Here is a 418,240-nt window from a genome sequence, read left to right on the forward strand (position 1 = left end):
CACTAATACAGCCATTGACATATACACTCATATACCCATACAGGCACTCACACACTGAGTGAGTCACCTATAGAACTACTCACATACCTACACACTCACCCATACAGTCATTTATACAGGGACGTACTAACCCAAACAGTTGCATACACATATTCTTAATTAATCATACAATTAGTAACACATACTCGTTCACCTAAACAGTCACTGACAGACGCATGTACTCATCCGTATAGCCACTCTCACATTCACTCACTCATGCATACAGTCACTCCTATACCCATTCACTCATCTATACTGCCTTTCACATACCCAGTTACTCACCCATACTGACAAAAGCACTCAATCACCGACACAGCATTACAGCCACTCACTCTCCCATACAGCTTCCCACACGCGCTTTAACTACATACTTATCCATCCAATCAATCACGTATATAGCCATTCACATACACACTAATACAATCATACACTCACTTAGACATCAACTGACAGACAGATACATTCACACAACCAGTCACTCATCCATACATTAACTGAGACACCTAATCACTCACTTTTACAGTCAGTCATGCACCCACTCAGTCATCCAAACTGTCACTCACACACCCACTAATTCACCAATACACCTAGGTAAATATATTTAACGCTCATAAACATTTCTAAAAAACTCACAGTCACTGGATGAAGTCATCACTGATATTATCAGCCATGTCATTTGCGATGTCATCAGTGATTTTATCAGTGATGTCACTGACCATGTCATGAGTGATGTAATATGTGAGGTCATAAGCAGTACATTGAGGGGGCGCAAGTTACACTTAACTCAGGCAACTAGTGAATTTCTAAGGTTTTTTAAATTCTATTTGCTAACTATAAAGTCCTTGTAACCATTTGTTTTTTAGTGAACATTTATATATAGAAGGGAAATACCTCTATCTGGTAGCAGGGAAAGAATATAAAAAGGCTATTTTAACGGCAAAAGCCACGCACTTCTCCTTCAGAATCTTAAACTCTAATAACAGATCGAAGGAAATCTTCTCAATCGTCAATTAATTATCTAACTCAGAAAGAGTCCTAATCAAACCCACGCCTACGCAAGCAATTTGTGACTCATTGAACAACTACATTATTGAGAAGATTACACATTACACATTACACATAGGAACCTGTCCGTTCTTGAAAGTTTCCCGGCCATAAGTACCCTGGCCTTTCAGGACCTGCTGTCCAAAGTAAAATCACGATCTCCCACGGACTGCTTCCCACCATATGTCCTAAAAGATGCCCTCTCCGCTTTACCGCACTCAGCCCTTGCTCTGCTGAATGAGTCCCTTTCCCAGGGCCGCGTTCCTTAAGCCTTCAAAGAAGCAATTGTGATCCCCTTCTGAAAAAAACAGAACAGACCCCCATAGTTTGGCAAGCTATTGCCCGATTTCTTTCCTCCCGTACCTGGCTAAGGTACTGGAGGCTCATGTGGCGAAGTGCTTGTCCAAATTTATGGAACGATCCAACTATCTGGACCCACACCAAGCGGGTTTTCGTCCCGCCCACTCTACGGCGACGGTGATACTGGCGGTCTTGGACACACTACGAGACAAAGCTGACAGAGGGACCCCACAGGTCCTGGCACTATTAGATCTCTCTGCCACCTTTGACACGGTCAACCATGGTATACTGGCAGACCGTGTCAGGGAGGCCGGCATCCAGGGTTCAGCCTCTAGCTGGATCAGCTCCTTTCTTGAAGATTGCTCCTAGTCGGTCCGCATTGCCTAATTTACAGCAGCTAAGATTACAACAACATGTGGGGACCCGCAGGGATCTTAGCTAACACCCACTTGTTTAATCTTTACATCCTCCTCCTGATCCAGTCCCTGAAGGAAAGGTAAGTGACCACCTTCAACTATGTCTATGATTTACAATTAGTGTTTATCATTGACAACTCACTTAAATCCATCACTGGATGGACCACAACCACTTAAAGCTCAATCCAGGCAAGACTGAATTAGTTCTGACGGGGGCAGCCACAATTTCTGGGGCCCACCCTACTGGCCTACGGAACTCGGAGCCCCACCCCCTCTTCCTCTGCCAAGAGCCTTGTTGTCACTATAAATAATGACCTGTCATTAAGATCGCAAGTCGGATCAGTGATTTCATCCTGCTTCTTCCAGCTGCGAAAGATCAGCTGATTACTCACATGAGCGCCACTGATACAGGTCATGATAGCCACGGTGCTCTCACATATAGAGTAGACTACACCAACTCAGTCTATCTGGGTATGCCACTTTTTCTAACCAAGCAGCTACAGATGATTCAGAACCAAGCAGCCAGACTGATTCACCAGCAGCCCAGGGTGCAATCTGCCACCCCACTTTTAAGAAACCTACACTGGCTTCCCATTCACCAAAGCTGCGCCTTTAAAACAGGATGTCTAGTTTTTAAATCCCTACATGGTCGTAGCCCCAAATTCATAGATAGTCTCATATCAAGGTACACTCCTTCACATAACCAGCGCTCAGCCCATCTCCAGCTACTGACAACCCCCGCTTGAAGCTAAAGCCACAAGGGGGATGCAGGTTTGCCTGCTTAGCTCCTAGATTGTGGAACTCTTTCCCTCTAGAGATCAGGTCATGCACTGACCTTATGTGTTTGAGGAAAAGTCTTAAGACATGGCTGTTTGTGCAGGCCTATGAATAATCTTTCCATCGGGTTCGGCTAATTCTAGACTCAGCGCCATGAAACCGACCGGTGTACGTGCGCTCTTTAAAATTCCTATAACATACCATATATATATTATATTTATACATACATTTCAAAAACATATGTTCGATAGATGGATAGATGTATAGGTAGATGCATAGATAGACAGACAGACAGATAGATAGATAGATAGATAGATAGATAGATAGATAGATAGATAGATAGATAGATAGATAGATAGATAGATAGATAGATAGATAGATAGATAGATAGATAGATAGATAGATAGATAGATAGATAGATAGATAGATAGATAGATAGATAGATAGATAGATAGATAGATAGATAGATAGATAGATAGATAGATAGATAGATAGATAGATAGATAGTTAGTTATTAGGGCCTGAATTGGGACTAAGGCCAAAATCCATGCCTCTTCTCCTCTAGCCCACCCACAGCCATTCACCACTACTTGAGATATCTGCCACGGGGCTCTAGTGAAGTAGCACACCTTGGAACAAACAAACATATATAAGAAAAAGGTGAGTTCTAGCTTTTAGATAAGTAATGGTAAAGGTACCTCCGTATCAGCTCACAAATACCACCATTGCCATTTATAGGTTTGAGTCCATTTTCAAAAATAGTGACAGGAATTTTTTTCTTAATTTTAAGGGAGATAGCAAATCCATCTTGTCTATTGTCCCAATCCTTGCAATACTGAAAGGTCTCATCTCTGAGAATCAAAATGAATTTTCGGATTAAAAATAATATCTTTTGGTATTTTGGGTATCAGAATTGTACCATAAGTGATACAATACTGACAAAATATACATACTGATAAAAATAGTGTTGCAGAGCCGCCATACCTTTATGGGTTTGGGTAAATTAATATCATGACACATACTTGGCCTTAAGTACAGGGTAAAAAAAAGTGTTGCATTTTCTGCGTCAAATTTGTACACTTTGACTTTATGCTAGATATTCTTCATGTTGATGATCAAGCAAATATGCTTCTGAAGGGGTGGTTAACTGAATACATACACACCCCTTTCTGCCCAACAGTTTGGGTCTGCAAAATGTCAGGTTCACTAGGGGTTCAGACCCTTACATTTAAAATGGGGAATAGACTATAAACATAGGCTTATTATGACTATGTCAACAAAGAAATTTAGATTCTAGATATTATTCTCATCCCTAGCTTGTAACACAAGACATAATATTAATGCTGTATCAAAAAGATCAAAAAGAGGTTTGTGATGCCACATAGTCACAACAGAAGTATATTTTACCTTAGTAGTCAACAGCTATTTAGATAGGATAACTGCTATTCAAATAAGAGGTTGTGGTGGAAATACATCTTTTGCTGAAATTATGTATGACTTACATTTTTAGATACTAGTTAATCCAACTGAGAAGGAATATGTCTGTTCATCTACACACAACAGTTACACAGGTTCAGCTGTTCAAGGTGTTTTTTTCGCCATCATCTCCAACGTAACGTACTCATCAGTGGCATCTGTCCTGGCTGTCCCGCCTTCAATAGTACTGCATGGGACCTTGCATATCACTAACTTAGACAGTTCTATGTAGTCAACTTCTTCAACATTCCTTTAAGGCACAGTGATACTATTTGGTCCATTCTTCTTTCCTTTGTGTGCTGGATTTATATTCCTTATTCACCTTGCTGCCTACTGAATTCAGAATTTGCACCATTGCCTTTTTCCACACTATGAAAAGGTGGGTTGGTATATGCTGTCCACTAAGTAAAGTGGGCACCTTGTACCAGGCCAAATGACCCTTATGATGTAGGAGGTCAAAGATCACCTTTGTGGAATTGGATGAGCATCAGTCCTAGTTAATGCATTGAGTCGCCTGTAGCCAACACAGAACCTTATCTCTCTCTTACCACCCTGGGTATGAGGTTTTAGTTATAAGACTACTGGGCTAGCCCAAGGGCTATCTGAGGGCTCAATCATGCCCAGTTCGAACATCTTCTATACTTCAGTCCCGATACAGTCCCTGGCATGATCAGGTTTTCTGTAAATCTTATTTTTAACAGGCAGATTGCCACCTGTGTTCGCATCATGTGTACACCAGGTAGTCTGACTTGGATTCAGTGAAAGCATGTGTCTGTACTGATTGAGGACCCTCCTGTAATCAGGCTGTTGCTGTTCAGTGAGGCTGCTTGCCAAGGCAACACCATCAACTGAATAATCATCAGGGTTCTGTGAGAGGAGATCAGGGAGTGGGTCACTCACTTCCTTCTGTCCCTCGTCAGTAGCCATGAGCAGCCCATGTCTGCCCTGTCCACACATGGCTTGAGCCTGTTCACATGGAGCCCCCTTTGGGGGCTCCAGGGAGTTTCAAGGTCCACCAGGTAGGTAACCTCTCCCTTCTGCTCAAGAATGGTATGGTTTAGAAAAGGGGGTGGTGATGAACAGAGTGTCTGAGTTAAACAGACCACTCTTACCCAGTCCAAAGATCAGGGCTTGATCCATCACCGTTATTTATCTCACTGCCCCATCCCAGCTCAGAACCTGGCTATATGCAAATCAGTCTGTCCCTGGCCCAGTGCATCATGGCAGGGGTGTGGAATTTTTTAAAAACTGTACTTGTCCAAGGGACAAAGAGGTACAATAAACTTCTAGCCCTTTTAAAAAAATCCACTTGTCCCACGTACTCTATAAAAGTAAAAGCTATACGTACTAGCAAGGACTGATTACTAGTCAACTATAAAACCTAAAGTAAACTTGCCGAGCTCTGGCTCGTTGCTCTTGCAAACTCTCTTATTATAAAGTATTACCTTCCACACTGTTTTCTTCCTGTCAGCAGTAAAACATTTGCCTTTCAACTAACTTGCCATAGGGCCCATACCAATTCCACATCTTCATCATTGGGTTCATCACCCCTCTGTACTTTGCTCACAACAAGGGCTTCACACACTTACTGTTAAAGTACACCACTCCCTTACTACACATATACCTTCAAACTAAATACATTGGAGTGAATATTCATCTCACTACTCATCCCATGACCTCGTCACCCCCTCATCACAGGCTCTGTACCCCTTGAACATTTTACTACAGGTTCTCCTCCCTTCTCAGAGGAGGTTTTATTCACCTTTCCAGTTTCACCATAGGTTTCATCCCTTCCAACACCTCTTTTATCAACTACTGCTACCTTGCCTTCGCTCATCACAGGGTGTTCAGTCTTCTTTACCCTCCCTCTGCGATCTGTACCCATCTAAGGGCTCTGAGCAACCACTTTACCGTATCAAGTCCACTTCACTTCCTGCCTTCCAGCAGCCTTGTCAACTGCCAACACTGTAACCCTAGTAGTAAAGACATGTAAAAAGCAGCACAGGTTGAGGCATTTACATGTAGACATGTTTTGTGACCAGTGCATTGATGGTAACACAGTTATGGTTAAGCAAATGTATCCGTTTTCGAATTGTGCAGTAAGGACAATAGATGGGAGTGGCGAGGAGCTCAATGACTGGCCATGGGGGGGAAGGAGTCAAAATTGGGAAGCCTGGAACGTACAGCTCTGAGTGGACATTTCAATAGCATAATACCCGAATCAATGAAGGGAATGTCATGAGACTTACAGATGGCACTGAGGCAGACCTCATGGGGCCAGGCTGGATTGAGGTGGATAGAACAGACACCAGAGCTGTGAATTATTGAAAGAATCACCAGACAGTATTTAAGAGATGGGGCTGGCCAGGTATTAGGATAGGGTTACCTGGAGAGGTCTGCAGCAAGATCCAAGGATTAAATTGAAGAATTGAGACAGAAGGGAACTATTACTAGGAAATGGCACACAGGTTCTGGAGAAAACATTAGTGAATTCAAGGGCTGAAGCAGCATAGGATGTTGTAGGGGAAGAAGGTTGAAAAGAGAAATATAAAGGCAGCCAAACCATTTCGTCTAGTAAATAGAAGGTCAGATAATCTCAGGACAGAGGGCTAGCAGGTGACTTGATGACAGCACAAAGAAAGAAACCAGAGTTGTTCAAACAGAATCAGCAAATTAGCTAGATGGCTCAGTGGGGTAAGATTTACTCCAGACAACTGCTGTGGTATGCTCAGTACTAGTTCAGATTCTGGCAATACAACCTTTGCTTTCCTTCCATTTAAGGCTATCAAATTGAGTACTATTACGTAAACAATATTTATAGTTCCATCATTTATAGTGCTAAAAACAGAAGAGATTATTAAGCCCTATAAATATAACAAAAATATAGGGACGGATGGCCTGCAGAAGCAGAGGAATGGGTATAGGAAAAGTCAACAGTGGTACAAAATAAAGTGGAAACTTTGTTGAAAGAAGAAGAGCTGTGTCAAGATCAAAGGGAGAAGTACCAGAGGACATAGGTCATATAAGCACCCGGAAATCACCTCTGGTGATTAGCAGAGCTGTGAAAACAAACCCTAAATAAAATTATTTTGGCCAGACGAAGAGCAGACATGTAGCCTGGAGGACAAAGGGAGCGACAAGAGTTTTTGCTTGTGATCCAGTAGGGAAAGGTAGTTAATAAAAGAACCAAAGTCAGAAAAGCAAGATGTCTTTGTGAGCCAAAACTTCATGCTCTTAACTTGTATGGTCATGAGCAGTTCTGGGATTGTAAAACTTTACTTTGGGAACCCCTAAATTGGGGGATCAAAGTGGGCAACAAAACGAGGATGAAGTCACACGGGGCTGAGTGCTGAAAAGGGGTCAACTTGTATGTACTTTGAGTGGTGGGAGGAAGAGAGAGGCTGGGCAAAACCAACTGAATGATTTTAAGCAGATATGGGAGCATTAGAGAACAGCCTGAGGCGGGCATTTATGATTATGGTATGGCATTAAGTAGAGGATCTATTTAGAGAAAAGGTTAAACGCAAATTGTAGCAGCTGATCAGCTGGGTTACTTGAACGGGAACAGAATGCAGTGAAGTTAGGAAACTGGGGAAGACAGGGAGGAGGAGGAATGGGCAGCTTGGGGGGCGCAGTGGGTGCACCTAACACCAGCGTGCTCCCAGTGAAGAAAGGAAGGAATTATGCAGTTTAAGTACCACCTTCATTCGGAAACAAATACCTTTGAGATAATGTAGTAAAAGAAGCCTTGAGCATTTTGAAACCCTCCCCGTTTCCCACACCTCTGCTTGCTGCCTGCCTCTTGGTTGGGACTTGGTTCCCACTAGTTGCGTTTTTTCACTTTCAGTAAGTGCCTCCTGGCCTAGGAGCTCCTGCTGTGCAATGGGCATGTAATGTTTATCAATCTTGACACTGTTAATCTCTAGCTGCCTGAGTTGGAGGCCCCCACCCTCCCACACATTTCTTTGCCCCTGCTGCTCCGTATGAGCCAAGCTGGAGGCAACTGGAAACTGTTGGAGCCATAGATGCCAACAGACCCGATTCACAGGAGATTCCTGGTTTTAAACCGTTTTATTTTAGCAGTCTGCCACCTGAAAATGCCTCTGCTTCAATGAAGGTCTATGGATAAAATACAGTCCCACGATCTTGTTTTAAATCACCCTCTCTATAATTTCAGAATGTGAGCATGTATGGTCGGATCCACGTTGAGGATTTCACATATATTTGCGTTGCTTACTATCGGCTCGCCGTTGTGCCAGCAGGGTAGGTGAAGTGATGAGGGGCCTCTTGTGCTCCTTATTCTAATCTCCTGTTTTTTTCTGGCCTAGACTGCGTGAGCCAGGAGTTCTTCTAGTGTTCTCCAACTATCCCACGTAAATAAGTGTCAGTCTTATCTGCAGGTCTGTGACCTGACTGGAGCCCCATCTCTCTTATCTCCGCCATATATTTCAAACAAGCCTGTTATTTGCAGTTTTCAGAGCCTACTACCCAAATTAATAGATCTTTTCCCCTGGACAGAAAAGGCTTTTCTTTTGAAAATGACCTTACAAATGGCAGCATGTCATCTTTCTGAGAAGTAAATAGAGGTAGGTTGCAGCGGTTCCTTGAATCAGGAGCTTTGGAACGCTGTACAAGTGTATCAAATACTTCCTCCATTGCTGGTTTTCACTTTTCTGGCTCTCTGGTGTTATTTCACTCGAAACTGACTTTCAGGAACTTTTAAGCATCGAGGCATCTGTGTGTGTTTTTATCAAAAAAGTACATCTTATATCCGTGACCTTTTTTGGAATTGAGGGCGTCCAGGGTCCCCACATCCTTTTTGTTCAGCTTCCCTTCAACTTCAGATCGGAGGGCTCCTCTGACGTCATACTCTTTCCGAGAATCTGCATGCAGACTTAAGGACTCGTAACACACAACATCCACCTTCCCTGACCCCGTACATCGCTCTGCACCACTAGTGAGGTATCTTTATTATTTCACCTCGAGGACACGGGCAGCAACTTTTAGCACTCGGAAACATTGCAGTGTGAAGTCTCTGCTTCTCCGATTGACGGTGAGCACAAGCTGTAGACAAGCTTAGCTTGGTTACCGTAATTACCTATAAAAAGGCGCATTTACTAAGATTTCAGATAACTATCGGAAATAACTGTGTTGTGATTATATTAGATGCACAAGGGTTAATGAGAATGTCTACTTGTCCGGAGGACTAAGTAGACAATAAAACTTCTTGTCCGCAACAAGAATCCTGATGTCCAGGGCGTCGGGCGATACAAATTCCCCACCCCTGCATGGGAACAGGGCAGACTAAACTACCAAGCCAATTCTTCACCAGAAAGGAGACAAGCTACCGGGGACCGGTTTCTGGCATTTCAGCCTTCTTCGGCCCGGCTTGCTTGAATCCTGATGGAGCAGTGAGAAAGGGACTCATGTCTGAGTATACCCTGCCACACCTATAGTGGCCAAAAACGATTTAGAAAAGGGGGTGGTGATGAACAGAGTGTCTGAGTTAAACAGACCACTCTTACCCAGTCCAAAGATCAGGGCTTGATCCATCACCGTTATTTATCTCACTGCCCCATCCCAGCTCAGAACCTGGCTATATGCAAATCAGTCTGTCCCTGGCCCAGTGCATCATGGGAACAGGGCAGACTAAACTTCCAAGCCAATTCTTCACCAGAAAGGAGACAAGCTACCGGGGACCGGTTTCTGGCATTTCAGCCTTCTTCGGCCCGGCTTGCTTGAATCCTGATGGAGCAGTGAGAAAGGGACTCATGTCTGAGTATACCCTGCCACACCTATAGTGGCCAAAAACGATTTAGAAAAGGGGGTGGTGATGAACAGAGTGTCTGAGTTAAACAGACCACTCTTACCCAGTCCAAAGATCAGGGCTTGATCCATCACCGTTATTTATCTCACTGCCCCATCCCAGCTCAGAACCTGGCTATATGCAAATCAGTCTGTCCCTGGCCCAGTGCATCATGGGAACAGGGCAGACTAAACTACCAAGCCAATTCTTCACCAGAAAGGAGACAAGCTACCGGGGACCGGTTTCTGGCATTTCAGCCTTCTTCGGCCCGGCTTGCTTGAATCCTGATGGAGCAGTGAGAAAGGGACTCATGTCTGAGTATACCCTGCCACACCTATAGTGGCCAAAAACGATTTAGAAAAGGGGGTGGTGATGAACAGAGTGTCTGAGTTAAACAGACCACTCTTACCCAGTCCAAAGATCAGGGCTTGATCCATCACCGTTATTTATCTCACTGCCCCATCCCAGCTCAGAACCTGGCTATATGCAAATCAGTCTGTCCCTGGCCCAGTGCATCATGGGAACAGGGCAGACTAAACTACCAAGCCAATTCTTCACCAGAAAGGAGACAAGTTACCGGGGACCGGTTTCTGGCATTTCAGCCTTCTTCGGCCCGGCTTGCTTGAATCCTGATGGAGCAGTGAGAAAGGGACTCATGTCTGAGTATACCCTGCCACACCTATAGTGGCCAAAAACGATTTAGAAAAGGGGGTGGTGATGAACAGAGTGTCTGAGTTAAACAGACCACTCTTACCCAGTCCAAAGATCAGGGCTTGATCCATCACCGTTATTTATCTCACTGCCCCATCCCAGCTCAGAACCTGGTTATATGCAAATCAGTCTGTCCCTGGCCCAGTGCATCATGGGAACAGGGCAGACTAAACTACCAAGCCAATTCTTCACCAGAAAGGAGACAAGCTACCGGGGACCGGTTTCTGGCATTTCAGCCTTCTTCGGCCCGGCTTGCTTGAATCCTGATGGAGCAGTGAGAAAGGGACTCATGTCTGAGTATACCCTGCCACACCTATAGTGGCCAAAAACGATTTAGAAAAGGGGGTGGTGATGAACAGAGTGTCTGAGTTAAACAGACCACTCTTACCCAGTCCAAAGATCAGGGCTTGATCCATCACCGTTATTTATCTCACTGCCCCATCCCAGCTCAGAACCTGGCTATATGCAAATCAGTCTGTCCCTGGCCCAGTGCATCATGGGAACAGGGCAGACTAAACTACCAAGCCAATTCTTCACCAGAAAGGAAACAAGCTACCGGGGACCGGTTTCTGGCATTTCAGCCTTCTTCGGCCCGGCTTGCTTGAATCCTGATGGAGCAGTGAGAAAGGGACTCATGTCTGAGTATACCCTGCCACACCTATAGTGGCCAAAAACGATTTAGAAAAGGGGGTGGTGATGAACAGAGTGTCTGAGTTAAACAGACCACTCTTACCCAGTCCAAAGATCAGGGCTTGATCCATCACCGTTATTTATCTCACTGCCCCATCCCAGCTCAGAACCTGGCTATATGCAAATCAGTCTGTCCCTGGCCCAGTGCATCATGGGAACAGGGCAGACTAAACTTCCAAGCCAATTCTTCACCAGAAAGGAGACAAGCTACCGGGGACCGGTTTCTGGCATTTCAGCCTTCTTCGGCCCGGCTTGCTTGAATCCTGATGGAGCAGTGAGAAAGGGACTCATGTCTGAGTATACCCTGCCACACCTATAGTGGCCAAAAACGATTTAGAAAAGGGGGTGGTGATGAACAGAGTGTCTGAGTTAAACAGACCACTCTTACCCAGTCCAAAGATCAGGGCTTGATCCATCACCGTTATTTATCTCACTGCCCCATCCCAGCTCAGAACCTGGCTATATGCAAATCAGTCTGTCCCTGGCCCAGTGCATCATGGGAACAGGGCAGACTAAACTACCAAGCCAATTCTTCACCAGAAAGGAGACAAGCTACCGGGGAGCGGTTTCTGGCATTTCAGCCTTCTTCGGCCCGGCTTGCTTGAATCCTGATGGAGCAGTGAGAAAGGGACTCATGTCTGAGTATACCCTGCCACACCTATAGTGGCCAAAAACGATTTAGAAAAGGGGGTGGTGATGAACAGAGTGTCTGAGTTAAACAGACCACTCTTACCCAGTCCAAAGATCAGGGCTTGATCCATCACCGTTATTTATCTCACTGCCCCATCCCAGCTCAGAACCTGGCTATATGCAAATCAGTCTGTCCCTGGCCCAGTGCATCATGGGAACAGGGCAGACTAAACTACCAAGCCAATTCTTCACCAGAAAGGAGACAAGCTACCGGGGACCGGTTTCTGGCATTTCAGCCTTCTTCGGCCCGGCTTGCTTGAATCCTGATGGAGCAGTGAGAAAGGGACTCATGTCTGAGTATACCCTGCCACACCTTTAGTGGCCAAAAACGATTTAGAAAAGGGGGTGGTGATGAACAGAGTGTCTGAGTTAAACAGACCACTCTTACCCAGTCCAAAGATCAGGGCTTGATCCATCACCGTTATTTATCTCACTGCCCCATCCCAGCTCAGAACCTGGCTATATGCAAATCAGTCTGTCCCTGGCCCAGTGCATCATGGGAACAGGGCAGACTAAACTACCAAGCCAATTCTTCACCAGAAAGGAGACAAGCTACCGGGGACCGGTTTCTGGCATTTCAGCCTTCTTCGGCCCGGCTTGCTTGAATCCTGATGGAGCAGTGAGAAAGGGACTCATGTCTGAGTATACCCTGCCACACCTATAGTGGCCAAAAACGATTTAGAAAAGGGGGTGGTGATGAACAGAGTGTCTGAGTTAAACACACCACTCTTACCCAGTCCAAAGATCAGGGCTTGATCCATCACCGTTATTTATCTCACTGCCCCATCCCAGCTCAGAACCTGGCTATATGCAAATCAGTCTGTCCCTGGCCCAGTGCATCATGGGAACAGGGCAGACTAAACTACCAAGCCAATTCTTCACCAGAAAGGAGACAAGCTACCGGGGACCGGTTTCTGGCATTTCAGCCTTCTTCGGCCCGGCTTGCTTGAATCCTGATGGAGCAGTGAGAAAGGGACTCATGTCTGAGTATACCCTGCCACACCTATAGTGGCCAAAAACGATTTAGAAAAGGGGGTGGTGATGAACAGAGTGTCTGAGTTAAACACACCACTCTTACCCAGTCCAAAGATCAGGGCTTGATCCATCACCGTTATTTATCTCACTGCCCCATCCCAGCTCAGAACCTGGCTATATGCAAATCAGTCTGTCCCTGGCCCAGTGCATCATGGGAACAGGGCAGACTAAACTACCAAGCCAATTCTTCACCAGAAAGGAGACAAGCTACCGGGGACCGGTTTCTGGCATTTCAGCCTTCTTCGGCCCGGCTTGCTTGAATCCTGATGGAGCAGTGAGAAAGGGACTCATGTCTGAGTATACCCTGCCACACCTATAGTGGCCAAAAACGATTTAGAAAAGGGGGTGGTGATGAACAGAGTGTCTGAGTTAAACAGACCACTCTTACCCAGTCCAAAGATCAGGGCTTGATCCATCACCGTTATTTATCTCACTGCCCCATCCCAGCTCAGAACCTGGCTATATGCAAATCAGTCTGTCCCTGGCCCAGTGCATCATGGGAACAGGGCAGACTAAACTACCAAGCCAATTCTTCACCAGAAAGGAGACAAGCTACCGGGGACCGGTTTCTGGCATTTCAGCCTTCTTCGGCCCGGCTTGCTTGAATCCTGATGGAGCAGTGAGAAAGGGACTCATGTCTGAGTATACCCTGCCACACCTATAGTGGCCAAAAACGATTTAGAAAAGGGGGTGGTGATGAACAGAGTGTCTGAGTTAAACAGACCACTCTTACCCAGTCCAAAGATCAGGGCTTGATCCATCACCGTTATTTATCTCACTGCCCCATCCCAGCTCAGAACCTGGCTATATGCAAATCAGTCTGTCCCTGGCCCAGTGCATCATGGGAACAGGGCAGACTAAACTACCAAGCCAATTCTTCACCAGAAAGGAGACAAGCTACCGGGGACCGGTTTCTGGCATTTCAGCCTTCTTCGGCCCGGCTTGCTTGAATCCTGATGGAGCAGTGAGAAAGGGACTCATGTCTGAGTATACCCTGCCACACCTATAGTGGCCAAAAACGATTTAGAACAGGGGGTGGTGATGAACAGAGTGTCTGAGTTAAACAGACCACTCTTACCCAGTCCAAAGATCAGGGCTTGGTCCATCACCGTTATTTATCTCACTGCCCCATCCCAGCTCAGAACCTGGCTATATGCAAATCAGTCTGTCCCTGGCCCAGTGCATCATGGGAACAGGGCAGACTAAACTACCAAGCCAATTCTTCACCAGAAAGGAGACAAGCTACCGGGGACCGGTTTCTGGCATTTCAGCCTTCTTCGGCCCGGCTTGCTTGAATCCTGATGGAGCAGTGAGAAAGGGACTCATGTCTGAGTATACCCTGCCACACCTATAGTGGCCAAAAACGATTTAGAACAGGGGGTGGTGATGAACAGAGTGTCTGAGTTAAACAGACCACTCTTACCCAGTCCAAAGATCAGGGCTTGATCCATCACCGTTATTTATCTCACTGCCCCATCCCAGCTCAGAACCTGGCTATATGCAAATCAGTCTGTCCCTGGCCCAGTGCATCATGGGAACAGGGCAGACTAAACTACCAAGCCAATTCTTCACCAGAAAGGAGACAAGCTACCGGGGACCGGTTTCTGGCATTTCAGCCTTCTTCGGCCCGGCTTGCTTGAATCCTGATGGAGCAGTGAGAAAGGGACTCATGTCTGAGTATACCCTGCCACACCTATAGTGGCCAAAAATGATTTAGAAAAGGGGGTGGTGATGAACAGAGTGTCTGAGTTAAACAGACCACTCTTACCCAGTCCAAAGATCAGGGCTTGATCCATCACCGTTATTTATCTCACTGCCCCATCCCAGCTCAGAACCTGGCTATATGCAAATCAGTCTGTCCCTGGCCCAGTGCATCATGGGAACAGGGCAGACTAAACTACCAAGCCAATTCTTCACCAGAAAGGAGACAAGCTACCGGGGACCGGTTTCTGGCATTTCAGCCTTCTTCGGCCCGGCTTGCTTGAATCCTGATGGAGCAGTGAGAAAGGGACTCATGTCTGAGTATACCCTGCCACACCTATAGTGGCCAAAAACAATTTAGAAAAGGGGGTGGTGATGAACAGAGTGTCTGAGTTAAACAGACCACTCTTACCCAGTCCAAAGATCAGGGCTTGATCCATCACCGTTATTTATCTCACTGCCCCATCCCAGCTCAGAACCTGGCTATATGCAAATCAGTCTGTCCCTGGCCCAGTGCATCATGGGAACAGGGCAGACTAAACTACCAAGCCAATTCTTCACCAGAAAGGAGACACGCTAACGGGGACCGGTTTCTGGCATTTCAGCCTTCTTCGGCCCGGCTTGCTTGAATCCTGATGGAGCAGTGAGAAAGGGACTCATGTCTGAGTATACCCTGCCACACCTATAGTGGCCAAAAACGATTTAGAAAAGGGGGTGGTGATGAACAGAGTGTCTGAGTTAAACAGACCACTCTTACCCAGTCCAAAGATCAGGGCTTGATCCATCACCGTTATTTATCTCACTGCCCCATCCCAGCTCAGAACCTGGCTATATGCAAATCAGTCTGTCCCTGGCCCAGTGCATCATGGGAACAGGGCAGACTAAACTACCAAGCCAATTCTTCACCAGAAAGGAGACAAGCTACCGGGGACCGGTTTCTGGCATTTCAGCCTTCTTCGGCCCGGCTTGCTTGAATCCTGGTGGAGCAGTGAGAAAGGGACTCATGTCTGAGTATACCCTGCCACACCTATAGTGGCAAAAAACGATTTAGAAAAGGGGGTGGTGATGAACAGAGTGTCTGAGTTAAACAGACCACTCTTACCCAGTCCAAAGATCAGGGCTTGATCCATCACCGATATTTATCTCACTGCCCCATCCCAGCTCAGAACCTGGCTATATGCAAATCAGTCTGTCCCTGGCCCAGTGCATCATGGGAACAGGGCAGACTAAACTACCAAGCCAATTCTTCACCAGAAAGGAGACAAGCTACCGGGGACCGGTTTCTGGCATTTCAGCCTTCTTCGGCCCGGCTTGCTTGAATCCTGGTGGAGCAGTGAGAAAGGGACTCATGTCTGAGTATACCCTGCCACACCTATAGTGGCCAAAAACGATTTAGAAAAGGGGGTGGTGATGAACAGAGTGTCTGAGTTAAACAGACCACTCTTACCCAGTCCAAAGATCAGGGCTTGATCCATCACCGTTATTTATCTCACTGCCCCATCCCAGCTCAGAACCTGGCTATATGCAAATCAGTCTGTCCCTGGCCCAGTGCATCATGGGAACAGGGCAGACTAAACTACCAAGCCAATTCTTCACCAGAAAGGAGACAAGCTACCGGGGACGGTTTCTGGCATTTCAGCCTTCTTCGGCCCGGCTTGCTTGAATCCTGATGGAGCAGTGAGAAAGGGACTCATGTCTGAGTATACCCTGCCACACCTATAGTGGCCAAAAACGATTTAGAAAAGGGGGTGGTGATGAACAGAGTGTCTGAGTTAAACAGACCACTCTTACCCAGTCCAAAGATCAGGGCTTGATCCATCACTGTTATTTATCTCACTGCCCCATCCCAGCTCAGAACCTGGCTATATGCAAATCAGTCTGTCCCTGGCCCAGTGCATCATGGGAACAGGGCAGACTAAACTACCAAGCCAATTCTTCACCAGAAAGGAGACAAGCTACCGGGGACCGGTTTCTGGCATTTCAGCCTTCTTCGGCCCGGCTTGCTTGAATCCTGATGGAGCAGTGAGAAAGGGACTCATGTCTGAGTATACCCTGCCACACCTATAGTGGCCAAAAACGATTTAGAAAAGGGGGTGGTGATGAACAGAGTATCTGAGTTAAACAGACCACTCTTACCCAGTCCAAAGATCAGGGCTTGATCCATCACCGTTATTTATCTCACTGCCCCATCCCAGCTCAGAACCTGGCTATATGCAAATCAGTCTGTCCCTGGCCCAGTGCATCATGGGAACAGGGCAGACTAAACTACCAAGCCAATTCTTCACCAGAAAGGAGACAAGCTACCGGGGACCGGTTTCTGGCATTTCAGCCTTCTTCGGCCCGGCTTGCTTGAATCCTGATGGAGCAGTGAGAAAGGGACTCATGTCTGAGTATACCCTGCCACACCTATAGTGGCCAAAAACGATTTAGAAAAGGGGGTGGTGATGAACAGAGTGTCCGGTCCCCGGGAGCTTGTTTCCTTCCCAGTGTAAGAATTGGCTTTTGTAGTTTGGTTTGCCCTGTTCCCATCATGCACTGGGACAGGAACAGACTAATTTGCATACAGCCAGGTTCTGAAACTGGGATGGTGCAGTGAGCTAAAAAACGGTGTTGGATCTAGCCCTGATCTCTTGACTGGGTGAGAGCTTTCTGCTTAATTCAGAGACTCTGTCCCTCACCACCCCTTGTTGTAAATATTTTTGTCCACCCTAAGCGTGGAAGGGTATTCTCAGATGTGAGACCCTTGCTCATTGCACCATCAGGATTCAAGCAAACCGGGCCGAAGACGGCTGTAATGCCAGAAACCGGTCCCCGGGAGCTTGTTTCCTTCCCAGTGTAAGAATTGGCTTTTGTAGTTTGGTTTGCCCTGTTCCCATCATGCACTGGGACAGGAACAGACTAATTTGCATACAGCCAGGTTCTGAAACTGGGATGGTGCAGTGAGCTAAAAAATGGTGTTGGATCTAGCCCTGATCTCTTGACTGGGTGAGAGCTTTCTGCTTAATTCAGAGACTCTGTCCCTCACCACCCCTTGTTGTAAATATTTTTGTCCACCCTAAGCGTGGAAGGGTATTCTCAGATGTGAGACCCTTGCTCATTGCACCATCAGGATTCAAGCAAACCGGGCCGAAGACGGCTGTAATGCCAGAAACCAGTCCCCGGGAGCTTGTTTCCTTCCCAGTGTAAGAATTGGCTTTTGTAGTTTGGTTTGCCCTGTTCCCATCATGCACTGGGACAGGAACAGACTAATTTGCACACAGCCAGGTTCTGAAACTGGGATGGTGCAGTGAGCTAAAAAACGGTGTTGGATCTAGCCCTGATCTCTTGACTGGGTGAGAGCTTTCTGCTTAATTCAGAGACTCTGTCCCTCACCACCCCTTGTTGTAAATATTTTTGTCCACCCTAAGCGTGGAAGGGTATTCTCAGATGTGAGACCCTTGCTCATTGCACCATCAGGATTCAAGCAAACCGGGCCGAAGACGGCTGTAATGCCAGAAACCGGTCCCCGGGAGCTTGTTTCCTTCCCAGTGTAAGAATTGGCTTTTGTAGTTTGGTTTGCCCTGTTCCCATCATGCACTGGGACAGGAACAGACTAATTTGCATACAGCCAGGTTCTGAAACTGGGATGGTGCAGTGAGCTAAAAAACGGTGTTGGATCTAGCCCTGATCTCTTGACTGGGTGAGAGCTTTCTGCTTAATTCAGAGACTCTGTCCCTCACCACCCCTTGTTGTAAATATCCCTATGGTGCCTGGCACTCAGTGCATGGATGTTTGGGGAACACCACATGGGTCCCCTGGCCACATAGCGGAGACCTTTGGGGGACTGAGGCCCTGTTAGGGGCCCCCAAAGTCCCTTTCCGACAGCCTTTCCATAGCGGTGGGACTGCCATGAAAAGGCTGTTGGGAATGGATATCGTAATATCTACGGCAGTGCCTGCGCAGGCACCGCCTTCATTGTAGGGATTATGGTCTGACAGCCGCCCCAACAGGCTCCTTGTGCTTGTTGGAGGCAGCGGTCTTTCCTCCACCTGCTGTGCTCCGACTGCCAGTATCTTAATCTGGCGGTCGGACTGTTTCTGGTTGTGGGGTGGACCTCCATCGACGGCCTGTCGGTAGTGGTCCACCCGACATCCTAATGAGGCCCTAACTGTCTAAAAGGTTCTCTGGGGAAGATCCCAAATATCCTTGCAAAATAGTGTTGAAATCCAAATATGTTTGTACAAATGTACATGCCCTAATATGCTTCTGCTTGCTCCATTTATCATTAATTTCCCAACAGCTATCCAGAAAAGCCTTCAACTTCTTTGTAGAACAGTCTTTAAATCCTTCCTGTTTTGACCAGCTTTTTCTGGCCCCTTGTCTTCACACTTCAAAGTAGCTGTTCGCCCGGAACTTTTAACCCCTTCCCTGCTGGGTACATTCCCCTCGCTATGCTGGGGGGAGGGGGGGGCGAGCAGCGCCCCCATGCTCATGACGAGCTCAGCTGTCATGAGCTACAGTGCTCCTGTGCTCATGACGAGCTGAGCTCGTCACGGCCACACCCGTTTCTTCAGAACGTTCAGCACAGCAGGGGAATTAGCCCAGTGTGCGAGTGTTCTAAAGGCCATGACGAGCTCAGCTCGTCATGAGCACCGGAGCACTGTAGCTCATGACGAGCTGAGCTCGTCATGAGCATGCAAGGGGTTAAAGGACGTTTCTGGATCACAGCCTGCATCTGGTGGAAATTGGGTTTTAATTTGTATCACATTTTGGCCACTGCTACTGGCCTATATTGTTCCTTGAAATTCAAAAAGCTTCAGCAAATGCCCCAAACAATATGTATTGTTAAATAATGCTTCATTAAATGTATGATGCATCATTGTTGCCTTTCTGTGTTCATTACTACTATTCACGTTTCCAACGCGGTTCAAATGTAATTCACCATTTTTATCAACCCACAACAGCTGCTTGATGAAGTCCATCAGCTCAGGGTCCCCATCGGACCCCTTCCCCCACCTCGTCTACTACAGAGGACTGCAACCCATCAGTGCCATGATCACACCCATTGAGAATTTCTCCACCTCATCTGTGACCTTCCCAGATGTTTGGAACACACAACTGTCCACCCATTGCTGAAGAAATCCTCTGACGACTCTTCAACTCTCACCATCTACAGACTGATCTCCCGGTCAAGGTCTTAGAGAAAATCATCAACAGACACCTCACAAAATGCCTCAGTGACCACCAACTTCTCAACATCACTCAGTCTGGCTTCAGACCCAACCACAGCACGGACACCGTCCTCATCAATGCCACTGATGACATCCGCATGACTTCGGACCGAGGGGATAAGGCAGCGCTCATCCTCTTGGGCCTCTCTGCCGCATTTGATACAGTCTCCCACCCCATCCTCATCCGACACTTGCACAGCATCAGAACCCAAGGGCATGCACTTTTATGCATCTGCTCCTTCCTGACAGAAAGGACCCAGTCAGCCAGTCTAGGGCCATAACCTCATTTGACCTCATCTGCAGCATTCCGTATAGGTCCTCCCGAGCCCGACACTCTTCAATGTATACATGATTCCACTAGCCAGCTTCATCTTCTCTTACAAATCAATATCCTCTCCTACGTCGATGAACCACTACTCATTCTCTCTCTCATGGACGAGACACCCTGTACCCGGATCAAGTTCAATGCCTGCATGACTGACTGACCGATAAAGATCAACTGTCTGGAAACTGAACACCAACAAGACCAAAATTGTGATCTTCGGGGAGAGCACATCACAATGGGACTCCACCTGCTGGCCAACAGAGCGAGGACCAACACCCACCACCCATGCCAAGAACTTGGGGATCATCATCGACAACAAACCCAACATGACCGACCAAGTCAATTACATCACTGTCTCTTCCTTCCCTACCCTGACGACGCTGAGGAAGATTTCCAAATGTCTCCCAATCAACACCCAGAATACCATCATGCACGCCCTGGTCACAAGCAGGCTGGACTACGGAAACACCCCCTATGCCGGGGACAACAAATAACCCAGAAGAGGGCTGCTCAACATTCTGAACTCAGCAGCCAGGATATCTCTCAACCTCCCACACCACACTCACTTCACACCACACCTGGAGGAGTTTCACTGGCTCCCCATTCACAAACTAGCACAATTCAAACCCCTCACTCACACTTTCAAGGCACTACATAACGCTGGCCCAGAATACCTCAACAATTGCTTCTGATTTCTCAAATCTTCCCGATTCCTCCACTCGTCCAGACTCCTACTTGCACAAATCCCACCAATATGGAAGCCCAGATATGGCAGTCGAGCATTCTCGTACATCACTCCTAAAGCAAGGGAACGACCATCCGCTACACATAAGAGCCTCTTCTTCACTTCTTGAATTCTGCAAGAACTTGAAGACCTGGCTGTTCGAGTAGTTCCATAGGCCCTAAGTGTGCCTAGACTCACGCCTACTCAGCGCCAGGATAAACCCCCGGAGTAAAGTGTGCTCTACAAATAGCATAACATAACATGCTCACAAGAGGTTGGGGCTCTTTGGACTTTACCTAACCTCAGGTTAACCTTGCTTGCATATCTTTCTTTCTTGCATCAAATATCCACCCATTGACCTCACACCTAAAACTCATCCCTTCTATGTGTCTCACCTATAAAACCCTCTCTTCCCATTTGTAATCCTTCCCTTATCTCTCCTGTGCTCTGCTCACCAGCCAGGAATTCTTGTCCTACTTTGCACACCTTCTCTCTGCCAACCAACCTAAAACCTGTTGCTTATCCACTATAAATCTAATCTGACTCCACTCTACAGGCTCCTGTGTCTCCGCCTCTCTCTAATCGTGTACATTCTTCACTCACCATGCTCAGGTCAGAAAGTGACCCTACCTGTCCTTACTTGCCTCCATCTGATTCGCTGACTCCGCCGCTAAATGCCACTTTGAACTCCAAAATCTAAACATTTCCTCTCATGTATATTCATGACATGAATGAACAAGAGCCGCAAAAACATGTAAGATCTGACATCGTAATCCAGCTCTGCATGTTATGTTATGTTATGTTAAAATGGATTTGTAGAGCGCGCAGCTACTCGACAGAGTGTCCCGGCGCTGGGACAGAAAGATACAGGGCCAGAAAGGGGAAACACCGCTATCGGGGTGAGCGGCCATTTATACTGTTTGTTGGAACAGCCAGGTTTTCAGTTGTTTCCTGTTATGGTATGTTATGCTATTTTATGTTATGTTAATCAATTTGTCGAGTGCACTGTTACCTTTACAGGTGATTTGGGGTTGGGAAACTGCCATAGAGACTGTCACAAAACTGCAAGCAGACTGATTATACAGTGTACAGCCAGGTTTTGAAAGCCTTTCTAAATATCAACAAATCATGACTCACAAACAAGGAGGAAGGAATGTTATTCCAAAGAAAAGCCATCTTTACAGAGAAGGCTCCCCCGCCCCAGTCCTTCCCAGCTGTACTTTGGGATAACGACAGTGGTCCAGAACGGCAGGCGCAAACTAGTAAAGAGGCCTTGGTAATACCAATATTGCTGCATTTTGGATTTGCTGTAGACGATTTAAAATATGTGCTGGGGTTCCAAGAATAAGGCATTGCCATAATCCTGCTGACTTAAAAAGGTTGACTTGAATGACTGCTTGCCACGCCAAGTCTGCAAAACACACAACAAGGCAAGATATGTAGTAGACTGCTAGTTACCCTGCCTAAATAACGATAATGTCTCATCCAGATGGAAACCTAAATTCCGAACTGACTCCGCCAAGTTAGCGGCAACAAAACATATTAAAGGCCAGGGCCCTTATTTATGAGGCCTTGCGTCAGTTTTGCGCCGCCGGTGCGTCACTTTTTGTGACGCACCAGCGGAGTACAAAATGCGCCTTGTTGCGCCATATTTAAAAAGTGATGCATCTAGGTAGATGCGTCACTTTTTAAACCCCTGCGCCACATTATACCTGCGTCAGGTATAATGTATGCAGAGGGGGCGTTCCCCCGCAAAAAGCCTCGTAATAGTGACGCAGTGAAATCTATGAGATTTCACTGCGTCACTTTTAGGATGCTGTTGCGTCAAAATCTTGGGCCTGCCTCACAGCAGGCGTAAGACTGACGCAAGCCCATTCACATGGGGCTTTCCCCATGTGAAAGGACGCATTGCTGGAGTTGCGTCACTTTTGTGACACACTCCAGCAATGCGTCACTTTTGCGCTTACAGATGCGTCAGAAATACTGACGTATCTGTAAGTCCTTGCGACATGATGCCTCATACATTAAATATGACGCATCATTGGTGTCGCAAGGAGTGCGCAGTGAAAAGTGACGCATCGCTGTTTTCACGCAGCGATGCGTCACTTTTTATAAATGAGGCCCCAGAAGTCTGAGGGTGGAGCCCGGGTTGCACTCCTGTTCACACAGCGCATTAATTCCATCTTCGACATCAAATTATAGTAAATTATGCGTCAGCCAAACGTTATTTTCTCTAATATATTGATGGAAATGGATACACCAAAAATCAACTGAGATAATCAACTCAGAATTGTCTGCATAGTTCACACACCATGTAATCTGATTAGGCCAGGACGTCCTTGGGCGGAACTCTGTGAAGTGACCCAAAAACTCTGCCGTGCTACACAGAGTTTTGCAAGCGGTGGAGTGCGTTAGGTTGCGCCGTTTGCGCAGATTTTCAGCACCTGGTGTTTGTCCTGCACTGGAAGATCAGTGAGAATGGCACCAAACACAGCGCAAGAGGGCACTGCTTTCTGCCGCTCAAATGGATGTTCTACCCGAGCAGCATCTTCCTCATCGCGAATGGAAGGTTTCTCAATGTGAGAGGTATGGCCATCCACGACCTCTCGCATTGAGAAATCTCGCCGGGAGGTGGTCTGGAGTAAGATTTTCCATGCTTGCCAACTTAACATTAGCTAATGCGAGCGAGGAAAAACTCTGCTCCCCGTCAGCGGGCTACGTCAAAGCGCGTAGTGGGAAAAAAAACCACAAAGTAAGCGAGCGGAGTGGAATTTCACCCCCAGGCCTCGCTCTGATAAGCTTAGGAAAGGGATGGATGTACATGAAAGAGTAAGACTTAAGGGGGATCCTTGTGGTATGACCTGCTTTAATGTTGTGACTTAAACTGAGACTTAAAATGAGGAAGATGTATTGACTCCTGTCTGCCCTCCAAAAAGGATCTACACAATTGCAAGACAGATCCTTCAGTGCCCACCTCAGCCATCCTAGAAGGCAGTGTGGTATGGGATACCATGCTGAGTGCAACAGAACGGTAAGTAACACAAGTGCAACAAAATGAGTCCAATCCGCCAGCATTCTTAGATTGTCCAATGCAGAGACTATTTTAGTTTCTGTTCCCTGCGCCGGGTGAAAACCAGATTGGACTGAGTCCAAAAGTTGTTCATTGAAGGCAGATATCTGCCTATTGACATGTTTTTAGAAGATTTTAATGGGCAAATTAGGTAAAGATATTTGATTGCTCCAGGCTTTTTTAATAATAGCGCTATTAATGATGTATTCCAGTCCTCGGCCAATCATGCTCCGGTTATCTAATAAATATATAAATCAAAGAGGCAGCCACAGAGGATGATGTATCTTTACAAAACTTCTGAGAGATTGAATCCAGCGATGACCCTGAGAAGATCCAATACTGCTTCTGGGTTTAGCTGCTCCCTGGTAAACAGAAATGGACATTGCTTAATTTGCAAAAAAATAAGTGGTAGGGCTCTTGTCAGAAGGCTACTGCAGCTTGCACCACACATTGCTCCTGCCAGTGCTGCCAATGATAGTAACAACACAACTACTAACCATTCCACTCCTACAAGTGTGGAAATTCAGACTATTCCAGGCACCCAAAGCTATAAGAAAGGCTTGGGCAGCAAGTAATAGTCATTTTTAATGTACATTGAATTAATAATCAACTGTTGTTGTGGTCATCTCTACATTAGCCAGACAGCGCCACCTTGGGGCAGGCTGTCAGAAGCGCCGGGGCTGACCATGAAATGCTGATGCCGAGCCCTAGACACTGCCGGCTCAAATTAAGCACTGGAAATAGACAGTCCTTACAGTCGTCAACTTATATTTCTCTGCTGCTGCCACGGTAGACAGGTTGGATATACCTGTGTGAAACTACAACACATTTTTTATCTTCTTTCCTATCCTGCGTGAAGCCATAGCCACAGGTCTTAAATAGCTCACCAGACTCACCCAATGAAAAAGGCTGCAGAAGACATGCATACATATATCCCAACCAAAGCCAATTCAGACCCCATGCAAATGAAGGAACGCCCTCTCATGATAGCACAGGCACTTATGTGCACCAGCACTATAGGTATTACAGAAAGGGATGCACAAGCGACTGCGGCCCCTTCTGTAATACCAAAGTACCCCGGGAGCATGCAAAGCAGGCGCAAATGCCCGTTGCGCCCCAGAGCACTTCTGTATTATGGCCCCTGGAGTTGGGTGGGTGTTTAGATTCTGAGCCAGGCGCAGTGCTGTCAGTGTCCCTGGGTAGACCTAGTTTTATGGTGAGGGTTAGGCTGTTAGTGAACATATGGAGTTCGGTGGGTGCTTAGCTTCCGGTTCAGATGCAGATCTCACAGTGTGCCTGGGGTAGGGTTAGTTTTATCGTTCCCTGGGGTAGGATTAGGTTTATGCTTAAGGCTTGCTCACTGGGGCAGTTGCTGCCTCGGCATTGACACCTGGAGCTGGGTGGGTGTTTAGTTTGAGGTGTAGATCTTGTAGTGTACCTAGAGTATAGTTAGTCTTATGGTTTGTTTATGGTTAAGGCTTGCTCACTCGTGCAGTTGCTGCCTCAGTATTGACACTTGGAGCTAGGTGGGTGTGTAGTTTCCGTTCAGGTGTAGCACTTGTAGAGTACTCGGAGTAGGGGTAGGTTTATGGTTAAGGTTAGTTTTATGGTTATGGTTCGCTCACTGCTGCAGTTGCTGCCTCGGTATTGAGACCTGGAGCTCGGTAGGTGTTTAGTTTGAGGTCTGTTGTAGATCTTGTAGTGTTCCTGGAGTATCCTTATGGTTAGGTGCATGGTTAGTGATCGCTTACTGGTGCAGTTGCTGCTTCGGCATTGACACCTGGAAATGGTGGGTGTGTAGTTTCCGTTCAGGTGTAGAGCTTGCCGTGTACTTGGAGTAGGGGTAGTTTGCTGGTTAGGTTCATGGTTAGGGTTCTCTCACTCCTGCCTCGGCATTGACACCTGGAGCTGGGTGGATGTGTAGTTTCGGTCAGGTGTAGAGCTTGCAGTATTCTTGGAGTAGGGTTAGTTTGATGGTTAGGGTTAGGTTTATGGTTAAGGTTCTTCACTGGTGCGGTTGCTGCCTCGGCATTGACACCTGGAGCCGGGTGGGTGTGTAGTTTGAGGTGTAGATATTGTAATTTTCTTGGAGTAGGGGTAGTTTGATGGTTAGGTTCATGGTTAGGGTTCTCTCACTCCTGCCTCTGCATTGACACCTGGAGCCGGGTGGGTGGGTGTGTAGTTTCCGGTCAGGTGCAGCACTTGCAGTGTACTTGGAGTAGGGGTAGTTTGCTGGTTAGGTTCGTGGTTAGGGTTCTCTCACTCCTGCCTCTGCATTGACACCTGGAGCCGGGTGGGTGGGTGTGTAGTTTCCGGTCAGGTGCAGCACTTGCAGTGTACTTGGAGTAGGGGTATTTTGCTGGTTTGGGTTCTCTCACTCCTACCTCGGCATTGACACCTGGAGCCGGGTGGGTGGGTGTGTAGTTTCCACTCCAGGTACATCCTGTCCCCGCTCTGGATTTGCTGCGGGGATTAGCAGGCCCCTGCCAGCCCAGCTCCTCTGACTCCCAATGAAGCGCCTCGCGCACCGTTGCCCGGGAGATGCTGGAGGTGCGCGCGCTGCCCACGTGCCGCCGCCTCCCGCCCTGGATTACGGGATGTCTCTACCTGTGTGATCCTCGGCGCCTGCGGCGGGGGCGGGGCCTCCCTTCCATGCTGGGTGCTCGCAGCTTCCGGGGCACGGCTCAGCAGCAGCTGGCCAGATGCAGGTCAGAGTCAGTCATGACCTGCCAGCCAGTGCCAGCCAACCTCAACCTTGCATCGTCACCTCCTGTCAATCAGTTCTGTGCATTGTGCTGCTGTAATGCCAATGCGTGTGTATGTGTGTGTGTATATATATATATATATATATATATATATATATATATATATATATATATATATATATATATATATATATATATATATATATATATATATGCATTCTAATGTTTTTTTTACTTAATTATTATTTTTTATGTCGATGGTCGCTTGTCACATCCCCCCAGTGGAAATGCTTAGTTTCCTGATTTTATCCTCTCCTCATTTTACCATGTTGAAAGGACGCCCCTTCTTCGCCAACACTTGTAGCACTGTGCATCCTTAAGATGAACGACACAGAATTTGTTTGAACTATAAGTTGCATTTACAAATCCATTGATCAGCATATTTAATGTTTTGAGTAAGTAGTTAGTAATGTACAAACCGAATCTTAGCAGTGTTGAGAAAGTGTCTCACGAGTTTTTCTGCACCTAAACTGGTACCAATGTGCTTCTTACCAAAAATTACTCTGTGTGTATATATAAATTATATTTAGACTTGGTTTGGGGAGTCTGGCGAATCCCTGATTTTAGATGTGGTTTAGTATTCGGCACAGGTTCATTTTAAGATTAATATTGACGTTCCCCAAGTATTGACGCGTCCCCAAGTACTCACAATTTTTGGCAAAGGGGGACATAAAGTCACAGGTAGATGGAATGAACTAGCCAAGATCACACAGTTTGTACAAGTGGGGAAGGCTGTATTAAAGGTCATTATTTGGACATTTGACCACATATCCTTGATATAACACTTTGAAAGCGGTGTCAAAGATTCGCAGATGGAAAACGCAGAATATGGAGCATATATCATGGATATAGCATGAATATCTTAGAAAAAATTGATAGCTCAGAAGATCCTCTACCGCTCTGGAATATGGTTCCAAAGCAGTATTCCGTGTCCTGTGTTATTGGAATGTTTTCTTGTCTTGCACTCTTGTTACTCCTCAATTCTGTCTATTGAGATCGGGATAAACAGGTTGACGCAATGTCCTGTGGCTCCCCCAGTCAGGTAACCACTGACACCTCTGAGAACCTACACGGAAGGGGCATTAACAATAATATTTACACCTCCTGTCGAGGATAAGAGTTCAAAAACGCTAATTGTGGGGGTCCATGCATAGTCCCTTGAACAGAGTAATGTACCTGAGTCTTTTCTTCTCTCTCATATTCCTCAAACAGGTAGGGTCCCAGAGGTAGAAGTGAGGCCCTTTCACAGTCCCTCCATTCCATGGTGGACCTTGGGACCAGTCTTTAGCTGGCACGTGGGGGCTCCGTACAATAAACCATCAGCTCTCTGTGGAAGGGCATAATGAGTAAGTTGGAGATCTCTGAGGATTACCAGAAAGCAATGCAGGCTACAAAGCAAGATAGTAAGCTAGACGGCCGGGAAGCAATGGCTACGTCATTAGAACCTCTTGTAGAGACACCCAAGAAAACATTGAAAAGAGCGCAAATTCTGTTCTGAGATTGCAGGTTAGCGTTAAGGGTGTATCTGAAAGAATAGAAGATATTGAAAATCGAACCAGGAGGAATAACGTTCAGATCATCAGTATTTAAGAGTTCATTGAAGGGGACTCAGGGAATACAAACAAGAAAATTGAAAGAGTACTACAGGCATCAGTTTGGGTGGATCCATCAAAGAGGCCCTGAAAGATCTTGGTTAACTTCAAGAACTTTACTGGTAAACAGAGAATGTTAGCATAGTCACTGAAGCTGAGAGAGATGCAAGCTCACAGACTCTACTTTTCGATGTGCTCTAACCTCTGCTGAAGGTAAAAGACACACAGATGATGGACTGAATGCAGAGGAAATCAAACATTCACCCCCAGTCAAGAGATCTTTGTTTAATGCATTGTTCTTTTGCTCACCATGCCACCACAGTTTAGACCTGGCCATATGCAAATCAGTCTTCACCCTGTTCCTCATGGGAGCAGTCCTGACCGATCTGCCGAGCCAGCACCTCCCTGGACCGGAAAAAAGCATCCTGGGACCGGTTTCGGGGTAACACCCCTCATCAGCCAGGCTAGCTTGAATCCAGTGGCACAGCTGATCTTTGCTGAGGCACTAAAGACAGACAGTGGATATTGGAGGATGAACTGAGTAACCTATATGGCGAAGGGGCCCTCAGCACTTTAGAAATTCCAGAATATCTTTCCACAGGGAAGTTGGGAGTGACACATGCTAGAAATAATACCAGTGAGGGTGGTTGGGGACTCAAATCGGCACAAGGGTGGGTCAAAGGCAGGAAGGTGTGGGTTCCTCAGATAGTGGTAGGTTCAACAAAGAGCAGAGGGACAGTGAAATGGAAGACATTCTGCAACGAGATTTCACTATGTAGCTTTAGTGCCCCAAAATATCTCAGGTACATCACATCTCAACAAATTCTGGTCAGTGCCCCTCCTGTGCATTCGTGGGGTGAGGAAAGAGACAGAGAGGTTCTCTTAGCCTACAAACTCCAATAAAGCGTTAAGGGCAGATTTTGACAATCGGCCCTTTGCTCGTATGGGCTTCTCCCTGAGGTAAGGGTGGTCCCATTTCATAGCCACTTTACAGACTGGTGGTAGTTGCAGTAGTCAACAAGTGCCCCCAAAAAGGAATCACTAATCGGAGGAAAAATGCCAATGGCAAAAAAACTCCAACGATCACGCAGAAAGGGGGCAGAGAGGTCCAAAATCACCAGGCAAGTTCAAAAGGAAGGATCTTGCAAGACTTTGACTAGCAGGACAATACCAGTAAATAGTTCCTTTGGGTTAGGTTCCTGATTTATCTGAAGATGACCTGGAAGAAGAAACAAAAAACACAGGATGTAAAAAACACCATAGTGTATTGGGTAAAAGTCCTGGATGTAAAATGAAAATGTCTCCATTTTGCATTGGGCTAAAATACGACCCTGCCCCCTAACATGGTACCCATCAGAGAAAGTGGTTGAGGATGGACGTGAGATGCGACCTAGCTAGATGTCTTCATACCATCTGAAATGCGGGCAGCACAGAGTTGAAACAATCCTCTGGCACATACCGGTAAGTGCTTGAGAGTAGAGGAAGCCGACATGCAGCCCTACTATAAGCCTCCTACTGCCTCAGGCTAAAATGGGTCATGGGAATCCTAACAGTAAGACCCCTCTTGAGGCCCCAGGTTTAGTTTGATGATCTAGGAAAATTTACAAATCAATTTCAAGGGCCTAAACTGCAGGGCCAGGTGCTTACAAATGGTTACTTACCTGATATAATTTCTTCATAATTAGGAATTGTAATTTCCCATTAAAAAGGCGACAGTCGACACTGTGTAAAATCTGATAATCAGGTTGACCCTTAACTTTGATGGCAGGGGGTGGAGGAGTTTGAGAATTTGTTTTGGAAATAAGCAATTTCAACAGGGAAATATTCAAAACTGGGAAAACCTTTGAAATGAACGGTTATCTCAGGCGGACGATCACAGGGTTGATCTGGTGCGTAACAATGAATGGACCTATCATCAGAGACCTAACTTAGCGTTCTCGTTTATACGGGCTTGGACTGTCTGCAAATTCTTTGTGAATGAATATTGGTTTCGGACCAACTGCTGAAAGAAGTCAGAGGGATCAGGTGCCATCAGTACAAGAGGAAATGCAACATTTAGGGGTTTTGGTGGTTTTTAGGACAATTTTAGGAGGGTGAAAGGGCTCCAAGTCAGAGCTCCGTGTAGATACGTCTTGGCCGGTCTCCTCCAGGGCCATGTCCCCCCTCCAGTGGTCCTTAAGTGGGGGCATTCAGCTTACTCGGTTGAAGCCAACCCAAATGAACCTACCAGCAAGAGACCAAAAAAGTGATGTCCTATTGCGAGCCTTTGGACAGGTCACCTTATCTTCCTGGTAGCTAAACATTTCCAATACACCCTTGGACATTTGCCTCCAATCTTACTCAAAACAACTGGTGTCAGATCTGAACTTTTTCATCCATTACCTAGGCTCCCTCATCTTCTGTTCATCTTCAAAGGGCTATAGTTGACCAAAGTGCTCAAATAAGGCATTAAAAAAAAAATTGGTAAACCAATGGCTTTGCCACAAACCCTTAATACTTTACAGCACAGACCACACCATTGCCAATCAAGTTGTCAAGACTGGCGCATCACATTCTTGAACGTATACAATAACAGTCAAACTAACAAAACACACAGCAAACGCATTCGGTCATGAATAGACTTTAATGCAAACAAGCTACACATCCCAGACCCCAGCAAGGGAAAGGGACACATCAACAGCGTCTACAGACACAGGTCTAAATCCACACCTTGCAGAAAAGATACCACTTAAGTTATTACAGATTTGAAAAGGAAACAGGCATGTGCCCTGGTCAAAAATGGATCTGATTGACCAGATGATTGCTTTGTAATGAGTAATCCTATTGGATGCCCTCGTGTTGTTTACAGACATTCGGCTCACACACAGGAGTAACAGACACCAAAGTTTAATTAGGGGTGGGAGAAACATGTGCAATTGGCTGTAGCGCAAATATGTTGTGAAATTACCACAAACTTCCGTGAAAATATGTGTCATTTACGCAAAATGCATTTCACACTCAAAAAATTAACCAAACTGGCTATTTTGGGTAAAAATGTAACTCGAAAATAAAATTTCGAGTTGATTTCTGGTCACTGGTGTTCAAAACACTCCTGCTCAGATTTGTAGATTTTAGCTCAAAAATGACCCTAAAATCTATCTGAAATATTTGTTGACCACCCAGATTAAAGGACCTGCTGCTTGAATAAACTCTCGAGTTTGATTTGTAGTTGTGTGTTCTAAAAGTATGTGACTAGTGTGATTAGGTAAAAAATCTACCTGGAATACCGCTCATGTTCAAAAATTGCACGAACTGTACTTCTCGAGTTAAAAGTTATGTGATGCGGTGTAATAGCATGATCTCTGTAATTATAAATACCTTTTGTTACTCAAAATTTACCAAAGAGATACCAATTATGCGGTAGTCATTAACATTTTTCCAAGTCCTAAATCCAATGGAAAGGGTGGGGTTGGCATCTTCAAGTCTGAGATCTAAGGCCAGATGCATCAAGCATCCATTTTGCGATTCCTTATTATCGAAAAATAAGGAATCGCTAATAAGGAATTGCAAAATGGAATGCATCAAGCAATCACAACAAAAATAGCGATTCCTTAGAATTCCTTAATTGCGACTCGCAAAATGCGAGTCGCAATTAATGAATACCTCCCCATTCATTCCTATGGGCCTAGAGGCCCATAGGAATGAATGGGAAGACAATCTCAATTTGCGAATCGCAATTAGCGATTCGCAAAATGAGAAACTTTGAAAAATGCACAAAAGTGTATTTTTCAATGTTTTTGAAAATTACCATGAAGTTGTACTTCGTGGTAATTTGCGTGCCCTATTAGCGAATTCGCTATTTTTGGAACTTTCATGCATTGCATTTAAGGAATCTCAATTTGAGATTCCTTAAATGCAAACAATCGCAATTTAGCGAATTCTCTATTTGCGATTTTTGCATTTGGGATGATGCATCCCAAATGCAAAAATACCGTTCGCAAAGGGGCAGATTCTGAGAATCTGCCCCTTTGCGACCTGTTTTTAGCTTGATGCATCTAGCCCCTAGTCAGTGAGACACACACCACACGTCAGGTCCCTTTGTCGACACTTGTGTACATTGTCGTCACTCTACGATCGAGAGGCAGTCTATCACAAGCAGAAGCATCAGTATCCCAGCAGAGGGCGGGCAACTTGCACTGTTGAACTCCACATCCCAAAGTATCCACCAAAGACCTGCTAGTGCTGCAGCAGATGACAGGATGACATGACCTAGGAGAGCAAAGAAGAGAAGATCATGACTGTAAGGCTAGTATGGCCATCAAATATCTTCCCTCTACCAACATTTTACAAAGGCTTCCTCAACGGGTGAACTGGGAAACTTGACATTGTGCTTGATCGTGAGGACATTTGATTGTTAGCAATATAAGTGTCACATCAGGGGGCGGCTCCTACAAAATGGCGGAGGAGCGCTGCCCCACTGTCTTTCAGCACTTCAACAAAGGAAAAATAAAATGATAATAATGCAAGATTATTATTAATTTATTTGTGCTAAGGTAGGTTTGCGGGGCGGGGCTAGGCTGGGCAGCACTGGGGGGAGGATTGGTGGCACCTCTAAGTGCCTACGACGGTTTGGCTGGCTGTCTTGAGCCGGCCAGTCATGTGCACTTTGCATGTTCTTCACCCAGGCTGCATTACAGGCTCCACGGTGCAGGGTTGTGATTGGCTTAGGGAGCCAGACTGCTTCCTGCTTCCTGTTTGCAGTCTAGAAGCCAGGAAGAGGACAGAGAGGATGGAGGCGGCTGGCCAGGGGGCTTGCCAGTAGGTAAGTGAATTTTCTTTTGTAAAGACCCCCCGCCTTCCCCCTCCCCGCCCCCTGCCACTTCCCTAGACCAGCAGTCACATGTTACATGTATCATCCCCAATTTACCTCAAGAGTAGTTTTGTGACACACAACATACCACATGGTTCAAAACAACATTTCATATTTGGCTTTCCATTAGCAAAGATGACATGTTGCAGCCACTTCTAATCAGGTAAAGATGCTTTCAGTCAGTTCCCGCTTGAGGTCATTGCCTTCCTCCTTATCACTTTCATCTCGCTGAAGCATCCCCGAGCCACACTCCCAAGTTGTCGCGAGTACTCATTATCTGGAATGAACGGAATGTTCCTCCGCAGGGCAATGTTGTGACTCATATGACACAGCATCACCACCTTTCAGATCTCTCCAGGTGAGTGCAGGAGAACCCCTCAGGCTTGGCTGAAGTGACTGTTGGGCATCTCTGCAAAAGATAAGCGAGATATTGCTACACACGTGTAAGAGGCACATTGCAACCATCTGTTCAGCTTGACTCATGGCTGACACTGTGGCATGTGACATTCCTGCGAAGTGTGCACTGGTTGTGATAGGACTCCAGGTCACAACAATTTTTACTAACTGCAGATGACAGGCACTCTGTAATCAGTTTGACTTCCGGTTTCCCTACAATCATCTAGATCTTTATCAACACAAATCCATTTCCTCTAAATGTGCAAAACAAATCATGAAGTCAGATTTCTTAAAGCCATACATTTCTAAACATGCATTTATTTAATGTTAATCTCTGCACCGCTCTCTGATACCTCAGGGGCTTGTTCGCGCCTTATAAAACTCTCTAAATAAATAAATAATACATTTTTAAAAATTATCATTTTTTACCAATGAAAATGTCTGCTTCTTCAATGTAAGTACTTTTTGACAAAATCCTTCAAAAGTTGAAGTAAACAATATTGTGGATGGTTTATGTGTGATTTTTAGACAGAAATTCCTATGATGGACCAGGATTCCCAACTGAATGTGGGCCTTTTCTAATGTTCGTGTCCACAGTCCGCTGTGGACCCATCTGTCATCTCTGAGGCAACCGTCCGTTGTCCGCCATTTTGCGTCGTCATTGCAAACAGTCATTCCTAATGGTACCAGTCAATCCTGTAATGGGTGACTGGGTCGTGGGCGTTGACAGAAGTAACGTCACAGATGACGATGCTTCCGTCAATGACAGACCTCCTGTCCTCCATTTTGTAAGGCATTCCCTATGGAAACCATTACTGTTTTGATAGGTGGCACAACATGGCGAATGACTTACCCTCACGGGTAAGTAGTGCGCTCTACAAATTCTTGATTGATTGATTGACTTACCTCTCAATCACAGTGGATGGATTCATCCTTCAATCATCCACTTTTTCTGGCGGACAGCCTGTCATCCACCATGTAAGTATCTGTTGGCGGAAATTTCACATTGGCATACATGACTTTCCGGCGGCTCAGAATAAAAATGTAATAATTCTCGCCAAATCTGACAGTGGATTGCCACATGTTGATCCAGTTTCCTGGTTTTGTGATTTCCTGCGTGTTGCATTATGGGATGTGTAGTTTATTCCCCTCCACGTGTGCGAGCAGAGCACTGGGAGGGATGCTGGGAGGGCATTGTGTGTGTGGCATGCAGAGTGGGGTTCCTATAGCTTCATTTAATAAGGTTACCTGGGTCTCAATTTGGGACCTTTAGGTGCTGGGCTTCATGTACACTATGTGCAGTGCTTAATTTGTAGACAAATAAGTGCTGGGGACCTCAAGTGCTAACTGCAGCTTGCACTACTCATTTCCCCTATACGTGATGCTAGTGACAGAATTAACACAACTACTAATCAATGCACCCTACAAGTATGGCATTTCAGACTATTCCAGACCCCAAAGGTTAAATAATGGCTTGGGCAGAAGATATTAGTAATTTTTAATGTTCATTGAAAGAATAAACAACTGTTGTTTTAATCTCCAATTTAGATAAACAGAACAGACTGTCACAAGTGCCGGTGTTGACAATTAAGTTGCGGTACCGGGCACCGGCTCATTTTAAGCGATGACGACATGCATTATAGTCAATATGGATAGACCTAGGTTATCTTTATTTTTGGAGTCTATGGTATGCGTCATCCTGTCCTGCCCTTGGGCTTATGTGTAATATTTTATCAAGGACCTTTGTAGTTGGGGGGGATGGGTGGTTGGGAATGGGTATTTAGGGTAAGGTGGTGTTTACTATGGCATTGTAGTGCCTAGATAGTAACCAGTATTAGACTCATGTTACGTGTGCTTTGCACGCCATTCACACATATTTACAGACATGACAAGCGTGCACATAGTTTGTCACACATTCTTAACATGTTAACTATAGTGGGCTTGCATTATACTTTTTGCTACCATGTATATTCCTAAAACCTTTGTAGCATGTTACAGATTGGGTGGGGGTGTAAGATGTAAGTACATGACTTCTTTATATGGCTGGGTATTGTGAGTCATGGGCCCAGACAGGGAGACAGGGGAGATTGCTGTCAGTTATACTTTTGTATGTACACAGTTTTGTTTAGTGACATTGGCAGTTTGAATAGGGCTTTTTAAAGCATTTTTAGTTGTCCTTACCTTCCCAACAGGCTCACCCAACACTGCCAGCCGAAAATGAATTTTTTGTACCTTGTAGGAAATGGTCTAAAGAAGAACTTGTACCTAGCACTGCAGGGCAGTTGTGGTCAGCTGGTACTAGTTTAGGTCTTGCCCTATGGGTAGTTCAAAGTGCTCAATGGAGATGATTCATGTGAATAAAGTCTGTGTAGTAACATTTGTCTTTGAATGTTGCAGGGAGAGTCCTGAGAGGGCCTGTACCCCAGCGGTGAATTGAGCCCCCCTACTTCAGAAGCTTCCTCGGGGGTGGCTGCAATTTGGAACTCAGATTCAAATAAAATATCTAAATGTTTGTTTTTAGCTCTTTGGACTTTGATGGTCCTCAGTCAGAAGCTAATAAACACAACTGCAAGAGGTTAATATAATGCACTTGACAAATGGAACAATAGAACATGGAAGGAAGGTGGTGGATGGCTAGACGGACAGAAGGATGGGTGGGTGGGTGTATGGATGGATGGATGGATGATAAAAGCAAGGGAGGATAATGGGTGGATAACATGATGGATCGAAAGATGGATGGATGGGTAGAGGAAGTAAATAAGGTTGTATGGATGGATGAGAGAAAGATGGATGGATAGATGCAAAGATGGATGGATAAAAAGACAGAAAGAAAGATCAATAGAAAAGTAGGAAAGATAAAAAGATGAAAAAAGAATTCTTGATGGAGAGAAAGAAGGACAGAAAGAAGGAAAAAGGCTGAAAGAAAGATGGAGGAAAGGAAGGAAATTGCAGAATTTCCTTAAGGAGTGAATGCCCCGAATGACTACAGAGCTAGCTCACCTCCAATGCTTGCTTATTGCTATTTGAGACATGGTCCATAGTGGGGTATTTTATTTTCTGGCAACTCCTTTGCTGTACCCCACCACCCCAGCAGTGACACTGGAGTGGGGAGCTTGGAGCAGTCTGTAGCTGACACATCAGCTGCAGTGTGTCTTACACATGATAACATATAAAGTTAGGTATGTAAAGACGCACCCTCTGTTGTGCAAGTGATTGGGCAACTTATGAAAGTTCCGTGAGGCTAATAACACCCTTTTGCAACACACATAGCAAGGCCACTGAGGTATGCAGGACATGCCGAGTGTGTAGAAGTAGAAAATCAGGAAAACAACACCACCTGCTGTGTGATATGACATTTTAATATGTTAACTTAGTGAGTGTGTCCACAAAAGTCCTGGAACAAACTACTGCATTCGTCTTCACAAAATGAAGTGTACTCTGTTCTTTTTTGAACATGGTTGGTTTTGAACAATATATTGAAAACTATTGCAAATTACTGTAAAGTACATTGTTAAAAGAATATTTAAAACACTAAAACTCTCCCACAGCAAGGTATCCCTTCCACTCGGAGCCTGCTCCTGGTTTCAATGCTTTGTTTGTTGCTTACTTTCTCTGGTTGTTCCCCATGTCATAAACCAGCTGAGTTTCTCCTCCTTGGCAGTCTCTCCTTCTGCAGGGTCAGGCACACTCTCTCCCTGTCTCTGGAGATAGGTGGGCTTCTATGCACTACACAGACTCTCAGCTCCTCCAGAAGAAACTGCAGTCTTCCAGTGATGTTCCCTAATCTCTGGGAGACCATGGAGGCACCAATCCTTTTGGTGTTCTGTGGAGCACTCCCTTCCTTGGTCATGAAGACACTGGAACTGGAAAACAGTGGGGTTTTTTGGGTCCCCGTTTACATATATTGCAGACAAGGAACGGATCCACTGTCTAAGGTTGGGCATCTGAACCAGTCTGGGGTGGTTCCCTTTCAAGTGTCATTTTCTTGCTGCTTATCAGACACAGTCTTTGTGCTAGGTGATGGCTTTCGCAGCAGGTAGCAATGATGCTGGCTCCAAGCAGAAGTATCAATCAACAATGACCAGGTTCCTCAGACTACAAAAACTGTCTTCTATTATCTTTTGATTTGTAGTTTACGTGGAAGTTTGTAGGCTTCTACATAACCCTCACTCAACATAAGTTTGTGACAAATTTCATTTATATTACATAAAAACCCTTTTAAACTTTGTTGACAGTTTTAAAGATACAAGGGACTCACATAACATGTGCTCGTCAGAAACCTCTTTCTTACAGTCCCATACACACGACTGTTGTGAAAAAAATGTGAAAAGTCAAAATGACCCCTCACGGGCGCACCACCAACAGGGTAACTGGCAGGTACTCACCAGATAAGCCCATTTTTCTCATCATTGGCGGTCATTTTGCCCAAAGAAAAAGTGTCCAAACAGAAAATAAAAGTGTACAGAAGTGCATACAGTGAAGGGACAACAAATCACACTCCACGTTGTGGCAATAAGTGATTAAATTGACAAGATTCACTCAAACTCGCAACAATTTTATTCTTTACTAAGTGAACCAAGTCAAGAGTAAAAGCCAAGTAGAATGCTATTTGTGCATACCATTACTGAATGCCAACATGTTTCACTGCCTTTCGTTATTTGGGGCAGATTCTTCAGGGCTAGACTTTTCGCCACAGCACCTAGGTTGGACACACCATTCTAAAAAACCTCAATAAGCCACTGTGTCTCCTACCAGCTTAGAGGTACATGAAGTATTGAAAACAGGCTCCCCATGTCAGTCCTCCTTTTCGATTCTGTCCTTTAGTCGTTACATGAATCAACCGAGCCCTCACGGAGCGTGATGTCTCCTCCTCCCAACAGAAGTAGCCAAAACAAAGGCGCAATGAAGTGTGAAGTCTCGGCACATGGCTGTTATAAGCCTTTCTAAAGACTAATCAGGGACAGGGTAAATAACAGGCCCTGCGTTTTGACTTCCTCTCATTGAACAGCAGAAACTGCATTTCCACCGCCCACCCCTTCCATCCTCCAAATGGCAACGCTCAGGAAGAGCTGTCCAGCAGCCCTTACCCAATACGGGGCTCGTTGAGTCTCTAAGGGTAGCCCTGTCTCCATCCTCTTCTACTTTAGTGTCCACACCCTCCAGCGACAGCAATGCAATCAATACACTCCCTCTGGCTGGGGAAGCTGTATCCATCTCCATTTTATGCCCAGCTACATCAGGGGGCATTCCAAATGAATCCCACTGACCCCAGGTCTCAGACTCCCACACCACAGAGTCCTTCTGCTACACATGGTCTTCACACTCACCACACATACAGAATGTTCTAAAAGAGTGGTGCGTTTCTCGTAACAGTGGAAATTTACACAGGAGGGGTCAGTAGATCACCCCCTCCTTGACACAGGGATAAACGTCCGGTCATAATGTTGATCCATAAAAACTCAGCATGTTGTCACCACTGATGTATTAGACAACCCAGAGCATGGACAGTGGTCGTATACCTGCCATGAGGCTACGCTTTGTGAGCCCGTCACGGTCACAGAACAGGTTCTAGACATCGAAACACCGAGGACACTGCTAAGCCTCTGGGCGCACACTCAGGGCCGGACTGGGAACAGAAACCGGCCCTGGCAAACTGCTCAGCTGGCCTGCCCTGGGGTGAGGGGGAGTGCGGCCGAGCAGTTTACGATGGCTGGTTTCGGGCGATTTTTTTACCGGGCTCATATTGCCGACCCCCGGTAACAAAAGTGGCCCCCCAGGGACCCAAAACCGGCCCCCTCCCTAGCGGCCTACCGGGGAAACGCCTGGTGCCAGCTATGGCCAGTCCGGCCCTGCACACACTTGATTTGCGTGACCCAACCAATAGTCAGAATACCAGTTTCACAAGCACGTACGCCCTCTGTGCAGGGGTACATATACCCATTAGCCTTCCATGGGACATTCCAGCCTCAACAGTCACCCAGACATGGTCTCAATATCAGTGGCGGCTGGCATCTACGGGGAGGAGGGGGTAGGCGTGCGCACGTTTAAAATAATATAAAAAACATACCAAACCCACCGATTACTTCACCCGGACCTCTTCTTTCGCCAACACAGGGTGCGGATGCTGGAACTCCCTTGGCCAATCCTGGCGCTGCTCTCACCTGCGTGAGATCAGCGCTAGGATTGGTGGGAGCAGCCACACTCTGCACTCTACAGCACTCTGGAGAATTCTGCTTGCTCTAACCCAGCTGATAGATATGTTCAAAGTGCCCATGTGTCACAAGATGGCCGGCCAAAATGACATGCGCACTTTAAACAGTGCAATACCAGCCCACCCTCCTCCCTGCTGCCATGTTATTTTTAATCTCTGGAGCTTTGGGGGGATATTCAAGTGGGGCGACACTACGCTCAAACGGAGGAGCTGCCCCTGCTCAATACAAATCAAAATACTTTGTATTTCTGCGTTAGGCTCATCTGAGCAGCTTTGTAAAACAGCTACTCTAGAGAGTGTCTATGAGACAGCAGACTGCATACGATTCTATCACATACCTTGCAACCAACTGCTTATTTTGTGGTCAAGATTCACATTTTTGACACCCTGAGACGAGCCCTTACCTGGATTGCCCCAGACCACATGCAGACTAACATTTTGCAACCCTGCAATAACCTGGAATACAGCAGGTGGGAGAAAAGATGCCCGTCTCTCTCTCTCTCGCCCTCTCCGCTCTCTCACGCGCTGTCAGGTTTTACCTCCAGGTGTTGTTGGTTGTCGAAAGTTCATCAAAGATTACATTTATTTTTTTCAGGTGCCCAGGTTTCTGGGTACTCTTCTTTCCAAAGCTTAGCTAAGACCTACTTAGTTTCAGTGGGTCTCTAGTAGTGGCTGTGGTCGAGAAACCAGGCTTACCTAGAGGAGTGAAGTCTAACCTGGATTCAGATACTAGTGAATAATTTGTAAAAAAAAAAAAAGTGCTAGGGTTCTCGTCAGGAGGCAGCTTGCACTGGCCCATTTCTCCTGTTAGCACCGCCTAAACAGAACCAAGTAATAACCATGAAAATGGGGGGGGGGGGGGCATAATGGCCAGAGCAGCCACCTTCGGAGCTGGGTAACTCAGTTAGAGCCTCAGCGTTGGTTCAACATTCTGTGATTCTAGGCAAATCACTGTGCCTACCATAAATGAATGTGTCTTTAACTGGGGATCATGAAAGGCACCTATGTTGATGATTAAGTGCCAGCACCGGAAACCACCGGCTCAAATTAAGCAGTACGATACTATATAACACGGAAGGCATTACACTTAATAAAGATCAACATCCAGTTAGATTTATTTATTTTAAAAAGAATAGATAGATACATAGAGGTAGAAAAAAATTAGAAAAAATAGATGTGCCAGAGAATATGGTTAAAGAAACATGACTCAGAATAGGTATTAAATAGGCAATAATAACATAAATTTAAATGGCATCTAATACCTTTCATTGTACAATATTAACACAAGGAGAAACTCTCGGGTCACAATCTCTGCCAAGCCCTCCTGCTTCAGCTGCTTGGAAGGCTAACGCTCCTTTTAATAGACATAGAAAGAGGCAATGCACTATGGGATGTACAGTATGTCGCGAGTTACCAGACACGCCTGCAACAACAGGCTCCTCTAGCCAGAGGCGGTTGGTGACATTTAAAAATGGTGAGTCACACAGACAAGCTCACAAACACACAAACACACACATAGTCACGATCATAAATACGCACACAATCAAGTTTTTAAAGTCAAGTTTATTTAATTTATGATCTCAGAACTCCATAGAGAGCCACATAAACTGAAAGACGAACAACATATAAGAATTTTTATCCAACATAATTTCTAAAATCCTAAGTGAAATTTGGAGATTATTACTGTCAAAAAACGACAGTAAAAATCTCCAAATATAAAACATTATAAGATGTTATACAATAAAAAATTATTAAAATGATTAAAATGATTAAAATATCTTTTATGCCCTTAGTGCTGTATAACGATGGGTTAAAAACCAAAGTCAACAATTGCTCCCTTCATCTAATGAGCCTCAATCAAATTTAAAAAACACTTCAAAAAATAAAAACCCTATGACAGAACATTTTATTTGGTGGCTCATAAATAGAATCAATTAGTGCAGAGGCCGAGAGAATGGATGAATGTAAACAAATTGGTCTCATCCAATTACGCCGTCACAATAATAAAGCGGGGCAAATAAATAACACATGATTAACATCCTGAATGTTAATGGTAACACACACAATCAATCACACAGCGAGTCGGACGGTCTCCACTCCGTGGCTCTGCCTCCTCCTAAGACGAGGCGACATAGGAAGACGAACTGCATCTTACGCAATGTAGACGCGGCTCAGAGCAGCCTCTGGATTGGTTGGAAAAGGATACCTCAGCACTCCAAAGGCACTGGAGCCCTGTGTCTGCTCTCCAACCCAGCTGCCTCAGACAGCTAGGTTGGAGAGTTTGAATCGCGCATGTCGGTTGTCCGTAGCATGGTATTCGGCCAAACCTACAAGCGCAATTCACACAGAAGGGTCACTCCTCAGTGCTGCCAATCACACTCCGTTTGGCAGCAAGCTGGAAAAGTTAAATGGTAATAAAATCATTTTTATTACCATCTTCTTTTTCCAGCTTTCTACCAGCAGTGTGGTGGGACGAGGCTCCTCTGTTCATATGGAGGCACCGCCACTGCCCCTAGTGTGGAAGGGGTTTCCAAGGCAGCACAGTAGGTTTTGCTGCTGCTGCTGCTGTGAAGTTTTGGCCCATCGAAGGAGCTTCAGATGTGTATGTCTTGTAGTCTAGTGGCAGAGGTTGGAGAATTCTTTCCCCTGTGGGTCCCTCAGGGCCTTGGGCTCCTCGTGGTTAGAGTCGCGTGGGAGGGTGACCAGTTAACGAAGGGCTTGGGCTGAACCCATGAAGTGGGCTCATGATTGCTGGACCTTCTGCGTGATGTTCACAGGAGGCTTCATGTGTCAGTCACTTTAACCGCAAGCCTGAGGGGGCTGTCAGTTACCTCCATGTGAGATAAAGAAGTGGGGCCCTTCGGGAACTCCCAATCCAAGCTAGAGCCTATCACTTGGCTGGCAAAAAGGTGGCCCCTAAGTCCAGGAACTACTACTTAAAAACAAACAGGGATGTGGCTTTCAGAGGCAATGTGAAAAAACACAAAGATTGAACGACACCAGACTTCACCTCCTTCTCCCCACATCTCACACGCCCGCTCACCCTCTTTGTGCCCTTCATTTCCTGATCTCCCCTTTCTTATATTCTTTTCTCCTCCTCACATGTGTACCTCCCTTCACACAGTCCCTCACCCCGTTTTCTTTCCCTTCAATTTCATATTTTCCCTTTGCAAGGGTTCATCTCTACGATTCACTCTTCCCTCACTATGAGTCTCCTCTCTCTTCTTGACATTTTTCCCTCCCCTGATCTTTTCCTTTCAAACTCACGTTTTAGGCCGAAGCCTACCAGACAGCGCAGCGGTCTGCTTTGATCACAACTTCTTGTGGGCATTCATAAAGCTTCCCTGAAAATACATTTTGACCATTGTTTACTATTGGCTTTCTGGTTTGTAATTCACAGTTGCTTGCTTCCTATTTGCTGGATTTATTGTCCTTAGAATGTCCAGCTTGAGTTTGTCCCTCCCAAGAGCATGTCCTGTTTACTGTATCCTTCCAAGTATTAGTTTTCTGTAAATAAGCCTTTAAATGTAGTTCTTATCTTGTCAGGTTATAAGTGCATTAAAAGACAGAGGTCAAATGTCAGGCTCTGGTACCTGAGAGAGCCTGGGGTTTACTTTTCTTTCTCTGACTTCAAAGTGAGAGAATTTCTGTGATAATCTGTTCTGCTGAGTAGCCATGTGAGAAGAGTGTAGGATGTTATTTTTTCTATCACACAACAAAAATGAACTGTGCTAATGTTTCAGAATATATCATAATTACAAAAGTACAAATGAAGCACTTTTTTTGCAATTCTGAAGTATGGTGAAAACAAACATTTGAATACAATCTAAACACATCAATACAATGGGTGATGAAATGTCCACACATTATCATTTGTGCACAGCAAAACTGTATGTCTCTGAAAATGTAATGGTAATTTCAAGTGAAAATGTATTGGCTGTAATGGCAGTACACTCCCTCACCATTCATACTGCACACTGCTCCCCTCCACTTTACAGCACCCCACTCTACTACAAGCCACTCCACTCTACGACCCTCCACTCTAAGACACTCTACGACACACCACTCAACTCCACACCATTCGACTCAATGCCGCACATGCCACGACACAACATGCCACTCTAGTCTACGCCACTCCACTCTAAGACACTCTACGGCTCACCATTCGACTCCACACCATTCGACTCTATGCCACACACTCCACGACACAACATTCCACTCTACTCTACACCACTCTACTCTAAGACACTCTACGGCACACCATTCGACTCCACACCATTCAACTCTATGCCACACACTCCTCGACGCAACATGTCACTCTACTCTACACCACTCCACTCTAAGACACTCTACGGCACACCATTAGACTCCACACCATTCGACTCTATGCCACACACTCCTCGACGCAACATGTCACTCTACTCTACTCCACTCCACTCTAAGACGCTCTACGGCACACCATTCGACTCCACACCATTCGACTCTATGCCACACACTCCTCGAAACAACATGTCACTCTACTCTACACCACTCCACTCTAAGACACTCTACGGCACACCATTCGACTCCACACCATTCGACTCTATGCCACACACTCCTCGACGCAACATGTCACTCTACTCTACACCACTCCACTCTAAGACACTCTACGGCACACCATTCGACTCAACACCATTCGACTCTATGCCACACACTCATTGAAAGAACATGTCACTCTACTCTACACCACTCCACTCTAAGACACTCTACGGCACACCATTCGACTCCACACCATTCGACTCTATGCCACACATTCCTCGACACAACATGTCACTCTACTCTACACCACTCCACTCTAAGACACTCTACGGCACACCATTCGACTCCACACCATTTGACTCTATGCCATACACTCCTCGACGCAACATGTCAATCTACTCTACACCACTCCACTCTACGCGCCTCCACACCACTTACCCCACTCTATTCCAATCAACCCTAGTCTACTCCACTCTACCCCAATATATCCCACTCCAGTTTACAGCAATCCACACAACTTCAATCTACTCCAGTCTACCCCACTCCACTCCAATCTAGAACACTCAACTCCAATCTACACCACTCAACTCCACCTACCCCAATCTACCCTACACTACTTCAATCTACCCCACTCCACTCAACCTACCCCAATCTACCCTACACTACTTCAATCTACCCCACTCCACTTCAATCCAATCTAAACCAATCCGCCCCAATCTACCCAAATCCACCAAACTCCAATCTACCCCAACCCAGTATACCCTACCCCACTCCAATCTACCCACCCCACTTCAATCGACCCCACTCCACTTAAATCTACCCCAATCTATCATGCTCCTCTCGACTTTACCCCATTCTATCCCCCTCCATTGTAACACCAATCTAGCCCACTCCAATCTACCCCTATCCCCTCCACTAGAATCCAATATACCCCACTCCCCTCCAATTTACCCCATCTATCTCACTACAATCTACCCCACTTTAAACTACCAGAATCTATCCCACTCCACCTCAATATACCCCACTCCTCTTCAATATACACCAATCGAATCCACTGAAATCTATCCCACTCTATTCAGTCAAGCCCAATCAACCCCACTCTACCGCACTCCACTCAAATCTACCCCACTCCACTTGGATCTACCAGCATCCACCCCAATCAACCCCAATACACCCCAGTCTACGCCAACCTACCTCACTCCAATCTACCCCACTCCACTGGAGCCGACTCCGCTCCAATCTACTTGACTCTACTCCAGATTACTCCTCTCCACCCCAAACAAATTTTCCCCACTCCACTCAAATCTACACCAGTCAATCTACCCCATTCTATTCCAATTTATCTCACTCTTCTCCAATCTCCGCTCCACTGCAATCTATCTCACTCCACTTCAATCTGCAGCAGCCTTCCCCACTCCAAACTTCCACAATCTACCCCACTCCACTCTACACTTTACCTCAATCTACCCCACTTCACTCCTCTCCAATCTACCCCACTCAATCTAACCTAATCAAACTGACCCCACTCCACCTGAATCTGCCCCACTCCATTCAAATCTACCACACTCTGCTCCAATCTACCCCACTCCACTTCAATCAACAGCAGCCTACCCCACTCCAACTTCCACAATCTACCCCACTCCACTCTACACTTTACCCCAATCTACCCTTCACTCCTCTCCAATCTACCCCACTCAATCTAACCTAATCAAACCGACCCCACTCCACCTGAATCTACCCCACTCCATTCAAATCTACCACACTCTGCTCCAATCTACCCCACTCCACTTGAATCTACCACACTCCCCTCAAATCTACCGCACTCTGCTCCAATCTACCCCACTCCACTTGAATCTACCACACTCCCCTCAAATCTACCACACTCTGCTCCAATCTACCCCACTCCACTCTACACTTTACCCCAATCTACCCTTCACTCCTCTCCAATCTACCCCACTCAATCTAACCTAATCAAACCGACCCCACTCCACCTGAATCTACCCAACTCCATTCAAATCTACCACACTCTGCTCCAATCTACCCCACTCCACCTGAATCTACCCCACTCCATTCAAATCTACCGCACTCTGCTCCAATCTACCCCACTCCACCTGAATCTACCCCACTCCATTCAAATCTACCGCACTCTGCTCCAATCTACCCCACTCCACTTGAATCTACCACACTCCCCTCAAATCTACCACACTCTCCTCCAATCTACCCCACTCCACTCCAATCCACTCCAACCTACCCTCATCCCAATATACCACACTCCACTTTACCCCACTCCATTCCATTGTGCCCTACTCTAATCCACCCTATCTACCCCACTCCAATCTACTCCACTCCACCCTAATGTTCTCCACTCCACCCCAATCTACCCCACTTTACGCCAATCTTTAATCTACTCCATTCAATCCTACTTCACCCTACCCCACTCCACTCTATCCCAATGTATCCCACTCCACTTCACCACAATCGATGCCACTCCACTCCACTTCAATCTACCCCACTCATTCCATCCCAATCTACCCCAGTCTACCCCACTCCACTCCAATCTACCCCACATCACTCCAATCTACCCCACATCACTCCAATCTACCCTAAATCCATCCATCCCACTCCAATCTACCCCACTCCACCACTCAAATGTACCCCACTCACCCCACTCTACTCCAATGCACCCCAATCCACGTCACTCAACTCCAATCTGCCTCACTTTACTCCACTACAATCTACTGCAATCTCTCCCACTCGTCTACCTCACGACTCTACCCCAATCTATCCCACCCCACCCTACTTCATAATACTAATTTGTAGCAATGCTGACCATCAGCCACGCTGGTGATCAACATGGCTAAAGCACATTGCCAACGCCAAGAGTTCTCGCATAGGGGAGACCTATTGGCTTTGCCAATGCTTGTTTGTTTTATCTCCCTGTCACTCTACCCTCTCCCTCACTCTTGTACTTAGTATCCTCTTTGAATTAGTCTTACTCTTGACGTCTCTAAATTCCCCTCCGTTTAGCCCCGCCCCTTACCAGAGGGTAGCAGGGGCGCTGCGATTATTGAAGCAAGTAAAGAAACTAGCCCCCCATTCTCTGGTTTGTTAGTAAAAAAAACAGTTCATTGATGGCTGAAGTGAACTGTCCCAAACCCATGTGCCCGGTGCCACTGCACCCGCCGCACTGTCTGTCTCTGTGTCCTTCGCCCTTCCTCCTTTTTCTTCTCACCAAGTTCAGTCAGTTTGAAGATGCATGTAGCGCCCTGTGGGAGCTGAACGGCCTCTAGGCGCTGCTCGCCCGCTCTCTTCCACTCGAGTCCCGTCCACCTTTCCCTCCCTCCCACCCCCCACCCTTCGCCCAGACACAGGCGGTGAGCCGGCCCGGCTGCCGCCCTGTAATCTCCCGGGCTGGCGGCTGCTCATCCCTCCTCACCCCCGTGCTGTGGTCGTCTGCGCACCCCGGGCTCCTGGCACCTCTCCCCGCCCGGGCGAGCTCGCACAGGCCGGGCAGCAGCAGGCTGGGTGCCGCCCCGGCCCTGGCACCAGCCGCACCGCGGCTCCGTCCCGTGAGCATCCGATCCAGGCTGCGGCGCGGCCTCTGCTGCAGTCCCGGCAGAGAGGACCAGCCCGGGGGAGGGAGGAAGCCACGGGCACCCTGAGACTGGCACTGGGGCACCAGAGCCCTGGGCATCCCGAGGGGCAGCAGGAAACCACGACCACTCCCCTCCCCGTCCCCATCGAAGGGGCAACAGGACCCGCGAATCCAACTTGTTCGTCCCGAGAAGGTAGGTGGGCAGAGCTCTCCACCCTCCGGTGCCCATCCCCAGGGTTGGACAGAGCCCACCTCTTTATTGTGCCCATTCCCCGGGGGTAGAAAGACCCCCACCACTCCCCTGTGCCCATCCCTAGTGGGTGCTGGACTCAACCACTCCCCTGTGCCCATCCCTCGTGGCAGCAGACTCAGCCACTCCCCTGTGCCCATCCCTAGTGGCAGCAGACTCAGCCACTCCCCTGAGCCCATCCCTAGTGGCAGCCAGACTCAACCACTCCCCTGTGCCCATCCCTAGTGGCAGCAGACTCAACCACTCCCCGGTGCCCATCCCTAGTGGCAGCCAGACTCAACCACTCCCCGGTGCCCATCCCTAGTGGCAGCCAGACTCAACCACTCCCCTGTGCCCATCCCTAGTGGCAGCCAGACTCAACCACTCAACCACTCCCCGGTGCCCATCCCTAGTGGCAGCCAGACTCAACCACTCCCCGGTGCCCATCCCTAGTGGCAGCCAGACTCAACCACTCCCCTGTGCCCATCCCTAGTGGCAGCCAGACTCAACCACTCCCCTGTGCCCATCTCTAGTGGCAGCAGACTCAACCACTCCCCTGTGCCCATCTCTGAGCACAGCTCCCCGGTGCCAAGAACTCCCTCGTGCCCATCCACTGTGGCAGGCAGACACCACTACCACTCCCCTCCCCTGTGCCTATGCCAAGAAGCAGCCAGGGTCAAGCCCTCCTAGTGCCCGCCCCGGGGGGCAGCAAGAGCCCACCAGCCCCCATCACCCTCCTAAGAGTTTCCCAAATACCAAGACTCACTCGTGCCCAGCCGGAGGGGCACCCCTGGGCTATTATGGGAGAGGGGTGAGCAGTCAGGGCCAGGAGACCCCCCTCGCTGAGCCCAGGGCGGACTCAGACCCTCTTTACCTCTCTCTGCCCACCCCCGGAAGCAGGCTGGGTCTGCCCCGTGCTCAGACCAGGGAGCAGAGGCCAGAAGCCCTCGCCTCACCCCTCCCACCGCGGCGCTATCTGTACCCGCCCCGGGTGCCATCGGGAACCGCGAGGACCAGTCACCGACCAGCCAGGGCTCCTCCTGCCCTGTGGATACTGGGCGAGCTTCTCTCAGCTTCACTCCCAGTTTACACACCACCCGGGGGAGGGTGGAGGGTGTTACAGCTGTGCTCCCGACGTACAGACCTCTGTAACAATTAGGAGAAACTTCCGGCGTCTACAGACCACCCAGGACCTGAGGGAGTCTAACGTCTGCGGCACCACCGACACACACAGACCATCCGTGGACCCCAGGGAGGGAACCCACTGCCTGCTGAGCTACCGACACACACAGACCATCCGTGGATCCCAGGGAGGGAACCCACTGCCTGCTGAGCTACCGACACACAGACCACCAGAGGACCCCAGGGAACCCACTGCACCACTGACACACACAGACCACCCGAGGACCCAAGGGAACCCACTGTCTGCTGAGCTACAGACACAAACAGACCACCGACGAGTCCAGGGAACCCACTGCACTACCGACACACACAGACCACCCGAGGACTCCAGGGAGGGAACCCACTGCCTGCTGAGCTACAGACACAAACAGACCACCGAGGATTCCAGGGAAGCCACTGCACTACCGACACACACAGACCACCCGAGGACTTCAGAGAAGCCACTGACCGTTGAACTACCGACACACACAGACCACCCGAGGACCCCAGGGAACCCACTGCCCCCGTCAGCACACACAGACCACTTCTGGACTTCGGGGAGCTCCTGCCTGCTGCACGACCAGCACACATACCACCCCAGAGGAAGCTGTCACCTGCTGCCCTCCCAGAATATATACACAGACCGGGACACCTAGAAATGCCACTGCCTGCTGCCGTCAAAGCATAAACACAGCTCTACCTGCCAGGCACTGCCCGCAGACACCTGCCTGTTACTACCAGCAGACGCTCCTGCCTACTGCCCCTCCCATTGCACACACACCGCCCCAGGGCATCTAGAGAGACTGCTGCCTGCTGCACTCCCAGCATAAACACAGCTCTGCCTGCCAGGAGGAGAGGATGCCTGCTGCCCTCCCAGCATAAAGACAGCTCTGCCTGCCAGGAGGAGAGGCTGCCTGCTGCCCTCTCAGCATAAACACAGCTCTGCCTGCCAGGAGGAGAGGCTGGCTGCCTGCTGACCTCCCAGCATAAACACAGCTCTGCCTGCCAGGAGCAGAGGCTGCCTGCTGCCCTCCCAGCATAGACACAGCTCTGCCTGCCAGGAGGAGAGGCTGCCTGCTGCCCTCTCAGCATAAACACAGCTCTGGCTGCCAGGAGGGGAGGCTGCCTGCTGCCCTCCCAGCATAAAGACAGCTCTGCCTGCCAGGAGGAGAGGCTGCCTGCTGACCTCCCAGCACACACACCGCCGCAGGGGGGCGCTTCCTCCTGCACTGCCTGCATAGATACACCTTTCGGTACCAGAAAAGCCTGCCTGCTGCCCTCCCAGCGTGTGCACATCTGTAACCACCAGAAGAAACATCTGCCTGCGGCGTTCCCAGCAGACACAGCTGTAACTACCATGGGACACTAGTGCCTGCTGCCTCTCCCACTGCATATACACCGCCCCAGGCAGCCGGAGATACTCTGCCTGCTACTCTCCCAGAGTATACAGACCCCCCTGTACATCTGGGGAGACTCCTGCCTGCTGCCCCCCTCCCAGCACACTCCACCCCAGGAGCTCAGGATAAGGGCACCCCAGGGGCTCAGAAGTGGGCCCTGCGCCTCCCGCTTGTGCACGTGTAGCTGTCAGTGGAAGCTGCTGCCTGTTGCCCCCTCCCCGACCCATGCAGCCCCCCAGGAGAGCAGGTGATGCTGTTGCCCTCACAGAGCACGCACCTCTGTGACTATCCTGCAAAACTACCACAGCAACTCTCCCGAAAAGTACAGCACCCCAGGGGGCCAGGAGGCGGCCCTCCTGCACCCCACAGCCTGAGCACCCCGCGCCCAAGAGGGAACAGGAGTCAGACGGTGGAGGACCCTCGCGGGGTCGGGGGTGAGCCGGTCAGCACTGGACAGCAGCCCTGCAGCCTCCGCGGGCACCCACGGTAAGGATGCGCATGCGCGGGGTGTCATGGCTCAGAGTGTGGGTCGAGGGAGGACGCTGGGGGGTCTGTAAAACAACAGGCAGGTCAAGGTGGGGGGGGGGGGGACTCAGAGGGAGAGGGGGCTGAGGTTGGCTAGTAACGTGGGAACTGGGCCATAGCTCGAGGTGAGGAGAAACCAGACCGTACAGCGAGATACATTTACATATCACTTTAATCCGCCTCTATACAATGAAAAATTGCAGAAAAAACAACTTTATGTACCTGTATCGGCCTTGTGATGGGAGATTCTTTCCTCTCTACGCTTGTAATGTTACGCACCATACAAATGGTTCAAACTAGGGGTGGGCGGAATTTGCGTAGTTGCGCTTCGCAAAGCTCTGTGAAATGGTAAAAAATCTCTGCGAACACGCAGAGTTCAGCGAACATGCGGAATTGCTTGTCCCGCCCGTTCGTGATGCGTTTTTCCTGTTCGCGAACGCTGTTTGCGTGCTTGGGGAGAAATATTCACGAACACGCATTTTGAATGCGCGAACAAGTAAAAAATGCTGTGAAATCGCGGATCGTGGAATTTTTGGCAATCCCGCGTTCACTGCAGAACGCAAAATTACCCAAATTTCACAAATTCGGCAAGCAGAATGGAATATACCACCCAGGCCTAGTTTAAACGCAGGGTTCTGCAAGTGATCATCTATCAACAGCCATTTCATGTCACCATACTCAATGGCATTAATCATATCGACCTAGGCATTATCAAAGGCGCGGGCGGCCCTTCCGGCATATGTACCTTTGACCAAACGCGGATGAAAGATCGCTGTTGTATGTGCATAATCCACTGAACTATCTCACCGGAAGGGCTGCCATGATTACTCCCAAGAGAGGCCACCTCAGAGGATGTTCACACTCTCTTTGAAAGTTTCAGTTATTTGGTTTTAAGTTTTAATATCCATGTTGGAAAATGGTCTTAACAGTGCTTCGTAAAGAAAGAAAAAAAACTTGTTTTTTTATTGAGAAGACTTTAATTGGAGATGTTACAATTGCTCCCTGCCAAATATATTTAATCACTCTCGCCCTCCACACTCACGGCTGATAAGGTACAACCTCAGAACGTTTTCACGTACTACGCCATTACGTAGCCAAGATGGCGGCTATAGCTCCAAGTAGTTTATATGGGGAAAATGCTCTCCGATAGACTCAATTTCCGGTGCATTTGGAGTGCCCATGTTTATGGCACTTCCTACCATGTTTCCATAACATAAAAAGTGTATTTGTAAAGCACCCATTCACCCGTAGGCATCTTGGCGCTGAATAACAGATGTTTATTGCTACCCAACTCAATGGTACTCATTTTATCAACATCAGATGGATGAAAGGCTGCTGGGGTTTGAACCTGTGACCATTAGGTCGAACACAGGCTGCTGCAGTGGACACATTAGTCCACTGAGCCACCAGACAGTGCCTTTCGCACTGTATTTACAGCACAGGATAAACACCTAGCGATAAAAATCCACGCAAACGGCACCACATAACACACTCCGTCACTTGCAGGACTCTGTGTGACGCAGAACTCCGAGAACTCCGCCCAGGCCTAACCTGAACTTCATCCTTCAAGGGCTTGTTTCTCCTTGGCCGCTGTATCCACTCCACCCGAGCTGTATGACCTTCACTCCGGGGCTGTCCCATCATGTCTGGGGTAGAGTCAGCAAGCAGCCCTGCACTAGTCACAGTGCGCTCATATCTAGGTCCCCATATATGTTGACATCAGACAGACAGGAAGCCCCGCCCCCTCCTAATTATGTTAGAAATGCCTCTCCTTTCGAACAAATGAGACACTTAGGAGCCAGGAAACTTCTTGATCAAGTCACTTCCCTGAGCCTTTCAGTCATGGTCCCACCTGGGTGGACTAGTTGTTTGCAGAGTTAACAATCATTGGCAAAGACAGCAGATTGTGCAGGTATTTTTGATACATTTTTTAAAAGAAGCCTGCTGCAGTGAAAAAAACTAGGCAGCCATTGTTTGCTTTTGAGATGTAAAATAGTCCCCCATCTATTGCAATGCTACCACTCCATAGGAGGTGGAAGGATACAACAAATAACCAATAGTGTTAGGTGAGCGAGTGAAAACCGCTCTGGGTCATGCCAAACTCAACTCTCTGTATATTTTAAAGAATTGGTAACAATTGGTCTTGCAGAGAGCTGCACTGTCAAGATAGACTTACACATGTCTGGCAAAGGCCAGCAGAAAGCCCTGGAGGTTGCTGTTTAGTGTGGTGCTTTAACCCCTTGGCTGCAGCGGTAATTCCGCCGCAGCGCCAGGGGGGAGGGGGCCCGTGCGGCGCCGCCATGCTCGTGACGGAACCACTCCGTCACGAGCTACGGGCGCGCTGTGATTGTGACGGAGTGGCTGTGTCACGGCCCCGCCCGCTCAATAGAACGCTTAGCGCAGGCACGAAATCGCTGCCGCGCAGGCGTGGCGGCCGGGCCGTGACGGAACCACTCCGTCATTAGCACAGCGCATCCGTGGCTGGTGACGGAGTGGTTCCGCCACCAGCACACAAGGGGTTAATGACAGGACTAAATATCCCTGAACTTATAGAGCTCTCAGGGGAGCACGACTCCCATCAAACACGGTGTGTTTTTTGAACCCAGGACGGCCAGCCTGTCAGGGATAAGCCTGCTTCACAGGCTGCTGCTTGGACCAGGCGCAGGGGTGACAGGTGTGGGTTAGACCTGGATGTGTATTCCAGGTCTCAAGCCAGACCTGTGGAAAACACCGTTAAGGACTTGCTGTAGTTGGATTGACGCTAGGGAAAAGACACCAAGGCAAGGTGGCCTTTCATAGGATTCTCTGAGGGGGTCAGGCACAGCAGTTACTATCCAATGTGACAATGTTCACAATGCATTCATTTGTGCAAGAGGGGGGTGTGTTGTTTCAGTCGGTGAATGGGAGCACAAGTTTACACACAACACTGATGTGAACACAATTTCCTCTCTCTCTCTTCTTTCTCTCTTTTCTTTCTTCCTTCCTTTCTTTCTTTCTTTCTCTCTTTTCTTTCTTCCTTCCTTTCTTTCTTTCTTTCTCTCTTTTCTTTCTTTCTTTCTTTCTTTCTTTCTCTCTCTCTTTCTTTCTCTCTCTCTCTCTATCTCTCTCTATCTCTCTATCTCTCTCTCTCTCTTTCTTTCTTTCTTTCTTTCTTTCTCTCTCTCTTTCTTTCTCTCTCTCTCTCTATCTCTCTCTATCTCTCTATCTCTCTCTCTCTCTTTCTTTCTTTCTTTCTTTCTTTCTCTCTCTCTTTCTTTCTCTCTCTCTCTCTATCTCTCTCTATCTCTCTATCTCTCTCTCTCTCTTTCTTTCTTTCTTTCTTTCTTTCTTTCTCTCTCTCTTTCTTTCTCTCTCTCTCTCTATCTCTCTCTATCTCTCTATCTCTCTCTCTCTCTTTCTTTCTTTCTTTCTTTCTTTCTCTCTCTCTTTCTTTCTCTCTCTCTCTCTATCTCTCTCTATCTCTCTCTCTCTCTTTCTTTCTTTCTTTCTTTCTTTCTTTCTTTCTTTCTTTCTTTCTTTCTTTCTTTCTTTCTTTCTTCTCTCTCTCTCTCTCTCTTCTTTCTTTCTTTCTTTCTTTCTTTCTTTCTCTCTCTCTCTCTATCTCTCTCTATCTCTCTCTCTCTCTTTCTCTTCTTTCTTTCTTTCTTTCTTTCTTTCTTTCTTTCTTTCTTTCTTTCTTTCTTTCTTTCTTTCTTTCTTTCTTTCTTTCTTTCTTCTCTCTCTCTCTCTATCTCTCTCTATCTCTCTCTCTCTCTTTCTCTTCTTTCTTTCTTTCTTTCTTTCTTTCTTTCTTTCTTTCTTTCTTTCTTTCTTTCTTTCCTCCTTTCTTTCCTTATTTCTTTTTCTTTCTTTCTTTCTTTCCTTCGTTCTTTCTTAACTTCCTTCTTTCTTTCTTTCTTTCTTTCTTTCTCTTCTTTCTTTCTTTCTTTCTTTCTTTCTTTCTTTCTTTCTTTCTTTCTTTCTCTCTTTCTTTCTTTCTTTCTCTCTTTCTTTCTTTCTTTCTTTCTTTCTTTCTTTCTTTCTTTCTTTCTTTCTTTCTCTTCTTTCTTTCTTTCTTTCTTTCTTTCTTTCTTTCTTTCTTTCTTTCTCTCTTTCTTTCTTTCTTTCTCTCTTTCTTTCTTTCTTTCTTTCTTTCTTTCTTTCTTTCTTTCTTTCTTTCTTTCTCTCTCTTTCTTTCTTTCTTTCTCTCTCTCGCTGACTTTCTTTTATATAAAGTGGGCGGAGGCCCTCTTGGGTACATGAAAAAGCTCTACCACTATTATCCCCAAGATTGCCACAATCACACTGTCTCATGGAGGATTCAATCCAGAGGCTAAAAGGAGGAATAACCTTGTGCCTTTTGTCTAAGGATCAAATCCCACTGAGTTTAATTATCTTGGATGAAGGGGACCAGACCTGTACTGGTTGGTGGCGGTGATTTAGGTCCTTGAAGGCCAACCATGGCAGAATAGAATGGATGCTTTCTATAGCTCCTTTATAAGATTCCATAAGACCATATATATTGTAGCTAGGGGTGGGCGGACAACTCCGGTCGGCCCACGAAATGTGCTGAAATTTGCCTGTTCCGTTTTTCGCGAAGTAGGCGGAGCAGGCAAATCTCCGCACACTCGCGGCGGAGTGGAGTTGGCCTCCCACCCGCCTCCCACCCACGCTATTAAAACATTTTTAAAACATCTATTTAAAAGACCCATAAAACACATTACCTTATCAGTGGCGTCCCCGGGCTGCCCTTGTCTGCTATCGTGACTTCTTCTTGAAAACTGCACATGCGCGGGCGCCTGCGCATTTCTCCCGATGAATGCGTATGCGCGGGTGCCTGCGCATGTGCGGTTTTCATGAAGAAGGCGCGATGGAGGAAGAGGGCAGCCTGGGGACGCCGCCGATAAGGTAAGAAGTTTTCTGGGTCTTTTAATAGATGTTTTTAAATGTTTTAAAAACGTGGGTGGAAGACGGGTGGGAGGCAGGTGGCGCATAGCGGAGCTACGCGGATTGTGCGGAGATTAGGTCCATCTCCATGGCACTCCGCCCATCCTTAATTGTAGCCTTGTTGTCCCTTTCATTGAGAACGAGGAGGGAATGTGCTTTTGTATGAATGCTCCCTCCTGAAATAGTGCTGTATTTTTAGGTTGAGCATTCAAGACCTCTTGTGTATACTTTAGTATATACTTATATGTGTATGTACTTTGTGGGCCCTGGAGATCAGCCCCAGGACTTGTCTGCTTCCGCTCAGGGACTTTTTTGTCTGCTGAACTGCCTCTATTCAACTGTCTTGATATAAAACGTCCAATAGAGGTCAGTAAAATACCAGAATTGCTTCCTGCTGAGGGACTTTCTTTTTTAAATGTTCTGGCAACTGCCTCTATTTAACCGTCTTGATAGAAAACGACCAGCAGAGGTCAGTAAAATACCAGAATCACTTTAGCATTCTCTAGATTCCAGTCCATAGAAATTGTCTTCCACGAGCACTCGTAGACATTAATATTTTTTCAAATCTTGTATTTTCAGTGATATGACCACCGAAAGCCCCACTTTTATAATGAAAACAGAGCTTTGGACGATACCATTTCCCACTGAAAGGCAATATTTCTCTCCATGTGTTTCCATACCTGGCGTGTCACACAGTTTGGTGCTTACTATCCCTCCATGTTAAAGATCAGTAGATGTTTCAGCACACATGCTAATGTGCTGCATAGCTAAATACATATAAGGTCCCAAAGGCGCGAGCGATTGCATTGCAAATGCTTGTTTTCACTGTCATTGATAGCTGCCAACAAGGTAAAATGACCTTTCTTTTTTCTCTACTAATGCAACTCTTGTTTTCTTCCTATTTTCTGTCTGGTGAAATTCACAAATCCTCTCACCCAGACAACTGCCCTGAAAAGTGCCGGTGGGACTCTGTGAAAGGTTTTTGCTTCATGCATTGATTGCCTCCATATAAGGAGTTGTTTTAATTCTGTGTGGCCTTAGCTTGGTATACAAACATGATTCAATCCAAAGCAATCTCTGAAACCCCAGAGGGGGCAGTCGGTATACTTTTATCATGTCAAAGGGGTAATTGTATTCATGTTTTGCCACTTAATCGGTACGTCTACTCCGTCTGGTGTGGCTGAAAAGCATATTGGCCACGACTGTCTCAAAGAGGCGATCTCGGACCCTCATGAGACATCCCATTTCCAAGCCATATTTACCTAAAGAAGCTAACATCGAGACCAGCCATTGTTACAATCCAGACCTCTGTTGAAAGTAACTCTTGAGCAGCCTCCTTGCAGGGTTCCACCCAAGCAGAGGGATGGAGTTAATGCTGGTGGGTCTGGTGGATATTCTGTTCCCAGTGGGTGTCATTGCTTTCATTCTGTTGGATTTTCGTGCACCAGTTGGCACAGTCCGCCATGCCACGGTGCGGACCAAGGAAGGCCTTGATGAGGTCACCGGGCCTAATATAGATCCATTTGATGTGTAGGGTGGAGGTGGCCACCCCTCTGGGGCCACTAATAATCTAATCTGTGAGTCAGCCAGCCTAAGTGGCATTTTATGAGTAAAACATCAAATTTCAAAGGGTGGAGTAACACATCAACCTTCAATAGGTTAAGTAACACACCAACTTGCAATAGGTGGAGTAACATACCGACTTCAATAGGTGGAGTAACACACCAATGTTCAATAGGTGGAGTAACACCAACTTTCAATAGGTGGAGTAACACCAACTTTCAATAGGTTGAGTAACACACCGACTTTCAATAGGTTGAGTAACACACCGACTTTCAATGGGTGGAGTAACGCACCAACTTTCAATAGGTTGAGTAACACACCGACTTTCAATAGGTTGAGTAACACACCAACTTTCAATAGGTGGAGTAACGCACCAACTTTCAATAGGTTGAGTAACACACCGACTTTCAATGGGTGGAGTAACACACCAACTTTCAATAGGTGGAGTAACACACCGACTTTCAATAGGTTGAGTAACACACCAACCTGCAATAGGTGGAGTAACAACCCAACGTTCAGTAGGTGGATTACACCAACTTTCAATAGGTGGAGTGACACACCAACTTTCAATAGGTTGAGTAACACACCAACTTTCAATAGGTGGAGTAAAACACCGACTTTCAATAGGTGGAGTAAGACACCAACTTTCAATCAGCGGGGTAACACGCCAACTTTCTATCAGTGGAGTAACACACCAACTTCCAATAGGTGGAGTAACACACCAACTTTCAATAAGTAGAGTAACACACCAACGTTCAATAGGTGGAGGAACACACCAACGCTCAATAGGTGGAGTAACGCACCAACTTTCAATAGGTTGAGTAACACACTGACTTTCAATAGGTGGAGTAACACACCAACTTTCAATAAGTAGAGTAACACACCAATGTTCAATAGGTGGAGTAACACCAACTTTCAATAGGTGGAGTAACGCACCAACGTTCAATAGGTGGAGTAACACACTGACTTTCAATAGGTGGAGGAACACACCAACGTTCAATAGGTGGAGTAACACACCGACTTTCAATAGGAGTAGTAACACATTAACATTCATTAGGTGGATTACACCAATTTTCAATAGGTTGAGTAACACACCAACTTTCAATCAGTGTAGTAACGCACTAACTATCAATAAGTGGAGTGACACCCCAACTTTTAATCGGTGGAGTATCGCACCACCTTTGAGTAGGTGGAGTAACACACCAACTTTCAATAGTTGGAGTAACACACCAACTTTCAATAGGTGGAGTAACGCACCAACTTTCAATAGGTTGAGTAACACACTGACTTTCAATAGGTGGAGTAACACACCAACTTTCAATAAGTAGAGTAACACACCAACGTTCAATAGGTGGAGGAACACACCAACGTTCAATAGGTGGAGTAACACACCAACTTTCAATAGGTGGAGTAACACACTAACATTCAGTAGGTGGATGACACCAATTTTCAATAGGTTGAGTAACACACCAACTTTCAATAGGTTGAGTAACACACCAACTTTCAATCAGTGTAGTAACGCACTAACTATCAATAAGTGGAGTGACACCCCAACTTTTAATCGGTGGAGTATCGCACCACCTTTGAGTAGGTGGAGTAACACACCAACTTTCAATAGGTGGAGTAACACACCAACTTTCAATAAGTGGGCCCCTTAATTCTGCAATTTTCCACCTGCATGGTGCGTAAGGACTACCTTATTTTCAAGAAACCCACAATTAAAGCTGACCACCGTATTGCCTCGAAATTGGGTTAAGTAAATGTCTAGTGGGTGTAAAAATAAAAGGTGAGAGTTAAGTCAAATGAGAAATGCGGTGGACACCAAAGCAGAGGTGAATTACACTTTGAAACAAGCATTGACAAAGCCAACAGGTGTAGATTTGTTTGCTAATGCACATTAATTAAGGCATGCAAAAGTGTGCATTTGTGCATGTGTTAGGAAGAAGGAGCAGGCAGAGGGAGAGAAAGATAGTCCCTCATGCATTGCAATGCATGTGTTCCACTAAAAACGAAAGAATACACCTTTACAGCCAATAGCATTAGGTGAGAGAGAAATGTTGCTCTGGGCTGAGCCAAGAAGATGAAGTGATTGACAAAGTATCAAGCCAATGGCTGAAAGAGGCTGGCCGAAAACACCCAGTCGTTGAAATGTGCCGTGTATATATTTCATCAGGTGGGAAGTCATTCGAGGGGCGGAGCGGACCTTTGAGTATCAAAAAGGAGGCAGGACTTACCATCAGCTTGCTTAGAACCTCCTGTCATTTGGGCGCTGAGGAAGGCTGTATGAGCAGCCAAAATGCATTCGCCGTTTGAAATGAATAAATGCTGCTTCCAAAAGTTTCCCCTGCTGTGGCCTCTGCTCTCTGTCGAGGAGGGGTTCTGCTGCATATATGTATATATATATATATATATGATTCGTACAAAAAAAGCCTGTGAAGCCCTCTAAAACAAGGAAGGCCTTCACCAGGTTGAATTCAACAACATGGAAAATATCACCCACTTGATAAAAGTAGTGGAAACCATTGCTATTGGAAGATTTCCCAGAACTGGTTCCAACAAGTCCCATTGTTGTCTAGATTGAACATATGCTGGTGCTTCATCAAATTTCCTCCACTCCCAGAGATCACGTGACATTGGTCTGGCCCGGGAAACAACACTTACAACGCAACTTTTACAACGCACTATCTTTACAACAAAACTTTTACAACGCAACATCCATTACAACCCATGCCATTACAACGCAACCATTACAACGCATGTCACTACAATGCATACCACTACAACGCATGTCATTACATCGCAATCATTACAACGCATACCATTACAACGCATACCTACACAGTTAGAATAGTAATTTTTACCCCTACACTATCCAACACTTACCCTACTGTTGCACCCCCTGGAGTTAGAATAGTAATTTTTACCCCTACACTATCCAACACTTACCCTACTGTTGCACCCCCTGGAGTTAGAATAGCAATTTTTACCCCTACACTATCCAACACTTACTCTACTGTTGCACCCCCTGGAGTTAGAATAGTAATTTTTACCGCTACACTATCCAACACTTACCCTACTGTTGCACCCCCCCAGGAGTTAGAATATTAATTGTTACCCCTACACTATCCAATACTTACCATACATGCAATGAAATGGTATGCCTTGCAATGGTATGCGTTGTAAATGTAGTATGCGTTGTAGTGGAATGCGTTGTAAAGGTAGTTTCAAAGAATTTGTTGTAATGGCTTGCGTTGTAATGGAATGTGTTGTAATGGATTTTGCGGTGTAAAAAATGCGTTGTAAAGGTATGCGTTGTAAAAGTATGTGTTGTAACGACATACATCTGTCTGGCCCCTTCTCGTTTCTCTGATTGGTAATCTGCAGGGTCCCCCAGGGCCCATCCTTAAGTCTCTGAAGTACTTAAACAACCTCTTAAAGGCCACTTTTGGGTTCAGTTGTTTAATTGTGGCCATTATAAAAAAATCTTTCTAAATTAAGATGAAAAGAGATCTTTAGAGCGCCGGCTCCCCTTGATGCTGGGGAAAGGCTAACATCTTGAAGCTGATAAGTCACAAAAAGGAGATTGTGTTTTTTGATGGAGACAAAAACACTGCACAACCTGTAGAGGAATAGGCAAGTTCTTTCTTAAATCTGGCGGGTCCTTCCTTCAGTCTTTCTACCACCGCACCTAGGGCCAAATTTATCAATGTTTTTTATCGCCCCTGCACCACGCAAGGCGGCGCAGGAGGATGCAAAACCTAGATTCAAATTTACCAAGCCACGCAAGGCCACCCTGCATGGCTTGGTTAATCTGGTGTAACACCAGGCCATCAAGTTTCTGCCTTGCATTGCATTGCATGGTGCGGTCGTTACATGGATGGAGTTTGGGTGTTCCAACGCACCCACTCATGTATCTTATACATTCCCCAGTTTACCAACACTAGTAGACTTGGGAATGCATCAGAATTATACGCCTTCCCACCAGAGGTGAGACGAGGAGAGATACCTTTGTTTATCGTTGATTCCCTTTTGTATGCTGTATTCTGCAGCCCACATAGAAAGAGGAACATGCCTCCCGAGGAATGTTCTTGAGCAGGATGGAACCCCTTCTGCACAAAAATAATCTCGCCGACAATGCAGGCGCTCTTGCAGCTGAAACATTCTACCCTGCCGCAAAAAATTCCAAATCACTGGAAAAAAACGTTTTCTGGTTGTTTTTTGTGTTGCATTGTCTAACCAACCTGATTAACTAATTAACTAGTGCTGAGGCAACCAGGAAAAGATTGCAATCCTGTAGATTGTGGCGTGAATGGGGTTATGCCAGGTCGTATCTACACATGTCACTTCCTGTGACTTTTTCTCCACTATTTCTTCTCTAGACCGTGGGTTTTCACTTTCTGTTGCTGGCCCCCGCATCTTTACTCACTGTCCCTTCACTTAGAGGCCAGGACTACCTGAAGTTCAGTGGTAACAGTAAATTCTACAATTTTTTGGAGAAAGTGCCAAATCCTGAGGAGAATCCACAGGTGGAATGGTGGGGGACATTCGCTGGTGTCTATATCTCCAGATTTTATTCTTCAGCCATAAATTGCCGTATGTTCTGTTACCACCTAATTCCAAATCAGACTCTTAGGAGCTGTAATGTAATGTATTCCCCAGGATGAATCCGCGACCGGATGTTGCTTTTCCACAACTGGCGGCTCGTGAAGAACCTACTTCTCTCCTTGACTCCTATTGGCCAGAACTGTCCTCTTCATTAGATTTCTTGTAATAGGGTTTGCTTGGGGCTTTCTCAATATCCCCTTGTCTGCTACCAGGAGGTCAGCGGCCCGGGTCATGGTCTCAGTATCCACACACAAGCACAACCCCCCCATTCTCAGGCGACAGATGGTATCTTCCAACTAGTGAAGGGACCTCTTTTACAAATCCAAGGCCTAGATTTATTAAGGCGTATGTTACCGCTCGTGTAGCACTAACAGCATGGAGCGGATCTTGTGAGCCTTTTTAAAGGGTCATCCAGAGAATTATGTCACAACCCAACCAGAATTCATCAGTGGAACATTCCGCAACCCTTATTGTTCTTGTTGATGATGTAAAATTGGATAAGGGGACAAGCTTTTTACTGGATGCCTCCTTTAATGGGGAGTAAGTCGACACAATTCTTTGCATCGCTTTAAGGCAGTGAATACCCCCCTAAACTTATTATTTTGGGGGGATTTCTCCTCCTAGGTCTAAGCTGATGACTTCTATGTCCTTAATAGCTCCCCCAGAACTAGTGGGAGTTTCTTGTCAGCATCTGGAAGTCACCTAAGGGCAGACAGGCAGAACAGCATGCTCATTCAAGAGTTTGGCGGCTCGATCATCCCCCACTCCAAACCCCATCCCCACCCCCGCAACCACGATCAATGACTTGGCTTTTTCTTGGATTAATTCTGTCACATTAGCTCGTGCTTTACGGGTCAGCCAATCCGTCATTTATGGAAGATCCAAGGAAGTACAGGTCATATTTCCTAGAAATTGACAGAGCGATAAGCTGCAGCAAATTTTGCAGCACATAGAAAAAGCAAAAACGAGGAGAAATAAATAATAAATAATAAATGTATTTCCGCTTGTTGCGCCATTCTAACGCCTGCTTTGCACGGCGTTCGTTTGTGACGCTGCCACAGATTTACACCTCCTTGTAAATCTGTGGTAACGTCAAAAAGCAGTGGGTATTGCGGTGGAACGCCCACAGCAACATCCATTGCACGCCACTCTAACACGGATACCTGCGTGAAAGGGTGCCGTATTTACAACGCGGCGTTAAGCCACAAAAACTGGCTTAATGCCACTGTGTAAGTATAGTGCGGAACGTCAAAAAGATGATTTTCCGGTTGCACAATCCCTTTGTAAATATGCTTCTATGTGTGTGCTCGTGCACCCTATAGATAATCTGACGTTAATAAGGTTTGCACCGTTGTGGGAAGTGTGACACCATTTTCTATCGGGGAGAAGCAACTTTCTTGGAAAGAGGGTTAGCATGAGAAAATACGCAAGGCTCAAGGGGCCGCAAATCCCATGAGCTTACTCGCATCCTCTACAGCTGCTCATTGCACTGTAATTGCATCTATATCGCATTTAATTGACCTGGCGAGGCATTGAAGTGCTTTATGCCGGGCAGCACTCTGCACCGGAACCCAAGATTAGTGGTTAATCCGGTGGTTATAGTTGGTTATGCAGTTTTCATTGGAATAGCAATTAATGTGTTTCACCCACTTGTTTTGGGAATCTTAATTGAGCTCTGGTCACTGGAGAGGGGCTAGAAGCGAAGGAGTCCGGAGGAAGCGCTAGAGGACTCGTTTCTTGTACATTGGCGTTGCACATGTGCTTCCTCTGAAGGACGCTGCCCCTGGTGCACTACAGCAACTCATACATTTATAAAGCGGGGGAAAGGGCAGGGGGGCCACTAGGTGCTAAGAGCACTGCGCCGACCCACCCTTAAAAGTCAGAGTAGGTGACAAGCGGATTAAAAAAAATAAAGAGTATTAAAACTCCAGCATTACCAGAATAATTACTCTGTGCCACTTGTCATGTATTTGAAGCATACAGGCTGAGAGTCTTCGAGTAGTTGAAGGAACCGCCACTCCAGTGCCACAGCGGACATTGCGTCAGATCTACGTCATGCAGGTTATAGCGGGGGCACATGCTGCCAAACACTGGAGCCCTGGTCACTTGCCGCCACTCCTGTCAAACTCACGCTGCACATACGTGTCAGTCACCACTGCTCCTGGCCATGTATGTGGTCTGGGTGGACAGACCTCTGCCTTCAGCCTCCTTCCAAAGTTGGTAGGACCTTGCATCATTTGAGGCCACGACTGCACAGACAACATCTGTATTTCTAGGCCCAAAGGTTCGCTGCAGTTCCATGGGGTCACCGCAGCAAGCGGCTCCGCCCTGCTCCACCGCCACATGCACTGGTGCACTGTGGTGCGGACCACCAACCCTAGATCTCTCCTGAGAAAACATGTTAAGAGCAGGAGCCAATCTGGGAACAGCCACAGGCTTTTCCTGGAGATCAATCTTGGATCTTCTCAGCTAATCCTGGACAAAGCAGAGGTCACTTCTTCAGAAGAGCTGTTCTTATACTTTTCTGTGATTTGTGTGAAGGTGAAGGGAGCCCCTTGGGAATCCATTCAGGCAGGACCCAGTAGTAAAGAACAGACAACATTGCAGGGATCCATTGTAGGAAAATTGCCATGGAAATTGGGGCTAATGTAACAGCAGCAACTCGATTGACTGAGCGGACCGCTCTCCTATTTGAGTCAGGGCGGGACAGAGATGGGGAGCGTATTTTTGGGGAATGATGGGGTTCACTATTGAGGGCCTACCCTGAGTTTAGACAATCACAGACATAAACTGAAGAACATCTTTAGGTCCTGGTGAGGGCACCTCAGAAGGTGTACGTGACGGGTGCCCATGTTTCCTGGGTCATCCCGGGTACTTGAACGCTGGATTTGGTATGGCTCTCCAGGAGCCAATCAGGACAGTTTTTGGCACGATCACTCTTGAGGCAGAAGGCTACAGCACTGTGAGCTGTCCATTCGAAAGGTCAGGATCTGTAAAACCATCATGGTGTCTATCAGCGACTATGTGTCCCCCAACTGTTGTCCATGACTACATTCAAAGAGGCGCTTCGTGAGGTGTTGGTGTACCGCACTGGTTGTATCCATCTGTATTGTACATGAGTGTGCACCTGGGCTCTAGAGTGGGTATATGCTGTTCTCAATCATGTGATGTCTGTAGAAGGTGTAAACAGATCTCAATTTCTCAATGTTTTCCTCTTTTATTAATTCCATTTCCATGATGCCAAGAGCTGCATTTACACACAGTGACTCTTTAGCCTACCTCTTGTTGTCTCAACAGGTTTGAGTAGCTCTGCTTCACTCACAGTCCCCACTTCCCAGCATTCCTTGAGGTCACACAATGCTATTTTTGTTGCTACCACATAGTGTGTTAGACAGCTTTTTGTCAATGCTGGTTCGTGTGTCACTCTTTAGTATTTTAGGTCAGTCTGTAAAACATGCAGAGTTAGAAATGCCAGCTTTTTGTATTTGGAAACATGTTTTCTACTTTTTTATTTTTATTTTATTTTTATTTATAAAGTTTTATATGGCGCGAACATGATCCCGAATGATATCAGAGCTCTTTACAATAGTTGCAGTAGACATCAAAGGAATTTTTTCTTCTTACAATTCTTGCTTCGCAAAATAGTTCCATAGGGCCCTTCTAACAGTATTTGTCAAAGTTGTTCTTTCACCACGGGTGTTGTTCTTCTTTGAGTCGCAGGTAGCGAGTAATGACGTGTTGTGTTGAGATTTGTGCTTATGACGTGAGTTAATATCTCAGTGGCACTGTGTCTTTCTCCATCCTGGTTCAGAGGATGTGGTCCTTGTTTAGAGTGTGATGGGCACATACTCCATCACAAACTTGAGGGGTTTGCTGTCTGCCTTATTACAAATGCTATAGGGTATAATACACTTGTAATACAGTGGACTGGATTCCCGGCCCATTTTGCGACAGTGTAATCCATCCACTAAACCTGAACTCATGCCTTTTGTGTTTTTATGAAATAAAAGCCTGGGGCTGGGTGTTTTATAGCATTGTCACGTGCATGTGTTTAACTCAGGTGTTGCTTGCTTTACTTTTTTGTATGTACTATATTTTGTGTTTGTTACCACTGTTTAATCCTCACTTTGTACTGAGTTCTCCCTGGCTCACATTTAGACCTTCCCTCCCATTCACAGTCTGTGACTTGTGTAGACGTTCAGCTCCTCTCTTGCTTGTGCTGACTCTCCCTCTTTTACCCTCATTCTTTCTTGAGTTCTTCCATAGCACTGACCCTCACTGCTTCATTTTGCTGGTAGTGTCAGTGTGACGTATCCCAGGGTAACACCCTGCTTACCTGAAAAAACCCTACACTTAGTGCAGAATCATGTTATTATATTACTGATAATAAAAGTTAATGAATGACTATAAAAATACAAAATACAATTAATAAAAAAGACCTCAAAGAAGCTGGTTACTTACAAATGTAAATACTTCACCATCTATTCATGTAAAGGATATGATATATAAGTGTTAAATAACTCACACTTAGAAGTTACAATAAACCTTGAATGTGAATCTTTTCAGATGTAATTGTTTACTGTTTGGATTGGAGTGTATATTGTTAAGTGCGTCAAGCTATGTAAAGTAAAACAACGGATTAAATAGCACACAAAGTAATATGTCAAATGTATAAATAGGAACTGAGTGATTGGGAAAAGCAATAAGAAAGACCTCATCCAAAATATCAGTGAAACAGCATTTGAAAATTCTTGTGCTGTGCTCGTGGGTTTCATTATTTATTTTTTATCCCAAACTCTTTTTTTTCTTTTCTTTGACGCTTTTTGAGATTAGCATATTTGAGCCTTTTGCTTCCTTTTTCACGATGGGCTGGGATGCGGCCTGAATAAGTACCAGTGGCTGACATTATTTCAAGCATTACTCCCATCACTTTTTTGTATACTTTAGTGTGTCACCCTAAGTGGGCGAGGTATGCCCAGATGTGATTCCCGTACAGCGTACACACCGTGCCACTGGAACCAAACAATACCTGGCTGATCAGCCCTACCTAGGCCCTAACCAGTCCAGGGTTGCTTGTGTTCCGGATCAGGTAGGACTTGGCCGGCAGTTTGGTCTGGACTGTTCCCATGAGGAGCAGGGTCAAGACTGAATTGCATATGGCTGGGTCCAAACTGAGGAGGCATATTAAGCAAAATAATGATGAACTGAGATGCGGCACAAGTGATTACCAGTGGCTGACATTAATTCAAGCATTCCACCCATCACTTTTTGCATACTTTAATGTGTTACCCTGAGTGGGCTCTGTATGCCCATACGTGATTCCCCTGCCCCCTGTGCCACTGGTTCCAAACAAATACCAGGCTGATGAGTCCTAACTAGGGCAAAACCAGTCCTAAGTTGCTTGATTTCTGGTTGAGGGGGGACCTGGCAGTTCTGGCTGGACTGCTCCCATTGGAGCAGGGTCGAGACTGATTTGCATATGGCTGGGGCCAAATTGAGGTAGCATGGTGTGCAAAATAACTATGGAACTGAGAGGCAGCCTTGAGTAATTACCAGTGGCTGAGATTCATTCAAGCAGTCTGTCCATCACTTTTTATATACTTTAGTAGTAGTAAAAAAGCCTTAAAAATGGTTAAATAAAAAAAATACACCTTTGATTATATTCTAAAGCCCCAATCGTTACGAGTTGTACTAGCTTGAAACATATCTCAATATATTACACCCATTGAGACAAAACACCAATATTTGCATGAAGACATTGGGGCCAATTCACAGAACTAATTTAAGACAAAATCCTAAACTTACTACTTTTGGTATCGACAGAAGTTAGGATTTTGTCTTAAGTTTGTCTTAAGACAGACTTAAGAGAGACTTAAGTTAGGATTTTGTCTTAAGTCTGTCTTAAGACAAACTTAAGACAAAATCCTAACTTCTGTGAATACCAAAAGTAGTAAGTTTAGGATTTTGTCTTAAGTTAGTTCTGTGAATCAGGCCCAGAAGAAATATCAAAAGTACAGATCCAGATATTTTCCCCTGATTTTTAAGGAGTCTATTTCTTTTATGACACTCTTACCAGTATAATTTAGCTCCCCTTCCTTTATTCTCTTTCAGTTTTACGTTCATGGATTACAGTCCTCTCCGCGACTAATAGATCTCTAATGATCCAATTAAAATCCGGTTTGCTGACCTATTCTGGACTTTCCTGATCAGTGGGAATGACCATTGGAAGAGTGAGTGAAACAGGAAGAACTTTGCCCATGGGAGTTCTCCCAGCTGCCGTCTTCCGCCACTCATTGGCAGAGGGGCACTCTTGAACAGAGGCCAGTCTGCCCATTTGGGTGACTGCCCCTTCACCTGGATGGCATTTATTTACTCTTCAGCTGGTGCATTTTTAGTGGTTGCCATTTTTACGTCTAGTTGCTGTGACGCGGGAGCTCACTGGTTTGCATGGCTGTCCTTGAATGAATGGGATTGGTCCCTATAAATTGTATATAACAAAAATAACCTGCGTACACCCCACAAACTACAATGTATCCAGTCTCTAGGAGCTGCATATTACAGAGGTGGAATTTACTCAATGTAATGGTATTCAGTCCCCAGGACTGAGGAAGGATAGAAGGCTGCATTGGTCCTCCCAGTAGCTTGTACATATGATCTCTCACAAAAGCTAATCTTTACCTCACTGAGCTATCTTACATGGTATATTCTTGTAACACATGCCGGCCTGCTCATAAAGTGTGTGCTGCCCCTGTCACCCATGCACAAGAACCTCAACATGGCCGGAAAACAATTCATTTTCATGGGTTTTCTGGGGTGCCAGGTTGTAATCATTTTAAAATGAATAACCAATCATATTGTAATATAATTCATGGAATTCTGCACCCCCTGTTTAAAAACATGTCTCCAGGGGGGAGGAGCCAAGATGGCGGCGAAGACGGACGGGTAGTCTCCCGGCTCCGCGAGCCTTTGTCTCCCGCGACGATATCCTGCTCTCCATCCTGTCACCGCGCTTCAGTGGGAGGACGGTGAAAGAGCGCTGCATCGACCGACGTTTCTCCGGTGTCCCTACCTGCCTGCCAGCCGGAGATCCTGTTGAGCCGTTCGGACGGCTCTTCCTCGCCCAGATACCGGGACCCATGCAGCGGCGTATAGACGGCGGCAGCCACAGCTACGAGGGGTGAATCCGTTGCGGCGGTTCTGTCGCTATACTCCACGCGACTCGCTGCTGGGAATATCATCAGCCCTTCCATCGGCTCTTACAGATCGGCCGCCTGGGAATTCCCTCCGTTGCCTCATTTGTGCAACTTTGTTGATGAGACGTGCTGTGCCCTCCATGTTGGCGTGCATCCACTGCTTCACCCCAAGCTTGCCCCTCCTCTGAATCGACCGGCGTGGAACTTTTCCGTGAATCGCCCGTTCTTAGTTGCTCTGGGCTGCGCCAGTGGCTTGGGTCCCTGCTGTTTTGTGTGGCCTGCACCCGTATACCCCTGTGTCTTTCCCGGCGAGACGGCAATGGTGGCTGGCTCAGTGGGGGAGATGGCGGACGATGCCTTGTATAAGGGCTGGACCGCGCTATGTGACCGTGGGCAGTGTGATGGTCCTGGCGCCGTGCCTCCGACGGCAGCGATGGTGGAATTCCCGACCGCCTTAACCTGTGGCTCTGTTCTCGCTGCCCTAGCCGACTTGAGAGCCGAACTGTGTGAGGGCGCTAGAGTGCTGGGATGTAAGCTTGATGCTGCCGCACTTAAGATGGAGTGTACCTCGCCGGCTTGTTTATCTCAGCGCACCGAATTGACTCTCCCTAATCCGGATGGGGATACAGTGTTGCCGCGCAAACTTTCGGAGGATCTCTTGTCTGGCAGTGTTGGTGTGGATGGATCGTTATCTGCCTGCCTCCCTGATGCTTCATTGTTGCCCTCCCTGCTGGAACCTATTATTTCGGCGCAATGTCTGGTCAACCTGGCTGTTTCAGCTCAATATGCTCCGCTACCATTTCAGGCTGGTTTGAAACATCGGGCGCACCTGGCGATTCCACTGTTTTGTGCTCACGGACTTGTTCGAGGCTGCGGATGTCCATTTTGTTTTGTGGCACCTCCTCCCTGTCGAGAGCGGCCATCTTGCTCCTTTGTTTCATCTGTGGTGATCGCCCTGCGGGAGCCATACCCGGGGGGACGGGTGCGGACTGGCCAGGGCTAATGGAACTTTTCCTACAGCTGGTGCTGGATTGGCCGGTGGGGACTCGGACTGCGACACATCCTTAAACGTGTATTGCTGCGAGATGCGGTGACTCTCCCCATTTTATTCTGTGTTCCTGCTCATTGTTTTTGTTGATAAGTGGGGTGAAGTGCATACTTATGGCTGGGTAGCCCGGGAGACTCTTGAGATGGCCCTCCTCTGATATAACAATAATTCCTTTTTCTTTTTCTTTTTCTTTCTTTCTTTTCTTGTTCTATATTTCGGGTTTAACGGGTGACAGACACACTGCTGGGGGGGGGGGGGGGGGGGGTAGGCCGTAGCCTCTGCATGCATGTAGGGTGGGGGGTTGGGGGTTGGGTTTTAGTTTTCTGGTTTCAGTTTCTATGGGCCTTGTTTTTTCTTTCGTTCTCGCTCTCTTCTTCTTTATTCTATCTTGGGTCCGTGACTGGGATTGCTAGGGGGTGGGTGGCGGCGGACACTGGGTAGGACGTTAGGCTTGACACTCCTGCTGTACAAACTTTTGAGCCGCCATGCCGCCTGGGTGGACTTGACTTTCGTGATTGTTGGTTTACGTGATAAATTTGTCGCTAATGTCGTGATGCGCCTGCACGGACTCTGCTTTCTTAATCTATTGTTTATAAAAAATGACAAACTTTAATAGCTGCAACAAAAATTTTTTAAATTAACCTTCATTGCTCCTGAGACATGGTATCACGACGATTTCCAGTGTAACTTTCAAATGCTTGCTATTTGTGAAAATGTGTTACTGTGTCACCGTATTGCATGCGCTTGTGCTTCAAGAGTAATCGTGGCTGGCCGGATGGTTGTGGGCCCGTATTTGTTCTTTTACTATTGCACAATAAAGGTTTACAAAAATAAAAAAATAAAAAAAACATGTCTCCAATTTTTTTATAATCAGCGACTTGTGACACACCCTGTCACCTATTATAACGAAGTGACAAAAGAACAAAGCTGTAATAATGTATTGCAGTTGAGCCTTGGCGCCACAGTGCCAGTAGCGCGTTTCTTTTCTTTCTGTTGCTCTGGTTTCCTAGCTTTACAATGACAAGTAGAAAGGAGATGTTTATGGCAACACATTTATTTTCTACCCTCCATAGGTAGTTATGGAAAAGTTATAATCTTTCTGTATTTTCTACACATTTCAAGCTACTGTTTGTTTTCAAAATGAAACAAAAAATTGACTTGTATTAAACTGATTCTAACATCTTTTTAAAACAAACCAGTTTTTTTGAAAAGTTTAATTTTGCCCTAGAGAATCTGTTTTTCTTCTTCATGTTTGCAAACATGCTCTCCCTTTCATATGAAACAGCTTTGTAACAAGGATTCAAGTGGTTTGTGGGAAAGGTGATTGTGGGACCATGCATTATGAGAAATAAGCTACCCCCTGCTGTATAAGATAGGGATATTGAAAGTTATCTTGCAGGTCCATAACCCTATAAAGAAACTCGGCCTTTGTCCATGTTCCTCTATATGCTCATGGAACTCCTTGATGAGATTAAATATCCTTATAATGTATGACAGGGGGTACTTTATCCTACTTATAATGTCCAGGTTATTTAAGAACACAGCAGCAGCCCTTTCATATGTATCACATGCACCAATATCCCTATTTTCAAATAATAAACAGTGTTTTTGATGCTCCCAGGTAAAGGAAATGACGCTGTTTTTCAAACTTGTCACAATATCCATGTCTTCGTGTCCATCTCCCCAGGGGTCTTTCACACCAACATGGCACAACCAAGACTAGAAAAACCATCAGGACAGGGGACTTTACCTGGGGGTTTGAGATATGGTGTCGGAGCATGGTCGGAGCATGGTTCTGAGTGTGAATATGCTGCTTAGTGTCAATATGCTGCTGAGCGTGATTATGCAGATGAGTGTGAATAATGAAATGAAATGAAAATGTATTTTATATAGCAAGCTATTGCCCAAAGGTGTCTTGGTGCTGCCAGCAAGGAAAGAAGAAAAAAAGAGAGAAACAGAGGATTTGTTCAAGACCTATCAGAAGGAGAAATAAAAACTATTGATTAAAAAGCCATGTCTTCAGAGCTTTCCAAAATCAAAGAAGGCCTGTGCATTTCTTCAATTAAAGTGGGAGGGAATTCTATCGCTTGGCCGTACAGTGTACGAAGCTTCTGCCGCCTCTTTTGAATTTAAGAATATTCACATTATATCATACAGAGGAGGAAGGACCGCAGAGTTCTAGACGGACGGTACCGAGTGAACTTCTCTTTTAGATAGCCCGGACCTCAGCCATTCAAAGCTTTGAAAGCAATGCATAGTGCTTTGAAGTCAATGCGCTTTCGGACTGGTAGCCAATGAAGCTGGACTACAGCTTGTGATGCTGATTGATACTTGGGATCCCAAGTAACATGCATTTAGCAACATCCTGGAGGACTTGTCGTTTATTTAAGAGTCTCTGCTGCATGTTGATGTATAAGGCATTGCAATAGTCAAGTTTTGAGTACATGAGGGCGGTGACAACCAACTTCTACAAATCTTGCGGAATAAATCTTCCTCAAAATCTTTAAAACAAAGAAGAAGGAGGTCACAGCATTGAGTAACTTTTTAAAGACAGTTTTTTATTTAAAATGCTCTTTTTAAGGCACATTCTGACGTCTTGTCCACAGGATTCGAAATTCCAACGTTGTCTGTCATGAATGGATTTTACCCAATTAAGTTGATCGGAAGGTGACCAATAAACAAGGATTGAGAAAGCCCTAACTCATCTTTTCCCAAAGGATAGGGCTTTCCCATAGTGCGAGTAATGGGAGATCTATCAGGAGCCCTCCATTCTCTTTAGAGAAGTCCTTGGACTGCTGACACTGTGGTGCCTTAGATGCTGAAAGTCTATGGAGTTGGCAATACCAATCTCGGCTACGACTCGGCTGTTCTTCCTCTGGAGGTAACGGTAGTTAAGAAGACAAATAAGATATCGCTCTTTGTGAATAAAGTTCCATCCTGTAGCACAGAAAACACCAGGAACCCAAAAATACTAATCATGATCTGTGGATGGCCAGCAGGAAGAAACAGAATAGGGAGAAAAAAGTGAAAAAAGGAGAGCTGAGAGTGAGTAGGTGAGTCTCTGAGAAGGAAAAACTATTATGGGCGGGCGGTAAACTCCGCTCCTCCGGCGAATTTTGCAGAATTTTGCCCATACCGCTCTCTGCGTTGAGTGCGGATTTTCAGCAAAAACTCCACCAAACACCGTGTGGCAGAGTTGGTTGGTGAGCGCGGGAGAGAAAATATTTGTGCTAGACCACCTCCCAGCGAGATTTCTCAACACAGGCAGTCACCGAAGGTCGCTACCACTTGCATTGAGAAAGTTGCTGCTCTCATTGCAAAAGCGGCAGCTCAAGTAGAGAATATTTACTCAAGCAGCAGAAAGAAGCAGCGCCCTCTGGGTACTTTGTGGGGCCGTTCGCGCTGATTTTACAACGCGGGACAAGCTCCCAGCACTAAGAATCAGTGGATCGGATTTCCGCTGCTCACAGAGCTTCGCTGAATCTTGCTGAGTTTTTAGGTTACTCTGATTAAATTCATCGAGGAAAACTCCACGAGTTCCGCTCACCCCTAGAAACTATCCACTGGGCTTGTTATTTGCATCAGAGATTTCACCGGGGCCTGAACGGAACTCCCTGACACCCGGGGGCAGACCTGTGGGGGCTTCTCCTGACCCCGAGCTCACCTGTTGGGAATGAGTAAGAGCGCTTGTAAGCGCTTAAAAAAGAAATGGCGAAAATACGTCAATCCTGATGATAAACATGAGTACAAACTGGCCTTAAAGTCCCATTATACTAAAGTTCACAAGGCTAAAAAAAGCTAATTGAAAGACAAAATTGAGTCATATAGCAATAAAGGCAAGGAGATTTTAAAGTTGTAAAAGCCTTCTCGGCCCCGTCATCTGTGGCCAGGATTCCCCCTCTCTCTCCTGAATGGACGCACCAACTCCCCCCGAACCTAAAGAAGAAGTAAAGAGTTTGGGAGTGTGGCTTGACACCGACCTCTCGTTTACCGTGCAGGCAAAGAAAGTGGCCGGGACCTGTTTCGGACTCCTGAAATCGTTGAGGAAAGTCCTGCCCCTCCTGCCCACCAACTCCCAAAAGTTGCTAATTCAAGGCCTAATAATCTCGAGGCTTGACTACAGCAATGTGATCTACCTGGGCGCCCCCGAAGCGACTCTGAATAAACTTCAGAGAATTCAGAACACCGCGGCCCGGATCCTCACAAATACCCCTGCCAGAGCTTCGGCCAAACCGGCCCTAAAACTCCTCCACTGGCTCCCCATAAGAGAGCGGGTCAAATTTAAGGCCCTGTGTCTAGCTCACAAACTACGACAAAATCAAGGCCCCCCCTGTCCTTAACCCCTTCCATGCTCATGACGAGCTCAGCTCGTCATGAGGCACAGTGGAGCTGTGCTGATGACGAGCTGAGCTCGTCATGAAAGGTCCAAAATCACACTTTCCAGCACAGGAGGGGAAAATGCACAGCAGCGATCTGGTTAAGAAACTTATCACACCCTACAAATCCTTATGACCTCTCCGCTCGGACACGGAAAACCTCATTGCTATCCCCAGATTCAAGAAAGCCCGGTCAGGAGGAAGACGTTTCTCAGTCCATACTGCACGACTGTGGAACTCACTCCCCCGAGTCCTGCGACTCGAACCACAATATCTCCGCTTCAGGAAACAGCTCAAAACTCACCTCTTTCCTCAGGCCTTACCCTGTTCTTCCGTGCCCCTCTCCCCGTCCTCTTCCTTCTCCTTCTCTTCCTCCCTTGTCCCACTGTACTTAGCAGATAGGATCTTTTAGCGCTGGGATACCCCCGGGTGACTACGCGCTCTACAAAATAAATAATAATAATAATAATAATAATAATAATAACTAGCGGCTTTCTTTTACGAAAATTTCGTGACCGTTGAGGATCTTTCACAAGGAGGTCTCCAGATGACCTTGCAGACCGATTAACTCCTACTGTAGAGCTTCCATCTGGAGAAATCCCTGTCCTCCTGCAGTTTCCTTGGCTGCAACCTAAAGCATCCCTTGAAATTATTAAGGGTCTTAAGTCTGGTTCCCCTTCCAACCCCTGTCCTGTAAAATTGCTGGCTGCGGTGGCCACGATTTTAAACCCTGTGGTAAACAAGATACTTAATTCTTCGTTAGCCGCTGGCCATATGCCTTCCTTGTGGAAACATGCTAAAATCCTCCAGCTGCTTAAGAAGCCCTCAGCTGACCCCAAAGTGTCAACAAACTACAGGCCCATTTCTCTGCTGCAGGCTTTCTCCAAGGTTTTGGAGGACTATGTGAATTTTGGACTATGCTAAAAAGAATAACCTTTTGCACTTTAGCCAGTTGGGCTTCAGAGCCAACTATAGTACATAATCAGCCCTGCTGGAGGGTTTAGAACATATCAAGGAGAAGCTGTAAAGCCATCCTGATTTTATTAGACCTGTCAGTGGCCTTTGATACTGTCCCCCTTTATAGGCTCCTGGACAGGTTGCGGGAACTTGGAATTGGCGGCTCTGCTTTAGAATGGCTCTCTTCCTTCCTGGAGGATAGAAGTCAGGAGGTGTGGACTCCCGCCTTTGTGGCCTCTATCCCCAATCTGAAAGTCGGAGTTCCGCAGGGCTCTATACTGAGCCCCACTCTCTTCAACTTATATATGTCCCCTCTGGCACCACTAGCGCAAGCATATGGTGCTAAAATAATGTTATATGCCGACGACACTCAGCTTCGTTTTACCTCTGATAGGGGAGCGGACTTTGAGGGTGAGAAGATTAGAATCTGACGAAGGTGTTTAAGTGGCTGAGGTCTAATCAACTGAAACGTAATCCGGAAAAGTCTGAAATGATCTTCTTTGGCACCCCACCTCCGGAAGATTGGAGACGCTGGTGGCCTGAAGATATGTCATCTCCTCTCTCTGCGCAAAAGACGGTAAAAAATCTGGGCATCATGATGGATGATACTCTCTCGTTGAGAGCCCAAGTCCAGTCGGTAGCAGGCACTTGCTTTGGCCTCCTGCGTATGCTGAGGAAATTTCTTCCCCTTCTGCCACTTGATTTTAGCAAGACCATAGTCCAGGCACCGGTCACTTCTAGGCTGGATTATGTGAATGTCTTGTACCTGGGCCTTCCCGGATGTCTGCTCAGTCGCTTGCAGGTGCCCCAAAACGCAGCCGCCAGGCAGTTCTTATGCTTAAGCCCAGGAACCACATATCCCCGCACCTCAAGGCCTTACACTGGCTACCAGTAAAAAAGAAAGGATTCGGTTTAAAGCTCTGGTGGTATTTTTCAAGGCCCTGCATGGGAGGGGCGCGGTCTACCTCCGAAGGAGAGTAACCCAATACACACCCCAAGAACCTTGAGCGGATCCGCTCTGAGCCTGGCTTCCGTTCCCAGAATACACCGCGCCCGGTCGGGCGGCAGCTCCTTCAGGTTCCTGGTCGCCCAGGCCTGGAACCGGCTTCTATTGTCTCCCAGAACTGGGGCCGAGGTTGCCTTTTTTAACCTCATGCGCGCTAGCGGAACTCCGCTCGCACGCTGAGATTTTTTAAAACGCACTATACGTGACGAGCTGGGCTCGTCATCAGCGTGCGAGGAGGCTACGCCATGACGAACCCAGCTCGTCATCAGCGTGGAAGGGGTTAAGAAACTGCTTAAAACCTGGCTCTTCCGCCATTGACCTACCCATCTTGCAATCCAGAAGCAGCTTAAAACCTGGTTTGCCGCTGCGAGGGGCGTCCGTTGGGTTGATGGGGAGTCTTTTTAGCGCCAGGACACTCTTGTTGAGTAGCTGTGCGCTCTATAAATGTCTTCATTCATTCATTTTACCCTCATGGAAGAGTGAAGCCAAGACTGATGCTGCTTCTGTGAATGCTTTCCCCAGATCTCCCCTGAGGACCCGCAAAAACGAGGAAAGATCAGAAGGCAGATGAAATAAATGAGTCAGCACGGTTCCAGAGAGGGAGGGCCCCAAAAAAAGCCCGCCCCCCCCTCAAAAGCTGGAATATTGAACAACACTTTCACAAAAACTACCATGATTAGGAAATTAGGGACTTTTTTTCTGATATAATCTCTCCCTTTAATTTCGCTGCTCCTTCTATTTTCGTAAATAAGCAAAAATTATACCCAAAAGACCCCTCTCTTTCCCAAGGCTCTGGGGGGGAGCCCATGAGGAGAAGCAGTCACCAAAGAAAAAGTAATTATGCCCTCCCTAACAGAAACCCTTAAGGCGGCACGAACTGGAAAGGGTAAAGGGATTGTTGGTTGAGAGAACGGAAAACGAGGGAGCTGAGAGGTGATGCGAGGGGGGTGGGACGTCATTACAGGTGTACGGGGTGTAGGGGTGCTGGGAAGAGGGGTGCAGCCGCTGGTTCAGGGAGGTGTGAGAGCAGCTGAGGCTCAAAGTGCAGGAGTTTGAGATCCGAGCCACCTTCCCCCCTCAGACCCGCGCGCTCCATTAATCATGAGGCCAGATGGCCGTGTTTACTCTGGAAATATGCATTTAAAGGCCTGGTGAGAGTGATTGTGTGAGGGGAGGGGGCGGGGCGGGGCAGCCTCCACCGGAGACACCTTGATGAACAGCAGACGCCGAGCCCGGCCGATGACAGCTCTCTGGCGAGCACCTGCGCTGCGCGCTCCCGCCGCGCGGCTTCTAGGCACACGTGTATGTAGAATGGGTCCTTTCCCACGTGGGCAGAGATAAATCTATACGGCTCTGTATGTATTGTATTGTAATTGCATTTATATAGCGCTTACTACCCCTGACCAGGCGTCAAAGACCTTTTTCGGCGAGTAGAACGCTATTCCTTAATCCATAAAAGATCAGTGTTGAATTAGTATAGTGAAATATGAAAGTAATTTGAGTGGTGGATATGTTAGTCAGTTATTTGGATTAAGAAGGATAGCGGAAGGATGGAAGAGGGAAAAAGGTTTGCATTTATATAGCGCTTGCTAGCCTTGATGGGGTGTTGAAGCGCTTTTTCGGCTAGTAGCACGCTTCTTCATGTCCAATAAGGTCTCTGTTGGTGACACGTCTTAAAGGTGTACACATTCATCTAAGCCTCATTATATAGCCAGTTGGTTAACACCCCCACCCAGCTAAAGACAACTTCACACAATCTGAAGGGTTAAGGGGTTCAGTCACAGGGGCAGACTAGTGGGGCGGGCCCTCACAGACCAGGGGCATGTGACAGAAGCTTTGCACTAATCCAAACACCATTTTGGACTATACGACTGCTTGTGGGATACAAAATAGAAGAAAAAATAGAAAAAGCACATTTTCCCCATTCGATATAACAGAAAAGCGAGTGCACTAGAGCGACAGCGGAATAAATGCATTCTCTCCACTTCTTATAATATAACACCTCAAAATCGAGGTATAACTAGCTCGGGCCAGGTGTTCCCTGATGTAAATACTGTTTTCTCCATTCAATATTTTTATTTGAAGTTAAATGGTGTAAGGGGAATCGCCATGTTTCTTTTATAACAAGCTGAAGGTTTCTGAAATGTATCCCAACCCCCCTGAAATGAGATTAAAGTGCCTGAGTTTATGCCCTGCCTTGCTTGCCAAGTCATATGGCACCTGGCCAGGGGGATGCTTACGGGATGTAGTCACACTGCTGTGCACTGAACTTCATCCCCTGAAATGTGGTGGTAAGCTAGGGTGACCACATCTTGAGAACCGAAAACCGGGACATTTTGCAAAAATAAAAGAAGGACTACAATTTTAAGTCAACGGTGCTGCGCAGAACGACAACTCTTATCAGCATAGGAACATAATAGAAGCACTAATAAAATAAATAAAATTTAATTTCTAAAACCACCCTCATACCTGTTAATTAAATTTCCTACTTATAACAGCTACTAACTAGCACAACTTTAGAACACCCAATAAGTGCCTCTCACTGGTTTCAGTCGAACCCCTCTGAAAACCGGGACATGAGCCAACATTGCCGAAATCTGCCGGGACAACTGGTGAAAACCCAGGACTGTCCAGGCAAATACAGGACACCTGGTCACCCTATGGTAAACTGATTAGTGTGTAAGGGACAGGCACTTGGAACAACGCCATTCAGTCTTATGCGCCTGGGGATGTGCAGACACATAACACCAGCCTTCAGCGTACGCCAGGCGAAACATTCAAGGTTCTCTGTATCGTGCTCAAGGCCTACTGAGCTGGTGGTCCGAGATACCTGTGGAGACCCATCTATAATTTTATGTTATTTGCGGCCCACAAAATCATCTGATTCTGCTTTTAACTGCTAATATAGTGCAGAAGGGTAATGCCCCGGTTACTTACCGGTAATCTTGATTACTCTGAGTCCTGGACTTATGAGTTTCTGCGGGAGGCTAAACCTCATTGTGTAATTACTGTGGCGAGGAAGACGGACTAGGAGGTAATGGGGAGCCAGGCATAACACAGCCTTTCTGAATAACGGCCTCTCTGCATAACATTGATTCTCTGTACAAGACAGCCTCTCTGCATAACACTGCCTATCTGCATAACACGGCCTCACTGCATAACATTCCCTCTCTGCACAAGACAGCCTCTCTGCATAACATGGCCTCTCTGCATAACACAGCCTCTCTGCATAACACGGCCTCGCTGCATAACATTGCCTCTCTGCACAAGACAGCCTCTCTGTATAACATGGCCTCTCTGCATAACGCAGCCTCTCTGCATAACACGGCCTCTTTGCATAACATCGCCTCTCTGCACAAGACAGCCTCTCTGCATAACACGGCCTCTCTGCATAACACAGCCTCTCTGCATAACACAGCCTCTCTGCATAACACAGCCTCTCTGCATAACACGGCCTCTCTGCATAACATCGCCCCTCTGCATAACACGGCCTCTCTGCATAACACGGTCTCTCTGCATAACACGGCCTCGCTGCATAACACGGCCTCTCTGCATAACACAGCCTCTCTATATAACACAGCATCTCTGCATAACACGGCCTCTCTGCATAACATCGCCCCTCTGCATAACACGGCCTCTCTGCATAACACGGTCTCTCTGCATAACATTCCCTCTCTGCACAAGACAGCCTCTCTGCATAACATGGCCTCTCTGCATAACACAGCCTCTCTGCATAACACGGCCTCGCTGCATAACATTGCCTCTCTGCACAAGACAGCCTCTCTGTATAACATGGCCTCTCTGCATAACGCAGCCTCTCTGCATAACACGGCCTCTTTGCATAACATCGCCTCTCTGCACAAGACAGCCTCTCTGCATAACACGGCCTCTCTGCATAACACAGCCTCTCTGCATAACACAGCCTCTCTGCATAACACAGCCTCTCTGCATAACACGGCCTCTCTGCATAACATCGCCCCTCTGCATAACACGGCCTCTCTGCATAACACGGTCTCTCTGCATAACACGGCCTCGCTGCATAACACGGCCTCTCTGCATAACACAGCCTCTCTATATAACACGGCCTCTCTGCATAACACGGCCTCTCTGCATAACATCGCCCCTCTGCATAACACGGCCTCTCTGCATAACACGGTCTCTCTGCATAACACGGCCTCGCTGCATAACACGGCCTCTCTGCTAACACAGCCCCTCTGTATAACACGGCCTCTCTGCATAACACAGCCTATCTGCATAACACAGCCTCTCCTCGCTGTCTCAAATTAAAAAAAAAGTCTGGCCTCCTGCCACTCATACCATCATTCTCTGTTCATTCCCTTCTTCCCCTCCCAAAGTTGTGCCCTCCAGAAGTCTTTCCAGCACAGCTCTGACAGGCTCTCACAGAGCACAGCCAGGGCAGCGCGGCATTCCTTTGTGACTAGTAATAGTGAGTAACAACTGTTGCTACATCATAGCAGTGAGTTACTGGATCTGAATCCAGTTACTCCCACTAGGAGCGCTCTATCAGACCCATATATAACAAGTAAATAGAATCACATCAGCCTTGCCATGCATTTAACAAACACTAACAAAAAATACTTTCATTCAGAAGCAACGGTACATACAATCAAAAGAAAAATACATAGACCCTGATTGTGACTTAGGCGGTGTAGGAGCGGGGCTGCCAAGCCGCCGCCTCGCTCCAACACTGCCAAAGCGGTGTGAGCACAGCCCGCCAGAATACGAGTTTTCTTGTGTCTGGCGGGCGTTACTTTGGCGGTCCCATGGCGGTTTCTCTGAAAATGGCCACCGCACTGGGAGAGCCAAAGCACAGCATGGATTCTGCAGTCCTTGCCATGCAGGAACTGGGGTGCATGCACACAGGTGGGGCATCACATGTGCCTCCCTGCATGCAACCCATGGCTCTCAGGCAACAGGGAGGTCTTTGTTTCCTCTCTGCCGCCGTTTTCATGGCAGACTCACCGCAGAGAGGAAACTCGTAATTTGCTTGGCAGTGCCGCAGGGGCACTGCCAAGCATAATGCGGCCTCAAGAACCACAACACCACCAGGGATCTCTGACCCCTGGTGGTTGTGGCGGTCCAATGGCGGCCCAGTAGCTCAACTTGTAATAGGCCGTCGGACTGCCGGTGCGACAGTGCCCACACCGCCACCGTGGCTATGGCCGCAGTCATAACTAGGCCCATAGTGTTCCAGGGTAGCTTATCAGTGAGAACCCAGTGTATTTTGGTGCTCACAGTCTTTGATGTAACATTAATTTTAGTATTCATGGGATGGACCCAATGAAAACCAAGTGCATTCTGGTATTTGTAGTCATTCACAAAACTAACATTGAACCTCCCTAGGGTACCTAGGTGGCAACATAATGAAAATATATTTACTCATGTACAGGTAGGCTTGTATTGTTAACACACTCCGTCACAAATCCCTAACTTGCCTGGAAGTTATCAAGATAAGGCTGTATGCAATGCACATGATCTCCAAATTCAAAACATAACTGTGTTTTGAGGGCTTGCTACCAGAAGTACAGTATATGTTATAGGCCATGTGTGTCAAACTTTTTGGGAAATCAGCATAGAGTTAAGTTATCTCAGGATACCAAATGGTAGCATAGCTCTGCAACCTCACTAGAATGGGGCACACGTGTGCCTGTTCAGTTCTGTGCTATCAATTGACTTCATGTTATGAATGTCACTTTTAGGATGTTGTCGTGGGGCAGGCATCTCCAACGAGTAGCTTGTGAGCTACTGGTAGCTCTCCAGCTACATGTGAGTAGCTCTCCTGTGTCAGGTGCAGCAGTTTCAGCTGGCACAGGCAAGAGTGGGTGGAGTGGGGGGGCGCGGGGGCAGGGGGGGATGCGAGGAAGTCGACATACAACAGGATAAGTTAAAATAAATAAAAAAATAAATAAAACCACTTACCTTGCACTCACCGCATTGCCGTGAGCACAAGGTAAGTGTTTTTATTTTTTTTACATTTCATTTAACTTATCCCGTCGTATGTCGATTTCTCCGACAGTGCCACACCGCTCTTACCTGCGCTTGCCGCCACTGCAGTACAGTCTACTATATTAATAGTATTTGTTTGGTTGAATTGATATATGTAAACTAAAATTGAAATCTGTTTATTTGATATAAAAATGTGTATTTCAGAACCCGTGATTTCCAGAATATATTTAAAGCTGATATTTGAATGATAAATCATGCAGCATTGGCCATTGGGAGACTTATTTCTAATTACTTATTACTAATATTAATATTAACTTGGTGCCTGGGGCCATCGCCGCTGTGACTGTTATGCATTAATTTGGTAGAAACGTTCCAAATTGACAAAGCCTTTTTCACATTACTTCTTGAAATCCTGCACCGAGGTGATTACGGCTGGTAATCTTGCATGGCGCCGACACTAATGTAATCTTGTCTGATGTGTGCAACGCCAACACTATTAGAAGCTCAGAATGATTTTCATTGAACATAATTAGCTCTTGTTAGTGAAATGGTTGGTGACCCTTGCCCTGGGGCAAATGAAAGCAGAGAGTGTTTGTGAATTTACTTTGTTTAGAACCTTAATATCGAGTAGGGAATACTGTAACACTTTAATTATTTGCCAAAATATGGAAGACACAAATTTCGACAAATATATATATAATATATATTTTTTTGTCTATACCTAACACCACATAGATGTACCTTGACAAATGTGTATGTATATATATATATATATATATATATATATATATATATATATATATATATATATATATCTCGCTCAAGGTTTCCACCTCCACTTCGATAGAAACCACGCACTCCGGGGGTAATTCTCCAAATTAGATTTTATTCAGTTCGCAACAGACGCGTTTCGGCGCTCCGCCTTCCTCAATGTTCACTAGCAGGAGGAGAGAGCGCGAATATATATATATACATATATATATATATATATATATATATATATATATATATATATATATATATATATATATATATATATATATATATGGTCTGCAGCCCTAAAAGTCATACATTGCAACATACACATGCTGGTTACCTTATCTAACGTAGTATGGATTTAGTTTGGAATTTCGAGTAGAGAATATCTTTCAACATTGATATCGTAGCTAAAATATTAAGGATAAAAAAAGCAAAAGGTCTGTATAATATTTATTATAGATTTACCATCCTTAAATCCCCCTATACATATCTTAAAGATATATATATATAGTAAGGATGGTAAATCTATACATTTTTTAATACAGACCTTTTGCTTTTTCGAACTGGACCTCCGTGCTATTGACCATTACAATAGGTTACAAGCGCTATTGAGTATCCTTGTAGCCTCCAATGGCATTCCGCTATCGGAGTACTTCCAGGGCAAGGGTTAAAAATGCATAAGGTTTGCTTCATGCCCACAAATGAGGGAGGATTTAGAAACAGTTAAATGTCCATAAAAAGAACAGTAAAAAAACAATACCATTAACACTTCTAAGATGAATCAAATAAATGTATTAACTCTCCTGGCCAAAATATTTTCCAAAAATAGGGCTTAGTCGTCTACATGAATGAGCTACTTTGAACTCCACAGCAGCATTTGTGTGTTGCTGGCAAGTGGTTGTGGCGGTGTGTGGATGTGTTAGATCTAAAAAATATATATATGTTTAAGTGCTTGCACTTTGTTGGGCCGGTTCTGAAATTTTTGACCTGGGCCCCACAAAAACGTCTGACATACCCGGACAAGTAAGTCATTTTTATTGGTGCAAATTTTTCATTGTAGTACAGTTACCTAGTTCTGAGACCAACAACCGCAAACTGGTGGGTTTCAGACAACAGCACTTCAAACCGATTTGAAGGCCAGTACACAAGGCAACACAATGGACTCATCAATAGGGTGGCTTAGAGTGATGCATGACACCGGGACACTTTTCCAATCCTGGACTTTGCTTTTATATATCATATAAATCACCTAGCTATTTGACCGATGCCCGGTGGAGCTACCTGATAGCTATAGAGGAGATGGGCTGTGGACTTCCCCCTCTGCCGTCACCTACCCAGCCGGACTCTGGGCAGACTCTCCTTCGTCTCCCCATCCTATTGCCCTCCTACCCCTTTACCTTACACCCTTTCCCTTCTAAGCTCCACTTATCTCATCTTCTAGGTTCGTCAAATGTTTTTCTAGTAACTGATGTAACTTGTAACTTAAGTAATTTTAACTTTGTGGAACCTTATGTAAAGCGCTCTGATTCCTCCGGGTCTAGCCAGTGCTATATAAAACTCAAATAAATAAATAAAGAAAAATAAAAAATTGTTATCAGATATGTTGCTCCAATTGGCTCAATTAAAATGAACTAAGACTACAACTCCCAGAATGCACTTATTTGTAAAATAAAAGGACAGGAATGGTAAAATGATGTGACTGTAACACAGAATCCTCTAGTTTCCCTACCCATCAATCAAACAAGTGATTGACAGAGCCGGTTTTTCACTTCATACAGCCACCTCTCATTGCACACGTGACCTACTCGCAGCTGCTTTTAGCCCCCCCCCCTTCTGTGATTTGTGTCTCTTCACCACAGGTAACACGAGGCTACCTGTGCCCTTCTCTCTCACAGTCATGTATGTAGAGAGAGGGGAGGGGGCAGTCTTCCTCAAACACATGGAAAAACACAGATTAAAAGGTAACCAGGCAATCACCACGTGCAGGTGCCCAGACAGGTGCGGCTGGGCCGCCATCACCCCCTGGCACAGCACTCCGCAGTTGCCAAGCACTGGTAAATGCTCTTTGCAGCCCCGGAGGCAAACAACATAACAACATCTGCCACTTACAGGCAGCAGTGACGTCGAAGAAGGCGTGGCGAGCAGCAGGCCCCAAATACACCTTTCAACAATAGAGGAAAGGCGAAAACGTCAAAAGGCTGAGACGCGCGCACAAGGCGTCATCACAGACAGGGACCTGTCGGTCTGTCTGTCTGTCTACTGTCATTCTCTGTCTGGCAGTATTGTTAATACATCAGCGCGTGCTGGCAAGCCCACAGTGGGTTACACTGACACACAGCAGCACCCTGGCAGTGACAGGCAGTGGTGAAGCAAGGATGTCAGGGGCCCTGGTGCAAGCAAGGAAAATGGCCCCCAGTGACTGCTATTGGATTGTAAAATGCAGCAATTTACAGGGTTCAGAGGGCCCCGGTGCCACTGCACCCACTGCACCAAGGGTAGCCTTGCCCAGGGTCCTGCTGGTTTCATCGCCTCCCACCTGCCATTACAGGCCAGACGCTTCGAAAGCACCACCACTGCCTGATTCAGTGCCTGATCCATCACCTTTTGTATACTTTAGTTTGTCACCCTAGGTGGGACGGGTGTGCCCAGATGTTGGCCCCCGTGCACACTGTGTCACTGGACCCAGGCTGTACCCGGCTGATGAGCCCATAACTAGGGCAAAACTGGTCCTGGGTTGCTAGCGTTCCTGTTCAGGGAGGAGCTGGCTAGGCAGTTTGGGCTTGATTATTCCGATTGGAGCAGGGTCGAAACTGATTTGCATATAGCTGGTTCCGAACTGAGGTGCCATGGTGTGCAAAATAACAACAGCCCGAGCAAATACCGGTGGTTGAGATTCATTCAAGCATTCCATCGCTTTTTTGCCACTATTCTGTATACTTTAGTGATTCAGTAGACTGTCAGGTCTCATGGCCAAGAGAATGTTACCAGATGTTAGCAGATGATCATGCGTCATCAAGAACACCATGTTCCTGTCCTGGGCATTCAGTTAACACCCCAGTGCATGCTGGGAGTTGTAGTCCAGTGGGCCTGCCCATTGACCGTTTGAATTCAAGTTTTAGGTCGCTATTATTTGTACAAACAAAAACCGACTGAGTGTCCCTGATGACCTGCAGTAATCTGGTAAACCTCGACTAAAATGTATTTCAGTGTTTGGTTGCCGTTCATGCTTTCACTATATGTAGGGTGACCAGATGGCTCCCTTTCACCGACACACCCCTTTTCTATTCCTGGACTTTGCTTTTAAATATCAGTGCATTCTGGGAGTTGTAGACTTGGTTCATTACAATTTACACAGAAAGTATCCAGGAGTCAAAAACATACTTTCTGTGTGAATTAGGTTATTGTGAGGGGCGTGTATCCAGTATGGAGTCGTTAAACTAGCCCTTGGACCCTCTTCTAAGTAGTGTGTTTTAAAGTCATTTCAATTTAGCCAATTGGACCAACACAGCGCATAAAAAAGACATGTAAAATCACAGTCCAGGAATGTCCAATGACAGGTAGTCATCTAGTTGCCGTGAATATATGGACGCTAGCACCTTTCCTGTTTTCTCAAATTTCACATTCCCATTCCCATTCCCATTGGCTGCAACAATAAAAGGAAAAACCAGTGAAACTCTTTTCTGGGTATTCAATGGCTAATCTCTACTGGTCATAGAATAGACACTCACCTTGATCGAAAATTGAATCAATATCAATCTAATGAAAGAATTCGATTGATTTTGGGCCCTGGCTCCCATGATTTTTCAATTTTCTATCAGTGTGAGTGTTTTCTCTTTTCCATGGCCAGTAGAGATTAGTCATGGTTTTTATTTAACGCAGTCCCATTTCCTTTCCAGACCACTATTTCTGTGATGGTGGCGAACTGTATGGGGTGTGAGCGGAGGCCATTCTACCTGCACAAACCGACTGACCGAGGGCAGTATCTGCAACGTGTCTACAGGCACCGGACCTTTCAGTTTCTTCTACGGGGGGGCTGGTATACACACGAACAGCAGCTACCTGGTACAATAAATGGAGTATTAATGTGCAGAGAACACGCAGACACAAACCCTGACGAAGTTGCCGGTAAATTGAATATGGTGGAGAAGTGTGGCTCAATGGTTAGAGCGGCAGACCCTGATGCAGAGCTCTGGCCCGGGACCAGGGTTCAATTCCTGCCTCGGCGGGTCTTGGGCTCAATTTCCACGGACCTGATAATTCTCGCCTCGGTGCCTATTCTAATCATGGGTCCCACTCTGGGCAATAACTTGCTTAATCTCCACAACAGCCCCAACAGTGCTGGGATGCCTGGCTTCACCTTGGGGGTGCCCAGGAGTGGACATTTCACAGGGAAAAGCCAGGAAGGGTTCCAACACGATATGCGTACAGCTCCAAGATGCCTCAGGGTATAAGTGCGCTATACAAGCACGAATTCATTTCAATATGGCAATGAAACATGTTGGTTTTAATAGAGCGGGCACACAGCATGGAATCAAAGTAGTTTAGCCAGTGTAGCTGAGCTCTTTTTAACTGGTGGGTGCACCATACTTCTAAGATAGAGTTTGGTAAACCTCATTGGGTCACTAACACAGAGCACTTGTATGGTTATTATTTTTTCTGCACTGTTTTCTATCCCCTTTTTGCTTCCAGTTGGCAGATGCTGATGATGAGAACGTGAGGACACAGGCGAGTACCAGTCTGTGAGTTCCTCCCCAGGTGTTGCTCCCGTGAGGCACTGCCGACTCCCCTCCCCCCTTTTTTTGAAAGTTTTTTTTAGAAAGGGATTTAGATTTATTTCACCTGTAAAGAGGGTATGTTGGTTGCGACGATACCACACATATTTTATACTTGAATCTGTGACTTGTTGAGCACGCTGAAGCGGGAGGGCAAACCTATCCACCGTAGGCGATATCCTATCACAGGTATCAGTTAAACTATATGGAAGACGTTTGTTTTCACATTAACTAGGGGCAGGTCTTTTGTTGTTGAAAAAGTGTAGGGGGACATAAATTGCGAACTGCTAAATAAAAGTTAATTAGACAGGTGGTTAATTTTGCAACCCCCTGCAACTCTGCATTTTGACGTCAGCACTGATGTCCCCATACTGAAAACAAATGATGTGGTTCACTGTTGTGATATCACTTGCATAAATTGGCAGAGCTTTGATTGCCCTGTTCACCAGTCGTGGCCGGCATGACTAGCGGTTGGGCGGTCGGGTGGGAGGATCGAGCAAGGGTTCACGTGGGGGAATACAATATTTTTTTTAAAAAAACCTTATCGGGTCCCGTGCCGCCTCCGCTCCTGCCTGGATCCCGGGCTTTCGTGCTGCTTTCCTGCTTGGCAGGAACAGGAAGAAGGCGGCCTCCCTCCCCTAAGCCAATCACAACGCTACAATGGCAGCGTTGTGATTGGTGAAGACGGAGACAAGCCGGGCGCCTATGGGGAGGCCATTTTCTCTATGTGGGATGCAGCCTACATAGAGAAAATTCAGAGTGCGCACGACTGGTTTGTTGGCCCCAGAGGGCCGACCAAACAGTCAGAGCCAACAGCATTGGGCAAGCCACTTCTCCCCAAACCCCCAACCAGGCATACCCTTCTGATTTCTCGCAGTGTGAGAATCAGAAACATATAATAGTATTTAAAATACCATTTTATGTTTCTGCTTCTTGCTCTGCGAGAAAGCAGTGGGGCGATGCTCCTCCGCCCTAATTGAGGAGCCGCCAATGCTGTTCACACTGGGGTAACTATGCCCCAATTAAGTGGAGTCATCTGGTCGCAGTATGCAGATTGCACACCAGACTCAGCAACAAGTGCTTGGCTCGCTGCGCTTTCTTAGAGGCAGCTGCCACTACCCAGCCATGGACGTCATTTAGGGGTAGCCATGGGTCGCAGCTGCGACCCCTGGCTTGCCCCTAAAATGCTGCACCTGGCACTGCTTGCGTAACCCCTATCCTCAGAGGTGGCAAAATCAGTGCCTGGAACACAAGAGCGGCTTGTCCCAATGGAAGTTATTTGGAGCTCCTTTTTCCTGGTTTTCTGTCAGATTTGTTATTTCACAAATAGTGAATAATATTATTTACTATTAGTATAATAAAAATGGAGTATAGTTAGCTGGAATATGACCCTATATGACATCTAAGGTATATAAAAATGCTTTTAAGTTTATGTTATATGCATGCTTGCAGGTGAGTGTGTTTATCTGAGAGGGAGTGTGTGAATGTGTGTGTATGTTTCACATGTGTGTGTGTGTGGGTCAAAATAAAGGCCAAATGGTGTGATGTCCCTCCCGCTACCCCTGGCCTTTTGGTAAATTGACGCCCATGCAGCCAGCTGGTGTCTGCAGGTAAAGAAGGTGATTTGCAAGGGAGAGATTGGGACATTTTTCAGTGTACAGACCCCACTTATGGCTTCAATAGCAGAACTGGAGCATGTGCTCCTCGAGGAGGGGTGGCAGAGGAAGCAAGCGTGGGGGTAATTGCAGTTTCACACAGGCTGAGGGTGTCTGTACCAGACAGTGCTTAATTTGAGGCGGATTCTGGTGCTCTGTACGGACACTTAATCATCAACACCAGTGCTTTTCATGAGCACCAGTTAAGGACACATTCATTTACAGGGAAATTAAGGGATTTGCCCAAAATCACAGGATGTTGGGCCAACGCCGAGACTCCAACCTGGTTCCCCAGCTCTGAAGCCGGCACCTCTGGCCATTATGCCACATCATCATCCACTTTCATGGTCGGTAGTTGGTTTTGTTTTAGGCGGCGCTAACAGGAGAAATGGGCTGCTGCAAGCTGCCTCCTGACGAGAGCCCCAGCACTTATTTCTTTTTTTTTCACAAATTACCCACTGGTGCCAGGGCCTGTTCGGCTGGGAATCCCGGCCACAGGAGCTGGGAGGCAGGGCGAGGCAATGCAGCTCTCTCCTCCTGCTGTCAGTGAAACATGATCCCTCCTCAATTAACCAGGCTGCTGCAGTGTGCATTAGCTGCAGCTGAAAGCCGCTTCTGAGGGAAACTACAGGAAATTACAGCCATTCTTTGTTTGCAAAGTGAAACACTAAGACCATCATTAGGAGTTGCTCAGATTCATGTGCAATATTCATCACATAAACAAAAACCAGCACCAAAATTACTGAATTTGTCATGTGCAATAATAAATTATGCAGATATTGGTACTTGGTGGATAAAAAAATCTGCATGCCCCGGTATTTACCCGGTATTATTTTACCCTGATTAATATCATCAGGTTTGACCTGCTGAAATGTACCCAGAGAACAGTTTTTAGGTCGAGCCTGGGCAGCGCATGTGCTGCTCTGCGAGCCACGCTGTATTGGAGTATGTGCTTGAAGCCCCGCCCACTCTCTGCCCATATTTGTCATTGGCTTGTGTCATTGTCCTTCATAAATGCTGGCTTCTGATTCGTAATAGGCTTGTTAGTCCCTCCTTAGTACCGCCTAGTCTTCATTTGTAACCTCCCATGAGGACTGGCCCTTTTATTTCGGTTGTTACACGGTACGTCTTCTTTAGTCTGTAAGCACTATTTTCTTTAATGAGTTTCTCCTACTGCAGGTACAACATGCTTTCCTGCAACATTCAGCGCGCCATGCACGCTTTCACTTTCCACGCAGCCCGGGACAATGGTGGCCGCTACTTTGAAATTAAATAGGTCTCGCATTTACAAGAGTTTGAGCTATTGGCATTGTAAATGGCAATGCCTTTTATTTATGTGTTAGTTATCAAAACAGATCAATAAAAGGCTTTGTCATTTACAATGCCAGTAGCTTAAGCTCTCGCTAATGTGACACCTATTGCATTGCAAATGCTTGTTTTTATTCCCCCCAATATGAACGAGTGCAATAAAAACATATAATTGATAACCAAAGGTTTAAATGCTGAATAAATGTGCAGGATTTGCATCTGTATTTGGAATAGAAGGGAATCACACAATGAAAACAAGGGCATTTATGAAAGGCGTTAGAAGAGGGATAAACAAGAGGTTGAAGCATGATGTCCTATATGGTGGGCGTTCGCTTCCCTGCACTGCCCTCTGACAGTGACCCTATTGTCCTGCCACCACTCGCCCTTTCATTGTGCATCACAGCTCCATCATTAAACGGTCATAAAGGAGGCAGGTTCCAATCCAAATCGGTGGTAAGGCGGAGCGGAGTTCTGCGGAATTCCACAGCGTTTTTTGCAACTCCGTGGAATTCTAAGTAGAGCAACTCATTTCACCCCTAATAAACATAATATACTATAATATAATATAATATAATATAATATAATATAATTTTTGTGATATCAAAATGTATTAGCTAAATACATACCTAACAAGCACTGGCGAAGCCAATAGATCTGACTCTAGCTAGCCCTTTGGTTTTATCAAAGTCTGTTTTGTTTTGTCATGGTTTTTCCATAGTTTATTGTTTGGTAGCTGCCAGGCCCTCATCAATTAAAAAAAAAGATTTATTTGGTTCAATATACACACATTGCCATAACAGTCCAGAGGATTCAGAATTTAAATCCTGTACCATTAGATGGGGTAACAGTACCACTTCTTCCTTGCAGAGCTGCAAGACGGAAAACACTATCACAGTAAGTGCTTTATAGGAGCAACTTATTTTTTTCATGGTTCAGTGTTTTAAAAGCTATAATCACCACATGACCTCTGACCCCTTATTCTGTTCATGAGGCAAACCAGCTAGCAGTCACAAGCCATTTAATTAATCCTTTAAATTGCACCAAATGTAATTAAGCAGGAACTGATATATCACTGACTATTCCTGTAGAATATTCTTAAAGTGATCATGTTGGTAGTCACACGTAATCATCATGTTGTGATAAGGCGGGCGTTGGCACTTTAACACACTCACGTTGCATTTTGCCCATGATGTGATCAGACTGGTAGTGGCACTTTAACACACTCATGCCTTAGAGTGCCAGCATAATTTGGCTGGCAGTTGTATATACGCCTTTCATATGATTTGGCCTCCAGGTTTTTACGGTATTTCTTTTACTAACATTTCCGTCTGTATTCATCCATATTTATTTTTAGCCATCTTATAGGTATCTATCCATATTTATTTTGTGTTGTGAGAACAGAAGAGTTGCTGACGTGTATACTTCCACATTTATTTTACAGACACACGTGTAGTCAAATTTTGATGCCTGTCAGGTTTTAGCACATTACAAGCCAAAATATGATAAAATAATAAACCCACATGAAACAAATTAGCATAATAGCACACATGCATGTTGAGAAGTGCAGTAATTTAAGCAAATCTCATTCAGCTTTCTAACTCCCCATGCTGCCAAAATGTACAGCTCTTTGCCTGAAGGTCATTCATCTTAGCATGGGGAAAGGAGTTGGCCTAATGGCTAGGGTGGTCGACCTCATATCCTGGGAACCAGGTTCGAGTCTCAGCAAGGACGCGCAGCATCCTGTGATTCTGGGCAATTCACTAAGGGGCACATGCATCATTGGTTTTTGCATTCTCAAACGGTGCGAATCGCAAAAACCGGCCGTTTGCGAATGCAAATCCAATTTTTGAGATGCATCAAGTTTTTTTTATTTTTTGCAATTTAAGAAATCGCATTTTTTTTGCGATTTCTGAAATTGCGATTGCATTTAAGAAATCGCAATTTTGCGATTTCTTGAATGCAAGGCATCATTTAAAAAAAATTGCGAATTCGCAAATTAGAAGTGTAAAATTAGCATGAAGTCAACCTTCATGCTAATTTTAGAAAAGTTTCAAAAATGCACAAAAGTGCATTTTTGACACTTTCATTTTACACTCACACATGCCCTTGGGCATGTATGTGTGAGAAATGGACTGTATGTTACATTTCAGGGGTGCAGGGGGGGTCCTTTGGACCCCCCCTGCACCCTTGAAATTGCATTCTCATTTTGCGATTCCTTTATTGCGAATCGCAAAATGAGAATGCCTTCCCATTGATTCCTATGGGCCTCTTGGGTCATAGGAATCAATGTAAAGGGATTCCTTATTTGCGATTCGCAAAATTGAGAATCGCAAATAAGGAAAAATCAGAAATCGCAAAAATATATGCGAATTTTTAATGCATAGGTATTTGCGATTTCTAAATTGCGATTCCTTAATTTTCGCAATTTAGGAATCGCAAATACCAACAATGATGCATGTGGACCTAAATTTCCCCGTGCCTAAAAGAAACAGGAATGTGTCCTCATGTAACGCAACTGGTGCTCGTGTAAAGTGTTCAGATACTTTCGAGTCACGTTCGTGCTATATAAAAGTCTGTAACAAAAAACAAATGGAGAGTCACTCGAAAGAAGCCAAGTTATCTGTATTTTTCCACTTTTAAAAATAAATACAGACTGGAAACACAATGTTTTTTATCCATGTTTATCAATAAAAATGGAAAAAAAGGGAGACCGATCTATGATATAGTCAGGTTGGCATGGGCAACAATTCACCAAAAAAAGGCAGGAGTAGCACTCAAGAGTAAGTAAGATCATTAACCCTTCAACCCCCATGACATCACAAGATTGACCTCTTGCCCCAGCATTCAGCCCTGCACATTCGTCTGTTTCAGAGGTCTTTGAACTCTGGGGGTCCCCAATAATCTGTATTGATCTCAATTAGAGCACAGGAGCATTTCTTGTGTCCCCTGGGATCAAATACAAACACCTTATTGGAAACAGGGATGTGTTCTCAGGAAAGAAAAACTGAGTGGCCGTGAGCCTCTCTGTGATGGGCCACCAGCAGTGCTTAATTTGTGCCGGTGGTTTCCGGTGCTCAGCACCAGCACTTAATTGTCAGCACCTGCTCTATTGACAGTCAACAACATGGCAGTGTTGTCTTTTTAATTTTGAGATGAGCACAACAAACATGCTTATTAAATCAATACGTACTGAAAATGATTAAGACTAAACTCTGATGACATTCTTATAGCTTTGTGTGGCCTGAAATAGTCTGAAGTGTCACACTTGTAGAAGTGCGATGGTAAGGTGTTATGTTGGTACTGCCATTGGAAGCGCTATCAGGGTATGGGTGGTACTGGCTGCAGTGGCCTTCCGAGAAGGGTCCTGGCACTACATTTTTTACGTATTAAGCACTGGCCACCAGTAACATATTTTATCATTCATCCCCTGGCTGGCAGTAGGTGTCAAAGTAGGTGGTTCTGCAGGATCACAATTTTTTGCTTTCCAGAAGACTAGGTCGGGGGAACATCCTTTACCACAAAACCTTTACAACGCAGTACCATTACCACACAGGTTTTACAATGAAAGTCGTTACAACGACTTTCGCTGGAGGGCGCTCTAGGATACGGAATAGTTTAATTTACTATCCAACACCTTCCTTACTATCCACGGGGACTGGAGTTGGAATAGTAAATTAAACTATTCACTATCCAGCGCCCCCCAACGCAAGTCGTTGTAACGACTTGCGTTGTAAAACCTGCGTTGTAACGGTACGCGTTGTAAAAGCACGCGTTGTACCGTCATACATCCCTAGGTCGGCAATGCCATGTTGGCAATTGTGCCTTTTATTGAATTTTTTACAAGGGATTAACTGAGCATAACTGCAGTGTTTGACTATTAAGTATGTTCAGACCTGCCAGTTTTATAGAGTAATTGTGAAAATAGGTTTGTCATTCTGGAGTCTCGATTCATTTTGTTACACGAGTGGGGTGAGGGGTGGCGCGAAGACCACTCTATTTGCTACTATCGGTACTAGGGGAAGATGAATGAGCAGAATCTACAGGAAGAACGCAGGGCTCTCCGAGCCTCTTTTAGGGCCAGATGTATCAAGCGTTTTTTCCGTTTGCGTACGGGAAAAAGCTTTTTGGGATGTATCATCTCAAAAGGCATTCACAAAATAGGGAATCGTAAAAATTGTGATTCACAATTTTGCAAATGCAGTTAAGGAATCACAATTTGCAATTCCTTAAATGAAATGCAGGAAGCAAAACAAATTTGCGACCTGGCTTTAAGGAATGGCAAATTACCACAAATTTCAAGTTGGTGGTAATATGTGAATTCCAAGAAAAATCCACTTTTTTGCATTTTTCTAGGTGCCATGTGGTGTACTGTATGTGCGCCACGTGTGCACACATGCATATTGCAGGGGTGCAACAGGGAGCCTATTTGGCACCCTTGCACCCTTGAAATTGCAACTTGCGGGTACCTATTCTCGCAAATTGCTCATGCAATTCCCATTCATTCCTTTGGGCCTCTGGGCCTATAGGAATGAATGGGAACGAATTTGTGACTCGCAATTTGCGAGTCTCAAATAAGGAATGGGTAGGAATCGCAATTTATTTTGTGAAACTTACATACGTTGCATTTTGCGAGTCCATAATAGCGAATCGGTAAAATTCGCTATTATGGACTTGCAAAATGCAATGTTAATACATCTGGCGCTCTTCTGACAGTCAGTCAACACACACATGTATAATTACATATGTGTGAACTGTGCGTTTTCTTCCTTTCTTCCCATCGGCCAGACATATTTTCTTGTGAGCTGTATGATACACAGGGAGTAGTACACATCGGGTTGGGCATCTCCCGTTGGATCATTTGCGTGAATGTGAGTCACACATTAACCCTCATCATAACATGACATGTGTATTTAAAGCGCTCATTCACCCAGACATGTAACCTGTCGCTGAATAACAGATGTTTATTGATACCCAAATCAATGATGCTCATTTTATCGACCTCAGAAGGATGAAAGGCAGAGTAGACCTGCCAGGCTTTGAACCTGTGACCATGAGGTCAAACACAGGCCCCTACATTGGACGCATTAGTCGACTGAGCCACCAAATATTACAGAGCCTACCTCATGTTATCTGTACGACAGAGAGGCACATGCTGAAGTGTTACTGGGTGACGTCACGTCCTTGGGGCACTTTGTTTCTACCCTAGAGCTCCCCTTCCCATTCTCTGCACAAAACATTGGACTATAGGTTAGGTTAATGGGATTAAGGCTACAAGTTTCAGAATGCATTTGATTGGTAATAAGGCCCAGGACTGGACCTGTGCTTCTACTGGCACCTAGCAGCGGCGGCTAATATCAATGGGGAGGGAGGGGCACGTGCGTGCTCAAACTAAATGAAAAAACATAAAAATAAACTGCCACGCGTGCGCACATAAACTTAAAACAAACAACTTACCTTACTCCTGCTCCGGACCTCTAGCAACTGCAGCTCAGCCACCAGGAAACTCCCTACACCAATCGTGGCGCTGCTGTCAAGCTGCGAGAGCAGCGCCCTGATTGTAGGGAGCAGGGCCGGACTGGCCATATCGGGCAATGGGCAATCCCCCGGTGCGCCGCAAGGGTGGGGCCGGTTTTGGGCCCTGGGGGCCGTTTTTGTTACAGGGCCGTTTTTGCAGCATAGCTGCAAAATCGGCCCTGAACCAAAATCGGCCGAAAACCGGCCCGGCAAAGAGCTCGGCGGCACCTCCAACCCCCCCCCCCCCCCCCCCCCCCCCCCCCCCGAGTGGGGAGGGGGGCCGGCCGAGCACTCTGCCAGGGCCGGTTGTGGTTCCCAGTCCAGCCCTGGTAGGGAGCAGCCTAACTCAGCGCTCCGCAGCGCTCTGGAGTCCTGCACTTCATCTAACCCAGCAGTTTTAAGACAGCTGGGTTAGATGTTTCCAAGTGCACATGTCTGGCTGGCTGTCTCAAGACGGATTGACACATAGCCCACCCTCCTCCCTGCTGCTATCATTCAGCGGCGGCTCCGCCCCCATCCTGATGCTCGGTTCAGGACAGGTGGATGAAAAAAAAATGGTAATGAAGTACCATTTTATTTTTCATCTCGGGCTTTTGGGGGGTTTTAAGTAGGGCGACACTCCTCCACTCAAACGGAGGCGCCGCCCCTGGCACGTAGCCCTCTGGTAACTAGAACGCACTCAGAGATATCAGCACTTACTTCACTTCAGGCTCGAGGCTAAACTCTTCAAAAGAGCGATCTGCTCCAGTGATTTCCAGTGAAAAGCAAAAGCTGTTCTGCATTCTAATGTAAAATTACCATCAGTGAAGCCCTCAAAACCGTCCGCCACTCAACAAAGACACGTTCACTGGGAGACGAGGCGCTCCCGAGGCCCTGAACACGTCTGTAATTTACATACACAAACCCTGTATATGTTCTAAGATTGGCATGTGGTTTTATATAAAGCAGGTCATGCTATAAAGCTTATATGTGGCGGCAGTATGAAGGAGGTTCAGGGCAGTGCTTAATTTGTAGAAGAATGAGTGCCGGTGCCCAAAGCCCTGCTCAGATGTTTTGAATCCACCTCATGCCTCTTTCATCCACCACCAGACACTCCCTTCCCCTTTATCTCACTCCTGCAGGTTCCTGCATTCCCCTTTTGGGATGGTTTATCTTTTACTTCCTCCCTCATTCCCTTTCGCGTGTTTTTTCCTCTCTTGCTCGCGGTCATAGTCTGATGAGCCGGGGTGGTGCCTCCGTAAGCGCGGAGGAGCGTCACCTCACTGGTCAGTCAGTCAGCCAGCGGTCAAGTAAAAAATGAAATGGCCATTGACTGACTGAGCTGATGCCAGCAGTGTAGGGAGGGGCGGACCGGGCATTGCAGGGAGGAGTGGTGGTTTAAAAAAAATATATTGTTTTCCCCAATCCCCCATCCCATCCCTCTACTTTTGCCTAGCAGCAGCCGCCACTGCTGATAACGCAAAACAAGTGCTAGTCCCCCAAAAAGAAAGTGCTGGTGGCCTATACCGACAACCACCGCCTCAAATTAAGCACTGGATCAGGGCGCCAGGACTGTCTACTTTCTGCATGTGTTGTAGTAATGGAAAACTTTGTAGCGTTGCACTTAACTTCGACCTTTCACCTCTGACATCTGTTACAAATAATTGCCCCATGAAATTAGCCAAATGGCCCTTGATTATTGAATTCATTTTTTTTATTATTTTCTGTTCATGCCCTTCTGACTGCTGAATGTAAAATATGGAGGTCAGTAATATCGACTGTCACATACGTCGAATATCGACTAAAGATATGTTGTCCAATAGAGGGACTTTTATACTTGCGATTCTTAGCTCCATATCTGCTTACCTTTATGATAGGTTCGTAGTCGATAGTGTGCTGTCGATATAAGTGCAGGTCGATATAAAACATTCAATATTTTGCTAAATGGTCCTCTGCAGGTCACTTTATTTGTCAAGCTTTTTTATATAGGTTGATAGCAGTCATACTGTGTTAATATGTGCAATGCTTAAGTTAGAAAATGTGCCCACACACTGCCTTGTTAATGGGTTGACCTATGTTTTTCTGTATCCATTTTATTGCACGATGCACATATAAACAGTATCTGAAACTCTAATCACATTTGCTGCTTATTTTTTTATGTTTATCAGATTTCTATCCCCTCTTCTAGTTTCACTTTCACTAATACTTCACAACTTTAGTTTTGTCATCCATGTGTTGATAACTGCTTTCATCACAGATGCAGTATGAATAATCTAAATTACTTGCCTGTGCAAGTGCTGCTGCCATATTTTAATAAAGTTTTAAGAATCATAAGAAACTACATTATAGTTCGGCTACCCACAATGCATGTGGATGGATGGAGGGCAGCCATCTTTAGATGTAGTTTCCTATGTTTATTGGAAACTCAATTACAAGATGGCGACTATGGACGCACATATTGGTTTAGTGACTCTGGGCCCGATTAACAGAACTAACTTAAGACAAAATCTTAAACTTACTACTTTTGGTATTCACAGAAGTTAGGATTTTGTCTTAAGTTTGTCTTAAGACAGACTTAAGACAGACATAAGACAGACTTAAGACAAAATCCTAACTTAAGTCTGTCTTAAGACAAATTAAAGACAAAATCCTAACTTCTGTGAATACCAAAAGTAGTAAGTTTAGGATTTTGTCTTAAGTTAGTTCTGTGAATCGGCCCCTCTGTAATGATGGAGGTTTAAAAAACAAAAAACGTGCAAGCAAAATAAACACATGTAGGCGCATGCAAGGCCATTTTGGAACGCTGTGTCTTTGCCTCAGCTTGTGGAGCACTTCAATAAGCACTAGCAAAGCCATATATAAGTGAGCTGGCGCCATATAACTAACAGCGGCGGCGGGGGAGTTGGTGGGTGTTATGGAGGTGTCAGAGGGTACCATACCCTGCACTCGGGATGGGTGAAAGGAGAGATTGGTGAGGGTGAGGTGGGCTAGCATGTTCCTTTATATCTCTCATCCCAGTAGCTTGGAATATTGGGAGAGAATGACATTTAATACTGATTTATGTTTTGAATGTGGCACAGAGGCAGGATTTAGCATCCTTGGCAACAACAGTTGGCAGAATCAAAGCCTGAATCAGCCACCTCCTTCTGAGTGCTGCACAGGCTTGGCAGTGCCCCCTCAGTCATGTTCTTCCTCAGTGACCCAGTGAAGGATTGTACATCAATTATGTATAATGTCCAAATAGCTTCCATTTCTAAAAGATACCCATAGATGTCAATTCGTTCGATTTCCTTTCCAACCTCGGCTATGGTTCCCACTCTTATCCATGAAATAAAGTGAACAGATGCACCTCTAAACCATAAGATAGTATCTTCTGATAAAACGAATCCCTCGAACCAATCAATGATAGAATGCCCCTCACTCCTATCTAACACCCTACAAACAGATACCATAGGAAATTAATTTGCATCATTTTATCAGTAACACAAACAATTATTTTTTCACTTCTGCATTTGCAGTAAAATGTCAACGGGGAGTAGGGATTGTCGGGCTGCAGAAAACGCATTAATAACAAGCATCTTAAAATGTCTGAAAAAGAAAGAAATAATGCCATTTCTCCTATTAATTTAAATGTAACTAAATCTACTGGCAGGTCTTGGTTTCAAGCAACAGTTTGTCAACAGCCTTCCCAAGGTTGTTTCACCCACAGGTCAAACTGGTAAAAATCTAGGCCCATATATATCAAGAAGTCACTCAATGCAATGTAGGGCAGCATGTGCAGTGCCATATTTACTAAGATGTGGCGCTGTTCTGCCCTCTCCCTGCCCTGAAGCACTTTAGGCTGACATGCACCAATGCAGACACCCTTGCACCATAATGTTGTGGAAAGAATAGGTTTTGTAATGAAAGGGGTTCGTTCCAGTACAACATTTATGCTCAACGGCTTTTCCCATTTTGTGTTTGTACTGTACAATGCAGACACATGCAAAGTGGGCGAAATTAGGCGAAATAAAAACATATCTCATTGTGCTCCTGCCTCGAAGAGGAGTTGGATTTTGGTGCAAATCCCGTCTACAGTTCGTTTGTCAAAACCCATGGGTGGTTGCATGGGAACGCCCATGCACCCCACACGGAAGACCCTCTTGACGCATAGTAGTGCAAACAGTGTATTGTGCAACTTTACGTTGCTTTGGGTTACAATCTAAAGCAAATAACCATTCGCGTTGCATAGAAAATCCCATCATTACACTTTTTATCAGGTTTGTGTTAGAAACGTAATGCGCACCTGTCTCAAAGTGTTTTGTAAATCTGGGCCCTAGTTCCCGGTTAGAAAAATACAGGTAAACCAGGTTGCTATGGAAGACATCACTTCCCAGCATCTTGTTTTCTCATGGCCCTGCAGGTTGTATCATGACATAACTTCCTCCAGGCTGCTAGTCTCAAGATTAAACATAGAGACATTGGAAAGCTTTGGCCTACTTCAAAAAGGGCAGTTATAGGCCCAGTATCAGTGGACTGCTTCTCAGTGTGGGATGCCAAGTCCTCAAGGGCCATTATCCACCCACAGACCTCACACACAAACACCTGGTAAAGAAATGGTTTAATCTCCCTCTGCACCCCAGGTGACCCCAAACAAGCTCTCCCCAAAAGCAACTCAACGAGTGAGAGTACGGTGGGAGCTTTAGCGACACTTGCTAGCATTGCGCTGACGTTACTTATCCCTACGTACAGGGGCTGCGCTGATGGACGGTTGCATCTAGAATACATTGCTGTTCCATATCACCTCATCCGTAGGCTACCGCTTGACATTCCCTCTCATCTACCATTCTGATTTGGTGTTTGTGTTCCCGTTAAACATTAAATCGCTGGTAAACACTCGCGGAGCGCACTTCTTCTCTGGTCCCTGGTTACTATGTGTTTTTTCCTTTCCCGGCTGATAATCTTCTCGGTAACCAGAATGGATGCACATGGAGAGAAGGTCATATCCTCATCGGGGGAGGATAGATAGAGAGTGTGCACAGACCGAGGTTCCTGGTGGAGGGGGTGTGCCAGAACAAACTCCTGGATGCAGCAAGAAAGAGAAATAGATGTTGGATGCTACAACTCATCCATCCTTGAAAATATTTCATCTTCTGAAATGGTCCTCATGGCTGTAGCAACATGGGACTTGTGTGACTTTGACAAAGTCCCCTAAATTTGGAGTATGTCGGAGATCAAGCTTCGTACGATGTGTACACATTGAGAGTGGACCAGGCGACAGGGAATGAACGGGTACCTGAAGGGAGCGAATCAACGTTGAAGAGTCATCCGGGATACTAACATGTTTCACTGAACATACACAACTGAGAAGTGTATGACTTTTACACTTCCCCCAGGAAGAAACTTCACAAGCGAATCGCGATCAACAGCATCTGTCGTTTTATTATGTACAGATATCATAGATAGTGCATATTTACTTTGATTACCAGTCGCTACCAAGCCGACTACTCATCCTTCCATCTCCCCGCAATATTACAAACCTCAATTTAAATGTAGTTTACAGTCAGATACTGGGATCTATGAACATGGCTGAAGCTACAGCTCAAACTAAAGTCTTGCACCTATTGCGCTCACTCATGGGTCCTCTTGCTCACTTCTTTGACTTTAATTTCCTATTTAGGTTATTTCATTAGTTTTGCTGTGTCAGCTTTGTTTGCATTTCTATGTCTTCCTTTGTGTCTTATGTTGGTTTTACATCAAAATACCTTTTTTGGATTTTTTTGTGTGGATTCTTTTGGGCTATGCTCAGAGGGAGTCTTCTTTCCTTGGACCTTTTGCATCCCTCAGTTTGATTTATTTTGTATGTTACATAATACCCTTTGCATGAATTTCCTCTCATTAGTCCCCAGCGATTGCACTTTTATATTTCTTTACATCACCTATCATGTTCCACTAATTTACTATACATTTTCCTGCTTTCTACTTCCCATGATTTTCCGTATTTCGTTTTTTCCCTTCCTCCTCATTATCTTCCTATTACTACGCCTGTATTGTAGAAATGAAAGACAGACTAAGGGTGAGAGAGGATAGGTTACACCTGCGGGGGAAGGCAAATTTTGAACTTTTAAGGTACGTTTAGGTACTTTGCTTTGTTATGCGAACTTATGACCCTATTTACAGAGATACTCAAGTGTAAATTTAATCTTGCGGCTAAGTGTAAATCTACAGTTTTATTTGGTAATTACAATTGCTTAGTGTAGATATGCATTTAAAGTGTACACATACATATCTCAAGCCCCTGAAATCAGAAGGTGGAAACGTCTTAGACAGAACTTACGAGAGCAAAGTTACTACTTATAACTTCTCACTCATAAGTGTAGATCTCCACCACTATGACAGTGATCTCGCTATGGTAAGCTTTTGGGAAACAAATTAGGTTTATTCTTTCTGAAAACAAAACATTATAATGTAAAATAAAGATAATTATTAATAACCCAAAAGTAATAAAAATATTATAGTACATTAACTTCAATAAATGTATGTTTAGAATATATCAATTTATTGTATGCATATTATTTCGAAACAAAATGAAAATAATCCCACCCTCATTAGAATTCTAATATTTATTTCGTAGTAATTATATTTTTTCAAAAGTTATTTTGTAATTTAAAATAATTTTACATTTGTATTAAAGGTTTAAACGTTCAAATATTTAAATATAATATAATTTTTTAACAGTAAAACAATTCTATTTATCTATCTATATATATATATTCAAGTTAATTTCAATATTTTAATATTATTTTATATGGGTAATAATTTAAGTCCATGTCTCTATTATTTTGTATGACATTTCAGTAGCTGTGAATGGCCCTGTGTGGTGCAAGTCTTTCTTTAAGGCTGGTATTGAATATATTTACGACTGTATTGTGAACATTTGAGCTGTAGTAACTTTAAAGGTGTAGTTTGTCAATAGCAATGGTCTTACTCCTTTGTGGGTGGTGTTTGTATTAGCATGCCCCTCCCTTACCCCCTCCTTTCCCCTCCCTAAATCCCTTTTATTTTGTAGTAAGTAGTCTCCATTTTCCCGCCACTCCCCCAGGACCTGCGACATTTACTACTACTCCCCAGAAGATAGTAGAGGCAGGGGTGGAGATTTATACCCATGGGTTTGTGAATTTTGTTTTGTAATAAGTAATAAGAACAACAGTGGTGCTACTTTATGTACTACAAAATGAAGTTTGCAGTGCCATTACAATGTTTTTGCAAAGTAATAATGCCTAGAAAATTAGCACATCATCCCAGTTCATGCTACGCATTAATCTGACCATGGCTTTCACTGCAAGGAGACCGACATATCAATGTGACCATCTTTCTGGACTGTGTGCACACTTGTTTGTTATTTCTGATTACTTTTCTACTGATACAAGCTTTTATAGAGACTTGGAAAAGCTCATTGGTAAAGGGACCTGAGCGAAACACGTGTCAGCTGAAGCACTTTAGTATTGAAACCGATAAAAGGAAATAATAATAATTAGAACATTGGTATGTTGGGAGCTCCATTGAAAACAATGGAGTGCTCTGGGCTTATAATGGCTGGTATAAGGCTGGAGCTCCAACATTCCAATGTTTCTTTGTTCACAGCTCTGGCTGTGAACAAAGGCTTCAGGGAACCGGAGGGGATTCCAATTCCTTCACGCTCCCATAAGGCTTTGTTTTTTTTGTTAGAACATTCTGTTCTCTAGTGACAGAATGTTCTAATAGCCTTATAGCCCTTCGTAGATGGGCTATACCGCTATTAAAGTCCCTCTCCCTTGTTAAAGGCCCTCGCCTTCGGCTCGGGCCTTTAACGCTGGAGAGGGCCTTTAATAGCTGGTATAGCCCTCTACGGCGGGCTATAAGGCTATATTCACGAATTTACTTGGACTGGTGTATCATTTCAAGAACCCCTTACAATATCACTGCAATGGGGAAAATGTCATACTACTGCAGCAGTGCACCCAAGATACAACATATTCTAAATAACAGTAACTTATGGGCAGTGGCAAGCATGTCTTTGAGAAGGCAAGAACACTCATGACTTCTTCTTTATCCTGAGTCGAACCTTAACTATAACCCCATGCATTCCAAATGTTAAAGTATGAACACCAACTTCTCCAACTCAGATGTAGCCAGTCTCAATCGTACAGCCTAGATACCCCCACCCCAAATGAAAATCCCTTTTCACCACCTAACACACCAAGCCAGCCACCTCCGCTCAAGACACCATGCACCAATCCGACACCACCGCTCCCCCACCATGAGCTACTTCTAACACTTCCGTTCTCACCGGAAATGCAAATGGGCTCACCGAAGATATGTAGCAGTATGTTGTGCATACAAACAAGTAGGAGATGCTTAGACGAATAGTATTTTGTTTGCAGAAGCAAGTTTATTTTTCTTTAAACCCAGTTTGTTATGCATGGGAACTATATAATTATGCATGTCTATCAGTACATTATGCATGGAAGTCAGTATAGTAGCAGGTAATGCATGGAAAACCAGCATATCCTGCATGCAACCTGGAATTGCATATATGCAAACCAGCTTGTCATGATTGGGAACAAATCCATCATGCAACAAGATCTGCATATAACACTTTCAAAAATATGGGAGGGCACATGTAGGCCAATGTAAAGCTTTATATAGTATTGCAAATCAGTGCATCATGAGGGTGAACCAATGTGTCATGCAAATGAATCTGCATGTTAAACATGTGCACCAGAATGAAAGTCATGCAAGGCAGACTAACATACATGCATATTAGTTTGCTGTGAATGCAACTAGTACATGATTAGAGCAAACCAATGTATATTGGATATAAGCATGTGTTCTAGTGCACTACATATGCACAGCAGTAGGACATGCCTAAAAACAGTGGCAGCTGATACGGGGCAGTTGTAGTGGAGCAGGTGGGGGGGTTTAAAAAAGAAGAAATTCCAAACCTGGCCACCAACTCTTCCCCTTTCTACTTCTGCCGACGACACAGGAACAGGAAGCACCCAGGCTTCCAAGCTCCCCTTGCCAATCACAACGCTGGTTCGGCACTCAGACAGGAAGTGGGAGCCTGAGCATGTTCTCCACCCAGGCAGTGTATTACAGCCGGTGGAGAATATGCTAAGTGCGCATGATTGTTTGGCCGGCCCAAGACATATACAACTCCTCCTCTTTCTGGCTGACAACCCAGCCCACCCCGCCCCGCAGGTCAAACAAAATACAACTGGGCCAGTACGGGAAAAATAAAATGATCAATACATAGCTCTCCCTCTTGGGAGAGAGCACCTCTAAGCACAACTGAGTGGTGACCGGTGGTCTTCTTCCATACGTCTCAAATATGTCAAAAGTTCAATCCTGACACAAAGGAGTGGTTTTTCCACTTTCTTGATTTATTAAACACATTGTAATTTCATGGTTCAATAGTGGATACTTGAACAGTTCATATTCATTGGTTGACAATCGATGATATATATATAATCAAAGCAAATCCCGATGCATTTCGGGCCCCGCCCTTCGTCAGGGGGTTACTCTACAAACAAAATAAAAGAATCAACGTATCAGAACGATATCCACATCTCAATCAGTATTGAAACATAGCAATAAAAACAAGATCCATAACCAACCGATTGGTGAACAAAAGCGGGGGGAATTAATGTGATGAACACAAAAGAATGGTAAACCAAAACATGAACTAACGGTAAAAAGGTGTGGCATCCCAAATTCAAAAAGTGGCTAAAAAGGGTAAGAGAGCTGGTGGTGTTAGTGAAAAGTATCAAAGCTTGTGTTCGCAAAAGAAAATGTGACCGTGAAATAGTCAGCATGCAAGTGCTAAGAATCGCCAGTAATGCGTTTAGAAAGCGTAGGTCCCTGTAGGGTACTCACAGTCAGCGGACTACGCGTGCACTACGCGGAGTTCCCGGTTAGCGTCTGTGTATCAAGCGGAACCGTGGTGAACTTAACATTGATGTGGAAAGTGAACAACATAAAGAAAGGACTATTGGAAAGCGTTATCAAAAGTGAGCGCCATATTGGAAAGTGTATTAGTCAGAGAGAAAAGAAGGTGCACTTGGTGTGACTGGAAAGTAGGAGTGAAATAAGATTGTCGTGGCATCATTAATACAGTTAAGAAATTAAAGAAATGTTAAAGATAACATTGGAATTCCATGCGGTCATTCAGCCCATTGGGTACCATGGTGGACAAGTACCGGATCCAAAAGTTCTCTCGTTTCAAAAGAGTGTTCTTATTGTTCATGGTGGGTTTCACCTGTTCCAAAATGAGGAATTTGAGTTGAGCCACGTTGTGGCGATTTTCATGGAAATGTGTGGCCACTGTCGTTTTAGCATTCACAGATCGGATATTGCTCTTATGTTCCAGGATCCTGACGCGGATCTTCCTTTCAGTGTGGCCAATATAACATTTCCCACACAGGCATTTGAGTAAGTAGATAACATTGCTACTGTTGCAGGTGGCATTGACTTTGAGCTTTATGGGATAGCCTTTCAATGGATGGTTGGTGGTATTGCCTTGGATACAATTATTGCCATTGCTGCAGTTGTAACATGGTTGTAAACCTTTGTATGTGGTTAGAGTGGTCGGTTCGTGGGGTTTTGTCAAAATTTCCTTCAGGTTGCGACCCCTGGTGAAAGCAAACATGGGGGGTTGGTTGAAAAGGCCCTGGAAATCAGGTTCCAAGGTCAAGATCGACCAGTGTTTACGGATGATACGTTTGAACGTATTGGAAAGAGCAGAGTATTTGGACACAACGACCATGCGATCTGAATGTTTCTTAGGTTTAGGTAGAAGTAACGTTCTTCTTGTGGTTTTCTCACTTCTGTTAATGGCCATGTCCAGAATGGGGGTAGGATAACCTCGTGCTCTCATTTTCAATAACATGTTCCTCATCTCCTGTTTACTTTCCCCTTCATCGGAAACTATGCGTTTCACACGAAGAAGTTGGGCATAGGGTAAATTGTTCTTTAAATTCCAAGGGTGAAAACTCTTGTAATGAAGGTTTGCGAAAAATGGTGGTGGACCATTGACCTGTGTCTCTACGGACTTCGACATCAAGATAATGAATACAACTTTTGTTGTAATCCCACGTGAACTGTATCCTGTCGTTGATGTTATTCCATGAGGTTAAGAAACCAACCAAAGTGTCAGCGGTACCGTCCCAAAGTAGAAAAATGTCATCTATGTAGCGTAGATATAATTTCCCATGTTCCAGAGTGTTCCTTTCCCTTTTGGATAAGTTACCATGTTTCATTGGTTGTTGAAATGGTAAGTTTGAAATCTCTTGTTTGATCAGACTTTCGAATGCATCAATGATCTTGTGACTCTGAGGTGCCATAAAGGTGCTGTGTGGGCGAAGTCGTCTGAGCATGTCATCAGTTAATGGTGGCATCGGGGAGATGTTCTGAAAGTAGTGTCTGAGTCTGATGTTACGTATCAGTTTGAAGGCCCTCACCTCCAATTCTAGAGTGTTAGATCCAGTCGTAGGGACAAATGATTGACCCTTCTGTAAGGTCCTGATTTCCTCAAAGGAAAGTTGCATCGAAGAAATATTGATAACTAAATTATCAGCGGGGTTCACTTGCGTCTGTAGGGTTTCTTGCTCTTGTTGACTGGCGGCGTTTGTTCTTTTTCTGTTTCCGCGGCGGGTTTTGCCCCGCCGGGGTCGGATTGTTGATCCTGGCCCGGTTCTAAAAAATGAACCGCAGGTGTTGTGGATGTACTCGCAGTTTGGGGCTCAGTGTCAGATGGCCTCTCTGTGGATTTCTGGTGATTTTCATCCTCTGAGAATGAAGTTTCATTCCCAGAGAAAGGGTTATACGGTTTGTTTGGTCGTCGGCTGGCGTACACCTCTGCCCATGTGTACACCTCGACGAGCTTATAGTCAATGGTATCTCTTTTAAATTTACGGAATTTTCTTTCCTGTGTTTCACGTGTGTGTTTCTCCAACTGTATGTTAACATCATCCAACATCTTTGTGAGTTCTTCGGCGGACACGGTATTGTCCAGCTCCTCCCTTACGTTCTTTATCTCTTGAGACAACTCGTCCAACGTTTTGGACAACTCTTCCACGATCAGGAGGATCAGGTCGAGGGAACACTTGTTGAGGATGGAATACCACCGCTCAACGAACTTGGTGTTGTTTTTGCATAGTAAAGGTTTTAAAGGGACCCTCAGGCCCCGTGGGATCCTTTGTGCATGATGGTATCGCACCAATGTGCTGGCATGCAGCTTCTGATTTGATTCTTTTTTGAGTAGGTAGAGCAATTGTTTGATGTTGCTCTCAACACTGCGGGTGCTTGCAGTGGAAGTGATGTCTTCACGGATCATCCCATATATTTTGTCGGCATACTCGGTAGTGAAGGCGAACGTACTCGCCTTTAGGTCGGTCATGCCGGTAACAGAATCGTAGTTCATGTTGAAGACGTAGCGTGCTGGGTTCCTGGGTCAGAAGAATAGTATGAACTAAAAAATGGGTGGAACGCGCACAGCAAATTGTTTTTCCACAAGGTAAACTGAGGTAAAGTCTGTAGTGTGCTCTGAGGGAATCCCTGTCCGACCAGACAGAGAGTAGTATCCACAAGAACCAATACATAGCTCTCCCTCTTGGGAGAGAGCACCTCTAAGCACAACTGAGTGGTGACCCGTGGTCTTCTTCCATACGTCTCAAATATGTCAAAAGTTCAATCCTGACACAAAGGAGTGGTTTTTCCACTTTCTTGATTTATTAAACACATTGTAATTTCATGGTTCAATAGTGGATACTTGAACAGTTCATATTCATTGGTTGACAATCGATGATATATATATAATCAAAGCAAATCCCGATGCATTTCGGGCCCCGCCCTTCGTCAGGGGATTACTCTACAAACAAAATAAAAGAATCAACGTATCAGAACGATATCCACATCTCAATCAGTATTAAAACATAGCAATAAAAACAAGATCCATAACCAACCGATCGGTGAACAAAAGTGGGGGGAATTAATGTGATGAACACAAAAGAATGGTAAACCAAAACATGAACTAACGGTAAAAAGGTGTGGCATCCCAAATTCAAAAAGTGGCTAAAAAGGGTAAGAGAGCTGGTGGTGTTAGTGAAAAGTATCAAAGCTTGTGTTCGCAAAAGAAAATGTGACCGTGAAATAGTCAGCATGTAAGTGCTAAGAATCGCCAGTAATGCGTTTAGAAAGCGTAGGTCCCCGTAGGGTACTCACAGTCAGCGGACTACGCGTGCACTACGCGGAGTTCCCGGTTAGCGTCTGTGTATCAAGCGGAACCGTGGTGAACTTAACATTGATGTGGAAAGTGAACAACATAAAGAAAGGACTATTGGAAAGCGTTATTAAAAGTGAGCGCCATATTGGAAAGTGTATTAGTCAGAGAGAAAAGAAGGTGCACTTGGTGTGACTGGAAAGTAGGAGTGAAATAAGATTGTTGTGGCATCATTAATACAGTTAAGAAATTAAAGAAATGTTAAAGATAACATTGGAATTCCATGCGGTCATTCAGCCCATTGGGTACCATGGTGGACAAGTACCGGATCCAAACGTTCTCTCGTTTCAAAAGAGTGTTCTTATTGTTCATGGTGGGTTTCACCTGTTCCAAAATGAGGAATTTGAGTTTAGCCACGTTGTGGCGATTTTCATGGAAATGTGTGGCCACTGTCGTTTTAGCATTCACAGATCGGATATTGCTCTTATGTTCCAGGATCCTGACGCGGATCTTCCTTTCAGTGTGGCCAATGTAACATTTCCCACACGGGCATTTGAGTAAGTAGATAACATTGCTACTGTTGCAGGTGGCATTGACTTTGAGCTTTATGGGATAGCCTTTCAATGGATGGTTGGTGGTATTGCCTTGGATACAATTATTGCAATTGCTGCAGTTGTAACATAGTTGTAAACCTTTGTATGTGGATAGAGTGGTCGGTTTGTGGGGTTTTGTCAAAATTTCCTTCAGGTTGCGACCCCTGGTGAAAGCAAACATGGGTGGTTGGTTGAAAAGGCCCTGGAAATCAGGTTCCATTTCGCCCAATTGTTTCTACAAAAGGAACTATTCATGAGAACACTGGCAAATTTCTTGATCGATACTTTCAACCATTTGTCTTGAAAACAACATCACACGTACGAGACACCACTGACTTTCTTTTGAAACTTGAATCCACCATGGAAGGATTGAGAGACAGTGATTTGATCATGTGCACCGTAGATGTCACATCACTCTACACATCCATCCCCCTCGAAGCTATCGAACATGTATTAGCCTCATCTGATTTGGATCATGATTTGAAAGTATTTTTGATGGAATTATCAATGTTTATCCTCTACCACAGTTATTTCACCACATTGGGCAAATGGATACACCAACTCAATGGTACGGCCATGGGAAATTGCGCAGCTCCTTGCTACGCGAATATCTTCATGAGGCAATTCGAAGAGACACACATCTTGAGCCAAACCAGTTGGTTGGAACATGGGAAATTATATCTACGCTACATAGATGACATTTTTCTACTTTGGGACGGTACCGCTGACACTTTGGTTGGTTTCTTAACCTCATGGAATAACATCAACGACAGGATACAGTTCACGTGGGTTTACAACAAAAGTTGTATTCATTATCTTTATGTCGAAGTCCGTAGAGACACAGGTCAATGGTCCACCACCATTTTTCGCAAACCGACGGACAGGAACTCAACCCTTCATTACAAGAGTTTTCACCCTTGGAATTTAAAGAACAATTTACCCTATGCCCAACTTCTTCGTGTGAAACGCATTGTTTCCGATGAAGGGGAAAGTAAACAGGAGATGAGGAACATGTTATTGAAAATGAGAGCACGAGGTTATCCTACCCCCATTCTGGACATGGCCATTAACAGAAGTGAGAAAACCACTAGAAGAACGTTACATCTACCTAAACCTAAGAAACATTCAGATCGAATGGTCGTTGTGTCCAAATACTCTGCTCTTTCCAATACGTTCAAACGTATCATCCGTAAACACTGGTCGATCTTGAACTTGGAACCTGATTTCCAGGGCCTTTTCAACCAACCACCCATGTTTGCTTTCACCAGGGGTCGCAACCTGAAGGAAATTTTGACAAAACCCCACGAACCGACCACTCTAACCACATACAAAGGTTTACAACCATGTTACAACTGCAGCAATGGCAATAATTGTATCCAAGGCAATACCACCAACCATCCATTGAAAGGCTATCCCATAAAGCTCAAAGTCAATGCCACCTGCAACAGTAGCAATGTTATCTACTTACTCAAATGCCCGTGTGGGAAATGTTACATTGGCCACACTGAAAGGAAGATCCGCGTCAGGATCCTGGAACATAAGAGTAATATCCGATCTGTGAATGCTAAAACGACAGTGGCCACACATTTCCATGAAAATCGCCACAACGTGGCTCAACTCAAATTCCTCATTTTGGAACAGGTGAAACCCACCATGAACAATAAGAACACTCTTTTGAAATGAGAGAACTTTTGGATCCGGTACTTGTCCACCATGGTACCCAATGGGCTGAATGACCGCATGGAATTCCAATGTTATCTTTAACATTTCTTTAATTTCTTAACTGTATTAATGATGCCACAACAATCTTATTTCACTCCTACTTTCTAGTCACACCAAGTGCACCTTCTTTTCTCTCTGACTAATACACTTTCCAATATGGCGCTCACTTTTGATAACGCTTTCCAATAGTCCTTTCTTTATGTTGTTCACTTTCCACATCAATGTTAAGTTCACCACGGTTCCGCTTGATACACAGACGCTAACCGGGAACTCCGCGTAGTGCACGCGTAGTCCGCTGACTGTGAGTACCCTACGGGGACCTACGCTTTCTAAACGCATTACTGGCGATTCTTAGCACTTGCATGCTGACTATTTCACGGTCACATTTTCTTTTGCGAACACAAGCTTTGATACTTTTCACTAACACCACCAGCTCTCTTACCCTTTTTAGCCACTTTTTGAATTTGGGATGCCACACCTTTTTACAGTTAGTTCATGTTTTGGTTTACCATTCTTTTGTGTTCATCACATTAATTCCCCCCACTTTTGTTCACCGATCGGTTGGTTATGGATCTTGTTTTTATTGCTATGTTTTAATACTGATTGAGATGTGGATATCGTTCTGATACGTTGATTCTTTTATTTTGTTTGTAGAGTAATCCCCTGACGAAGGGCGGGCCCGAAATGCATCGGGATTTGCTTTGATTATATATATATCATCGATTGTCAACCAATGAATATGAACTGTTCAAGTATCCACTATTGAACCATGAAATTACAATGTGTTTAATAAATCAAGAAAGTGGAAAAACCACTCCTTTGTGTCAGGATTGAACTTTTGACATATTTGAGACGTATGGAAGAAGACCACCGGTCACCACTCAGTTGTGCTTAGAGGTGCTCTCTCCCAAGAGGGAGAGCTATGTATTGGTTCTTGTGGATACTACTCTCTGTCTGGTCGGACAGGGATTCCCTCAGAGCACACTACAGACTTTACCTCAGTTTACCTTGTGGAAAAACAATTTGCTGTGCGCGTACCACCCATTTTTTTGTTCAAAAATAAAATGATAAAATGTTGTTATTATTTTATTTTTCCTGTGGGGCGACACTCCTCTACCTTCAGCTACCTAAAAGCCAATATATTCTGCATGATCACCATTTCAGTAATTGATACACACCAGTATTTATGTACATCAATGCACCAAATGGGCGCAATCTTTAAGTGAATGTAAAAAGTGATGGATGGAATGCCTCAATAAATCTCTGCTGCTGGTAATTAATCTGGGCCACATTCCAGACCATTGTTTGTTTGCTCATTGTGCCACTCAAGACAGACAACAACCATATGCAAATTACCATTGATCGTGCTCCAGGAGGAACTATTAAGCCCTTACGGCCAGGCCATGTCCCTCCTGACCCAGAACACAAGCAGCCCCCGATCTTTCAGCGGGACCAAGTCAGGTTAGCATAGGCCTCGTTCCTAGCTGGAGTGGCATGGTTGGAAAAGAATGATGGACTGGACAGGCCAAGTAACTACCTGTCTTTAGATGTAAGCATTCTACCCATCACTTGTTGTTCTTCTAAGTGAGACCGGAAGTGCAATGGTGATGCCCAAACCTGGTCTTCATGCTCCCTTGGGACTCACCCCTCACCTCACTGATGAAACCCAACAAGGATGAAAGGGACCAGGGGTTGCTTGTACTCCAATCAGAGAGCATCTGACCTGGCAGCTCAGGCTGGATTGTTCCTATTGGAGCAGGAGCAGGTCTAATTAGCATATGGCTTGTCTTGTGGCAAAGTGGGCAAACATTCCACCCATGGTTTTTCAAGTTGATATAAACACACATATTGGGGACATGAACCAATTTGCCCTGCTTTAAAACCAGACACCTTAAACCACATGTTTTCTCAAACAAAAGACTTGAATGTGCATTATCCAACATATTGACGTAAAAGATCACTATTATTGTATAGAAATTAATGTATTGCATGCAGATCAACATAACTTGTGTGAATCAGTGAGATTTGGGCCACTCAAAAGGCCACACTTGGGCCCTGCTTTAGAGAAGGGAAACAACCTTTACAACGCAACTTTTACAACGCACTACCATTACAACGAAACTTTTACAACGCAACATCCATTACATTGCATGCCATTACAACGCAACCATTACAACGCATGACACTACAACGCATACCACTACAATGCATGTCATTACAACGCATACCATTACAACGCATAACATTACAACGCATAGTACCCTTACACTTTCCAACACTTACCCTACTGTTGCACCCCCTGGAGTTAGAATAGTAATTTTACCCCTACACTATCCAACACTTACCCTACTATTGCACCCCCCTGGAGTTAGAATAGTATTTTTTACCCCTACCCTATCCAATACTTACCATACATGCAATGTAATGTTGTGCGTTGTAATGGTATGTGTTGTAAAGGTAGTATGCGTTGTAATGGAATGCGTTGTAAAGGTAGTTTTTAAAAATTCGTTGTAATGGCATGCGTTGTAATGAAATGCGTTGTAATGGATGTTGCCTTGTAAAAAATGCATTGTAACGGTATGCGTTGTAACGTCATACATCCTTTAGAGAAGGCCAGTGATGGCTGACATCACAGCAGAAACTGCCTGAGCTGGAGACCAACAGGATCATTAAGACCCAGGCAGGTGCCTTGTTGTGTCTACTCTAACTTTGAGTCCTCCATTGTCACCGCCATAAACCCCAACACAGACTCCTCCAACACTGACACCTTCAACACAGACAACTCATCAACAAGGACACCTACTGCACCTTCTAAGGCACCTTGAGTGTCACCACCATGAACCCCAACTGCTCCAAACAAGACACATCCACGGTCACCTCTATGAACTACACGCACATCCATTGTCACCACCAAGCACAACCACAAGTCCAAATGAGTTTACCCGGCTGCCAAAACCATGAGCAGCAACTACAACAGGGTCACCTTCACTGTCATCAGCATGACAAACATTATTACTCCAAGTCTGGCATTTCTAGCATTCCCGCAGCCAATAACAACTCATCCAAGTCTGACACCTCCCACTTTACCCACTATGAGCAGCTGCTCTTAACTCTGACACTATTAAAAAAGTGTGTTCCCACCCTGAAGCATAGCTGAGAGAGTAGAATGAAGCGCCTCTTTTTAGAGCCGATATTTAACTTGTGTGAAAAGTACAGATTATCTGAGGGATGACAGTGGTCTGGCTACCTACTTGCGACTTAAACCACCAAGAAAGCCAATTGTTGCAACTGAGACAAATCCACTCACCACCATAAATAACTACAGAACAAGAACTCCAATGAATATCCATCAACTTCCTCCCCATCAATACCAGAGACTATTGTTGATCTTCAAACTCACCAGCATAAAACCAACAACCACCCCTCAGATTTCCAATGCCACAACCACCAACCCTGCCACCCGAACTCTCAATATAGAGTCACCACAAACTTTGTTCGCTCCACACGTGGGCAGGTTCTCTGCCAAGCCACTTACTTCTCCTTTTACTGACACCATGGTTAGTGGTGTTGTCTATGCTAAGCTTTCTTCTGCTCCTCTAAGCTTATGTTTATTTCTTCCTAGGTGCTGCTGGCGATTATGCCAGGCTTGTACAACCACTCAACCTGGTCTCCGCTGCCTCTGAAAACATCCAGCGTCAAGGCTAGCGCCAACGGCTTCACGATGGGACTCACAGCGCATCTCACATACATGAATATAGATTTTGAGCCCGCTGAAGGTAAACTGATGGTAGAGTACACTGCTTACGTCAACAATGCAATCATAGCCTTCTACTATTTAAAGTGATAAAAAACGTAAACTTTGTTATTATTGTAAGCGGGGATAGAATCTCTTCGCACAATCGCTGCAGGTGAGCCTCCAATCAGACCTCGCGATGTTTGATTGTGGGCTCCAATCACATCTCCCAATCAATACAAGTGGCACTCCAGTGAACACTGTCCACCCTTGGGGTTGAATCAGAATTTTCCATTATTACAACTGGGGTTCCAATCCAAGCACTACGCAACTTCACATGCGTGTCCAGATAACGCGCTCCATAATTGTAGGGTAAAGTCCAAGCAGGTCTTTACATCATTAAATGTCGGACTGTAATCACCGCTGCCGGCAAGGCTTAATCAAAGCTCTCTCAATTTTCAGGGGAGGTTCCAATCAGACCTCTCCATCAGCAGTGGTCAGACTTCAATCAGAGGGTTTCAGCAGTGTGCGCGTCCTGTCCGTCACACGCCGGCATCAACACATTAGCAAGCCACCTAGCCACCTCATAAGCCGCAGATAAAAGTCACACATATACTATCCTTCAGTATGTTATAAAATGGCCTATTTAAAGGAAAAAAAATTAAATATCAGGGTGAGGCAATCAAACATGAGATGCAAATGCACATTGCACAGATGAGCCAGGGGTCTCCAACCTTTTCTGTATTGAGAGCTACTTATGTTCAATAAAACACATTAACAGCTACTAATATTAATAGTGCAGTATAATTTCAATTTCTTTATATGGATATTAATTCAACCAAGCAAAATCTTTCTAATTTAATAAGCTGGGCTGCACACAGGTGAGCTACTCAGAGTTAGCTCAAGAGCTACAGTAGCTCACGAGCTACTGGCTGGAGATCCCTGCGGGCTTAATGGAACTCTTTACCCCATGGGCAGAATGCAGATGTGTACAAGGCTTTTTACCCCAGACATGGACTAAATTGTACTATCTGACTCTGCCTTTCATTTACAGGACACCGTTAAAATCTGGAACACAGGATAGTGACTTAGTGAGGGCTCCTCCAAACAAGGTTTCTCTATTTAGGGGAGACTTATGGAGGACAAGAATGAGGTTCAAATGCAATGACATCCTGTTGAAAGTTACCACAAGCCTTGGCAATGGGGAAGAGCGGTCTTGTGGTTGGTAGGTGTCCTTCAAGTTCACACAGCTTTATTCGATCTTTGTAACAGCAGACCATCAAAGCGCAAGATCATCATTGGTAGGTGTGCTATATACTACGTTGGACTTCAAATAAATGGTATTCCACTCATGAAGTGTGGGGTGTTGAAGTAAATCAGACAAAACTGGGAGAGTTGGTAGTGGAGCTTTTACGTGCTGTAGTAGATCGGGCTTGTCAGATGTGTTTGCGTAGCCTGAGTCGCCAACTACAAACAGGCGCCCTCATAAAACAAGGATTTTAATCCTAACTTTAAAAAACATATGAACTACAGTGTAAGAGAGAACACGCCTGATCCAACATCAGGTACCATCTACGGGTATTAGCGTGCTAGAGGTCTCCTCATCAATAAACAGCACAAACTTGTGTTAAAATCTTTAAATACATGAGTTCAGGGCCCTGAAAAACCACTGGTCCTTCCTTAGACAATATACCCTTCTCCTTCAGCCAATGTCTTTAGTCTTTGCGTCAGAACCAACGCAAGTTGTCCGGAGATTTCATCACAAGTGTATCTCTGATCCTCAGTACCCAGTCCCCCCCCCCTCCACCTTTTCTTTTTTCATCCTCTCCCTCTCTCACTCGCCTAACCTCTATTGATTGATTTGTTGCAACCCTTCGGCAACTTGTTATGTAGATTATGTAATATTTAAGTTGCTTTCTACCGTTCTGTACTATGGACCCTTATATCATCTTCATTAAAATGGTTGGCCCACCTTTATCTAACATGGTCAAACAGTAAAGGGAATACCCACCTTACCTACAGAGTATTATCAAATACCTAGGACCTACTCCCTAGTCTACTACCTTGAGTAATACGCTAGATTACTACACACATTGCTGGGAGCCTAGGAATTCCTATTTCTTTAAGCTGTGCATATCCCATATGGTGGTATCTTGTACTGTAATTCTGCATCGCCTGCAGTGTCTCTTCCCATCTCTGGTCACCCACCACAAACTGTTCTTTGTAGAGTATTTATTTGATGTACGAGAGGAGAGTTGGTAGGGGTCACTGCAAACTCCACTCACACACTTAACAAAGTACACAAACAAACAGTACAAAAAGTACCTCAAGGCCTGCCAGAGTAAAGTTCAAATGGGCTGGTTTGAAACACATTGCCTTATATTTTCACTTCTTTGTCAACTACTCCTGGAAGACCACAAACAACGCAGGAAAAGATTAAGAACTTGGCCCTTCAAAATTCTTATGATTAGTTTTGATAATATGTCTTCCTGAAGTATGTAAATTCATAGAAAAACAAAATAATACCAATCCATTTATAAGAACCCGAAGATTATTAAAACACAACTGGCCCGATTCACAGAACTAACTTAAGACAAAATCCTAAACTTACTTCTTTTGGTATTCACAGAAGTTAGGATTTTGTCTTAAGTTTGTTTTAAGACAAAATCCTAAACTAACTTATTTTGGTATTCACAGAAGTTAGGATTTTGTCTTAAGTTTGTTTTAAGACAAAATCCTAAACTTACTACTTTTGGTATTCACAGAAGTTAGGATTTTGTCTTAAGACAAATTTAAGACAGACTTAAGACAGACTTAAGACAAAATCCTAACTTAAGTCTGTCTTAAGTTTGTCTTAAGACAAACTTAAGACAAAATCCTAACTTCTGTGAATACCAAAGGAAGTAAGTTTAGGATTTTGTCTTAAATTAGTTCTGTGAATCGGGCCCAACATGGCCCTGATTACAAGCTTGGAAGTATTCTGTACACAGATTCCGGGGCCCGCTATTGTGCCGATACATACAGAATATTCTATATATTTATATATTTTATTAATTTATTAGGCGCACAAATCATCCCGGAGGGGATCTATTGGCGCCGAAGCCATCAGATACAGGTCACAATTCAATACGGTGATTAAAGACCGAATAGCCATGTTTTCAGGAGTTTCTTGAAGAAGATTAGGTCCGAGCAGGAGCAAAGGGGAAAGAAAGGGCAGCTGATTCCAGTATTTGGGATCCAAAAAGGAACAGCCTTCAATTATGAGTTAGATCCCTTGGAATGGGGAATAACTGAGAGGCAGCAGAATTACCAGGCGGAATTTCTCACGGTGGTGCAGATTCCAATGGGATTCATGAAAACATTTAGGGCCATATGTATCAAGCTAATTAGCATTCGCAAAGGCCGAAATTCTGCGAATTTCAGCCTTTGCGAATGCTAATTAGACAAATGGTATGTATCAAACATGTTTGATGCAAAATAAGGAATAGCAAAATTTGCAATTCCTTATTTTGCGATTGCACTTAAGGAATCGCACATTTTGCGATTCCTTAAATGCAATGTATCAAACAAAAAAAATCCCAAAAATGCCATTAAGGATTCGCAAATTACCACCAACTTCTAGTTGGTGGTAATTTGCGAATTCTTTTCAAAAAGCTTTTTTCCAAAAAACAAAAGGTGCCATATGACGCCCATACATGCCCTTAGGGCGCCCTATGGCTCCAAATGTCTTTTTGAGACACCCTTGCACCCTTGAAGAAATTCCTAAATTGCGATTAGCTAATTGCTAATCGCAAATTGCACCTTCATTCCTATGGGCCTCCTGACCCATGGAAATGAATGGGTAATTTGCAATTAGCAATTTGCTAATCGTAAATTAGGAATGGTAAAGAATCGCTATTTAATAGCGATTTTGTACATACATACCGTTTTGCGAATTCCAAATAGTGATTCCTTAAAATTGGCTATTTGGAATTCGCTAAACGGTAGTATGATACATATGGCCCTTACTCCTGCTCTGAGCAGGGGGCCACTGTCTGCAGCACCTCTGTGTGGCGTTGCAGAGATAGGCTGGAAGGGTGTGAGAGGGCAGGAGACAAGGAGTAGTATCACCTGCTCTCTCGTGGCTTGGCGGAGGATCCGGTGGGTCAGCACCATCTTAACAGCATTATAGGCCCACGGGCAAAGCAGCACACTGGGCTCTGCCTACACAACCACTCACAGGAATAAAAATGTTTAACAGAAAATTTGTGTTAAATTTTGGTCTTCATGGGGCCCCTGTGCTCGTGGGGCCCCGGGGCAACTGCAAAGCGTGCCCATGCATTAGGAGGGCACTGGGTGGGGTTCAGGAAATGAAATGCACGTGGGAATTCTGCTCTGCACCACTTGTAGTCGAAGTCTTCGAGGAGAAAAGAACAATAGAAATACTGTGTGGTCGAAAATATTACCCCCCCAAGAACTATTAAAAATAATTGTTTTTTAAGAGAAAATAAAACTGAATTCCCACCTAGGGAATACAGTTTTAATAACACTGCAGATAAAGACTTAAGATGGAAAAGGTAGATACAGGCTAGGTAGAGGGACATTTAATATTTGCAGTTTTTTATAGTTTAAACTCTACTGATAGGTATTGGAGCGCTTTACATGAGCTACAGTTACATTACACAAGGACACATTCATTTTTAGTAGGCACAGGGAGATGAACTGATTTGCCCAGAATCACAGGATGTTGAGCCGACGCCGAGATTCGGACCTGGTTCCCCAGCTCCATAGGCGGCAGCTCTGGCTCTTACACCACAGAGGAGCAATGAGGCGTGGAAGGGGAACACCACAAAAAAGAAAAGTTGATGAAAGGAGGAGCACTGGGAGGGAGAAAATAAACTTAATTTTTGAAATCGGTGAAGTAAATGGGCAAGTTTAACCTTAAGGAAGCAGGGAAGGAAGAAAGGAAGGAACAGAAGGGAGAGAGAAGTAACTTGGAAAGGAAAAATCATTGAAAGGAAGCGTTGATTTAAGAAGTAACCCCAAGAATAGCAATAAAATAGGGCCATAAAGTGAAACGCCACACAGTTAAATGTCACAGCCAAGAAAACCCATTTTAAAAGTGAATGGCATTTGCATCTTTAAAAATGCAATTATAAATAGTCATTGATTGATTTGAATTGATTTCTAACAAATGGTAGATGCCATTCATTTTGAACATTTTCTGTTACACAGGGTAGGTGCAATGGTACTCTATGTGTTTGTTTTTCTACGAAATCACATCCAACCACTTCTACCATTGCGCGTTAAAACCATTAGTACTTGGCATTGATCCCATAGCAAGACAAGGGGCATATTATCAAGGGGCTGCGATAAAATGATCGCCGCTTTAGCGTCCGTTTTCAGCCGAAAAGCAGCGATAATTTTATTGCAATATTAACAAGGACACGCTAGCGCGTGTTTCCGTGATTTAGCACCCGGTTTGCATCGCATCATTAATGAGATGCAAAGTAGGCGTACCTCAATTGACTACATAGGGAAATATCGCAAAAGCAGCTTTGCGATATTTACAAAAATGCCCTGCCCGGCGTAGCGATAAACAAAATCGCGGAAACCGCCCATTAACGCTGGATTCTAACGTCTGCTAAAATCCAGTCTGAGGCATACTTTGCATGGGAGGTGGAATGTGGGGTTACGACCACAGAGTCGTATCAGCAAGGTCTTCGCTGTTTAGCAGGGAACATCGCTGGTTTTCCTGCGATGTTGGGACATTTCCCTGCTGTTGCTGGAATTGTCATCGCCAATGCGCTAAGCGTTGTTAATACAGCGCTAGCTTGGCGATGAATTCCAGAGATAGCTGGCGATAGGGAAACTCGCGCTAGGCGCGGCCAGCGAAAATTATCGCTTCCGCTTGTTAATATGCCTGAAGGGATTCTAAGAAGAAGAGAACCTGATACTGGAAAAATTAACTGCCACACACTGAACCACCATGCGAAACATGACCTAAGATCCAGGTAGGTGGCACTGCTGGGACTGAACCAGACATGCTCCGCCCAGCGATGTAGCATGGGTTGCTGGCACCCCGGGCAAGGCAAGTATTTCGCCCTCTAGCCCCTGGACTGTTAGCACTTCCTGGCACACCATTTTAAAAGAAAAATAATTAGTAGTACACATTTTTTTTCTTTTAACATTTTGCACCTCCTAAGAATTTTGAGCCCCCCTGTGGCCCCCCCCACGCTATGCCACTGCCTCTGCCACCAGAGAAAACATGTTATTTGACCAGGGAATACAGCTTTGGGATGCCTCTCGACACATTGCACTGCTATAAGAAACATGAGCTAAGTTGTAAATAGAGAACGCGTCTAGGATGGACCCCGTCACCGTGCGCCATCACCGGAAGCATAATTTAAGGTCCGCAGAGTAGACACTTCTACATCTAGAAGCACCGTAGGAAAGATGAGCTAAAATGAACATAAGGGACTCCAGTCCTCATGAACTTACCTACAGACACTACACCATCAAAGGAAGCGCGACCTAAAATGTATGTAGATACCATGTCTCACCTCAATATAATAATAATATAACCTTGAATTTGTAAAGCGCACAGCTACCTCCAAAGTGGTTTCCCAGTGCTAGGGACCCTCAGGAAGATTAAGCGAGCTATTGCCCAGAGTCACATGGTGCTGGGCTGACCTGCCGCCGGCGATCAAACCGTGAACCCCGTGGTCCGGAGTCAGGCACCCTGGCCGCTGCGCCACACCTCTTCAATGCACTCAAAACCATAGGAAACATGGCCTAAATTCAAGATTGAATACAGGACATAATATGTACATGGAAAACACCTCTAAAACACACCACCATGGATAAAATAATTGTCAGATCAGCAGTGCACACACCCTTCTACATCCACCCACACATCACAATATATCACACAGAAAAGGCCTGTGGCACTCACGCCAACACAGTGTTCCACCAAAGCACTTGCACTCTCATACCTACCTAGAGAACAAATGCAGGACTTATTTCAACTCTCTGTGCCACCAGAAGAAAGCTAATCTAACATCCATACAAACAACGTCTGTGAGACTCACCTAATACTGTGGGAAGCATGAGCTAAGTTCAGCAAAGTAGGCCCATGGGAGTCACCATACCAACTACTGCTGCAATGTAGATAGCTGGACCCAGTATCTCCATGTAGAGTGTTCATGTCACCTGTCTACACCATCAAGGGAGTTCACCTCTCAGACTCACTCCTGTAGCACCTAATAGGAAATTTACCTAAGAGTCCACTTCTGAGACTGGACCCAGTCCGACTCCCTAATCGTGAAACGAGCCAGGATTACCCCTCACCTCGGTTTACGCCCCATGGGATGTGTCTCACCTGCACTTCCGTCACCGTTGATTACATGAGGTCACAAACACCTGTAGAATGCCATGGTTCTCTCTCCTGCAGGGCTGGCTTATCTTTTCTAGTTCTGACCTGCCAATCTGACTTTTTACTTTCTGTGACAGGTGTGTTCATCTTCCCATTGGAGGAGACGGAAGTCATCGGAAGCTTCGAGGCAGTGACGTCTGGGAGGACGGTGACAGCTCACATCCAGCACCGGGGCAAGACTGAAGACTGCTGCATCGACTGCAGCACTGGTACCAGCCTGGCACTGAGGTGCACCAATGGTGAGTGGGACCTTCTGGCCATTACTGCATAGCCTGGCACTGCGGCGTATTAACGGAGAGTATAAACTTCACTGTAGTAACCGCACCTGCCTGGCAATACAGGTAACCATCAACGGTGTGCGCCTCACCGTCACTGCAGTAGCATGGCACTTCAGGGTACCAGTATTATTGCGCATGCCAGGGTGCCATTATTCGGGTGAGCCCCAGTGTACCAGTATTATTGGGTGTCCCAGGGTACCAGTATTATTGTGCACCCCAGGGTACCAGTATTATTGTGCACCCCATGGTACCAGTATTATTGTGCACCCCAGGGTACCAGTATTATTGGGTGTCCCAGGGTACCAGTATTATTGTGCACCCCAGCCTACCAGTATTATTGTGCACCACAGGGTTCCAGTATTATTGTGCACCCCAGGGTACCAGTATTATTGTACAGCCCAGGCTACCAGTATTATTGCGCATCCCAGGGTGCCAATATTAGTGTGAGCCCCAGGGTACCAGTATTATTGTGCACACCAGGGTACCAGTATTATTGTGCGTCCCAGGGTACCAGTATAATTGTGCATCTCAGGGTACCAGTATTATTGCTCATCCCAGGGTGCCATTATTAGTGTGAGCCCCAGGGTACCAATATTATTGTGTGTCCCAGGGTACCAGTATTATTGTGCACCCCAGGGTACCAGTATTAGTGTGCACCCCAGGGTACCAGTATTATTGTGCACCCCAGGGTACCAGTATTATTGTGCACCCCAGGCTACCAGTATTATTTATTTATTTTGTGTACTTATAAAGCGCAACCTATCACCCAGAGGGCATCCTGGCGCTTTGAACTTCGGCAGACACACAACTCACTGCTCAAACAATTTTCGGGAACAAATGCGTTTTCAGCGCTTTCCTAAATGGTAGGTAGTCCTTGTGGCTTCTCAGAGAGAGAGGCAGGGAGTTCCATAGTCTGGCCGCCGCAACACTAAATGAGCGGCCACCCATCCTGACTCTCTGGAACCTCGGGACCACCAACAAGCTGGCTGAGGATGAGCGGAGGGGCCGCGAAGCAGCATACCAAGCAAACATGTCGCGAAGTGGTATTGGGCCCTGTTGGTGTAGGGCCTTGAACACCAAACACGCGGCCTTATACATCACTCGCAAATGCACCGGGAGCCAGTGCAGGTCTCTTAAAGCCAGAGTGGAAGAGCTAGATCTAGCCCGCGAGAGAGCCAGCTTGGCCGCCATGTTCTGCACCCGTTGTAACTTCCCCACCAGGTTTTTTGGGGCCTCCAGAAGCAGCGCATTGCAGTAGTCTAAACGACTTAAAATAGTACTGCGAACTACCTCTGGCCTGGCCTGGGCGGGGAGAAGAGGCAGAACTTTGCGCAACATGCGTAACAGCATCATGCACGTAGAGATAGTTTTGTTTACGTGCAGGTCGAGCTGTAGGTTCGGGCCAAAAATAACCCCCAAGTTGCGGGCTGATTCCGCCGCCGCTACTGGTTCCGGGAAAGCAATGGGCCAGAAGTTCTCTGGAAGAGCCCGTGGAATTCGATCACTGGAGCAGTGGAGCACCTCCGTCTTAGAGCTGTTAAATTGGAGGGAATTGGCTCGAAGCCAATCCGCTGTAGCTGCCATACAGCGATGGAAAGTTTCCAGTGAGACCGCGTTGTTACCCTCCAGAGAAAAGACCAGCTGGGTGTCGTCGGCGTAATTAAAAGCCGAGACACCAAAAGATTTAATAAGCTGGACTAGGGGGCGAAGATACAGATTGAAAAGTATCGGGCTGATGGCCGAGCCCTGTGGAACCCCCTGTCCCACTTTCCGTGGCTCAGAGCGGAAAGGAGGAAGCGAGACCAGCTGTTGCCGGCTACCCAGATAAGAAGCCAACCAATCTCTTGCGCTCCCTGTGACCCCGCACTCCTCCAGTCTTCTGATGAGGGATATTATTGCGCATCCCAGGGTGCCAATATTAGTGTGAGCCCCAGGGTAACAGTATTATTGTGCGTCCCAGGGTACCAGTATTATTGTGCGCCCCAGGGTACCAGTATTATTGTGCGTCCCAGGGTAGCAGTATTATTGTGCGCCCCAGGGTACCAGTATTATTGCGCATCCCAGGGTGCCATTATAAGTGTGAGTCCCAGGGTACCAGTATTATTGTGCGTCCCAGGGTACCAGTATTATTGCGCGTCCCAGGGTACCATTATTAGTGTGAGCCCCAGGCTACCAGTATTATTGTACACCCCAGGCTACCAGTATTATTGCGCATCCCAGGGTGCCATTATTATTGTGCGCCCCAGGGTACCAGTATTATTGTGCATCCCAGGGTACCAGTATTATTGTGCGCCCCAGGGACCCAGAATTATTGTGCACCCCAGGGTACCAGTATTATTGTGCACCTCAGGGTACTAGTATTATTTTGCATACCAGGGTACCAGTATTATTGTGCATCCCAGGGTACCAGTATTATTGTGTGCCTCAGGATACCAGTAATATTGTGCACCTCAGGGTACCAGTATTATTGTGCATCCCAGGGTACCAGTATTATTTTCCAGTCGCAGGGTACCAGTATTATTGTGCACCTCAGGGTACCAGTTTTATTGTGCACACCAAGGTACCAGTATTATTGTCAGGTTACCTGTATTATTGCGCATCTCAGGGTACCAGTATTATTGCGCATCCAAGGGTGCCATTATTAGTGTGAGCCCCAGGGTACCAGTATTATTGTGCACACCAGGGTACCAGTATTATTGTGTGTCCCAGGGTACCAGTAATATTGCGCATCCCAGGGTGCCAATATTAGTGTGAGCCCCAGGGTACCAGTATTATTGTGCACACCAGGGTACCAGTATAATTGTGCATCTCAGGGTACCAGTATTATTGCGCATCCCAGGGTGCCATTATTAGTGTGAGCCCCAGGGTACCAATATTATTGTGTGTCCCAGGGAACCAATATTATTGTGCACCCCAGGGTACCAGTATTATTGTGCACCCCAGGGTACCAGTATTATTGTGCACCCCAGGATACCAGTATTGTTGTGCACCCCAGGGTACCAGTATTATTGCACATCCCAGGGTGCCATTATTAGTGTGAGCCCCAGGGTACCAGTATTATTGTGCATCCCAGGGTACCAGTATTATTGTGCACCCCAGGGTACCAGTATTATTGTGCACACCAGGGTACAAGTATTATTGTGCGTCCCAGGGTACCAGTATTATTGTGTACCGCAGGGTACCAGTATTATTGTTCACACCAGGGTACCAGTATTATTGTGCACCCCAGGGTACCTGTATTATTGTACACCCCAGGGTACCAGTATTATTGCGCATCCCAGGGTGCCATTATTAGTGTGAGCCCCAGGGTACCAGTATTATTGTGCACACCAGGGTACCAGTATTATTGTGCGTCCCAGGGTACCAGTAATATTGTGCATCTCAGGGTACCAGTATTATTGCACATCCCAGGGTACCATTATTAGTGTGAGCCCCAGGGTACCAGTATTATTGTGCGCCCCAGGGTACCAGTATTATTGTGCACCCCAGGGTACCATTGTTGTTGTGCACCCCAGGATACCAGTATTATTGTGCACCCCAGGGTACCAATATTATTGCGCACCCCAGGGTACCAGTATTATTGCTCATCACCAGGGTGCCATTATTAGTGTGAGCCCCAGGGTACTAGTATTATTGTGCGTCCCAAGGTATCAGTATTATTGTACACCGCAGGGTATCAGTATTATTGTGCACACCAGGGTACCAGTATTATTGTGAGCCCCAGGGTACCTGTATTATTGTGCACCCCAGGGTACCAGTATTATTGTGCGCCCCAGGGTGCCCTTATTATTGTGTGTCCCAGGGTACCAGTATTATTGTGCACACCAGGGTACCAGTATTATTGTGCGCCCCAGGGTACCAGTATTATTGTGTGCCTCAGGATACCAGTAATATTGTGCACCTCTGGGTACCAGTATTATTGTGCATCCCAGGGTACCAGTATTATTTTCCAGTCGCAGGGTACCAGTATTATTGTGCACCTCAGGGTACCAGTTTTATTGTGCACACCAAGGTACCAGTATTATTGTCAGGTTACCTGTATTATTGCGCATCTCAGGGTACCAGTATTATTGCGCATCCAAGGGTGCCATTATTAGTGTGAGCCCCAGGGTACCAGTATTATTGTGCACACCAGGGTACCAGTATTATTGTGTGTCCCAGAGTACCAGTAATATTGCGCATCCCAGGGTGCCAATATTAGTGTGAGCCCCAGGGTACCAGTATTATTGTGCACACCAGGGTACCAGTATTATTGTGCGTCCCAGGGTACCAGTATAATTGTGCATCTCAGGGTACCAGTATTATTGCGCATCCCAGGGTGCCATTATTAGTGTGAGCCCCAGGGTACCAATATTATTGTGTGTCCCAGGGAACCAATATTATTGTGCACCCCAGGGTACCAGTATTATTGTGCACCCCAGGATACCAGTATTGTTGTGCACCCCAGGGTACCAGTATTATTGCACATCGCAGGGTGCCATTATTAGTGTGAGCCCCAGGGTACCAGTATTATTGTGCATCCCAGGGTACCAGTATTAATGTGCACCCCAGGGTACCTGTATTATTGTACACCCCAGGGTACCAGTATTATTGCACATCCCAGGGTGCCATTATTAGTGTGAGCCCCAGGGTACCAGTATTATTGTGCACCCCAGGGTACCAATATTATTGCGCACCCCAGGGTACCAGTATTATTGCGCATCACCAGGGTGCCATTATTAGTGTGAGCCCCAGGGTACTAGTATTATTGTGCGTCCCAAGGTATCAGTATTATTGTACACCGCAGGGTACCAGTATTATTGTGCACACCAGGGTACCAGTATTATTGTGAGCCCCAGGGTACCTGTATTATTGTGCACCTCAGGGTACCAGTATTATTGTGCACCCCAGGGTGCCCTTATTATTGTGTGTCCCAGGGTACCAGTATTATTGTGCGCCCAATGGTACCAGTATTATTGTGCATCCCAGAGTACCAGTATTATTGTGCACACCAGGGTACCAGTATTATTGTGCGCCCCAGGGTACTAATATTATTTTGCATCCCACGGTGCAATTATTATTGTGTGCCCCAGTGTACCAGTATGCGAAAGTTTAGAAATTCATGATTTTCGCACAGGCATTTCAGAAATTTGCAGAAATCGTTGACTACCAAGGTGAAGTTTGTGAATACAGGCAAACATTTGGAAGCAGAGATACCCTTCTATGGAGATGCAGCAGTGAGAAGAGAAGGCTCTGAAGGGAATGCCCAGGGATGGACTAGGAACCAAAACCGGCCTTGGCAAAGTGCTCAGCCGCCCCCCCCCGGGGGTTGGGGTTGCGGCCGAGCTATTTGCCAGGGCCGGTTTCAGCCAATTTTGTTACAGGGGCCGATATTGAAGCTATGCTGCAAAAGTGGCCCTGTAACAAAAACGGCCCCCAGGGGCCCAAAACCTGTCCCCACCCTGGCGGCCCACCGGGGAAATGCCTAATGCCTGGTGCCCTCTATGGCCAGTCTGGCCCTGGGAATGCCCCAAACACGTGTGTGTTGCATTTAGGGTGTGTGAGTGGCCAGTTTGATAGTGAAAGCCCTTCTTAGAGTGAGATGTTGCAGGCAGTGTAATATCTCAGTTGGTTGTGCACAGTGGCAGCTGCCACATAATAGTATGGGAGGGGCGGTCAGAAAAAAAAAGACAATTTCACTTACCTGGCTGCTGGCTGCTGCTTCTGCTCCATACCCTTCAGTTCCTATGTGACACACGGAGAAACACAGGCTCCAAAACTCACCTAAGCCAATCACGACGCTGCTGTCACCAGCATGACAGCAGCGTCGTGATTGGTCTGGGTGCCCTCGTTCGCTCAGACAGGGAGTGGGAGCCTGTGCATGTTCTCCACCCAGGCTGCTGAATGCAATGCAATTAGTAACTCTGAGTTGGACAGCACTTGTTGCATAGGCCTGATTCAGTAGTTTAGTTCATGGTGTGGACTAAATCAATGCGTATAATTATTTTCTTGAAATAGTTCATTCATAGCAGAACACCGAGGGGTGTTCCCTCCCGAGGGAGGCGAGGGAGCGGGGGGGAGGGGGGTGGGTTTCTCAGGGGGGTGGGTGGGTGGGGGGTTTCTCTTTTGAAAAAAGCAACTCGGGAAGGAGATCTGGTGGTTGGGAGAGGGTTACTCGTTCTATTTTTGCAGAATTCTAAGAGTTATTTGAATTTCTTTAAATGTTACGGCTAAGATGTCTGGCTTGGAACGTTGCAGGTCTTAACAACAAGAATAAAAGACGTCTGGTCCGAGAAGAATTAGTACTGTATGACCCACATTTTGTTTTTTTTTATCCGAGACCCATATTGCTTATAAGCATAGAAAGCTATTGGGACAACTAGGCTATGAGGTTATTATTTGTTCAACTTTTAACGCCTCTATTAGGGGGGTTGCCATTCTTAAAGATAGACGTCACAGAGTAGAAATTTGCAAAACTGTTTGCGATAAAAGTGGACGATGGGCAATTTTGCAGTTAATAATTGATAAATGTAAATTTGTCTTTTGTGTTGTTTATGGCCCAAATTCAGACGATTCTTTTGTTTTTGATCAATTGAATATGGAACTTTTGGAGTGGGAGGGAGAACTTGTCATTATGGGCGATTTTAATTGTATAATGGATTACCAACAAGACACCACCAGGCGCGGTGCCTTTTAACGGATGCGCAGATCCCGCGCTGCTATTCTAGAATTAGGACGCATTCATAATATCAGAGATGTCTGGCGCAGTATCCACCAAAATCTGGCGGGTTATACTTATTACTCTGCGCCTCATAAACTATGTTCTCGCATCGACACGGCCTGGGCTTCTGTTAATGTTGTGAACACTGGCTCCATCGAGCTATGCCCAAGAATTACCTCAGATCACAGTCCCATTCTGCTCCTGTTTAATATAGTACAAGCCCATACAGGCCCTAGGATATTTTCTTTTCCCAGGCACTTATTTACTAATACAGCGTTTATTTCCCAGCTCAAATTACATCTTATAGATTTCATTAAAATTAACCTCAATTCCACTTCATGTATTATTGTCTGGGATGCATGCAAAGCTAGTATCCGGGGGTTCACTCAGCAATATCTTTTTAGACAGAACTCTGAGCGTCGTAAGATGAATAAAACTCTCACTAATAATATTCTTTCGCTTGAGCTTCTGTTGGCCGAAGCTTTACGGTTAGGCTCTCCTAATATGGTGGAACTGGGATTAAAGCTAGGACACCTAAAAGCCACCCTAAAAACAACATTTAGGGAAAAAAGTAGTGTAAAATTACACAACTTTTAATATCTCCCAATATGAGAGTGGAGACATAATTGGGAAAATCTTGGCTTTTAAAGTTGCCGACGAGAGAGCTAACACTTAGATTAAAACTTTAAAGGGCCCTAATAATATCATATATGACCAACCGCTACAGATATTAGAACAATTCAGTGTTATAGGAAACTATACACTCCGGAACACCATCCCACCTCGGCTAATATTCAGGATTATGTGGATAGTAATATCTTAGAAAAGGTAGATCTTCCCCGGGCTTGACCTGCTGTCCGAACATATTAGTCTGGTAGAGATCCGGAAAGCAATTTTCTCCCTACCATCCGGAAAAGCAGCCGGGGAAGATACTTTACCTGTAGAGGTTTATAAAATCTGTATTGATGAGTTATTGCCTCTCTTCCATAAAGTTATCTGTTCTATTGGCGACAATGGGAAAGCCCCGAGTTCTTGGAATACTGTTAAATTGTTTTTTAAAAAGGGCAAGCCGGCTGACGAATGCGGGTCATATCGTCCCATTTCGCTTTTAAACACAGACGCCAAGGTATTTGCTAAAGTCCTGGCCACACGATTGGCCCCATTTATACCTAAAATAGTCAATCCACAGCAGCACAGGTGTGTAATAGGTAGGGATACTACAGCTCACATTAACATGGCCATAACTGCCTTCGACATAGCAGAGACAGATTCCTCCCCACTCGGTATGATTTTACTGGACTCTGAATAGGCTTTTGACTGAGTGGGGTGGGATTACCTCTGGTCGATAATGACTACCTTTGGGTTTAAGGGTCAATTTTTAAGATGGACCCGATCCCTACACGATAACCATACTGCGAGAATAAGTTACGCAGGTTTGATGTCTGCCTCTTTTTCTATATCTCGGGGCACCCGCCAGGGGTGTCCCTTGTCACCCCTGTTGTTTGCCCTTTCGATGGAACCATCCCTTCATGCTTTGCAATCACGATCTTGTAATATTCCTTTTAGTTTGGGCCCTCATTTATTGAAATTAACGCCATATGCCGATGATATTGCCATCTACACCACTGATGTCGCAAAGGCTTTACATGGAATATCTACTGAGGCTTGCAGATTTGGAGATGTTTCCGGATACAAATTAAATTTAAATAAAACTCAAATAATTGTTAATTATAAACCTTCGGTTGCAATATTGGGGCTGTGTGAGACTGCCACCTATTTGGGGGTTAGAATTTCATCTAAAACTAGGGATATAAATAATCACAATTAATTATGACATTTTAGTTAAAGACACCATTTTGTCACTTAAAACATGGCATAAACTTCCTTTAAACATCATTGGCAGGATTAATTTGATAAAATTAAAATACTCCCTAAATTTCTTTATTTATTCCGGTCCATCCCCTTATCACTAAGTAATCTTTTTTTTTTAAAATTGGACGGAATATTTAGCAGTTTTATTTGGGGATATCGTAAAGCGCGTCGGTCCATGGTGCTACTTAAAGGCTCATTAGATAACAGTGGGCTTAACTTTCCTGATTTTAAATGATACTTTTGGTCAACCTTTCTAGGTCGCTTACGGTCCTTACTTAATACAGACAATAAACTTTATTTTCGGGGGGGGCGGAGTTAGCCGGCATCCGAGATGGCTGCCTGAGTCTGGAGCTCCTCCGCCCAGACAAACGATCCTGCATTTATCCTGGTTAGTTGCAGCTCTATTTTGGCAAACTGCAGTACCGGAGTGTGTGCTCTCGCCGAGGGCTTGTATCCTGCGACTCCGCTCGAGTTTGGTGCCCGCGGAGTGAAGATCCAGCAATCTGGACTGAGACGCGTGGCGGGCCTCCTTCCCCCCCACTCCTCCCCCTCCCGCCCCAAAGATCAGACTGCAAACGCGAGGCCTGTCGCACCGCTGCTGGGATCACTGCGAGGGGGCCACAACACGTCGGAGGACATGCTACTCCCGCTGAGGGCCCTCTCTGGCCCCCAGTAGCCAGCACAAGTGCGCTGCCTGCTGTGGTGCATGCTGGGGATAGCGCAATTCGACCCGAGGCCGCTCTCACCCCTGACTGCCCGGGCTGTGGACTCCTGCTGTGTGGGGAATAGCATATGACACTGTTCCCCCCCATACCGACGCAATTTGGAGCGATTGTGGAGCCTTTACAAGGAACGGGCGCTGACTGGCCTTGCTGAGTGTGCCTGACCACGCACGTGCCAGTAACTTCCTGCCCCAAGCACTGCGGCTGCCACCCTGACATCTGGACCTACACCACATGTATTGGAGCTGATTTAGAGGCAATAGACTCTGCCTTTGTCTGCCTGCTGCTGAAGCCTCAGTTCAGGACATTGCCCATATCGTCTCAGCATACGCTCTACCATATCCCCAGGTCCTTGCTGGACGCCTCACAGTTGTGTAACCACCTGCTTCCCCCAGCTATACTTCTGCTGTGGAAGCTCCCTCATTCTTCCTCCCCACACTGTCGCTATCACTCCCCTCAGGCACCGACGTTGCGCCTGGAATTGTATCCTGCTGAGGGTGAATTTGGAGTGGGACCCAGAAATCGTGACCTGCTTTGGGGCGATCCCCAACTGAGGCCTTGCTCCTGCGGGGAGGGGATGCACTCCCGATTGATATGGGACACTCCGACAGGATGCAAACCAAACTTGCCTTCGGCCCCAAAGGTCCTAAGACAATGGAGGACGCGGTAGAGGTGGAGCGAAGGGGGGCATTGAATTTGGCCCTGTTTTTGAGTGATTTTCGCACTGTTTTTGTCGACTACATCTGCCCTGTGTGATTACCACTGGTTTCAAATGCATATTCAGGGGGGAGGGGGTGAAGGTCTGAATGCGATGGGGCGTGTGTTTGTGAGTGTTTTGATGTTGGGGTGTGAGAGGGGGGTTCAGTTCTGGCCCGATTAGCTAAAGGCGGTAGGGATAGCTCCTCTATACCGATGTTGCGATCGGAGGACTTGGATGTTCCGCTTTCAAATGAATCAATCGCGGAAAGATTTTGTGATTATTACGCGAATTTGTACGCGTCGAGAGGCCCCGCCCCAGAGGAGCGCATAGTGGATTATCTGTCACATATCGAGCTCCCGTGGCTCTCCGTCCTGCATCGAGAATTCCTCGCCCGACCATTTGATAGAGAGGAGGTGGTTCTGGCTTTATTGTCCATGAAAAGTGGGAGTGCGCCGGGTAGCGACGGCCTCACAGTTGCCTTTTATAAGGCTTATCCGATCTCTTGATACCACACTTACTTACTTTGTTTGATGACATGGCCAATTCGGGTACCATGCCGCCCTCCATGAGAGAGGCTATCACTGTGGCAATCCTTAAATCGGGCAAGAACCCGAGCGATTGTGCCTCGTACCGCCCGATTTCTCTCATGAATGTCGACACACACTTTTTCGCTAAACTCCTCTTTAACCACCTTCAACCTTTGGTCACGTCCTTGGTGGCCCCAGAGCAGTCTGGCTTCGTCCCAACACGCAATCTTACATACAACATTAGAACTGTCTTCGCTGCGTTTCAGCACACGCGCCCGGAGGTGTCGGCTGTCGCTATCTTCTTAGACATGGAGAAGGCATTTGATTCGGTGGAGTGGGCGTTCCTGCATCAGGTTCTGAACAGGATGGGAGTGGGACAGCTGTTCTTACACCTCTTGACGGTACTTTATTCTTTTGCGACGGCGCGCATACGCATAGGACCGCTGGTCTCGGAGCCCATCGTTGTAGGTAGCGGTACGAGGCAAGGATGCCCCCTCTTCCCGATACTCTATGCTTTAGCAGCTGAGCCTCTTGCGTGTGCTCTACGGGAGTATCATAGTCACCGAGGAATCCGCTTCCCTACATATAATTTAATTGTATCCACTTATGCGGACGATACGCTACTCTATGTTAGGGACCCCACTACACATCTCTCTCCGGTTCTGCAGGAGGTGGTTCTCTTTGGATCCCTCTCAGGCATACAGGTTAACTGGGCTAAATCTATTATGTTTCCTTTGACGCCCTCCACAGAGAAGTTTGAGCCGGAGTATCCACTACAGTGGACTACTGAGGCGGTTAGATACCTTGGAATACACCTCCATACGGACTCAGAGATCGTTCTTAGGGAAAACTATGGCTGCGCTATATCTAAACTAGAAGACGACATAGAGAAATGGATTGCTCTTCCGCTATCACTATTGGGGCGTATTTCCCTAATGAAAATGGTGATACTATTGCGGTTTCTCTTCTTATTCTGTAATATCCCTATGGTCTTGTCTTCCCACTTTTTTCGTAGGTTACAATCCCTATTGGTTCATCTTGCCTGGGTGGGTAAACAGCCTAGGGTTGTTTGGAATGTCTTAATACAACCATATGCAGCGGGAGGCTAGAACGCTCCAGACATGGAACTCTATTACTGCGCGCCGCAAAGTGCCCACGCTTATCTCTGGATACACGGCCTGCAGGACGCTCCCTACGTCTGTATTGAAAGGATAGTTGCAGACCCGACTCCTTTACCAGCCTTATCACTGCAGTTTCGAGATCGCCGTATGGGCTTATTCGACTCTTTGAATTTAGTTATCCATGCCTGGCACTACCTGATGGAGATTCAGGCGTGCACATTATTGTACTCCCCGAGGGCGGGGATTGAATGGTGTCATTGGTTAGCTCCATACAGGGAGAAGGGGGTAATACTGGCACTTCATCAACTCGGAATACGCACTATGGGCAACTTATTTGTGGGATGCACGGTGCGAAAGTGGGACGACATTATCACTGATGAGATGAACCCCCCATTGATAGCACGTTTTCAGTTCCATAGGGTGTGACATGCTTTGCTGGAGCTCCTGGGCGACGACATGGAGGAACCGGTGACGATTGCTTCATTTGACTATGTGGTAGCCGCCGAGTCACCTTTGAAACTAATGACTAACCTCTATAGGATAGCCCAATCTGAAAAATACACTGAGCCGAGATTAGCTTGGCAACATGACTTGTGCACTGAACTGAGTGAGGAACTGTGGCAGTACAGCTGTACTAGCACTAGGAAGATCTCCCGAAATGGGCGCCACAGACTCATACATTTTAAGTTCCTGAACAGGACTTACTATACACCGGAGAAGCTCCACAGGTACCGCCTGCACGAATCATCTGAATGCGAGCAATGCAGAGCCCCTCTGGCGGATTTCCTGCACGTAGCTTGGACATGCCCCGCAGTTTTCCCCTTTTGGCAGGCAATATATGGGGAAATTAACAGAGTAATGCTTTTAACCTTAGTCGCCAACCCAATTCTGGCCCCTCTGGGATAATCGAAACCCTTACGACCTGCCCAGAGGAGACTTGTTGACATGGCGTTTCTAATTGCTAAGTGGTGTATTGCAAGAGCCTGGATGAGAGGCCCACCCCCCACTCTTAATTTATGGAAGAGGGCATTGATATACTGCTGCACACAAACCGAACTATACAGCGACCTGATGCCCCCGAAGAACAGGCCTAAGAATGTTTGGTCCCTAATACTTGACGGTTCGTTAATGTCAGATGCTCAGAACAGGGATTGTGAAGATGGTGGAGTCACTGAAGACAGAGAGGAAACGATAACAGGGGACGCACATTGCGGCAGCACTGACACGACTGCTGTGACGGGTTGTGTGGGTCGCTGAGTCACAACCTGCGCTTAGGCGGTTTGCTCTGAGAGGCTATGATAGATGGAGCCGGGAACGGCAGATAGATTTGTCTTGTTTTGATGTCTGTCCCTATTGTGATGATTACAGCTGACGTCATTGTAATGCTGCCATTTTGATACACTGCCTAATGTAATCATTCTCATGATTGAGCTATTTGATGCTTGTGATTTGCCTTTTTCTTTCTTTGTTTCTGGTTCCTTTTGTCTTTGAAATTGCAATAAACAAATTAATTTAAAAAAAACTTTATTTTCGTATTTTTATGTTAAGTTCTGATTCTAACATGTTCTTGTTAAGAGTTAATGACCCCAATTATTTCAAAAGGGTTAAATTTAAGACCTCGAGGGATACCGTTAAGATCTGGTTCAATATTCTCGCTTATTGCAAAACCTCTTTTTTTCATCCAAAACTTTTGTTATGGGGAAACCCTGGACTTCCAGGGATCTTTAGTGATGGTACAACAAATATTTGGCTTGTACATGGTATAAAGACATTGGGGGATTTATATGGCATTCATGTTTTTTTGAGTTTTGAGGTGCTTAAAATCTTATATAAAGTCACTGATTCAATGAGGTTCAAATATATTCAAATTCATGACTTTCTTATTCGCAAAATGCAAATACGTGAAATATCGGACTCTGATTTTTATTCACTCAAGAATGAATCATTAATTAGTAAAGGTTATGGGTGTCTCAATTCTTACAAAATTAGTGACTGTTCCAAATTAGCAGAAAAATGGAGTAATAAGTTGGGGCTTACTATAACTCCTACTTTGATCACTTTATCCCTTCGTAATATTAGCAACCTATACTATTGGGTGGTAAATAACGAATTCCTGTGTACATGCACATCTGTGCATGTACACCTGTGCCATGTGGCACACATACCTGCCCTAAGGGCATGTATGTGTGTCACATGGCACACAAGCCAGAAACAGGGGTGCAACAGGGTGTCAAAGTGACACCCTGTCCCCCTTGGCAATTCGGTATTTTTATCGAATCGGCAATTACCGAATCGGTATTTGCCATTGATTCCTATGGGCTTCAAGGCCCATAGGAATCAATGGCAAATACCAATTCGGTAATTACCGATTCGGTAAATACCGAATCCTACCGAATCGGTATTTGTTACCGAATAATTACCTACATCAGATTTACCGATTCATGAATACCGAATCGGTAAAATTCAGTATTTATGAATCGGTAAATCTGATTTACCTACATCTAGCCCTAAATGTCCTAAATGTAGTCTTATTGCGGCGGACCTGGTACATATGTTGTTTTCCTGCCCCATGCTATCCGAGTTCTGGTCAGCCCTAGATAAGATAATGAAGTTAAAACTGTCCGGCTCTCCTCCTCTTATGGCATCTTCGGTGCTACTTGATATACACTCCATCACTATCCCCCAGCAGGCAGTTGTCACGATTGTACTATCATGTGCTAAATTAGTTCTTGCACGCGCCTGGATCTCCCCTAATCCTCCACATATAATGGAATGGTGGTCATTGGTTAATGAGATTTGTTTCATGGAATATGCCTTGGCTAAGCTAAAAGGTACTCGCTCATTAATGAAATGTGATAAAAACAGGGGTTCTGTTATTATTTGAATGTTCTTTCTTTTTTTGGGTATATATGTCGGGGCAAGTACCTGCAACGTTATATTCTGCTTTATCTCGTTTATCGTATTAAGATATACTGTAACTGCTTTAACTGTCATTCGGCTATTCTGTCTTTTCTCTCCCCTGTCTGTTTTTGTTTTGCGAATTTGTATTTTTCTCTCTCGGGTTGTGAATAAAAAATGTATTAAAAAACGAAATAGTTCATTCCTAACACTGTTTTGAACCCTCTTCTGTCCAGGTCACCTTATCTTAGACGAGGAGTTGGAGAGGTCAACGTTTGTGATCAGCATTGGGCCAGTGGCCCCCTCTGAGACAGTGTACATCCACCTGAGCAGCAGCCAGGAGCTCAACACCTTGTCCAGTGGTGCCGTCCACATCACACTGCCATCGGTGTTCACCCCGCTAGTGGCCGGCGTGGAGCCCCCGAGTGAGCCGGCAGGAGGCCTATGTGACGACAGGTTGTGCTTATGGTGATTTTCAATGTCTTTCCTAGCATAAGATGCATCCAGGTGAGGTGCAGAGTACAGGTGGAGAGGCGGGCCCCAGAACAAATAGCACGTACGGCAGGAGACAAAGATGCTCCTCGGAGTAATAGCCACACTATATAAATATACCATTACATTACATTACATTACAAAGCGACTCAAGAAAAAGACATATAGGGCTTCAGGAAGTCAACTCACCAAAATACCACGGGGAAGCAGAAGTGACATCATCCTCCCCTTGACCCCACCCACCCCTCCAATGACATAACATGGTTAAATGTTTGTCCCATTCCTCTCCTTCAAAAACCTCCTATTTTCTGCAGAGGTGCTGTAGAATAGTATGGCCTTCAAATGACAGAAGGCAAACATGCAGTGGTTTATTTGAGCCGGTGGTTTCAATTGCTCAGCACCAGCACTTAATTGTCAACAACCGGCACTTATGACAGCCAACCACATGGTGGCATTGTTTGTCTAAATTAGAGCTGAACACAACAGTTGTTTATTTAAATGACTAATACCTGCTGCGCAATCCATTCTTATAGCTTTGGGGGCCCGAATAGTCATGCCTGGAGGGTGTGATGGTTAGTAGTTTTGTTGGTTCTGTCATTGAAGCCACTGGCTGGGGCAATTGGTGATGCAAGCTGCAGTGACCTCCTGATAAGGGCCCTGACACTTTTTTTCTACAAATTAAGCACTGCAAACATGTCTCTTGTAGCACTGTGCACTTTCTGTTCCTGCCACTGCCGTTATGACCACTACGACCATGGGTTTCCAGATCAGCGTCATGGGTACTAAATGGCAAGCCAGGTGTGGCAGCCCCTTCGCCTGGTGACACTTAAGAGACTTGAATGCTTGGGTGAGGCATGGAAAAGAACAATTGTGTAATTCAAACTTTCAACTCAGGGATCAGAGTAAATCATGAAGGGAGAGCGGTATGTGAGACCGGCAATGACAATCTCTTGAAATGGGAAGGGTTAGGGGAGGATTAGGGAGGCTACACTGAAGTGCATAGTGTGAGGATGCAGAGAAGTGCCTGGTTCCATTGGTACTGAGTAAGATGCTACCAAGGCATATAGGCCCAGTAGTATGAGAAGCAGCAAGACCCCATACAGTGAAAGCAGGCACCAAGATAGCAGTGAAACTGTACATACAGAAAGGCTCAGCACATACCCAAATAGTAAAAGTTAATATCAGTTAAAGTACAACAGTATCAATGGATCGCAGTATCAATATTGGTGGTCATCAGACATAAAATATTCTCCCAAAGAAATTATTACAAACTCCAAATTCTTATGGGAAAAGTATTCTTCTTTTTTCTTTTTTTGATGATACTTCATTCGATTTCGTTAAAAACACAATACAAAATCATAGCCGGCGCGTTTTGTCTCCACGAGACTTCTTCAAGGCTTTTTTGTGTTTTTTCCATGATCGAATTGGTCAAAATTCAAGTTCTGATTTATCCAATAATAAATAAATGTTCTTGCTTAAGTTCAATTTGTGTAATAAAGAGTACCACTTTATTTTCGTTGTAGATGTTTTAAAAATATGTCTGCTCTTCCAAAAGAGTATAGTTGCCCCAAGTTTTGGTAAACGAAAAGAGACGTTCAGTCTGGTAGCTGAAGCTGTAGAAATACGGTCAGAGCTTGAATTTTGACCAATTCGATCATGGAATAAATTAAAAACACAAAAAGCCCTGAAGAAGTCTTGTGGAGACGAAACGCGCTGCGTCAGCTATGATTTTGTGTTGTGTTTTTAACGAAATCGAATGAAGAATCATCAAAAAAAGAATAAAAAAAGAATACTTTTCACATACGAATGTGGAGTTTGTAATAATTCCTTTGGGAGATTATTTTATGTCTGATTACCACCAATATTGATACTGCGATCCATTGATACTGTTGTACTTTAACTGATATTAACTTTTACTATTTGGGTATGTGCTGAGCCTTTCTGTATCTTGTGTTTTTGGTCATCCAAAATTGTGGGAACTAGGGGGGTCAGGTTCCTAGCTCTAGCACTACCATATTCGCCCATACTTCAAAAAACATATACTTACTGGTGCAGGCCTTGAGTGCCCTGACCTTCCATTTTGTGCTTTATTTAGCAGTGAAACTGTGTGGAATAGAATGGTGGTGATCATAAGTGAAAGAGTTAAGAGTGAATTGGCTAACATGGTGCCACTGGCAAGGGTAGTGAGAGAGGCTCCACTCAAGCAATTGGTGGGATTCACAACAGAGCCCTTTAAAGTCCCCCGACCTGCATGGTGCCATGATCTAGAGAGGCCTGAGAGTCTACTTAAATACAATTGGTCACAGATAAGGGAATGAGAGAGTAACCTCTTGAAATGAGAGAGTTATGGGAAAATGGGTGAGACTCCACTGAAGTGCATGATGGTGTTCATATGGAAATCCATCTTTTTATGTCTTCCTGAACATTCCTTGCTGTTTGGTCTTTGTGCAGATGGTGGCTTGATTTGAGCCCTGGTCACGCAAGCCCTAAGTGTATGTATTTTCCCAAAGCCATAGATTTTTTTTCTTCTAATTAGCATATTTGTGAACCAGCTGTGATACAGTGCTGGTCCAGGAAAGTCGATCTGTCCTACGATTCCATCTATCACCAAAGCGGTATGCGTGTTTTAACGCAGTTTGGTATGGTGGGGCCACCGCAAGTACATCGGGTGTAAGAATGCCCCCCCCCTTTAAATGTTCACCTGAGATGCAAGTAGCTTTGTTGGTATGAGAAAAAATAAATATTTACTGGAGCATGCGCGGACTTTGATAGGCTGATGAGCGATTCTTCATTGAAGCTGATATGACAAAAGATTCAGGACTGATTTATAATCCATTCAATTAAATTAACAAGCCTTTGTTGCTCCAGCCAGTGTTTTCTTTGGTCACCTTAACTGAATATTCCCTAGGAACATTTGAATAGGGATCTTCTTTTTGCAATGGCTTCTCCCGCTCCTTTCCCAGCGTTGCAAATTCTTTCAGAGTCTGACTTTGGCACATAATTATGCACTCCCTCTGCCAGGTCGGCTGAGTATGTGTGGACACCGCCCATGATACACTGGGCTGAGACATAACTTGCACGTGGTGGCTCAGAGGAAGGCTGTCCTACTTTGATAAGAACAGTGACCTCTTGTCACCTGTCCTATGCCAACACAACCAATCAGTGGCAGTGGTACCATCCTTCAATCAATCATTTGTAAAGCGCACTACTCACCTGTGAGGGTCTCAAGGCACTGGGGGGGGTGCAGCTACTGCTCGAACAGCCAGGTCTTGAGGCGTCTCCTGAAGGTCAACAGGTATTGGGTCTGCCGTAGGTGGGCGGGGAGGGTGTTCCATGTCTTGGCGGCGAGGTAGGAGAATTATCTGCCCCCGGTGGTCGTTCGGCGGATGCGTGGGACGGTGGCGAGGGCGAGGTCGGAGGAGTGTAGCTGGCAGGGCGGTTCGGGGTGTAGAAGGACAGTCGTTCTTTGAGGTATGCTGGTCCGGCGTTGTGGAGTGCTTTGTGTACGTGGGTGAGGAGTTTGAAGGTGATCATCTTGTTGACCGGGATCAAGTGCAGGTCTCTCAGGTGGGTGGTGATGTGGCTGTGGCGGGGTAGTCCGAGGATGAGGCGTGCAAAGGCATTTTGTATGCGTTGGAGTCTCTTCTGCAGTGTGGCCGTGGTTCCTGCATAGAGGGGGTTGCCAAAATCCAGCCTGCGGCTGAAGAATGCTTGGGTGACAGTCCTTCCATTTTCAGTAGGGATCCATCTGTAGACCTTTCAGAGCATGTGGAGGGTGTTGAAGCAGGGGAAGGAGACGGCGTTAACTTTCCGGGTCATAGAGAGCGTGGAGTCCAGGATGAAGCCCAGGTTGCGTGCGTAGTTAGTGGGTGTCGGGGCAGCTCCCAGCGTGGCCGGCCACCAGGAGTCGTCCTATGTGGAGAGGGTGGATCCGAGGATGAAGACCTCTGTCTTGTCTGAGTTCAGATTCAGCCGGCTAGTCTTTATCCATTCGGCAACGGCTTTCATACCCTCTTGGAGGTTGGATTTGGCGGTGGCCGGGTCCGTGGTGAGGGAGAGGATCAGCTGGGTATCATCGGCATAGGAGACGATGCTGAGGTGGTGTGCTCGGATGGTGTTGGCGAGCGGTGCCATGTAGATGTTGAAAAGGGTCGGGCTGAGGGATGATCCTTGGGGTACGCCGCAGGTGATCATGGTGGCTTTGGATCGGAAGAGGGAGGCGGACTCTCTGGGTTCTTCCGGTGAGGGAAGAGGTGGTCCAGTCCAGGCCCGGTTTTGTCTCGGATCCCTGCATCGCGTGAGCGCAGGGTGTGGTGGCAGACGGTGTCGAAGGCGGCCGCGAGGGCCAGGAGGATGAGGGCCGCGGTTTCGCCGTTGTCCATTATGGTTCTGATGTCATCAGTGGCGGCGATGAGGGCGGTTTCGGTGCTGTGGTTGCTGTGGAATCCGGATTGGGAATGGTCCAGGACGTTGTTCTCCTCCAGGAAGTGGGTCAGTTCTCTGTTGACCGTCTTTCGATGACTTTTGCTGGGAGCGGGAGCAGGGAGATGGGTTAGAAGTTCATGAGGTTCTTAGGGTCTGCTTTGGGTTTCTTGAGTAGGGTGCTGACCTCTGCATGTTTCCAGCTTTCCGGGAAGGTGGCGGTCTCCAAGGAGCTATTGATGATTCTTCGGAGTTGGGGTGCGATGATGGAGCTTGCCTTGTTGAAGATGTGGTGGGGGCAGGGGTCAGAGGGTGGCCAGAATGGATGGTGTTCATGATTCCGATGGTGTCTTCATCATTGACGTTGTTCCATGATAGCAGGAGATTGGTGTGTTTGGTGTGTGTTGAATCAGGGGTGTTGGCGTCTGTTGTTGGTGTCTGGATGTCGAAGCTGCTGTGGATGTCTGAGATCTTGCGGTGGAAGAAGGTGGCCAGGGAGTTGCAAAGTTCCTGCAATGGTGGGATGTCGTTGGAGCTGGGGGAGGCGAGTTCTTTCACGGTGTTGAAGAGCTCTTTGCTGTTGTGGCTGTTGTTGTCGATGCGTTCCTTGAAGGAGGTTCTTTTGGTGGATCGGATGAGTTGGTGGTGTTTGCGTCTGGCATTCATGAGGACGGTATGGTTGCTGGTCGTTGCGCCACTGCTTCTGGAGTTTTCGACAGGTGTGCTTGGAGTTCTGGAGGTCAGTGTTGAACCAGATGGCTCTTGTGTTGGTGCGCTTATTGGAGGGTTTCCTGATCGGGCGAGGGTGTTGGCGCAATCATTGATATTTCACTTCCACAGTGCCTAACTCACATTTCCCTGAACCTATCTCCATCTTAGAATCCCAGCAGCCATTCACTCCATCCTCTCTTGTGGGATCTACAACTTTATTCAATTATCGGATCAGCACTGAGTTACAGACATAGAGGGGCATATCTACAAAAGGTTAACTCCACCTGAACATCACTTTTCCCGACGCTTTGGTGGTGTTAACTCCTTAGCCTTATTTACCAGGCAGAGTTAAGCTACTTAACGTGGCTTAACAATGCCTTATAAATAATTCCCCTAGTCATGCAGCACTTGGTGTGAAAGGGGTGTGTAATGGGTGTTGCAGTGGGGGTTCTGTTGCAAAACCCATTGTTTTTTTACGCTGCCCCATATTTACAAGGTATGGGGCAGTGCCAAAAAATTTGCCAGGGACAACCTGGTCTTAAGCAGGCTATACAAGGAAAAATTATTTATTCATCCTCATATTTTGTTCTTTCTTGTGTGCTGCAGTCTGTAACACACATAGGTAGAGTAAATCACCTTTAAAGATTGTGTATGTGCAGGAAGGTGTCCCTTTCTGAACATAAACAATCACCCCTGCAGCGCAGGCACTGTAGCAAAATGGTCCAAGGGTGCCTGTGCTGGCACTAGGCAGCTTTTTTAGTACCAGCCCTAGGGGTAACTCAGGGGTGCACCACATTCCTGTGAATACGGCACATCCCTCCGTTTTGAAACTGTTGGAGCACTAAATGTAAATGTAAATTGATACATGTATAGCACACTACTCACCCGCAAGGGTCTCAAGGCGCTTGTACGAATACTGCTATGTAACCCATCCTGACTTTCCCTGTGAGGCATCCACTCCTGGGCACCCCCAAGGTGGAGGCCAGGCATCCTTAGCGTTGTGGGGGCCGTTGTGGAGATTAAGCAAGCTATTGCCCAGTGTTGCAGAGTGGGACCCATGATTGGAATAGGCACGAGGCGAGAATTATCAGGTCCGTGGAATTTTGAGCCCAAGACCCGCCGAGGCGGGGAATTGAACCCTGGTCCCGGGCTAGACCTCTGCAGCAGGGTCTGCCGCTCTAATCATTGAGCCACACTTCTCCACACACTGTGTTACCAATTTTGATGTAACACCACGCTCTGCCAGTTTTTTGTAAATATGCCCCAGAGTCTTTAAAGTGGACCATTGTTTACCGTGAACACCACTCAGTTCAAGGCTAAGAATTTTTTTTAAAGTCCCCCACACCCTTTATAGATCTTGGATTGGACAGCAGTACTTCACTTTTTACGTTCAATGACAAATGCTATAATGATGATAATGTTGGTAAAGTGCAAAGTCCAGTGTGGGTCTCCCAAGGATGCAGATGCGAAGCTGTCACACTTGCCTTGGGGCACAGCTGTGGTCAGTGGTGAAGTTCAGAATCATCCAAAGAGCTTTCTCCGTCGACAAGAGGATATCCTTCAAGCTCCTCACCCACGCACACAAGGCACTCCACAAGACTGGCCGAGCCTACCTCAACAGACGGCTCTCCTTCTATATCCCCAACAGCCAGCTCCGCTCCACCGACCTCTCACTCACCACCGTCCCACGCATCCGAAGAACAACCACCGGTGGGAGATCTTTCTCCCACCTCGCCACCAAGACATGGAACACCCTCCCACTGAGCCTACGACAGACCCAAGACCTGCTGACCTTCAGGAGGATACTCAAGACCTGGCTGTTTGATCAGTAGCGCCCCCCCACCAGCGCATTAATACCCTTGCGGGTATGTAGTGCACTTTACAAATGACTGATTGATCTATCTTTGGAAGCACCATAACCTCTCCTCAAGTGAGTGAGCCTTAGGATCCGATACATCTTGCACCCTGGCCTATGTGCAATACTTTGGCTGCATGAATGGCTCACTAGCTGAAGGATGACGGCCATCTCCCAGTCTCTGCCTCTAGTAAGGACACCGTGTGTGTTATCCTACCGCCTTGCCCTCATCACCATCTGAGTTTAATATTCACTCTTGTGTGTGCTATAGATATGTCTTTTATATATTATCCTTTTTTGATATAATATGAAATGTTATGAATGTATAACTCCTATATTATGACATGTTATAAATGCAAAAAATCTATATAGAATAAGAAAAAGAGGAAAAATTCCCCCCCCCCAAAAAAAATGATTCTTTGTATATACAAACAAAATACCAAAAAATTATCTATTTTCAGAAATAATAAAAATTTAAATATTAAATCTACTTTAGGTGTTGAGTCGACATGTAATGGGTTTTTAAATAAAGTATCCTTGAATATAATGCACCACTAGCTATAGACCTTTTTCAAAGAATCTAGTAAGGACCCTCACCGTAGGCAATGATGGCTCCTAGTCAAGGGTTCAAGTGTGGAACATCTATTCAGGAACAGTGGAGGACATGAAAATGTCCTGTAGATACAATCGGGCTACTTACGTATTCAGACTCCGCAAAAAAAAACATCTTATTTTGTTCGGTGTGCGCTTGATTGAATAGACTTTTGGCCACTTAGACTATATATAATTCTTCTCAGTTAATCCCAAGGTGAACAATGTACTTCATTAATGCTACACCTCTTTCCATTCCTGAGCTCAGCATAGAGTATGGATCTGCTCTTGAGCACCAAAGGCGTGTGTTGGAATATTGCACCTCTGACCTTGGCCAGATGAATAATATGGTCATTACTGAGTGTCCCATTAACCCTTCTCACCCTGTTCCGAGGTCCCCATTCGTTCCCCGCAGGGGTGGTGCTACAAAGTCAGGCCATGCCCTCTAAAATACCATGAAGGGTCATTTTGTGATCCATTTTTGTTTACCTCTGAATGTTTTTGACTAGGTTGCATGATGATCTTATCGATTTATCGATTTTTGATCACTTGAAGCGCAAATAATTTTTAAAAAAATTTGAATGTGGGTGTTTTATTAACACTTGCTATGACCTGCAGGCCTTTTACTGCTATTTTGATGTCATAATGCACGAAAGTCCAACTTGGTTCCTACCAAGAGAGGTTTGGCTGTTTGTGTGATCTCATAAAGTTTACAAGGCTTCCTGGGTTCCTTCCAAGAGAAATCGTGTTGTTTGTGTGATGTCATAAATTGCGCAAGGCTCAAAGGGCTCCTTCCAAGAGAATTCATGCTGTGTGTGTGATGTCATAAATTACACAAGTCACCATTGGCTCTGTCCAAGAGAGGTTGGGTTGTTTGTGTGATGTCATAAAGTACACAAGGCTCAATGGGCTCCTTCCAAGAGAATTCATGTTGTGTGTGATGCCATAAATTACACAAGTCTCCATTGGCTCTGTCCAAGAGAGGTTAGAATGTTTGTGTGATGTCATAAAGTACACAAGGCTCAATGGGCTCCTACCAAGAGAGGTTGGGTTGTTTGTGTGATGTCATAAAGTACACAAGGCTCAATGGCCTCCTTCCAAGAGAGTTCATGTTGTGTGTGTGATGTCATAAATTACACAAGTCTCCATTGGCACTGTCCAAGAGAGGTTAGAATGTTTGTGTGTTGTCATAAAGTACATAAGGCTCAATGGGCTCCTACCAAGAGAAGTTGTGTTGTTTGTGTAGTGTCATAAAGTACTGAGGTCTCATTGGCTCCTTTCAAGAGAGGTTAGAATGTTTGGTTGATGCTATAAAGTACACAAGGCTCAATGGGCTCCTACCAAGAGAGGTTGGGTTGTTTGTGTGATGTCATAAAGTACTCAGGTCTCATTGGCTCCTTCCAAGAGAGGTTAGAATGTTTGTGTGATGTCATAAAGGTCACAAGGCTCAACGGGCTCCTACCAAGAGAGGTTTAGTTGTTTGTGCGATGTCATAAAGTACACATGGCTCAATGGGCTCCTTCCAAGAGAAATCATGTTGTGTGTGTGATGTCATAAATTACACAAGTCTTCATTGGCTCCTTCCAAGAGAGGTTAGAATGTTTGTGTGATGTCATAAAGTACTCAGGTCTCATTGGTTCCTTCCAAGAGAGGTTAGAATGTTTGTGTAATGACATAAAGTACACAAGGCTCAATGGGCTCCTTCCAAGAGAACTCATGTTGTGTGTGTGATGTCATAAATTACACAAGTCTCCATTGGTACTGTCCAAGAGAGGTTAGAATGTTTGTGTGATGTCATAAAGTACACAAGGCTCAATGGGCTCCTTCCAAGAGAACTCATGTTGTGTGTGTGATGTCATAAATTACACAAGTCTCCATTGGCACTGTCCAAGAGAGGTTAGAATGTTTGTGTGATGTCATAAAGTACACAAGGCTCAATGGGCTCCTACCAAGAGAGGTTGGGTTGTTTGTATGATGTCATAAAGTACACAAGGCTCAATGGCCTCCTTCCAAGAGAGTTCATGTTGTGTGTGTGATGTCATAAATTACACAAGTCTCCATTGGCACTCTCCAAGAGAGGTTAGAATGTTTGTGTGATGTCATAAAGTACACAAGGCTCAATGGGCTCCTACCAAGAGAAGTTGGGTTGTTTGTGTGATGTCATAAAGTACTGAGGTCTCATTGGCTCCTTCGAAGAGAGGTTAGAATGTTTGTGTGATGTCATAAAGTACACAAGGCTCAATGGGCTTCTTCCAAGAGAATTCATGTTGTGTGTGTGATGTCATAAATTACACAATTCTTCATTGGCTCCTTCCAAGAGAGGTTAGAATGTTTGTGTGATGTCATATAGTACTCAGGTCTCATTGGCTCCTTCCAAGAGAGGTTAGAATGTTTGTGCGATGACATAAAGTACACACGGCTCAATGGGCTCCTTCCAAGAGAATTCATGTTGTGTGTGTGATGTCATAAATTACACAAGTCTCCATTGGCTCCGTCCAAGAGAGGTTAGACTGTTTGTGTGATGTCATAAAGTACATAAGGCTTAATGGGCTCCTTCAAAGAGAATTCACGTTGTGTGTGTTGTCACAAGTTACACAGCTCTCCCTGGGCTCCTACCAAGAGATGTTTGGTTGTTTGTGTGATGTCATAAAATACACAAGGCTCCCTGGGCTCCTACCAAGAGATATTTGGTTGATTGTGTGATGTCATAAAGTACTCAGGTCTCATTGGCCCCTACCCAGTGAGGTTGGGTTGTTTGTGTGATGTCAAAATGAACATTAGGTGCCGTAGGCTTCTTTATTGAGAAGTTACATTGTTTGTGTGACATCATGATGGACACAAGGCTGTTTTGGCTCCTTCCCAGCATGGTTAGATGGTTTCATTGTGTGACACCATAGTACATGGGAGGCTCCTCCCCTGTGAGGTTCGATTGCTTGTCTGATATATTATTTCCTTTATGACTCTTCCGTCACTTCCACTTTGAGGATAGAATGCATAATTGCTTGATGTCATTATGTGTCAGGCCACACTTCCTCTCCACTGTGTCACTAGAATGATTTATTTCTGGGATTTTGACGAGCACTGATTGCTGAGTTCCTGCAGCCTCAATGCGCTTTACAAGAGGGATGTACAAGGAGCAATGCACAGTTTTTGGTTGTGGGGGAATTTCCTGAGGTGCTGGTGGAGTTAGTGTGTGACAGTGAAATCTGTGACTATCTTGTTTAATTCAAGGTTTTTGATGAAAAAGCCTTGAACCTGGTATTCCAGCATGGCGTACGCCAGCCTTCAGCATTTGACTGCCAGACGGGCAATGAAGATCGACTCTATTCGATGCCACAGTCGTGGCTTCATTGCATATAAGTATGCAGTCACTCCATTGACTGTGTGGGACACCAGACGATAGTTCCCTCTATGTGCAGCGAGCTGCAGCTGAATATTAGAAGCCTAGACAAGCCAATGGCAACCTCAAGAAGGTTGACATCAGATGCCTTTATGATTGGCTGGGAGACCTTCGTATCATAGCCTACGTTGGAGATTCGCTAGGACTTATGGGAGATTCATGGAATATTGACCTGTGATCACTCTTTCACTGGGAACCAGTTGAGCAACCGTAGAGCACGAGTCGTGTGACCATGGCAATTTAGGCTGATTGTGAGTTAATCACAGTGATTTTGCTCCTTTTGTCTCTCTCTGAGAACTTTCTTGGGTTGTCCAGTATGGAAGGTTTTGCAGTAGGCGCTATGTCCTTGGGGGGGAAGTGGGAGTGGTAAGCCTCCTTTTAGCAGTCGCGGTTGACACAACTCATCCTTGGTTCCTCCTTTTCATTGAGGGATGAAGGTCCTGTCATTGTCATACAGAGCACCATTGCTGTATCATATCAGAACTGGCTTTGGTGGTGATTCCATTAATTCAGGCCAGGAAATAGAAATGTGAGACATTCAGCTGACCCCCAAGACAGACCCAAGACCTGCTGACCTTCAGGAGGATACTCAAGACCTGGCTGTTTGATCAGTAGCGCCCCCCCAACAGCGCATTAATACCCTTGCGGGTATGTAGTGCACTTTACAAATGACTGATTGATCTATCTTTGGAAGCACCATAACCTCTCCTCAAGTGAGTGAGCCTTAGGATCCGATACATCTTGCACCCTGGCCTATGTGCAATACTTTGGCTGCATGAATGGCTCACTAGCTGAAGGATGACGGCCATCTCCCAGTCTCTGCCTCTAGTAAGGACACCGTGTGTGTTATCCTACCGCCTTGCCCTCATCACCATCTGAGTTTAATATTCACTCTTGTGTGTGCTATAGATATGTCTTTTATATATTATCCTTTTTTGATATAATATGAAATGTTATGAATGTATAACTCCTATATTATGACATGTTATAAATGCAAAAAATCTATATAGAATAAGAAAAAGAGGAAAAATTCCCCCCCCCCCCCAAAAAAAATGATTCTTTGTATATACAAACAAAATACCAAAAAATTATCTATTTTCAGAAATAATAAAAATTTAAATATTAAATCTACTTTAGGTGTTGAGTCGACATGTAATGGGTTTTTAAATAAAGTATCCTTGAATATAATGCACCACTAGCTATAGACCTTTTTCAAAGAATCTAGTAAGGACCCTCACCGTAGGCAATGATGGCTCCTAGTCAAGGGTTCAAGTGTGGAACATCTATTCAGGAACAGTGGAGGACATGAAAATGTCCTGTAGATACAATCGGGCTACTTACGTATTCAGACTCCGCAAAAAAAAACATCTTATTTTGTTCGGTGTGCGCTTGATTGAATAGACTTTTGGCCACTTAGACTATATATAATTCTTCTCAGTTAATCCCAAGGTGAACAATGTACTTCATTAATGCTACACCTCTTTCCATTCCTGAGCTCAGCATAGAGTATGGATCTGCTCTTGAGCACCAAAGGCGTGTGTTGGAATATTGCACCTCTGACCTTGGCCAGATGAATAATATGGTCATTACTGAGTGTCCCATTAACCCTTCTCACCCTGTTCCGAGGTCCCCATTCGTTCCCCGCAGGGGTGGTGCTACAAAGTCAGGCCATGCCCTCTAAAATACCATGAAGGGTCATTTTGTGATCCATTTTTGTTTACCTCTGAATGTTTTTGACTAGGTTGCATGATGATCTTATCGATTTATCGATTTTTGATCACTTGAAGCGCAAATAATTTTTAAAAAAATTTGAATGTGGGTGTTTTATTAACACTTGCTATGACCTGCAGGCCTTTTACTGCTATTTTGATGTCATAATGCACGAAAGTCCAACTTGGTTCCTACCAAGAGAGGTTTGGCTGTTTGTGTGATCTCATAAAGTTTACAAGGCTTCCTGGGTTCCTTCCAAGAGAAATCGTGTTGTTTGTGTGATGTCATAAATTGCGCAAGGCTCAAAGGGCTCCTTCCAAGAGAATTCATGCTGTGTGTGTGATGTCATAAATTACACAAGTCACCATTGGCTCTGTCCAAGAGAGGTTGGGTTGTTTGTGTGATGTCATAAAGTACACAAGGCTCAATGGGCTCCTTCCAAGAGAATTCATGTTGTGTGTGATGCCATAAATTACACAAGTCTCCATTGGCTCTGTCCAAGAGAGGTTAGAATGTTTGTGTGATGTCATAAAGTACACAAGGCTCAATGGGCTCCTACCAAGAGAGGTTGGGTTGTTTGTGTGATGTCATAAAGTACACAAGGCTCAATGGCCTCCTTCCAAGAGAGTTCATGTTGTGTGTGTGATGTCCTAAATTACACAAGTCTCCATTGGCACTGTCCAAGAGAGGTTAGAATGTTTGTGTGTTGTCATAAAGTACATAAGGCTCAATGGGCTCCTACCAAGAGAAGTTGTGTTGTTTGTGTAGTGTCATAAAGTACTGAGGTCTCATTGGGTCCTTTCAAGAGAGGTTAGAATGTTTGGTTGATGCTATAAAGTACACAAGGCTCAATGGGCTCCTACCAAGAGAGGTTGGGTTGTTTGTGTGATGTCATAAAGTACTCAGGTCTCATTGGCTCCTTCCAAGAGAGGTTAGAATGTTTGTGTGATGTCATAAAGTACACAAGGCTCAACGGGCTCCTACCAAGAGAGGTTTAGTTGTTTGTGCGATGTCATAAAGTACACATGGCTCAATTGGCTCCTTCCAAGAGAAATCATGTTGTGTGTGTGATGTCATAAATTACACAAGTCTTCATTGGCTCCTTCCAAGAGAGGTTAGAATGTTTGTGTGATGTCATAAAGTACTCAGGTCTCATTGGTTCCTTCCAAGAGAGGTTAGAATGTTTGTGTGATGACATAAAGTACACAAGGCTCAATGGGCTCCTTCCAAGAGAACTCATGTTGTGTGTGTGATGTCATAAATTACACAAGTCTCCATTGGTACTGTCCAAGAGAGGTTAGAATGTTTGTGTGATGTCATAAAGTACACAAGGCTCAATGGGCTCCTTCCAAGAGAACTCATGTTGTGTGTGTGATGTCATAAATTACACAAGTCTCCATTGGCACTGTCCAAGAGAGGTTAGAATGTTTGTGTGATGTCATAAAGTACACAAGGCTCAATGGGCTCCTACCAAGAGAGGTTGGGTTGTTTGTATGATGTCATAAAGTACACAAGGCTCAATGGCCTCCTTCCAAGAGAGTTCATGTTGTGTGTGTGATGTCATAAATTACACAAGTCTCCATTGGCACTCTCCAAGAGAGGTTAGAATGTTTGTGTGATGTCATAAAGTACACAAGGCTCAATGGGCTCCTACCAAGAGAAGTTGGGTTGTTTGTGTGATGTCATAAAGTACTGAGGTCTCATTGGCTCCTTCGAAGAGAGGTTAGAATGTTTGTGTGATGTCATAAAGTACACAAGGCTCAATGGGCTTCTTCCAAGAGAATTCATGTTGTGTGTGTGATGTCATAAATTACACAATTCTTCATTGGCTCCTTCCAAGAGAGGTTAGAATGTTTGTGTGATGTCATATAGTACTCAGGTCTCGTATTCGTATTCAAAAACTTTATTCGATACATAAAATGAATCATAAAAGTATTGAACATACAATCGCATCACACCACAGATAAAAATGCATTTGTGCTAGTCATTTAAACTAATTTATGAACACAGTTTGTTTTAAAAGAGACATACTAATAACAGTGACAGAAATTCAAAAATTACAGTTTAAAATTTTACAAATATTCTTAACCTGTGAAGCTACCCATAATTCTTTCTGATCTTTAGGGAGATTCTGATAAAATTTAACATTGCGCAACAGATTTCCACAGAAGATAGGGATAACAAATGTTCATAACCTTCCTTGTAAGTACAAGGTTGCCTATCCTTCAAAATAGATTTAATCAGGTCTCATTGGCTCCTTCCAAGAGAGGTTAGAATGTTTGTGCGATGACATAAAGTACACACGGCTCAATGGGCTCCTTCCAAGAGAATTCATGTTGTGTGTGTGATGTCATAAATTACACAAGTCTCCATTGGCTCCGTCCAAGAGAGGTTAGACTGTTTGTGTGATGTCATAAAGTACATAAGGCTTAATGGGCTCCTTCAAAGAGAATTCACGTTGTGTGTGTTGTCACAAGTTACACAGCTCTCCCTGGGCTCCTATCAAGAGATGTTTGGTTGTTTGTGTGATGTCATAAAATACACAAGGCTCCCTGGGCTCCTACCAAGAGATATTTGGTTGATTGTGTGATGTCATAAAGTACTCAGGTCTCATTGGCCCCTACCCAGTGAGGTTGGGTTGTTTGTGTGATGTCAAAATGAACATTAGGTGCCGTAGGCTTCTTTATTGAGAAGTTACATTGTTTGTGTGACATCATGATGGACACAAGGCTGTTTTGGCTCCTTCCCAGCATGGTTAGATGGTTTCATTGTGTGACACCATAGTACATGGGAGGCTCCTCCCCTGTGAGGTTCGATTGCTTGTCTGATATATTATTTCCTTTATGACTCTTCCGTCACTTCCACTTTGAGGATAGAATGCATAATTGCTTGATGTCATTATGTGTCAGGCCACACTTCCTCTCCACTGTGTCACTAGAATGATTTATTTCTGGGATTTTGACGAGCACTGATTGCTGAGTTCCTGCAGCCTCAATGCGCTTTACAAGAGGGATGTACAAGGAGCAATGCACAGTTTTTGGTTGTGGGGGAATTTCCTGAGGTGCTGGTGGAGTTAGTGTGTGACAGTGAAATCTGTGACTATCTTGTTTAATTCAAGGTTTTTGATGAAAAAGCCTTGAACCTGGTATTCCAGCATGGCGTACGCCAGCCTTCAGCATTTGACTGCCAGACGGGCAATGAAGATCGACTCTATTCGATGCCACAGTCGTGGCTTCATTGCATATAAGTATGCAGTCACTCCATTGACTGTGTGGGACACCAGACGATAGTTCCCTCTATGTGCAGCGAGCTGCAGCTGAATATTAGAAGCCTAGACAAGCCAATGGCAACCTCAAGAAGGTTGACATCAGATGCCTTTATGATTGGCTGGGAGACCTTCGTATCATAGCCTACGTTGGAGATTCGCTAGGACTTATGGAAGATTCATGGAATCTTGACCTGTAATCACTCTTTCACTGGGAACCAGCTGAGCAACCGTAGAGCACGAGTCGTGTGACCATGGCAATTTAGGCTCATTGTGAGTTAATCACAGGGATTTTGCTCCTTTTGTCTCTCTCTGAGAACTTTCTTGGGTTGTCCAGTATGGAAGGTTTTGCAGTAGGCGCTATGTCCTTGGGGGGAAGTGGGAGGGGTAAGCCTCCTTTTAGCAGTCGCGGTTGACACAACTCATCCTTGGTTCCTCTCTTTCATTGAGGAACGAAGGTCCGGTCATTGTCAGACAGAGCACCGTTGTTGTATCCTATCAGAACTGGCCTTTGGTGGTGATTCCATTAATTCAGGCCAGGAAATAGAAATGTGAGACATTCAGCTGACCCCCAAGGTTAGCCTTCATCTAATTCCATTACAGCCACTGTTGAGTTTGCTTCAGACTGTTTCAGATATCTACTCCAGTTTGAGGAACATTTCAGAGCCCGCCTCATACTTGTCATAGTCAGTGTGGTAACTGTCGGAGTGGATAGGAGATTTTCCAAGCACCTTTCCTGTGTAGATGTATGTTGGTGATAATACCACATATATCTCTAACTTGACCACTGCCATGGACATGGCCTGTGTATTTATCAGTGGCTCAGGCCTCACTGAAGAGTCTGCGACTGCTCTGACTTTGTTAGTTCCCGCAAATTTGGATGCAGAGTATTTAAACATGGAACGAAAGCAGGGGGAGGCGGGTCTAATATTATCAACCAACTTCTGAAAGTGAAAAGGATTGCATGCTAATTGTAGGTGAAGTTGGGATTTACTTTATTTTAGAAATATGCACGTTTGCGACAATTATGCAAAATGATGGTCATTTCACAAAATGTACATGTCCGGAAAGTTGCTTGGAAATTGCATCACATGGAGAAAACATGTTTCTCTGCCATGGTTTTGCTGTTCCTACTGTGGCATTTTCTGCATGAACTAATGCCGGGTGGGTGAAAATTCAATTGCATTTCGAGCCTGCAAAATGGCAAGAAATGTAAAAAAAATTGTGCAAGCAAAATTTTGTATAGTTTCACCCGCTTAATGATCATTTTGCCCAGGCATTATGTATGTCTCAAGAGAGTGGGAGAGGTGAATGACTCCACTCACTGGTCTCTGTAGCAAGACCATGGTCAACATAACCACATCGTATTTTTCCCTACAGGCTCCCCCAGAGTCCTGGATTTTTTCCCTGGTTTGCTGTCTTTGTTGGGTTCTCCCTGCCATCGATACTCTCTTGATCGTGAATATTCACATAGAGGTAGATCGTCCTAGTAATCCCCATTCCAAAGAGTTGCTTGATCGTCGAAGGTTCTTGAAATTCGCTCTATGTCCAACCACCTCAAACATCATGTTACATACTCTTGGTCAACTTCTAGCTAGAACTTCTCTGAATTTCTGGTACGATCTTTGCGTCTACCTCCGAACTGCCTCCTCTCTCACAGAATTCAGAAAGGACTCAAGACCTGGCTTTTTGACTGACTGCAGCAGGATCCTAGCATTTGGATACCCTCATGGGTGATTAGCCGCGCTCTACAAATCTCGATCGATTGATTGATTGAATCAATCCCTTCCCATTCCCTTGGTCTACCAATTCCTCCTCGAAGCACCATTGACCAGCCTGAAGCCCCTGGTGTAAACTCCTAGTCAACACTCAGGTTAACTTTACTAAAACTTCAGGGACGGTTTAACTGTCTAATAATAGCGACTGAGAACATCGATCCACCGCTCGACCTGGAGGGTCGTGTCCTGGACTATTCCACCATCTTATATCCTCGTACATTGAGGTTTTCATTCCTATGGCCCCAGGATATACGTACAAAAGCACAGAGTGCTCTGTGGTTGTTTTCACAGTTGTGCTTCCTGAAGAAATGTGGGCATTTAGAGAACATCCTGGGTGTCCAGGAACTACTAAAAACCTTGCTACTTGGCAGAAAGCAACAAGAATAAAAAAAAATTATAAAGCAGACTTCGTCAAGTTTTCAAGTTATCCAGACACTCACAGTACATGAAAGAACAACCAACAATATTTCTAAATTCATGGCAAAAAATATAAAGAAATTAGCATTAATTTCAACCCGGTCAAAAAAATATTTATTTTATTTTGCATTCATAAAATATAGTCTCAGTGAACCTTTAAAACAAATCAAGTTTCGTTATTGGACAACTCCTGGCGCTATCTAAAGTACATGAAAAGTATGAGAGCTGAATTTCTATGGTATTGTAACAATGTAAACATAAAGCTGAAATGTGTAGGTGCACTGCATACGTTTCGGACATGGGACTGAAACAAACATCATACTAATGAGAATCCTTCCCAGAACCCTTTTTATTACGCTATGGCAGTCGAAATAAATGTGTCCCGATAACATAAGTTATTTAGAGCAATTATACGAATAAAGGCGAAATCACCCACAAATTTGTACAGAACAAAGGCCAAATACCTGTGTATTACCAGAGTAGAGTGAAGTGAATTTACATGAGAAAAACACTAGTTGCGGTTCGCAGAGGTAACATTGTGGGGCGGTGAGGCGGGCGGGCTAGGTGGGTGGGTAGTGGAGTCCGACATACAACGTCAGATATTTATTTATTTATTTGCTTTCACCTTTGCTGTCATATGTCGGACTCCACTACCCCTCCACCCTGCCCGCCCCCACCGGCCACACCGCCCCACAGCGTTACCTCTGAATGACATTATCTCATTTCTATGTAAATACAGATTATACCGGAGTTTTAAAACAAATGTGAATGCTTTCTGCGAACCCCCACTATCCTATATGGTATATTTAATTGTCATGGATGAGTCCCTGCTATACATTCAGCAGGCCTGGGTGAAATCTTGAGCCATTTTCCTGCCACGAATTTCACAATTCACAGAAGGTACTGGTCCCATCCCCCACAGTTAGGGGCTCATTAGGATGGCGGACGGACCTGCGTTCGTCCGCCACCCCCGAGTAGGAGGGACCGTCCGCAGGGGCAGCGGCGGTCTCTCCGTGCAGATTAGGATGTGACCACCACCCTGGCGGTCACATCCTGTATATTTAACATTGCGGCGGGTGCTGCTTGAAGCAGCACATGCCGCAATGTTAAATAAACCATGTTTTCCTTTGCGTGCACGAAGCTGCAGGCACCGCGTGGTGCCTGCCGCTTCGTGCACGCAAAGGCAGGGGGGTACCATAGGTACTCCCAATGTGCACCCGCCACCACCCCTTCACCCCTGGGGGCCCACAACGGGCCCCTAAAGAAAAGTCCATATGCCTTTCCATGGCGGAAATGCCGCCGTGGAAAGGCACAGGACACCGCCAGCCATGTTGGAGCTTTGCCACCGCGGTCGGAAGGCGACTTCGGCGGAAAAGCGGCAGACTGAAAAAAGATCCCCCAGCCATCCTAATCTGGCGGGGGTCTTTTTTCTGTCCGCAGTGGTTAATCCGCATCCTCCGGGCCGGCGGTGGTTTCCGCCGGCCCGGAGGATGCAGATTAACCGCAATCCTAATGAGCCCCTTAGCACAGAAGACATTGGCTTCATCACTCCCCGGTAACGTGGAGGGTTTTACACCTTAGACCAAGGTCTGAGTAGGAGGCATTCATCCCATTACCTTGGCTGAGCAGGAGAGTTGGGTGGAATCACTCCATGTTGGAGCAGGAGACCTTTGCATCATGGCTCCATGTTAGAACAGAAGACATGGTTCCTTGCCCTTTGTTAGAACAGAGAAAGTTGACGGCATCACCCTAACCTAGAACACAGGACACGTGTTTCCTTAGCCTAGATTTAAAAAATACCCTAGTCACATCAACACAGATTAAAACAAAGTCCTTGGCCCCATATTCCAAGACTGCAACAGGAAGTTATTGCACTAAAGCTCCAGGGCAGAGCAGGAGACATTTGGCCCATAGCCCAGGTTAGAGAGGGAGGTCTTGGTTCACAGCGTAAGGAAAAACTGCTGCCTTTAGCTCCATCACACAAGGCTGGGGGGTGCCGCACTGCTTCTCGTTATCTGTAGTTAGAGCATGAAACCTTGGCCAGATTGGCCAAGGATGAGACATTCATTCTAGAGCACAATCTTAGTACAAGAAACCTGAGTCAACTTCTTCCAGGTTGGAACAGAAGTCCTTGGCTTCATTGCTTCACGCTTCCTATCTTCCTGTCCAGCGTTATCATTTCACACCCGCCTGGTATCACATCTTCCTTTGCCCTGGAAATTCATTGTATTCTCTACTATAGACTTATAAGTTACCCAAGGCCTTCTCAGACTCCTTGGAGTCCTCTTATACTCGCGGATGCCTTCTCGCACCCTCTGAGGTCTTCTTACCCGATGCCACATTATTCTCCTGACTTCTTGTACCGAAGTCTGATATCTCCACTCATCGTACATTTTGCTTTCAAAGGCATCCTTATTCTCTGGTTGAGCCTGGTATCTCAGATGTACTCATGTGCCCTCTTTAGCCCTTATATTTCCCGGTGTTCGCGCTGAATGTCGTAGATATGGAGTTAGGAATAGTAAATCTATACTTCCCTATATGCACTTAACTTTTTATATTTTGTCCCCCGATATGCTCTCCTTGATAATCTTCTATCTTGTTATGGTTGGTGTTGATATACAGTAGTACAACATATTTCCTGTTGTTCCCTGCCTGTCCTCCGCCTCTCAGGCTTTTTCATGTTATCTCTGCTCATATCGGGCACTTGAGACCTCCTGTTCCTTGGTGTGCCTTGTTGTGCTGTTCTATACCCTCGTTTGTCATGTTGAGTCATGTTGTGCCCTCTAGTGCTTTCTTTAATTATTAGAAGCCCTAAATGACTATTTAGAGTCATCTTAAGTCCTTTGTGCCCTCTTCTGCTCTCAGATGCTCTACTGTACCTTCTGTTGCTTAGATGTCCTACCTTGCCTTACTTCACCCTCATGTGCCCTCCTGCTTCCACATCCTATCCCTGTCTCACGTGCCCTATAAAGCCCTCCCGAGCTTCTGCGACCCTTCAGTTTTGTAGTCACCACCCTCACAGTTCTGTATTTATGTTCTTTTCCTTGTCTTTGCAGTCCTACCAGCTGCTTCGGAGGTGGAGGAGGAGGAGGAGGGATGAAGGCTGATGCTTCTCTTAGGCCCCTGGCTCCCAGCAGCATCACCGGAGCCTTCACCGAGCAGGCCTCCAACCCCTGCTGCTACGAGTTCAGCTTCGAGATGCTGGTGAAAGGGCCATGCCTGCTGGCAGGTACTGTCCCTCCTCTGTTTAATATTCCATCTATGCCCTCTGTACCTCACTAACCAAATCCTCTGAATGCTTTCACAATATTAGGAGGGAAACCGAATTTCCTTGTTCACATTGAACTTTCCAAGTCGAATTGCTTGTATCTGTAATCACTATTTTGTATTCAATTACTTTCCATATCTCATTTTTCAAGTAATTTTCAGACTTTGTTGACTTTTTCCATAAAGTTCTTTTTTATTAAGTATCCGATTCCATCACACTTAAAACAGACCAAGCCAACACGTTTCATCACTTATATGGACTTCATCAGGGCATAAACAAATTTTAAAAAAATGTAATCAATACTTTCCACTTATTAAAATCAACTACTCTGGTTCTTATTTTTACATTACATTTTCAAATATGACAATATTTTTGTGTGAATTTTTAATCTAACATAAAACCACTTCTATTTTAGGGAGGAATCTGGAATTTCGAGGCCATTTCCTCAGCTCCGTCAAATAACAATGCAGAAAATCTTCCATGAAAGATATTCAACACAATCACAAACGGAGAACCTAAACAAAAGTATTATAAACTCTCAAGGAATCATTATCATGTCCCCAAACCTCATGCGGCCCGATTCATAAAGAATGTACGCAGTTGTGGGGGAGTCTCCACACTTGGGCGGAATTAGTGGTGTAAGGAGACTTGAGGTGGACCCCTGCAAGGTACATGCAGGGCCCCCCGCTCTGGATTTAATCAGGTGCTCTCAGGCCAGAGTACTGTGCTGAGGGGGCGCCCTGCGGCTTGCGGCCCAGACACTGAGGTGAGAAGGATGGTGACTGGGCTACCTTCAGAAATTAAATTAAGTCTTTGTTAGCTGGGGCTGGTGATTAAACTTCCTGAACTTCTGTCCTTTGGTAGTAGGGGTAAAGGTGGGACAGGAGAGACTGTCTGTCAAGGGAACACTTTAGGTGAGGCCTAAACGTTTAACCTTTTGTTGATCACAGGCACATGTAGAAGCCTCACACCTCTTTGTGCGTGCTCTCTGCAGGAGACAACTCTCCTGTGAGGGACATAACTAAACAAAGGCTGTGTCTGGAGAACATGATATTTACGTTCAGGTACAGTCAATGGGTGCAGGTGGCTGTCACTTTGTCAGCTATACAGCCCAGAGACAAAGCAAGAAAAGTTTGTTTTTAAATCACAAGTTACCTTGGTGGTACAATGGTGTACGGTCATGCGTACGCCCATCACATGCACAGTAGCACTCACAAAAACATTTATAAATAAATGAAATAAAAATAATATAATCTTTCTTAACTCTGAACAATTAACACATCTTCAGTGATGAGATTCTGTGTACCACAAAGATGGTTTTTGAACTGTACAAAGGGCAAATTGTGATTCAGTAAGTTTTTACCGAATTGCAATTTAGGTTTGCAATTTGGTATTTAGGTTTAGGGCGTGTTTAGGGACTCCTTTACAAATACAAATTCGCAGTGGTATGTATTAATGTTTTGAAACCGAATTCTGCTCACAAAACTTTAATATTTTGCCACCAATTCAAAGTTGGTGGTAACCCATTCTGATGACGGAGCGGTTCTGTCATGGCCCGCCCGACGCTCCTGCGCGGTGCGGCGCGAATTCCGCGCCTGCGCTGAGCGTTCTATTGAGCGGGCGGGGCCATGACGGAACAACTCCGTCATAAGCACAGCGCAACCGACGCTGGTGACGGAGCGCTTCCGTCACCAGCATGCGCCCGCCGCATTTCCGCCTTGCCCCCCTAGCACTGCGGCGGAATAGCCGCCGCAGTGAAGGGGTTAATTCAGTGTAGTCCAATAAGCCTCTAAAGGTGTGTGGTCCAAGGTCACAGATGTCATCTGCTCCAGAGCGTCAAAGATCTGACTCCAATAGGCAAATATACTGGGTCATCCCCAAGCTAAGTGGAGAAAGTCAGCACCCTCTGCGCCACATCTATCACATCTGTCGGAGTCTTTCAGCTTGTATTTGTACATTTTGGCCGGGGTATAGTATAAGCGATGTAAAAACTTGAAGAGCGTAATGCGGAGTCTGCTACTCGCTGAAATGTGTTCTGTCGTAAACAGTCATATGTCCACTGTTTGTCTGAGAGCTCATGGCCTAGTTATAGCTCCCAATGTGTGCGGGCGGGGCAGGGGGGGCTGCTTCCTGTTGAGTGTGTAGTGTGTGATAGAGTAGAGAGACAGCATGCCCAGGAGAGGTAGCTTGCAATATAAAATGCAGGGGGGCTAATATAGGTGGCTCCAGTGGGAATGCTGGGGTATTGTGTCATAGTCCAGCGGAGCAGCGTGTGGGGCTAGACCGAGGAGACCTCCCCCCGTGTTCACTGCATATTAGCAATCACCCCCCAGACGTTCTGAATGCTCATGAAGCAAGCAAGCTCTACTATATAAGTCATGCAATTTGCATTTACTTGAGCCAAAAAAACGCTGTAGGTACATAATAGCCTGTATATACAGACACATATTTAGTTTTTCCTCACTTTTGTTAAATTGACTTAAACATATCTTTAACTATTAGTGAAACGTGAGTAAGGTGGGGAAGTTGTGCCCCCGTCCTGAAGAAGGAGCTCTGCCTCCGAAACATGTCGACGCACACATGAGGTTTTGTCCATAATCACGACAAAACACGCCTCGCACTTCACTTCTTTTACTAGTACCAGCCCGGGGTCATGAATACATTTTTTTCCTGCTATACCCACGAGCCAGGTGCTTTTTAATTTTCCTACTAAATCCCACCACTCACATAAACACATACCCACTCACACTCACCACACATAGCCAAAACGTAAAAGTGCTCCCGCGTAGTCGTAGGTCACAGCACGCAGCAACCCGCTAGAGAGTTGCGAAGACCCCTATGATGAAGCATGACACCAAGGGGCCTTTTTGTGTGTGAGGGGTATTTTACAAAACACTAAGTGCTCCCATACCACTGAGGAGAACACTTCCCTGTCATTCTAAGGAGGATTCCTTTTGTTTATGCATAGTCCCTGTCGGAGCCGAACAAAGAGGAGTACGTTTAGTGGAGATGACGGAATATTTGCTCTAGAGAACGGATCGTCCCACTATGGTATAAGTCTCCCCAGGTTGTGATTTTCGTCCATTCCATGAGCTTACGAAACCCAATCATGTTTTCTTTGAAGGAAAACGGGCTGTATTTCAAAGAAAAAAAGATCGGTTTATTAAAAAGCAATGACACGCATGGTGGTTTGCTGACCCCAGCAGGCCACCATCTCTGCGATGGCTGTGATTCCCTATGGGTTGCAAACCTCATTAATATCTACCAGGTAAGTCGATTTGCGTCTCGCTAGGCTTCGCTAACTGAAAGTCAACACGTTTCATAAGTTAGCAGTAGTGATTTTGTAAATACGATTCGCAGAATTTAGGAAATCGCGATTCCTAATCTTAGTACATCTGGCCCAAAGTCAGTAGTGATACAGTAACAACCAGTGCAAATTCTGAAAGCAGAACAATTCAGCTCTTTGGGAAGCCAAACTCCAAATAACTAAAAAAATTGCTGAAATATACATATATATGACTCATTCTTCCATCCCCAGCTGTGAGCGCCACACCCAGCTGTTTTTCCATTTGCATTCTGACACTCGTGAGCCTGCATTTATTATAGAAAGTTATTAAAATAAACACAACCCCAAGAACGCAATGTGAAAAGCAGGTCTGGGCCATCTAGTCACGCCCGGCATAGGAGGCCAAGTGATCTTTGCTACAGTAGCGCCTGGACGTGCTTTTCCACTTACTTCGTGCCGCCGCTGAAGCTCCTTGTAGGCGTGGGTGCAGGGTAGGCTAACTCTACGACTGATTTTTTTTTATAGAATCGCCTCTGTACGTCTTGGTGAAAGTGCCCCAGGAGTAAATGGCTGCTAACTCAGGGGGTAACCATGGCAACTCCTCATAAGTACATCTAGTGTAGGACGTGTTATTGTTTTGAGACTTGGACTGCAGTGGAATTGTAAAGACTTATAGGATGGTTTTGTGTGAGATACACTTGAATATAAAAGTCAGTGATGTACAGCCGTCCCTGTAGTGCAGCCAGGAGGGCTTGGGGTACTGCTTCAAGGCGCTGTGCCAGCAGAGGGAACAATACTACACTCAATCGTTTAGTCTCCCACCCTTGTGACAAATAGACAACCATGGGCCCTTATGGGAAGCATAAACGTTTATGGAGGCAGGTACAGGCCCCTATACTCAAGGTGAACACCCCCACGGCATCACAGTTGTTAGTTTCTACGGTACCATGACATACGTAAGTACTCCCCCCCCCCCCCCCTTCCGCAAAGTTGTATAGCGCGAAATGAAATCCCGACGGTATTGGAGCGCTTTACACCAGCGCCAGTTACATTACACAAGGGGAGAGGATGTGGTCGGTCGGCTAGATTACAGACCCTGGTGCTTGAAACCAGGGTTCGAGCCTCGGGGGCGCGTCCACATCTGGGCCAAACACTTAATTTCCTGAATGTGTAATGTAAATATGGTGCAAGTAGCAGGTCATGTAAAGCGCTTCAATGCCTTCCGGTCGAGTTCGAGCAGTATAAATATGCAACAAAAAACACAAGGACACATTCATATTTGGTAGGCGCAGGGAGTTTAAGTTATTCGCCCAGAATCACAGGATGCTGAGCCGACGCCGAGACTCGAATCTGGTTCCCCAGCTCCAAAGTCAGCAGCTCTGGCCATTATGCCATATCCCCTGCCTCACTTGGCACGCGGAGGAGACCCATCCATCTCCGTTTTCCTTCTGCACTGCTGTTGCAAAACGTGCCCTCAATAATCATGGCAGGCGGCACACGTCACTGCCGTGACCAAGGTCCCCGCCCTCATAAAGAAAGACGGGTCACTGACTCGGGTGTTGCAAGGAGGGAAGAGAATGTGGAACATCCCATTACGGCGACTCCCAGAGAGAGAGAGGGGGGATGGAATGTGCGCTCATAAAGTGCCTAGGAGGAGGCTGCGGTGAGCTACGTGCCTCGCAGCCTCCCCTCGTTTGTCACCATGAAGCTTTAGTCTAAATGTAGTGACATATTGAGCTTCTGGATGGCATGTATTCAGGATCAGTCTTCTAAGCACTTCCTGATTGATGAGGGAAGGGCAGAGGTCACGAGGATGACCCCGTGCACACAAATGCTGCAGTAAATATTACATTTTCCAGAAGAGGGGTCCTAAATCAAAGAGCATCGACCGGTCGCTGGTCTGTTTGCTATGCTTCTTGGCAGGTGCTTTACTGTAGGAAGCAGGTGTCCGGGAGGCGTCACGCGTCAGGGGATTGATACTGTGTGTGGTGTGTCTGCAGGAGGCCCGCTAGAATCATGAGACATGACCCGGCTCACGAGAGGTGCTGGCCGGGCTCACAAAGAAAAACCAAAGGAAATGATGGACGGAGCGTTGACAATACAAGCCCTCACCCCCAGTCAACTGATCTGGGTTTAATCCATCACCGTTCTTTAGCCCACTCTGCGACCCCAGTTCAGACATGGCCATATGCAAATCAGTCTGACCCTGTGCCTCATGGGAACAGTCCAGCCCGAACTGCCAAGCCATGCCTTCCCTGGACCGGAAACAAGCTTCCGAGGACCGGTTTCTGGCATTTCAGCCGTCTTCAGCCCGGCTTGCTTGAATCGGTCTGGCTCACAAGTCACAATGCTCCTCAAAACTTAGCATGAGTGACACATGACGTACCATGAGATTTATTGATTTATTTATTTTGCAATTTTATATAGCGCCCACATGACCCGCAGCCAGTGCTTTAAATTGGCTGGTACTGCCCCGCGATGCAGCGAGTACATCGAAATTCGTTTTATTTATTTAAATGTTTACTTACCTCCGTTCATCCATAGTCTGGTGTTTACTACCCCCCCCCCCCCACCCTGCATTTTGCGATGCAGCGCACACAACTAAATTTCTTTTATTTATTTGAATGTTTACTTACCTCTGTTCATCCTATTCCGGTGTATTCTACCCTCTCACCCTGCCCCTCTCCTGCCCGCCTCATCGCCCCACGGAACTCCCTCCACGGGCCGCTACGGCCGGCACTTTTTTATTTTGAGAGGGAGAGTACCGGCACTTCTCAAGAGAGACGTAATACTTTTATTTGGAGCGTACCGGCACTTCTCAGAAGCAAGCAGGTACTCTGGTATAGAGTACCTGCACTTCTATTTAGCCATTTCAAGCACTGCCCGCAGCCATCAGCGCGCTTTACAACACACAGGAAACAGGGTTACTGCGGACTACAGCAATAGTAGTTAAACTCAGACGTCTACATCGGTGGACGTGTACAGGGATTACCACAAGAGACAGGTACAACTAGTGGGCAGAGGACATACACAGTTAAAGCTTCGATTTGGTTGAATCATATAACAAAAGGCAGATCAGGGAACAGTGGAGAGAGCACTTAGGTATGGGTGAGGGTGAGTTAACCAAGATGTCTGTTAAAATAGGAGGAAATTGAGGTCCTTTTTGAAGTGGACGAGGCAGGTGGTTAGACGGAGTGAGACAGGCAGAAAGTTCCAGATTCTAGAGGCACTGCCAAAGAAACACCGGTTCATATAGTGTTCTCGCAGTGGGGTAGCAAGGGGGGGAGGTGGAGCAGTCGGTCTACCCTGGGCGGCACAAGTTTTGGGGGCGGCAGCCTCCTCCCTTCATACCTGCCCTCTAGGGGGTGGCAATCTCCCTCCCCCGCTTTAAATTGCGGCTGTTGCGGGACGGCAATCGGCCCCGAATCTCACCAGCTCCCCCCTCTTCTTAATGAGGCCGCCGCGGGGTGGCAAACGCATGGGTGGCCACAGGCGGCCATAGGTCTAGCTACGCCACTACGTTCTCGACTGAATTTGGGAGGGTTTCAAGAGCACTGATTGGGCATTTCTGAAATCCCTATTTGTTCCCGAGATTTCCAGTTTCTCGTTTAGGTAGGACGGCGAAGAGGAGTGCAGCGCTCTGTGGGTAATGCAAGCGATTTTGAATTTAATGGGAAGCCAGTAGAGGGCTCGCAGGGCAAGGGAAATGTGGTCACATTTCTTGAGATCTAAGACGAAGGGTGCTGCGGCGTGTAGCCTTGCTCTCAGTGAGCCTAGGTGAACTTTGGGAATGCCTGAGAGATGACATAAGTACACGCATATCACCAGAATCAGTGCGACACATAGCGCTTCATTTCATAGAAACACTCTGGAAGGGCAACCTACAATGACGTCATTGCAGTATCAGATCAGATGGCCATTTGCAGTCTTTGAAAAGAGCTGCCAAACTCGTCACACAAATAAACTCTTTTGCATTTCATTGTGTGCTTTTGAAAGCTGGGTCCCGCACGATTGAGCAAGTTGCCTTCGCATCATTAGAATGTCCAGGTCCTGCACAACTTTCGTATAGTTGTTACCCAGAAATCCTGGCATGGGGAGGGCTGTGTGCCCAAAGCCAGGGCCGCTGTAAGCTGGTCCGGCACAGCCTAGATCAGGGGAGTGACAGGGTCCATAGCATTGTTACCCCTAGCCCTTTGAGGATGTGAGGACCCTTGAAATTACAACAATACAACACATGACTAATATTCACCACTGAAATTACTTCATATTTCACCATATTAATTCACCACTAATCCTTTATGGGCTTCCTGAATAGCGTGCGTCAGCACCCCATCAGGGGTAAGAAGCGCTATATAAATACACACCTTTGTCTTTCTCTACCCTTCTGCTATCAATCCAAATCAAAATAACTGACTAACCTATCCAGCACTTAAAATGTACTTGCATGTTTCACTATACTAATTCAACACTAATCCTCTATGGGTCTCGGAGTAGCGTGCTACTCGCCGAAAAAGCGCTTTGACGCTTCATCAGGGAAAAAAGTGCTATATAAATGCAATTACAATACAATACAATACATGCACTATGATAAATGCCAGTGACACTCTTTGTGGATAAAATATGTCGCAAGTTTATTGATTACACAGGTTGGGTTTGCTTTCGGCGATCCAGGTGCCGACGGTGAGTTCCTTGAACAGCCGACACCCATCCTGAGAAAGCTAGAGGTGTCCTGCTTGGGTTTTCAGCATCAATGAACTTAGATTCTTTACAGCTCGTTCATTGACAGTGGTTTGCCACCATACTCTTTACTATTGTGTCATGCTCCTGACAAGTCCTGACTCCTGACGCCCAGGGCAATAAAACAGAAAACAACTGAAAACCTGGATCTTCAGTCTATCAGATCCCTTTGTAATGGCTGCCGTATAATTCCACCAATGTACATTAATGTTCTGTAGCGCCAGGATGCTCCTTTCGGAGCGATAGTTGCGCTTTATAAATGTCACATACAAAATACAAATACAAATACAGAGGGGTGACCAACCCTCTCCACCTACGGTGGCTTGTGGGCTCGGCTGCAGTCTAAGCACTGTGGGTGTGGTAGCCCCTAAAATTGTACACCCCAAAAAGTCAACTCAATAATACGCCCATGGGTGGGTGGGTCGGGTAGGGTGTTAAAACTCAGTTTCATGAAGTAACGTGTCCCGTGACAAGGCAGCACACAGCATATCAAAAATACAGTCAATTCAATAAGACAGACTCCAAAAGTGAGTTCTAGGACAGAATTAGAGCATTTAGAAATATTATTAGAAACATTCAAAGGGTACAATACAGAAATTGTAAACACTGATGCATAAAGTCATTTCCATGAAGGCTCTCAGCAGAAGGGCAAAACAGAACAAAGAGCAAAGGCAGGAAAAAATGCAAGTCCTAAATTAGCAGCCGAATTAGTAAGAAGTCGGACAGCATCCCGAATGGCAATGGAAAGTTATCAGGAACGTTTGGTCTCACCCCCAAAATTGAGGGTTTCATATAGGAAATCTCATCAAATATATTTAAAAATGCAAGGACATCATGGTGTGAGCAAAAGAATTACAAATTTGACAGATCAGAGCACAGTTTTATTAAATGTCATATTGCCTTGCCACCTATGCACTATGCCACTACGTGAATATTTATTCAACCCTTCTATGCTAGTGTCATCCGAGGATGGCAGGACAAACTATGTACAAATCAGGAGTGAACTATTGTGAGTGAATACAGTACAGCGAGCGAGCAGAAGAGACGTTGAGTGGTTGCAACATTGCTGAGCCCATGCTAGAAAAACGTCTTCGAGAACGTTGAGAATGCGAAAAAAACAGACACGACTGTGCTTGACCGTGTGCAGCAGAAATAATAAACAGAGAATGTGCAAGGTGAGACATCCATTTTAAACAAGATGGCGTCAAGTCCTAACTGAGGCCTGATCTGTGTAGGCCAGAAAAAGGCACTTCAACAAGTCTCAGCATCATCATTTTAAAAACAATAACATCAGATAAGTGTACACATGTAAATTTGAGCGTAGGTTGTTAACAATGCACAATTTCATAAATGCACAAAAAATATCACAGCGCCCATTGGAGGGCTCCTGCATGACCTCAGACTCCTCTGTTTTCCCAGAAGTCCAAGCAGACAGGAAGTCACTTCCCCCATCCTCTTCCTCCACCTTCCCCTTCTCCTCCAGCAGTGGGCAACAGAGAGAGACAGCAATTGAGGTCTGACTGTGGATGCTGTGGAGGGAGTGGGGCGGTCTCCCGTATCCTGGGGCTCTCTTTGGACTGTCCTACTGGGGGTAGAAGAGTGCTCTATGGACATACCCCTGTTAGACCCACCCGCTCACCTCTCACCCCACCCAGACCTTAACCTCCACCCATCTCCTGCTTCCAACCGCCATCTTTGACTGTATCTCTGCCTCCCTCCCCCCCCCCAACCCCCCCCAGGCTTCCCAGAGTGCACTATGGCTCTGTCTGGTGGGAGTCTCCAGTCCTGGGGGAGAGCATTCCATACTCAAGACTCTTCCTCATTCCTTCTAGCATGTCCCCCTCCACCCGCTCTCCCCCCATTTTTCAATGTCCGCTCCATTCTGTCTCCTTAGCCCCTCGCTTCTTTTCCCTGTTTTCAGTGTTTCCTTTATATCCTATCACCTGCCACTCTCTCTCCAAGTCCCTCTTTTCAGTCTCTCCTCCCCTGTCACCTCTTTGCCCTGTAAGGCAACCCAAGGACAGATAACAGACACAACATCCCATAACACAGCCCAGCGCGGGCCACGTGACATTGCATATGATGGCTTGACTTGGCATGCTACACCATAGGACAGGTCACGTGATTTATCATGACGTCACACAGTAGCAGCTGCTGCCGACATGGGGTGGTGGGGTGGGGGGAATGGGGAAGGGGAATAATACACAAAAATTGCACTTACCTCTTTACCGCTGACCGCCAGCTGCCGCCTCTTCTTTTTCCATCCTCCTCTCGACAGGAAACACACAGCCTCCCAGAATCCACTGACCAATCACAATGCTGCCTTAGCAGCGCTGTGATTGGTCTGAGCGCCGATGTTCGGCGCTCAAACAGGGGCTGGCAGGCTGTGCATGTTCTCAGCCTGGGTGGAGAACATGCAGAGTGCGCATGCCGCTTTGGCCGGCCCGAGACGGCCGGTCAAAGTGTCATGCGCAGTTTAGGTGCTGCCACCACTCCTCCCCCTGTGAGGTGGAGAGCCCAGCCCGCCCACCTGGCTACAGCTACAAGCTGAATACAGACAACAAAACGATAATATGAAATGTTATTAGCCTTTTATTTTTTCTATTAAGCTTGCAGCTAAAGCAGTGGGGCAACGTTCCTCCGCCTTTGTGGAGGAGCCGCCACTGACGTCACATAACTTGAAAATGGAGTTGAACTTTACTTGACTGTGCCGGGGCCAGGCAGGGAGCTGTCCTCTCTGAGCTGTGCTTGCCTGGCAGCCAGGCTGGGAGATTAGTCCCTCAGCCTGTGTTCATATTAGGATAAGCTTCCGGGCAGTGAGCTGGGGTCAGGCCCGGTGCAGGGCTCCCTGAGTGTGCACTCACGTGAGGTGGCCCCTACAGTGAGTGTTAGTGGTTCACCTGGTAGAGCGGGTTCCGTGATACAGGCTCAGCGGCGCCCCACTCCCATGCATGAGGGTCTGGGGCGAGGGGCGGCTCTAGGCTCATGGCGGCCCTGGGCAGGGAGCGTAGGTAGCGGCCCCGGAAGAGGGCCCCGGAAGAGGGCCCCGGAAGAGGAGGCCCCGGAAGAGGCGCGGAGGCCAGTGAAGAGGGGGGTGGTCAGGGTGTTTTGGAAGTGGAACAGAGCCGGAGGCCGCCAAATCCCTGCCACTGGAGCCGCCCCGCAAATATGTATCCATCCTCAGAGGATTACTATATTAAGGATATATATTGGCGTGGTGGCCCCTGGGGTTTGGTGGCCCTGTGCAGGTGCACAGCTTGCACATGCCTAAGGCCGCCCCTGCTGGGGCTTAAAATGAGGGGGGCCCAGTGTTGAGGGCTGGCTGGACGCAGGCGAGAGAAAGCCCAGGCTCAGAAGGGCTGAGCACAAATGCGATTAATTTTAAACACTGAGCTGCGAGTCGGACACCGGCAGCGACACATCCTATTACTGCTGGAAGGATTCCCGGAGCTCAGCGCCAGAGGCACTCAGCATCTCAGCTTCTCTGCGCCGAGCAAGGGTGGCCCAGGACACCACGGCAGGGAGGGCAGAGACTCGGGAGTGCACTGGAGAGTGGGGGAGGATAAAATGCGGACTCCAGGGTGCCAGGCATGGCTCTGAGCCCTTTTGCACACTTTGTTAGATATAGTCACTTTTGCACACTTTGTTAGATATAGTCACTTTTGCACACTTTGTTAGATATAGTCACTTTTGCACACTTTGTTACTGTGAGACATAGTCGCTTTCGCACGATTTGTAAGGCATGGTTGCTTTTGCACAATTTGTTAGAGGTAGTTGTGTTTGCACACTTTGTTAGAAATAGTCGCTTTCACAACCTGTGTTAGACATAATTAGGAGTGGCACAATATGTCCTACAGTCCACTAGTGACATTTAACTTACAGACCCTGCGTACACTTTGTACCACACTCTAGGGACTAATAGGTAAATTAAATATGTTAAATAGGAGTATAGCCAATTTTGACATGTTAAGGGCATGCACTGTGGCCTGGTTAGCAAAGCCCCAGTGCACAGAGTAAAATAAACAGCAGCTGCCGTCTGAATAAAATGGGATGATCATGAAAAAAAGACAGTTTCTTACAATTGCTATGCACAAATTGTAGCACGTGATAAAGATACAGGTACACAAAGTCTAATTACACAACATGTATACACAATTTTTAACATACCTTAATGAAGGATAGCCACACAAAAAATAGCATGTCTTAGTGCTGAATAGTCACAAAGTTGGTTCTAGGACATAATAATGCTAATAAAAATATAGTCTGTAATAAATATTGTGCCATAAATTTCATTTACAAATAGATTGCCCATTTGGGTGTAGATTCTGTATTATTAAGTGGAATGAGGTGCCATTTTTTAAATCATGATGTACTACACAATATTCTGGTATCATACGTTATCAATCATTTAAAAATTGGCATCCCGGAAACATACCATTACTACTATTATGCAAAATTAATCATATCTGGGCACCTTACAGTGTATTTCAAATTCTTTAGTCTTAGTAGTCAATGAAATTTTTTTTAAGTCCATGACACATTAGTAAATAAAGGCTTTTAATGATCAATTAGTGCAAATTCATCAAAATACTTTCTAAAATGTATGTATTGCTTTCCCAATCACGTTTACAGTGCAGATCACAGCTCTCATTGGGCTGATAACATTGGCCCACATGTGGTGGAAACACGTTTGACAGCACGTGTTTCGTGACTCTTGCCTCTTTCTCAAGGCTGAGTGGGCATTTTGTATGGATTCTATCTATCATTAGCACCGGCTGAACACAACAGACACATGTTGTGCATAGTAACACGGTGTACAATATACACAAACCACAGGAGTGTAGGGAAGTGTAGCAAGTTAGCGCCAAGAAACCTAATGGTGTTAGTTGCGCTCAATAAGTTTATTTAACATATTTAACATAACATAACAAGTTAGGGAATAGGATGACTAGTTATGGACCGCCCACACTGATAGGACATCTCGTTCTCTGGCTATCGGCTTACTGCTATTACTGGATGAGCTCTTCCCTATGGCAACTCTGTATCTCACCTGAGCATCGGGCGATAAGGACACGCGCCGAGCGGTGACTCAGCATTTTTGCATTTCAAAAATGGGATCCACGGCTTCGAAGCTGGATGGTTATTATCTGTAATTATCTCTACTTGTTTACCTCATAATTAAAACCATTAAGTAACATATCTAATTACTTTTGACCTCCATTTACTTGATTACTTTGCAATAATATGCCTTCAGGAAACCTGAATAACTCACCACTTTCTTGTTAATGATTTTATAGTGTTTTCAACTCCAGCCGTGCCTGTATGGGGCATGCAAAGAGAGGGCGGGGCAGCTTGCTACACTTTAAAAATTAGATATTATTTAATTTGCAACCAAACTGAAAATTAATTGTGATAATGTGCTCCTTGTAAGGTGGTTGTTATCAAATTCCAGTAAACCTGATCGTTAAATTTTAGAGGCTGACTCACAAAGGCGTTTACGAGTAGCGGGAGAAGTAGTATGGAAGTAATGTAATCTGACAGGCTGTTGCTCTTGGAAGTGCATGCTTTACTCATAAGATGCATTCTACGATAGTGTGAACTATGAACACTTATATAAAATGTGCTCCAGTTTTAGCTTCTGGAGCACCTTCCATAACCTCTATAAGATCATCACAAGAAGAAGCAGTTTTCTCTCAAACATGGTTCATCAAATCCCAGCAGCGGATCAGCATTTTACGCAGGGTAAAATCACCTTAGAACACACCACAATTCCTAAAATAATTACGCTTCCACCAACATAAATATTTATATTGTGATTAAAATCAGTTATTACCTTTTATATATGCCCCTTTTTATGCCCCTCAAAAACAGGCTTTCAGTAGTTGAACTTCAGTCGGAACCATGGGGCCGATTCACAGAACTAACTTAAGACAAAATCCTAAACTTACTACTTTTGGTATTCACAGAAGTTAGGATTTTGTCTTAAGTTTGTCTTAAGACAGACTTAAGACAGACTTAAGACAAAATCCTGTCTTAAGTCTGTCTTAAGTCTGTCTTAAGACAAAATCCTAACTTCTGTGAATACCAAAAGTAGTAAGTTTAGGATTTTGTCTTAGGTTAGTTCTGTGAATCGGGCCCCATGTCCCTGAGTCTTGTAATGGCTGCCATGACGTGTTGTCTAACTGTGCTCACCCCTGTCCCTTTATATATTTTATAATTGATTTTAAGGATGCAGGGAACATGTCCCTGAGTCCAGTGATGGCTGCCATGGCATATTGTTCATGTTGTAAACAGACAATTAGTATTGACTAGTCCTCTTTAAAATGGCCAACCAGAGACTACTATAGTCCAGTTGGACCTATTTTGTGACCCTTTCAAGCCCACCCCAAGCTCCTCTTTAAATACAAATATCTAGAAAACAGCTGAACAGGTTTATAGCAAATATTGAAAAGCAAAAAGCTCACCCTCTGGGTAAAGTTCTAACTTTATGCCAAAAGTGTGATAATTCCATTCATCTGCTTTTTCTGTAGCTTTGACAGAAGTTTCGAATAGGAATTAACAAGGAAAATCAACATTTTGGGACCTGCCCTTTTTCATCATCATCGAATAACATGAGACTTTCCCGGAAGGCGATGAGGTGGATGGCTTTTTAAAAAAAAGGTTTGCGAAGATCCGTCAAATGGCGCCAAAGTTAATAGCGAAAAAAATCACTCTTCCTATGGAATCTCTGACGTAACTATAGATGCACAACAGCAATTGTCACTGTGCAATTTACAATATACTCTTGCCAAGGTACATGTAAAGTGAAGAATAGTAGATCTATACGTAACCTTCTTGATATGGTGGTAATCGAAATCCTGCCCTGGTTGTTGTTACAGGACGATATTGAATACTCAGTATTGTGGTAGGAAACCATTACCTCTTATAGAGTAATGCAATCTCCATGCCAAACTTTGCACTGATTAACATACGTAGAATTATCCACATTTGTTATGCAGTGATGTCGGCTACAAGTGCATATGGGGCACAAAATATACGCATATGCTTTTTCTGCTTTCGCATATGACTAGGCCTGGGTGGAGTTTGCAGAGTTCCACGAAGTAACCCAAAAACTCTGCTGTGCTACACAGAGTTCTGCAAGTGCGAAGTGCGGATAGTCGTAACGTTTACGCTGATTTTTAGCGCCGGGTTTTAGTCCCACGCTGGAAAATCAGTGCGAATGGCACCATGTGCAGCGCGAGAGGGCGCTGCTTCTTTCTGCGGCTCAAGTAAATGTTCTACTCGAGCGTCAGCTTCCTCAATGTGAACCGAAGGCTTTTCAATGGGAGCGATAGCGTCCTCCTGCGTTGAGAAATCTCGCCAGAAGGTGGTCGTGAGCAAGATTTTCAACGCTCACCAACTTAACATCTGTGTAGCAGAGTTTTTTGGAACTCCACGCACTACACGTAGAGCGGAGTGGGAAAAACTCTGCAAACTTCGCAAGCGGAGCGGAATTTAACGCCCAGGCCTATATATGACACTTAAAGGAGTAGTAGTGAATGCTAACTCGCTAGCCCAGATAGGTTTTCAGGAACCACAAACGCCAAGAAGGGGAACTGGAACACAGTCATAACTTTGTGGGTGTTTGCAAACATTTGTAAAACCTTTCCCACACGTATACACTTCTAAACTTACACCGGAAAGTCACAGGTACTCATTCGTCGGGAAGTTTGAGAAAACTCAAAAAAATCCCATATGTTACTATGTGCATATGGATTCTCTACAATGCATTGGCTCCTTGTATGAAGATGTAAGTGAATTTCATATATTTCTGTGCATACCATACTGACTTAATGTGCAACTAAGGCGCGTTGCGTACGTCTATGAAACACGAAGGAGTATGCCCTCCTCCTTAGACTCTGAGCTGCCTTGGTGGTACAGGTTCAGATGCATCTTCCCATTGAATCTTACTCTCTCCCCGACTAACCTCTGTTTTCTGATTTTTCTTTTGCTGTTCACACTCTTGACATTTCTCAAATTGTATCTAAGTTATTCTGGTCTTTAAACATTTTTATGGAGTACAGATTTGTACATCTTCTCCAAAAGGTAGTAGATTAATTTTGTTCCATACTCAAACCCCCTCTTTCCATTTATTTGATGAGGTTATTGGCAGGTCTGCAGTTTAGGTTCTGAAGTATGTGTAAGTCTCGCCGTTTGTTTCCACCTTAATCAATACTTCATTTGCAGGCTGCAAGGCTTGTTGCTGCATGCTGATCATTTTGTAGTTTGGAGAATATCCAATGGATGAGTTCTTAGTACAGTTATAGGCAGGCACCAAGACCGAACGCTGCCCACTGCATTTTTGCTTTTGCTCAGATCGTATAATTTCTTGCCCTTGTGAAGTTGCAAGGTTTTTCTCGAAAAACGTGTTGATGCATCAGTTATTTTTTCTTTTATAGGACTTCTTTATCTCTTGTTGGTAGAGTTGTTTTCTTCTTTTATTATTCTTGTTGTTATATCAGAATATATATATATATATATATATATATATATATATATATATATATATATATATATATATATATATATATATATATATATATATATATATATATATATATATATATATATATATATATATTGAAATATCTGTAATTTTTATATGTGTTATACCTTGTATGGTTTGTTAAAAGCAGAAATAAAGGATGATGATCCTGACGATGTTTTGAAACGTTTTTCAACATTTGTTAAGGTTTGTGATTTAAAATAAAAATAAAAAATACAAGAAGAAAAAAACCATTACAACATTTGGGTTGCAGGAATTTTCAGCCCCTCCGAAGTGTTTTAAAGCTGGCAGACTCTGCAATTCTTTGAAGCTGTGCAGCGTGTGTTGCATCCCACTGGTGATGGTGTGGTACTGTGCAGCGTGTGTTGCATCCCACTAGTGATGGTGTGGTACTGTGCAGCGTGTGTTGCATCCCACTGGTGATGGTGTGGTACTGTGGAGCGTGTGTTGCATCCCACTGGTGATGGTGTGGTACTGTGCAGCGTGTGTTGCATCCCACTGGTGATGGTGTGGTACTGTGCAGCGTGTGTTGCATCCCACTAGTGATGGTGTGGTACTGTGCAGCGTGTGTTGCATCCCACTGGTGATGGTGTGGTACTGTGCAGCGTGTGTTGCATCCCACTGGTGATGGTGTGGTACTGTGCAGCGTGTGTTGCATCCCACTGGTGATGGTGTGGTACTGTGCAGCGTGTGTTGCATCCCACTGGTGATGGTGTGGTACTGTGCAGCGTGTGTTGCATCCCACTAGTGATGGTGTGGTACTGTGCAGCGTGTGTTGCATCCCACTGGTGATGGTGTGGTACTGTGCAGCGTGTGTTTGACTCACTTCAATTTCATGTCCTTCAGTTCTAAACCCTTGCACTAATCAACTGTGCACTGCATGGACGTCCTTTAAGGGTCGCCAGGGGTCTCAGCTGCGACCTTTGGCTTGCCCTGTGCTACCCCTAGCATAGACAATGCGACCACTGGCCTTAGAGGTGGCAAATTCAGTGCCAGGAACACAGGGGCCGATGGGGCTCTACACTCCTTATTTTCTGTCATTTTATATCACACTAATAGTGAATAAATATAATATATTATTCACTAATAGTGTACTAAAAATGGAGTACAATAAGCAGGAATATGCCCTTCCACGGCAGCTGAAGTAAGTACAAAATGTTTTTAAATGTATATTGTGTGCGTTTTTGCGGGTGAGAGTGTGTTTATGTGTGAGAGAGAGTATATGTGTGAATTTGTGTGTATGTGTGTGCAGGGGCGGCTCCTCCATTAGGGCGGAGGAGCGTTTTCCCCACTGCTTTCTTGTAGTGCGAGAAGCAGAAACATAAAATGGTATTTTAAATACCAGTTTATATTTTTGCTTTTCACACTGAGATAAAGCAGAAGGGTATGCCTGGTTGGGGGCGGGCGGGTACGGGAGGAGTGGCTTGCCCAATGTTATGGGCCTTGACTGTTTGGTCGGCCCTATGGGGCCGACCAAACCAGTCATGCACGCTCTGCATTTTTTCTATGTAGGCTGCATGCAGCCTACATAGGTAAAACGGCCTCCCTTCGGGCGCCCGGCTGGGCACTGTCCGCACCAATCACAATGCTGCCATTGCAGGGTTGTGATTGGCTTAGGGGAGGGAGGATGCCTGCTTCCTGTTCTCCTGATATTTATCTAAACAACAAGTGGTCCTGAGCATACAAGAATAAGGAGACAAATGATATATATAGATCACAATGGAATTCTATATAGTTTAAGATTCCTTGACCAGCCGGCCTAGGAATATTTATTGGTTCAATAAGTTTATGATCTCAAAAATACAACAATTAACCCATGGGGTAAGGGTTAAATTGGGGCACAGTCCTGTACCATACAGAGAAAAGGAAGGCAAGAGGGTAAAGGTAAGTGAGGAAAGTTATCAGGCAAACAAAGTGAGCTAGCAGGTCACTGGTATTAAATATGCATTAGCAGTGTATCCTGGAGTCATTCATACACACAATAGTATCATATAAGTACATGTATGAATTACTCTAAGGTCGACGTTTCGATCCCCAGCTCAAGTATCACGGGATCATCATCAGGACAAGAAAATAATATTGCCTGAACATAATTATTTATAACACCAGGATGGTGGCTCGAGGTAGTATTGGCTTCAATTGGGAAGGTCCTTTTTTGGGGGGCGCCCACGTGATTCCTTCTTAGTGGGTGCACCGTTCTTCAAGATGCGGTTTGGTTTAGGATTCTGTAGAAGCGCCGGTTTAGGTTTAATGGCAAAAGCCCAATCTTCTAGGTTTGTTAGGTCGAGTGATAACGAAGTCACAGGTCTTGGAATTATTCAGTTAGGGACGTCTGCACCTCTGCATTTATTTGCATAGTATGGTGAGGAATAACATGGTTTGGCATAGGTCCGATTCAATTACTGAAGATGCAGTCTGCTATATCTAGTTGGAGCCCGATGCGCTGGCCAACCGGATGCCTTCAGGGCGGGTGCGCTGTCCTCACGCGTCTTGGAATGGCGCCGGGTGAGGGAGTGCGGCCAGGCGAATAACTGGTCCGCGGTGGGAGACAGCGATTCTCCGAGGATGCCCGTCACTGGGGCTGCTCTCAGTGGAACCAAGCGTTCCACATCGCAGCAGTAGTAAAATGGAGAAAAGAGAAGCCAAAAGAAAGGAACATGTAACAAGCATGTTTGAAAAGGGAAATATGGAGAAAGTTCAAACCAAACAAAGTGAAACACCGAAAGATGACATAAAAAGCAAAATAAGACATTGGGAAAAACTGAACAGAAAAGAAATCAATAAATCTTGGGAATTGATAGCATTACAAAAATACCTGGAAGCGGAAAGAGTTCCAAGGGGACTCAGAATCATGCTGATGCCAAGTCAACAGGATGTTACCAACGAACTATTACAAGAATGGGGGGCATTCATTTTGAATTCTTCACTGGGCTTGATAAAGATATTAGTCAAGCATATTGAAATTGCCCTGGACAAAATAAAGGAACAACTTAAGGAAGTGGAAAAAGAACTAGAAGCCTTAAAATTAAATCAAGAAATGACAAAATTTAAAGTGGACTTGGAAAAACAAATAGATCAACATGAGGAAACTGTGAGATTGAGGAAACATAACAAATTTGTAAGAGATGCAAACGATTATTCGGAAGGAAGAATTTTCACATTCGCCCGAAAATATGATCCTTTCAAAAAACAATCGGATACAAGAACTATCTCATCCTCCAGTCTGTCTTCAATCGCATCCAATGAACCAACGGAAGATGATTCAACCTTGGATGATGTACAGAGGCGTTTTTTAGGGGATATGCGCCTCGTGCTCCAACAACGACAGTGGGAGCAGGAGCAGGGGGCGCCAAGACAAATGCGAGGAAGAGGAAGAGGTCGAGCAAGATCATGGCAACCCAGACAAAGAAACCAACAACAAAAAAAACCAGAAGAGGCTGGAGGAGAAAGCGCACAAAATCAACAGAGTGGGAGAGAAACGAGGGGCATGAAACAGAAGAGGGGCAAATGAATGAAGAACTACAAGTGGTCAATTTGTCCAAGAGGGAGATATCACCAGCGGAAACAGCCTTACTTAAGAGAGGCATCAATTTTTGTCCAGCAAGAAAGATGGACTTGGCACAAACAAGGATAGATCTTTATTTGTACATTCGGAAAATTAAGCTGGCAAAATACTTCCTAGAGAGAAAAAACAAGCCTCAAATTGACAGAACCCCCCAAAACCCGTCCTCAAATCTGAGTGTAAAAGACGCTGAGGGCTACTTAGCTCTCCTGAACCTAGATGTGGAGGAAGAAAATGAAATAACTTTGGAAGCAGCAATACCACAACTGGGGGCAGGAATCAGTAAAATGAAGGCGAAGTCAAAATTTTACCCACAACTCATTCCTGGAAACAAAATTGACATCTTCCAAGAGGCAGTAATACAGGAACTATATAACATCCCCAAAACTCAATTCAAAGATAACCTAACCCAACAAGAACGAAAAGCATTGGCAACCCTTATCAATGACAAAAACTTGGAAATAAAAATGACAGATAAAGGGGGCAACGTGGTTATTTGGGATAAGGATTCATATACGGACGAAGCGATGAGTCAATTAACCAACCCCGTGTATTATGAACAATTACCAAAAAATCCAATGGATCAAATAAAGAGAGAGATAGATCAAAAACTTACGACCTGGGAAAACAGAAATCTCATTGATTATGAGGAAAAGAAATATCTCACGGTTGATTTCCCACGTACAGCCACAATGTACTTCTTGCCAAAGATTCATAAAGATCCTACTAGACCACCAGGAAGACTGATTGTATCGGCAAATGGCTCGTTGATGGAACCAATGGGGAATTTCATAGATTTTTTTCTGAGACCCTATGTAGAGGATTTGAAATCATACCTCAAGGATACAACAGACTTTTTATGTACATTATCCAATCTAAAATGGCAAGAAAATTATCTTCTGATATCGATGGATGTCATCGCGTTGTACACGAACATTGACAATGACTTGGGCTTAGAGGCGTGTAAATATTTTCTAAAACAACGCAACATACACTACAAGGAACATAATGAAATGCTGTATGAAATGATCACCCTGATGCTAACAAACAACATCTTCCTCTTCGGCGAACAACTCTATCGTCAGCGCAACGCGCGGCGATGGGCTTCTCATTCAGCCCAAGCTATGCTGGCATAGCTATGGGATGGTGGGAGGAGGAGATAGCCTGGAACTCCCAAAACTCGAGATTCACCCAACACATTATACAATGGAAAAGATTCATTGATGACTTGTTTATAGTGTGGGACGGAAGCGAGAAGGAGTTTGATGAATATTTTGAGCTTTTGAATAACAGTATACCGGGATTGAAATTCACCTATACAAAAAGCAGGGAACGCCTATCTTTCCTAGACACAGAGGTATACATAAGAAATAACAAAGTGGAGACAACATTGCATAGAAAGGTAACAGCTACAAACTCCACCCTTGAAGCTACGAGTTTCCATCAACCTGCCTTGATCTCAAGTATACCCTACGGAGAATTTCTTCGAATTAAACGCATCTGTAGTGAGAGCACAGAATGGGAAAAACACAGCGCAATAACAATGAATAGTTTCCAGAAAAGAAAGTATGGGAAAAACTTGACTAAAAAATGTTGGGAGAGAGCAAATGAGAAACCAAGGGCAGACTGTCTGAAGCCACAAATAAAAGAGAGTACAATGGAAGAACCAATTAGACTCATAATGGATTACAGCAAGGAGTCCAAGCAAGTAATCCAAATTCTCAAAAAGAATTGGAAAATACTTATACTCGACCCGACTATAAGCCAAAAAATGGGAGATCATCCTGTGGTAACATATAGAAGAGTAAAAAACTTGAAAGACCAATTGATTCATAGCCACTTTGTCAACAAGAAAAAAACATCATGGCTCAAAACCATTGGATTTACCAAATGCTATAATTGCAAAGTCTGCGAGATATCCAAACCCACCAAACAAGTCACAATGGCAAACCAAAAGATCTGGAAGATAAAGGAATTAATCACCTGCAAAAGCCAGTATACCGTCTATATGATTGAATGCCCCTGTCAATTACGGTATATAAGAAAGTACAATCTGTGAGCTGAAAAAGGGAATCTTGGAACATGTAAGGGCCACCATAAACAAGGACAGAGGAAATGCAGTGGCCAAACACATGGAGACACATCATGACGGAAATTGGCGATTGCTAAAATTCCTGGGATTGGAAACGATGTCACTGTCAGACAGAGGTGGACATCGTGAAAAACTTTTACGCCAAAAGGAGTCACGTCACATTTTGAACTTTCGAACAATGACCCCTTTTGGACTGAATCAGTCAGAAGAACTTTATGTACATATCTGAAAAAAACTAAGACTACTTCTCGAAATAATCTCCATAATTTTTCCATCCCAAAAGTCCACGGTATAGGTCAAGAACAATGGAGTATCTGGGACATTTGAAATAAAACATAGAGACCCACAAACACTCTGAAAAACTTTACAATCCCTCAGTAATGTCAGCCACTAGAGGGCTCTAAATATGTCTAAGGAATAAGACTTGGGAGCATGACCCTGCATTCGAAAGACTTTTTTCGCTGTTTTTGTTTAAAAATTGTTTATGGAGGAAATACCTCATTCACATAGAAATAAACATTTAAGGGTGTTAAAACTCAGTATAGCAGGGAATGAGAGAACCATAACGTAAGGAATGGGTTTAAAGCTTGTGATAAATTGTGTGATGTTTACATGTATTTGAAATGTAAACTACAGATCCCAGAATACCACTGTGATAGTAAACAGATTGGTGTAATCATGTGACCCAGGTGGGCGGGAACTCCCATTTTAAAACACAACCAGCAAACACTGTTTGAAACAACCGTGATCAAGTTAGTGGGGAGCTAACGAAACGCGTTGGTTTTTTGTGCTGTGAATAATGCTGCAGAGGATTTAAGAATAAATTAGTTGTCTCACACAAACCGAGTGACTGGAGTGGCGGCTTCATTTGTTTTCCGGGGGATCTTGTATTCTTTGGGAGACTCAGTTTGGATAATTAAGCGGTTTGGTTCCACCGCATGAAGCCACGCACCTGCAAGAAGCGCCAAACACGGAAGGAGACTTAAACCAACCTGGGTTGAACATTTTGAATTCCTTTCGTGGTGCTCATCGCAACCTAAACAGAAACCGAGGGAAGCAGATTCGAGAAGTGCGTGCGGAGGACGGGAAACCCACGCTGCCCGGAGACTACATCCGAGGTAAGAAGGGATCCCCCTCTCTCCTTCTTGTTACTGACACGAAAGGGCGTCAGATGTGCACATTGCCCCACGGAGTTCAAACAAAAGCATAAGGAAAGCCTAGCGATTAAGCAGCGGCACTACAAACAATGGGAGCAGTTTAACGTGTACAATTGGAACTAGCGCGGTACACACAGTGGAAACCTCGCATTTTCCTTTGAAATTCGTAATCACGACGTGGGCAAACATCACCCCATTAAGTGTAAAGCCGGCAGCCACTATAGAGACACAAAGACATTAAAAAAGATAATTGATCCTAAACAGCACATCGCAGCAGTAGTAAAATGGAGAAAAGAGAAGCCAAAAGAAAGGAACATGTAACAAGCATGTTTGAAAAGGGAAATATGGAGAAAGTTCAAACCAAACAAAGTGAAACCCCGAAAGATGACATAAAAAGCAAAATAAGACATTGGGAAAAACTGAACAGAAAAGAAATCAATAAATCTTGGGAATTGATAGCATTACAAAAATACCTGGAAGCGGAAAGAGTTCCAAGGGGACTCAGAATCATGCTGATGCCAAGTCAACAGGATGTTACCAACGAACTATTACAAGAATGGGGGGCATTCATTTTGAATTCTTCACTGGGCTTGATAAAGATATTAGTCAAGCATATTGAAATTGCCCTGGACAAAATAAAGGAACAACTTAAGGAAGTGGAAAAAGAACTAGAAGCCTTAAAATTAAATCAAGAAATGACAAAATTTAAAGAGGACTTGGAAAAACAAATAGATCAACATGAGGAAACTGTGAGATTGAGGAAACATAACAAATTTGTAAGAGATGCAAACGATTATTCGGAAGGAAGAATTTTCACATTCGCCCGAAAATATGATCCCTTCAAAAAACAATCGGATACAAGAACTATCTCATCCTCCAGTCTGTCTTCAATCGCATCCAATGAACCAACGGAAGATGATTCAACCGTGGATGATGTACAGAGGCGTTTTTTAGGGGATATGCGCCTCGTGCTCCAACAACGACAGTGGGAGCAGGAGCAGGGGGCGCCAAGACAAATGCGAGGAAGAGGAAGAGGTCGAGCAAGATCATGGCAACCCAGACAAAGAAATCAACAACAACAAAAAAACAGAAGAGGCTGGAGGAGAAAGCGCACAAAATCAACAGAGTGGGATAGAAAGGAGGGGCATGAAACAGAAGAGGGGCAAATGAATGAAGAACTACAAGTGGTCAATTTGTCCAAGAGGGAGATATCACCAGTGGAAACAGCCTTACTTAAGAGAGGCATCAATTTTTGTCCAACAAGAAAGATGGACTTGGCACAAACAAGGATAGATCTTTATTTGTACATTCGGAAAATTAAGCTGGCAAAACACTTCCTAGAGAGAAAAAACAAGCCTCAAATTGACAGAACCCTCCAAAACCCGTCCTCAAATCTGAGTGTAAAAGACGCTGAGGGCTACTTAGCTCTCCTGAACCTAGATGTGGAGGAAGAAAATGAAATAACTTTGGAAGCAGCAATACCACAACTGGGGGCAGGAATCAGTAAAATGAAGGCAAAGTCAAAGTTTTACCCACAACTCATTCCTGGAAACAAAATTGACATCTTCCAAGAGGCAGTAATACAGGAACTATATAACATCCCCAAAACTCAATTCAAAGATAACCTAACCCAACAAGAACGAAAAGCATTGGCAACCCTTATCAATGACAAAAACTTGGAAATATAAATGGCAGATAAAGGGGGCAACGTGGTTATTTGGGATAAGGATTCATATACGGACGAAGCGATGAGTCAATTAACCAACCCAGTGTATTATGAACAATTACCAAAAAATCCAATGGATCAAATAAAGAGAGAGATAGATCAAAAACTTACGACCTGGGAAAACAGAAATCTCATTGATTATGAGGAAAAGAAATATCTCACGGTTGATTTCCCACGTACAGCCACAATGTACTTCTTGCCAAAGATTCATAAAGATCCTACTAGACCACCAGGAAGACCGATTGTATCGACAAATGGCTCGTTGATGGAACCAATGGGGAATTTCATTGATTTTTTTCTGAGACCCTATGTAGAGGATTTGAAATCATACCTCAAGGATACAACAGACTTTTTATGTACATTATCCAATCTAAAATGGCAAGAAAATTATCTTCTGATATCGATGGATGTCATCGCGTTGTACACGAACATTGACAATGACTTGGGCTTAGAGGCGTGTAAATATTTTCTAAAACAACGCAACATACACTACAAGGAACATAATGAAATGCTGTATGAAATGATCACCCTGATGCTAACAAACAACATCTTCCTCTTCGGCGAACAACTCTATCGTCAGCGCAACAAGGCGATGGGCTTCTCATTCAGCCCAAGCTATGCTTGCATAGCTATGGGATGGTGGGAGGAGGAGATAGCCTGGAACTCCCAAAACTCGAGATTCACCCGACACATTATACAATGGAAAAGATTCATTGATGACATGTTTATAGTGTGGGACGGAAGCGAGAAGGAGTTTGATGAATATTTTGAGCTTTTGAATAACAGTATACCGGGATTGAAATTCACCTATACAAAAAGCAGGGAACGCCTATCTTTCCTAGACACAGAGGTATACATAAGAAATAACAAAGTGGAGACAACATTGCATAGAAAGGTAACAGCTACAAACTCCACCCTTGAAGCTACGAGTTTCCATCAACCTGCCTTGATCTCAAGTATACCCTACGGAGAATTTCTTCGAATTAAACGCATCTGTAGTGAGAGCACAGAATGGGAAAAACACAGCGCAATAACAATGAATAGATTCCGGAAAAGAAAGTATGGGAAAAACTTGACTAAAAAATGTTGGGAGAGAGCAAATGAGAAACCAAGGGCAGACTGTCTGAAGCCACAAATAAAAGAGAGTACAATGGAAGAACCAATTAGACTCATAATGGATTACAGCAAGGAGTCCAAACAAGTAATCCAAATTCTCAAAAAGAATTGGAAAATACTTAAACTCGACCCGACTATAAGCCAAAAAATGGGAGATCATCCTGTGGTAACATATAGAAGAGTGAAAAACTTGAAAGACCAATTGATTCATAGCCACTTTGTCAACAAGAAAAAAACATCATGGCTCAAAACCATTGGATTTACCAAATGCTATAATTGCAAAGTCTGCGAGATAGCCAAACCCACCAAACAAGTCACGATGGCAAACCAAAAGATCTGGAAGATAAAGGAATTAATCACCTGCAAAAGCCAGTATACCGTCTATATGATTGAATGCCCTTGTCAATTACGGTATATAGGAAGTACAATCTGTGAGCTGAAAAAGCGAATCTTGGAACATGTAAGGGCCACCATAAACAAGGACAGAGGAAATGCAGTGGCCAAACACATGGAGACACATCATGACGGAAATTGGCGATTGCTAAAATTCCTGGGATTGGAAACGATGTCACTGTCAGACAGAGGTGGACATCGTGAAAAACGTTTACGCCAAAAGGAGTCACGTCACATTTTGAACTTTCGAACAATGACCCCTTTCGGACTGAATCAGTCGGAAGAACTTTATGTACATATCTGAAAAAAACTAAGACTACTTCTCGAAATAATCTCCATAATTTTTCCATCCCAAAAGTCCACGGTATAGGTCAAGAACAATGGAGTATCTGGGACATTTGAAATAAAACATAGAGACCCACAAACACTCTGAAAAACTTTACAATCCCTCAGTAATGTCAGCCCACTAGAGGGCTCTAAATATGTCTAAGGAATAAGACTTGGGAGCATGACCCTGCATTCGAAAGACTTTTTTCGCTGTTTTTGTTTAAAAATTGTTTATGGAGGAAATACCTCATTCACATAGAAATAAACATTTAAGGGTGTTAAAACTCAGTATAGCAGGGAATGAGAGAACCATAACGTAAGGAATGGGTTTAAAGCTTGTGATAAATTGTGTGATGTTTACATGTATTTGAAATGTAAACTACAGATCCCAGAATACAACTGTGATAGTAAACAGATTGGTGTAATCATGTGACCCAGGTGGGCGGGAACTCCCATTTTAAAACACAACCAGCAAACAGTGTTTGAAACAACTGTGATCAAGTTAGTGGGGAGCTAACGAAACGCGTTGGTTTTTTGTGCTGTGAATAATGCTGCAGAGGATTTAAGAATAAATTAGTTGTCTCACACAAACCGAGTGACTGGAGTGGCGGCTTCATTTGTTTTCCGGGGGATCTTGTATTCTTTGGGAGACTCAGTTTGGATATATATATATATATATATATATATATATATATATATATATATATATATATATATATATATATATATATATACACACATTTGGTGATGCACAAACTCAGAGTCACTCAGTGCCTCTAGATGTTCTTGTCTTTCCACTTGAGTTGTGCATTGATGACCTGTTATGTTATGTTATGTTATGTTACAAAAATTTTAATACCGCGCTCGTACACCAATTGGTTTCTTGGCGCTCAAAACAACAGGAGTAAGGCACGGGGGGTGTGAGCAGCTAACCGTGAGCAAGGCGGAACAGATAAGTTTTTAGAGATTTGCGAAAGGTGGGGTAGTCAGGAGAGAGCCGAATAGGGAGGGGGAGGGAATTCCAAGTGAAAGGGGCAAGGAAGGAAAAACGAGCACCACCGTGCTTCTTACGACGAAACCTTGGAATAACCAGCAGATTGTGGGCAGAGGATCTGAGGTGTCGGGAGGGAGTGTAAGAGTGGAGACAGGAAGAAATAAAAACAGGAGCAGAAAGGAAAAGAGATTTGAAGACGGTGCAACCAAGCTTGAAAATGCATCGTTGCGCCACCGGAAGCCAGTGCAAGGTTTTTAACAGTGGGGTGACATGATGATGTTTTGGTTGCTGGAAGATTAATCTAGCAGCCTGATTTTGCACCAGTTGAAGGCGTTGAAGGTGGTAAGCTGGAATCCCCACGTAAAGACAATTGGCGTAGTCTAAACGTGAGGTAACCAGGGCCAAGATGACAAGTGTAAGAGCCTCTGGAGACAGGTACCTTCGGATCTTCCCGATCCTGCGGAGATGAAAGAAGCAGGCCGAGGTGACAGCATTAATGTGCGGTCGCATCGAGAGATCACTGGAGATGACCACACCTAAACTCTTCACGGAATCGACTGGGCAGGGGGGAGGGCCGAGGGCAGGCGGCCAGAAGTTGGGAGTCCAGGGATGAGGAGGCCCACCGATCAGGACCAGCTCTGTCTTACTAGGATTGAGCTTCAGCTGACTGAAGTTCATCCACTCGTAGATGGAAAGCATGGTGGATTGGAAATTAGAGCAGGAGAGAGGGGAAGAGTCGATAGGAAAGATAAGTTGCAGATCATCTGCATAATTAAAAGTGGTAACAGAAGAGTGACGGAGGGAAACCAAGAGAGGCTGCATGTAGAGATTGAAAAGAAGAGGGGATAACGCAGAACCCTGGGGGACACCACAGGAGAGTGAGGTGGAAGGAGCAGAAAAGGAGGATAGGTGAACAGATTGAGACCGGAGTTGGAGAAAGGACACAATCCAAGACAGGGCCAGGCCCGAGATCCCAGCATTTCTGACACGGTCGACCAAAATGTCGTGGTCGACCGTGTCGAAAGCGGCCGAGAGATCAAGTAAAACCAGGGCCTGGGCCAAGTTCTTATCAGCCCCCTGTCTCAGCGTGTCCATGACCGCTGTCACCACTGCCTCCGTAGAGTGGGAAGGTCTGAAACCTGCCTGCTGGTCATCGAGGAAATGAGTCTCCTCGATGAAAGAGCTAAGGCAGCGGGTGACATAGGTTTCCAAGACCTTCCCGAGATATGGGAGAAGGGAAATAGGTCGGTAATTGCCCAGTACCGAGGGATCGGAACCGGGTTTTTTTAAGATGGGTACCACCACAGCGCTTTTGAAAGCATTAGGGACAGAGCCTATGGAAAGAGAGCGGTTTAGGAGGTCCAGGGGGGGGGTCAGGGCATGCCATAAAGGCATCTCTGAGGATCTGGGGGGGACAACAATCCTTGGGAGAGCCTGAGCCCACAGCCGAGAGAAGAGAACGGAAGGTGTCTAGAGAGATCGGGGGGAAAACATTCAGGGAGTGACAAAAATGTTTTCATCCTAACATTGGTAATTCTGTGTGTTCTTATTTGAAGGCCCTCATTACAAGTGGTCCGGATACTAGTTACATGTGTGGTAACTCTTGCTATCAGACATATCACAATTAAGAGTTTTGTGTTCAATATCGACAGATCATACCTGCCAATAGTTATCAGGGGACAAATGACCAGTATTGATCAGAACATTTGAGTTTTGGCGTGGTAAGGAAGAGCTGCATGTCTATATGGGCCACTATGCAGAGTATGCAATGGCACAACCCGTGTGGTTATCAGCCCTCGAGAATACAACAGTCCCTGCTTCCATCTTCCTCCGTGTAGGGGCAGTGGCTCTTTTCTGCGTGGGAAGCCATGGTCAACGCGTAACCTGGGTCTTGGGACCTATGGCGGTGTTTTCAATTTCACCTTTTGCGATAGCCGCACAGCTCAACTCCATCGAGTGCGAGTAGTTAGGCTGATGATGGTACATGTGCCCCTAATTCTCATCCCTTACGAAAGAAAACTCGGATATAAAGAGAACAAATGCTGTCCCTCATGGTGACTGACACTTTAATTACCCAATTGTGGTCCTGTAGGCTGATCCAAAATGTAAATGACACATCTCACAAATTAATAGTTGAAGAAGGCTTCACCATTGTCCCGCTCCATGTGTTCTGTCTTCTGGACAGATCTAAAATGTGAATGACAAGTCCAGAAAACAATTCCTACAGGGGCTTGACCCAAAGTCCCTCTTTCTTCCCTACATGGGCACAGGCAGGCTGCTGAATCCTGCAAGGCCACCTGGCTCTTTATGAACCTGTAATACTCCTATAGCATACCGTATATCACACCCCCAGCCCTGCGTTAGTCTTTAAGGGTTCTACACTTTATTTGACACCCAGAATATCTTGAGAGTTTCTGCTGCTTTTGGGTCTTCCTTTCTTGGCCCTTACTTTTCTTGGGCGCCATCTTACTTTCTGTCAGAGTGCCTCACTTCCTGTTCCTGTGTCACTCTCTAACACTGTGCCTCAGTCTCTGTTGATGTGTTTATTACATCGATTTCTGTGCCCCACTTGTCGTTTGTGGTCCTTCACTCTATTTTGCTGTATCACTTTCAGTCGCTGCGTCTCACTTTTTTCCTCATTGAACAATCGTGTCATTCACTCTTGTAATGCTCACTCTTTGTCTCGCTTTCTGTTACAGAGGGCCTGATTTATGTTATGTTATGTTATGTTATGTTAGTGCTATTTGTATTGCGCACGGCTGCTCCAGCGAAGGAGCGTCCCGGCGCACCGACAAGGTGGCGAACACAACACAACAGGGGAACAGAAAATATTACTAAAAAAATGGGGGAGAGATGGATTTAACAGAGCTCAGAAAATAAATGGGTTTTAGCGGCCTTGCGGAAGGAAAGCAGGTCACCAAGGGTCCCAAGTTTCAAGAGGAGAGCGTTCCAGAGTGCGGCTGCCCGCACCTTAAAAGAGCGACCCCCCACCCGGCTGAGTTTGAACCGAGGGGCTACCGCTAATTCTTGGTCCAGCGAGCGCAAAGTGCGGCCAGGGATATAAGGGCACAAAAGTTGGCGCAGTAAGGTTAGGTTTTGAAGCTTTACATGTACTTGTAATAAGGCTGATGGGATATCCGTCGCGGGTTGCTAGGTCACACTCACTGTGCCTCACTTTGTCACTGCTTTTCACTCACTGTGTCTCGCAGAGTTGCTATGAAACACCTTTGCTAAGTTTCACTTGAGTTGACTCTGCAGGGGTGGATGAATTGCAAACTGTGTTAAACCTCAATATAATGAGGCAATGACTGAGTCTCCAAGATAAAGCACCATTCAGCATATCAAACATACAGTCAGTTATATAAGGACAGACTCAATGATTGAGTTACCAGTGCAGGAATAGAAATGTAAAAGATTTTCTATAATAATGTAAAAGGTCTGGTACAGAAATCATAAACGCAAATGCAAGAATTCATTGCTATAAAAGCTCTCGGTCAATAGGGCAATCCAGATTAATGTGCAAAATCAGAAGATTTCTAAATCACAAATGAGCCAAAAAATCATTAACCTCTTCCCAGCGGGAGTAATTCCCCCAAGGTGCGGGGGGGACGGGGGGGTGAGCGCGGCGCCGCGGTGCTCGTGACGAGACCAGCTCGTCATGAGTCACGGTGGAGCTGTGGTCATGAGCTGGTCTCGTCATGGCCCCGCTCACTGATTCATTCGCCCACAGAGGCGGGGAATTAATCACGCGTGGGCGGAGCGCAGCCGTTATGACGAGTCCAGCTCGTCATGAGCACGGCTCCACCGTGACTCCTGACGAGCTGGTCTCGTCACGAGTACCGAAGAGGTTAAGAAAACGGACAGCCTTCCTAGTAGCATCGGAAAATCTTCTGGTACACCCTCCAACTCGAGGGTTTATATACCGGTTTCTCGGATAAGAAATCACCAATTTTTGCAAACTCTTGATGTGAACAAAAGAGTTACAATCCCAGGAAATCAGAGCACAGCTTTATAATTCAAATGTCATATTGCCTTAGCATCTAAGCGCAGTCCCACTACATGAATATTTATTCTGCACACTCTATGCTAATGCCATCAGAGATGGCAGAAGAAATCAGCTATAAGAACAACATTTTGCTGTTGTGAATGAACACAGTACAGTGAGCTATTGAAAGGGCCTTGAGATCACAACATTACTGTGTCCCTGTTGGAAAGTTTCCTTCAAGAACAGCAAGAACAACGTCAATGGAAATAAACAAGCATGACTCTGCTTGACTGGGTGCTACAGAAATAATGAGCAGTGAACATGCAGGGAAAGGGAGCCATTTTGAACAAGATGGCGTTGAGGCATAATTGAGGCAGAGTTAACATAAACCAGAATAATGCACTTTAATTTATCAGAGCAAAATAGTTTTAAGTGTAATAGCACTGTGCCAGTGTATATATGCAAATCCATTGTCTCCATGTTGTTAATAATGCATTAAATATAAAATGCACAAACCCTCAACACTTTCTGCCACTTTGTGTTACTCTCTGTTGTTGGGTTTCTCTCTTCAAGTGTCAATGAATCCCTCTCTTTGTCCCTCACTCTGTCTCTCTCACTGTCTCCCCCTGCAGGTTTGGAAAGCCCGTCTCACTCCCTCCGTGCTGACGCGCACCCCTACGCCAGCTCTGCCTCCACAATCTGTATCACCCTGGCGGAAAAGCACAAGTGTGACCGCAACCTGGAGATCATACTGCACCCTAGTGGTAAATCAGCAGAATGCAGATCCCAAAAACTGAGCCTGTCTCACCATGGGGCGCTGCTGGCACCAAGAGCAGCCCGGCGACTTGGCACAGGACAGTTGTATGGAGTGGTGCCTGCGAGAGTGATGGCTATAAGAGGGCGCTATATAATGGCGCCAAAGCGCTAGCTCTGTGGTAGCTATATGCCATAGTGAAATAACACCACCTGTGAGAGAGCTGTAGTGAAAGTCATAGACTGGTATATATAGGGAGCGCTCTGGAGTAGTGTAGGAGCCATATGCATGCTGTAGGGGACAGTGAAGGAACAGGGACTGTGAGTGAGCTGTGGTGAAGGCCACTAGGGGAGCACTAGGTAGTAATGTAGGAGCTATATGCAAGCTGTATGGTACGGTGTAGGCCCGCTAGGCATGTTATAGGCCAGCGGCATAGAATGGTGAGTGTCTGCTGGTTGTCCACAAGCTGCTGTTTGGAATGGTGTAGAAGCACTACCTATGTGGGAGCTATATGGAATGCCTTGGAAGCACTAGCTGTAGGTGACCTGAGGGATGGTGCAGGCCTTCTGGGAGCTGCTGCGTGTAGTGTTGCAGAAGAGCTGGACCTGCCCAGGTGCAGTAGGATGACCCCCTGAGGGTGGGGAGTGCTGAAAGAAGAGTTTGTGAAGCTAGGGTTGGTGCTTGAAGCCTTTACGATGAATTATCAGCTTGTGAGGGTGTAGGGGCGTGGCGCGATCACTGCCTGGACAGGCTAGCTTGGGTTTGGGGGTTTTGGTCAGGCCTGTAGGCTTTGGAGGTCAAGTAGCCGGAGTGACTGCAAGCATAAACATAACGAGAGGTCAATGATAAAACAGGTAGGTCCAAAAAGCGTGAAATAATATATAACTAGGTACAGGGAAGGGTGTATGAGCTTTAACTCAAAGACAGGTGTCAGAATAAGGGGGAGCTATGTGAGTGGGATGGTGGTTTCCTTTGGGTCCCAGGCCAGGACAGAGCTCTTAAGTCCTAGTGGATGTTTTTTTAGGAGAAGAGTAGGATTTGATTTATAAAAGTGTTTTGATTCGGTTTAGTCTGTAAGGTGTTGGTGCTGGGTCTGCAAGGTAGATGTAATGCACTCACCTGACTCAGTAAAGCAGCACTTTCCACAATATTTGTGTAAGTTGTTGATGATGCTGTTATGCACACTTTTGTAGGAGTGCAGAGCTGTCCTTGGGTGCGTTGTAGGAACAGTTTTTGGGAGCCGACAGCCAGTTTTAGTCAATGGCTAAAATGGTGTTATAGAAGTGTAAATACCCTTAGTCCAGAGTACCTGTGTGCTACTTAGAAGATCGGGTACTTTCTTATTAAACGTGCTGAAGTACTGCTGAGAAGTGCTGGTACTCTCCCATTAAAAGTACCGAACCCAGCTGGGAACTGCTAGTACTCTCCGATTCAAAGTATGGAACCCCCTTTGAGGAGTGCAGGTACTCTAACATTAAATATATTGAACCACCTCTGAGAAGGGCAGGTACCCTCACATTAAACGTATTGAACCTCCTCTGAGAAGTGCAGGTACTCTCACACTAAAAGTATTGAACCTCCTCTGAGAAGTGCAGATACTCTCACACTAAAAGTATTGAACCTCCTCTGAGAAGTGCGGGTACTCTCACATTAAAAGTATTGCATCTCTGCTGAGAAGTGCAGGTACTCTCCCCTAAAACATATTGAATCTCTGCTGAGAATTGCAGGTACTCACCCTTAAAAAGTATTGAACTTCTTTTGAGAAGTGCAGGTACTCTCACACTAAAAGTATTGAACCTCCTCTGAGAAGTGCAGGTACTCTCACACTAAAAGTATTGAACCTCCTCTGAGAAGTGCGGGTACTCTCACATTAAAAGTATTGCATCTTTACTGAGAAGTGCAGGTACTCTCCCTTAAAACGTATGGAACCTCCCCTGAGAAGTGCAGGTACTCTCCCATTCAAAGTATGGAACCTCCCCTGAGAAGTGCAGTTACTCTCCCATTAAACGTATTGAATCACAGCTGAGAAGTGCAGGTACTCTCCCATTAAAAGTATTGAACCTTCGCTGAGAAGTGCAGGTACTCTCCCATTAAAAATATTGAACCTCTTCTGAGAAGGGCAGGTACTCTGCCACTAAAAGTATTGAACCTCTGCTGATAAGTGCAGGTACTCTTCCATTAAAAGTATTGAACCCCTGCTGAGGAGGCTATACTCTCTCATTAAAAGTATTGAACCTCGGCTAGGAAATGGAGATGCTCCACCATTAAAAGTATTAAACATCCTGTGAGAAGTGCAGGTACTCTCCCAATAAAAGTATAGAACCTCCTCTCGGAAGAGCTGGTACTCTCCCATTAAAAGTATTGAATCTCTGCTGAGAAGTGCAGGTAATATCCTTTTTAAAATATTGAGCCTCCGCTGAGAAGTGCAAGTACTCTCCTGTTAAAAGTATTGACTCTCTGCTGAGAAGTGTAAGTACTCTCCCATTCGAAGTATGGAACCTCCACTGAGAAGTGCAGGTACTCTCCCATTCGAAGTATGGAACCTCCGCTGAAAAGTGCATGTACTCTCACATTAAAAGTGTTGAACCACCACTGAGAAGTGCAGGTACTCTCCCATTAAAAGTATTGACCCCCTGCTGAGGAGTACTGTACACTCCTATTAAAAGTATTGAACCTCATTTGAGAAGTGCAGGTACTTTCTCATTAAAAGTATTGAATCTCCTCTGAGAAGTTCAGGTACTCTCCCATTAAAAGTATTGAATCTCTGCTGAGAAGTGCAGGTAATCTCCTTTTCAAAATATTGAGCCTCTGCTGAGAAGTGCAAGTACTCTCCTGTTAAAAGTATTGACTCTCCGCTGAGAAGTTCAGATACTCTCCCATTAAAAGTACTGAATCTCCACTGAGAAGTGCAGGCACTCACCCATTAAAAGTACTGAACGTCCGCTGAGACGTACAGGTACTCTCCCAATAAAAGTACTGAACCTACCCAGAGAAGTGCAGTTACTCTCCCAATAAAAGTATTGAACCTCCTCTGAGAAGTGCAGGTACTCTCCCATTCGAAGTATGGAACCTCCGCTGAGAAGTGCAGGTACTCTCACATTATAAGTGTTGAACCTCTGCTGAGAGGAGCAGGTACTCTCCCATTAAAAGTATTGACCCCCTGCTGAGGAGTACTGTACACTCCTATTAAAAGTACTGAACCTCCTTTGAGAAGTGCAGGTACTTTCTGATTAAAAGTATTGAATCTCCTCTGAGAAGTGCAGGTACTCTCCCATTAAAAGTATTGACCCTCCGCTGAGAAGTGCTGGTACACGCCCATTAAAATGATCAAACCTCCCCTGGGAAGTGCAGGTACTCTCCAATTCAAAGTGTTGAACCTCCACTGAGAAGTGCATGTGCTCTCCCATTAAAAATATTGAACCCCTGCTGAGGAGTGCTGTATTCTTCCATTAAAAGTATTGATCCTCCTTTGAGAAGTACAGGTACTTTCTTATTCAAAGTATTGAATCTTCTCTGAGAAGTGCAGCTACTCTCCCATTAAAAGTATTGAACCTCCTCTGGGAAGTGCTGGTACTGTCCCATTAAAAGTATTGAACCCCTGCCGAGGAGTGCTGTACTCTCCCATTAAAAGTATTGAACCCCTGCTGAGAAGTGATGGTACTTTACCTTTCAAATGAAAGAAGTGTGGTACTCACTACCCATGAGTACCTTCTCATTTACAGCACTGGTTCATGTGATTGATGTATGTATTTAATAATGATGATTTCTTTATCATGCTTGCTATATTTCGACCACTGAACAATGGCTCTTGTGTCTGCTCTCAGAGCCCCACAGGCCTCACCTGCTGTTCGAAGAGGGATCCATGTCCTTCCCAGAGTATGAGGCGCACACCAAGAACCGCAGAGACTACATCCGAATGGCCAGGAAGGAGTGTGAGACGGACAGGATGGTGAGCAGATGCATTGTGGCGCTTTAGCGTGGCTTCCCTGCTAGCAGATCCCCACTGATGAGACCCAACAAGGCTAAAACATGTCTGTGATTGCTTGTGTTCTATTATACAGCGAGGCATGCCTCCGCAGGTCTAAATGAAGAGTTCTTTTTGGTACCGCTCGGCAGTTCACAGAGGAGCAGTGCTTAATTTGAGCCGGTGGATTCAGGTGCTCGGCACTGGCACTTAATTGTCAACACTGGTGCTTGTGACAGTCTGCCACAAGGTGGCGCTGTCTGGCTAATTTAGAGATGACCACAACAGCACTTAATTATGAATTCAATATACATTAAAATTACTATTACCTGCTTCCCAAGCCTGGTTGTGGTAAACAACCTGATCTCTGGGGACCCAGCCACTGGCCGGACTCCCTTGGGCTGTTACTTGCCCTGGCTACTAAGGTCAAGAATCTCAGCTCTATTATAGACGATAAGCTTTCCTCGAAGCCACGGGTGTCTAAGGTTACTGCTACCTGTTTTTCTGTCCTCAAGTGACTGAAAAAGATCCTTTGGCTAATTCCCTTAGCGGAGAGAATGGTTATTCAGGCTTTGGTCATATCTAGATTGGATTATGGCAATGTGCTGTACCTGGGCGCGGATAAGACCTCGATTCGACGTCTACAGATCATTCCGAATGCAGCAGCCCGGTTATTCTTTTGGCTACCGACGTAAACCTCAGTCTCTCCTCTGCTTCAGAATCTGCACTGGCTTAAAATTGCAAAGTGCATTGAATTCAAGGCACTGTGCTATATGTTCAAGGCCAGGCACGACCTAGCTCCCTTATACATCCAAGGAGTGGTGACTCCCTATGTGCCCACACGTCTGCTGAGATCACCCGCCCTCTCGCTGCTCGCTATGCCTAGGTTTCAACTTACTCGCATGAAGGGACGTTCCTTTGCTTAACTTGGTCCTAAGCTGTGGAATTCTCTCCCAGCCTTTCTTAGGAACTGCAACTCCTTACTTGCCTTTCGTAAAAATCTGATGACTTGGCTTTTCTAGCTGTCTGCTGGGGTCAGCATTAGCTGCCTCTATCCTGCGCTGGTTAGCCCCTCGTGGTAGCTGCACATATTATGTCGCTTAAATAATTTAAATGATTTGCATATAGCTGGGTCCAAACTGTGGTGGCATGGTGTGCAAAAGAACAGTGGGTTGGAGTGTTACCCCGAGCTATTGCCAGTGGTTAGACTTTTTTGCAAGCAGACTCCCGTCACCTTTTGTGTGTTTCATATACAATCCCAGGTGGCATGGGTATGCCCAGATATGGCTCACATGCTCACTGTGTCACTGGAACCAAGCTGTGCCTGGCTGATGAGCTCATAACTAAGGCAAAATTGGTCCGGGGTCGCTTGGGTTCTGGTTCAGGAAGAGCTTGACCTGGCAGTTCGGGCTGGACTGTTCCAATTGGACCAGGATCAAGACTGATTTGCATATGGCTGGGTCCAAACTGTGCTAACTCAAGTGGTTAGACAGTGGTTAGACGTATTGCAATCAGCCTCCCATTATCTTTTGTGTCTACCATGGGACAAACTGCCCTGACATGGAGGACACGTACAAGTAGGACAAGACAAAGACATGTTTTGAAGATGAATTGAACAGGTGAACCTTACCCTAACCTAAACTAGTAAATGTAAATGTAAATTTGAATTTTATGCATTTTTGGAGATCAAGCCAGTGCAGTGTTTTGAGGCATGGCAGAGAAGGCGATCGGGAAGGAAGGTTGAGCACCAATCTGGCCGCAGTGTTTTGTAACTTCAACCAGTTACCAGTGGGAGTCAGTGGGTGCCACGGGTTCAGAGGTGCCACAGCCACTGCATAATTGTGACTGTGACCAACCCTTAGCAAAATATGGGCCTTTACATTTTATACCACCAGGTGACTGCTGACATGTTAAATATTTTTCAAAACTTTTACCCCCTTATCCATTTAATTTAGAGCATTTGGGCTTAGGCGTGGTCTCCTTGAAAACTGTCTGGTTCCACCTTTAAATGACCACCGGATCTCCAGTGACCTCATTAAACAAATGCCTAACAACGTGAAGCTCTGTCCAATTTTTGTTTTTCCAAACCTGAAGGAACTCTAAATTTGTGGGTTGGGATCTAGTTCGACCACTACCACTGTACTTTGGAAGTGCCATCTCTGAGGCATGCTAGATGCCTGCTTAGCAACCTCGGTTGAGACCACGACTGCAAGAGTAACTGAGGCACAGCCCCAAAAGTATCACAGCCAAAGAGGCATGTTATAGAAACTCATTCACTAGGCTGTAGGGGATTTGTCTGGCATGGACCAGTATATTGTAATCAAGGAGGCTTCCACTGACTGTGCTCAGTGGACATTGTAGTGTCACTTTTGGAACATGTTTTAGTGTTCGCAGTTAGTTTTCCCAAGCACTAAGAATATATCCGGGATCATATCTAACCTAGAAAGATCTAGGAAGCTCTCATTTATTTTCTTTGATGTGTCTCATTTTAATGGGAAACATCCTTTACCACGCAACTTTTACCACGCAGTGCTTTTACAACGCAGGTTTTACAACGAAAACCATTACAACGCATTGCACTGGGGAGCGCTCTAGGATAAGTAATAGTTTAATTTACTATCCAACACCTTCCCTACTATCCACGGGGACTGGAGTAGTTGGAATAGTAAATTAAACTATTCACTATCCAGCACCCCCCAAAGCAATGCGTTGTAATGGCTTGCGTTGTAACAGCATGTGTGGTAAAATCATGCGTTGTAACAACATACATCCCATTTTAATTATCCTGGTTTACCAACATGTAAATAAGGACTTCCTCTGGTTAAAAGTAAAGGGGTCCGATTCACAAAAGTAATCTGAGACAAAATCCTAACTTTACGACTTTCGGTATTCACAAAAGGCATTTCGGACTAGTAAAGTTAGGAATCCTAACTTCACTACTCATAAATGCACTTTGTGAATACCGAAAATGTATTTAGGAGTAGTAAAGTTAGAAATATTAACTTTACTACTCCTAAATGCACTTAGTGAATACCGAAAGTCGTAAAGTTGGGATTTTGTCTCAGATTACTTTTGTAAATCGGGCACATAGTTCTTATTGACACTGAATTTATTCAAATGATTGTTGTCACAAAGAGTTTCAAAATTAATACTGCTCTCTGCATTGACTGCCCAACCTAGATAGCCTGGTCAGTAGCACCAACGGAGTTCTTGACCACTCAGTTGGCATGCGGTCATAAATAACGCCCTTGGCAACAGTAGTAAACAACAGTACTTACTCTGGGTATTGCCCATTAACCACTAACTGTTACCCTGGACACATAGAAAAGGCATTAGATCTCCTTCTGAGCCCATTACCCAGCACTTCTTTCTTCTGTACAGGTGTCGTTTGTGCAGAAGCGGTTTCACAAGGACATATATCATAACCCTGCCCTGATGCTGAACTTCTGCCCCGACTTCTGCCAGGCGACCATGGACCTGCGCACGGTCACGCGAGAGGTGATATTCATCATCGACAGGAGCGGAAGTATGAGCGGCGCCAACATTGAGAAGATCAAGGTGAGATCTCTGAGTTCATTGGACAAAAGTAGTCTACTTTACCTACACTGATCTATCTGCAGCAGGAAGATGTGTGACACATCTGTGTAGGACACAACCACCAGATGTGAGAAACGTAGCAAGTGATGGGTCCTCAAGAACACACATCACCTGTAGTTTGTAGAGATCTGAATATCTCTGCAGCTGCAGGTGCACATTTCTGATCATTGGTGGTTTCTCAGGTTGAGGTTAGGACCTGATCTTTGCTGTAGAGCACTGATGAATGATTCACTCTAGTATTATAGCTCACTGCTGAAGACTGCATCAGTCATGAAAGGCACCCTGTCCCGGTTATAGGCCGACCCGCAGGCCTTTAATGACCAGTGTAGTCTGAGGCAGAAGGACTATAGTACTATTAGCACATTCTTCCCACTGGGGGTAAAATATTCTAAATTAAACATGAAGAAACAGTAAGACAGCCCTTGGGAATTTGGACCAGAAGGATAGTCTTTACCAGCCATTATTGGCCCTCTGGAACTCATGTTTTCAGTGGAGCTCCCTACATTCCAATGTCCTTGTTCACCTTACATACTGAACACATCCCAGTCACGTGCTAGCTGCGGCAATCCTAAATACGCAAGCTCTATCACACTCTCTATTGGCAGGAGTAGCAGCCGTGTACCTTTGCCACAGAGTTGTGTGTTTGTGACAGTAGCTTTTCATCTAAACAATTAGAGAGCTATCTTAAAACACATCTATGTCAATTCCTCATCCAGTGTGAGCCCCTGCGCCTCTCTTTCATACCTTCAATAACCTTAAAGCTATATGCCATGTTTTTAACCTGAGAACCAGTTCTCTATGCAAACTATGCAATACATGTTTCATGCATATCTGGAAAGCAAAGTAGAAGGGCGGATGTCCATGGAGCTGATATAAGTTTACGCAACTTGGTGAATTATCGCCTTATCAGATCGCCTGACCATCTGTCTTAAACGGCTGTTTATTTGCTTATGCTGTCTATTAGATTCTCTTGAATAGTGTCGCTAGTTGTTGGTTACTCTACTATCACCTGTAATGTGTACCATTAGCCATTGACCAGTGGGTGTACCATTGTTTTACTGTATTCTATCACGATCATGTGAAGCGCTCTGACACCTTCCGATCTAGCAAGCGCTATATAAATCTTATATAAAAATATAAATGAGAGATGCTTAGGGAAAATACTCATTGAGGTGATTTAAGCTGGTAAGAGATATTTAATGGAGGGGACTGAATTGAGAACTTATTAGTGATGGGATTCCCATGGTGATTATCTAAATGAGAGGAGACTATAAGAAAGATGCTCATGAAGGTGATCTAGGGGTTAGCTACCTTGGAGAGATGTTCATGAAGTTGATTGCTGAAAGAGCAGCCTCTTCTACTTGCATCATTGGAACTGGTGCAAGGGGTTGGTGGCTTGTGTAGAATAGCCAGAGGAAAGGATCCAATATATAGTTTCCTAAATAAGAAAGGTAAAATGAAGGTTATTCAGAGGAGACACCCTAAGGAAGAGATGAGCAGGAAGTAATCACCTAGTGAGGTTTCCAGGATAGGAGTGTTTGCAGGCAAGAAATAGGAATCGCATTGGGTTGTAGGACCTTAAGGCATGCAGGGAACAAAAGCATATATTGCAGTTCTAGCGCACAGAGTTTCTGTTTAATTTCTATGTAAGATTTTTCTTTGATCTTGCACGTTTGGAGTGTAATCAGGGTAGTCTGTACTGGTGTGATTCTCAAATCGTTTCTGCATGATGAGTCATGCCGCCCTAAGGATAGCATCTCTGTCCCTGTAGTTTAGGATACGGGCTATCAAGGCTTTTGGCGGAGCTCCATGAGGGGACCACACTGACAACGCCCTATGCACCCTCTTCACCACAAACATGGGCAACATGCCCACTGGGTTGAGCTCCTGTCTTATCCAGTCCTCTAGGAATGTCTCAACGTTCATTCCTTCTGCCTGCTCTGGGAACCACAGGAAGCGAAGATTGTTCCACCTGGAGCGGTTCTCCAAGTCCTCCGTGGGATCCTCGAGGATGGCTGTGGCTCTGGTAAGACCTGCCACTTGTCCCCTCGGAATTTTCATCTTCTCCTGCAGCTCCTTTTTCGAGCCTTCTACTGTTTGCACTCTCTCTCTTCACCACCTTCTGCAGTTCCACCCGCAGCAGATTAACATCAAGGGAGAACTTTTCTATCTTCTACTCCAGGGCTGCCCAACTGCCCGGGATGACCTGAAGCAGCTCCATTCTGAAGGGCTCCTCCTGTAGTACATCTCACTCCAGCTCCTTCTGCAACTCTGTGTGATGTGTTCTGCTGCAGGAGGGCCTGGGGTGTGGCGGACTGCACAATTGTATTCCCCCGAGGCCCTCTAGGAACTTTGTCTCTCCCCATTCCGGTGAACAGAGCTTGTGTCTGTCCTGATGCTGTGGTGCACCGCATGACTCAACACTTCAATTTATAGTCCAAATGCAGTCCAGCATCTCAGGCCGTGCTCCCAAATCGGAGCCTGGAGTATCAAAGATACCCCAGACAGCCAGAGATCTCTAGCGCCCCAAGAAGTCTCAGTGGGCACTCAGGGATAGAGCCCTCAGTCACAGCACCACGACATAAACTTATCCCCTTCCAGGGTCACAGCGCCACTATATACAGTCTTATTACTTGTGTCAATCAGGCCTTCATGGCTCCTAATGCCTTCTACTCGAACGTACCCTCGAGTAGGAGTGGGCGGAACTTGTGGAGTTTTACTCCATGGAATTACACAGAGTTATCTAAAAATTCTGCGAGATTCGTAGAGTTCTGTGAGCAGCTGATTCCGATTCATCTCACTGTTTGCACTGATTTTTAGCTCCGGGAGCTGGTCAGGTGCTTTTAAATCAGGGTGAATGGCACCACGTGGTGTGCCAGAGGGTGCTGCTTCTTTCTGCCACTCAAATAGATGGACTACTTGAGTGGTAGTTTAACGTTGACGAGCCGCCTTGTGAGAAAAACTCCACCAGTTGAGCTGAGTTTACCGCCCTCCTCTATTCCTGAGGCCCACACTCGCCTCTGTACTCTTTTCCCTGGGCCAGAAGTCAAGCCTCTCCAGTGCTTCTCACCGGAGGATGCTACTCTCGCCCCTCCTGGACACCCCGGGGGAGGTCACCAAGGTAGAGACCCTTGTCTGTTTGCCACAGTAGTCTCTCCTCCACTCTGTGCTGCCGGGGGCTTCATGATCTTCAGATGCCGAGGTCCACCAAAACCTCTACATTCACAGTGCTCCCCACCTCAGCCAAAACTGTCCAGGCCCTGGGAGGGGAGGGACCCCACACCAGTCTTCGCGCTGTAGAGGCCACAAGAGTACTTGTCGCCACCTCTCCTGCTCCGGAGCAACCAATGACACCCAATTGCTCCCTACTTAGTCCATCAGCTGCTTGATCATCCACGGCTCTGCCACAGCAGCTTTCAAACTCCGGAATCAGCCCGGGTTCAAGTAGGCTGCAGATCGATCCTGCAAGGAGCCAGTCTCATAATGACTGCCGGCGGCCTCAGCCTCCAGGCAGCAAGTGCGACCCTAATCAGAGGCCACACACTTAGTTTGCAAGTGCAAAACTCACAAACCCTTTGCCCCATCGAAGGGCGGATTTAGTGAGCTAAAAAACGGTGATGGATCAAGCCCTGATCTTTGGACTGGGTAAGAGTGGTCTGCTTAATTCAGACACTCTGTTCATCACCACCCCCTTTTCTGAACCATCGAAGGGCAGCCCAGACAACAAGATGGGCCTCCTTCACCTGAAGGATTCTGTAGGATTAAGCCGGGGGCCAGGGGGCTCTATTCCGGTCAACCATCTTGCTTGGTCATGCCCCCTTCCCCCGTTAATCTTGATCAGGGGCAAACAGGAGCTTGCAGCAATATTGGAAGTCTAAGTGATGTAGTAATAGCTAACTCAGGGTTTGGCTTCACAATTTTCACCAGTAAAACCTAGCAAAAACTTAGAAGCAAATCACACATATTCCGAGATTACATAAGTTGGAAAAGGGTAAAACGTGAACTCTTAGCGTGTTGTTCCCATTCCGAGGTATAAAAGTTGGAATGGGGCAGTAGAAGTACACTTAGTAAATATTGACATTTGCGGTATGAACGTTTACTGGTTTTGCAATTACCGCGTGAGATTGCGCAGCTCATAGATTGTTCCCCGCAGTGCTTTGTGGTAACATGCATTACACCTGGCTTATGTCTGTTCTAAATTAGCCATGTTGTTTGATGACATTTGCCATTCTTGCTATCTTCTACGCCTACTTGACTTGTTGCATTGTTTATATTGTGTGTGCTGACTACTCCAATTCCCCCCACACAGGACGCCATGCAAGTCGCTGTAAAGAGTTTACCTCCCGGCACCATGCTAAACATAGTTGGGTTCGGCTCTAACATCCGCACGCTCTTCACGATGAGCAAGCATTGCAATGCGGTAAGTACCAAACAGCAAGTTGTGATCATTTCACATTCATACTCAAAATCCTAGAAAAAGAGGTCACAAAACTCTTGCATAGCTATGTGGAACAAAACCATATCCCATGCAATCAAGAGTCAGAGTTTATTTTCCCAAGACGTGTAGAAACCACGTTGCCCAATAATCAAGACTAAAAAGTGTGATTGTTGACAATCCCTGGATCACAATTGCCATAAAAATACGATTGAAGAGGCTACAAGGATCACCAGGAGAGGTAGTGATACCAGGAGGGTACTAGACCAGGATTCTCTCCTTCCTCAATGATCACAGCCAACAGGTAAAAATTGAGTCTACAACATTACCTGCTCGGGAAGAGTCCTAGCGAGTGCATCACAACTCAGTTCTTTGACTGTTACTTCCATCTGATACATGTGGACAACATGGGGTACCCTTTCAGATGTATGTTGATGACACCAAAATCAACATTTGATTGAATGAAACATAGACTTAGATCATCGAGGACACAAAACAAATCACAAAGGGATCACTGACAGAATATGGGAAACAAAAATATAGTGTGAACAGAATATCGGGTCAAAAATATCGAGACGGTAAGTGGAAATCGGTAAGTGTAGATTTAGTATTCTTAAGTCCACATCTACATACCTTGAAGTTATATATATATATATATATATATTGTCAAGGTGCATTTATGTTGAGTTATATATAGTAAAACCTTGCTTACTTATAGAAATTTACCTTAACGATATTTTTATCCTCGATATTCTTGACATGATATTTTGTCCCACAGTATTTCTTTTTCCGACATTCTGTCTTAACACCTCCACAAAGGTATCCTGGATTTTGAATGGCCACAAAACCTGAAACATCACAACCCTGAAGGGAAAAAGCCTAGGAATTGAAACTAATACTTAAATGCCTTTTTTAATCCAACTCAACACCACACTTAAGGTCTTAAATTTGCAGTAATCCCAGGGAACCTAAAAAACCTCACCCCAATTACATCACAATCAGTAATTGGTGGTCTGCTACAGCACATCAGACTATTCAACAAAACGTCAAGAGAATAAAACACACTGTCAGATCCCTAAAAGTTCACAGTCTTAAACTGTGGAACAGTATGAACTGACTTTGAAGGCTGAAACCACGTATCTGTCCTTCAGAAAACTCCTAAGAATGGAGTTATGCAGACAAGTTTTTGACCAGGCTCCAGAGCGGATGGTAGCAAGTGAAGAATACTGGATAAGGGTCAAGCCCTGGAGATGACTGGAATCTGCTATTCCAGAATCTTGGCCTTTCATACAGTACAACGTTCTGAAGTGTCCGTGTTGCATTGCAAAGCACTAAATCAAACATCCGATAACTTATTAATTTAGCTGCAACTGTTGGTCTGATTCACAAAGGTAAACTTTCCTTTTGTGTAAGTTTATGATTTGTTTGCCATTCACAAAGGAATTTTGGGAGTATTATCTTTACAATTGCTGAGTATAGGCAGTCATAAAGATACTACTTGTAAAATCGCTTTGTAAATCGTAAACGTACCCAAACGGGTAAGCTTACCTTAGTGAGTTAGGCCTACTTTGTTCTTCTCCCTGTTGCATGTCTAATGGCCTTGGAAGGAGGTATTGGAATTTGTAGTTCTGGTCTGCTAGCTGCAAATGTTGGGTTGATGGTTGTCTCCTGTATTCGGTGTCGTTGCATTGGCTGGTTCTTTTGGACTCATGTCTTGGTCATTATGGGAGCTCCCTATCGGGCACATGCATCATTGTCAATTGCATTCGCAAACGGTGCGAATCACAATTTTCGGCCGTTTGCGAATGCAATTGACAAAATTGGGATGCATCATGTTTTTCGCAATTTTAGAAATCGCAATCAGGTTGCGATTTCTAAAATTGCAATTGCATTTAAGAAATCGCAATTTGAGATTTCTTAAATGCAATGCATGAACATTTTACATTTGCAAATTCGCAAATAGGGAGAGGTAAATTACCATGAAGTTGACCTTCATGGTAATTTGCGAAAACCTTCAAAAATGCACAAAAGTGCATTTTTGAAAGTTTCATTTTACACACACACATGCCCTTGGGGCATGTGTGTGTGAAAAATGCACTTAAAGTTATATTTCAGGGGTGCGGGGGGTCCTTTAGACCCCCCTGCACCCTTGAAATTGCATTTTCAATTTGCGATTCGCAAATTGCTAATTGCAAATTGAAAATGACTTCCCATTCATTCCTATGAGCCTCTAGGCCCATAGGAATCAATGGGAAGGGTTTCCTTAATTGCGATTTGCAAATTGTGAATCGCAATTAAGGAAATGTAAGAAATCGCAAAAAAAAAGTGATTTCTTGGTGCATAGCCGTTTGCGATTTCTTAATTGCGATTCCTTAATTTTCGCAATTAAGAAATCGCAAACGGCAACAATTATGCATGTGGCCGTTTATGCAGAACTGGTACTTGGGCTGGGCTGGGGAGGAATCCTGAACGTGTTTAGAATTCGGTGGCTTAAATGTAAAATGTACTTCTTACTTCAAGTATATTGTTCGCACCCTCCTCTTCTACGCGTACACTGAGCATTAGCAAGATTCTTCTGATCTTCAGAGTTGCTGTTGTAAAAGCCTGTTTGAAGAGGTACCTTTTCAACATTTTCCCACCTACCAACCTGTGCCCAGCAATAGAACCCTGAGTGGGTGGTTGAATGACCTTTATCCACTCTGTCCATGAGGGGCAACACATTTCAAGCTATGTGCTGCCAATTGGCATTCCTCGTGCCTTGTGAGTCGCTAGCAGCATGGTCGTAGCTCTTAAATGCTGGTGAGAGGGATCAGCTACTTAGCCCAAGGAGCATGTTTTCATATGCAATGTCCTGCAGACAATGTGCATGAACTTGGTCTTTGATTTGGAACAGGTCCACTTGAGTCACTGTCTGGAAGATGTAATCGCAGCATCTCAGACAGTTTTAAAGGCTTACAGTCGTGAGATTAGTGGAGGCCTATTCACACACTGCATTTTGGAATATGTTTTATAGTACTACTAAACGTGCTTCAAGCTGCTATTCACAAACCTACATGCTGAGTTTACGCCAGTGGCGTAACTATAGCACCCGTGGTGCAAAGGGGGGGAATCCAGGCTCCAGGGGTCCCCCTCTTGCACTGGGCAAGGGCAGCGGGTCCTTTGCATGAGAGCCTGTGACTGGAGCATGGGGGGCTCCCTCCATGTACTTTGCAGGGGGGGGTCCTCAATTTCTGTTACGCCAATGGTGCACACCTCCGCCTCTCCTGTCTTTTTTTGTATGGAGATCTCTGCGCCGAGTGCAGAGTCGCTGTGCAGGTAAGTGTATGTTTTAGTAGACAATGTGGGAGGGACAAAAGGGAAAACGTAGAATACTTACTAATAAAGGGGAGGGGAATAAAGGGTAGTAGAGAGGGACGTCTACCCACCCACGATTGAGTGAGCCCTCTCCTATGGACAAACTGCACCTCTAAAGTTACTTCAACCAGAAAGGGACCCAAATTGGTAGTAAATGACTCCAGCTCAGACCTGAAGTACATCCAGCACCACACCTGGCCAACTACTGGTACTGCATCACCCTTCCATAGAATTCAATGGAGATAGGGACTTAAAATAAAATCCATAGGACATATGTTAAATGCCATTAAATTAATTTAAATAGTAAAAAATATAAATAACTGTAATGTATATATATGTATATATATATATATAGATATATAGATATAATACATATTTTAAATTTAACTATAAAATATTCTACTACCTTTTTTGCATTTAAAAATTAACGTAACAATTTGTTTTCTTAAATATCAATAAAGTTATAATAAAATGACCTTAAGTTATTTGTATACATCACCTTCAATAATTATTAATGCAGTTGAATAAACGTTTTTACTTTCCTCTAGACATTACCATAGAGTGACTTCACAATCGTTATGGAGCTCTCCATATGGTAAAGTATAGGAAAAGGTTGCCTGTACTTTACCATAGTGAGACCTCCACCCTGGTGGCGGAGATGCCTGCATGGCAAAGTATGAATAAAAAGTAGAAACGTTTTTTTCAACTTAGAAAAATAGCGCACAAATATTTTTATGTTACATTTTAATGTAAATTATCTTTATATATTTATTTTAAATGTATAACTAAAGAAACAAGTGCTATAGCATTATTAACTACATTTTGAATTAAAAACTGAATATAAATATATACTAACATTACCTTTACTGATATTTTTAACTATTTAAATTATTTTTGATGTAAATTCACATTATTTCCTATAGGGTTTCAGTTTAAATCTCTAGCTTCATTATTATGTATGGAAGGGCAAAACAGTGCTAGGGAGAATGTGGCCTAACGGCTAGAGTGGTTGAGCCCCAACGTCGGCTCATTATCCTGTGACTCTGGGCAAGTCGCTTAATCTCCATGTGCCCTAAAAAAAAAATCAGCGAGGTGGAGTTCATATTCTAATGGCTTGCTTCTCAGCATTCTGAAGGAATCTGAAGAGTGGACCCCAACGATATTTTGTACTTTACACGATCAAGTTATTGCAATCTACCCATGAGTATCATAGCCGTATTGAGTGGAAACGCTGCAGGATTTGTACCTTAACCCCTTCCATGCTCATGACGAACCTCAGCCGTCATGCACTATGGTGCTCGTGTGCTGATGACGGCTGGGGTTCGTCACGGCCCGCCCTGTTCGTGCTGTTTACAGCACACCAGGGGAATCGCGGCAGCATCGAAGGGGTTAATATAGTCATGGTACTCAAAGTTGTCATGCAATATATGGTGTATTTGACTTTGTTTATTTTAGGGGTACTAACCCTTTAATGATTGCCAGCATCTGGTTTGCTGATATCAATGAAGTTGTCCAAATGTACCCAGTTGCAGTTGTGATGGGGGTGGGTCTGTGATGTATGCCAATGCCAATACTATGTCTGGTTGCATTTCAGGAGACTTTGGCCCTGGCCTTCGAATACATTCAGAAGATGAGAGCCGACATGGGGGGCACGAACATCCTGGCAGCTCTGACGTGGGTCTTTGGGCAGCCATTGCATCGCGGGTACCCGAGACAGCTCTTCATCCTCACGGATGCCACAGTGAATAACTCCGGGAAGGTTATCGAGCTGGTGAGGCGGTTTGCCAGCACGGCCAGGTAAGAGAGACCGAGGCATCAGATCGAAAACAATGCAGAATGTTTCCATTGGTTTCTCCATTTTGACAAGCTCTCCCTGACTTTTCTGGTACTATGACACAAAACTATGTAACCATTAATGGTCCAATCAGAATGTCAGAGCTCCAATTAGACCATCAGTGTCCCTCTCTCAGATCCAGACTATCAACTTATCTTCGATTATCAATACCCATCCAGAATATCAATGTAAGTGACACTCTGAATGCTCCCATACCATAGCATTACCTTAGGCCACCTCTGCCTTCCAAGGCAATTATTATCAGGGGTGAGTGAGGTTTCAAAGTTTCCTCTTGAAGTTTGGCAAAAGTTTCAAAGTTTGACAAATTGCGAACTTTACAAAGTTTTCCTATGCCTAGAAAAGAAATTTCTCACACAATAAGCCTTTGGGAGCACGTTTTCTCAGAAAATCTTTCGGGAAAAAAGTTTTTCAATAATTAGTCATTTTTAATGCTGAGATAATTTTACCGCTTGCCAACCGTTAGCAGACATTGTCCACCATGTTTTGCTAAGTTTGTCAAGAATAAAAAAACATTGATACGGGGAAAAAAGTTGCAGCGGTGATATCAGGAGAATGTTTTATTACAACAATTTTTTGCATGAAAAATTTCTTACTTGCTGACTTAATTACTACTTGCTAAACTTAATTATTACTTAAATAATAATTGTTGAGTATTATGAGTGAATTATTATTTATTAACTATTTATTAATGTATACAATTAAGAACTGTTAATTATTACTTAATAATTACTTGCTTATTTTCTTACATACTTAGGGGGCGATTACGATGGCGGGCTGCGAAAGGGACCGCCCGCCATAGGTGCGGCGGTCCCGAAAAATGAATTAGGATGCGCCCGCCACACTGGGGGGCGCATCCTGTATGTTTACATTGTGGCGGGTGGCAGCACCCGCCACAATGTAAAAATACATGTTTTACATTTGCATGTACAACGTGGCAGGCATCGTACGATGCCGGCATCGTACGATGCCTGCCAACTTGTACATGCAAATGTAGGGGGGTACCATAGGTACCCCCTACGTGCAGCACCCCAGCCCCTGGGGGCCCGCAACGGGCCCCCGAAGGCATTTTCCGCCTGTCTTTTTGCGGCGGAAACTCCACCACAAACGACAGGCATCCTAATACCCACGACGATGCCTGCACGGCACCGCCTCCATTGCCCCATTGTACCTGGTCCTGCAAGGTGGGCGGAAAAGGCCCGCCTTGCCGGACCACGGCAGACGGTCTTTCCGTCCGCCCAGGTACCTTTCCCCTTCTCACCGCCATCCTAATTTGTCAGTGGGAATTTTAAGGGCGATGGCGGGAGATCTGCGGCCGCCGGGCCGGCGGTCCTCACCGCCGGCCCGGTGGTCGCGGATTTCCCGCCATCGTAATCAGCCCCTAAGTTACCACATGCCAAACATTACAGAAAGCATTCGAGGTTGAGGACGGCTCATTACCACAGGTGCTAACAAGGGCCGAAACTCATTGGCATTTTGGGATATGAATCTTGAGGAAACATATTTCGTGTTTTATTAAGGTTTTTTCTTATTGTGTCTGTGGTGATGATCATTAAAGGCACGGTATTCGAGTCTCGACTGTTTAGTAAATGGTTTTGTCCCAGAAAAGTTTGATTTATATTGGTGCCTTCCTTCTCCTTGGCACCTGACTACATGGCCAACACCAAATATGCCCTTTAATTTAAAGGCAGATTGAATCATTCTACCCTTTTGTGAACAGATTGCCTGACACATCATCCTAAGGAATGGAGTTTGTTCTGTGATAACTTAATCCTAACTTTACAGAGGGATCCTAACAAACGAACCACATCCTGCAACTTGCGAAGTGAGGAAAATAAAATTAGTTGGAAAATTAGCAACACATCTAGAGCATTTTTTAGAAAATGCATGATTCGTCAATTTAGTATTCAACATGTGCACAAATAATTTGTTTAAACCGTTGTATCACGTCACTGCAGCATGGTCAACCTGTGAAATCGAGTGCTACTGTAGCTGTACCAGAGTGGCAGCTCTTTGGGTCTGGGGCCATCTCAATATTCTGGGGTTCAGCTAGTCTAACTGCAGTGGGTTACCATGGCACCAATCTCCTCATCAGAGATGAAGGTGAACTGCATCTGAAATGTTGGGCCTTGCCCCAGCCCATGCACTGAAGCTGAAGCCTTTACTGCTCACTCACAGGATTTATTGACACATTAAAGCCCATTAAAAATGCTCAGATTGCATCAGAGAGTGTATGCAGCCTGGGATGCTTTTAAGAGTTTCTGGTTGCCTGGATCTCGGTGAATGCACAGAGGGCTCTACACGTGCTAGCTAGGCCGCTTCTTCTTCATTAGGACATGTGGTGACAGCCTGCGATGGACTGATTGATGCATTGTCTGCCAGGGGCCAAAACTCTCTTTCCTCCATGGAGTGAAGACCTGAATGGATGAGACTGAGCAGCCCTAGAGTGCCTCCACATCACAACTCTCATAGAGTGCAGTTTCTAACTCCAGTGCAGTACATAATGTTTTAACATCCGACCGACGTGCTCGACCCATCCGGCCCTTCTTCCCTGCTTCGGGTGGGCTGCAATGGCCCTTGTCTGAGGAGCCGGCTTATAGACCTATCAAAAGCCAGGAAAGGTCTTGAGAGTGAGCATCATTCACCCTGATCTATCCTGGCTTGTGATAGGGCTAGGGCGACTTTGCCAAAACAGAGTCATCACCATGGAAGGCTTTGAGACCAGATATCCCGTACTACTTTGAGCAGCATATCTATGGATTGTGAATGTGTGAGGAATCAAAAAAGAAATGTGAAGTCTATGACCCCTCCTGACCTGGAACCCCCTTCACCCCTGACATACTGCCAGTGTTCCTGTTTCCACCTTTGTCACTCGAAGGAAACTATAGACAGCAGCTTCTTCCTCTGAGGGTACAGCTGGTGGTGGTGCGGCTGCACCCAACGTACTCTATGCGCCAGCCGCCACTTCTCCTTTCCACTCTCTTGTTACATCTAACACATTCAGATGACCTTACAGCAACATAGAGCACTACACATGCAACTAAAATATCATCACATAACCCCTTTCTTGGACTGTCCTTATGGGTGAATGCATGCCGGGTGGATCTGTGTATAGGTGTGTGAAGGTTGCCGGGTGTATCTGTGTATAGGTGTGTGAAGGTTGGTGCCCATTGGTGCTGGTCTTTCTGGATGGGTGACTTCATGATTGCAGTTCTGTGTCTCCATGGATTTTGTAGGTAATCTGCTCTTTTTGTGTATTTGCTTGTATGTGGATGTTGTGTGTCGTAGTATGGTCCCCACACTCCATGTCATGATGGACAGTGTTTCCTGGTTTGAGGCATAACTATCTGGTGTATGACACTGATTTGTTGATTGGATGCCACCCACGCCGACACTAAACAGAAGACAGTAGATTGTGATACAAAAGCGTAGAATTGTAAGCAGTGTGTGCACCTGGTGCCTTGCCACCTACCCCACCACCCATGCCAGCACCCTCCCTTTCCCCAAATACATCAAATATACCTGACGTCCACCACCCTGCTACACCACCCTGGAAAATGTGCTCTCCCACCCCATCCTAAAATCACTCTCAGCTCTCATCGAAGCAGAGAGCTGGTGCTGCACTGACATTGGCTGTCTGGGATCTGCTCATCAACGTAGCCTTCAATCCTCAAGGCGCAGGGCTACGAAGACCTACGCTTACAGGGCAAGGCAGTGATTGGCATGGACTTATTTTTGTTGGGTCTGTGGAGGCACGCGAGAAGATGGAGAAGATGGACTGTGAACAATCACTAAGCCGGCTCACTCGGCCTCAAGAGACCGAGACCAGAGGACTAGAACGAATAAGTGTGTGTCTGAGCACCAGTTTCATTCAGGACTTACATTTTCACTGCTTTTATATCGGAACAGTGAAAAAACAAAACTCATCTTTCATTGATGTGACGTTAAGGCAGAGAATGACCAGGTTTGGAACATGGCCTATATCACAAGGGCCTTCAGCGCGCACCTCTTTGAGCTTGACCCATTTTAATACTTATGTTGCCCCCCCTGTCAAGGGTTGTAAGATCCTTTGGATTGGAGGTACTGTCCTACGCCATCGATACGCAAATTATGGTGTCTATCACTCACAGCGTTAGGAAATCTGCTACAAACTTTAAAAATTATATGCAAGCAGTCTCCTCCTGGATGGTTGAGAACTATCTTAAACTTAACGGGGGAAAAACAGAGGTCCGGATTTTAGGAAACCAACAGGATATCTGGTCAATTGATTGGTGGGCGGACACGCTTGGCTGCTGTCCTTGTCCTGTATCCCAGGGTAAAAAATTAGGGATTATTGTGGACAACTCTCTCTCCTTGAGTCTGCAGATTAATAGAACAGTATCCTCCTGCTTTGGGATGATCAGGATCCTCAGAGAAATGTCCCATTTTCTTTCCTTTGCCTCCCGTAAACAGGCAGTGATTGCCTTACTGATGTCCAGGTTGGACTATTGTAATGCCCTTTACCTAGGCATTAAGAAGGGCCTTGTCCGTCGTCTGCAGCTGGTGCAGAATGCAGCAGCCAGGCTGGTGATGGATCTTCTGAAATACCACTCAGTCTCGGCTTCCCTCGGCACACTGCATTGGCTTCCTTTAAATCGAAGCATTGTGTTTAAAGCCCTATGCCTCACCCATAAGGCCTTTTATGATCTAGGCCCGGATGCTATCAAAGGGCTGTTTCAGCGCTTTGTTCCCACCAAGCAGCTTAGCTCAGCTAGCAAAAATCTGCTGACAGTGCCAAGGTTCAAGAACTCTAGATGGGGAGGCCGGGCGTTCTCCATTGTTGCTGCCAGTCTATGGAACTCCCTTCCTGGCGATCTCTCGGGACAGATGTCTCATTCTCTCTTCCGCAAGGCTCTGAAGACTTGGCTCTTTACAGAGATTTCTGTCCAAGCCTTACTTTATCTCTGTACGACAGCCCCGCCTGTAGCGCCTTGACGCCCCTGGGCTGTTTGCGCTTTAGAAGTTTCATATTCATTCATTCACCATGCATATCAAGGAGGGTTTGCACTATTCAAATGAATAGGACACTTTACCCCGCATTTTTTACCCTGCAAGGCCTTTCCCTGCATTTTTTACTCTGCAAAATCATTTACAGTGCAGGGCTTTACAACGCAATTCGTTACAATGCATTCCCCATTCCAACGCAATTACTATTATAACTCCAGGGGGATGTTATTTTGGGGAATGCTTTTTAACAGTTTTCCAGTGTAAATCCCTGCAGGGCAATCCCTAAGTTTGCCGCCTAGTGACGGCCGATACAGGTAAGAGTGTGTGTGTAGGGGGCGACAGATGACGAAAAGGTCGAATAAAATAAGCAAAAAAGCAAACTTACCTTGGGCTCGTCGTCGCTCCCAAAAAGGTGCAGCCCGGGGCGAACGCCGGCCACACCTTAGCTACGCCACTGCTGTCTAAATGCCAAATTGCTCATGTCGGTGTCCCCAGCTTCCTGTAGTGAGCAAGCAGGGGTCCACAGAAGTCAAAAGGTTATGAACCACTGCTTTAAACCATTCACTCCTAGCCATTTTACGCAGACATGAAGGTGTACGATAGTGCCCGTCTCTATGCAGATCTTAGAGACGTATGATACCAATTACTTGGAAGTCCAGAGTTCTGTGGGTTTGAGTGATTTCTAGTCACAAGTGTCCTAGTTGGAGCTCAGGGCTTCCCGATGAGGCCCTTATTGTCTAAATGCCACTCGGCCTCCGAAGTAGCTGTAGCGCAGTTTCTGCCAATGTTTGGAGCCAGGAACCAGCAGCTTCATTAGGATGGACATGTTACACCCTCGGGCCAACATAGTATGACTATTGTACAGACGTTGGAATAATGGTTGTTGTTAATGCTCTGTTTTTCATACTGAGAATATTATTATCATGGACTTTTGTTGTATTCCTGGATTACTAGTTATAAATGAAACACAAATATGCATTCACCGGACCAGACAATTAAATGTATGGGAGAAGTAAATGACAATGCTTCACCTTTCCTGGTCCATGCTGTGGCCATACTCTCTTGCCCGAGTACTGATTTGCAATACCCTAGTGTTTGCTGATTGTTACTGTTTCATGTCCTATCTTTCTCTCCAGATGTTTCAGCTTCGGCCTTGGTCCCAATTCCTGCCACCGGCTCCTGAGGGGCGTGGCGAAGGTCAGCGGGGGCCGGGCGGAGTTCCTGAGTGAGGGCGAGCGGCTGCAGCCCAAGGTGAGCCCTTTGCTGTGTCTCTTAGCTTAAGACTGCTTGAAAAGTGGAGAGGAGAAAGCTACACCAGATAGAGTGAGTACATTTTGGGTCTTCATTCCGGGCAGGCTGGATTTAAGGTGTGAGATTCTGGGATGGGCCAGCATCTCCCCAATAAATCAATCAGTAGATTTGTAGAGCACTTCTTGTCACCTTTGAGGGTATCCAGGCACTATCGTCAAAATTACTGAGTTCTTTTTTGCAGATTCTCCCTGGTTCTAGGGACCTTTCCACTCACCACCGGCTCTAAGCGGGGGGTAAATGTCAGTGTAGGGGCCACAGCGGTAGATGTGTTGGAGCAGTGGAGTGGGAGATGGGGTCAGGGTCAGTGCAGTGTCCAAGCCACTTGAGGAGTACTTCATGCTTCCCCCAGTGCTGGGGAGAGGATCAGGTGGGATCTCTTCTCCCTGCCTCTGATCAAGAGTCCTGGTGGTGCAACCAAGAAGGTATGTATTCTCTCGCCGCCACTGATGACATCCACATGGTACTCTACCAGGGACACACTGCGGCCCTCCTCCTTCTAGACCTCTCCGCAGCCTTCGACACCATCTCACACCGAACACTCGCAGCCAGACTTCACAACCCGGGGATACAAGGAGCCACCCTCAACTGGATCCAATCTTTTCTCTCCAGCAGAACCCAGAGGATCAGACTCCCTCTGTTCCTCTCCAAACCCACCGATATCTACTGCGGAGTACCCCAAGGATCTTCGCTCAGCCCCACGCTCTTCAACATCTACATGGCCCCCCTCACCGCCATCATCAGACAGCAACGGGGTCAGCATAGTATCCGACAACACCCAACTCATCCCATCACTCACCAAGAATCCCAAGGAAACCAAACTCTGCTTCTATGAAGGAATGAAAGACGTCGCAGCTTGGATGAAAGATAGCTGCCTGAAGCTCATCTCAGACAAAACTGAGGTCCTCATCCTCGGCCCCTCCACCTCCGCCTGGGACAACACCTGGTGGCCCTCTGCCTGCGGAGACCCACCCACCCCTACAGACCACACACAAAACCTTTGCGTCATCCTTGGCTCCTCACTCACTATGAACTGCCAGATCAACACCGTTGCCTCCACCGGTTTCAACTGCCTGCGCATCCTCAGCAAAACCTTCAAATGGATCCCCCCTGATTGCAGAAGGACCGTCACCCACGTACTCATAACCAGCAGTCTGGACTACGGCAACGCCCTATACCCCGGAATCAAAAGAACTCTCCTACACAAACTTCAAACCATCCAGAACGTCGCAGACAGACTCGTCCTCGGGACACCGCATCACAAACACATGACCCAACACTTACGAGACCTTCACTGGCTCCCCATCATGAAGAGAATCACTTTCAAACTCCTCACCCACACCTATAAATCCCTCTACAACATCACACCCAAATACCTCAACGATAGAGTATCCTTCCTTGTACCCAAGAGGAACCTCCGCTCAGCCGACCTCACTCTAGCAGAACCCCCGCGTCCGCAGGAACAGAGCAGGTGGGAGAGTCCTCTCCTACATCGTAGCCAAGACCTGGAACGAGCTCCCGGTGAACATCAGATGCTCCCCGACCCTGCACATGTTCAGGCAGGACCTCAAGACCTGGCTCTTCGACTGATCCGTAGCTGCTCCCTGCCCCTCCCCCCGCCAGCATCTTGAGACCCTCACGGGTGAGTAGAGCGCTCTATAAGTCTCCTGATTGATTGATTGAAACATTAAGGGGCCACTTAGGAGGGCGGTCAGAAATGCAACTGACAACACGTCGGCTATGGTCCAACCTCTATCTGCTGCTGCAGTCCGACCGACGCATTGCAATGTGTGTGGTCAGAGGTAGCAGGTGGAGGGACAGTCCAACACTTCCTGGCAGGTTCAAGGATCCCGTTGGTGCATCAGAATACATCATAATCCCCTTATGACGGTGGATCCAGGCTCTGCTCTGCCGTCGGGAATATGACAGCAGTTTCTGACAGCCATTCCATGTTGGCCTTTCTGACAATGAAAGGCTGTTGGAAAGTTTCTTTGGGGGCCCTCGGCAAAGGAGCCTGGTATCAACATCCCTGCACTGTGAGGCGGACACCGCATGAGGCCTGGCACACGGTGCTGGGATGTTTGAAAACATCAATTTTTCAATGGAAGCTTGTGTTGCGGGTCTTTTGTGCACACCGCACAAGCTTCCATTGAAAAATTGATGTTTCCGACCGCCCTATGCTGGTCGCATCCAAATACTGCGGTGGGAACCGCCGACCTAAAGTCGGGCAGTTTCCAATCCGCAACGGTTACACCCGCATGACATCATAAAATAGGCCCTTAAAGTTTTGCACCTACCATGTAGTCTGCCTTTTATGAGGAGATTGTTCTAAGAACATTGGAACAAGATCCTTCTGGGGACCTTTCTGTTTTCGTTTTTTAATTGGTTTTATAACTCCCACTGAACAATTTTTCATTGAGCCAGTGAGATTCCTTGGTGCAGTGGAGATCTGTGTGTAATTTATAAAAAAAAAAGAGTTCAAACTATGAGAAGGACAAACTCCACATCTTATCCTTCTGAAGGATGATAAAAGAACACAACTGAATTAGGAATGAGTTGCACCCACTATTCACAGTGCTGCAAACAGGTACACTGAGGTAGCAACCTCACTGTTAGTAACTGGGAACCCTACGAGCTAGATGGATAGAGAGGCGACATGTTTACTGTAAAATAAAACCTACATATACAAATAAGTAAATATAATTATATTAATATTAGAAATGAGCTGTACCATGTGTTGTGCACTGTTATCCAATGGTTTAATATATAAATGTGACCCTAATGTGCAAAGGGAGGAAATGGGGCCTCTCAAATATTATTTTTATTCAAAAACATTAGTACAACACTGGTTGAACAGTTCAAACTTGCAAACGCCTTTTCAGTGGCAGAGGAAGGGCCTTATTTACAACTTGGTGGGCGGGATAACCCGGCAAAACTGGATGGATATTCCATCAGGCCAATGACAAGTGCCATAGGCTGTAATGCACTTATAAGATGGCGGATTGGGACAGAGTATGCTATCGGCCAAACTCTAAAAAAGGAAAGTCCAAACTATAGTCGGTTTTCTAACAGTTATAGATTTGCCACATTTGCCACATAATCCACCATATGCCACATAATCTGCAGTTTTTAACCAAAAATGTTTTCTCACAAAAGTGCTGCATTATTTGCCTTTCCTTGCTGCATAATTTAGTCAACACTGCCGCATAATTTTGTCCTCCTCTGACGCATAATTCCAATAGCCCTGACTATAGTTAACAAGCACAGAATTTCAGTAGGCCACATGACCATAATTTTGGGGCGCCCTCATGGTCCTCCTTTCAACCTCCATAACTGCCTTTACGAGCTTCTGTACTATTTTTAAGTTATTTAATAATGTTACGCTAGGTGTACGGCTCTAATTCACATTCATTGAGGGTCGCAGGTAGGGTGGTGTCACTTTTTGTGATGTAAATGGGGTTAAAGTTCCTGTGATGTCATTATGGGATAAAAGATGTATTGTTCACTGTGGCTTCCACTATGTATACGATTGTGGTGAAAAGTCGCTAATGGCAAGCCAGGAGCTATTCTCACAAGAGAGTGAGCAAAGGAGCATTTATACAGCTCACACTAAAGATTTGAACTGTCTTTCACCTGTTGAAACATTACATACATTTTAAGTGCTGAGGGCAAGGTCGGCTGTGCTTTGTGTTGTCCGTGGTGAGGTTTCATGTGACATGGCCATGTTTACAATAAGGCGAGTGCTGATTGGCTGAGCTCACCACCCTCTCTTTGTTCATTGGTCCCTCTAGTTGATAAAGTCCCTGAAGAAGGCACTGGAACCGGCGGTGAGTGACATCACCATTGACTGGTACGTTCCTGACACCATGGAGGCTTTGCTGTCACCCAATGAAATATCGCCGTTGTATCCGGGAGACCGCCTGATCAGTTACTGCACGCTGTACCACATCGCCAGCTTCCGGGGCAAGAATGCAGCGGTGAGGGATGCAATATTGTCATATTATTGTCAGTGGGTTGTAAGTTTAATCAGAAACAGATCTGTCTATTATTACAAATATTCTTGCACAGGCAGAGAGTGCCTCTACCCAAACACCCCAGCTCCTAGCATAAGCAGATAATACTGCATTTTGCCTGCACCTGCTCCCCACCCAGGCAGGGTGTATCTCTCACTAACAAATTATGGGGTCAATTCCCATCTCGTCGCAAGGGCTCCAAATCGGATTTGGCTTTACCTAAACTGATCCAGAGCCCTTGTTTCCGACAGACTCCAATTCCGAACGACCAAGTACGATGCCTGGAAACCCTTTGCGCTGGCTGAATCAGTTCCAAAAGGCTTTCGGAGAGATAGAGCCTTTCCGGAGCTGATTTGTACAGCTCTATGGACTCGGTTTCCGAGCAAGCAAGTACGATGAACGATTTGGACGGCCTTTCCGATTCAGTTTGCCCAGATCGAAAAGGCTGCCAGAATCTATTTTTAGAGGCCCGTAGCAGGCCCCCGTCACCCGGGGCCATCCGAATTGGGCCAGTGGGGGTACCCATGGGTCCCCTCTTCCAAACCATGCACAGTGTGGCAGGCACCATGGGGGGCCCGCCACATGGTGCACGATTATCCCCAACCACCCTTTTGTCAATGTGAGCCTGTGTTCGCATTCGGAACACAGGCTCCCATTAAAGTCAATGGGATTCTGACCGAATCGTATCGGGATGCATTCAAATACATCATACTTGTTCGTCAGATGCGCCCGATCCGAGTCGTCCGGAAATCATTCCGGACCGGAGTTGTTCGGTATGCTTTCCGAACGAGATCGGAATCGGGCCCATAGTATGTTATGCAACTGTTTCGTTTCTCTGGTCTTCCTTGAATAGTAGGAGAGCCAATATAGAATTGGAGACCTGAGGATAGTAGTGGTGTGTTTTATTAATTAATCTTGTTGATACTGTGCGCTTTACAAATCTTATGATGATGTCCTTTCTTATGGCTTTTTATTTTTTTATCTAGGAGTTTAAACATGGATTTTTATTTGTGTTTTTTATTAAGTATTACATATCATATGTATATTTTAATGTTGGTATTATCTTGTGCACTTTATATGCTTTGGAAACATTGCGAAAAAAAGAATTTTGTCTGATTGACTGAAACTAACAAACTATCCCCAGAGCCCTTTGTTTGTGCATCTCAAAAGTAGGGACATTTTCTCAAAAGCGAGCTTTCCATAGCCATTACCTGATGCAATGTCTTGGGTCACCATAGAGGCAGGTAGTGTCTGTCACTAACACATCATCACAATGACAGAGTCTGCACTGAAAGGTCTGGTCTGTACACCACAGAGGCAGGGAGGCTTTCTACAGACCTAGGGCCAGATGTAGGAGCCCTAATACCGGTCGGAAACGGCCGATTTTGGCCGTTTCCGACCGGTATTAGGGTTTTCAGATGTAGGGCATGCATTTACAGATTCTGTATTTACCGATTCTGTAAATGCAGATGTAGCTGGCACATGTCAGAGTGCCACAGGGCTTTAAGAATCGGTATTTTACCACCCAATCCAATTCGGTGGTAAAATACCGATTCCAGGTGTGCATGCACATCTGTGCATGCACACCTGTGCCATGTGACACACAGACATGCCCATAGGGCATGTATGTGTGCCACATGGCACACAAGCCTGTAATTGGGGTGCCAGAGGGTGTCAAAGTGACACCCCCTGCACCCTTGCAAGAATAGGTAATTACCGAATCGGTAAATACCGATTCGGTAATCCACATTGATTCCTATGGGCTTCAAGGCCCATAGGATTCAATGGGGGATAGCGATTCGGTATTTACAACATCGGTAAATACCGAATTTTACAGATTCGGTATTTACCGAATTAGAATTACCTAGATTCCCCCCCTCTAATTTACCACTTCTTAAATACCGAATCGGTATGATTCGCTATTTTAGAAGTGGTAAATTAGATTTACCTACATCGGGCCCTCAGTCATCCCACAGCCAAAGTCTTTCCCGGTGATTTGTGCCATCTGTCAGGCAGGAAGTCTCTCTCGCTCACAAGTGATCCAACATCAGGGCCGATGCATTAAGTGGTGCCGGCATACAGCCACAGCTCCCAGGCAAGGATTCTCTTCCATCCATGAATCACGAAAACCTCAGCCTCAGCGTGGACCTTCTTTCATGGACCGTCCAGCGGCACAGGTTACTATAATGCCATGTCAAACTCTTCTAGCAGGGAGCATCCCTCACTCACAGCCCAGCCAGCACCAGAGCTTAATGAACTATGCTCTGTTACACACCACAAATATGGAGCTTTCCTCACTCACAGACCACCCAACACCAGACCTTAAAGCACTGTCATGCTACACCCCACAGACAAAGGCCTTCACTAACTCACAGAGCATCCAACACCAGATCTTAAAGCACTGTCTTGTTACACCCCACAGCAAAGGCCTTCACTCACTCACAGACCATCCAACACCAGATCTTAAAGCACTATCTTGTTACACCCCGCAGATAAAGGCCTTCACTCACTCACAGACCTTCCAACACCAGATCTTAACGCACTGTCTTGGTACACCCCACATACAAAAGCCTTCACTCACTCACAGACCATCCAACACCAGATCTTAAAGCACTATCTTGTTACACCCCGCAGATAAAGGCCTTCACTCACTCACAGACCTTCCAACACCAGATCTTAACGCACTGTCTTGGTACACCCCACATACAAAAGCCTTCACTCACTCACAGACCATCCAACACCAGATCTTAAAGCACTGTCTTGCTACACCCCACAGACAAAGGCCTTCACTCACTCACAGACCATCCAACACCAGATCCTAAAGCACTGTCTTGTTACACCCCACATACAAAGGCCTTCACTCACTCACAGACCATCCAACACCAGATCTTAAAGCAGTGTCTTGTTACACCCCACAGACAAAGGCCTTCATTCACTCGCAGACCATCCAACACCAGATATTAATACGCTATCCCGTTGTACCCCTCATAGAGGGACCTTCACTTGGTCACAGACAATCCAGCACCAAAGTTTAATGTGTTATCTTGTTGCACCCCGCAGACAAGGACCTTCCCTCACTCACAGACCATCCAACACCATCTCTTAATGTTCTCTCTCGCTACACTTCCTCAGAAAGGGAGGATCTCTTGCTCATAGACCATCCAACTCCAGATCTTAAAGCACAGTAAGGTAGCACCCCTCAGACAAGGACCTGACCATCCGACACCAGAATTTAATGCGCTATCTTTTTACACACCTCAGAATGGGAGCATCCATTGCTTACAGACCATCGTCCATCAGAGCATCATGAACTGTTTTGTTGCATCACTTAGGGCTAGAAGCTTCTCTTAGATACAAGCTATCCTTGCGGTAACTAGACAAAAGTGTAAACTTACATATCTCCACCCCCTGGAAAAGGGGGTGGAGTAAACTTTAAGAGTGTAAGTTACTACTGCCAAAAAAGAGTAACAAGTCCAGCACCAAACATAGCGAACCAATGGTACTGGAAGACCCTGCCATAGAAAATAGTGGAGGTAGGTATTTAAAATTAAATCCTACAGGAGATATTGTTAAATTAAAATAAATTGCTTAAAATTGTTAAAAAAAGAAATAATTATAATTTCATTTATAAAATATATATTTATTATTCAGTTATAAAATATTGTAATACCCATATTTGAATTTGTAAATTCATGTAACATTAAGTTTTAATCAAATATAATTAAAATATTAGTTAATTATTTTAAATAAATCGGCACATTATTTTTAATGCTTATTAATGCAAAATACTTTTTTTTAAACTTTAGGTGGGAGTTTATTTTTTCATTTAAAGTAATTTACATAAATAATGAATATTTATACAATTAAATATAATAATTAGATTTTAAAACATTTTAATTAAATATAGGTTTAGCGCCCAATTAAGATGATGGCAACAGGGAACTCCGTCGCAAAATTGACGGAGTTCCTTCCCACTAAAAGAATGGTCCATCTGCCCAATTTAAAGGCTGGTAGACTATAGGTTTGGCTACATCAATGACTACTCTGTCACACCAGACCCAAACTTCTCCAAAGAACTGATGGAGTAAGGGTTGTCGGAGCGTTGGTTATATGTCCGCCCGCCCAATTAGGTAGGTGGATATATTTCCTTCTTTTTTACTGTTCGTCATTCCCAGGCAAATCTTGGAAGTAAGGGACAGTAATATCACAGAATTTTCCAATATCACGCTAGTCTAAATCAGGTCCTTAGTCTCCGATAATATTTGACCACATATCTATTTTGAAGACGAGTCAAAGATGATTCCATCAGACTCTCCTGAGAACATTAATCAATCATCTGTCACTGGCTTGGAGTTGCGTAGGCAATTTTGATGGTGGATTTAGCAAAGCGTGGCCACGAATAGTGGCCACTGATCTAATAATCATTGAGAGGTGTGTAAGCATTCCAAAACTTGATACCAAGTGCCACCATTGACTTTGGAGATTGATAACAAATTATGATGCTTAAGTGCTATAAATTACATATGTGAAGTTTGCAAGCAACTTTGATATATTAACTTAATTTTGGTGTGTTTTTTATTGTATTGGTAGCTGCACTGGTTTAGTCTTCTGCAAACACTCACCTTCATCAGTAAACAGAACAATTCCCTAGTCAAAGAACCCATAACATTCAACTTCTGCTTGTAGCCTCAATCCCAGGGAAGAGCGCAGAATTCTCAGAAGATAGTTCTCTGAACCACCGCACCAGAGCCTCCAAATCATTACAAAAGTCCAGTTTTCTGAAACCCTCACTACTACCGCAGTTGGTTCGACATGGAATCTTACATGGAGGAGCGTTGGTGAAAAAATATGGCCGCTCTTTTTTCCTTTTGTCCATTACATATTGTTGTCTCCCTCTCAAACTCACAACAATAACTGTTTTTCAGGGGCGGACCAAAGGCTGTAAGACCGTCTCCCGTGGCTCCATCAGCTCAGTGTTCCAGTCTCAGGAAGATACTTTCACCTCTGGAGCTCCTGAAGTTTCCTCGATGGATCCAACCGGAGACAGCCAAGACATCGAGAAGGCTCTCCAGGACATTTCTAGAGAGATTTCCTTGGAGTTCTCCGCTGCGGGCAGTGAAGACTTGGACAAGGGTGAGTGTACTGGGATGGAGAGGACCAGGGGAGAGAGAAGAGCAGGTGGGTAGAGCAATGAAAGGTACGCGGAGCCACCGGGATTGGAAACACTGAGGAGTGGGGATGAAGACAAATCTATGGAACAAAGGGGTGAGGGAAGAAAGAGCGACCAAAGGGATGGAAAGAAGATGACATTTGGACATAGGTACAATGCAAGGAGGCGTCGAGTGCAGAGAGCAGCCAATAGGTGTTGATGTAGTAGACATGCAGGGGTAGGGCCAGTCACGGATAGAAAGGAAAAGTATGGTGCGATGAAGGCCATGCAAGGTTAGAGAGGACAGAAACTTCAAAACACATACATTCACAGGGAATATCTTATTCAATGTCACAATTAATGTACTTCAGATCTGTAAGATTATAAATGCAATTGCTGTGTACATTCCAAAGCGTAGAAAGGGGCTACAGATAACGGAAAAGTGTGAGTGAAAATAAGTGATCAATGTGAGAGCACATTACAAAGAATGACTTAACCATCAGGACATAAATTACAAAGGAGAACCCACATAAAATGAATTAATTAGGTTTCTTAATGCCTGCCATTAAATGCAAATATGGTTCAAACTGAAAAGTCGACGTTTTGACCCCTGGGAGTCATCCAACGGGGTCTGCCTCAGGATATAATTGTAGCAACCTGACCCAGAAAGGAACATGAGTCAATGCAACATATGCGGAACAGCCTTTACAACGTGGGTGTTACCACGCGCTACCATTACAACGCAGCTATTACAACGCAAGTAGTTACAACGACTTGCGCTGGAGGGCGCTGTTGGATAGGGAATAGTTTAATTTTCTATTCCAACACCTTCCCTACTGTAACGTGGGCTGGAGTTGGAATAGAAAATGAAACTATTCCACTATCCAGCGCTTACAGCGCAAGTCGTTGTAACGACTTGCGTTATAAAAACAGCGTTGTAATGGCACACATGGTAAAAGCCCGCATTGTAATGCCATACAACCCAACGTATAGGAAAAACCCTATTTACCACTTCAGGCACTGTTGTACACCAAATTACAAATTTTGCTCTCCTAAAATAGGCAGTTGATCAGTCGAGGTGGAAGAGAGTTTAGAACTTGTGATGCTGTATGGCATGGATTAAACTCAGTAAACACAATGTCCAGTCGGAGGTATATTTATAAAAGCTTCAGCCTGTATTTAAATATAGGACAAGATAAAGTAGTGAAGATAGCAGTGCACACCTAAAATAAAAGGTCGTACGAGCTTCAATGGACATTATTCAACCCCTAGCGCTATTGTAGCATTTAGACGGTGGGCATAATAGTTCCAGACACTTTGGAGCCATACGTACACTCTAACCAGTGGGAAACACTTTGAGTGACTTCTTCAGACTTCACAAGATGTTAGGTCTACTACAATATTGTCTTCCTATGGTACATCAGATCCACATACTGTCTGGTGTTCCTCATGCTTAGGCCATTAGGGAAATATGGTAACCGTCTTGTTAGTGTTGCATTCTAGCTACTCTGCAATTCAGTGGCATTGACCAGAAGGAGAGGTAACATCATTTGACCTGCTTTTCTGCATCCCTAAATTCTGACTGAAACAGACTCTGGACATAGATGTACAGTCCAGGACTCCATGAAGGTCATTTATCAAGAAGGCAATCACATTTGCAGAGAGGCCATTCTAACTGCTGAGTCGATCATCCACTCGTTCCGTCTGTCAATGAATCAATTCATTGATCAGTCCACCCAGTTAATCAATACATTACACTGACCTCAGCTTTCAAAGCCAGAAGCTTTCAGTGAAAGAATAATTGCTGTTGGTGGGAAGCAAGGCCATGGGTACAGCAAAGATGAAGAAGTAAGGCGTTTAGCCAAAGAAAGGCCGATGGATGAATGTCAGGGACTGGTTAGATCAGGCTAGGAGCTTCACAGACCGCCCACCTCCAGATCTTAAAGTACTGTCTTGTTACACCCCTCAGACAAGAACCTTCCATCACTCACAGACCATCCGACACCACATCCTAATGCACTATCTCATTACACCCTCTGTAAAGTCCATGCCGTGCAGGAACTGGTGTGCAAGCACGTACTAAGCAGTCAAAAAAGGACAGAGACAAAAACACAGAAATTGTAAATTGTGCCCCATATATTCATGGTATAGAGATGAAAGGTTCAGGTGAAACAGCAATACACACTGAAAGAACAAGGCATGGACCTCACAGCAGAACAGCGAGGCAGAAGAGACACATGAAAGTACTCGAGAAATCAGTGAGGATTGGATACAAAACAAGGGACTGAAGACATATACAGCCAAGCACCAAAGACACAGCATGACACTGGAGGCACAGGAAGGAAACAGAGGTACAGCAGTGCACTAGAGACACAGCCAGACGCAGGAGGCAATAGAAGTAACTACAACCTATGTGGCACAGAAGACAAGCAAGGCACGGGAAATACAGCAAGATGCAAGGGAACAAAGAAAGTGCAGAAGGCAAAGTAAGGCAAATGAGACACAGCAAAGCAGAGGAGACAGAGCAAGGCAAAGGAGACAGAGCAAGGTAAAACAGACACAGAAAGCACTGTACCGTGAGGGAGATATAGAAAGGCACACAAGATGTGGCACAGAAAGCTGATGGAGATATGTCCAGGAACCACAGCCACAACACAGGTAAGGAGACACAGGGTGAAACTGGAAACACAGCTAGAATGGGAAATGTAGATGTCACAATGCAAGCTTAAAAAATAGCCACTCACATTCACTTCGGTGTGTTACTTAAATTCCATCTGCACTGGAAGTTGTAAATTGAGGTAAGACAGGATCACCAGGGAAAGTGGTTATGGAAGAACTCAGCCCGGAATAAGGCCCTCTGTCAGGCATTCTGCTTACTTGCAGGCAAGAGATAGAGCAAGAGAGTTTTAGCCCAACTTCTGAACCTAATAATGCCTTATAGACTGCTGCAGAGGACTATACAGGTTGTTAAAGGCCCTGAGCCCGAGGTGTAGCGAGGGATAGGGCCTTTAACAACTGGTATTGCCCACTAAGGATAGAATGTTCTAAATTAAAAAGGGAGAAACATGAAGGCAAACATCGAAAGGTTGAAGCTCCGAGCTTATACCAGCCATTATAACCCTGGAGCTACTCCGTTGTCTTCAATGAGCTCCCAACATTCCACTGTTCTAATATGGCCTTATAGCCTGGCGTAGCAGGCTATACAGGCCATTAAAGGCCTGCTCCAGCGTCGGCGAGGGCCTTTAACAAGTGAGCGGGCCTTTAATGGCTGTTAGAGCCTGCTATGGAGGGCTATAAGGCTATAAGAACATTCCGCTACTAAAGAGCAGAATGTTCTAACAAATAAAACAAATCCCCTCGGGCTCCCTGAGGCCTTTGTTCACATCAACAGCTATGGAGCTCCCAACATTCCAGTGGTCTAATATAGCCTTGGAGGCCTCCGATGTGGGATCTACCAACCATTAAAGGCCTGCTCCAGTGTTAGAGGCCCGAGCCACAGGTGAAGGCTTTTAACAAGGGAGCGGGCCTTTAATGGCCGGTAGAGCCTGCTACGAAGGTTCAAAGGCTTTGAGAAAATTCCACCCCTAGAGGGCAGAATGTTCTAATTTGTAAAGCAAAGGCCTCAGGGAGCCCGAGGTGGTTGAAATCCCCTCAGACTCCGTGAGGCCTTTGTTCACAGCAACAACTGTAAACATACATTGGAGTGTTGCTGCTCCGGGCTTCTATCGACCATATGTAATCTTATTTAAATATTAAAATAAACACATGACATATCATTGTATTTAATACTTTACAAGAAATATACAAATCATATAGACAGATATATATATATATATTTTAAAACGTAATAGTTTACCAATTCCAAAAATGTACAAAAATAATATTAAGAGAAATAAAAACAATTTAAAATTATATATGAAAATATTTATAATGTAAGAAAAATAAAACTAATGTTAAAACAGTTTCTAAAAAGTATATAAACATTTCAAATAACAAAATATTAAAACATAAAAAAATAATTACACAATAATGTAAAAAATAATATACATCAGCTCTAACCAGCATTAGGGAAACTGTTGGACTTCAGAGTGGTTAGATTTAATATTCCCTATCCAATGAATGCAATAGTAGGGAAAGTGTTGGACTTCGGAAGGGTTAGATTTACTATTCTCACTCCATTCTAAGCAACCGTTGGGAATGTGTTGTACTTTGGAGCAGTTAGATTTACTATTCTAATGTGTTGAACTTTGGAACATTTACATATGCCATTCCTAACTCAAAATTATTTTCTAGAAAACATTAAAATACCTAACAACAATACATTTTAAATCATATTTTACATAAAATTGCATACATTATTAACTTACAAATATACAACAAATAATAATTACATTCACTTCTCACCCTACACCTAAAAAACCATGAAAACCCTGAAAATATTATATAAAAGTACCTAAATAAACAATATTTAAAAAATATATATTTTCTTTAAATTAAGAAATATATTTTACAAATATCTTTGTTAAAAACATGTAGAAACAAATTAACAAATAACCTAAATAAAACAAATAAGTTACATGTAAAATAAATAATGAAAAATATACATAATTGTCAATTTAAATTGTTAGATTTAATTTAAAAAATATATAATACTAATAACTTCCCATCTTATACCATTATCAACTCAGCAACCTGCTACTAAGGTATAAATTGCTAAAAAAAAGTAGAAAAATATTATAATTTACAAATGAAACCTAAATAAATAGAATACCATTACATAATTAAATACTTTAAAATAGTAATAATCAATTACATATTTTAATTACATTATAAAATGTAATTGACATATACATGAAAATATTTATAATTTGTTTAACTTCCCACCCTGTTCTTCTACAATCCAAACAAGCAGACACTTTAATTTAAACTACTAACATAATTTAAAAAACGAAAATATAAATTAAAATTAACAAATGAATCTTAAATAAAATAACAATTAAACAACTTACATACTTAGTAACCAATTAAATATTTAATTAACAATGTAAAATTACCATTAAAATTACATTAAATAGAATTAGAATTTAAATAAATTGCCACCACATTCTCCTACAAACCCAACATTCATTATTACATTATAAATTACTAATTACATTTAAAAAAGTAAAGATTTAAAATTACAAAGTATATTTTAATAAACAACATTTATTCTAACAATACTAACACCTGAAAGCAGTATAGTAATATATATTAAATGAACAAAAAACAATATTTATTAAAACTCTATTAAATTATTATAATAAATACAACAACATTGTTAAAATGATATCATGCACCAAAAAAAAACAATATTCTTACCTTACATATTTTGTTCCATGATATTTTGGTAGTCCCAATATTTTTTACATAGTATGGCTGACAGGACATGTGCCTTTTTTGGCAGATGTGTCTTTACTAGTTTCCTCTAAATTTGGGCATTATTCTTCTTCCCATTAAGGGCCAACATGCAATGCCCCGTCCACCCATGTAAGTACACTTGACACTGAGGCACCGATCTCTACTCCCTCTTTGTAGTTACAACTCTGAGTATTATTTGCACACATTAGGAATCCAGATGACCTCTTCAGATTGTATCAATTAACAGATGTGCATCAATGTAAAAAAGAGTGAGGGGTTAGGAAGACCGCAGGGAATTCATCAGTCCAAACATTGGCACACTACTAATTTCAGAAGCTTGCCTACTATCTTTAGAGTGAATATAGATTTTCACAGTTCTCTGTGAGTGAAGTTATTCTTTTCAACAGTGGTGCATTTACAAACTGTCCCTATATATGTCATGTTCAACAATTCATTTGAAACTATATCTGCCCTAAGAAAGCTAACTGGTGGTCAGGGTTTTCATAAGTCTGGCAAGGGTGGACTTAAGGAAAGATCAAGACTGGTTTATTTCCCTATTGGGTCTTCCACCTCCCCCATCAACTCTGAGCCACATATCTCTTGTGTTAGAGAGGAGGATGACATGATCTGCATTAACGGGTGACACCAGAAGTCTGCCTGTTTAATTGCCTTTTGTACTGATGAGATCTTTGAACAATTTGAATAGGGTCCTTGTTTCATTGTCCACCTCTTGAATTTGCCTAATTTAAAAATCATTTTGGGTCCTGGAAAATAGTTTACTTTATCCTCCTTGTTATTTCGTACAGGCTTCTGTGCCCTCTTTATATCCATACATTCTCCATTCCCACTTTTGTCTAACACATCTCATGTCATTTGTTTCCAGAATAAGTTTTCATCAGTCCTAGACCAAGATGTATGGGGAAGAACCCAATACATAGTCAAAAGCTTGCAGTGTATCCTCCAATGTCCCTATCTGGAAGACAACAACACCCACTATTTTAATGTTTACAGGATAAACTCTCCCCGGTTTTTGATAGCCTTCAGGATTTCCACTATGTATTAAGAATTTAAGGCAAGGGTTGGTTGAATTGCCCTACAATTGCTCTCACCAGTGTGGCTGTGTCCTCCTCTTCTGAAAATTGTTTAATCTTGCAGAGGAATTTAAGATAGTAATAACAGTTTTTGCATTTACATTTGCTTGCAATCCCTTTGATATGACAAGATCAAGTTTTACCCCATGTGTTTTAACTGTAGTCAGGACAGCAATACAGTAGTCATCTAAAATGAATGTTTATGCTCCCTTTAGAGTCAAGAGAGTACTTTCTTGAGGTCCACCAACATGAACTCTGTTGTGTTGCTATTGAGGGCCAACCAACTTTGTTCACCCCTTCCTTCATGGTGTAAACAATCTTTACCCTACTTCCCTGTTGCACTGAAAATAATTGTCAATCTTCTGCAGGATTGTGGAAAACCACCACCTTTCTGATTGATAATATCCTGTCTTGTTTTCACGCAGATGTTCAGCCAATAGGGTGAGTGTGGATAACCATGCAGGACTCCACAATCATAAGCACAAATGTTAGACTCACCGGATTTTAAAAAGTCTCCGCTGTCCTCATGAAAAGTTATAAACTGATATGAAGATCATCTATTTATTACCAAATACTTGTGCAATCCTGCAGTTAGAAAAAAAGTGATCTACAGTATCGCAGGCATCTGATAGGTCTGACATTTCTAAAAGAGATGCTTCCCCCATTCCCCCTCTATTAACGGCTGTTCTCTAAGGTCGGCAAGAGATACCTTGTGCCTCTACCTGGACACACCCCAGATTCCACATCCCCTAGAACAGGTAAGTCTCTTAGAGCAAAGCCCAGCGCTTTGGAGATAGGCCTGAAATGTAAAAAGATCTTTTGAATTGGACATTGTGGGCCTCATTTACAAGAAAGTAAACACAAACCCCTTTCGCCGCCAGTGCGTTACTTTTTGTGTCACTTTTTCCTGTCGTTGTAAATACGACCCCTTTACACGCAGTACTTTGTGTTCCAAAGCAACACCCATAGAACCTGACACATTTCCAGATTTACGAGAAATCGGAAACCTGGAAATGCGTCTGAATACTACACCTCCCCAGTGGAGGCGTAGGGAGGAGTGGAGAGGCGCAACAAGGAGATATGTATTCATTTCTCCTCGTTTTTTCCACTTTCTATGCGTGCTGCATTTTGCAGCACACACATAACAAGGAAATCACAGCTTAGGATTGTTTATGGGCAGGAATGTGTCCCTTCCCGCACATAAAGTCATTTAAATAAATTACGTTGTACAAGTTCTGTGTGTGCTAATTCTGCACACATAGAAGTTGAAAAACACTATTTCGGATTGCTTATGTGCAGGAAGGGACATCTTTCTTCACATAAACAATCCTCCCAGTGACGCAGGCACCCTTGCACCATGGTGTAAGAGTGCTTGCGTCAGTGCATGGCAGCTAATTGTGCACCAGTGCAGGGGAGAGGAAAGGGATCCGTCTTTTGCTTGTAGATATGACGTCTCCCGGTGCTTTGAGAGTGCCCTAGCGTGGCGCAACCAAACGGCTTGCGGTGCCGTGCTGCAGCGTCACTTTCTTGTAAATGAGACCCTAAGTTTATTTGAACTTTTTTCGTTACTTATGCCTGATCAAATGATGTATTTATCATATCGAACAAGGATAATACTCAAATATCTGAATTTTCTGAACTATTTAGGCTGACTCCGACTAACTCACCTTCCTCACTCTGTAGACAATCTGAGTACTATTTATCCCTATGAATGGAGTGCAAGTTTACGTTAGGCGCTGTATGAAACTTCATAGAAATATTGATGAATAAATAAACAAATATATTGCCATTCAGTCACCACCACACTCCCACTGCACCACCAGCATACTACCGGAGAATTATAAATACAACACCAGTGGATGGCCACCAGTTAACTGACCATGAACCTTTCTTGTTGAGTGATTATTGACCTCTACAGGTATTGTGCATAACTTATGATACACCTTTCTCTCTCTCTGTCCAACAGGGGGCTCTGCCCTGCCCAGCAGTGACATCAGGAGGCGAATATACCAGGCTTCATACATTCAAGAGCAGTACATGCTCACCCACTGCTCGGTGAGTACCGAGCGCAGCCATGGCCTTGCCCATGACTTTATGAGCAGCGAGCGAAGCCACAGCCTGATCCACGGATCCACCAGCAGCGAGTCGGCCAGTTCTCGAGAGGTGGCCTCGGAGAACAACCCTCTCACACAGTTACCGGAAGTCGCGTCGCAACAGGGACAGAAGAGTGTTTCTCTATGGGAGTCTCTGTCGAAGTCCTCGCCTCTATCACGGAACGAAGCTACAAGTAACAAGGTAAGGCGCTATGCTGGTGATTCAATGTGTGGCAAATGTAGGCGGGCTGGAGTTACTACCAGTAGTGCTCACTTTCTTTGTCTATACAACAGTTTCAATTCTGTTCTTTGACCTGGCTTACACGCTGTCTGGTGGTTCTACCACCAGGCTCTGTGATATTATGTCTCAGTTGTGATAAGTTACTACAGATTTGCATGGCTCTGATCCTCTCTGAAATATTGTAGCAACCACATTGACCAGATGGACCCATGGCGGACAGTAGACAGACTGACGGCTCTAGGGTTTCCACCTGTAGACAAGGCTGAGGTTTATCTGGAGGAAAATAATCAATCAATCACCTCTAAATGGGGCTCAGGAACCACAAGGTGGAGGACATCCATGTGAGCTTTAGGCCCTGTGATCGCTAGTTAATGGCACTGAAATGCATCAACATATGTTCTCTGGTTAGATGCAAAGAATCAGGGAGGAGATGTGGCCTAGTGGTCAGGGCTGCCGACTTTGGAATGATGGAGCCAAGTTCGAGTTGCGGCATTGGCTCAACATTCTGTAAAAATCACGTAGGGACCGATTACAATGTTCTCAGTCAGAAAGGAAACCATTTGGTCATTCCGATTCGGTTCCGACCGCCATTCGGAGAATCCGATTCAGACGGAGATGAATCGTACAGCTCGACGGACAGTGTTTCAAACCGACAGATTACGATGTCGAATTCTGGCAGCCTTTCCAACTTGGTTTGTCTGACATGGAAAGGCTGTCTGAAACTGACTTTGGGAGCCCCTAGCAGGCCCCCCTTCATCCATGTGTCTCCGGTTGGGGGCCGTGGGGGTACCAAGGAATCCCCCAGTAAAACCATGCACAGTGTGTCAAGCACCATGGGGTGCCTGCAACAGGGAGCAAGGTTTTCTGCAACCACCCCTTTTACCTATGGGGGCCTGTGTTGTCGGTCAAAACACAGGCTCCCATAGAAGTGAATGGGAGACCTGAATGGTGTTCCGAAGCATCGTAATCGGTCAGTGCGGAACCGCCGACTGTGATTCGGCCGGAACGGAATCCGATAAGGAGTCAGGCAGAAAGCTTCTGTATGACATCGTAATCAGTCCCTTTGTCTCTCTGTGCCTAATAACGGACACAGAAAAGTGAATCTATCTGACATTGAATGTCGTCTGGTACTCATACAAAGGGCTGTAATGGCAATGGGACAAGTTATGCCATATAAATAATTGCAAAAAAATTGTTTAGAAGTGGTGTGCATGCAATGTGCCTAAAACCCTCAGATGTGCTTACTGTAGGAGAGTAGGGTCTACTTCCGATGGTCACCCCCACTTTTTGCTGTGATTCTCTGGTTTTTCGACTTTAGTGTGGCTGTGGGCCTGCTAATCAGACCCACAGCCCAGCTGATCTCTCTCTAAATTTATACCATGTGCTTTAGGTACATACCTAATTGGGAATTGGGTCACCTTTGTGAGCCCTTGTATAGTGTACCATAGGTACCCAGGGCATAGGTGCATCCAAGCCCTACCAGGGGCTGCAGCATGTATTATGCCACCCCTGCCTGGCCTTCCAAACTGACACCACAGGCTGATCACTCAGCTTGGGCAAGGTGGTGAAATCACCCCTTGCTTAGATATAGTATACCTATATCTAACCTTATATATAGACACATATATACCTATAAGTCACTCCTATGGCAGGCCTTGGCAATCCTGAAGGCAGAGTGCTTGGTTTTATGTGAGAGGGTGCTCTAGAATGTGCTGAGCCCTTCTGCAGCTTTCAGAGCCATGTCCTTATAGCTGTTCTATGATATAGCCATACCATATACTCTTAAGTGCATTATAATCCTGGTGGTGAATGCTAACTTTGGTTTGGCTTTATCAAAACATGTCGTTTAAGGTGGCAAACACTTTGGAATACTTACCCCCCACCAGTCCTGGCGGCGGGGGTAGCATTCCACCCTTCAAGAGGGAGAAGACATGTAGTTACTGCTTTACCCGGTTAAAGTTAAACAGAGCCTCAGCATCACAAAATGGATGCTGCTGCCACAGACACGAGTCTGACCTCCTGCAGCTGGACGAAACTCCAGGAAGGGAGGCCTGGACAATAGGTTTCCCGTAGAGGGAGGTACTAGCACCTCCCCAGACGGCCTGTAGTGTATTGGTGCAGGGTGGGTTCAATGGAAAGATGCTTTTCCAGACACTGCCTAGGGTACACAAGGTGCCCCATGCATAGCCCGGTTCAAACCAGTTGCTGGGGCACTCCAACCCCGCACTGGCATGAAACTGGACAAAGGGAAAGGGGTGTAACCACCCCCTTCTCAGGGTCCACCCATAGGAGAGACCTAGCAGGTAATCCAGCCCCTAAAATTGGTATAAAGATAGGAGCTGAGTCTAGAGACTTTAGATTATCCTGGACTGAAACTCTGAAACGAAACTCTTGGACCTTCGACGTTCTATACCAACTAGAAGACTGAAGAAATCTCCCTTGTGGTCAAGGAGTGACCACCCTGTGCAAATAGGCCCCACCAGTAACTTGCCGGTTTGCTTTGTCGACGCTCCCGCCGGAACCCGAAGACTCAGCGACTCAGGAACTGGACTTCCAGACTTCTCCGACTCCGATCCACATCCACAGCAAAGCTGAGACCCGTGGCGGACACGAGAGACGTGGGACCGGACACCCTGGACTACCTGCACTTTGCTAACAGTGCAACGACTGAGGTACCCTCGAAGTTGTGCATTGGGGTTTGAGAAGCCCCAGACCCGAGCGCCATTTGAGTGCCGCGTGGGGCCTGCTCTTGCATTTCAGCTCAACGCGTCTTCCCGGTTGCTAGCCCGTTGGCTAGTTAGCCCCCTGAAGACTTTTCTTTTACACCGCTGGCCTGGTTGCTCCAGGCTTGCCCCAGCTTCCCTGCAAAGGAGAAGCTCCCCAATCTTTGCTGGTCTGAACTAAAGCCAATCTTCCCTTCCTGCGTGGATTCCGTTTGCCAAGGCTTGTTGGGTCCAATCCGGATACCCACACCGCAGTCAACTAGATCCTTCATGGGACAGCTCGAATCCAGCTCCTGGTCATCTTCGATGCCTCCTGGTCTTCGTGGCTGCAGAGACAAGCTTCACCTTCTTCACCTGAAACACTCGACATCGCCTGGTTCCTTCCTGGTCACTGGCTAGTGACCCAGACTCTGTTCCCTCTGCTTTCAAGTTCTTCACATCTTCGATCCACCCTTGGATACACCCGGACACTTTTCTCTTGGTCGCCTGCAGCACTTCTTTGAAGCTCTCCATAGGAAACAGCGACGAAACCCGACACGAAAAGACACCTATCCACCCGGCTTCCCTGGGTGAGGTAACTCAAGTACTCCGGTGCTCCCGTGGGTGTTGACTCTCAAAGTGTCCTAGTTTAACAGGGTTTTACCGTAGTCCATCCGGAAGTGTCCTTAATAACTACTTTGTAACTTTTACGTTCCCATTATAACTCTATGGTAACTTGCGATTGTGTTTAGACACTGCACGCGTCACCCGTGGGCCTCCTTCTTCCAATCCCTTGGTTGTCCAGTGTAGCCCCAGCGATTCCCTAGGCTCTAGGCCTATTCACTATTCCTGAAGTAGTTCTTATACCACTTACTTAGTATATGGTTCGTGAGGCCCCTAGGGCAGAATTGTATTTGTGCAACTTATAGTATGCTTAATGAGTAATTTGTAATGTATCTCGATCTCTGACCTCATAAAGAGTGCAGAGGGGTTGTGTTAGTTATAAATACATATATATTGGATATATACCTTGTGTGGTGTCCTTTCATTTGGTATTCAAGGGATCATAATTGGTAAAACAGCTTGCTTCACATGCTCTCTGAAGTTTTAGCCTAAGACTGCTTTGTCCATGCTACCACTAGGATAGCTGATCTATAAGGTTGGCTTTACAACCACCATCATAAGGGTCGTTTGGACTGGTGCAAGGTGCCCACTAGAATAGTGGACAGCATATGCCAGGCTAACTTCTCACACTTACATTGCCTGGCAGCACCTGATTTTTTTTATATTAATTTTTATCAAAACCAAATTTAATGCTTTGTGGCTGGTTCCGTCCACTTTCAACAAAAGAAGACTTTCAAGGACATCTGTATTGATGAACCTCAGGGATCCTGATATTGGGGGCCAGTAGTAGACACCTTTGGGACCTTCAGTAATCGCCCAAGGTACTGTACTGCTTGCCAAGGTGACCTTGCGTGACTTGGTAAATCTCATCTAGGTTTTGCGTCACCCTTCCGTTACTTTGCGTTGTGAAAGGGCGAATCAAAACTTTGATAAATATGGCCCACTATTTGTAGGGGGAAGGCACAGGGATTAACGTTGGGGATAAGTGACGAGGCAATTGTCATGAAAATGAAATGGTGGTGACCTGATGGTAAAATTAATCTTAAATATTGGTTAAGAAGCAATGGAAGATAAAGTAACATTTTGTGGTATTGTTAGTAAAAGTCATGGGAGGTGATATAAAGGTATGTATCGGCCCCCACCCCACCAATACCTAAATAGGAAAATAGGAAACGAGCTGCATGGAAAATATTAAACAATATTGTCATAAAATAAAAATGAGAATCAAGAATATTTGCTTTACATTCAAAATATGGCATGGTGGCCTATGGCTCCATGCCACATGGACAGAACATTTCCTGTCCTGAACTTTCCTGTTCATAAACCATTGTTTTCAAAAATCCCAGGATGCACCCATTTGGTAAATAAGGGTGCGGGACTGGAGAGAAGAAGTACCTGCGATATGTAATCCTATGGTCACTCAAGGGGACACATCCATTCCAACGCAGTCATTACATCGCACTACCTTTACAACACAACTGTTACAACGCAACTGCCATTACATCACATGCCATTACAACTCATGCTTTACATAGCATTCTATTACAATTCATGCCATTACAATGCATACCATTACAACGCATGCCATTACAACGCATTATAAGGTAAGTAATGGAGATGTTTTAGTTTTTAGGGTGGCTATGGGTCCTGGGGTAGATGGGGTGGATGGGAAGAGTAATCTTTACCCCTACACTATCCAACACTTACCCTACTGTTGCACTCTCTGGAGTGGGAACAGTAATTTACACCTCTACACTATCCAACACTTATCCTACTGTTGCCCTAAACGTTTTATGCGTAGTAATGGCATGCGTTGTAATATTATGCGTTGTAATGGTAGTTTTAAAAAATGCGTTATAATGGCATGCGTCGTAAAATCATGCGATGTAATGGTACTTGCGATGTAAAAACCAGGTTGTAAAAGCATGCGTTGTAAATGTTTGCATTGTAAGGTCATATATTCCAGGCAAGACTACATATTCCACTCATTGGGTTGCTAGATCTGTTCAATAACATAACATGTGTATTTGTAAAGTGCATGTTCAACCAGAAGGGTTTCTTGGCCCTGAATAGCAAATGTAGGGGGGCTTCACTTTTCCGTCTGTAAAGGCCGGGACACTATTAGAGGCACGGATAGCAGAAAGAAGATGGAGGCTTCCAAGACAGCCTCGATGCTTCTAGCTCCCAAAAGGAGGCCTAGCTGTAATTCCTGCAGGAGGTGCAGTGGCACCTGGGCCCAGGGCCCTGATGGATCCACTGCCCGCTGGTTATGGGACTGATTCCGTACACTGCCATGAGGTAGAGGGCCCATTTTCCTTATTTAAAAGAGGTTCCTTGGCACCTGTGCTACCCCATGGCCATAAACCATGTTCCGTTGTATTTGCCAGAGTTCTCGCACCTCTCTAATATTCTCTCTATAAGGACCTGAAGGTCATTAGAGAGAGTATATTGGGTAATGACTGGAGCACGACTACTCAAGTTGGTGTTCAAGCGAACCTCCTTCCTGATGAAACAACCTCCTTTCTGATGAAACAACCTCCTTTCTGGTAAAACAAGCTCATTTTGATGAAACAACCACTTTTCTGCTTAAACAACCTCCTTTATATTGAAACAACCTTATTCCCGATGAAACAACCTCATTTTGATAAAACAACCTCCTTTTAGACGAAACAACCTCCTTTCTGATGAAACAAACTAATTTTGATGAAGCAACCAACTTTCTGATGACACTTCATCCTTTCTGATGAAACTTCATCCTTTCTGATGAAACAACCTCATTTTGATGAAACAATCTCCTTCCTGATGAAACAACCTCCTTTCTGATGAAACAACCTCCTTTCCGATAAAACAAACTCTTTTCTGACAAAACAACTTTCTTCCTGATGAAACCACCTCCCTTCTGATGAAACAAACTCATTTTGACGAAACAACCTCCTTTCTGATGACACAACCTTGTTGAACAACCTCCTTGATGATATTGGGGCGTCGATATTTTGGGTGTTGTTTCAGGTGGACATTTCATCTGCAATATTGTGAGCTCTCCCTTCTGGAACAGTCTGTCCTTTTCCCTGAACTCGAATCCCCTTCAAAAAGCCCAATAAAATCTTTCTGTTCTCACCCCTAAATGACCTCTAACATCCCCAGGTGAACAAGATGAGGAGAGACTAAACCAATGAGTGCCTTTGCCTCGGGTCACTTCACCTTGTAGTATTGCACGTGCTAGTGCTACGTCACTAAAATAAAATACAGATAAAATGACTATACAAGTTTAAAGAGCATTTCTTGTGAATAGAATCGTATCTAAAGTATGTCCGGCCTCATTACCCTGGAATTCCTGATGAGGCTTTAACAAAGTTTCCGAATCCGTCCGGAATGACAAGGTCAGTGGGGTCACCACAGACCCCGGCCTGATGACGCATGTCCGGGTGGATGTGGATGGCCCGACTGGCTGTGTCTACATCCGTTTGTTCAGGGACCATAATTATGATCGGTGCTGCTTGTATCACACTCGGTAATTACCAGGTGCGATAAAGTCCGCACCCCCGTTAATTGCCGGGTGCGATAAACGCCTTATCTCCCATTACATTTCAGCAGCTCGCACGTGCCAGGATTGAAAGGGTGACAGCATGCCTTGTAAATAGCAGGGTATGCAGATGCTGACGCTGTAAATACCAGACTCTGCACGCAATGCCCTATTTTATGCAGGGTAAGCTCGAAATAGCCGACCATGGCAATCAGCCTGTACAACGCAGGCATTACCACGCAATCCCTTTACAACGCAGGCATTACCACACAATGCCTTTACAACGCAGGCATTACCACACAATGCCTTTACATTGCAGGCATTACCACTCAATGCCTTTGCAACGCAGGCATTACCACGCAATGCCTTTACAACGCAGGCATTACCGTACAATGCCTTTACAACGCAGGCATTACCACACAATGCCTTTACAACGTGGGCATTATGGCGCAATGCCTTTACAACGCGAGGCATTACCACGCAATGCCTTTACAACAGAGGCATTACCACGCAATGCCTTTACATCGCAGGCATTACCACTCAATGCCTTTGCAATGCAGGCATTACCACACAATGCCTTTACATCGCAGGCATTACCACACAATGCCTTTACAACGCAGGCATTACCACACAATGCCTTTACAACGTGGGCATTATGGCGCAATGCCTTTACAACGCGAGGCATTACCACGCAATGCCTTTACAACAGAGGCATTACCACGCAATGCCTTTACATCGCAGGCATTACCACTCAATGCCTTTGCAATGCAGGCATTACCACACAATGCCTTTACATCGCAGGCATTACCACTCAATGCCTTTGCAACGCAGGCATTACCACACAATGTCTTTACATCGCAGGCATTACCACTCAATGCCTTTGCAACGCAGGCATTACCACACAATGCCTTTACATCGCAGGCATTACCACTCAATCCTTTGCAACGCAGGCATTACCACGCAATGCCTTTACAACGCAGGCATTACCGTACAATGCCTTTACAACGCAGACATTACCACACAATGCCTTTATAACGCGGGCATTATGGCGCAATGCCTTTACAACGGAGGCATTACCACGCAATGCCTTTACAACAGAGGCATTACCACGCAATGCCTTTACAACGCAGGCATTACCACTTAATGCCTTTACAACACAGGCATTACCATGCAATGCCTTTGCAACACAGGCATTACCACGCAATGCCTTTGCAACACAGGCATTACCACGCAATGCCTTTACAACGGAGGCATTACTGCGCAATGTCTTTGCAACGCAGGCATTACCACGCAATGCCTTTACAATGCAGGCATTACCACGTAATGCCTTTACAACGGAGGCATTACCGCGCAATGCCTTTACAACAGGAGGCATTACCACGCAATACCTTTACAACTCAGGAATTACCACGCAATGCCTTTACAACGTAGGCATTAAAACGCAATGCCTTTACAACACAAGGCATTACCACGTAATGCCTTTACCATGCATTCTTTACCACGCACTGCCTTTACCACGCATCCTTTACCACGCAAGGCCTTTACCACGCATTCTTTACCACGCACTGCCTTTACCACGCAATGCCTTTACCACGCAATGCCTTTACCACCATCCTTTACCATGCAATGACTTTACCACGCACTGCTTTTACCATGCAATGCCTTTAACATGCATTCTTTACCACATACTGCCTTTACCACGCAATGCCTTTACCGTGCATCCGTTACCACGCACTGCCTTTACCATGCAATGCCTTTACCATGCATCCTTTACCACGTACTGCCTTTACCGCACAATGCCTTTACCACACATCCTTTACCACGTACTGCCTTTACCACTCAATGCCTTTACCATGCATCCTTTACCATGTATTGCCTTTACCATGAAATGCCTTTACAATGCATCCTTTACCACGTACTGCCTTTACCATGCACTGCCTTTACTATGCATCCATTACCACGCACTGCCTTTACCACGCAATGCCTTTACCACGCATCTGTTATCACGCACTGCCTTTACCATGCAATGTCTTTTCCATGCATCCTTTACCGCGCACTGCTTTTACCGCGCAATGCCTTTACCACGCATCCGTTACCACACAGTGCCTTTACCACATACTGCCTTTACCACGCAATGCCTTTACCATGCATCCGTTACCACGCAATGCCTTTACCACGCAATGCCTTTACCATGCATCCTTTACCACGTACTGCCTTTACCATGCAATGCCTTCACCACACATATTTTTAGCACACATATGCCTGTACCACTCAAGCCTTTACCAAAGAAGGCAAGTATATTTAAGGTAAGTGTATATCTATCTATCTATCTATCTATCTATCTATCTATCTATCTATCTATCTATCTATCTATCTATCTATCTCTCTCTCTCTCTCTCTCTCTCTCTCTCTCTCTCTCTCTCTCTCTCTCTCTCTCTCTCTCTCTCTATATATATATATATATATATATATATATATATATATATATATATATATATATATATATATATATATATATATATATATATATATATATATATATATACATGCTTTAAGCCCTGGTCATGTGATCAAGGCTTTTCAGCCGAAACGTTATGGCGGCAGCTGAATAAACACAACTAACCAGCATCCTGAGTGTGGTCCGTGTCTGTATCCAGCGCAATCAGGGCAGAGGAGATTGTGGCGGGAGAACGGAGGTTTTCCATATATATATATATATATACATGCTTTAAGCCCTGGAATTGTGGTTTAACGTTTAGACTACAGGGTGTGCCTGCCCACTCCCAGGCCCAGGGGACACCATCCCTCTGGCCCAGCAAGTTTTTAGGGTGAGGGGGCACACAGCCTCCCCTCCCAGGCCATTTTGGTACTCAAACGTCCCACCATCTTGTTTAGGGGCATGGGTTTACACAACCCCCTCCCCGGATTGATTCCGGCCTCAGGGACCCCATCCCCCACGGCCTGCTAACTTTTTGTGGGGCGGGGATCATGCGGCCCCCTCCCCGAGCCAATTTTAGCCTCAGGGTCCCATCCCCCAGGTCACAGGGATTTTTTTTGTGGGGCATGCAGCCTACCTCCCAGGCTGCGAGGACCCCAACCTTATGGACCCACCATATTTTTTAATTCAGATCCTCTAAAGACCCAAGTGACCCCTTCATCTGGGGCCGTAAAATGAAGTAAAAGAGAGGGGGGCCACTGGATAGTTATAGTTAGGATTGTGTTTTCATAGTAAAAAATGCCTTTTTTGTGTTGCTAACAACTTTGGCACTGTTTAACAAATCTTTTCAAACTTTTCCAAAAACATAGTGCTTTTTCTCTAGTTTGCGCATAAAAAGTTTCAGGGTGATACATCAGGCAGGGGCCAAGAAAAAGAGAGTCCCCAAAATACATTTTCCACATTCATTTTTCCGTAGGAACTTTAGACAAAGCTACAGATTTACATCAAATTTGACATAAAACTATACATTTATCCAGAAAGAGTGATTCCTGTGATTTGGGGTGAACCTGTTCAATATTTTTTGAGGAATTAATGCTCAAAAACGTTGTAGATATCACGCCGCTGAGGGCCTGCAGGGCCAAAAGATCTCCCGCTGTGGTCTGTTTGGCAGCACAAAGGTGTGGTGGCAGCCATCTTAGGACTCTGGACTCAGTGCTGGGAAATAGAAAAAAGTTTTTTTTTAAAACATCAGAGGTCGGCCTGAGATACCCTGACCCCCTAGGCCTGGTGGTAGAGTCTCAAAGTTTTTTGTTAAAATGTTGCTGCAAATATGCAGAGTATCTCCAAATTGGTGGCAATTCTTTTTTTAAATTGGCACTCTTAAAACCCGTTCCCAAGATGGGCCAGTGCCCCGGGGGGTGGCGGAAAATATTCTATTTGGTTGACTGAGGGGCGTGCCCTCTCTCCTTGAGCCTCTGCGAGGCACCAAGGACCCCACTTCCAGGGCTGATGTGCAAAATAAGGGGAGGAGGCATGTGGCCCCCCTCCTCGAGGCCCTGGAAATCCCATCCTCTGGGGCTAAATGCAATCAAAAACGTGAGACCCCACTCTATGACACTCCACGCCACTATATGCCATCCCACTCTACACCACTCTACTCTATGCCACTTTGCAAAAATCCACTGTATAGCACCCCACCCTATGCCACTCCACTTTATGGCACTCTATGCCACCCCACTCTACTACACCCCACGCCACTTAACTCAACTCTACAAAACTCCATCCTATGCCACTCCACAACATTTTACTTCACTTTACTCCACTCCACTCCACTCCCCTCCACAGCACTCATTGGCACTCGAACTATGCCACTCCACTTTACTGCACTCTACAACACTTAACTCCACTCTCCGACAGTTTACTCCACTCTGCGCTCGCCACTCTATGCCCTTCCACTCTACACCCCTCCACTTTATGCCACTTCACTCAATGACACTCTACTCCTCTCCACTCTCTGACACTCTACTCCACGACACTCTACTCCACTCTATGTCGCTCCACTGAACAAGTCTACTCTACGCCACTCAACTCTCCAACACTCCACTCTATGACACTCCACTCCACAACACTTCACTCTATGAAACTCTACACCACTCAACTCTATGCCACTCCACTCTACGAGAAATGACTATACTCAACACTACTCCACTCTACAGTACGCGACTTTACTTCACTCTATGCCCCTTCACTCTAAGCACCTCCACTCCACACCCTTCACTCCATGCCTTTCCACTCTGCAACACTCCACTCTATGCTCCTCCGTGCCATTCTACAGCACTATACGACACTCTACTGAGCTCTACTCTGCACCTCCACTTTATGCCCCTGCACTCAATGCCCCTCCACTTTAAGACACTCTACAACACTCCACTTTGAAACTCTTTATTCCACTCTACGACACTCTACACCCTCCACTCCACAGCACTTTACTTCACTCCACTCTATGCAACCCACTCTATGCCCTCCACTATATACCCCTCCACTCTGCAAACTACCAATCTACACCACTCTATGACACTCGACAACACTCCATGACACTGTCCAACACTCACTCAACTCTATGCCACTGTACTCCACTCTACACCACTCTACTTTACTCCTTTCTAGGACAATCGCGACACTCTATGTCACTCCACTCTATGACACTCAGTAACACTCTAGGACTCTACATTCCATGCCACTTTACTCCACTCTGTAACACTCTACTCTGTGACACTATCGCCGGACTGGGAGCGCAAACCGGCCCTGGCAATTGAGTTGGGCCAGCTGGGGTGGAGTTTGGGGGGGGGGGGTGTTACAGGGGGGGGCGATATTGCAGCTACGCTGCAAAACTGACCCTCGATAACAAAAACGGCCCCAGGGCTCCAAATCCGGCCCCACCCTGGTAGCCCACCAGGGAAAAGCCCGGTGCCTGGTCATGTCTGAGTAGACTGTAGTGGTTCACTGTTGTGTTGTGAGTATAGTTGTCATGTGAGGAAGGGTCAGCTCTTGACTAGTCTTCTGAAGTGGAGATGGTTGCCATTGGCGCTTATGTGTGATGGAAGAGACTTCCATAGTTTGGCTGCTTGAACAGAGACAGATGTTCCACCCATGGTTTCTTTCTTGCATGTTGGAATGTTGCCATTCTCATGTGAATGTTCTTTTGTTGCACGTTTTTGTTGATTTTCTTTCTGATGAAGAGTGGTACTTTGCCATGTATTGCTTTGTGTGTGATACAAAGCAGCTTGAAGGTGGATCTTCTGGTAATTGGTAGCCAGTGTACGGTCTACACGGCCAAAGCGATCTGTGCTTGTGGCTTTACAGGTAGGAGTCGTCTTGCAGCAGCGTTCTGAATTCTCTGCAATCTTCCCATAATTAACAGGAGACATTACATCATGGGCCCTCCTGGAGAATAATAACCCTAAAACATTCCTGCCCAGTGGCCACCTCTGTCTGGTTTGGTCTTATGTTTAATCTAGGTGTCACTTGACTATGCCCTATCCATCACTCTCCAATGCCAATATAACCTCTTTCACTGATTACTGATCTGCAGGGAAACCTCCCCTGTGAATAGATGCAGACTTTTCTGCTAAACGTGACCCTGTTCTAGCGAAGAATCAATGATGCAGGTTGGGAGTGATGTCTCCACACTCATTCTTTTATGCAATGGAGCTGAAAGCCTACATGACATGACTTTCATAAATATTGCAAGTACTAACCCTGTTGGGTGTCGTGGACGGACTGTGAGCAGACCGGCATCACAGGACAAAAAAGTATGTGATGGGATGGACAGAGAGCACCCTCTGCATCTTTACACCACCTGTGCACAGACCAGCATCAGGAGCGGAATGGAATGTGTGATGGGGTTGCGGGGGCGAGGTTTTTGATCACTATCTTATCACCCTTGATCTAAACCCCGTTCTGGTCGACTGAATCTTTATTGCCTGTCATTGAGGGAAGAAAGTGCATCTCTTACCAGGTTAGTTCAATTAATAATGGACTCCGCTCGGAAGGATCACAAACAACTTCTAGCTTTCAAAGATTTATTATAAAGTTAGGATCAGCTGTAAGTACAGACATCTCAAAATGAGATTCACCAGATATACGGGCCCAACTACATACATGTGCTCTCTGAAAACCCTCAGACGAGCAAAGAAGACTACAAGTACAAGTTCTAAAAATAACAGGGCTGCCAGCATAGACACGTATTGGGATCTCTCCGTCATTTAGGGCTGGAGGTAAAATACAGGTTAGGCTGTCCCTACCCTGCTCTGGATGGTATCCCTACTTAACAAATCTCAGCCTATCAAAAAGGTGTCAGCTGTGAATGACTTCCTAGGAAGATCACCCACTCTTAGTCTCTTGGTGAAAACCTACAATCCTTCAGTCATGACCCCTCTCTGCCTACCCATCCGCTCTCTAAAGGGTCCTCAGGCATCTGCTCTAACTCCACCCAGGGGTGCTGTCCCTAATACAAAACCTACAACAACATTTGAGTCGCCCCTCGTGAGACGCCCCTCACGTGGTGTAGCTTCTGGCTTTTTCCATGCTGCTTTGTGTTGGGCCTCGTGCGTTAGAGTTGACCTTGCTTCTCAGACTCTTCTCCGGCCCGCTGATACCCCTTAAAACATTCCTAAGCACTCCTCCGTGTCTGTGCCGGCTCCTGAACAAACCTCTATTCATTTCATTTATAATTGGATCCCCCCTTTCCCTTGCAGACAGACATCTGCAGCCAGGATCCCAACTCTCATAAACTTCTAACGAAAGTTTGCAACATTATTCTCAGCACAGACTAATACGTATAAATCAGTGTCTATAAACATTTCAGGCCTACAACATTTCTCATAATGATTATATTCTTCAAATCCTTCATTAATTAATAGCCTGTTAATACTCTATTCTATGATTAGGTAAACACATCTATAAAATATGACCCATTAAACATGACTACTAAATGACATTAGTGCAATCCATGTTATGCAAACGAATACCTTTCCCAACCCCTTCAGCTTTGGCCCTGAGGCCTACTCCATCTTGTGCTTGTAGCATGACATCCTTTCATTTTAGCAGCTACACGACATGGATCAGAATCAATCTCGTCCGATAAGGCTATATAGTTTTAACACATTTCTACATTAGTTCCACTCCTATATAAAATCTCTAGGTTAACTACACATTTCAGAGTATAGGTGCATATAATATCAGCACTCATGGCATTTCTCTTCATGACTTGTGCTTACTACGTGTAACTATGAGATGCTTATACATTTGGGTCAGTTTGCGCTCTCTCAGTTCCCCCCTTTGATGACCTCTCGGGGTCATCACTAACGTTCAAACTGACGTGATTGCAAGTGTACCTCGTTTCTGCGTCTCTAGAGCCCTCAGGCTCCTGTACTGGTTGTCTTGTATGGCAGCTAATCTCTGCAGCTGTTCCTCCCGGGCTCTTTCAATTCTCCTTGCCCTGTACCATTTGAATGCCCTCACCAATCCCCACAACATGATCCCACAGATCAATATTATGATGATAGGTTTCAACACATACCACACAAGGCTCTTTCCTAAGTTGGCGAACCAACCTCCAGCTTCACTCATTCCATGGCCCACCTTTTCCCAGACATTTTCTCTACTCAGGTCTTCGATCTCTTTGTGAATATCAGTTATGTTCATAATAACTTTCTCAAGGGGCTTTGAATTGTCTGGAATGTAAGTACAACATTCCTGGACCTTCAAAGCCTTACAGACTCCGCCCTCTTTTGCTAGCAGGACGTCTAATGCAAGACGGTTTTGAAGAACCATGGCCCTTATCGATTACATCTCTCCCTCCACCAGCATTAAGGACTGAGCAGTACTGGCAGACAACCTGTCTACGACTGTTGCCAGTCGCCTGATTTTAACATCATTAAGGATTAGCCCTAAAAGAGGGAACACAGCTCCAAATACATCTCCAATCATTTCTGCATCTCCTATATCTCTTCTTCCTCTTGCTGAAGCCTTGCCCTCGATGATCTCTAAGTCTTGGGCATGATATATTTTGGGGAAGACAATTGCCAGGTAACATGATCCATACCAGTTATCAGGTAGTCTCACGTAGGCATTTCTTCCACATACAAAATATACATTTGGAATCACTTGCATTCCCTTCAGGAAATCTTTGGTATAATACTCTAGATTGAAAGCATGTTCACAGCTGACTTCTCCCACGTATACATTTTCATAATACGTTTTGGCTCGGTGAAGACATAACTTTCCTCTCTGCGTTCTATCCAAAGCTATTGGACCACTACTACCCTTTCTTTTGTGTGCCTTCTCTTCCTCGGTCCAATCTGTTTTCCATTGTCCTGATTTTTTCAAAATCTTTTGTCTCCTGTATCGATCATCCACCTGCCCTATAAACTTCTTCTCGACTTCTGACACCTTGCATGTCAGGTTATTTCTGCGGGCATGTGAAGTATCTAAGGTAATCCAAGGAATGAAGAACTTGACCAATCTGTCTTCACTCTTCCAGTAGTCCCATTTGTTCATCTGTTTATAATTTGGGACTTCTGGCAACACTGAATCGTAATTGGAGAAATAGTATTCAAAACTATCTCTCCCATAAAATATACTAAGCAATAAGCTACATGTAATGCCGTATGTCAGCGGGAGGTGATGATATCTAATGCCTTCATCTACAGACGCCGGCAACTGCATGCAGAAGTAACAGTCCTTAACCTCCATGGCATCCACGTATTCGTACAAAAGTTTAGCGTAAGCATTTGACCTAAAGTCGCCTTGGGACTCATCCACGTGTAACCTACGGGCTTCTGCTGCTAATAATGCTTTCTCCTGAATGTTTTCCCCTTTCTTACCAGTGACAGTGGGTTTAGGTGTCACTACAGATTTCTCATCAGTTACCTTTGCCTCATCCTCATGTCCCTTTACATAGGAAACTGTGACTACTAAAACTATTAAAAATATCACTCCTACTATTAGTGTGCCTATTATACATTTGGCTCTACGATTCGGGGTGCCGGCCTCCATTTCGTCAGACAGTATGACTCTCTCTTTTTCTCAGTACAAAGTTCTTTTCTTCTCGTTCCTTTACAGTCCTTTTTACTTCATTTGTACTTAGAACCACACAACTGGAAGCTGACAACCTCCTTTGCAAAAGTCTTTTTAGAGCTTTAAACACAGACAACCCTAGCCCTTCTCCGTCAACTCAAAGGAAGGTCCCTAAGATTCTCTGCTTCCTAGGCGCTAGGTAATCTTCCTTTTCTGGCTTATTTACAAAGTCTCTAAGCATCCACGACCAGGCTTTAGCCTGCAGCTTGGACAGCATAGTTCAATATTTCCAAACGAAGAACGTGCTCTTCATGGCTTGTTATTTTTGTACCAAAATTGGGGAATTGTAATTCGGTGAAAAACATGTGCTTTAACTTGCTGAGGCGAGGAGGGTTGGGGAGAGTGAACGTTAGTGACCCTTCTGCTTCCACTCCGGGCACTAACAGCTGTACTTCTACTGTGATGATGGGCTCAGAGCTGGACACCAGCACCGCTCTGATCCTCCCTGTCGCTCGTTCCCAAGACATTTGTCGCCAGATATGTCCACTCAGGGGTGGCGTATCTTCTGTTAGGCACACGCACTCTTCTTGACCTTCTTAGGTCCGGTGCTTCAGCGCCCTGAGCACCGTCTTCCAGGTCTGAGTCTTCGGATATTGGAGGAAGGGTTCTCTCTGGAGTCGACCTCAGGCTTGAACTCCTTCTTTGAGGCCAGCTGGCTTCTCCACGCCTTACCCTTCTGCTCCTTGTCCTTCTGGCTTGCTCTCGCTCTCTTTCAGCCTGGTCAGTGTCTGATTCGTACTCCCAGCTACTTTCTCCTTCAGTAGCGTCATCCGTTTCGCTGTTGTACTGACCGTCCTCAGGCTGGTCAGACTCGTTCCCTGCTTCTTCTGGCACCTCTACAGCTTGGCTGGCCCCCTCTATGGCTTCCCGGTCCGCCGCTGGACTTCTATCCGAGAGAGGAGCTGTTTCTTCCAGAGGTGCTGGAACCCTCCGCGTATGCGACGCGTGGATCCAATTGGGCATGCCTCCCACCTTGACTCCAGTGTTCGTGATCAGGATGATCTGGAAGGGCCCACGCCAACGAACATCCAGGCAGCTTCTTCTCACGTGCTTTCGTACAAGCACCCAGTCTCCAGGGCACAGGTCATGGCACAGGTCCTGGCACGACGGAACTTCGGCAGCCTGCACCTGAAGGGACACAGAATGAATGGCGTCAGACAGCCCCTTACAATAGTCCAGGATCATATCATCTGTGATGTTTAACAGTGCAGCAGTTGGTACAGATGGCAACCTCATTGCTCTCCCCATTAACACCTCGTGAGGTGACAGTCCCGTTCTTCTGTCTGGGGTACTACGGAGGCTCATAAGGACCAATGGTAGAGCGTCAGGCCAACTCAAGGACGTTGATGAACACACTTTTGCAATTCTGGCCTTAATGGTGCTATTTATCTGCTCCACAATTCCTGAGGCTTCTGGTCGGTAACTGCAATGCAATTTCTGATCTATGTTCAGAGCCGCACAAATCATCTTCACAAGCTCGCTGTTGAAATGCGTTCCCCTATCTGATTCCAAAGAGGCCGGTACCCCGAAGCGCGGAATGAGCTCCCTAAGCAGTAACTTGGCTACTGTGAGGGTGTCACACCTACGTGTAGGGTATGCCTCAACCCATCTGGAGAATACGCAAACAACCACCAGGACATAACGGAGGCGGTTGCACCTTGGCAGTTCAATAAAATCCAACTGCATACGGTTGAACGGACCCCCAGACCTCCCTATGTGACTCAGTGCAACTGGTGTTTTTTTCCCCACATTCAACTGCTGACAGGTCACACAACGCTGGCACACTGCTTCGGCTGCTACTCTGAATTTAGGGTTATACCAGGTTTGCCTAAATACTCTCAGCATAGCGTCTCTCCCTAGGTGTACTGGACCATGGATTTGTCTCGCCATTGGGCTCACCATCTCATTGGGTAACACTGCTCTTCCGTCTGCTGAAACCCAGAAATGAGCCTCACCCACCACACATCCTGCTTTTTCCCATGTTTGCTTTTCAAAATCAGGAGCGTTTTCTTGCATGCACTTCAGTTCGTCCCAAGTATCGACAGTTTCTAATATCATAGCTAATTCAGTTCTTACATTTATTCCGCCCACTTCCACCTCTGTGAAAGAGTACCCTTGTTCCGCGCAATACCTCGCGACTTCGTCGGCATATCTATTGCCTTGTGACACGAAGTCCATATTCCTGGTATGGGCGGTGCATTTCACAACTGCGATACCTGCTGGACATTGCAACGCCTCTAACAACAAGCGCACAAACTCTCCATTGCGAATAGGAGAGCCTGAAGAGGTCATGAAACCTCTTTGAGACCACAACTGCCCGTAATCGTGAACTACCCCGTAACCATATTGGCTGTCGGTGTATATGGTGACTCGAATTTGGTTGCTTGCCAGGCAAGCACGCGTCAGGGCAATAATCTCGGCTACCTGAGCGGAGTGTACTCCTTCCAGGCATCCAGCTTCCACAATTCCAGTAATTGTACAAACAGCGTAAGCTGCTCTCAACTGCCCAACTTCGTCTCTTACACATGAGCCATCGACAAAGAAAACTTCATCGGGGTCAGTCAGTGGCTCATCCACGATGTCGGGTCTAGGTTTGGTGCATAGTTCAGTCACATCAAGGCAGTCATGGTCTGTACAGTCGTCATCATCGATATCATTTGGGAGTGGCATCAAAGTAGCAGGGTTCAAAACAGAGCATCTCCTGAGGGTCACGTTTTCTGCAGCAAGAATGACTTGCTCATAGCGCGTGAGCCTGCTATTGGTCAGATGCTGTGTTTTGGTCCTGGTCATTAACAGTTCGACAGAATGGGGCACGTACACCTCTAACGGATGCCCCATCACAATGTTCTCACACCTTTCGATACTGACACCTGTTGCAGCAAGGGATTTGAGACATCCGGGCAACGCTGCGGCTACTGGGTCTAAGGTAGCCGAGAAGTAAGCAACTGGTCTACGGGCATTCCCATGAATTTGGGCCAACACAGACAGCGCACAACCCTCTCTCTCACAACAGTAAAGCAAGAATGGTTTATCGTAATCAGGCATTCCCAGAGCAGGAGCACGACACAGGTCCTCTCTCAGCTGTAGGGACGCCATCAAACAGTCTTTGTCCCATGGTACCGGATCGCTCACCTCCTTGTGCGTCAGTTTTTGCAAGGGTTTTGCTTTCAGTGAAAAGTTTGCGATCCACTGTCGGCAATAACCCACCATCCCTAGGAACATCCTAACTTCTCTCTGTGTTTTGGGCGCATTCATTTTCATGATCGCCTCTATCCTGTCTGGTGACACTTTTCGTTTGCCTTTTTCAATTCTGTGTCCCAAGTACTGCACTTCTGTCAGGCAGTACTGTAATTTCCCCGGGGACACCTTGTGCCCATTTGCAGCTAGGTGATTTAACAAAGCAATGGAGTCCTCTCTGCAAGCTTCCTCTGTTTCTGACGCCACAAGGAGGTCGTCTATGTACTGGACCAGAACTGACTTCTGGGGCAGCACTAGACTTTCAAGATTTTTCTTCAGAAGCTGATTGAAGATCGATGGGCTCTCTGTATACCCCTGAGGAATACGACACCATGTTAGGACGCGACCTTCCAGCTTAAATGCAAAAAGAAAATGGCTCTCCTCGTCCAGAGGGATCGAGAAAAAAGCCTGACAAAGATCTATTACAGTGAACCATTCGGCTTGAAACGGTATCTGAAACAGTATCACTGATGGATTCGGTACCACTGGACAACATGAGACAACTATGTTATTAATCTTTCGGAGGTCCTGCACTATCCGGAATTTCCCATTGGGTTTTTGCAACCCCATAATCGGGGAGTTACATGGACTACCCACGATTTCTTTCAGTATTCCCTGCTTAATCATGGACTCGATCACGGGCCTTATACCTGCAATCGTTTCTGGAGTCAATTTATATTGGGGTGTTCTCGGGAACTCAGCATGCGGTTTCACTGCAATTTTCACTGGGTCCACCCCTTTGACCAATCCAATCTCTTCCCCAGTGAAATCCCACACTTCTGGTGCCACTGTCTCTCTCAGATCCCAGGGGAGCTCTTCTACTGTCAAAGTGGGATACAGCTCCACACATATTCTTGAATTTGCGACTTTGAAGTCAGCGTCATCGTCATTAGTCAATACCTCCACTCCTTGTGGTGTGCAGTATATTGTACAATTTAGCTTGCACAAAAGGTCTCTTCCTAGCAGACATACAGGACTAGAGTCGCAAACCACAAACTGGTGTTCATCGCTGTATTTCCCTATTTTCACCTGCACTGGTTCGGTCAATGGGCTGGTTATTTTCCTGTTTGCGACCCCCACCACTTGTATGGTCTCTCCAGACATGGGCAGGCCTGGAACTGCGGCTGATCTGATCGTGGATCGAGTGGCTCCTGTGTCCACTAGGAATGTTGTGGGGCACCCTGCCACTTCGGCCTCAACATAGGGTCCCCTCTGATCCACCTCCAAGGCTGCCCCGAGGGTGCAGTCCTCCCTTTCCACTCTCTGTCCAGTTAGTGGGTCTACGTAATAGCATTCCTCTCCACCTACAAACAGAGGCATCTGTCTATATGTCTTACCCATAGTCCCTACTCTGGGTGGCTGAGGGAACTGGGCTCGTGGAGGAGGGGTCCCCCCTTTGAGCACCTTCCCCTGGTATTGCGTTACCCCTCTCGCAGGCGCACTCTGGACCTCTTCCTCCTCCACCTCCTGTTCCCCTATTTCAACATTGTAGGGACACTCGCGTTTCCAATGCCCCACCACGTTACACTGGTGGCACCGAGTCGTTTTCTTCAAGGCAGCTATGTCTATTCTGGGCTTAAAGGTGGAGTTCTCCTCATTGCCCTTGTTCTGGCTATACTGTTTCTTACCCCCAGTTCCTGTTCCTTGTTGGTGTTGCTGCTGCCCCCCCTTACCGGCTGCCTGCATCTGTACCACCATCAGTTTCTCTTTTAGCTTCTTTGCCTTGGAGTCTATCTCATCACAGCAGTACCTGGCATATCTCAGGATTTCATCTAGTGGTTTATTTTGCCAACAAATCAAGTGTTGCTGAATCATTAAGCTGATATCCGGTCTCAGACCCAGAACGAACTTAGACACAAATTGCCCTATGTCCTTCGGATCCATTACATCCAGACCGCTATACTGTTTAAACGCCTTCAGCAATCTCTCATAGTATTCGTGAACTGTCTCTTTGGGTTCCTGTCTAGTTCGATCTATTTTGACCCAATCTATGTCCTGCATTGGCACTTTTTCTTTCAGCCAAGTCATCACTCTCTCGTATTTTTCCATTACAGTCTCGGACGGCCCATTAGTCTTAGCATCTCTCTCTGGCTCTGTTGTGGGCCACTCAGCGCTAACCTTGCATGCTGTCCACAAATCTCCTGGTACTACGATGTCAAACAGCGTGTTCAGATCTATCCATAGGACCTTTGAGATTTTTACGAATCTCTCAACTTGCTTGTACCACTCAACTGGGTTCTCCCGCAATTTGGGGAAGGACGTGGTAAAAGCGGCTAAATCTCCCCTACTCCATGGCACATGCACATAGTTCCCATTTGCGACTTCACGCAAAGGATATGCCTCTATTCTCTGCAGTCCTCCAGGTGTCAGGCCAAGCATGCTTCTCCTGACGGTCCCTTTCTTGGACCACCTTTCTTCCCATTTATCTAGTGCCCTCCACGTCCTTATCCCAGTGATCAATTCCCTTATGTGAGTTTTCAGTCCGATTGTTCTCCTCTCATCTAGGTCTCGATCTGAATAATGTAGCCTGTGGTTACCCTATAATGCTTTGGTCCTTGACAGGTCCACCATATATTTGCCTGCTAGTTCGACTAACTTCTCATGGATTGTTCTCGCCTGTCGAGTGATGTCCTTTGCCATGAACAGTATTTCATCCTGCTCATACATTTCCATTCTTTCTAGAGGCAAGGTACCATCTACCATGTCATCCAGATCTGACTTTAAGCTGGCGACATCGAGTCTCTTGGCTTTTATCTCCGCTCGCAATATGTCTTTCAAAGGGGGTTCACTGGTCTCTCTCCCATCCCAACTCCGAGCCCTACGTTTGGGCTCGGGAGAGTTAAGAAGTGTTCTCCCTTGCTCCCATCTCTCCAGGTCCCATGCTCGGCCATCCGATCTTGGAAGGTGATGGAACACGGGCCTGTTACCCCCAATCTTATTTTGTCCATTCTCTCTTTCTTCTCTCTTTTCACGGTAGGACTCTCTGCTATTCTCCCTCCGGTCGCCATTCTCTCTCTGTCTAGTATCACTCAGTATCTGGTATGATCCTTCTCGGTTCCCCATATCCCCTGGACTGCGCTCTTGTCCATCCTCACAGGGACTGTGGCGCGGCCTCTCGCACCTCCCATTCTGTTCCCTGTTGCCGGGCTCACAGTGGGTACACTTAAAGCGGTCTCTGTACTCCTGCGTTCTCCTGTCTCCTTCACTGTGTATTGGGCGAGACACCCCTTCATTCTCGGGGCCCCCGTTTTCCAGGTCTAATCTACCTCCACTCCGGGCCCAGTGGGTGACTCCCCTACTGTCCTTCTCCCTCCCGTCCCACTCCGGACTACTTTCATCTGCCCCGCAGTGAGTCTGGGTCCTGCTATCCTGACTTTCCCTTCCAGCTTCCGCAGCTATGATGCTCTTGTGAGCCTCTACTGCCTCATCCCACTTCTTCATGTACTCGTTTAACTCCTGAAAGGATTTCCGTCCTGATCCCCTCATATCCACTGGCCATCTATGGCCCCCCGGATCCCCTACTGGATCCTCTGCTGTGTGTACCGGGGTGCTCCACTCTCTTGGTATCGGCAACTGACTTGGGGAATTGATCGTATCGTTCCTCCTTGCCATCTCTGCTCTCTCTCTGTCCCTCCGTACCTGTTCCTCCCCTCTAGCTCTTTCTGGGTCATAAATCGATACTATAGGACCTATAGTAACAGGTACTTGCAGGGCATCTGGCAGTGCATAGGATGTGGCACACTCCGTTTCCGGCACTCTTTGTACCACAAACCTCCCGACTACCTGCTGCACCGAACTAGGCTGGGACGGTTCTTTCTCTGCAGCGGGATCCCAATCGGAAATGGGAAGCGGTCCATTCTCTCCTACGTTGCCCCCCCCCCCCTTTCACTATGCTCGACATCTCCCGTCTCTCTGTTATACGGGGGTGGCCTATCTGTCAGTAACCTGTTTATCAGGCTGTCCTCCGTTTCGCTCTCATCATCTTCTTCTAGGGGGCTTTTGTTTCCGGGCGCTTCTAACACTGGGTACAATTTATTTACTTCCATGTTATGCACTCTCCATCTTTTAGCATCCGCATCCCATTTGGCATCCTGCACTGCTCTTACCGATCGTTTCACCCTTTCTTGTCGTCTATTCAGGTTCTTCTCGTGCGCTGCCCTAATCCAGGCATTGAGAGCTTCAAACTGGGTCGGTCTAGGCATAGGTCTCATTGAGGTCATAACTGCTTTTAATCGGTGTAGCACCTCTAATCTGAACGTCCCGTACTTCGGAAACGTCAGTTCCTCATTTCCCTCTGTAATCTTACTCCACTCTGAAATCCACAAAATTGTATGCAGCCCAACATTTGCCGCCATATAACGAGCCGGTGTACCCTCCGGCGGGGCTTCTTCCCCTTCATAAGATCCCCGCCTCTCCTTCTTAAAAGCCGCTCTTAACCATTTAAAACACGTCATGATTATACACACAATTTCCAGCCTCAATACTCTGTTTACTTCCTGATGACAATCCACCAATCCTAGCGCGGCTTTGCTAGCTGGCCTATCGCAGCCCGGTCTTGCTCCGGCCGGCCAATCCCAGCGCGGCACTTTCTGACGTCACTTGTCTCCGCTTCGCAGCAGCACCCCTCCTTTCTCAGCTCTTCTCCCGGTCATGCATGCGTCCCATTCATACCCTGAAAAATGACTACTTCCGACCAAGCGGTCACTTCTCTCGACTGTACGTCCACAGTCTATCTGTAATTGTCAACACAACTGACGAAATGTCTATCGTCTCTCTGATAGGTTGCTTACACACACAGTAACTTCCGACCAGCGTCCGTTACTCACGCACTCATTCTTCCGTTCCCCCTATCTCGGTCCTGCGGGCGATCAATGGTACCTCATGACCCCCTTCACACTGGTTGGCAATTACTCTGGATGTCCGATACACCCGAACCACTTAAGCTCTCCTTGAACTTAAGATTTTCACCGGTTGCGCGCGCTCACAACCTGTCCCAGTCACTCTACAGGCATTCAACTCCGCCAGACATTACAACATAGATACAATACAAAAACACCGCAATCTAACACGCATGACCCTTTATACTCACTCTCGACCGATACTGCTGCTTTTCTGTCTCACGTCATCCGGACCTTCTTCGGCGGGCGGTTCTTCCGATCATCGATCTCTAGGGGCCTTGGGGTAATCTAACCTGGCCTAGGTCACCTTCCTCAAGAAGACAACCATCCTCTATAGCTACCAACTGCGGGGGCGAGGTTTTTGATCACTATCTTATCACCCTTGATCTAAACCCCGTTCTGGTCGACTGAATCTTTATTGCCTGTCATTGAGGGAAGAAAGTGCATCTCTTACCAGGTTAGTTCAATTAATAATGGACTCCGCTCGGAAGGATCACAAACAACTTCTAGCTTTCAAAGATTTATTATAAAGTTAGGATCAGCTGTAAGTACAGACATCTCAAAATGAGATTCACCAGATATACGGGCCCAACTACATACATGTGCTCTCTGAAAACCCTCAGACGAGCAAAGAAGACTACAAGTACAAGTTCTAAAAATAACAGGGCTGCCAGCATAGACACGTATTGGGATCTCTCCGTCATTTAGGGCTGGAGGTAAAATACAGGTTAGGCTGTCCCTACCCTGCTCTGGATGGTATCCCTACTTAACAAATCTCAGCCTATCAAAAAGGTGTCAGCTGTGAATGACTTCCTAGGAAGATCACCCACTCTTAGTCTCTTGGTGAAAACCTACAATCCTTCAGTCATGACCCCTCTCTGCCTACCCATCCGCTCTCTAAAGGGTCCTCAGGCATCTGCTCTAACTCCACCCAGGGGTGCTGTCCCTAATACAAAACCTACAACAACATTTGAGACGCCCCTCGTGAGACGCCCCTCACGTGGTGTAGCTTCTGGCTTTTTCCATGCTGCTTTGTGTTGGGCCTCGTGCGTTAGAGTTGACCTTGCTTCTCAGACTCTTCTCCGGCCCGCTGATACCCCTTAAAACATTCCTAAGCACTCCTCCGTGTCTGTGCCGGCTCCTAAACAAACCTCTATTCATTTCATTTATAATTGGATCCCCCCTTTCCCTTGCAGACAGACATCTGCAGCCAGGATCCCAACTCTCATAAACTTCTAACGAAAGTTTGCAACATTATTCTCAGCACAGACTAATACGTATAAATCAGTGTCTATAAACATTTCAGGCCTACAACATTTCTCATAATGATTATATTCTTCAAATCCTTCATTAATTAATAGCCTGTTAATACTCTATTCTATGATTAGGTAAACACATCTATAAAATATGACCCATTAAACATGACTACTAAATGACATTAGTGCAATCCATGTTATGCAAACGAATACCTTTCCCAACCCCTTCAGCTTTGGCCCTGAGGCCTACTCCATCTTGTGCTTGTAGCATGACATCCTTTCATTTTAGCAGCTACACGACATGGATCAGAATCAATCTCGTCCGATAAGGCTATATAGTTTTAACACATTTCTACATTAGTTCCACTCCTATATAAAATCTCTAGGTTAACTACACATTTCAGAGTATAGGTGCATATAATATCAGCACTCATGGCATTTCTCTTCATGACTTGTGCTTACTACGTGTAACTATGAGATGCTTATACATTTGGGTCAGTTTGCGCTCTCTCAGGGTGGAGAAAGAGCAGTCTTTACATCTTTACCCCACCAGTGCATAGATCAACATCAGGACCACAGTGTGTGATGGGGTCGAGAGAGAGCGGCCTTTGCATCTTTACACCACCTGTGCACAGACCAGCATCAGGACCACAGTGTGTGATGGGGTGGAGAGAGAGCGCCCTTTGCATCTTTACACCACCTGTGCACAGACCAGCATCAGGACCACAGTGTGTGATGGGGTGGAGAGAGAGCGCCCTTTGCATCTTTACACCACCTGTGCACAGACCAGCATCAGGACCACAGTGTGTGATGGGGTGGAGAGAGAGCGCCCTTTGCATCTTTACACCACCTGTGCACAGACCAGCATAAGGACCACAATGTGCGATGGGGTGGAGAGAGAACGTCCTTACAAAATTTACTCTGGCTACTCCTGCGCAATTGAAATTACGCCCAGACCTACTTAAAGGTACAGCACTATACATGTTTCGAACAGGCTCCTATGATAAGTCTGATGTCAGCAGTGCTTAATTTGTAAATAATATAGTGCCAGGGTTCTCATGAGGAGGCCACTGCAGCCTGCACCATGCATTGCTCCTGCCAGCGCTGCCAATGATAGTAACAACACAACTACTAACCATCTCACTCCTGTAAGTGCGACAATTCAGACTATTCCAGGCCCTGGGGGGCAGGTAATAGTCATTTTTAATGTATATTGAATGAAAAATTGACTGTTGTTGTGGTAATCCTAGACAGCACCTCCTGTGACAGTCTGTCACAAGCACCGGTGTTGACAATTAAATGCCGGGGCTGAGCACCGGAAACCACTGTCTCAAATTAAGCACTGGATGTCTGTTATATCATGGTACTGCAGCCATTTTGTGTGACATTCATATTTATGGTAATGCTTTGCTACTGATTTGCCGGCATATTCATCTGACCTAAACCACTATATATTGCAGTCAGGTGCCCATTATAAGTCTTTCTCCATCTTGGTGTGCACACAGTAACAGAAAGCAATTCGAGCATTCTTCAAGCGCCGCTACCTCTGCTGTAAATAGACCGGCACAGGGTATTACCCTCTTTATTGGCCAACGTCTGAGCCATGAGCCTATAAGTACATTTAAGGCAACATTGGTGACTATTTGGATTGCTACTGGGTAAATAGGGTTTTTTCTCTGCTATTTACCTAGTTTCCAGGTAAATTGCTGAGATTGTATGCAATTTGACCGGGAAACCATTTTAATAATACATTAAATTGAACTTTTACCAGGCTGCTGGCTACATAGCACAGATTGGTGGTTAAGCAAATAGCAAAGATGCCACATGTTTTTCTAACTGCTGGTCAAATGGCAGTGACTATTTACTTTTATGCAACTGTTGTGTGAACAGCAAACAAGCTTCACCATTTACTCCACAGCAGGCTCAATATCAGAGATTAGGTATGTCTTGGCCAGATGTTGCAAACAGAAAACAAACTTCGCTATGTACCCATCCATTGGCTGAACAGCACAGAACATGTAACATCTGGCCAGTGGCTGAATAAATAGCCACTTCTAAAGCAACATTATATACATACCTGTATCATGTTTAAATATCCTGTGGTTCTATAAATAAAGACATGCCTTCCATGATTTGTAGAATTCCACCCATAAAGATTTTGAAAAATAATAGTTTTCGTAGCTTTTGTCCCCACTGATTTTGAAGATCTATGCCATTTCTAGTTTAAAAGACTGAATCACTCCTGAATTCAGGTAACAGTGTCTCTTGAAACCCTGTACAGAGCTCTGCAGTTCTCAGCTCAGAGGAGCTTGTTAGAAAAAGGAAAGCGCTGGTCCAGGCTACGATGTCTGGCCGCAGCTTCTCGACTCCACAAGGGGACCTTGACATGCATCGCTTAAGCCGTGCCCTGGAGAAGGTGTCACAGAACCAGAAACAGAGCCGAAACCTCTCCATGGAAGGTCGGTTGGAGGAGATTGGGCCAGACTCGCAACGGGTTCAGAGAAACAGCCTCACACGAAGAAGCCTGGCTGATTCTGGTGAGTTCAGTTCTGAGATGACTCAATGTATATAAGATAGGGTCTAATGCGTGTACTTTGCATCCACCATTGTGAGATTGTACATATGGAGCTAATACGAACAAGTGTGAGTTACATCCATCTTTATTATTTGTGTGCATGAAACAGAGCTGGCTTCTTTCTGATGCAAAACCATCTCTGACAACAGGGAAGAAATATTATGGAACCTATATGATTACTGGCAAAATATTATCCTGTTATGCTATGTCATGTCATGCCATGTCATGTTATGGCTACATGTAGAGCACATGCCTCACCTGGGAGGGTATCCAGGATGTCATGTCCTTGGTTTCTTGAGGAACTCATCTGGAAAGCTGTTGAAGACGTGTCATCATTGTCAATATTTTGATCGCCTGCATGTCATCACTTTACTACGATTATTTCTTCCTTCGTTCAGCCACCCTCTGACTCCGCCTCCACCATGGAGAGGACCATAAGGCCCTGTTCTCCTTGACTACTTCACCTCACCCTTACCCTAGCTTAATCAGACCAAAGCCAGAAGCCACAATCAGCAAGGCGTGCTGCAAAGACTGGGATGAAGAAGACCAAGTGGAAGTAATGGGATTACCAGTAAGCAATCCAAACATTACCTCCTCATGGTTCACCCCCAGCCTACTCAAGCCCCTCCCCACTCTTCAAAACAATTCAAAGACAAAGTCTTCATAGCCAAAAAAACAGCAGCTCAACACCAGCAGCAACTTCACAAGTGAAATTGATTATCTGAGAATAGTGTCTAAAATCATCACTATGGTGCTCTTACACCCTCTACGTCCAACCAACCTGCTGAAAAAAGTGAAGGTGAAGGAGACAGTCCAGCCGCATCTTTGTACAAATGGACAAACCCAGGTCAAAGTCATTTCACAAAAAGTTCAGATCTAAGCCAAGACCACTCATGTCAAGGACATCACTTTGACTCTTCCAAGGCTGAAGGGCTCTGGCTGATGGCCGTCAACCTTGAGTGTGGCAGGACTTCTTGAGGCCACCAGCTCCAGATGAGCTCTGGTTGAGCGGCCTGACCTTCCAGATGTTTGTAGCCTCTGGTACACCTCAGAAGACAGAGGGGAGTTCTGATAGGTCTTAAGGCAACAGGGAGGATCTGCTTATACCTCCCCAGCTTCCCATGCAGTTGACCTCCTTGAATCTCAGCCATGTCGGTGCCGGTGTGGACTGTTTCACTTGCAGATTCTACAAGTGTCTATCCGGGCATAGTTCAACCCAAGGAAGCATGCACTGGTGTCATTGAGATCCAGATGATATACCAGTCAAGACTTCTGCTCATTAACTCTGAAGCCTCCACCACCAGCATTCTCTAGACCTCTCTTATTATTAATATTAATTAAATAAGCAAAATTACCCTAAAACTGTATCTCATTCTAGTAACAAATAAAAAATAAAAATAGCCCGTAGGCCCTGAGAGAACTATGAAAAACAGATTATAACCCTGTCGTCAACATTTGTAAAATTGTCTTTCTTTATCACCTGGCCAACAATAGATTCCCATCTCAGCAGCTGTCTACTCTCAACTTCAAAAGGTAATGTTGACCCACTGTAGTCTATCAGAAATGTTTTGGCAAAATGAACCAGGGAACACGCTGTTTGGGCGACAGTTGCTCTGATTTCATCAGCTGGTCCTATTTGAAGCTCTTCACAGTGATGCCCAGAATTGTCACCAAACGTACTTTCAACGATACAGTGGGAGCACTTCTGGCAAGCACCGTGACTAATGGCCTGCTTGGGATTTTTTGTTTTAAAAACAAATTCTTGCATAGCAGGTTTAGTTTCTGGGGGAAAAGAATTGTTCCTGATGCACTGGGTGTGTTCTCCATGTGAGGGTTGGGAGCATCAGAAGTCTTGCTCTACATTGGACTGGCCTGGCCTTTTGGGGTTATTATGGCTGCACAGTTATGGTGTATGACCGGTGATTGGCCCTCGATGTTTTCACAGTTACTCCTTATTCCGACTAAGCTTATTCTAAGTAGTTCTTTTTCTCTTCGTATTATTGACCCTGACCAGACATCGAGCTGTAGTGTCTTGGATAATCATTGGTGTGACATCGCATCCGACTTGACTTAACACCACCTCCCACGAATGAGCCTTCAGTGCTTGCTAAGCCACACTGGAAAATTGGACGACTCTCTGCGTCCATCTTCCCTTTCAAGCAAAGTATCTGGCATCCTGGTCAGTGGGAAGCAAATGTAAACTTATCGTTGATACTTCTCGATGGTCCCTACATCCAGATCCTTGGTACGTCAATATGGCGACCTGTTTCTTTTCAAGAGGGAAGGCTATTTATTTAAATGCTGCAATTTGTATTACTTTTTATTTCCATGCACTAAATCCTTGTGGTCAATATATTCCAATAGGGAGCTCAAAAGAATTTGGATTTCCCATCTCTTAGTGCGAAACCAGCCATAGTTTTGAGTATATCTACTTTGGAAAGTTCAAGTGATTATATTGAATTAATGGTGCTACTATAACCAAAGTTCAGTTGCTAGAATAATATATTGTTTGTTTTCTGCAGGTAACCTGCTCTCCCCTTGTCAGATGGACTGGGATATGTTTGTGGATCCCCAGTATCTCTTTACTCCAGTGACAGAGGACATAACGGAGTCGGAGGAAGGTTCAAGTTCGATGATGCAGTGCCGCGTGGTGATCCATGGACTGAGCTCCGGGAAGCCCATTTCTTGGGAGGTGGTGGCCAACCTGGAGTCTCTATTCAGTGCCAACGAGGAGTCAAGTCAGGTGGAAGAAGAGGTCAGGGACAATGTCCTGCACCGTATGACTGCTCGATCCGTTATCCGGGACATCGAGGATGTTGCGGAGAAGGAATCAGAGATAGAGCACAGTAAGGGAGAGAACATAGGGGCATTGATAGGGAACCTGCTTTCTCAGACCTTAAACTTTGAGCATCCTTTCTTTCTAAAAAAAATGAAAGCCATATAAGGTTGTCTCTTGCTACCTTATTTAAGGTTTCATCCCTAACTTCAAAGCTGCAACACTTTGGAATCCTTGTCCTAAAATGCATCATCTCTTTTAGGAAACCAAGTTTAGGGGTCTATGCAAAAGTCTAAAATCCAGACATAACAGGACATAGATCTCGGAATAATGATGCTGGCATTGAGTGAGTAAGAATTATCCCAATAAGTGAAATTGCTTACCATGGCCTATGAAGTTCAGGGGCTGAGCAAGAAGGTGACCACAGTAGAAAATATAATGCAATAGCCAATGAGGACTAACACACACATCATGTTTAACAAATCCCCTGCATGCTCTTGATACCCAGACACAGTTGGATGACCTATTGTACCTTTGCTTCTCCGTACTATTGCTCGCCTCCGCCTTCCTCCTAATGTCTTAATTAAAGTGCAGTGGTTTTAAACTCTCTTGCATGTCTACTAAGAGATGCCTCCAAGCCTTTAGTTCTCTTCTGAAAAATACTCCTCTCTTGGCACTGTGCTGATTTTCTCTTGTAATCTGAAAGGCTTTTGTCCCCTTATCCTCTTTTCCTGCAGTGCATACATATATAACTTCTTCACCCCCTTCTTCATTACAACTGTGGTTTAAACCATCCACCCCAATGGCCAGGTGACTCTAGACAATATCTAAACATTATGAAATGTTCCAATTCGCTACACGTCTCACTTTGTGCTATAGAACTGAAAGTCCATACCAAGGTAACCTAGGAGCCGATAGCTTCAGATTCCCCGTTCACCGGACTCTCTTCTTTCATTGCCAACAGGATCCTCCAGGAAGTTCCGTCTGAAGGCCATCCAGTCGAGCAAGGCCTGCACAGTGCTCTCCATGTACACTTGCATGGTGCCCATCGACACGAGGACCAAGGAGCTGCTGCCGGGTGCCATAGATGTTCGCAATGCAGGTAGGGGCTGCTCTTCTGAGGGATCACTGGCAGAATATCAGAAACAGAAATATCCTGTTGACAAAATATCGTGTCAAAACTATTGCGGACCAAAATATCGAGAAGGTAAGTGCAAATAGGTACAGATAGACAGATTTACTATTCTTAATTCCACATCTACATACATTGAAGATATAGTTACTGTCAAGGGACATATATGTGGAATTACATTTCATAAAATGCTGCTTAACTATAGAAACGTACCTTCATGATATTTATGTCTTCGATATTCTTGACGGGAACCAGCCCTTACAATGCAGGCTGAGCACGCGCGTCATTTTTCCCTCAAGCGGAACCATGCTTGCCTTAACCAGGCACATGTGGTTAAAGCAGTGCGTGTTCTAGATGTTCAGATGGGCAGGCACAGGAAGGGGAAAGATCGGGAGAGGACGCGATCTGGTAAGTGGGGCTGGGTTTTGGGGGTGGGAGTAGTTTTTAGGCCTCGGGTGGGAGTTGTTTATAGGGCAGAGGGCGGAATGTAGGGCTAAGGGCAGGGGGGGTTTGGGTAGTTTTCAAGGGTGGGGTCAGTTTTTCAGGCTCAAGGCGGGGGCTGGGTTTGGGTAGCTTTTAGCGCTCAGGGGGAGGCAGGGGAAGGGACAATTTTCAGGGAGGGGCAATTTTAGGGCTCAGAGAAAGAGGGCTGGGTCGGGGAAGAATGTCGGTCAAATTGTAGGCCGCTACAATGTTAGAACTCTGTTTAAACACTTGATATGCAATTTTAAAGGGAAATAGGAATATATCACTATCTAGCTGGAACCTCACATGCAAGGTAAATAAATAGCATTTTTGTACAATAATGCACAAATATAAAATTAAAAAAGCACATATTGGAAGAGCTCTACAACTTAAGAGAAGGGAACTATTTATAAGCAGATGTAAACAATGTGCATCGGCTTTGTGCATTCATTCAAAGTGAAGGTGGTCAGTAGGCAAAGTGAGATGATTCATTTCTCTATGCTGTATGCTGTGGTGGGTGGAAGCAAATTATGAATGACAGTTCAACAGACCAATGGATGAAGCCTGCTAACCAAAAGCCTATCTATATATGAATGTTTTGGCGAACAATGGCCTGGTGAGACAACTGAAGCTGTCTCAAAGGCCAGACATAGAATGCGGGGTGCGTGTTAACTCAAAACTTATTCATAATGACACCTCAATTTAAATACTGTGTCCTTCTCTGGTGGCAGCATTTCCAGAATGATGTAGACAGAGTGAAGTCAGCCCTCCGGCTACCAGATGATTGACCACTAGTCAAAAATGTGTAAACACTGAAGGTAACTCTGGTTAAGAGAAAAAGGCAGAGGCATTCAGAGGCACAGACCTTCGGGTGCCAAGAGAGAACTAACATAGCAAAAAAACAAACCTTTTCATGGTAACAGAATCCCTTGAAATTAAGGTCATGGCATAAGACCAGGGCCTAGATGTATCATCGTTCCTATTTGCGATTTCTTAATAGCGATTTTTACCGAATCGCTATTAAGAAATCGCAAAATGGGATGCATGTTTTAAATCACTATTTTTTTGCGATTCCTTATTATTCCGAATTTGCGAATTCGCAAGTTGCGAATTCGCAAATAAGGAATAATTTCCCATTCATTCCTATGGGCCAAGAGGCCCATAGGAATGATTGCGAAATAATTCTCAAATTGCGAATTCACAATTTGCTAATCGCAATTTGAGAATTTTTGCAAGGGTGCAGGGGTGTCTCATGGACACCCTGCTGCACCCCTGAAACTTACATGTGTGTGCATATGGCGCACATACATGCCCTAAGGGCATGTATGTGAGCCACATGCCACCCTCAAAATTGCCAAATTTTGGTTTTTGAAAGGATTTAGCAAATTAACACGAACCTCAAGTTGGTGTTAATTTGCGATTCCTTAACCTGAATTCGCAAATTAAGAAAGCTTCATACATGGCATTTAAGGAATCGCAAAATTGCGATTCCTTAAATGCTTAAGCAAAATAAGGAATCGCAATTTTTTGCGATTCCTTATTTTGCTAATTTCACATACATCCCAAAAGATGCAAAATGTCCGTTTGCGATTCGTTAAGGCCGAAATTCTGCGAAATTCGGCCTTAACGAATCGCAAAATGCTTGATACATCTAGGCCTAAATGGGGTGTAAAGATGGGCCATGGGGTAACACAAGAAGAGTTTACTCACAGAAAGCTAGGAAAGTAATGGAAAAACGTTCCAGCAGAAGAAAAGGTGTGGAAGCAGAGCAGCGCCCAAAAATGAAGTGCGCTGGAGATTAAGAAATAAGTGTGGAGCAATGAAATAGCAAGGAAACTGGCAGTCTAGATATAATTTGCAATCCATATTTACTATAAAATTTGGTGTCTATATATTTATGGGATGAAAGGTAGGTCTGTAATACTTAAGATCCTACTTATGATGCTACCCTACATATATTGTAAATTCGATACGCTGACCGCCTGGTAGATTAAAATTTCTCTTCTCAAGTTTTTTGCTGCTACTTTGTCACTTTGAGTGTGGGTTCACTGTCGCTGAGTGTTGGATCTAGAAAGAAGAGATTTGTTTTGCTTATGGGGAGCCGTGAGCCAAGACATAATAGTTTCATGAGTTATTTCTTTGCAAATTTAGGGTGTGAATGAATGGCAGATTTGAACTGTTTATAGTGCTTTTTAAATAACATAAAATATATATTTACCTAATATTTAGTACATATTAAACTATTTAAATATATTTGATATCTATTTATTAATGAACAATGAATTTAATTCATTCATTTAATGTAATGAATGCATATTAATTTAACATGTAATATTTAATATTAGTATTTAATATTTGGTATTTGTATTTTTTATACTTACCAATTTAAATACATTTGCTATTTAATATTAATATTTAATCCTTACTCGTTAGCATAATTAATTTACATTTGTTTATTTCATTGCATTTCTTTGATATGTTATATAAAATATTTATATTTAAAATTTAGTTTTTCAATATATTGCACTGCCATTAATTCCCAGGTTTAATGGCTTAAAGACCAGCATTTTACATGATGTACAATATGTTTGTGGGATGAATCAGTTTCTGCATTTTGACAGTCAATGTCTCTATAGAGGGATAATTATTTTAATTATTACAGTGGTATCAAGATTCTAATGCCACACTCTTGTACTCTAATGACGTCCCCCTCTAAAATGCTGATTTGTTTTGTAAAGCAAATGTCTTTCTTGCCCTTTCTGGCCACATTGCCCGACTCCTAATAACTTTTTGCATGCTTACACATTGTACTGAAGCTTTCCTGATAAACCAGCATCTTCAGCTAAATTTCTTTACTATACCAACACGCTAATTGTCAATGGCTGCACCTAATCACATCAAAGCAAATAGTATCCTTTGTGTGGAACCTACATTTTAAATTCCATCTGATGGGCACGTCGAATGTGCTTCAAGAATATGGATTTGACCCCTATGGCCCACTTTTAGCCGCTTTGTCAAAAGGTTGGTCTCAATTGACTCAAGCAGTCAACATTGGTAGCCTTTTCTGGAAGTATGGTCTAAGCATGGGCGGAAAATCCGTTTCGCTCGCGGATTTTGCGGATTTTTGGTAAATTCGCAATCCACGAGATTCGCGAATCTCCCGCAAAATCCGCAAATCCGCGAGCAGCGGATTTTATGGCTTGCTCGCACTGTTCGCGTGAGTTCGCGGCTTCCCAGTACAACTTCGCGCCCCGCGAATAAGCGCTAAATTGCAGAAATACGATCTTAGCAAAACTGAAACTACTTACCAGGTTCAAAAGTTCAGGCTCATCATTAGTAGCCATTTCCTGTAGTGCTTCCTGAGGGGCCCCTTCAGAGTTCAGTTGCCTACTTGCAACTATTATGTGACCCTGCTCTGAACCTCAGAATAGTTACACATATGCCACAAAGGTCCTGAATTACAGCTAAGGGAGACAAGCAGGAGCCAGGCTGGAAGTTCAAATCCATTAATCAGCCCCTAATTCATTATTGTCAGTTGGGGCAGGGCAGGTGTTGTAACTAATTTTGCAACAATGAAAGCACTTAGCAAGTGCAAAAGATCACTAATCAGGAAGCACTAAGGAAGCAGGTGCCAGCTAATAAAATATTCTGTGACACATTAATCAGCCCCAAATTAATTCAGGTCACTTGAGGCAGGGAAGGTGTGCTTTGCTTTGCCACAATAATGTACACTGACTGGACAACCAGAGGGTGCTGTGATGAAACAGAGGGTGGCATGGGTGGGCCAGAGGGTGGCATGAGTAGTCAGAGAGTGGCAGTGGTGACAGAGAGTGGCAAACACCAAAAAAAAAAATCCGCAAATTCGCGAGAATTCGCGGATTTTGCGGATTGCGAGTTCGCAAATCCGCAAAATTCGCGAACGCGAGATTCGCAAAATTCGCCCATGCTTAGTATGGTCCAAGAACTTAGTATCGCTTCTGCTCTGTAACATGCTCATCTTCTACGTCTCTGAACAATAAACATTGTAAATGAAATAAATAACATGCTCTACAAATTATATTTAGTTGTTACAGGAGGGAGCTGTTAATCCAGTCATAGGGCTTTTGAAGCCAGAAGGTATGATAAATTAAACTACAAAGAGAGCGGGGTTGGCGAAAAGTGTACTTGAAAGTAGTACACACTTCGAAAAGGTTTCACAGGTTTCACTCTAGCTTATCAACAAAGATCGACAAAGATATTCTTTTTGATTGCTTAGAGTCAACAGGACCACAACTCTCTGGAATGGCTGTGACCAGGTTTACAAACCTAAAGCCATCTTTTATAATAAAGACTTTGCTGAGTTTAAAAAGCCCCAAATCAGAGAGGAACTGATTTAAGGGCTACAAAAGAGGAAAGAAAGTCATATTTGCTATTCAGATAAAGTCTCTAATTAAGTGTGAAAATAAGCACTTAACTTTGAGAACCTTCAGTATGGGAGAATGCTAAAAGTAGTTATCAAAGTTGTACGACTTCTAACAGTTCACCAGTGTAAGAAACAAGACCCGTAGATCATGGAACTGTGTGAAAAGTGTGGGTAGATATCTGGAAACTAAATCGTGCGCCACCAGAGAGTAATGATTTCACCGTTAAATTTAGGTCGCTCCTTATTTACGTTCTATGAATTGTCATTGTCTCCGATCTGTGTGCTGCTGTGATCTTTACTATAGAAAATAGGATTCTCTCCTCTAGGAGGACCTTGTCTGTGAATTGAATGTGGCAATATTGATTCATAATGTTCGAGAATGGTCTCTGCTTCGTTAGTTGCATTTCTCTATGCTAAGTCATTTCTCTAATCTTGCTATAGTCATCAATGTCACATTCTGAACTGCTAAGTCTATGCTTTAAGGTAGTTGTTGTGCACTAATGACCACCATGAACTCTGTTTTCATCTTTCTCTGTTCCCTTACTTTTGTGTTGTTATTTTTCAGGTCATCAATTCAGCCATCACCGGGGGTCTCGCTCTGGAAGCAGACGTCACCGGAGTTACTCTGCAGGACTGGGACGGAGGCAAGATTGTGAGGATCAAGACGAAGCCTTAGTAACTACAGGTATAAACCAAAGTCTGAATGGGAACCACAAATATCCACTGCAAAGAATAGAAGTGATCCATTCAGCCACTCAGGGGCTTCATTGCATGTGGCATTGCAGCTAAGGCTTAGAATCTTTCACTTTCAGTTCTACATGGAAAGTGATTGTCATACAGAGTCTACTGTCTGTAGGACTGGGCTACTCAGGGTGTTTACGCATAATGGTACTGAGCCTTTTGTTTACAGGATGTGGTGTATTCAGAAGCCTGCCCTGGGGATACTGATCTCTCTATCGCTTCTACCCTATTATTAGCATTATTATTATTTATTGCAGGTGCCGTAGAAGCTGCAGCTTTAGTTCTAGGATATTTGCATCATTGTGCATTTAGACTACATGCCAGAAAGAGCGGAGCCTTTTGTTCTCTGATTTCAGCCATAATATAAACTATGTTCATTGTCTCGTCCACTTATCGGCGACTAATGTACCCCTCTTACATGTGGTGGAGGCACTGTCCGAGAAGAGTGTTCTTTGTTCAATCTTCTCAAATTATGGAACTTTGTCACTTTGTACATTAAGCAATTTGATGAACAACCCAGGTCCGGTTGTGCGATTGGAGCTTAAGAACCGGTTAGCCTCCCATACCTTTCTCCCCTAACCCAGCAAATCTCAAGTTCTAATGCAAAACTGCAACATGTTGGCATAGGTTTCACCTTATAAAATATTGTAAAGTGACATTAACACGTAAAAGTAGGTGACTTATTGGATGGGCACAGGGATGCGAAGTATCTCCACATTGGATCTGGCCAGGCCTGCGTGATTGGCACAGAAACGCAGAGTCTTTCGTCTGTGTGATAGGGTGGTTCTGGCATTGCTGGAAGAATCTGAGATAAAAGGAGACAAGTGCGTCGTCTAGTGCAGTGCGTTTCTCGCTGGCATCAGGGGTCGAAATAGCAGTTTGTTGGTTTATCTGTGTTTGGCACAGAGCTAAGGGGAGTTTTTTCATTCAACTCATGCATATTCTTAGTATTCTGTGCCTGATCACAAACTACATTTTGCAATATGTTTTGTAGTACTAAATTAGCACCACAAAACTTACTACAAGTGCTATTCACAAATTGCACTTTTGTAGTACCTTACACTTTTGAGTACGTTTATTACTTTTCAGTTTACATAAACTGGACTTTTGCAGCAACTTAAACATTTGAGTAAGTGTACTACTTTTTGGTATAGACAAACTGCACTTTTGAAGTAATTTACACATTTGAGTAACTTTACTACTTTTTGGTATAGACCAAATGCACTTTTGAAGTAATTTACACATTTGAGTAACTTTACTACTTTTTGGTATAGACAAACTGCACTTTTGAAGTAATTTACACATTTGAGTAACTTTACTACTTTTTGGTATAGACCAAATGCACTTTTGTAGTAAGTTACACATCTGAGCAAGTTTAGTACTTCTCGGTATGCACAAACTGCACTTTTGTAGTATCTTACACTTTTCTAATAAGTTCCTACCTCCATTATTTTCTATCGGAGAGTGTTGAAGTGCTAGTGTTTCCCAAGGGGTAGTGCTGGACTTACTACATACGTGTAAACTACTACAAAATTGCAAGTAACTTCAAATGTAGTGACACTGCACTTCCATGGAATCAGCTTGGAGAGTGTATGAATGGCATGCGCATCCTAAACTGTAAATGGGTAGATGCCAATTATGAGATGTTCGCTTGAAGTTTCCAGGGATATCAGAGAACACTCTGGCTTTGCTCTCAATTACGATGCTAATTGGAACCCTCATTGGAAACCAGACCCATTTTCACACCTGACCATCGACAAATTTGTATGTTTTCAGTTTTATGGAACATTTTTTTAAATCAAAAATGGAAATAACGTAAACATGTTTGTGAATTCAGTAGCACTGGTAGGTATAGAAAGCCTATACTTATCTTCCTTTCCATATTTTGGATTTGATCTTTTGTCCTTGATATTTCTACGTGTTGATTTTGTAGCTTCGACGTTCCATGGGCCTACCATGGACAAGAGAGCTTGAGACACCTGGGCCCATGGTTGCACCATGGCGCACCTTTAAACAGGTGTCCTGGGCGAAAACATGAACAGTGCGCCCAATTCTAATGAATGCGCTGCCCTCTGGGCAGCCAAGAACTTGGGGCTACCCTGGCGGCAGAGCATTCAGTGAAATATGGAATGGTTGCTTTAATCATTCGCTCCGTGTTTTACTGTGCCGGCGGCACCCACCTGTACTTTAGAGTGGGGACAGGGATCCCCTTACAGCGGGTGCAGTGAGTGACTGCACCCGATTTGCTGGAGGATTTCTCGGGGGAGCCATGCAACCCCGCTTTATCCCCTCAAGAGGGCTGTCCTCAAGGACAGCACTGACAGTGTGCCAACATTTTGTGGCACACTGTCAGTACGCCTCCTGGTGGCTTCTTTGTCTTTACGCCCACGTCCATAATACGGAGCAGGTGCAAAGGCAAAGAAATTCCCTCAATTGCATGTGGCCAATCCCCCATGCAAATGAGGGAATGCCCCCTCAAGATAAGGCTGGCGCGACATGTCCGCCAGCACTACCAGTATTACAATAGGGGACTCACAAGCTTCTGCGGCCCCTTCTGTAATACCAAAGTGCCCTGGTGGCGCACATGCCCCACACGCCCCTTGCACCGCCAGGGCACATGTCTAATACGGCCCCTGAGATGAAAAGCCTATCAATAGATAATTGCACAACTTGGAGGTGCAATCTGGCGCCAGGGAACATTGGCAGCATTTTCCTAAAGATCCAAATCATTCTGTATATCTATGGCCTGGACCCATGCAGCAATAAGATTTGGACACTTGTAAATCAATAAATGGATGGATGAGACATAGGGACTTTTGGAGGCAGAGGGCTGAGGCACCCTCTCTTCATAGAGTAATCACAAGTTGCTCATGCATCTTAACCAGTCCCGACTGTCACAAGGGTCAGAGGACAGCAGAAGAGCCCGGCACTGCGAAAGGACCTAGCGTAGCCAAGAATCTCCACATTGCATTTGCCTGTGCTGATTGGGAGATGGCACTGATCATCTTGGGGCATCAGCCTCACAGCTTCCACATGTAAAGAATTCTGCCTTCCACAGATGCTGCGGTGGACCACTTGGGAGGAGAGGCTGGTAAGCACCCAGCTGCGTCACGGTACAGATGTGAAGAGATTACGGCATCTGTGAGGTTGTCTGTGGGTGTCTGCCCCATAGAACAGATGTCGTTGCAGCGAGGAGTGTATCATCACATACTACTATCTTGATGATAATGTTAACAATATCATCAAGATAGTAGTATTTGTTCAAACACTATCTACACTCTGTTTTTAACCTTGTCATCATGGTGACCGCCATAATAAAGTTCGTTCCTAGGCACCATGCTAGTCAAATTTAATATACTATTCACTTTATTAGCACATATATTTTTTGAGCACTGCAACTTTTTCTTCCCACAGCTCTTACTACAACTGCTCTCTGGCTTCTCATCACTGGTGGATCCGTTTCTAAGGTTTACTCACGATACTGAGAGTGAGTGCCTTAGTGGATACCAGTTTGCACTTACAAACCCCAGATGATGAAGTTCCGCCAATGGGTGGGCTGATGGGTTTTCTTACTTTTCATTTCTCAGTTCTTACACACACTCCCCACAAGAAAGCAGACACTTTCTAGACTATCTAGACCAGTAGCACCCCCTTGTGTGTTTGTCGTGGTCTTGATAAATACACATTAAGACTGAAGAGACTTTTCACCTGAAGAACAAAGAGAGCACTTGACTGGTTGTCTTTCTTTTTGGCTCTCTTTCCACCCAGTCTTGGTCTCTAGAAACACCATGTTATGTTATGTTAAATTATTTGTAAAGCGCATGGCTTACCCCAACAACGGGGCGTCCCAGCGCTACAGTTGAACATGGAGTGAGGAGTCACTGGATAGTTAATAGCTGGAGATTGCAACATTTGCAGCACTTCTTGCAGCCGTATCCCAGTCATCATAGACGTACCCTCGATTCATGGCTGGTGTCCATCTGACCATGCGTCAGACTCCCTGCCGAGACATACTGGTATACAGCTTACTCATAAAGATCCTTGGAGTACTTGGGAGTGCATCAACTGTGCCAGGTATTTCTTCATCTGTCGAAACAAAAAACAGCCCAACAATTGTTTTCTCAGAAGCAGTGGCCAATGTACCCCAACAGCCACTGCGGTTGCAGTAGGTGGCACATTAGCTGGGCGTGGCCACTGAATCTTTAATGAAGGAACTGACAGAGATGAAGCTATCCATTGGCTCAGTGGATTCACGTATAAAACAAATCTCATCCGAGATTCAACCAATCAGAACAGATTTTGCACCTTTCAATAATGAACTGAGTACCACTGATGAAAGATTGACAGCTGCAGAAGACAGAGTATCCGTGCACTCGCCAGGAGTAGTGATGTTATTAAAGATGTTATTTTTGATGTCATCAGTAATGTTATCAATGATATCATATAACATATAATAAGTGATATAGTATGTAAAGTCAAAAGCAGTGCATGACGAGTGCGCAAGTTATGATTACTTCAGCTAACTAACTTGTATATTTCAGATTTTAGCTTAGTTTAAAATGCTACGTTTTAACTGACATTTTCATCTATCCATGACCTCACTTTACCCTTAGGTTTTTCAGTGAATTCCTGAGATTTCTTTTATATAATGTAACAATAGAAAGAGTGGTAATTTTAAGTAAGGCAGACCTACTGGCTTTGTGAAAGGGTCAGACCACCAAAATATAAAAGACGGGCCCATTGGCTTTAGGAGTGGGGCAGCACCACATCAACCTAAATAAAGCAGAACTATTGTTTAGTCAAGAAGTCACCACATTAGTTTATGAATAACCATATTCCAATTATTCCTTATCTTTATACACATGGCATTCATAATAATAAGTGGCACAAAAATGTTAAAAATAGATAATTTTTATGCTAAACAATCAAAAATGTGTTTTTGAGTCTTTCTTTAACACGCCTGAGGCCAAAAAAAGCAGGCACAGAACCAATCACAAGGGGTGTCTTTATGTCAGCTGTAAAGCATACAGCTCCAGCTCGGAATACGTGAAAAATGAAGGTAAGCGCTCAGGTTTTTTTTCTAATTTCCTAGGGGGCTGCTGTGCTCCCTGCAGCCCCCACACAGCACTTTCACACATTGTTACGGGTGCCCCTACCTCTCCTTGGGACGTCAACACAATGACGATATTTGAAAATAAAGTCCATGGAAGGCAATATGAGGCTCTACATGGAGATAACACTAAATAATTAATAAGGGCCTCACGGGGCCGCAACAATTTTTTTAATATTCAAGATGTCCTGGTTGCATTTGGGGCACTCACAGCCTATCTGTTGATTATTAAAATAGCAGCAGGGGAAGAAGCCCTGTCCAGTGTTACAGTTAAATAGTTTTTTCTGGGTGTCACAGTCCCACAGTGGTCACCCACAGCTTTTTTTTTAAATGACAATGCTGAGAGCCCACTCCTGTACTGCTGTCCTATTTCGTTTTTGGTTTGGTTTTTGGTGAGTGTTCTTATCCACGCAATCCTCGTGGGAGGTAAAGGTCGTACACTCAAGTATGATGCCAGAACGTAAACCTTATTGCAGCAACCCCCGACGCGTTTCGGCTCCAAAGATTCTTTCTTCCAAGTCATAGGAGTAGTCAAGTTACATACATACTAGTGATGGTGCCAAAAACATAAACAAAGGACTATCACTGAGAAAATAGATAAACAAACAATGGCGGCCATCTTAAACTGGTTCAATACACTTATAAAATGATTGAAATTTCCACATATCAACCTTGCAAGTGCACATGATAAAATGTGATAATGTGGAAGTAAATTAATTACAATGTGATTCATCATTCTATATGAAAATATACATTATATTCAATTAATTAAATATTTGACAAAATGGCATTATAGGGTGTACAGCTTACTAAGGATTTAAATTCCTATCTTAGAATGACGAACATTAAATAGTGAACAATTCTTAATCTTGATTTACTACATTTACCTTATGTTACAAACCCACTTTAATTGGTAAACTTCAAGGAGGCGTGCCAATATTCACACTTCTTAACCTTGCATGCATTGGCCTGCAATAGAATAAAGAAACTGTACAACTTTTCCAGTGCTCCCCTTGGTCATGATTGAAGGATTAAGCTGATGTGGGCTGATTTCACCTCTTACTTATTACTTATAGTTATAATGTCACTCTGCCTCAATGTATTATCAAGCCAAGTGGCTATATTCATTCATCCAGCAGTTTAAATGCTTTCTTGAGCTGGTCATGTGGCCAGTGCAAGGGCTGTGGACACTTAAGCGAACAGGCCATATGTAATTCTTGTAAGGTACATTTGGTGATGTCATACTTGTGACTTCCCAGACAGCTGCCTATTGTTGCTTATGTATATAACCAGCCTGCCAATTACATTAAGGTAGCTCAGTGGGTTCAGTGCCCACTTTATAAAACAGCATTAGCTGCAGATCACGTTTAAAACTCAATAGGACAGCTCGGTGAGTTGAGCAAGTGCTGTAGTGATCTCTGTGGATGTGTAGCCCAAAGCTGGTCATAGGTTTCAATTCCAACAAGGAAGTTCAGTGCGATTAATCTGAACTGCTAGTATTTTGAGATTGCTAGTAAAGACACTACCACTGTTGTGGCCAGGCGGCTGTTATCTATCAGGAACACTTCTGTGTAGAATAGTCTGCAAGGGAATTCATAAGAAATGTGGCTCTGTGAATTTGTGTGTATGCCAGTGTGTAGGCGTGGGTGTGTGAGAACGCTTGCATTTGTATGTGTGTGCGTTTCTGGAGTGCGCTTTTCTGTCGTGTGTATAGTGGAAGTGCCCCTATTCTCCGCTGTATCCTACAGTGGTCCTCTGAAGTGTCTCAATTTGTAAGGTGCTTTGTCGTCTGTGTATTGCCTCCCTGTGTCTCACTCCTCTAGTCTTCCTTTGTATCAAACCTAAGTTCTCTTGGTGTTCCCCCACCCTTGGCTGCAGTTCACCTAAGTGTGATTTCTTGTGTTTCAGAGAAAGAAACAGGCCCTGTCTCCCCCATCAGTGTGGCTTCAGTGTGTGGCTGGGAGAAGCACAGTCAGCTGGAAGGTAACCTGTCCTGGGGGAAGGTGCAGTCTGTCTCATCCTTATAGCAAAGCCACATTGGCCTTCTCCATGGGCAAGTAGTTTGAAGTGATACAAAGGGGTTCAAGCCATCCCTACTATAATATAGCAGCCACAGGCACACAGCAAGAGGCTAATCACACCAGCAGTGTGCTTCTCAAGCTCCTGTGATATAGGCATACCAACATCACTTAGGACATTGTTTAACCTTTGATAGGTGGGCTACTGGGTGGCTAGTGTGGCAGAGGAATCATCTCCACACTGGCAGAGCAGGGTCCTCCAGATGTAAACTCCCTCTTTCGGTGCAGCAAGCCCCCCCAGTATGGCTCCCGCTGACATAGAAGGAGACTGCCTAAAAGTTTATCATTCCTGAACAGAATGGTGAATTTATTGTCCATAATGTGGGTGGTGTTAGTGTAATCCCTGACACATCCCCAATGTCCACATAAAAAATATCTCTGCTGTGCTGGAAATTTATTACCAGCAATTCATTTACAAACAGTGCTCAATTTGAGCCGGTGGTTTTGATGCTCGGCACCGGCGCTTAATTGTCAGCACCGGCTTTGGTGGCAGTCCACCACATGGTGGCGCTGTCTATCTAATTTGATTGAGATGAGCTCAACAACTGTGTTTAACATGCCAATGCATAACTGTAGAACTTGGGGTGACAAATGCAAAAAGAACAATTGATGGACAGAATGTTGAACAGACGTGGGTCCCTTGCTCACTTTGCCACTGGATTCAAGCTAGCCTGACTGGTGAGGGGTGAATCCTCGAAACTGGTCCAAGGATGCTTGTTTCTGGTCCAGGGAGGACCTTCGCCTGGCAGTTTGGGCTTGACTGCTCCCGTGAGGCACAGGGTCAAGACTGATTTGCAAATGGCTGGGTCCAAACTGGGGTGGCTTAGTGAGCAGAAGAACGATGATGGATTCAACCCAGATCTGTGACTGGGGGGGGGGAGGAGTGTCTGAAAAGTTTCAGCACTCCCTCCATCATCTTATTGTGTTTGCAACTCCTAAGCTCCACCCATTAAACGTCTCCCTGGGGCAGAGTAACGCCACGCAGTGATTTGTGCTGCATTGCGTGACTCTTGATATATCTAGCCATGTGTGGTTTTTATCGCTTGATAAATCAAACTTTAAAGTCGCGTCACTTTTTTGCCCAATTGCATAGCGCAAGGGCTACACAACTCCTACATAAACCCTGGTTTGCATTTTCCTTTCAATGAACCATGTCTCCAGGGTAACTCAGGGTTCGTGTGTATAACAACTCAGTTCTCTCTGGGAGCATAAATTGCAGGAATTAAGGGCGGCGTAGATAGCTCCTCTTCACAGCAGGAAATATGCATTCCCAGGTGGTATGTTGGCTGGCCATATGCTGACCTGCTGCCACTGCTGTATCCAGCACCAGTGAACAAACAAGCATTGACAAACCCAATAGGTCTTGCCTAGAAGACCTAATGGCTTAGCCAATACCTTTTAGCCATGATGTACTACATCAGAGCTGTTGGACAGCATGCTTATTAAAAATTTAAATATGCGATGTTGCAGCAATCACGTCATTTTGTAGGCACGTGCATACATTAAACACACAGGCGGCGCACCTACAAATGGACCAAATGCTTTTTTCTATTTACAATCTGATGTCAACAATTCAGAAAAAAACTTTCTCGAATGTGAAATCTATGTTGGGGCTCGTCTGAAACCAAGTGTCCATGATCATGCCTAACATTTACTTGCCTGTCACACCGGTGTGGCGAATGAGGTCAGGGAGCCACGGACTGAGCGACACTGTAATGTGTACCATTCAGCAGGAGGGACAGGAAATAACTTGAAAACTTAATTCCATTCACGGGCAATTCTGGATAACAAAATTTTAGTCAACACCAGTGATCATTGGGACATTTACACATGTGCACGGTGCCTCAATCACATTGAAATAAAAGTGTATTTATGCTGAGCAGCCCTATAGGCCTGCTGCAAAGAAACGCCTGGAATGATGAGTGGCCTCTAGCACCTTCCATGCTCATGACGAGCTGAGCTCGTCATGAGCCGTGGAACGCTTACATGCGGAGATAATTCCCCTGCTGTGCAGAGCGTTCCACAGGAACTGGTGCAGCTGTGACGAGCTCAGCTCATCATGAGCACTGGAGCGCTGTACACGCCCCCCCCGCCCCCCAGCACAGTGGGGGAATTACCCCCCCCGCAGCGAAGGGGTTAAAACTAGTGGCGACTCCTTCGCTAAGGTGGAGGAGCGTCGGCCCACTGCTTTCGGCAGAGGAAATAAAGGCATGCTGCGGCTTGGTAGATGGGGCGGGTCTGCTCTGCTCTTGGAGCGGGTGAGGAGTAGTAGCACCCCTCTAAGTGCGCAATGACTATTTTGCCGGCCGGCCAGCCAAACAGTCATGCAAACTTTGCATGTTCTCCATATAGGATGCATTACAGACTGCATTGAGAGCATGCCCAGTCCCCCATTTCCTGGCTGAGCGCCGGACCACAACTCTCAGACCAATCACAATGCTGCATTGAAGCGATGTGATTTGCCAGTGGAGCCTGAGTGCTTGCCAATCACAACACTGCATTGCATCATTGTGATTGGTCAGGGGAGTTTGGGTGTGCTTCCTGGTTCCTGCGGAGCAGAGGGATGATGGGGAGGGAGCAGGAGGAACGGCGAGAAGGTGACTTTTATTTTATTTTCTTTGCCCCCTCCCCTTTCTCGCCCCCCCCCCCCCCCTTCGCCCTGCCACCCCTGAGCCGTGCCAGCCGCCACTGTTTAAAACTACGTCTCTATATGATGCTGAAAGTACAGATTGAATTCTGAAGCAGGCACAGTAAAGGGCAGCCTCTGCCTTGTGGGCGTGACAGGGTCAGATCTTACATTCCAGGCACTGATGAGAAGGAAACTAACAGGGAAGAGAGGGGGGAGGGGTTAGCCTGCACAGCCATCAAGCCATGAATCTAGCCTGGGAAAGGATTTAGACAAGATATCAGAAGGCCCCAAAAGTATGTGACCTGCTCTGGACTGAAGTGTACTATGGAATGCTTCAGTTTCTCAAAATACACGTGCATCAAATGCTGCAACTTTCTTTGCCGATTACAATCACATTTCACCGGTCTGTGTTGATACTGCACAAATCAATAGTAACGTGGGGCGTGGGGCCCCACAGAAGCACAGCGTGCTTGAGAGCAACACAGAGCGTGGGGCAGAGAGTGGGGCAGAGGCATGCAAGAGAGACATGGAGGAAACACATACACTCTCACAGAGAGCTTCACGAAAAAAGGAAAAAAATAGCTCCAGAAAAGCAGACGGTGACGGAAGCATGGAAGGAGCCAATCAGAGAGGTGGTTAAAAAGGATAGGCTCCGCGGGAGGGACAAAGACATGCTGGGCAAACAGAAAGCAGGCAAATGTGAGTGACAAAACACAAAGCCAATGGTAAGCAACCGGTGGAATACATTCCTAAGTAAGCTTTCAGAATGTCCCCAATATGTCTCTGCATCCTGACAGCCAGGGTTTGACCTAAAAAGGACTCTGCTTCGCTTTCTTTCAGGTGAGAACACTGGGCCATACAGTTATACTTGGCTACAAAGGATACATTCTAGAGGAAGTGAGAGGAACAGGAGCAGAGCAAGGGGACGGACAGGGAGGGGACAGACCGCAGTGACCTTACAGAGAACCATACAAAACTAGGTGTTCCACACGTATAGGCGGGACAGCCAACATGCGAACCTTACCTCACATTTTGTCAAGGACACTGATACATGTTATAAATACAATAAGGTGGAGTGGGGGTAACCAGGTACAGGGCCGGCTCTAGGCTCATGGTGGCCCTGGGCAGGGAGCGTAGGTAGGGGGCCCGGAAGAGGGGGTCCAGGCGGGGCGGAGCGAGCAGGCCAGTAAAGAGGGGAGGGGGTCAGGGTGTGAGGAAGCGGAACAGAGCCGGAGGCCGCCAAATCCCTGCCAGGGGCCACCACGCAAATATGTATCCATCCTCAGAGGATTAATATATTAAGGATATATATTGGAGTGGTGGCCCCTGGGGTTTGGTGGCCCTGTGCAGGTGCACAGGGCCACCAAACCTGCCAGGTATTAGATGCAACACAGGCTTACCAGGGGTTCAAGTAAAAAGGCCTGTACCCCACTTTCGTAATCAGCTGCCACCAGCTATTAGTTGTGTCATGGTCTGGACAGGGGGTGTTAGCCACACCCTTGTTATGAAGGATGGTCTTTAGTCACCAAACAGATTCTTGCATTCTGCTGCCAAGCATCATGGTACAAACATTCAGAGCAGTCGTCAGGACTTTTGCGACATGGGTGCCCCGCACGAGAAGCTATATTGGGTTTGCCTGATCGATAAAACAAGGAGCTGTCTGTCAATTGTGATGACCCTACACCAGGGACTTTCAGGACTATTATTTCTTTAGAAGGGCCAATGATGCTTTAAAGGCATAGCACCGGGGGGCGTGGCCAAGATGGCGGGGTGAGCGGAGGCTTCCTCCCGTAGCTCCTCCGGCCCAGCTCCGCTTGAGCCCCGATTTCTGCGCTTCTCTCCCCCCGCGGCTGCATCGCGGGTGAGAGGACTGTGCCGGAGTTCGTGGGGCACATTTTGGTGCCACTTTGGCTTCTGTGGCCCCGGGGGAAGTTCCCGAGAAGTTCATTCTGAGATCGCTCCGAGGAGTGGAGCCCGGGTCGCCCCGAGGAGAAGAGCTTGGAGGCGGAGCGTAGTGCGGCGCTGTCCGCGCGCCTCGGCTGGCCCGAGTGCTGAACAGCGGAAAGCCTGTGATCCCGAGGGAGCGGACTAGACGGACTCCGCGGAGTGAGGTGGCTCCCTGGCCGGTGCCCTGGCGGCGGGCACCATTGCTGGACGACGGACCTTAGCCCTGCACCGGCGGTCCCCCCCCCTACCCAGGGCCTCGAAGGGTGACGACTTGCGAACTCCGCGCCTGGAGGCGCTGGATGGCGGAGTTCGAGCAGTGCCCGAGCCGGACAAATCAACTGGTGGTGGGAGAGGGCATTGGTTTCATGCTCTCCGGACCCGTTACCATTTGAGACTCGCCCATGGACTTGCTGGCCCGGGCTGCCTTCTTGGGTCCCACCCTCCCGCCATCTTGTCTTTGTGTGGCTGAGCCCAGTGATCCCTGCCCGCGTCCTTCTCACACGGGAGCCTCGGCTGGTTCTGGCACCAACTCATCTGCTGCCCTCCCTGGGAGCACGAAGCAGGAGGCCTACACTTCGGACGTTGCTGCCTGTCCTAGTGGCCCGGGGGCCGTCTTGCCCAGGCCCAGACCGCCATTTTGTCACCTGTGACGCACTACCCTTGTCTTCGGCGAAGGCCTCACATCTGGTGCCCACGAGCGGCGGAGCTCGCCTACAGCAACTGACCCTGGGCTTCGCCGAGCCCCAAGATGACTGGAAGACGAGGCGCAGCGCGAGGAGACCGCACTTTTCCGGAAATGCTCGGCAGGTCCCAGCAACTACGCGACAGGACGCAGCCGTCCCCGGGGGCCTCCCGGGCATCAACGGACGCAACTGTGGGCGAGCCGCCGGTCACGCGGTCCTTCATGGAGGACCTATTCAGCTCCCTCAAGGAGGACTTTCAAACTCTTAAGACCGAAGTGGCTGGAGAGGTCCGGGAGGTGCGCAGGGAGGTCGAGGGCCTGGGCGAGCGGGTCGATGCTGTGGAGACGGCGGCTCAACGCCGCGATGAGGAGATAACCCACCTCCAGCAGGATGTCCTCAGCCTCCGGGAGCAATGTGTTGAGCTCCAGGCCCACTCGGAGGACCTCGAGAACAGGTCCAGGCGGAACAACATCCGGGTGCGGGGTGTTTCATCCGCGGATGAAGGTGCGGACCTGGTGGCTTACCTGCAGGACCTGTTCCGCGACATTTTGGGGGAAGGAGCGGACTTCCCAATCCGCATTGACAGGGCACATAGGGTGGGCCGCCAACGCCAGTCATCGGCACCCCCGCCTGATATCCTGGCATTCTTGCCGGATTTCCCCCTAAAGGAGCGCATCATGACGGAGGCCCGCAGGAAGCAGCCACTGACCTTCCGAGATAGACCTGTGGCGCTCTATCAGGACCTGTCCGCCATCGCACTACAGAAGCGCAGGTCCTTCCGCATCGCTACGGACTTTCTGCGAGAGCACGAGACAGCCTATTCCTGGGGTCACCCCTTCCGTCTTATCTTTCGATGGAATGGGGTGCTGCATCAGCTGCGCTCCTTACAGGATGTCTGCGGAGTGCTGGGTCTTACTGCTACGGAGGAGGAAGGGGCTACACCCGCATGGAGGCGCCCCGAGCGGCGGGGCCGACGGAGGTCGAGAAGGCGCCCATCGTCAGCACCGGCGAGTCGTCCAGACTCGCCCACCATCAGATCTGAAATGGCGGAGGCCCTGAGGACTGCGGCCAGGAACTTGCCTGAATCTACTGGTGTGGCCTTAACGGCCTAATTTTTCTCCGGGGGGAGAGGCTCTTAGCTTTGACGATGCTGGGCTGGGGGCTGGGGGGGCGAGGGGGGTGGTGTGTGGCTGGACGTCCACTTGACTGTTTTCTGCAGACTCGCCCATTTGGGCTGGACTGAGACTATGGGGTGTTGTTTTCTGCTTTTTGTTTTGGCTGGTTGCCATAAGGGGGTTTTGGGGGGGTTTCACTGTTGGTTTGTTGTGGGGGGGGTCCCGTCCGAAATTGTCCGAACGTGTACGATGCCGCTTTTGGCCTTCCCTGCACCCCTACCCCGCGCGCCCCCTCCGCTGATCCCCCGCCTGCGGCATAGCGCGTTGTTTCCCCGGAGGCGATGCCACCCCTGAAAGTTGTGACCCTTAATGTTAAGGGTCTGAATAACCCCGTGAAACGTAGGGCGATCCTTTCCCTGTTGGAGGGGTCGCAGGCGGATATCTGCCTCCTGCAGGAGACCCATTTACTTTCCAGGGATTGCCATAGGTTGCGCTCTGCTAAGTTCCCCACGCAACTCTTTTCCTCTGCTGCGACTAAGACCGCTGGGGTGGCCATTCTCCTAGCCAGCTCCTTTAGGGGGGAGGTGCTGTATAAACATGCTGAGCAGAAGGGGAGACTTTTAGTGTATTGCATGCGCTTGGGTGGTGTTGCCTTTACGGTTGGTTCGGTTTACAGCCCAAACGACCACCAGGATCGTTTCCTGGAATCGGTGTTGGTGGACCTTACTGCCTCGCCCGATCGCCATATCATCTTGGGGGGAGACCTGAATATGGTCTTCGACTCCACTTTAGATAGGTCAGCCCAGCGCTTCCTGCAGACGGGGGAGCTTTCTAAGGCGGTACAGGACCAGATTGCGGAGTTGGACCTGCATGACCTCTGGCGCACCATGCACCCCACCGATAGGGACTACTCCTATTTCTCCCACGCACACCGCACTTATTCGCGGTTGGATTATCTTTTGGTGAGCGGCCCGCTTCGCTCGGCCGCCATGGCGGCGGACATCGGGGTCTTGTCCCTGTCCGATCATGCGCCGGTTTCCGGAGTCTTTGCGTGGCCGGTGGCCCCCCCTTCCAGAGGGATGTGGCGGCTCCGAGACACGCTTCTCCATAAGAAATCGGCGGTGAAGCGGGTGGAGGAGGTCATCCAGGACTACTTGACCCACAATAACAACTCTGACACGTCCCTGGCTACGCAGTGGGCTGCTTTGAAAACAGTCGTCAGGGGAGAGTTTATCTCCATTTCCTCGGCGGAAAACAGGGAACGCCAGCGCAAGAGGGAGGAACTGACAGCGCAGGTTAGGGAGCTTGAGCAGGTCCACCGCCGTACAGGGGCTCCTCGTGTTTGGAAGCAACTGAAGGCGGCACGGAAACTCCTCTCCGCGTTGGATCTGGATCGGGCGGAGTACGCAGCGCTGCGCCTGAAACATGCCTTTTACACCGGCGGGGACAGGTGCGGTAAGCTCCTGGCCCATAGGCTCAGGGCCGCGCAGCAACGCAATGTGGTGAAGGAGCTGGTGGGAGTGGGTGGGATCCCGGTTTCCGGTGACGCGGAGGTGGCAGATACCTTTCGTTCCTTTTACGAGGCACTGTACGCTTCAGAGCCTTCCCCACCGGGAGAGGCTGAGGCCTATTTGGATTCCGTGACCCTCCCGGCCTTGGACCCCTCCCAGGCGGACCACCTGGAGAGGGACATTCACGTGGAGGAGGTCATCTCCGCGATCGCGCGGCTGAAGCATGGTAAAGCCCCGGGCCCGGATGGCTACACTGCCTTGTTCTACAAGACCTTCTGTCCCACTGTTGCTCCTCTCCTGGCCCGCTTGTTCAATTCCTTCTCCGAACCGGGTGCCATTCCACCGGACCTCCTCTCGGCGACTGTGTCGGTTATCCCCAAGCCGGGGAAGGACCGGACCTTGTGCGGCTCGTACCGGCCCATTTCGCTCCTAAATGTGGACCTCAAGCTTTACACCGGAATCTTGGCGGCCAGACTGGGTCTACACCTACCAGGTTTGGTGGAGGCGGATCAGGCCGGTTTTGTACCCGGTAGGCAGACGGTCGACAACACGAAGAGGGTGACGCACGTACTGGAAAAGGCCTCACGCGTCCCGGGGGAGCGGATGCTTCTATCGGTCGACGCGGAGAAGGCCTTTGATAGGGTTCATTGGCCATATCTCGAGCTGGTTCTTGGGAAACTGGGGATCGGCGAGAAGTTCCGCACTATGGTCTTTAACTGCTATAGGCGACCGTCGGCGTCAGTGCGTGTCAATGGACACAGCTCCGGCAGCTTCGCCATTGAGCGAGGCACGAGACAGGGTTGCCCCCTCTCGCCGCTCCTCTTTGCCCTTTATATGGAGCCGTTTGCGCAGAGGATCCGCGACAACCCGGACGCTATTGGGGTGAAGATGGGGCAATACACACACACTGTCAGCTTATACGCGGACGATGTCTTGCTGACCCTAGATGACCCCAGGCGGTCACTCCCTGCCTGCGTCCAGGAGCTGAACGCTTTTGGCCGCGTCGCGGGCTTTAAAATGAACATGGCCAAGTCGGCTGCGCTGGATGTGTCGCTTTCTGCCGACACCAGGCGGGACCTTCAAAGTCTCTTCCCTATGCAGTGGTCCTCCTCCACGGTGGCTTACCTGGGCATTTTGCTTGCCCCCTCCCTGCCTGCTATGGTCGCGGCTAACTATTCCTCTCTGGGCAAAAAGATTAAGGAGGAACTCGGCCGATGGAACAAGGGCCTACTTTCGTGGCTAGGCTGTATTGCAGCGGTGAAGATGACAATACTACCCCAGATCCTGTATCTTTTTCGCGCTCTGCCTCTTCAGCCCCCCGTGGGTTGGATACGGCAGGCGCAGGCAGACATCTCCCGCTTTGTGTGGCAGGGCCGTAAGCCTCGGATGAAGCGGGTCCTCTCCATGCTTGCCCCGGAGGCGGGAGGTCTCGGAGTCCCGGACCTCCGGAAGTACTTCCAGGCGGCGCAGCTCCGGTACCTGGTGGAGTGGAGCCGGTGGGAATCGGACAAACACTGGCTCTTTCAAGACCAGGCAGTTGCAGGCCGTACCCTTCAGGAGGTCCCGTTCCTGCGGCGCATCCATCGACCACCTAATCTCTACGCTTCCTTTATCACCCGGGTCCCGCTAAGAGTGTGGGACGCGGTGTGTGAGCTTCGGGAGCTCACCACTTTTCCATCGCCGTTCACTCCCATTGCTGGCAACCCGGACTTCACCCCGGGTCTGGAGCCGGGGGCCTTTTCCCACTGGGTGAGCGCGGGATGTAGGGCGCTTTTCCAGATCTACGGGCCGGAGGGCGTGCTCCCCTTCCAGCAGCTCCGACAGGAGTTTGGCCTGACGGAGGGGGACAGACTGCGTTACATGCAAGTCCGCCACTGGGCTCTTCAACCCCCAGTGCGTGACGTCGCCGCCCGTTCGATTACGCCCTTTGAGCGATGGTTGGTAACCCGGGCCTCGGACGCCAAACTCATCACTGATTTGTATAAGTTTCTCCAACCCCCGCCGTTTCATTACCATAACCCAGGAAGGGAGCGCTGGCATAGGGAACTGGGCAGGACCCTGAGCCACAAGGAGTGGGACAAGATTGCATATCGGGCGAGGCACTCTGCGTACCACACTGGGCTGACGGAAACCTTCACTAAAGTGTCCACCTATTGGTACTACACCCCGGAGCGGCTCTACGAGATGCGCAAAATAGGCGATAAGGGTTGCTGGCGCGGCTGCGGACAGGAGGGTACCCTCACGCACATTCTCTGGGAGTGCCCGGTGCTGTCGGCCTACTGGAAGGAAGTCTTAGATGAGGTGGACAGGCATTTTGAGATCGAGCTTCCGCGCTTCCCCGCGTATGTCTTGCTTGGCCTCCCCAATGCTTTGATGTACCCGCTGAAATCCCGCAGGGGCAGGCAGATTGCGATTGCGCTAGGCTCCGCCGTCCAGAATATACTGGTACTTTGGCGCACCCCCACTGCCCCCTCTACCACTGGTTGGTTGCATAGGCTCTGGCAGGTACTGGGCATGGAGAAGATATCGCTAACGGTGGCTGGGAATGTTGACCAGTTTGAGGAGCTCTGGCATCCCTTTTTGGCACTGCTGTCCACGGAGTTTCGCGAGCTTACGTGTCCACGGTACCTGCGCCTCCTTAGGCTGACGCCGCCGGCGCCAGCGGCGGAGTGAATGTGCGGACTGGGGGCCGAGGGCTGGGGGTGGGAAGTGGAGTTATATGCTTCTAATGCTGACTTTCGGACGGGGATGTTGGGGTATTGTTTTCTCTTCTTTCCTTCTTTGCTTTTCTTTCTCCTTCCCTTCTGGGGTCGAGGGGCTGGTGGAACGGTATGCTTCTCTTTCACTGTGTCGCGGAGTGTTATTTTGGCTTGACCTTGCCTAGGGAGTGGGGGCCTACAGGGGGATCGTACACAATGCCTTACTGCCTATGTCTTTGCCTTGTTACCCTCTGGGGCACCCTGTCTCCCTCTTTTCCTTCTGACTCGCTGCAACGTTTTGCTTCTTGTATTGTATGTTTACCTGACTTCCTGCTCCCCTCCCCGTGTTCTTTTTTATGCCTTAATAAAATACTTTAAACCTAAAGGCATAGCACCCCTGCTGAGAAGTGTTAGTACTGCAACACTTGAATTTGATTCCTTTATCCTATCAGAATGTCGCACAGGTTGACGGGTCGTTGCAGAAGGTTACAGCCGACTACGGAATGCTCACAGCATAATACATGGCCCAGGCAACCACAAATCAGAAATTGACAAAACGTGGAGCCGAACAGTGTTTTATGGAGAGAAGGCTTTATAATGTTTTATGGCTTGTATAACTTGTCACAATAAGGACCTGATTCACAAAGGGACTTGTAACGGACGCCCGCAGTCATTGGGAAGTGTTCGCACTCATGGCGGAGTGCTGTAGTCATTCGGAGATTCTCAGCACTCGGGGCGAATATCCTCAGTGAGAATTTGCAATGCGAATATTCCGTCACGAGTGCAGAGACTCCCCCATGACTGCCTCCGCCACGAGTGCAAAAAGTCCACCACGACTGTGGGGCCTCCTCCCCAGTGCGGTAACTCCCCCACGTCTGTGGTGCCTCGGCCACAAGTGTGGAGTTCCTCTGTGAATCAGGTCCGTGATTTGTGAAATCATACATTTGCGGCGTAAGTCAGGATTTTCGCATAAGATGTGATTGCCCGGTATCTGTGCCTTGTCTAATTTGTGCAGGTGGTGGTCACTGGCCCTCAGTTTAAGGGCTGGAACATTTGTTTATCATCAGTCTTTTACCCAGAGCAAGAAGGAGAAAGGTTGAAGAGGATGAAAGAGTGATTATTAGGACCCACAACCGAGTGGCAGGGAGTGATGGAGCCCCGGTGGAATCTAATAGGGTCATTTTCAAATATACAACCCCGTAAGGACAGATTCACACCAGTAGATAGCTGCACCGCCAGGGCTCGAGTCGGGGTACCACGCGAGTGGACGGCGTCCCCCAACTTATTTTACCGGGGGGACGGCATCCCCCCTGCCAAACAGCTGGACTTCACTCTTTGGCCTCTCTGGGACGAGGAGCTAGCCACCTTTCATGACGTCACTTCCTGTCGTGACGTCTCTTCCGGTGACAGTGTCCCCCCACTTCTTTTTTTGCAACTTGTGCCCTATGCACCACATTGAGTCACTGACCTCATCTGCTCATGCGGCTTTCGGTTTTACATGTACATGACATGGACAGAGGGTAGGGTGTAACATTGTCTAATTTCCATCTCTCTATGTTGGAAGCGCAAGATTGAAGAGGGGCAACTGGCTCAAACTAAACATGGACAAAACTGATGTCTTGAGTGTCCATAGCAGGGCGGTGTACAGAAGCGAGCTTTCTGGTACCTAGATCTAGGATCTTGACTTTGCCACGCTGTTGTCCCATACTAGCCACTGTCTTCCTATCAGTGCCACAGCCATGTTTAAACCTTGTGTGTCATCCATCTTGCCCTGTTGGTTTATCCCCTCAGTTCATCAATGACTAGATTCATTACTGCCTCTATGAGCATCTTCCTCAACCTCGCCATACGGAATATTCCACTATTCAACCGGCTTAGATTGGGTGATCATGCCTTTTCTGTGTTTGGTCCTACCCAATGGAATGGTTTGCCCCTCTTTCTAAGATCTTGTCACAACTGTTTTCAATCTCTGAAGTTCCTTAAAGTATTTATCTGTTCCTCCAAAGCATGGACAAGGGCTTGCTCCCCATATTTTTCTTTCTTTCGCTCTCACAGGTAGTGCAGAGAGCCCCCTATGTTTGTAACGTTGGGCTTTGCAAAATACTGTCATAATCTCATCTTTTGTGGGTGCCTACACTCATTAATGGAGTAGGACGGTCATTATGGACCAGAATCAGAGAAGGTCACATGTGCAGTGCATTATGGGTGTCCAAGCACCAGGACAAGGTGAATATATGATTGCTGTGTGGGAACCTGGAGTCATCTAAAGTGAGGCAGGCGCGCTGCTCAGGTTTTGAAGAGAGCAGGTGGCTTGTAGTAAGCTGGCACAGGCAAGCTAACCGAGATGGGTGCAGACCAGGTGGCACGAGCAGGTCTCCGTAGGGGGCTCGAGACCACAGAAAGTTTTTTATCTTGCGGCACAATCTGAGCAGGCAGAGCTTAATTTGTAAAAAATAGCAAGTGCCACAGCCCTTCTCAGGAGGCCACTACAGCCTGCATCATCTATTACCGCTGCCAGCACTGCCAAAGGCAATACCAATACAACTACTAACCATCACACCCCTACAAGTGTGACAATTGAGAGTATTCTAGTCCACCCAAAGCTATAATAATTCTGTGTGCCGCTGGTTTTATTCTTTTTTAATGTATATTGACTTATCAAAAAACACACGTTGTGCGCATTTCAAAATTAGACAGACAGCGCCACTATGTGGTGGACTATCAGTAGAGCTTGTGCAGACAATTAAGTGCCGGTGCCGAGCACCGGAAACCACAGGCTCAAATTAAGGACTGAGATCAGGCCATATGCAGTGCAATGTGAAAGCTCTGCTCATCGGATAGAATTTGGGTACCAGATGAAATGAACTGCACTGTGCACTGTCCCTATTCAATTTAAATATACCAGTGTGAGAAAAGGCAAAGGATGTAATCAAACGAATTTATGTTAATATGTTATATTACTAAATTTCTTAAGCACACAAATACCCAGGGGCGTCAAGGTTGCTAGCACAAATTACAACCGTGTGCACGCTACAACGAAAAAAGCTGATTCAGACAAAAAACCACGTCTTCAGTACCTTTCTGAAAGATAATAGGTTAGGCATGGCTCTAATAGATGGTGTTAATTTATTACAGAGTTTCGCTGTACCCCAGACAAAACCTCTCCCTCCCCAATTGGCCCTGTGTATCCTAGAGATGACCAAGTTGTTGGCCCCAGAGGAGTGCAGATATCTGGGGAAGTGACATGTGCATTGTATTGTGGGTGTGGACCATTTCTGATCTGTGTTTCTATAAGGATGCATAAATTAAGGGTGGAAGTGATGTGGTAAAGCTGAAGTGAACAAATCAGTACAGCACATCAGCATTCCGATGTGCCACAGCTCCATGTTCATAGTCGAAGACACCTGGACAGGTTTATGCGTTCGAGCCTGTTATTGCCTTGCCACCTATGGGTGGTCATTTTTTTATTTTTGGGCCAGATGTACCTACCACTGTTCACAATTCACGACCAGTATTTTCTCTACCAGTGAGATCATTTACCAAGCGACCTATGTACCAATTGGTCAGTTTACAAATTATAGATATGTAGTTTGTCTCAAATTAACCTCCTTCATGAATAGTAATGCGGTACGACCCACTGGGATTTGCAACCATGACAGGGATGGCAGCCTGCTGTGGTCAGTAGACCACCATGTCTGTGATTGCTTTTAAATAAAGTATTTTTTTTCTTTATATGCAATAGGGGTGGGCGGAATTTGCGTAGTCGCGCTACGCAAAGCTCTGCGAAATGGTAAAAAATCTCCGCGAGCTAGCAGAGTTCCGTGAACACATGGAATTGCTTGTTCTGCCCGTTCGCAATGCTTTTTTCCTGTTTGCAAAAGCTGTTTGCCTGCTATGGGGAAATATCTCGCGAACACGCTTTTTGAAAGTGCAATCAAGCAAAAAATTCATCGAAGCGAATAATTTTGGGCAATTCTGCATTCTCTGCGGAACGCGAAATTACCCAAATTTCGCAAATTCCGTGAGCGGAACAGAATTTACCGCCCAGGCCTTTCATTACAGGAAAACGGGATGCGTTTAAACCAAAAAAATGTAACGTGCAATTTTCATGTTTTGAGAATGGGTAGTAGTCTATGAGACCACTGCCTACTCTCAATTTTTTTTTCAGCGTTCACAAAGGTGATGGTTTCCATTGGAGACCCCATCCCATGTGTTAATGGCCTACCACCTCCTTTGAGCAGGTGGTAATATATGAATGTTTTGCGACCGGAATTTGGTATTTGGAAGGGACGCTCTAAACACGCACCTTCCAAATACCGAAGAATCGATATTTGGTCACAAACCCAAACCACAATTCGGTAATGTGCTGCTGATTCCCAAAAAGGCTTCGCACTTTTGGCCCCTTATCCTGTATCTGGCTTTCATGTACTTCCATCTGTTGACTATTTTCTTCATTTTTAAATGTTCAGAATTCAGACAGCCATTTTCCATCACTTTTGTGTCCCATGTGCTTCAGGGAGGTAAACATTTAACTCTTATCTAATCAACAGGTTCGATAGCTCTATCGATTGATTGCACTGGTGCAAATATCTGTGTGGAACTTGTTGTTCTCAAACTTTGAGCCAACATGCCCAAAGCAAACTTTTACAAACTAACAGTTCACACACTCCTTACTACTTGTAAACTCAAGACTGTGGGACATGCCCACTCTGTAACAATGATAACCCACTCAGGGGCTTTTCTTTCTTCTTGTTGTTACAGGCCACACCCACAGCCCGTCCAATCATTCCATCGGCTCCCAGAAATCTCTTGAGAACTTCTTCGGTTCCAGGTGAGGCTGACATTGATACTTTGAATATTAAGTCTATATCACTCTCATTTAGTTGGAAATATGGGGGTTGCTTCATCTATATGAGTTTTGTGCAATATTACCCTGGACTGTATGAAAATTGATGGATTTTCTTTTTTAATTTTTTTTTTTTTAAAGATTTTATGAAATTATGGAAAATGATATTCGGCAACAGTCTATAGTAGTTTAATCCTTTCTTAATATTTATTGTATTGCTTTTAATGGATTTTATATTGGAAAACTGTGGATTTTATGTGCTTTTATGACTAAATTGTCGAATAAAGTTTATGAATTGAATTGATACTTTGGTGCTGGTTTGTAATTGCTGCTGGGGAATTATCTCCCCTTCCTTCTCTTCTCGCCTCATCATTGTGGTCATTAACGCCAAGGGAGGGCATCAAAGTCATTTCCGGAGAAGGGTGCTCTCAATACAGGAGTGGTTGAGTTGCATCTCCTGATCTGAACCTAGAGGTGGGTGGGAGGGTCACCTCGCCTTCTCTTCAGGGACATCTTAAAGATTTTGGGGGCCCTGGTGCAAATGTATTTTGGAACAATTTTAAATTTATGATCCAATTTCAGCTCTTTTATGCCCTCTTAGGCCAGCCCACTAACAGAGTACAGGCAACCTGGTCCAAATTCTAAATGTGTTTACATCTAATATTCAGGGATGGTGATGTGTGTTTTCAATATTGTAACACAGCAGCAGCTCAGGATATAACTGCAAAAAACCTGTGAGCCCCACCCCATTTCTCACAATATGAAGCCCTTTTTTGATCTAAAAGTAACTTTTTAATGGATTTTGCATGAAACATAAACAACATTTCTCTGCAAAATTTCTGTAGTTAAACTTTCACACATCACCCACATTAAAATAAATGAAAGGAAAACAATCTGTTTGAGAATTATTCAAGGTCATGAGGGCAAGACTGTCTCCAGAACATATTTGGCTGAATCAGGGGGTCCCTGGGCAAGTGCCCACTTTGCCCATGCCTCGAACTTAATCAAAGATTTTGTTCATGTTATCAAAGAAGGTGAATGCTGGGAAGAGGATGTGGGGTAACAACCAGAGCTGTTGACTATGGAACTGGGGAACCAAGTTTGAGTCTCGGCGTCATCTCAACGTCCTGTGATCCTGGGCAAATCACTTAATCTCCCTGTGCCTACGAAAAATGAATGTGTCCTTGTTCAATGTAACTGGTGCTCATGTAAAGCGCGTAAATACCTTTGGGACGAGTACGCGCCATATAAAACTAGAGAAAATAACGCCATGGCGTTTGCAAACATACTTTTAGCAGGGAAACACTTTTAATAGCCCAGAAAGTAAGCAAATGGTTCAGGCAGGAGCCATGATCCATCAAGATAGAGGCAGCAGAGAGTGTGAGGGCAAGTGAGAGGAAGGCCTAGGCTAGGGGTGAAGTTGGCTTTCTCTGACCAGTTTTGGGGCATTGCAGAGTTTGTGCCCCCGGCACAGCACTGCTGCTGTACGTGCGCAAACGAAGGTGCGCAAAGCAGTTTTTTTGCGCAGACTCATTGGTCATGGGAGGGTCATAGATTTCAACAAAAGTGGACGATTCGCGGAGCACTTGAAAACCTCATCTTTATTAATAAAGAAATCGATTTTTGATAAAATGACCTTTAATGAGAAACCTACATAAGAATTATTATAATAAAGTGAGTTTATTTTACATTCATTTTAAAACAGATGTTCATTTCTTGACGATTACAGAGATACGTGTCACTTCCGGATAATTCAGGATCAACTACATTATCTTTACAGTCAGTGGTAAACAAGTCCCCTTCTCACTGTCGTCACACCTTGCAAGAGCGGTGCTTGCACAGGTGTGAAAGGGTTAATGGCTCTCTGCTCTTTAATTCACCTCTCTCTCTCTGGCAGGGAGTCAGGGGCCACCTGTCCCCTAAGCCTTAAACCCCTTGTCAGATGCCCCGATCCCTTCTCCAGCCCTGGCGGCTCTGAAGAAATCCAATTTAAGGTGCTAAAAGGATTGTGGGTGACCCCTGACCTCCGTGGGACATATGGCTTCCTTCCATAGCGAGGGACAAGGCGGCGTTGAAGCCGGAGAGAGAGACGTCTGTTTCTAGAGTGAACTATTGAAAGCAGGCCCACGTGCTGATCTGGCCTGGATGCATACGTGCATCTTATAGAGTGCACAGCTATTATTGATAAGATGTATAGCTGCAGCATGTGTGTGTGTGTGGGGGGGGGGGGGGCGCATGCAGAAGAACCTTATACTGTTCATCTGAACTGTATGTGTAGAGCTGAGCCTTCTAATATGTTTAGGGCCACCTTTTAGGTTCTGTGTTTGTGTGCACGGGTGCACAGAGGCACCTTATTGTGGACATATGTACCGCATGTGTATAGCTGTGCATTCTAGTGTGTTTATGTTCACCTTGTGTGTGCACGCGCAGGTGCATCTTGCAGTGTGTCTAGGTGTACGTTATCGTGTGCACAGTGAGGGGAGGGTCCTTGCAGTTTGTATAGCTATTACTTTAAGGGTATATAACTGCACCTTAGAGTGTGTTTAGGTGTAAGAGTAGGGGTGGGTGGACACGCGATTCCACTAAGTCACAGAAACGCTCAGTGGGATTCCGCGGAGTTCCGCGAGCAGCACATTTCAGCATGCTGCGCTGAAGGGGCCTCATTTATGAGGCTGTGCGTCACTTTTACGTCGCTGGTGCGTCACTTTTTGTGACGCACCAGTGGAGTAAAAAATGCGCCTTGCTGCGCCATATTTACAAAATGACGCATCTAGGTAGATGCGTCACTTTGTAAACCCCTGCGCCACATTATACCTGCGCCAGGTATAATGTATGCAAGGGGGGCGTATTGAATCTATGAGATTTCACTGCATCACTTTTAGGACGCCGTTGCGTCAAAATCTTGCGCCTGCCTTACAGCAGGCGTAAGACTGACGCAGGCCCTTTTACATGGTGCTTGCCCCATGTGAAAGGACGCATTGCTGGAGTTGCGCCACTTTTGTGACACACTCCAGCAATGCGTCACTTTTGCGCTTACAGAAACGCCAGAAAAACTGACGTATCTGTAACTCCTTGCGACATGATGCGTCATACATTAAATATGACGCATCAGGAATGTCGCAAGGAGTGCGCACTGAGAAGTGACGCATCGCTGCTTTCACGCAGCGATGCGTCATTTCTCATAAATTAGGCCCCTGGTGCTTATTTTTTAGTACGGGAGCTTGTTCCGTACTGTGAAATCAGCATGAATGGCACCACGCAGCATGCCAGAGGGTGCTGATCCTTTCTGTCACTCAGCAGCTTTCTCAGTACGAACGGTAGCGATCTTCTGTGACCACCAGTGTTGAGAAATCTCAGCAGGAGACAAATCTAATTCTCGATTTTCATGCTCGCGCTCGCCAACAGCACGTTGGCAAGCCGCGCGCAAGAAACTCCACTATGTGGCGGTTGCCGGAGTATTCGTGGAACTTCGCACTCGAAGAGGTGCGAGAAGGGGGCAAAACTCCAAAAACTCTGCCGACGGAGCTGCGTTTATCGTCCACCCCTAATTAACAGTAGCCAGAGGCAGCAGCTGCCACTTCTGACTTGCCGTTTGCTTCATCTGGCATTGCCTCTACTACTCATGTGCAAGTGGTAAAGAAGGCAGCACCTTAAACAGACAATACGCAGGGTTCTACGGGGCCGATTCACAGAACTAACAAGACAAAATCCTAAACGTACTACTTTTGGTATTCACAGAAGTTAGGATTTTGTCTTAAGTTTGTTTTAAGACAGACTTAAGACAGACTTAAGACAGACTTAAGACAGACTTAAGTTGGGATTTTGTCTTAAGTCTGTTTAAGTCTGTCTTAAGACAAAATCCTAACTTCTGTGAATACCAAAAGTAGTAAGTTTAGGATTTTGTCTTAAGTTAGTTCTGTGATTTGGGCCCTAAGACTCCTTCTTTCTCCAAGTACTTTCCACTCCTTGATCTTAGCCTAGCCCTTCAACAGCCAGTAGAGCATGGATCGAACAAAGGGTCAACCCTCTCATGTCACCACAAACCAAAGGATTTTGATGTGACCTCTGCTACACGTGGCATTTTGGTGAATCGACGTCCACGTGTAGGACCTCGTGTGATGTGCTGGTCCCGCCTTTCTCTCGGTACTCACCACTGCCCTGTCCCTCCAGCAGGTTCAGCCTCGGGAAGCGAAGAGGAGGAAGCCCCTCGGGGAAGTTGACCCCCCTGAAACCACCGTGCCTGTCTGCCGAGAGTGACGTCACCTCTGGAGTCGAGAGCCAGGACTACCTGCCGCTGGTAAGGGGGCATCGGATTGTGGCTAGGGTGGTCTTAAACAGAGGATACAGGCTTCTGGCAAATGTGAACAGGAGGGTTGCAGGAATGTGACTTTCAGCTCATTGAAACGCATGGTTGTGTGATGTACCAAAGGATGCAGCTAAAAGAGGACAAGCAGGCTGGAGAGAATGTGATATGTATCCAAAGCTCTGATATAACCTGTTTGACGCATTTATACTTGATTTGAAGCTATTTTTAAAGTTATTTAATTTGCATTTTTCTGTCTCTAGCACCTAGAACAGTTTTTTTTTCAGAACAAAATTTTATTGTGCTGTTGAAAAGTTACATAAGACATACAGCATCCCGAATACCCGGATAGGCTGTGTGCATGAAGGCAATAATCGCATTGCAAACAATTCAAACAGTCATTTAAATGTTAGAAATTACCCTAAGTCTCCCCTCCCCTCACCCCCCTAACCCCCCTCCCCGAGCCCCCCTCCCACCCCCTGCACAGCGTCTAAACAGTCCATAGATAAAAACATAGCAAAACACAATTAGTGTGTACACCTCATCACACGGGCTCAATGTCCAAGTATCTTTCTTCGGGTTCATTATGAGTCGGCGGTTCTAGCCATAACCCTCTGTATTCTGCCCACCTTTTCCAAATTTTATAGTGTTTCCGGGGGCAGCCCCTGGCCTCAAAGATCGGGTGTTCCAGTCCCATATAAAAATCCAGACCCCTCTTCCACACACCCAATAGGGGGGCTCTTAAGTCCTTCCAGGCACGGGCCACGTCCCTTTTGGCCACCATAAGACCCAGCAACAACAAGTGGCGTTTATAAACATTTCCTCGCACTCGTTCTAGGATATGTAGGAGGCCTAGTTGTGGTGTGCGGGGGAGGTCCCAGCCCAGCACCTCCGACAAGCAATCCCACACTCCCGTCCAGAACCTCCTTAGACCATCACATGCCCAAACTGTGTGCAGGAACGTGCACCTAGAACAGTTTTGCCTTTTTAAGCACCATGAATAGTGCTTACAAAGGCAAAAAACTGTTCTAGGTGTTAGGAACAGAAAAAAACAAATGTAATAACTTTAAAAAAAACTAAAAATCAAGTCCCATGTCAATCATGATAACATTGTCACACAGTTGCATTCTTTTCATCTACCAGGCCATTTGAAATTTTTCATGTATTTCATCCATGGGTTGGTGTTACAAGGGCGGTTTATTGTTAGGAGTTGGTGAAAACAGGTGCATTGTGTGATGGTTCATAATGAAAAAACAATGCAATTGTAAGGGTGATATATGTGATGGAAAAAAGCTGTATAGGACCAGATTCACAACAATGTTGCTGCAAAATACTTCTCTAGGGCTCCTGGCCTATGGCTGAATTCCCAAAGTAAATGAGGAATACTGCTAGCATTCTCCTGAAATAGAAGGAGTAAACCAGGAGGAATCCAGGGGTACTACTAGCTTACTCCTGAAAATCAAGAGTAAGCCATACATAAGAGTAAGTCAAGCCATAAGAGTAAGTTATACATACACATAGCAAAATCTTTGGAAATCATTCCCAAAGTTTAATGTGACTCTTATAGGCCTGGGTGGAGTTTGCGTAGTTCTGCGTAGGTACTCCGCAATGTAACAAAAAGCTCTGCTGTGCTACATGGAATTCTGCGAGCGGCGGAGTGCGCTAGGGTCATGCTGTTCGTGGTGATTTTGAGTACCAAGTGTCTGTCCAGCGCTGCACAATCATCTCGAACGGCACCATGCACAGCGTAAGAGGCGCAGCTTCCTTTCTGCGCTTGAGTAGGTTTTCTACTCGAGTGGCAGTTTTCTCAACGTGAACGAAAGGTTTCTCAGCGCGAGTGGTCGTGACCTGCCGCGACCACTCGCATTGAGAAATCCGACCCCCCGCGTTGAGAAATCCTGCCAGGAGGTTGATTTTCCTTTCTCGCGCTCGCCAACTAGACTGTGCAAGCGCGAGCGAGGTAAAATCTCACTGTGAGGTGGATTTTATTCGCTCGCCCTCGCCAACTTGATGTCGACAAGTGCAAGCGAGGAAAAAACTCAGCGGAGTGGAGGTTATGGGAACCAGAGCGTGGAAAACTCCACAAACTCCGCGAACTGAGCAGAGTTCACCGCAGAGGGTTATTTAACATAATATAATGGTACAACGGAGTGCATGTTGAGGTGCACATGTTGACCATGTGGTTAGACATGAAGCCATCAGATGCTGGTTCCTGTACATTAAACTTTGTTGTGATTACGGTTCTTCGTATTTAAGTGCCAGGACACAATTCAGGTTCAGCAGTGCAAAATATAACTAGTCATTGTTAGGTTGGGCGGTGGATTTGAAAGAGTAATCTAATTGCTTATGAAGCCACAAGAGTTAAACAGAATATTTTCAAACAATGTTCATGCAAACCCTAGTTTGGAAAAGTTCTATATGCACTTCTTGTGCAAACACATTTCTCACTCCATTTATCAGGGCATTGACTTGCTGGCATGTTTAATGATTAAATCATCTTCAATTACTTTTTAAATAACTTTTTCATAAATATGTTGTTCATCGTGGTTTACTTTATGTTCAACAAATACTCCTACAATGGCTTCTAACTTCTCCATTGTCTACACTTATTTTTTTTCTTCTCCCCTAGGTCCGGCTCCAGATGGCCCATGGAGCGTTTCATTTGAATGAAGCCTTCTCGCAAGTGGTTCAGATTCCACTGGATCGACTATGCCGAGCATCGCCGTACGCATCCCACCGAGCCAGCCTAAGCCCTGTCTCCAGCGCGTCTCCTAGGGCGCTGACAGCCAGACCCAGCCAAGATGGAATCACTTCGAGCAGCAGCGCGAGCAGTAGTCGCCATGCCATCAGCCCTCTAACAGACCATAGAGAGCCCGCCTCCAGGTCAGGAGAGGACCTGGGACGCGCAGACCGCCACCGACCCAGACTTAGCCACGAGTGGTCGTCTGAGCAGCATCCGGTTCTGAGCAGGGACGTCACACCTGGCACTTTCTACCAGTCCTTCAATTCCTGTCCAGAGGTCCTGAGCTCCATGTGGCAGCAAGCCGACAGCGGGCGTGGTTCCGAGACTGACGCCTGCGAGAACTCTCCAGCCACCTCTGAGGCTAGTGTGAGCTTCATGGATCCAGAGGGCCTGAGTGACGAGTCCGACCTGGAAAGCAGCAGCTGGGCCACTGCAGTGGCACTGGCCTGGCTAGAACACCAGTGTGCTGAGTTCTTCACCGAGTGGGAGCTGGTCGCCGCCAAGGCGGACACGTGGCTGCGAGACCAGCAACTTCCGGAGGGCGTAGACCTCCCCTGCCTTAAAGGGGCCGCGCGCCACCTCTTTCTTCTGCTGCGTCACTGGGATGAGAACATCAAGCTGAACATTCTATGCTACAACCCCAGCAATATGTGAGGAGGGCAACGCCAGAGGGCTGCCCCACTCCAGACTGTCTAAATAAAGACGATTGCCTTAGAATTGTGTTAGGTTCTCTGTCTTGAGAGAGGGCCTCCTCTGCCTCAAAGTATGGACCTCCGCTGACATTCAAGGGCAGGCGCTCAGGAAACGAACACTCGTGAAATACTGTGGGTGTGAGTAATACGACACCTTAAGCTAAACAATAATTCACCGGTCACTGGTAGGTTTAGCTTTACACCGTTGGACAACGATTTACCAATTAGCGGGCAGGACATTCCTCATTTTCCTGCTCTAGCCTCTGATTGGTAAACCGCCTATCCAATGGCTGCCATTTTCCTTGAAAACCAGTTGCAGCTGGATCCTAGGCCCCAGGGGAAGTATGTTGGTGGATTTAATTACTAAATTAAACACAGTTCATCTGGCAGCGCAGAAGCTCAGATAAACATTCCAAAAGAGAAGCGCCAGTGAAACATACGCACATTTTACAATCATCAATGTGTAATACGACTAACCAGTGATGCTCAGCAGTGGGCAGTGGATTGCTGAAATTTTTTTTCTGAATCTGTGCTGCATCCAACCACTATGCACTCTTCGGCACCGTGGCAGATGTTTTGGGATCCATTCCTTGGAATTCCGCCTTTCTTCCATAATGTTCCCAAGTTGTCCAACTAGAACCCTGCCGTACACCCTGCCCTTTCAGGTACATGCAGGTGGCCCAGCGGTTCCATCTTGGTAGCCATTGCCTGGTACTGAAAGATAGAGCGCTGGATTTTCTGCTCCAACTCAAAAAACAGACAAGTTCCTGTACATCCAGGATATACAAAGGTCTCCATGGACTCATACATTGGACACATTCGCTATCTGAGGGACGGCCGTGCAGGAAACTGATTTGGGTTGTCCTCAACGTATCTCAAACTCAAGTCAAGTCAAGTCAAACTTTATTGTATAAAGCATGGTGCCACCTTTACAATTTCACAGCTAGAGACAGAAAATATTTTAAAAACAGATTATTATATGCGATCAACTGTAAATTATACCGATGGAGAAAAATAGAATCATCAAATTGATTCTCAATTAATAATGCTTAACACAAATTACATTATAAAAGAAATTCTTCCTGATTCCACCAAACGACGTTACTAAATGTAAAAAATTGCTTGTGACTTAAATTTTACTACTGTTTTCCCTATCAGTCTTCTTCCCATCAAGTTAACAATGCAGCGTCTTGCAAGATGAACGGGTCACTAGTTGCCTTAAATCAGACACATCTAATCATTCAACCAAGAATTGTTGTACGTTATTTTGGACACTGCTCCCTCTTTCCCAATTCTATACACAGTCATGCCAAGGAGCATAAAGTTTGCAAAGCTCTTAAAAACTGAGGGGAGATTCCCTGCATCTCCAATTGCCTCCAGCAGTCCTCAGAATCCGCGACTCGTGTGCGTCATGTTCATGGCCAAAGCATTACCAGGTGTCTCACAACTGTCCCAAGAACCAAAGAAAGTGGTTTTTATTAGTCGATTTTTGGTAATCTTTTGACACAACTTTGACATCAGGATCCAGGGTTGTATGACATTACAACGCATGCTAATACATCGCATGCCATTACATCGCGGTTTTTACAACGCAAGCCGTTACAAAGACTTGCGTTGGAGGGCGCTGGACTTAGGAGTAGTATAATTTACTGTTCCAACTCCAGTCTACATACAGTAGGGAAGGTGTTGGATAGTAAATTATACTATTCCTTCTCCAAGAGCACCATCCAACGCAAGTCATTGTAATGACTTGCGTTCTAAAAACCGCAATGTAATGGCATTGCGATGTAACAACCGCGTTGTAAACGATGTTTCCCGGATCCAGCAAGGCAACCAGCCTATAGTTCTCTGGAAGACTTTGGTTGTCCTTAGCAGATGAAGAATCAAGCCTTGTCACCACCCGTTGGTTCTATATTTAGTAAGAAGTGAATTGAGTAAGAAATTCATCAGGGTGCCGCAAAAACCGTGTAGGAATCCCATACGGAGCGGCCGAACCCATTGATCGTCCCTTCCTGATCATTGAGGTTAGCGTAACTTCCCAAATACAATTTGTAAGGTTTCCCAGACTTTTCTCCCTCTACACGTTATGCCTGATGGTACAAATAGGCTACAAGTGACGTATATAGGCATCTCAGGCCACCAAAGATACACTGCCGCTGGATGCGGGGGAATGTTATGACCTCAATATTCTTCATGCTAGACCAAAACGTCCTCACTTGGGTATTTTTCAAACAGAGAAAAATCTCTACCCGTTCCTTTTCTATAAACCCACTCTTACTAGAATTTTCTTTAGTTTCAATGATTTATTTAAATGATGTGTTTGGCTCTGTGAAAAGTAAATAGTATGCCTTGCCAGTGATATGAGTTTAGAGTTCTTTTGTGGTTTATTTTAATATTGAACATCTTGTATCACTTCCACACTATTCTACTGCCTAAAATGTCCTTCAAAGCCTCCTACATCACCTTTGACACTGTGGCCACTGAAATTGCTTACTGTGGGAGACAACAAATAACTATTTTTGGAATAATAAGGATTAGAGGGAGAGTGGCAGTATTGGTGAGGCATGTATGACGTTACAACGCATACTTTTACAACGCATACCTTTAAAACACATTTTTTACAACGCAACATCCATTACAACGCATTCTATTACAACGCATGCCATTACAACAAATTTTTAAAAACTACCTTTACTACGCATTCCATTACAACGCATACTACCTTTACAACGCATACCATTACAACGCATACCATTACATTGCATGTATGGTAAGTATTGGATAGTGTAGGGGTAAAAATTACTATTCTAACTCCAGGGGGTGCAACAGTAGGGTAAGTGTTGAATAGTGTAGGGGTAAAAATTACTATTCTAACTCCAGTGAGTGTAAGTGTTGGATAGCGTAGGGGTAAAAATTACTATTCTAACTCCAGGGGGTGCAACAACAGGGTAAGTGTTGGATAGTGTAAGGGTACTATCCGTTGTAATGGTATGCGTTATAATGACTGCGTTGTAATGATATGAGTTGTAATTGTATGCGTTGTAGTGTCATGCGTGGTAATGGTTGCGTTGTAATGGCATGCGTTGTAAGGGATGTTGCATTGTAATGACTGCGTTTTAATGGTAGTGTGTTGTAAAAGTTGCGTTGTAAAGGTTGTTTCCCATTGGTGAGTATTATTACTTCAATAATGATGTGGGTAGTGGTGTAAAACACAATTTATTTTACTCAGTTGGCTTATGCTCTCCGGTACTTATGTTTGGAAGGACATAAAATGTATTTCAAATGGTTGACATGACGGCTGTCCACTGAGAGTCAAATCAGGTACCAGCAGATGCTCTGGAATGGGATCAATAAATTGTCTTCACCGTACACGAGCATAAGGTGTGCATAGAGTATAAATGTAGCCCCATATTTGCCTTTGAGACTCCTAATTAATGTAGCTCATGTATGGTATGGGGTCAAACATGCATCAGCATAGAAATGCAACTGAAATAAGTGTTTCATAGGGATTTGCAGGGTCATTTAGACACTGTTGACAGATGAGTGAGCCCGCCATAATCAGAGACCCATGTGGGCTTGGGAGGAATTGTTTGTATTTCCAGACAAACTGCATACTGGAAGTAATCACCACGTGCAAGCCATGTTTTTTGTCTAGGGAAAGAAATACTCAAAGTGGGTGGTTTGCTCTGAAGAACAACAAAACAATATTCTGGTCTCACAGGGAGTTTTCTCCCTGCATGCTAGCGACATTTCCCCTCGTTTTCTGCCCAGGTCTGCCGTAGATTGCATTGCAGTCCAGAGTGGTCGGCATCGAAAGTCACATAAGTTGGAACAAAGGAATTATTGCTCAAAATGACAATGAATAAACTGAATCGTTTGTCCCCTCATCAAAAAGAAATCAATCAGATAAAATCATTGTGAGAAGTTGGCCTGATATGTAGTGTTTCCAATTCTGGAACCACTCGGTATCAGTCCAAACAAACCCCAAAGATGTCTGGTTGTAAGTCAACCTTGTTAGACAAGCTATCCTAGAGGTAGCATGGACTAAGCAGCCTTAAAGGCTTAACTTAAGAGGTCGTGTTAAGCGAGCTGTTTTACCACATACAATCCTGTAATCAAATGAAAGGACACCACACAAGTATATATTATAAAAATATATGTGTTTATTTCTAAATTACTCCCCAGTACTCTTTATGAGGAAAGGGGCACAAGCGTTAAATCAAAAGCACAGTATAACATACAAAGTTGCACAATTTTGGATGAGGGCCGGTGGCCACTCAAACCATATACTAAAAAAATGGTATAAGAGATACCATTCGAACAGTGGTTAGGCCTAGGGCCTAGAGAATCGCTGGGAGCAGTCAGGACTAGCAATGCTGAAGTCGGGAGTAGCCCACGGAATTCGGGTGCAGCACGGAAAGTGCGGCTTGCACCAATGCAATGTCAATGGTGCGTAAAAGTTACACAAAGTGAGTTAAAAGATACTTCCGCTGAACCTAGAGGAACAAAACTTTAGACACAGACCCTAGAGGTGTGTACCAGTGTGGGAACACTGGCGTTGCAATGTTACCTCACCCACAGGCCGTGGGTGCACAGGGTCGAAGTGGCGTCGGGTTTTGACACGCAGGCTCTTGGTGCTTGGAGCTGTAGAAGCTGCAGGCGATGTGAAGCAGAAGTGTCCGGTGTGATCCAAGGGTGGATCGAAGTCGAAAAGTACCTGAAAGCAGAGGGGACAGAGTCTGGGTCACTTAGCAGTGACCAGGGTGGAACCAGGACGGAACCAGGCAATGTCGGGCGCAATCAGGTGGTTGTCGAGAGGCTTCTCTCCGCTGTCACGTGGGCTCTGGGGCATCTGCGATGTCCAGGAGCAGGTCACGATCTGTCCCACGTAGGCTCTCGCCGTCAGCACCGTCGGCTTCAAGATTGCAGCAAACAGCACTTGGCAAAAGCAATCCACGCGGAACCGGGAGATTGCTTCTCACTCAAACCAGGAGGGTCAGAGTGGGGGCTCCTTTTCACAGGAGCTGGTGCAGATCTGGAGCAACCAGAAAAGCGAGTCGTATTCAAGTTTTCGTCGGCACAGGGGCCACAAGCCAGCTGGCAAGTGACCGGGCCAACGCATCGGGCCAACACAAGCAGAAGGGCCCCACGCAGCACTCGTCGAGTGTGGAGGGGGTAGCTTTGGTGCAAGTGTGGCTCGGGGTGGGGCTTCTCAAACCCCGGTGCACAGCTTCGAGGGTCACTCGTGGGCTGCACGGTCAGCGTCTCGTGGCCTTTTCAAGATGGCGTGCCCCACGCTTCCGGTCGCCTCCACTGGTCTCAGCTCTGCAGGGACTGTGGATCGGGCTGGGAGAAGGCAGGCAAGCTTGATCTCGTCGATCTCTGTCGCTCGAGTTCCGGCGGGAACTGCAACAAAGCAAGGGTCGAGGGCTGGATGGTGCCTGTTTGCACAGGGTGGTCACTCCTTGACCACAAGGGAGATGCTTCAGTCTTCTATGTTGAGTAGAATGTCGAAGGGTCCAGAATTCGTTTCTTATGTTTCTTCAGGATGATCTGAGTTGCATTGGCACTGCTCCCACTCTTATTCGAATCTGGTGGGCTGGACATCCTGCTAGGTCCCCTCCTATGGGTGGGACCCAGGAAGGGGGTGGTTACACCCCTTTCCTTTGATCCAGGCCGCGCTGGGACTGGGGCTGGAAGGCCCCAGAACCGGTTTGGCCGGATTATGCAAGGGGCAGCCTTGTGCTCCCCAGGCAGTGTCTGGTTTCTTTGAAACCTCCCTACTACAATCCACTATCTCCTGTCTGGGGTGGTTTAACACCGCCCTGCGACAGGAAACCCTTTGTCCAGGCCACCATATGCTGAGTTTCGGTCAGCGAACTCAAAAAACAACGGAGAGTTTGCTCTACATCAGTTAGGCTGAGCATTTAAACATAATAAACCAAAAGATATGCCAGAACTGAGATATTGATTTAACCTGAAAGTTTTGTTCATAAGTTAGAAAAACAGATTCCAACCTACGCTGTTGCTAGTTAATAGCAATTTATTCAATTATTTTCAAAAGAGAATTTTTAAACAATTTAATACATTTTTTACAACACTACACCAATATTTATACAGCACTCATTCACCTAGTCATCCATATCACAAGCATACAAAATCAGGCATCCATATGTACACAGAATTTCAGAATGATCACGAAGGAAAGATAACGACACAAAGATTAGAAAGGGAAAGACAAAGGAACAAAGGCTGCTCATACAATATTCATCTGTGATATACCATATATCTATACATATATACAAAAATTGGAAATTAATCAAAAACAACTTAGATGATGTCACTCATTGTTTATACACATGTTCAGGGTATCGGAATTCACAGTTGGCAAGATATAAAATAAGGGTGTCTTGGGGTGTTTTTTCTGCAAGAATTCCAGTTCTTTGGGGCCTACGAAGCCCTGGTCATAGCCTTCCTTGATGATAGAGAACAGATGGTTCTGTAATTCAGATGTAGGGTCTTTCTGAATTTTCTTGTAACATTCTAATGTTGCAGAAAAAACACCCCAAGACACCCTTATTTTATATCTTGCCAAAGATACATAAGGATGCAAATAAACCCCCGGGAAGACCCATTGTAGCAGGCTGTGATTCACTATTGGAGCCCGTCGCCAAATATGTAGACGTGTTCTTGAAAGATTTCATGAGCCTAGTAAAATCGTATCTACAAGACACGACGGACTTTATCAATAAACTTGAGCCCGTAGAATTTTGTAAGGGCAGGGACATACTGGTCACCCTGGATGTCAATGCCCTTTACACCCAGATACCTCAGGATGAAGCCATAGCAGTCCTGACACATTTTTTGGAACTAAGAACACAACCAGTACAGGTTCCGACCAAATTTTTGATCGATCTGGCATCCTTTGCCTTAAAAAAGAATTATTTTTGTTTTGGGAACGAATTCTACTACCAAATAAAAGGCGTAGCCATGGGATGTCCCTTTGCCCCTGAATTGGCTATTCTTTTTATGGCCCTCTACGAGGACACTTTCATTTACAACAACAACCCCTTTAAGGATCTCATTGGAGCGTGGCTACGCTTCATTGACGATGTTTTTATGGTATGGAAGGGCACCGAGACAGAACTTGATAGTTTTTACAACTGGCTGAACGCACGCACAAGGGATATAAAATTCAGCATATCTTCGTCCAGAGAAAAAATAGCTTTTTTGGACGTTGAGGTCTTTCCCAATGAAGGAAAATTATCCACATCGCTCTTTGTGAAGCCAACAGATAGGAATAAAGCCCTCCTGTTTTCAAGCAATCACCCAAGGAGTCTACGGGAGAACCTACCTCTGGGGCAGTTCCTTCGGATCCGAAGGAACTGTGCCCGCAATGAGGATTATAAACACCATGCAAGCAACCTAGTGACCAAGCTATGTGATCGTGGTTATCCCAGAAAACTGGTTTCAAATTGTATGAAAAGAGCTAGGTGGACTCCGAGGGAGACCCTCTTGGAGAGACGCATTAAGCCTAAGCTTAAACGCCAAGTGTGTGTGACCACGTTCTGTCCCAACGCCAACCAGTTAAAGAAGGTGATAAATCAGAACTGGCACCTCGTAAAAAATCTTGAGGAATGCCTAAGGGAACCCCCCCTTTTTGCTTTTAAAAAAGATAAAAGCATTGCCAATTTTGTGGTAAGAGCAGCCACCCCCAAACAAACCCCCCCCACCATCAGACAAATGATGGGACTCAATCCGATCACGGGGCACCACAAATGTGGCACCTGTGTTTGCTGCGAGTCCACGGTAGAGGGATCTCTGTTCCAGCACAGAGGCATTTCATGGAAACACGAAACCCACAGCAATTGTAAATCGAAATACGTAGTCTATGGGATCCTGTGCCCCTGTGGACTCCTGTATATCGGGAAAACCAACCAAGAGGCAAGACAAAGGATTTCCCAACATAAATCCAGATTAAAAAATCGGGTAGAAACAGCTCCATTGGTTAATCACTGGAACAGACTAGGTCACCAAATCAAGGACTTGCAATGGACAATAATTTCCAAGGTTGAGCGCGACCCCAGAGGAGGTGACTGGGATGCCAGACTCTCCAAAAGGGAAGCACTCTTAATTGTGAAGTTTAACACGGCCGTGACTGGCCTTAATGAACTATCAGAAATATACAAACTCTGAGGTCCCTGGGAACTCGCTGTCCCCCACAGGCCCCCCTGTCTGCCTGTTCGATGCGACCGTTTTCTAACAGAAGTAAGCTGTCCTTAGAAACTGGGTTGCACACGTCGTAGCTCCGAATCTGCCTCCGTTTCACCCCTTCAATTTCCCTTCCCAGCGCATCAGCGCCAGAGAGTAGCGTTCCTTGTACACTTGCCAGCTTTGCGCCCATGCGCCATAGAGTAGCGCCCCTCCCGGACCTCGCTACATTAACGGCTCCTCCTCCGGATCCGCTATCTACTGCGCATGCGCGAAGGATCAGCGCCCCGGAGACGCCGACCGATACGAGGATACCAATCCCCTCAGGTTTGTCAATTTTTCCCCCGCCATGAGGAGTAGCTTTCTGCCTGTTACACCCCCATGCTCAAGCACCCTGGTGATTTACTCTTTCTTAACCCTTTTCCAGGAGTTCATAGAAAACTTCCCAGCATCCGTCCTAATTCAAGTGAGACGCCGTGCTGTTTGAGCACCAAGCCCCACCGATAGAGGTAGGAGTTTTACATTTACCTAGATAGGTACTCCAAACCTCCTAGGCGGCGTCCAATTCCTCATGCTCCGCCCTTTCACTTTCCCCAGGTACTCCTCACCCCGTTGGGCTCTACCTAGGGTTCTCCACCCTTGAGAATACCTACACGGTCCGTTGGAATAAATAAGGTAAGAACCTGCCCATCCGAGAGCATTTTTTAAGCCACTTGCTCTGCATCTAGGCTAACCATTGCCCTTCACCCCCCAGTGTAACTTCGTCACCCCCCAGTGAGCGCGACTGCCTGCATCCCAGTGTTCCACACCTGTGAAGTGGTCTTGCAGACCAGTAGGGTAAGCTGAGTGAAGGAACGGGTTTCATTGCTTACAATTTTCCTATAGTGGTCTTGACATTGAAGATATTCCATTTTTCTTTTTAGATAACTTCCCCGGCCCTGATGAGAGTCCCTTCATTGTATAGGACTCGAAACGCGTAGGCCCCTTGCAGAGTGCTGCTCTCTCTAAACTGAAAATTTAAACAACTGTGAATTCCGATACCCTGAACATGTGTATAAACAATGAGTGACATCATCTAAGTTGTTTTTGATTAATTTCCAATTTTTGTATATATGTATAGATATATGGTATATCACAGATGAATATTGTATGAGCAGCCTTTGTTCCTTTGTCTTTCCCTTTCTAATCTTTGTGTCGTTATCTTTCCTTCGTGATCATTCTGAAATTCTGTGTACATATGGATGCCTGATTTTGTATGCTTGTGATATGGATGACTAGGTGAATGAGTGCTGTATAAATATTGGTGTAGTGTTGTAAAAAATTTATTAAATTGTTTAAAAATTCTCTTTTGAAAATAATTGAATAAATTGCTATTAACTAGCAACAGCGTAGGTTGGAATCTGTTTTTCTAACTTATGAACAAAACTTTCAGGTTAAATCAATATCTCAGTTCTGGCATATCTTTTGGTTTATTATGAGTTTCGTCCAGCAGCAGGAGGCCAGACCCGTGTCTGTGGCAGAGGCATCCATTTTGTGGATCTGAGGCTCATTTTAAATCAACCGCGTTTCAGTAAAGTAACATGTCTTATCCCTCTAGAAGGGTGGAATGCTACCCCTGTCGCCAGAACTGGCGAGGGGGTAGTATTCCAATTCGTATGACACCTTACACGACATGTTTTGATAAAGCCAAACCAAAGTTGCTATATAACCGCGAGGATTATAAGGCGCTTAAGAGTATATGGTATGGCATTATCCCGGATCAGCTTAGGGAGTTGTTCCCGACAGCTGCAGACAGGCTCAGCTCATGCCAGAGCTCCATCTCACATAAAACCACGCACTCTGCCTCCATGATTGAATAGGCCTTCCATAGGAGTGGCTTACAGGCTATATATGTGTCCAGATATAGGTTTAGATATAGGTATACTATATCTAAGCAAGGGGTGATTACACCCACTTGCCCCAGCTGAGTGATCAGCCAGTTGTGTCAATTTAAGAACCAGCCAGGGGTGGCAAAAGCTATGCTTCAGCCCCTGGTAGGCCTTGGTGGCACCTATGCCCTGGGCACCTATAGTGCATGGTACAGGGGCTGACAAGGAGTCCATTTCCAATTGTGGTATGTACCTATAGCACATGTATTATAAATTTAGAGAGAGAACAGCAGGCTGGGGGTCTGATTAGCAGGCCCACAGCCTCAGTAAGTCGAAAACCAGTGAAGCAAAAAGCAAAAATTGGGGTGACCATAGGATAGCAGACCCTACTCTCCTACACAACCCCCCCCAAACGCAGGGACATTAAACTTAACCTTGACCCGATAAGTCTTCATGTTCTAAGTGGAAGTACCTGGAGAGACCATCTGCATTACCATGGTCAGTCCCTGGGCGGTGCTCCACTGTAAAGTCCATCCCCTGTAGGGAAATGGACCACCTGAGCAGTTTGGGATTTTCACCCTTCATCTGATTTAGCCACAAGAGGGGCTTATGGTCTGTCTGAATTAGGAAGTGAGTACCAAACAAGTATGGCCTCAACTTCTTCAGGGCCCAAACCACAGCAAAGGCCTCCCTCTCAATAGCTGACCAACGTTTCTCCCTGGGGGTCAGCCTTCTGCGAATAAAAGCAATGGGCTGGTCTTGACCATCTTGATTAAGTTGTGAAAGCACAGCTCCCACCCCCAACTCAGAAGCATCTGTCTGTACAATTAACTGTTTGGAGTAGTCAGGACTCTTCAGGATAGGTGCAGAGCACATGGCCTTCTTCAGGTCATCAAATGCCTTTTGACAGCTAACTGTCCACTGAACCTTTTTGGGCATCTTCTTGGATGTCAAGTCATTCAATGGTGTCACAATGGACCCATTGTTCTTTACAAATTTTCTGTAATACCCAGTCAGGCCCAAGAAGGCTCTGACTTGTGTCTGGGTAGTTGGAGGAGCCCAGTCCTGTATGGTCTGGATCTTGCTCTCCAGTGGTTGAACTTGACCCCCACCTACTAGGTGGCCCAAGTACACAACCTTGCTCTGCCCTATCTGGCACTTGGTAGCCTTGATAGTCAGGCCTGCCTTTTGCAGGGCCTCCAGAACCTTCTTCAGGTGGATCAGGTGATCCTCCCAGGTGGAGCTAAAGACAGCAATATCATCTAGATATGCTGCACAAAAGTCAACCAACCCAGCAAGGACTTGATTCACCAACCTTTGGAAGGTGGCAGGTGCATTCTTCAAACCAAAGGGCATTACCACAAATTGATAATGTCCACTAGGGGTAGAGAATGCTGTTTTGGCTTTTGACTCCTCAGCTAGTCTGATTTGCCAGTAGCCAGCTGTCAAATCAAATGTGCTCAGAAACTTGGCAGAAGCCAATTTATCAATGAGCTCATCTGCTCTTGGAATGGGATGGGCATCTGTCCTAGTGACAGCATTGAGACCTCTGTAGTCCACACAAAACCTCATTTCTCTCTTCCCATCTTTGGTATGAGGTTTTGGCACAAGGACCACTGGGCTAGCCCATGGGCTCTGTGATGGCTCAATCACTCCAAGCTCCAACATCTTTTGCACCTCAGCCTTTATACAATCCCTGACATGGTCAGGTTGCCTGTAGATCTTATTCTTCACAGGCAGACTGTCACCAGTGACCACCTCATGGGTGCACCAATTAGTCTGGCTGGGTGTGAGTGAAAACATATGTCTGTGGGCCTGCAACACCTGTCTGCAGTCCACCTGTTGCTGCTCAGTGAGGCTGCCTGCCAAGGCTACTCCATCAACTGAACCATCATCAGGGTTCTGGGAAAGCAGGTCTGGGAGAGGGTCACTCTCTTCCTCCTGTTCCCCATCTGTGGCCATGAGGAGACTCATGTCCTCCCTGTCAACAAACGCTTTCAAACGGTTTACATGGAGCACCCTGTGGGGGCTCCTAGGGGTGCCAAAGTCAACCACATAGGTGACTTCTCCCTTTTTCTCAATGATAGGGTAGGGTCCAGTCCATTTGTCCTGGAGAGCTGCTGGCCCCACTGGGTCAACACCCACACCTTCTGCCCTGGCTGGAACTCAACCAGAACAGCCTTTTGGTCATGCCAAGCTTTCTGTAATTCTTGACTGGCCTCAAGGTTTTTGGATGCTCTCTCCATGTATTCAGCCATCCTGGAGCGGAGACCAAGTACATAGTCCACAATGTCTAGCTTAGGCTTTTTGAGAGGTAACTCCCATCCTTCCTTCACCAAACTCAATGGACCCCTCACAGGGTGGCCAAACAAAAGTTCAAAAGGGCTGTAGCCAACCCCCTTCTGTGGGACCTCTCTGTAAGCAAAGAGCAAGCAGGGTAAAAGGATGTCTCATTTCCGCCTGAGCTTCTCTGGTAAACCTTTTATCATTCCCTTCAGGGTCTTGTTGAACCTTTCAACAAGCCCATTGCACTGTGGATGGTAGGGTGTGGTAAACTTATAGTTTACTCCACACTCTTTCCACATTGCTTTTAAGTATCCAGACATAAAGTTGGTACCTCTGTCTGAAAGAACCTCCTTTGGAAAGCCCACTCTTGAGAAAACTGCAATGAGGGCTCTTGCCACCACAGGAGCTGTGGTGGTCCTCAGGGGAATTGCCTCTGGGTACCTGGTGGCATGATCCACTACCACCAGTATAAATCTGTGCCCAGATGCTGTTTGAGGATCCATGGGACCCACAATGTCTATTCCAACTCTTTCAAAGGGTACCCCCACCACAGGTAGTGGTATCAGGGGGGCCTTTGTTGTGCCACCTGACTTACCACTGGCTTGGCAAGTGACACAGGAGCGACAAAACTCCTTGACATTTTCTGACATGTGAGGCCAGTGAAAGTGTGGAACAAGCCTGTCCCAAGTCTTATTCTGGCCTAAGTGTCCTGCAAGGGGAATATCATGGGCCAAGGTAAGAAGGAAACCCCTAAACTTCAAAGGTATAACCAACCTCCTGGTTGTGCCAGGCTTGGGGTCTCTAGCCTCTGAATAAAGGAGTCCTTCATCCCAATAAACTCTATGGGTACCTTGAGCATTCCCTGCAGCCTCAGCAGCAGCTTGCTGTCTGAGGGGTTCAAGTGAAGGGCAATCTAATTGGGCCTGCCCCAGGTCTGCCCTTGAGGGTCCCCCTGTCCCCAGAAACTCAACCTGGTCAGGCTCAAGCTCCTCTGAGACAGTCTCCTCTTGGACTGCAGAATCAGTTTCCTGTGAAACTGGATCCTCAACCTGGGGCAAGTGGGAAGGCACAGCCTTAACCCTCTTGCTCCTTCTCTTGGGTTGTGGTTGGTCTATTGTTTCAAGATCCACCACTGGTTCAGGAAGGCACTTCTTAGCCTGAGACCTTGTCACTGCAAGGACATGAGCTGAAATCCCTAGCATTTCTGCATGAGTCCTGTACTCCACTTCTGACCAAACTGAGCTTTCAAGATCATTACCTAACAGACAGTCTACTGGGAGGTCTGCACTCACAACAACTTTCTTTAGGCCATCTACCCCTCCCCAGGAGAAGTTCACAACAGCCACACTATGGGAAGTAGTGGAGTTGCTTGCATTGGTCACTAGGTAACTTTCACCTAGTACAATCTGTCCAGGGTCCACAAAGTCAGGTGTCACCATAGTGACACTGGCACAAGTGTCCCTGTAGGCCTGAGCCAGTTTCTCATTGATTAAGGGAGTCTGCCTATATTTGCCCAGGTTACTGGGGCTTACTGCAGTGGTCATAGATAAGTCCACATCATATAGGAGAACTGCCTGTGTGGGGATTCTGACTAGGCCAGATTCCACCTCAGTACCCAAGGTTAACCCTACTAACCCCTTAGGTTGTGCACTACCACTGCTGACTGTACTAGGGGGTGCAGTTGCTTTAGGAGCTGCAGTGGTAGGAACTGGATTTTTCTTAGTGCATTCACTGCCCCAGTGTGAAACTGATTTGCAGGTATTACACCAAGGTTTCTTTGGGCCATCATTCTTCTTTTTCTTGTTTCCATTTTGGGAACCCCCTCCTTATTGCTAGTTTGGGGGCCTGAAGACTTCTGGTCTTTTTCTTTATCTTTCTGATTCCCACCCTTCTGGTCTGTTTTCTTCTGGTCACCTTGGTTCTGGTTTTTCTGCTTAATCCTTGTTCTGACCCATTTGTCTGCCTTCTTTCCCAATTCTTGGGGAGAGGTCAAATCAGAGTCAACAAGGTATTGATGCAACAGCTGGTTCTGACAGTTATTAAGGATCTGCTCTCTCATCATAAGATTGTACAATCCTGTATAGTCTGAAACGTTACTTCCCTGCAGCCAACCCTCCAGAGCCTTAGTGGCACAATCAACAAAATCAGTCCAGTCCTGAGTCTGTGCTTTTTGGGTGTCTCTGAACAACAACCTGTATTGCTCAGTGGTTAGGCCAAACCCTTCAATAAGAGCACTCTTCAGGACAGAGTAGTTTTTGGCATCCTCAGGTCTAACAGTGAGGAGCCTGTCCCTCCCTTTCTCAGAAAAGGAGTACCATAAAATTGCTGCCCACTGATCCTCAGGGACCTGCTGTACCATGCAGGCCCTCTCAAGAGCAGTCATCCATTTGTGGATGTCATCCCCTTCCTTGTAGGGGGGCACCATTTTTGTCAGGTTTCTATTATCATAGGCCCTGTCTTTTTCTTTAGGAACTTTGCTGCCACCAGTGGCATCTAAGCCACACAATTTTCTTTCTCTTGCTAAAGCAAGTTTAGCTTGAGCCAAGGCTACCTCTTCCCTCTCTATCTGGAGTTGGACAGCCCTCATTCTGGCCCTATGCTCTTTCCTCTGGGAGGGAGTCATCCCTCTTTGAGATTCTCTTGAGGCACTAGAAACATGAGAGTCCCTTGATTGAGATCTCACCCTCCTGTTGCCTGGGAGAATTAGGTTATGAGATCTGGAGTGGTGCTGGCCCTCTCCATTCTCATGTAGGTCTAGGTTGGCCTGGTTAAGCCTGGCAACCTGTACCTGGGTCACCCTCTGATCCTGATCTTCAGGCTCATCTACATCTGAGCTTTCCTCTTCCTCTTCCTCCTCCTCTTCTTCATCTTCAGGAAGATCCTCATTCTCAGGGGAGTTTATCCCCTCACCTGACTCTAAGGGAGCCTGACTCACCTTATCTAAGTCATCCTTTTCCAGGATAGCTATCAGGGAAGGAATGGTAGGGCCTCTGCCCTTTTTTAGCCTCCTTGCTGTGCACAAGGCACTCAAGCCTTTGTGGCTAAGGTTGTCATATCTGGAAGTTGCCTTGGTAGGGTCAACTGCTACAGGAGCAGAGCCTGAGGCTCCACCTGTATCAGACATGACTGCTAGTGAGGTGTAAGTGGTGCACTTACCTACACTAAGTGTTTTCCTACTGTACCTTGCTAGTGAGTTGTAGTCAGGGTGTGCTAATCCCTTTAATCTACAACTACTAAGTTCAGTAGAACTTAATATGCTAAGCTTTTGATTTTATATGTACCTAAGGTACTTGATGTGATCTTTCAATTTGATGTAAAGATTGCAATGGTAAAACAACAGCAAGCTCAAATCCGCACCGCTGCACACCAATGTGAGAAGTTGGCCTGATATGTAGTGTTTCCAATTCTGGAACCACTTGGTATCAGTCCAAACAAACCCCAAAGATGTCTGGTTGTAAGTCAACCTTGTTAGACAAGCTATCCTAGAGGTAGCATGGACTAAGCAGCCTTAAAGGCTTAACTTAAGAGGTCGTGTTAAGCGAGCTGTTTTACCACATACAATCATGTAATCAAATGAAAGGACACCACACAAGTATATATTATAAAAAAATATATGTGTTTATTTCTAAATTACTCCCCAGTACTCTTTATGAGGAAAGGGGCACAAGCGTTAAATCAAAAGCACAGTATAACATACAAAGTTGCACAATTTTGGATGAGGGCCGGTGGCCACTCAAACCATATACTAAAAAAATGGTATAAGAGATACCATTCGAACAGTGGTTAGGCCTAGGGCCTAGAGAATCGCTGGGAGCAGTCAGGACTAGCAATGCTGAAGTTGGGAGTAGCCCACGGAATTCGGGTGCAGCACGGAAAGTGCGGCTTGCACCAATGCAATGTCAATGGTGCGTAAAAGTTACACAAAGTGAGTTAAAAGATACTTCCGCTGAACCTAGAGGAACAAAACTTTAGACACAGACCCTAGAGGTGTGTACCAGTGTGGGAACACCGGCGTTGCAATGTTACCTCACCCACAGGCCGTGGGTGCACAGGGTCGAAGTGGCGTCGGGTTTTGACATGCAGGCTCCTGGTGCTTGGAGCTGTAGAAGCTGCAGGCGATGTGAAGCAGAAGTGTCCGGTGTGATCCAAGGGTGGATCGAAGTCGAAAAGTACCTGAAAGCAGAGGGGACAGAGTCTGGGTCACTTAGCAGTGACCAGGGTGGAACCAGGACGGAACCAGGCAATGTCGGGCGCAATCAGGTGGTTGTCGAGAGGCTTCTCTCTGCTGTCACGTGGGCTCTGGGGCATCTGCGACGTCCAGGAGCAGGTCACGATCTGTCCCACGTAGGCTCTCACCGTCAGCACCGTCGGCTTCAAGATTGCAGCAAACAGCACTTGGCAAAAGCAATCCACGCGGAACCGGGAGATTGCTTCTCACTCGAACCAGGAGGGTCAGAGTGGGGGCTCCTTTTCACAGGAGCTGGTGCAGATCTGGAGCAACCAGAAAAGCGAGTCGTATTCAAGTTTTCGTCGGCACAGGGGCCACAAGCCAGCTGGCAAGTGACCGGGCCAACGCATCGGGCCAACACAAGCAGAAGGGCCCCACGCAGCACTCGTCGAGTGTGGAGGGGGTAGCTTTGGTGCAAGTGTGGCTCGGGGTGGGGGCTTCTCAAACCCCGGTGCACAGCTTCGAGGGTCACTCGTGGGCTGCACGGTCAGCGTCTCGTGGCCTTTTCAAGATGGCGTGCCCCACGCTTCCGGTCGCCTCCACTGGTCTCAGCTCCGTCGGCTTCAAGATTGCAGCAAACAGCACTTGGCAAAAGCAATCCACGCGGAACCAGGAGATTGCTTCTCACTCAAACCAGGAGAGTCAGAGTGGGGGCTCCTTTTCACAGGAGCTGGTGCAGATCTGGAGCAACCAGAAAAGCGAGTCGTATTCAAGTTTTCGTCGGCACAGGGGCCACAAGCCAGCTGGCAAGTGACCGGGCCAACGCATCGGGCCAACACAAGCAGAAGGGCCCCACGCAGCACTCGTCGAGTGTGGAGGGGGTAGCTTTGGTGCAAGTGTGGCTCGGGGTGGGGGCTTCTCAAACCCCGGTGCACAGCTTCGAGGGTCACTCGTGGGCTGCACGGTCAGCGTCTCGTGGCCTTTTCAAGATGGCGTGCCCCGCGCTTCCGGTCGCCTCCACTGGTCTCAGCTCTGCAGGGACTGTGGATCGGGCTGGGAGAAGGCAGGCAAGCTTGATCTCGTTGATCTCTGTCGCTCGAGTTCCGGCGGGAACTGCAACAAAGCAAGGGTCGAGGGCTGGATGGTGCCTGTTTGCACAGGGTGGTCACTCCTTGACCACAAGGGAGATGCTTCAGTCTTCTATGTTGAGTAGAATGTCGAAGGGTCCAGAATTCGTTTCTTATGTTTCTTCAGGATGATCTGAGTTGCATTGGCACTGCTCCCACTCTTATTCGAATCTGGTGGGCTGGACATCCTGCTAGGTCCCCTCCTATGGGTGGGACCCAGGAAGGGGGTGGTTACACCCCTTTCCTTTGATCCAGGCCGCGCTGGGACTGGGGCTGGAAGGCCCCAGAACCGGTTTGGCCGGATTATGCAAGGGGCAGCCTTGTGCTCCCCAGGCAGTGTCTGGTTTCTTTGAAACCTCCCTACTACAATCCACTATCTCCTGTCTGGGGTGGTTTAACACCGCCCTGCGACAGGAAACCCTTTGTCCAGGCCACCATATGCTGAGTTTCGGTCAGCAGCAGGAGGCCAGACCCGTGTCTGTGGCAGAGGCATCCATTTTGTGGATCTGAGGCTCATTTTAAATCAACCGCGTTTCAGTAAAGTAACATGTCTTATCCCTCTAGAAGGGTGGAATGCTACCCCTGTCGCCAGAACTGGCGAGGGGGTAGTATTCCAATTCGTATGACACCTTACACGACATGTTTTGATAAAGCCAAACCAAAGTTGCTATATAACCGCGAGGATTATAAGGCGCTTAAGAGTATATGGTATGGCATTATCCCGGATCAGCTTAGGGAGTTGTTCCCGACAGCTGCAGACAGGCTCAGCTCATGCCAGAGCTCCATCTCACATAAAACCACGCACTCTGCCTCCAGGATTGATGAGGCCTTCCATAGGAGTGGCTTACAGGCTATATATGTGTCCAGATATAGGTTTAGATATAGGTATACTATATCTAAGCAAGGGGTGATTACACCCACTTGCCCCAGCTGAGTGATCAGCCAGTTGTGTCAATTTAAGAACCAGCCAGGGGTGGCAAAAGCTATGCTTCAGCCCCTGGTAGGCCTTGGTGGCACCTATGCCCTGGGCACCTATAGTGCATGGTACAGGGGCTGACAAGGAGTCCATTTCCAATTGTGGTATGTACCTATAGCACATGTATTATAAATTTAGAGAGAGAACAGCAGGCTGGGGGTCTGATTAGCAGGCCCACAGCCTCAGTAAGTCGAAAACCAGTGAAGCAAAAAGCAAAAATTGGGGTGACCATAGGATAGCAGACCCTACTCTCCTACAATCATATTACCATATGCACAAATCATGAGAAAGAACTGATTTTTAAACAATTGTATAAAGATTTTAGTGATGCATCTTTTATGGTTTTATGTGAAACGAAATAAAGAAATTGAATTCAATTGAATGAATCAAAATGAAATCAATCAGATAAAATCATATTACCATATGCACAAATCATGAGAAAGAACTGGTGTATAATATGAAGGAAGATTTTTCATGCATTATGACTCTTAAAGAAACATAGGGTACATCAACAAATAAAACCTTGAGACATCGACCATGCAGATGTTTGAACAAGGTTGAATTCATAAAACCACCGATCAATGTATACAAAATCCACTCTCTATCCTCATGTAATCAGTCCATTGTATTTGTCAAACGACAAAAGGACAGCGATACAAGAATTAGATATTCAGACTTGTACATGCTCGATGTATCAAGGTTTTTTTTTGTTGATGTACCCCATGTTTTTTTAAGAGTCATGATACATCAAAAAATCTTCCTTCATATTATACACTTGTTCCTTCTCATGATTTGTGCATATGGCAATATTATTTTATCTGATTGATTTCATTTTGATTAATACAATTCAATATCTTTATTTCGGTTCACATAAAACCATAAAAGATGCATCACTAAAATCTTTATACAATTGTTTAAAAATCAATGTGCAAATATGGCAACTTCACATGTATTGGATGATACTTCATCGGGTTTAGGCCAATTGTTCAAAGGAGTAAATTCCATTTCTTAAGTGCAGTACTCGACAATATAAAACATATAAATAATTAAAACTAGACATAATAGAAATTTGAAATTCATTTTCATTATCATTTCACCCCTTTGCCGCAGGGCTAATTCTGGCGTGACGTGGGGGAAGGGGGGGGGGGGGGCGCGCGCGGCGCCGCAATGCTTGTGACGAGCTCAGCTCATCATGAGGCACAGCGGCATTGTGCTCATGACAACCTGAGCTCGTCATGACCACACCCTTTTTCATGGAACACTCAGCACAGCAGGGGAATTATCCACGCGTAGGAGCGCCACGCGGTCATTATGAGCTCAGCTCGTAGTGAGCACAGCACCGCTGTGCCTCATGACGAGCTGAGCTCGTCATGAGCACTGAAGGTGTTAAACAGGTATCCATAACTCCATGCGGCATTATATGTAGCTCTGAATAATATTCTCTAGTGTTTAGCACAGGTTACATACTTTAAATCAATCAATTGGTGCTCAGCCTTGTATTGTATTGTATTGTATTGTAATTGCATTTATATAGCGCTTACTACCCCTGAAGAGGCGTCAAAGCGCTTTTTCGGCGGGTAGCACGCTACTCCGGGACCCATAGAGGATTAGTGTTGAATTAGTGTAGTGAAGCATGCAAGTACGTTTTAAGTGGTGGATAGGTTAGTAAGTTATTTGGATATGGAATGATAGCAGAAGATAGAGGAGGACAAAGGTTTGTATTTATTTATCGCTTGTTGACGCACGCTATTCAGGAAGCCCATAAAGGATTAGTGGTGAATTAATATGGTGAAATATGAGGTAATTTCAGTGGTGGATATTAGTCAGTTATTTGGAGTGAGAAGGATAGCGGAGGGATAGAAGGGGAAGAAAGATTTGCATTCATATAGCACTTGTTACCCCTGATGGGTGTTGACGCGCTTTTCTGGAGAGTAGCACGCCACTCCGGAACCCATAAAGGATTAGTGTTGAATATGAGTATAGTATAAATATGAAGTAATTTGAGTAGTATGTTATTCAGTTATTTGGGCTGTATATTAGTATAGCTGAATATGGAATATGGAATTTGAGAAGTGAACATGTTAGTCTGTAAGTTAGTCTGGACTTCTGCAGGTAAAGGCTTCACTAACTCGAAATCTAACAATACTATTTGAATAAAGCTTGACTCCCCTGCTGGACAAAAAACGAAGTGCACAGGCCACAGTAAATATAGTTTAAACAGCTCACAGAAGCACCCTCTGATGTAGAAAATCCCTGTTGCGGGGGGGGCAGGGGGGCTGGCCTCACTGGCTTGTGAACACAAAATGGTGACTGGGGGTGCACTGTTTTAGCACACATGTCTAAGCACAGAGCAAAGGAGAGATTTGGAGGGAAAACAGATTTGTCACCAAGGAATGAGAGGGACAAACTACAGAGGTAGGACTGCAAATCCCACAATTCAATACACTAAATGGAGGCAATCATGGGCAGGGAAAACCACAAATTTAAAACACAAGCACCAAGTGTGGCTCACCGGTTAGAGGAGGCAGTCCCTGATGCAGAGGTCAGACCTGGGACCAGGGTTCAATCCCCGACGCAGCAGGGCCTTGAGCTCAAAATGTCCACGGACTTGATAATTCTCGCCTTGGTGCCTGCTCGAATCGTGGGTTCACACTCTGCAACTCTGGGCAATAGCTTGCTTAATCTCCACTACGGCCCCACCGCGATGGGATGCCTGGTCTTCACCTTGGGGATGCCCAGTAGGGGTAATCTCACAGGGAAAGGCCAGGACGGGTTCCCAAAGCAAGCGCCTTGAGACCTTACGGTGAAAGGCGCTATATAAGAATGTATGATTTACGATTTATTAACCTACGGTGCATAGAATAAAATCATTAACATGATACCACATGATCTTTGGGTTTGTTTGCCCTTATAAGACTTACGTTAAACAAGAATCTACTCACACAGATTTTTTTTTGTTGAGGTATCTGTTTTCAATATTCGTCCTGCTTCTATGCAATGTCTGGTATTCATATTACGACCAATGGGCTTAATCCATTTGTTCCTCGGTTTGGCATACGCCGGGCAGGAGAATAATATATGTAAATCAGTTTCCTTGGACATGTTTTGGCATAGTTCACAACATTCGTTACTGTTACCATCTTGATTTGTAACCGAATTTACTGTATTCATATTTGTTCGTAGCACTCCATATCTAAACTTCATGTAAAATGATTTGGCCAATTGTGGACGAACTTCATCTAAGAAGGACTCGAAGCTGGCTACCTCCTTAAACAGAAAGAACTTGATTGTTAGTGAACCATTGTCCCTAGCGTAAAACACATTGTTTTGGATGTAAGCCCAGAATCTTGATTTAAGCAATGCCCTAGAAAGGGATGTTAGCTGTGTCGGGAACTCCCAGAAAGGGTACAGGCCCAGTTTCTCTAACCAGGAAGAGACATGTTTAAGCCACTGAATGTTTTTGCTCTGGTCAAAACTTAGGATTGCCTCTAGACCTTCTTTATAGTGGATCAATTCTGAGGTAGACCAAACCCGGACCAAGTATAATAAAGGTCTTAAATTCTGTGGTGGTCTGTTAGTTTAATATTTAGATCCATGACAATTGGAATTAAAGGTGTGCATACAGGCAGGCTTAATAGTCTTCTAAAAAATGTGTTCTCTTCTGGTTCAAAGCTCTTTTTGCAACTGGGCCCCCATATTTCTGCCCCATAAAGAGAAGCTGATTGAGCTCTATGTTTAAAACCCTCTAGGGTGGGAAACACTGCCTTTGAGATGTTGCTTCCATGTTTCTTTATTATTGGCAATGTGTTCTGGAGCAAGGTAATCTTGCTTTTTTCTAGTTGTGGTTTCCAGGACAACTTTGTGTCCAGGGTTATGCCCAAATAATTTAAATATTGAAAATATTCTAATTTTTGGTTGTTGATTAGATTCTTTCAAATTGTCTCCCCTCCGGGTACAAACACTTCAGTTTGTTCATTGTAATTTTGTGCAATAATTCCTTTGATAGCAAAATTCAAAACGAGGATATGCTTACTAGGAGGGATAAGCTAAAATATGCAATGGACAACACAGGTTAGAAAAGTTGCAGTGCATCTAAAATATTTTGAAATATTAACTAATGCCAATGCTTTAGAAAACTTTAAGCACGTGCACAAATGAATCATCATTGGTTAATATAAACGGTGTGACAACATTTATTGAGACATGTTTGTGAATTTGCGTTCTCAGAAACGATGTTTTTTTCTAAATGTTCACAACTTTATAAGCAATTTTTCAGGGACTTGCTAGTTTTCTAATATCACATTCATGAGGGGATAAAAAGCTTTAGAAAGGTTTCTGCTGGGATGGCTTGTCGAAAGTGAAAGTTTTTCAAACACCTCTGGTTCTTTGTCACTCTTATCCAAGGAGGGAAGAGGGGCCTCAGGCTGATTGATCAGGGAGAGGTATGGTGCAGTTTTGTTGCACGAAGAGGGTGATGATACAGAACAGCCATGTTTCCACCTCCCCTTACTGTGGGAACTTGCCATAGGAAGAGTAGGGCCGGAATAGGTTGCAGGCCAAAAAGTTGAAATAATAATTTACAAATATGTATCATGACCATAAATGGATTCCAAAAGATCATCAAAGTGTAGGTTTGCTATTAACTCTCTTATGACGATATTTTGGAGATTATGGAATGGCCGCGATATATCGCCAGGTTAAGATATGCAGCAATGTTGTGGTACAGCCCTACACACGATCATGCCTTGCATCATGTGGGTAGATTACGTGTGGTCCTCGCATTCATTAGTCTAAAGTCAACCGCTCTTCTCTGTCAACCAATGAGGACCCGAGTCAAGAAAAAGCCTTCAGAGCCTCCGACAGAATGTGCAATAAGATTAACCCAAGGACCAAGCTACAATACGGACTTTGATGTAACGTTGGTCTGAAGAAGCGACATGCGAGTCGTGATATACTTTGGGCTCTTAAATGGCCCATGGATTGCATCAAAAGGATTTCTTCAAAACGTGAAAAAAGGATAACTAATGGAACCTCAAAAAATAACTCCTTTTATCACAAGTGTGCACATTAAGTAAAAGATGCTCATAGTATACACCGTCATCGGTGGTTCTTGAAAGACCGGGAGTAAGAACCATCTGATTGAGGAGACCCTTCGAGTTAAAAAGTACAAAACTCTATATCAAGCTTTTTCTTCTGCTGCCCCGAGAAGGTGGAACTCTCCATGGGAGAGGTCTACTTATTATATCTTAACCTCCATGCTTGTGGTGTTCTGCAGGGCCTTGAAGACACATCTCCTCTCCTTTCATGTCCCTTCTCCCTGGCCCAGGGGTCTATCGCCAAAAGAAGTAAAAAAGTATAGTCAGACATCTCCGATTTAAACCTATGTGCCAATTTTCCAGGAGTATGACGGGAAAACAACTTCTGAAAGGAATAGGTGACCTTTCTGGAGAGCTCCTACTCCTGATGAGCAGAATTCTTCATAGCTGAGGGGTTCACACTGGGCAATGGGATCCCCTATACAAATGGACATTTTTTTTTTACGGTAATATTTTTTCCACGCATAGAAAACCTTTCGCTTACACCGTTAGCAAATCTGAGTGGGAGCCATTTCTCTTCCCACCCTGTAAGGGATGTTACGCCAGCCCATTGCAGGAGTAAATTAACAGCATGTTCAGGGTGTAAATAGGAGTAATATGAGTTTGGGGGTGTCTGCAAATGTATGTTTGTGGGATTTCCCAAAATTCCAAAGCAAACTCCCGCCTTGAAACACTCCCTTCCCACCTTTTCAGACAGACTTCTGAGTGCTGACATCTAAGCACTGGTGCAGGAGATCTCTACCCTCACTCAGGGCCGTGAGGGTTTAGGGTGGTGAGACGGGTGCGGCCGCACTTGGTGCTGACCTGGAGGGGGGTACTTATGGGGGTGGGGGGGAGAGAAGAGGGTGCTGTGTTTAGACATAACTTACAATTTTAAAGTACCTGTTGAAGAGTTCCTTGTGTGTCTAGCTTTCAGGCAGCAATAAAAATGTCAAGATAACTCTTCTTATTAATGTTCTTGCTACAGAAAGAGAGAGAGACCGGAGTTTTGTCTAGTGGCAGTTTTGACTTTGCCATAAAGTAGCGTAGAGGGTTAATGTGCCTGCTGCAAAGAACAGATATGTATTTTATGTGAATAGCTGAGTTGGATTAGTAAAGCCAGCCTTTACCAGTGCTTTAAACAAATGAAATGTATGTGAGAGAGGGGCTATGGAGCAATGAGAGGCACTTTTGCCAGGTGGTAGTGAGGGAATCCGAGGAGGTGGTCATGGGGGGTGCCAAAAAAGATTGTTGCATTGGGCGCCACTAGCGCTGAAGCCAGCCCTTCATAAACTGGTTTACATCTGCCAGAGACTTTTTCTCAGGCATAAAAAAATTTACATTTAGTCGTCCGAATTTACCTTTGTGATTAGGCCCTTATGTCTTCTCCTAGCCCTTGTGGTCCTCAGCTGCACTCTCTCTTTCTCGCTCTTATGTCATTATCATAATATGGCTCAGCGAGTTAATGCTCGCTGCAGACATCTGTAATCTGACATAGGTTGAAAGTTGAAATCCCAGCAGGGCGCACTTTGTTTTCTATCCTTCTGAGGTCAGTAAACTGAGCACCATTAAATCTGGTAATAGGAACATCTGTTATTAATTAGAAACAGAAGAGCAACTTAAAACAAGTTAGTATAAATGTTGAATATTTCTCTTCTGTCACTGCCCCTCCCCAGGAATTATACTTTTTCTATCGCATCTCTCACTTTACTGACAGTGAGTACCACCGAGATAGGTAATGCTAGCTTCAGTTAGTTACAGCACTGCAAACTCCAGGCCTGTGCCATGGGCACATACAAAAAACACAAATTAATATCATTATAATTTACTCTCAATCTCCCAAATCCAGTTTCCTGCAGCCTCTGTCAGTTGTTGTCTTCTCTGTCTGGGATGTGTTTTATTACTATGTTGTTAAAATGAGTCACTAGATCCCTGTTCAACCAGCAGAGTTTCTCGCAGCCCTCTAGAGGAGTGGTTATTCACCCTTTAACTTTTGTGTACCCCGACTTAATCATTACTGGAACCCAGATACCCCCACTGAATCATGATTGGAACCTAGGGATCCCCAATGAATCATTACTGGATCCCAGGGATCCCCACTGAATCATTACTGGAATCCAGGGACCCCACTGAGTGATTACTGGAATCCAGGGACCCCACTGAGTGATTACTGGAATCCAGGGACCCCACTGAGTGATTACTGGAATCCAGGGACTCCACTGAGTGATTACTGGAATCCAGGGACCCCACTGAGTGATTACTGGAATCCATGGACCCCACTGAGTGATTACTGGAATCCAGGGACCCCACTGAGTGATTACTGGAATCCAGGGACCCCACTGAGTGATTACTGGAATCCAGGGACCCCCACTGAATCGTAGCTGGAAGTCGATGACCCCGCCCTCCACATTTTCTATGATTTGGACTGGAAACAATACACACCGACCACTCATTGTCCATAGTATATTCTCTTTGGAACACTAGTGTTGTTTCCACAAATCAATCTGAGGACAATAACTTAATTTTTAGTCTGCACTTTCAAATTACTTCACATTTACGGAACATTTTTAATTGTACATTTTGCTTCTTTATTTATATCAACTTTATTTATCTGTGAATATTATTTAATTGGCTAAGCAGTCACGGACCCCTGATTAGACTTCGCGCATCCAAAGGGTCTATGGACACAGGTTAAGAACCACCGGTCTAGAGAGATGAAAAATTCAACTTAATTACGGTGTGAGCATTTTTTTCACAGCAGCTATTCTTATATTGCTTTTTTGATTAAACTCAAATGCTACCTGGCGCTTGAACATATGTGAAAGAAGCCCTGCTTAATGAGGTTTACCCCATTCCAGGGAGAAGAATGTGGCACAATAGAAGGTGATATTCAGAACGAGTGTACTGTTTAGTGTACATTAAAGGTGCCATGAAGTGAAGGGAATAAAGAATTCTCTCTCCCAGTCTGGCATCACTAGAATCGCCAACAACGGGCATTTCATCATGCTGCTTTGTTTGATGATGTCTGCTTGGGTTTTGAGGCATTTTGTGACATCATTCACCAAAGGTCCCTTTAAAAGTACATTCACACATTGCTAGAGTGCAAAGGTCAAATTCCAGGTTACCACCACAACAGGGTGTAATAACTTTGAAGTATTGCTTACCAGCTCAAACACTGCATCTTACAATGACTTTGCAGATGAAAGATCCAGAGGCCATGCCCATGAGGCCAGTTTAATCAGACTTAACCCTTGTGCTCCGGTTCTGGCTTATAACTTCTACCCCTCCCTCAACACAGCCCGGCAGCTCCACAGACGGGCATAGATTATATACTGTAGCATCCTCCCCAGCCTGGGAGCATGCAAATAAATACACCACACACGCAACTTGGTAACAGACCTCTTTATGCCTCAGCATACGATCACACACTACACACTAATTATGTCATAACCATTACTAACTACACCTTAACGCCTCCCAGCAAGTTATGAAGGTCCTCTGTTGAGTCTGCCAAGCACTACAAGGGAACCAGCAAACATAGTTATGTGATGCAAAATCTCCCCCTTCGTTAAATAAAAAGTATAAACAACAGTTGCATCATACATTTCCAATAAGTCGTCGTGGTGCTTGCACTGGTCGGCCAGATTGAGTGGGTTGAGGTGGTTCCGATGCACTCTGATTCTGAACCGATTGCACAGGTTCTGATGCTTGATCTAGACTGTTAGGCGGGATCGCCTCATTCACAACTGCAGGAGCTGACGACCGTTGAGGTAGCTGTTTAAGGTGTGACAAGTCCAGTGTGATGCACTTTCCAGTATAATGTGCGGTCATCATGTGTCCATTGCATGTCACAACCCTCAGAGGATCGACAGCAAACTGAATGTCTGTTTTCTGCTTTAGTTTCTGCTTAACCAGGACCCAGTCACCTTCATCGAAGAATGTTTCCTGAGCTCCTCGAATGCAGATCGGCATATGTTTTCATGTTGCGCTTTCAAGAAGTGTCTGTGACATGAACCTTCTCAGCATTCAAGGATCGGTCCACCGTCTACTGTGCCAGTTTGGTTATGATGGCTCACCCAAATAACAAGGTGGCAGGACTCTCTTCAGTTGTGGAGTGAGGAATTGAATGATAAGAACAGAGTGCTTTACATACGACCTGGTTTAACTCAATTCCCTCCATCGAGGTGCCTTGAATTACCCTTTTGAGGGGACCCATAAATCGTTCTACAACACAATTTGCTTGGGGACACAAAGGTGTACTCTTTTGTTGTTTGACCTTTAGTCTGGCCAGAAAGTCCTTGAATTTTTTACTATTATTTGCCAAAACATTGTCAGATTTGAGAATTGCGGGCTGCCCCTCGCTGCAAAGATGTTTTCCAGCTGCTCAATGACCTTGTCATGTGTTGTTGATGATAACTCCTCCACTAAAGGAAAGCGCAAATACTCATCAGTGACTAGCAAGAGACGATGTACCTTTCCTAAAGGCCCAAAGAAACTGCAACGCTTTACCATGCAGGAAGGTCAGACATTGTCAATGGATGCTGCGTCACTTTGGGGGAAAGGCAGGTGCAAAGACGGCACTCTTTTAGTTCTTTCTCAACTCGCTCATCTCGGCGCGGGAATCGCACTTGTTCTTTTAGGGCTCTTTTCTTGGCTCAATGTCACGATGTCCTTCATGGGCTAGTTCAATTACTTGCTGCCTTAGGCTCTCAGGTATGATGATTCTTGAGGCACTCAATACAACACCTTCCGTTGTAATGGACAGTTCATCCTGTACATTTTTGAATTTTAAAAATTCTGCGTTGTCAGCAAATGGTCAAAAATTCTTCTTCCACGATTGACTTCAAATTATGTCTTTGAGAATAAGCATGTTCTTATCGACATCAGTAGCAGCAATAAACAGTTCAATGGCTAGGGCTGCTGGCGTGCTGGACCTCACAGTGACGTTAATGTACTCTTCAGCCACTTTGGACGTCGTACTGTGGCAATATAACTGTACTTGTGAAAAGTAAACAGCAGGGTTTTGATCTTTACCCATCTTGTGTACAATTGCATAGTCGTACCCTTGCAGTTGCAACCCCCACCTGTCAATGCGATGCAGCATATTGGCTTTCGGGCTTCCAAAAATAGTGAGCAGTGCTTGGTGGTCTGTAATAATAGCGAAACGTTTTCCATATAGAAACACATGAAAATATTTGCACGCCCACACTACAGCCAAGCTCTCCTTCTCTGGTTGAGAATTGGCATGTTCTGTTTCAGACAGGTTTCTATTGGCGTAGGCCGCAATGTCTCTCTGAGCATTTAGATGGACATTGTGTTGAGCAAGAATTGCCAAAGCAAGAGAAGAGGGACTGGGGCTTTTGTAAGGTCCAGCACACAGGCACCTGCAGTTATGACAACACAGAGTGTACTGTTCCTATGTGGATAACCAGGTCTAGCAGATGCTAAGAGGGGGAGTGCTCCTTTTAGGAGCAAGGGCCCTCACACACCCCGAGAGGTGTCATGCTTCATCATCGGGCAACCCCTCATTTGCCCGGCGGTTTTCCTTTGACCCAAGACCTTTTGTAGCAGATTTCTTTTTAAATGTATAGAGTATGTTATACTCAAATATGCTGCGGGTTGTAAAATCGAATACCGTTGCATTACCATCCAAGCGTGAGAACCCGTGCTAACTATGATTTTATCTTCCATTAGTGAGTGCCTTTTTTCTACTTTATTCAGTGTTTGTCGAAATGTCGAGTACGGTAAGTTCCGTTGCTAAAGATCTGTCACCTTCATTGACTTTATTGATAACCGCAGGTACTTGTTATCCACAGGAAGCTGTAGCTTCTGTAAGCACAACCCCATGCTTGCACATGGGTTGTTTCACCCAATTTTGAGGTCGTAAAGCATTTTGTCTATTTTCACCAGTGAGTGAATCTCCATTTTTCGTAACTGGTTATTACTGCCTTTGGCGTTTGCAAGAATGATAGCTCTGTGCTATGGCACAGCTCCGTTCCTCTTCCTTTAGCCTTGCCAGCAGGTTTTGTCAGTCTTTCCACTCGTGCTTCTCTGTAAGGCCTTCAGCTTCTTTGAAGACCGTATATGGCCAGGAGCAGGACTTCGACTGCACGTATGCCAACTTCAAAAAGCCTTATCGATTTGGGCACAAGTGGCATGCTCGAGGAGTTTACTGTATCATTGCAAACTCTCAGAGAGAGCGGTCTCGTTTTCTCAGGGCACATATCCCACCTTTATCGCCAGTTGTAGCGTCCTCCCCAGCCCTGGACGTTGCAAATGCATAAGCCACTCATGGAGCTCGGTAACAGACGTCTTTATTCCTCAGCATACGATCACACACTGCACACTCATTACGTCATAACCATTAACATGTCCCAGCAAGTTACATAGTTCCTCTTTTGAGTGCGCCAGAGCCGCAAGGGTCCTTGCGCACATAGTCTCACAACAGTACATACATTATCATTGCTGAAGAGGCGGAGGTACATAAAGTCCCTTTCGGGGGTCTCTATTGTGAACCACCACCCCTCCCACACACAGAGAAGTCAAGAGCATATTACACTCGGTACATCTGCATATACACTGCATATAGAAGTGATCCCTGGCACGGAATCTATAGTGAACACTGCATACATATGGTGCATTCAGGATGTTGTCCCTGGCACCGGTACCATGCAGAACACTGCATATGTACTGTATATACTAAGCTAGGGTGACCAGAATTTTAAAGCCAAAAACCGGGACATTTCCCAAAAATAGAAGAAGGACTACAATTCGACTTCAACCCAGCGCACAGAATGACAGTACTCCTTAGCAGAGAATTAAAGAAGAGGCAGTAAGAACATACATAAAATACCATTTTTAAATCCAATAGCATGTCTGTTAATTTCCTGAAATCTGGCAGGACAGCTGGTGAAAAACAGGGACTGTCCTGGCAAATCCGTGACTCCTGGTCACCCTATACTACGCGTCAATCATGAGAAGAGAAGCTCAGAGAAATGAGCAGTCAACTGCGATGGAAGACGTCCTGGAGCCAGGAATGAAGAGGCACGCGATGGAACAACACTGCCATCTGCTGGCAAGGAAAAGTATAGCTCCCTGGCCGTACTATTGCAACACGCAGACTCCAATGTATCGATGACAGAGAGCAAAAGGACAGGTCCTGGAAAGAGAAGACAGACTCCTTTGCAGAAGTGCGACCGGAAAGCTTGACAAAAGTATTGTCCAGGAAGTGACACTGGAGGGAAGAGCAACATAAAGGAAAGACTATCACACTGACTAATGTTAGTTTTAGCAGACATTAATACCATCTGCCAGTGCAACGGTCAAGTACAGCAACTACAGTCTGAAAATAGCTCAAAGGACCTTTGCAAAGGGTCTGCACTACACAGCATCACATGTGAGGCTTTCTGTATCACTTTTGATCCATTAGAACTAAAAGCAAAAACAGTGTTCTTCAAATCTGGAAAATATACAGCAAATAGTGGATTCTGTGAAAAACACATAATTATGCAGAAAACGCTGCAGCCGCAGAATCCCAGACCTAGTCGACATGGTTCATATAATCTATGAAAAGATTGCCTACTGGCTGGCTGGAGTATGAAACTGAGTGACATCCTGGAAGGAGGAAGCATAAGACACTGGTACGGCATTAGCCCTCAGTCATTAACCAGAGTACTGCAGTTGTCAAGGTAGTCAAGTCAAGTCAAGTCAAATAATTTATATAGCGCGCTACATACCCAGAGGGTCTCAAGGCGCTTGAAGAAGGGAGGGGAATTATTTGTCGAATATCCAGGTTTTAAGTTGCTTTCTGAATGCTAGGTGGTTCTGAGTGAGGCGAAGTTGAGTGGGAAGTGAGTTCCAGGTTTTAGCTGCCAGGTAGGAGAAGGATCTTCCTCCCATGGTGGTTTTATTGATGCGAGGTACAGTAGCAAAGGCTTGGTTGGAGGATCGTAGCTGGCGGGAGGGGGTGTAGAAGGAAAGTCGTGAGTTGAGGCATTCGGGTCCAAGTTCGTAAAGCGCTTTGTGTGCATGGGTTAGGAGGCGGAATGTAATCCTCTTATTGACGGGGAGCCAGTGGAGGTTTTTCAGGTGACCGGAAATGTGGTCTTTACGCGGGATGTCTAGTATGAGTCTGGCTGAAGCGTTCTGGATGCGTTGGAGTTTTTTCTGGAGTTTTGCGGTGGTACCGGCGTATAGGGTGTTTCCGTAGTCCAGGCGGCTCGTGACCAGTGCGTGGGTGACCGTTTTTCTAGTTTCGGTTGAGATCCACCAAAATGTTTTTTTGAGCATGCGAAGAGTGTTGAAGCAAGATGATGAAACGGCGTTGACTTGTCTGTTCATTGAGAGTGAGGAGTCCAGGATGACGCCCAGGTTCCGTGCGTTGTCCGTCGGGATGGGTGCTTTTCCAAGGGCCTCTGGCCACCAAGAGTTGTCCCAGGCGGAGGGGGAGGTACCTAAGATAAGGACTTCTGTTTTATCTGAGTTTAGTTTCAGATGGCTGTGCTTCATCCACTCGGCTACTTCTTTCATTCCTTCATGTAGGTTGGTTTTGGCGGTGTTCGGGTCGTTGGTGAGTGAGAGGATCAGTTGAGTGTCATCAGCGTAGGAGATGATGTTGAGATTGTGTTGGCGTGCGATGGTCGCAAGGGGGCTCATGTATACGTTGAAGAGGGTGGGGCTAAGTGAAGATCCTTGTGGCACGCCGCAAATGACTTCAGTGGCCTCTGATTTGAATGGTGGAAGGCGGACTCTCTGAGTTCTTCCTGTAAGGAACGAGGTGATCCATTCTAGTGCTTTTCCTTGGATTCCGATGTTTCTGAGGCGTTGTAGCAGGGTGCTATGACAGACTGTGTCGAAGGCTGCGGAGAGGTCGAGGAGGATGAGGGCGACTGTGTCTCCATTGTCCAGTAGAGTTTGAATGTCGTCTGTTGCTGCGATGAGTGCGGTCTCAGTGCTGTGTTTGGCTCGGAAGCCGGACTGTGAAGAGTCGAGGGATTTGTTGGTTTCGAGGAAGGTGGCGAGCTGGTTGTTGATAGCTTTCTCGATGACTTTGGCCGGGAATGGAAGGAGCGAGATGAGGCGGTAGTTTTTGAGTTCGGTGGGGTCAGCTGTGGTTTTTTTTAGAAGGGCGCTGAGTTCTGCGTGTTTCCAGCTTTCCAGGAAGGTGGCGGAGTTGAGGGAGCAGTTGATGACGTCTCTGAGGTGTGGTGCTATGATGGAGTCTGCTTTGTTGAAGATGTGGTGAGGGTAAGGGTCTGTGGGGGATCCTGAGTGGATGGAGTTCATCAGGCGGATGGTGTCCTCAGTGGAGATTGGGTTCCAGTCGTTGAGGATGTTCAAGGGGGGTGAAGGTACGGCAGACGGTTGGGTGGGTTGGTCTCCGGGTTGGTTGTCGAAGCTGTTGTGGATGTCTGCGATTTTGTCGTGGAAGAACGAAGCTAGGGAGTCGCAAAGGGCTTGAGAGGGGGTGATGTCGTTGGAGTTGGCTGATGGGTTGGTAAATTCTTTGACGATGTTGAATAATTCCTTGCTGTTGTGGGCGTTGTTATCTAGTCGGTCTTTGAATGCGGCTTTCTTGGCAGACCGGATTAGTTGGTGGTGAATGCGGGAAGCGTTTTTGAAGGCGTCCTTGGTGCTGGTGTTCGGGTCTTTTTTCCATGCCTTCTCGAGGGAGCGGCAGAATTTCTTTAAATCATCATTGAACCAGGAGGCGTTTTTTCTGCCTAGTTTGATGTGGCGTTTTTTCAACGGTGCTAGGATGTCGGCGCTGTTGGTTAGCCAATGGGTGAGGTTAATGGCTGCTTGGTTGGCGTTCGATGAGTGGGCAGGGGGGTTTTGAAGAGGCGATGAGGAGATCTGGTCGGTGGTGATCTTGTTCCAGTTTCTTCGCAGAGTAGGTTGAGGATGGTTGTGGGTTGTGGTCTTATTGTAGATGAAGTGAACGCAGCTGTGGTCCGTCCAATGGAGAACTGTGGTGTGACTGAAGGAGACATGTTTGCTGGAGGTGAAGATAGGGTCGAGTGTGTGACCTGCATTGTGGGTGGGGGTATTGACGAGTTGTTTGAGTCCGAGGTTGGCGAGATTGTCCAGAAGGGAGGTGGCGTTGCTGTCATTGCTCTTTTCCGGTGAAAATTGAGGTCTCCCAATAGAATGTAGTCCTCGGAGGGGAGGGCATGTGGGGTGATAAAGTCAGTGATGTCATCACTGAATTGTGCACGGGGTCCTGGAGGCCGGTAGAGGAGGGTGCCTCTGAGTGTGGTCTTGGGGTCGGTGTGGATCTGGAAGTGAAGGTGTTCAGCGCTGGCAAGGTTGACATCTGAGCTGGTTGATATGCGGATGGAATTCTTATGAACAATGGCGATGCCTCCTCCTGTTTGCTTGAAGCGGTCCTTTCGGATGATCTTGTAGCCTTCCGGGATGGCAATGGTGATGTCTGGGGCTGAGGAGGCGTTCATCCATGTTTCTGTTAGGAAGGCGAAGTACGGAGAGATGGTGTCTAGTAGATTCCAGAGGTCGATGGCGTGTTTGTGGACCGAGCGGGTGTTGAGCAGGATGCATTTTAGGTGGTTGGTGTCAGGTCTCTGTTTGGTGTTCGTGGATGAGGAGGTGTTTTTGGTGCCGTCAAACCTGCAGGAGTTGCAAGAGAAGGGTCCATGGGTGTGTCCAGGAGCGGCTTGGGCGCAGTTGGGGGGTCGACCCGGGTTTAGGGCTAAGAGGGTGGTGGCGTCGTATGTAATGCGGGAGGGGTGGGTGGTATGGGGACCAGGGGGTCTGGCGCTGGGCGCGGGCTTGGCGCGGACTGAAAATATGAGCACAGGATAAACAACAGCAGTGCTTAATTTGAGCCGGTAGTTTCCGGTGCTCAGCCACAGAATTCATTTTCAACATCGACACCTGTAACAGTCCACCACGTAGTGGCGCTGCTGCCTAATTTTGAGAAGAGCACAGTGTTTAATAATTCAATATACATAAAAAATTAACAATACCTGCCGCCCACACCATTGTTATAGTTTTGAGTAACCTGCAATAGTCTAAATTATCACAGTTGTAGGAGTGTGATGGTTAGCACTTGTGCAGGTAGTCATTGTCAGCCCTGGCAGGGGCAATGGGTGGTGCAAGTTGCAGTGGCCCCCTGAGAAGGGCCCTTGTACTTATCGTTTTACAAATTAAGGACTGGGCAACAGCCACAGCTTCTCAGACATTTTGAATGAAAATGTTGCATCTCCACCAGCAACAGTCTGTTAGAACCGTGTGTGTGCCACAAAATCTGCAAACCGTGCAGTACAATTACTACACATCATTCCACAAAAGACTGAATCTGAAACTGATATCCAGCAGTAAGGTTATCCAGGGTGCATTGTACCTCCTTATTTTGCTACAAATTAAAAATTACCCCCTGCTTGGTCAGAATAAAACCTTGTCCCAGTTCCTCAAGGGATATGACTGACAGACACTGTTGCAGCTGTGACACCTAGAACATGCCTGCTTGACTTCTGGGTGGAAAGCAGAATAGACACTAGTACACAGCTACACCTAGCGGCCAGAGAAAGCATGGCATTGATAAAGTGGACAGTGATGGATTGACACCTAGATGCACATGAAGCACTGGTACATACCATGGAAGCAGAGGAGATAGACAAGTGTAGCACTGACATGTTGTGGCCAATCAGATTGTGGCATTGACTATGGTCATGGATGACAGCTGCAACCATTTGTACCACACAACCGAGTCAGAGTACCTCAATGTCTGGGTCTTGACGGAAGCTGCACATTTTTCAGGCAGGTCCTATGCTAAGTACAGATTTTTTGAGCTTATGTGTTTTAAGCCGCGTCCTTAATTAAATCAGACCCACCCCTTGAGAGATCCCCCCCCCTTGTTTTTTTCATTCCACTTAAAGCTATGGGTACTTCTGTCAGTCCTACTTCTATGCCTATGACACCTGTCCCAGTTTTTTGTTTTGAGAATCTGGTCACACTACCTTTGAGTGATGAATGGTGGAGACACTGTTGTAATGTTGGCACCTAGTGGCCAGCCAGAGTATGGCAAGGACTGTGGCCCTGGAGGGTGCCTGCAACCTTTTCACCACCAGAGGGGGTCATTGTGGAGCCAGTCTCTGGGATGGGAGGGGCTGCAAAATAGAACAATCAGGGAATAACGACCAACAAAAGAGTGTTTTTTGACCGCTCTTTCTTTCTCTAATCTCATCTCCTCTATTACTTCCTCTCGATATTGTCAACTTTACAAACTGCAGAAAATCCGTCCTTTTCTTTCCTTTCACAGTAAGATTCTACACTTTTACTCTGCCCCTCTGTTGCCTTTAATACGCCCACTCCCTCCAGTCAGTCTGACCACCTGCTCTCCTGTCCTCTTTCACTTCATTTTTAGGTTGAGCCTGAGCCAGCACGCATGCGCTGCTCTGAAAGGCTACTTGTAAGCACTCCGTGTGGGTCTGACTCCCCCCACACATTGGGTTGGCTGTTGGCTGTGTCATTCTCTTGTTGCAGCCTGCAAAAGGCGTGCGTATGTCCCACCTTTTTGGCAAATGTTCACTCCCACAGCGTTTTGCTTGCGGTAGCAAGCAGCGGCGGGGCGCAGGGTGGCAGCTGCATTCCTGTCCTCGTGGGTCAGGTTACACGTATAGCGCCCTGCTTTCGCTTTTGCTTTTTTTGTATCTTCCTGTGCCCTCCCCCACCACTCCTCTTGAGCTGCTTCCTGCACCTCGTTGCTGATTAGCAGCAGTGCGTCCGCATTAACTCAATGAACCTAGACACAGCTCTGTTTTTCAGGCAGGTCCCTTTCAACAAAGCCCGAAACCACACAGGATTATGAAGCATAGTGAGATGTGGACTTTCTGCTCGCATAAGACCCCCTCCCCCGAGAGGTTGTACTCTTGCTCACGCGGCTTTGTGGGTCTTCGTTGTTGTTCACTTTTGTTCTGCTTGTCGCTGCGTTCGGGGCCTACGCAAGCCCCTCTGTGCATGTAGCGTTAGTTGTTTCAAACACACAGATATCTTCGACACAAATGAACGCATCTACTTTCTGGAATTGCCGTTCCCTGGTTGCGCGGCCGGTTTTGCAGCATGCCCGAAACTAGATAAAGGAAGGTATTCATGATCACTGTGGGAGTGAATATTCTGCTGCTGAACTTCCTTGTCCAAACTTCATGCATAATTGCTGGTTCAATTTCGGAAGAAAGGAGTGCAAACATAACTATTTCACTCAGCGCATTAGAACTGGGCATGAAAGGAACTGGTAGTGCTGCCTTTTTGCATGAGACTGTGGAAACCATGCACTATTTAGTGTATAACCTGGACACCTCAGGTTTTGGTGCTGTTCAGCGTAATGGTTTTTTTTTTTCTTAAAAAAATAAAATAATTGTAAGCATAAATTTGCCATGTTTTCTTCTTTTAGGGGTTGTTGTAGTCAATAACTTTTCTCTTGCTAAATATATATACGTACCATACATAAAGGGCCTTTTAGTTTGTCCTCTTCCCCCATTAGTCTGCTGTAGTATGCTTCCCATTTTACTTTTTCCACCACAGCATGCAGCATGGGACACAGGGTCAGTAGTCCCCTTCAATGGCAGGGAGTACTGGGGAGGTGTGTGGTTTTCAATTAAAATACATATTTTGGCTTTTAGGCAATGCTTGTTTTACATAGAAAGGGCCCAACAGCTCCCTCAAAAAAGAACTGAAACTGTTCTGTACACTAGCGATATCTTAAGTAGTGGCGAAACGAGGGAAGCGATGGGTGCGTTTGAAGTGAATGTATGATGTTACAACGCATACATTTACAATGCATGCCTTTACAACGCAGTTTTTTACATCGCAACATCCTTTACAACCCATTCTTTTACCTAGCATGCCATTACATCACATTTTCAGAAACTACCTTTACAACGCATACCATTACAATGCATACCATTATATTGCATTTAAGGTAAGTGTTGGATAGCATTGGGGTAATAATTACTATTCAAACTCCAGTGAGTGCAACAGTAGGGAAAGTGTTGGATAGTGGCGGGGTAACAATTCTTATTCCAACTCCAAAGAGTGCAACCGTAGGGAAAGTGTTGGATAGCATAGGGGTAACAATTACTATTCCTACTCCAGTGAGTGCAACAGTAGGGAAAGCGTTGGATAGTGTAGGGGTAAAAATTACTATTCCCACTCTAGAGAGTGCAACAGTAGGTTAAGTGTTGGATAGCATAGGGGTAAAAATTACTATTCCCACTCCAGAGAGTGCAACAGTAGGGAAAGTGTTGGATAGTGTAAGGGTAAAAATTACTATTCCCACTCCAGTGAGTGCAACAGTAGGGTAAGTGTGGGATAGAATAGGGGTAAAAATTACTATTCCCACTCCAGTGAGTGCAACAGTAGGGTAAGTGTGGGATAGAATAGGGGTAAAAATTACTATTCTAACTCCAGCGAGTGCAACAGTAGGGAAAGTGTTGAATAGCTTTGGGGTAAAAATTACTATTCTAACTCCCGTGAGTGCAACAGTAGGGTAAGTGTCATATAGTGTTAGGGTACTATGCGTTGTAATGGTATGCGTTGTAATGACTTGCGATGTAATGCCTGCGTTGTAGTGACATGCATTGTAATGACATGCAATGTAAAGGTAGTGTGATGTAATGACTGCGTTATAAAGGTTGTTTCCCGTTTGAAGCAGTTCACTTTTCCCAATAGAACCAATGGGGGCATGGCAGTCAGTCAATCCCAGCCTTCGCAGTTCCCAGGGGAGAGGATGTGGTCCGTCGGCTAGATTGCCGACTTTGGTGCTGGAAACCAGGGTTGGAGCCTTGGGGTCGCGTCCCTATGCAAATGAGGGAACACCCCCTGAAGGTAGCGCTGGCGCTTTAAGTGTGCCAGCGCTATTGGTATTACTGAAGGGGACGCAGAAGGGTCTACACCTCCTTCTGTAATACCAAAGTGCCCTGGGGCGCGCAAAGAAGTCACAAACACGAGTTGCGCCCCAGCGCACTTATTGTAATACGCCCCCTAGTGTTCTCATGCTGTTCATATATCATTATTAGTCTGCACGCCACTCTAAATGATAAAGTGGTGTTTGTGCAGCATTCTGGGCATTTCAATGGAGTTTAGAAAGAGCCTCAAGATAACAGTGTAAAACAAGCATTTGCAATGCAATAGGTCTCACATTTACGCGAGTTTGAGCAATTGGCTTTGTAAATGACAAAGCCTTTTATTTACGTTTTATAAGCCAAAACATAAATAAAAAGCATTGTCATTTTCTTTGTCAACAGCTCGAACTCGCGTACATGCAAGACCGATTGCATTGCAAATGCTTGTTATCATTTACTTCTGTCTCCAATTTCCATGCAGTAGTGCTATTTTAAGGTGTTTCTCAGCAGGAGTGAAGGTATTGGGCGTGCAGATTGTAAAGTGAACAGGGCAGCAGGGAGCATCACGGAAGAAGTGAGTGACAGCCATGAGAAAAACACCAGATACCTGGATGCTGAATAGTAAATGAGCGACAACAGACTAAGTCCCACTTATTTACTATTATTGCACAAAGAATCAAGGCAGAGCTGCCGAGTTGCGAATGCACATCTACACACTTCGTCCATCGGGAAGTCATTTCCAGTTTCTTAGTATACTGTGGTGCTCTCCAAGCATAAAGCCTCCCTCGCCTTTAGGAGACCAAACCAACTCTCTAGGGAGAAGCAAATCCCCTTTGAGGTTCACAAATATATTGCACAAATGCCGAGGCACATCCAAAATCAGTCCAAATCTGTGAAATAGGCATTAACCACCATAGTAGGAAAGAGGAAGTCCATAAGTCGATCTTTGTTTCCTTCTGTATATCCTTTATTTCATGTCAAAAATTCCATTACATAAGAAACAGGAAGCCGACACGTGTTTCGTCTGAAAGGACTTTCTCAAGGCTAGAAAGAATGGTAGAGCGAGTCGTAATTCCCAAATTAGTATTTTCAAAAGGGATCGCAACCGCAAAATACTAATTTTGGAATGGTGGTTAATGCCTTTTTCACATATTTGGACTGATTTTGGATGTGCCTCGGCATTTGTGCAATATATCCCTCTTATTTATTATTCAATATCCCAGCAAAGAATGCTCGTCCCTTCGAAGTAGTGGTTTCTGGGGTAGCAGCGCAAGAGTCGCGCAGCAGGAAGCAGTCACCTGTAACAGAATAGGGTATTGAACACTCCGTGCCACCAAGCTTCTGCTGCTGCAGAGGTCAGTCACTGTGGAGAAAATAGTAACAAGCATCGGCAAAGCCAATACCTATTCTGAGCACAAATTCTGCTGCGGTGCGGGAGTTCTATTGCGTGGGCAGGGCTGCGTCGGCCAACAGACTTGCGCAGCGCTACCGAGGTAGTGCTCGCGATGACCGTTGGCCGACGCACGCACGCAAGGGGTTACAAAAGCGTGTGGCAGTCAAGAAACAAAGCCAAAAACGATTGCTTTCAGTACACAATGCATCCATAATGATTCAGTTAACTTTTGAGATGTAAACTAGAGCCTCAGTCATGGCAAAACCAGCACTTTCGAGGCAGTGGAATAATACACCCAACAGCCAATAACATGAGGTGACAGAAACATAGTCCTCTGGGTAGAGTCAAAGCCCATGCTGTGTGTATTTTAAATTAACAGTAAACGATAGGTTAAACCATGGGTACTCACAAACTTTTTCTCAGGGGCCAAAAGTACAGTCTGGTATGTTTCAGAGGGCCGCACCGAGGAGCCTGTGGGTGGAGGCGGGAGGGGGCAGTAAAAAAGTAAAAACATATCTTCAGTGTACAGGGCAGCAATGCAAGGACCCTGTGCTGTAGAATGTATGATGTTACAATGCAAACATTTACAAGGCAAGCCTTTACAACACAGTTTTTACATCGTACCATCCATTGCAACACATGATTTTACATTGCATACCATCACAACGCATTTTTAGAAACTACATTTACAGCGCATTCCATTACATCGCATTATACCATTGCAACGCATACCAGTACATTGCATTTAAGGTAAGTGTTGGATAGTGTAGGGGTAAAAATGACTATTCCCACTCCAGTGAGTGCAACAGTAGGGTAAGTGTTTGATAGTGTAAGGGTAAAAACTGTGCGTTGTGATGGTATGTGTTGTAATGGTATGAGTTGTAGTGACATGCGTTCTAATGACTTGCGTTGTAGTGACATGCGATGTAATGGCTGCGATATAATTAAGGCTCCCGGTTTTCCATTTTTACGGATTTTTACAGATAAATACAGACAGAAAACAATGTGTTTTCTGTCTATTTATTTTTAAAAGTGGATTAATACAGAAAATTGTGCTTCTTTTAAGTGACTCTCCATGCTTTCTTTCATGAATTATAGGCCAGCAGCTGAGCAGATGGACAGACAGCATGGGAAGTTAAAAAACAGAATAACATTTCTTTAAATGATGGTATATGTTAACATACACTTATGGTATAATGCAATTATTTACCAGTGAATGTATTATGTAATGTTTGGCAGCTTAAATAGCTAAAACACGACAGACATTAAAGTCTGAGTGAATGTCTATCAGTTAAATAGATATGGAAATGTTCAGTTTTACAACTTCATCTATACGCAAAACACAAAATAAATATGGATAAATACAGATAAAATGGCCCAAAAATAAATATGGATAAATACAGACAGAAATGGCCAAGATATAAATACCATAACTCCGGGAGCCCTAGTTATAATGGTATGCGATGTAAAGGATGTTGCGTTGTAATGACTGCGTTGTAAAGGTAGTGCGATGTAATGATTGCATTGTAAAGGTTGTTTCTCGTGCTGTACAGTGCATGAGGCATGTATGGTCACATAGCTGTGGCGTATGTGGCAGGGATGCAAAGGCCCCGTGCTGTAATGTTCATGAGGCACAATAGTCGCTGAGATGTAGTGTATGGGGCAAGGGTGCAGGGGCAGTGTGCTGTATGAGGCACAAGGCACTGATGCATCACAGAGCTGTAGTGTACGGGCAGGGGTGCGAGGGCACTAAACCGTGCATGTGACGCAGCTCAGATCAGTCGGGGTGCACATTTAACTAGGTATAGATCAGAAACAGCACTGCATGTGGCAGGGATCTTAAAACCCTGGATCTGCACCTTTGAAAACAAACAATGAAAACATGTCTTTTCAAGCAAGATTAATCTAGGTCGGTTAATCTTACCTGTAAGAGTCCACTCTCGCTAGTTCGGGGATGCCCTTTGAGTTGCTGGTCGAGTTGTAAAAATATAGGTCCATTCATTTAATTAATTAATTAATTCATGGTTGCCCCCAATCTACAGCTGGGACGGGAATCAATTATTAGTCAACTTCGCCCACACTAGGACACACGTCACCGGGTCACACTTGGACGCATTCCTACTCATTGTGTAAAGCGGGAACTCAGTGGCTAGCGTGGCGCTACATTCACAGTACCTATAATCACACTGAATGTCACTGAGCATCTGGGATCTCTCAGTGAAAACCATGCTCTAAACCCGCACTGCATCTTTGAGAGACCTGTTTGAAGAACAAGGCAGAATCACAGCTTGCTTGAAACAGTAACCTAGGAATGTTTACAGAGACCCGCCAGTTCTAAGAAGGGGACCCGGTTTGGTACCAGCGAGGCTCGTAGCTTAAAATACAGGTGTCTTATTCAGAAGGCACTATAATTACATGTCCTCATTGGGAGGTGAAGGAGGGAGAACTATTGGACAGGCATAGCGTGGTAAAATGGATAAAATGCCTTTACCGTGGGAAGGTTCAAAACTTGCACAGACCACGCACAGAACGTAGGGGTCATCCTCGACTCCACCCTCTCCATGACTAAGCAGGTCAACGCCGTCTCTTCCTCCTGCTTCAACACCCTCCGCATGATCTACAAGTGGATCCCCACCGAAACAAGAACGGCCACCCAGGCCCTCGTCAGCAGCAGGCTGGACTATGGGAATGCCCTCTACGCAGGAGCCTCGGCCAAACTCCTGAAACGGCTTCAACGCATCCAGAATGCCTCTGCACGCCTGATCCTCGACATCCCTCGTGGTAGCCACATCACACCCCACCTGAGAGACCTGCACTGGCTCCCCGTCAACAAGAGGAAGAGGATAACCTTCAAGCTCCTCACCCACGTACACAGGCACTCCTAAAACACTGGACCAGCGTACCTCAAAAGACGACTCAGCTTTTACACCCCCACCCGCCAGCTGCGCTCCGCCGACCTCGCCCTCACCACAGTCCCCCGCATCCGAAGAGCTACCTCCGGTGGCAGATCATTCTCCCACCTCGCCGCCAAGACCTGGAACACCCTCCCACCCACCTACGGCAGACCCAAGACCTGCTGACCTTCAGAAGACTCCTCAAGACCTGGCTATTCGAGCTGTAGCAGCATTCCCCACTCCCCAGCGCCTTGAGTCCCTCCCTCACGGGTAAGAAGTGCACTCTATAAATGCTATGATTGATTGATTGATTGAGATTGGTGCTGCTGAAAAGGCCGGTGGCACGTATATAACTGATTGATGTTGATGACGGACCGCCTTTGTGGCTGTGGCTACCGCCGTTTGCTTACTGAGGTTGCAGAGACCTGCACCACAGCAGTAGTTTCCCCCGCAGTGGCAGGTGCTTATGTCTATGCTGGGCTGGAACAGAAAGCAAGCAACCTGCATGCCCTTATTAAATGTATCTTTCTCTGCCGCTTTGCAAGCGAGTGGCAACACTAAGTAAGAAGGTGAGGGAGCACATGTGAGCAGGCGAATCACACATTTCTTGAGCATGTGCCTTTGATGCATTTTTTTTTTTTTTAACTATGAATGGGACCACGAGGAATGATTAACAGGCAGAACAATGGCTGCTGACTGCGTCTGATGTTTTTTCCACATGGGGCCTCATTTAAAGGTCTGGCTAGCCGCAAGTGGCCCGCGGGCCGTATTTTGAGTACCTAGAGGTTAGACAGACAGCTCTACTGCTGCTCTCTGGGGCCACAGAGAATGATTACGTCAGTGACACCCCACTGCCGCCCCTGTGGTGCTGATTCTAAAGGTACCTGTAGCAATGTTGAAATAAATAAACACGCTCAGTGATATACATTTTTTTTTAATAATGTGGGGAAAGTCAACATGCACATATTGTTTTATCCAATTTTAAATATTGTGTTTCAATTTGATTATTTTTCGTAAAGTGACTTTATAGAAGTTTTAATATGGATAAAGACACACAGAAAGAAGCTTACCAGTTGCAAGTGTGGGCCCTCGCCCATTCTGGGGTTTAAAGGTCGGGACGTAAACCACATCTCGTGGGTGTTTACGATAAAGTTCTTATCGTTGTAGCTTGCCTTTCTGGGCTAACAGAAAGAGGGCGTGGCGGGTTGATTTACCAGAACCCTCATTCCCATGGCCCCCCGGTGCAGCCTGTTGCCTCAGAGAGGCCGCTACTCCGGTAACGCAAGTCAGTCAGTCCAGAGAAGCATGCAACTCCCTGCACGCAACTCCAAAGTCCAAACAGAGAAACCTCCTGCCCTGCAGCACAACAGCAGATTCCTTGCATTTTTGGCTGGAAAAACAACATTCTTCTGATGCTTAGCTCTTGGTAGCCGTACCCTAAGTTTATTTTTAAAGGAGTCTTCTCATTATGGTGCACTACTGTGCCCACTCCCAAAACTAACGCAATCCGAGTAACTTTTCAAAACTAGCAACCACCTTCCTGGTGATATCAAGCTGTCGCCATTGCGCAAAGGGAGTCACTTGTTTAGATTTGCATCACGCTTTCACTTTATAATAGCTGCTGCCCCACACTGCACTGCGGGGTGGGAAGGCAGCTATTGTTAAAGTGAAAGCACAATGCAAATCTAAACTCGCAGCTGCTTTTGCCAAAGCTCTGAACAGGCCTTAATCACTGCAATGGAGGAAGTCAGATGGGCGGTTGATAACGGAGGATCGGCAGCCCTGGTACTATTAGACCTATCAGCCGCCTTCAATACAGTGGACCACGGCATTCTGATTCATCAGTTCAGGAAGCTGGAGTAGAAAACTTAGCGCTAGCACTGCTCAGATCCTTACTGCTCAACCGAGAACAATTTGTCGAAATAGGAGGCTACAAATCTAAATGTTTCAAGCCTCCTTGTGGGGTGCCACAGGGCTCATCATTGAGCCCCACCCTTTTCAATTTATATGTTGCTCCCCAGGCACGTCTGATCAAATCCTACGGGTTTGAACTGGTATCAGGAGCAACTAGAGAGGCCACCAAGAAGCGGATCTCCATGGAAAACAAACTCGAGGAGTTGGAAAACCACTCTCGCAGGTCGAATCTGAGAATTGTAGGGGTCCCGGAAGGGACAGAAGGCTCCGACACAGTTCAGTGGGCTAACTCCTTTATCCAAAAGGTAGTTATTCCAGAGTTCGATGGAGACTTGACGATCACAAGGGCCCATAGAGTACCAGCACAGCGTTTTGCGAACTCTCCATTCCCAAGAACTATCTTACTGAACTTTGCTGACTTCAGGATAAAAGAACAAATCCTCTCTAGGGCATATCAACAACGCCAGTTCAATGTTTCTGAGACGGCAAAATGTAGAATATTTATGGACATGACAGCGGCAGCAGCCAGTAGAAGAAAAGAATTTGTAAAACTCTTGCAGCTATTCAAAGCTAACGGCGCCCAGGCTTCGATTGCGCAACAATCAAAGTTGAAGGTTCTTGTTAAAGGAAACATTTTTCTGTTTACCGATTTAGAGGAGGCTCAAATTCTTCTCAATGAGATATCTGCAAGGGCTTAGCTCGGAAGGCAGGGGAGAAAAAGAAGGGGAAGGTAAAATGGAAGGAATCTGGATTTAGAACTGGAGGTTGATATAATAGGTAGGATTTATTTATCTTATTCTTATTCTTTCTCCTCTTTAGTTAAAATAGAATATCAGAGGTGGGGGCTCTGGGTTACTAAGTCACACAAGGGTGTAAGAAGAGGACACCCGAAGAAGAAGTGGAGGCAGGGATGGGGGCTGCGTGGATAGAAGGGGGGGGTTCCCGCATCCCTGGGGGTGGTTAGGGTGGGGGGGGGTGGAAAGCAGTTAAAAAAGACATGTTCAGTAGGGTTGCTATTTTGACTCTCAATTCTGGTTGGTGCAGATTAGATATAAATATCTGCAAAAGAAGAGATGAGATTTGATTCATGTAAAATCCTGTCCATTAATGCAAATGGGCTATTGAATAAACAGAAATACGGTTCACTTTTGAAATGGGCAATGGCCATGAATCCCCAGGCGGTCTTCTTACAGGAAACACACTTGAAGACCAATTCTCCAAAGTTGTTTTTGCCAAGATACTTCTCGTATGGGTTTTTCTCCTCAGCTGAGGTTGCCCAGAGGGGGGTTGCTATCTATTTCGCAAGGAATCTTCCATGGGAAGTCATGCAGGTGCAAAGAGACTCTAAAGGCAGATGGCTCTGGGTAGCAGTAAAACTGTTAGGGAAAGTATTAAACTTTGTAAATTACTATGGCCCAATATTCGATGACATTTCAGCCCTGACGGAAATTAGTGAAATCTTGAGGGGCACTCCAGGACAAATTGTGTTAGGAGGCGATTTTAATTATATTCAAGTTTTAAAAAGGGATACTTCTAATAAGAACAAAAAGCAACTAAAACCAAAAACAAAGGGGGTGTTGGAAGCTTTAACGGCGGAATGCCAACTGCGGGACTCATGGCGCTCCCTGAATCCCAATACAGAGTCCTACACTTGCTATTCTAATAGATTTCACACTGCCTCTAGAATAGATTTTTTTTTTAACTTCCAGGTCTCTTCAAATTGGTAATGCATTGATAGGTTGCAACCCCTTTTCAGACCATGGGAGGATTGAAGTGGAACTGATGTTAGAAGGTACAAAAAGGGAACGCCCCAGGTGGCAGATGGATCGCACCCTTTTACAGAACACGGAATGGGTGGAGGGCTTCAAAGAATGGATGAAAGAATTTTTTTTAGTTAACAAAGATTCAGCGGAGCCTTTCTCTATATGGGGAGCATTTAAAGCAGCAGCCCGGGGGCAAATGATAGCATTTTCCTGCAACAAGGCAAATGCTCGTAAGGAACAAATTGCCGTCCTTCAAAGTGCCGCTGAGAAAGAATATGCGTTAAAACTTAATCGAATGCCCAATAAATGGGAAGAAGCGAAATCATTGCTTAGGGATTTCTTCACCCTGGAAGAGATAAATAGCTCGAAGGCCTTTCAGCAAAGGCTCTATGAGGATAGTCAATTGATGGGAAAGCTTTTGGCTAATTCAATCAGAAAAAAGCAAGAATCTTCCATCGTTCTAAAAATTCAAGATCCTCTGGGTGGAATAGAGACCCGGAGTGAGGGAATTGCGAAAGTATTCCTTGATCATTATGAGAGAATATACTCCACAGATATTCAGGTGGAGGGAACATTGATCAAGGAATATTTCGAAAGTTTAGATATTCCCAAAATCTCTGATTGTAGGAGGAATCAATTATGCAGTGAAATAAGCATACTGGAAATTCAAAATAGTATAAAAACAACAGCAGGAGCAAAAGTATCAGGCGTGGACGGGTTCCCGATTGAATTTTATAAGGTATTTTTAAAGGAACTGGAGGGTCCCTTGAAAAATGTATTTAACTATATCAGAAGAGGTGGTAAGGTTCCCTCTGAGTTTAAAGAATCTACAATTATCAGCTTTGCCAAAAAAGATAAGAATCCAGAGGAGGTAAATTCTTATAGACCAATCAGTCTACTGAATTCGGACTATAAGGTTTTTATGAAAATCTGGGCCCAAAGATTTGTGTCTGCAGCACAGGAAGTAATCCTTCAAGATCAGACAGGGTTTATAGCCGGTAGATCAATGGCAGCGAACACAGAATATTTGATACAGGCCTTGGATTTTTTTAATATTAATTCAACTTCTGCATGTATCTTAATGATCGATGCAGAAAAAGCATTTGATTTAGTTAACTGGTCAGCGTTATTTTTTTCCTTGGGTTGTTTTGGATTCCCGGCCCCGATTACTAGTATGTTACAGAACATTTATGAAGGGGCATCAGCGCAGGTTATAGTCAACACCAGGCAAGCAGGGAAGATTAAAATAAATCGCGGGACTAGGCAAGGGTGTCCTCTATCTCCCCTGCTTTTTACCTTTTTCATTGAACCGATGGTGATAAAAATAAGGAACAATGCAGCAATAATACCCCCTATTGGCGGGATGTCAAAGTTAAAATAATTTGCTGATGATATTGTTCTGTATTTAGCTCCGGAAAAAGAAAATATTCTACATCTCATGAAAGAGTTTAAGGATTACGAAAAGATTGGGGGATATAAGATCAATGAGAAGAAAACGGAAGTCCTTATTTTAAATTCCAATCTAGATTTTCTACCATTACACCTTCAGTCTCAAGCAGAAAAACGGGACCCAATAAGATATCTAGGAATTTATGTGACTAGAGACTATCAAGATCTTTTTGGGTTGAACTATATTAAGATGAAGAACAAAATTAAGAACATGTTGGAACAATGGGATTCCTTGCCTTTGACTTTGATAGGTAGAGTTGCACTGGTAAAGATGAACATATTCCCTTTGGTTTTATTTCTTTTTAGTAATATTCCAATAAAAGTCAACATGGCCTTTTTTAAGGAACTTGATTCTATGATGAGTAGATTTATTTGGAATAAAAAAGCTTCAAGAGTTAAGCTCGCGGCGGTACAACTTTCGGTAAATCAAGGTGGGCTGGCTCTCCCCCATTTTAAAACATACTATGAAGCAGCCCTCTTCGATATAGTGGCAGGACTATTAAGGACCAGACAGTCAAGAGACAATTTCTTTTTAGATAAAATGCTAGAGGAAGCAGGCTCTCAAATTTTTTTCTTTTTAAAAACTGCAAAGCTGCCCAAGAAAACAAGATATAAGACACTACTAGTGTACTCCTCAAGATTACGACTTTTATATAAAAAATGTGGCTCAGATGGTTCTAGTTTTTTTTTAATTAATGGAATGTGGTAAAATGGGACTTAAGATATCTCAGAATCATCTGCTACAATGGGAATCAGCCGGTTTTTGTGAAATAAGACACTTATTTTCCCAACATAAGGTAATTAGCTGGCAAACAGTTGTAGATAGAGCATATCCTAGGCGGCTTATGTTTTTTGACTATTTACAACTGGTTTATCTGATAAGAAAAGAGTTAGGGGGTTCTGACACTTTACCCAATGCCTTGTTATCAGCCTTATACGGGGAAAAACATAAGGGTATAGGATACTGGTATAAAAGGCTATTCCCTCCAGGACCTCCTCAGGTAATTCTTAAACATCTAGACAAAATAAGCCTCACGACACAGTGCGTTTTTTCAGAAAAAGACTGGGAAGTAATATGTCAGCTAGGACATAAAGCACTCCGGGCAGCTAATTATAAACGAATGTCCTTTCTCTCTCGCTGGATGGCGTATTACACCCCGGAGGCCTTGCAGAGAATATTCCCTAATTATGAGAATAAATGCTTTAGATGCAAAACCAATGGTCAGGGTGGCTGGCACCATGTTTTTTTCTCTTGTCCAAAGCTAGAATCTTTTTGGTAGGGGATTTTTACTGTCATGGAACTGGCAACTGGGAAAACACTGCTACCTGAAGCAGAAGTGGCTCTATTTGGCATTTGTAAAGATAGGGATAGGTTTAATAGCTCAGAAGAGGCTTTTATTTTTATTTCTACTATTGTAGCACAGTCCATGATTTTACAAAATTGGAAATCTGAGGTAATCCCATGCCAATTAAAATGGGTCAATAAAATTAAAAGAACATGTACATTTGAGAGAGCTTATGCAGTTAGGGTGGGTGCGATCAAAAGATTTGAAAGGAATTGGAAATACTTTGAGAGGTTGGAATCTATAAAAGGAAATTGACATTGTACCATTGTTTTTCATTAGCTGCTATTGCATTTTTTGCACTTTATTCGGATATTTTGCACTATACTGCAGTAGCACTTTAATAATTGAAATAATAACTTTGCTACTTTATTTGATGGGTTTTGATATACTAGTATATGAAGAATCATTCAGTAACAACGATGTATATTCTTGCACTGTCACTTTAGAATTATATCTTTATTATATATGATATATCTGTATTTTAAATTAGTAGGGTTAAAGGAACTAGAGTAGAAATTCAAATGTTTTTTCTTCCTTAGCCCTCCTTGTATATTGTTAATTTCTCATGTTCTTGCACAAGCACTTTAATATTGCCATAGTATTTTTGCAGCCACAAATTAGCAGCTTATTGCACCTTTTTTTCTTGTATTTGATAAATCATAAAATAATGTCGTTAATTTTTATTAATATTTCATTAGTGGTAGTTTATCGGTTAACTTTATATGATTCTGCTTTAGCACTTTAAAGAAGGGTACAATGTAATAGGAAATTTGACGTATTGGATTAACTGCTTTCCTTATTCCTTTTTTCACTAGCATTTTAAGATTGACTTAATTTATTCGTTATCAATAATGTATATGCTTGGTTTGTCTCTTGTATACTGTATGAAAATTTTATCTAGAGTCGAAAAATCAAATGTACCAATATCTCCCTACTGTCTTGTTCAATAAAAAGTATTAAAAAAAAAAAGGGTTTGAACTGGTATCATACGCAGATGACACCCAGATTATTGTATCAATCTCAAGCGACAATCCTAAAACAGCACAGAACTTTAAGGAGTGTATGAGATGTGTCAGCGTATGGATGGCCCAGAACTGTCTTATTTTAAACTCAGATAAAACGGAGGTACTGCTCTTTTTGAAAGTCACTTCCTTCTGGTCCTCAGAATGGTGGCCAGCAGAGCTGGGGACCCTCTCAACACCAGTTATTACGTCAAAAAATCTCAGAGTCATTATAGACACCACCCTTTCCTTCTATCAGCAAGTAAACAAACTTACTGCTTCCATCTATTACATCCTTAAAATCCTGAAGATAATATTGCCCTTTATACCGACAGGATTTCATAAAACAGTGGTGGCAGCGTTAGTGCTGCCTAAACTTGATTATTGTAATGGAATACTAGTTGGAGCAAACAAATCAGTAATAACAAAACTACAGGTTCTCCAGAATTCCACTGCTAGACTGCTCTTCGGTCTGTCCAAATATTCATCTGCTAAACAGGCCCTCAATATATTGCACTGGCTACCGATTGAGAAGCGAATTAGGTTTAAGGCATTGTGTATCGCTTTTAAGGCCCTACAGACCTCAGGTCCCACTTACATAATTGAACGCTTCCAATGGTGTACACCAGTCCGTGCACTCCACTCGGACTCCCTGAAGCTGGTGAGGGTACCATCTCTCGCCTCCAAAGATGGGGTGGCAAAAGCTTCATCAATGTCACCTCTTGATGATGGAACAAGCTACCTCTTCAGTAAGAAACTCCACTGATCTCTTGTCCTTTAGAAAAGGACTGAAAACTTGGCTTTACACCCTGTAAACTGGGCTTGCACTGGTCACTATACACGCAGATGCTCTGTGGACTACCTTCATAAGCACCTAGATGCCGCCGGGTAGTAGAGCGCTATATAAATACATGAATAAATAAAGCTGAATGAAAAAAAAGTGCTCACCGACTAATTAAAGGAGACAGTATAACACCACAAGTAAAAGATCCAGTCCTGATGGGTAGGCCCAAAAGGAGACAGGGCGGTAACAAGGAGGGACTAAGAAGCCTCATTATCAATCAGAAACCAGCGTTTACCATGAACGATGACACCAGCCATTGAAAAATATGTGTGGGGCTACCACCCCACTTCTAAAACATACCCTATTACAATATGCCACGCAAGGCGTGTAGCACATGCGCGCTGCAACGCTAGGCGAGACCTTAAAAACGAATGGGTGGCCTGCGGACCAAAAGGCAGTCATTGGACTGTGCGAAGAGACCAGAAGAGGTACAGGAAGTTGAAAGTAAGTGACCAGCAGAATATCAAAAGAGAGACACCTTGAAAGATGGAGTTAATTCAGTTCAAGCCTTTAGACCGAACCTGTGCTTTAGTTAGACGGATATTTGCCCCAGTGTTGGAGACAAATGGTAGTACAACCTTTTTGAAGCAAGGCCTTACTACCAGCATGCATCTGACAGTATGCAGAAGGTTAGTAAACCATATTTTTACTCTGACATCTTTCTCTGACATTTTATCACTGACATCTTATTTACTGCAAAGACAACTTCCATAGAAAGGGTCTCTGGCAAGGGCGAAACAGAAATTTTGGCTGAGAATTAATGCCGAGATTCCTCCAAAGTGTCAGAGCCTTACAAAGAAATGGTTCTGGAGGCCCAGATAGTCACCTTCCTCAGGAAACCTCTGGTGGTACCAACAACAATCTTCACCTCCACAAAGCAGCATTGAAGTAGGATGGTGCTACGACTGAATGCTGTCGACTCCTCTGGGCTGAGCACTGCTTTCATTTGTCAGAGTGCTTGTTCCTCCATTCCATCGCAATCACCTCTTGGGTTCGGTGAGCTGTCCAGGACAGGATGGGCCAAGGGTGTCCTCACTCAATGGAGACTGCTTTCCAAGATCAGGAATTTCCCCAGTGCAGTACACCTTCAGTGAACATAGGGTTTCAGGTTGGAACGTCGTGGAAGGGATTTCGGGTTGGTCTTTGCAATATGCACAGGACCCACTGAGGAACAGGAAACGTGAACACAGCTTGATATATACATTTGACAATGATTCATCGGATGAACTGAATATAATCCAGATAAAGTCCCATTTTGGGGACGAAACACGTTGGCTAGGCTGATGCTGGAGTATTACTGATTTATTCAATAGAAGAAAACTTTGGATGGAAACACAATTTCCTGGCTCCTGCTTTATTGGTTGTTTGAAGGAATGTATTTTTCACTGGATAAGGTTCTCAAGAAAACGCTTCGATATTAACTTTTTTCAACATTCTGCAAAAACAAATTTGGGGACTCCTTGAGCACTCACTTTTTTGTACAGGATTCGAATGTCCAGATTACTCGGGTATTGGAAGACTTTTACCAACTCTCCACACTCAAGCAAGGAATGGTAGATGAAGGATGTTATTCCAATTAATTAGGTTTTGTAAGAAGAAAAAAAAAAAGTCTCAAGGTTCTGCTAAGGCTTCAACAGAGAAGTCCAATGTTTCAGCATGTGGAGTGGCTAGTCTCACGGAATCCCAAAAAGCCCTAGCGCAGGATTCCAGAGTCTAGTTCTAGTTTCAAAGACGACAGAAGGGAGGGGTTCATTAACAGCAGCACTGCTCCTAGTTGTCTGTGCAGCTCATCAAACTAACAAACCATGCCAAGGAAACTCCTTGTTTTAAAGCGTTGTGACAGGTTTGCTATCATTATTCGCAGTCGCCGCTCTTGTTGGTGCTGAAGATCCTGAGATCACTGAAAAGCTCATGGAATCCTGTAAAACTGGTGACTGCGTAAGGTAGGTGTGTAAAATAAAAAGTCTTAACATCCACTGGGTTACTTAAAGACTAACATTTTGAGCTGAAAGTTTATTCGAGACAAGGAAAAAAAACTTGGGAGTCCGCGAGGTAGCAACAAAAACCAACCGTTTGGAGACAGCCCCCCATAAACACTCAAACTTTGCTAGCACCAGCCTGCTGCTAGTCAAGGAGAGATTTCACTAAGCGGAGTCTCAGGTTGGCGGTTCAGGAGATCTGGTTAGCAAACCGGAGCAAGCCGCTGAAGTCTGCACTGCTCAGAGAAGACCCACAGCTCTTACGGGAGGGGCACGGCCAGTTACACACTTCACCTTACAGTACTATCAATTCTTACAGTCAAGTTGGAATTTACATTTAAAAGGTCCAATCTCGCACACAGAAAATTTTGAGTCGAAATCATCTGGTATTTAGAAAGCATATCATCACCAAATAGAAACTAAAGTTCAACATCTGCTTTGTTGCAACTGAACAAAGTGCCAGATGACCAAGTCCATGCAAAGCATGCCCCAAGATCACTCAAACTCAACTAAGTTCTAGCAGTTATGGAACCAAGACACGCCTACAAAGAAAAACCTCAGAATACACTACTGAAGAGTCTCACTAATTCACACCACACCATACATGGGCACCAACGAGCCAAGATGACCACATCTACCCAGCAAAGTACTACATAAAACAAACAACAAAAGACGTAATGCAACACACATTGTGCTCCCCAAATAAGCAAGCAAAACCTAAACCCCCTCTCATGTCTCATGTCGTCTTGCATCCTCACTCGAACACGAGGCAGGCGTGCAGCCATGGCCAACAACGTCTCAACCACCATGCAGGGCACCTGCCTGATTTGTCAAGTCCAACAAAACATTCACTCCACACACACTAACATACAATTAGAAATGGAAATAAATAATTATAAACCTCAAGAGTGCGTTAACTCCAGCATCCAAAGAACACATGGACACATGGTATAGAGGTCACAAGAACCAACATGAGACTTGCCTACCAACAAAATGGTGGCACAAAGGGAACAAATATGAAATCATTACCCTTGTGAATTGTGTTACACATCAGAACAATAACAATACAAGCTTTTCTATGGATCATACCTCAGAGGGTTTTAACACCAGCACTAACCTATCTGGTAACCACCATGCTGACCTCCGGACAGCAAAGGGAAACCCGGCAAACACCACCAGACTTACATCATCAACTACTGCAGACCCCATAACCATGGTCAAGGGAAGCAGCCATCTACCACAACCATCAAGTCAACACCATCCAAACACTCATCCTTTCCAACCCCAAACAGGAAAAAACACACACCAAGAGGGAAATTGGCCAAGTCATTGCACCTCCACAACAACACACGCGAACACACCCCCGCATCCAGCAGCACAAATGTACTGTTTTCCGGTGTAGAAGACCAGGTTGAGGCGGAAGGTGAAGCTCTCCAAGAGGGTTGGCTGCCATTGCAGATGGTTTGGACCTTTCTTAAGGGAGGTGGGTCGGGGGTCGTGCGCGCTTCCTTGGTCCACCAGCATTGCTCATTCTTCTTCTATTTCGTGCATGGGACATTACAACTAAGGTTGCTGGCTCTGATTCTAAACAATAAACCAAAATGCCACAAAAAAGAAATTTTTGGTGCTTACCCCGCCCCCCCACCTCCCCACCCAGTTGCAGCATGTCAGCTCATAACTTGCAAGAATCAATCCCTCAATAAAGTACCGTGTTTTGTGCACCTCCCTGTACACCACACGCATACTCTAGAGCTTCAGTTGAAACCTCTGATTGGTTGAGATTTGCCTGACGCCAATCCTCATCCCTGGGAAGTGTTACAAAATGTCTGCCATTGCGGTCAATACCGAGACACTGGGTGGTCCAGTTCCCATGGGAAAGAATCTGAGTGGTTGGTTGAACAGGCACCAATGTCATGACGTACGACTCCGGACAAAAATTGGTCTTCTGGGTTAGATCAGTTCTGCTTTTGACTTCATCAAAGTTCAGAGCATCAACACAGGGGAAAGGCCAGGAGCAGGTCCAAGACATCTGCTGCTTCCACCTTGTAAGAGTCAGGGACAGACACTAGGACCCTAAGAAAGCCTGCGGTCACTGTGGCGACAGGAGCAGGGCTGTGGCCATGCCTGCTGTGAATCTGGTTTTACAACTTTCTCAATAATTGGGAGGGTTCAGCTTTTTAGATCAGTGCTGAGAGGACCAAGTATGTGAAGTCAAGGTGCGATCTGGTCCCAAAGTATTGATATAAAGCCTGTCACTATGCTTTGCACAAAGACTGAGTTTCTCCGCATCACTCATTCTCTTTATCTGGCGCTGCCACTGCTGAGTCACTGATGGTGCCGAGTGAGCTTAGGTGTTTCTGGGGTGAACCACTACCCTTTGGTTGGGCGATCACAAACGTTCTTTGTTTCCTGCAGCCTCCTTTTCTCCTTTGCCTCCCCCCTGCTTTGCTGGCCCTCCCACACTTTTCAGGAGCCAGCTATGGGCTCCAGGATGGCCAAAAAGGAGGCACCTCCACAGGACCTGCATGCGAAGACTGAGCCCTATGGGCCTTGGTGTTGATCCAACCGGCACTGCAAACATGAGCGTCCCTGAGGCCCTTCCTCCTGCATCACCTGAAATTATCAATACCCATTCAGGGCGTAGCCAGTCATTAATTAGAGCCGCTGTTTGTATGTGGGACCCACCGGCACTTATTTTTGGAGACCAGCACTTATTTTCCCTCGACAGACTCTGGGCCGGAGCAAGAGAAGAGAAAGATATACAAGAGGGAGAGAAGGAGAAGGTGAAAGACAAAAACAGTGATAAAGAAGGGATGAAAAAGAACCACCAAGAGTGAGATATAGACGCGGGAATTATTTGATGGTGGATTAAAGAGGCATAAGATGGAATCAAGACTATGCAGCATTGTTATTCGGTGCCCCCGACCTTCACTAGACCTTCGATAGCCCCGGCCAAGGACTTCTGAGCAAAACTTTGAGCCCAGCACTAAACTCTTTTTACAAGTTAAGACACCCAGCGACAGCACTCCCCACACTTGGCTTGGAGCTCCAATTGCCAGCCTCATGAAGTGCCAAATCATGGCCACACCTGCGAGCTAGCACGACAGTAAAGCGACACCGCAGAACTTTTCTGAACAGCTCACATCCATCAGGCTACATCGTAAAATACGAATGTGAATTTGTGTCCTGCTCCCTATAACCACTCCCTGAACTGGCATGAGAGAAGACAGTTTCTCCTCAATTGGGAGCACCCGCATTTTCCTTTACTAATCAACTTTTTTTTTTATAAATATAAATTTTATTAATAAAGTGTTTGCAGTTCTATTTATTGCGCGTAGTTTATGTGTCTGCTGGATTTGTAAATGTGCAAGACTACGTCTCACCTTCGCTACAACCGAAGAGTCAATCCCAAAGGACCTTGGCTATTGAGTGAACTTAAATTACTAGGAGTCCCAGAGGCATCAGGCAAAAATCAGCAGGAGAGACTGGTTGTCAGAGTTCCTTATGTCCTGGAGAACCTGCCCTCCAACAAAGAACACATCAGCTTCACATCATGGAGGAGACCACCCATTGCTGATGTCACCTATTTACGTTTATTGCTGCGGAGGGGGTTCTAGTTACATCTTCCCTCCCCGGCTCCTCTTATATCAAATGTGATTGATAAGTACCCGACAGCTGGATGAAAAATTAACTTTTAAGGTCCTATGTGGTCAAGCCGGTTTGGGTATGTAGAGTGTACTAACCAGTTTTACAGGCTGCACGGAAGCCTTCCCTAACACTACAGGACGTGTTCCCATATAGTGCAAGCCTCCCGTACCACTGAGCATTTTGGTGCTGAATAACAGATGGATGGAACAGGTCAATTGGTCTCCGCTACTGTGAATTACTCAAGCCGCATTCTAGTCGATCGATTGTTTGCACACTTTCCTACTCCTGACACTGACCAGTGATATGCAAATCAGTCTCAGTCCTGCTCCAATAGGAACTCTCCAGCCAGAATGGAAGCCAGGTGACCTCCATACAGGAAAGGAAACAAACCGAGACCTATAACTCCCAATGGCTAGGATTCATTCGAACACTCCATCATCACTTGTGTGAGTTTCTAGGCTTTACATGCTCTATCTGTGATGGGTTCTTTCAGACGCAGGGGCCATGATCACTGAACAATAGGACTACATCTGCACTTTACTGAGGAGACTCAACAAGGCTGAAGCCGGTCTGGAGTTGCTTTGGTTTCTTTTCTTCCCAAGCCAGTCATAGTAATAGATAGAACTATGGGCCTAATTAGGAGTACAGTGGTCCTGGGACCGCCGTACCCATGATGGAAGTCCGACCACGCCCTTCGCAATGGGCCTCCCACCAGATTACGATGGTGGTGGTGGTGGGACCACCACAAGAACACTGCAACCACCAGGATTCCACGGTGGAAGCAGTGGGGAAAGCAGGCAGGAAATGCGGCGGTGTTGATGCCGGCACCACTGAGCAGGTTCCAACCTGCCTTGCCACAAGGCAAGGCATGGCATGGCATGGCAGGGACCCGGCATGAAATGCTTGGCAGAAAGGCATGTAAAGAGGCCCCCAACAGGGCCCCAGGGCAAATCCGCCCATGGGGATGCACTCAAGGCGCATGGTGTGCCTCCCCAAAAGTGCCCGTTCCTGCGTGCACTGTGTGGCATGCACGACATGGTGCATGGCACAGTACACAGATGTGATGAAGACGCTGTACAGCAACGGTATGCTTTTTAGGCTCTCCTATGAGCCATTCCCGCCGCTGTGACACTGCTGCGGCTGAACCGCCAGTGCTGGATTCCTATCGGAATCCGCCGGGCAGGTTTACTGCGGGCTTGACGGTATTCCTAGGACCGCTCGGCAGTGGTCCTACAGGAAGACTGCCAAACTCTTAATAAGCCATTAAAGATAATGGGGTAACCAAGTGTCCCTCAGAACCTGGGTATTATTAATACAATCTACAAAAGGTTCCGTAGGATAAACCAATTGCTTAGTATTCAATAAATGCTCCAACATAAAAAATTAGTTATAGGAACAAAGTCTAATAAGTATTTTTAAGACATCAGATGAAACACACCAAAGATACTCAATCTTTCGTTTGAACGTAATATTTACTACTTTAGTATATGGGTGTCACAAACATATAACATAAATAACGTGACTTTCGTGAGTCAAGTGACATGGCGTGAAAGGTGGTACTGTGAATGAAACTTACAGGACATACAGTTTACAAATATATACATAGTATGAATTAATGCGAATGCTGTTACAGCTTATGTCCATTAGTCTCCTCACCCCAATATCGAAAAAATAATTTTTGAGGGTGTGTTCAGAACATGTAAGATAAATTGTAAAAGGACAGACCCGCATTAATTCATACTATGTACATATATTTGTGAACTTTCACGCAATGTCACTTGACTCACGAAACTCACGTTATTTATGTTATATGTTGTTAATTTATATATATGACAGCCATATATTCGTATTACATTCAAACGAGAGAATGAGTGTCTTTGGTGTGTTTGATCTGATGTCTAAAAAAATGATTAGACTTTGTTCCTATAACTAATTAAACTCTTAATAAGGCCCTATGTCTTATCAAATTCTCAAATCCATAAAGTGAATGGTTCAGTCTTTCTGAAACCAGGCTTAAGTATCAAACGATACCGGTTTTCAGTTTTTGAAATCAGACTATTCAAGTTTTCGATCTCATCTAGAAAATATTCTTTTGATGGCATAGCTGTTGTCACCTTCATGCGTGCTAGAAACTCGTCTAAGTTGTACTCCCAAATTCTTCTCCTGATTATCCACGACAGACAAGAAAGCCTCTTGTTTCGGGCGCGTTGCTAGCCTCCAAGGTTTGAACGGACGTTTGTGTAGTCACAGAGATAGTGTTCTAGACCCAAGGTTTTTATTTTGGTCGCGGATAAACAGATCAAAAGCTACCATGCTGGAATGACTGTCGTTTTCAGTATACCAAGAGGTGCCAGCCACAAGAAAAGGAAAAAGGTTACCTTGCCACCAGTTTCACCCCAGTTGTATGGTTTATCAATTATCTTGGCCTAGGTACCAACATTGTAGGTTGGAAGATGATGAGGTGGCCGTGGCAGAAGAGGAAGCAGCATGAAAGTTGGAGAAAAATAATGCAGATTGTGCGACAACTCCAGAGAAAAAATATGCAGGTGTTAAGGTTCCAGCTGGTTCTCCTATGGACACACGTTCCTTGGGTCATTAATAGGTCTACTTTCACACCTCGAGCGTCCCATAGATTTACTTTCGGTAAAGTGGACGACATCAAAAAGTGGACGATCATCTTCTATATCCTTGTTAAATTAGGTGAAAAGTTTAAATAATGGTACCCTAGTAAGAGCTCTGGTCTGCACGTGGCAAATCCCGGATCCATTATTTTTCGGATACCATGTTTATTTCACCTTTAGACGCGGGTGCTGAGGCGCCAGCCACTATGCGTTTGCTTGAATGCTGTTCTGTTCTTTCTTAGGGCAACTTTTGTTCAGATAAACTTAACCAGACATTGGGCAGATCAGGAGACCGTACCTGGAATTATTTAATTTTATTACTCAGTCGACTATAAGGAGATGATGGTACACAGGCCAACGCTTGACAAGCCACTTTTGTACTTAAGTTGTGGGGTGGGAGCACGTGTAACCGTTTTTAACCAATGGGCAGCAAGGTCTGATGTGGTTTTTGTTCAATACACATACCTGGGAGACCATTGGTTCGAGCTAGACTACTTCTACAAAGACTAGTCCAAAATAGCTGACCATGACACTTGATTGTGGTGGCTATTAAAACGATGTCCTGAAGGCTTGTACATTGGAGCCAAATGGCCACATGTGAATCCAGAATTCAAAATTTCCATTGCATGAAAAGTTACTAAACTGCTACTGTAGCTTTCGGTGGTCATAGTAATTAAGGCCTTGATATCACACTTGAGCTAGACACTCACCTGCCTGGCTAGTTTTAAGGAATACCAAGAACTGATTAGGGAGGAATTTTCTAGGCCCTGCCTGGATCCTGCCAACAAGTTGCCAAGTGGCTATAACACCTGCCCTTTGTTGACTTAAGAGCTGGCTAGACTTTTTGAGCCCATAAGGGGTTTCCTGCAAGCTCTAAGGTTAGGGAGGTGAGGAATTTCTTTAAAACCCTGAAGGTGAGCAAGAGAGTTACTGTCCAGGGAGACATCTTACGTTAAAAAAGGAACCTGTCACCTGGGCTCGGCTTTGACCGGTGAGAGTCCCTTCTACAAATAGAAGAGTCTCCAAACACTTGGCTTACATCATTCTGATGTAAAAGAGGGGGTGGGGCAGATTGGGACTAGCTAGGGACTGATATAAGTGTACCTGCCAATGACCTCCTTTCAGCCCACTTTAAATACACATATTAGATGGACAGAGCAGTTCAAGACTGAAGAAGCAGGAAAGAAGACACTATTTTGCTTCTTGAGGATAAACAATAACAGCTGCACAGGCCCTCGGTCGTATCACTGTCTGGAAAGTCTTGGTACTTCATACATTCACAGGAACAGTAGAGTATCTGGTCTGCATCCTGCCAGGGGAGGCAGACCTCTCAACCTGGAAATGGCTAGATGAGTGGTGTGACAGGTATGCCCAGATGTGGATCCTGTGCTCCCTGTTCTAAAGGACTCAATCTATGCCACCCTGAGGAGGCCAACGTAGGCCAAACCCAGTGGGCGGACGCTCATGCTCGATCCGCAGGGGACCTGGCCGTTCAAGCTGGGCTGTTCCTTTTGGAGCAGTGACGAGACTAACTTGCCTAAGGCTGATGTCTACCTGGAGTAGCACAGTGGGTGAATATTGATGGGCTGGAATGCAGCCCATTGGCCAGGATTAGTTCAAGCCGTCCTACCATCACCTTCTTGTTTGTCACAATAGACGCACTGGTGGAACAAGTGTGCCCCGCTGTGGGTCCCATGCTCACTGTACCAAAAGACTCAAGAAATTCTTCAAAGACGCAGCCTAAGTAGGCAGAAACCACTCTGGGGTTGCCCGTATCCTGTTTGGAGGGAACCTGGCCTGGTAGTTAGACTGTTCTGTTAAGGCATGACAGTGCTTAATTTGTAAAACAATAAGTGCCAGGCCACTCGTAAGGAGGCTGCTGCAGCTCCCACTCTCCACTGCCCTTGCCAGTGCTGCCAACGACAGCACCGACACAACTTATAACCATCACACTCCTACAAGTGCGACAATTCAGACTCTACCAGGCCCCAAAGGTATAAGAATAGCTTGGACACAAGGTATTAGCCATTTGTAATGTATTCTGAATTAATAAACAGCTGTTGTTGTGCTCATCTCTAAATCAGACAAACTCCGCCACAGTTTGGAAGAAAACCATAAGTGCTGGTGCCGAGCACTGGAAACCACCAGCACAAATTAACCCGTTTACCGCGGCGGAATAGGGCGTTCTAATGGGTGGGTGGGGCTGCGTCGGCCAACGGTCGTGCGCAGCACCCCGAAGGTAGTGCCGACACGAGCACGGAATGGGTTAAACAGTGAAGCACGACTATTGCTACTTTTCAAAAGCCTGATCTCTGTAACCTGTTATAATGAGTGAAAAAACGATGGACTAGAATGCAACCCAAGTGATCACCAGTGGCTGAGATTAATTCAAGCATTCCTTCCAGGCAACTTGTTGCTTGTTTAGATGACTAGAAAGACTCTGGGACTAGTCTGCGTGCAGGTTTGCGGGATGTGCTGGAACCAATCCTGAAGATTTCGCAAATTGCATCTAGGTTGTGCATGTTCAATGTTCGAGGAGGCCTCATCGATTTTCAGGGAAACACTGATAATACAATTGAGTTTCCATTCACTTCTATATTTATAAATGTCACTCAAACAACGGGGTGGATCTGGAAATCTTGCACCTGTACTGAGTACCCATAATCTGGGCGCTGCTACCCGGGCAACATCAACACAGAAACCATGAGCATCAACCGCCACTTTGAGACAGCTTTTTTTGTCTAATGTATCTACCTGTTTTTATCCCACATGTATCCTGGGATTGAAGCTTCTTGTTTTTTTCGAATAATGTATCTACCTGTTTTTATCCCAATTGTATCCACCCCATCTAAGTCTTTTGTATGTCACCTGTCAATCCTGTTAAGCGCTCTCATACCCTCGCAGGTCTGGTTCACTCTCTATAAAACTCTAAATAAATAAATATAAACTAGGGTAACTAAACTTTGTCCCACTACCTCAACACTCTGGGTGAAGAGTCTTGGTGTACCACTGCCCTATGCAGACATTTAAGACAAAATATCTTTTTTGGTGATAAATCTCGACCTTTTTCCCCCATCAACTACGATGTTAATCAGGGAGTTCTAATACACCCCCCCCCCCTCAAAATGACTCCTTTGCTTTTGGTCTTCTTTGTTAATATTTAACATTTTACGGCAAAACAGATACATGTATCTAATTCCCACCAGGGAATATATTTCTCCATTCCCCTTTCTGTTTTTTTTTTTTGCATTTAGTAATAAATGTTCTATTCTTTATAAAGCAATTTGTTGCGGAACTTTAGGCGCATTTTTTTGTTAACTGTAGTATGACCCATTGTTCCGGAACATGCCTGTAGCATTACTCTCTGAAATTTATCAAGAAAGTTACCGCATAGCAAGCAAACATGATCCTTATAGAAAACAGATCAAATAGTGCGTGGGGAGGGGCCATGCGTTTGAGGGAGGGGCCAGTGGGTTGTGGGAGGGGCCAGTGGGTTGGGGGAGGGGCCATGAGAATGGGGAGGGGCCATGAGAATGGGGGAGGGGCCAGGGATTTGGGGTGACAACAGATTATTCAGATCCATCCCCAAAGTGGAAGGATATTTAGGTGAAAGAGGAAAAATGGGACCGAGGAAGTAGGAATACTGGAATCGGAAGCTGCCATCTGGTGTCGAAAATGTTGATATTGGTTTGAGGGAACTACTCCACGAGGAAGGCGCAACAAGAACGAATATGACACAGGCACACATTTCACAATTGCAGCGTCACACCTCAAGCTTGTTAGCCTATCCTGGGACGGTGTCAGAGCTTGAGATGTGTAGAGATGCTCTTGACTCAGAGCAGAATACTTGCAAAAGCAACATTGGCACTGAATCACACTTTCCATTTCCATTTAATACCAATCTTCCAAGATCACCAACCAGTCTTGAAAAGAGTTCCTGCAAACAATACCAGAATCCCTTTCACCATCACAGGCCGCGAGAGGGAAGAGCCCAAGAAAGGAAAATGATGGAAGGAGAAGAGCTCTGCTTTTATCTAAAAAGCCCAAAAGTCTGCTGGGCTCCAACAATACACGGAAACTCTGGTCAAACAAGGTCCACCTTTACAAAAGAAGGAAAAGTTCACAGTTTTGCATAAACAGCCCATACCAATCCCAAGAAGGTTTTGTGAAGAGAGAAAACACTAGGGTGGGTTTTCCCTTTTTTTAGGAATCTGATTATGTCCTCCCAGATTTGCTTTAGTACCACCCACTTCCACTCCCAAAGGGATTGTCCGATAGCCCTTAGGCAGGAGAAGGCCCCTTTCCAATGCCCAGAGGGCAGCTTCGCCATTCCAGAGGTGCTCTCGCGAGCTCTGGCTTGACGCGCTCTGGTCCTGGAGGAGAACCACGTTCCATCTACGTCGGATGCGCCTCATTTGGTTTTCTTTTTAACCTCTGGGGTTCTCTCGTCCGAAGGAGGCACCTCAGGCTCTGGCACAGAAGGGTTGCCATACCAGAGCTGCAGCAGGAGGATGGCGTGGCAGACGTGCAGTGCAGCGGAGCTGGAGATGGTGGACGGGTAGGTGTTCCAGCAGAGTTCAATCAAGCCCAGAATTAGCACCCTGTGAAAAGAGGAAAGATCAGGCTAGAAACAGGGTCAGGTCCCCCAAAGCTGAGCATAAATGGTCAACATCCTCAACCAGGCTAGAAGAAAGAGTCTGCACCACCCCCACCCAGAAAGGCTACGGCACAGGGTCAGCTCCCATGGCAGCCTAAGAGACAGTCTTGGCATCCTCCGGAAGCCTTAGATTCAGACCACAAGATGTCTCGGATACATGTTCAGCTCCCTCACAAAGGCTGGAGCAGAACAGTGTTGTAATAACTTTAGGACACAGGTCCAGTACCCTAAGGAAGCCTCAGACGTGGATCATCCTCATAAGCAGAAGACAGTGTCAGCACCATCAAAAAGTTTAGGATACATGTACAGCTGCCTCTACGAGACTGGAGCACATTCAGAGCACCTGTAAAGCCTAAGACACAAAGTCAGCCATTAAGGATACAAGTCAGCGCCATCAGAGCACCCAGCATCAGTACCCTATAAATCCTAGGACACAGGGCAGGACCTACAGGTAGCCTAGGACTCAAGCTCATAACCTTCGGGAAGCTTAAGGCACAAGACAAGAACAACGGCCTGGAAGCCAAACACGGTCCTAACCTTTAGGCCTGCTAGAAGACACTGTCAGAACACTATGCATGGATGCAAGATAGTATCAGCGCTCGTAAGCAAGCTGGCATACATGTCCAACACCCAAACAGGCTGGTGATACAGGATCACCAACCTCAGGAAAGCGAAGACAGGACTAGCACCCTTGGGAATGGTATGACAGTGTGCCAGTGCCCGCACAGTGGCCAATATACAGTTTCAGCACCTTTAAGAAGCCTCCAGCAGCATCTGCACCTTTAAGAATGATCGGGAACACCGTCAACAGCATAAGAAATGCTGGGAGACAGTCACAGACAACTTTAGAGGTTGGTACCTGGTGCACATACTCAGAAGACTGCACCACCGGAAAGGCTGCGACACAGGGATGTACCAAAGTGAAGGCAGGATGCAGACCCCCAACCTAAGGGAAGGCTGGGAGTTAGGGTACCCACCCTCGCCCATTCTAAATAAGTAACCAACTGCACTCAATTATCTAAGGAAATATTTTTAGAAAACTATTTTTTAAAGGCGGTGTTGAAGAGCGAGTAGGTTTCACCCCATGTTTTCTCCTGCCACAGTTCTACTACCCCCCCTACATTCCCACCCCCCGAATAGTGGCTTCTATCATTACAGTCCCCTCCATTACATTAGGGTAACAATTAGTCCTATACCTATAAAGACTTCTGCCCACCAGGAAACAATCTCCCCAAAAAGAGAACTTCAATTCCTTCCAAACACTCCTTCCACCCTCGTCTACTTCCCCACTTCCCTCAGAGGTCACATACTTGAGGAGGTGTGCAAGCTTCTTCACCGGGGAGCACCACAGAAGGTAGGGAAGAGTATGGAAGTACCAAACATAGAACTGGTAGTGCAGCGAGCGACTGAAGCAGACGCCAATGAAGTTTGAGGTGAAAAGAACAAAAATGATTTCCGTGAGAGTCAAGGACGAACACAGTTGAACCAGGAGCAAAGCAAAACAAGAAACGTCTCAGTGTGCAAACCAACCACCCGACTGCCAAACCCTCCTCTATGGATAATACGCCTCCTGACCAGGATAGGACATCCAACATACCCGCCAATAATTTGGACACAGAGCTGGCTTCTCAACAGAAACCACCCTGTTGGGGGCAACGGAAAGACTGCGCCGCCATCTGGATGCGGGAGACACTGTAGCCCTCATTTTGCTGAATTTAAGTGCAGCATTTGAGACGGTATCTCACACCGTGTTAATTAAAATGTTAAGATCGTTGGGCATATGCAGTTCAGCTGTGAAATGGCTCATCTCTTTTCTCACAAATCGCACCTTTCAAGTTTTTTCCCCCACAGCTTGTTCCGATATCTACTCATTTGCCCATGGGGTACCTCAAGGCTCCATCCTTAGCCCTCTACTTTTTAATTTATACGTAAAACCCTTAGCCGATGTTGCAGAAGAGTCTGGGTTGACCCCGTTTTCCTATGCGGACGACTCCCAAATAATGTTCTCTCTCTCCATGGAGAGCACGGCCGGGCTTTTTCCCCTTCAGTTGGGTCTGAGCAAAATCGCATTGTGGATGCAATCAAATTACCTCAAACTCAACTGTGAGAAAACCGAGGTCCTCATACTTGGGAAAAACAAGGAACTTTGGGGCCATCAACACTGGCCCTGTGAGATGGGTGCTCTTCCCACACCCGCCCGCCAAGTTTGAAACTTGGGCGTCACCACTGATGATTCGCTCAGTATGCACTCTCAAGCGGTCAAGGTAGTTGCCACGTTTTACCATCCTGAAGTGGCTAAAAAAGGTAATCTGGATGTCACCAGAGCCCGCTCAGAAAACAGTAGGCCATGCATTGATCACTTCAAGGCTGGACTACGGAAATGTTCTTTATTTGGGCTCAAACAAGGAGGAGACTTGCAGGCTGCAGATGGTCCAAAACTCCGCTGCAAGGCTTTTGTGCCGGGTCCCTAGAGCCACATCTATCTCCGGTCATCTACGAAACCTGCACTGGCTAAGAGTGGAGAAGTGAATCAAGTTCAAAGCCCTGAGCTACATGTTTAAAATCAAAATAGGAGTTGCCCCCTCAATACCTTCAATCACTGGTCCGTCAATACGTCCCTCCTCGTAACCTCGTCCCTCCTCGTAACCTCCGCTCATCCACTCAGGGGGAAGTTTTTTGTTACTAAAATTAAACTATCTCGGATGGGTGGAAGGTCATTTACATATCTAGGCCCCTCCCTTTGGAATGCCCTGCCTATAGCTCTCCGAAACGAAACAGAATACATCCAATTTCGTAAATCATTGGAGACGTGTCTTTTTAACTAATAACCTGTAAGCCTATTTTTTAACACAGTCTCTGATCTGCTTTTGCGCCGGGAAACCCTTTTTAGGTAGCTGTCGTGCATTATAAATTTAATAAATAAACCTGCAGAGGAACACAACATGCTCCTCCCTGTACTGGTCTGTGTTGATGGGGCATGTCCCTCAAGTACGGAACATTCAACCAGGTCTACTCTGGATGTGACAAAGAATAAACATGGCCCTCTTTGATGTCATCTCATTGATGGCGGAAAATCCTGTCATGGGACAGTCTATCCCTCACGACCCACCTCTCTGATCACAGTAGATTTCACGTCCAACTCATAAATAAAGATGGGTGAGGATCTACAATACAACAATATATCAATATGGCACTACGACAATATATCAAGACAGCCGTATGATTATACGGCAATACGACAGTACGAAGGATAGCTCCAGTTAGTGCATCTTGCCCCTCAGGTTACGTCTACGTGGTGCAGTTTGCCTCACCCATTTCTTACCACATTCCCCTTTCTTCATTAGATTTCCTTTTTTGGCTGTCTTCTCTGATACCTTCGCAATGACAATTTAATAGGACTGATCTCTCTTCACCACCACAATTTAATGGCAATTCCTCACCAGTGTTGTTTCTATAGCTCTCATAGATGACATTCGGCCTGGGTCAAGTCATAGGACTGACCTCTCCATCACACCATGTTCTTTCATCTGTCCCTCACCCTCAGCAGTGTTATTGTCTTATCTCTCCCAATGATTTCTGCCTTGCGCCACCTTGTAGAATGAGCCAACGCCTATTACGCTGCTATAAAAGGATACTATTAGCCGTCAGGGGCTCCGGTGGATTCCTTCTCGATACTGGGTCCTTCAAGAGTGACAGGATGCCCTCGTTAGACCTGAAAAGAAAAAAAATACAGGTCAGCTGTAGGTATTAGATCCAGCATTCAAAGTGTCTGCCTCGTCCCTTATGCCACTCGTTCAGAACATGCACTCAGGTCTCTGTATTTCAAAAGGCTTCAGACAGGGGAAAGAAGAAACTACAGGAGTAAGGAACTAGTTGTTTACCTGTAGAAAAGAGTTTTGCTGAAGGAAACTATTTTAGATTCACATGGTGTGCATGTTTCACCCATCTTGTGTTGTGGTTGTGTCCAGAAGAACAAGTTACTTACCTTCGGTAACGATATATCTGTAAGAAACATTAGTTAGTGTTAGATTCCTTACCTTAGAATATCCCCAGGCGTCAGTCTGGATCCGGAAACTTTTGCGTAGCAGTACCCTTGCGCGTCGGTAGGCGTCGTCTGCAGGCGTCTCCTGCGGCTCCGCGTCCGTCGTTGGCGTCGTGCGCCGTGATGACGTCGCTGGAGTATATAGACGCCGCCTCCGCGCGCTGATGTCAGTTCTTTGTACACAGCTTTTCCGCGCCAGAAGACGCAGAGCCATGAGAGAACCAACACTGGTGCCTTTTGAAACTAGGGTCCTGAAAGGGATGTCCTTAACCCTAGGTATCAGTTCGCAGAACGGGGAGGATGGGTGGGTTCGGTAAGGAATCTAACACTAACTAATGTTTCTTACAGATATATCGTTACCGAAGGTAAGTAACTTGTTCATCTGAAAGAAACACGTTAGTGTTAGATTCCTTACCTTAGAATAGATACCCCAGCAATACCAACCCCGGTGGTGGGTCTGCGAACCAATACACTCCTACACCAGAAAGTCCTGGAGGACAGAACGGCCAAAGAAGCCATCCCTCCGGACTTGACTGTCCAGGCAGTAGTGCCTCGCAAATGTGTGCAGCGAGGCCCACGTAGCCGCTTGGCAAATGTCCTGCAAGGGGACTCCCCGACCCAGGGCAGTCGTAGCCGCCGTGGCCCGAGTGGAATGGGCCCTCAGCCCAACAGGAGGCTCCTTTCGAGCCAAAGAGTAGCACGCTTTGATGCAGAGAACGACCCACCGAGAGATGGTCCGTTTGTGTACCGCCCGTCCCTTCTTTGCACCCACGTAGCCAACAAACAGTTGGTCATCCACCCGGAACTGGCGTGTGCGATCCATGTAAAATGAAAGCGCACGTTTTGGGTCCAGACGGTGGAGCCGCTCTTCTTCCTTTGAAGGATGCGGAGGCGGGAAGAAGGAAAGGAGGGTGATGGACTGCCCGATGTGAAAAGCAGAAACCACTTTGGGCAGGAAAGAAGGTCTAGTCCTCAGAACCACCTTGTCAGGATGGATGGACAAGAAAGGAGGTTTGACAGAAAGAGCCTGGAGCTCACTCACCCTCCTGGCAGAGGTGATGGCAACCAGGAAAGCCCTCTTTAAAGTCAGGAGACGGAGAGGGCAAGAATGAAGGGGCTCAAAGGGAGCACACATCAAAAAGGTTAGAACCAGGTTCAAGTCCCACTGAGGCATCACAAACGGAACAGGTGGATACATGTGTGTGATGCCCTTCAAGAATCTCGTTACAATTGGGGACTTGAACAAAGAAGGCTGATCAGGAAGCCTAAGAAAGGCTGAAAGGGCAGAAAGGTAGCCCTTGATAGTGCCCAGAGCAGAGCCCTGCTGGGCAAGAGAGAGAAGGAACAGAAGAACCTCGGAGAGAGGGGCAGAAAGGGGATCCACAGCCTTTGCTGTGCACCATGCCACAAACTTGTTCCACCGACAGGCGTATACCGATTTCGTGGAGGGACGCCTGGCTGCCAGAATTACAGTACAGACTTCAGGAGGCAAGTCAAATGGCCTCAACTGCCGCCGCTCAATCTCCAAGCATGGAGGTGGAGACTGGACAGGTTCGGGTGGAGGACCGTCCCCTGTTGCTGCGACAGAAGGTCCTCCTGAAGGGGCAGGCGGATCGGGGGACCGACTGACATGCTGAGTAGCTCGGGATACCAGTACCTTCGAGCCCAGTCCGGAGCCACAAGGATAACTTGGGCCGGTCGCGCCTGATCTTCTTCAGCACTCTGGGCAGAAGTGGTATAGGCAGAAAGGCGTATAACAGACCGCAACTCCACTCGCGCCGAAAGGCGTCGCCGTGCGAGTGCCGTTTTGGAAACTCCAACGCGCAGAACTGATGACATTGCGCGTTCTCTTCTGTGGCGAATAGATCTAACCAAGGCTCTCCCCATTGCCGAAAGAGAACTTGCGCCACGTCCGAGTTCAGACGCCATTCGTGATCCATCGAGCACCGACGGCTGAGTTCGTCCGCCCTGGCGTTCAGAGAACCTGCCAGGTGTTGAACCGTCAGAGTCACGCCCTGACGTTCCAGCCACTGCCAGAGGCGCAGAGCCTCCTGGCAAAGGGTCCACGACCCCACCCCGCCTTGTTTGTTGCAGTACCACATGGCGGTGGTGTTGTCCGTGAACACCTGCACCACACTCCCGTTGACAAAGGGGAGGAATGCCTTCAGCGCTAGACGAATCGCCCGCAGCTCCAACAGGTTGATATGGAGCCGGGACTCCGCCGGAGACCAGATGCCTCTGATCTCCGCCTCTCCCAAGTGGCCTCCCCAGCCCTGGAGGGACGCGTCCGTCACGACAACGTGCTCCGGTTGGGGAAGGGAGAGGGACTTGCCCCTGACCCAATCGCGGTCCGTAAGCCACCACTGCAGTTGTCTCGCAGTGCCCTCCGAGATCAAGACGTTGTCGGACAAGTTGCCCTGATGCTGGCCCCACTGAAACTTCAGGTCCCACTGCAGAGCCCGCATCCGCCACCGGGCGTGATGCACCAGAAGGATGCAGGAAGCCATCAGCCCCAGCAGCCGCAGCGTCAACCTGACCGAAACTCGGGATAGTGGCTGAAAGATGGGAATCAACGCCTGAATATCCCGGATCCGCCGTTCCGGAGGATAGACCCGAAACTGCGCCGAGTCCAGATCCGCTCCGATGAAAAGGAGCTTTTGAGAGGGACACAGGTGTGATTTCGGCACATTGATGGAGAACCCCAGGCCGTGCAAGAGGTCTGCCGTCATCTGGAGGTGGTGGGCGACTGTCTGGGGCGAGCCCGCCTTCAACAACCAGTCGTCTAGGTAGGGGAAGACTGAAACCCCTAACCTGCGCAGATGGGCTGCGACCACCGCCAACACCTTTGTGAACACCCGTGGGGCGCTGGTAAGGCCGAAGGGGAGCACGATAAACTGAAAGTGTTCCTGGCCTACCATGAACCGCAGGTAACGCCGGTGGAACGGCAGGATGGGGATGTGAAAATACGCATCCTGCAAGTCCAACGCTACCATCCAGTCTTGCGGGTCTAGAGCAGCCAAGACCTGAGCTAACGTCAACATCTTGAACTTCTCCTTCCGGAGGAAGCCGTTGACGTTCCTTAGATCCAAGATAGGACGTAGGCCCCCTTTGTCCTTCTTGGGTACCAGAAAGTAGTGGGAATAACAACCACGCCCTACTTCTGGCCCAGGAACGCGCTCGATGGCCCCCTTGGCCAAGAGGGCCGTAACTTCCTCCTGCAGAAGTTGCAAGTGGTCCCCCGACACACGGTGGTTCTGCGGTGGCATGGCTGGAGGAGTTGTCTCGAAGGGGAGGGAGTAGCCCCTTCGGACGATTTGCAGCACCCACCTGTCCGATGTGATCGTGCGCCAGCGGGCGTGGTGATGGCGAACCCTGCCACCCACTGGCGTCACGTGGGCCTGAAAGCACGGACTAGGAGGATTTTGAGGCAGATGCTGCGGGGGGGGGGGGGGATGTGGCCTGACCCCGCCTCTGACCCCGACCGCCTCCACGGCGGTTTCCACGGCCGCCACCGCGTTGATAAGATTGCTGCGGCGCATGGCTGGCAGCACGTGTGGGGACGCCCCTTCCTTGGCCACGAAAGGAGCGAAACGAACCCGTTTGCTGGCGCTGGGTCGAGAGACCCAAGGACTTGGCCGTGACCCTGGAGTCCTTGAAGCGTTCCAGCGCGTGGTCCGCCTTGTCACCAAACAGATGACAGCCATCGAACGGCATGTCCATTAAAGTATTCTGGACATCTGCCGAGAAGTTGGCGGATCTCAACCAGGCGTGGCGACGAATCGCCACCGTCGTGGACATCGCTCTGCCTAGCGAGTCGGTCGTATCAAGGCCACATCGAATTGAATACCTAGCTGCATCTCGGCCCTCAGCTACAGCTTTGCCGAGCTTTGCCCGCACCTCCATGGGGCATTCTGGCAGCAGCTCCGCGACCGTATCCCACACAGAGTGGGTGTAGCGGCCCAAGAGGCAAGCGATGTTGCAAGACCGCAGTCCTAAGCTCAGGGACGAGAAGACCTTCTTGCCATATTGGTCATACCTCTTGGATTTCCGATCGGGCGGGGCCGACGGGAATGCGGACTGGGAGGTAGAGGCCTGGATCACCAGACTCTCAGGGGTGGGGTGGGTGGACAGGAACTTGGGGTCGTCCGGACAAGGACGGTGGCGTCTGGCCACGTTCCGATCAACAGGCGCACCTGAAGAGGGCCTGGACCAAGTGCCCAACAGAACGTCTGACAAGGCTTCGTTAAACGGCAGCAGAGGCTCCTGTGGGCATGACCGCGGTTTGAAGACCTCAGTGAGGATGTTAGGCCTCACGGCCGCGACGGGGAGCTCAAGGTTTAAGGCCTTGGCAGCCCTCATCAACACCACTGAATAGGCAGCTCCCTCCTCCGATGCCACGGAAGGAGGAGAGACAAAGCCAGGGTTAGGAGAGTCATCCAATCCACTGGCGTCCCCCAAATCACCTGTCCAGTCCATGTCATACTGACACTCGCGTGACAGAGGGTCTTCAGACCCCTCCCAGCCCTCACCGTACTCTACATCATCACCATAGTCGGTGTCAACCATGTAGAACGGCTCCACGGGGTCAACAGGCCCCATCGGCGTCGAACCCGGCGTCGGGCGACGCCGGTCCGACTCCGCGTCCGGATTCGGTGAGGGTATGGGGACGGCGCCGCCCGGAGCCGGCGCCGGAGCCCCGGTGCCGCCCGAAGCCGGCACCGAGGAACCGGCGTCGCGCGGGGGCGGCGTCGGGGGTAACCCCGATGGAAGCGGCGCCGGATTGGATGGACGTCCATCCGGCGTCGATCCCAAAGGCCCTAGTGGCGCCGGGGTCGGCGCCGCCGGCGGCGCCGGTGTCGGAGCATCCGACGGCGTCGAGGTAGGGTCAGCTGAACCGCTAGGGCCTCCGGACGGGTTCACTGGGCCCGTAGGCGCCGTGGAACCCGCCGGAGAAGAGAGGGCCCTCATGGCCATGAGGAACGCCTCTATCTCCTCAGGCGTCGCACCTTGCCCAGGGACCTGAGGGTATGGGGCAGGCCGCGCCGGCGACTCTCGCGGAGCCGCGGGGTTGGGGTCACCCGAACCCCCGGCCGCATGGGGGGAGTCGGGGGTACGATGACGACGCCCCGACTTCTTGTGTCTCTTACCTGACGAACCCGATGAGTGATGTCGACTTCCGGAGCGTCCGGCGCGGCTCCGCGACCGCTCCCTCGAACGCTCCCTGGACCTCCGGCCGGACCGAGACCGCTCTCGACGCGGGGCCGACACCTCGGAGCTCGAGCAGCTTGCGGGACCGCTCCCGCCTAGCTTTGCTAGTCAGAGCCCGGCAATCGACGCAGGCGTCGACATCGTGGTCGGGGCCCAGGCACCGGAGACAGAGTCGGTGATGGTCCGTGACCGACATCGTGCGGTCACACCCGTCACAATGCTTGAAACCGGGCATCCTTACCAGGCACAAAGATAGAAAATACTATTAATAACTTGGTCAAAAGACCGGGTACCGCTCTTCAGATCTGCGTCCACTGGCGCGGAAAAAAGAAGAACTGACGTCAGCGCGCGGAGGCGGCGTCTATATACTCCAGCGACGTCATCACGGCGCACGACGCCAACGACGGACGCGGAGCCGCAGGATACGCCTGCAGACGACGCCTACCGACGCGCAAGGGTACTGCTACGCAAAAGTTTCCGGATCCAGACGGACGCCTTGGGATATTCTAAGGTAAGGAATCTAACACTAACGTGTTTCTTTCAGATATTTGCTTCAATAGAATTAAAGTTTTACTGTTGGGAATTAACCATAGACGGAGAATCAACTATAGCTGGAGCGAGTATACGAAAGAATGGCAAAGTTTGCAGGCCCACGTGTTCATGAAAGCCTGAGGTGGATTCAGTTTTATTGACAACACACTCGTGTAAGACATTTTGTCAACAAGATGGAGCCAACTGTGCACACCAACCACCAACTGACACAAAAAATACCAAACTGAGGAACACGCTGAAGATAGTGCTGCCTTTGGAGTCCGCCATTGGTTTTTTGTTTCATTAAATTTCCAGATCTCAATCTATTTAGAAAAAGATTATCCTAAGACTCATCCGGATTTAATTTATAGCGCAGCACATGCGCAGCTACAATCACCATCTTGAATGTGCTCCATAATGTTGTATGTATGGGCAGTCTCGAACATAAACAATATATGTTCTGAAACCACTATGCTGCTTTTTGCTTTGATCTGTTTTCAGCACCCTCATTGAAAACCACCTCTCAAATGGTGTTTAAAAACTTCCCTTCGCACTTTGTGTCGGAGAGCATCTCCCTCAAGGCTCCGTGTTCTGCCAAGTTCAGAAATTTGCAACTTTTCGTACGCTTTCCAGCCCATGACACCGCCATCTATTGTGAAACCAGACTGCACTAAACCATCTAATTAGAGAAGAAAGGAACATAGCCAACAGGTACTTTCTGCCCATGCGAAGACGTTGATGCATAACCCCCATCTTTGGCGAAAGTAATCAATTCTCCTTGTTAAGTAGTACCAACCTGCACAACGCCATGAATTTTATGAACGTTTTCAAATACATCTATTTCAGAGCTACGTTCATATACCAACATATCTTACTATGTCACCAGGGTCTTATTCTGCCCACAGATGTTTTTGTAAAGGATTATCACACACTTTCTTTGAAGGTTATTTGTGGGTTCTTTTACCACAAACTGCTTGTGGGCCATCACCCACAAGACGGGTACGTGTATCTCTGTGGGTTGGTTTATATTATGTTAAAATGGGGGGCCGTCAGCCGTGTCAGAGAAACAGGACAACATGCTTTGAAATGGGATGAAGTTGCTCACTAGCTTGTCAACTCTCTAGAAGAACAGCCTGGATTATCCTAAACTTACCCACCCATACCATTTCCGGGCTCTTCCTTGACTGAAGAGAACACATCTGATTTTCCAACTGACTCAATCACGCTACAGCTACACTCTTCTGTGGATACGCTCCAAGGTCGTACCCAGGTGAACATACAAGGAGTGTGTCGCTGCCAAACTCTGTAAAACTGGACAGTGAGCAACATTTACGGTTGCATACATTTTTCTTTTATACCACTTTCTATGCGCATGCGCATGTCAGTTTCAATAGTTTTTTTCATTTTTGAAAATAATGAACAATGGGTGAACGCGTCCACCAATCAAACACTCCCCTGAACCAACCCCTATTGCATCTCTACCCCCCTAATCTCCAGGATCAACCCCAATTCTCCTTCAGGAAATGTACAGTATCAATCTTATATAATTCCCGACAGTGAGATAATATATAAATTAGACAGTTCGTACTTCTCACTCTAGACGTATACCATGGCATTAATAAGCTAATACCCTCAGCCTCCCACAGCAAGGTCACCCTGGAAAGTTACATTTTAAGTAATCAAGTACTGGAGAGTGCCATTTATGAAATAAACAATTCAGACCTAGATTGCGATGCACCAGTTGTTTTAGGCCCAATAACATCAATAGCCTCTGTATATACATTTCCACTTAGAAATATAATCTTGAAATTTAGAGTGGGCCCGAACCCATGCAACACAGATTGGAAGATAAAATCTGCTATGATGAATGAACAAGGCTTTTGCACATGTGGATTACCACTGAAATGCAACGGGCCACAGATTCTGTTAGACTGCTTGTAGTTCTTAGAAGATCGGAAAATATTTTTGAAACCCCTTTTTATTGTCTATGAAATCTTTAGTAGGGATCAAGCGCTTAGTTTGCTGGTAAATATGAGATTTTTAAATGTGACATGTGCAATGGGAAGATTTTTAATTGCTATACAGGAGTCATTAAAGGAATTGGTTATATAATTTAAAAGGGGCGGGGCAGAAATGTGATGTCACCAATATTTGGGGATTCCCTGGGCCCTTGTTATTTAGGGTGGATGTACAAATGTATACCTAATGTACAGGTGACTCCTTCCCCTTGCCAAATGATGAACTTGATACTCCCTATGGTTTGGTCGAGTTCCTTTTGTCGATTTTATCAGGATTTTATTGTGTTTTATACTGTTTTTACGGTTACAGGGTCTGTACAAATCAGATTTTAATTGTATGTATTGCAGCATTTTCTTTTTATGGCTATACATGCCAAATAAAAATATAATGAACAACAACATATACATTTCCAGCATTAGTATTTGATTCTTACGCCAGAGAGACAATGTAACTTCTTTAGCCGCTAATAGTAGATGGAAGATAGTTTTACCTTAACTTGAATGTAGGGGGTATATTCGAAGCACCAGGCATCCCAGGATGATTGTCCCTGTGCATTTTTCCACCATAATCCCACCCCCAAAATTTCCCTCAATCGCATCTATCCAACCAGGCCTTTCCAGAGGATGCAGAAGCAAGACTGTATGGTGGAGACCTCTGTGACTCCCACAAATGCAAGCATTAATGTATTTCGGTGCTGTAGGTGTTTCCTGTTGTCAACCTCTTTTCACTGCTAACTCTCCTTTCCCACTCACCATATGCACTCCTTCGCTTCTGGTTTATTCAGTATATGGTAGACTATGCTCTCATAAAAAAAGCCTCAGTAGTATTACGCTTCCCAAATCACACAGACACCAGTGCCCAGGAGTACGCACCTGTTCCATTGGTAGAGCGCGAACAGCAGCAACACAGCCAGGTGCAGGGTGAGCAGTGCCAAGTGGAAGTGGCGGCTCAGGAAGATGTCCTCGGGGAGGAAGCGCCAATTTACAGTCCACTTAAAGAGGAACTGACGACCCAGGTCGAAAGACTGAACCAGGTAACCGGAGGGGTTCTCCAAGAGGAATGGCAGACCAAGCACCAACTGTGGGGGTATAATGCACTAGTCAACCAGGCCTATGCCAGGGGGCAACATTTCTGCAAACCAAGCCAGAACTCAATGACATACTATATGCCATGAATGAATCAAATTCCAGAGACATCAGAAGTGGCATACACCCTTTGACCCTCAATGACACTGCATCGTTTTTCCTTTCCCTCAATCTTCGCCCCTCAACTCCGTGACTCAGGCTGGGGATGGCATGGTGTATTCACACCAGAAAGTAAAAAAGACTTAAAACTCTAGTTACTTTCTGCTCCTGGAGCTGAATTCATGACACTGGATATCAACTGTACCAAGGGCAGTGGCTTGGAATGTCAAACAAGTAGCCAATGGTAGCACCTGCGGGCTTTGGCTACTACGAATCTATGGCCATGTGCCGCTCTACTTAAAGGAAACAAATACCAAGGTGTTGGCTGGAATGCCTGAATGAATCTCACCCACAATAGATGTGCAAGTCAGGATTCCAGGGCATCCTTTTCTGCCCACCTTGCCACTAAAGACAGAGGCCTACCTTATGCAAATCTGTCCTGGCCATGCTCCTCATGCAAACAATCCATCCTGAAATGGCAGGCAATACCCACCCCCCCTCCAGAAGGGAACACAAGCAACTGCAGACCGGTTTCAGCCCATATGTGCCTCACCAGCAGGGTGCAGCTTGAGTCTAATGGCACAGTGTGCACGGGGTCTGGTCCTACTCGTCAAACCTCTGGCATAAACTACAATAAACAAGGTTATGGACGGAATGCTTGAACATATTTCAGCCACTGACGAATGCTCAGGGCCGCATTACAGCCGATGGTTTTTGCCCACAACGCTACTCTAGATGCCCGCCTTTTGTAAATCAGTACTGAGCCTGCTCCGGATGGACACAGTTCACCCCGAACTATCAGACAAGGCCCCCTCCAGAAGGAAAGACAAGCAACCCCATTCCATTTTCATCCTAGCGATAATCCCAGCATTCCATCCATCACTTTGTTCTTGTTGCAGTAGATGCCCCAGGTGCGGCGGCTATGCCCAGGCGTGGGTCTTTCGTTCCCTGTGCCACAGGACTCAAGCTAATTTTCACTTACAAGACCTGCATAGTTTGAAAACTGATTTGGGATTGCGTGTGTTCAAGTCTGGAGGGCACTTCGCCTGGCAATGCGGGCTGGACTGTTTCGATTGGAGCAAGATCAAGACTTTCATACGACTGCTCTCCGTACAGTGTGGCATAGTGAGTGAAAAAAGATGGACTGAGATGCAGCCTTAGCGACCGCCAGTGACTGCAAGTAATTCCAGCACTTTATCCATCACTTTGTTCTGGTAGCCTCTCTGCTCTAGGTTTCTTCATTCACAGATCCTTCTCTTATGCCAGTACTTGGGCTTAGATGCACAAACCTCCATCAATGACCCTTAATTCTATGCTACACGGCACTGCCCTCTGCAATTCTAGCATGGACTCTTACAGGAAGGCCTCGGTAATCTCCTAAACTGCAGCTTCCATTTCTAATTCACTGCTTGGACCTACACGGAGCTAGTCCATGCACCTCAAACCAGACATCATGGGCACATCCATAGCTCCCTCAATGAATGAATGAATGTACAATTTTTAAAGCGCTAACTTAGCCCAAGGGCATCAAGGCGCTGAATGCAGAGCAATATGCAGGCGAACGAGGTCACATTCAAACCAACCTCTCAGGAAACAGCCAGGTCTTTAAAGTCTTTCGGAAGAGTGAATGCGAACATTGGATCAATGGATCTTAGTCATGACATGTAGTATGTATGCCAAATAAATAAGCCTGGGCACCAAAATAAAAGTGGCCCCCAATAGCCAACCATATAGCTAAAAAAGTGCCCCACGTTTGCAAATGAGGCCAGTTTTGAATTGGCTAAAATGCGCTGTATGGGTATTTGGTGAGGTATGGGAGACTGCATGGATTTGTGCTTGCTGCAGACAATGTTTGTGGTAATATCAGGAAAATCAACAGCATACCCCCAACTGGCTATAAAAAAAGTCCCACGAACTGCTATAAAAACGGCCCACACGCTGATCTGTACGACTAGCCCATTGGTCACTGCCTGTTTGCCCTATAGGACAGCCGGACCCTGATCTCTCCTATTTTAATACGGATGTGACATGCACAGTTCCATTACCAATATATGAGCATATCTTTTCTAACCTGCAGCAACCCTTGAAATGTTAACATTGCTCAGCCAACAAACCAGAGCTTTGCCATCCATTGCTAATAATGAACTGAGATGGGATGAAACACAGCAAGGAAGATGTGCATGAACCCTATAAGCAGTTCTGGGAAGACTTACATAGGGCCTTACCAATGCACCACAAATTTGGCCTGCACAACTAACTGAAGATGCAGTTCTGTGGTGTGCGGGGCAGGGGTGTGGAATGTATTAAAATATCTACTTGTCCATGGGGCAGGTTGCTTCATGAATCTACTTGTCCTGTAACAAAATCCACTTGTCCCTCTGGTGCCATGTAGTGCCAGCAACACGTTATGGCACCAATCTCATTATGTTGGAGCTCCTATATAGCCTCTCTGATTATGCAGGGCTCATACTATAGTAGTGTTTGAATACTAGCAATCCCTATATGTTGCCACGTTTCCGCAGATATACATAATGGGACTGAAGGTAGTGGCAAGCAATAGATCCAGGGTTAGAATGCTCTTTTAAGTCTGTGCAAACCTACTAACTTGCATGTTTTAGGGTTTTCAACAATTCTTCTCTAATATTTTTCCAGACTGAGAAATGTTGGAAATTTACTCCTGACAATGGCAGAGGTAAACCTTCTTCCAGAATTGGGATGAAGGTGGTTGGAGGGAAAATGAACTTGCAAACACTCAGGTTTTCGCATTAGCAAATCTATACATGCATATTTGCTCATGCTAAAATGCAGTTCACAAATATTTTCTTGGAGTACAATTTCTTACCCTACTTCTGTAAATTCTTGTGAATTCACGAAAAGACATATAGCTGCACTTAATGCAAGGGTGCACTTTTGAGACTTTCTTTAATAATTGGGCCCCTAATTTGGTCTGGCGTTAACCAGGACCGTTTGTGCTTATTAAAATTCTCTCTCTCTGTATCGGCTGGCTTCACTGAGGTGACAGCATTCTGTCTTTTACAAGGAGCATATCGGCACGCAGTAGTTTTGTTCAGTGCCAATACTAATGTGGCAGTGTGTGCTTTTGAGAACAAAAACTATTTTTTGCTTTTGCCAATGTTTGTTATAATGGTGAGGGCCTGGAAGCTCTCACATCAATAAAATTTTACAAAAACCATGCCAAAACAAGTCACGCATTGCCAAAACTAAAAGGCGACCACCAATTTCAGACCTACTGGCACTGCCAATGCTGGTTTAATTTTATGTTTCCCATACTCTTATTGAAACAGTTTACACTGATTTTGCAATATGAATATTTTTGCGAAATACTGGCATGCATCAACACATTTTGCTAAATGATTCTGTTAAGAAAGGGTACCTGAAATTTTACAGTAGTTTAGCTAAATGTTTTTTCCCTACTTTTATTTGTTTAGGAACATTTTATATTGAAAGCAAAGAATCATTAATGTTGCTTTCAAGCTTCAGCTAATATCCGCATCTAATCAGAGCATTCTGGGAGCATTATGCATAGCCTCATATTGCTAAACTTTGAAACTGTGTGTAGACATTTTTATACTAGAACCACTGTCAGTAGTGCAGTCAGAACTTAAATTTATTTAGAGCTCTCACCCTAATAATAAAAGGCTTTCAATTAAGGAACCATAAATACAAGTTTGAACAACATTAATATATGCACACACACATTACCTTTACTGCAGGCAGTGCCCTTCCCTGACCCTTAATGTAGTACTGCAAACTGGCAGCCAAAGGGTTTGTGCTGCAAGGGGTTGGGCCTACTTGTCCCAAGGACAAAATACACTTTAAAACTTGTTGCCCTTGACCCCAAACAATATGTCTTGGGCGTCGGGCTATAGGAATTCCACATCCCTGGCGGGGTGTCCCCCACACCCTGTATTGGGATATATGACGCTACAACGCGTTCTATGACACTGCAGTATGTTACATTGCGGTCCTGACAAAGCAAGTCGTTACATCGACTTGCGCTGGAGGGTGCTGGACTTAGAGACAGTGTGAATTACTATTCCAACTCCAGTCTACGTACAGTATGGAAGGTGTTGGAATAGTAATTTACACTATTCCTTAGTCTAGAGAGCCCTCCAGTGCAAGTCGATATAACAACTTGCGTAGTCAAAACTGCGGTGTAACATACCGCATTGTAATTGATGCGTGGTAAAGGATGTTTCGCCTGTATTGCAGCATTGCCTGATACACCAGTAAATAAAGACAGCTCTGTAATTGCACCTCACCCATGGCCTGCACTCACATTCTGGTACCATTACTCCCAAGTGGTGCATTTCACTTCAAACCTATGTAGCCATCTCAGATTTAAATGCAAGCTATGCCCTGCCTGACTTACCTGCAGGATTGCACAGATAGACAGCTTTGGGATGGTCCGCACGAGCCCAAAGCGGGTGAGCAGAAGGAAGAGAAGGCCCGGGGCGAACAGCAGAATGTTCATCTTCACCGACACTGCCAGGCTGCGTGAGAACGTAAAAGGAAAGTTTACACGTTAACATGTGGGTCGAACCACCATCACACAAATGCGACAGGACAGCATGAAGCAACACAACATGGATTGGGAAGCATGCGATCCTGCAGAACGAAGACACAAGAGTGATTAAGAGCAGCGGATGGGAGAATTGGGATCATGGTCAGCAAAGAGGGGTCAAATCTTAGGCATGTTTGCTTAAATGTATGGATCTTCTCAGGTGCCCCTAGGGGAGAGGTTGTAGATGACCGCGGTCTTCATGAGTGCAGACTGAAATTAAGGGCGGTTCAAGGATGAAGCATGCCACAACAAGTGGGTGAGCCTTCCCCGTTCAATTTGACTACCCCTTTTAGGTTGGTTAGGCCCTAACAGGAAGCACAAATAGGGCTACCTCGCTGTCACTAATGGTCTACTGTGCACCTTAATCAGGCATTACAATTCATCTTTTTGTGGTATTTGGGGATTTTCCGGAGGGTGTGCGATGGGGTACCTCCACCTCTTCCTTTCGGATGACTGAAAATCAGAGTCGCCTGGCACCTGTTTGTTGTATCTGACCACTTGTCTGTTCGCTGGAGGGCGAGTGCAGGGCTTAACCCAAGTGCTCTTAAGGGTGTCAGTCAGGGTTGCTTTAAATGGAAGTAAAGCCTCAGAGGAGGCTGGCACAGGGTGAAAAACCCAAGGTTAGAAGATTTTTCTTGACTTCAACAGAAGGCAGCTGTAGACCTAGGACCTCAGACACAAGTCTCATCACTACGGCAAATGAAGCAGTCTCCTCTGTTGGAGGTACAAGGGGCAAATCTACGACCGAGTATTCCAGACCATCTTGGGAACGCCAGACTCACACATGGAGTGGAACCTAGTATGGGAAACTTCTTCCCGGTTCCCACACAGAGCATAGTATATGTTCACGACATCGATTTTCACAAGCCCATTAAAGAGACCAGTCTCTGCTTTTTGTCATCGTCTGCATCATTCTCTGTGAATGGCATTTTCAAGTAGCATCCCTACAAATGACCAGAAGAATCAAAGAGGCGCGTCTCGATGCTAGATATCAAAATCAATCACGAGCGAAGGAAATGTAAACGCTCGTGTAGGAGGAGGGAGGGATGGGAGGTTGTCAATCATTCGCTCACGCTCATCCCCTGCCACTCAAAAGCTCACCTGAAGAAAAGGCAGCCCAGGGACCAGCGGTCCTCCAGGAAGAGGTTAATGGCGAAGAAAAGGATGACCATGGCCACTGGGTCGTTGAAGAGACGCAGCATGAAGATGGAGTGGATGCGGTAGGAAGCGCAGCACATAAAGAAGAAGACATATGGGGGCACCTGTTGGAAAACAGAGGCAGTGAGAGGATGTTTGAAGCAGCAACAGGGGAATATGGGCTGAAGAGAAGAAATGAAAGAATGCGAGAAGCAGCAGAAATCAACAAGAGTCAACAGGAGGTAAAGAGAGTCAATGAGATTAAAACAGCCAAGAGAAGATAATTAATGGTCAAAGAAGAAATTAATGTGAACAAGCTAGAACGGCTGATGAAGAGACACCGACCGTCACAAACAAGCAACAAAATGTGCTGAAGGAAACAAAAGGCAAAAGTAAAGAACAGGCAAGGAGTAGGAGCAAAAGGAAAAAGAAGTGAAGAAGAGGAAACAGAAGGCAACAGAGTGGCAACAAAAGAATACTATTTTCATGAAGAGTAAATGGAAGGTAACAGGAGGCAATATGGAACCAAAGAAAGCCAATCTAAGCGATTAACAGGATGATTCAAGTGTTGCAAACCCAAACTTAAAAATGACCTGCAACATCAACACCAACAAACACCAAATCATTGAGCAGCTATTTTAAATAACCTCTGAATAGGAGGTCTGTGTAACTTGGAAAGCTCAGGTATTGTTCAAGCATGACATTTTATTTTGGGTTACTTCTCTAAAAGGTAGCAAAACCTGAAGGATGTATTATATCTTATTAACAGTTGAGTTGCAGGGACATTCTTTGTGCAGCAAAATGTGAGGGCTGTAACTGGGTGTCCAATGAGCCCCGACCAGTGGAAGGTCCAGCCGCAAACCTTGATGCCAACAGAAAGACTGAGGCAAACGTAGAAGCGACATCTAATCTCCCGCCAGGAAGGCGGTCCACCATCTGCACCAGGCAGGTTGGGCCTGTGATTAAAGCTGATCCACACACTGACACAGCAGCATCAATATGTGCATAGAGAAGTGTCTTGTCTTAGGTATACTTGTTTCCCTTCCAAGCCTTCAGTGCAGTAAAACTTCAGAACTTTCTGTGGTCTAACGGATTGCCTGTCTGAGGCTTAATACTCCTGTAAAACTACCCCGTAATCAGAGAAAAGACTGTCCCTGTGTTTGTGTTGGAAGAAGACCCCGTGGCTTCCCAGAGTAGTCTTCTCTCTAGAGCATCTGCCACTTCACATTACACAGGTCTAGTTGAAAAGTGAAGGTAAATAAAAAATAATAATTCCTATTTGTAAAGCGCGAACATATCACCCTTAAACGTTTCAAGGTGCTGGGGGCAGTCGGAAAGATTGAGTGAGCTATTGCCCAGAGTCACGTAATGCGGAGATGCCACCATGCCAGGGATCGAACCGTGAGCCCCACGCTCTGGGGCCAGCCAATCTGCCCGCTGCGCCACACCTCTCCCTAACAGGGACAGCAACAAACTTAAATCCATGTGTGGCTGCTATTACGATGGCTCATGTTTTAACCTCCCCAGTATGAGCAGGTAGATGAGCCATTCCCATTAAATGAAGTAGGTAAATCAAGTTATTTCATATATAAAAACAAGTCAACTAGCAGCCTGGACTGCATTAGCAACAAGCATTAGCTAGTCATTGCCGGAATGGTGACAGACCTATATGATAATCAAAATACTTATAGTAACTCAAATAAATCGTAAATCATACGTTCTTATATAGCGCCTTTCACCGTGGCTTTTCCCTGCGAGATAACCCCTAATAGGCATCCCCAAGGTGAAAGCCAGGCATCCCATCGCGGTGGGGCCGTAGTGGAGATTAAGCAAGCTATTGCCCAGAGTTGCAGAGTGTGAGCCCATGATTCGAGTAGGCACTGAGGCGAGAATTATCGAGTCCATGGACATTTTGAGCTCAAGACCCTGCCGCGTCGGGGATTGAACCCTGGTCCCGGGTTTGACCTCTGCATCAGGGTATGCCTCCTCTAACCGGTAAGCAACACTTCTCCACTTGTATCCGCCAAATGGTTGATATGGTTGGCTCAGATTACTTCACACTGGGCTAACATTCTTTACTGTTCTTGGATAAACTCCATGTTTTCATTTTCCAATGATCATCATTTACTCCTATTTCCCCATACCTATGGTACAAATTGAAATTTCTCTGCATTCATAAAAATACCAGAGGCATACTAGAAACAACTTGCTACAAAGGCAAGTAATAAGTTATGATAATGAGAACAGGAGTTAATATAAGAAATTAACAGCAAAATAGCACACACAAGACTCAGAGGTAAATAGACTAGAGGCCTCACAATTGGCAATGAGGATAACGCTTGGAAACATTATTCTATGACAGAATACAGAAAATCTTGCAAGAAATTACAGATTCATCAGAAGGGATAGCAAGGAATCGGAAGCTACGAGAAATGACAAAGAAGAAAAATAACGAGAAACCATAAGACATAAGCAGAAGAACAGGAGACAGCGAGGCGAGAACGAGAGAAAACACAAGTCAACAAGAATAAACACAAGACAACCAGGAAATGACAGGGAATAGAAAAGTGAACAGAGGGAACGAAGGTACCAAAACTGTGAAAATGTAATGGTCGCAAAAATAAAGGTGATCAGCTCTTGTGTTGTCGCGGGGATTCAGCTCCTACACAGTACTGTGCACAGAGACTCAGGACCTCAGTGTATTGCGGTGTACCAAAAAACTCACCTTAGTGCCTAGAAACCCTAACCAGCTACAATCAGTGTCATATTAGCTCTTCGTCCTATAGCAAAGGAACCAATGATTAGACAACCCAGAACATGCGAAAATTTGACTGCAGCCCCTGCCTCACTTTCCACCTTCTACCCGTTAATGATCCACAACCCTTCTCGTCTTCCATCACTCTTCGTCTCTTCACTGGCCACCCCCTGAAGAAGCACTTTCCAACTTCTGAGAAGCCAAGCAGCCTTCGCCTCCTCTCACCTTCTTGGTCTTACAATAGATTCTGAAGACAAGCAACAGAGTGACGAGGTAGAGCACGGCAAACAGATACTGCGCCAAGCGGATATTGCTGCCGCGGTCTGTGAGGTAGTAGAAGGCAGTGAAGATGTAGACGAATCCGGCAGGATACCTGTAAGGACAAAATAAGGCAGAGATCAATAGGCAAACCCTTTTGTTAAAGGGGAAAACACAACTCATCAGATGCAGGGCCTTCAAAGGTTCAAAGAAGACAACAGGGAACAAGTAATGAAGGTTTAGCCAATGAAGAGCCTACAAAAGGCACAGAAAGAAGGGAAGACAGTAACAAAGGAATTAAAGGGTGTCACTGATTTACAGGGAGAAGAGGGAGGTCAAAGGTGATCACAGGGCGATAGACTAACAGTGGGGTACAGGAGTCAGACTGACGTAGGGGGCACAAGCGTGATTAAGAAATTGAGTGGATGGATTTGTTGTTACAGGGGGCAATTGGCAAGCAAAGGAAGCTCAGCAGGGATCAAACAGAAGAGTGGGGCAACCAAGACAGAGTGAGGGTGGTTAGTGCACAAGGTATATGGAAAACAAGGGGCATGATCAGTCTGGTGGAAGGCCAAACCTGTCAAAAGAGGTTTGTGCTGCAGTTCAGTTGTGATGCGGCCTAACCCTTCAGGGTGGATGTCCCTTTTGGAGATACAGCCAAGATTGATTTGATCATGGTTGGCATCTCTCTATAGTCATCCGCAAATTTGGTATGGTCTTTTGCAAACAGACAGCTAAAAGCTACAGTTCGTTGAGTCCTAAAAAGTATTTAATGGAGGGAGTTGAGGCATAGAACGTTCCACTGGAAGTCACTGTCAGGGTAATTGTGAACTTCCTACAATATATCCACCTAGAACCACACCCAAGGCCTGATGTTACTTTCATGGCTTTCACATAGAACCTGGAACCTTTGTCTTCCCTTTCCCATTTTCAAAAATATTCAGGCAAGCGATCCCATGAGCTCTCGGGGTATTCTCAATAACTACAAACCTATCACCGTAGGAGTGCTGGTGCAAGTACTCACACAAGAGGCCCAGTGTCCCCCTTCAGCTGGGTGTAGTCGGTGGTGCCATTCAGGACGCCCTCCACCTCATCCATGTACGCCTTCCAGTCGATCTCTGTATCTGTAAGGTGAAGAAGAGGTTGGTTACAAAAACAGCCCAGTTTTGTGACCTCAGAGTAAGTGGACATACCACAAAGGCAAGGCACAAAAGTACTTATTCTGTGTGGGAGAGGAACTTGCACTTCTGCGGTCTACTATGCATCGGGTGAGTATGAAGAAAGCTTGCATTGGTGCTAATTGTGCTGCACCTATTTCTGTTTATGTCAAGGAAGCTTGCATGGATGTACTGCACTGAGTGAGAGTGGCACTCGCATTGCTACCGAAACCTCTCCTATACACCTCTTGTATATGTGAGGAAAATTGTGCAGAAGCTGATGTATAGATGTGAAGGGTATACCCTACTCCTGTGTAAAATGTGAACACAAATGCTACTCTGCAACACTGGTTTCTGTTGAAATGAAGCTTACTTGACGCCAGCTACAATGCACCTGTTCTGAAGGAAGCTTGCGTTACTCCTACCTTCCCTTTACCATTTGAACAAACATACGCCGAAGCTCACAGTGCCAATGTTTACACATTCTTCAGCTAGGTTCAATTTGTTGAAAAGCTACAGAGAGTTTGCAGAGAACAAATGGACCTCAGGACTCACATAGCTAATGTGAGCAGCAACCCAGAAAAGATACCGAAAGTACGCAGCTCCTTATTACGAGACAAGGGAAACTAGGGGAACCGGTTTTGCGTGGTCACGAGATGTAGGAGGACGGGGATTCCTGGCAGAAGTGGGTAGGTCAGAGAGCAAACTACATAGCGAAATTCCTTGTGTGATACTTGCCGGGTATTGATGAAGTAAAATACCCGACTGAGGTTGGTCATGTTCTATCAGGGACTACACATAGTATGTGTTAGACTGGTTTAAAGAGGAAGATTACATCATATAACCACCCATGTGGAGATAGAATTGATTTTATAAGGTCCAGACGAATCGCCACCAGATTGACTGACTACTGGGCGAGAAAGATGTTGACCACACAAGAGCGCCCGACCCGAGACATAACCTCAGACATGCGCCTTTGTTTCTTTTAATCAGGTTGGGAGACCTATTGAATAAAATTGTTTTCGTTGGTACTTCCAAACCCGTTTAAACTTCCTTCAGGTTACACGCCTCCACTCATTCATCTACACTGGTTAGGCCCCTCACCCCCACGGCATCAAACGGCAATTTGGAATAAAAGATCTCCGCCAAAGAGCCCCTCATAGGGAGCCCGTCCGGTATTGCAGCGCCGACCTGACGAGGAGCAGCCCTATGATGAAACATGACTCACATCCGGTATGTGAGGGCTCAAAATTCCAAGAGGAGGAATCCCCGTCCTCCTACATCTCATAACCACGCAAAAACAGTTCCCCTAGTTTTCCCTAGTCTCGTAATTAGGAGCAGCATACTTTCTGTATCTTTACTACGTTTGGGCACATATTCTGGACCTGTTGAAAAAGCCCAGAGCCGATGCTTTGTGATTAACAGCAACACAGTCACAGGAGATGGCTCGGCACATGGGCAAGATAGGTTCCAAAGAAGAGATGGGACCGTACAGTCATATAGTTTTAGTGGAAGTTTGAAAGTCTGGATTGTGGTAGTAGGGGTAAGACAGGAACACACAGAAACGTTGTATATAGTCCAGTAGAGCTTTATTAAAATAAAGCTAAAAAGGAAAAAGCATAAGGGAGCCCACGGCTGAAACACCGGCACGAACAAGTGACAAGCAGCAACTAAAGTGGGAAGGGTGGAACATAACACAACACAATGCAAAGAGAGTTCTAGATACAGAATACTGAGTATTAAAGGAACAGAGATAAACATAGTAAATAACTTACTTCATACCCCCCACCCCCATGAACAAAAAACTAGTACAAAACAGTCTTGAAATGTGATCGGTAACTTACAAACCCGCTGCTTACGTGCAGCTCCACTCTCAGGTGAAGAATGGGAATGGGAATGGAAGACAGCACTTGAACGGCATGAAGATGAAGCCAGTGTAGTTCGGACTAAATTATCAGCATGATCAGTTTGGAAATTGGTGATGTCAAAACGAGGACCAAAAGTGAAATCAGAATCATCTTCATCAAACCTGCGAGCATAAACTTTGTTAAAGATCTGAACCTGGGTGTCTGTAATTTTGACAGCATTGTTCTTGTTCTACCAACCTCTGTTTTCTACCCCTGAGAGCACTGAAAAGTGTAACATTAGTGGTGGAACGAGGTGCTGTCAGATAAGCCCACACTTTACTTTGCAAGAAATCACCCACATCGAAGTTGGATGCATTGTCAGTCTGAACTCTTATGAACCGGTTGGCTCTCTCGACAAGTCCATTTGAGGAGGGACTGTATAAGGCAACTTGATAACGTTTTACCTCAGAATTCTCCAGAAAGCTGGTAACCTGATGAGAGAGAGAAATGGTTGACCATTATCCGTGACAACACAATTAGGAGTGCCCTCAATTCTTAAGAGGCTTTGAATAAATGAAACAACAATGGAGGAATAGGCAGCTTGAACAAAAGAATAATAAATCCACTTGGAATGGTAATCAATAGCAACTATACAATATATTTTGTCTGAAGGTAACAAAGCGAAAGTCCAAGGCAATTTTATCCCAAGGGAGATCAGGAAATGGCACTGGGAACAAAGTGTTTTTGTTGGTTTTCCAGTGTTTGTCAGAGACAACACAACTTGGACAATTATCCACAAAAAGAACTACTTGTTTGTTTAAGCCTGGCCACCAGTAGATAACTTTTTGCAGGTGGCAGAAATGCCCAAATGACCTACGTGAGCAATGTTGATAATTCTCTCTCTCAGTGAAGCAGGAGGAACAAAAAGACCATTCTTGACACAAACTCCGTTTTCAAAGGACAATTCCTCACCGAGTTGTGCAAAACATTTTAAATCATTACAAGCTTTTATTAGCATTCCATTTACTCTTGATAAATACATCTACTTTCTTAAGAGTCTCATCCGGCGCCCTGGCAGATGCCTAATCATCCTGTGGAATCAGAATATTGTTTTCCCATGCGTAGTTTGGCTTCAATAAAAACGTTACAAACAGTATCTTCAGACGCAGGTGCAGGAAAACGTGGAAGATTGTCAAAAACTCTGCAGCCAGCTACCCCCGAATGATTTATTAACAAAGCCAATTTCCTTGAGGGAGAGTAACCATCTGAGTCAATTGCAGTAAGATCATTTTCAAAATCCTTCAGCCATTCTGCCCATTTCAAATCAGGTTTGCCTGGTTTCTGCAGGAAAGGTGCAGGCTGAAGGACACCTTGAGCAGTTGCCATAACAAGGTATGGCAAAAGGAACACGAAGAGGAATTAAATGTACTCCAGAAATTGTAAAATAAATGGTGTATGAATAACCAAAGCGTAAGGTGTCACACAAAGGGTTAAATGTATTGCAGAAATTGCAAAACAAATGGTGTGTGAATCACTGAAGAGTAAGGTGTCACACAAACAGCATGTGAACTCACTCACTTGTGTGGCAGGCGATGATGCTTGGGTGTGCAAGACATCGAGTACTTCGCAGCACACAGCAGCAAATGAAATCGCCACAGATGAGGATGGTGTGCGAATCACCGACTGCAGCGTCGCACAAGGGAAATCGTTGGAGTAGAGTCGGAAGAAATCGGGGTAGAGTCAGAAGAAATCGGAATACAATCGACTTCACGACTTACCCAAAATGGCAGCTGTGCATGTGAAGTCAACACACCTCCCGCAATGTACAGTAGGACTTCCTCCGTATTGCAGTGAAGTGGGAAGACCAGAAGAATGGAGGGGAAGCCAGAACTTCTAGGCTCCAGGGATCCAACATGACGAAGGAAGAAGCGAGCAGCGCCGCAAATGTTGATTTGAAAGAGGTCGCGCGGGGTAAGCTAGTAATATGTAGCACGAAAAAAAAAAATGTTGACCCACCTTTCAGAATGGCTTTAACAATGTCCTGGCCAGGGGGGTAGAAGTAAACGCATGAACGCGAACTGGTGGGCTCAAGCAGAAAAATTGGTTGACGCAGGAAATAGATGAAATTGACCCCACTCCTGGTACCAAATTGTGGTATTAGGGGTAAGACAGGAACACACAGACACGTTGTATATAGTCCAGTAGAGCTTAATTAAAATAAAGCTAAAAAGGTAAAAGCATAAGGGAGACCACGGCAGAAACACCAGCAATAACAAGTGACAAGCAGCAACTTCCGTCAGAAGGGTGGAACATAACACAACACAATGCAAAGAGTTCTAGATACAGAATACGGAGTATTAAAGGAACAGAGATAAACATAGTACCTTACTACATGGACGCCCCCAAAGGCACAGCCTTCAGCGGGCTAAGCTACAATGAACCTAGCAGCGGAGAAAATCAAAGCGCCACTAGGCTGTGGATACAGTATATGTTGAGTTGTATGAAAGCCATTGACTGCAATATAACCAGAACTGGAATTTACTTATGCTACGTATCACTAGACCAAAGACAACTGTGAAATATGCACGTCCAAAGCCGCAGAATGAACTTGTACAGCAAAAGCATAGCTGCGGTGCCCAAAAGTGAGCAACCTGTGCTTTATGGGCACCACAGTGTGCATCAGGCACTATTTACATGGATGATGAAGAATAGGTCGGTAGCTTAAGCCAGGTAAATACTTTAATTGCTAGAACTGTTCCTATTGGAGCAGGACCAAGACTGATTTGCATATGTCTGAATCAAATCTTAGTAATTAATTAGCAGTGGCTGAGATTAATTCAAGCAATCCACCCAACACTTTGTTTGCCTCTGTTCAATGCCCCAAGTCTAACGGGTATGGCCACATTCGACTCCAATGCTCACTGTGCGATAAGTCCTAATCAGCACCCTACTGACAAGGGCTATATAGGCCGAAACATGTCTGCGGTCGCTTGTGTTCCCATTCACAGAGAGGGTCCTGGCCTGGCAGTCCTAGCTGGATCACTCTTATACATCACTGGCAGTGGTAAACACGGTCTCCTCATCCGTCTTGATGTCCCTGCAGCAGTGTACTGGGGCAAACAAGCCCTATTATCCCAGCAGCTTTCATGAGTTGTTCAAGACCCATTTATCACCCTATGCTCATGCATGGGCTTCATTCAAAAGGTGCATGGCCAAGGCCGGAGTGACTGTAGTGGGCAATAGGCATTTCCTGGTGGGTGCGGCCAGTCTTGGGGCCGCAGGTTGGTTTTGGGACAGGGGGCCGCTTTTGCAGCAATGCTGAAATATTGGCCCCAGTCACAGGAGCGGTGCTTTTTGCTAGCCGCTGTGCTTCTTGCTAGCCTAGCTAGTGAACAACTGGGCTTCTGGAGTTAGGCGTCACATGACTCCAGGTTGGAGAAGACACAGTACAAAGGATAAAACCAGAGGGCAAGTGAGCTAGTCGAGATAAAAGGTTCCGAAGGTGAAGACACACATGGGGACATTGGAGTGTAAAGAGAAATACACCGACCACAAGGTTTTTCCAGACTCCACAAGGCAAAGGAGGCTCGATCGAGGGAATGAGAAGCAATAGAATGTTTCAAGAATGACTTAGGACAAGGTCACTCAGCTATGTACAGCTCTCTCTTCGCTGGAGGGGTGCGAGGCAACCCGGTGGTCAGACTGCAAAAAGACTGAAAGGGACTAGCCTATAGGGAGAGACCATATAGCTGACTTTCTGCCACATACTGACCAAGTGAGGAAAAGTGATGCTTAAAAAGGGGAGCACTGGGGCATGGCCCATATCAGACTAAAAGACTGAAAAATTGATATTGGAACACCTGAGCAGACACTGCAAGGCTCAGAAACATTGATACCCGAACCGTGGGAGTGGAGAACTAAAGTAGGATGATCCCGTGCATGCAACGCTATCATCAACACTACATCACAATAAAAGTGATATGTACCTATTAGCAGCAGGTGCAGCCATGGAACTAACAGCCTCGAGCAAATGACTTGTAGACGTGGGGGCTGAACCATCACTAGCACAAATACTAGAGGCGACAGAAGGCTCAAGAGAAGCAGCGGGGAATAAAATCAATACTTTACTGATGGAGGTGAATCTACTCAGGAGACAGAAGTGATGGTGGGCTAGCTCAAGAAAGAGGGCCCGGAACAACAAGACTGAGAACACTCTCCTGGCTCACCCTTGTGCTGGAAGATAGGGAAGACGATGCAGAGCAGAGATCAAGGACACACAATCTCAGGTTCCTGGGCTTTCCAGAAAGGGTAGAAGGTCTTGCAACAGAGAAATCTGAGAGAAATGGAGCCTAGAAATTCTTAATCAGGAGGACCCATTCTCCTACATGGAGAGCGCACAGAGTGCTGACAAGGCCACCTAGCCTGAGGCAATACTGTGCACCATAATAGCACGGATGTTCAACTACCAGGACAGAGACCTCAGCCTGCAGTATGCAAGGCAACTAAAGGAACCCCGGGTTTGAGGACCAAACAATCAGAATGTTTTCAAATTATACATCAAAATTATAAACACTCAAGAAGTCATTTCAAGCAGTAAATCAAACACAGATGAACTACAAGCTGACAAACGCTACTATACCAGCCTCCTATGAATACCAAACAGCAGCAACTCCTAGTTCTTCCCAGCCCTGGAGGAGGTGTGGCAATGGCTGAATCTGAATGGGCTACATGATGAGAAAGGATGGGGCAGGGAGATTGTGGGGGTAGAGCTGGAGACCCAGGGGTAGCTCATTAGACCCAGAATCTTAATGGAAGAAGATGTGACACTCAGAAGAAAAGAAACACTTAAAGGGGACGAAGAGGATGATCCAATGCGAGAGGATGAAGTGGAATAGAAAAAGGGAAGGGAATGGCTGAGAACCACGGGTAACATTTTAAGACACATATGACTAGCTGACACCCAGGTGTGAACTCTAGTCACTCCCATGTCCTGCGTTGTGAGACTATCAGCTTCAGAGACACACCTGCTGTGGCAGGTTGCTTTTGAAGAGGAAACGGAGAAGAAGATACTTCAAAAGAAGCAGCATCCTAACATAAAACTTCAAAGACTTAGACCCTGAACCACATTTGGTGTCTGAAAATGCACTGTAAGGAGGGGCGCTTGACACCCCAAAAACTATCATCTGCCAAGCAGCCAGAGAGGCTGTGTGAGGACTGGAAGCTCTGTAAAACCTAAGGCCTGTTACCAGGACTGGGGGGCAAAGCCTGCTAGTCTCCCTGCTTGGTGAGGGGACATCACCCAGGTAATTCAAGACCTTCTGTCCAAGAGTATCAGCACCTGCCTGCTTGCCAAGAACAGTGTGCATGGTGAGAGAGAGGAGAGCATTGGAAGGAGCAAGGACCAGTGGGGGAGCCCGGTTGAGTGGACTCCCTGGACAGGGAGTGAGGAAAAGGCTGCTACACCTACTAAACTGTTTCCCTTGTGCAAGATTGAGTCTGCAACCCCTGAAAGCCAGGAGAGGGTAGCCATGGAGAAAACCATGGAAAAGAAGGTGGTGCTGTAATGACTGAAGTTTTGCAAGGTAACGTTGCTGCAACCCGGTATGCCATGAAGGGCCACTGGGGTAAAGACTGCTGTGAGGTAGTACCTAAGCCTTGTACGGCAACCCTGAATGACAGGAGTGGCTGCGGGGAATACGTGTGCTGTGTTGATTGGGACAGAGCCTGCACACTGCGAGCGGTGGTAACCTGTAGATCAGCAGGAGCAACGAGGGCTGTAACTGGTCCAACTCTGTTGAGCAAGTGAGGACTAGGTGGGAGCATCATCACCCATGTCCTGGATTGAGGACAAGAGCATCAGAATCACTCACCCATCCGGAGTGCAGAGACATTTACACCGAAGGAGGAGTGCAGGAAACCTCCAATTGCTGCCCGAACACAATGGAGAGAGAGCCTGATGGGTACAGCCGCTGAGTCCAGATGCAGCCGACCCACCTGATCGGGAACCGAGCAGCTGCGATCGCCTGCAACGAAGTGCACTCCAGGACTCAGAACACTTTGGACCTACCGCCCTGGGTGACGTCATCACTGAGCGCGCTGCGGAGCTAGGACACTTGTGACTTGAATATAAGAGTCAGAGTGGACTTTTGAGACATGGACTGCTAGTAGGGCATTCCTTGCATGTTGCTAACCGTGACTAGGGAATAACCATTATAGTTAACATGAAGAGGGAGTGGGACAAGGAATTACCAGTAAAACATTAACACCCTTGATGCTTATGACGAGCTCAGCTCGTCATGAGGCACAGTGGAGCTGTGCTCATGACGAGCTGAGCTCGTTCTAACGTCCGCGGACGGCCAACGTGGGGCTAATTTCCCGCCTGTGCGAGCGTTCAATGGGAGTGGGCGGAGTCGTGAAGAGCTCAGCTCGTCATGAGCACAGCTCCACTGTGCTGCATGACAAACTGGGCTCGTCACGGGGAATTAGCCCCGCGTATAAGGGGTTAAAGCCTTGACCTCAAAGGGAATTGTGTTACTGTATGCGAATGTCGTATTTTTCCTTTGTGTGGTTAGCGGTAGAAATAAAATACTTTTCACAAAAATTAGTATTTGGATGGACATGGATTTATTGCTGCTTCTGTGCGCATTTGGAGTTGTGAACCCGTGTTCACTAATCTGTATCCACACCTCACAGACCCAGGTAGCCTACCTGCACTCGCGTCATATAACTCAGACACTGCACTCGCATGTCACCACTGCCTACACTACATGCCACGGAGAGCCTACAGTCCCCCAAAGCTTTCACTGCATCTACACGTCGCCAATATACAATTGTGAGTGGGCTGCAGCCTTCTCTGCACTCAACAGTAACCTACAGCCTGCACTCACAAGTTACTTACATCCTGCAGCACTCAGAAGTCACACACAGCCTTCACTGCAATCAAAAACAACTTACAGCACACAAGTCAAACATCACTCACTGCCCTCACTCCAGTCACCCACAGACCTTCACTGCACTCAGAAGCAACTCTGAATCCACAAGTTAACTTCCTTACTCACAACAGCACTACCATCAACCACACTCATGAGTAACCTTCAGCCAAGTTTCAGAGTTTGAGGCACTCAACAAATACCGGCAGATAGCACTCAGTGCCTGCACTCTCAGCCTACACTCGCAAGTCACCCACGCGCTATTCAAATGCAATCTACTGCCAGCACTCACAAGTTACTTACACCCAGCAGCACTCAGAAGTCACTTCCAGCAGTACTCACATCTCACACAGCCTTCACTGTACTCAAAAGCAACCTACAGCCAGCACTCACAAGCAACCTACACCACCAGATCTCAGAAGTCCCCCCAACAGTACTCACATCATTCAGAACCTTCACTGTACTCAAAAGCAACTTACTGCCTGCACTCTCAAGTTAACCATACCTTGCAGCACTCAGTGCTTGCACTCACCTCACCATTCACAGTGCGCACAAAAGTAATCTACAACCAGCACTCACAAGTTACTTACTCCCAGCAGCACTCACAAGTCACTTCCAGCAGTACTACCATCACCCACAGCCTTCACTGCACGCACAAGCAACCTACAGCCAGCACTCATAAGTTACCTACACCCACCAGATCTCATAAGTCACCCTCAACAGTACTCACAAGCAACTTACTGCGTGCACTCTCAAGTTCTCCATACCTTGCAGCATTCCGTGCTTGCACTCTCCTCACCCTTCACAGTGCGTACAAAAGTAACCTACGGCCTGCACTCAAACGTTTCCTGCATCACTCAGAAGTCATCTACAGCTGCACTCACATCACCCACAGCCTTCACTGCAATCAAAAACAACTTCCAGCACTCAAGTCAAATACATTACTCACTCCCCGCACTCCCACAGCCTTCACTGCACTCAGAAGCGACCCTGAATTCACAAGTTACCTGCACCCTGCATCACTCACAAAAGCACTACCATCCACCACACTCATGAGTAACCTTCAGTCTGCACTCACAAGTTACCTACACCCACCATCACTCAGAAGTCACCTCCAGCAGGACTTATCACCCACAGCCTTTACTGTACTCCAAAGCAACGTACAGCCTGCACTCACAAAACATATATACCCTGCATTTCTCAGAAGTCGCCCACAGAAGTACTAGGTGCTTGCACTCACCTTACCCTTCACAGTGCGTACTACAGCCTACATACACTGCCAAGTTTCCTGCACCCTGCATCACTCAGACGTCATCCACAACAGCACTCAAGTCCCGTGCTGTTTCCACTGCACTCAAAAGTAACCTACAGCCAGCACTCAGAAGTCACCTCCAGCAGTACATACATGATCACCCATAGAATTCACTGCACTCAATAGTAACCTGCTGCCTGCACTGAAAAGTAATCTGCTGCCTGCATTCACAAGTAACCTGCTGCCTGCAAACACAAGTAACATGCTGCCTGAAAACACAAGTAACCTGCTGCCTGCACTCACAAGTAACCTGCTGCCTGCAATCACAAGTAACCTGCTGCCTGCACTCACAAGTAACATGCTGCCTGCAAACACAAGTAACATGCTGCCTGCACTCAAAAGTAACATGCAGCCTACATTCCAAAGTAACCTGCTGCCTGCACTCCAAAGTAACCTGCTGCCTGCACTCACAAGTAACCTGCTGCCTGCACTCACAAGTAACCTGCTGCCTGCACTCACAAGTAACCTGCTGCCTGCACTCACAAGTAACCTGCTGCCTGCACTCACAAGTAACCTGCTGCCTGCACTCAAAAGTAACCTGCTGCCTGCACTCAAAAGTCGCCTCTGTGCCTCTGCTCACAAGACATGGGTGCATGCTCAGCTTTACACCCACCCCACCCCGGTACTCACAGGCCACTCTCTGGATGACCCAGTAGCTGACGCCCGCCTCGGCCAGGCTCAGCAGGGCGGCCACCAGCGGGGTGTAGCGGGGATCGAAGAGCAGCCCGGCCCGGTCCTGCCAGGCCCGGCGCAGGGCGTCCCGCAGCGGGGCCAGGCGGGCCGCGGAGGGGCCCTGCCCGGCTCCTCTCCTCCTGCCCGCTGGAGCCATCTTACTCTGCCCTGCTGCCTGCAGGCTCAGCTGTCCGACCCGTCAGCGCTGCCCGGCGGTGCTGCGCGCACAGGCTTCCGGGCGGAAACACGGCCCGGGAAGAGGGTTCCGCTCACCTGTCGGCTCCACCCCATGAAAGGAGGAGCCGTCAGTGTGCATTTGTGGGGGTCGGTCGTCCGGGCGGAAACATGGCAGGGGGAGAAGGGTTCCGCCCACCTGTCCGCTCCACCCCGATGAAAGGAGGAGCCGTCAGTGTCCATGTGTGGGGTCGGTGCGGAGCGCACAGGCGTCCGGGCGGAAACAGGGCCCGGGAGAAGGGTTCCGCTCAACTGTCTGCTCCACCCCGATGAAAGGTGGAGCCGTCAGTGTTTTTATTTATTTATTTAATGCGATTTTATATAGCGCGAACATTACCCGAAGGTGTTAAAGGCGCTTTACATATGAACCAATTGCGATACATAAGGATTTAGGATGTCATGAGTTACATAAAAGATACAAACAGAAAAAATTGCAAATGTACAAGTTGTAAAGTCACTCAAGGAAGAGATACAAATGGATAAACTCGAAGAGTCCGGGCGGAAACAGAGCAGGGGGAGGAGGGTTCCGCCCACCTGTCCGCCCCACCCAGATGAAAGGAGGAGCCATCAGTGTCCGTGTGTGGGGGGTCGGGGAGTCGCTCACAGGCGTCCGGGCGGAAACACGGCCCGGGAAGAGGGTTCCACCCACCTGTCCGCTCTACCCCATGAAAGGAGGAGCCGTCAGTGTGCAAGTGTGGGGCTCGGTGCGGCACGCACAAGTGTCCAGGTGGAAACATAGCAGGGGGAGAAGGGTTCCACCCACCTGTCCGCTCCACCCCGATGAAAGGAGGAACTGTCAGTGTCCATGTGTGGGGGTCGGTGCGGAGCACACAGGCGTCCGGGCGGAAACAGGGCCCGGGAGAAGGGTTCCGCCCACCTGTCTGCTCCACCCCGATAAAAGGTGGAGCCGTCAGTGTTTTTATTTATTTATTTAATGCGATTTTATACAGCGCAAACATTACCCGAAGGTGTTAAAGGCGCTTTACATATGAACCAATTGCGATACATAAGGATTTAGGATGTCATGAGTTACATAAAAGATTCAAACAGAAAAAAATTGCAAATGTACAAGTTGTAAAGTCACTCAAGGAAGAGATACAAACGGATAAACTCTAAGAGTCCGGGCGGAAACAGGGCAGGGGGAGGAGGGTTCCGCCCACCTGTCCCCTCCACTCCGATGAAAGGAGGAGCCGTCAGTGCCCATGCAGTGCTTTAAATGGAAAAAATAAGTGCAGGTACTCACCAAAAGGAGCAGTGGGCGGAGTTTAGGGCGGGGCTAAGGGGGAACAAGAGGCGGGGTTAGCTTTTTGACCGTGCCAAGGTTGTATGCACGGAATCTGCATGCATTGTTTGACTGTGGGATGTATCTGTCCATTAGTTATCTCACAAATAACTATATATATGGCACTTACTAATAAGTGTTTATTACTATCCAAATAAACTTTTCTTTTTTTTAGCAACTTTAAAATAAGAAAGTATTGAGGAAAAAACAGCAAGTTCTAAATACATGCTGGCTTGTTTGCAGTCAGGTCCTTGCTGTAGGTTCATAACTCACTAAGCTGTAATGCAGGGATGTTAACTTTTGACCTGCAGGTAACACAAGGCTCTATGCAATAAAAACAGTAATTAACTAAGCTATGTACATAAAACAGCTAATCTGTGATTTACATGTTGCATGCTGTGCTTTCCAGCAGACACATTGATCCTCTATGTAATATTTTGATGAGTTGAACCTTTGATTAGCAAGTGCACTAACCTCCAGAGTTATCCACTTACCTATGCTTATTGGGTCTCATGATTGGTGAAGGCTCAACTGCAAAAAGCGAGGAATTCATCGGGCAGTCTTTTCATTCACGCCACTAGTGAGTTTTTCTGTCAAACCTGGAAACCAGAGTTGCTTTCGAAGAGACATAGTTTGTATAACTTTTGTGAGCAGCATATTTTCTCTCTCTGCCACTGGATGAGAAATGCAGACACACAGACAATAGCGATATTGCTGTTGGTGGCTCAGCCTTTCAACATTCCGTTTTATGTGGTTGAAAGGAGTGGTGGAAGGAGTAAACACGCTGCAGATGTGATATCGGAAAGAATAAAGTATCTACTGGGCTGATCTAGCTGCACTATGTGTAATAAAAATACACACCATTATCTCACTTGTGTTAATTCAGCTAATAATTAATATTCTATGCCTTATATACTTACTATAATAAATGTCAAATGCATTCTTGCATTTGCAATTGTCGATGATATAAATATTAAAAAAAACTTTAAATAGTGTTCATCCGCTGCTCACGCTATGATTCAGGTGCTATTTCTTTTACGATATGGCGCATAAACGCTAACCACGTCACAGCACTTTTTTAACCTTCCCCCACCTCCTCCAACTTGTTTATTCTCCCCTCCACCTCTCCCCATCCTGTTTCTTCTACCCCTCCTCCCACTGCCATTCCTTGCATGTTTCTTCTGGCCGCTTCATAAATCTTCTTTTTAACTGTCCCATTACAAGACCTATTGGCTTTGCCAAATGCTTGTCTTATTTCATTCTCCCAATTTAGTTTATTAGTTTTTTTTGTCAACTCCAAACGGTTTGAAATAAAGCTTGTAATGTGAAAGCTTTTCAAAGAAATGAGGATAGTTTATGTATCAAACCTCAAGGTCTGAATACTAATGAGGCCATTGCATAACAGATTTTTTGATAATCTAACTAAAACGCATTCATTTTATCAACCGCCTAAGGATGACATGCTGCTTCAGCCTGCCTTAAATCGAACCGGTGGCCTACAGCCCACTGAGCCATCTGTCCAGTACTCAAGTCTCTCCTGGAAGATTTGTAAACCTGAGGTAGGGCCAGAGCTGACAACGCCTGTACTGGGGAACCAGGTGCCAATCCCCACATTTATGATTGGACTTATGGTCTGTCCAAGGTCGATAAAATAGGAACCAGCGAGTGTGGTAACAAGATCCCTTCCTATCTAAACATGCAAGAAAGCAATTCAGATGTGTGGCGACTGTAAAAGCATTCCTGTACGTTCTTTTGTTATGTCCTGAATAGTGCCTCCCACCGCCACCCATTAGATTTTACAGCCCCCTCTCAGCCCCACTGTGAAAGATCTATGGATAAGCAAATTACTCTGCAGACAGACCCCTGCTCTGATGACTTACAAAGCAGCTCACGCTGGGTCCTGGTGACGAGCTCCATTGATTGATTCGGTGCAGTGCTTGAAAGGAGCTGCCGTAGTATAACTTGAGGGATAAAGGGAGTGCGCTGCCTCGGTTAAAGTCAGGTCCCCATGAGTACCGGTACTCTCTTCGTTCTAGAAAAGTGCCGGTACTCAAGGGGAGAAAATGACTAAGTGCTGGTACTCAGTACCGGTGAGTACCGCCCCATTTAAAGCTCTGTGTCCATGTGTGTGGGGGGGTCGGTGCGGGGCTCACAGGCTTCCGTGCGGAAACAGGGCAGGGGAGGAGGGTTCCGCCCACCTGTCCGCTCCACCCCGATGAAAGGAGGAGCCGCCAGGGTCCGGTCTCCGGGTGTGTGGGGGGTCGATGCAGCGCTCACAGGTGTTCGTGCTAGGGTGACCAGATTTCTAGAACCAACAAGCATTTGCAATGCAATAGGTCTTGCATTTCCGCGAGTTTGATCTTGTAAGGGACAATGTCTTTTATTTATGTTTTGGTTTTTTAAAACAAATAAAAGGCATTGGCATTTGCAATGCTAATGGCTTAAACTCTGGCAAATGCGAGACCTATTGCATTGCAAATGCTTGTTACAACTGCAGCAGAAGCTAGCTTCAGCCTATGTACCAATAGTGTGGAGCATTCCTCGTTGTTGATATGCGGAAAAAGCACCTTTCACCAGTCACTTTATCCACTCATTGCTACTGACGGACATTTGGAGTATTCGACAAAGAAACGCAAAACGCATTCCTAAACTAGAGTATGCACCTGCGGCAGCAGCAGTACATTTAGACTGATTACACTTAGCCTGGATTTTAGTTTGTTTCTTTTTATCTGCCAGAGGCAACTCTGTTTCTGGACAAACCAGCTCGCGCTCTCCTCCTCCGCCGTTACCTCCTCTCCTCTCTCTCTCCTCATCGCCCGCGCCTGTAAAACGAGCTCTCCGTCACAGGAATGTGCGGAAGAAAGAGAGAAAAAAAAGAGAAAGCTAGTAGCAGAACCCTCCGGGGTTAGAGAGTCGTGGATGCAGCTAATGACAATATCGAACAAAGGTGAATGAAGTGCTGCCACGCCTCACAGTTTTTCCCCAAAAAGTTACTATTGCTCGGAGTCGGGTTACAGAAAGACGCGAACCCTGGAGAACCCGACTCCGAGCAATAGTAGGTTTTTGGGCACTTCATGGTAAGGTTTTATTTGTGCTTTTGTATCTTCTGCACCATAGAACGTATCGCCTAAAATTGCCTCCTTCTCACCTTCACCCCAGCCCCCATCCACTGCCTGAGTAAATTAAGCGAGCTCCACAGTGTCAGGTTCGCTCTCATCCAACCCTCTTAACAAACATTTGCAATGCAATAGGTCTTGCAGTTGTGAGAGTTTGAGCTATTGGCATTGTAAATGGCAATGTCTTTTATTTACATGTTGGTTTTTAAAACATAAATAAAAGGCATTGTCATTTACAATGCCAATAGCTTAAACTCTCGCAAATGCGAGGCCTATTGCATAGCACCGTTACTTGTGTTATTACTCCCTAGGTTTTAATTACAGCCTCAAGGCATTATTTTCTTAAAAGGCTTCAGGCAGGACACACACTTGGTCCTAAGCTAGGCTGGCCATGGTTACTTATCTCACTAGAACATCTAACATTTATGTGAGACGTCTATAAATTTACCTTCATCAGCTCCATAGAGTACAACCTTATCCGAAATTAATGTAATAATTGTTCTGTCACATTTCAAAGCTACTAATTAGCAATTTAAATATACTCGTAGTACTGTCTTGCATGCAATGCATTATGGTAGGGTGGATTTTCCATATCTTCTGCAGCGCGCAGTACCATATGTGACTAAAAAATGGCTACAGTGCTAGTGCCCTGCTCACTAGGGACCTCTAGGAGCAGCTTGAGGTACTGCACCGAGACATGCAGTGCTGGTGCCTTGCTCACTTAGGACCTCTAGGAGCAGCTTGAGGTACTGCACCGAGACATGCAGTGCTGGTGCCTTGCTCGCTGGGGTCCTCTAGGAGTAGCTTGCGGTACTGCACCGAGACATTTAGTGCTGATGCCTTGATCACTAGGGACCTCTAGGAGCAGCTTGAGGTACTGTACCTAGACATTTAGTGCTGGTGCCTTGATCACTAGGGACCTCTAGGAGCAGCTTGAGGTACTGCACCAAGAAATTTAGTGCTGGTGCCTTGATCACCAGGGACCTCTAGGAGCAGCTTGAGGTACTGCACCAAGACATTTAGTGCTGGCGCCTTGATCACTAGGGACCTCTAGGAGCAGCTTGAGGTACTGCACCAAGACATGCAGTGCTGGTGCCTTGCTCGCTAGGGTCCTCTAGGAGCAGCTTGAGGTACTGCACCGAGACATGCAGTGTGTAATGATTTCCAAGCAGGTTCCGCAGGAGCGGCAGGAATCCGAAGAGTAATCCTCAGCCTTCCCCTACGGCCTTCTGACTCTATCAAACACTAGAGTATCGAAAGGCTCGCCAGGGGAAAACAGGGAGACAAAACAAGGAAAGGTTGGGGGAGAAATAATAGAGCTTGATGGTGGTCTTCAGAGTGGATGCTTGGCAACTCAGAGTGGATGCTTGGCAACAGGTAGGCTGAAAAGGAAGATAAGTATTACAGTCTATCTTTGCTAACCACAATATAAATATACACCACGTCTATGATACATATAAGACCACTACATACCACATTTGTTTGCCTGGACTGTAGAACTGATAAGTAGGATATAATAAGGTGTTCGTCTTGAGCTATTGCAAAGATGACAAAAAACAATAGTAAATAACTCCTTCTAACTCTTTACTGGTGAGTGTCAAGTATCTAAAGTGTAAACTCTCACTCTGTATGGTCTAGGAGGATACTGGGGGAACATCCAATATTCCTGTAGGTATGGATATGAGCTGGAGCCAATACCATGAATCTTGCATTAATATCTGTTAAACAGGAAATACATTCAGGTCTTCCACAACTAGTCACAAAATAAATATATATCGTAGGGCAGCGCACAGCGCTGTTACCGTGATTCTGTGTAGAGTCGACTGAACTATGCACCACTCTCAGGTCCACGCAAGAACCCCAGAATACATATGTAGCTGGCCAAGGAATGGGTGAACTGAAGAAGTGCACAGGAGAATCCAGCAACAAGTGAGGAATAATATGACCAAAATAGCAGTGCCCAGCCTTTTGGCGGAGACAATCCCGGCCGCCGGGCGAAGCACCAGGAGAAAATAGGAGGGGGAAGGATAGGACCCTAACTATCTAAGTGAACTGTAAGGGAGCCCAGCCGGATGGCGGAGAACAAACCCGGCCGCCGGGCGGAGCACCTGAGTACTAAAAAGGAAAGCAGAGGCTGAACCCAGCCGGATGGCGGAGAAGGTCCCGGCCGCCGGGCGGGGCTCAAGGAAGGGGGAAAATATAGACGATTACAGCAAACACTGTAACCCCCGCAAATGCGGACGTCAGGTGGAAAGAAGTCACATAACCACCAGTTCCGCCGAAGGAGCAATTGAAGCAGAAGCCCACAAAACCTTGACTAGAGGGCAGGAATCACTCCAGAAGCGGAACGGAACCAAAGCACAACCCGGAAGTCAGGCAATACAGAAACGGGACGGAACCCAAAACGGAAGGAGCTAGACGCAAGAACGTAAAGCGTCGTTCTGTTGTTCTTAGTGTCTTAAATAGTGAATACACTTAAAGGTACAGTGTCGGAGGGAAGTCGGGGCATGACACAGTGCTGGTGCCTTGCTCGCTAGTGTCCTCTAGGAGCAGCTTGAGGTACTGCACCGAGACATACAGTGCTGGTGCCTTGCTCGCTAGGGTCCTCTAGGAGCAGCTTGAGGTACTGTACCGAGACATGCAGTGCTGGTGCCTTGCTCGCTAGGGCCCTCTAGGAGCAGCTTGAGGTACTGCACCGAGACATGCAGTGCTGGTGCCTTGCTCGCTAGGGTCCTCTAGGAGCAGCTTGAGGTACTGTACCGAGACATGCAGTGCTGGTGCCTTGCTCGCTAGGGTCCTCTAGGGGTAGCTTGCGGTACTGCACCTAGACATGCAGTGCTGGTGCCTTGCTTACTAAGGCCTGCTAGGAGCATATTGCAGCACTGCACCGAGATATGAAGTGCTGTGCCTTGCTCACTAGGAACCTCTGGGAGCAGCTTGCGGTACTGTACTGACACATACAATGCTGGTTCATGGCTCAGTACGCATGCATTTGCAATGCACTAGGTCTTGCATTACTGAAAGTATGAGCTATTGGGGTTGCATTATTATTTGCAATGCCAATACCTCAAACTATCAGTAATGCAAGACCTATTGCATTGCTAATGCTTGTTTTAATAAGAAATTTAGAAAAACTACAACAAAAAGACATCAGGGTTGGGGCAATGGAGGAGTCGGTGGGAGAATGGGTGGGGGAGGAGAAGGAAGGCTGCACATAAGGCAGAATGCAACGGGTGGAGAAGGGGACATACACAATGGAAAGAATATGGATTGCATTGGGGCAGGGGAGCTGTACACCAGAGAGTGTGAGCAGCACACGAGGGAGAGAGCAACACAGGTTCGGGAGAAGCAAAGGGGAGAGAAACACAAAGCATAGGGGAGCAGGACACAAGGGATATAACAAGGATAAAAGAAAGCAAAACGGAGAGGGGTGTTGGCAGTGGAGAAGCACATGAAAGAGAGAGTTGGAATGCCTAATCAAAACACAAAAGTAGTTTCCCGCACATGAGAGGTGGAAGCATACAAGTCAGATAATCAAGCCGGTGGGTAAGGGTATATGCTCCAGTGTAGGAACAAACAAGGAAAGAAGACAAGCCATTGAATAAGAAACAAGTACATAAGAATGACAATAAAGGCACCCAGTGGTAAGCAGTCGGCGGGCTGTATGGCCACAGCCCCCAAAAAGTATTTGACAAACACACCACTTATGCCGTCAAGAAAGTGACACCTAAACGAACTTCACTGCACACACCACACATAAACAGTCATGCGATCGTGTGCATTACATGATAACACACAAAGGCAATGTTCATTCCTGGGGTGTGTAGTATACACTTCTCATCAGGCTGCTGGGCCTTTGGCTACCATGAACAAGAGGCTATTGCTCTCATCCATGCGCTCAGAAGGGCCGAGTTTGTGTTAATCTCCGTCTGACTGAGTGCTGCTGTTGCAGCGATGTGAAGTGTGGCCCGTGTATGCTCAGCAGGCTTCACTCTATGGGTCACTTGTTGATTCTGGAACTAGAGCAGAGGAGGTTCTCATCCCAGGTGGAATAAATCACCCGCAGCAGAAAGGAGACAGGAAAAGAGAGGTCTGCAGCGTGTGGGTTGTAAGTGCAGGGCCTGAGCTGCACAATAAGTGCTGGGCGCCAGGCCTCCAGGAGGTTTTGTACAACAAACACTCGGAGGCTAGGGAGGAGGGTACGTGCCAGACTATTCTGGACTAAATAGTATGGCAGCCAGATTGCCCTTTTGTAGTTAATGACAGAAATGGGACAGTATTCTTGCAAATGGTATTCGGCAGGGCATCATCCGAGGTATCCTAACACCATCAAGGAAGAAAGGGTTGATGTAATCCGTAAGGGAGCAGGTAGTGGACGTGGGAATGGAAGTGGCAACTCAGGAAGCAAAGGTTGTGGAAACTCTTGATTGCAGAATCATCCCCCGAGGGGATGTCCGGTGCAAGGCAAGCAGTGCCTGAGATGTAACAAATGCGGCCATTTTGCTAAAGTCTGCATGAGCGTGAACAGGCAAACGGCGGGAGGAAGCTCATTGAAGAAGCAATGGTCCAGCAAACACGTGGTACATGCGGCAGAGTCGGTAGACGAGGCTGAAAGTATGTGCAGAAGAATGAATGTCACGGAAGATGATGAAGATGACAAAGTGTTCGTGATATCGTATACGGGGAGAGCAAACACTTAGAAAAGACCACCTCCAATGTGCCAAATCTGCATAGGAGAGAACGATATCATGGCACTCATACACACAGGGGCGTCGGTCAATATACTTGACGCTACGCAGTAAGACCAACTTGCACCCAAAACTCCACTTCTCAAGACTTCTGCACGTATATTCACCTATGGACAAGATACCCCCATTCCCCTCTAAGGGGTGATTGAAGTTGAAGTCACACACGGGGACTCGTCTGCAATGACAAGGTTCCACGTAACCAAGGACAGTGCAGGGACTCTGTTGGGCTGCCACTCTGCGGAAGATCTGGGCTTGGTAATGTTTGCGAAACAGATTCACCAGTCGCACGTAGAGGGAATCATGGCGGAGTTTCTGGAACTGTTAAAAGGAGTGACAGTGAAGCTCCACATAGACGAGACCGTCAAACCCGTGGCACTTCGACATTGAAGAGTACCATTTCATTTGAGGCCGCTGGTGGAAGCTAAATTGGAACTTCTGGAGGGAGCAGGGGTGATTGAAAAGGTCTCTGGTCCCAAACCGTGAGTATCACCACTGGTAATAGCACCAAAGCCGAAACAATCAGGGGCCATTCGCCTATGTGTGGATAGGCGATTAAAAGGGAGCAGCATTTGATGCCCACCATTGATGAGATAGTGGCCGATATCAACGGTGCCAAATGGTTCTCTAAAGTGGACCTAAACTCAGGCTATCACCAACTACTGCTGAACGAACGAAGCTGATACATAACCACTTTTTCCACCCATGTGGTGCTGAGGAGGTTTAAGAGACTCAGTTTCGGAGTATCTTCGGCGGCAGAGGTCTTCAAGGATGCCATCAGGGAGGCTTGGTCTGGCCTGGTTGGGGCCATAAATGTCAGCGATGATGTTTTAACTTTCTAAAAGTCCCTAGAGGACCACCATATATGTCTATGAGTGACACTGCAGAGGTTGGTTGAATAGGGGCTGACCTTGCACAAAGAAAAATGTGCTTTCTACAGCTTGCAAGTGGACCCCGCGAAAGTGGAAGCCATTTGGGCAGCGGCCACACCTCAGAATCAGACTGAGGTAAGGAGCTTCCTAGGGATAGCGAACAACTGAGGCCGGTTTATACTGCATTTGGCCACAATGTCAGAACCACTACGAGCGCTCACAAAAAAGGATGTCAAGTGGCAGTGGTCCAGTGCCAAAGCTCAAGCGTTCATGGAGATCAAGGGGGCACTGTTGCAAGGAGCGACAGTGACATATTTTGAGCCTGGGAAACCAACCAAGTTAGTTGTCGACGCCAGCCGGGAGGGCTGGGGGCGGTGCTCCTGCAGAAAGGCCAAAACGATGAGCGGGTGCCAATCGCATATGCAAGCCGAGCTCTCACAGCGGTGGAAACAAGGTATGCCCAGATTGAAAGAGAGGCGCTGGCCATCCGATGGGCCTGTCAACATTTCGATATATATCTGTGTGGACATAGCTTAAAAGTGGTCCCTGACCAAAAACCATTGGTGCCCTTGTTTCTAGGCACGGCCAGGAGTGGCCCACCACGAATCAAAAGGTTGGCGTTGCAAGTTCAACACTTCAACTTTGAGACTGAGTAGCGTCCGGGAGCAAGCAATCCTGCGGACTACTTGTCACGGCACCCAATAGCCCTCTGTCCAGATGCTTCCAGGGAAGTAGATGAGGGTGCTGAGTCGTTTGTCAAGCAACTTGTAACCACCACATGTCCCAGAGCGCTGTCAGTGGAAGAAATCGCTGTGGCGACGGGAGAAGATGCATGCCTGCTGGCTGTTAAGGAGATGCTTCATAGCCATCAGTGAAAGAGGTTTATGGAAGGATTGGGGAGACTGGCTGAAGAGGAGCGAGAAGCGCGTCTCGGGATGTCGAGATGCCGGGAAGAGAGGAGCAAAAGTGGTGAAGGAGTGATCTTACGGGGGAGAAGTTTATCCCAAAATACTAGCTGCTCAGAAAGTGACGTCCGATAGCTGGTGAGGTAAACTCATCACACTCAAACTTTTGTGATCATGTTACCCCACTTAACAATGCCTTGAGTCTTTCCACCACTGAACATGCGCATTTATCACAGTGTGCATGACCTGTGCCTAAAGCGTCTTCTTCATTCACTGCAGCTCCAAGACCACATTAAAATAACCACTTTCTGAGCAACTAGTATTTTGGGATAAGCTTGTTGAATGTTTATGAATGATGACAAATAGATCACTGCATCTTTTTCATATATCTACAGGTACAGGTACTATTGACCTGATTCTACTAAATGGGTAAGTGCACAATTGACTTACCGTAGTTGCCACAAGGCGCATCTACCCCTCTTTTTTTCCTGAAGAAAGCCTCTAGATCCCTTTGGACAACAATGCTGAAACATGTTGACCATCGATGAACCATAGTGTGCGTAGGATTAATAGCTTGATCTACAAACGCACCAGCACTGTTTTTATGTCTTTTCACAACACCACACTAATAAAAGAATCTTCCTAAATGGTGATGTAGAGAATTTTAAATCACTCCACACGAGCACTGCACCCTCTTTTTCCATCTCTGGACACTACTGTAATACCAGCTGGTCTTCCTCCAGGTGGAGGTTAGCATACCTATGCTAAAAACCCAATGATGATGCTGCCACGTCACTAACAGGCGGAGAACCAAGATATACTGCCCACAACCTGTGCAGGTATATGAGGGTTTTTTTAAGGAACAGTCGTAAACCAATAGACCCTGGCTCCACAGGTACAAGTGGTCCATTCTCCCTCTTGATTTGATACAATACAACATACATCACAGGAAGATAACACCTCAATGGCCTCAAGCCAACGGTGACGTTGAAAGATTTATGAGGACCAATAATAAAGCACTGAGTATTGGGGTAGACCGGAGAGAAGACCTGGAAGGATGCCTCCACAGGTTCCTAAGAGCCTATCGCCGGGCGCCACAGAGCCCGACAGGGTGCGCAGCAAGTGATCGGGTGATGCAAAGGGCTGTCCGGGACGTGGTGCCTGTGAGTAAGGAGTGGATACCGGGAGTACTAGACAGTGCACGAGCTCAGACCAGACGACGGAATAACAATGACAACGCTAGCCGTCATAGGGTAGCGCGTTATCTAACCATCAGAAGAGGAGACTACGTGGTAGTAAAGGACAGGCATCCGGGAGGCGAATTCCGGACACCTTTCGAGAAGGAGCTGTGGGAGGTTGTCTGAGTGCAAGGAACCATGGTCATGGTGAGCAGAGGGTAGCACCAGATCTCGAGGAGCGCGTCATGGTTCACAAAGGTAACATTGCTAGTGATGGACTTGGCAGGAGTTGAAGAACGGCGGAGTCTGTGTGATGACCGAACCATACCCGGTGATGTCGAGGAGAAAGCACGTGAAGAGAATGGTGAGACAGAGCTATCCCCAGCAGAGGGTCGCGGTGCAGCAGAAGATGACCTCCCCAAGTAGTGTGGCTCACTGGTTAGAGGCGGCAGACCCAAGAGCAGAGGACGGCCCGGGACCAGGGTTCGAATCCCGGCGCGGCAGGTTTCTGGACCAGGGTCAGCGGACTCGATAATTCTCTCGCCTCGGTGCCCACTCTGGTCAGCGTTCACACTCGGCAACTCTGGGCATTAGCTTGCCTCATCTTCACTAACGGCCCCACCAGACCGCCGGGGATGCCTGGTCTCACCCTGGAGATACCCATTAAGGGACCATCTCTCATGGAAGCCAGGAAGGGTTTCGCAGCGGTCGAAGCGCCTTGGGACCCTACGGGTAAGTAGTGCGCTATATAAATGCCTATACATACATACATCCCCCGAGAGAAGACATCCTTATCGACTGAGGAGCAACCCGCAGCCTAGTTAGAGACTTCCTATGCTAAAGAACTGATCAGCGAAGTGGCCAATCACACAGAAGAGTTTGTTATGTTAATTTATTCTTTTGTTGTTATTATTTTAGTTTGATGTTTGAACAAAGATTGGTGAGATGGGATGAGGTGAGCCACCCAGCTCCTACACTACAATGTAACCACTTCAACTCCCTGGGCCGGGCGCGGACCTGGGAGTATTTAATAAAGGTGACGTCAGCGCTCGTGGCAGACGGCCCAGACGAGTACTGGAGTGTGGTTGTGCCTTACCATGCCCGAGGCAGTTATAGGCCCTGTAATCTCTAGAACCGCTATCCTGACCCTAGGCCCCCCGCAACCCCCCCTTTCAAATATCACGTCTCCCACCGTTTTCAGCAGACCCTCTCTAAAAACCGAGACATGAGCTTAATTTCCTGAGATCTGCCGGGACAGCTGGTGAGAAAACTGGACTGTCCAGGCAAATCTGGGACACCTGGTCACCCAACTCCTGGAGGGGGGTGTATGAAACAAATGTGTAAGGGGGAGTTGCGGTCTTAAAAGTGGCATGGCTTATGTAATTACGGGAGTCCTTAAACGCGGAGCACATTTTTTGTGATACCGACAATGTGCCATTGGGGCCTCTGTGAGCTTTCTGCAGGGTATTGAGTGGGATGAAAAAACTGAGGGTCTTTCAAAGGTGTGCGGCCGATGCAATTAAGGGTGCGGCTTAAAACATGTAAGCTAGAAATTTGTGCATTGCATAGAATAGCGTGCCATCCTACTAGTATTTTGCTGCTTATGTCATTGCATCCAGATGTATACTACAACAAGTAAAATTACACCTACAACAAGCCAAGACCATTGACTTTGTCAGTGGTTATTAGTTGCATAAGATAAATCAGCAACAACTATGACTTTGTTGTATGTAATATAGAAAATACTTAAGTTCTGAAATGATGAGACTATGAAATAACTATAAAGATGTTCTTAGAAGTTGCATCAAAGGCAGTGAAGGGTGGCACTGCTGCAGTGTTAAGATTTTTTATCCACAGAGAGTGAGGGCAAAAATGGAGAGCCCGATAGGGACCCGTCTCAGCACCTGCTTTTTAGAACTGCTGGTGCTAAGCACCAGCAGGACTCGGTCCACTTAAAGCCCTGACTTTCTGTTATTGCATCCACATATATAACACAACAATGGACAAACACCTAAAACCAGCCAAAGACTATTGGCTTTGACAGTGTAAGATAAATGAGTAACAACAATGATTTTGTTGTAAAAAAAAAAAGATAATTGAAATATTTCAATTCTGAAGTTGTGAAACTGTGATTTAAATATTACTGAGGCCTGTGGAAGGGGTAGGTGCCTTCAAAGTGTGTCAATCACTTCCGCTATGTTCACTTATGTTAGACATATACAACCCTTTTCTCTCCACATCTTCTCCATCTACATATCTGATACCTCATCTCTTACCTCTTCAGCACCCTCTTTTTTCTCTCTCCTGAATGCCCTTCCTCTCATCTTCTCACTTCACCACCCCCAAACACACAATGCACCCACTCACCTGTAAGCCCTGCATTTACTCCCCCCCCCCTCAATATTTTGGCAGCTGTGTACCTCCTTTATAAGCTTTTGCACAAACTCACAATTGCAACTGGAAAACAAGACCATTACTCTGTGCACTCTGCTGGGAAGCCAAGGATTCGATGACCACCTTTTTGGACCATTAACCCCTCCCATGCTCATGACGGAGCTGCTCCGTCATGAGCATCGGCTGAGCTGTGCTCATGACGGAGCGGTTCCGTCATGGCCCTGCCGCCGCGCCTGCGCGGCGTGATTTCGCGCCTGCGCGGCGCGTTCTATTGAGAGGGCGGGGCCATGACGGAACCGCTCCGTCACGAGCACAGCTCAACCGCGGCTCGTGACGGAGCGGCTCCGTCACGAGCATGCGGCCGCCGCTCGCACCCCCACCCCTAGCGCTGCGGCGGAATTGCCGCCGCAGCGAAGGGGTTAACAGGCACTGTGAGAAAGATGTACTTTGTTCTGCCTCCACTCCAAAGCTCTCAATTGTGGCTCGTTATAAACACCTGATGGTGACTCAGTTCAAAATATGCACTATACAAGAGTTCTATGCATGTGTAATATTAATAGGATATAAACTGCTGCCATGGATTATTTTAACATTTTTTACATTCATTGTTTAATCAATTGTTGTTTTTTGCAAGCGAAGTTAAGGATATGAATATAAGGCCCTATAGGAACCCGTTTCAATGTCCGTTTTTAACTACTAATCTAAGACCCAGAGGAATCTGGCCCACTTATAGCGCTGAATTTGTATTTTTATTTTTGAACAGCATTAAAACGCCTCACAATTACACATTTGAAAAGTACAGGAGATGCAAAGAAGAAATATGATTGTGTCGTGTTAAATGACAGTGAAATAGTGAACAGTGTGTTGTCGACAGCATCCAAAAACAGAGTGAACTAGTGGAAAACAGGGTACACATATTAGACAGTTTGCATTTTTCTAAAAACAGGTAGTTCCTTGGTTAGTATGCATTTGCTCGGATAAACACAGGTAAATTTCTTCTTTTTAAAAGCAGTACCTTCAAAAAGGTGTATTTGCTTTGAAAAACAGACATGAACACCTTAAATAATGAGGGAATATCACGTTGTGAGTTATCGGTCGGTAAACATGATTTGAGAGAACAGTTTAATAAGTTGAAGAGCTGAGCAGTCAAATGGGCACTGGTATGGAGTTCCATGTCCAAGTAGGAAGAGGTGCGCTGCGGCCAGGGCGACTGACTCCGGAATCTGGGGATCACGGTTCTATCCCCGGCTCCGGCAGCAGATTAGCCCAGCACCATCTGACTCTGGGCAATAGCTTGCTTAATCGTCCCGACGGCACCTAAAGACCCTTACGAGTGATTGTTCGCGCTTTACAAATGTGGATTTATGTCTTAGGAGTCTGACCTGAGAGGGAATGGCCAGTAAATGAGCTTTCTGACCATATCAAAGTCTCCATAGATGGTCAGTTTCTGCACTAGATACTTGGGGCTATTCAGGTGTAATGCCTTTCAGATTAATCGGGCAGCTTTGTAGGCACCTCTTGCCTCAATTGGAAGCAGGCCCAGACTGGGAACCAAAACCGGCCCTGGCAAAGTGCTTGGCCGGCCCCCCGGGGGTTGGTGGGTGTGGCCGAGCTGTTTCCAGGGCTGGATTTGGCTGTTTTTGATTCAGGGCCGATATTGCAGCTATGCTACAAAACCGGCCCACAGGGGCCAAAACCGGCCCCCACCCTTGCGACCCACCTGGGAAATGCTTGGTTACCTCTACGGCCTGCCCGGCCTGGATTTGAAGCCATTTTAATGGAGAGACAACTCACGTGGTATGGTCGTATTTGCTTTTGTTTGCCACCAGCCTGGCTTCAGTTTGTAAGACCGCCTTTAGAGGTGCAAGACTTATCCTTGGTAGAACAATGTGAAGAACACTTGAAAAACCAAGGCCGGAAGAGCAAGAGATTTTATGGTTATTGTTAAGTAATTGGGTGCTAGCAAAAGTTTGCTGTTTTGCAAGAATACATAATAATACAGTCTACTTTTATAAATTGGTGTCAGATTTCTTTAGTGTCTTGTTGATTTCTTCAATTTTTTTTTGTGCTGTTTAAATGCTTTTCACTTGTTCCTCTGTGTAAGACTTCCTACTCAGAGCCACCGCAATCCAGAGTTGAGCTGGAGGTTTGACAAACAAAACCTAAGGGTCCTAAAGGGGTTGGTAAGTACATGACATTTAGAGGTCGCTCAACCAGTGGTTAATTTAAGCCAGTGGTTTCTGGTGCTCTGCATCAGCACTTAACCCGTTATGTGCTGCCGTCGGCCGTTGAACGTTTGGAGCACTACCTGGCTGGTGCTGAGCACGTTCAACGGCCCACGCAGCCCCGCCCGTTTTTTAAAACGGCCGCACTGCCGCGAAATCGCAGCAGCGGCCAACGGGTTAATTGTCAACACCGGCACTTGTGACTGTCTGCCACAAGGTGGCGCTGTCTGGCTAATTTATAGAGGACCACAACCACAGGTAATTATTAATTCAATATACATTAAAAACTGACCATTACCTGCGGCTCAAGCCATTCCTATAGCTTTGGCAGCCTGAAATAGTCTGAATTGTTCCACATGTAGGAGTGTGATGGTTGTTACTATCACTGGCAGCATGGCGGGGGGCAATGTATGGTGCAAGCTGCAGTGGCTTCCTGACGAGAGCTCTGGCACTTTTTATTTTTTTTACGAATTAAGCATTGAGCTCAACCATACCCTATAATACACCCCATTTTCTCACACATATCTAAAGTAAATTGTATAACACAACACAATAGCATACACAGGGCAACATTACAAAACAATTAACATGGTACAGCGCAACAAAACAGAAGTCAGCATAACAACAATAAAACAAAACTTCTCATTGCAGTAAAGTAGCAGAAAAACAACAGAACACATAACTACCACAACAAAATGCAACACAACTACAGCAAAACACAATATCACAATTGAATAATTGTGCACAAAAACATAACAGCACAAAAACAACAGAACCCACCGCAACAACAGCAAAATTGCACACAACATATATGGACGTACACTTTTGTCAACATTATCACCTCC

General features: G+C 45.8%; 2 protein-coding genes across 4 annotated transcripts; one reads left to right on the top strand and one right to left on the bottom strand.

Moving 5' to 3' along the window:
* The first annotated feature begins 49,886 nt into the window (after positions 1-49,886).
* On the top strand, positions 49,887-324,991 carry VWA5B2 (von Willebrand factor A domain containing 5B2). 3 transcript variants are annotated; one of them, XR_015304972.1, is made up of 23 exons: positions 49,887-51,213; positions 116,058-116,211; positions 123,660-123,821; positions 138,637-138,856; positions 160,098-160,270; positions 192,862-192,993; positions 196,808-196,932; positions 200,329-200,505; positions 204,854-204,964; positions 209,928-210,130; positions 216,308-216,422; positions 220,271-220,456; positions 225,418-225,625; positions 234,096-234,424; positions 262,562-262,817; positions 265,378-265,701; positions 266,596-266,733; positions 272,196-272,315; positions 279,390-279,464; positions 294,905-294,974; positions 299,160-299,286; positions 301,922-303,647; positions 324,811-324,991. XR_015304972.1 is itself a non-coding variant. In XM_086949475.1 (22 exons), the coding sequence occupies exons 2-22, from the start codon at positions 116,073-116,075 to the stop codon at positions 302,687-302,689; spliced, it is 4,155 nt and encodes a 1,384-aa protein (XP_086805601.1). In that variant the 5' UTR covers positions 51,079-51,213; positions 116,058-116,072; the 3' UTR covers positions 302,690-304,259. The 3 variants fall into 3 exon arrangements, 2 of the variants coding, with proteins under 2 accessions (XP_086805601.1, XP_086805600.1); XM_086949475.1 differs by lacking the exon at positions 324,811-324,991 and having other exon boundaries at positions 51,079-51,213; positions 299,163-299,286; positions 301,922-304,259; XM_086949474.1 differs by lacking the exon at positions 324,811-324,991 and having other exon boundaries at positions 51,079-51,213; positions 301,922-303,806.
* Positions 324,992-366,023: 41,032 nt separating this feature from the next.
* On the bottom strand, positions 366,024-400,711 carry ALG3 (ALG3 alpha-1,3- mannosyltransferase). The gene is made up of 9 exons (XM_086949476.1): positions 400,403-400,711; positions 389,552-389,651; positions 388,495-388,642; positions 385,479-385,639; positions 384,186-384,306; positions 379,481-379,686; positions 370,444-370,520; positions 368,119-368,263; positions 366,024-366,752 (listed from the first exon to the last, which is right to left on the bottom strand). The coding sequence occupies exons 1-9, from the start codon at positions 400,599-400,601 to the stop codon at positions 366,563-366,565; spliced, it is 1,347 nt and encodes a 448-aa protein (XP_086805602.1). The 5' UTR covers positions 400,602-400,711; the 3' UTR covers positions 366,024-366,562.
* Between the last annotated feature and the right edge of the window lie 17,529 nt (positions 400,712-418,240).

This window comes from Lissotriton vulgaris, unplaced genomic scaffold (genome assembly GCF_964263255.1).
Source record: "Lissotriton vulgaris unplaced genomic scaffold, aLisVul1.2 SCAFFOLD_1206, whole genome shotgun sequence".
NCBI classification, from domain to species: Eukaryota; Metazoa; Chordata; class Amphibia; order Caudata; family Salamandridae; genus Lissotriton; species Lissotriton vulgaris.

Bases quoted from the DNA above. Each gene is read 5' to 3' on its own strand.
- VWA5B2 (XM_086949474.1), top strand. From the start codon at position 116,073: ATGCCAGGCTTGTACAACCACTCAACCTGGTCTCCGCTGCCTCTGAAA. The intron at 116,212-123,659 runs GTAAACTGATGG...TTTCTGTGACAG, and splicing joins AGATTTTGAGCCCGCTGAAG to GTGTGTTCATCTTCCCATTG. The intron at 234,425-262,561 runs GTAAGGCGCTAT...AACCCTGTACAG, and splicing joins ACGAAGCTACAAGTAACAAG to AGCTCTGCAGTTCTCAGCTC.
- ALG3 (XM_086949476.1), bottom strand. From the start codon at position 400,601: ATGGCTCCAGCGGGCAGGAGGAGAGGAGCCGGGCAGGGCCCCTCCGCG. The intron at 389,652-400,402 runs GTGAGTACCGGG...TTCACCTTACAG, and splicing joins GGTCATCCAGAGAGTGGCCT to ATACAGAGATCGACTGGAAG. The intron at 385,640-388,494 runs GTGAGAGGAGGC...GTTTTCCAACAG, and splicing joins TCTATTGTAAGACCAAGAAG to GTGCCCCCATATGTCTTCTT.